This window comes from Microcaecilia unicolor, chromosome 1 (assembly GCF_901765095.1).
Source record: "Microcaecilia unicolor chromosome 1, aMicUni1.1, whole genome shotgun sequence".
NCBI lineage: Eukaryota > Metazoa > Chordata > Amphibia > Gymnophiona > Siphonopidae > Microcaecilia > Microcaecilia unicolor.
In genome coordinates, this window is record NC_044031.1 from 757,807,903 (window position 1) to 758,251,403 (window position 443,501).

At 46.6% G+C, this 443,501-nt stretch overlaps 1 protein-coding gene across 1 annotated transcript; it reads right to left on the bottom strand.

Moving 5' to 3' along the window:
• Positions 1–16,716: 16,716 nt before the first annotated feature.
• LOC115459907 (A disintegrin and metalloproteinase with thrombospondin motifs 17-like) lies at positions 16,717–410,526 on the bottom strand. Its single transcript, XM_030189734.1, has 25 exons — positions 410,435–410,526; positions 403,164–403,519; positions 393,711–393,877; positions 373,588–373,594; positions 350,132–350,299; positions 335,445–335,528; positions 317,314–317,471; positions 305,675–305,718; positions 227,870–227,975; positions 188,705–188,845; positions 187,418–187,568; positions 144,534–144,635; positions 141,626–141,771; positions 118,900–119,066; positions 113,780–113,907; positions 100,184–100,304; positions 96,762–96,837; positions 85,482–85,561; positions 79,672–79,829; positions 71,030–71,189; positions 57,015–57,150; positions 42,312–42,516; positions 30,565–30,717; positions 22,704–22,881; positions 16,717–17,923 (listed from the first exon to the last, which is right to left on the bottom strand). Exons 1-25 carry the CDS (start codon positions 410,490–410,492, stop codon positions 17,772–17,774), a joined length of 3,402 nt encoding a protein of 1,133 aa, XP_030045594.1. The 5' UTR covers positions 410,493–410,526; the 3' UTR covers positions 16,717–17,771.
• Between the last annotated feature and the right edge of the window lie 32,975 nt (positions 410,527–443,501).

The following is a 443,501-nucleotide window of genomic DNA, read 5'->3' on the forward strand; positions in this document are numbered from 1 at the left end:
CTCTGAGGAGCAGGAGCAGGACATCTATAAATAACCTAAAGAGCAGCTGGTCTATTCCAGGACTGCGTAACCAATCATTACTCAATAACTATGCATAACAGGGAATGTGAGACCCATCACCCTTCTCAATCTTGTAAATGAAGCCCATAGTCAGTGATGTGCTGGAACCGGCTCGCAAGAGCTGGTTGTTAAAATTTTTTACTGACTTGCGAGCCGGTTGTTCTTGAGGGCGAGCTGGCTCTCCTTCCTCACTTCCAGCTACAGGGTCTGGTCCCTCCCCTCCCTTGTTCAGCAAATTATTTGGTGCAGGCAATCTTGCCTGCCCGCTGCTGGCGCTGACCCTCCCCCATTGCTGGATTGCTCTTTAAAATGGCCGCCGAGACTTCCAGCGGCGGCCTCGCGAGACTTCTGCTGAAGTCTAGGAGGCCGCCCTTGTAAGTCTCGGTGGCCATTTTGAAGAGCGATGTGGCAGTGGGGGAGAGTCAGCGCCGGCAGCGGGCAGGAACGACTGGGGATCTTTCTTGCCTGCCCTGAAGCATCCGCTGGACATCCTCGGTGGCTGGAGGGGGGGCAGGGGAGAGAAGAGAGTCGCTGGACATGGGTGGCTGGAGGAGGGGGGCAGGGGAGAGAAGGGAGTCGCTGGGCATGGGTGGCTGGAGGGGAGGGCAGGGAGAGGAGGGTCGCTGGACATGGGTGGATGGAGGGGAGGGCAGGGAGAGAGAAGAAATGCTGGACATGGATGGAGGGGAGGAAAGTGTGAGAAAGGGATGAGATGAAGGAAAAAAGAAGGAGAGAAAAACTGCACATGGATGAAGAAAATGGATGGATCCACTGGACAGTCAAGTCTGCGGAGGACCAGAAATGAAGATGAAAGGAGGGAAGGAAAAAATAAATGGAAAGGAAGCCCTGGAAACGGAGTTAAGAGGACAGATAGCAGCAGAATCGGATACTGGGCCAGCATGATCAGAAAAACAAAGTCACCAGACAACAAAGGTAGAAAAAAAATCATTTTCATTATAGTGTTTGGAATATGTTCACTTTGAGAATCAGGTGCTCAACATTAAAAGTTTATATTTATTACTTATTTATGGCATTTTATCGCACATTAAACATGAATTAGATTGGAACCTGGGATCATTAATTTGTTTTCCTGGAGTAATGCATTGCCCCCCTACACAGTCTCTCCCCGGCTATAGCCAGCTCTGCAGTTTGGAGGGGGGGGGCACAGAGGAGGATGGGGGGGGGTGCACAGGGGGACCAGGAGAGAGCCTGTTAAACATTTACAGCACACCACTGCCCATAGCCCTTCTAAATCTTCATTAATGAACAAGCAACTTAATAACTTAAGATAACATGTTTATTGGAATAACAAAATGTAACCTGCGGTTAAATATTATTTTGTTTACCTGAAGGGGGAAGCTCATTTCAGGCAAGGGGGAGGGCCTCAGGGCAGCCCAGAAATAGTTCACAATGGCACCGAGACCAGTATATAAGATAAATTGTTTAAAATGTTTTGATGGTTGTGTGCAGTGGTGTGCTGGAGCCAGCTCGCACCAGTTCGCAAGAGGGTTGTTAAAATTGTTACCATCTTGCGAGCTGGGTTGTTCAGGGCGAGCCGGCTCTCCTCTCTCCTTCCCTTAAGCTACAGGGTCCCTCCCAGTGTATGGATTCTTCGGGGCAGGCAGGAAAGATCCCCACTCATGCCTGCCCACTGCTGGTGCTGAACCTTCCCCGCTGCCAGATTGCTCTTTAAAAATGGCCACCGAGACTTCCAGCGGTGGCCTTGCGAGACTTTTTATTTTTGTTACATTTGTACCCCGCGCTTCCCACTCATGGCAGGCTCAATGCGGCTTACATGGGACAATGGAGGGTTAAGTGACTTCTGCTGAAGTCTTGGAGGCCACCCTTGTAAGTCTCGGCGGCCATTTTGAAGAGCGATGCAGTAGCGCCGGGGAGAGTCAGCGCCTGCAGCGGGCAGGCAGAACTGGAGATCTTTCCTGCCTGCCCCGAAGAATCCACTCAACAACCGACAATTGCTGAGTATGGGTGGCTTGAGGGGGGGGCAGGGGAGAGAGGGCAATCGCTGGGCATGGGTGGCTGGAGGGGGGCAGGGGAGATAAGAGAATTGCTGGGTATGGGTGGCTGGAGGGGAGCGGAGGGTTGCTGGACATGGGTGGATGGAGGGAGGGCAGGGGGAGGAGTGTGTGCTGGACATGGGTGGATGGAGGAAAGGGAAGGGAGAGAGAAAATGCTAGACATGAATGGAGGGGAGGGAAGAGTGAGGAAGGAGATGAGATGAGGGAAAAGGAAGAGAGGAGAAAAACTGCACATGGATGAAGAAAATAGGCAGAAGCTGGATTCACTGGACAGTCAAGTCTGCGGAGGACCCAGCTTTTACTTACGGATGTAGGGCAAGAAATGAAGAAGAAAGGCGGAAAGTAAAGAAATAAATGGAAAGGAAGCCCTGGAAACGTTAAGAGGACAGATAGTAGCAGAATCGGATACTGGGCCAGCACGATCAGAAAAACAAAGTCACCAGACAACAAAGGTAGAAAAGATCATTTATTTTCATTATAGTGTTTGGAATATGTCCACTTTGAGAATCAGGTGCTCAACATTAAAAGTTTATATTTATTACTATTATATGGCATTTTATCGCACATTAAACATGAATTAGATTGGAACCTGGGATCATTTAATTTGTTTTTCCTGGAGTAATGCATTGCCCCCCTACACAGTCTCTCTCCCCGGCTATAGCCAGCTCTGCAGTTTGGAGGGGGGGGGGCACAGAGGAGGAGGGGGGGGGGGGGGTGCACAGGGGGACCAGGGAGAGAGCTGTTAAACATTTACCAGCACACCACTGCCCATAGCCCTTCTAAATCTTCATTAATGAACAAGCAACTTAATAACTTAAGATAACATGTTTATTGGAATAACAAAATGTAACCTGCGGTTAAATATTATTTTGTTTACCTGAAGGGGGAAGCTCATTTCAGGCAAGGAGGGAGGGCCTCAGGGCAGCCCAGAAATAGTTCACAATGGCACGAGACCAGTATATAAGATAAATTGTTTAAAAATGTTTGATGGTTGTGTGCAGTGGTGTGCTGGAGCCGGCTTGCACCAGTTCGCAAGAGCCGGTTGTTAAAATTTGTTACCATCTTGCGAGCTGGTTGTTCAGGGCGAGCCGGCTTCTCTCTCCTTCCCTTAAGCTACAGGGTCCCTCCCAGTGTATGGATTCTTCGGGGCAGGCAGGAAAGATCCCCACTCATGCCTGCCCACTGCCGGTGCTGAACCTTCCCCGCTGCCAGATTGCTCTTTAAAAATGGCCACCGAGACTTCCAGCGGTGGCCTTGCGAGACTTTTTATTTTTGTTACATTTGTACCCCGCGCTTTCCCACTCATGGCAGGCTCAATGCGGCTTACATGGGACAATGGAGGGTTAAGTGACTTCTGCTGAAGTCTTGGAGGCCACCCTTGTAAGTCTCGGCGGCCATTTTGAAGAGCGATGCAGTAGCGCCGTGGGAGAGTCAGCGCCTGCAGCGGGCAGGCAGAACTGGGGATCTTTCCTGCCTGCCCGAAGAATCCACTCAACAACCGACAATTGCTGAGTATGGGTGGCTTGAGGGGGGGGGGCAGGGGAGAGAGAGCAATCGCTGGGCATGGGTGGCTGGAGGGGGCAGGGGAGATAAGAGAATTGCTGGGTATGGGTGGCTGGAGGGGAGCGGAGGGTTGCTGGACATGGGTGGATGGAGGGGAGGGCAGGGGAGAGGAGTGTTGCTGGACATGGGTGGGGAGGAAAGGGAAGGGAGAGAAGAATGCTAGACATGAATGGAGGGGAGGGAAGAGTGAGGAAGGAGATGAGATGAGGGAAAAGGAGAGAGAGGAGAAACTGCACATGGATGAAGAAAATAGGCAGAAGCTGGATTCATGGACAGTCAAGTCTGCGGAGGACCCAGCTTTTACTTACGGATGTAGGGCAAGAAATGAAGAAGAAAGGCGGAAAGTAAAGAAATAAATGGAAAGGAAGCCCTGGAAACGTTAAGAGGACAGATAGTAGCAGAATCGGATACTGGGCCAGCACGATCAGAAAACAAAGTCACCAGACAACAAGGTAGAAAAGATCATTTTATTTTCATTATAGTGTTTGGAATATGTCCACTTTGAGAATCAGGTGCTAACCATGATGTATTGTAAGCCACATTGAGCCTGCAAAGAGGTGGGAAAATGTGGGATACAAATGCAAATACTGTCAAATACTTTAAATAAATAAACAAACATTAAAGTTTATCTTTATTTACTTATTTATGGCATTTTATCGCACATTAAACATGAATTAGAATTGGAACCTGGGCTCATTTAAATTTTTTTTCCCTGGAGTAATGCATTGCCCCCCCAGGCTCTCTCCCCGGCTATAGCCAGCTCTGCAATTGGGGGGGGGGGGGCACAGAGGTGGACCGGGGGAGAGAGCCTTTGTAAACATTTACCAGCACACCACTGGTGTGTATGATTATAAATGATAGAATTCGGGTTGCCCTCTAAGGTCCTAAAGTGGTGCTGTGACCTTTGAGGAAGTCTGATATATAAAATGATTCAAACTGTGTTTCTCTCTGGGGGTTTAAGAAGGTTTAAAAGTGCAGATTGTCGCATAATTCTCCTCAAGCATGGCTATAAGAGTTGTATGGTGTTAAGTGTGAAAATGAGAGGTTTTAACTGTGTTTGAGCTGTGTGGGGCTACTCTTTGCATAGCTGAATCTGATTGGCTGCACAGCTCAGTCACCACAGGAACCTGTTTCTGGGTATTTTCTTGAGCCTCAGCACCACCCATGCAGATAAGTTCTGAAATATGTACTTGAGCTATTTATGGACTATTTGATATTTACATTTACTCATTATTTGAGTTTTTCTTGGATTTGAATGGCACTGTGTTTAAGGGCCAGAGCACTAAACCTAACCGAGCCACAACTTGCGTTTAAACTGGTTCCAGCCAGTTTATAAAATGCAAGTAGTTTACCGGGGGCCTGCCACTAAGGGCATTTTCCCTGCCACGGTCAAGCAGGCACGAACAACGGAATGCAAATTATTCAAAAGCTATTATAATGAGATGCCACTACCGTTTTTCCAATTCCCTTACCGTAGGAACCCTAACGGGAGGTCTGCACCTCTCGTTAGGGCTCCTGTGAGGGAATCGGAAAGGAAAAGGGCCCCCCCAAAAAGGTAAAAAAGAAAAAAAAAGCAGGGAGCGCATGTGAGGGGCGTCCTTTATGGAAGTACTCTCCCTGCGCTTGTGAGAGACGTCTTTTTTTTTTCGCCTGTTTTTCGCTCTGCCGTTTTTTCCCCCTTCTATTTTGTCTTCGCCGTGCCACTTACCCCTCCACAGCAAAATTTTTCTATTTTCCTGGTTGCCGGAGAATCAGGACGTCCCTTTCGATTATACACCTCTTCCTGGTCTCTTCAGCCAATCAGAGCGTGTTTCGCTGACAACAGCCAGCTAAATCCGCTTTGATTGGCTGAAGAGACCAGGAAGAGGAGCATAACCGAATGGGACGTCCTGATTCTCCGACTGGCAAACCGAGGAAAATAGTGAATGCAACTGAGCTACAAACGAGTAGCTCATTGCCTTCCCGATCGTTGATGCATTCCCGTTCCCTACGATTCGCTATGGAATCGGTAGGGAACCGGGAATTACCGACGACTTTAGTGCATCTGGCTCTAAAAGTCATAACAAGTGTTTTATGCCTGGTGATTGAATGGGGAAGTACATTTGAGTACTCCATAATATTCTGAGACTTTTTCCTTTGTTTTTGATATATTGAGTTACCTACCTTAGGGAGTCTGTTACTAAAGCTACGGTAGCATTTTTAGCTCACGGTAGAAATTAGCTGGCAGTAGCACGAGGACACCCGTTACTGCCAGCTAATTTCTACCCGCGAGCAAAAACGCTACCGTGGCTTAGTAAAAGGCCCCCTTCAGTCTAGTGCGGTTGTTCCAATTTATTTTGATAAACAGAAGACATGAATGATCCTTCTTGCAGTCTCTGCACATTCAGTTTGCAACAGTGGCGTAGCCAAGGGTGGGCTGGGGTGGGCCCAGGCCCACCCACTTTAGGTTCAGGCCACCAAGTAGCAGCACACCTATAATGTGGCTGGCAGGGACCCCAAGCCCCACCAGCCAAAAACTCCCAACAACTGTTTGCTGCCGGTGAAAATCTGCTATTTAAAAGGTATACGGGGGAGAGGGGATGTTGAAAGACCATATGGCATGCAGGCGAAAGAGGGAGAACCAAATCATTTGTAGGACAAGGCGGGAGTTCTGCCCACCCACCTGGGTCCAGGCCCACCCAAACTTGGGTGTCTGGCTACGCCCCTGGTTGCAACCTGGTGAAAAGAAATGAAGAGTTGCAAAGTTTGTGTCATGCTGGTAACACGAACCAGTATTAATGACACGCAATCCATTTGACAGGACATATATGTAGCTGTCATCAGAAGAATCCAGTCACTTTCACCAAAGCCTCAGAGTCAATGTATTACGTTACAGCTACAATTCTGCTACAATAATTTTTTACAAGATCCAAAACCTTATTAAAAGGATCATCAGGGGAGTGGCAAGATGGCGACCTGAAGCTTGCACGCTGAGCGGCCCTGCTGTATTCTGAAGTTTTCTACTTACCTAAATTTCTTCTTTAATAGTGATGCCCCATACAAAGAGGAAGGGGACAACTAAAGGCCAACCTCCAATGGCCAGAACTTCGTCCCCTGTTCAGCAAACTTTGGAGCACTGTGCAACGAGTCGCCCACAAACCGCCGGGTTAGCGAGTTCCCGCATTCAGCACCGATGAAGGAGCATCGACGCTCTTGGGCCTGGAAACAACTTTATCGCCCCCGGAATCAACCTGCCTCCATGTCCTGCGAAGTATAGGAGTACGTGCTGAAACGGAGGTCGTTAGCAGCAGAACTCAAATCGGCGGTGCTACTCCTAAACCCGCAGGGAAGCCAGTGTGGAGTTTTGTCCTCCCATGGAGGTTACATGAGTTCTATCTGGAAGGCGCTTCAGGATCTAATGGTGGCTGTAACTAAGTCTGCTCAGGATACACTTTACTTGTGAGTAGAATGGATAGTTTAAGTGAACCCTTTGAGAATGTTAAAACTGAAACGTGACATAACGTTCTAGAGGTACAGGAAGAGGTTAAGATTATGAAATCGGAAATTGAACAAATGGAGAATTATAATAGATGTTTAACCTTAAGATTGTTGAACTTTCCTAGAGCTTCAGGCATGACTTACAGATTTCTTCAAAAAATATTTAACGGAAAATTTGAAAATGACTCTATTTATTTATTTATTAGTGGCATTTATACCCGCTCTTTCCCGCTCGATAGCAGGTTCAGTGCGGCTTACAAGGTATGATACAAGTATCACAGAGATAATACAGTATGGAACAAAGTATCAGAGATGACATAATTACATCGAGTAGTACAATAGTGGGAGATGTGGGAAGGGTTGGAGTTTGGGTAGTACTAGCTATTCCCCCATATAATAAAATATATCATTTAACAACTCCTGCTCAAAAGGCAGTGGAACCAGTGAATGGTGGGGATTTGCCTCAATTAATGGGAATTGGATCAGAGAATCAAGATCTGTCTGCGTTGCTGGAAGTTTCATTGTCAGAAGTATCTATTCGAGGGACGCTTATTGCTTCGTTTGTATTTGAGCAGGACTTGAACTCAGTGATGAGATTATACTTCAAGTTCGTTTCATTACCTTTTTGTGGTCAAGGAATATGGATTTTTCCAGACGTGACTAAGGCTACGCAAGATAGAAGGACACAATTTCTGGCATTAAGAGAGGAAACAAGGAAACTAGGTGAATCCTTTTTGTTAGCGTATCCTTGCAAGTGTTTGATTATTATTATTATTAATTACATTTGTACCCCGCGCTTTCCCACACATAGCAGGTTCAATGCGGCTTACATAGTAAATAGAATTACAAAGTCTTGAAGGAGAATGTTACAAGTTGTAGTAAACATAGTAGTAGTGGGGTTTTGAGGATATGTAAATTGAGCATGGAGAGGGAAACAAAGATAGGATGAGGAAAAGGAGAAGAGATTGGGAGGGGTAAGGAGTAGGAAGGATGGAGAGGAAGAGATTGAGGAATGAGCATAAGGAGATTGTGAGACCTGGTCAAAGGTATAATAATCGTCGGGGCAGGAATCATGGGAAGGCGGTAGAACTAGAGGCATGATACAAGATTGAAGGGGGGCAGACTCAAGAAAATGTCAGGAAGTATTTTTTCACGGAGAGAGTGGTGGATGCTTGGAATGCCCTCCCGCGGGAGGTGGTGGAAACGAAACGGTAACGGCATTCAAACATGCGTGGGATAAACATAAAGGAATCCTGTTCCGAGGGAATGGATCCTCAGAAGCTTAGCTGAGATTAGGTGGCAGAGCCGGTGGTAGGAGGTGGGGCTGGTGGTTGGGAGGCGAGGATATTGCTGGACAGACTTATACGGTCTGTGCCCTGAAAATGACAGATACAAATCAAGGTAAGGTATACACAAAAAGTAGCACATATAAGTTTATCTTGTTGGGCAGACTGGATGGACCTTGCAGGTCTTTTTCTGCCGTCATCTACTATGTTACTATGTGGGTGGGCTTAAAAAGTAAGTTGGGGTCATTAGGGTAAGCTTTCTTGAAGAGATGGGTCTTCAACATTTTTCTGAATGGTAGATGGTCGTTAATTGTTCGGATGGATCTCGGCAATAAATATGTTTTCTATGAACTGAATCAACTGTACACCTTCTTAGATATGAAGAAACTATCCAGTGGACCGATGGGGACTAATGATTTAAATGAATAATTAGTGGGGATATTCAGGTTTACGCCATTTTCTTTTGTAAACGTTTTTCAACAGATAATTGATCTCCTTGTCTATCCCACTCTCCCTCAATTTGTGGTCTAAGAAAGAGTGAACTGAATTACCTGATTGTAATAATTGTCTTTATATCACTTTCTCTGTATTTCATGACAAGTTTATTTTACTACTTGTACATTTAAATTGCTACAAATTAAACAAAAAAAAGGATCATCACCCTCCCCAAAGAAAATCTTCATTGTATTTAATTCATCTTTGCTTCCAACCATGACTCAGCATGAACATAGTCCAAGAAAACATTCTGCAGATACAATACATATGCAAATTAAGTACTGTAAAATTACACAAGTAATGCCGCAGTAGACAATGAAATGAGAGTACTGCCACGGATATATCCCTGTATTATAGTAACGTATCAAGCCTTAACCGACATGCTACAATATATTGTTTTTTCACCGGTAGAAGAAACAGCACCATGAGTACAGTGATAGTTCACACAACTCAAATGTACAGTACTGAGAAGGCACGGAGAGTGTTGAAAAGAGAGACATAACATCACTACAATCGGAAAAATAGCACCTGTGTCTTGCACACAACTTTTTCGCAAAAGTCTGTCTCCTCTGCACTGCTACATCAAAAGGCACTGGCAGCTGATGACATGAAGATTCATGGAATTATTCAAGACCATGGGCTTCCTTTACTTTCACCAGCCACCAATCCTCAAAGGGGATGATGAGCCAATGCAATGATCCACGTTTTTGGGGCTGTTTCCCTTATGGTGGCATCTATCTTCCGTCTTGTTTCTTTGGGCCCCTCTCTGAGCTTTGGGTACTGTGTGTTTCTCTGTCTCTTCTCTTATTGGCACAGTGGGCAGGTACCAAGTTCCCGGTTCCAGCACTTTCCCTTAGGGGTTACAGAGGACGGGCAGACTGGATGGGTCATGTGGCCTTTATCTGCCGTCATGTTTCTATCTATAAGTTAGGTGGCTGGTGAGCAGAATTTGGCTTTGGGTGAGCATCAACGCCTCCTGCTGGTTCTGGAAGGCTTAGGAAGGTGATAACGGAGCTAAGCTGTTTGGGCACCTCTGGAGGAACAGTTCTGACAAGAGGGCCACCTCTACTGACCGGTAAACCAAGCAAATTTCATAAGCAAGTAAGTAGCCACTTTAATTAAACCTGCCTTAACTTGTATAGCAACAAGATAAACTGAAATAAAATACAGAGGCCCTACTTTTAAAGTTTTCACTGAGTTGCAGATTTTAAACCAAGAGGTGTGTCTAAGGATGCAGTAACAGGATGTCACACGTGCACCAGCCCCTGCCTTTCAGAGAGAGAGAGGAAAATGAATGTAACACATGGTAAAGTGATGGGCTAATGGTTTCCTATTACCTTATAAACAGGGCTGGCGTTAAAGGAGTGGCAAACAGAGCAAATGCCGTAGGCCACTATGCCACAGGGCCCCCCCCCCCCCATTGCCTGTCTCATGATGAAGGAAGCAGGCTGTGGGATCCTCTCTCCAGTTTCCGCCCTGATCCCCTGAATGTCTCACACCAGCCCTGCTTATAACAAGAAATATAAAGCACTGCAAAAATGAAAAAAGTTGGATCTATGGAAATAGGATTTTTGGTTTGATACCTGGCAATTTTCCCACTTCTTTATGACAGGACCTAGCCTCTGCTGGGCGAAGGCAACCTTCACTCACAATACAAGTCCGTCCAACCCCCTCCCTTCAAATGAGCCATTATGGGTTTTTTTTGGCTGGAGGCCACCAATCACAGTTCGTTTAGGAATCTCACTGGCATACACTCTGAATCTGGCCACAGTGTGTCAGTGTAGAGCAATGGGGTTGATTGGAGGAGTAGCCTACTGGTTAGTGCAGCAGGCTTTGATCCTAGGGAACTGGGTTCAATTCCCACTGCAGCTCTTTGTGGACTCTGGGCAAGTGGACTTAACCTTCCATTGCCCCAGATACAAAATAAGCGTCAGTATATAATATGTGCTTGCAACCACCGAAAGGCGGTATATCAAGTCCCATGCCCCTACCCTTCTGTTCCCCAACAGCCGTAAATACTGTTCCCTGCAGTATCTCCAGCAGGCTGAGGGAATGAAACCCGGGTTCTCTTGCATGGCAGTACAGTGCACTAGAAACTCAGCCACCAGGGGAATCAAAGTTTAATTTGCAGGACCAATGCTCACAATTTATAGCATGTCATTGACCCAGAGAAGATGAACATCCCAAATCAAGAAGCAAAGAGATAGGGTACGCTCATCAAAACATTCAAAGAGGCATTATAATATTTAAAAAAAAGGTCAGCCATCATCTTACTGATGGGATCCTTTCCATCTACATTATCCTACCTAATTCTAGAAAAGTGGCCAAAATTGTGGGTGCCCAATTTACGTGCGCAATTTAATTAATAGCTAATGAGCACCTATAATTGGCTTTTTAACAAGCAATTATTGGCAGTAATTAGATTTAATTGGAATACGAGACTGGGAGACTGGGCGTCTAAATGGCAGATGACGTTTAATGTGAGCAATGTGCAAAGCTACACCATGCCAAGGTTCCACGTTAGGAGTCACGGACCAAGAAAGGGATCTAGGTGTCGTCGTTGATGATACGTTGAACCTTCTGCTCAGTGTGTTGCTGCGGCTAAGAAAGCAAATAGAATTGCTTAGGTATTATTAGGAAAGGAATGGAAAACAAAAATGAGGATGTTATAATGCCTTTGTATCGCTCCATGGTGCGACCGCACTCGAACATTGTGTTCAATTCTGGTTGCCACATCTCAAAAAGATATAGTGGAATTAGAAAAGGTGCAGAGAAGGGCGACGCAAATGATAAAGGGGATGGGCCGACTTCCCATGAGGAAAGGCTAAAGCGGCTAGGGCTCTTCACTTGGAGAAAGGCGGCTGAGGGAGATATGATAGAGGTCTATAAAATAATGAGTGGAGTTGAACAGGGTAGATGTGAAGCATCTTCACGCTTTCCAAAAATACTAGGACTAGGGGGCATGCGATGAAACTACAATGTAGTACATTTAAATGAATCGGAGAAAATTTGTCTTCACTCAACGTGTAATTAAACTCTGGAATCGTTGCCAAAGAATGTGGTAAAGGTGGTTAGCTTAGTGGGAGTTTTACAAAGGTTGGGACGACTTCCTAAAGGAAAAGTCCATAGACCGTTGTTAAATGGACTTGGGGAAAATCCACTATTTTCTGGGATAAGCAGTATATTTTGTACATTTTTGGGATCTTGCCGGGTATTTGTGACCTGGATTGGCCGCTGTTGGAAACAGGATGCTGGGCTCGATGGACCTTTGGTCTTTCCCAGTATGGCAATACTTATGTACTTATGTAATTTAGGCATGGAATCTGCGCCTACATTTTATGTGCAAGTTGAAAAAAGGGGCATGGAAATGGGAGGGTCCTGAGCGGAATGGGGTGCTCCTAATGTTTATGTGCGTTGCTATAGCGTTAACGGGGGTATGCGCCTAACACCATGTTTCAGTTGGTGCAAATGCTGTGGCTAAAGCGAGATTGGTCTACTACTGTTTGTTTTGTGCCTAAAGTTAGGCACGATTCCCAAGAGATAGTCTAGAAACCAGGCCTAACTTTATGTGTGCCTACAGAATAGCGCTTTTTCCGGCGTCACACACAGAATTCACCCATTTGCTTTAGATTTGCATGACAGAATTGAGGACATATTGGGGGCAATTCTCTAAATAATCTACGGTGAGGCCCCAGGATATATGATTGATTTATAGATCTTCCAACTAGAAATAGAATCAGTTCAGCACGTACTTATCTGAACCTTCACTATCCAAGCTGTATTGGACTCAGATACAAATGAACCCATGGATCCAATTTTTCATACTTAAGTACGCAAATGTGGAATGCATTACCAAAGAGTGTGAAAACAGTGCACAATCATCAAAACGTCAAGCGAACTTTAAAGACCTACCTGTTTTGCGAGGCCTACCCTATTGATTCTACTTAAAAGCCTGAACTCTACAATGCATCTAATACATACATTGCAATGGACATTTTTATTTCTTATTTCCCTGTCCCTTATTGTACCCATTTACCCCTACCTTACCTGACCCTTTTTCTAATTGTATTTGTTTAATACCTATCGTATTTGGCGTTCACCATTACGGTATTTTATAAGCCACATTGAGCCTGCTAATGTGGGAAAATGCGGGATACAAATATTACAAAATAAATAAATAATGGTGCTGCAAGCCAGGTGTGATAGAACTTGGCGCTAAGTTAGTATTCCTGTAATGCCAGAGCTGTGCACCATATCTGTTCTAGAATACTAGCGTAATCCACAGTTATGTGCCGTTGTCTACGGTTAGTGTAAATAGTGCTGCCTAAAAGTCGCAGGTTGGGCTCATAAACGTGCTCTCTCTCTGAAATACCAATTTAACTATAACCGGACTTCAGAGGCTTAGGCGGCATGCTAGCATATTCTCATGTCAGCATGCTCATATGCACAAATATTCTACTGTAGTCTAAACATTATCATGGTGACTCACATGTAATATTAATGCCTTAGATTATAGAGCTTCCCCCCCGTGAGCATGGGAAATGATCTGCCAGTAAGGTTATAGGTAGCATTTTATTTATTTGTTACATTGCATCCCACGTTTTCCCACCTATTTGCAGGCTCAATGTGGCTTACATAATACCGTAAAGGCGATCGCCAAGTCCGGTATGGAAACAAATACAATTTGATATTAAGGTCGAGTAAGGTTAATATATTCAGGTGCATAGGGATCCAAGATAGGAAGGATATATAGCGTCCAATACAATCTATGGTTTTGCTGTGTTGCAGAGTTGATTCATCTAAGTTAGGTTGGTGTGGAATGCTTTTCTGAATAAGTAGGTCTTTCATGATCTCCTGAAGTTTAGGTGGTCGTAGATTGTTTTCACAGTCTTTGGCAGTGCATTCCACAGTTGTGTGCCTATGTAGGAGAAGTTGGATGCATAGGTTAATTTTGACCATTGTTGATGCTCCTTTAAATATTTTGAGGCACGTACCCTGGTTTTTGACTTGTTTATTTTGGACTTTAGAGAAAGCATTGTCAAGCCAATAACAGTTTCTTTGGGATATGCATTTAACACAGTTCTTCACTCTCGCTTTATACAATGTGGACAAGAGACTTGATAGAGTGGTGAAGTGATGACATGGAGGCTCCGGCCTGGTACGATGATGGTTACCAAGGAGACAAATCAATACTCTATCATTAAATGCGGCCAGATCTTGCACTTCAGAAGGTGGAGAAGGTTAAAATCAGGCAAGGTTAGAGGAAAGGAGAGGGCTGGGTATGACGTAAGAAACATGAATGAAAAACATCTCTAATACTGCATTGCTTTGCGATGGGAAGACAGAAGGCTATAGGCCTGTGCAGAAAGAATACTAAAAGTCTTTGGATTTCCTAGCAAGAGTCCTACTGCTTCCAGGTTTCTCCTTGCTCTTTGTACAGCCTGTTACAGAAAAAGTTTCAGAAGCAGCAGGAAGAGGAAATTTGGGCCTCTCTTTAATACTCCAGTGAGGCGAGACATGCCGCAATACACCCATCACTGCTCTGTTGCCCTCAGGCACAGTGATGTCTCTGAACGGGAGCTATAGACAATGGAAGCAATGTTCAGTGGTCCAGAAACTGCTAACGTGATATCCACATACGTTATCCACATATCTTTATGTAACTATTCGGCAGAGATATCTGCCAGCTTAATTTTATACAGATTCATATAAAGTTAGGCCTGATATTTCATAGGTACAAATTAAATGGGTAAGTTTTACAGATAGTGGCTGAATTTTGCTGCTATGGGGCCTGATTTTATGACAGGATGACTCTGTGAGGAGTCTAAAAAGGCACCTGTTTTATAATGGTAACATGGGTACCCGTGTACTTTCATAAGACTGGCTCCCAGAGCCAACTTCTATGGGGTGCAAATACTGACTGTCCTCTCCTTCAGACAGATCAGGAAGGGAGGGGGGAAGCAAAATTCCCCAGGCCCAGATTCCAAGGGGGGGGGGGGGCAGCGCCAGGGTCTGTCTTTCTCCTGCTCCTGTTGGGACCTTGGTGATTGCATTAATGCGTCCTGGCACAAAGGAGCAGGAGAGACACAGGTCCCGCTTCCTTGGAGGCTAGGGAGGTGCAGACGCACTGATGTAGGAAGGTAAGGGGGTAGGGTGCAGTGGCGGCAGCTGCGTCCCAACTAGGTGTGGTGGTGGCTGCGTCTGAGGGGGGGCAGTGGCTGCGGCGGTGGCCCTGCCCTGGCTCTCTCTCTCGGCAGCCCTGTGATAGATAAGATACATTTTGGCCATGAAGGACTGGATTCAGTAAATGACACTGAAAAATAGGTGCCGGGAAAAAACAGCATTCGGTGGTGTTCTAGAACAAGTGTTCTGGGATGAGCGCCTAGCGGGGATTCCCACAGCCAACTTTGGGCGCAAAGACTTATGCCATCTGGAACCTGGTGCAGATCCCTGGAATCAGTAACACCGCGCATATCCGCTGAGAACGCCCCCTCCCACCCACACCCCTCCCATGGCTAAGCCCCCTTTTGGATTGTGCGCTATGGGATTTGGGAACAACCAGATGTGCACGCAAGCCCTAATTGGTGCTAATTAACATCAATAATTGACTGTGAATGCACAATTATTGATGTTAATTGGCTTGTTAATCAGTTAGGTAGCGCATGCATCCCAGGATCGTGCCCACATTTGAGTGAGCATTATGGAATCCAAGGAATATTGACTTGTAGGCAAAAATTTATCTGTTCAATGCATTGGGAAATTCAACAAACAGCTCTTATGTGGCCACCACTTAAGTGCTTTTAAATATCGACCCTAATGTATTCTGTGGCGTTGCTGACCACTAATTAATGGGACTCTCTGGGCTAGATAGAGAAAGGCCCATCGGAAGAGGCATGCGTGTGTCTATCTGTGGTTCAGCATAGCACACTATCAACATCACTACAGTGTGGCTATGTTATTGTAGGGGAAATCCACTCCTAGACCCCAGCTGCAAAATCAGAGAGGAAATCACCTATCCCTGATGGTCTGAGGCACTATTTACAAGGAGTAACCATCATGAATGACAGATAATATGGACTCGTCAGCTCGGATTTGGAAAAGCAAATAATTAAAATCTAAAAATACAAGTAATACCTTTGAGAGAAAGGGCCTTATTTTGAAAAGCAAGGGTAAAACACCATCAACACGAAATATGACGCTATAGTAAACTGACAGCCTGCGCTCACACTGGAGGGGGAAGCAGCAATACTCAAAAGAAACCTTACAAACATCAACACATCTCTTCCGAATATAGCACCAAAATAACCCCCCAAAAATAGCACCATACAGTGTTCAAATTCCAAAAGCTTGCCTGAATGAATATACATGAGGTACATTAGAATGCACCGTCTCCACTGTATGCAAATCTATCTCATACATACTCATCGTGGGTATCCTGAAAAGCTGACTGGCTGGGTGTCCCAAGGATTGGGTTGAGAACCCCTGCTCCAGGGATTACAAATTTTGAAGCAACCAAGGATTGGGTTGAGAACCCCTGCTCCAGGGATTGGGTTGAGAACCCCTGCTCCAGGGATTGCAAATTTTGAAGCAACCAAGGATTGGGTTGAGAACCCCTGCTCCAGGGATTACAAATTTTGAAGCAACTAAGGACTGGGTTGAGAACCCCTGCTCCAGGGATTACAAATTTTGAAGCAACCAAGGATTGGGTTGAGAACCCCTGCTCCAGGGATTACAAATTTTGAAGCAACCAAGGATTGGGTTGAGAACCCCTGCTCCAGGGATTGCAAATTTTGAAACAAGTTTTTGTAACTGCCTACATGGCTTTGAAATTTGTACTTGCATATTTTGACAGGTATGCTAGATTTCTTATAAGCATGCAGCACACTGCACTAAGCTTTACCTTTGGCCAGGGACTCCCAACTGGAACGCTAGTAACAAAGCAACCTTGTCAACGAATAACTCACTTAATCGGTAAATGTAAAAAAGAGACCCACCAAAATGTTCCCTTCTGGAATGTGAACACTGCAATTCTGTATCAGACACATAAATACCCCACTCTGAAGACCCTGCAGCCAGTGGCTGGCAGCCCTGCATTCTGCTACAAGTTCAGTCCCTTTAACAAAAATAGTCTAGCACCTTTCAAAGTGAATGGCAGGTTACGGCAATGATTGCGGCATTAACCCTTTAAAACCAGCAGCTTCTCCTCTCAATCATTAGAATGCATCCTTGTCCAAGCACATTCGGGCACCGAGGAGCCTCATCATTGCCAGTAACACAAAACCAACAAACCTTAGCAAGCAGATTCACTTAACATCTCTCTGCCTTGTCTTTATCGTAGCAAGCCAACCAGTGGCCATTAAGTAAACACAGTAATGAAAAATGTAGTAATGCTATTAGAACACAGTTGAATTCTCTGCGGGCTGTGACACTTTTATATCGATCCAATATAAGAACAATCCAAAAATGTCATAGCATAGGCACTTTCAAGCATACACAGGTCCCATCTTCAGATGCACAGAGACATGCCTAGATCCACATTATCTTCGAAGGCTCTGGAACCTCGTCATCTTTGGATAATTCTCGCACTGGTCCCGAAAAAGGTGTCCCAACCAACAGCGAATCCAGTTTTCTCCAGGACCAACAGTTTTCTCCAGGACCTGCAAGATTTGCGTCCTACAGTTGATGGTTGGCAAGGTGGGCTGCTGGATTCCTGTGATACATGCAGCCTGCAGAAATAGTTGCAAGTCTTGCAAGATAAAGCTTTGGAATGCACCATGTTGTCATTTCTTATTACAAGCTGGGAAGGAGGGAGATTTAATTTCCTGTAGAAATGTCTGTAGGCAGGCTGGATTCGTTAACTCTTTGGTTGCAGCTTGTTGGCATAAAAGTCCCTGCAAGTCTGGCAGCAGCGCTGGTACCATCTCATGTCCTGGCAGAGGTTCTGCTCTCGAATCACCAGACAGTACACTGTCCACTGGTCTCCTGTACACTTGTACGTTAGGGCAGCTGTCAATGAACCAGAGACAAGAAGAGCAAACATGTTATGCAAAGCATTGGCCACAAATAGACAGGAACAGCTTACAAAGATCTTGTGGATGAATCCCAACATGGCATCCATATCATAAATGCAATGCAAAACGACAAGGCCACAGAATGCAATAAAATACTTCACTCTACAGGCTAGACATATAGGTAGAAAGGGGGCAATATTGACATAGTCTGTCTAGGTGTATCCATGACACAAGGAAAATTATGCACTTCCTCCCAGACTCAAAATTCCACGTGCAATTTGAGTAATGGGCCAACTAGCACCAAAAATTGAGCACTATTGGATTTAAGCTAAGCATTATTCTATAAGGATGTATGTGTACCAGTGGCGTAGCTAATATGGGGCCACGGGGGCCTGGGCCCCCCTGCTGACAACCCTCTCAACCCCCCCTCCCGCTGCCAACCCGCTGTCGCCGGCTGCTACCTTTGCTGGCGGGGGACCCCAACCCCCGCCAGCCGAAGTCTTCTTCCTTCATTTGGTTTCCGAGTCAGACTGCGCATAGCTCTGGCCACAAGAACTTATACCAACTGAAACCTGGTGTAAATCCTGGCGCACAGCCCTCAAATTCCATAATGCTGTGCATCATTTTTTTGGAATGCCCCTCCCACAGCAACGCCCCCCTTTGGGCTACACACAAGAGGAGCTGGGCATGGGTCTTTACAGAATCACATGCAGCCAGATCCGTGTGCAAATCCAGACTAGAGCCAATTAATGTCAATGACTGATTGTTTAACAGTCAACTGTTGATTCTAATGGCTCGTTAACTCATTTATTTATGAACAGATCTCAGGACTGCGCCCAAATTTGGGCACAGTTTATAGAATCCGATGGATGAACAACACAATAAATAATAACCCCACCTCCTAGGAATTAGAGTATGGGTATGGGTCATGCATTTGATATCTGTGGTACCACCAAAGTGGTTTATATATTATAGACAGGTATCTTTTCAAGATGTAGGAGGAGTAGCCTAGTAGTTAGTGTAGCAGACTTTGATCCTGGGGAACTGGGTTTGATTCCCACTGCAGCTCCTTGTGACTCTGGGCAAGTCACTTAACCCTCCATTGCCCCAGGTACAAAATAAGTACCTGAATAGATGTAAACCGCTTTGAATGTAGTTGCAAAAACCTCAGAAAGGCAGTATATCAAGTCCCATTTCCCTTTCCCTTATGACATCACAATATCAGAAGTGAGCCAAGTATTGGGCAATCAAGCCATTGTGACATCACTGATGAGGTTGGCTCTTATTGGTGGAATGAGTGGCGGAGTAGCCTAGTGGTTAGTGCAGCAGACTTTGATCCTGGGGAACTGGGTTCAATTCCCACTGCAGCTCCTTGTGACTCTGGGCAAGTCACTTAACCCTCCAGTGCCCCAGGTACAAATAAGTATCTGTATATACTATGTAAACCACTTCGAATATAGGTTGCAAAACCCACAGAAAGGCAGCATGTCAAGTCTCAGATCAGCAATGCGGCCACACTGGAGAATGTTGCTACTATTGGAGATTCTAGATGGAATGTTGCTAGTGGAGGAGTAGCCTAGTGGTTAGTGCAGTGGAGTTTGATTTTGGGGAACTAAGTTCAATTCCCACTGCAGCTCCTTGTAACCCTGAGCAAGTCAGTTAATCCTCCATTCATAGGCGCCCCGTAAAAGAGGCTTGGGCCCAAACGTGACCTTCCCCTGGCTGCTGCCCCCCCCCCCCAAACGCAGGGCTGCCTGGCGCAGCAGCGCTGCAGCCAGGCAGCTCTCGGAAGGTTCCTCTGCTCCTTCTCACCCTCAGCTAAGCTCCCCGATCGACAGCCCTCCTCTCTTCATTCCACTCCCCCCCCCCCGGCGCGTGTTTAACTCCTACTTTCAGTGCTAGCGAGTGGCGATGGCAGTAAAGAAGAAAGCACTGCGGGCGCGCCTCTAGCTCCTTCCCTCACAGTGTCCCACCCTCGCGGAAACAGGAAATACGTCATCGCAGAAGGTGAGACACTGGGTGAGGGAAGGGAGAAGCTAGAGGTGCGCCTGCAGTGCTTTCTTCTTTACTGCCGTTGCTGCCACTGAAAATAAAAAGGTTAAACACGTGGTGGGGGGGGGGGGGGGGGAAGAAATGGATAGGGGTGGATGGAGGAAAGGGCAGGGGAGAATGGAGAGTTCCTAGACATGGATTGAGGGGAGGGAGGAGAATTGATGAACATGGATGGATGAATGGAGGGGGCAGGGGAGAGGACATTTGCTGGATATGGGTGGATGGAGGAGAGGGCAGGGGAGAATGGAGAGTTGCTGGGCGGATGGATGGAAGGGAGGGAAGTCAGGAAAAAGATGCACATGGATGGAGGGGAGGGAAGAGAGGAGAAATGCTGGACAAGGATGGAGGGAAGGAAAGACAAAGGAAGGAGATGCACACGGATGCACACGGATGGAGGGGAAGGGAGAGAGGAGAAATGCTGGATATGGATGGAGGGAAAACTGCTGACTGTAATGGCTAGTTTGGAACACTTTGAGGGCAGATACTGAAATGAGGAAGGATAGGGATAGGGACAGGGCTACAGATGGTTGACAGGACACAGGAGGATGGCGGACATAGTGAGTGAAAAAATATCAAATGGAAAGAAGACACTTCATAAAACAGAAGACAGTGGGACCAAAGCGAATAGAAAAACTAAATGATCAGACAACAAAGGTAGAAAAAAGTATTTTATTCAGAATTTATTAATTGGAATATGTCAGCTTTTGGAAATGTGCATCTGTGATATTTTGCATGCAAGTTTCAATTTTTCTAGTATTGCTGCATGCTGAGTCTAACTTCTTGAGGTAACTTTCCAGTTCAGTATTTTGCCTTCATATTTTTTTTTATTTGTAGTTCCTTGTGTCATATCTGTTGTGTCATGTGTTTTTTATGTGCAGTGGCGTTCCTAGGGGGGCTGACACCCGGGGCGGATCGCCGATGCGCCCCGCCCCCCGGGTGCAGCACCCCCACGATACCCCCCCCAGCGAAGGGACACCCCCCCATGAAAGAACCCCCCCCCCCGGGTGCACGCCGCTGGGGGGGGTGCCGTGCACGCCTGTCCTTCCTTCATTCCATGCTCCCTCTGCCCCAGAACAGGTTACTTCCTGTTCCGGGGCAGAGGGAGCATGGAATGAAGGAAGGACAGGCACGCGTGGCACCCCCCCAGCAGCGTGCACCCACCGCCCCCCCCCCCCCAGGAATGCCACTGTTCATGTGTGATCAAGGTGCAGTATTCTGCTAGTATGTAGTATTTGCAGCCCTTTTTGTTTTGTTTTTTGATCCTTGTTTCATATTGTTGTCGGTCTGCATTTTCCGTATGGGTGGTATATTTATTTATTTTTTGTTACATTTGTACCCCGCGCTTTCCCACTCATGGCAGGCTCAATGCGGCAGGCAATGGAGGGTTAAGTGACTTGCCCAGAGTCACAAGGAGCTGCCTGTGCCTGAAGTGGGAATCGAACTCAGTTCCTCAGGACCAAAGTCCACCACCCTAACCACTAGGCCACTCCTCCACTGTTGCTACTATTAGAGATTCATCAATGTGGCCGCGCAGGCTTCTGCTTCTGTGAGTCTGACGTCCTGCACGTACGTGCAGGACGTCAGACTCACAGAAACAGAAGCCTGCGCAGCCTTCTACATGGAATGTTGCTAGTGGAATAGCAACATTCCATTCCATGTAGAATCTCCAATAGTAGCAACATTCCATGTAGAATCTCCAATAGTATCTATTTTATTTTTGTTACATTTGTACCCTGCGCTTTCCCACTCATGGCAGGCTCAATGCGGCTTACATGGGGCAATGGAGGGTTAAGTGACTTGCCCAGAGTCACAAGGAGCTGCCTGTGCCTGAAGTGGGAATCGAACTCAGTTCCTCAGGACCAAAGTCCACCACCCTAACCACTAGGCCACTCCTCCACTGTTGCTACTATTAGAGATTCATCAATGTGGCCGCGCAGGCTTCTGCTTCTGTGAGTCTGACGTCCTGCACGTACGTGCAGGACGTCAGACTCACAGAAACAGAAGCCTGCGCAGCCTTCTACATGGAATGTTGCTAGTGGAATAGCAACATTCCATTCCATGTAGAATCTCCAATAGTAGCAACATTCCATGTAGAATCTCCAATAGTATCTATTTTATTTTTGTTACATTTGTACCCTGCGCTTTCCCACTCATGGCAGGCTCAATGCGGCTTATATGGGGCAATGGAGGGTTAAGTGACTTGCCCAGAGTCACAAGGAGCTGCCTGTGCCGGGAATCGAACTCAGTTCCTCAGTTCCCCAGGACCAAAGTCCACCATTCTAACCACTAGGCCACTCCTCCACATTGGTGTATTAGGTCTGCCCAGTGTAATATTTATGGTATAGTAAGGTTCTGTTTTTGCACAAATTTGTGATTAGTGTTTTGCAGTTGAGCGATTGTGGTTAGTATATGCTTTGAGCAACCACTTTATTGACATATGATACATATCTAATATCTAAATTTAATAAAAGGTATTAATTGTGACTATTTTATTTTTACTTATTTTTTTTTTCTGTGTGTTGTCAGACAATTATGGATGTAAGCTCCACCCCTGGCCACAACCCCTAACCCCACCCCATTTAGCCTCCCCAAACCGCCTATGCCTACATTGCCCCTGGTACAGAATTAATACCTGTATATAGTATGTAAACTGCTTTGATTGTAACCACAGAAAGACAGTATACCATTAATATATATATATATTTTTAATGATTCACACTCACCAAGTCTTGGGGAAGTAATTGCATTGACATTTATTTTCTCGTTGCAGGCTTCTCCGTGGCACTGCTTGTAGGCCGCAGGCTTGGACAGTGTGGGACATTCGTTGCCATGGCGCCCAGTCACTCGGTGCATACACTGTACCACTCGCGACTGAAGGCCCTTCCCGCAGGTTGCCGAACACTGAAAGAACACAAAGCCACCACCCATGAGTGACAAAGCAAGGGTAACTCATCTGCCATCCTCATCAGATGGAGGATGGCACGGAGGTTGTTTCGTGCATCAAAGTGGTGCAAAGAGCAGTAAAAACTAAAACCAGACAATATTGTCAGACCTGCCAAGTCTCCTGCATTCAGTGGGAGACTTCCGCTTTGGTGGGTCATCTCCCGCCAAAGCGGGACGGTCTCCAGCTGAGATCAAATCGCTCATCACTGCTGCTGCTGCTCCCGGCAAATAACAACAAAAATACAAAAGCGCAGGGGGCCGCAGCAGCCTTCAGGCATGCGCTGTCGGCTCTGCTGGTCCTGTGCCCCCGGAACTTGAAGTTGACGTCAGCGGGGGCAGAGGACCACCAGTGCCGACAGCGCATGCCTGAAGGCTGCTGCAGCCCCGCAAATTTTTATTTTTGTCGTGGCTGCTGCAGAGATTGCATGGAAACAGGAGCGAGATGGATGAAATGAAACAAGTTGAAGCCAATAGGTTAGTTTTTATCTGGTTCCCCTTCTAAACAAAGCAAGCAGACCTATGAGCTGCTGTATCCACGTTGTCATTCTTTATTGTTGGTAGCATTTATTTAATCTCACTTATATTTTCAAACATGCTGGCTTGTGCAGTATACAGATGTATATAAAGTATGATAAGGGAATAACTTTTCATAGGTAAGAGTAGTAATTTGTTAGAAACTGTAATCAGTGTGTCATTTGGAAGTGCTGGTTATGGGGACACTGTTATATTTGTTGAAAGATTTTTTTTTCTAAAGGTAAAGGGCCTCTAAAACAGACCAGGGGCGAAGCTATGTGGGGCCACAGGGGCCTGGGCCCCCGTAGATTTGGCCCTGGACCCCCTGCCGACGACCCTCTTGACCCCCCCCCCTCCCGCCGCCAACCCGCTGTCATCGTCTGCTACCTTTGCTGGCGGGGGACCCCAACCCCCACCAGCCGAGGTCCTCTTCTTCCTTTGTTCTGTTTCTGAGTCTGACGCCCTGCACGACGTCACACTCAGAAACAGAACGAAGGAAGAAGAGGACCTTGGATGGCGGGGGTTGGGGTCCCCCGGCAGCAAAGGTAGGCAACGGCGGGGGAGGGTTGGCGGTGGGAGGGGGTTGAGAGGGTCATGGGCGGGGGGGGGTCAAAGTTGGTGGCGGCGGTGGGGGGGTGTCGGTGGTGGTGGGGGGGCTAATATGTGCCCCTCACCTCGGGCTCTGGACCCCCCTCCCGCCGAAGTCTGGCTACGCCCCTGAAACAGACATCATGTTATGAGAATCAGGTGCTCAACATTCAGAGTTTCTATCTATTTCTTTACTTATTTATATCTCAAACCTGGGAACATTTAAAATCTTCCCCCCCCTCCCCCCCTTATGTCTACATCAAAAGAAAAAGATGACAGGAGGCAGAGTGGGCAGGCTGGAGCGTGTACTAAAATCTCCCTTTCAAAAATCGGGACCCCTTGGCAGCTCTGTATTGTTTCATCAGGGCTGATGCAAATGACATCGATTTCCCATAACCTATATAGTAATAAGAAATGCACTCTTCCTGTTTTCCACCTAGACAGAAAGAAGTAGTTGCAGAATGACCTTTTGTGCCAGTTCACCAGGCCAGGGTGCGATAGTAGATGACGGCAGAAAAAGACCTGCATGGTCCATCCAGTCTGCCCAAGACAAACTCATATGTGTATTCCTTACCTTGAATTTGTACCTGTCCTTTTCAGGGCACAGACCGTATAAGTCTGCCCAGCAGTATTTCCCGCCTCCCAACCACCAGTCCCGCCTCCCATCACCGGCTCTGGTACAGACCGTATAAGTCTGCCCAGCAGTATTTCCCGCCTCCCATCATCGGCTCTGGTACAGACCGTATAAGTCTGCCCTCCCCTATCCTCGCCTCCCAACCACCAACCCCTCTTCCCCCCACCTGCTCCGCCACCCAATTTCAGCTAAGCTTCTGAGGATCCATTCCTTATGCACAGGATTGCAATATGTGGTTGACGACTGGTTCCTGAGTTTCAGGATAGGCTGATCAGTCCCGGTTTGATCTCAGTGCTACAGGGTCGAGAACTCTTGCTTTTCTTAGTGACATCAGAACTATGTCTATACGAGCAGTGGGGTAAAACCAGGACTGTACTGAAATCTGGAGCCGGCTGCAACTTGCAACGGTGGCTATCCAGAAGAGCCTGGATTCTGAGGAGGACAAAAGAGCGGGAAGGATGACCAGTAAACATTTCTGACCCTGCTATTTGGATCACCAGGGCTGCCGAGAGCCAGGGCCGGGCCCGGGACAAGGCCACCCCCGGGCCCCCCTCCCACCCGAGGTCGCCGTCCACCTGAAGTCGCCAGGCCCCCCCTCCACCCGCTACCGGGCCCGGAACTAACCTTAAGGATTTTCCTGTGCTTAAAGGGAACAAAATACTCTTCCAGATAGTACTGACTTTTACCACCTGGCAGGGGATGAATTTGTCTGTATTCTTCCCCTCCATTTGGTTATCTGCATTTATAGAAACACGCTAAAGATATAGACAAAACAAGTTAATACTCTGCTTGGTTTTTAACCCATTAGTGCCCAATGTTCCCATATGTTTGCACCCTGGTCCACAGGGGAAGCCCCAACCTACATGTCAGACCTTATAGACTTGCCTACCAGGAACGCAAAAAGATCAGCACGCACATTCCTTAATCTCCACTACCATAACTGCAAAGGATTAAAATATAAATCCACATACGCGACCAGTTTCTCATACATCTGCAAACATATACGACTATATACGACCTAGACACAACCGAAATCCTATCACTTGACTGATTAACCTCTTTGCCATTAATGAACAAACATTATTACTACAATCCTTGTGTCAAACATGGTCTCTCCATAGTCGATGACCTAATGTATGATATAATCCAGTTATTACCCAGGAGCCCTCATGCAATACCATAATGTATTCTTCTTTACCATGTATGTAAGCACACGGTATATATATATATACCATGATCTTTTCCACATATGTGATGTTCCATCTAGGCTAACATGTATGTATGTACCTTAACGCAACACCATTTGTAATCCTGTTACCCGGAAATGGCAACCGCCATTACGGCAAATGTAAGCCACATTGAGCCTGCAAATAGGTGGGAAAATGTGGGATACAAATGCTACAAATAAATAAATAAAATAAAAATAACCAGCAGGAGGAGATAGACCACATCTGGAATTATTAAAAGGGATCCTCGTGAGCTTCCATTCTAGAACTAAAGAAGTCCTAGGCTGCCGTTATTCCCTGGAGAATTCCAACTCTGCTGCTGATTGCAGGAAACAGAAACATTTGCACCCAAGTACTGCAACACTAGAGGATTTCCCTCCCCCCCCTATGTTTCTGTTCCCCTATAGCCCCTATACTGCATCACTGGAAAAGTTGCCCCTGTCCCTGTTCCCCTCTGACCCCTATACTGCAACACTAGAGGATTCCCCCTGGGTCCCTGCACCCTACAGTTCCTTTCTTACTCTTACACTGTAACATTACAGGAGTTCCCTCACACTCCAATGCTTCCTGGGTGCTACTCCCTCGCTTAACAGCAGAGATGCACCCCCTTCCCTTCCCCTATTTCTTCAAGCCTTCTTATCCTTGGGTTGTTCATTTTCTCTTCTTTTATGTACCTACAGGTTTACATTAGTTAACCAGAACATGATCTGCAATCACTTGCTAATTAAAAGCCTGATACTTGGAAGTAAACATGCAGTGAATCATTTTTAGCCTTCCAAAGGATCAGAGTTCTCCGATACTCCTCTGCTTTCAATTACTTGAGGGGAGGCCTTGTTGGTAAATACAATCAACTTGTGACCTCCTCATCCCCCAGCTCAGAAACAGCAAGACCCGTTTTAAAAGCAGAGAGTCTCTATGGAGCTCATTTTCAAGAGAGAAAAATGCCTGAAAAGTGGCAAAAATCTGCATTTGGCCGTTTTTCTCACAAAAACGGCCAAATTGGTATTTTCAAAACTAGTTTTTAGACGGTTTTTCTAGGAAGTCCTTCAGAACTGCATTCAAATCACAAGGGGGCGTGTTAAGGGCGAGATCTGGGCATTCCTAACAGTGGCGGTCCTAGCCTCAATGACACCCGGGGCGGATCGCCGATGCGCCCCCCCCCCGGGTGCAGCACGTCCCCCCCCCGCGAAGTGACCCCTCCCCGCCCCCCCGGCGAAATGACCCCCCCCCCCCGGGTGCACGCCGCTGGGGGGGGGGGTGCCGCGGCGAGCGCTTGTGGGCTCCGAGTTCGCTACGTTAACTTCGCTGGTTCGCTGCAGCTCCCTCTGCCCCGGAACAGGAAGTAACCTGTTCCGGGGCAGAGGGAGGGAGCTGCAGCGAACCAGCAAAGTTAGCGTAGCGAACTCGGAGCCCACAGGTGCGTGCCGCGGCACCCCCCAGCGGCGTGCACCTGGGGCGGACCGCCCCCCTTGGTACGCCACTGGTTCCTAACACTTGGACTATTTCAGCCATAATGGAACTAAACTAAGACGTTTTAAGCTAGACCTGTTTTTATAACGAATAAGGCACAAAAGGGTGCCCTAAAGGACCAGATGACCACTGGAGGGAATCGGGGGTGATCCCCCAGTGGTCACTGACCCCCCTCCCACCCCCCCACAAATCTGAATACAAATATGATTTAGCAACCTCTATGACGGCCTCACATGTTAGAGGCAGGTCTATTACAGCAGCATGCAGGTCCCTGGAGTAGTGTCGTGCTCAGTGCAGTGCACCATGGTGCACAGCAGTGGCGATCCTAGGGGGGGGGGGGGCGGTGGGTGCGGTCCGGGGCAGAGAGGGAGCATGGAACGAACAAAGGACAGGCGCGCGCGGCACCCCCCCCCCCCCCCCCAGCAGCGTGCACCCGGGGGGCGGAGCGGATCGGTGTCAGCCCCCCTAGGAACACCACCGGTGCAGAGGTGATCTGCCCAAGGAACACCACTGGTTAGGCATGTAAAGGATAGTCTATAACCTGCACATGTAATTGACCGACATACATACCCACCCCCCCCTTGAAGTTGTGCACTCTGGAATTTATTCAAGAACCTCCTGTGGGGAATCGTGTTAAAAGATTTAGGAAGCTCTTTAATAAACTTGACAGGCTGAAGATAGGTCCCGAAGTGGTGAACTGGATTAGGAACTGGTTGACGGACAGACGTCAGAGGGTGGTGGTGAATGGAATTCGCTCGGAGGAGGGAAAGGTGAGTAGTGGAGTGCCTCAGGGATCGGTGCTGGGGCCGATTCTGTTCAATGTATTTGTGAGTGACATTGCCGAAGGGTCAGAAGGTAAAGTTTGCCTATTTGCGGATGATACTAAGATCTGTAACAGAGTGGACACCCGGGAGGGAGTGGAAAGCATGAAAAGGGATCTGCAGAAGCTAGAAGAATGGTCTAATGGTCTAAGGTAAGTGCCCGAACTGACCAGATGACCACCGGAGGGAATCGGGGATGACCTCCCCTTACTCCCCCAGTGGTCACCAACCCCCTCCCACCCTAAAAAAAACTTTAAAAATATTTTTTTCCAGCCTCTATGCCAGCATCAAATGTCATTCCCAGCTCCCTGACAGCAGTATGCAGGTCCCTGGAACAGTTTTAGTGGGTGCAGTGCACTTCAGGCAGGCGGACCCAGGCCCATCCCCCCCTACCTGTTACACTTGTAGTGGTAAATGTGAGCCCTCGGGCGGGGAAACCCGTATTTTCAAAACAAGATGGATGGATGGTTTTGAAAATACCGTCAGAGACGCCCAAATCCTTAAATTTGGACGTCCCTTGACATGGACTTTTCTGACTTTCGGCGATTTTCGAAACCAAAGACGTCCATGTCAAAAATGTCCAAATGCAAGCCATTTCGGTGTGGGAGGAGCCAGCATTTGTAGTGCACTGGTCCCCCTGACATGCCAGGACACCAACCAGGCACCCTAGGGGGCACTGCAGTGGACTTCATAAAATGCTCCCAAGAACATAGCTCCCTTACCTTGTGTGCTGAGCCCCCCCCCCAACCCCATAGCCCTTATGGGTGAAGGGAGGCACCTATATATGGGTACAGTGGGTTTGTGGTGGGTTTTGGAGCGCTCGCTGTTTCCTCAACAAATGTAACAGGTAGGGGGGGGGGGTATGGGCCTGGGTCCGCCTGTCTGAAGTGCACTGCAGTACCCAATAAAACTGCTCCTGGGACCTGCATGCGATGTTATGGACCTGAGTATGACATCTGAGGCTGACATAGAGGCTGGCACGACATATTTTTAAAGATTTTTTTTGAGGGTGGGAGGTGGCTAGTGACCACTAGGGGAGTAACGGGAGGCCATCTCGGATTCTCTCCGGTGATCATTTGGTCATTTCAGGCACCTTTTTGTGCCTTATTCGTAATAAAAACACGTCCAGGTGAAAACGTCCAAGTGTTCGTCAGGGACGTCCTTGTTTTTTTTCCAAGTCCCGCCTTCACTATGCCTCCGACACGCCCCCTTGAAATTTGGACGTCCTTGCGATGGACTGCAGTTGGAGATGTCCAAAATTGGGTTTCGATTATACCGATTTGGATTCTTCCGATTTATGTCGAAAGATGGACGTCCTTCTCTTTCGAAAATGAGCCCGATAGTAACATAGCAGATGATGGTCCATCCAATCTGCCCAACAACACAGTAACATAGCAAATGACGGTAGATAAAGACCTGTACGGTCCATCTGCCCAACAAGATAAACTCATTTACATAGTATGCGATACTTTACATGTATACCCGAGTTTGATTTGTCCTTGCCATTCTCAGGGCACAGACTGTAGAAGTCTGCCCAGCACTGTTCTTGCATTAAAAGTTCTGAAGCTAACGTTGAAGCCCCTTAAATTTACACTCTAGCCCATCCATATCTATTCAGTCACGATCAGGGCACAGACCGTAGAAGTCTGCCAAGATAAACAAGATAAACTCATTATATGAGCTACTTTATATGTATACCTGACCTTGATTTGTCCTTGCCATTTTCAGGGCGCCCAGCACTAGCTTTGCTTCCTAGTTACCATTGCTGCCACCCAATCTCTGCTAAGCTTCTGTGGATCCATTCCTTCTGAACAGGATTCCTTTGTGTTTATCCCACGCATTTTTGAATTCCGTTACTGTTTTCACCTCTACCACCTTCCTGACATTACTCCTGAGTCTGCCCCCCTTCAACCTCAATTCATGTCCTCTAGTTCTACCACCTTCCTGTCTCCGGAAAAGGTTTGTCTACAGATTAATGCCTTTCAAATATTTGAACGTCTGTATCATATCACCCCTGTCTCTCCTTTCCTCCAGGGTATTCACATTCAGGTCAGTAAGTCTCTCCTTGTACGTCTTGTAACGCAAATCCCTAACCATATGGCCTAGAACACCACCCATGACTGATTGCTGGACACTAGAAGCTCACCTTTTTTTCTATACTAATTAGATTTTGCTTTCTATTTCATTTGCACTTCTATGCTGCCTTTTTCCAAAATTATGGAACTCAAAGCAGTTTACAGACGCTAATAACGTACAGGACCACATCCTCAACTCAAATTGACCCATTCCCCTCTCTCACCAGGGAATGGGAAAAGCTGCATCGCAGACTACGAAACTCAGTGTGTATCTGAAGACCTGCTTTTAATGAATCCTTTGGGGACAGAGTTACCTTAGCCCAGTCGCCTGTTTTCCACTCATAGCACTCCGAGTGGTCCTCACATTCCTCTTCTTCCCGCGGCCTGGTGGCTACATCACATTTTCCTTGGAAATTTGAACAGGTGACCGTCCTCCTCTTTGTCCCTTGGCCACAGTTACTTGAACACTGCAATGTAACAGACGTATTAGCATTAGGACAGAATAAAGCTATTGATGGACCCATATAACATTGACCAGAGTCACCAAGGGCCATCCACCACCACATGGAGTGGAGGAGTGGCCTAGTGGTTAGGGTGGTGGACTTTGGTCCTGGGGAACTGAGGAACTGAGTTCGATTCCCACTTCAGGCACAGGCAGCTCCTTGTGACTCACCCTCCATTGCCCCATGTAAGCTGCATTGAGCCTGCCATGAGTGGGAAAGCACGGGGGTACAAATGTAACAAAAATAAAATAGATACTATTGGAGATTCTACATGGAATGTTGCTACTATTGGAGATTCTACATGGAATGTTGCTATTCCACTAGCAACATTCCATGTAGAAGCCTGCGCGGCCACATTGGTGATCTGTAAGGGCCGACTTCTACATGGAATGTTGCTAGTGGATAGCAACATTCCATGTAGAATCTCAAATAGTAGCAACAGTGGAGGAGTGGCCTAGTGATTAGGGTGGTGGACTTTGGTCCTGAGGAACTGAGTTCGATTCCCACTTCAGGCACAGGCAGCTCCTTGTGACTCTGGGCAAGTCACTTAACCCTCCATTGCCCCATGTAAGCCGCATTGAGCCTGCCATGAGTGGGAAAGCGCAGGGTACAAATGTAACAAAAATAAAATAGATACTATTGGAGATTCTAAATGGAATGTTGCTACTATTGGAGATTCTACATGGAATGTTGCTATTCCACTAGGAACATTTCATCTAGAAGGCTGCGCAGGCTTCTGTTTCTGTGAGTCTGACGTCCAGCTCCTTGTGACTCTGGGCAAGTCACTTAACCCTCCATTGCCCCAGGTACAAATAAGTACCTGTATATGTAAGCTGCATTGAGCCTGCCATGAGTGGGAAAGTGCGGGCTACAAAATGTAACAAAAATAAAATAAAATAAATAAATTTCCAAAGTCTGCAACACTGAACACAACTCATTCTTTGCTGCATAGCCCTCACATTAGTGGTATGCATTACTGTCAGTTCTTCTATCACACTTCCCTGTAGGAGGCGCATGCAACAGAACTGGCCTTATGTCATCATGCTGTGATTTTTGGACCTTTTCTTTTTTTAAACCCTTGGCCAATGTGCTGGTATACATAGGAGAATTGTCTCTTCTCCTCTCCTGTTTTATTTATTTGTGACATTTATATCCCACATTATCCCAAGCAAGTTTGAGTTCAATGTGGCTTACAATAAACAGTATAGGATACGTAACAAAGAATAATGCATAAGAAAGTAATTTGTTGTAAGAATCCAATTTTACAATACAATATCATAAACGTACTGGGACAGCTATGGATGTTTAACATTTAGAAAACCTATTATGAATGAGAAATTGTACATGAAGCAAAGAGAAAGTTAATGGTAAATAGAGTAATAACCAATTCAGGTAATAATTTGTTGTTTGTGAGGGTTTGTTTGAATAGGAACGATTTGAGGATTTTGCGGAATCTAGTATATTCCTGTATATTTCTTATTTTTGGGTGGTAAGTGTTCTCCTTACTCCTTCTGTAGGATCCAGCTTTGAGAAATTCTTCAGAACTTTTCTGTTGGGTCACTTGAGGACCCTGGATGTGAAATTCTCACTGCAACGAGCACAGGACATTTTACCTACTTCAGGGGTCTTCCCAGCCCTTGAGGGCCACCAACAGGTATTTCCCCAGGATTAGGACCATGTACTTTGTGTATACTTTTGCTAGAGGTCAGTGGTGTTTATAGGTCAAAAACTGTGGATATTTCTTATAACACACAGTAGGAAGAGACTTTTGTTAGTCTGAGAGGAGGTATTGTACTTTGGGTGACAGTTCCAGCTGTGCTGCCCTTGTAAATATACAGCGTTTATTTTTCACCACGAACAAGTGAGATTTTTTTCTGGCTGCACAGATGCTGGAACTCCCAGCCGTTCAAATATTTGAAAGTTATTAATCCGCAAACAAACCTTTTCCGGAGTTGGGAAGGCAGTAAAACTAGAGGACATGAATTGAGGTTGAAGGGGGGCAGACTCAAGACTAATGTCAGGAAGTATTTGTTCACGGAGAGGGTGGTGGATATGTGGAATGCCCTCCCACGAGAGGTGGTGGAGATGAAAACAGTAATGGAATTCAAACATGCATGGGATAAACACAAAGGAATAAGGAATGAATGAAATGAAATGAGATTGAAGGGGGGCAGACTCAAAAAAGATGTCAGGAAGTATTTTTTCACGGAGAGGGTGGTGGATGCTTGGAATGCCTTCCCGCGGGAGGTGGTGGAGATGAAAACGGTAACGGAATTCAAACATGCATGGGATATGCATAAAGGAATCCTGTGCAGTAGGAATGGATCCTCAGAAGTTTAGCCAAAATTGGGTGGCGGAGCAGGTGGGGGAAGAGAGGTTGGTGGTTGGGAGGCGAGGATAGTGGAGGGCAGACTTATACGGTCTGTGCCAGAGCCGGTGATGGGAGGCGGGACTGGTGGTTGGGAGGCGGGAAATACTGCTGGGCAGACTTGTACGGTCTGTGCCCTGAAAAAGGCAGGTACAAATCAAGGTAAGGTTTACACATTTGAGTTTATCTTGTTGGACAGACTGGATGGACCATGCAGGTCTTTTTCTGCCGTCATCTACTATGTTACTATGAATGGATCCACGGAATCTTAGCAGAGATTGGGTGGCAAGGCCAGTAATTGGGAAGCAAAACCAGTGCTGGGCAGGCTTCTATGGTCTACGCCCTGATCGTGACTGAATAGATATGGATGGGCTGGAGTGTAAATTTTAAGGGGCTTCGACATCAGCTTCAGAACTTTTAGTACAAGAACAGCGCTGGGCAGACTTCTACGGTCTGTGCCCTGAGAATGGCAAGGACAAATCAAACTCGGGTATACATATAAAGTATCACATACCATGTAAAATGAGTTTATCTTGTTGGGCAGACTGGATGGACCCAGTGGCGTAGCTACGTGGGGCCACGGGGGCCTGGGCCCCCGTAGATTTTATTTATTTTATTTTATTACATTTGTACCCCGTGCTTTCCCACTCATGGCAGGCTCAATGCGGCTTACATGGGGCAATGGAGGGTTAAGTGACTTGCCCAGAGTCACAAGGAGCTGCCTGTGCCTGAAGTGGGAATTGAACTCAGTTCCTCAGTTCCCCAGGACCAAAGTCCACCACCCTAACCACTAGGCCACGATTTGGCCCTGGACCCCTCTGACAACAACCCTCTCGACTCCCTCCTGCCGCCAACCCTCTCCCCCCCGACGCCGTCGGCTACCTTTGCTGGCGGGGGACCCCAACCCCCGCCAGCCGAGGTCCTCTTCTTCCGGCGCAAGGCTTCATTCTGTTTCTGTGAGTCTGACGTCCTGCATGTTGTACGTGCAAAGGTAGCCGACGGCGAGGGAGGGTTGGCGGTGGGAGGGGGGGGTCAAGAGGGTCGTCGTCGGGGGGGGGGGTCAAAAGCGGTGGTGGTGGTGGCTGCAGGAGGGGGGAGGTCAAAAATGGTGCAGGGGTCAGCAGCACCGGGGGGGGGGGGGGCTAAAATGTGTCCCCTCACCTCGGGCTCTGGACCCCCCCTCCCGCCGAAGTCTGGCTACACCCCTGGATGGATTACTGCTTCACTAATTAACTGGTGGCACTTGTAAGTACAGGTTTGTAAACTGGGTCCACACCTGGAAACTGCAAAATCACGGCTTTCCCAGCCGCCGTGCTGCGGCGGTTGGGAAAGCGGGTGGAATGTTGGGTATTGTTAGGAGGGGAATGGAAAACAAAGGAGAGGACATTGTGATGCCTTTGTGTCGCTCCGTGCTGCGACTGCACCTCGAGTATTGTGTTCAGTTCTGGTCACTGCATCTCAAAAAAAGATACAGTAGAATTAGAAAAGGTATAGAGCAGGGTGACGAAAATGATAATGGGGATGGGATGACTTCCCTATGAGGAAAGGCTAAAGCAGCTAGGTCTCTTCAGATTGGAGAAAAGACAGCTGAGGGGAGATATGATAGAGGTCTATAAAATAATGAGTGGAGTGGAAAGGGTAGACCTGAAGCGTCTGTTTACTCTGTCCAAAAATACTAGGACTAGGGGGCATGCGATGAAGCTACAAAATAGTAAATTTAAAACGAATCAGAGAAAACTTTTCTTCACTCAACGTGTAATTAAACTGGAATTCGTTGCCAGAGAATGTGGTAAAGGCGGTTAGCTTAGCGAGGTTTAAAAAAGGTTTGGCCGGCTTCCTAAGGGAAAAGTCCATAGATCATTATTAAAATGGACTTGGGGAGAACCCACTGCTTGTTTCTGTTTTGTACTTTTTGGGGATCTTGCCAGGTATTTGTGACCTGGATTGGCCACTGTTGGAAACAGGATGCTTGATGGACCTTTGGTCTGTCCCAGTATGGCAATACTTATGTACTTATAAGTGTCACCGCTTCTGTCTTGGAGCTGATAGATATTTGCAAACTGGCAGGTCCCACTGTACATGCCGGAAATATATGTGCTCTCCTGCACATTCTCCTATATTTTTTTGCAAAAGACCTGGATGACTGGCAGGATCCATCCCAGAATATTGAGGGAGCTCAGACAGGTTCTGACGGGCCCCTTAAAGATTTGTTTAATAAATCCTTGGAGACGGGGGAGGTTCCATGGGAGCTCAGCTTAGAGGAAACCGTGATAGGGATACAGTATTAACAGACCCAACGGACTGTGTACAGAACATTCGCCTGGGAGATGAGAACATTTGCTCTGCTCTTCTTAGTGGATTCTGTCTTTTGTTTCATCCTTTTGTCTTTGTTTTTGATTTTAGCAGTGTTAGGTACATTTTTATGCTAAAAGGCCCATTTAACACAAAATGCCGAGATCAGAATTAAAATGCATGGGTTGGGATGTGCTCAGTTCCAGCAGTATAATGCCGAATGCGTAAATGCCGCCAATTAAGTAGTGAGGCAGCAATTTGTTTTTCATTTGGGGGCAGAAATCAACAACAGGAGATTACAGAGAAACTCCTTTAACCCTTGTGATGAAATTAACGCTTTTTACAAATCTGCGTGTGCCTCCGAGCTGATGGGGGAAATTTTATCCCATCTGTCTCTATTCCCTCTAAAATGGGGAACACATGTATAGGTTTTTGGCTTCTTCAAACCATACTTCTGCCACCCTAACCCCCCACCCCCCAAAAAAACCCTTGAAATCTGAGTGTTATTTTTTTTTTGTTACATTTGTACCCTGCGCTTTCCCACTCATGGCAGGCTCAATGCGGCTTACATGGGGCAATGGAGGGTTAAGTGACTTGCCCAGAGTCACAAGGAGCTGCCTGTGCCTGAAGTGGGAATTGAACTCAGTTCCTCAGGACCAAAGTCCACCACCCTAACCACTAGGCCACTCCTCCACTGTTGCTACTATTTGAGATTCTACATGGAATGTTGCTATTCCACTAGCAACATTCCATGTAGAAGTCGGCCCTTGCAGATCACCAATGTGGCCGCGCAGGCTTCTGCTTCTGTGAGTCTGACGTCCTGACGTCAGACTCACAGAAACAGAAGCCTGCGCAGTCTTCTACATGGAATGTTGCTAGTGGAATAGCAACATTCCATGTAGAATCTCCAATAGTAGCAACAGAACCTCAAATAGTAGCAACATTCCATGTAGAATCTCCAATAGTATCTATTTTATTTTTGTTACATTTGTACCCTGCACTTTCCCACTCATGGCAGGCTCAATGCGGCTTACATGGGGCAATGGAGAGTTAAGTGACTTGCCCAGAGTCACAAGGAGCTGCCTGTGCCTGAAGTGGGAATTGAACTCAGTTCCTCAGGACCAAAGTCCACCACCCTAACCACTAGGCCACTCCTCCACTGTTGCTACTATTGAGATTCTACATGGAATTTTGCTATTCCACTAGCAACATTCCATGTAGAAGTCGGCCCTTGCAGATCACCAATGTGGCCGCGCAGGCTTCTGCTTCTGTGAGTCTGACGTCCTGACGTCAGACTCACAGAAACAGAAGCCTGCGCAGTCTTCTACATGGAATGTTGCTAGTGGAATAGCAACATTCCATGTAGAATCTCCAGTAGTAGCAACAGAACCTCAAATAGTAGCAACATTCCATGTAGAATCTCCAATAGTATCTATTTTATTTTTGTTACATTTGTACCCTGCACTTTCCCACTCATGGCAGGCTCAATGCGGCTTACATGGGGCAATGGAGAGTTAAGTGACTTGCCCAGAGTCACAAGGAGCTGCCTTTGCCTGAAGTGGGAATCGAACTCAGTTCCTCAGGACCAAAGTCCACCACCCTAACCACTAGGCCACTCCTCCACTGTTGCTACTATTTGAGATTCTACATGGAATGTTGCTATTCCACTAGCAACATTCCATGTAGAAGTCGGCCCTTGCAGATCACCAATGTGGCCGCGCAGGCTTCTGCTTCTGCTTCTGTGAGTCTGACGTCCTGCACGTACGTGCAGGACGTCAGACTCACAGAAACAGAAGCCTGCGCAGCCTTCTACATGGAATGTTGCTAGTGGAATAGCAACATTCCATGTAGAATCTCAAACAGTAGCAACAGAATCTCAATTAGTAGCAACATTCCATGTAGAATCTCCACAATAGTATCAGCATTCCATGTAGAATCTCCAATAGTATCTATTTTATTTTTGTTACATTTGTACCCTGCGCTTTCCCACTCATGGCAGGCTTAATGCGGCTTACATGGGGCAATGGAGGATTAAGTGACTTGCTCAGAGTCCCACTAGCAACATTCCATGTAGAATCTCCAATAGTAGCAACATTCCATGTAGAATCTCCAATATAGCAACAGAATCTCCAATAGTAGCAACATTCCATGTAGAATCTCAAAGAGTAGCAACATTCCATGTAGAATCTCCAATAGTATCTATTTTATTTTTGTTACATTTGTACCCTGCGCTTTCCCACTCACGGCAGGCTCAATGCGGCTTACATGGGGCAATGGAAGGTTAAGTGACTTGCCCAGAGTCACAAGGAGCTGCCTGTGCCTGCAGTGGGAATCGATGGATCTTCATGTGTACAATAATATCTTTACGAAATCACCGTTTCCAGATGTGCAATTTGTTTTGCTATGTTTGTCTGTCTGCATTGTTTTACAGATTTTAATTGTTTAAATTGAAAACTGCTAATAAACTATGCTAAACTTTGGTGGCATCAGTAGATGGCAGCACCAGCAAACCAATGAAAGGGAATCGAGACCTGTTAAGGGAGGCCTCCCTCTCAATCATCTCTTTTGGAGCCTGGAGGGGAAGGAAAGTGTGAGGTACCTACCCGTATTTCTAGGAGGGGTCTGAAAGGAGAGTTCCTTAACAAAGCCAGGAGACCTCTCCCATGGATCAGGAGGTGATGTGGAGATTTTCTCTTCAATAACACAGACAAGAAAAATGTGGCTAGTTTTCATTTTTTTTTTCACAAATTTTCCCTCATTTTCAGATGTTCCTTTGGTTAGTTTCATGCCTTACTTTAACAGGGAATTTTTAGGGCCTGCTAAATTGATTGAATGCATTCTAACAAAATAAGGAATTCAAAATGATTAGCGCACATAAGGCCCACTAACGAACTGAATGCACATTAACAGAGACACAATCAGTAGCGTAGCTACGTGGGGCCTGGGCCCCTGTAGATTTGGCCCTGGACCCCCCTGCCGACGACCCACCCGACCCCCCCCTCCCGCTGCCAACCCACCGTCGCCGGCCTTTGCTGGCAGAGGACCCCAACCCCCGCCAGCTGAGATCCTCTTCTTCTCGCAGAAGGCTTCCTTCTGTTTCTGACGTCCTGCACAACGTCAGACTCATAGAACGAAGCCTTGCAGATCAGCTGATCTGCAAGGCTTCATTCTGTGAGTCTGACGTCATGCACGTACAATGTGCAGTCAGAAACAGAAGGAAGCCTTTTGCGAGAAGAAGAGGACCTCAGCTGGTGGGGGTTGGGGTCCCCCGCCGGCAAAAATAGGCAACGGCGGGTTGGCGGCGGGAGAGGGGGGTCGAGAGGGTCGGCGGCCGGGGGGGGGGGTTAAAATGTGCCCCCTCACCTCTTGCTCTGGACCCCCTCCCGCTGAAATCTGGCTACGCCCCTGGACACAACCCTGGAGGTGCCCATGAGGTGCCTATGCTGTAAAGAAAAGGAAGCATCAACTGACATGTCTGGGTAGATGTAAGTGTCTTCTTGCGTCTAGTTGCCGGAGATATGTGCACATATCTATGCTATGCTACTACTACTACTACTACTATTTAGCATTTCTATAGCGCTACAAGGCGTACGCAGCGCTGCACAAACATAGAAGAAAGACAGTCCCTGCTCAAAGAGCTATGTAATAAAAGTGAGCCAAGTATAGGACAATCAAGCCATTGTGACATCACTGATGAGGTTGGCTCTTATTGGTGGACTGAGGCATTATGACATCACAATATTAGCTCTGGTTACAAGAGACTACTACTACTACTTATCACTTCTATAGCGCTACAAGGCGTACGCAGCGCTGCACAAACATAGAAGAAAGACAGTCCCTGCTCAAAGAGCTATGTAATAAAAGTGAGCCAAGTATAGGACAATCAAGCCATTGTGACATCACTGATGAGGTTGGCTCTTATTGGTGGACTGAGGCATTATGACATCACAATATTAGCTCTGGTTACAAGAGACTACTACTACTATTTAGCATTTCTATAGCGCTACAAGGCATACGCAGCGCTGCACAAACATAGAAGAAAGACAGTCCCTGCTCAAAGAGCTTACAATCTAATAGACAAAAAATAAATAAAGTAAGCAAATGAAATCAATTAATGTGAACGGGAAGGAAAAGAGGAGGGTAGGTGGAGGCGAGTGGTTACAAGTGGTTACGAGTCAAAAGCAATGTTAAAGAGGTGCACTTTGACCTGTAAAATAAGTGCTATGTAAGATCAAGTATACAGTGGTGGAAATAAGTATTTGATCCCTTGCTGATTTTGTAAGTTTGCCCACTGACAAAGACATGAGCAGCCCATAATTGAAGGGTAGGTTATTGGTAACAGTGAGAGATAGCACATCACAAATTAAATCCGGAAAATCACATTGTGGAAAGTATATGAATTTATTTGCATTCTGCAGAGGGAAATAAGTATTTAATCCCTCTGGCAAACAAGACCTAATACTTGGTGGCAAAACCCTTGTTGGCAAGCACAGCGGTCAGACGTCTTCTGTAGTTGATGATGAGGTTTGCACACATGTCAGGAGGAATTTTGGTCCACTCCTCTTTGCAGATCATCTCTAAATCATTAAGAGTTCTGGGCTGTCGCTTGGCAACTCGCAGCTTCAGCTCCCTCCATAAGTTTTCAATGGGATTAAGGTCTGGTGACTGGCTAGGCCACTCCATGACCCTAATGTGCTTCTTCCTGAGTCACTCCTTTGTTGCCTTGGCTGTATGTTTTGGGTCATTGTCGTGCTGGAAGACCCAGCCACGACCCATTTTTAAGGCCCTGGCGGAGGGAAGGAGGTTGTCACTCAGAATTGTACGGTACATGGCCCCATCCATTCTCCCATTGATGCGGTGAAGTAGTCCTGTGCCCTTAGCAGAGAAACACCCCCAAAACATAACATTTCCACCTCCATGCTTGACAGTGGGGACGGTGTTCTTTGGGTCATAGGCAGCATTTCTCTTCCTCCAAACACGGCGAGTTGAGTTCATGCCAAAGAGCTCAATTTTTGTCTCATCTGACCACAGCACCTTCTCCCAATCACTCTCGGCATCATCCAGGTGTTCACTGGCAAACTTCAGACGGGCCGTCACATGTGCCTTCCGGAGCAGGGGGACCTTGCGGGCACTGCAGGATTGCAATCCGTTATGTCGTAATGTGTTACCAATGGTTTTCGTGGTGACATTGGTCCCAGCTGCCTTGAGATCATTGACAAGTTCCCCCCTTGTAGTTGTAGGCTGATTTCTAACCTTCCTCATGATCAAGGATACCCCACGAGGTGAGATTTTGCGTGGAGCCCCAGATCTTTGTCGATTGACAGTCATTTTGTACTTCTTCCATTTTCTTACTATGGCACCAACAGTTGTCTCCTTCTCGCCCAGCGTCTTACTGATGGTTTTGTAGCCCATTCCAGCCTTGTGCAGGTGTATGATCTTGTCCCTGACATCCTTAGACAGCTCCTTGCTCTTGGCCATTTTGTAGAGGTTAGAGTCTGACTGATTCACTGAGTCTGTGGACAGGTGTCTTTCATACAGGTGACCATTGCCGACAGCTGTCTGTCATGCAGGTAACGAGTTGATTTGGAGCATCTACCTGGTCTGTAGGGGCCAGATCTCTTACTGGTTGGTGGGGGATCAAATACTTATTTCCCTCTGCAGAATGCAAATAAATTCATATACTTTCCACAATGTGATTTTCCGGATTTAATTTGTGATGTGCTATCTCTCACTGTTACCAATAACCTACCCTTCAATTATGGGCTGCTCATGTCTTTGTCAGTGGGCAAACTTACAAATTCAGCAAGGGATCAAATACTTATTTCCACCACTGTATATATGTACTAGACCGCCCAAAACACAGCAGCAAGACTGATCTTTGGAAATCAAAATTCGAATCTGCCAAGCCCCTTCGTGAAAAATTACACTGGCTTCCCATTAAAGAACGCATCGCCTTTAAGGTCTGGAGTTTCTTTGCATCCCGCATAAATTCTATTGCAGTAGTCTACCTGGCATAGTACCATTGATTGTATCAGGTTATGAAATGTTTCCCTCGGGAAGAATTGTTTCACGCGTTTGAGTTTCCACATTGATTGGAACATTTTCTTTGTTGTGGAGGTCACTTGGCTCTCTAGTGTTAGGTTGCGGTCCAATGTAACGCCGAGGATTTTCAGGCTGTCTGAGATAGGGAGGGTGTAATCTGGGGTGTTGATAATTGTTGGGATGGCCGCGCTGTGTTGGGATGAGAGGATAAGACAGTGAGTTCTTTTCTTTGTTGCGTTTTAGTTGAAATGCATTTGCCCAAGAATCCATGATGTTCAAGCTGATCTTGATTTCGTTGGTGATTTCTGTCAGTTTAGATTTGTACGGAATGTATATTGCATAGATGAAGGGATTAAGGCCTTGGTTGGATAAGGACTTGGCTAGTGGGGTCATCATTAGGTTGAAGAGGATCGGTGATAGCGGTGATCCTTGTGGTACTCCGCAGTCTGCTTTCCACGGTGATAATATGTTTGAGTTGACGTCAGACGCCAAACTTTGGCGCTTTAAAGATTCATCTCACATATGTCACTAATACACCTGAACAGACCTTCGAAACCCTAAATGACTCACCACTTCATACAAAAATAATGACCATTTACACAACCAAAATAATACAAACCATAGAATCGCATACTATCTTGGTAACAAAAATGTGATACAACGTGCTGTCTAACTTAGAAGGATAACACTCTCTAATTTACAAATAAAAGCAATACAATTATTTTTGTATTTGTCTTTATCGTTGGTTTCTCTACATCCTATAGCTTCTGGTAAAGTTACTTACAGAAACAGCACAGACAGTACTTTCAGGACAACCACGCTGACTGAAAGAAGCAGCGGCATGGGGTCTTCCTACCTTTGACCATTCAGATGCCTCCCAGATGGACAGACAGTTCCAGCCTTCACATCCTTGTATGGCTGCTGGCTTGTGACCCAGGCAGTAGAAGTCTCTAGTGCTGAAATAGGTGCCGTTCTGTAACTGGAAAATGCAAGTGACTTCACGGTGCTGGAAGCCTCTCCCACAGGTGCTGGAGCAGGAACCCCAATCCCCGGCCATCCATCTATTAAACAGAGTAACAAACAGTTATTTGAAAAGGTAATCAAGAAACAGAACTAGGTGCTAAGATCATTTTGCGATGCACTTGTGGACCATCAACACTGTAACAACAGATGCATCGAGTAACGAGTCTTGGAAGAGAAATGGGTTAATATTCAGCCACTGTGGTCCGTATTCTTTTCGAGCACCAGCAACTTCAGTCGATTGTAGATAATTTATTGGTAAAGACTGAACACAGTACTGTGTTTTACTACTACTACTCATTTCTATAGCGCTACTAGACATATACAGCGCTGTACACATTATATGCTGGTACTTTCTCAGTCCCTGCAGGGCTCACAATCTTAAGGGTTTTTTTGTACGTGGGGCCATGGAGGGTTAAGTGACTTGCCCAAGGTCACAAGGAGCTGTAGTGGGAATTGAACCCAGGTTGCCAGGATCAAAGCCCGCTGCACTAACCATTAGGCCACTCCTCCACCATGACAGCTCATTTTACAGCCCACACATTTTCTATTGAAAGGTATGGTTAAAGACCATATTCTTCATCTTTCATTCTTCTATCCATGTTTACATTCATTGACCATTAGACGTTGTTCACGTATTTTATCCTAAAGACTCCTGATGCTGGCCTACCAGCCGAAACACAGTACCGTGTCGAGTCTTTACCAATAAATTATCTACAATCGACTGAAGTCTCCACATTTGTCTCTGGTCAGCCTGGTCTATTTCCCACTCCTTTTTTGTTGCTGTTGTTTTGTCGTGGGATCTTGGCGTTCCTCTGCCCCGGCGGACTCTCACCGAACCTTTTCGAACACCAGCCACGATAAATTTCCCACAAATCCCCAGGAGGAGCTTGGTGAAGAATACCATATCCTCTTCCAAGGGAAAGGGCTCTGCTCAACTCTCACACTTCCAGTGACGGAAACCTCTCTGAAGCCTAGCTCAGTCTTGAGCTTAAGGTCTAAAAACTTGTTGCAAATTCTTCAGAAAGCTTTCCATGGGCACCATGGGCAGTATTTTTAGCATCGTATTGATGAAAACATTTGCAATCCAAGATTGACTTTTGGTGCCTCAGTCTTGAGAGCAGTACATTTTGACAAATGATTTTGCTAAGCTATAATTATACCCACTATACACTACAATATTTCTGATAGCCCTTTATCCTTATTAACTGATACATGCGTCCATTCACACATAGGGATATCTCGGCACATCCCCACTGGAAGCGCAGGAAGTGGCTTCTACCAGTAGAGGGAGCACATGAACTCTTGTAGGGAAAGTTCTAGTTCTGTTTTGCTTTGTCCCAAGACAGGAGTGTAGCACCACCCTCAACCCTCCCCGTCCACTCCCCACCCCCAGCAGGTTGTGGTGTTACGGTTCCAACTGTCTACAACAGGGAAAATTAGATTTTGCTTTGGATCCAGAGGGGTAGGGGAAGAAGAATCACCTTCCGAAGCTCTGTGAATGTCTTTTACCTTCTCCTCTGATGGTTATAAAGAAAAGTGCTGCCCATGCTGGTAAGTCTGATTAAAAATACAGCGGTCAATATTCAGCCGTCAGCGGTGAGCGTTTTGCTCACTGCCGACAGTATTATTCCTGGATATTCAAAGCCGGGACATTTGCGAGCTTCAGCTTTGAATATCTGGTTATTTTTAAGCTGGCTACCACATAGCCATCACTTAAGTGGCCATGAGTTACCACATAAAAACAGGACACACATTTATCCCATGTATGCACTAACCCTTGCCACTTATGTGCTGACTCCACCCCCAAGATAACCAGCTTTAAGTTTGGCGCTAACCACGATATTCAGCGGCATTCAGCCAGTTAAATGCCACTGAATATTAGCAGCTAGCCCCGTCCAAGGGATTTAACCAGTCTGCGGCCGGTAAAAATTCATTTTGAATATCAGGCAGAGAGGGTCCAATATGCAAATGGATGTTTAGTGGCCGGGGAAACTTGCTCTGATCACTTTGGCACTGTTTGGAGCTTGAAAACCAGAAATCCATTCTGTAGCCATGGGAATCTTACTGTGTTTTTCACCCAGACCCCAAGAATAATTGCCCTTGTCACTCAATCTTGAGTGGCTGAATTTGTGGCTCAAGCAAGACTTCACGCAACGTCATTCTGAAGCCAAAGGTTCTGGATTAGGAATTGGTTTTTGGACAGAAAACAGAGGGTTGGGTTAAGTGGTAAATTCTCTCAATGGAGAAGGGTGAACAGTGGAGTGCCGCAGGGGTCAGTACTGGGACCGGTGCTATTTTATATATTTATAAGTGATATGGAAATCGGAACGACGAGTGAGGTGATTACATTTGCAGATGATACAAAACTATTCAAGGTTGTTAAAACATGTGTGGACTGTGAAATATTGCAGGAAGACCGTAGGAAATTGGAAGATTGGGCATCCAAATGGCAGATGAAATTTAATGTGGACAAATGATCTAGGTGTCGTTGTAGATAATACGCTGAAATCTTCTGTTCAGTGTATAGCGGCAGCCCAAAAAGCAAACAGGATGCTAGGAATTATTAGGAAAGGGATGGTGAATAAGATCGAAAATACTATAATGCCTTTGTATTGCTCCATAGTGCGACCGCACCTTGGGTATTGCGTTCAGTTCTGGTCACTGTATCTCAAAAAAGACATAGCGGCATTAGAAAAGGTTCAAAGAAGAGCGACCAAAATGAAAAAGGGGATGGAACTCCTCTCGTATGAGGAAAGGCTAAAGAGGTTAGGGCTCTTCAGCTTCGAAAAGAGACGGATGAGGGGAGATACAACTCAGGTCTACAAAACCCTGAGTGGTGTAGAAGGAGTACAAGTAAATTAAGTTTTTACTCATTCCAAAAGTACTAGGGGACACTCGAGGAAGCTACATGGAAATATTTTTAAAACAAATAGAAGGAAATATTTTTTCACTCAGCAAATAATTAAGCTCTGAAAATATTTGACGGAGGACGTGGTAACAGTGGTTTGCTTATCTGGGTTTAAAAAATGATTTGGACAAGTTCCTGGAGGAAGAGTCCATAGTCTGCTATTGAGACAGACATGGGGAAGCTACTGCTTGCCCTGGGATTGGTAGCATAGAGTGTTGATATGAGTTTATCTTGGGCAGACTAGATGGACCATGCAGGTCTTTTTCTGCCGTCATCATCTACTATGTTACTATGTTGCCACGATTTGAGTTTCTGCCAGGTACTTGTGACCTGGCTTGGCCACTGTTGGAAACAGCATATTGGGCTAGATGGACCATTGGTCTGACCCAGTATGGCTACTCTTATGTTCTTAAGAAAAAGCTACCTTACTGGAGGTATCAAGGCTTCAAAATGCGAGCGACCTTCACCAAAACACAACTCCGTGTTAGGTCTACCTTGTGTAAGGTAACTTTTTCTTCAGTACCCCATATCTGTGTCAGTTATCTACACCAGGGTTTTCAAGGGAAATCTCTTCCCCCAAGACAGAACCCGCTCCCCTGGAGGAATGTGCATTTTAAGAGCGACGGAAGGGAGAGGATCGGGAAGACTAAGTGTTCTGTGGAGCCTTGGGGTGTGAATCAGGACACCCCCTTTACACGTGTGAAGCTTTGTAGTCTTTGTTGAACATAGATTGCTTTTGTGTCTCTGTAATTTTCAATACTGTTGCTACTCTTTTGGGAGTTGTAGTTTAATCATTATTTTCTGGTAATGATATGTCTAATTTTCTTTTTTTTTCTTTATTATTTTTAACTTTCCATTGTATTTTGTTATTTTATAACCTGCATTATCCTTGCATTGATTGAAATACACAAATGCTGTATCACTGGGATTATGTGATGACACAAAGTTATTCAAAGTCGTTAAATCGCGGGAGGATTGTGAAAAATTACAAGAGGACCTTACGAGTCTGTACTTATGTACTTATGCTTAGACACTCCATCCCATCATGGAACACTGTTGGAAACAGGATGCTGGGCTTGATGAACCTTTGGTCTTTCCCAGTATGGCAATACTTATGTACTTATGCTGTGATGGCAACTTGTGGGTTGTCAAGTTCTTTCAGAGAAAGGAGAAGTCTCTCTTCAGTCAACAACATGAACTAGCCAGTGTGTAGAAGCTTAGAAGACCCGGATATGTTATGAGATGTTCACAACTTCCATTTCTTCTCAAATGGTGGTCATTTTGTCTTATTTGGAAAAAAAAAAAAGATGATAGCCTGCTTTCTGCTGGAATGGGAACTCAAAAACCACTAGGATTCACAGAAGCAAGAGAAAAGTCATCCAAAATAATAGCCCATCAAATCAGTTTATGGCACTTCTCACACTGTGCTCTATTTACAGTGCTTAATGCTGTAAGATACTGAAAAAGTGATACTGAACTCAATGGAAAAGAAATGTTTTGTGTAGTACCAGCAGGATACGTTGACAGCAGGGGCGGGAGGGGGGTCCAGAGCCCGAGGTGGGGGGGGGGGGCACAGCCTCCCCCAGCCACCGCCGCCCCTCCCCCGCCACTTTCGATCCCCCCTCCCGCCGCCTCCGCCACCCCTCCCCAGCCGCCATCTGGTACCTTTGCTGGCGGGGGTCCCCACCCCCCAAAGTCTTCTTCAGTGCTTGTCTCCGGCGTCTTCGCTGATCTGTTTCTGTGAGTCCTGACTCCTGACATCCAGGACGTCAGGAGTCAGAACTCACAGAAACAGGCGCTGAAGAAGACTTCAACTGGCGGGGATTGAGGACCCCTGCCAGCAAAGGTACCAGGTAGCAGCGACAGCAGGAGGGGGGATCGAAAGTGGCGAGGGAGGGTCAGCGGCGGCGGGGGGTCGAAAGTAGAGGGGGCCAGTGCTAAATCTGTGGGGGCCTATGCCCCCGTGGCCCCATCCAGCTACTCCCCTGGTTCACAGTCATCCATGGGCCCTCCCACTTAAGAAAATAATTGACTGTCATTTTGCTTTGCCCTACAAAAAAAGTTTTTTAAAAAAGACCTGGATATGTACCAGGTGATTTACTTCCGTAAATGATTGTAAGCTCTTTGAGCAGGGACTGTCTCTTTTTGTGTATGGTGTACAGCGCTGCGTATGCCTTGTAGCGCTATAGAAATGATAAATAGTAGTAGTAGTAGTAAATGTATTTCGAGAAAGGAAACGTTTAAATTCCTAGAAATTCCATTTACAGAGCTGGAAGTCTGTTCAGTGTGGCAGCTTTTCAGGTTACTGAACTATTGTCGTCGCAATACGTGTTGACCCCCCTGCTGCCCCTCCTCAGGGAATATTAGCAGGTGGCACCTGATGGTAGTAACAGGTTTCTATACCACACCAAGGCCCTACAGCTCGGGATAAAAATATATCATGTCTGCAGTGGAATAATATAGCAGCTGACGTGGCCTAGCAGGATCCAACAGTAACATTCCTGTTTGACTGCCTTTATAAACACTGGGCAGTCATTTTCCAGTGCAGGCTCTTTTTTCTGCAGAATTTCAGAAATTCCACTGGCTATAACTTTCAGGGACTTCATTTTTAATAACATGGCTTTACAGCGACCTTGCCGCCACCTTAGTGATCCAGTGATCAAGCTGTGCGCTGCGGTACAACAGCATCGCATTCTCATCTTTATTTATTTAGATTTTGCTCACACCTTTTTCAGTAGTAGCTCAAGGTGAGTTACATTCAGGTACTCTGGATATTTCTCTGTCCCAGGAGGGCTCACAATCTAAGTTTGTACCTGTGACTTGCCCAAGATCACAAGGAGCAGCAGTGGGATTTGAACTGGCCACCTCTGGATGTCAAGACCGGTGCTCTAACCACTAGGCAACTCCTCCAACAAGGCATCCTGGTGTAGAGATGCCAAGTTACCCAGTCGCACACTGGACACTTTTTGGTCAGCCCTGGTTTTGAACTTACATCCCAAAGCAGTGAGGTGCTCTAACCACTAGGCCACTCCTCCACTCCAGAATCTTGCTATTCTTTGGGGTTCTACATGGAATGTCGCTACTCTTTGAGATTCTGCATGGAATCTTGTCACTCTTTAAGATTCCAAAATCTTATTTATTTATTTATTTAGATTTTGCTCACACATTTTTCAGTAGTAACTCAAGGTGAGTTACTTTCAGGTACACTGGATGTTTTTCTGTCCCAGGAGGCCTCATAATCTAAGTTTGTACCTGAGGCAAAGGAGGGTTAAGTGACTTGCCCAAGATCACAAGGAGCATTTGGGCTCACTGTGGGGGTAATTTACTGAACCCCTGCGTTTTCTCATCAAATGAAACATCTAAAATATTAATTACAGTTGCATATCTAATACATTGAACCTAACAAACATCTTTCTCATCAAACAAAATAAAGACTTAACGCTTTTCTGAAGGAGTAATACTTTGTTATTTTCGGAATTTCTAAAGGCAGCCTGTTCCAAAGCCTAACTCCCTGATGTAAAAAGGAACTCTAGTATGGATTTCTTCCGAACATCCTTAAAGGACGGATAATTTAATTTCAAACAGTGTTCCGTTCTACCTGAGGAAAAAGATGGGAAATCCAAATAATTAATTAGTCTACCAGATCCATCATGGAAAGGGTGGTAGATACGTGGAATGCCCTTCCTTGGGAGGTGGTGGAGATAAAAATGGTAACAGAATTCAAACATCTGTGGCATACACACAAAGGAATCCTGTTTAGAAAGAATGGATCCACAGAATCTTAGCAGGGATTAGGTGGTGACGCCGGTAATTGGGAAGCAAAACCGGTGCTGGGCAGACTTCTACAGTCTACGCCCTGATGGTAACTGAATAGATAGGGATGGGCTGGAGTATAAATTTTAAGGGGCTTCAACGTTAGCTTCAGAACTTAGTACAAGAAGAGTGCTGGGCAGAATTCTACAGTCTGTGGCCTGAGAAAGGCAAGGACAAATCAAACTTGGGTATAAAGTATCACATACCATGTAAAATGAGTTTATCTTGTTGGGCAGACTGGATGGACCATTCAGGTCTTTATCTGCTGTCATTTACTATGTTACTATGTTACTCTTTGGGGTTCTACATGGAATGTTGCTACTAATCAGGATTCTAGAATCTTCAGAACTTCTAGTACAAGAACAGTACTGGGCAGATTTCTACGGTTTGTGCCCTGAGAAAGGCAAGGACAAATCAAACTCAGGTATACATATAAAGTATCACGTACCATGTAAAATGAGTTTATCTTGTGGGGAAAACTGGATGGACTGTTCAGGTATTTATGTGTCGTCATTTACTATGTTACTATGACTGTGCAGTGTTTTGTACATCATACATGTTTGCTTAAACTTCAGTCTTGAAGATACAGGAAGCCAATGCAGCTCCTTCAACAGTGGAGATGCTCTTTCGTACTTTCCCAGGCTGTAAATCAATCTTGCTGCTATATTCTGCAAAAATTGAAGTTTTTGTAACAGTTTTTCCGTAAGCCCCCCAAATAGTGAGTTACAATAATCTAAGTATGGTATCAGGATTGCCTGTGCCTCAGTTTCAGAAGAGACCTCCTCCAGCCAGAAGAGTAGCCGGGTTTGGATATCCGGGGAGCAGACCTTTTGTAAAATAGGTGTCGGTATGAAGCTGAAGGGCTGATCCGCATAGGTGCCATTTTATTCAAAATCCATTTGGAGGAGAAGCCATTCCCCTTGCACCCCCACCTAGCTACACCTCTGTCTCCAGCCCTCGGCCTGTCAGATATCTGGAAGTTACCACAGCATGCTCACTGGGTAGGAGAGTGGCAGAGTAGCCTAGTGGTTACAGCACCAGGGCTTGCAATCCAGAGGTGGCCGGTTCAAATCCCACTTCTGCTCTTTGTGATCTTGGGCAAGACACGGGTACAAACTTAGATTGTGAGCCCTCCAGGGACAGAGAAACACCCAGTGTGCTTTGATCTACTACTGAAAAAGGTGTGAGCAAAATCCAAAACTCAGATGGTCTCTGTGTGCGGCTGTTCTGTGACACCCATAGAATTCTGTCCTTAGCTGCTGCTTAAAAAGACCCTGCTTCTCGTACAATGAGTTAAGAAGTTCAAGATGACCCTTACGAGGTCACTACCGCACAAAAGCACTGCTAGAGTTTGGTTTAAAGGCTAAGACCAGCACTCTGCTTGGCAAGAGCCTCTCAGCGTGAACAGAGATCACGATTCTTGAAGGTATTTGCTGCCAAAGAGCAGGCTAAACAGAGGTTTCCAGTGTCTGGGTGGGAAAAAGTCAAGAAGCAAAGAATGCGCTTCTGAATGGTTTCCAGCTGAAAGCATGTTAACTAAATACATAACCAGGGAAAGTTCAAGCGTGTGGTATGGGTGGAGACAGCAATACTTGATATCAGAATGGCTCTGTGGGCAATGAGGCACATTCACTGCTCCATTCCGGCTCTAATGGAGATGGGAAGAAGCCACGACCCTTTCCCTAGTTATTATGAGATCACGTTGAATGCTTTCAGATGATCGTAACAGTGTTCCTGACAGCTGGTGCTCCGAGTGCAGATGAAAAGCATGAAGCCATTTAAAACTGGAGGGCAGGGGGGGTCCTTCTACATGCAATGTTACTCTGCAGGTTGGGGGCTGGGGGCTCTGTCTTGGAACACATGTTTGCAAATCCAGCTGCCAGCCTTTAAAATCTTACAAATCATTTGATTGGCCCCTTGGGCTTGTAAAAACTGTTCCTCACTGTCCTATACAGGCATCTAAACCCCCCACATTTAAATGTGTTCTTCAATTCAAGGGCCTCAGAATTCAGGTCCAGTAGGTATTACCCCGCCCATGAAAGTTTACTAGCAAACGACACCATAGGCACTGGAAAGCAAAGTGAGTTAGCAAGGTCACAAAGAGCATAGTGGGTGATGCAGGATTTGAATTCTGGCTTGCCTGACTCTGTCTGCTGCTCTAGTCACTAGGCTGCTCCAGAGTGAGCTGCATCCTGCTCTTCCTGCCATGGTAAGTCACTGCTGTACTTCCTCTGTTCCTGAGAGGGACAATGGGCAGACCTGGTTTTAGGTACAGGTACCACATATCCAGGACAAAGAGGAGCTTGCCTCTGCTTACTTCAGGGCCTTATGCATGTGTTGCTTCAAGGGGGTGCCATTATAACTGTCTTCTGCTTCCCCCATCTATGCCACTAGGCATCTGCCTAAGTCTACATAATTCAACTGGCAGTGGTGCAGCACCAGCATGGCTGTCAAGACAGCAGCAGTGCTGCAATTCAAAGCCACTGTCAGCTCACCAGTGGACCTTTAAGAACCTGCACATGCTCAAAGCCTGCCTCTTTCCACCCTCCTCCAAAAGGAAATTTGCATTGGAGAAGGCAAGAAGACCTGCGAGGCCAACGTTGGAAGTCACGGCAGCCATTTTAAAGAAGATGCAACAGCTAGAGGATCAGCACTGACAGCGGGCAAGAAAGACTAGGGATCTTTCCAGCCCCGAAGACTCCACTAGACCACCAGGGTGGCTTCAGGTATGTGCCGGGAGGGCATCCTGTGGCTCGGGGGAGCGGGGAGGAGGTCTGGCATAGGTAGGTGGGTGGGAGGGAGGGGAGAGAAGGATACTGTAAAAAAAAAAAATCAAGGTAATATCTGTGCCATTTGGAGGGGCTGGTTAAAGGGATACCCTAGTACTATTATATTTGTGCAGAGATTTTCTTCTCCTGGTAAAGGGCCACTAAACAGACATCATGTTATGAGAATCAGGTGCTCAACATTCAGTTTCTATCTATCTATTTATTTACTTATTTATGGCATTTTATCCCACATTAAATATGAATTAAATTGAAACCTGGGAGCATTTAAAATCTTGGGTTTTTTTTCTTGTGCCTACATGAAAACAAAAAAAGATGGCATGTAGGAACTTGCTCCTTTTGCTTTGTGGAATGCAGTGATATATTATAAAAATGCACTTGCCTTTTTTTTTATTACTATTTCACAGAGAAGGTATTGATTAATGAGGGATGGGTTTCCTTTGCGCAGAACTGTCCAGAGTCAGTCTGACGCCTATGTTTACTAAGGTGCGCTATAGGCGCATCAGCGGTTTTAACGTGCGTTAATGGTTTACACACGTTAAATGATAACGCGCCCATAGAAATGTATGGGCACGTTAGCGTTTAACGTGCCTTAACTTTAAAGGTGCATTACAAACGCTAACACACCTTAGTAAACATAACCCTAAATGTGCCAACATTGTCCAGTCCAGCATACTATTATGTTCAGTGGAAAATAAATCTGTTGGCCCAGGCTGCTTGCTAAATGAATATTCAATCACTGTTTCATTATTGCTACCAAGTATGACATATTAAGGGGATTTGTTTTAATTCATTTATCCAGTCCTTACATGCACATGGGTTTGCTTTTTAAACCCAAAGGTTTCCTATGATAGCATTGTGCATATTTTAATTAGTTTTTCTGTACAAGTTTTGCTTTATTTGGCATTATTTGAAATAAAAAAATGATTAAAACACAAATCCGGGCTAAAGGACTACCTGTTTGATGCTGCTTTCGACTCCTGACTTGTTACTTTTATCTTATCCTTGTGTCCTTCTGTCTGTCCTTCCCTTATCCTTATTGATCCTGTCTGTCGTGATTTAGATTGTAAGCTCTTTTGAGCAGGGATTGTCTTTCTTCATGTTCAATTGTAAAGGGCTGCGTACAACTGGTAGCGCTATAGAAGTGATTTATAGTATCAGTTAAAACACATTTTGTCAACAAGGGGCGGGGCTAGGTGGAACGGGGGGGGGGGGGGGGGAGCACCAAACAGGTCTGCACAGGGCACTGCAATTGCTAAGACCAGCCCTGCAGCCTCACACTCTGAGAGGTATATATTCACTGTGCCTGGAAATTTTTGTCACACAAAAATTTAATCACAGCTTTATCTTTGTTGCTAAACGCCATTTTGCTAAAATGGATCTTAATGGTCACTTCCTGAATGACATGATTTTGAAAACAGGGATCATCCAATTTTTTCAGCATTTTGCAGTAACATCTATCAATAATAAAAATTTATTACATAATAGTACATTTGTTTTTGGGTCATTTGGAAAAAAATTTTTTTTTCCAAACACCATCATAGATAGAACGAGGTTCTTCCCTGATGGTTCTCTTCTGGCTTTTCCTTGTCATTTAGCTGTGCACTGGAAAATGGAAAATGTACCAATAAAACCAAGCCTGAGCAGTTGGCATTCATCAACTTATTTATCTTAAGGAAATAATCAGCATATGGAGATATATTGACTTTATTTTTGACTTTTCTGTTAGTTTTATTGTAATTATGTTATGTTGATGAATCTATTGTATTTGTTTTTATGTGATTTTATGTGTGTTTTTTTGTTTGTCGCCCTGGATAAGGGTGGGTTATAAGTAATAAATCCAATCCAATATTTACCAATATTCTGCAAACTATGTGATAATTAATGAGGGAAGAAGAGCAGGGGTAGTACCTGGCTGGAAGTATGAGAAGTCCGGCAGTGTTGGAGGAGGAGTTCTGATTGGGTGAAGCCACTAACAATGTTCGTTGGCCCCCTGACATCATTATGCAGGGCCAACATTGGGAGATATAGCATGTCTAAACTGCCTGTTCCCCTGGGAGAAGAGCAGAAGCATATCTGGCTGAAAGCGCATGAGGTCCAGCAGTGATGGAGGAGGAATTCTGACCTGGTGAAACTGCGCAGAACACATATCGGTCTGCTGGTGTCATCAAGCAGGGCTGATGTCAGGAGATAAGAGCGTGCTCAGACTGTGGCGTGTGGCCTCAGGGGCATACCCAAAGGGAAATGCCCATTTGAAAGCCAGGTGGAGCCAGAAAACTTACATCACATTTTAGTCTTGTGGACTTTGCTACTTTCAGGTACTGCATTTTGAGACGTGGAGATGGGAGGTTATTTATTTATTTATAACATTTGTATCCCACATTTTCCCACCTATTTGCAGGCTCAATGTGGCTTACATAGTTCCGTAAGTGGTGATTACCAGTTCCGGAGAGGAGGTTAAGTCTCTCTAGTTTGGTTGGTTCTCTGGGAGCAACAGACCCCGTGGATAAATATGTTGTTTTGTTGAAGGGTGAGACTCCATTACCAGGTCTTGACCCCAGGACTTCTGAGTTTTGGAGATAGGCCTCTCCCACTCCGCCGAACACTTCTTAACTTCTCTTAGGGCCATGTTTTCCTCTGTTGGTTCCTATCCCTTAGAAGTATGCGGACATTCTAGGCCTCTACAGCCTCCAACCCCCGAAAAGAGTTGTAAGTGTTCCTATGTCTAAAGCAGTTTCTTATTCAGCTTCGGCAGAGCTTGCGGTGGATGGAGAACCTCCTCAGAGGTGTCTCTTCTTGATGTTTGGAGGATGATCAGAAGAATGGAGGAGATGCTGAAGGACCCAGTATCTCAACTATGTGAATGTTTGCAGTAGATGATTGTTAAGATGGAGGATATGGGTGTTAAATCGTCTAGTTTAGAGTGTTATCTGGGTCCCATGAATCTCAACTTGTAACTTTGCAAGCAGCTGGGAACAAAGAGAGTCTGGCTCTTCATAAACAACTGGAGACTTTGGGGAACCAATTTAAAGTGAATTTTCCTACTTGTCACCAGACATATTGCTAAGGAAATATTTTAAGGAAGTGTTATCAATATCAGATTCTGGCAATCTAAGTATTTCTAATTGTAATTATTTGCCTTCTAATGGAGAATATGGAAGGGGATCTTAGGATCTATTGTCTGTAACTGATTCCTTTAATATAACAACATTCTTGAAGACAACCCAAGTGGCCATATTATCATGTGTCACACTCCTGACTGGTGTTAAAAGCTTATTTTAAGGAGAATAAGATTTTTGTTTTGTGTTAAAAATTTCAAGTATTTCCTGATGTGGGAACGTCCACACAATTATGAAGGAAATCATTTCTTCATTTAAAATTGAGAGTGCCTGCACTGGGCGATATTTTCTTTTTGAAATTCCCCAAGTGTTTGACGAAGGGGCACTTTTACTACGCTGCGTTAGATACTGTCTGCCTAACGCAGCAAAAACAGCCTAATGCAGGACACGCTAAAGTTTTCTTTGTTAGTCTTGCCACCTGCGTGCGCTAAGCACATGTGCCCTGATATTCAGACCGCGGGAGATAGCCAGGCTGTCTCCCATAGTCAGCGCTGAAAAATTCTAGACCTAGTCCTTAGGAGTGGAGGAGTAGCCTAGTGGTTAGTGCAGTGGACTTTGATCCTGGGGAACTGGGTTCGATTCCCACTGCAGCTCCTTGTGACTCTGGGCAAGTCACTTAACCCTCCATTTCCCCTGGTACAAAATAAGTACCTGAATATATGTAAACAGCTTTGACTGTAGGTTGCAAAAACCACAGAAAGGCGGTATATCAAGTCCCATTTCCCTTTCCACATTTGAGATTCTACATGGAATGTTGCTACTATTTGTAGATTCTACATGGAATGTTGCTACTATTGGAGATTCTAGATGGAATGTTGCTACTATTGAGATTCTGTTGCTACTATTTGAGATTCTACATGGAATGTTGCTATTGCACTAGCAACATTTCATGTAGAAGTCTGCCCTTGCAGATCAGCAACGCGGCCGTGCAGGCTTCTGTTTGAGTCTGACGTCCTAAGCCTGCGCGGCCGCATTACTGATTTGAAAGGGCAGTCTTCTACATGGAATGTTGCTAGTGGAGGAGTAGCCTAGTGGTTAGTGCAGTGGACTTTGATCCTGGGGAACTGAGTTCGATTCCCACTGCAGCTCCTTGTGACTCTGGGCAAGTCACTTAACCCTCCATTGCCCCTGGTACAAAATAAGTACCTGAATATATGTAAACCACTTTGAATGTAGTTGCAAAAAAAAAAACCTCAGAAAGGCGGTATATCAAGTCTCATTTCCCTCTCCCTTAGTGGAGCGCCTGATCTGGTGCCGGAGGTAATGGTGCTGGGGCCGCTGGATAACAATGATCATAATATGATCGGATTTGATATTAGCTTTGAAGTGAGTATACATAGGAAATAAAATACGTTAGCGTTTAACTTTAAAAAAGAAGACTATGATAAAATGAGAAGAACTGGTCGAAAGCAGTCTGTGTTCAAGTTTTTGCTGGTAACTTGCACAAGATTTCAGGAACACGAACGAGGGAGAGAGGAGAAGAAGTGATGCTGTATGCGTGTGGGGAGGGGGGGGGGAGCAGAGACATGCTGGACTCATGAAGGGGGGAAGCAATGCAGGGGGCCGGTTCAATGTGAACTAGCTGAGGGTGCCACAATCCCTTGAGCTGGCCCTGCAGATGGGACCGGTTTAATGGTCCTTATTGGCCTTCATGTTCTGGGTTTTTATGTCTCTATGGCTTATACTTCCACACATTTGGTCTTTGAACTGAATTAAATTCCACATTTTTGTAGAAGTCTGGATGAAATTCTGACCTGTTTATTGCATATAAACTGGGTCTCATTTTGCGGTAGGACACTTAATACTTTAAGGGCTTTCCACACTGCCTCTTCTGTACAACCCAGTTAGATACAAACCTCAGTGACGGTAAGTGATGGCGAGATCAGCTCTTCTCCTGAGCAAACTCTTACCGTGCCTGGCAGGGATGGAAGTTACACTGCCGGATCTGAGGTTCTGGACGCAGGACGTGTTGACAGTAGCTGTCATTCACAATTGTCATGGTCTTGTTAATGATCCTGGTGCAGGATACAATGGTTTTACGCCCACCTGAAAGAAAAATCAGAACAATGCTCAGCACTGCAGTTCAGCACTGTCTGCTGTCCTGTTAGCACAAGAATAATTTCTCTTTGTCCCTCCCTACCGCAAGAAACACATCGAAATCTACTCAAACACAGTGGTGTAGCTACGTGGGGCCTGGGCCCCCATAGATTTGGCCCTGGACCCCCATGCTGATAACCCTCTCGACCCCCCCTCCCGCCGTCGCCGTCCTTTGCTGGCAGGGGACCCCAAACTCCCCCCGCCAGCCGAGATCCTCTTCTTTCCGCAAAAGGCTTCCTTCTGTTTCTGACGTCCTGCACGTCAGAACGTACAACGTGCAGGACGTCAGAAACAGAAGGAAGCCTTTTGCGGAAAGAAGAGGATCTCAGCTGGCGGGGGTTGGGGTCCCCCGCCAGCAAAGGTAGGCGACGGCGGATTGGCGGCGGGAGGGGGGGTCCGAGAGGGTCGTCGTCAGGGGGGGGGGGCTAAAATGTGCCCCCTCACCTCGGGCTCTGGACCCCAAGTCTGCCTATGCCCCTGCTCGAACATATCTAAACCTGCACTACCCAAGCTGCAAAGGCTTCAAATACAAATCAACTTACGCATCCAGCTTTTCCTACATAAGCACACAACTCCATTGCCCCATGTAAGCCGCATTGAGCCTGCCATGAGTGGGAAAGCGCAGGGTACAAATGTAACAAAAATAAAATAGATACTATTGGAGATTCTACATGGAATGTTGCTACTATTGGAGATTCTACATGGAATGTTGATGTTGCTATTCCACTAGCAACATTCCATGTAGAAGGCTGTGCAGGCTTCTGTTTCTGTGAGTCTGACGTCCTGCACATACGTGCAGGATGTCAGACTCACAGAAGCAGAAGCCTGCGCGGCCACATTGGTGATTTGCAAGGGCCGACTTCTACATGGAATGTTGCTAGTGGAATAGCAACATTCCATGTAGAATCTCAAATAGTAGCAACAGTGGAGGAGTGGCCTAGTGGTTAGGGTGGTGGACTTTGGTCCTGGGGAACTGAGGAACTGAGTTTGATTCCCACTTCAGGCACAGGCAGCTCCTTGTGACTCTGGGCAAGTCACTTAACCCTCCATTGCCCCATGTAAGCCGCATTGAGCCTGCCATGAGTGGGAAAGCGCAGGGTACAAGTGTAACAAAACAAACAAAAAAAAACTCATTACCAAAAGCCTTGAAAACGACACAGGACCACCTAACCTTCCGGAAATCACTAAAAGCTGACCTATTCAAAAAGGTATACCTTGTCGATCCAACCTAAATGTCTGACCTCTGCGACACATCAAAATTAAAGTACGTAATGGACATAATCCAACTTCTCCGCTGCACATTTCCCCAAATGTGACTGCGCCACAAGAACTTTATCTTACCACAATATCACTTTGTATTTGTTCTCACCGGAGCCGGCAAACGCCTCCCGGTACTATGTAAGCCACATTGAGCTTACAGATATGTGGGAAAATGTGGGATACAAATGCAACAAATAAATAAATATAACCTGGGCTGCCTTCTGTCCCTCCCTTTTATGCCCTTGCTTGTTCCAAAGATTTGTATAAATCACTTAGATATTTTATTTTGATTGGCTATCATGGTGACATTATATATGCAGAGTGTCCGGAAAAAAAGGGACCCCTTACATAGCTTTAAAATACTCTTTACTTGTTTAAACATTTAGTATGAAGATACATGAATATAATGGGGGGGCTTTCTTAGGGGCCCTTTTATAACGATATGAAAAGGCCTACGCGCGACCAAAGTGCGCCAAATCAGCATTACTGCCCAGCCACTGTGTGTCCTGGCCAGTAATTACGAATGTAGCACACGCTGAAAAAATGCGGTACAGCATATTTTCTATTTTCTACCGCGTGCTGCTTACCCGGCGGTAAACTTGCAGTGAACGCACGCTGCAAGCCTACCACCCGGGTAGCGCATGAGACCTTACTGCTAAGTCAATGGGTGGCGGTGAGGTCTCAGGCCGAAAGTGGATGCGTGCTGGTTTTTACTTTTCTGCACGTCCATTTTCCGGCCCCTTAAAAACAGGGGCATAGCCAGACTTCAGCGGGAGGGGGGTCCACAGCCCAAGGTGAGGGGGCACATTTTAGCCCTCCCCACCATTGCCGACCCCCCTGCCGCTGTCGCCACCACCACCTACAACAACTTTGACCCCCCTGCCGGCGACCCTCTCGACACCCCTCCCACCGCCAACCCTCCCCCGCTGCCGCAGTCGCCTACCTTTGCTGGCGAGGGACCCAACCCCCGCCAGCCGAGGTCCTCTTCTTCTGGTGCAAGGCTTCGTTATGTTTTTGTGCAGGACGTCAGACTCAGAAACTGAACGATGCCTTGAGCCGGAAGAAGAGGACCTCAGCTGGTGGGGGTTGGGATCCCCCGCCAGCAAAGGTAGGCGACAGCGGCGGCGGGAGGGGGATCGAGAGGGTCATCGGCAGGGGGGTCCAGGGCCAAATCTACGGGGGCCCAGTCCCCCGTGGCCCCACGTAGCTACACCACTGCTTAAAAAAGGGCACTTTTCCAGGAAACGGCAAAAACTGGCTCAGCACACACCCAAAAGACGTGCTGGCACTGCCGCAGACCACTTTTTGCCGTGGCTTAGTAAAGGGCCCCTTAAGTTAATTCACAATTTCTGTTCAAAGTGTCCTCCTTCGACCTTGACATATTCAAGGAGTCTTGAACACCACTGAGCTGTTGGCTCAATGAATTCTAGAGTTTCGTTAATTAAGAGCTCAAGCTCGACAAACTGGAGGCTCCATCCTGTCGGAAAATAAAGAACTCAGAACTATTTCAAATTTCAGGCAGAAGTTTCCCGTTGCAGTAGGACATTTTGGGGTTATCTGGAAAATGTTGGGGGTCCCATTATTTCTGGATACTGTGTATACTGTGATTTCAGTGAATGTATTTGTGGCTTGAAGATGCAGGTTCTAATCCAATCTCCCACTATGTTCTGTGATTTTAAGCAAGTCACACAACTGTATTTTAGTGAAAAGTGCTAAGGAAACACAATTTAAATTTAAAAATCTACCATGTGTTCAGAATGTGGTGACACATTTGATTACTTTTATGGAAGATGCGGGATCATGTTACATCTTCGTTCTATGCTTTCCATTCGTTACCAGATGCGTTTCGGATGAATTTTAAGTTGTTTGCTGTTTAGGGTGCTTCATGGTAAAGGAGCTCAGCGTTCGAAGACCCTATTGCAGCCCTATCAACCTGCGTGTATGTTGAGATCCAGCAGTGGTACTAATTTGGCATTACCCCTCCACAAGGGGGTTTACAGTGGACTCAGGCTGCTTGTTTTTCTGCTGCGGTGCCAGGGTTCTGGAATAAATTTCCTGAGGACTTTAAGGTGGGTAGAGATTATACAACTTTTCAGAAACAACTGATTTTTCTTCATATTCTGAGGGTTAAGATGGTGGAAGTTGGAGGGGGAGGGGTATATTGTTTGGTTGATATGATTCACGTTGTATCTTGTACCTGTGCTAATACTGTTTGGACTTCACTCTATACAGTCTTTAGCTGAAAGCTGCGGATTATAAGACACTGTATTAAATTAAATTTCATACGTAGATTTGCCTTTCAGAATGTGCTATTTACATTGATGGAGCTCTGTCATAGTAACATAGTAACATAGTAGATGACGGCAGAAAAAGACCTGCACGGTCCATCCAGTCTGCCCAACAAGATAAATCATATTTGCTACTTTTTGTGTATACCCTACCTTGATTTGTACCTGTGCTCTTCAGGGCACAGACCGTATAAGTCTGCCCAGCACTATCCCCGCCTCCCAACCACCAGCCCCGCCTCCCAACCACCGGCTCTGGCACAGACCGTATAAGTCTGCCCAGCAGTATCCTCGCCTCCCAACCACCAGCCCTGCCTCCAAACACCGGCTCTGGCACAGACCGTACAAGTCTGCCCAGCACTATCCCCACCTCCCAACCATTGGAGCCGACTCTGTGGGTGCTGTAGGTGCTTGAGCACCCCCAATATTGAGAAAATTCCTTGTATGTGTCCAGGGAGAGGTCATTTCCATTGGGCTTAGCACCCCCAATAATTTTGAAAAGTTGGCTCCTATGCTCCCAACCACCAGTCCCGCTTCCCACCACCGGCTCTGGCACAGACCATATAAGTCTGCCCAGTACTATCCCCGCCTCCCAACCACCAGCCCCACCTCCCGATCCTGACTAAGCTCCTGAGGATCCATTCCTTCGGCACAGGATTCCTTTATGCTTATCCCACGCATGTTTGAATTCCGTTACCGTTTTCATTTCCACCACCTCCCGTGGGAGGGCATTCCAAGCATCCACTACTCTCTCCGTGAAAAAATACTTCCTGACATTTTTCTTGAGTCTGCCCCCCCTTCAATCTCATTTCATGTCCTCTCGTTCTACCATCTTCCCGTCTCCGGAAAAGGTTCGTTTGCGGATTAATACCTTTCAAATATTTGAACGTCTGTATCATAGCACCCCTGTTTCTCCTTTCCTCCAGAGTATACATGTTTAGTTCAGCAAGTCTCTCCTCATACGTCTTGTAACGCAAATCCCATACCATTCTCGTAGCTTTTCTTTGCACCGCTTCAATTCTTTTTACATCCTTAACAAGATACGGCCTCCAAAACTGAACACAATACTCCAGGTGGGGCCTCACCAATGACTTATACAGGGGCATCAACACCCCCTTTCTTCTGCTGGTCACACCTCTCTTTATACAGCCTAACAACCTTCTAGCTACTGCCACCGCCTTGTCACACTGTTTCGTCGCCTTCAAATCCTCAGATACTATCACCCCAAGATCCTTCTCTCCGCCCGTACCTATCAGACTCTCCCCGCCTAACACATACGTCTCCCGTGGATTTCTATTCCCTAAGTGCATCATTAACAGAAATTGTTTTTTATTTGTTACTACCGCTACCAAAAGACCATCTGGTCCACCCAGAGTCGAATTACTGGTCAGTCTTGCTTGGGCAGTGATTGGCTGTGTCCCTGGTTGAGGTTTATTTTCTCTGCTGTATTGGAAATTTAGGGATCAATATTCACCCTGTGGCTTGCAAGCTGCTTCCAGTCGTGGGCTGACCTAAACCAAGCATTGAATATCCGAGGAGGTCCGCTGACCTGGAAGTTAAAGGGGCACCAGCTAATATTTAGACTGCTGCCTCGTTAACCTGGTGCTTAAAGTTAAGACAGCTGGGCCAATATTTAGAGTATGAGAGGAAGGCCTGGCTAACTCCCGTGCTAGACTGCGAGACTGGATATTGGTGACCGGCAATGAATATCCGGTTTATTTTTCTCCAGTTTAAACAAGTGGCCAAGCCAATATTAATCGCTGGCCAGTTATGATTAAACCAGCCAATGATCGGCCTGCTATTTTGGCGGCCCAATTTGGCTGGCAAACTTTAGCTGGCGATGTGCTAGAAAATGAAGATACATACCTGTAGCAGGTATTCTCCGAGGACAGCAGGCTGATTGTTCTCAAGACTGGGTGACGTCCACGGCAGCCCCAATGATCGGAAATCTTCCTAGCAACAAAAGTTTGCTAGAGCCTTCGAGCGGGCGCGCGCACTGCGCATGCGCGGCCATCAGCTTCCCACCCGTCGCGCGAGAGTCTCGTAGGTCGATAACAAAGCAAAGAAGGAAAAGACAACTCCAAAGGGGAAGCGGGCGGGTATGTGAGAACAATCAGCCTGCTGTCCTCGGAGAATACCTGCTATAGGTATGTATCTTAATTTTCTCTGAGAACAAGCAGGCTGCTTGTTCTCATGACTGGGGTATCCCTAGCCCCCAGGCTCACTCAAAACATAGTAACATAGTAGATGACTCATAAAAAGACCTGCACAGTCCATCCAGTCTGCCCAACAAGACAACTCATGTGTGCTACTTTTGTGTATACCCTACTTTGATTTGTACCTGTGCTCTTCAGGGCACAGACCGTATAAGTCTGCCCAGCACTAGCCCCGCCTCCCAACCACCGGCTCTGGCATAGACCGTATAAGTCTGCCCAGCACTATCCCCACCTCCCACCACCGGCTCTGGTACAGACCGTATAAGTCTGCCCAGCGCTATCCCTGCCTCCCAACCTCCAGTCCCGCCTCCCACCACTGGCTCTGGCACAGACCGTATAAGTCTGCCCCGCACTATCCCCGCCTTCCAACCTCCAGCCCCGCCTCCCACTACCGGCTCTGCTATCCAATCTCGGTTAAGCTCCTGAGGATCCTTTCCTTCTGAACAGGATTCCTTTATGTTTATCCCACGCATGTTTGAATTCCGTTACCGTTTTCCTCTCCACCACCTCCCAAACCGACTGTCGCGTCGGGTATCCTGCTGAAGGCAGTAGTGAGATGTGAATGTATGGACTGAAGACCACGTCGCAGCCTTGCAAATCTCTTCTATAGTGGCTGACTTCAAGTGGACCACTGATGCTGCCATGGCTCGAACACTATGAGCCGTGACATGACCCTCAAGAGTCAGCCCAGCTTGGGCGTAAGTGAAGGAAATGCAATCTGCTAGCCAATTTGAAATGGTGCGTTTCCCGACAGCAACTCCCCTTCCATTGGGGTCGAAAGAAACAAACATTTGGGCGGACTGTCTAAAGGGGCTTGTCCGTTCCAAATAGAAGGCTAGTGCTCTCTTGCAGTCCAATGTATGCAACTGACGTTCAGCAGGGTGGGTATGAGGACGGGGAAAAAATGTTGGTAAGATAATTGACTGGTTCAGATGGAACTCCGACACCACCTTCAGCAGGAACTTAGGGTGAGTACGGAGGACTACTCTGTTATGATGAAATTTAGTATAGGGAGCATGGGCTACCAAGACTTGAAGCTCACTGACTCTACGAGCTGAAGTAACAGTCACCAAGAAAATGACCATCCAGGTCAAATACTTCAGATGGCAGGAATTCAGTGGCTCAAAGGAGGCTTCATCAGCTGGGTGAGAATGACGTTGAGATCCCATGACATTGGTGGAGGTTTGACAGGGGGCTTTGACAAAAGCAAACCTCTCATGAAGCGAACAACTAAAGGCTGTCCAGAGATAGGCTTACCCTCTACACGTTGATGATAAGCACTAACTGCACTAAGGTGATCTCTTACGGAGTTGGTCTTGAGACCAAACTCTGATAAGTGTAGAAGGTATTCAAGCAGGGTCTGTGTAGGACAAGAGCGAGGATCTAAGTCCCGAAGTGGTGAACTGGATTAGGAACTGGTTGACGGACAGATGAATGAGGGTGGTGGTAAATGGAGTTCGCTCGGAGGAGGGAAAGGTGAGTAGTGGAGTGCCTCAGGGATCGATGCTGGGGCCGATTCTGTTCAATATATTTGTGAGTGACATTGCCGAAGGTTTAGAAGGTAAACTTTGCCTATTTGCGGATGATACTAAGATTTGTAACAGAGTGGACACCCGGGAGGGAGTGGAAAACATGAAAAGGATCTGCGGAAGCTAGAAGAATGGTCTAACATTTGGCAATTAAAATTCAATGCGAAGAAATGCAAAGTGATGCACCTAGGGAGTAGAAACCCATGAGAGACGTATGTGTTAGGCGGGGAGAGTCTGATATGTACTGAGGGGGAGAGGGATCTTGGGGTGATAGTATCCGAGGATCTGAAGGCGACGAAACAGTGTGACAAGGCGGTGGCCGTAGCGAGAAGGTTGCTAGGCTGTATAGAGAGAGGTGTGACCAGCAGAAGAAAGGAAGTGTTGATGCCCCTGTACAAGTCGTTGGTGAGGCCCCACCTGGAGTATTGTGTTCGGTTTTGGAGGCCGTACCTTGCTGAGGATGTAAAAAAAATTGAAGCGGTGCAAAGAAAAGCTACGAGAATGGTATGGGATTTGCGTTCCAAGACATATGAGGAGAGACTTGCTGACCTGAACATGTATACCCTGGAGGAAAGGAGGAACAGGGGTGATATGATACAGATGTTCAAATATTTGAAAGGTATTAATCCGCAAACAAATCTTTTCCAGAGATGGGAAGGCGGTAGAACGAGAGGACATGAAATGAAATGAGATTGAAGGGGGGCAGACTCAAAAAAGATGTCAGAAAGTATTTTCACAGAGAGCGGTGGTGGATGCTTGGAATGCCCTCCCACGGGAGGTGGTGGAGAAGAAAACAGTAACGGAATTCAAACATGTGTGGGATATACATAAAATAATCCTGTGCAGAAGGAATGGATCCTCAGAAGCTTAGCCAAAATTGGGTGGTGGAGCCGGTGGGGGGAAGAGGGGTTGGTGGTTGGGAGGCGAAGATAGTGGTGGGCAGACTTATACGGTCTGTGCCAGATCCGGTGGTGGGAGGCGGGACTGGTGGTTGGGAGGCGGGGAATAGTGCTGGGCAGACTTATACGGTCTGTGCCAGAGCCAGTGGTGGGAGGCGGGGCTGGTGGTTGGGAGGAGGGGATAGTGCTGGGCAGACTTCTACGGTCTGTGCCCTGAAAAAGACAGGTACAAATCAAGGTAAGGTATACACATGAGTTTATCTTGTTGGGCAGACTGAATGGACCGTGCAGGTCTTTTTCTGCCGTCGTCTACTATGCTACTATGTTAGGGCCTTGCTGTCACACCAGACGGCAAACCTCCTCCATTTGAAAGAGTAACTCTTTTTAGTGGAATCTTTCCTGGAAGCAAGCAAGACTCAGGAGACCACCCTCTGAAAGACCCAAAGAGGCAATTTCTAAGCTCTCAACATCCAGGCCGTGAGAGCCAGAGACTGGAGGTTGGGATTCAGAAGCGCCCCCTCATTCTGAGAAATGAAGGTCAGAAAACACTCCAATCTCTACGGTTCTTCGGAGGACAACTCCAGAAGAAGAGGGAACCAGATCTGACGCAACCAAAAAGGAGCTATCAGAATCATGGTTCCGCAGTCTTGCTTGAGTTTCAACAAAGTCTTCCCCACCAAAGGTATGGGAGGATATGCATACAGGAGGCCCTTCCCCCAATGAAGGAGAAAAGCATCCGACGCTAGTCTGTCGTGGGCCTGAAGTCTGGAACAGAACTGAGGGACCTTGTGATTGGTCTGAGTGGCAAAAAGAACCACCGAGGGGGTGCCCCACGCTCGGAAGATCTTGCGCACCACGCCTGAGTTGAGCGACCACTCGTGAGGTTGCAACCTGTCGGCCAGACTGTTGTTTACGCCTGCCAGATACGTGGCTGGAGAAGCATGTCGTGAGTGCGAGCCCATAGCCACATCTGGACAGCTTCCCGACACAGGGGGCGAGATCCGGTGCCCCTCTGCTTGTTGATGTAGTACATGGCAACCTGATTGTCTGTCTGAATTTGAATAATTTGATTGGACAGCCGATCTCTGAAAGCCTTTAGAGCGTTCCAGATCGCTCGCAACTCTAGGAGATTGATCTGAAGACCTGATTCCTGGAGGGACCAAGCTCCTTGAGTGTGAAGCCGATCTACATTTGGCTGAGGAATTTGGAAGGGACGTCCCAAGGTCAAATTCGAGCGAACTGTCCACCACTGAAGGGAATTGTGAAAATCAATAGATTGCTGGATTGCATCTCTAGATCCCATGCAGCCTGAAACCACTGGGAAGCTAGGGTCCATTGAGCTGATCACATGTGAAGACGGGCCATGGGAGTCACATGGACTCTGGAGGCTATATGGCCTAGCAGTCTCAACATCTGCCGAGCTGTGATCTGCTGAGATGCTCTGGCCAAGAAAACAAGAGACAGAAGGTTGTCCGCCCTCGCCTCTGGAAGATAGGCATGAGCCATCTGTGAATCCAGCAGAGCTCTTATGAATTCTAGTTTCTGAACTGGAAGAAGATGGGACTTTGGGTAATTTATGACAAACCCCAGTAGCTCCAGGAGTTGAATAGTCATCTGCATGGACTGTAGAGCTCCTGCCTCTGAAGTGTTCTTCACCAGCCAATCGTCGAGATAAGGGAACACATGCACTCTCAGTCTGCATAGTGACACTGCAACTACCGCCAGGCATTTGGTAAACACCCTGGGCGCAGACGCGAGACCAAAAGCCAGCACACAATATTGAAAGTGCTGCGTTCCCAGACGAAATCAAAGAGACTGCCTGTGAGCTGGCAGTATCGGGATGTGTATATAAGCATCCTTTAAGTCCAGAGATCAAAGCCAGTCATTTTTCTGAATCATTGGAAGAAGGGTGCCCAAGGAAGCATCCTGAACTTCTCCTTGGACCAGGTACTTGCTCAGGCCCCTTAGGTCTAGGATGAGATGCATCCCCCCTGTTTTCTTTTGCAGAAAGAAGTACCTGGAATAGAATCCCAGCCCTTCTTGCCCCGGTGGAACGGGTTCGACCACATTGGCGCTGAGAAGGGCGGACTCCTTAGGTGGTGAAGGATAGTCAAGGACCTCGAACATCTCGGCCCTGGGCTCATCCTCAGATACCATAGGGAAGGGAATAGCCACAGATGTTTCCTGCACAAAGAAGGAGAAAGAAAGACTCTCTGGGGGAGAAAGCTTCCTTTCAGACGAAGGAGTGGGATCAGAAGGAAGACCACAAGACTCCTCAGAACAGAAATATCTGGGATCCTCCTCGGTGTCGGACAATAGTTCGCGAACTGCAGTTCGAAATCGGGCCCATCTCGACTCCAAGGAACCACGTCCTCAATGACAACGTCGAGAAGTCGACTCCCGTGCCAGCGGCGATGAAGCTTCCTCCAGCGATGTCGACTGGAGTTGACCTGGGTGGCAGCCGAAACTTCCTCCATAATGCCGACTCCTCAGGGGTCCGCTCCCGATCTCCAAACTCTGTCTTGGGTTCTTCACAAAATGGTCCATTGGTCCAGGTAATGGGGAAGGTGGCTGAGAAGCTCGAACTGCCGTCCTTCCTCGTCTTTTCAGCATTTTGAATATCGTAGATTGTGAGTTCCTCTAACTTCCTAAGTGCTGGCAGCCATCTTGGAACCTGACTCCTGAGCCTACTAGTTCTTATCCATCACTTGCATTAACTTTCATCTTTCAACTCTATATTATAATGTACTCCATGTAAATTTTAAAATAGGTACCAGAAGTCCTTACAACAAAAGAGCGATTACTTATCTGCCCAAGCAGACCTAACACTGTCTCAGTCTTCAGATACCCAATACCTACTGAGACCTATCGGCATTTCGGTCCCACGGACCTGCTTTCGGGGTCTCTGCAAGTCGCCAAAATTAACAAAAGAAAAGGAAAAAGGATGTTTGACATTAATGAAAACGTGGGAAAACCTTACGCTCATGCCACCCACCTACTATTGAAGACATGTAGAAATTCTTACTCCAGGTTTAAACGTGCGGCAAACACCATCTGAAACCAAAGGCTGTGAGCAGAGATCTAAGAAGCTGGAGGAATAATAAGACTTGCCCAGCATAATGACGAGTCGATCACATGATCTACCAAGACTAGTGTCTATAGAAACTTAAAAATGAATAAACAGAAGAAGCCCTCACCTAAATAATGAAACAAATTATAGAACATTCACTGGAATGGAGGAGTAGCCTAGTGGTTAGTGCAGCGGACTCTGATTCTGGGGAACTGAGTTTGATTCCCACTGCAGCTCCTTGTGACTCTGGGTAAGTCACTTAACCCTCCATTGCCCCTGGTACAAAATAAGTGCCTGAATGTATCTAAACCGCTTTGAATGTAGTTGCAAAAACCTCAGAAAGGCGGTATATCAAGTCCCATTTCCCTGTCCCTTCCCTTAAAAAACCTGCATGGGAATGATATCTGAAACGTTAAAAATCCCAATTGCAGTTAAGGCCCTTAGGCATTATAGTCTTAAAAAAAAAAAAACCATATCCAGCAGCGTTCCTTGTTGCATAGCAACACATTCATATCTCCTCCTCTGGGCAAGGGAACCACCTTCTCCACAGCCACAAACATCGATTGATCAAGTGTGTGCCCCATCGTCAGGTAGTGTTCTACCAATGCAGCCTCTGTGTCTTGACATTTCAGTTTATTTATTTATTTATTTGGATTTTGCTCACACCTTTTTCAGTAGTAGTTCAAGGTGACCTACATTCAGGTACACGTACGCTAAAGGACATTTGCACATACTGCATAGATTGCCATGGAAGAACTACAATTAGTAAGCAGGGGCGTAGATTCTGTGGGGCCATGGGGGCTTGGGCCCCGGTAGATTTGGCCCTGGACCCCCCTGCTGACGACCCTCTCAACCACCCCTCCCGCCGTCAACCCACCTTTGCTGTCTGCTACTTTTGCTGGCGGGGGATCCCAACCCCCGCCAGCCGAAGTCTTCTTCCTTTGTTTTGTTTCTGAGTCTGACGCAGACTCACAGAAACAGAACGAAGCCCTGCAGATCGCAGTCCGACGTCAGACTCAGAAACAAAATGAAGGAAGAAGACTTCGGCTAGCGGGGGTTGGGGTCCCCCGCCAGCAAAGGTAGGTGACGGCGGGCGGGGGGGGGGGGGGGGTCGAGAGGGTCGTCGGCAGGAGGGGGTCAAAGTTGTTGTTGGTGGTGCTGGCGGTGGCGGGGGGTGTCAGCAATGGCGGGGGGGGGGGGGATGTCGGCAATGGTGGCGGGGGCTATTGTAGCCTTAGTGCCTGATAAGCAATGGCTTTTTCGATAGTTTTTTAGGAACAGGGATAAGTTATTCCTGGGCCTAAAAATAAATTTGTTTCCTGACTTCGAAAGAGACACAGAGAAGGCGGAAGCAATTTTTACTGTTAAAACCTGCCGTTCTCCAACTTGGAGGAATATTTTATTTAAGATTTCCTTGTAAATGCATCATACGATACAATTCACTAAAATATGTCTTTATGGATCCTTCACATTTAACATCATTCATTGCTTCAAAAAGATCTGAAGGAGTTTAATGTCGTTTTAATTCTCTGTTCTGTTCTAGGTGCTGATTAAGTTTGCAAGTTGTTTTTTCTTTTTTTTTTTTAATTCCTCCTCAATTTGTTTCTTGGAACCCAATTTAAGTGGACTTGAGTGTTAGCAATTATGTATATTATATTATACTAGTAAAGAGGCCCGTTTCTGAGCAAATGAAACGGGCGCTAGCAAGGTTTTCGTCGGCAAACACCCCTCCGCCAACCCCTTCGTTGTTGTGGCATTGCTCCGCCCTCAACGTCATGATGTTTGACGCGAGGGCGGGGCCCGTAGCGATTCCCCCCCCCCCCCCCGCCTCCCTCCCTGCCAACCCCTTGGTTGTTCTGCCATTGCTCCGCCCTCGAGGGCGGGGCCCGTAGCGATTTCCCACCCCCCTGCCAACTCCTTGGTTGTTCTGCCATTGCTCCGCCCTCGAGGGCGGGGCCCGGAGCGATTTTGGTGGCTTCACCACCACGAACCTTCGAACCTTTTGAAGGAAGTCAGGGCTTGGCTTCACTGACGTCAGTGTCCTCAGAACGTTGAGGGTGAGTTTTATATATATAGATACTTGAGAATTGTGATCTATATAACACTTCACCGGATCAAGTGTATAACCTTGAATATGATTTGAAATAGCTTAGCGCTATAAGAGATCAATAGCCTCAGTTTTAAAGTTTATCCGATGCATTCATATTTATCGTTTTTGATCATGCCTCGTTAGCTTGAGGAAGAAGCTTAGACAAATTCCCTTGTATTGTATGTACTATCTGGGTTTCTGCCAGGAACTTGTGACCTGGATTGGCCACTGTTGGAAACAGGAAACTGGGCTAGATGGACCATTGGTCCTGAGCCAGTATGCTGTTCTTATGCTATGTTCTTACTTTTTTCTCATTCCTTTCTTTCTTTGTGATAATTCCTTCATTTACTATAATAATTGCTACTGAATCAACTTCTTTTCTCTAACTGATGGTATTGTAAACCGCTTACATTAAACGGCGTAGTTTTTTATCGGCATGAATCTGCCTCTCTTATGCATTAAAGCAGACAGACGCCTTACCTCCCCCACACTGCACGCTGCAGCCCTCCCATCCGCTGTGGGTCCAGATGTAGAAGAATTCTGGCTGCTTCTGCGGCTGGCTCTGCGGGTCAGCGGAATGGTTCACGGGAATGGTATATTCATAATGGATTTCATAGTTCTGGTCATGGAACAGGAGCACCTGTTCAACCAGAGCAGGAAAAGACATTCAGACGCATTCCAAGAGGCAATGAATGAGCTGACATTTCCAAAAAATATTAATCTGATCCAGAACCTGGTCTGACTGCCAACAAAGTAACACTATAAATCACATTCAGTAGAACACAATCCCTGGTTTATGGACGTCATGTGGAAAGGTAAACTCCTTTTCTAGTCCAGTTACATGTTCAGAGCTACTCCGCACCACTGAGAGAGAAGACGGGATAAAGAACTGTCCTGTTTGTTCACCTTCTCCCATCAAAAAAATCATGTCAGAATTACCTTTTAATTCAAGGCACTTCAACAGAAGATTACAATTGGTTCAGAATACTGCGGCTAGGATAGTTACTTGAAGTATTCACATCAATTGCAAGGGCTTCCCTGTGGCTGAACCAGCAGCGTAGCCACACCTACTATTTTGGGTGGACCCACAGTTAAATTGGGTGGGCCCTTCCAACCCCCCCCCCCTTTAGCTCAGCATTCCTCTGTCCTCCCCCGCCCCCAAAGACCAGCATCTGTCCCCTCCTTGAATCTCATCAGTGTGCTTCAGAGGCAACCAGGTGGCCTCAGCGATTCATCTTCTCTCTGCCGCATCCCACCAGTGAGGAAACAGGAAGTGACATCCGCGAAGGAGGGACACGGCAGAGGGAAGCCTGCGGGGGCTGGTGTAGGTAGTGAATCACTGAGGCCGCTAGGAATAGGATACCTCTGAGGTACACTGGGGAGATTCAGGGTGGGATCAGATACCGGGCTGCTGGTGGAGGCGAGGGGAGTGAGATGCTGCTGTTGGATGGGCCCGAGACAAGAATGGGTGGGCCTGTGCCCACCTAGGCCCACCCATAGCTATGCCACTCATTACCTTTAAAACACTGTGCTTGCTATTCAAAGCGTTACTTTGGGTCTCCTGGTTTATCTTTCTAATAAGCTCAAAGTATGTATCACAAAAAAACGTCTTCAGTTACCTGGGCTCAGTGCGCCTGCCTGCCAATGACGAGGAAGACAGTTTTCATATGTGGGTCCCTTCACTGTGAATTGCACAATGTCTCTATATGTAAACCACTTTGGCTGTACCCACGGAAAGTCAGTATATCAAATCCAGGACCCTTTATCTTTTACCCTTAAAACCGTGGCTGTTGCAGCAATGTCTTAATTAGAATTTGTACTGCTTTGATTCTGATAAGTTCGATATGTTAGACTGAATATGTTATTATCTGAAAGTCTTTTTTAACACCTTATACAAAGCTGTATATAAAATCAATCCAATCCACTCTCCCTATTTAATATAAATGTCAGCTTCTGAACTTTGATAGCAAACCCAAATCTACAGCTTTTTTTTGCATCAGCTCCCACAGGATTAGCCTGGGACCTGCAGCGGGTGGATTACACTGACTGCGGCTTCGTTGCAACACTCATCGTAAAGAACTCTGGGGTTATGAGGGGAAAAGCAGGGCTACAGGTCCCCAAACGCCGCCGCACATAAAAGTGAAAACAACTCAACAGCGCCTCCGAAATGTTCCGCTGCTGGATACTGATATGCAGAGAGGGCATCTGGCTAGTTCCCACCCACCAATTCCCTCCTAGGACTTTTCCATAAGGTGGACAGTTACCTCCTAGGACTAGTGGCTATTTCTCACTGGCATGTACGTTTTGTTGTTTTTTTTTCTTGTGTTGGTATTCTGTTGGTGTTTTTTTTCTTATGCATCGTATTCTTTTTATGAGAAGTGTTGTTACATGGTGTGGATGTGTTAGTAGTATTTTGTGTATGTTTATATAATTATATATTATATTTTATGCTCGTTATTACTTTGGATTTTGGTTTATTTTAATTTTTTTGGTGTGGTGTGGCGTGTTAAAGGTAACGTTTCCCCCCCCCCCCCAATGATCTAGAAGGGGAAAGGGAAGGAGATAAATTTCAGACAGTGAAGCTTCATGATTGTTACGGGTGGGAATTGTCCTCCCTGGAGCGGTGGGAATTGGGTTAGCTGCTAATTGTCCTCGGTGGCAGTTTTCCAGATGGGAATTGGTGAGTGGGAACTGACCTAGAACCACAGAGAGATAGGCACCGAATTCAGCGCTCAACAATACTCTAATAAAAATTGCGCATCTTGAAATGCCATTTACAAAACATCAGAGTGCTGAATTTTGGGCATCATTTATAGAATCTGGCCTATTTATGAACAAATATACATCGCACCTTTGCCACTGCTCTGCTAAAATGACAGCCTCGGGAATGGCTGCCCACTCTTGTATCTCAAACATGCGTGGGATAAACACAAAGGAATCCTGTTTTGAAGGAATGGATCGTCGGAATCTTAACGGAGATTAGGTGGTGACACTGGTAATTGGGAAACAAAACCGGTGCTGGGCATACTTCTACAGTCTACGCCCGGATTGTGACTGAATAGATATGGATGGGCTGGAGTGTACATTTTAAGGGGCTTCGACGTTAGCTTCAGAACTTACTACTACTACTTATCATTTTTATAGTGCTACTTAGTACAAGAACAGTACTGGGCAGACTTCTACGCTCTGCACCCTGAGAAAGGCAAGGACAAATCAAACTCGGGTATAAAGTATCACATACCATGTAAAATGAGTTTATCTTGTTGGGCAGACTGGATGGACCGTACAGGTCTTTATCTGCCGTCATTTACTATGTTACAATCTAGCTTATTTTTGAAAGAGAAGGGCGCCCATCTTCCGACACAAATCGGGAGATGGCCGTCCTACTCCCGCTGGTCGCCCAAATCGGCATAATCGAAAGCTGATTTTTTGCATCTCAACTGCTTTCTGTTGCGGGGGACGACAAAGTTCACGGGGGTGTGTCGGCAGTGTACCAAAGGCGGGACGGGGGCGTGGTTAAGAGATGGGCGTCCTCGGCCAATAATGGAAGGGCATCCCTCACGAGCATCCGGTCGTCTTTACTTGGTCCCTCTTTTTTCATGACCAAGCCTTGAACAGGTGCTCGAACTGACCAGATGACCACCGGAGGGAATGGGGGATGACCTCCCCTTACTCCCCCAGTGGTCACTAACCCCCTCCCACCCAAAAAAAAAAAAAAATTAAAAAACATTTTTCCAGCCTCTATGCCAGCCTCAAATGTCATACCCAGCTCCATCACAGCAGTATGCAGGTCCCTGAAGCAGTTTTTAGTGGGTGCAGTGCACTTCAGGCAGGCCGACCTAGGCCCATCCCCCACCCGTTACACTTGTGGTGGTAAATGTGAGCCCTCCAAAACCCACCCGAAACCCACTGTACCCACATGTAGGTTCCCTTCTTCATCCCTAAGGGCAATGGTAGTGGTGTAGTTGTGAGTAGTGGGTTTTAGTGGGGGGTTGGGGGGCTCAGCACCCAAGGTAAGGGAGCTATGCACCTGGGAGAAATTTGTGAAGTCCATTGCTGTGCCCCCTAGGTGTCCTGGCATGTGAGGAGGACCAGTACACTACAAATGCTGGCTCCTCCCACGACCAAAGGGCTTGGGTTTGGTCATTTTTGAGATGGTCGTCCTCGGTTTTCCATTATGGCCAAAAACCGGGGACGACCATTTCTAAGGACGACCATCTCTAAGGTCGACCTAAATGTCACCTCCCTGCTCTCTCCTACTCTCAGGCTGCCGGCGCCGCAGTCCCCGGTCTCCACCTGCCCACCCCCAGTCCCGTTGACAGCTCCCCTCCATCGGCCACCGGGCCCCTTGCATTCAAATCGGCAGCGCCTCACCTCCGTGTGAAAGCGGCAGGATTGCCTCCCTTCGGGCCCTCCTCACTGTGTCCCGCCCTCGCAGAAACAGGAAGTTACATCAGACGAGGGCGGGCCCGAAGGGAGGCAATCCTGCCGCTTTCACACGGAGGTGAGGCGCTCTCGATTTGAATGCAGGGGGCCTGTGGCGGACGGAGGGGGGCTGCTGACGGAGCCGAGGGCGGACAGGTGAGACCGGGGACTGTGGCGCCGGTGGCATGGGAGCAGGAGGAGAGAGAGACCCCGGCACCGAGCCCCCTTGGAGGCCCCGGGCCCAGGGAATTTTGTCCCCCCTGCTCCCCTCTCGGTGGCCCTGGTTCACCCCTCCTGAACTCATTCCTCTTGCCCTGTGTAGTCACTCCCATTTCCCTCTCTGCATTCACACCTCTTTCCCTTCCTCCCATATCCAACTTCCCTTCACTTTCAGTTATCCTCCTCTGCATTCATTCCCCTATACTCCCTCTGCCCATCTTGCAGTTAGTCTCCCTGTATTTGCACTTGTTCCTTCTCTCCTGCACTTCCTTTTTTTCTAGCAGTTATTCCCCTCCCATCACTCTGCTGTCCTATGTATTCTCCTGACCCTGTACTCATGCCTCTTCCCCCTTGCAGTTTTCCCCTGTACTTATTTGCCCTCCCCCGTGCAGCATTCCCCTTCCATCTGCAGTCAACCTCTCCTCTTTCCCCCGTTCCATTTTCCTTTCTTTCCTTTGCCTTGCACTCACTTGCCCTCCCTTCCCTAACTGTGTTTCCTCTCATGGCCATCCCAGCCAGCAACTCCATTTTCTTCAGCTGGTGGGGATTAATATTTATTTATTACATTTATAACCCGGCAAACATCTAGGTGAGGTTAAGCTGGCACTGGTACATCTAAAGTTAGGTGCCAACAGTTACAACAAGTCAACGGCAGTTACAATGCCCTGAAGTGTGCGTCACCTATAGTACTCTATAAGTTATGCGTATATCTCCAAGACACAGCCACGACCCACCCACACTCCACTCATGTTTATGCTTCGCTTACACTTACACACCAAGCAATGTTGGCATGCATGTTGTAGAACAGGATCTGGCACTTATATACATAATTCTAGTGGTGTCAATCACGCATTCTGTAATTTACACGCACAATTGGTACATCTATAGGCTCCAGTTTATAGAATTGCTGGAAAGATCGAGCATATACGGTATAAGCACATGACTGTGGGACTGTACTGAAATTCCACCACTCTGCTCATGAACAGCATTAGAGGTAAGGCCCCGCCTCCTTCGAGGTTGCTATGGTCCAGGCAGTCACCTCTGAGATTTCAGGTGAACCCCATCTCAACTTTGGTCTTCAACTTCAAGAGGCGGGCACGTCCCTCCTTGCGGATTAGAACTGCCCGTCTCTGCTTTCTCACTCAAATACACCAAAGAGGAACTTGTAGGTCAGGCTGAGCTACTCAAACATTCACTCATCCGAGAAGCAAATGTACAGGAAAGTAACACATTTCGAGGACTCCGTCCAACTTTATAAAAGAACTCCTTAAAAGAGACTGTCATTATCGGCAGTGGGGGAACACAACTGGTGAATCTGGACTCCATATGAAACATATTTTAAGTTATTTTGTAGCCACGTCTTACGTTTTTCCCCTTCGGGGCGTAATTCGTTTCAAACGAAGGCCAAAATTATTCCTCTGAAACTTTCAGATCTGTGTTAGTTACATGCAGTCTCCTATTGTTTGTACAAATGTCCTTTTTCTCGACGTTAACGGCTGTGCAGACGGAATTCAAGCACCTGTTCAGAACACAGAGCCCGTTCGCTGGTAAAAGAAAACATGAATTAGTCTTCCCGTTTCAGGTGCCACACATACATTTATTTATGGCACTGCAGCCTGTGGAGTTACTGGCTCAGGTCATCTAATGAGGGATGGAGAGATCACATCTGCTTTCATTGCCAGCCGGTTCTCTTCATATTGGTGTAAACTCCTGCATTAAATTCCGCATCCATTTTCAAAGAGGACACGTACTTCCTTTCTTGAAAACTGCTAAGGGAACAAGCTTGAGTGATCACTTTACTCCCAGTGGAATTCTGTGAACAATATTTAAAATTCTGCAGACTTGACTTGTCACAGTTCCCCCAGCTTCTTCCCTCCTCAGGCTCAACCCTCCCCAGACATACCACTCTCCAGGTTCCACCATTCTCCCTCTCTGTCTCTCTCTCTCTCGCCCCAACTTGGTTTAAACCATTTCCCCTCCCCTGGAAGATTCAGCTTCCAGCTTTCTTTGCTCCTTTTCCAGGGCAAACACCTCCCAGCTTTCTCTCTCTGTCCCCTGCTTCTTTCTTCCCCCACCCTCTCCCTCTTTATGCTCCCGTTTTTCCTTCTGCCCTTCAGCACTCCTCTGCTCCCCCTGAATATTCTTTTCTGGTTGTAAGGGACGTTTGTCTGAAGATGTCCGGCTGGGGCTTCAGGATGAGATTGATAAACCTTTGCAGCATGGCATCACTGAACCCAGTACTTCCTCTTACAACACTCCTTGATACCCCGTGCCCAAGAGCTTACATCCCTGTCAGTCAGAGGCATATCCCCCGGGATATATAGTTTATTTCCCCTTTTCTAAGACTAAGTACGGAGAACTAATTCCTTGCTGCTACTACTTCCATCTTCTTTATTACTGTTCTTATATTGCCTAGAGATTTTTGATAGTGATCTCTCTTTAGTTTGTATGATAATTTCTTATTCAGAGCGAAGAATGTTATTTCCTGTTTAGCTAATTAAAAGATATTTCTTTCACCTTTTGCCTGATTCTTCTCTTTTTCTCTCAGAATAGCTGTCACGCTTCTCGGGGAACCTCGAGGTTTGTGAGCCCTTGGGCCACTGCCAAAGGGCGGCAGCGGCAATCACCCAAACACAGACAAGGCAAAACAGAGGTACCAGCAACTTTAGGACTGGAACTACCAGGCGAGGACTGCAGCCGAGGCAACGCAAGCTGGAGCAAGCAGGACAGGAATTCAGCCCAAACTTCACCTGCACTTAGCCGCCGTTCCTCAGGAGTTGAGCCGACAGGACTTACCGGACAGGGCAAGAAGGCAGAACTGCAGGAACAGCAGCTGGCTGGCGAACAGCAGTACTTCCAGAAAACACACCAGGGTTCCAGGCAGGCAGCAAGCAGCAGACAAAACCAGAAAACAAGCCGGGCCTGGGCGGGCAGCAGACAGAAGAATAAACCAGGAGACAAGCAGGGTCAAAGCCACAATCAGGAAATAGCACAGCAGCACTGCAACAAACTCTCACCAAAGGAAATTCCTCTGAGGACCTCTGTTGCAAGGCAAACTAGAGACTTTCCCAGGTGGTTAATAAAGGCAGCCCACAAGGGAGTTCACCAGGTAGGGGTACTGCTTAGCGCCAAAAAACTCCCAAAACAATCTGGAAGGCTGGAAGATCCGGACCGGACCGGATCAGCATATCTTCTGGAACATGGGAAATGGTAAGCCATCCGTTCAAAGCAGCCAACAGGTCTAACCACAGGGGGGCGAGGTGACTGATAGGCAGATGCACTAAAGCTAAATGAGCCTTTAATGACTCTCCAACGAGGAAAATTTGATCCGTTGCATGCATCAAAGGGCTTTTACCGAGGAAGCCAGCAGCTAACGAAAACGGAATGGAGATGAGCAATTAGTGTGAAAACCCCATTGAAACGACATGCACTAACCTTTTCCGATTGCCTTTACGCAGGAAAAAGGCAGGAAATCTAACGAGAGGTCTGGACCTCTCGTTAGGACAGCTCTGTGCCAGGAAAATCATTAAGTGAAAAAATAAACAAACTTTGAGCCAATCCCAGCGCATTAGCAGAGCTAAAAGCGCTGTGATTGGTCCAAAGGACGTCAGAAAACACATAAAAAAAATAAAATAAAAAAGGATCGGGAGGGGGCAAGGGCGCTCATCAGGAGTGTCCTGTACGGGCGGCCTTGCCCCCCCCCCCCCCCCCGCTGCTCCCCACTTTCCGCCACTCCCCCCACCCCGAAAAAGCAAAATTCTAGCAGCCCCTGCCCCCCTCCCTTCCTCGCTACTCTGTCTCACCTCAGCTCCGCCTCCTGACATCCTCCGCCCTGTGCCCCGCCCCTCTTGGGGTCGTCGCCGCCATTCCCCTCCTCCATCGGGCCCCCCTCCCTCTTACCGGGCCCGTGCAGCGCCTCTCTCCTCTGTCCGAAGGCGCTGCACGGGCAAGAAGAAAGCTGATGCCTGCCTTCGCCCAGCTTCTGTCGCGCGTCTCTCTCCTCCTCCTGGGCCCACCCCTGTCTGTTTTCAGTTTATCCCTCTGCCTGTCTGATAAAAATCCTGGTGGTTTGTGTGTTGGGTCTGTCAGTGCTTTCTGGGAACTGTGGGACCACTGGGAGTGTGGCCTCCAGTAAACTAGAAATCACTGGGGATAATTTGAAAGCGGGAGACTCACCCAGAGGTGGTTGTGACCCAGTCGGTGGGAAGAGGGTGCTAGTGTAGAGCAGAAGCGGCAGCTGCAGGCGAACCTAAGCTGTGCTGGGGATAGACCCTCTAAGTGGATGCGGGGTAACCCTAGGCAGGTGGCTAGGTGTTTTGTGACACCCTCCATGTGAGAAGTTTTACTGTTATTTTAACTTTCTAAGGAATCTGGGATTTCTACGGTTTCTTCAAGGAAACGGGTGAAGCAAACATTCAAAATACAGAAGCAAACCTGGATACTGCACCACTTGGGAAATACAACAGATATAATGTTACCATCAAGTGCAGGGGCATTTTGGTCGGTCCCTTGGCAGAGATCTTTTCCCAAAGTCCTCTTCGCACGTAGCGGATGGTTGTGCCTGCGATTAGGAAGTCGCCAGGAAGTTCAATTTTCCAGTCGCTGTTGATGGATTTCTTGTTGGAGTCTTTCAAAGCTGGAGAGGAATAAAAAGTTGCAATAGTAAAATCAGGCACCTCCATCAGTCAGTTTAGCTTACCTCAGTGGGAAGTGGCTGAAGCCCTGGAAAAGATGTTTGTTCAAGTTACACAAACTAAACTCGACATCTTTAGAAGTTAAAACCTGTACAACTAAGGTGAGCTGTCGCTCTCAGACTAACCTATGAAAACAATGATATTATACAACAATAGCTCCACCAGGGGGCAGATGATCAAAAGCAAACGCCAGCGCTAGAGGCTGTTAGCGCCATACTAGCGCCAGCGTTTGCTACCGCCCCATGATCAGAGTCCTCGAGCGCGTGAAACAACGCGCTTCAGGGCTCTTTGCGCAAGTAGTATGCAAATGCATGCTAAACAGGGCTTAGCGAATTCATCACCAATGATCAGCGGTCAGTGCGCGAAAATTTGGGTTGCTGGCCGCGGCAAACCCTACGCCAGGGTTTGCAGATCATTGGGGAAGAATGGTGAGCCCTGTCCAGCATGCAGTTGCATGCTGGCAGGCCCCTGTTCCCTCCCAAAGCAAACCTGCCAACAGAGGGCTGGAGGTCTGGTGGACCTCCGGTCCCCCCAACGACTCCCTAAGGTTCAGGGAGGGCTGGAGATCCGGTGGGTCTCCAGCCCCCCCCAAACCCACGGAAAATGGTCCCTGGTGGTCCAGTGGCCACCGGCCAAACCCCCCTCCCTGCGAGCGACGGGGGGGGCTAGAGGTCCGGCGGACCTCCAGCCCACCCCAACTCCCCCCCTCCAGCATTGTCTGCCGAATCCCTGGTGGTCCAGTGGCCGCCGGCCAAACCCCCCTCCCAGCGAGCGACGGGGGGGGGGGGGGCTGCCCACCCCAACTCCCCCCCAGCGTTGTCTGCCGAATCCCTGGTGGTCCAGCGTGAAAAAGAATCCCCTCCCGGCCCCCCTACCTTAGTTGGAAGAGGGAGGTAGCCTGCCTCCCTCCTCTTCCTTGGGTTGACGCCGCCGCAAAATGGCGGCACCCAGCAGTGGTGTTCCTAGGGGGGCTGACACCCGGGGCGGATCGCCGATGCGCCCCGCCCCCGGGTACAGCGCGACCCCCCCAGGCAAAAGAACCCCCGCCAGGTGCACGCCGCTGGGGGGGGGGGGGTGCCGCGCGCCTGTCTGCTTCGGTTTCCATGCTCCCTCTGCCCCGGAACAGAAAGTAACCTGTTCTGGGGCAGAGGGAGCACAGAACAAACGTAGCGGACAGGCGCGCGGCACCCCCCCCCCCCCCCCAAGCGGCATGCACCCGGGCGCACCGCACCCACCGCCCCCCCTTGGTACACCACTGGCACCCAGCCCCACCCAGTGCATCCTGGGATGCGCTGGGTGGGGTACAGACCATATAAGGGAGCAATTGCGGCAGCGTCAACCCAAGGAAGAGGAGGGAGGCAGGCTACCTGCCTCCTCCAACTTAGGGGGGGGGAGGGGATTCTTTTTCACGCTGGACCACCAGGGATTCAGCAGACAACGCTGCGGGGGGGGGGGGGAGTTGGGGTGGGCTGGAGGTCCGCCGGACCTCCAGCCCCCCCTCCCTCGCTGGGAGGGGGGGTTTGGCCAGCACCCACTGGACCACCAGGGACCATTTTCTGGGGGTTTGGGGGGGCTGGAGACCCACCGGATCTCCAGCCATCCCAGAACCTGGGGGGGGGGATCATTGGGGGGGACCGGAAGTCCGCCAGACCTCCAGTCCCCGTTGCTCAGGGCAGGGGTAGTCAGGGCCTGCTGTTCCCATGGACCTCCAGCCCCTGTGTTTGACAGGTTTGGCCTTTTGACAGCCCAGACCTGTCAAACAAGTGTGGGAGGATTGTATGCTCGGGCACAATTCTCCCGCACTTCTACCCCATGATCAGAGATAATTGCGCTGTTTAAATTTGCATGCATTATCTCTGATCATAGGTCTAATAGCGCCCCGTGCTGTTCCAGTGCTATTTTAGAGCGCTGTTTGGAACAGCGCAGGGCTTTTGATCATCTGCCTGCAGGTCACCACTAACAACATGCTTGTTCAGGGTTATCTGCCAATATTCAGCACCACTTAACCAGTTTGTGCCGCTATCACCACAGACTGCTAAAATCAAAGCTGGCCATTTTGTGGGCGGTCCATGGGTGGAGTCAGCACTTGTATGGTTAAGTTGTCAATTTTCAGCACTTAACTGCCTTAGTTTAGCAGTCAAATTGAACCATATAAAAGTCAGTCATATCTTTATACGGTGTTGCTTATGTGCTGAACATTGCACTTAACCAAAAAAGAGACAGCCAGCCACATAAACCTGGATACTCACTGCCAGTGCCCAGGAATAACGCTGCCAGCAACTGATTATCAACCCCATGGTCTTTATCTGCCTTCGTTTTCTCTGTTTCTGTGAAACACAACAAAGCTGTGACGTGGAAGGATCCTTCTGGAAAGCGGAGATTCTCTCCATTGTCACGAGCACTCCTGACACACCTGTATTCTCTGGCTCACTCATGCTTTCTCCGCCTGCGTCCCAGCCTGACATGAGATGGAGGAAGTGACCCCCTGCCAGTCTGATGTTGAACCTGGCAGCAAGTTCTGGCGTTAGCTTTCCTCTTTCGGCACCCCCGACTCGATTCCTGCCTCTCCTCTTGCCCTCCTGTCCTGCAGACGCACCCAAAGCAAAAAAGCCATTTCCCATTCAAGGTGGACCTGTAACCCAGAGGCCAGCCAGCGTGGCCTGCAAGAGGGTGCGGTGAAATGCTTCAGGAACTGCTCCCAGAAAATTAAATGAGTTAAAAGTGTAGGTTGGAAAAGTTCCCAAAAGCATCACACTGTGAGTGGAAATAAAAGGACATTGTTACATCATAAACATTATAGGCAAGTTTTCAGAAATGGTGCCTTCCGCTGCAGTGCATTACTGCTCAGATTAGACGTGGCCAGTAACCCTTCAGTGCCTGTGTCCACGAATATCCTAAGTTCTGTGTTAATTTAAGAAAGAATGTCTTTCCTTTCTGAGCTAGCCCGATCCAGGGGCGTAGCCAGACTTCGGCGGGAGGGGGGTCCAGAGCCCAAGGTGAGGGGGCACATTTTAGCCCTCTCTCCCGCCATTGCCAACACCACCAACTTCCCACCGCCAACCCTCTCCTGCTGTTGCCTACCTTTGCTGGCAGGGGACCCCAACCCCCACCAGCCGAGGTCTTCTTCCTTCGTTCTGTTTCTGCACGTTGTATGTGCAGGACGTCAGACTCAGAAACAGAACAGAAACAGAACAAAGCCTTGCGATCTGCAAGGCTTTGTTCTGTTTCTGTGAGTCTGACATCCTGCACGTACAACGTGCAGAAACAGAACGAAGGAAGAAGAGGACCTCGGCTGGCGGGGGTAGGCGACGGCGGGTTGATGGCAGGAGAGGAGGGGGTCAAGAGGGTCATCGGCAGGGGGGGGGGGTCCAGTGCCAAATCTGAAAGGTATTAATCCGCAAACGAACATTTTCCGTAGATGGGAAGGCGGTAGAATTAGAGGACATGAAATGAGATTGAAGGGGGGCAGACTCAAGAAAAATGTCAGGAAGTATTTTTTCACGGAGAGGGTGGTGGATGCTTGGAATGCCCTCCCGCGGGAGGTGGTGGAGATGAAAACAGTAACGGAATTCAAAAATGCGTGGGATAAACATAAAAGAATCCTGTTCAGAAGGAATGGATCCTCTGGGTGGCAGCGCTGGTGGTGGGAGGCGGGGCTATTGCTGGGCACACTTCTACGGTCTGTGACCTGAAAATGGCAGATACAAATCAAGGTCAGGTATACACAAAAAGTAGCTATTATGGGGTAGGTTCCTCAGTGATCATCCCACTCCTGAAGGGTAGCCTAACATTTGTGTACCGGCACCTTTTTTGCGAGAAAAAACACACTGGAACTCTCCAACACCTGGCCAGCTGGGAGAGAGTAAACGGGCTACCTAACCCAGGGCAGTGGGGACCCCGATGTTCTGTCCTCTGACAGCCTTGGACTGGTTTATAATGTGATCCTAAAATGTGTTTAATGCCTTTACTGTTAACAAGCCTCAAGAGTCTTGACACCCGAAGTGCAAGCTGGACCAAAATCAAGCATTCCCTAAAGGCAGGTTGGAAGCAAGGAATGTGGCTAAGCCCCAGCTGATAGAAAAGGTGGGGAAAGACCCAGCCTGATACGGAGGGGCCTGAGTGGGACTCCAAGAAGGTATCATTTAATGGGGTTTTCCTTGAAATGTTTTGGAACCATGGAATCTGTTAACCTTTTGTTTATTGGATTAGGCCTTTGGTTGTGACTTCTTGCGTTGTTGCCTAAAAGCATGGAAATATTTGGATTCAAATAAAAGAGAAAACCTGCACTGGATCTGTTGGCAGCCTTGACTTGGAGTTATAGAAATGACTAAGCTGGGAGTACGGGCAGCTGCCCGGTTGCCTGAGGAGCACGGTGGTCTGAAGGGATCATCACAACATGTAACTTCCAGAACTCTGTAAGTTACGTGCTAAACTGCCACACTGAGGTACGTGTATTTATACAGTAACATCGTAGATGATGGCAGATAAAGATCTGCACGGTCCATCCAGGCTGTCCAATAAGATAAACATAGCATATGATGCAGGGGCCTAGCCAGACTTCGGCAGGAGGGGGGTCCAGAGCCCGAGGTGGGGGAACATTTTAGCCCCCTCACCCGGCGCCGCCACCTCCCGCCACTGCCACCAACTTTGACCCTCCCCCCCGCCGACGACCCTCTCGACCCTCACTCCCGCCGCCACCGTCCCCCGCCGTCTGCTACCTTTGCTGGCGGGGGACCCCAACCCTCGCCATCCGAGGTCCTTTTCTTCCTTTGTTCTGTTAGTCTGACGTCCTGCACGTAGCTACGCCCCTGATATGATGTAATATTATAGATTCTTCATCTTGATCTGTCCTTGCCATTTTCAGGGTACAGACCGTAGAAGTCTGACTGGCGCTGGACATACTCCCCCAACTACTACTGAAGCCCACTCCAGCGCATCCACATGCGTCTAGAGTCTGCCCGGTACTGGCCTTATTTGCCAATTACTGGAATGACTGCGTAAACACCACTAGGTTTTCTTTTGCTTCCATTCTCGTTCCATATAGGAATCTTTGATGTTTATCCCACGCATTTTTGAATGCCTGGTATTTACGTCTGCTATTGACGCAACGTTGGTGTGTAAATGCTGATTTTGTATTCTATATAATGAGCATAAGTCAGCGCACAGAAGCATTATAAAATTAGCACTATATCTTGGCACTCTTTCTAGAAATTCCCCCTAGGGTTGCATTAGCCAGTTTCTCCTTGTTGAGTGCTATGTGCAATGTACTGGTAATAGACCTACAATCCACCATTAACTCCTTCTACAAACATGCAAAAGCATGTTTATTTTATGTCAGAATGGATCTAAACCAGACCTATTTCATATTGCACATTTTGAATATGTAACAGTGATTCCACTGGAATAATAAAAGAGTAATCCATACTTAACAGCAGTTCAATCTGGCCTATGCCAAAACAAACTGGGACTACAATTCTGCAGTTTAACCAAAAGAAACAGCTTAAGCAAAAATATACTATTGTAGGGTTCATTGCAAGGGCAAACGAATTAATGGTGCTTTTTTTTTTCTCTTTAGGATTAATACATGTTTTTACCCAGGAAGCTGTGGGCAGGCTTATCTTCTACCACTCGGATTCGTCTGGCACCGACGGGGATCACGGCAGCTTCGAATAACCTGTAGGGAGATATGTCAAAGAGAGAAGACTTAAGCTATGGATGGTGGCAGGGCTCTCCTTCACTCAGTACCACCAAGGAAATCAACTCCACTGCAAAGGTCAAGGGGAAGGAGGAGTGGCCTAGTGGTTAGGGGTGGTGGACTTTGGTCCTGAGGAACTGAGTTTGATTCCCGGCACAGGCATCTCCTGGACTTTGGGCAAGTCACTTAACCCTCTGTTGCCCACGCATTGAGCCTGCCATGAGTGGGAAAGCGCAGGGTACAAATGTAACAAAAAAAAAAAGGATTTGCTATCTTACTCCCACTTGTCAGGATGAAATGGATTCACTGTCATGTGTTTTGCTAGAGCACGAGCCCATTTCATCCATTCCTCACCCGTTTTGCGATTTCTCACTTGCTAAAATATGGCGGATGATGAATTTATAATAACGGTACAGAGAGCCTGGACTCTCTCGCTTGATACTCAGCGCTATTTAGCCGGCCAGGAATGGGTCCTGGCCGCTTAAATAGTGCTTAACCAGCTATCCACGACTATTCAGCGGGATAGAGCAGATTATCTCCTGCTGAATATTTGCGGGCAGCGCTTAGCGGATAATCGGTTTATATCGCACCATATAGCCAGCTATCCACTAATATCCAGCGCATCGTTTGGTGGCTAAATTAAGCCACCCAAATAACAGACCTATCTATGGTGGTTTCAACTTAACCGGCCAGCGCCGAATATTGACTTGGCCGGTTAAGTTGAAACTGGCCAAATATTAAAACCAGATATTCAATGCCGGTCACTGGAAACAGCCCGGAATTGGATATCCAGGCTCAGCGCTAATCGCAACCGCAGGAGTCAGCCCAGCTAACTCTCACGGTCTGAATATCGAACCCTATATATGTAACAATATGAAACACTATGCTTGTGGGAAGACTTTCTACATAGCTTGGAGATTATGTGGCTGGAAACAACAGAAGGCTAGACATTGAGAGACTCAAATGTTTTCTAAATGCTGAAATGTTCAAGAAGCTCTGGAATTGCAATGCCACTGCTACAGTTTCTTTATAAAATTGATAGTCGCACTGCAGCTTTCATTTGTCTGCACATAATGACAGCAGTCCCTCTAGAAATGCGCCTATCTGCCGCTCCTTGCGATTTCATGGTGAGTGAAGAGGCTTCACAGGAGAAGCAGGAACTATGGGCAGGCACTCTGTCTTTGTCTTAAGCATGCAGCAGGGGAGTTGCTTTCATTGATTTCCAGGTACTGAGATACAGGAAAGTGCATATCCTTTCTTAGCCCAGCAAATTTTCTTCATGCTGTTTGTGCAATATTATTTCCAACCATCACCATCAGACACTGAATAGAAGAGGACATATGGAAATACCACACAGAGACAGTATATATGTCTATACATTCCTTAAGATGACCTGTAAAACTAAGAGAGACAAACAGGCAGGTATCGACAACGAGCATCCCCAAAGTTCCTGCTGTACTCCATGGGCTGACATTAGGTGTGTTATAAATGCCTCATTTATACAACTTATCAGAACCCTTGCTTTGATATTGGTGTTTCTAAGACCTATTTATGAACATAAGAACATAAGCCCTTGCCATACTGGGACAGAACAAGTATCCCGTTTCTGGTAGCGGTTAATTCAGGTCAGAATTACCTGGCAATATTCCAAATGAGTAAAACAGATTTTATGCTGCTTCTCCTAGAAAAAAGGAGTGGATTTCCCCAAATCCATCTTAATAATGGCTTATGGACTTTTGTTTTAGGAAACTAGCTAAACCTTTTTTAAACCCTGCTAAACTAACTGCTTTTATCACATTCTCTGGCCACGAATTCCAGGTTTAATTACACTTTGAGTGAAAAATATTTTCTACATTTACTACTTAGTAACACAAAGTTAACCTCCATCTCGCTAGTGAAACCAAAATATGAGAAAGGTTTTACTGGATTTGCGTGTGCCCCTAGACCTGAATTTTTGGAAAGAATAAAAAAAGCAATTCACATCTACCATTTACACTCCACTCAGTATTTCAATTTATTCTTCTACAAACTTTTACATTCAAAGCTCTGATACAGTGCCCCCACCCTGCCTCCTTTTGTTATTTGAGAAGAATTTGACCATTGCTGATATGTTATCTAAAAATGACATTGTTCAGCAGCAGACAGCAAAACGTAAATCTGTTAACAGGATATCACTTCTGGCAACTTGCTAACAGTTTAGCTTGGTCAGGTGCCAGATTCTTCCCTTTACATAAATCATGATCAATGGTGTCAGAAACTGCGGCTAACATTTCAACAAGTTGAAACATGTAGCACAATGTGTGTGCTGGGTACACTCCTGACAGGTGTGTCTTTGCTGCTCTCTAGCTCAATACTAATCAATCTTTTTGTGGCTGTGACCTCAAAATCACAGCCAAATACCAGGGGCATAGCCAGACCAGCGGGAGAGGGGTCCAGAGACCGAGGTGAGGGGCACATTTTAGCTCCCCCCCCCACCGGCGCCGCGGCCATCACCACCAACAACTTTGACCCCCCCCCCCCCCGCTGCCAACCCTCTCGACCCCCCCCCCTCCCGCCGCCATCCCTCCCCGGCCGTCGCCTACCTTTGTTGGCGGGGGACCCCAACCCCTGCCAGCCGAGGTCCTCTTCTTCCTTCGTTCTGTTTCTGAGTCTGACGTCAGACTCAGAAACAGAACAGAAACAGAACGAAGCCTTGTGATCTGCAAGGCTTCGTTCTGTTTCTGTGAGTCTGACGTCCTGCACGTACAACATGCAAGACGTCAGACTCAGAAACAGAACGAAGGAAGAAGAGGACCTCGGCTGGCGGGGGTTTGGGTCCCCCGCCAGCAAAGGTAGGCGACGGCCCGGGGAGGGTTGGCGGCGGGAGGGGGGGGTTGAGAGGGTTGTCGGCAGGGGGACCCAGGCCCCCGTGGCCCCACATACCTACACCCCTACCAAATACAATGTGTGACTCCCCCCGTCTCCCGAGGTACAGAATAATGATGCACTAAGGACAGCCCACCAAGTTGCAACCCCAATTGGTTTTGTGACCCCGTTTGGCTCTAGTCTTTAACCTTGGGGCAGATGTTTAGAGCGACCTGGATTGGCCATTGATGGAGCGTTAGTCTGATCCAGTATGACAATTCTACGTTCTTAAATTCAGGAACGGACGGAATTTCTCAAGAAAGCAATCCAACTCATCTGAAGATGGGAAAGGAGGCAGATCAATTGCATGAAGGTAAAAACCTAGTTTACTAAGCTGCGTAACCGTCCACGCACGCCCAACATGTGCCAAAGTGGAGTTACCGCACAACTACTGCGTGGCTCTTGCTGTAATTTCATTTTTGGCGCACGTCCGATACGCGCATCCGAAAAATTTCAGACGTGCATATTGGACGCGCGTCAAGTAGGTCATTACCGCCCGGTTACTGCCTGAGTCTTTACCGCTAGGTCAATGGCAGGCGGTAAGGTCTCGGCAGTGACGATCCTAGGTTGGCTGCCACTGGGGGCGGATCGCCGATGCGCATCCCCCCCCCGGGGCAATGACACCCCCACCCCCCCCAGCGCATCAACCCCCCCCTCCCCGGTGCATTCTTGGCTGCTGGGAGCAGCCGCACAGCTCTCGGCTCCGCTGGCTCCCTCTGCTCCGGAACAGGAAGTAATCTGTTCCGGGGCAGAGGGAGCAGGGAAACAGCAGAGCCAACAGCCATGCGGCTGCTCTCTGCACCCCTCCAGCGGCGTGCACCCGGGGCAGACCGCCCCCACCGCCCCGCCCTTGCTACGCCGCTGGGTCTCGGACCCAAAATGGACACAAGGCAATTTTGATTTTGCCACACGTCCATTTTCGGCAAAAGTTTTTTTAAAAATGCCTTTTTTTACAGGCGCGCTCAAAAATGGATCGGCATGCGCCCAAACCCGCGCCTACACTACCGCAAGCCATTTTCAGTGCACCTTAGTAAAAGGAACCCCCCCCCCCTGCTGTTGCTAACCCTCTCTTTTCTGCATTATTGTACTTTGTTCCTTTCTCTTGTTATCATTTTTTGTAAACTGCTATGATCGTTCTCTCTTAATCAAGTTTGAAATAAACTTGAAATTTGATTTAGACTTCACCGAATTTGGGGTTACCAGAAGCGTGATACTGCAGCTTCAGATAAAGGGCTTCTCTATACTGTTGCCTAAAGAAAGATTATAACTTGAAAAAACAATGCAAGCGTTGTGGACTTAAGTGCTGTGACTGATCACGCTGGACACCTTGGCCATCCTCCTGAAGGAGGCAAGCACCAGATTAACCTCTCAGTCCCTCTCTCTGCTGTGCATTCAAAGCCTTGGGAATAATATCCATGCAAACTCACACAATCGCAAAATCAGACCTCTATAGTTCCAGCCACCTGGGCTGTGAAGCTAAGGGCCTGCAACTACAGGGAGTCGTGACAGAGAAGAAAATCAGGTTAAGAGGTTTGTAACTGGACACATCCTATTTATCTGCTGGCCTGTCTCCTGCAACGTTGCAAAATACAGACCACCCCAGAGGAGATTATGAATTTTAAGGCCAACTGTTAAGCCCATGACAAATCTTACTGTTGGCACTGGGCCAAGAGCTTCCCAACTGGGTTACCACATTTCAAGTTAATTATGTGCAATGCAATGGTCATTGCTGAATGTGCTTTTCCTGACATTAATAGGAGACAAACTGATTACATTTGGGCCACAGAGGATACATGGTATTGCTCAGTTCAGTGAGATCAATGTTCAACAGTAAAATTTCCAAACTTATCTTAGGAACACAAAATGAACCTCTGTCTCGCTAGTGAAACCAAAATATAATGAGAGAGGTTTTACTGGATTTGCCACTATTAAAATCTGTAGTACCCTCACCCGCCTCCCCTCATGCACTCTTACACCAAGTCCATGCAAGTGTAGTTTGCTTCCAGAAAGGAGGAATGGATTCACAAACACAAGGAACCAGTATCCTCAGACAATTATTCAGTAAAGAATTTTCCCCACAGCACAGACAGGGGAAAAGTCTTTTAATTAGGTTTTGAATCCCACATGCAAGACACATTATTCCATGGCTACAAGCATGTTTCACTTCTGGATATATCACCTGTGAACTGATCTTCTGAACCAAGTAGATGGAAAATCATTTAATTGGATGATACTAATGGTCAAAGTGAAGTATTGAGCCTATAAAAATCAGTTTGCTTGAAATTTTCAATATAGCTAATCTTTCATCCAATGATAAAGGTATCTGACCCTCTATCTAAGTTTTTCATCTTGCACCTTTTCCACCCACCTGCCACCTCTCTAGACACAATTACTGTCTCCATATGGCATAATCATCTTCTCATGCTTCCCTCCCCTCTTGGGCACAGCCACTTCCTCCCACCCACCTGCCAAACAAAATCACCTTTTTTCACCCCACCTCCTCAGATGTCACCTGTCTGCAGGAAGAATCTCACAGAAGTCCTCCATCCCTGCTGGCTGCCCCTTCTTCGTAAAGTCAAATCACAATAGTGCAACCATAGTCTGAGACCCTCCCCCCCCCCCCCCCCCCCCCCCCCCCCCAGCACAATGCATTCTTCTGACTTTGGAGGGAAAAGGCAGGTGGAAGAGAAGGAGAAGGCAATAGCAGAAGCAGGTAAGAAACCCTGCTTGCTGATTCCTGATGTCAGGCACGGGATACAACACAGAGAGACAGGGCGGACGATATCTAATACAGGTAGTGACAGCTGTGGCCCCTGCCCAAACCAGCCCCAAAACAGCACAAAGTCATTTGCATACAAATGCCATCATTAATAAATATTAATGAGGTCATTTGCATACAAATGACATCATTAATCCACTACCTGTATTAGATATCGTCTGCAATTCTTGCTGACCTCCCTCCTAATCCCCCCCCCCCCAAAAAAAAATAAAACATATATATATACATATATATATATTTTTTTTGCATTCTAGAGAGTCCTAGCGCTTAGGCTGACTCAGTCTGCAAGTTCTGGAAGGGAAAAAATTTTCAAAGAAAAGAAATACTAACATCTCTGGAAAACCCACTGAAGATTTGCTCCACTCTGGGCAGAAAAGTTTTATTACGACTTCTTCTGTGAACTTTTTCCCTCTCCAGGAATTTAACAAACTCGTTGGGGGGGGAGGGGGGAGGGAGAGCAGTGACATTTTTAAATAATCTGCTCCATTTGCAAATGTACACACTCAGCTAAACATTTGTTATTTCCTTTTGAAAACTGGAAGGCACAGAACAGGGGCGTAGCCAGACTTCAGTGGGAGGGGGGTCCAGGGCCCGAGGTGTGGGGGGCACATTTTAGCCCCCCCCCCCAGTGCCGCCGCCCCCCCCCCCGCCACCGCCACCACCAACAACTTTGACCCCCCCCTGCCGATGACCCTCTCGACCCTCCCTCCCGCCGCCAACCCGCTGTCATGGGTACGTGCAGGACGTCAGACTCAGAAACAGAACGAAGGAAGAAGAGGACCTTGGCTGGCGGGGGTTGGGGACCCCGCCAGCAAAGGTAGGTGATGGTGATGGCGGGTTGACGGCGGGAGGGGGGGGGGGGTCGAGAGGGGTCGTCAGCAGGGGGGGGGTCCAGGGCCAAATCTACGGGGGCCCAGGCCCCTGTGGCCCCACGTAGCTACGCCCCTGGTGCAGAAGATGCCCACTGAGAACACCCACGCAGTCTGCAACTGCTATTTGTAGAAGCAGTGGTCCGGTGTGGGGGGGGGGGGGGACGACTATAGAACAGATCAATGCACATCTCTTTCAATACCATGCTTTACTCTCCCAATCTAAACATACCCGGAGTTATCCGTGCTGAACGTCTCTGAGCTGTAGAACCCACGTGCCCTTGATGTCAGCCCGAGGAAGGTTCATTTTCACATTGCTAAATTAAATGAGCTTGATTTGATTTCACTATTGTCAGCATTACAAACTGAGGTGTGTGTGGGGGGGGGGGGGGGGAATTCTATGACCTGGTGCCTGACACTAATTCTATATAGCATCAGTGTGTCAAGATACCATTACAGAATACTAACGTACACCTGAATTTGGGCGCCTAGAGCTAGTACAACTCATTTATGCCAGGTCAACGGCAGGTAGAAATGGCCGTGCCTAAGTGCGCAATGCAACACGTGTAACTTATAGCAGTCTTCCATGTACGGTCCTGCCAGTGGAGGGCGCTGTCTCACTCACATTTTCAATAGTGAGGGACATGCAAGCTCTGCAGGACTCGAGAGAACCTGCCTATCCCTAGTGATTGAAAACACAATATTGAAGCACTGCCACCTACTGGTAGCAATGCAGTTGGAGGAATCCCGCTCAGCTTTTTGGTGCCTCTGCCACATGTAAATGGTGAGTACAGATAGACAGCAAGTTATAGAATAATCTTTTAAATGATTTGGAAAAGACACCAAGTAAAGTGCACTTTGTTTTGCCAGAAATACAAATCTAGTCCTAAATGCTTAAGAAGTATTCAGACACCCTAAAGGACAGTCAGTGGTGGGACGGGAACCTCTTCAATCACCACGTCCTACAAGAAGCTCCTTTGATAGATATTGTGAGTTTCTACATTGACTCAATCAGCAATTTTCACTTCTAGCCATGGAATATGCTATCATTTTTCACACAAATAAAACCACTCATATTAATTCTGAATGAGAAGCCATGGATAACATTCATATGCTCCTTACCAGGACCACAAAACGTTCTTTAACCTAGAAATTTAGGACTGTAACCATGCCTGCCCAATTTACACCCCATTGCCTTAAATTCCAGTAAATCTCAGGTTTTCCTCTCTTTTTCTGACTGCTAAGGAACTACAGTTCCTGCCCCAGATTGTCTGCAATTTCATACTGGCTTCGCTCTTTCCTCCTAATAATATTGGCACTCACCATCCACTTGTTGTTTTATTGTCATATCTGTTCCCTTCCAGTATCATCCCAGGATCTCATGTTCTAGAAGAGAGTTGGGCAACCACCATCCTCGAGAGCCACCACCCAGTCAGGTTTTCAAGAATTCCACAATGAATATGCATGAGATCGATTTGCATACAATGGAAGCAGTACATGCAAATCAACCTCATGCATATTCATTGTGGAAATCATGAAACCCAACTGGGCTGTAGACTGTGGTAGATATCTGCGTACCATGTATGAAACTTTACTGTCAATCCATGCACTAGGGTACCTTTTAACACTGGATATTAAATTCTGCATGTGGATAGTGCACTGAGCAAGGGAAAGTTGTGAGGTCCCTGTAGGAATGCCATGCCTGCACTAACTGTACACGTCATGTCCCCTTGCTATGTTAAAAATAAGGAGTGATTTTTAAAAGACACGGTGGCTGATATTCAGAGAGGGGCATAATGGAACAGAAACGCCTATCTCCATGGGCGTTAATCTCCGAGAACGGGTCCGTGAAGGGGCGGACCAAACTGTATTAACGAAAAAAAATAGACGCCCATGTTTTATTCGCCAATGTGTGAGCTGGGCGTTTTTGCTTTTCAGCGATAACGGAAAATGAAAGCGCCCAGCTCAAAAACGAATAACTCCAAGGCATTTGTTCGTGGGAGGGGCCAGGATTCGTAGTGCACTGGTCCCCCTCACATGCCAGGACACCAACCGGGCACCCTAGGGGGCACTTTACAAAAACAAAAAAACAGGTAAAAGAGCTCCCAGGTGCATAGCACCCCTTCCATTGTGTGTTGAGCCCCCCCAAATCCCCCTCAAAACCCACTGCCCACAAGTCTACACCATTACTATAGCCCTAAGGGGTGAAGGGGGGCACCTACATGTGGGTACAGTGGGTTTGGGGGGGTTGGACGACTAATAAGCATTAAGCAGCACAAATTGTAACAGGTAGGGGGGATGGGCCTGGGTCCACCTGCCTGACGTCCACTGCACCCCCTAACAACTGCTCCAGGGACCTGCATACTGCTGCCTGGGAGGAGGGTATGACATTGAGGGTGAAAATAAAAAGTTGTGAAACATCATTTTTTGTGGTGGGAGGGGGTTAGTGACCACTGGGGGGAGTCAGGGGAGGTCATCCCCGATTCCCTCCAGTGGTCATCTGGTCATTTAGGGCACTTTTTGGGGCCTTATTCGTGAAAAAACAGGGTCCAGGAAAAGTGCCCTAAATTCTAGCTACAAACGCATCCATTATCGGCGAAGGGCGCCCATCTCTGTTCGGGTGATAACCACGCCCCAGTTCCGCCTTCGACACGCCTTCGACACGCCCCCGTCCACTTTGTCCGCATCCGCGACGGAGTGCAGTTGAAAGCGTCCCAACTTCGGCTTTTGATTATACCGCGTTCTTCGTTTTTTGTGAGATAAACGCCCATCTCCCGATTTAGGTCGGAACTTGGGCGTTTTTCTCGTTCGATTATAAGTGGAGAGTGAGTTAACCAGCTGGGAAAGGCCTCCAACCACTTAACCTCACTTGTAGGCAGCTAACTGGTCATTTTCAGCGGCATTTTTAACTGGTTATTTTAGCTGAAAACGGTGGGGTTTAGCGCCAAACGGCAAGCCGGCCGTTTTGTGGGCATTCCGGGGTTGCAGACCCAGTTAGGTCCCAAAATTCAGACCTAACTGGCCAGGGTTAGCGGATAAAGAAGATCGCATGAATAGCTGTCCCTATCTCTATCCGCCAGCGTTTTTCAACCAGTGTGCCGTGGCACATTGGTATGCCGCAGGAGTTGGGCCAGCTTAAATAGTGTGCTTGCGCCATCCCTGGAGACTTCTCTCTGACGTAACTTCCAGCTTCCTCATAGGCGGGAAGCGCCAGAGAGAAGGCGCTGGGGTTGGTGCGAGAAGGCTGTATGAACTGCTGCCACTGACCGCTACAGACAAGATAACTTTTTAAAGTACACGGGGGGGGGGGGGGGGGGGAGGTGTCAAGAGAGATAAGGGGAGATGCCTAGTCGCCAGCTGGAGAAGAGACAGGAGGGGAGAGATGGTGGAATATTTTTTTGGGCATGGGGGAAAGAGAAGGTAAAATGCTGGACTATGTGTGGGGGGTGCGGGTGTGGGTGAAAGGGGGAAGGGTCAAATGCTGAACCATGTATTGGTGTTGGGGTAAGGGGGGTAAGAAGAATAGACTTCCTGAGCCGGTACGTCAAGCTCCATCTTCAAATCTAAGCTAAAGCCCACCTTTTTGATGCTGCTTTTAACTCCTAACTCTTATTCACTTGTATTTTATCATCCTCACTTTAATATTCCCTTATCTCTTATTTGTCCTGTTTGTCTGTCCTAATTAGATTGTAAGCTCTGTCGAGCAGGGACTGTCTCTTCATGTTCAAGTGTACAGCGCTGCGTACGTCTAGTAGCGCTTTAGAAATGATAAGTAGTAGTAGTAGTGTTAGGGTGTGGGGGGGGGGGGAAGAAGGTAAAATGCTGGACCATGTGTGGGGGTGGGGGGGGGGGGGGGGAGGAAGGTAAAATGCTGGACCATGTCTTAGGGTGGCGGGGGTAGAAGGTAAAATGCTGGACCATGTGTGAAGGTGGAGGGGAGGAAGAAGGTAAAATGCTGGGCCATATGTGAGGGTGGGGGGGGGGGGGAAGATGGTAAAATACTGGACCATGCATGAGGCTGGAAGAGGGGGGAAAAAGGTAAAATGCCGGACCATTTGTTAGGGTGGGGGGGGGGGGGGGAAAGAAGGTAAAATGCTGGACCATGTGTAAGGGTGGGGGGGGAGGGAAGAAGGTAAAATGCCGGACCATGTGTGTGGGGGGGGGGGGTGCCTTGACAAGTTTAGCACCGTGTAACTGTGCCATGAGAGAAAAAAAGATTGAAAATCTCTATGCTAACCCATGGCTGGTTAAGTCTGAATACTGACTTAACCAGTCATGCACTAACTGCTTCGATGTCTAAGCCCGCATGGGGACAATATTGAATATCCAGTTTTAGCAGGCGGTGGCAGACAAAAACCACTGACCACTGCTAGCTGAAAACCAGCTGGATGGTTTCCAAAATCACAGCCTTCCATGGTGATTATCTACAGTAAAAATTATATGTCCCAACTCCCTCCCTGAATCAAGCAGAGCTACTTAACGTACAGGGGGTACTAAAGCCCTATAAATGTTATCCATGGCTTTGAGTAAGATGCAAACAGGAACCAAATTTCCCTTGTAAGATAAGTACAGACAGCCATCACCAAAAGAGGCCCCTCCCAAGAAGAACAAGAGTTGAACTTCTTACAGGAAAAACATGGTCGGCACTGTCCTCTCCTTAGCCAGAACACAGGTGGCCACCTTCTTACAGTGACTAGTGGCTACTGACCAAACGAAACAAATGGGCAGGTGGGTTATTCCTCCACTTATTACAAAAGCAGATCTGCAAACCACTTGATCAGTGGTGAAAAACAAATGGAAGTTTCAAAGGAACCGGTGTCATCGGGCCTAGTTTCTTGTCTCATCCTTCACATAAAACAGATTCCTAAATTTGCTTTAACTGTCAGTGGCCCTGTCTCATTCTTTGTTGTGGGGGCTATAAGACAAGGCCCTTAGATCCTGGCAGCATCAGCTCAATGGTCGATTCTCCAGCAGCCTGTGGAATTTCATACAGCAAATGTAAACAAAGGTCCCAGGAGAAATGGTTTCATGTTCCAGAAAAGCCACAGAGATCTTCAGTTACCTGAAAAGGGTAATTGTGGGAGGACAAACCATACACGGACCATCTTTGAGAAAACCAGGCGCTCCCATACAGTGAATAATTAAGGAAATGTATCTGCTGGACCTAAAAGAAACTGACATTTCAGTTACTGAGATAACCCTCATCAGGGCTGCTGGCAGACTGGATGGACCGTGCAGGTCTTTTTCTGCCGTCATCTACTATGTTACTACGGTATGTTAAACACAAACATTGCGCCACTGAAACCCCTGGGAAAATCTGTTAGCGACTGGGGGTCATTTATAACATGGACTCTATCCCTATTTTACAAAGGTAACACTATGTGCCTGTATAAAATAAGCTCCCAGATCCAGTGTACAAGTTTTACACCCGTATGTAACATACTAACATAGTAGATGACGACAGGTAACGACCTGCATGGTTCACCTGCGTATTCTGTAAAATACACGTGCATCACACAGGGGCATAGCCAGACTTCGGCGGGAGGGGGTCCAGAGCCTGAGGTGAGGGGGCACATTTTACTACCCCCCCGTGCCACCGACCCCCCTGCCATTGCCGAACCCCCCCCTGCCGCCGCCGCCCACCAACTTTGACCCCCCCTCCCCGCCGACAACCCTCTCGACCCTCCCCCACGACATCAGACTCACAGAAACAGAACAAAGCCTTCGCCGGAAGGTAGGCAAAGGCAGGGGGAGGTTGGCGGCGATGAGGGGGGGGGTCGAGAGGGTCGTCGGCAAGGGGTCCAGGGCCAATCTACAGGGGCCCAGGCCTCCCTGTGGCCCTCACGTAGCTACGCCACTGGCATCACATCTCTACCTCTGCTTGGCCCACAGTACACCCACAATCCTTCCATGCACCAAGGGGTTTGATATGCAAAGAGATCTAACGGGGCAGGAGAGGCTCCTGGCTGTTTAAATCACTTGTCCAGGGCTACCTTCTGTTATCCAGCACTAACTGCTAAACTGAAAACCGGCTATTTTGTGGGAGGTCTGGGAGCAGAGTCAACACTTATGTGGTTAAGGAGCCAATATTCAGTGCTTAATCGCCTAAGTGAGCGGACAAATCGGACCCACGTAAACACAGTCCTGTCTTAATCCGGTTTCGCTTCAGCAGTTAAATGATGAATATTACACTTAACTGGATAAGGGATAGCCGGATGCATAAACTCGGATATTCAACGCCAGTGACTGGACACAGCCCGGCCTTGAATATCCAGCCATAATGCCCCCGGTGGCCAAACAAATATTTACACCCCCCCCCCCCTATATTCTTTAAGCACATATGCAACTGTGCAATGCTACAGAAGCCCCTTTCTGTGTGTCATGAGCATTACTGCATGCACGGATAGTCACCACCAGATTTTCACAACTAAAGTATGCGTGTACTTCTGAAATTATCCCACAAGACTGTGCACCCTCTATCTGCACTGTCATTTGGTGTGCATGATTTTCCTGCGGTACATTCACACGCTTAAAGTTTTGGAAGTATGCATGAAGGTGAAAACCCTGCCTTTGAGCCTGCCCCCAGGAGAGTCTCTGCTTGCTGTGGGTGAAAGTATGTGGATACAGGTTGTACTGCCCACACACACACACTTTTCCAGCATGATCAGACAGGCAATTTTCTAAAAGCCATTTCAACAGATAAAGCACTGTTTTACTGTGGACATGTGTAGTGTGTTACCTTTCAACACACTTAAAAAGTACCCTGATAACATGTCAAGAGTATTAAAGAAATCTTCATATTGCCCACTCTCTTGCAAGGTCTGTGGAAACTTTTCACAGTGTAAATATGCACAAACTTACCCTGCATGGGGAAAACGTTCCCAACCTGCACCTCCTTCCCCTGTCTACACTTTTTCCAGCTAAAACACCTGGAAATAGAAAATTCCACCTACTGTTGAGCTCCCTACCTAACCCACCCCTGGGAATACCTCCATTAAAAAAGTACCCAAGTACTATCCACAAAAAGGTCAGACAATCTGTAAATAGCCTGTCTATCTGATAACAAATTATCCTGTTTAGTGGACACACTAACCCCTGAAGCTGTAACTTCTATGTGCTAACAGTGTCTGGGAGTGTAACATTGTACAGCCATGACAGAAATGACACGCATGAGCTAAACTGACCTTACACATTTTCTTTCTCATGGCATAGCCCCCCCCCCCCCCCGACTGCAAAGTTGTATAAAAGTAAACCTGTCACATGATGCCTTGGGGTTACCCTAGATAATCATCTCATTTTATCATATCTCATCGTTAATACAAAAATCTTTCTATCCAATCAGAAAAATGCACGCTGCTCGCTTTTTACTTGATTTGGCCTCCATCCGATTACTGGCTCATTTTCTAATTATGTCTCATCTTGACTACTGTAATTTCTCTTTGCAGTGTCCCCAATATCAGCGCTGCAGGTTACCCCGGGGCCCAAAACACCGCAGTTCAACTGATCTATGGTGCTTGCTGTTCTGTGCAGTGGTGTAGCTACAGGTGGCCCTTGTGGGCACAGGTCCACCCAGTCTAGTGGCCCCCAAAATACATCACTGGTGGTGCTTCATCCTCTCTCTTTCTCTTCTCCGCTGGCGGTACGGCATCTGCCCATCTCTCTTGAACCCCCCCCCCAGGTTAACCTTCGAGTCATCTCCTGCAGCGATTCCTGTAGGCAACCTGTGTCCCCCTCAATGATGTCACTTCCTATTTCTTCACTGGTGAGGACGCAGAAGAGGGAAGCCTGCAGGGCCAGTGCAGGTTGCCTACAGGAATCTCTGCTAGCGAAGGCTTGGAGGTAGATTGTTGGGGGGGGGGGGTCAGGAGAGAGACAGGTAGATGCCAGGCATGGGCGAAATAGGCTGCAGGGGCAGAGGGAAAGGTTTAAAAATGTATCTATGTATGGGGGTGGGAAGGGCCTACCTAGTATGGCAGGTCTGGCCATGCCCCTGGTCTTGTGACCTGTGATTTGAAATCCCACTGACGTTTCTGGTAGCTTCATACATACCCATGCCCTTGGTGTGGCGGAAACCTCCTTTCACCACTTTGCAGGCTTTGCCGTCTCCGTTACATATTCCGCAGCGATCCTCTTTCGCCATCGAGCCAACGATCCCATCGCAGCCAATCTTCTAATGATTACAACCAGTAATCTTAGTTATTTCACCTAACGAAGACTCAGTTCAGCTATACAACATAAGCGATAACACAGAAAAGAGACAGAGCGGGAAGCAACGGTGTCAGATGCCCACAGGACAGTATCAGATGTTATACTGGCTGTAAAGTCAAACACACGTGTAGCTATCAAGCACTGATCTGTAGCACAGCACAACGGAAACACTTTTTACTGTAATTGTAGGATGATACCACACTGTATCCTTCAAAAGCGGCAACATTTTCAGGCTTAAATGTGTAATACATGGGTTTGCTCTAAAAAAAACTATCTGGATCCTAGGAAACCTTTTAAATATCATTGACAGACATTCGAGTGTTGTCAAGGTCATTGGAACGTCAGGCCAGACTGGAAAAAAGTTACTCAAAGTGGGTTGACTGGAGATGCCCCCCCTCCCTCCCCATGACACTGCAATCAACTGAGGAGGGTGGGAGGGGGGGGGGGCTTGCTAGCCTTTCTATCACCCATGTCTTGCTTTATAGGTGGGAGGTGACTGTTGCTTGAAGTTGCCACTAATACACTTTTAAAATAAATCACTGCTGTGAATCCGTAAAAAACATTTTTCTTCCATCTCCCATGCAAAAAAAGGGAAACCAAATACAGAAAGGAGGGTAATAGAGCAAGAATCAAAGAAAAAACAGACGAATCAGGAGAGGAGAGGAGATTTGGTACCTAGAGAATTCCCCCATTCCCACGAAAATACAGTGAATAAAAGATGAGAATACGACCACACAACCAGCCATCCCATAACACACATACACAAAATAAAGTAAGACACAATCCTATACACCATACCTCAGGGAGGCTGGTATTCATGAGGCCGTATCTTGCTCAAGACGTAAGAAGAATAGAAGCGGTCCAGAGGAAGGTGACAAGAATGATATGGGGTTTGCGCCCAAAAAGACATATGAGAAGAGACTGGAAGACCTGATATGTACACCCTAGAGGAGAGGAGGGACAGGGGAGATACAGATGCTTAAATACTTGAAAGGTATTACTATAGAAACAATATATTCCAGAGAAGGGAAGTGGTAAACTAGGGACATGAATTGAGGTTGTGGGGTGGCAGATTTAGGAGTAATGTCAGAAAATTCTTTTTCACGTAGAGGGTGGTGGGATGCCTGGAATGACCTCCCGAGGGAGGTGGTGGAAGAAAAACTGTGGTGGAATTCAAAAAGGCGTGGGATGAACACAGCGATCTCTAATTACAAAAGAAATGATATAAAAAAAACAAAACTTAAAGGGTTTGCATATGTGTTTTCCACGTCAAGTGGTGCTTAAATGACAACTCTGGCTGTTTCAACTAAGGCCGGTGCTCGGCCGGGTTGTACGTCTGAGTCCCGCATATGGCAATCCGGTTTAGGGTGGGCTGGAGAGAGCTTCAAAGGAAACTCCAGTGGTCTGGAACGTGAGGACAGTGCCGGGCAGACTTTTACAGCCTTTGTCCCGCAAACAACAAGACGGATTGGATAGGCTGGAGTGGGCTTTTGACGGCAACTCCAGTAGCTGGAACATAAGGACAGAGCTGGGCGGACTTCTATGGTCTTTGTCCCAGAAATAACAAAGAAACACAATGATCAAGTATATAATATCACGTTCATTGTTGATTTAAATCTTGAATTGATAATGTATGTGACTGTTGGGCAGACTGGATGGACCATTCAGGTCTTTATCTGCTGTCTACTATGTTACTATGATTGCTTGGTCACTTAGATAAGACTGTAGATACTGCTGGAAGGAGCCGGCTGTTTTGATGTGTGTGGGTAGCAAATACATAGGAAAATGTGGGATAGAGGGTCTGGAAGCCAAATGTAGGCTCTTGGGTATAAAGTTGAAATCCAGAGGGTAGCGTTTTCAGAAATGCTCCCGCGTGCAGGAACCAAAGAGGCAATGCAGAGCTCCAACGACTCCTCAACGCATGGTTACAATGATAGTGCAGGGATGAGGGATTTAGATTTTTTAAGAAATGGGCAACATTCTTCGTCACCACCACTCCTCAAAAAAACCATCACTAGACCCTACCTGTCCCTCCAACTACCGCCCCCTCTCCCTCCTACCCTTCCTCTCCAAGATACTTGAACGCGCCCGTTCACAGCCGCTGCCTTGATTTTCTCCTCTCATGCCATCCTCGATCCGCTTCAATCCGGTTTTCGCCCTCTTCACTCGACAGAAATGTCACTCACTAAAGTCTGTAATGACCTGTTCCTTGCCAAATCCAAAGGTCACTAATCCATTCCTCATCCTCCTTGACCTATCACCGCTTTTGACACTGTCATCATAATTTACTTCTTGCCGCACTGTCCTCATTTGGGTTCTAGGGCTCTGTCCTCTCCTGGTTCTCCTCTTATCTCTCCCACTGTTACCTTCAGAGTACATTCTCATGGATCTTCCTCCACCCCCATCCCGCTCTCTGTTGTGAGTGTCCTCAAGGATTCTGTCCTTGGACCCCTTCCTTTTTTCAATCTACACCTCTTCCCTGGGCTGCTGATCTTATCTCCTGGTTTCCAATATCATCTCTATGTTGACGACACCAGCTTTATCTCTCCACACCAGACATCATGGTGGAAACCCAGGCCAAAAGTATCGCCTGCTTATCCGACATTGCTGCCTGGATGTCCAACCGCCACCTGAAACTTAACAGGCCAAGACAGAGCTTATTGTCTTTCTCACCCAAACCCACTTCTCCTCTCCCTCCACTCTCTATCTCAGTCGCTGGCACCCTCATCCTCCCCGTCTTATCGCCCGCAACCTCAGAGTCATCTTTGACTCCTCCCTCTCCTCTGCGCATATCCAGCAGATAGCCAAGACCTGTCGCTTCTTTCTCTATAACATCAGCAAAATCGCCCTTTCCTCTCTGAGCACACCACCCCGAACTCTCGTCCACTCTCTCATTACCTCTCGCCTTGACTACTGCAACCTACTCCTCACTGGCCTCCCACTTAGCCATCTATCCCCCCCTTCAATCCGTTCAGAACTCTGCTGCACGACTTATTTTCCTCCTGGACCGATATGCTCATATGAACCCCTCTACTCAAGTCACTTCACTGGCTTCCGATCAGGTACCGCATACAGTTCAAGCTTCTCCTACTACCTACAAATGCACTCAATCTGCAGCCCTCATTACCTCTCTACCCTTATCTCCCCTTACGCTCCTACCCGAAACCTCCCGTCACAGGACAAATCCCTCCTCTCTGTACCCTTCTCCACCACCCGCCAACTCCAGGCTCCGCCCTTTCTGCCTCGCTCTCTCCCTATGCGTGGAATAAACTTCCTGAGCCCATACGCCAAGCCCCCTCCCTGCCCATCTTCAAATCCTTGCTCAAAGTCCACCTCTTCAATGTCGCCTTCGGCACCTAACCATTATACCTCTATTCAGGAAATCTAGACTGCCCCAATTTGACTGTGTGCACATTTTGTCCATTAGATTGTAAGCTCCTTTGAGCAGTGACTGTCTTCTTTTGTTAAACTGTACAGCGCTGCGTAACCCTAAGTAGCGCTTTAGAAATGTTAAGTAGTAGGTAGTAGAAAAGGAAGCCTATCTGAATAGATGGGCTTCACCTTAACCTGAATGGAACCAAATTAGTGTTCATAACCTATAGATGCTGTATTCTGGCTTAAAGTTTGTGATTATTTTCTATAATTATCTGGAGTAAGCTCTTTTCTGATGTCTTCCACTTAGAACTTGTTGGCTGTAGCGGGCTAAACAGCCTTAATATACGTTTTTAAAAAGGGATAGAACAGCTTTAAAGTAGAATGGGGAGGAAAGCAGACAGTCACTCCAAAGCACACGGTTCAGCGTGAGGTATCTGTGAAAGATACTATCAAAACACGGAAGTTAGGGCATCTTGGTAGAGAGGCTGCAACAGAAGTGAAAGAAAAGCCGAGAGTCTTTAAGAGGAGCATAGAGTAAGACTGTTAATTATCCTCTAAGTAGCTTGCAAATATATATACAAGACACACACCGTTTGAAATATCGGTATACAATGCTAGAAGCCCAAAAAATAAGAAGGGAGAGTTAAGAGTACGTAGTAGCACTAAATGATGAGGGTAGATAAATAGGCATCTCAGAGACTTGGAGGCATATTTTCAAAGCACTTTGGGAGGCTAAGTTCCATGGTTTCTATGGCAACTTTGGGAGGCTAAGTGCTTTGAAAATGAGCCTCTTGGTGAAGGAGGACAGAATCGATGGGACACTGAGTTACCAGGGTACAAATTACATTGCAATGACAGGGTGGATCAAATTGAAAAGGGGCGGCACTACATGTTAAACAGAGTCTAACAAAATATAAATTCAGCAGGCAGGGCCGTGCCAAGGGTCTGTGGTGCCCCCCTGCAGAAGATCAGTTGGCGCCCCCGGCGTCCCCCCCCCCGCAGACGAACAGTTGGTGCGCCGGCGCCCCCTCCCCCCCGTGAAAGTGATCCGCCTTCTCTGACGTTAAGGAAATGACGTCAGAAGAAGGCGGGACATGAGCGAAGGGAAGACTAGTAGAGACGTCGGGAGGCGACGGCCTCCTTCACTGACGCTGCGCCTTCGCTGCCGACGGAGGTAAATTTAAAAGGAATCTTATTGGGGGGTGGGGAGAGAAGAGGGCGGGCAGTTGGGACATGGGAGCGGGAGGGCGAGATAAGCATGGTGCGGCGGGGCGCCCCCCAACGCTTACCGTGTTGGCACGGCCCTGTCAGCAGGAAACAGATAGCACGTGGAATCCCTATGGATAGAAACTCCATGTGTGAAGAGAAAGAGTATACTGGTAGGGCTGTACTACCATCCGCCAGGCCAGAACAAACAGATGAAATGTTGACAGAAATTAGGAAACAGCAAAATCTGGCAACAGTATAATAATGGGTGATTTCAATTATCCAAACAAAAAAGGGAGAAGAGCTGTATGTAACCATGAAAGTAAAACAAACAGCAGCTCAACTGGCCACCAGTCCCAGCTTGTCTGCACCAAACAATTATACCAGCAATTCCCAAACTGTACGCTGCGGCACCCTGGCATGCCGCAGCAAACTCTCAGGGGTGAAGTGCAAATCCTGACCTCCCTACCACACCCACAATCCAGCATCGCTCCCTACTTTCCCCTCCCACAGATCCGGAATCTGCCACTTCCTCCTTCTTCCTCCGCCACCGCCGCGCCTTGCAGCTTACGTTTTCAGGCTGTCTGCAATTCACACAGAACCTCCCTCTGCAGCATCCAGCCCTCACAACAGGAAGCTGCATTAGAGAGGTAAGGCCCTGGAGTGCCTGTGTGAATCGCAGACAGCCCGAATATGTAAGCTGCAAGCACTGCAACAGCGGTGGGGAAGAAGGAGGAAGTTGCAGCGATCCTGGACCTGCCGGAAGGAAGGTAGCGAGCAATGCTGTATTTGGGGAAGGCAGAGGTATGCGGGACTTATGAGAGGAGAGGGGCGGCAGGGAAGGGAGAGATGTGCTGGACTATTTGGGAGGAGAGGGGCTGCAGAGAATGCTGTACTGAACTTTCTGGGAAGAGGGGGCTACGGGGAAGGGAAGAGGTGTGCTGGAGTGAGAGGAGGGGGCTTCAGGGAAAGGGAGAACCTATGTGGCGGCGGGGGGGGGGGGGTGGTGGTGGTGCAGAGACCTATGTGGCCGGGGCTGTGTGAAAAATCGCTCGGACACTAAGTGTACCGTGAACCGAAAACGTTTGAGAACCACTGATTATACAATACCAATTCCTTACTAAACATAACCTTTGCTCACCCTATCCACACAGTACATTAGCACAAGTAGTGGAAGTGAATTCATCACTGGTCAGAAAAAACCTCCACTAAATCAATTTTCACAACTTAGAAAAAACAAAGTGCAACAAACAAGCCAAAAGAAATAATACAGAGTATCACTTTAGACATATCATTATTGTCACAATATGGAAGATAACATCTCTTCAGAAGATCCATTTGAGTTGCTCTTCTTTCAAGGCACATTAAAATTCAATGAGACCTCTTCTATGACAAGTCACTCCCAGCTCAATGGCAGCCATGTTTCACTTTCCAGCTGCTTCAGGGGACACTATCAGCCTTATTTTCGAAAGTGATGGGCGCCCAGATTTCAACCCAAATCGGGAGATAGATGCCCATCTCGCAAAGGCGCCCAAATCGGTATAATCGAAGCCGATTTTGGGCGTATTCAACTGCAATCTGTCGCAGAAACGAGCAAGTTGACGGGGGCGTGTCGGAGGCATGGTGAAGGCGGGACTGGGGCGTGTTTATCAGCTGAGGAGAGATAGGTGCCTTCGGACTGATAATCGAAAAAAGGAAGGCATTTTTAGCGCAAATTTGGAGTCATTTTTTTACCCTTTTTTTTCCACGAACAAGTCAAAAAGTGCCCTAAATGACCAGATGACCACCGAGTGAATCGGGGATGACCACCCCTGACTCCCCCAGTGGTCACTAACCCCCTCCCACCCATAAAAAAACTACTTTAACAAATTTTTCCAGCCTGTATGCCAGCCTCAAATGCCATACCCAGCTCCATCACAGCAGTATGCAGGTCCCTGGAGCAGTTGTTAGTGGGTGCAGTGGACTTCACCCAGGTGGACCCAGGTCCATCCCCCCCTACCTGTTACACTTGTGGTGGTAAATGGGAGCCCCTCCAAACTGCCCCCAAAAAACCCACTGTACCCACATGTAAGTGCCCCCCTTCAGCCATAAGGGCTATGGTAATGGTGTAGAGTTGTGGGCAGTGGGTTTGTGGGGGGGATTTTGAGGGGCTCAGCACCCAAGGGATGGGAGCTATGGACTTGGGAGGTATTTAATTTTTTTTTTATTATTGTTACAAGTGCCCCCTAGGGTGTCCGGTTGGTGTCCTGGCATGTGAGGTGGACCAGTGCACTACGAATCCTGGCCCTCCCCACGACCCAATGCCTTGGATTTGTTCATTTTTGAGCTGGGCGCCTTCGGTTTCCATTATCGCTGAAAAATGAAACCGCCCAGCTCAAACCCCGCACAAATTCGATGCACTTGCCGGGCACAAACCGTATTATCGAAAAAAAAGATGGGCGCCCATTTTTTTCGAAAATACGGTCTGTCCCGCCCCTTCATGTACCCGTTCTCGGACATAGACGCCCCATGGAGCTAGGCGTTCGCATTCGATTATGCCCCCTCTATGACTTGTCAACATATCCTTAGCATTCAGCTGTTCCAAATCTAACACTGCTCAGAGATAGCCCGTCTGAATAAGGAGTGGAAATGGGAATGACAAGTGAGGTGATTAAATTTGCAGATGACACAAAACTATTTAAAGTGCAAAAACACATGTGGACTGTGCAAAATTGCAGGGGGGCCATAGGAAATGGGAAGACTGAACATCCAAATAAATGGTAGATGACATTTGATGAGGACAAATGCAAAGTGATTCACATTGGGAAGAATAATCCAAATCATAGTTATTTGATGCTAGGTCCTAGGTTCCACCTTAGGAGTCAGCACCCAAGAAAAAGATCTAGGTGCCATCGTGGACAATATGTTGAAATCTTCTGCCTAGTGTGTTGTGGACAAAAAAAAGCAAACAGAAAGTTAGGAATTATTAGGAAAGAAATAGAAAACAAGACAAGGAATTTATTTAAGTATTTATTTATTACATTTGTATCCCACATTTTCCCACCTATTTGCAGGCTCAATGTGGCTTACATAGTACCATAGAGGGCATTCGCCAGTCCGGTAAAGAAACAATACAGATGGTATTATGGTTGAGTAAGGAACATATGTTTCAGTTACAAAGGGAATCAAAGAGATGAAAGATTAATTAGTGTCCAGTGCAAGCTTTGGTTATGTTGTGTTGCAGAGTGCAGGCATTTAAGTTGGGTCGGCGAGGTATGCCTTTTTGAACAGGTAGGTCTTTAATGATTTCCTGAAGTTTAGGTGGTCGTAGGTTGTCTTCACAACTTTTGGCAGTGGTTTCCATAATTTTGTGCTTGTATAGGAGAAGCTGGACGCATAGGTTGTTTTGTATTGAATTTTTTTGCAGTTTGGATAGTGGAGGTTTAGGCAAGAGCCGGGGCCGGGACAAGACCGCCCCCGGCCCCCCTCCACCCGCTGCCGGGCCCTCCGAACTAACCTGAAGCGCCTTCATGTTCGCATCGCAGCAAGCAGCAGCAGCAGGGCAGAACCTCTCCTTCCTTCTGTGCCCCGCCCTCACGGACGTTACATCAGGCGAGGGCGGACACGGAATGAAGGAGTGGCCTGCCCTGCGCTGCTGCTGCGATGCGAACGTGAAGGCACTTCAGGTTAGTTCCGGGAGCTACAGAGGGCGGGCCGGACTGCAGCGGCGCCGGGTCCCCCCCGGAGGCCTGGGACTTTTGTCCCCCTGTCTTCCCCTCTCGCGGCCCCTGGTTTAGGTATGTTCGAGATGATCTGGTTATGTTTCTGAGTGGTAGGTCTATAAGTTCTGTCATGTATCCTGGGACCTTGGCCATAGGTAATTTTGTGGACCAGGGTGCAGATTTTGAAAGTAATACGTTCTTTGATTGGCAGCCAATGCAGTTTTTCACAGAGGGGCCTTGGCACTGTCGAATCACGATTTGCCAAATATTAGTCTGGCTGCTGTATTCTGAGCGGTCTGGAGTTTCTTTGTGAGTTGTTCTTTGCATCCAGCGTAAATTCCATTGCAATAGTCTGCGTGACTTAGCACCATTGGTTGTATTAGGTTACGAAATATTTCCCTTGGGAGAAAGGTTTTAAGCGTTTAAGTTTCCACATTGAGTGGAACATTTTCTTTGTTGTAGAGTTCACTTGGCTCTCGAGAGTGAGATTGCGGTCGATTGTCACGCTGAGTATTTTCAGGCTGTTTGAAATAGGGAGGGTGTGTTCTGGGGTGATTAAGGTTGTTGGTTTGTATGTATTGTGTTGAGATGAGGTATTATAATGCCTCTGTAATTGCTCCATGGCACAATCTCACTTTGAGTACTATGTGTAATTCTGGTTGCTGTATCCTCAAAAAAAAAAGAGAGGTCTACAAATACTCGGTGGAGTGGAATAGGTAACATACATAGTAACATAGTAGATGACGGCAGAAAAAGACCTGTACGGTCCATCCAGTCTGCCCAACAAGATAAACTCACATGTGCTACTTTTTGAGTATACCCTACCTTGATTTGTACCTGTCCTTTTTCAGGGCACAGACCGTATAAGTCTGCCCAGCACTATCCCTGCCTCCCAACCACCAGTCCCGCCTCCCACCACCGGCTCTGGCACAGACCGTATAAGTCTGCCCAGCACTATCCTCACCTCCCAACCACCCGCCCCGCCACCCACCACCGGCTCTGGCACAGACCGTATAAGTCTGCCCAGCACTATCCCCGCCTCCAAACCACCAGTCCCGCCTCCACCACCGGCTCTGGCACAGACCGTATAAGTCTGCCCAGCACTATCCTCACCTCCCAACCACCCGCCCCGCCACCCACCACCGGCTCTGGCACAGACCGTATAGTCTGCCCAGCACTATCCCCGCCTCCAAACCACCAGTCCCGCCTCCCCACACCGGCTCTGGCACAGACCGTATAAGTCTGCCCAGTCACTATCCCCACCTCCCAACCACCCGCCCCGCCACCCACCACCGCTCTGGCACAGACCGTAATAAGTCTGCCCAGCACTATCCCCGCCTCCAAACCACCAGTCTCGCCTCCCACCAACGGCTCTGGCACAGACCGTATAGTCTGCCAGCACTATCCCCACCTCCCAACCACCCGCCCCGCCACCCACCACCGGCTCTGGCACAGACCGTATAAGTCTGGCCAGCATTATCCCGCCTCCCAACCACCAGCCCCGCCTCCCACCACGTTCTTGATTGTTTACGCTTTCAAAAGTACAAAGACTACGGACATTTCATGAATTTATATGGTAAAGAGAAAATATTTTTTATTCAACGAGTAGTTAAGCTCTGGAACTCAATGCCAGAGGATGTGGTAACAGCACTTAGTGTATCTGGGTTTTAAAAAGGTTTGGACAAATTCCTAAAGGAAACGTCCATAAACTGCTATTAAGACAGATCAGGGAAAAGCTACTGCTTATCCCTGGAGTCAGTAGAATGAAACCTTGCTATTATTTGGGTTTCTGCCAGGTACTTGTGACCTGGACTGGCCACTGTTGGAAGCAGGATACTGGCCTAGATGGACCATCGGTCTGACCCAGTATGGCAAATTCCTATGTTGAACTAGTAAATGGACAAAGAGCTTCCTGTCTGAAGCCCTCCACGTAGGGGCAGAAATAAAAATCTATCTTGACATACTGGAAAGAGGAGACTCCACCATCTTTCATTGAATGCTTTGCCTAATTTGATGGAAATGGAGAAAATCTGAACCAGAACTAGGAAGCTGAATAGCTGGGACTTGTTCTGGAAAATTTGGGGACACATGTGGACTCTTTGCCTCACAGAGCAAGGAGAACTGCAATTCATTCCTAGAACTGATTATATAGGTTGTTTCCTCTGGGGTGTGTCTGGGGCACGATTAAGGGGAGCAGAGGTTAGTCAGTTCTGTGGATTAGATGTAATTTCTCTGTTTTATTTCATTGGGTTTGGTGCATATACAAAACTTTATGCACCATCCTGTCTGTACTTCATGTTTTGAAAAGTTTAATAAAATAGAAGTTATATCTCTAAAGACAAATTCAAGCCAGGAAGATCTTTGGGGACTCTATACAATATTTTCATAAAGCAATTTCCTGCTTTTTATCACGATTATGGTAAATGAGTTAACCCCCCCCCCCCCCCCCAGAAAAAGTCAGCTGATAAAGACCATCAGGCGCAGGTGATCTGCCCAGTTTCAGTCCTGATGCATAGTCACAGACTGTTAGAAGGACTCTGGAATTTTCCTCACTTCTTTGTATGCAGGGATCCTCTGTGCTTGTTCTAAGCTTCCCTACTGCCTCCTTTGGGCCATTACATACACCCACCACACTTCCTTTAAAGAAATATTTTGTGAGGTTGTCCCTACTCCTTCTGTGCTTCATACCTCCTCATCTTCTAGAACAGGGGTTGTCAATTCAACCCTTGGGACACATTCAGCCAAACTTTTTGTCAGGATGTGTACAATGAATACATATGAGACAGGTTTGCATATAATGGAGGGCAGTACAAGCAAACATATCTCACGCATATTCATTGTAAATAGCCCGAAAACCAGCTAGCTGGCTTTGTTCTGAGAACTGGGTTGAAAACCACTGTTCTAGAATATTCTTTTTGATGAAAAATGTTTGTTTCTTGTGCACTATATATACTTTTCAGATATTTAACTTATAGCTGTTGCGCAATCAAAATTTTGATATCATGATTTAATTGGTCAGTTAAAAATGTTTAATCACAATTCATTGCATTTTTAATTATGGTCCTAAACACCTCCTCCAGGAGCATCTATCCTCTTCCTGATGCCCCCCCCCCAAGAGCATTCACCCTCCTTCTGAAGCCCTCCAGAGCATCTGCCCCCCTCCAAAGATCCCCTTCAGCATCTATTGTCCTCCCAAAGACCCCCCAGAGCATTCACCCTATCCTGAAGCCCCCAGAATATTCACTCCCTTCAGAATACCACTCCAAGATTATCTACCCTGAAGCACCCCAGAGCCTCCATCCTCCTCTCAAATCCCCCAAGAGCATCCTTTCTCCTAACGTTCCTCACCAAGGGCATCCATCCCTCCCAAAGAACCCCCAAGAGCATGTACCCTCCTCTCAAAGTCCCCCTCCAGAGTATGCACCCTCCTTCTGAATCCCCCCAGAGCATTCATTCTCCTCCTAAAGCTTTCCAGAAGAATATCTCCCAAGACACCCTCCAGTACATCCATTTCCCTAAGGATCCCCCCATGAAAAAGTTTGAGAACCTACCTGAAAGATGTCTGGTGGTCTAAAGTACAGCGGGCAACAGCAATCCTCAGTTGCTGCTGCCTGTGGTGCTCTGGGTTAAAAATGGCGGCCATGAATTCTAGTGGTAATGTCATGGAACAATTAGCCTGGGGGGGGGGGCTATGGGAGGGACGGGTCAGAAGGGGGTGGATGCTCTTTGGAGTCAGGGGGAGGGTCTTTGGGAGTTTTTGGGGAGACCTTTCAGGAGGGAGATGAATGCATTTGTGGTTTGTTCAGGGAGGGAGTGAATGCTTAATACAGCCTGTGGCAGTCAGTATTTTAAAAAATGACGAGTACTACACGGCTGTATGCATTAATGCGTTTATCTTTTTAATTGCTGTTGACATTTGTGCATTAATCACGCATTAATTGCAATCACCATTAAAATTTTCAAGTTAATTGTGCGATTAATCGACAGCAATAATTGAAATGTCTCTCATATCCTCCTATCTCTCCTGTCCTCTTAGGTACATATTCAGGGCCTTTAGTCTCATTTCCTAAGGCTTCTGATTAAAAATATTCATTAATCTTTATGAGTTTATCTTGCATCATTTATGTGAATTATCAATCGTACATGCAGATTTTACAACTCTCCTCATCATGAGGAAAATCTTACTGTAAAACAGTCACAAACCTCAGACCTATCGTCACTTCTCCATGACCAACCTGTGCTACAGAATCTGGCTTGTCAGTCAATCATCACAGTGAGACACACATACATTCGACCCAGGGCCGTAGCCAGAAAACAGATTTGGGTGGGCCTAGGCAAGAAGTGGGTGGGCACCAAGTGTTTTCCCCCCTCCCCGACCAAAAAAAAATCTCAGCTGGTGGGAAAACGCTTCTTTCCACCTTGGCAGTCTGCAGCAGGCATGCGATGAAAACTGAGCACATGCAGGCAGGGTCGCCGAGAGGGGGGCGGGGAGGGGGGCAAAATTCCTTGGGTCCAGGCGTCCAAGGGTGGCCCAGCGCCAGGGTCTCTCTCTCTTGCTCCTGCTGGGATCCAAGTGATCACATCCCGACAAGAGCAAGAGAGAGAAAACTCTGGTGCTGCAGGCAAGCCCTCCCTTGGAGGCTGGGGGAGAACCCGGAGGAGCAACTCCAGCACTGCTCTTCTGGCCAGCTGAGTGGCGCCTTTTCCTCTCAGGGCGCATACTCGGTTTTGACACCGAGCATGCTCTGAGAGAAAAAGCAGCCGCAGGGGCAGGCAATTGGCAGAAGAGCAGCACTGGAAGATGTGTTCTGCTGGCGGGGCCTCAGGATCCCCGCCAGCCAATAAGGTATTTCGCAGCAGTGATCTGGAGGGGGGGCTGCAGCGAACTGGGGGGGGGGGGGGGGGGGGCAGCCCTGCTTCAGGCCCGGTGGCAGCAGCCCTGCCCCAGGCCCGGTTCAGTCTCTCGGCGGTCCTATGCACAGGTACCAGTATCGTGGAGAGTAGCGTTTTCGTTACCATCGGGGGGAAGTCTTCAGCTAGTGGAGCTTGGAATCCCCACCAGCTACCGCAAAATGTGTGCTACTGTTGGGTGGGCCTGAGCCCTAAGTGGAGCAAAAGTAGGAATGTGCTTAAAGAACACTGAATTTTACTGCACCTGGCACATGCCGTGTACACAGAGGTCCATCTCATAAGGGCCACACGATGTGCCGTCCAGCACCCTGTCCGACACCAGAACAGGGGCTTCCTTCCCTATGGGAGTGCAGAACAGCTCACAAGGTTTATCTGAAAAAAGCAATAAAATGCCATGGAGAGCAAGCAGAAGTGCGAGACTTTATAGAAGGGAGAGAGACCGCAAGACCTCTGCTAGGAAATGCAAAGGGTACAGAAAAGAAAACACACTGGAGGCAAATCGATCACTGTGGTGAGGCTCACTTGCCTTTGCACAACAGGCTCCCACAGGCCACTGTTTACAGAATTACCATCTTGGGGGAGGGGTAGAATTCTATAACCGGGTGAGTCAACTCTATAATGGAAATTAGGCACCTGCTTTCTTTTATGAAATTATAGAGTGCCAGGTATTACGGTGTCTCTGGCAAAAGGTGACTAAAATAGCAGAACCAGACAGTTGAGAATGGCCAATCATGGGGCCATAAGCAGCCTGCAAAAGTTACATGTTTGAACTTCTGTAACTTTTTTATTTTTTCACATAAAAAGATAGGCAGGGTTGCCAGGTGGAAAATTTTTTTCCAGCCCGATGGAGCCCAAAAAACAGCCCAAAACCCGCCCAAACACAAACCCCGCCCCTGACACCCCCACCCCCGCATCATCAACCCCGCCCCCGCTGTCATCAACCCCGCCCCCGCCGTCACCGGCCCCGCCTCCCACGTCATCGGCCCCGCCTCCCACGTCATCGGCCCCGCCTCCACATCATCCGCCCCGCCTCCCCGTCATCGGCCCCGCCTCCCACGTCATCGGCCCCGCCTCCCACGTCATCGGCCCCGCCTCCCACGTCACTAACCCCGCCCAAAACGTCATTAACCCCACCCAAAAACGTCACTAACCCCGCCCCCCCGCGGCCGAAAAAACCGCCCTGAAGGCCAAAAACAGCCCAAAAAACCGCAACCCGCCGCGGGCAAAAATTTCCCGCGGCGGGTCGCGGAAAACCGCCCAATTGGGCGGTAAAACCGCCCACCTGGCAACACTGAAGATAGGGTTTGGCCCGTTGTATTACAAATTCTTTACTCTTAACAGAATTCATTAAAACCTCTTTTTTTTTTGGTTTCTGGAAAGTTCAGTCACCTTTTTCCAGAGATGGTCGCATTCTGAGAAGTTCCGAGAGAAGAGGACATTTCTCTGGTAAGTGAATGCTATTTTGCTTTGTGCTTTGGGAATTTAAAGATTGGGATTTAAAGGAGGACTTGTAGGTTAGTGTTAGGCAAAATAAAAATATAAAAAGCAAATTTTATTAACTAACCTCCATAGTGTTTTCCACTCAGTTTTAAAAACTTTGCACCACAGCATTAACAGCAGGACCTAGTTTAGTCTTCCCGTCCCCCCCCCCCCACCAGGCAACTCTTCATTTATAGTCAGTTATTGTAATTAGGGTAACAAGCAAGGAGTGCTCTTACAGAGTTTTAAATACATTTCATTACCATCTAAGAAGGAAACACTAAATAAATCATACAATATATACTATATAAACTAAAAGACACTTTTATATTAGGCTAATATCCTTAATACTGCAGCAAGAGAAAAGATTACAAATTAATACTGTCAAGTACTAAGCATCATGTAAATAGGACAACAAACATACTTTGAAATGTCTATATGCAAATGCCAGGGGCCTAAGAAATAAGATGGGAGAGTTAGAATAGTAAAACATAGTAAACATAGTAGATGACGACAGAAAAAGACCTGCACGGTCCATCCAGTCTGCCCAAGAAGATAAATTCATATGTGCTACTTTTTTATTTGTACTGTCCTCTTCAGCGCACAGACCCTATAAGTCTGCCCAGCACTATCCCCACCTCCCAACCACCAGCTCTGGCACAGACTGTATAAGTCTGCCCAGCACTATCCTCGCCTCCCAACTACCAGTCCCGCCTCCCACCACCAGCTCTGGCACAGACCGTATAAGTCTGCCCAGCACTATCCCTGCCTCCCACCACCGGCTCTGGCACAGACCGTATAAGTCTGCCCAGCACTATCCCCGCCGCCCAACCACCAGCCCCGGCACAGACCATATAAGTCTGCCCAGCACTAGCCCTGCCTCCCAACCACCAGCCCCAGCACAGACCATATAAGTCTGCCCAGCACTAGCCCCGCCTCCCAACCACCAGCCCCAGCACAGACCGTATAAGTCTGCCCAGCACTATCCCCACTTCCCAACCACCAGCCCCGCCTCCCACCACCAGCTCTGGCACAGACCGTATAAGTCTGCCCAGCACTAGCCCCGCCTCCCAACCAGAATATATTGCACTAAATGAAAAATTAGATATAATAGGCATCTCTGAGACCTGGTGGAAGGAGGCTAACCAGTGGGACACTGTCATACCGGGGTACAAATGATCTCGTAGTAATAGGGTGGATCGAATTGGTGGAGGGGTAGCACTGTATGTTAAGGAGGGCCTTGAATCAAATAGATTGAAAATTCTGCAGGAAACAAAACACTTCTTGGAATCACTGTGGATTGAAATTCCATGTGTAAAGGGGAAAAGGATAGTGATAGGAGTGTACTACAGTCCGCCTGGCCAGGATGAACAGAAGGATGCGGAAATGTTAAAGGAAATTAGGGACGCAAACAAACTGGGCAATGCAATGATAATTTCAATTACCCCGATATTGACTGGGTAAATATTAATGTAAACTAAGGCTGCGTTTCTGAAGTAGGGTGTGAAAACTGTAAGGCTGTTTATAGTTAATCTGTTTTACATTCTTTAATCTGTAATTTGTCAATTTGTATTTCTTATCTTTTCGTTACCTTTTTATTCTTTAATTTATTTAAGGCTGCATTTTGATTAAAATGTGTAATCATGAGTAATCATGCAATTAATCGCACAATTCAAGATACGTTATTTATTTATTTTTGTTCCAACTGCAGCTCCTTGTGACTCTGAAGAGTTAAGAGGCCCTTTTACAAAGGCGTGGGAGGGCCTACACGAGTACAGCATGCATCAAATCGGCACTACCACCTGGCTAGTGCGTGAGCCGGGCGGTAATTCTGAATTCCTCCCCGTGACCTCCGCTCACTGGACAAATCTCTCTTGTTGTCCCCCTTCTCCTCCACTGCTAACTCCAGGCTTCGTTCCTTTTCTCTCGTGGCACCTTATGCCTGGAATAAACTTCCTGAGCCTATACGTCTAGCTCCATCTCTACCTGTTTTCAAATCTATGCTGAAAACCCACCTTTTCACTGCTGCTTTTGGCTCCTAGCCACAATTGCCCTCCCCTTGTTCCTTCCTTCCTTCTCACCCATTACTTCCCTCACCCGTAACTGTCTTGTCTGTCTGTATTATTTAGATTGTAAGCTCTTTTGAGCAGGGACTGTCTTTCTTTGTGTCAGGTGTTCAGCGCTGCGTGCGTCTGGTAGCGCTATACAAATGCTAATAATAATAATAGTGTGCCGAATCCCGCGGGTAGAAAATAATTTTCTATTTTCTTCTGTGGACCGCTTACCCGGCGGTAAACAGCAGTTGGTGTGCGCTGCATGCTTACCATACAGGTAGCGTGTGAGACCTTACTGCTAGGTGAATGGGTGGCAGAAAGTTCACTGGCCAAAAATGGGCATGCGCTGGTTTCAATTTTAGCGCACGTCTATTTCCAGCCCCTTAAAAAAGGCCCTTTTTCCTAGACGCAGTCATAAATGGCCCAGCATGCGCATAAAAGATTTGCTCGCACTACTGCAGACCACTTAGTAAAAGGACCCTTAAGTGACCTGGCCAGAGACACAAGGAGCTGCAGTGGGAACAAAAGTAAATAACATACCTTTAATCGCGATTAAAATTCGCCCCGCAGTAAACACATCGCAGAAAAAATACACTACTTTAACAATAAAAGGTGTTCACCTTTTATTAAACCATGGTCTCTGCATTTAAATTCTCTTCCCAAAGATGTGCTTTACAGCTGTCAATGCTGTATTCATGCTTTACACATGTCAGTCTGGTGCCTGCATGGGGCTCCGAGGAAGATCTGCTCTTCAGCTGTCAGTGCTGTATTCATGCTTTACACATGCCAGTCTGGTGCCTGCATGGGGCTCCGAGGAAGATCTGCTCTTCAGCTGTCAGTGCTGTATTCATGCTTTACACATGCCAGTCTGGTGCCTGCATGGGGCTCCGAGGAAGATCTGCTCTTCAGCTGTCAGTGCTATATTCATGCCTTACACATGTCAGTCTGGTGCCTGCATGGGGCTCCGAGGAAGATCTGCTCTTCAGCTGTCAGTGCTGTATTCATGCTTTACACATATCAGTCTGGTGCCTGCATGGGGCTCCGAGGAAGATCTGCTCTTCAGCTGTCAGTGCTGTATTCATGCTTTACACATGTCTGGTGCCTGCATGGGGCTCTGAGGAAGATCTGCTCTTCACCTGTCAGTGCTGTATTCATGCTTTATACATATATCAGTGTGGTGCCTGAATGAGTGTCTGAGGAAGATCTGCTCTTCAGCTGTCAGTGCTGTATTCATGCTTTATACATGTCAGTCTGGTGCCTGCATGGGGCTCCAAGGAAGATCTGCTCTTCAGCTGTCAGTGCTGTATTCATGCTTTACACATATCAGTCTGTTGCCTGAATGAGTGTCTGAGGATGATCTGATCTTCAGTTACCTGTGATGTATTCATGCTTTAAATATACCAGAGTGATCAGGGGAACAGCAATACAAAGTAAGATCAGTTATCTGAGCAGTTGATTTTAAGGCCAGCAGGAAGGAGGTGCAGAAGGATAGCAGCTGCTTTTCCCTTTTCATGCCCCCCCCCCCCAACAGCCTAGCTGAGCAGAATGGTCACAGCAGCAGCACTGCCAGCAGGCTCCCTGATGTCTTGCCTGGACTCCAATCCTGTAGTCTCCCTCGGGCCAGGCCTGTACCAGGGGACCTGTCTGTGAGCTCCACACTCCTGCTTTGCTCCCTCTTCAGCCACTGAAACAGTGCCACGGTGGCACGCACCCACAGGAGTCATACCAGGGAGGTTTTGCTTTGTGGGGTCTATTCAGGTTTCTTTCTTGTTTACAATTTTTCCCTATTTTGCATTCATTTTATTTTTCTTTATTTATCGCTTTGGCTTACCATCGATGGCGACAGCTGTCATTAGGCTTCTCTTCTTGCTGGCGTTCCTTTCATGCGTCTGGCACTGGTGGTCCCGGAAGCTTGCCACTCCCTTTGGGCAGGGGGGATTCTCACAAACTGAATGTTCCACACTCATGCCCAGGCAATTTCTTCCTCCTGGCCCAGGGCTACCAAAAAGAAAGGCAGAGTGATCATTATCTGGAGACATTTATGAACCTATTCAATGACAGAGCGAAGTTTGCCTTAGAGAAAAAGCATGACTTAATCCACGTACACCCCCTCTAGTTACATTCTTTTGCTTAAGGAATGCAGGTGGAAGGTGCTGGAATTATCTCGAGCAGGTGTGCCATATAAAGAGGGGGGGGGGGGGGGAAGGGATTCGGGCTCTGCAGGTCCAGAAATATAGCGTAACATTCACAATTTAAGACTATGAGCCTGGCTTCAAAACCTTTACCTGAACTGTGACGTGAATTTGTGCATTAAGCCAATGAGTGCAATTTAAGTTTCAATACAGTCAATCGTTTTAGAACAGATGTGCAAGGACAAGGAAAGAGAGGTTCCTGCTGTCCTGAGTCCGGAAATCATTCCGTCCTGAAAGGTGGGAGGGGGCCAGAGCCCGAGGTTGTGGGCACATTTTGAGTGCCGCCCCGCCCCCCCCCACGCTTCACCACGCCTCCTTGCCCCCCCCCCCACCGCCTCGCCCCCTCACAAACAAATACCTTTGCTGGCGGGAGTCCCCAACCCCCGCCAGCCGAAGCCTTCTTCAGCGCGGTCTCCAGCACAGCCACGTTCGCTGCCTGCCCCCTGCTCTTCTTTCTTCTTGCGCCTCCGGTGCATGCTGACGCTCAGCATCAGCGTACATAAGGAGGAGCAAGAAGAAAGAAGAGCAGGGGGCAGGCAGCAAACGCTGAGCATCAGTGTGCACAGGAGGAGCACGAAGACAGGGGGCAGGCAGCGAACGCGGCTGCGCCGGAGACCGCGCTGAAGAAGGCTCGGTTGGCAGGGGTTGGGGACCCCTGCCAGCCAAACCAGGGGCCCGGATGAAATTTGCAGCATGGCCCCCCGTAGCTACGCCCATGGTCCTGAAGCTGTTAGAGGTCTATAAATAGGTGTCCAGAGGGTGCCTGCTAGAAGCCCATTCCACAAAGCAGGGGTTCTCAACCCAGCCCTCAGGGAACACACCTAGCTAGTCAGGTTTTCAGGAAACCCACATGCATGAGATAAATTTGCATACCATGGAGATAGATCTTTAATGCCTTATCTCATGTACATTCATTATGGATTTCCTGAAAACCTGGAAGTTGGCCACAGAAGTGGAGGAACACCAACACCTATGAAAGTAGCAGGAACAATCGTGGGAGAATAGGGTGAAGAAATGGCACTCCAGGAACATGCGGGAGTCAAGAGTTCTTTATACACAGAGTTTTATTTTACAGACTCGACACGGAACCGTGTTTCAGTGACAAGCGCCTGCCTCAGGAGTCTGTGTAGAGGGATTTGATGCAGAAAGCACTGTATATCAAAGAGAAAGACTTGTGAATCACCATTACTTGCTTTCAATGCATTGGATAGTCTTTATTTACTGAGCGGATTTTAATGATTGACCCCTGACACAGACAATTATGTCAAAACATGGACTGTGTTCGGACTTTCAATAAAGAATCCAAGTTTCCTTAGTATTTACAGAGCATGTACATAAGCATGGATTTAATGAGACAAAGCCAACATGGATTTAGTCAAGGGAAACCTTGCCTCACCAACCTACTACATTTCTTTGAATGGATGAATAAATTATAAGTACAGACGTATTGCCATACTGGGACAAACCAAAGGTCCATCAAGCCCAGCATCCTGTTTACAACAGTGGCCAATCCAGGTCACAAGTACCCAATAGTAGCAACATTCCACGTAAAACTCCAAAGAAGAGCAAGATTCTAGAATTCTAAAGACTAACAAGATTCCATGCAGAATTTCAAAGTGTAGCAACATTCCACGTGGAACCCCAAAGAGTAGCATGATTCCATTCAGAATCCCTAGCACATAAGTACATAAATATTGCCATACTGGGACAGACCAAAGGTCCATCAAGCCCAGCATCCTGTTTCCAACAGTGGCCAATCCAGGTCACAAGTACCTGGCAAGATCCCAAAACAGTACAAAACATTTTATGCTGCTTATCCCAGAAATAAGCAGTGGATTTTCATCCTAATAATGGCTTATGGACTTTTCTTTTAGGAAGTTATCCAAATCTTAATAAATAAACTTAGAGGTCCCTTTACTAAGCTGTGGTAAAAGGGGCAGCCGTTTTTGCCAACTGCTGAGGCCCTTTTTACTGCAGTGGGTAAAAGAGGCAAAAAAACGAAATGGCCAAGCGGAAAGATTGCATTTACAAATGGCCAAACCGGGTGTGTGTGTGTGTGTGGGGGGGGTGGGGGTGGGGAGGACTTACCACCTCCCATTGAGGTGCCGGTAAGGGCTCCCGTACTAACTTGGTGGTAACCCCCTACAGAAATACTTTTCTAAGTATTTCCACTAGTGCCGGAAATGCCACCAGCGCCTGCATTGGACCAGCGGTAATTCCAGTTTGCCGCACGGTAAGCTCACAATGGGCTTACTGCTGCTTTGTAAAAGGGCCCCTTAACGAGGTCATGGGCACCAATTGGCCACTTAATTGGTGCCTAATTGAAATTGCGCACAGACCTCCCCTGTACGCTATTCTATGACTTGGTAACTAACGTTTCTTATGGGCATGGGAGGGGCATGGATGTTCCCAAAACTTAGGTGCCAAGTTACAGAATTTGGCTGATCCACATCTAGCTTTGGGAGCTGGACTTACATCTGTTTCTATCAGGCATAAGTCTGGCGTAGGAAGTTAGGTGCGATCTGTGCACTAAGCTGGTTTTCTATATAGCTTGGGCCCCTTTACAAAATACCAGCTGTGCACCAATCTTTTTAGCACCTAGATTTTGGCGTTGACATTTACAGACCTAAGTGTTAGGAATTCTAATATAATAAAACGCACCGTGAACGTTCTAATGAGGACAACGTTCTGAAGCTATCTGACGTCACTCCCTGGCTCTGGCTGTAGGGTTCGTGGCGTTCGTGGTGTGAAGCCACCCAGCCGTCTCTGCCCCGCCCTCGCGTCAAACGTCATGACGTCGAGGGCGGAAACAAAAACAAACAAATTCGGCAGCGCAGTGTCAGGGAAGGAGGCGGCGCTCCCGACGTCTCCAGCCTTCCCTTCGCTGTGTTCCGCCTTCTTCTGACGTCATCCTTGACGTCAGAAGAAGGCGGAACACAGCGAAGGAAAGGCTGGAGACGTTGGGAGCGCCGCCTCCTTCCCTGACGCTGCGCTGCCGGAACCGCCACGGAGGTAAATTTAAAAAGAAGAAGAAAAAAAAAATAGAAATAGGGGAGAGAGAAGAGAATGGGCAGTAAAGTTGAACAATGGGAGCGGGAGGGCAGGGGAGAAACGACAGCATGGATGCGAAGGGGGGGAGCATGGATGCGAAGGGGGGGAGAAGAGGGCGGGCCAGGCTGGGATATGGGAGAGAGAGAAGCATGGATGCGAGGGGGGGGTCATGGAAGGGAGAGAGGGGACTTGCTGGAAAAGGATGAATGGAGGCGGCAGGGGACAGAGGAGAATGGATGGCCATGGATTGGGAGGGCAGGGCTCAGGGAGAGAGGGGAATTGCTGGAAAGGGATGAATGGAGGGGGCAGGGGACAGAGGAGCATGGATGGGCATGGATTGGGAGGGCAGGGCTCAGGGAGAGAGAGGAATTGCTGGATAGGGATGAATGGAGGGGACAGATGGGCATGGATGGATATGGATTGCAGGGCAGGGCTCAGGGAGAGAGGGGAATTGCTGGATAGGGATGAATGGAGGGAGCAGGTGACAGAGGAGCATGGATGGGCATGGATTGGGAGGGCAGGGCTCAGGGAGAGAGGGGAATTGCTGGAAAGGGATGAATGGAGGGGGCAGGGGACAGAGGAGCATGGATGGGCATGGATTGGGAGGGCAGGGCTCAGGGAGAGAGAGGAATTGCTGGATAGGGATGAATGGAGGGGACAGATGGGCATGGATGGATATGGATTGCAGGGCAGGGCTCAGGGAGAGAGGGAAATTGCTGGATAGGGATGAATGGAGGGGATGGATGGATATGGATTGCAGGGCAGGGCTCAGGGAGAGAGGGGAATTGCTGGATAGGGATGAATGGAGGGAGCAGGTGACAGAGGAGCATGGATGGGCATGGATTGGGAGGGCAGGGCTCAGGGAGAGAGGGGAATTGCTGGAAAGGGATGAATGGAGGGGGCAGGGGACAGAGGAGCATGGATGGGCATGGATTGGGAGGGCAGAGCTCAGGGAGAGAGAGGAATTGCTGGATAGGGATGAATGGAGGGGACAGATGGGCATGGATGGATATGGATTGCAGGGCAGGGCTCAGGGAGAGAGGGAAATTGCTGGATAGGGATGAATGGAGGGGATGGATGGATATGGATTGCAGGGCAGGGCTCAGGGAGAGAGGGGAATTGCTGGATAGGGATGAATGGAGGGGACAGGTGACAGATGGGCATGGATTGGGAGGGCAGGGCTCACACTCTCTCATATACAATGTCTTTCTGACTCTCACTCTCACACACTCTGTCTCACACTGTATCACATTCACACTCTATGTGCCACACAGTCACTCACACACTCGCTTGGTCTCATACACTCACTCTCACAGAGAATCTGTGTCTCACACACACTCTCTCTCTCGCCCACACACACACACTCTCTCTCACACTGTGTCTAACATACACACTTGCACACACTCACATTCTCACACACACACTCTCTCACAAACACACTCACACCCAGACTCACTCTCTCTCTCACACACACACACTCACACTTTCACTCTGACTCTCAAACAGTCACTCTCACATACACTCTCCCAAACATACACACTCCGAGGAAAACCTTGCTAGCGCCCGTTTCATTTGTGTCAGAAACGGGCCTTTTTTACTAGTTGTTCTATAACACACGCCAAATTGCTTAGCGCTTTAGTGCGAGGGCGGCAGGTCATAGGCGTGCCTCCGACATAAGCACATAACTTACAGAAAACTATATGATATGCACACTTCAGGGCGCCAATAGTTATGACTACCATTGACTTGGCATAACCACTGGCGCCTAAGTTCAGGTTCGCCAACACTGAGTTATGCTCATACTCTATAATGCAATCTTGGCGCCCAGATGACATTATAGTAGATTCTGGTTCATGAGGACACATCAGGACTCCTCTACGTTGTCCCAAGTAAATGAAGCTGTCAGTGTATTGTGAAAAATGAGTACAATAGAAACACAAAATCAAAGAATTTTTCATTTATTCTGGAACACAACCCATAGTAACGTAGTAGATGACGGCAGAAAAAGACCTGCACGGTCCATCCACTCTGCCCAACAAGTTATCTCTCTATATAAAACGCACCTCCAACGTTCGAATGAAGCCTCTGTTAGCCAAAAGTGAAGGGGGTGAGATCGCATTGTGTCTGCCCCGCCCACGCGTCAAACGTGATGACGTCGAGGGCGGAGCAATGACACTCATCCAATCGCAACGCTCGGCAGCGAAGCGTCAGGGAAGGAGGCGGCGCTCTCAACGTCTAGCCTTCCCTTCGCTGTGTTCCGCCTTCTTCTGACGTCAAGGATGACGTCAAAAGAAGGCGGAACACAGCGAAGGGAAACCTAGACGTCGGGAGCACCGCCTCCTTCCCTGACGCTTCGCTGCCGGAACCGCCACGGAGGTACATTTAAAAACAAGAAAAAAAAATAAAAACCATGTTGGGGGGAGCGAAGAGGGTGGCCACAAAAGAAAAACAATGGGAGCGGGAGGGCAGGGGAGAAACGACACCATGGATGCGAAGGGGGGGGGGGGGAAGAAGAGGGCGGCCCAGGCTGGGACATGGGAGAGAGAGGAGCATGGATGCAAGGGGGGGTCATGGAAGGGAGACAGGGGACTTGCTGGAAAAGGATGAATGGAGGCGGCAGGGGACAGAGGAGCATGGATGGCCATGGATTGGGAGGGCAGGACTCAGGGAGAGAGGGAAATTGCTGGATAGGGATGAATAGAGGGGACAGATGGGCATGGATGAATATGGATTGCAGGGCAGGCCTCAGGGAGACAGGGCAATTGCTGGATAGGGAAAAATGGAGGGGCCAGGTGACAGATGAGCATGGATGGGCATGGATTGGAAGGGCAGGACTCAGGGAGACGGGAATTGCTGAATAGGGATGAATGGAGGGGACAGATGGCCATGGATGGATATGGATTGCAGGGCAGGCCTCAGGCAGAGAGGGGAAATGCTGGATAGGGAAAAATGGAGGGGCCAGGTGACAGATGAGCATGGATGGGCATGGATTGGAAGGGCAGGACAGGGAGAGGGGAATTGCTGGATAGGGATGAATGGAGGGCACAGATGGGCATGGATGCATATGGATTGCAGGGCAGGCCTCAGGCAGAGAGGGGAATTGCTGGATAGGGATGAATGGAGGGGCCAGGTGAAAGAGGAGCATGGATTGGAAGGGCAGGACTCAGGGAGAGGGGAATTGCTGGATAGGGATGAATGGAGGGGACAGATGGCCATGGATGGATATGGATTGCAGGGCAGGCCTCAGGCAGAGAGGGGAAATGCTGGATAGGGAAAAATGCAGGGGTCAGGTGACAAAGGAGCATGGATGGGCATGGATTGGAAGGGCAGGACTCATGGAGAGGGGAATTGCTGGATAGGGATGAATGGAGGGGACAGATGGCCATGGATGCATATGGATTGCAGGGCAGGCCTCAGGGAGACAGCGGAATTGCTGGATAGGGATGAATGGAGGGGCCAGGTGACAGAGGAGCATGGATTGGACTCACACTTTCACTCTGACTCTCAAACACTCACTCTCACATACACTCTCCCAAACACACACACTCCGAGAAAAACCTTGCTAGCGCCCGTTTCATTTGTGTCAGAAACGGGCCTTTTTTACTAGTAATCAATAAAAGATAACTTGAAACATCTATCCTCTCTAATGACTTAAACAAGATGTTTTTAATTTTGCTTAATAGATTATATGATTTACTTTTCATTGAGGATAGAAGTCCATATTTTGGTTTTTCAACGATCTGCTTTGTATATATGGACCTGAGTATGACATTTGAGGCTGGCAAAAAAAGATTTAAAGTTGTTTTTTTGAGGGTGATAGAGGGTTAGTGACCACTGGGGGAGTCAGGGGAGGTGATCCCTGATTCCCTCCAGTGGTCATCTGGTCAGTTCGGGCACTTTTTTGTGACTTGGACCTGAAATAAAAGGGACCAAATAAAGTGGACCAAATTCTCGCCAGGGACGCCCTTCTTTTTTCCATTATTGGCTGAGGGCGCCCATCTCTTAAGCACGCCCTGGCACGCCCTTGTCCCACCTTCGCTACCCTTCCGACACGCCCCAGGGAACTTTGGCTGTCCCGGCAATGGAAAGCAGTTGGGGACGCCCAAAATCGGCTTTCGATTATGCCGATTTGGGCGCCCCCTACTACTACTACTACTTAGCATTTCTATAGCGCTGCCAGGGTTACGCAGGGTTACGCAGCGCTGTCCCTGAGAGAAGGATGCCCATCTCCCAATTTGTGTTGAAAGATGGGCGCCCTTCTCTTTCGAAAATGAGCTGAATAGGAACCTAAGCGTTGCCATACTGGGACAGACCGAAGGCCCATCAAGCCCAGTATCCTGTTTCCAACAATGCCCAATCCAGGTCACAAGCACCTGCCAAGATCCCAGAACAGTAAAACAGATTTTATGCTGCATATCCTAGACATAAGTTGTTGATTTTCCCAAGTCCATCTTAATAACAGCTTATAGACCTTTCTTTTAGGAAATTATCCAAAACTTTTTTAAACCCTGATAAACTAACTGATTTTATCACATTCTCTGGCCATAAATTCCAGAGTTTAATTACACGTTGAGTGAAGAAATATTTTCTCCGGTTTGTTTTAAATTTACTACTTAGTAGATTACTACTTAGAGGATGAAGGGGGGAGACTCAGGAATAATGTCAGGAAGTATTTTTCCACGGAGAAGGTGGTAGGTACTTGGAATGTCCTCCCGCGGGAGGTGGGAGAGATGATAACAGTAATGGAATTCAAAAATGCGTGGGATAAACACAAATGAATCCTGTTCAGAAGGAATGGATCCATAGAAGCTTAGCAGAGAGTGGGTGGCAACACCGGTCTGTGTCCTGAAAATGGCAAGGACAAATCAAGGTCAGGTATATATTTTAAGTATCACATACAATGAGTTTATCTGCTGTCATTTACTATGTTACTATGAAGCTTCATTATGTGCCCCTAGTCCTAATATTTTTGGAAAAAGTAAACAAGCAATTCACCTCTACCTGTTCCACTACACTCAATGGCCCATGGGATCAGCACAAGTGGCATGGGCTAGTGAAGGAGAGAACTGGAGGTGGTGTTAAGATTTGCACTTCCTAATGCCCACCCGTGCTACGTTCAGGCCCCACCAAACAATGAATCCTGGCTATGCCACTAGTCCTCTTCCCCTCCCTGCCCATCTTCAAATCTTTGCTTAAAGCCCACCTCTTCAATGTCGCCTTCGGCACCTAACCTCTACACCTCTACCCAGGAAATCTAGACTGCCCAACTTGACATTTCGTTCTTTAGATTGTAAGCTCCTTTGAGCAGGGACCGTCCTTCTTTGTTTATTTTGTACAGCGCTGCGTAACCCTAGTAGCGCTCTAGAAATGTTAAGTAGTAGTAGTAGTGGTGAGTATCCCCGCCTGTCACGCGGGAGACCGGGGTTCAATTCCCCGACAGGGAGAGCGATTATTAATGCACTTAAAGCAACTTCTAGGACTGCACAAAATCATACTGCACATAATCATACCAAATTCTCACCACTGCCTCAAAGGATAATACCACCTAAGAATAGATGGTTCACAGTAGGCTCAGGCAGGCTTTGTTATGTGACACAGAAGCATCCGCCCTCACAAGTCTTGCCCCTACAGAATTCCTTTGCTCCACTACAGCACTGTGATGCTCCTGAAAATAAAGCTGAGGCGGAAGAGAAAGAAAAAGCAAAGAAGGTGGAACAAAAAGATATGAAGGTACCCAAAGAGAAAAGACACCCCCAAATCACTAAAACCAAAACACATACTTGGAAATGTAGATGGAAAGTGATGACCACAAATGCTCACAGTCTAAGCAATAAAGTTCAGGACCTTCATGCCCTAATCTTGGAGGCAGACTTGGACATAGTTGCAATCACAGAGACATGGCTCAATGATTCCCATGAATGGGATGTAAACATACCAGGATTTAATCTTTTTAGGAAGGATAGAGAGGGGCGTAAAGGTGGAGGAGTAGCTCTGTATGTGAGAAATGATATCACAGCGACTGAAATGACAGGGAACTGGGGAAAGGAAGAAGCGATATGGATCACCTTAAAAAGAAAGGATAAAACCTCTGTCCATGTGGGTGTTGTCTACAGACCTCCGACACATTTAAAGGACCTAGATAAAGATCTGATCGCTGATATTCAAAAGTTGGGGAAGAAAAGAGAGGTGCTGTTGTTGGGAGATTTCAATCTGCCGGATGTAGATTGGAAGGTTCCGTCTGCGGAATCGGAAAGAAGTAGAGAGATCGTGGATGCTTTTCAAAGTGCTTTGCTCAGACAAATGGTGTCAGAACCCACGAGGGAGGGAGCGACGCTAGATCTGGTACTCACAAATGGGGATAATGTGTCAAATGTCCGAATGGGTGCCCACCTGGGCAGCAGTGACCATCAAACGGTTTGGTTTGATATGACGGCTGAAAAGGAGGGTGGCCACTCAAAACTCAAAGTCCTGGATTTCAAACATGCTGACTTTAGTAAAATGGGGGAATACCTGAGGAAGGAGCTGATGGGATGGGAGGAAATACAAGAAGTGGAAGGACAGTGGTCCAGACTGTAAGAAGCTATAAATAGGGCCACGAACCTTTATGTAAGGAAAGTAAATAAAAGCAAGAGAAAAAGGAAACCGATATGGTTCTCCAAGCAAGTGGCTGAGAAAATAAAGGCTAAAGAGTTGGCGTTCCAGAAATACAAAAAAACTCATGAAAAGGGACACGAGGAGGAATACCGGATGAAACTGAAAGAAGCCAAAAGAGAGATACGACTGGCGAAAGCGCAAACGGAAGAACAAATGGCTAGAAATGTAAGGAGGGGTGGCAAAATTTTCTTCAGGTATATTAGTGAAAGGAGAATGACTAGAAAGGGAATTGTGAGACTAAAAGGTACTGCGAACCGCTATGTGGATAATGATGAAGAAAAAGCAAATTTGCTAAATAGATACTTCTGTTCTGTTTTCACAGAAGAAAATCCTGGAGAAGGACCGCGATGGACTGCAAAAAGTACAAATGAGATTGAAGTGGATAGAGCACCGTTCACGGAAGAGAGTGTGTATGAACAACTTGAAAAGCTAAAGGTGGACAAAGCTATGGGGCCGGATGGGATCCACCCTAGGATATTGAGGAAGCTCAGAGAGGTTCTGGCGGGTCCTCTTAAAGATTTGTTTAATAAATCCTTGGAGACGGGAGAGGTTCCGAGGGATTGGAGATCGGCGGATGTGGTCCCACTTCACAAAAGTGGTGATAGGGAAGAAGCTGCAAACTACAGGCCGGTAAGCCTCACTTCAGTTATTGGAAAAGTAATGGAAGCCATGCTGAAGGAAAGGATAGTGAATTTCCTGGAAGCCAATAAGTTGCAAGATCCGAGACAACATGGTTTTACCAAAGGGAAATCGTGCCAAACGAACCTCATTGAGTTCTTTGATTGGGTGACAGGAGAACTGAATCAGGGACGAGCTATGGACGTAATCTACTTAGATTTCAGCAAAGCTTTTGACACGGTTCCTCACAGGAGGCTCTTAAATAAACTGGAGGGGCTGAAGATAGGACCCGAAGTGGTGAACTGGATTAGGAACTGGTTGACGGACAGACGCCAGAGGGTGGTGGTGAATGGAATTCGCTCGGAGGAGCGAAAGGTAAGTAGTGGAGTGCCTCAAGGATCGGTGCTGGGGCCGATTCTGTTCAATATATTTGTGAGTGACATTGCTGAAGGGTTAGAAGGTAAAGTTTGCCTATTTGTGGATGATACTAAGATCTGTAACAGAGTGGACACCCCGGAGGGAGTGGAAAACATGAAAAAGGACATACGGAAGCTAGAAGAATGGTCTAAGGTTTGGCAATTAAAATCAATGCGAAGAAATGCAAAGTGATGCACTTAGGAAGTAGAAATCCACGGGAGATGTATGTGTTAGGTGGAAGAGTCTGATAGGTACGGGCGGAGAGAGGGATCTTGGGGTGATAGTATCTGAGGATTTGAAGGCGATGAAACAGTGTGACAAGGCGGTGGCAGTAGCTAGAAGGTTGTTAGGCTGTATAAAGAGAGGTGTGACCAGCAGAAGAAAGGGGGTGTTGATGCCCCTGTATAAGTCGTTGGTGAGGCCCCACCTGGAGTATTGTGTTCAGTTTTGGAGGCCGTATCTTGTTAAGGATGTAAAAAGAATTGAAGCGGTGCAAAGAAAAGCTATGAGAATGGTATGGGATTTGCATTACAAGACGTATGAGGAGAGACTTGCTGAACTAAACATGTATACTCTGGAGGAAAGGAGAAACAGGGGTGATATGATACAGACGTTCAAATATTTGAAAGGTATTAATCCACAAACAAATTTTTTCCGGAGATGGGAAGGTGGTAGAACGAGAGGACATGAAATGAGATTGAAGGGGGGCAGACTCAAGAAAAATGTCAGGAAGTATTTTTTCACGGAGAGAGTAGTGGATGTTGGAATGCCCTCCCGCGGGAGGTGGTGGAAATGAAAACGGTAACGGAATTCAAACATGCGTGGGATAAGCATAAAGGAATCCTGTGCCGAAGGAATGGATCCTCAGGAGCTTAGTCAAGATCGGGAGGCGGGGCTGGAGGTTGGGAGGCGGGGATAGGGCTGGGCAGACTTATACGGTCTGTGCCAGAGCCGGTGGTGGGAAGCGGGACTGGTGGTTGGGAGGCGGGGATAGTGCTGGACAGACTTGTACGGTCTGTGCCAGAGCCGGGGTTGGGAGGCAGGGCTGGGGAGGTGAGGATAGTGCTGGGCAGACTTATACGGTCTGTGCCTGTGCCAGAGCTGGTGGTGGGAGGCGGGGCTGGTGGTTGGGAGGCAGGGATAGTGCGGGGCAGACTTATACGGTCTGTGCCCTGAAGAGCATAGGTACAAATCAAGGTAAGGTATACACAAAAAGCAGCAAATATGAGTTATCTTGTTGGGCAGACTGGATGGACCGTGCAGGTCTTTTTCTGCCGTCATCTACTATGTTACTATGTTACTATGTAGTAATGTTGCTATTAGTTGAGATTCTACATGGAATGCTGCTATTCCACTAGCAACATTCCATTTTTAGATTGTGAGCTCTGGTGTACAGCGCTGCGTATGCCTTGTAGCGCTATAGAAGTGATAAGTAGTAGTAGTAGCATTTGGTTCCTAAGTTTTACTGCAACCCACAACAGCCAGAGAAGTGTTGAAGAGCAAAAGAAATAATAATAATAAAAGGAAAAGCCATCGGGCTCACTATGGGAAATACCTCCGGCCTTTCCTGAGAGTCCCAGAGAAAGACTCCTGATGCAGGCCTAACGGCTGAAACACAACGTTTGTGTCGAGTCTTTTTCTCAATAAACTTTTTTACTACAGTATTCGTCTCTCCAGTCTTTGGTATTCGTGGTCAACCTCCCACCCTTTTTCTTTACACTTTTGTGTTTTCTCATGGGGTGTTTGAGTTTTCCCGCCTAGGCGGATTCTCCTGAACTATGCCACTAGTCCACCATCATCCTTGGAGGAGTCTTATCTTGGTCTAATCAGAGGATCTGCAGCCTTACGGTGGAACTCGGTGAGTCACCCAAGCCTCTTCTTTCCCGCTTGCTGCACTATCCCAGGCTGCATTTTTATATGCCAGATGTCGGTTTGTTGGACAGGTTAGAACATTAAAAGCCAACAGCATCACAATTACTTTCCCAAGATCACACAGCAGATCGTCCAAGTTAGTACAAGACCGACGGCTCTTCCACTTTAAATGACAGAGAGCCAAGCCAAGCAAGTGAGGCAAAACTAGCGAATGTCAACTGGCAAAGAAAATACATTCTGGTAATAACAGAAAAACAAATCCTCTTGCCAACGTGGCCCGACAGTCAACAAAACATCTGCAGAAGGACACAGAAACTAGTCAGGAAGAGCACGTTTTAGAGGGGGAGGGGAGGGGGAGGAAGGATGCCTCTATGATTAGTGCTCAGAATACATGTAGCCATAAATCATTAGCAGGGATCCGAACAAATATATGAGCACACGCTTTCACAGCCTGCACAAACTGACCTGAACATCCACATACCTGCAGACTCTGTGCTAAGTACTTGGTGGCTGTGCAGATGTAACATAGTAGATGATGGCAGAAAAAGACCTGCACGGTCCATCCAGTCTGCCCAACAAGATGAACTCATATGTGCTACTTTTTGTGTATACCTTACCTTGATTTGTACCTCTCTTTTTCAGGGCCCAGACTGTATAAGTCTGCCCAGCACTATCCCCGCCTCCCAACCACCAGCCCTGACACAGACCGTATGTAAAGTAAACACACACTTTAAAATGAAGGGGTAAAGTATGTGCTTAGTTAAAATCCATAAGCTCTGCTTGTTCTTCTACTGCCCTGCATCCTGGCAGGTGGTATTACAGTCCCCGGTAGCATTTTATCGCGAAAAGACTGCTGAAAAGTAGCATCTGTGTAGATGCAACTCCCATTCAATTAACAGCGAATCAGAAAGCGGCCAACGAAGCACCTGCTTTCTAATAGGCTGCTTTCTTGCTACCTGAAAAGCAAGGCGAGCGCCACAATTGGTCGATATAGACAGTGTTACCCAATCAGTAAGACATTCTGAGGAAAGGGGGAGTAGGAGGAGTAGGCTCTTGAACAACACTAGTAGGCGACATAGGTTAGGAACAAGAGCCTATTCCTCCTACTCCCCCTGTCCTCAGATTCTACTTTTCGTAGGAATTTGTGTACCTCCACCCTCGTGGTGGTTTGGCTTGCCCGTAAGACATTCACCAGATAATTCTATAAAGTTGGAGCTAACAATTATGTGTCAGTTACACATGTAAATGTTTAGAATATTTATTTATTTAGATTTTGCTCACACCTTTTTCAGTGTAGCTCAAGGTGAGTTACATTCAGGTACTCTGGATATCTCTCTGTCCCAGGAGGTCTCACAATCTAAGTTTGTACCTGAGGCAATGGAGGGTTAAGTGACTTGCCCAAGGTCACAAGGAGCAGCAGTGGGATTTGAACCGGCCACCTCTGGATGCTAAGACCAGTGCTCTAACCACTAGGCCACTCCTCCATTGGCAACATTCCATGTAGAATCTCAAATAGTAGCAACAGAACCTCAAATAATTTATTTGGATTTTGCTCACACCTTTTTCAGTGTAGCTCAAGGTGAGTTACATTCAGGTACTCTGGATATTTCTCTGTCTCAGGAGGGCTCACAATCTAAGTTTGTACCTGAGGCAATGGAGGGTTAAGTGACTTGCCCAAGATCACAAGAAGCAGCAGTGGGATTTGAACCAGGTACTCCTGGATGTCAAGGCTGGTGCTCTAACCACTAGGCCAGTGGTTTCCAAACCTGGTTCTGAAGGCACCCCAGCCAGTCAGGTTTTCAGGATACCCACAATGAATATTCATGAGATAGATTTGCATGCAGTGGAGGCAGTGCATGCAAATCTCTTTCATGAATGTTCATTGTGGGTATCCTGAAAACTTGACTGGCTAGGATGCCTTCAGGACCAGGTTTGGAAACCACTGCACTAGGCTATTCCTCCACTCAGCAAATGCATGTCTGTGTGCACACAATTATGTATTTATTTGTTACATTTATACCCCACATTTCCCACCTATTTGCAGGCTCAATATGGCTTACAATGTGGCCTACACGTGGGTGTACAAGCCAGATATGCACTTATGCACTCTTCTGTAAATAACATCAGCAAAATTGTGGCTATCAAATACAACAAAAAAAAATGTGAGTTAAACAAAAAAGAATCACTTTAGATCTGTCAATCACTGTTTATAAGACTGTAAATGAAGAGAAAAGAACTTCAGTGGCAGTTACCGGCTTGTAGCAAATGCCGTGCAACCTTAAAGAAGACATCATCAGTTCAAAAAACTCCTCTTAAGATGATACAAAAGCATTAAATGTCCATACAGTCAGTCTTTTAAATTCTGCAAATGCACACTTGTCTTTAATGGGGGAAGTGTAAAGCCATTCTCTACTTAACCGTCCGTTTCACCAAATCGCTTCACCAGGAGAAGCTTCTGAAGTCATCCACATGACATACAAATCACGGTAGCTGTCAGCGTACATCCAGCAGCACTCAGATGGATAACTTCTGAAGGATCTCCAGATGAAGCGATTTGGTGAAATGGACAGTTTTTTTTTTATTTTTATTTGTTACATTTCTATTTGTCACCTCTCGTTTAGACTACTGCAATCTGCTTCTTGCTGGCCTCCCACTTAGTCACCTCTCCCCCCTCCAGTCGGTTCAAAACTCTGCTGCCCGTCTCGTCTTCCGCCAGGGTCGCTTTACTCATACTACCCCTCTCCTCAAGACCCTTCACTGGCTCCCTATCCGTTTTCGCATCCTGTTCAAACTTCTTCTTCTAACCTATAAATGTACTCACTCTGCTGCTCCCCAGTATCTCTCCACACTCGTCCTTCCCTACACCCCTTCCCATGCACTCCGCTCCATGGATAAATCCTTCTTATCTGTTCCCTTCTCCACTACTGCCAACTCCAGACTTTGCGCCTTCTGTCTCGCTGCACCCTAAGCCTGGAATAAACTTCCTGAGCCCCTACATCTTGCCCCATCCTTGGCCACCTTTAAATCTAGACTGAAAGCCCACCTCTTTGACATTGCTTTTGACTCGTAACCACTTGTAACCTCTCGCCTCCACCTACCCTCCTCTCCTCCTTCCTGTACACATTAATTGATTTGATTTGCTTACTTTTTTTTTTGTCTATTAGATTGTAAGCTCTTTGAGCAGGGACTGTCTTTCTTCTATGTTTGTGCAGCGCTGCGTACGCCTTGGAGCGCTATAGAAATGCTAAATAGTAGTAGTAGTAGTCTCTTGTAATCAGAGGTGATATTGTGATGTCATAATGCCTCAGGCCACCAATAAGAGCCAACCTCATCAGTGATGTCACAATGGCTTGATTGTCCTATACTTGGCTCACTTTTATTACATAGCTCTTTGAGCAGGGACTGTCTTTCTTCTATGTTTGTGCAGCGCTGCGTACGCCTTGGAGCGCTATAGAAATGCTAAATAGTAGTAGTAGTAGTCTCTTGTAATCAGAGGTGATATTGTGATGTCATAATGCCTCAGGCCACCAATAAGAGCCAACCTCATCAGTGATGTCACAATGGCTTGATTGTCCTATACTTGGCTCACTTTTATTACATAGCTCTTTGAGCAGGGACTGTCTTTCTTCTATGTTTGTGCAGCGCTGCGTACGCCTTGTAGCGCTATAGAAATGCTAAATAGTAGTAATAGTCTCTTGTAACCAGAGCTAATATTGTGATGTCATAATGCCTCAGTCCACCAATAAGAGCCAACCTCATCAGTGATGTCACAATGGCTTGATTGTCCTATACTTGGCTCACTTTTATTACATAGCTCTTTGAGCAGGGACTGTCTTTCTTCTATGTTTGTGCAGCGCTGCGTACGCCTTGGAGCGCTATAGAAATGCTAAATAGTAGTAGTAGTCTCTTGTAACCAGAGCTAATATTGTGATGTCATAATGCCTCAGTCCACCAATAAGAGCCAACCTCATCAGTGATGTCACAATGGCTTGATTGTCCTATACTTGGCTCACTTTTATTACATAGCTCTTTGAGCAGGGACTGTCTTTCTTCTATGTTTGTGCAGCGCTGCGTACGCCTTGGAGCGCTATAGAAATGCTAAATAGTAGTAGTAGTAGTCTCTTGTAATCAGAGGTGATATTGTGATGTCATAATGCCTCAGGCCACCAATAAGAGCCAACCTCATCAGTGATGTCACAATGGCTTGATTGTCCTATACTTGGCTCACTTTTATTACATAGCTCTTTGAGCAGGGACTGTCTTTCTTCTATGTTTGTGCAGCGCTGCGTACGCCTTGTAGCGCTATAGAAATGCTAAATAGTAGTAGTAGTAGTAGTAATAAGTAGTAGTAGTAGTCTTTGAGATTGCTGCTCTTTGGGATTCTGCACAGAATGTTGCTACTCTTTGTCCTTTTCCCTTATTTGTCCTGTCTGTCCTGGTTAGATTGTAAGCTCTTTGAGCAGGGACTGTCTTTCTTCTATGTTTGTGCAGCGCTGCGTACGTCTTGTAGCGCTATAGAAATGCTAAATAGTAGTAGTAGTAGTAGTACATTTGTATCCCACATTTTCCCACCTATTTGTAGGCTCAATGTGGCTTACATGGTACCGGGGAGGGCGTTTGCAGACTCCGGTGTGAACAAATACATTTGATGTAGTGGTAGGATAAAGATCATGTGGCAGAGCCACAATAGGAATATTAGAGCAGAACAGTTGTGTTACGTTCATTAGTTTTCTTGTGTAGAAGGGATCAGGCATTTAAGTTGGGTCGGTAGGGTATGCCTTTTTAAACAAGGTGGTTTTCAGTATTTTCCGGAAGTTTAGGTGGGCGTACGTCGTTTCACGGCTTTTGGTAATGTGTTCCACAACTGTGTGCTTATGTAGGAAAAGCTGGATGCGTAGATACATTTGTATTTAAGTCCTTTGCAGCTTGGGTAGTGTAGGTTTAGATATGTTCGTGTTAGATTGTAAGCTCTGTGGAGCAGGGACTGTCTCTTCATGTTCAAGTGTACAGCGCTGCGTACGTCTAGTAGCACTATAGAAATGATAAGTAGTAGTAGCCTTTGGGATTCTGGAATCTTGTTACTCTTTGGGATTCTGCATGGAATGTTGCTACTCTTTGGGATTCCGGAATCTTGCTACTCTTTATCCTTATCCCTTATTCGTCCTGTTTGTCTGTCTTGATTAGATTGTAAGCTCTTTCGAGCAGGGGCTGTCTCTTTATGTCTAGTGGACAGCGCTGTGTACGTCTAGTAGCACTATAGAAATGATTAGTAGTAGTAGTAGTCTTTGGGATTCCGGAATCTTGCTACTCTTTGGGATTCTGCACAGAATGTTGCTACTGTTTGGGATTCCGGAATCTTGTTACTCTTTGTCCTTATCCCTTATTTGTCCTGTTTGTCTGTCCTAATTAGATTGTAAGCTCTGTGGAGCAGGGACTGTCTCTTCATGTTCAAGTGTACAGCGTTGCATACGTCTAGTAGCGCTATAGAAATGACAAGTAGTAGTAGTAATTTGGATGTGTTTCTGGTAGGTAAGTCGATTAAGTCTGACATGTATCCAGGGGCTTCGCCGTAGATGATTTTGTGAACCAGGGTGCAGATTTTGAAGGCAATGCGTTCTTTGATTGGGAGCCAGTGCAATTTTTCGTGGAGGGGTTTTGCGCTTTCAAATCTCGTTTTTCCAAATATAAGCCTAGCTGCCGTGTTTTGAGCGGTCTGAAGTTTAAGGTTTGTTCTTTGCACCCTGCGTAGATTCCGTTGCAGTAATCTAAGTGGCTTATTACCATTGACTGTACCAAGTTACGAAAAGTTTCCCTCGGGAAGAATTGTTTCACGCGTTTTAAGTTTCCACATTGAGTGGAACATTTTCTTTGTGGTGGATTTCACTTGGCTCTCCAATGTTAGGTTGCGGTCCATTATAACGCCGAGGATTTTCAGGCTGTCTGAGATAGGGAGGGTGTAATCTGGGGTGTCAATGCTTGTGGGGTTGTCCGTGCTGTATTGGGATGAGAGAGTGTGTTTTTTTCTTTACTGAGTTTTAGTTGAAATGCATTTGCCCATCAATCCATGATGTTTAGGCTTAGCTTGATTTCGTTGGTGATTTCTGACAGTTTAGCTTTGTACGGAATATATATTATGACATCGTCTGCGTAGATGAAGGGGTTAAGGCCTTGGTTGGATAAGGACTTGGCTAGCGGGGTCATCATTAAGTTGAAGAGGGTCGGTGATAACAGAGATTCTTGTGGGCCTCCACAATCTGCTTTCCACGTTGATGATATGTTTGAGTTTGTTTTGACTTGACACGTTCTTGTGGTTTGGAAACCCTTAATCCAGCTAAGTATGTTTTCACCGATCCCGAACTTGTCTAGTAGTCTTATTAATATATTGTGGTTTACCATGTCGAATGCGCTTGACATGTCGAATTGGAGGAGGAGAATGTTTTTGCCTGTTGCAATTTCTTGCTTGAATTTGGCTAGGAGAGTGAGTAGTACTGTTTCAGTGCTGTGTAGAGGGCGAAATCCTGACTGTGATTCGTGTAAAATTGAGAATTTGCTTATATAATCTGTTAGTTGTCTGGTTACTAGTTCCGTAGAGAATAACGTTAAATTTCCACATTAAAGGTAAGTGTACATTTGCAGAGTTTAAAACACTTGAAAAATACCTATATGGACATTTAATGAGTTTAATGTTTTTGTATAATCTTAAGAGGAGTTTTTTGGACTAATGATGTGACTTCTTTAAGGCTGCCCGGCATTTGCTACAAGTTGTTAACTGCCATTGAAGTCTTTTTGTCCTCATTTACAGTCTTATAAACAGTGATTGATAAAAGTGATTCTTTTTTGTTTAACTCACATTTTTTGCTCTTCTGTAAATATGCACATATCTGCAATCTGGCATATTTTACAGGTGGGTGTGTACAACTTCAAGGGGGCATAGATCTGGGGGGGGGGCCATGGGCAAGTTACAGGCGTGTCAGGCACTTATACACGCAAGTTATAGAATACTAACATTTATGCGTCTGCGGCCATTGAGCTAGCATAAGGGCTCGTGCCTATAGCTAGACGCAGAACTGCAGACTTACGCTACTGTTACATAAGTACATAAGTATTGCCACACTGGGACAGACCGAAGGTCCATCAAGCCCAGCATCCTGTCTCTAACAGTGGCCAATACAGGTCACAAGTACCTGGCAAGTTCCCAAAAAAGTACATTTTATGCTGCTTATCCTAGAAATAAGCAGTGGATTTTCCTCAAGCCCATTTTAATAATGGTCTATGAACTTTTCCTTTAGGAAGCCAACCAAATCTTTTTTAAACCCCGCTAAGCTAACCGCTTTTACTACATTCTCTGGAAACGAATTCCAGAGTTTAATTACACGTTGAGTGAAGAAACGTTTTCTCCAATTGGTTTTACATTTACTACTTTGTAGCTTGATTGCGTGCCCCCTAGTCTTAGTATTTTTGGAAAGAGTAAACAAGCGATTCACGTCTACCCATTCCACTCCACTCATTATTTTATAGACCTCTATCATATCTCCCCTCAGCCGCCTTTTCTCCAAGCTGAAGAGCCCTAGTCGCTTTAGCCTTTCCTCATAGGGAAGTCGTCTCATCCCCTTTATAATTTTCGTTGCCCTTCTCTGTATCTTTTCTAATTCCACTATATCTTAACAAGCAATAATGAGTACAAATTGGCAATAATTAGAATTTATGCGCACAACTTGCTAAGCGTATTCTGTAATGCACTGCACCTAAATTCTAACGCGCGCAGGCAAAAAGGCACTTGGTTATGGCTGGGGAAATGGGCATTTTGTGGGCATTCCAAAATTTATGCATGTAGTTTTAGAATATGACCCAATGCACCTAAATCTACATGCTGGGATTTATGCCATGTTTTCGTTGGTGTAAAAGGAGGTGTGTAGTTTTAGGCGCCGGGATATCAATTAAGCGTATTCTATATACCGTGCCTAAATACAGATGCCCCTTATAGAACACGGAAATCTTTTCTGCGTGGATTTTCTAGGTGCCATATATAGCATCTTGCCATCAGGATGCTGCTGAAACTCTGCTCCTGAGGACGCAACAGCTTGCACTGCGCGTCCTTTTAGGTGTGACCTAATTTTACAAGATGCAAACCAAGGGGTAGGGTGGAGAGATGGCACTTCCCAAAAACACACAGGAGACGTGACAGGCCTCGTCGATGTTGTTTATTAAAAGTACATCAACAAAAGAAAAGGGTTCTTAAGGCTTGATGTAACATTATGTCTAATAATTGTGCTTGATATTTGTCTAGTGGTGATTGTATCATTTTGTTGGAAAGACCTTACCAAAGTAACGTATTTAACTTGGTGGAATTCTGTGTGTATATTAGCTAAATATGAATATGCTGCAGCTGAAAAACATAACTCACTTGTTAAATACAATAAAATATGGACTTCTTTACTAGATCAACTACATAATAACCTCTCTTAGAGTTGAATTTATGTATGATCATGACTTGTTATAGCAATCATTCTTGTATAATCTTAGTCTGAACATGTATGCTGATGCTTTGTTATTGTTAATCTGTTATGCTGGTTATTTGCTTTTATTTTAGCCATTTGTTATTGACTACAAAATACAATAAAAATATTGGAACAGAAAAAGTACATCAAAAGACTCAAGTCAGCAGCTGTGTTTCAGCACTCAGGGCGCCTGCCTCATGTTTCAGAATATAGGTTCTACACAAAACAGGTATTTAAGCTATCCAACGTACGCAAGTGGAGACACTCGTGTTTCATCTCAAAGGATAAAATCATCCGGCAGAGCTGAGACACAGCTGCTGTGTCGACTCTTTTGACGTACTTTTAATACACTTCATTGACAAAGACTGCCACGTCTCCCTCATGTCTTCATCCCTACTCTTTGGTTTTTGTATCGCTACGGTTGTAGGGATTGGTGGTGTTCCTCCACTTTTTTTGTGGTTGTTCTACCTAATTTCATAAGAGCCCATTTATATGCATAAAGGAATCTTGTGCATAAGGAATGGATCCTCAGAAGCTTAGCTGAAATTGGGTGGCGGAGCAGTTGGGGGGAAGAGGGGGTGGTGGTTGGGAGGCGAGGATAGGGGAGGGCAGACTTATACGGTCTGTACCAGAGCCGGTGATGGGAGGCGGGACTGGTGGTTGGGAGGCAGGAAATACTGCTGGGCAGACTTATACGGTCTGTGCCCTGAAAAAGACAGGTACAAATTCAAGATATGAGTTTATCTTGGGCAGACTAGATGGACCATGCAGGTCTTTTTCTGCCGTCATCTACTATGTTACTATGTATGCATTAATTAGGTTTTATAAAATTACTTTCTACATGGGCTAACTGCTAAGGCCTGAGCCGTTACCCACTGATCTAGCGGTAAGGGCTCACGCGCTAGACACGCTGTAACTGTTTGGCTCATGCTAACTGCCAGTTCCCACCAGAAACACCGTGCGCGGTAGGAAAAAAAAAATTTCTACCAGCAGGGGGGTGCGCAAGCTTGGCGGTAATCTTACTTCGCTGCGTGCTGCATGCGCATAGGCCCTACCGCAGCTTAATAAAAGGGCCCCTTAATATTTTATGTCTCTAGTCACTACATATCGCTAATGAGTGATGATGACGGAGACTTCCCGCCACGCCAAGGATTGCGACTACTGCCTCCAGATCTTCTCCAGCTCTCGGCACCCTGAAAGTCAGACCCACAACATCCCTTCAAAAGCAAAGAGGAGAAAAAGAAGAAGAACTCACGGGGGGTGGTCACATTTCCTTTGCCTGAACCGGACACCGGTGCCACAGGTCCTGCTGCACATACTCCATGCGCTCCACGCGTTCCAGTCGCCATCCACGTGCTCTGGGATTGGCGATTTACTGATGCATTCCCCAGCCCTGCACCACTGAAATGCAACACCAAACATCTGTTATCTGAAACAACGTGCAATTATAATAATAATTTATCACACTTCCAATTTTAGTTGAGAGTGGGTTTTTTTTCCCTGATACCATACAGTAAAAGTGCATGCCACACTCGCAACCGGCCAGAGTATCTATGGTCAGGCATTTACCAAGGTAGACATTTTTTGGGACTCAAGAATGTCCAAATTTGGAATTATCGTGTTTCTAAACGTCTAAAGGCCCGATATTTAAATTAAACGGCCGGGAGAGGCTCCCAGCTGTTTAAATTGTCTGTCCAAGCTAACTGGGTCTATTCTGCAGCATGTAACCGGATAGCGACGCTGAAAACGTCCAGTTAGCCCACAAGCTGAAACTGACTATTTTGGTGGCATTCCGGGGACAGAATCAGTACTTGACCAGCCAAGATAACCACATAAATAGGACTGGATAAAAGTCAGTCTTATCTTTATGCAACTCACCATTGCCGGTTACGTGCCGAATAACATACTTAACAGGCTATGTTTTCGCTACCCCCAAATACCCAGAAATTCAATGGCAGATCCCAGACAAGGCCAGGCACTGAATTTCTGGAGATAAAGCCAGTGGCGGTCAGCAAAGGTATCAGGCCTTTACAAGAGGTCCCAAGGGTGGCCCGACCATTAGGCCACCTGAGGCGGGAGCCTCGGGAAGCACTCTTCAGGGAGCGGCATCTCTCCACTCTTCGGGGAGCAGCTTCTCCCCTTTCTTTCCTCCACCCCGTTCATAGCGTTTACTTTTTGTTTCGGCACGTTCCAAAAGCCGGCCACAGCAGCGATTCCCATACGCTGTCCTGCCGCTGGCACCCGCCTCTTCCCTTAACTGCAGCCGCCTCTCTGATGTAACTTCCTGTTTCCTCAGAGGCTTAGGCAGCCACAGTAAAGGGAAGAGGCGGGTGCTGGCGGCTGGGCAGCATATGGGAATCGCTGCTGCTGCCAGCTTTTGGAGCGTGACAAAATCACAAGATAAACGCTGCAAACGGGGTGGAGGAAGGAAGGGGGGCAGCAACTCGGCCCGGGTGGTGGGGAAGCAGTATCTTGCCTTGGGCTGCTCGAGAGGTCCCTTTCACTGGTCTTTGAATTTGCATTTAAGACATCCTACTACAGCCTTTACCTCACATGGCAGCCATCAAGGTGCTATGATCAAAGTCTAGTAGGCAAAGGGTAGGACCTGGGGGTAGTACTGAAGACAGAACACAGCATCTGTTCTCCTACCCAATCGCAACAGTGCTCACACTGTACACGCGATGCTCCGTGTTCAATGAGAAATGGATGAGAAAAGGAATGGTGCTTTGTATGGGAACAATCAGCAGAATATAATGGGGTAAATTCAAGTTTGTACTAACACAATGTAATGCAATCTAGAACAGGGGCCCAGAGACAAGATTACCTAGTTCAAACGACTGCAGTTTAACACCTAACAAATGATCTCCTGCAGTGCATCCACAACGTGCACTTACAGGCAGATGATCAAAAGCCCTGCGCTGTTCCAAACAGCGCTCTAAAATAGCGCGGGGCTTTACCGCACCGATGATCAGAGATAATGCATGCAATTTTAAGCAGCGCAATTATCTCTGATCATGGGGTTGAAGTGCAGGCGAATTGTGCCCAAGCATGCGCTCAGCACAATCCTCCCGCACTTGTTTGACAGGTCTGGGCTGTCAAAAGCCCAAACCTGTCAAACACAGGGCTGGGGGTCCATGGGAGCACCAGGCCCTGACTACCCTTGCCCTGAGCAACGGGGGCTGGAGATCCGGCGGACCTCCGGTCCCCCCCCGATGATCCCACCCCTCCAGGTTCAGGGAGGGCTGGAGATCCGGTGGGTCTCCAGCCCCCCAAACCCCCAGAAAATGGTCCCTGGTAATCTAGTGGCCGCCGGCCAAACCCCCCTCCCACCCAGCGAGCGACGGGGGGTGGGTGGGAGGGGGTTTGGCTGGTGGCCACTAGACCACCAGGGACCATTTTCTGGGGGTTTGGGGGGGCTGGAGACATACCGGATCTCCAGCCCTCCCTGAACCTGGGGGGAGGGGGATCGTCGGGGGGGACCGGACCTCCAGCCCCCTGTTGGCAGGTTTACTTTGGGGGGGGGGGGGAACGGGGGCCTGCCAGCATGCCACTGCATGCTGGACACGGCTCACCATTCCTCCCCAATGATCTGCAAACCCTACCGCCAGCTCGGAGCTGGCGTAGGGTTTGCCGCAGCCAGCGACCCAAATTTTGACACGCTGGCCGCTGATCATTGGCGATGAATGCGCTGAGCCCTGTTTAGCATGCATTAGCATGCTACTTGCGCAAAGCGTCCTCGAGCGCATTGTTTCACGTGCTCGAGGGCTCTAATCATGGGGCGGTAGCAAACACCGGTGCTAGTATGGCGCTAAAAGCCTCTAGCGCTGGCGTTTGCTTTTGATCATGAGGGTATTAATGCCAAAAAAGTTAATACTTTATTGTTGAACTTAATCATTTTGCTTGAGATTAAAGAAATTCACATTGAAGTTATCTGCTTCTCATTTTGCAAGCTTTTTATCCATTCTCAACCCTGACAAGCTGCAGTAAATGCAAACATGAGTGGCAGTGCGACCTGCTGGCAGCGCCAAACTCTGCAGGGCCTGCAATTAGCCAATTCCTGGCTTCCTTTCAGCTCATCGGCATCCGACAGCTCTTTTTACCCAAAGTTGGCAACAAGCTCTAGTGTCTCCGAAAGTTCTTTTGGCAGTGTGGGTTCTGATTACCTTGTCAGCGCCACATTCCGTGCCGTCCAGCGGAGGGTCCAGCTTGGTTTTACAGGATGTATCTCCTTCGACCAGGCACCAAAGTCCAGCGCACATCAGATGCTGCAATTACAAAACCAGGCCGTCTGTTATATTGCTGTTATTACCCCTGGAGACGCCAGCTGTCATCATGGGATCACCAGTGCTGCAAAGGTCTTCCAGATGTTCTCATGTGATTCCACAGACACACTGGTTGGCCGTAAACAATTTATTCTACAGGGGATAGAGCCATAATACCACCAGGCTGAGGATTAAAACATGGCTAAGTCTGCTCCCCACCACTACTCCCAAAAATAAAGTGAAGGTGGGAAGGACAATTCTATAACTGGGGGTGTTATAAGTGCATTAGTGCATAACTGCAAGGGGGTGGGGGAGCAGCATGGCCACGTCTGCACCTTAGGCACATAGAGGTCGATACTCAAAGCGATTTCACCAGCCAGAAACGGCTCTTGGCCAGTTAAGTTGCTTCTTCGACATTATCCACTTAAAGGTACAGTGCAGCTGAAAATAACTAGTTAGTGTGAACTGAAAACTGGTTATTATGGGGGTGTTCTGGGGGTGGAGTCAGCACGTGGCCTGTTAAGTGCCAATATTTAGCCAGGGTAACCGCATAAATAGGACCCTATAAAAGCCAGTCCTACCTTTTAAGCAGAAACCCATAGCCAGTTAAGTGCTGAATATCACACTTAACCAGCTATGCATTAGCAGGCTCTGGAGACCCGGACAAGGCCTAACGTTGAATTTCTGGGTGCCGTTACAAGAACTGGCGCTCAGCGCTGGGCATTAGCTGATGGTCGAAGTGGGCCGTTGCCCCTCCTCCATGAAGAAATCCCTGGGGCCCCAACACCCTCCATTTTCCCAGACCCCCTCATCTACTTTGGTCAGGAGGTAGGAATTATATTCACTTGTGCCTTTTCCAAACTGGTGGCCCCAGACCCCAGCTTTATGTCAGAATGTTTTAGTAGAGGTCAGGTTTATTTATTTATTTAGATTTTGCTCACACCTTTTTCAGTAGTAGCTCAAGGTGAGTTACATTCAGGTACCCTGGATGTTTCTCTGTCCCAGGAGGGCTCACAATCTAAGTTTGTACCTGAGGCAATGGAGGGTTAAGTGACTTGCCCAAGATCACAAGGAGCAGCAGTGGGATTTGAACTGGCCACCTTTGGATTGCAAGACTGGTTTGTTAGGCTTTAGGGTTCTACATGGAATGTTGCTACTGTTTGAGATTCTGCATGGAATCTTGTCACTCTTTAGGATTCCAGAATCTTGATATTCTTTGGGGTTCTACATGGAATGTTGCTATTCTTTGATATTCTGAATGGAATCTTTATTTATTTATTTAGATTTTGTTCACACCTTTTCCAGTAGTAGCTCAAGGTGAGTTACATTCAGGTACTCTGGATATTTCTCTGTCCCAGGAGGCCTCACAATCTAAGTTTGTACGTGAGGCAATGGAGGGTTAAGTGACTTGCCCAAGATCACAAGGAGCAGCAGTGGGATTTGAACTGGCCACCTCTGGATTGCAAGACCGGTGCTCCAACCTCTAGGCTACTCCTCCACTAGCAACATTCCATGTAGAATCTCAGATAATATCAACAGAATCTCAAATAATTTATTTGGATTTTGCTCATACCTTTTCCAGTAGTAGCTCAAGGTGAGTTACATTCAGGTACACTGGATATTTCTCTATCCCAGGAGGGCTGACAATCTAAGTTTGTACCTGAGGCAACGGAGGATTAAGTGACTTGCCCAAGATCACAAGGAGCAGCAGCGGGATTTGAACCAGCCACCTCTGGATTGCATGACCAGTGCTGTAACCACTAGGTCACTCTTCCTCTGCCAAATAAGGGGAATGTTCTCTTCTCTGGCAGCCTGACCCCTAGAGGTCAGCCTGCCAAATAACAGCATGCTGCTATGAGTCGGGTCAGGTGTTACCATTTTGCAGGATGACAGTACCAGAGGCATTCAGTCTTCAACAAAAGGTGGGCTGAAGGGGTTGAGGAGAAAGGAAGGATGTTTGAAGTCCAGATTTCTTTTTTTTTTTTTGGGGGGGGGGGGGGGGGTTCTGGACACACAGAGAGGCATATTTTCAAAGCACTTTGGGAGGCTAAGTTCCATAGGTTTCTATGGAACTTTGGGAGGCTAAGTGCTTTGAAAATGAGCCTCAGAGGCTGCTAGGGTTCTTTACAGATCAAGTCATCTCAGGTGACACGTTGTACTTCACCTCAGATAAACATTTTGTTTCCATGCGAGAATCTTTATTGCAGCCCTAGGCTTCAGTAAAGATTCAGCACTAAAAGGAAAGTAAAAAAAAATAAAGACAAAATTTCACACATTTTTAACATCAGGAACTATTTCAGACTCAACTGTTCTGCAGGCCAACCGTGTTACTCTATTGCAGTGGTTTTACTGTGGATTTTTCCGTGCTAAATCCCTTACTAAGCTTAGAACAGGTAAATCTGAAATAACCACCGGGCTAAATGATAGCGCTAGTAATTATGCTGGCCTACAAATAGGAGCAGAAATGCTGCAAATAAACCCTAATGTTGATTGATTCATCTTTTGACCTTCCCATAAAGATTACAGAGACAATATTCAAAATGTAACTGTCTATTTATCAGCACAAAACAGTCTGTGAAAACTATTCCCCCCCTTAGTGTAAATAAAGTTATGTTTCACATATCTGCAGAAAAGTGTGGGCTGGGTTAGCTATTCAAAGCAGAAACTGTGGGGGAAAGGAAAGGAATTTGGAGTATACCTGTCCTTAACTATTTAAGTGTATTATTCATGTTTTAATTTAAATTTAATGCATGTAAGCTATAGACAGCCCTGCTAAACAGAACCAGTATAAGGATAGAAAAGAACCACATCCCTTCGCGGGCCTGTATTTTCAAAGCAGGCAGTGGGAAAACTACGCTCCGGCTGGGTAAATTCACACTGAATGGATTTCCGTGTTTTTTTTAGAAGTCTGAAACTGAGTGAGAGCTTTTTCCAGCAGGGTATCATCTGGTTATGTGTTACAGTTAAACATTTATACAGTGCTACCAGATTTACAGAGGCCTGGTGGGAGCCCCCTACTACATGGAGCTCAGAACACAAACAATCATCAGAAGAGCCAAGGAAAATGATAAGGACCTTAAATGTGTCAAATGCCTCCCTTGGTTTGGAGGAAATGGGGGTTGAGGAAAGGATGATTTTAAGACTGGAATTAACTTCAAACACAAAAGGGCAGAATTCATAACCATTAGGCTCCTGCTGCAAATCCAGAGAAGGAATAGGTAGATGTTCACATTAGAGGGATCTGCACAGAGGCAGGACATGCAAATTTATGATTTTTATTGATATGTTAAAAGGACATTTTACTGTTACTATACATACATTTATGCAGATGACGTAACGATCTACATCCCATTCAAACAAGACCTAAAAGAAATTTCCAATGACATCAACCAAAGTCTCAATATCATGCATTCCTGGGCGGACGCATTTCGGCTAAAACTCAATGCAGAAAAAACCCAGTGCCTAATACTCACCTCCCAACACAACAAGAAAGAATTTACCGCCATTAACACATCAACTCTAAACCTTCCTATTTCAGAAACCCTAAAAAGACACCTAACACTAGAGAACCACGTGAAAAACACAACCAAGATGTTCCACTCAATGTGGAAATTAAAAAGAATAAGACCTTTCTTCCCAAGGAGTGTTTTCCGCAACCTGGTACAATCAATGGTACTCAGTCATCTAGACTATTGCAACGCACTATATGCCGGCTGCAAAGAACAAATAATCAAGAAACTCCAGACAGCCCAGAACACTGCAGCTAGACTCATATTTAGCAAACCAAAATTTGAAAGTGCCAAACCCTTACGAGAAAAATTACACTGGCTCCCACTTAAGGAACGCATCACGTTCAAAGTATGCTCACTAGTTCACAAAATTATCCATGGAGACGCACCAGCTTACATGTCAGACCTGATAGACCTACCACCTAGGAATGCCAAAAGATCATCCCACACATTCCTTGATCTGCACTTCCCCAGCTGCAAAGGAATGAAATACAAACTAATGCATGCGTCAAACTTTACCTACCTGAGCACGCAGTTATGGAACGCAATGCCGCGCAGCTTGAAATCGATCCACGAAAGAACGAACTTCCGCATATTACTGAAGACCCATCTCTTTAATAAAGCGTACTACAAAGATCAACCAATGTGAATATGCACAACTCGCCCATCTATATTCAGAACTGTATCATAATATCTGCTTGTATATTATAACTTTGTTTTATTATCATCATGCTGACCAAGATCCTGCAATACTAAATGTTTATTTACTAACATTCTTCCACTAATCATGATGTATTGTAAGCCACTTTGCCTGCAAAGAGGTGGGATAAGGTGGGATACAAATGCAACAAATAAATACATAAATAAATATACATACATAGTAAAACAATTCTAAGGCTAAGATATAGGGAGAGAAATATGGAGAGACAGTGAGATAAGGCTTCAGGAACTCTTTTCCTAGGTATGCTAGATTTCCACCCCACACTAAATGTATAGAATGAAACCTTAGGATAGCTGTGTTCTAAACCAAAAGGTGAAAAGCTCACCCAAAATTCGTCCATGGGTTAAGCTAAATAAAATGACTTAAAATATTCTAATCTACAGTGGGGGAAATAAGTATTTGATCCCTTGCTGATTTTGTAAGTTTGCCCACTGACAAAGACATGAGCAGCCCATAATTGAAGGGTAGGTTATTGGTAACAGTGAGAGATAGCACATCACAAATTAAATCCGGAAAATCACATTGTGGAAAGTATATGAATTTATTTGCATTCTGCAGAGGGAAATAAGTATTTAATCCCTCTGGCAAACAAGACCTAATACTTGGTGGCAAAACCCTTGTTGGCAAGCACAGCGGTCAGACGTCTTCTGTAGTTGATGATGAGGTTTGCACACATGTCAGGAGGAATTTTGGTCCACTCCTCTTTGCAGATCATCTCTAAATCATTAAGAGTTCTGGGCTGTCGCTTGGCAACTCGCAGCTTCAGCTCCTTCCATAAGTTTTCAATGGGATTAAGGTCTGGTGACTGGCTAGGCCACTCCATGACCCTAATGTGCTTCTTCCTGAGCCACTCCTTTGTTGCCTTGGCTGTATGTTTTGGGTCATTGTCGTGCTGGAAGACCCAGCCACGACCCATTTTTAAGGCCCTGGCGGAGGGAAGGAGGTTGTCACTCAGAATTGTACGGTACATGGCCCCATCCATTCTCCCATTGATGCGGTGAAGTAGTCCTGTGCCCTTAGCAGAGAAACACCCCCAAAACATAACATTTCCACCTCCATGCTTGACAGTGGGGATGGTGTTCTTTGGGTCATAGGCAGCATTTCTCTTCCTCCAAACACGGCGAGTTGAGTTCATGCCAAAGAGCTCAATTTTTGTCTCATCTGACCACAGCACCTTCTCCCAATCACTCTCGGCATCATCCAGGTGTTCACTGGCAAACTTCAGACGGGCCGTCACATGTGCCTTCCGGAGCAGGGGGACCTTGCGGGCACTGCAGGATTGCAATCCGTTATGTCGTAATGTGTTACCAATGGTTTTCGTGGTGACAGTGGTCCCAGCTGCCTTGAGATCATTGACAAGTTCCCCCCTTGTAGTTGTAGGCTGATTTCTAACCTTCCTCATGATCAAGGATACCCCACGAGGTGAGATTTTGCGTGGAGCCCCAGATCTTTGTCGATTGACAGTCATTTTGTACTTCTTCCATTTTCTTACTATGGCACCAACAGTTGTCTCCTTCTCGCCCAGCGTCTTACTGATGGTTTTGTAGCCCATTCCAGCCTTGTGCAGGTGTATGATCTTGTCCCTGACATCCTTAGACAGCTCCTTGCTCTTGGCCATTTTGTAGAGGTTAGAGTCTGACTGATTCACTGAGTCTGTGGACAGGTGTCTTTCATACAGGTGACCATTGCCGACAGCTGTCTGTCATGCAGGTAACGAGTTGATTTGGAGCATCTACCTGGTCTGTAGGGGCCAGATCTCTTACTGGTTGGTGGGGGATCAAATACTTATTTCCCTCTGCAGAATGCAAATAAATTCATATACTTTCCACAATGTGATTTTCCGGATTTAATTTGTGATGTGCTATCTCTCACTGTTACCAATAACCTACCCTTCAATTATGGGCTGCTCATGTCTTTGTCAGTGGGCAAACTTACAAAATCAGCAAGGGATCAAATACTTATTTCCCCCACTGTAATTATCTAATAGTGGTCTATGAGGATAATGATACAGTAAATGTCATCAACATCAAATAATCCTCCCCAATAAAGTATATCGCGTTATGTCCAAAAAACAATGTTATATATATATTTTGTTAATTTTTTATGCATCAAATATCTTGCAAAAAGGAAGGGAAAAGCCTCATTTGACTCCTTTATCAGGCAGAACGCCTTAAATATCCTGGAGTACAAATTGTCATCACTTGCTAAAAAACCTTCCAACCTTCCTTAATAGTGTGTTTATTTCAAAACTCAAACAGAACAACGAGCAACTACTTAGCTTTTGGTTCGTATCACTTTGCTGGATCTCATTCCCGTAATGCTATTCCACATAAGACAATTGTTCGGACTGAATTTTTTCAACAAAGAAATATATATATATTTTTTGTTTTCACAATTTTGATTTACTAAATAATTTAGGGGTTGTTTACTAAAGCTTAACTCGAGTTATCTGCAGCAGGGCCCATTTTATTCCTATGGGCCTTGCTATAGATAACTCGAGCTAAACTTTAGCAAACAACCCCTTTATTCTGAAGTATTCCCAAATACTTTTAATCTGTTGGTCCAGTGTGCGGCGGCGGCCAAAAATGCAAAGGGATGGTAAATAAGACCAAGAATACTATAATGTCTCTGTATCGCTCCATGGTGCTACCTCACCTTGAGTGCTACGTTCAATTCAGGTTGCCGTAGAAGAATTAGAAAAGGTTAAAAGACGAGTGACCAAAATGATAAAGGGGATGGAACTCCTCTCGTATGAGGAAAGGCTAAAGAGGTTAGGGCTCTTCAGCTTGAAAAAGAGACAGCTGAGGGTGGATATGATTGAGGTCTACAAAATCCTGAGTGGTGTAGAACGAGTAGAAGTGAATCCATTTTGTACTCTTTCAAAAAGTACAAAGACTAGGGGACGCTTGAGGAAGTTACATGGAAATACTTTTAAAACAAATAAGAGGAAACATTTTTTCACTCCACGAATAGTTAAGCTCTGGAACTCATTGCCAGAGAATGTGGTAACAGCAGTTAGCGTATCTGGGTTTAAAAAAGGTTTGGATAAGTTCCTGGAGGAAAAGTCCATAGTCTGCTATTGAGACAGACATAGGGAAGCCACTGCTTGCCCTGGGATTGGTAGCGTGGAATATTGCTACTATCTGGGTTTCTGTCAGGTACTTGTGACCTGGATTGGCCACTGTTGGAAATAGGTCACTGGGCTAGATGGACCCTTGGTCTGATTCAGTATGGCTATTCTTATGTTCTTGCACCAGCCCTGTACAGTAAAGCTGGTACACTGAGCACTGTGCCCCCCAGAAGTTCTGCCACCACACACACTGCTGTGCAAAGGACTCACACTGCAGATACCCAAAACAAGGCGACCAGAGAACATCATGTCATAAGGGAGAGATTGATCCATGTCCTAAATAACTGGACTGTGATGTGTCGTAAGCTTTGCAGAACATGGATACAGAGTCCTACCTCCCTGCCCCCACCCATGGCCAGCAGAACAGTAAGTGCCATAAGATTCAAGATAGCCTGACCTCTTCCCGTGCACCTCCACCACACTGTCCATGTCTCTTACAAAAGTTTGTCTACATGTATAATTTAGAGTTACACACACTGCCAGTGGTGAGAAGTCCACAATGCAACAATAACAGAAGACCACAATAAACAGTAAACTAGCACACGGAGCTGTCATGTTGTGATAGCTTACAAGATAAAACATATTTTGCCATCTCAAACCTGCTCTTCTGTAAAATGGCTAAAAGTATATGTAACAGCATTGAGGTGTTCTCGGGGGTGTCTGTAGGTTGGGGGGAGGAAACAATACATGAACACCGTGGGAGTCAATATTCAGTCCACAGCGCTTCCAGCCGCGGGATGGACTAACCTCGGATATATGCTGGGACAAGCACAGCTTCTGGCACTAAATACCGGGTATGACCGCCAACCCAGAAGATAACCAGGCAGCAGCTGATATTCAGATGTTTCTGCCAGGCACTTGTGACCTGGATTGGCCACTGCTGGAAGCAGGGCTAGAAGAAGCATTATATTTATTTATTAGGATTTATTTATCGCCTTTTTGAAGGAATTCACTCAAGGTAATGTACAGTAAGAATAGATCAAACATGAGCAATAGGTAATTACAGCAGTAAAAATATTCAAATAACAATACAATGTATGGCATGGAGGGGCATTTTTGAATGGGGACGCCTATCTCCGAGGACGGCGCCGCAAAGGGGCGGGGCCAACTGTATTTTCGAAAAATGGCCGGCCATTTTTTTTTCGATAATACGGTTGGGGCCGCCCAAATGTCAGAGATGGCCGGGTTTCAGATGGCCGGCCTCGGTTTTGCCCATAATGGAAACCGAGGCCGGCCATCTCAAACCCGGCCAAATCCAAGGCATTTGGTCGTGGGAGGGGCCAGCATTTGTAGTGCACTGGTCCCCCTCACATGCCAGGACACCAATTGGGCACCCTAGGGGGCACTTCTAAAAATTAAAAAAAAAATAAAAATAGCTCCCAGGTGCATAGCTCCCTTACCTTGGGTGCTGAGCCCCCCAAACCCCCCTCCAAAACCCACTTCCCACAACTCTACACCATTTCCATAGCCCTTATGGGTGAAGGGGGGCACCTACATGTGGGTACAGTGGGCTTTGGGGAGGGAGGTTTGGAGGGCTCCATTTACCACCACAAGTGTAACAGGTGGGGGGGGGGGCGGGCCTGGGTCCGCCTGCCTGAAGTCCACTGCACCCACTAAAACTGCTCCAGGGACCTGCATACTGCTGCAATGGACCTGAGTATGACATTTGAGGCTGGCAAAAAAAGTTTTTAAAGTTGTTTTTTTGAGGGTGGGAGGGGATTAGTGACCACTGAGGGAGTCAGGGGAGGTGATCCCCGATTCCGTCCGGTGGTCATCTGGGCAGTTTGGGCACTTTTTTGGGACTTGGACCTAAAAAAAGGGCCCAAATAAAGCGGACCAAATTCTCGCCAAGGACGCCCTTCTTTTTTCGATTATCGGGCAAAGCCGGCCATCTCAAACCATGCCACCGTCTCGCCTTCGCTACCCTACCGAAACGCCCCCTTGAAGTTTGGCTGGCTCCGCGACAGACTGCAGTTGAGGCCAGCCAAAATCGGCTTTCGATTATGATGATTTCGCCGGCCTTGAGAGATGGCCAGCCATCTCCCGATTTGTGTCGGAAGATGGCCGGCCTTCTCTTTCGAAAATAAGCTGGACGGTATACTACTTACAACATCAACACAATACGTAATAGAACATTTGAATTGATAGTGTAGGGTATAAGCAAAGATGGAACATATAGATAGCTAAGAGAGTAAGAAGAATTAGAAAGTAAGGTAATTGATTTGAAGAAAGTTGCACGTGAGGTCAGAGAGATGGTTTAAATATTATCTCAGCTAGGGTAGGAGTGGATAAACATGTCCCGCTGCAGTATGTGCAGCCCGAGTCAATCCTTGTGTGTGTGAGTGAGACTAACAAGTTAGTTACTACTTCCATTAAAGTCTTGGTTGAAGAGTCAGCTTTCACCTGCTTCCTGAAGTAGAGATAGTCTTATGCTAAGCGGAGCCTTTCAGGCAATGCATTCCAGAGTGTGGGGGCTACTCCGGAGAAGGCTCGCTTGCGGGTATCACATCGTGTAATGTCTTTTGGAGAGGGTGTGGTTAGTGAAAGTCCTTGGGAGGACCTTAGTGTCCTTAGTGGTGTGTGGAGGATCATCCTATTTTTCAAATACTCAGGGCCATTTCCTTTCAGGGCCTTGACGATTAGACATAGAGTTTTAAATGTAGCCCTGTATTGTACTGGTAGCCAATGAAGTTTTTGCAAAAACAGTACAAGCAAAGAGGTTTTACATATACAGTATGCAGGACTTTCTATGTCCCCAGTGGGTTCACAATCTGGGAGGCTGATGCAGAAAGCGTCCCATGGGTTTAACTCAGTTTTACAGTGGGATAGCAATGCAGAAAGGGTTTCAGCTCAGGTGTTAATTTTCGTGGAAACCCTTACCACAACTGCATTTAAATGAATGCAAATGCAGTGCATTTGCTATCACTCAGCATGCAAATTTAAAAAAAAAAAAAGCTTTGCCCATGTGATTAATGCAAAATATTTACGCCAAGGGCCGAGGCAGCATAGAAAGGTTGGTTCAGACGAGTGGGTGTTGATACTCTCTGCCCCAAACCGACCACCCTGCATTGGATGCCTGCATTGGCCCCTTGTTGGTGCAGCGGCCCCCTCCTCCCCAATGACCTGAACATCCACCCCCCCTCCCGCAGTTCAAAAGATTTCCCTGGTAGTCTACTGACCCACCCACTTCACCTCAAAAATTAAATCCCTGGTGTCTAGTGGCATCCTCTCACCCATCTTTCAGCCCACCCCACTGTACCTTACACTAGAAGCAGAAGCAATGTCCAAACGCTCCTGCCTCAAGCACCACCATCTTGAAAAATGGCAGTGCCTTGGCTTAGTGCATCTCCCCCCTACGTTTTTGTACCCAGCAACACAGTATAACCAATGATCTTACTGGACAATATATAACCTACATTCCATTCGACCCTCCTGTTGCCTGATACACACCTACCTCATCAGACCACATTACAACCTGTATTTGTTATCAACCGAACTGGCGAATGCCATTATGGTACTATGTAAGCCACATTGAGCCTACAAATAGGTGGGAAAATGTGGGGTACAAATGTAACAAATAAATAAATACCTGTGGCAATGGAGGGTCAAGTGACTTATCCAGAGTCAGAAGGTGCTGCAGTGGGAATTGAACCCACTTTGCTTGGCTCTTAGGCCAGTGCACTAACCACTAGGCTACTCCCTCCACTTTTGGTGTGGTTCTACTTTACCTGGGACCATCAGAGCTAGTCTGCTTTTATTGCCTTCTACTCCACAAAGAACATAGTGGAGGAGTGGCCTAGTGATTGGGGTGGTGGACTTTGGTCCTGGGGAACTGAGGAACTGAGTTTGATTCCCACTTCAGGCACAGGCAGCTCCTTGTGACTCTGGGCAAGTCACTTAACCCTCCATTGCCCCATGTAAGCCGCATTGAGCCTGCCATGAGTGGGAAAGCGCGGGGTACAAATGTAACAAAAATAAAATAGATACTACATGGAATGTTGCTATTCCACTAGCAACATTCCATGTAGAAGGCTGCAAAGGCTTCTGTTTCTGTGAGTCTACATACGTGCAGGACGTCAGACTCACAGAAGCAGAAGCCTGCACGGCCACATTTTATTTATTTTTGTTACATTTGTACCCCGCGCTTTCCCACTCATGGCAGGCTCAATGCGGCGGGCAATGGAGGGTTAAGTGACTTGCCCAGAGTCACAAGGAGCTGCCTGTGCCGGGAATCGAACTCAGTTCCTCAGGACCAAAGTCCACCACCCTAACCACTAGGCCATTCCTCGGTGATCTGCAAGGGCCGACTTCTACATGGAATGTTGCTAGTGGAATAGCAACATTCCATGTAGAATCTCAAATAGTAGTGGTGGACTTTGGTCCTGAGGAACTGAGTTCGATTCCCACTTCAGGCACAGGCAGCTCCTTGTGACTCTGGGCAAGTCACTTAACCCTCCATTGCCCAATGTAAGCCGCATTGAGCCTGCCATGAGTGGGAAAGCGCAGGGTACAAATGTAACAAAAATAAAATAGATACTATTGGAGATTCTACATGGAATGTTGCTATTCCACTAGCAACATTCCATGTAGAAGGCTGCGCAGGCTTCTGTTTCTGTGAGTCTGACGTCCTGCACGTATGTGCAGGACGTCAGACTCACAGAAGCAGAAGCAGAAGCCTGCGTGGCCACATTGGTGATCTGCAAGGGCCGACTTCTACATGGAATAGCAACATTCCATGTAGAATCTCAAATAGTAGCAACAGTGGAGGAGTGGCCTAGTGGTTAGGGTGGTGGACTTTGGTCCTGGGGAACTGAGTTTGATTCCCACTTCAGGCACAGGCAGCTCCTTGTGACTCTGGGCAAGTCACTTAACCCTCCATTGCCCCATGTAAGCCGCATTGAGCCTGCCATGAGTGGGAAAGCGCAGTGTACAAATGTAACAAAAATAAAATAGATACTATTGGAGATTCTACATGGAATGTTGCTACTATTGGACATTCTACATGGAATGTTACTACTATTGGGGATTCTACATGGAATGTTGCTATTCCACTAGCAACATTCCATGTAGAAGCCTGCGCAGCCACATTGGTGATCTGCAAGGGCCGACTGAGGAACTGAGTTTGATTCCCACTTCAGGCACAGGCAGCTCCTTGTGACTCTGGCCAAGTCACTTAACCCTCCATTGCCCCATGTAAGCCGCATTGAGCTTGCCATGAGTGGGAAAGCGCAGGGTACAAATGTAATTAAAAAAAAAAAAGCCATGATCAACTTTCAAACAAATAGTTAAACTTTCTTCTTCGAGTATTAAGGGTTCCAGGGAATTTTTAAACCGACATACAAGTTTACAAAGTATCCAGAGGCTTGGCTTGTTTGATGCTGTTATGTTTTATTGTATTTTATAATTTGATTTTGATCGTGATACTCCTTGAACTAATTAAATAAACAGCTCTCTGGGAATCAGTTTTGCATGCATACAGGAAACCTTTTTTCCAAACATTGCCAATTCTTAGTTACGTAACCTCCAGCAAAATAATATAAACCAGTCAACCCATGATGCTTTTTTTTTTTTTGGTTTTGAAGGATTATATTTTATCTCCTCCCTTCTTTCTGGCTATTTGGGCCTCGGTTTAACTTGTGCTTTCTCTCTCCCAGTTGCAGGTGATGGCAGAGACCACTGAGCTATCAAAGGCTTTTTCATGGTTCATCTTTCAGTCATGGATGAACAGTGCTTTATAGAAACTGAGGGGTCCTTTTACCAAGCTGTGGGAAAAAAGGACCCTGCGCTAGCGGTGGGGGCCATTTCTCCCATGCGTCAGGGCCATTTTTTCCAAAGCCGGTAAAAGCCCCCCTTCCAAAATGGCCACGCAGTGAGATAACTCTTACCGCGTAGCCATGCGGCAGGGAATCAGGTGGCGATAAGGGCTCCCGCACTGAGTTGGCGGTAACCGGGTAGCACGTGGCAATGCCCAATTATCTCAAAGTTATCGCCATGCAAGTCATTTCCGGGGGTTTTCTTTCCCCCCCCCCCCAGAAATGGTGTATGCTCGGGGCGGGACTACCGCCGCCGGCTGTGTTGGGCCAGTGGTAGTCCCGGAAGAGCAAGCGGTAAGCGCCACTCTCTAAAAGGGCCCTTAAGTAAATGTAACTTAAGTCAAAGTTTCATCACTTTCACTTGTAAAGAAATACAGGAAACATTTGTTACTTTTACTGAAGTAATGATTTCGCCAATTTTTACTACTTTTCCTCAGTTACTTACATCTGATGCTTGGAGTTAAAAGTAAAAGTGGAAGTGAGGCGTAAATGATGATGTCACAGTAAACCAAATGAAACAGCAAAACCTGGAACAGGATTTTACTATTGCAAACCTCGTCATGCAAACCGTGGATTATTTCATCTTAAGTTCTGCTGTTCAATGAATGCAGCCTATGAGGACAGTGGAGTTGCCTGTGTTTGTTGAACTCATTACTGGTCTCCATCCAAACAGAGCAGTAATGAGTTGAGTGACTTTGACGCGAAGATCAAGTTGAAGCTGGTTGCAATTCTTGATGTCTCTACCACAACAGACTGCTGGTCATCCTGTGGAAAATTTGATATTCGGTGACTGTCCGCTGGATTGATAGAGTCTTTAGAGAGGAAGTCTGTTCGTCTAGCCTTAAGGGCTCCCACACATTTGATGTTCTTGAAGATATTCAGAGTTTGCCATCAGATGAAAAATTGTCAGACCAAAAGACAATGATTCCAACTTTGTGAAAGCTTTCTCTGTAACTGGACAGATTGATGATAATGAAGATGAAGACGAAGATGCAAGTGATGAACCAGACAGCACAACTTCTAATGCAGATGATGAAATGATAATAATAAAACCAGACATCTACCTTTTATAAGCCTTAACCTTAGACCTCAGCGGTGCAGCTCGCCAACAGCCCTTATTCCTCTTTATGGCAAGTCTTCTGCCCCACCTCATCATCGGTCATAGGTTATAAGTGAATTTCTTATAGTCTAGTCCTTATAAATACACATATTTCTTAGTTGTTCAATAATATATTAAATAATACTCATCTTTGATTAACAATAAAGGGTTTTAACCCAGGGGAATTAACATCCGACGTAAACTACGTTTCGTTCCCATGACCTTTGACAAAGTGCTCCCCTAAGCCGTCGGACATCCTAAAGCCTCCATACTCTGGTTTAAAGATGATGAGGTGGAGGCATGAGACTTGACATAAGAACTTAAGAGTAGTCATACTGGGTCAGACCAGTGGTCCATCTAGCCCAGTATCCTGTTTTCCAAACAGTGGCCACGTCAGGTCACAAGTACCTGGCAGAAACCTAAATTGTGGCAACATTCCATGTAGAACCCCAAAGAATAGCAAGATTCTGGAATCCTAAAGAGTGACAAGATTCCATGCAGAAACTCAAACAGTAGCAACATCCCATTAGAACCCCAAAGAACCTCAAGATTCTGGAATCCTAAAGAGCGACAAGATTCCATGCAGAATCTAAAAGAGTAGAAACATTCCATGTAGAACCCCCCAAAATTGCAAGATTCTGGAATCCTAAAGAGCGACAAGATTCCATTAAGAATCTCAGAGTAGCAACATTCCATACTACAAATCCGAGGGCAAGCAGTTGCTTCCCATGTCTGTCTCAATAGCAGACTATGGACTTTTCCTCCAGGAATTTATCCAAACCTTTTTTAAACCCAGATACGCTAACCGCTGTTACCACATCCTCCAGCAAAGAGTTCCAGAGCTTAACTATTCGTAGAGTGAAAAATATTTCCTCCTATTTGTTTTTAAATTATTTTCATGTAACTTCCTTGAGTATCCCCTAGTCTTTGTACTTTTGGAACGATTAAAAAATCAATTTAATTCTACTCGTTCTACACCACTCAGGATTTTGCCATAAAGAGGAATAAATGCTGTTGGTGAGATGCACCGCTGAGGTCTAAGGTTAAGGTTTATAAAATGTAAACGTCTGGTTTTGTGATAGAGCTAAATAATAGCCATTTTCCAAAATTATATAAGCAGATTATATTGAATAATAATAATAAAGCATTCTTTGCTATACGGAAGATAAGTGCTTCAGGCAGAGATTCGTTTTAACAACACCTGCAGATTCTGTCAGAAGACATCAGTAGTTTTTCAGCCTGGTCTGATTTGAAAGAACGTTTTGTCAATCTGAAGTTACACTCCACTTCCTGCCAGTGCAGTTGTTGAACCTTTTTAGCTGTGATGGATTAATGACTCACAAGCGCACTCGCATGAGTGACAGACATTTTCAAAATGTAGTTTTACTAAAAGCAAAGTGGATTGAATTTTAGAGCAGTACCATTATTGGGGATAAAAATGTTGACAAAAGTTGCATCTATTGTAATGGTGGTACTTTTACTTTTTATTCATAAAGTATTATATCAGACAAAACCTTTTTTTTACTTTCACTTAAGTAAATTTTTTAATGTGTCCATCACTGTACTTTTACTTAAGTATCAAACTATACATTTTTACTTAAATACTTTTACCTAGTGCTTTGAAATCATAACAAAATACTGCACTATTTAAGCAGATGCTGAAATGTAATCTGTTGGATCATCCTGCTGATTAAAAATGCTTGTTCGTTTCCTTTGCTGCGGTATTAGGGCGAAACTGGTGTTACTGTATTAATTAGTAGTCTGTACTATTGTATTTTCGTTATTATGTATGTTGTGTTGTTATCCGCCTTTGATAAAGGGCAGGATAGAAATAAACAAACAAACTACACTGTGGATGAATCGTTCACTTCTGCTCTCCTAGACAGGCTAGAGAACCTCAATGATGTACTTGCTCGCATTGTCCTAGAAGGACAAAACCCCTATATCCAGAATCCAATAATTTCTGTAATATCTTTATCAGCCTACAGTATTTTCCACTGCAAACAACATCCAGTTATTACAGAAAAGATTCTCAATGGATGGAGGAGTTGCCTAATGTTACAGCAGCAGCCTGAGAACATGGGAAAGTAGGGTTCAAATCCTGCTTCTCCCACTGATGTGTCTTGTGATCTCGGGTTGTCACATCACCCTCTGTTGCCCTGAGTATAAACTTAGAGCCTCATTTACTAACCCAGTGGTTCCCAAACCTGGTCCTGGAGGCATCCCATCCACAATGAATATTCATAATACTTATTTGAGTTCACTCTCATTAAATGGTTGCATACATCTAACTACTAATCATTAACAACCGTTACCAACTTATTAACAATCTTTATTTTAACATATTATCTCATTATTGTATATTCACTATTGTTTGAAAACTCCTCTCATGGATATTCATTGTAGATATCCTGAAAACCTGACTGCCTGGGGTGTTTCCAGGACCAGGTTTGGGAATCACTGTACTAACCTGTTCACATTGCTTAACAATAATGGGGCTTACGTTACATAATAACATAGTAGATGACGACAGAGAAAGACCTGCACGGTCCATCCAGTCTGCCCAACAAGACAACTCATGTGTGCTACTTTTTGTGTATACCCTACTTTGATTTGTACCTGTGCTCATCAGGGCACAGACCGTATAAGTCTGCCCAGCACTATCCCCGCCTCCCACCACCGGCTCTGGCACAGACCGTATAAGTCTGCCCAGCACTATCCCCGCCTCCCAACCACCAGCCCCGCCTCCCACCACCGGCTCTGGCACAGACCGTATAAGTCTGCCCAGCACTATTCCCACCTCCCAACCTCCAGCCCCGCCTCCCACTACCGGCTCTGCTATCCAATCTCGGTTAAGCTCCTGAGGATCCATTCCTTCTGAACAGGATTCCTTTATGTTTATCCCACGCATGTTTGAATTCCATTACCGTTTTCATCTCCACCACCTCCCGCGGGAAGGCATTCCAAGCATCCACCACTTTCCGTGAAGAAATACTTCCTGACATTTTTCTTGAGTCTGCCCCCCTTCAATCTCATTTCATGTCCTCTCGTTCTACCCCCTTCGTATCTCCGGAAAAGGTTCGTTTGCAGATTAATACCTTTCAAATATTTGAATGCCTGTATCATATCACCCCTGTTTCTCCTTTCCTCCAGGGTATACATGTTCAGGTCAGCAAGTCTCTTCTCATACGTCTTGTAACGCAAATCCCATACCATTCTCGTAGGTTTTCTTTGCACTGCTTCGATTCTTTGTACATCCTTAGCAAGATACGGCCTCCAAAACTGAACACAATACTCCAGATGGAGCCTCACCAACGACTTATACAGGGGCATCAACACTCCCTTTCTTCTGCTGGTCACACATCTCTCTATACAGCCCAACAGCCTTCTAGATACAGCCACCGCCTTGTCACACTGTTTCGTCGCCTTCAAATCCACAGATACTATCACCCCAAGATCCCTCTCCCCGTCCATACCTATCAGACTCTCGCTGCCTAACACATACGTCTCCCGTGGATTTCTATTCCCTAAGTGCATCACTTTGCATTTCTTGGCATTGAATTTTAATTGCCAAACCTTAGACCATTCTTCTAGCTTCTTCAAATCCTTTTTCATGTTTTCCACTCCCTCCGGGGTGTCCACTCTGTTACAGATACATTGGGGAAATAAAGCCCTTAGAGTGGAAAGGGAAGATGTGAATTGCTTGTTTACTCTTTCCAAAAATACAAGGAGTAGGGGCCACACAATACAGCTACTAAGTAGTACATTTAAATCAAATCAGAGAAAATATTTCTTCACTTATGTTTAATTAAACTTTGGAATTTGTTGTCAGACAATGTGGTAAATGTGGTTAACTTAGCAGGGTTTAAAAAAAGGTTTACATAAGTTCCTAAAAGAAAAGTCCATAAGCCATTATTAAGATGGACTTGGGATAAGCTACATAAAATCTGTTGTTACTCTTTTGAGATCTTGTCAGGTACTTTTGACCTGGATAGACCACTGTTGGAAACAGGATACTGGGCAATGCTTATGTAATTTCTCTTGTGTACAGAAATACCTATTGTACCTGGCCATGGATTAGGTGAGTAATTCTGAAATACAAACTCCAAATATATACTCATACGATTTTTACTATAGAAGGTAGACTGTTAAAAGTCTTAAATCCTATCATTGTGGTAAGGAAGTCAGTTATGGATGTGCCTCTTTTAGCTTTCTGAGCCCTGCATTCCTTCTCCAGCCTACACTCTGGTAACCTGTTTCTTGTCCCCACAAGACCTGGGATGAGCCACTCAGCTGTGGAACCAGTTCCTGTCTGCAACTCAAGCACATACCACAAATATTTCATTGAGAAACCAGGATACTTGGCCTTAACTCCTGGCAATTCTCCTCCTCATGGTTCAGATAACAGACAATCACACTCAGAGGAACTTTCCACTGAGACAGCAGTGGAAATGCACGGTTAATTTCAAGGACAGATCCCAACTACAAGGATTTACACTTAGTTCAGACCTTTTCTCAGTAGATCAAGGCAAGGCACATTCATGTACAGCTGATGTTTTCCTGTAGTAAATTTAAAACAAATCGGAGAAATTTTTTCTTCACTCAACGTGTAATTAAACTCTGGAATTCATTGCCAGAGAATGTGGTAAAGGCAGTTAGCTTAGCGGAGTTTAAAAATGGTTTGGACGGCTTCCTAAAGGAAAAGTCTATAGACCATTATTAAACTGGACTTGGGGAAAACCCACTATTTCTGGGATAAGCAGTATAAAATGTTTTGTACTTTGTTGGGATCTTGCCAGGTATCTGTGACCTGGATTGGCCACTGTTGGAAACAGGATGCTGGGCTTGATGGACCTTTGGTCTTTCCCAGATGGCAATACTTATGTACTTATGTTCCTGGGGGGCTTACAATCTAAAAATGCAATCCTGCAGAGCAGGGGCACAGCCAGACTTCGGCGGGAGGGGGGGTCCATAGCCCGAGGTGAAGGGGCACATTTTAGCCCCTCCCGGCACCGCTGACCCTCCCGCCACTTTTGACCCCCCCCCTGGCGCCGCCGCCCCTCCCCCATCCCTTTCGACCCCCCCTCCTGCCACCGCCAACCCTCCCCCGCCACCGCCAGGTACCTTTGCTGGCGGGGGTTCCCAACCCCCGCTAGCTGAAGTCCCCTTCAGTGCCGGACTCCGAGTTCGGCCGTTCACTGATCTGGATTCTGTTTCTGTGAGTCCTGACATCCTGCATGTTCCTACGTGCAGGACGTCAGGACACACAAAAACAGAATCCAGATCAGCAACACGCCACAGGGGGGGCAGGGCTAAATCTGCAGGGGCCCATGCCCCCGTGGCCCCACCTAGCTACGCCCCTGCTACAGAGGAGCCATTAATTGCATATGTGCACTAGGTTCTATTCTGTGAAGTAGTATCTAAGTGTTATAATGTGTACACATGGGTGGAACATCTGCAGGCCACAGGCATGACACCTGTAGTAGAATTCTATCAGTTATGCAGCTTTCTGTTAGCATTATGTAACGGCTTAGGAGTGCCAAATGTGTGTACCTGAGGCAATGGAGAGTTAAGTGACTTTGCTCAATATCACAAGCAGCAGTAGGATTTGAACCAGGATTCCCTATGTCTCAGCCCATTGCTGAGGAGTAGCCTAGTGGTTAGTGCAGCAGACTTTGATCCTGGGGAACTGGGTTCGATTCCCACTACAGCTCCTTGTGACTCTGGGCAAGTCACTTAACCCTCCATTGCCCCGGGTACAAAATAAGTACCTGAATATATGTAAACCGCTTTGAATGTAGGTTGCAAAAACCACAGAAAGGCGGCATGTCAAGTCCCAGTTCCCTTTCCCTATTTGAGATTCTACATGTACTATTGAGATTCTGGTGCTACTATTTGAGATTCTAGATGGCATGTTGCTACTATTGAGATTCTGTTGCTACTATTGAGGATTCTACATGGAATGTTGCTATTCCACTAGCAACATTCCATGTAGAAGCCTGCCCTTGCAGATCAGTAATGCGGCCGTGCAGGCTTCTGTTTCTGTGAGTCTGACGTCCTGCACATACGTCAGACTCACAGAAACAGAAGCCTGCGTGGCCGCACTGCTGATCTGCAAGGGCAGGCTGCTACATGAAATGTTGCTAGTGGAGGAGTAGCCTAGTGGTTAGTGCAATGGACTTTAAGCCATTGTGACATTACTGATGAGGTTGGCTCTTATTGGTGGAATGAGTGGAGGAGTAGCCTAGTGGTTAGTGCAGTGGACTTTGATCCTGGGGAACTGAGTTCAATTCCCACTGCAGCTCCTTGTGACTCTGGGCAAGTCACTTAACCCTCCATTGCCCCTGGTACAAAATAGGTACCTGAATATATGTAAACCACTTTGAATGTAGTTGCAAAAACCTCAGAAAGGGAGTATATCAAGTCCCATTTCCCATTCCATTGCTGTGACTCCTAGCCTGGCACTCTCTTCTGGGTCCTACAGCCCTTTATTTGCAACTGTGATAGGAGAACACCCAACTTCTGATCTTGTGATTTCACAAATCACATTTTCCCTGAGGTCTCCTTTTTTAGCTGAAGACTTATGTCACACATAGTAAACGACGGCAGATAAGACATTATGGTCCATCCAGTCTGCCCAACAAGAACTCATTTTACATGGTATGTGATACTTTATACCCGAGTTTGATTTGTCCTTGTCATTCTCAGGGCACAGACCATAGAAGTCTGCCCAACAATGTTCTTGTACTAAGTTCTGAAGCTAACGTTGAAACCCCTTAAAATTTGCACTCCAGCTCATCCCTATCTATTCAGTCACGATCAGAGCGTAGACCGTAGAAGTCTGGCCAGCTCCTGTTTTCTTTCCCAATTTCCAGCGTCGCCACCCAATCTCCGCTAAGATTCCGCGGAACCATTCCTTCTAAACAGGATTCCTTTGTGTTTATCCCATGCATGTTTGAATTCCATTACCGTTTTCATCTCCACCACCTCCCGCGGGACGGAAGAGGCGTAGCCAGGTTTTGACATCAGGTGGAGCAGACTTTTATAAAATAGGCGCCGGTTGGTGTCAGCTAGACAGCAGTGCCTGTGTTGTTTTCAGGTGTAGTGGCTGTGGCGGGTAATGATTAATACAGGCTGTCTCTGTTGCGTCCTGCTTACAAGGAAACAGGAAGTTACATCAGGAGATAGGACGCAGAACAGATCCTTGGACTGGCCAGAGCAGGCAACCTGTATTCTTAACTACAAGTAAAAATATTAAAATTGTGACCATCACCTCAGGAACAGCACATACACATATGGAGGAGTGGCCTAGTGGTTAGGGTGGTGGACTTTGGTCCTGAGGAACTGAGTTCGATTCCCGGCACAGGCAGCTCCTTGTGACTCTGGGCAAGTCACTTAACCCTCCATTGCCTGCCGCATTGAGCCTGCCATGAGTGGGAAAGTGCGGGGTACAAATGTAACATAAATAAAATAAATAAATACACTCCTTCCAATGCTGGACACTTTGTTTAAATCAGATGGGCTCTACAGGATGTGGAGACCACTAGTCTTGAGCATTTTTGTTTTGTGTGACAAGGGCCACCAAAGGCGCCCCTTGCCCCACAGCCTACTTTCAAATAGGGCCAGACACTTTGTGAAATAACACAAAATTCTGCAAAATGACACCCAAAACCTATACTGAAAACTTACACCATAATAGCCCTAAACCACCTATGAAAACTCGGTGCTACAAATATTACACTGGGCCCTAGAGCAGTGTTTCCCTAGGTGGTCCTGGATTACCCCCTTGCCATTCAGGTTTTCAGGCTATCCACAATGAATCTGCATGTAATGGAGGAAGTTTATGCAAATCAATTTCATGCATATTTATTGTGGATAGCCTGAAAACCTGACTGGCAAGGGGGTCCTCTAGGTCCAACTTACGAAATACTTCCCTAGAATAATAGCTCTAACCCACCAATGTAAAGACAGTGCTATATATATTACACTGGACTCTAGAGCACCAATATACCTACTGTTGGGAAACTGGAACAAGCTGCACTGTTACACATTCCTACATAGACACTATATGCTAGCAGAATCCTTCATCTCAGTCACACATGCAGAACATGGACAGACCCTCATCTCATAGGTGCCCGGTATAAGAGGCTTGGGGAGGCTAAGCCTCCCCAGCTGCCCATAGCAGTCTCATTCTCCGACGTGACGCCGATCCGACACGCTGTCTTTCTTGATCTGTTCACCGTCCGTCCGTCCTCTCTGCAGTGCTCTGAGTGCTGCCGGCCGGCTCACCATCAGCTGAGCGCCATGCCCAGTTCCGGCGCACCGCGTCTCTCCTCCTCCTCTTCTTGCATTGACGCGGGCCGGCGATCGTGGGGACAGTCAGAGCTCGCACGGGGAAGGGGTGAGATGGATCGGCGGAATGGGTGGGATATTCATGATGTGCAAGCTCTCAGCCAGTCAGCCTTCCCTACGCGAGAGCGATGCAACTTCCTGTTCCCCACGGGAGGGGCCGTCAAAGTATGGAAGGGAAGGCTCAACGCTCAAGGCTGGTTACAATGGTTGTCTGAGGTGTTCCCACTTCCTTCAAGAGGAGGAAATTGTGGCACGCAGCGCACAATGGATTTCAGGAGAGGTAGGTGCTGACTCTGAAGATTTAAGTCAAAATAAAAAAAATAATATTTTGTTTCATGCAGATCTCTTTTTGTTTAAACATAACTAAATGGGCTATAAGCCCCTAATGCTTTGGGTTCCTATATTTTTGTTTGTGATGACTTATACTGTGCCAAAATTGAAAACTGTTTTCTCTATCTGGTCATTAATAAAAGGAGCTCATTGTGAATTTCCACCCTAAAAGGATGTTTTTTGGCTGTATATGACATGAGAATTGTGATATGATCCCTTGTTTCATATTGTTGACGGTCTGTGATGTTGTCCGTTTGGGTGGTATATTGGTGTATTAGGTTCTGCCCAGTGTAATATTTATGGTACAGTAAGGTTCTGAGTGTGTTTTTGCACAAAGTTGTGCATAGTGTTTTGCAGTTGGGCGATTGTGGTTAGTATATGCTTTGAGCAACCACTTTATCCTTTGACATATGATACATAGCTAATATCTAAATTTAATAAAAGGTATTGTGACTTTTATTTTTATTTTTTTTCTGCGTGTTATCAGACAATTATGGATTTAAGCTCCACCCCTGGCCCCCCCTAACCCCGCCCCTTTAGCCTCTCCAAACAGTTGGGCCACCGACCGCCTATGCCTCATCTCATCTAATACAGAATAGGGAACCATAAAAAAAAAACAAACATACAAAAGTTGAACTAGAGACCTCCTCCACTCTGCCCAAGAAAGCCAGACTCAGTGCAATACTGGTAAAAGAGAAACAGAATGCATTTTCTCCTGTACTTTGCAAAATAAAAATAGAAAAAAAGAAAAAAAATGTACATTTTACAAAGCAGGTACAGCTCAGTCCTTACAAAGTATTACATAAAAATATATGTTTTTCTCTTCTACCTTTGTTGTCTGAGAATTTAATTTTCTAATTGGGCTGGTCCAAGTCTCTTTTTCTTCCCATGTTCCATGAGTCAGTCTTTACGCTAACTGCTGTTACCACATCCTCCGGCAAAGAGTTCCAGAGCTGGTGTTATAAAGATGGAATATACTACATTTAAATGGAAGTAAAATTAAATTAAACGCTCCTTTCATTGGGGCATATGGAATCACATCTTAACTTCATCTGTTTTGTAGAAGTTTACGTTGTAGATACACAAATGGATTATTCCGTTTTGTGGCATGTTTCAGGGACAACTGGTTTTATAAGTCAAAATAAAAATAAATATTTTGTTTCATGCAGATTTCTTCTGTTTAAACATATCTAAACAGGCTATAAGCCACTAATGCAGTCCGTTGGTTTTCTTATATTTTGATCCTGTGATGACATATACTGTGCCAAAAATGAAAACTCTTCTCTCTGTCTGGTCAGTAATAAAAGGAGCTCATTGCAAACACTATCAACCTTAAAAAACATAGTAACATAGTAGATGACGGCAGAAAAAAAACCTGCATGGTCCACCCAGTCTGCCCAACAAGATAAACTCACATGTGCTACTTTTTGTGTATACCTTACCTTGATTTGTACCTGTCTTTTTCAGGGCACAGGCCGTATAAGTCTGCCCAGCACTATCCCCACCTCCCAACCACCAGCCCCGCCACCCACCACCGGCTCTGGCACAGACCGTATAAGTCTGCCCAGCACTATCCCCACCTCCCAACCATGTTGCTGTACATGAGGAATTGTGATATTGAATAAATAAGTATACATCTGTATCCCTAGTCATGTATCCAAAATTTATATAGTCCTTCCAAGAAAGTCAGTTAATCGTTTAACTTATTAGTGGAACATGACCACAGAGGCATGGTATGGTCGCATTTTCACTATGGTAATACTAGAGCCCAACTAAGGAACAGGTTAGTCTTCACTGAACCAAACTAGCTTCCCTTGTGCCATCACCATAGAATTCAGTTATATAATTGGAGCAAGTACATAGACAGGTCTGAAACATTTGACAAAGTTGAGATTAGCATACAGTATATACCAACTGGGATTTAAAAGTCTGTCTTGTTCAGAAATCATAGCCATAAATGTAGACAGTTATTCAAATATCACATGCACACACCAGAACAGGCATCCATACACACACTGCAAAACAACTTCTACAGAGTACATCCCAAACTTTTTATTTTCTTATTTCCATCTTCCAAAATTCTAGACAGCAGATCTACAGATCAGCAGGACCCAAAGCAGTCCAAAACAAGTAAAGTCAGAAACAACAGTTTATACCTAATTGTTCAACCACCCTTACAATTCATTCACCTTTGGATTTAAAAAGCAAAACCATGTGCAAGTAAGGACTAAATAAACGAGTTTAAACAAAGGTTTAAAGCAAATGCCCTTAATATGTAATACTTGGTAGCAATAATGAAACAATGATCAAATAAAAATGCTGTCAATGATTAAACAAAGTTTCAGCGTGCTTGTCTGACATTGCTGTCTGGATGTCTCAACGCCACCTGAAATTAAACATGACCAAAACCGAGCTTCTCATTTTTCCCCCCAAACTCACCTCCCCGCTCCCCCCGTTTTCTGTTTCTGTTGATGGCTCTCTCATTCTCCCTGTCTCCTCAGCTCGAAACCTTAGGGTCATCTTTGACTCTTCTCTCTCCTTCTCTGCTCATATCCAGCAGATCGCCAAGACCTGTCGTTTCTTTCTTTACAACATCCGTAAAATCCGCCCCTTTCTTTCCGAGCACTCTACCAAAACCCTCATCCACACCCTTGTCACCTCTAGTTTAGACTACTGCAATTTGCTTCTTGTTGGCCTCCCACTTAGTCACCTCTCCCCTCTCCAGTCGGTTCAAAACTCTGCTGCCCGTCTCGTCTTCCGCCAGGGTCACTTTACTCATACTACCCCTCTCCTCAAGTCGCTTCACTGGCTCCCTATCCGTTTTCGCATCCTGTTCAAACTTCTTCTACTAACCTATAAATGTACTCACTCTGCTGCTCCCCAGTATCTCTCCACACTCGTCCTTCCCTACACCCCTTCCCGTGCACTCCGCTCCATGGATAAATCCTTCTTATCTGCTCACTTCTCCACTACTGCCAACTCCAGACTTCGCGCCTTCTGTCTCGCTGCACCCTACGCCTGGAATAAACTTCCTGAGCCCCTACGTCTTGCCCCATCCTTGGCCACCTTTAAATCTAGACTGAAAGCCCACCTCTTTAACATTGCTTTTGACTCGTAACCACTTGTAACCACTCGCCTCCACCTACCCTCCTCTCCTCCTTCCTGTACACATTAATTGATTTGATTACTTTATTTTTTGTCTATTAGATTGTAAGCTCTTTGAGCAGGGACTGTCTTTCTTCTATGTTTGTGCAGCGCTGCATACACCTTGTAGCGCTATAGAAATGCTAAATAGTAGTAGTAGTAGATTAAAATAAACAACGTGAATAGAGCAGCTCCTCCTAGATTTGCTTGCTTCGAGTGTAACAGCTGCGTGAAGCGGAGGAAAGGGAGAGAGACTATAGAAGCAAAAGGTAAAAGACGGATACAGCAGTGGCTTGCCTTTCAATGTTTTCAGTTCGACCTCCTTATTCGCGTCGTTGCCTTGCCTCCCCAACTTGGCTGCAACAAAACTGAAGCCGCGTGCGGGGCCATAGTCCTATGTGCGCCATTGGTGCCTTGCCTCTGCCGGTTTCCTTCCTCCGCTCCCTCCTCCCATACAGGAAGTTATATCTCTTCATGTTCAAGTGTATAGCCCTGTGTACGTCTTGTAGCTCTATAGAAATGATAAGTAGTAGTATAATTTACATTTTGGTGGAGTTGCAGTAGTGTTGTGCAATGTTGCGAGGGGCATCTACAGTTTGTGTGGTTATTCATAGAGTTTTTGAAGAGAAGAAGGTAGTGGTAGCTTTTGTGTTCAGTTGTAGAATTTTAGTGATGTTATTCATAAAGTTTTTGAAGAGGTAGATTTGAAAGGAAGGGGACGATATCTTTGTGATTAGCTGTAGAATTGTTTTGAAGTCTGTAAGTGCAAGCCCATAACAAAAATTGATGCATCTCTCTCCCACCCCTCCCCACCAAGACATGTACTCAAGAAATCTAGACTGCACCAACTTGACATTTCGTCCTTTAGATGGTAAGCTCCTTTGAGCAGGGACCGTCCTTCTTTGTTAATTTGTACAGCGCTGCGTAACCCTAGTAGCGCTCTAGAAATGTTAAGTAGTACTAGTAGTAGTAGTAAAAAGCATTAAAAATGTATAGGACATAAATGTGGGTCTTACAAAACGATGCCAGGGTAAACATTGGAATGTATAATGCTATGAAAGGATGCCTATGACAAAGGTCCACAGATGCTTCCCATGAATGGAGGAGTGGCCTATTTGTTAGAGCAAGCACCAGTCTTGCCATCCAGAGGTGGCCAGTTCAAATCCCACTGCTGCCCCTTGTGATCTTGGGCAAGTCACTTAACCCTCCATTGCCTCAGGTACAAACTTAGATTGTGAGCCCTCCTGGGACAGGGAAATACCCAGTGTACCTGAATGTACGTAAGTACATAAGTATTGCCATGCTGGGACAGACCAAGGGTCCATTGAGCCCAGCACCCTGTCACCAACAGTGGCCAAAAGAACAAGCAATTTGTCCCGCTCATCCTAGAAATACTGTATTATTCTCTCGTCCATTCAACAGCATTCTATGGCTTTTTGCTCCAGGAAGCCGTCCATCTCTTTTTTGAAGTCCGCTAAGTTAACCGCCTTAACCACCTTTTCTGGCAGCGAATTCCACAGTTTAACTACGCATTGAGTGAAGAAAAATTTCCTCCGATTCATTTTAAATTTACCACACTGCAGCTTCATCGCATGCCCCCTTGTCCTAGTATTTTTGGAAAGCGTAAACAGACGCTCCACATCAACTAAAGTATATTGCTCATTATTCTACTACCTTGCCTTACTATTATCATGTTACCCAAGATCCTTAAGCAACACTAAATGTATATTTTCTTTTCGATTTCCCTATTCACAATGTAATGTAAGCCACATTGAGCCTGCAAAGAGGTGGGAAAATGTGAGGTACAAATGCAATAACTAAATAAATTCCACTCATTATCTTATAGACGTCTATCATATCTTCCCCTCAGCCGCCTTTTCTCCAAGCTGAAGAGCCCTAGTCGCTTTACCCTTTCCTCATAGGTAAGTCATCCCATCCCCTGTATCATCTTTGTCGCCCTTCTCTGCACCTTTTCCAATTCCACTATGTCTTTTTTGAGGTGCGGCGACCAGAATTGAACACAATACTCGAGGTGCGATACAATGGCAGAATAATATCCTTATTTTTGTTTTCAATCCCTTTCCTAATGATACCCAACATTCTATTTGCTTTCCTAGCCGCAGCAGCACATTGAGCAGAAGTTTTCAACGTATCATCAACAACGACACCTAGATCCCTTTCTCGATCCATGACTCCCAACGTTGAACCTTGCATGACGTAGTTATAGTTTGGGTTCCTCTTTCCCACATGCATCACTTTGTACTTGTTCACATTAAACGTTATCTGCCATTTAGACGCCCAGTCTCCCAGTCTCGTAAGGTCCTCTTGTAGTTTTTCACAACCTTCCCTCAATTTGACTACTTTGAATAACTTTGTGTCATCGGCAAATTTGATTACCTCACTAGTTACCCCCATCTCTAGGTCATTTATGAATATGTTAAAAAGCAGAGGTCCCAGCACCGATCCATGAGGGACCCCGCTAACTACCCTTCTCCATTGCGAATATTGACCTTTTAGTCCTACTCTCTGTTTCCTATCTTTCAAGCAGTTTTTAATCCACAGTAAGACACTACCTCCGATCCCATGTCCCTCTAATTTCCTCTGTAGTCACCTTAAGCTACTACTGAAAAAGGTGTGAGCAAATATCCAAATAAATACATTTTCTGTCCCTAAAATTGTTATACTAAGTGTCTGTCAAGTAACCTCGTGTGGAAGCTGAACATTTTGTCAAAGCATGGACTGATAGCTTCCACGCAGAGGTGGCCATGCTTTCACATGGAAGTAGTGAATACACCACTTCCATGTGTAGCCACCCCATTTTACAAACCCTCATGTGTAAGTATGCCAATTAAGTAGTGAGGTCATAAGAACATAAGACTAGCCAGACTGGGTCAGACCAATGGTCCATCTAGCCCAGTATCCTGCTTCCAACACTGGCCAATCCAGGTCACTAGTACCTGGCAGCAACCCAAATAGTAGCAAGATTCCAGGCTACCAATTTCAGGGCAAGCAGTGGTTTCCCCATGTCTATCTTAATAGCAGACTATGGACTTTTCCTCCAGGAACTTGTCCAAACCTTTTTTAAACCCAGATACGCTAGCCTCTGTTATCACATCCTCTGGCAGCGAGTTCCAGAGCATAACTATTCTTTGAGTGAAAAGATATTCCCTTTGTAAAATGCAATGCCACGCCCAAGCCATGCTCAAACCAATCCTTCCTGAAATCACCACATGTCGTACATATCCACGTGTAAATAGCGGCTTTCTGAAATTGCTAATTTACACGGGCATGCAGTAAACACGTGTAAATGCCACTGTTTCCATTTGGATATATTTCTTAAAAAATGGCCAAACTGTGTTTTCAAATGTAGGAGTGGAGGCGTGGCCTAGTGGTTAGCGTGGTGGACTTTGGTCCTGGGGAACTGGGTTCAATTCTCACTGTAGGCACAGGCAGCTCCCTGTGACTCTGGGCAAGTCACTTAACCCTCCATTGCCCCAGGTACAAATAAGTACCTGTATATACTATGTGAACCGCTTTGAATGTAGTTGCAAAAACCTCAGAAAGGTGGTATATCAAATCCCATTAACAAGATTCCATCTGTGTCAGGTGTTCAGCGCTGCGTGCGTCTGGTAGTGCTATACAAATGTTAATAATAATAATAATAATAATTCACAATCTCAAAAGAGTAGCAACATTCCATGTAGAACCCCAAAGAATAGTAAGATTCTAGAATCCCAGCCTATTTGAGATTCTAGATGGAATGTTGCTATTCCACTAGCAACATTCCATGTAGAAGCCTGCTCTTGCAGATCAGCAATGCAGCCGCGCAGGCTTCTGTTTCTGTGAGTCTGACGTCAGACTCACAGAAACAGAAGCTTGCGCGGCCGTGTTGCTGATCTGCAAGGGCAGGCTTCTACATGGAATGTTGCTAGTGGAGGAATAGCCTAGTGGTTAGTGCAGTGGACTTTGATCCTGGGGAACTGGGTTCAATTCCCACTGCAGCTCCTTGTGACTCTGGACAAGTCACTTAACCCTCCATTACCCCTGGTACAAAATAAGTACCTGTATATACTATGTAAACCACTTTGAATGTAGTTGCAAAAACCTCAGAAAGGCAGTATATCAAGTCCCATCAACAAGATTCCATTCACAATCTCAAAAGAGTAGCAACATTCCATGTAGAACCCCAAAGAATAGGAAGATTCCGGAATCCCAGCCTATTTGAGATTCTACATGGAATGTTGCTATTCCACTAACAACATTCCATGTAGAAGACTGTCCTTGCAGATCAGCAACGCGGCCACGCTGGAGAATGTTGCTATTATTGGAGATTCTACATGGAGTGTTGCTAGTGTCCACTAGCAACATTCCATGTAGAAGGCTGCGCAAGCTTCTGTTTCTGTGAGTCTGACGTCCTGCACGTACGTGCAGGACGTCAGACTCACAGAAGCAGAAGCCTGCGCGGCCACATTGGTGATCTGCAAGGGCCGACTTCTACATGGAATGTTGCTAGTGGAATAGCAACATTCCATGTAGAATCTCAAATAGTAGCAACAGTGGAGGAGTGGCCTAGTGGTTAGGGTGGTGGACTTTGGTCCTGGAAAACTGAGTTCGATTCCCACTTCAGGCACAGGCAGCTCCTTGTGACTCTGGGCAAGTCACTTAACCCTCCATTGCCCCATGTAAGCCGCATTGAGCCTGCCATGAGTGGGAAAGCGCAGGGTACAAATGTAACAAAAATAAAATAGATACTATTGGAGATTCTACATGGAATGTTGCTACTATTGGAGATTCTACATGGAATGTTGCTATTCCACTAGCAACATTCCATGTAGAAGGCTGCGCAGGCTTCTGTTTCTGAGTCTGACGTCCTGCATGTACGTGCAGGATGTCAGACTCACAGAAGCAGAAGCCTGCGCGGCCACATTGGTGATCTGCAAGGGCAGTGAATGATACATACCTGTAGCAGGTGTTCTCCGAGGACAGCAGGCTGATTGTTCTCACGACTGGGTGACGTCCGCGGCAGCCCCCACCAACCGGAAAGAAGCTTCGCGGGACGGTCGGCACGCAGGGCACGCCCACCGCGCATGCGCGGCCGTCTTCCCGCCTGTGCGCGACCGCTCCCGCCAGTTGAATGACTAGCAAAAGATGAAACACACAACTCCAAAGGGGAGGAGGGAGGGTAGGTGAGAACAATCAGCCTGCTGTCCTCGGAGAACACCTGCTACAGGTATGTATCATTCACTTTCTCCGAGGACAAGCAGGCTGCTTGTTCTCACGACTGGGGTATCCCTAGCTCTCAGGCTCACTCAAAACAATAACCCAGGTCAATTGAACCTCGCAACGGCGAGGGTACAACAGAAATTGACCTACGAAGAACAACTAACTGAGAGTGCAGCCTGACCAGAATAAATTCGGGTCCTGGAGGGTGGAGTTGGATTTACACCCCAAACAGATTCTGCAGCACCGACTGCCCGAACCGACTGTCGCGTCGGGTATCCTGCTGGAGGCAGTAATGTGATGTGAATGTGTGGACAGATGACCACGTCGCAGCCTTGCAAATCTCTTCAATAGTGGCTGACTTCAAGTGGGCCACTGACGCTGCCATGGCTCTGACACTATGAGCCGTGACATGACCCTCAAGAGCCAGCCCAGCCTGGGCGTAAGTGAAGGAAATGCAATCTGCTAGCCAATTGGAGATGGTGCGTTTCCCGACAGCGACCCCTAGCCTGTTAGGGTCGAAAGAAATAAACAATTGGGCGGACTGTCTGTTGGGCTGTGTCCGCTCCAAGTAGAAGGCCAATGCTCTCTTGCAGTCCAATGTGTGCAACTGACGTTCAGCAGGGCGGGTATGCGGCCTGGGGAAGAATGTTGGCAAGACAATTGACTGGTTAAGATGGAACTCCGACACCACCTTCGGCAGGAACTTTGGGTGGGTGCGGAGCACTACTCTGTTGTGATGAAATTTGGTATATGGAGCATGAGCTACTAGGGCTTGAAGCTCACTGACCCTACGAGCGGAAGTAACTGCCACCAAGAAAATGACCTTCCAGGTCAAGTACTTCAGATGGCAGGTATTCAGTGGCTCAAAAGGAGGTTTCATCAGCTGGGTGAGGACGACGTTGAGATCCCATGACACAGTAGGAGGCTTGATAGGGGGCTTTGACAAAAGCAAGCCTCTCATGAATCGAACGACTAAAGGCTGTCCAGAGATGGCTTTACCTTCCACACGATAATGGTAAGCACTAATCGCACTAAGGTGATTCCTTACTGAGTTGGTCTTGAGGCCAGACTCTGATAAGTGCAGAAGGTATTCAAGCAGGTTCTGTGCAGGGCAAGAACGAGGTTCTAGGGCCTTGCTCTCACACCACACGACAAACCTCCTCCACTTGAAAAAGTAACTCTTTTTAGTGGAATCCTTCCTAGAGGCAAGCAAGACCCGGGAGACACCCTCAGGCAGGCCCAACGCAGCGAAGTCTACGCCCTCAACATCCAGGCCGTGAGAGCCAGGGATGGAAGGTTGGGGTGCAGCAACGCTCCGTCGTTCTGCGAGATGAGAGTCGGAAAACACTCCAATCTCCACGGTTCTTCGGAGGACAACTCCAGAAGAAGAGGGAACCAGATCTGACGGGGCCAAAAGGGCGCTATCAGAATCATGGTGCCGCGGTCTTGCTTGAGCTTCAGTAAGGTCTTCCCCACCAAAGGTATGGGAGGATAAGCATACAGGAGGCCGGTCCCCCAATGGAGGAGAAAGGCATCCGACGCTAGTCTGCCGTGTGCCTTAAGTCTGGAACAGAACAGAGGCAGCTTGTGATTGGTCTGAGAGGCGAAAAGGTCCACCGAGGGAGTGCCCCACTCTCGGAAGATCTTGCGTACCACTCTGGCATGGAGCGACCACTCGTGCGGTTGCATGACTCTGCTCAGTCTGTCGGCCAGACTGTTGTTTACGCCTGCCAGGTACGTGGCTTGGAGGAGCATGCCAAACCGGCACGCCCAACGCCACAGCCCGACGGCTTCCTGACACAGGGGGCGAGATCCGGTGCCCCCCTGCTTGTTGACGTAATACATTGCAACCTGATTGTCTGTCCGAATTTGGATAATTTGGCAGGACAGCCGATCTCTGAAAGCCTTCAGTGCGTTCCAGATCGCTCGGAGCTCCAGGAGGTTGATCTGCAGATCCTTTTCCTGGAGGGACCACAGACCCTGGGTGTGAAGCCCATCGACATGGGCTCCCCACCCCAGGCGAGATGCATCCGTCGTCAGCACTTTCGTGGGCTGTGGAATTTGGAATGGACGTCCCAGGGTCAAATTGGTCCGGATGGTCCACCAGAGCAGTGAAGTGCGGCAACTGGTGGAGAGGCGGATGACATCTTCTAGATTCCCGGTGGCTTGGAACCACTGGGAAGCTAGGGTCCATTGAGCAGATCTCATGTGAAGACGAGCCATGGGAGTCACATGAACTGTGGAGGCCATATGACCCAGAAGTCTCAACATCTGCCGAGCTGTGATCCGCTGAGACGCTCTGGTCTGCGAAGCCAGGGCCAGGAGATTGGTGGCCCTCGCTTCGGGAAGGTAGGCCTGAGCCGTCTGGGTATTCAGCAGAGCTCCTATGAATTCCAGAGACTGGGTTGGCTGGAGATGGGACTTTGGGTAATTTATCACAAACCCCAGCAGCTCCAGAAGTTGAATAGTGCACTGCATGGACCGGAGGGCTCCTGCCTCCGAGGTGTTCTTGACCAGCCAATCGTCGAGATATGGGAACACGTGCACTCCCAGCTTGCGTAGGTAGGCCGCTACCACCACGAGGCACTTGGTAAACACTCGTGGGGCAGAGGCGAGCCCAAAGGGCAGCACACAATACTGAAAGTGCCGTGCGCCCAGGCGGAATCTGAGATACTGTCTGTGAGCTGGCAGTATCGGTATGTGAGTATAGGCGTCCTTTAAATCCAGGGAACATAGCCAATCGTTTTCCTGAATCATTGGCAGAAGGGTGCCCAAGGAAAGCATCCTGAACTTTTCTTTGACCAGGAATTTGTTCAGGCCTCTCAGGTCTAGGATGGGACGCATCCCCCCTGTTTTCTTTTCCACAAGGAAGTACCTGGAATAGAATCCCCGCCCTTCCTGCCCGGGTGGTACGGGCTCGACCGCATTGGCGCTGAGAAGGGCGGAGAGTTCCTCTGCAAGTACCTGCTTGTGGCGGGAGCTGAAAGACTGAGCTCCCGGAGGGCAATTTGGAGGCAGGGAGGCCAAATTCAGGGCGTATCTGCACCGCACTATTTGGAGAACCCACTGGTCGGAGGTTATGAGAGGCCACCTTTGGTGAAAAAATTTTAACCTCCCTCCGACCGGCAGATCGTCCGGTACGGACACTTGTAGGGCGGCTATGTTCCCATGGATCCAGTCAAAAGCCCGTCCCCGGCTTTTGCTGTGGAGGCGCAGGGGGCTGCTTAGGCGCACGCTGTTGACGAGAACGAGCGCGCTGGGGCTGTCCCTGTGCCTGACGAGGCCTTCGGGCCGGCTGGTTGTACCTACGCTTCGCAAAAGAATAGGGTGCAGCCTGCCGGGCCCGGGAAAAACGTCCACCTGTGGAGGTGGATGCTGAAGGCGCCCGGTGGGAGAGCTTGTCGAGAGCGGTTTCCCGCTGATGCAGTTGGTCCACCATCTGCTCGACCTTCTCACCAAAAATGTTATCCCCCCGGCAAGGGACGTTGGCCAGTCTCTGCTGGGTGCGGTTGTCCAGGTCAGAGGCGCGCAGCCATGAGAGCCTGCGCATCACTATACCTTGGGCCGCAGCACGAGATGCCACGTCACAGGTGTCATAAATACCCCTGGACAGGAACTTTCTGCACGCCTTCAGCTGCCTGACCACCTCCTGATAAGGCCTGGACTGCTCCGGCGGGAGCTTCTCGACCAGGTCCGCCAGTTGTTGCACATAGGTCCGCATGTGAATGCTCATATAGAGCAGGTATGATTGGATGCGGGTCACGAGCATGGAGGATTGGTAGGCCTTCCTCCCAAACGAGTCCAGAGTGCGAGACTCCCGCCCCGGGGGCGCCGAGGCGGTATCCCTCGAACTCCGTGCCCTCTTGAGAGCAGAATCCACGACCGCCGAGTCATGGGGCAATTGTGGCCGCATTAGCTCTGGGTCAGAGTGGATCCTGTACTGGGACTCTGCTTTCTTGGGAATGGTGGGGTTAGTTAATGGTCGCACCCAGTTCCGAAGCAGCGTCTCCTTTAGGACATTGTGCAGCGGCACCGTGGAGGACTCTCTAGGTGGTGATGGATAGTCGAGGACCTCGAGCATCTCGGCCCTCGGCTCTTCCACAGAGACCACGGGGAAGGGAATGCTGATAGACATATCCCGCACAAAGGAGGCAAAAGAGAGACTCTCGGGAGGTGAGAGTTTCCTCTCCGGTGAAGGCGTGGGGTCCGAGGGAAGGCCCGTAGACTCCTCTGAGGAGAAATATCTAGGGTCCTCCTCTTCCCCCCACGAGTCCTCATCCTCGGTGTCGGACATAAGCTCATGTAGCTGAGTCCTGAACCGGGCCCGGCTCGATGTCGAGGCACCAGGGTCTCGGTGTCGTCGAGCGGTGGACTCCCGCGCCGGCGGGGACGGAGCTCCCTCCATCGACGTCGACGGGGACTCCACCTGCGTGGCGGTCGAGACCGGCACCGCAAGCGGCGGCGGTGTCGACGGCCCCGGCGCCGGGCTAGAGCTCGCCGGCGCCACAGTCATCGGCGCCGAGGGCGCAAGCACCCCCGGCGCCGGCACAGCCTGGCGCATCAGCCCTTCCAGGATCCCCGGAAGGATGGCTCTGAGGCACTCGTCCAGGCCCGCTGCCGGGAAAGGCGGTGGGGCCGGTAGGGGTGTCGGTGCCAGAAGCTGCTGGGAGCCAGGAGACGGCACCGAGGTGCCGGAACCCCGACGCGTCGGTACCTCCACAACCGACGGAGACCGCTCCTCTCGACGGTGACGCTTCGGCGTCGCCTCCTCTCCGACATCGGGCTGCAACCGAGGGCGACCGGTGACGACGCTTCTTGTCTTTTTTTCCGATGCCCGTCACCGGCGCCGGAGGGCATGGAGGAGGAGGAGGTCGATCCCCCTCGGTCTCGAGGTACCGGGTCAGACAGGGTTCGGTCCTGTGGCCCACGAGCTGAGGGAGTGACCGGGGCCGACTGCCCACGCGGCCTCTCACCCCCACTCTCACCGGAGGACCGGCGGGCCGACGGGACCTGTTCTCCTGGGGTCGCTGCCATCGGTGCCGATGTCTCGGGCATCGATACCGGTACCGAAGGACCGGGCGTCGATACCGATGCCTTCGAGGTCGACGTCGAGGGGCCGGCGCAAGTTCCAAAAAGACAGTCCCGTAGAACTTGCCTCGCAACCTGAGTCCGTTTCCGGAGACCGAGACACAAAGCACACGACTTGAGATTGTGCTCCGGCCCGAGGCACTGGAGGCACCAAGCGTGGGTGTCGGTCTGCGAGATCGGCCGGCCGCAGCGACCACACTTTTTAAATCCACTCGGGACCTTCGAGGACATCGACGGAAAAATCGCGTCGGCGAAGTCAAAGTCGTCAATGGTGGCTGAAATCACACCACGAAAAAGCAAAACGACCGTGCGGCCACTAGGCCGCAACGCGGCGGCCCCGCTGGAAGCGAGGGAAAAAAGGGAGCGCGTGCCCCACACGCGCAGGGTTTCTTTTTTTTTTTTTAGTAAAAAGAAACCGGGCGGTAACGAAAACCGTTAGTAAAAAGTAGAAAAAAGCACGATCAGCGTACACGCGATCGAACAATCCGGCGGCTGAACAGAGAGAGCGGCAAGGCACGACTCTCTCCAGGCGCGGAAAAAAAGGAACTGGCGGGAGCGGTCGCGCACGGGCGGGAAGACGGCCGCGCATGCGCGGTGGGCGTGCCCTGCGTGCCGACCGTCCCGCGAAGCTTCTTTCCGGTTGGTGGGGGCTGCCGCGGACGTCACCCAGTCGTGAGAACAAGCAGCCTGCTTGTCCTCGGAGAATGACTTCTACATGGAATGTTGCTAGTGGAATAGAATCTCAAATAGTAGCAACAGTGGAGGAGTGGCCTAGTGGTTAGGGTGGTGGACTTTGGTCCTGAGGAACTGAGTTCAATTCCCACTGTAGGCACAGGCAGCTCCCTGTGACTCTGGGCAAGTCACTTAACCCTCCATTGCCCCTGGTACAAAATAAGTACCTGAATATAATATCTAAGCCGCATTGAACCTCCTATGAGTGGGAAAGCGCAGGGTACAACCTCTATGTCTCAATCTGCACTGGCTCCCAGTTAGAGAGTGAATCGCTTTCAAGCTTTGCACCTTAACGCATAAAATTATCTACAGTCTAGTTCCGGAATACATGATTCCTCTAATAGACCTCGCACCTAGAAATGCCATCAACACAGCCAGCACCTATCTTCAACTTCATTATCCGTCTTGCCGGGGTGTCAAATACAAGCTTCTTTTTGCCTCTACTTTTCACTACTCCAGCCCGAAGACTTGGAATGCTTTACCTCTGAACCTAAAATCTCAATCTGATCATCATCTTTTCAAGAAGATGTTAAAAACGTTCCTTTTTGAAAAAACTTACTCCATTAGTAATTCTGCTTATTAGTCACCCTAATTGTTGTTAGTGTTCTCTCCTTATTCTGCTGTAAAATTCATGTGTTGTACTGCTCTACTTTTGTAATTCATGTAAGCCACATTGTGCCTGCAATTGTGGGAAACTGTGGGGTATAAATGAACCATAAATAAATAAATTAAAAAAAAAAAATAGGTGCATTATTTTTTTTTTACAGAAAGCAGTATAAAAAACGGAGGTGAACAGATTGCGGAAAAAGCGCTTCTTTTTGCTTGACTGCGTTGTCGGTCACAGGCACTGAACTCAGCTCAAATACCTGAGCCCCGAATGCAGTGCAATGCTGAGGAACACGAGGCACCTCATCACAAAGACGACCGAGTGGAATAGCGGACTTTGTTTCTCTTCCTAACAAATGCTTACTGGCAAACGGTTATTACTTTTGCATTTGGTTTTCTCCATTTGATACAGCACTTCACTGAAAATAAATCAAACACTGCTATTGGCTGAGAGAGGAGACAGCTGCCTATGCCAACAATTCCAAAAATGGGAGCCAACCAACAGAGCCCAGCTGTTGAGCTGGCATTAGTATGAAAGACTATGTTTCCAGTGGTGTCTCCGAGATGCACTGAGCTCCTCTCTCGCCTTCACTGCTGGGATCAGTTAAGTCAGAATCATACAATTCCCTGAACCCTCACCCACAAACACGCACAGTGAGTTTTAAAATGAAGCACAAGGGCAGAGGCTTTGAGATTCCAGGACACAACCCAAGGATTATTGTCTTAAAATACGTAAAAATTACACACAAAACAAGAGAGTTAAAAGTGGCCCACTGCCTCGGCCACAATCATACCGCAATCTTTTTCAAGGCTAAAAATATACACCACGAGGTTGATATTCCAAAGCATTTACAAAGTTAACTTTACAGTTAATCACATAGATCTTTTTTTTTTTTTTTTATTTGCAAGCCAGCAAATGGAATCTTCTGACCAGACTTCTTTATGTCCAGTCAAGAGTTATCTGCATATAAAGATTCAGCAAAGGAGGCATTGACAGGGATCGGTTTAAACTCAACTAAATTCAACCATTATCCAGTTACATTTATAATCAGTGGCGTACCAAGGGGGGGAGGGGGGGGGGTCCGCCCCGGGTGCACGCCGCTGGGGGGGGGTGCCACGCATCTGTCGGCAATGCTCATTCCCTGCTCCCTCTGCCCCAAAATGGGTTACTTCCTGTTCCGGGGCAGAGGGAGCAGGGAACAAGCGAAGCCGACAGGCGCGCGGCACCCCCCCCCCCCCCCCAGCAGGTAAAGATCCACCGTGGGGGGGGGGGGGGGTGTTGTTTCTACGGGGGGAGGTCGTGTCCATCATTTTACCACTGGGGGGGTGCCGCACGTCTGTTGGCATTGCTCGTTCCCTGCTCCCTCTGCCCCGGAACAGGAAGTAACCTGTTCCGGGGCAGAGGGAGCAGGGAACGAGCGTTGCCGACAGACTTGCGGCACCCCCCCAGCAGGTAAAGATGCACCCGGGGAGGGGGGTGTCCGTCTCTTCGCCGGGGGGGGGGGGGGCGCATCGGCGATCCGCCCCGGGTGTCAGCCACCCTAGGAACGCCACTGCTTGTAATCTGTACAAATAGCTGCCATAATTTAAGTAAAAGCTGAGCTGATACAATTAAAATGCCCCCAGGTACATAGCTCCCTTACCTTGTGTGCTGAGCCCCCCAAAACCCACTACCCCGAACTGTACACCACTACCATAGCCCTTACGGGTGAAGGGGGTACCTAGATGTGGGTACAGTGGGTTTCTGGTGGGTTTTGGAAGACTCACTGTTTCCTCCACAAACGTAACAGGTAGTGGGGGGGATAAGCCTGGGTCCGCCTGCCTGAAGTGCACTGCACCCACTAAAACTGCTCCCGGGACCTGCATACTGTTGTCATGGACTTGAGTATGATATCTGAAGCTGGCACAGAGGCTGGCAATCAATATTTTTAAAGATATTTTTTGAGGTTGGGAGGGGGTTAGTGACCACTGGGGGAGTAAGGGGAGGTCAACCCCGATTCTCTCCAGTGGTCATCTGGTCATTTCGGGCACCTTTTTGTGCCTTGGCAGTAAGAAAACCACGACCAGGTAAAGTCGTCCAAGTGTTCGTCAGGGACGTCCTTATTTCTTTCAATTATGGGTCGAGGACGTCCTGGTGTTAGGCACGCCCAAGTCCCGCTACGGCTCCTTGAACTTTGGCCGTCCCTGCGACGGAAAGCAGTTGGGGACATCCAAAATCGGCTTTCGATTATGCCGATTTGGACGACCCTGGGAGAAGGACGTCCATCTTCCATTTATGTCGAAACATGGGCGTCCTTCTCTTTCGAAAATGAGCCCGAAAGTCATCCATCTGTCTTTATAGGGAGAACATACTCAGCTTCCTTGAGGCTACAACTAATTTCTACAGCAAGGCCAAACCTTCCCGCCTTCTGATTGCAGTCAAGGGGAAACTGCTGTTTACTCCAGGGCATCAATTCCTAGACTAGTAATGAACTAATTCTGGGATTGTTAATCAAGTATTCGGAGAGAAAATGTGTCTGACCAACTGAAAAGTGCAGAATGTGAGACTAGGCCAGTGGTTCCCAAACCTGGTCCTGGAGGCACCCCAGCCAGTCAGGTTTTCAGGATATCCGCAATGAATATTCATGAGAGAGATTTTTATTTATTTATTTTTTATTTTTTGTTACATTTGTACCTCGCGCTTTCCCACTCATGGCAGGCTCAATGCGGCTTACATAGGGCAATGGAGGGTTAAGTGACTTGCCCAGAGTCCCACTAGCAACATTCCATGTAGAAGTCGGCCCTTGCAGATCACCAATGTGGCCGCGCAGGCTTCTGCTTCTGTGAGTCTGACGTCCTGCACGTACCTGCAGGATGTCAGACTCACAGAAACAGAAGCCTGTGCAGCCTTCTACATGGAATGTTGCTAGTGGAATAGCAACATTCCATGTAGAATCTCCAATAGTAGCAACATTCCATGTAGAATCTCCAATAGTATCTATTTTATTTTTGTTACATTTGTACCCTGCGCTTTCCCACTCGTGGCAGGCTCAATGCGGCGGGCAATGGAGGGTTAAGTGACTTGCCCAGAGTCACAAGGAGCTGCCTGTGCCGGGAATCGAACTCAATTCCTCAGTTCCCCAGGACCAAAGTCCACCACCCTAACCACTAGGCCGCTCCTCCACTGCATGCAAATCTATCTCATGAATATTCATTGTGGGATCCTGAAAACCTGACAGGTTGGGGAACCACTGGTCTAGGCACAAGCTAATGCATCACCACAGGCTGGGCGTCCTATGAGATGACAGAAAGTGCTTAAGGCCAGGCCATGACAGTTCTGCCTGAGAGATGTCCAGGAAACGTGTCAACAGAAGTGGTTCGTTCTTGGGTTGAAGCAGCAATAAAGCTATGCATTTTCTCTTCGACGCCCCTTAGTTTGGCATACACAGATCTGCCAAGTCTCCCACATTCAGTGGGAGACTCCTGCTTTTAGCGGGTCATGTCCCACGCTGTCACTGGGATGGAGAGATCTCCTGCTCAGCAGCCAGACAGCATTTTGGATGTGCCCAGAGGCAAATTGGATGGGCCTTTCAAGCTCCCCCTCCCCACATCACATCACACCACAAATATCTTCCCAGAGATATTTTTTTAAGAACATAATTTTTTTTTCACCTACCCCACATCTCCTCCGTGGAGTTGTGGCATCTGAGCTCCTGTCTCCGAAACCCCGTCCCTCCCCAGTGTACCTTACAGGCATTCTTGGCGCCTGCAGCGGTTCATTCTCGCTGCTTGCGCACAGATCTGCAGGCTTCCATTTGCCACGCCCTGCCCTCGCTGACATCATTGCCTATTTCCTGTCTGGTGAAACGCGGCAGATGGAAGCCTGTGGGGCAGGCGCAAGCAAAGAGAATGCCGAGGACGCCTGACTCCGGGGAGGGACAGCGTTCAGAGACACAAGCATAGATGCCGGGATGCTGCGGAGGAGAGGGGGGAAAAGAGAAGTGTGGCGTTGCCGCTGGGTGGGCCTGAGACAAGAATGGGTGGGCAGCAGGACGTGTGTTAATAAGATGTCATATCCTGAAACTGCAGGACCAGTCTCACAATAAGAACTGCAAAATCTCACAGATCTTATCGCAAGCCTGGTCCTGTGACAGCAGGATATGACGTTTTATTAAGCCACCTTCTGTTGCCTAAGGAGGAAGTGGCTTCTTGGTGCCATTCAAGATCTGTCGGGCAGAGGGGGACTGGGGATATGGCTGGGCAGAACTAAACATGGGTAAAACCTTCCTCTCAGTAATCCAGTGTCCTCTGAAGCTCTGCACAGAGGACGGCAAGACACCAAGGGTATCACAAATTTTAGCTTAGACATTAATCACAAGTCCTGTTTAGCCTGATGACTATGCAAAGGGCAGGGTGTGGATTCTAGTGAATTAATTGCACGTCGGATCAGGAAAGAATTCAAACAGGAAAGAATTCAAACAGGTTACACTGCTACTACTACTACTACTTATCATTTCTAAAGCGCTACTAGACATACGCAGCGCTGTACACTTGAACAAGAAGAGACAGTTCCTGCTTGACAGAGCTTACAATCTAATTAGGACAGACAAACAGGACAAAAGGACAGACAAACAGGACAAACGATGACGTACCCACTGTCATGGACAGTGCAAAAGTATTGGCACCCTAACTGAACTTCCAGCCTTATTCTCTCTCCCCCCCCCCCCCCCACAATTAATTTTTAGACCTCTAGCCCATTGCCAAAAATTGCCTACCTTGTTTCTGTGGTAATGGTTCTTGAATGTGTTTGGCGGTTAGGATGCATTGTTTTGCTTTCACGGCATCTGCTCTTTTGCTTCCCTCAGAAACAGCTGCCCTAGGCAACTGCCTAGTCTTGTCTAATGAAGACAAGCCCTTCCTACTCTGTTGTATGCGTTCCTTTTCCTGCAGCTTTAAATCTCTATACAAAGAATGAGAAAAGTTTTTGATGGGGCAAAACACCTGCAAGAAACTCCTTGGCTGCGAAGACGCTGGCCTAAGTGTTTGCGGAGAGACTCACCTCCATGCTTTTACAGAAAGTGGCATTGGACCCAAACAGGATCTGGCACTGCTCATCGGCGCTGTAATGCATGCCCGGCAGCTTGTGGGGAAGCTGCACTGCGTACTGAGTCCTGGGATAGGTCACCAGCAGGCAGGAGCTGACCTTTGACCTACAAAAGTACAAGAGGAGAGGAATGCTGAAAATGAGGACAGAGAAAGGCGGGGTGCCGTGAAGGAGGACCTGAGCGACTCTTCACATTTGCTGACCAACTGAAATGAAACCACTTCCTTTTAACTGAGAGATTTTGCTACGTTCCCTAGTGAACACAGGAGATACTGCTTTAAATGCAAATAAATTCCTTGAGCTGACCTTGGGGTACCCGCACTGCCATGTGTCTTAATCACCATGGGAGGGGGTTACTAAACTGTGGTAGAAAATGGCATTTTACTGCAATTTAGTTCGCTGCAGGAGTCAGTAATAATTCAGCACCACAGGTTAGTGACAGGGCCACCGAGGGGGAGGGGGGAGCAGGGGGGGACAAAATTCCCCAGGCCCGGGGTCTCTCTCCTTCTCCTGCTCCTAGGTCACCGGCGCTGCAGTCCCCGGTCTCACCTGCCTGCCCTCGGCTCCGTCGACAGACCCCCTCCGTCCGCCACCGGGTCCCCTGCATTCAAATCGGTAGTGCCTCACCTCCGTGTGAAAGCGGCAGATCGCCTCCCTTCGGGCCTTCCCTCAACTGTGTCCCGCCTCGTCTGATGTAACTTCCTGTTTCTGTGAGGGCGGGGCACAGTGAGGGAGGGCCCGAAGGGAGGCGATCTGCCGCTTTCACACAGAGGTGAGGCACTGCCGATTTGAATGCAGGGGGCCCGGTGGTGGACGGAGGGGGGCTGTTGACACGGATGGGGGTGGGCGGGTGGAGACTGGCGCCTGCGGCCTGAGAGCAGGAGAGGAAGGCGACAGTGATAGTGATTGGGGCGAGGCGGCGGCAGGGGCCCCGGGGGGCAGCGGGGCCCTAGCTCCAGTCTCTCGGCGGCCCTGGTTAGTGACTCTCGTGGTAAAAGGAATAATGTAACTTGGGATCGACCTTCCAAACTGTTTTATACGACTCCCAGGGAGCTTCTCTTAAAGGGGCCAGCAATGTACAATAAGATTCATGATTTGGGGGTTCTTACCCCCCTCCCCCGATACCTACAGCCTCCCAAGCCCCCGCAAACCCACATAATTCCCTTTCATACATCTCAGTTCTTACAGCTCGCTCTTTCTCACTGAAGGCACTCTCCCAAACAACACACTCTGGGTCCTTACTTCAGGAAGTCTTCAAGGTCATCGCGGCTGCACGTGGACCAGGAGAGATCACTGGGGTTCCGGCCTTTTACCCACTCTCCAGACATTATGTGGGAGCGTCCAGCACAGGACTGGTGGTCATCGTCATGGCTCATCCCCAAACTGTTCCATTCAAAAAGAGAGAGAGCAACAGAGAGAAAGATTAAAAAACCGCAGTTCTGTTTCATTCCTGTAGCTTATCTGAGCACCCTCATTGGTCTCTACGTTCAAAAGAAGCAAATCAATCACACAGTGAGCCGAAATGTGAACTAGTGCATGTAAATCTCTCTCATACATATTCATTGTGGGCAGTGTGTTTTTTCTAGCAAAAAAGTTGCTGGTACTCAAATGCCAGGCAACCCTTCAGGGGTGGAGTGATCACTGAGGAACCCACCCCATAATAGCCAGGCCCCCTGCAACCAATCACAGAATCTATGACAAGGCAGAATTGGTGTGTAAATCCTGAGCTCTATCATTAAAACTTGGGGTCCATGGGTCGATTTTACAAGACAATGGAAAAGGTGCCTGTACTCATAGGCAGATGCATCAAGCAAACGTTAACAAAATCTAAAACGTTAAAGTCCCTAACGAATTAAAAAAAACGAAGGATGCACCAAAAAAACAAGCCGCACATGTTCGGTGCGGTATTTGAAAGTACAATGCATCAAACTGATGGAATCCCCGTTGGTAATCGGCCCCTAAAGCATACGCAGAGCAGCCAAGCCTTATGCTGGCTGCTCTGCGAATGCCACAAACGTTTAAAAAAAAAAAAAAAAAAACCACAAACAAGTGGATCGGGAGGGGGCAAAGGCGCTGGTCAGGTGCGTCCTGTATGTACGGCCTTGCCCCTCCCGCCCGTGTTCGCCACTGCTCCCCGCTTCCTCCCCCAGCATTAAATTAAAAAACAAAACAAAAATCAAAGCTTTAGGAGCCCCGGCCCAACTCCCTTCCTGTCTCTCAACTCTTTCTCCACACAGTCCCGCCTTCCGCCATCCTCTGTCCCCGTGCCCCGCCCCCACCGCCCCCCCTGAGGTCGTCACCGCCGATCCCCCCCTCCACCACATTACTACGTCAGACGGGGGTGGGCCCAGGTCAGGGAAGACGAAGGAGAGAGACGTCCTGCAGCGATCTGATGGTCTTCTTGCCCGTGCAGCGCCTTCATACAGAGGTGAGAGGCGCTGCATGGGCCCGGTAATGTGGAGGGGGGGCCCGGTGGAGGGGGAGATCGGCAGCGACGACCTCAGGGGCGGCGGCGGGAGCGGGGCACGGGGGCGGAGGATGGCGGAAGGCAGGGCTGTGTGGAGAAAGAGTTGAGAGACAGGAAGGGAGGGGGGCCGGGGATCCTAAAGCTTTGATTTTTGTTTTGTTTTATAATTTAATGCTGGGGGAGGAAGCGGGGAGCATCGGCAACCACGGGCGGGTGGGCGGGCGGCAAGGCCGTCCATAAAGGACGCTCCTGACGAGCGCCTTTGCCCCCTCCCGAACCTTTCTTTTTTCACTTTTATATTGATGCAGGGGGAACGGGGAGCAGCAGCGACCTCAGGCGTCAATAAAAGACGCCCCTGACGCGCGTTTTCGCCCCCTCACTTTTGGTGGGGGGGGGGGGGGGTTACATTAAAGTCTGTAGCCGGACAGCCCTAAGGAGAGGTCCAGACCTCTCGTTAGATTTCACGGCGTTTCGTTCGATTTTCCTGCTTTAAACCAATCGGAAAAGGTTAGTGCATCTCGTTACAATAGGGTTTGTAGACAAATTGCTCATCTGCATTCCGTTTTCGTTAGCTGCTACCGTCGTCGGAAAATGGGCTTTAGTGCATGCAACGGTTAGAAAATTCTTCGTTAAAGGCTCATTTAAGGCTCAAAAAAGTTTAGTGCATCTGGCCCTCAGTACCCCCAAGTACCCCCTCAAAAAAAGCCCTGATTGTGGGTAACCTGAAAACCTGACTGACTAGGTGTGTCCCGAGGACTGGTTTACAGTAAGGTGCTCATCTCCTTTTTGGGATCGCCCATATCAAAAATTAAGATCACAACTTGGCCAATCCATCAAGCACCAGCTTGATTATTATCACATTTCTTTTTAATTAAAGCTTATAATACTTTTCCTTCCTGTTGGGGTCTCTTTCTCCTTCTCTTTTCCTAATTTTCTAGCGATGTTTTCAGTGGTTAAAGGATGTATTGTGCATTCTCCTACCATTCCTGAAACAGAACAAACCCTTAATTTCCAAACATAAAACAAAAATGTGAGAGAAGACTACTACTACTACTTATCATTTCTAAAGCGTTACTAGACGTACGCAGCGCTGTACATTTGAACATAAAGAGACAGTCCCTGCTCCACAGAGCTTCCAATCTAATTAGGACAGACAAACAGCACACATAAGGGATAAGGACACAGAGTAGCAAGATTCCGGAATCCCAAGAGTGTCAATATTCCGTGTAGAATCCAAGAGTAGCAAGATTCCGGAACCCCAAAGAGTACTACTACTTATCATTTCTGTAGCGCTACTAGACGTACGCAGCGCTGTACACTTGAACATGAAGAGACAGTCCCTGCTCGACAGAGCTTACAATCTAATTAGGACAGAAAAACAGGACAAATAAGAGATAAGGGAATATTAAAGTCAGGATGATAAAATAAGGGTTCTGAACAAGTGAATAAGGGTTAGGAGTTAAAAGCAGCATCAAAAAGGTGGGCTTTTAGCTTAGATTTGAAGACGGCCAGAGATGGAGCTTGACGGGCATCATGATATTGTGCTAGCAAACCTGACCATGAAGCACACCTCAGCGCTGCTATTCTGCACCTTTAAATATAAGCCTTTCAATTTTTATTGATTTATGTATTTATTTTGCTTGGAAGGCTTATATTTAAGCACAGAAAACAGGCACCAATGCGTGCTTTCACTTTCGGGTTTCCTCGGACTCGCACACATTTCTTTCTCAGTACTGGCGCTTCCAGGCTTGCATGAGCTTTCTTCCACCTCCAAAAGCAGTGGCGTAGCCACAGGTGGGCCTGGATGGGCCAGGGCCCACCTAGTTAGGGCTCAGGCCCACCCAACAGTAGCACACAATTAGTGGTAGCTGGTGGGGATCCCAAGCTCCACCAGCTGAAGACTTCCCCCTGATGGTAATGAAAACGCTATTCTCCATGATCCTGGCACCTGCGCATGCTCAGTTTTCAGCTCATGCCTGCTGCAGACTGCCAAGGTGGAAAGAAGCATTTTCCTGCCAGCTGAGATTTTTTTGGGTGGGGGGGGGGGGGGGGGGGGAGAGAACACTTGGTGCCCACCCACTTCTTGCCTAGCCCCACCCAAAATCTGTTTTCTGGCTAAGCCCCTGTCCAAAAGAAATCAAAACTGGCAGATTTTAAACTGGAAATCAAAAGAAGATCTCTCTTCAAACCTTCTACAGCCAGCTCTGAGTTGGCGTTATTTTTCCAGCGGGAAGAGCAGGGTTTGTTTGTGTGCTGTTCTCTGAGCATTGGGAAGGCATAACAAATGACATCATTAATATACATCTGACCACATTTAAATACAATTTACGGCCATCTCTGCTGCGCGTGTTGTTTCGATGTTAAAGCCTTCTGAGCATTCTACGCAGATTTATATGTGCGTTATTCCTGCGCTATTTGGTCTTACCACCAGTGGTAGGCTTTGAGAATCGGCTTGCAGGACATTGAGGCCCCAATGATCAAATTTCCCGCGCTGTTCCGAACAGCGCTGGAACCGCACGAGGAATTAAGGCCCTAATGATCAAAACTAATAGCATGCAAATTTATGCGCTCTGTTTCGATCATCCTGCAGGAGGATTCTGCTTGGGCATTCGCCCAAGGCACAATCCTCCGAGGAGTTGTTTGACAGGTTCGGGCTGTCAATAAAAAGCCCAGACTCATCCCACCCCAGACATGAGGAGCTGGAGGTCCAGTGGATCTCCAGCCCTCCAACCCACACCGACAGAGGCACCCCAACCCAACCCCCCCCCCCCCCCACCCGGACAGAGAGGGCTTGAGGGCTGGAGGTCCGGTGAATCTCCAGTCCCCCCAGTGGTCTAGCAACCTCCAACCCCCTCCCCCCACACACACTCCATGTACCTCAAAATGATGAATAAGGGAATAGCACTCCTTCCTCCTTCCAGCGCCACCTCCAAAATGGCGGTACCCTGCCCTGTGCATCCTGGGATGCGCTGGGCGGGGCTTACCTACCATATAAGAGTGGGGGGGGGAGTGCTACCATATAAGAGGGGGGGAGTGGGGGGGTCCGGATAAGGGGGGCACTAGACCACTAGTGGAGGGCTGAAAATTCAGCTCTCTCTTGTCAGGGTGGGGGCAGGTTGGGTCTGGCAGGGGTGGGCCAAGCTGTGGCGGGGGGTCTTCTGTTTGGGGAATGTTTGACAGAGCCGGGCTTTTTTTTTTTTTGACAAACAACTTCTGCGGGAGGATTGTGCCTTCGGCGCATACCCAGGCACAATCCTCCCGCAGAAGTACCCCTATGATCAGAGAAGTACCCCTACGATCAGAGCTAATAGCATGCTTCAATTTGCATGCTATTAGCTTTGATCATAGGGACGTTATTGTCCCGCACTGTTCTGGCGCTAATTTTAGCACGCTGTTCAGAACAGCACGCAGGGGGGGGGGGGATGAATCACATGCACATAAGGGAGCCTCTAACACCTGCTCTTACCTAACATCCTGTTCACAACTCTGAAATCTCCAGCAGCCCTTTAACCAATACTAATCTCTGATTGACACCTTCTGCCCACCTCTATTGCTGCAATTTCTAGCACACGACATTTTCTGGGTGTATAAGCTTTCCTTTCACGGTCTTGACAGAAAAGAAGGGACCTGGGTGGTCCTGAAAACTCAAGCACTACATCATGCTTTCTTCTCGCCCACGAAAAGGTACCTTGACCATCTGGGATTCTCCGCAACCAAGATGGCTACTTGAACTCTTGCTTATGAGCGCTGATGCTGTGCTAACGCATAGGGATGTACTTTGGTGACTTCAAATGCCAAATAAAGTACGGGTTACCATGGAGACTCGTGTTTGCTCGCACTAGCATGAATCTCCTTATTGTTCGTTCCGCTCCCTCCAGGACCTTCAAAAGAACAGAGGGAAGAGACCAGAGGTTAAATAAGGTCTGTGAAAGTATTAGAGGGAAGACCGGGTGGAACAAATGGTCCTTACCAGACACAAGATCCTCTGTTTCCATGCTTGTATTTGTAGCTACTCACTTTGTACTTTCCTGTGCATCTATGTATTTACTTGTTCAGCACTTTGGATGTACATGTAGTGGGGAGGGGTGTTCTGGCTAACAGACTGTATTCTCTTATCAAACTTCCAAGTTTGCTTTCCTCTTTGATTTAACATTGTCTTGAAAGAAAATCTGACCGTTGAACTATCCTGAAAACTGTATTTGTGGAAGGAAGTAGATTATTTGGCCTGAAACACTGGGGTCACGCCACCTGGAACGTGTCTGTCATAAGGGAATACCGAAAGGATTCCAACCACTAACAGAAATGTAAATATATCAGCTAGATTGCTACCCTTTTGCAAAAACAAACTCTTATTTACTAAATCTACACTTGCAAACCTAGTATTTCCTGTCTGTCCTAGGTTCAGCTGGGGTTAGCACAATGAGCTTGGTACAGTGCCCGGGCTGGGTCCTTTGGGACATCCTGGGCTTGTGTTAGCAGGAAAGCCAGTGGTGACTGAATCGGAACACGGAACAACCACTGCAGGCTGGCATTTGAACACGGCCTATCCTCAGTGGAAGAGAGCCCAAAGAAAGGCAGAAAAAGAGAAAATGAAAGAGAACAGCAAAGCCTCAACCCCAGCCACTAAAAGTGAACACTGACTGGCTACTTCACCTGACACGGCTGGTATTTAATTTGCTCTTTCACCAAAATTCCAGCCCCGATGTGGCCACTGGTTTGGATGATACGCAAAATGGAAAAGTCTGTACTGTAGAAGCCTGTAACAGGCTGAGACTTGTTTGATTTTAGTGATTTAGGTTTATGGAAAATATATTAAATCCAAAACAGAAAAATGATATTGAAGTGCCAATAAAAACTCTGCTTGAAGGTGGTTTTGTTTTCTTGCACTGAAAATATTTCTGATTCGTCACACATGCAGTATCTTAAGGTAAAAATATGTTGAATTCTGAAAGTCCTGCCCTGCTTTAAAAACACTTTTAGGGATGCTCTGGCTTCATTCACGCTGTGGCTATCTCTGTGTTCGTACTCTTCCTCAGAAGTACCTACACTGCAATCTTTAGAGACACCGTGTTCTTTTAAAGATTCCCTTTGTCGGGCCAAGCACCTTCCTCTGGACCTTCAATTTCATGGAAAGTATCCCTCCCCTCTCCCACTCAATGCCCCCACCCAGAGCTATGGCGCCACATCCCTTTATTCACAATGACTTGTCATCTTTCTCCCCCTCTTTCTCCATTTAAAATGTCAATCTGTCTAGTTCCCAGCCACAGACTTATGTTCGAGGGACACTGATCATGGTTCCCATTGGTCGCTTCTAATGGTTACGTTGCGTTTGTTGGCGTCTTATACTGAAGCTTTAAGATTTCAGCTTAACAGTTGTGTAGCATATAGTGGCTGGTCTTGTCTTCACATTCAGCATAGTGTTATGATTTTTATGTTGACAGTTAAGACCCCTGACGAAGGCCTGCATGCCGAAATACGGCCTGTGTTGGGTTTCCGTTGTCAGCTACCTACATGATGAATTTTGAAGAATAAACACTTTATATTGATCATCTTGGCGCTTGTGGTTGGCATCTTCCACTTTTTTTTTCTCCCACTGGTCTCGGCCTGCCAATAAGTGTCCCGTTTTCTAAGGACTGGATGTCTTATCACTGTAAAGGCTGGGAATGTTCAGACTCTAGAAATCACACAGCCATTTGATAAGTTACCCCTTCCCCACCCACACACATACCTTAAGGCTTTAGCCATCACTTCCCTATGCTCTAGGCCTGAGGTTCTCAATCCAGTCCTCAGGACACGCCTAGCCAGTCTGGTTTTCCTGATATCCCCGATGAAGAGAAAACGACATTGACCCAGAATCTATCTCCCACCTTACCCTCCTCTATCACCTGTCTCTACCTACCTACCCATCCATTTACTACCCATCCATCCTTCTATAATGTTATACTTAATGTCCTACTTTACATAACAAAATTCTGTGTTACCTATTACTATGTAAGCCGCATTGAGCCTGCTTTTAGTGGGAAAGTGCGGGATACAAATATAATCAATCAATCAATAAATAAATAAATATGTATGAGCTAGATTTCCATGCACTGTCTTCATTATATGCAAATCTAGTTCATATATACTTATTTGGGATGTCATGAAAACCAGACTGGTTAGATGTGTCCTGAGGACTGGGATGAGAACCCCTCTAGGTCACTGCTTCTCAACCCAGTCCTCGGGTTACACCCAGCCAGTCAGATTTTCAGGATACCCACATTGAACGTGCATAACCTCCATCATCCTACCTGTAATGGTCTCAAATATAAATCCACTTACGCTTCCACCTTTTCCTTTATCAACACTCAACTATGGAATGCGTTACCTAAATCTGTGAAAACTATTCATGATCATCTGAACTTCAGAAAATCTCTCAAGACCAGCTTATTTGGAAAGGCTTACCCTAATGGACCGGTCTTAAATCCATAATTCCTGGAATACAACATATTTATGAACCTCATGGACTCTATTACCCTTCCCCTCTTATCCCTTGCCCCTTGTAATTACTATCCTTTCTATTCACCTTATTATACTTTGTTTACCGGACTGGCGATTGCCTTTACGGTCTGATGTTAGCCACATTGAGCCTGCAAGTGGGTGGGAAAATGTGGGGTATAAATGTTATAAATAAAATAAATAAGATAGATTTGCACGCTCTGCCCCCTTGGTATGCAAAACTATTTCATTCATATTCATTATGAGTTTTATGAAAAACTGACTGGCTGGGTGTGCCCCGAGGATTGGGTTGAGAAGCACTGCTCTAGACCAGGGTGGGCAACCTCGGTCCTCGAGGGTCAAAACTCAATTAGGTTCAAACTCCTCTTATTGACTTATAAGTGCATTCACTCTGCAGCTCCTCAGTACCTCTCCACTCTCATCTCTCCCTACATTCCTCCCCGTGAACTCCGTTCACTGGGTAAATCTCTCTTATCTGCACCCTTCTCCTCCACTGCTAACTCCAGACTCCGTTCCTTTTATCTTGCTGCACCGTATGCCTGGAATAGACTTCCTGAGCCGGTACGTCAAGCTCCATCTCTGGCCGTCTTCAAATCTAAGCTAAAAACCCACCTTTTTGATGCTGCTTTTAACTCCTAACCCTTGTTCACTTGTTCAGAACCCTTATTTCATCATCCTCGTTTTAATATTCCCTTATCTCTTGTTTGTCCTGTTTGTCTGTCCTAATTAGATTGTAAGCTCTGTCGAGCAGGGACTGTCTCTTCATAGTAACATAGTAGATGACGGCAGAAAAAGACCTGCATGGTCCATCCAGTCTGCTCAACAAGATAAACTCATATGTGTATACCTTACCTTGATTTGTACCTGCCTTTTTCAGGGCACAGACTGTACAAGTCTGCCCAGCGGTATTTCCTGCCTCCCATCTCCGGCTCTGGCACAGACCGTATAAGTCTGCCCTCCACTATCCTCGCCTCCCAACTACCAACCTCTCTTCCCCCACCTGCTCCGCCACCCAATTTCAGCTAAGCTTCTGAGGATCCATTCCTTCTGCACAGGATTCCTTTATGCATATCCCACACATGTTTGAATTCCATTACCGTTTTCATCTCCACCACCTCCCGCGGGAGGGCATTCCAAGCACCCACCACCCTCTCCGTGAAAAAATACTTCCTGACATCTTTTTTGAGTCTGCCCCCCTTCAATCTCATTTCATGTCCTCTCGTTCTACCGCCTTCCCATCCCTTCCCTTCATGGTCAGGTGTACAGCGCTGCGTACGTCTAGTAGCGCTATACAAATGGTGAGTAGTATTAGTAGTAGTTTTCAGGATTTCCATAATGAATATGCATGAAATCTATTTGCATATACTGCTTCCATTGTATGCAAATAGATCTCATGTATATTCATTGGGAAAATCCTGATAACATGACTGAGTAGTGGCCCTTGAGGACCAAGGTTGCCCATTCCCTGCTCTAAACATGTCCAGCATGTGTATGTTGCCTTCTTTCTGAAGGAAGCCAACTGGTGCTTGACGGAAAACATTCAGTTCAGATTACCCAGAGGGCTATGAGATGACTGTGCTGCAAAGAGGTTTAATTGACAGGAGACTGTCATGTGACAAGGCTGAAGCTGTAGCCACTACCTTGATACAATCAAAACAAAGCAAACTATTGATCAACGCCAAGCCACACATAGGCGGTCCTTATTTCTAATAAGCGTTTGCTATAGCTTTGGGTGACTCAATATGGCAACAAGCTCCGCCTACTGGCTTCAGGCCAAATATAGTAGGCCAAGCACGCTCCCACCATCTTCTGTCAATTAAGCCTCCTTGATGTGCTGATTTTCTTGCAATAAAGAGTTGATTTTCACCATTACGACTCCTCCGGTCTTTGAGAAGAGCCTACCCTTCCTACTACCTGCTTCTGCATTCTGTCACGTAGGAAACTAGCGTACCTCCACCCCTCCGGTTGGCTATCTTTGGACTGAAAGTCAGTAAGACATCAAACCCTTCCATGACAGCTGAAGAAGACATGGAAAAGTATCTTTTTTTAAACATCAAAAAAGCTTGATAAAATTTAGTCTTGACTTTATCCATTTTCTGCTTGGCCTGCATTTCACAGAAAAAAAAAAGAAAATGATAAGAAGAGTTACAAATAAACTTTGCAAGAAATTGATTTCAGTTTGGAATTCCTACATCTATAAGCATGTGCTGGTTCCCCAGCCATGTGAGGGAACTGGGCTGTCACAATATGTTGGTGCTGGAGCCGGAGCTCATGTTTGCAGCCAAGACTACAGCTGGAACTAGAACGTGGAGCTGGAGCTGAGTCAAGAACACAACGAAGAGCAGAGCATCACTGCTAGATCAGAGTCCCCAGCCTTCTGGTTGCTGGGATCAATTTGCAGGACATACTCACACACTTTCGCTTTGAAAACTGGCACAAAGTCCACTGGGTTGGGGGGGGGGGGGGGGGGAGAACCTGCAAACTTTGTTCCAACACAGACAATTTCAAAACTTCTCCTTTAGAACTGATGAAAGCCCGAAAACTAAAGATAAATGTTAGTTCCAGGAAAAAAAAAAAAAGATTCCCTACATCACAGACTAGCCTGCCTGCAGGCAATCCGTCCTGGTGATTCTCCACGCAGATTCCTAAGGACACACAGCCAGAGAAGCTGCCACGCGCCAGTCTAACTGACTTGAAGGAAAGCGAGGCCGCTCCCTCCTTCTGCTCCTCTGGGCGTTGGCCTGGCTGAAGCAGTGTTTCTTGTTATCACAGCTGCACCAGTTCCTCCCTCTTCTAAACTTAACTTGAAGATTTACAGGCTATTTTGGTGTCCTTTAAACTAATGAAAAACTGTGCGCTGCTAAAAGTCCGATAGGTACACCATGTCAGTGAGACAGACGTCGAACACAGAATGCAGACCGCCTGCTCAAGGATTAAATATATCGCCAGGTAATTAAGAGCATAGAGGTAAATTCAATAAATGGCGTCCAGATACGGGCACCAGGATGATGCAGAGTTCCACGTGGAACTGCCGCTATGGAATACTAGTGTAAATTTGCAGTTTCGTACTGCCAAAGGCTGGTGCAAGTGCTCACACCTGTTGGCAGTTAGGTGCATAGGCCCAAACTCTATACATGCGCCTTAAAACCTTCACCGAAACCTTGAACATGAAGAGACAGTCCCTGCTCGACAGAGCTTACAATCTATTTAGGACAGACAAACAGGACAAACAAGAGATAAGGGAATATTAAAGTGAGGATGATAAAATAAGGGTTCTGAATAAGTGAATAAGGGTTAGGAGTTAAAAGCAGCATCAAAAAGGTGGGCTTTCAGCTTAGTTTTGAAGGCGGCCAGAGATGGAGCTTGACGTATCGACTCAGGAAGTCTATTCCAGGCATATGGTGCAGCAAGATAAAAGGAACGGAGTATGGAGTTAGCGGTGGAGGAGAAGGGTGCAGATAAGAGAGATTTACCCAATGAACGGAGTTCCCGGGGAGGAATGTAGGGAGAGATGACAGTGGAGAGGTACTGAGGAGCTGCAGAGTGAATGCACTTATTGGTCAATAAGAGGAGTTTGAACTGTATGCGGAAACGGATAGGAAGCCAGTGAAGTGACTTGAGGAGAGGGCTAATATGAGCATAACGACACTGGCGGAATATTAGTCATGCAGTAGGATTCTATAAACTATGCCTAAAGTTAGGCACAGTTTACAGAATATGCGCAGTTCTTGCACCTAAAATGTAGGTGCACCCATTTAGGACACCTAAAACCAAGCCTAAATACTTGCGCCTAAGCTAGGACCAGATCGGTATAGTTTTTTAAAACGCCCACAACCTGTCCCATTTTCGGCTGCGCGAATTAGAATTTACACGCACCGTGCTGTAGAATACGCCTAGCAAGTTGTGCACGTGAATTCTAATTAAAGCCAATTAGAGCTGATAATTCTGTGTTAAATTTATTTATTTTTATTTATGACATTTATATCCCGCATTAGCCAGAGTAGAACTCAGGTTCAATGTGGCTTACATAACAATTAGAAAAGCATGAATACGTTCAAAAATATATTAACAGAAAGTAAAACATATCATATAATGTTAGAGCAGTAAAACGTGAGTTAGGAACAGATGTAATTAAATAAACACTAAGGTGGTCTTTTACTAAGCCAATTATCGGTGCCAACTGCCTCGTCAAATGAGCGCGCGTACAGCTTAAGGCACCATTTATAGAATTTGGGGGATAACCAATAGCATTCTACAAACTGTGCGCCTAACTCCTAGGCACGCCACTGACTTGCCCATGCCCCTCCTATAGGCACACCCCTTAGAAATTGTGTGCAACAGAAATTGTGTGCACAGCTTCTAGAATAGTGACTAAAGTCAGTCACATGCGCACTTGTCAAGTGGTGCCAATTAACACCAATTCAAGCCAACTGACCTTATTCTATACATTGGCGGCCGATATTCAGTGCTATTTAACCAGCTAGCAATGAATATTCAGCGGATCTCCATTTCTTCTTCTGCATGTGATCTCACCCAGGTCAGCGCTCCGATCCCACCTACCACTGACGCCATCACAGTGCCAAGAGAGCCTTGGAAAGAAGTACCACTCCGTGGTGTCGACACTGGATCGCCCTTTCTTCTCCTGCATGTGATCTCACCCAGCTGAGCACTCCAATCCTACCTACAGCTGGCATCATCATAGCGCCAAGAGAGCCATGAAAAGAAGCACCACTCTGAGGCGTGCCGCCTCAGGTGCGCTGTCGAAGGGGCACACCGAAGGGGCCTGCACCTTAGTGTGCACCTTTCTGGGTATCCTCAAACCACCAGCATACCCACAATCCCCACTATTCAACCCCAACCTCCCTCAGTTCTTCAATTGTACACCACAATGTGTTGGCTCCTTCCCATCTGTCTTTTCTCCTAAGCACAACTGGAGGCGACATGCCATACTTGAGAAACCTCCACCACATTCTGGTAGAATAAAACACACTGAGGAAAGCGAAGACAAAAAAAAAAAAATCGACCTCCATCCCCAATCACTGGCCAGAACGTACAGTCTCTGATGGGCAAAACTAACACCCACGGCACCAAAAATCACACAGGCAAACCAATGAACAACCAACCTAAGGTGGTGGAGATGAAAATGGTAACAGAATTCAAACATGCATGGGATAAACATAAAGGAATCCTGTTCAGAAGGAATGGATCCTAAGGAACTTAGCCGAGATTGGGTGGCAGAGCCGGTGGTGGAGATGAAAATGGTAAAGGAATTCAAACATGCGTGGGATAAACATAAAGGAATCCTGTTCAGAAGGAATGGATCCTAAGGAGCTTAGCCGAGATTGGGTGGCAGAGCCGGTGGCGGGAGGTGGAGATGGTGCTGGGCAGACTTATACGGTCTGTGCCAGAACCGGTGGTGGGAGGTGGGGCTGGTGGTTGGGAGGCGGGGATAGTGCTGGGCAGACTTATACGGTCTGTGCCAGAACCGGTGGTGGGAGGCGGGGCTGGTGGTTGGGAGGTGAGGATAGTGCTGGGCAGACTTATACGGTCTGTACCCTGAAAACGGCAGATACAAATCAAGGTAAGGTATACACAAAAAGTAGCACATATGAGTTTGTCTTGTTGGGCAGACTGGATGGACCGTGCAGGTCTTTTTCTGCCGTCATCTACTATGTCACTATGTATTACCCTCAGCATTCCAAAACCCGCTCTCTTATAACCTTACCCAAACACATCCCAAACCGAGACTGTAAAAACCACATTACCCCGGTTCCATCCATTTATAACAATTCCAGATCAGTAGCGATCAAAACTCTACTAATATCTTTGATCTTCTTGAATCCTCAGACCTGGGGTTATTGTTTCTCTCTGAGACCTGACTTCATCGAAGTCGAAAGCCCTGTCCTGACCCACCTATATCTCCTTGGCTACAATATACTACATGCCCCAAGACTAGGAAAGAAGGGAGGAGGGCTCGCTCTCATCTACAAGAGCTTCCTACACATCTCCTTAGTCAGCTCAAGCTCCTCCCAATACACAGAATACATTCTATGCTGCCCAGATGATGATTCCAGCAACTTAGGCCACATTGCACTCCTGCTCCTATACTGCCCTCCGGGCTCCTAGCCCAGGGTAGAACAATCAATTTTAGAAATCATCTTGTCTACCCCTATCCCAATTCTCCAGACTAATAATCCTAGGCGACCTCAATCTACACCTTGAGAACACAGCTAACAGCAATGCCGATAACTTCAGATTATTCCTCGCAACAAGTAACCTAACCCTGCGTTCACAGGATGCAGGTCACGAGCACGGCTACACTTTAGATCATTAGGTCATTTTTATTTATTTGGATTTTGAAGAAATTCACCCAAGGCGGTGTACAGCAGGTCCAGTTTAACATAAAACACACAATTATGTTAACAGCATAACAACAGTAAATTAACCAAAAATAAACATAAACAGAATAAATGAGGTAAACTTGAAAACAGTACATTGAAACCTAATAATAGAACTACTGCGAAACAGTATTAAAAATACACACATTTAACAGCACTGGAATTCAAATACCAGAGATATAATACAGTGTTAGCATAATACTAACGCAAACAAGAGGCCAGGACCAAGATGCCTAATAAAGAGCTTGGCGGACAGATACAAACATGCCGCTCTTTGTGTTGCCAGATTCCTAATGTACTTCATCTTCTTTGCTTTTTTTTCTCTTTTCATCTAATGTGTTTTGTTGAATAATTTCCAAGTAATGACCTTGTCTACGATGGCATTGAATAAATATGGAAATTACACAGTGACCCTACCTAGAGAAACCTGTGTACGCAACAGCCATTTTACAACCACCGTGAGACCAACGTCAGCAAACAGTAACAGAAACTGGCAAGCAAAATGGATGAAAGGCACATTGTCCTCACATTTATTACAGGAAAGTGACCAAAATGCTTGGACCAGAGTACATTCCCCTTACGTTCTGTGTAGGAAAGCAACCAAAATGGATGAAGCGTAGAGTCGTGCTGGGAGGGAGGTATATTCCCCTCGCATTCTGTGTAGCAAAGCAACCAAAATGGCACTGGTTTTGCTTCCCAATTACTGGTGTTGCCATTTAATCACCGCTAAGCTTGTTTGGTTCCACGCCTTCTACACGGGATTCCTTTGTGTTTATCCCAAAGCATTTCTGAATTCCGCTTTCATCTCCACCACCTCCTGTGGGAGGGCATTCCAGGTATCTACCACCCTCTCCTGGAAAAAGTACTTCCTGACATAATTCCTGAGTCGGCCCACCTGCAACGTCAATTCATGTCCTCTAGTTCTACCACCTTTCCGTATCTGGAAAAGGTTTGTTTGCGGATTAATACCTTTCAAATATTTGAATGTCTGTGTCATATCACCCCTGTCTCCCTTTCCTCCAGGGTAATACACGTTCAGGACCTCAACTCTCCTCATACGTCTTATGACGCAAACACTATACTATTGTCATTGCTTTTTTCTTAACTGCTTCAAGTCTTTTTACATCTTTAGCAAGATACGGCCTCCAAAACTGAACACAATACTCCAGGTGGGGCCTCACCAATGACTTGTACAGGGGCATCAACACCTCCTTTCTTCTGCTGGTTATACCCCTCTCTACGCAGCCTACCATCCTTCTGGTCACAGCCACCGCTTTGTCACATGGGTCATCTACTATATATCTTCTCTCTACTTTCTTCCCCTAATTAATCTCTGCACAATAATAACTGTACCTGACATCCAGGATTAACTGTGTTAACAAAACTATGTAAGCCACATTGAGCCTGCAAATAGGTGGGAAAATGTGGGATACAAATGCAATAAATAAATAAATGTTATGTTTCATCACCTTGAGATCCTCAGATACCATTACCCTAAGGTCCCTCTCTTGAGCTGTACTTACCAGTCTCTCTCCTCTTGGTACATCTCCTTTGGATTTCTGCAACCCAAGTTCATCACACTCAGTGAGCCGGTTGTTAAATTTTTTAACATCTTGCGAGCCGGTTGTTCTAGCAGGCGAGCCAGCTCTCCAGGGGCGGCGCAACCCGGTGGCAAGCGAGGTAAGCATGGCAGGAGGGTGCCACAAGCCATGCTTACCACCGCTTACCTCACCTCCCACAGCACTCGTATGCTCTTGCCCTTAAGAAAAGCAGGAACTGCCTTTGGACTACAGTACTCTGCAGTACTCTGTAGTACTCTGTGATAGGCTCTTCCTAAGCACATGTCCCTTTTCCCTATGCCTTATGGGACGGTACCTATTGGCTGACCCTTCTCCCTGTGTATGCTGGGTTGTAGCTGGCATGCTCCTCTTACCAGTGGGGAAGAGCTTATCTGTCTGCATGCATGCTTTTTCTAAGAACTGTAAGCTGACTTGCTGTACCTTGTTGTACGCCCCCCTTCAAGCTACTGTAATATCACCAAGTTTTTACCAGTTTAAAAGTATTTACAGCATCCACTCTCTCAGTTTGGTGTGCTAAGGGCTAGATTCTATATGTATATCAAGCCTAAAAAACTGGCACCAAATAAAATACGCCTAGGCGTATTCTATAAAGTACAACAAAATTTAAGTGTACTTTACAGAATACACCTAAATTTCATATAGTCACGTGCAGTTAGACCAAGTAGAACTTGGTATAGATGCCGATGACTAAATTAGGCGTGGACCGGCTGTATTCTATAACAACGTGCTTAGATTTTAGAAACACCCACGACCTGCCCATTCCATGTCCGTGTTCACGCTCTCTTTTCAACTATGCAACTCAGAATTTATGCACGTCACGCCACGTCACGTTACAGAACAGCTGAGACAGCTGTGCCGTAAGTTCTAATTGACAGTTAGTGTCAATAATTGCAAGTTAATTGCTGATTGGCTTATTAACCAATTAAGTTGCACTCACAAATTCAGAATATGCCCAGATTTGTGTGTGCAACTTACGTCACGCTGTATAGAATCTGGGGGTAAATGTAAAGTTGGATACCCAACTTTAAAGAATTAGGGGAATGGAGTATAACTGACTTGCTAATGAGACATTTTTTTATTTGAAACAATAAAAAGTCTGCCCGCTTCTCGGAATCATCTACTGTCTACACTGTGTAGGTATCAACCAATTAGATATGGAATATCAGGGAATTCACGCAGCTCACATTTGTTTTCTCTTATCTTTCATGATATGCAAGTCCAGGTCGGTAAATCCTAAAGACGCAAGAACTCGCCTTTTGATCCATTTTCTGGATTCACTTGGCATTGTTCTTGGGTAGGACAGTACCATGTACTGGTCAAAACCTGGATACCACTGCAGGAGTAAATCACGCTCTCTGGGTAATCTGGAGGGGCATAATCGAACGGGGACGCCCATCTCAAATGACGGCCCCGTAAAATGGCGTACCCGACCGTATTATCGAAACAAGATGGGCGGCCATCTTTCATTTCGATAATACGGTTGGGGCTGGCCAAATCTCAACATTTGGGTCGGCCTTAGAGATGGCCGACATTGGTTTTCGCCAATAATGTATTAAGTTATGTCCAATAAAAAAGGTATCATCTTATTTTCTTTTCCATGTTTTATTTTGTTTGATTTCTATTGATCACCAATAATGGAAACTAATAGCGGTTATCTCAAAACCGGCCAAATGCAAGCCATTTGGTTGTGGGAGGAGCCAGCATTTGTAGTTCACTGGTCCTCCTCACATGCCAGGACACCAACCGGCACCCTAGAGGGCACTGCAATGGATTTCATAAATTGCTCCCAGGTGCATAGTTCCCTTACCTTGTGTGCTGAGCCCCCCCCCCCCCCAAACCCCACTCCCCACAACTGTACACCACTACCATAGCCCTTAAAGGGTAACGGGGGGCACCTAGATGTGGGTACAGTGGGTTTCGGGTGGGTTTTGGAGGGCTCCCATTTACCACCACAAGGGTAACAGGTGGGGGGGGGGATGGGCCTGGGTCCGCCTGCCTGAAGTGCACTACAGTACCCACTAAAAATTCCTCCAGGGACCTGCATAGTGCTGAGATGGAGCTAGGTATGACATTTGAGGCTGGCATAGAGGCTGGCAAAAAAATATTTTTTATTTTTATTTTTTTGGGTGGGAGGGGGTTGGTGACCACTGGGGGAGTAAGGGGAGGTGATCCCCGATTCCCTCCAGTGGTCATCTGGTCAGTTCTGGCACCTTTTCAAGGCTTGGTCGTGAACAAAAAGAGACCAAGTAAAGTCGGCTAAATGCTCGTCAGGGCCGGCCTTCTTTTTTCCATTATCGGCCGAGGATGGCCATCTGTTAACCACGCCCCCGTCCCGCCTTTGGTACACTGCCAACACGCCCCCCTTGAACTTTGGCTGGCCCTGCGACAGAAAGCAGTTGAAGCCGGCCAAAATCGGCTTTCGATTATATCGATTTGGCCAGCCTTAGGAGAAGGCCGGCCATCTCCCGACTTGTGTCGGAAGATGGCCACCCTTCTCCTTTGAAAATAAGCATGTTGATAACATAGTAACATAGTAAATTACGACAGATAAAGACCTGAATGGTCCATCCAGTCTGCCCAACAAGAAACTCATTTTACATGATATGTGATACTTTATATTTAAACCAGAGTTTGATTTGTCCTTGCCATTCTCAGGGCACAGACCGTAGAAGTCTGCCCAGCACTGTTCCTGTACTAAATGTTCTGAAGCTAACGTTGAAGCCCCTTAAAATTTACACTGCAGCCCATCCATATCTATTCAGCCACAATCAGGGCACAAACCATAGAAGTCCGCCCAGCATTGGTTTTACTCTCCAATTATTTATTTATTTTATTGCATTTGTATCCCACAATTTTCTCACTTATTTGCAGGCTCAATGTGGATTACATAATTTAGTTATGACATTGTCATTCCAGGATATCAGATACAAATTAGTGATGTGCAGAGATTAAGTAAGGGAAGAGAGAAAGGGGTGAGTGGGTTGAGTACAGAAGGTGAACTTTCAGTTGGGTGTGTTGGTAAAGTGGTTAGTGAGGTTATGGATTCTCTTTGTAGGCCTTGTTGAAGAGATATGTCTTCAGAGATTTGCGAAAGTTAGTTACCGGCGTTGCCACCCAATCTCCGCTAAGATTCCGTAGATCCATTCCTTCTAAACAGGATTCCTTTGTGTTTATCCCACGCATGTTTGAGTTCCATTACCGTTTTCATCTCCACCACCTCCACGATATCTGTTTTGAAAACCCAAGATGGCATGTAAGCTCCTTTGAGCAGGGACTGTCCTTCTTTGTTAAACTGTACAGCGCTGCGTAACCCTAGTAGCGCTTTAGAAATGTTAAGTAGTAGTAGTAGAACCGGCCCCAACAGAACAGGTACAGTTTGACTATAGGTAAATTTACACCTCCTCCCAAAATGGTGTAATGTGCCTGCGTATTTCTTAAAATGCACAAGCACATCGCAAGTACATCTCCACTCCACCTAAACTATGCCCCCAGCTCATGTAAAAACGAGTGCACTTTTTATGCATGTACTAGCCGTTAAGCCCGTAACAGAGTAGATGACGGCAGAAAAAGACCTGCACGGTCCATCCAGTCTGCCCAACAAGATAAACTCATATGTGCTACTTTTTGTGTATACCTAACCTTGATTTGTACTTGTCCTTTTCAGGGCACAGACCGTATAAGTCTGCCCAGCACTATCCCTGCCTCCCAACCACCAGTCCCGCCTCCCACCACCGGCTCTGGCACAGACCGTATAAGTCTGCCCAGCACCATCCCCGCCTCTGGCTCTGCCACCCAATCTTGGCTAAGCTCCTTAGGATCCATTCCTTCTGAACATGATACCTTTATGTATATCCCACGCATGTTTGAATTCCGTTACCGTTTTCATTTCCAACACCTCCCGCGGGAGGGCATTCCAAGCATCCACTACTCTCTCTGTGAAAAAATAATTCCTGACATTTTTCTTGAGTCTGCCCCCCTTCAATCTCATTTCATGTCCTCTCGTTCTACCGCCTTCGCATCTCCGGAAAAGGTTCATTTGCGGATTAATACCTTTCAAATATTTGAACGTCTGTATCATATCACCCCTGTTTCTCCTTTCCTCCAGAGTATACGTGTTTAGTTCAGCAAGTCTCTCCTCATACGTCTTGTAACGCAAATCCCATACCATTCTCGTAGCTTTTCTTTGCACCGCTTCAATTCTTTTTACATCCTCAACAAGATACGGCCTCCAAAACTGAACACAATACTCCAGGTGGGGCCTCACCAACTACTTATACAGGGGCATCAACACCCCCTTTCTTCTGCTGGTCACACCTCTCTCTATACAGCCTAACAACCTTCTAGTTACGGCCACCGCCTTGTCACACTGTTTCGTTGCCTTTAAATCCTCAGATACTATCACCCCAAGATCCCTCTCTCCGCCCGTACCTATCAGACTCTCCCCGCCTAACACATACATCTCCCGTGGATTTCTATTCCCTAAGTGCATCACTTTGCATTTCTTCGCATTGAATTTTAATTGCCAAACCTTAGACCATTCTTCTAGCTTCCTCAGATCCTTTTTCATGTTTTCCACTCCCTCCCGGGTGTCCACTCTGTTACAGATCTTAGTATCATCCGCAAATAGGCAAACTTTACCTTCTAACCCTTCGGCAATGTCACTCACAAATATATTGAACAGAATCGGCCCCAGCACCGATCCTTGAGGCACTCCACTACTCACCTTTCCTTCCTCCGGGCAAGTTTTTTGTCTTCCTATGGCCTCCCCCCGTCCACCAACCCTGCTCTCTCCCCTGCCCTCCCCCCATGTCTAGCAACCCTCCTCTCCCCCCTCCCATCCGCTCCATCCACCCGTGTCCATCAACTGTTCTCTCCCTTCCCTCCATCCTCAGGCTCCCATCCATGTCCACCCATCTCCTAAGTGTACCGCGATTGTGACCGCCTCTGCCCTGCCGTCCCCCCTCTGCCACCATTTCACCCCCCCCCCCCCCGCCGCCACCTTTGACACCCCCTGGCATCGCCCCTCCCTCTTTCCGCCGTTGGCGTGTCCTCCTTCAGCTGCTTTCGTTACCTCCCGTGATTCCTCCTGTCGTGTCGTCAGTTCTCTTCCATCGCTGCGTCCGTTTCCCTCAGTTCCGCCCCCTCCTTCCCTCCCTGCTCCCTCCTCCTCCGATTTCCACGCCCATGTCCAAGTCCTCCTCCCTATTGTGCTGTACTGCTGGTGGAGGCGGGGCTTGGACTTCTGCACTCTCAACGTTCAGTCTCTACTGCGCATTTGCGGGTGAGTCGGTCACTTGTCGTTTATATGTTTGATGTACTCTCACAATGTTAGAGAAGCCCTTTTTTTTGTATGTACAACAGGTTATGCTGTAGATTTTTTATGTCGATGACTGAAAATAACACCACTGCAATAAAGTTTAGTGCTGCTGGGAATTCTGAGGCTTTTTCTTCAACTAAATCTTTGGCTGGTCCTATGATTTAAAAAATTGCATTATCTTTGGAGCTGTGGTTGTTTTTGAGATGGTTGATGTACCTATGTAATGCAAGGTTCCACGTTAGGAGTCACCGACCAAGAAAGGGATCTAGGCGTCGTTGTTGATGATACGTTGAAACCTTCTGCTCAGTGTGCTGCTGCGGCTAAGAAAACAAATAGAATGTTAGGTATTATTAGGAAAAGAATGGAAAACAAAACCGAGGATGTTATAATGCCTTTGTATCGGTCCGTGGTGCGACCACACCTCGAATATTGTGTAAAATTCTGGTCACCGCATCTCAAAAAAGATATAGTGGAATTAGAAAAGGTGCAGAGAAGGGCAATGAAAAGGATAAAGGGGATGGGATGACTTCCCTATGAGGAAAGGCTAAAGCGGCTAGGGCTCTTCAGCTTGGAGAAAAGATGGCTGAGGAAAGATATGATACAGGTCTATAAAATAATGAGTGGAATGGAACGGGTAGATGTGAATCGTTTGTTTACTCTATCCAAAAATACTAGCACTAGGGGGCATGCGATGAAGCTACAAAGTAGTAAATTTAAAACGAATCGGAGAAAATATTTCTTCACTCAACGTGTAATTAAACTCTGGAATTCATTGCCAGAGAATGTGATAAAGGCGGTTAAGCTCAACAGGGTTTAAAAAAGGTTTGGCTGGCTTCCTAAAGGAAAAGTCCATAGACCATTATTAAAATGACTTGGGGAAAATCCACTGCTTATTTCTGGAATAAGCAGCATAAAATGTATTGAACTTTTTTTGGGGGCCCTGTCAGGTATTTGTGACCTGGATTGGCCATTGTTGGAAACAGGATGCTGGACTTGAGGGACCTTTGGTCTGTCCCAGTGTAGCAATACTTATGTACTTAACCAGCAGAGGCCAGTGAGCAGCAGCGTTGAGGAAACTCCTCTTTTTATACTAACTCTGAAAGGCACTGACATAATATTGGATTGTTTTGGGGTGGCAGCGCTTAGGGCTGGCCATTGTACTATTTTTTTTTCTCCAGTGGTAGCTGTGGGTGAGCAGTATCCGTGGAACACTGCAAGGGAACACGGCCGTGCCGATGCGGTAAGCGGGGTAAGCAAGGCAGGGGGGCGCCTGCCTTCGAGGGGCGTCACTGCCCTGCCGTCCCTGCCTTCCACTCATTTGCAAAATCTTTCACCTGAAGTTGCGATCTGCAATGCAGCAGAATTCACTGAGGTAGGCAGGCTCTTCAAGTTATTTGAGAGAATGCATCCAGATTGCTATATATGCTTTGGTTTGGGGATAACTCCTCACTCAGGGTGAGCTTCAGAGCTTGAACAGCATTCAAATTAAAGAGAACCTGAAATTTTAAAAGTGCTAAAAATAAGTTTTAAAAGTATTTGCATTAAATCTAATTACAGAATTCAGGTGCTGGGAGTCTGTACTTGGTTGTCATATGCTCAGATTTGTTTAAATCATATGCAAATTAGTCCATTTTTGGGAAGTTCTCATTTGCATATTTAAGGATAAAAAAATGATGGAAATGTTTACAGCCTTAATGTTAGGTCATGGCTCTGATCAAAAGTGTGAAGTTTTATCCAAAAACGAAGGGTTTATCTAGTGTTTTTGACTAAAACTTCCCATTACAGTGTCTGTATGTTAATCTGCATTCAAATAGAGCTCACTGATTGGATGATCAGCTTCTGTTAGCAATCTGCCGGGAAGGGAACAGAGTGAGACAGTAACTGACCGTCGGTTTGGCCAAGAGAGACATGCAGCTGTGAGTTCCTGTGTGTGTTGACTGAAATTATAAAAGAGTGCCTGATTATGTGGTAAATGAGAAAATATGAATGAAAAGAGGTTGGTGGAGATTGAAGTTTGAGGTATCTCTAGTGAGAAAAGGATCTGAATATTTCAGGATTACTTGAAGTTTATGAAGAATAGAAAAGGGTGAATTTCAGTTTAAGAGTGTTTAAATCCTATAAGCTATATAAAGGCTAGGTAGATTTAAGTGACTGTAAGCAAGGAAACCTTAATATTTGATCTGGAATAAATATTTGATCTGAGATAGTTGATCAGAGATAAATGTTTGATCTGAATTATATCCTTTGGTGCAAAGGAGATTAGAAATAGAATCTTTGGAAACTAAGAGGACTTTGCTCACATTTTGAATTAGCATTCCTATTTTGAGTTGGAAATCTTTGAAGTGTTATGAAAATACATTTTGCTTTAATGAAATTGCTAAACTTTAGAGTCAGAGACTTATCAATGAGGGATACATACAGTGCTATTTTTTCCTGAGGTCTGGCTTACTTGCCTGCGCCCTTCTGTTCCTGCTCTGCTAGACGGAGGGGGGGGGGGCGCCAACTGATAGTCTGCAGGGGGGCACCAGAGACCCTAGGCACGGCCCTGAAGGGAACTGGCTGCCCCAGCTCTGGTGGCAGAGATAGAAAAGCCCCAGAGCTGGATATGTTTCTGTTACTAATTTTCGTTTGCAAAGAGTGGAAAGATAGTGTGGGGACTTAGTGCTTAAACATGTTTGTGCTAGATGCTGTTGGACCTTATAAACCCTGAAGAAGCTGTGTGGGAGACCTTTTAAGACCTGAATACTGCCAGGTGAATCTGCTCCAGAAAGCTGTGCCTGTGTTTTGTTGGAACATTAATGCACTGCTGGGGCAGTGAGAAACTACAGTACTGTGTTGGTGGAAGGTAGAGCTGGGAAACGAGTCCATGTGGGTGAATTGTTGGAAGCCTTGAGTAGGATACTGAAGAGCTAACTTAGCGGTTCATGAGAAGAATGTGTTTTGTTATGAGACACTGCAATAAACTTTATGCTGAGCAGTGAGAAAAGTGACTTCTTCATACTTGTGCCGGGGGAGATTAGGGTGAACGGGCCCATCACAATGCACAGGACTTGTCAACAATGAAAGGGAAAAGACTCCAATGAGTTTGGGAACCCTTTTGGTCTCTGTTATTACCCACGGCTTGAAGTAGAATTTTGAACGTGTAACCACGTTTACTCTCCAAGGCAGTGTGAAAGGTGAGGGTTATGGGGGTGGGGAGTTTGGGACATATTATATTGTTGATTTTCTACTGGCTCTGGAGACGTTTTGCTACTCTTTTATACAGATTTTGCTTAATTTTGAATAAACATATTGGCACACATGAAACACAAATGTACATAACGACTTTGCTCATGTTTAACCCAAACTCCGGCCCTGTACAAGCATGTACCGGCTGGTACCACACATGCTTTTAAACATGACCTAAGTTTCTAAGCGCCTAAAACAGTGTTACATGCAAAAGTAGGTTTATAAAATCCCCCCCATTATACTGTCTGGCCTTCATTTTCATTCAAATGGATTGTTCTCCATGAAACTGGATAGCCCTGTTGCTCATTTCTGTACTCTTTAAATTAAATTTAGACAGCAGAAAAAGATGCATCAATTATGCATTCTTCCTCTTCAGTGCCGGCCGGGGTCAAGGAAGGAGAACTGGGATGACTCAACACAGCATGGCTAACCCTGGCAAAGCAAGGAGTTTACAAAATAATGGGAAACAGATTGTGTTTTCACCATCTGTTTCTTTATCAGTTTACATGTGGTTTAAACTGAATAGTATTAGACTGGAAAACAGTCAGTGCTGGCAGGGAAAAAGTTGACCATCAACAAGCTTTTCGGAAGGTGGATGGGAGCTAATATATGAAAACAGGAAAAACTGTTGTGCCTCACACAGTTATACAATGACATTCTTTTGTTTCTGATAGGAGATAAAGTCCCAGATACTGCTCTGGTCTTGAGAATATAGGAGCCCATTACTAAAGCGAGTTAAGATCTGCCGTTAAGGCGGGATTTTCCTATGCATTAACTGCAAATTTAACATGGCACTGTTTAACATTTTTATCTCCTTTTTATTTTGCAGGTTGTGTGCTAATGTTGCCATTATTGTGTGATACCTGTCTAGAGTTAACAGGCGTTCAGTGCTCCTGGATTAACTGCTTTAGGAGAGAAATCATGGAAGCGATCAAAACAAGAGAAATATTTTATTAATAGTAAAGTTAAAAATGTGCTCGACATGGCCATGTTTCGACTTGAATGGTGCTGCTTCAGGGGCAAAATGATACCTTATGGTGTCTAGTATTCACTTCACCAAAGGGGGGGAGGGGGGGAATGGGACTTGATATACTGCCTTTCTATGGTTTTTGCAACTACATTCAAAGCGGTTGACATATATTCAGGTACTTATTTTGTACCAGGGGCAATGGAGGGTTAAGTGACTTGCCCAGAGTCACAAGGAGCTGCAGTGGGAATCGTCCACTACACTAACCACTAGGCTACTCCTCCACTAGCAACATTCCAAATAGGGAAAGGGAACTGGTACTTGACATGTCACCTTTCTGTGGTTTTTGCAACCTACATTCGAAGGGGTTTACATGGAGGGGCATAATCGAAAGGGGCGCCCAAGTTTTCCTGAGGACGTCCCGGCGAAGGGGCGGGGAAAGCCGTATTATCAAAACAAGATGGGCGTCCATCTTTCGGTTTGATAATACAGTCGGGGACGTCCAAATCGCGACATTTAGGTTGACTTTAGAGATGGCCGTCCTCAATTTTCGGCCATAATGGAAACCGAGGACGCCTATCTCAGAAACTACCAAATCCAAGCCATTTGGTCATGGAGGGAGCCAGCATTCATAGTGCACTGGTCCCCCTGACATGCCAGGACACCAACCGGGCACCCTAGGGGGCACTGCAATGGACTTCACAAATTGCTCCCAGGTGCATAGCTCCCTTACCATGTGCACTGAGCCCCCTAAAACCCACTCCCCACAACTGTACACCACTACCATAGCCCTAAGGGATGAAGGGGGGCACTTAAATGTGGTTACAGTGGGTTTCTGTTGGGTTTTGAAGGGCTCACATTTACCACCAGAAGTGTAACAGGTAGGGGGGGATGGGCCTGGGTCCACCTGCCTGAAATGCACTGCACCCATTAAAACTGCTCCAGGGACCTGCATACTGCTGTTAGGGAGCAGGGGTATGACATTTGAGGCTGGCAAAAAATATTTTTAAAGTTTTTTTTAAGGGTGGGAGGGGGGTTAGTGACCACTGAGGGAGTAAGGAGAGGTCATCCCCGATTTCCTCCGGTGGTCATCTGGTCAGTTCGGGCACCTTTTCGAGGATTGTTCATAAGAAAAAAAGAACCAAGTAAAGTCGGTCAAGTGTTTGTCAGGGTCACCCTTCTTTTTTCCATTATCAGTCGAGGACGCCTATGTGATAAGCACGCCCCAGTCCCGCCTTCCCTATGCTTCTGACACGTCCCCAGGAACTTTGGTCGTCCCCGCGACAGAAAGCAGTTGAGGGTGCCCAAAATCGGCTTTCCATTATGCCGATTTGGGCGACCCTGGGAGAAGGACGCCCATCTCCCGATTTGTGTCGAAAGATGGGCGCCCTTCTCTTTCGAAAATGAGCCCAAAAGTCCACGTCAGTTGCAAATGAACGATCCCTTCTCAGACTTAGCAGATTAATTGCAGCAAACTAAAGAGAGTTTGCACTAGTTCCTGCAGTTACGAAGACGCGTCATCGGAAGGTGATGTCTGAAATTGAATGTACACATGCTAATCACACTAGCAACAGATGCATCACTCAAAGCAAATATTTTAACTAGAGTCTTCATTTTAACAACACAGCTGTCCACAGTGGGGGGGGGGGGGGGGGGGTTAGCAATAAATTATATTAAACCACATTAGGAGACAATCGGCACACTGACACATCAATTAGCATTTTGTTCGCTTTTTCCACAGTCTAAATCAAATGTTTAGAAATGCCAACCCGGCCCTTGAGCCACACAGGCATCATTTGTCCTTTCTCATAGCACAAATTTTTGGGATCTTGCCAGGTATTTGTGACCTGGATTGGCCACTGTTGGAAACAGGATGCTGGGCTTGATGGATCTTTGGTCTGTCCCAGTGTGGCAACAGTTATGTACTTATGTAAATTTGTAAACCGTACAGACTCATCACCTTAAAAGTCTGCTGTTAACACACACATAGTGAATCCATTTATGGATAGCTCCACTCACTTTTTCCGGAGACGAGAAGGCGGTAGAACTAGAGGATATGAATTGAGGTTGAAGGGGGGCAGACTCAGGACTAATGTCAGGAAGTATTTTTTCACGGAGAGGGTGGTGGATATGTGGAATGCCCTCCCGCGGGAGGTGGTGGAGATGAAAATGGTAATGGAATTCAAACATGCGTGGGATAAACACAAAGGAATCCTGTTTAGAAGGAATGGATCCACGGAATCTTAGCGGATATTGGGTGGTGATGCCGGTAATTGGGAAGCAAAACCAGTGCTGGGCAGACTTCTATGGTCTATGCGTTGATCGTGACTGAATAGATAGGGATGGGCTCAGTGTAAATTTTAAGGGGCTTCAGAACTTAGTACAAGAACAGTACTGCTTACCCTTATGACCCAACTTAACTTTTTAAACTGCCCCGACGATTATTATACCTTTGCCCATGTCTCACAACCTCCTTATGTTCATTCCTCAATCTCTTCCTCTCCATCTTTCCTACTCCTTACCCCTCCCAATCTCTTCTCCTTTTGCTCATCCTATCTTTGTTTACCTCTCCATGCTCAATTTACATATCCTCAAAACCCCACTACTACTATGTTTACTACAACTGTAACATTCTCCTTCAAAACTTTGTAATTCTATTTACTATGTAAGCCGCATTGAGCCTGCTATGTGTGGGAAAGCGTGGGGTACAAATGTAATTAATAATAATAATAATACTGGGCAGACTTCTACGGTCTGTGCCCTAAGAATGGCAAGGACAAATCAAACTCAGGTATAAAGTATCACATACCATGTAAAATGAGTTTATCTTGTTGGGCAGACTGGATGGACCATTCAGGTCTTTATCTGCTGTCATTTACTATGTTACTATGTTACTTTTTGGGGTTCTACATGGAATGTTGCTACTAATCAGGATTCCAGAATCTTCAGAACTTCTAGTACAAGAACAGTGCTGGGCAGACTTCTACGGTCTGTGCCCTGAGAAAGGCAAGGACAAATCAAACTTGGGTATACATATAAAGTATCACATACCATGTAAAATGAGTTTACCTGGTTGGGCAGACTGGATGGACCGTACAGGTCTTTATCTGCCGTCATTTACTATGTTACTATGTTCTTGTGGACATCCGTGGATTGCCCACAGAAACCGAGGTCTTTCTCATGGTTCACGTCTCAGTCTTAGCTTGTATTCATTTTTTCTTTTTAGCCTAATCAACCCCTCCCCCATTTAAACCATCCAACTTGAATCGTTTTCCTTCATTTGAAGGAGTTTTTTGCTTTACAGTCGTATTGTATTTTTAGGGGAACAACTCTGAAAATCTGTGCCCTCTTTTTAACAAAAAAAAACCCTACACCCCCCCACCCACACACACACCCTATTTCCCTTTGAAAATGAAAGAGCTGGTCGTGGACTTTGCATCTGTTTGTAGCAGGGATGAACTCCATAACACATGGAAAGTTCAAAATGAAATCCATGCACGTTGTCTGTTGGCTCCATCCTCTCCTTGCTATGGACCTTGCTGGAGCCAGGCTTACCGCGTCATGCTTCACTAAAGCATTTGTCGACAGAGATGGAGTTACAGGTGCTAAGAGTCACTGAAGCTGCAGTCACGAGGGCAAAAGTTACTGAGGCCAAACCTGGCTTTTCTTGGCAGGGATGAGGAGTTGGGAGTCTGAATTGTGGAGTCAGAAGCAATTTTTGTTGGGAGTCGGAATCGGTAAAAATGTACTGACTCAACTCCAGCTTCAACAGAAAAACTTACAACATTACAATATATGCTAAATGTATCATTTTATACTATCTATCTATCCAGTGTTTTTTTTTGTAGAAAAAAGGTGCCAGTACTCATTATGAGTGGGGTCACCACATATGGCTCTACCCCTATGATAGTAACATCCCTTATACCAGCCATGGCGCATATAAACAGACATCAATAAAATAAAACAGACATCATTGAAAATATTATACTAGTATAGGAGAAAAAATAACGTGATTTTTTTTCATTATAAATAATTTCTGTAAGCTGTTACAGCTCCAGTATACCCAGTGCAAAATAAGACAGCAGATGTAAATTCTCAAATTGGACATATTACGAACACTAAAATGAAAATAAAATGATTTTTTTCTACCTTTGTTGTCTGGTGACTGTTTTTCTTTCCATATTAGTCCCAGTCTGTGATTCTGCTGCTCTCTATCTGTTCTCTTAACACCGTTTCCAGGGTTTCCTTTCCATTTATTTCTTTACTTTCCTCCTTTCTTCTTCATTTCTTGCCCTACATCCATAAGTAAAAGCTGGGTCCTCCTCCATAGAATTGACTGGAGGAGGTATAACGTGGATCCAGCTTTTGCCTATTTTCTCCTCTCTTCCCTTTCCCTCATCTCCATCCATGTGCATCTTCTTCTTTTTTCTTTCCTCCCCTCCATCCATGTCCAGCACTTTTCCTCTCTCCATCCATGTCCAGCATTTCTCCTCTCTTCCCTCCCCTCTAATCATATAAAGCAATAATTCTCTCTCCTCTCTCCTCCATCCAAGTCCAGCATTTCTCCTCTCTCCCTGCCAACCCCTCCATCCATCCATGTCCAGCAATTCTCCTCTATCTCCTGCTCTCCTCTCCATCCATTTCCAGCATTTCTCCTCTCTTCCCTGCCCTTCCATCCATGTGCATCTCCTCTCTTCCCTCCCCTCCATCCATGTCCAGCATGTCTCCTCTCTTCCCTGCCCTCCCCTCCCATGTCCAGCGATTCTCCTTTGTCTCGTCCTTCCCTGCCATCCATGTCCAGAGATTCTCCTCTCTCCCCTTCCCTCCCCTCTCATCCATGTCCAATGAATCTCTCTTCCCTGACCTCCCCTCCCATCCATGTCCATGGATTCTCTCATCCCTGCCTTCCCCTCCCATCGATGTCCAGCAATTCTCTCTTCCCTGCCCTCCCATCCCATCGATGTCCAGCAATTCTCTCTTCCCTGCCCTCCCATCCCATCGATGTCCAGCAATTCTATCTTCCCTGCTCTCCCCTCCTATGATGTCCAGCAATTCTCCTCTCTCCCCTGCCTTCCCCTCCCCTCCCCTCGATGTCCAGCATTTCTCTCTTCCCTGCCCTCCCCTCCCATGATGTCCAGTGATTCTCCTCTCTCCCCTGTCCTCCCCTCCCATCAATGTCCAGCGATTCTCCTCTCTCCCCTGCCCTCCCCTCTCCTATGTCCAGCGATTCTTCTTCCCCCACCACATCCTCCTCCCAGCCCGTCCTCCTTCTCCACTGCCTGCCAGCGAAGCGATAGAAAGGCTGCCAGCGTCGGACTCAGCAGCGTGAACGGTGCAGTGACTGAGAGAGCCTGCCAGCGTTGGACCTTCCCTCTGCGAGTCCCGCCTAAGCGGAAAGAGGAAGTTGAAACGTAGGCGGGACTCACAGAGGGAAGCTCCGACGCTGCCAGCCTCTCTCAATTGCTGCCAACACCATTCGTACTGCCGAGTCCGACGTAGTAGTAAGTAGGGGAGTGAGAGGAAGGGTGCAGGTCTCGCCTGGGGGAAAAAAGGTACCGGTATGCCATACCGGGGCGTACCAGTACCAAAAAAGCACTGTATCTATCTATCTATCTTTATCCTGGACCTGATAAGTTATATAGTACCAGTATTTTAGATCCAGAACAAAAACTTTTAAGCCTAATACCAGTAGAAGTTAGAGTCAGAGCCGGAAAGCAGAAAAAATAGAGGCGTCAGCGTCAAATCGTTGGTGTACTGACTCCACAGCCCTGCTTCCTGGGGTAGGCCTCCTCCCAGTGGAAGTCTGGTCATGATTCCTCCATCCTTCTCCCCGAACACAGAGGTAATAGCAGCCATAAAACCTTCTACGCTGTCCAGAAGCCGACTGCCACATTCCAAAGGAAGGGTACCCACTGTAAGGCCAATCCTTTAAGAAACATGTAGATAAGGCCACCTTGACCTCCTGTAATAGTTAAGGGATTACTTAAAAATTACTTATCCTGTCTGGGGCAGGGACTGTCTTTTATATATCTGTACAGTGCTGTCTACACCTAGTTACAGCTATTAAAATACCATATAGTAGTAACAGTAAAAACACACGCTCCAAAAGCAGATACCACAGTACAAGTTCAGGTGCACATTTGCTTTGAAAAATGAACCTCACCTACAGATGACAATATAGGCGAGTTATACATTTAATAACATGAATAGGAGGTGAAAATTTGTGCAGAGCATCCAGGTAAAGCATATGCAGAGTCTCTGACAGTTTAAAAACTGTTCTCTTACTCCTAATCCAGGTCCCCCTCACCTGTTCCCGTCCTATCCTTGTGAACGATCCCGGGATGTCTCCAATCTCGTCTCTATTCCCCTCCTTCCCCCCTCCTCCCTCCCCTTCTCATGCGCCTTGTGGAATGCCCACTCAGTCTGCAACAAACTGTCTCTCACCCATGATCTCTTTATCTCTCGCTCCCTTCAACTGCTCGCCCTAACCGAATCCTGGATCTCCCCGGAAGACTCTGCCTCAGTTGCAGCCCTCTGCCATGGAGGCTATCTCTTCTCCCACACGCCCCGCCCAATTGGCCGCGGCGGAGGCGTTGGGCTACTACTCTCACCCTCCTGTAGTTTCCAACCCCTCCACCTACCGCATTCTCACTGCTTCTCATCCTTTGAAGCCCATTCCATCCGGCTTTTCTACCCGCTACCACTCAGAGTGGCAGTCATTTACCGCCCCCCTGATAAATCCTTCCCTTCCTTCCTTACCGACTTTGATGCTTGGCTCTCTGTCTTTCTTGACCCCTCATCTCCGTCCCTCATTCTCAGAGACTTTAACATACATGCTGATGACCTATCCGACCCCCATGCTTCTAAGTTCCTCACCCTAACATCCTCCTTCAACCTCCAGCTGTGCTCCACCACCCCTACTCACCGTGACGGCCATTGTCTTGACCTTGTCCTCTCCTCCTCCGGCTCACCCTCCAATTTCCACGTCTCAGCTCTTCCTCTCTCCGGCCATCACCTGATCACATTCATACTTCTTCACCCCCCCCCCCCCTCCACCCCGTCCAACTTTAACCACCACCTCCAGGAACCTCCAGGCTATTGACCCCTCCACCTTATCATCTACTATCTCTAATCTCCTCCCATCCATCATGTCCTCCGAAACAGTCGACAAAGCGGTCTCCGCTTACAATACCGCTCTCTCCTCTGCTTTGGACACCCTCGCGCCATCCATCTCCCGTCCCACAAAGCGCACCAATCCCCAGCCCTGGCTGACTCCTTGCATCCGTTACCTTCGCTCCTGCACCCGATCCGCCGAGCGCCTCTGGAGGAAATCTCGTACCCTTTCAGACTTCCTCCACTACAAATTCATGCTATCCTCCCTCCACTCCTCCCTATTCCGTGCAAAACAGGACTATTACACCCAATTGACCAATTCTCTCAGCTCCAGCCCTCGTCGTCTCTTCACCACCCTTAACGCCCTCCTAAAAGTGCCCCCCGCTCCTAATCCCCCTTCTCTCTCTCCTCAATCACTGGCTGACTATTTCCGCGACAAAGTGCAAAAGATCAACCTTGAGTTCACGGCCAAGCCACCACCTCCTCTTCACCCTTTAACCCTCTCCCTCAACCAACCTACCCAGGTCTCTTTCTCCTCTTTTCCTGAGATCACCGAGGATGAAACTTCCCGCCTTCTTTCCTCCTCGAAATGCACCACCTGTTCCTCTGATCCCATCCCCACCAACCTACTCAACACCATCTCCCATACTGTCACCCCCGCCATCTGTCGCATCCTCAACCTCTCTCTCTCCACTGCAACTGTCCCCGACACCTTCAAGCACGCCGTTGTCACACCTCTCCTCAAAAAACCTTCACTTGACCCTACCTGCCCCTCCAACTACCGCCCCATCTCTCTTTTACCCTTCCTTTCCAAAATACTTGAGCGCGCCGTTCACAGCCGCTGCCTTGATTTTCTCTCCTTTCATGCCATCCTCGATCCACTTCAATCCGGTTTTCGCCCTCTGCACTCGACAGAAACAGCACTCTCTAAAGTTTGCAATGACCTGCTCCTGGCCAAATCCAGAGGTCACTACTCCATCCTCATCCTCCTCGATCTTTCCGCCGCGTTTGACACTGTCAACCATGATTTACTTCTTGCCACGCTGTCCTCTTTTGGGTTCCAAGGCCCTGTCCTCTCCTGGTTCTCCGCTTATCTCTCCCACCGCACCTTCAGGGTACACTCCCATGGATGTTCCTCCACTCCCAACCCACTATCTGTTGGAGTTCCCCAGGGCTCTGTCCTTGGACCCCTTCTCTTCTCAATCTACACCTCTTCCCTGGGCTCGCTGATCTCGTCTCATGGTTTTCAGTATCATCTCTATGCTGATGACACCCAGCTATACCTCTCCACACATGACATCACCGCGGAGACCCAGGCCAAGGTATCGGCCTGTTTATCCGACATTGCGGCATGGATGTCCAACCGCCACCTGAAGCTGAACATGTCCAAGACCGAGCTCCTCGTCTTTCCTCCTAAACCCACTTCTCCTCTTCCTCCACTCTCTATCTCTGTTGATAACACCCTCATCCTCCCCGTCCCATCTGCCCGCAACCTCGGAGTCATCTTCGACTCCTCCCTCTCCATCTCTGCGCATATCCAACAGACTGCCAAGTCCTGTCGCTTCTTCCTCCTCAACATCAGCAAAATTCGCCCTTTCCTCTCTGAGCACACCACCAGAACTCTCGTCCACGCTCTCATTACCTCTCGCCTTGATTACTGCAACTTACTCCTCACCGGCCTCCCACTCAGCCACCTATCCCCCCCCTTCAATCAGTTCAGAACGCTGCAGCACGTCTTATATTCCGCCAAAACCGATATACTCATATCACCCCCTCTCCTCAAATCACTTCATTGGCTTCCGATCAGATACCGCATATAATTCAAGCTCCTCCTCCTTACCTACAAATGCACTCAGTCTGCGGTTCCTCACTACCTCTCCACCCTCATCTCCCCCTATGTTCCCGCCCGTAACCTCCGCTCACAGGACAAAGCCCTTCTCTCAGTACCCTTCTCCACCACTGCCAACTCCAGGCTCCGCTCATTCTGCCTTGCCTCACCCTATGCCTGGAACAATCTTCCTTTACCCATACGCCATGCCCCCTCCCTACCCATCTTCAAATCGCTGCTTATCTCTTCAATGCTGCCTTCGGCGCCTAACCGCTCGAGATATATAGAATGCCCCAACCTATCCACCCTATCAGATTAACTGTTCACTCGTCATCTAGATTGTTCACTTGTCTTTAGATTGTTCTCTTGACTTTTAGATTGTAAGCTCCTTGAGCAGGGACTGTCCTATGTTTAAATTGTACAGCGCTGCGTAACCCTAGTAGCGCTTTAGAAATGGTATTTAGTAGTAGTAGTAGTAGTCATTAGCCAAACAGTTTTTGGAAAGGTTAGCCCCAGTGACCACCTTCCCCGAAGCTCTAAAGAAAGTGATGTGAGAGCTGAGGAGGGTTGAGATTTGGCAAACGACTGGGATGAAAAGAAGCAAAGAAAGGAAAGATGAGGCTGGTCCTGACGGATCACTTCTCACTGCCGGCCTTAGCATAGATGGAAACCTAAGACAGAATTAGGTATCCAACTGCAGGGCACCCGGACAATTTCCTTCTCCTTCGTGTCTCTCTGGAAATCCTTGTACCTTAAAGTTCACAATTTTTCATGACATCATAAGCACCATTTTGCATCAACCCCATCATTCTATAAGAGGGTGTTTAAAAGTTAGGAGCCATTTGCGTGTTTAAATTTATCAAACACTAGAATTACACATTAGAGTCTTACACGGGGACAGAAATTTCACCCGTCCCTACCCACCCCCGCTGGAATCTATCCTATCCCCGCCTGTCCCCTGTGCTAAAATAACCCAACTTGTGATAGAATGACTGAACTTAAACAGCAGCCCACGTTGATAACTTCCCCTCTCAGTGCTTATGGGGATTTCAATGCTTCAGTGCTATTATAATTGACATGGCACAAAGAAAGGATAGTAGATGATGGCAGAAAAAGACCTGCACGGTCCATCCAGTCTGCCCAACAAGACAAACTCATATGTGCTAGCTTTTGTGTATATCTTACCTTGATTTGTAACTGTCCTCTTCAGGGCACAGACCGTATAAGTCTGCCCAGCACTATCCCCACCTCCCACCACCAGCCCCGCCTCCCACCACCAGCTCTGGTACAGACCGTATACGTCTGCCCAGCACTATCCCCGCCTCCCAACCACCAGCCCCACCTCCCACCACCGGCACAGACCGTATAAGTCTGCCCAGCACTATCCCCACCTCCCACCACCGGCTCTGGCACAGACCGTATGTCTGCCCAGCACTATCCCCCCCTCCCAACCTCCAGTCCCGCCTCCCACCACTGGCTCTGGCACAGACCGTATAAATCTGCCCAGCACTATCCCCGCCTCCCAACCACCAGCCCGGCCTACCACCACCAGCTCTGCCACCCAATCTCGGCTAAGCTCCTGAGGATCCATTTCTTCTGAACAGGATTCCTTTATGTTTATCCCACGCATGATAGGTAGGCTGGCCCGGCACTACACTTCCATGGGAAACCCGCAGGACCTGTCTCCATCCCCATGAGATCTCCACAGGACCTGCCTCCATCCCCGCAGGAGTCCCATGCACCTGGAGGGGATTTCTGCCGGACTCCCACGGGAACCGCAGGATTCCCACTAACCCCGTTCCCATGCAGCCTCTCTATTACGCATATGAATGTTCACTTATGCGCCTATGTGCCAGCAGAGTGCTCAATGCTATTCCTTAATTTAAGTCTCATTCGAGCCAACGTAAAGATTCAATAATAGGGAGGAGGCCTCTGTATCAAGTCATGCAAACAATGTCCAACACCCTTCATTCATAATGATAGTGAAAATACACAGCTCCTATGGGCCTCACTGGTGACTTGTTTCACACAGGCAAAGCTAATGACGTGATAGGCCTGCCTCCTCACCGGTCCTTATATTTAAACATTAAATTCAGTGTTATTAGGAACCACTACCAATATGGACCATTGTTTCGCCATGTGCTGCTTGGACCGCTCCCTGAAGCAGCATACGGCGAAACATGGTCCATGTAAGCAGTGGTTCCTTATTTAAGATACGTTATTTGTATTGAAACATTCATCCAATCATTGTTATCTTCTGACAAGGTCTTCTATTATGCATCCCTCTTTTGTATATACTTTTATTCACTAATTGTCAATTTTATCTGTAATAAAACCTAATCAAACCCGCTAACTCTACAAACTTAGAACTAACTATAACTACTTATGCATAGAATTGTCATACTCTGATTTTGCTGCATACTTTGCCAACACAATTAAAAGTCTCCACCAGGATTTACAGGCAATCCCAACCAGTGCCTAACCAGTCAACCAGGGGTGCACAAACTCGCCCCCTCCAAACAGAGACAGATGGAACACTTTTAACCCAATGACAGAGGAGACCCTTGACAAAATCCTAAGAGACCTTCGACCAACTACCTGCTCCCTCGATCCCTGCCCATCAAAGATAGTGCAGCAGGCAAGTATGGGCCTTATAGAAGGCGCCACAAAAATTGTGAACACCTCTCTTTCTAATGGGCAACTACCAACAACATTAAAAAGAGCAGTGGTTCCCCCTCTGCTGAAGAAAAACAACCTTGACCAGGAGAAACTTGAAAGTTTACAGGCCAGTATCCAACATCCCGTTTCTTGGGAAACTCATAGAACAAACAGTCTGTGTTCAACTTAATGAATGGCTAGAAAAGAGTAACTGGCTAGATCCATGTCAATCTGGATTCAGACCTGGTTATGGTACAGAAACGGTCCTCGTATCCCTGCTAGATGATCTTCACAGAAACCAAGACAAGGGATTCGCCTCGATGTTAGTACTGCTAGATTTCTCAGCAGCTTTTGACACCGAGGATCATGATATCTTGCTAGCACGACAACAGGTATCAATGGAACAGTACTTGCCTGGTTCAGATCCTATCTATCAGACAGGCAACAATCCATAATGTTTGGTAACAACTTATCACCACCATGGACACTGTCCTGCGGGGTACCACAAGGATCGATACTTTCACCTATTCTGTTCAATATCTACCTCAAGCCACTAGCTGAGCTGATTTGGTCAATGGACACTCAGTTCTACATCTATGCAGATGATGTGCAGATACTCATACCCACTGAGCCTGACTTACCTACAGCCTTGAACAAACTGATCACTCGTCTAATATCAATTCAAGAATGGGCTAAACACAACAAACTTTGCCTGAACCCAAGTAAAACCGAGGTCCATAACACAAGTGGATACACACCTGACATCAAAATCCCTTTTGGGAAGTATGAACTCCCCCTCAAATCACAAGTCAGGAACCTTGGAATACAGCTAGATTCAACACTTACTCTGATTCCCCAAATCAAAGCAACCTTCAAGAGCTGCTTCTACTATTTGCAACAGCTATGCTGTTTCTCTCCTTACATCGAGAAAGTAAATCTTATCCCAGTTGTGCATGCCATGATAATATCAAGACTGGATTACTGCAATGCACTATACAATGGTCTGACTACAAAGGGCCTGCACCAGCTTCAATTGATTCTGAATGCTGCAGCAAGACTCGTAGGTTGCAAGCGACATGACTACATCACACAATTCTTACAAAAACTTAATTGGCTATCACTACAATTCAGGGCTAAATTTAAAACTCTAGGTCTGATCTTCAAGGCCCTGAAAGGAAATGGCCCCGAGCACCTGAAGAATAGGATGATCCTCCACACACCGCCAAGGACTTTCACTAACTACACCCTCTCCAAAAGACATTACACGATGTGATACCCACAAAGGAGCCTTCTCTGGAGTAGCCCCCACACTTCAGGAAGCAGGTGAAAGCTTGGCTGTTCAACCAGGCCTCTAATGGAAGAAGTAACTTTGTTAGTCTCACTCACACACACAAGGAGTGACTCGGGCTGCACATACTGCAGCGGGACATGTTTATCCACTCCTCCATATGCAACTTTCTCCAAATCAGTCACTTTACTTTCTAATTCTTCCTACTTTCTTACCCATCTATATGTTACAACTTTGCCTTACCCCTCACTACCAATTATAATGTTTCTATTATGTATTGTGTTGACATTGTAAGTAGTACACTATGCCATACTTTGTATTGTTTTCAAATATTTTTACTGTTGTAATTGCCTATTGCTCATGTTTGATCTATTCTTACTGTACACCACCTTGAGTGAACTCCTTCAAAAAGGCGGTACATAAATCCTAATAAATAAATAGATAAATAAACCTCCAAACCCTCCATCTTTGTGAGCCACATAGAACCGGACTTCTCTGGATAATGCTGAGATATAAATGCAGTTATAAATAAAAAAAAATAAACATTTTGAGAAATTTAATTTTGACATGAACACAACTGTACACTAATAAGGACCGGTGAGGAGGCAGGCGAATCACGGCATTAACTTAGGTGTGAAACGAGTCGCTCTGTGTTTTCACTATCATTACAAATGAGCACATAAATCACTTTACCCCCTAATTCTATAAACTTTCACTTACAAATTTACACTTAGCACACAGAGCTGGTGCAAATGCTTGCACTTGGATTGCTAAAAACATACCCCGCCCACCTTCAAACTACAAGCCATTGCTTTTAAGCGCCATGCAGTAGAACAGCACATAGCTGGAATACTGCTGTTCAGACAAGCGTGAGCACACATCCATCAACATATACCGCTATTCTGCTCATTTATGTGCATTTTTGATGCTACGTGTCGGCATCTCTTTAGAGAATTAACTCCTATGTGCATAATCCTGAACCACATTTCCACAGATCATGGCCTAAAGAAATCATTTTGAAACCTGCCCTCCTTACGCTCAAACGGAGGTGGCATTACATCTTACTTGTGGCCAAGCTCGTGTGCAATGGTGAAGGCGAGATTGAGGCCGTTGTCCTCCGCGAGAACGCACTTCCTCTTGGTACTGCATACTCCACTGAGGTAACCTATTCCTGGGGAAAGCAGGCACAGAAAAGTCTGGTCAGCTGAACTGTTCAATCTCAGTTAAAGGGCTTGGTTAAAGTGATGAACAACAGAACAGTTTGCAGAGTGACACTGGCTGAAGTCATGTAAGTACAGTTAATCACGTCTATAGGACAAGTCACTGCAGAGAACATAAGGACATAAGAGCAGTCATACTGGGTCAGACCAATGGTCTATCTAACCCAGTATCCTGTTTCCCACAGTGGCCAAGCTAGGTCACAAGTACTTGGCAGAAACCCAAATTGTGGCAACGTTTCATGTTACGAATCCCAGGGCAAGCAGTTGCTCCTCCATGTCTGTCTCAATAGCAGACTATGGACTTTTCCTCTAGGAACTTGTCCAAAACTTTTTTAACTCCAGATATGCTAACTGCTGCGAAAAAATAATTCCTCCTATTTGTTTTAAAATTATTTCCACGTAACTTCCTTGAGTGCCCCCTAGTCTTTGTACTTTTGGAACGAGTAAAAAATCGGTTTACTTCTACTCATTCTACACCACTCAGGATTTTGTAAACCTCTCCTGTTTCTTAGGGACATGGAACAATGATTGTAACGTAACATAGTAGATGACGGTCCATCCAGTCTGCCCAACAAGATAAACTCATACGTGCTACTTTATGTGTATATCTGATCTTGATTTGTATCTGCCATTTTCAGGGCACAGACCGTAGAAGTCTGCCCAGCACTAGACTGGCCTCCCAACCACTAGCCCCATCTCCCAACCAACTAGCCCTGCCTCCCACCACTGGCTCTGCCACCCAATCTCCGCTAAGCTTCTAAGGATCCACTTCTTCTGAACATTTTTTAAATTAAATATATGAACTTTCCAACCATATGTACATACCAGTTTTCTTTTTATCCGCAAATAAAATATTGTGTGTGTAGGAGTAATTACTGTACTAGACCTCACAAGGGTTGTGTTCAGTGGTGTGCTGGAGCCGGCTCGCACCGGCTCGCAAGAACCGGTTGAAAAATGTTCTTCCAACTTGCGAGCCGGTTGTTAAAAATCGCGAGCCGGCACTGGCTCTCCTCCCTCCCCTCCTCCCTCCCTCCAGATCTGGTCCCTCACCGACTCCTTGTCCTTTGTATTCTTTGGGGCAGGCAGTCTTGCCTGCCCGCTGCCAGTGCTGACTCTCCCCCGCTGCCGGATCGCGCTTCAAAATGGCCGCCGAGACTTCAGCAGAAGTCTCGCAAGGCCGCCTCTGGAAGTCTCAGCGGCCATTTTTAAAGCGCGAACCGGCAGCGGGGGAGAGTCAGCGCTGGCAGCGGGCAGGCAAGACTGCCTGCCCCGAAGAATTCGAAGGACAAGGAGTCGGTAAGAGACCGGATCCGGAGGGAGGGAGGGAGGAGAATTCGCTGAACAACTCGGGAGGGGGTGGCAGGGGAAAGAAGGGAGTCGCTGGGCATGGGTGGATGGAGGGGAGAGAAGGGTCGCTGGGTATGGGTGCATGCAGGGCAGGGGAGAGGAGGGTCACTGCTGGACATGGGTGGATGGAGGGCAGGGGAAAGGAGGGTCACTGGGTATGGGTGCATGCAGGGCAGGGGAGAGGAGGGTCGCTGGGTATGGGTGAATGGAGGGCAGGGCAGGGGAGAGGAGGCTCACTGGGTATGGGTGCATGCAGGGCAGGGGAGAGGAGGGTCGCTGGGTATGGGTGCATGCAGGGCAGGGGGAGAGAAGGGTCGCTGGACATGGGTGCATGGAGGGCAGGGGGCGAGAAGGGTCGCTGGACATGGGTGGATGGAGGGCAGGGGAGAGGAGGGGAGAGAGAAGAAATGCTGGACATGGATGGAGGGGAGGGAAGTGTGAGGAAGGAGATGAGATGAGGGAAAATGAAGAGAGGAGAAAAACTGCACATGGATGAAGAAAATAGGAAGAAGCTGAGGACCAGAAATGAAGAAGAAAGGAGGAAAGGAAAGAAATAAATGGAAAGGAAGCCCTGGAAATGGATTTAAGAGGACAGATAGCAGCAGAATCGGATACTGGGCCAGCATGATCAGAAAAACAGTCACCAGACAACAAAGGTAGAAAAAAATCATTTCATTTTCATTATAGTGTTTGGAATATGTTCACTTTGAGAATCAGGTGCTCAACATTAAAAGTTTATATTTATTTACTTATTTATGGCATTTTATCGCACATTAAACATGAATTAGATTGGAACCTGGGATCATTTAATTTTTTTTCCTGGAGTAATGCATTGACCCCCCCCCCAGGCTCTCTCCCCGGCTATAGCCAGCTCTGCAATTTGGGGGGGGGGGGGACGCAGAGGGGGACCGGGGAGAGAGCCTGTTGTTAAACATTTATCAGCACACCACTGGTTGTGTTACGGGGATTTTACCAAGTTTCTAACCCATAAGTGCCTCAGGTACAGCCTGAGATTGTAGTACTTTGAGTTTCTACTGAAAAAGCAGGCGGTCAATTTTAGAAACACTTGGAGAACCCTTTCACAAATTTATCCCTCCATGTGTCTATCTGTTTTCAAAAGCTATCAAGATTTTCACTAAATACAGAGTTGCTGGGTAAGGACAAAGAAACCCCACAGGAGACTAAAGTTCTTTAATTACATAGAATAGTTAGGGAGTAATTAATTCTGGGAAGCTACACTCAGTACCAGTAATGCTGACTTGAAAATGCCTTTCATTTTTTTTTTGTTTAAACAGCTCACTGCTGAGCCAGCAGAATTTAAACACTAGTAAACAAGCCAAATTTTGACACAAAACATCAGTTCCCAGAAGGCAGGAGCTAATCCAAACCTGCAGTTCCCCCTCCAGTCGAGGTTCCAGCGCTCTCATTACAGACATTTAAGATCGTTAATGGTACCAAAGCTGCAGTCTGCTGAGATGCAAAGGATCCTCCATGTAGGTACAGTAAGTGCCTGACAGAAAGATGTGATTTGGGATTTAAGTGCCTGAAAGGAGGCTGATAAATGCATGCCAGACTGATAACAAGTTTCACCAAAGCTGGCTTTACATGTATGATGGCAGACGTGACAAACAAACTGTAGTGTTTAATTGCTGAAGGAATTGTTAAAGACTACAACAAATAAAAATCTATTTTTCTGTGTGTGGAGGACTAGACTAGAGGTTAGAGCACCAGGTAATGAACAAAATGGAGCAGGGTTGAAGGTGCGGGGGGAGCAGAGAGCGGACCTGCCAATGGTGCCGGCACATATTTTAAACACAACAGATCGCATGAAAAACAGGCACCGGTGCCGTCAGAAGTCCATTTTGGCGGAGCGGCCGCTCCCCTGGCGACTCACATAGCTACGCCTCTGCGCACATCATTTCAGCACCTATCTTTGGGGGTCATTTACAAAATCTAGCCCCAACCACTTAACACACTTTAGACAAAGCACCTCTAAGTTCCAGGGTGGACAAAACATGTGAAATATGGACCACTGGCATAGCTGCCGAGAGGGGCGGCAGGGGGGACAAACTTCTCTGGGCCCGGGCCTCCAAGGGGGGCCCGGCGCCGCAGTCCCACCCGCCCTCCGTCGTCGACCGTCTGCCACCGGGCCGGGCCCCCTGCATTGAAATCACAGCGCCTCTCACCTCCGTGTGAAAGCGCTGCAGGCAGCAGGGCAGCAGATCGCCTCCCTTCGGCCCTCCTTCTGAAATTCCGATAGTGTGTCCTTCTGATTATGGAGCTCGAGGTCAGAGTAATTAATGGGAACACGCTAATTATTAACACTTCCCTCTCTGTGTCCCGCCCTCGTCTGACGTAACTTCCGCGAGGGCGGGACACAAGGAGTGGAGGGCCGAAGGGAGGCGATATGCTGCCCTGCTGCCTGCAGCGCTTTCACATGGAGATGAGAGGCGCTGTGATTTCAATGCAGGGGGCCCAGCCCGGTGGCGGACAGATGGGGTGAGCGGCAGCGACCTCAGGGGGGGGGCAGCGGGGGCGGCCCAGTCTCTCGGCGGCCCTGACCACTGGCATTCTTTCTATTAAACCTAGGCGATTCAGAGCGAGGAGCCCTTATAACATATAAAGTATCACACACCATGTAAAATGAGTTTATCTTGTTGGGCAGACTGGATGGACCGTACAGGTCTTTATCTGCCGTCATTTACTATGTTACTATGAAAAGATGCTTTTAACCCTTGATTCTGCTGACTTCGCATCCACCAATTAGCCGCAACAGGTCATGACTGCTTTGGACCTCTGTTAACTCTTTCTTTCCTATAAAACCATGTATTTCCTTTGCTGTTATAATTGATTTTATTTTATGTTAACTGCTCTAAAGAACCCTATAAGGGCGATATAGCAACTAATATTAAACTTGAAACTTTATCCCTCCTGGAAAAAGACAGTGGGAATATCCTGCATCAAAATGAAAAGTTCTACTGATGTTCCTCAAGGTTGGTCATTTGCCATTTTTGTTATTCAGAGATGCCAGAGGGGCAAACTTTTAAGTAGAAGATTCTGAGCCCGCCTCGGAACCCAGCTCTTTCCCCACCCCATTCTGTCCATCCCTTCCACAGCACTTCTATTCCAGCATCGTGGCCCGAAGACCTCCAGATCTCCTGCCTGTGGCATCTTGTGGGTGATCAAATCTGCTTGTACTTGAGTGCAGGGAGAGAAAAAAAGTGAATCACTATCTCAGAGTTGGGGATTTGGTATTAGCTGGGGAGAAGGGTGATTTTTGTCATGTACTGGCCACATTTTTATGTACACTGCTTTTACATCTGTTTATTACTGTATGTAGGGTTCTTATTTTAAGTGATGACTTTGTTGAATTTATGTGGTTAAAAAAAAAAAAAAAAAGTGAATGACCAGTCCTGAGTCTCCTGTGTTCTCCGGGACTTTCCTCATTTTGCACAGGAATTGCCCTCTGAAGCGGGGGTCTCCAGCTCAATGTGGGAGACTTGGCAGCTCTGGCTATTAAGAAAATACCAGTTTTCCACCCGCAGCAATCATACAGGGTCCACCAGAAACGGCTGATAGTTAATGTATGATCTGTTTTTCTGAAGGGAAGGAAATATTGAAAAACAATTAAAATGAACAGTGAAGAACTTATAGTCATTCGGTTGCTACATTTTAGTGCAGCCACTGGTCATAACGCAGTTCCTCAGTACCAATATAGCTGATAAAAAGTCTCCAAAGAAAGGCAAAGCAGACACCGATGGACCTGTTTGTACACTACCTTGCTGATTTACCCTTCCTCAGGAGATCAACCCAGTCTCAGACTGCAAAACGACTGGGTCCTTGTGAAACATACTTAAAACAGTTTGAAAGCCTGTGAGAAAAGAAATAAGCCGGTAGTGAATGTTACTCTCCCTCTCTTCTCCCCCCCCCCCCCCCCCCCCCCCCCCCCACCGTAGCTGCTTCTACTGCTTGGACTTTAGTTATGTATCCAAACGATTTAGCTAGGCAGGATAGGTTCTTGCCCATATAAATTGCATTGAGCGGGTCAGGAGGGGACATTCAGTTGCACTTAACCAGAAGGTGGAGTGGAACAGGTAGACGTGAATCGCTTGTTTACTCTTTCCAAAAATACAAGGAACAGGGAGTATGCAATGAAGCTACAAAGTAGTAAATTTAAAATGAATTGGAGAAATGTTTTCTACAATCAACGTGTAATTATACTCTGGAATTTGTTGTCAGAGAATGTAGTAAAAGCAGTTAGCTTAACGGGGTTTAAAAAAGGTTTGGATGGCTTCCTAAAGGAAAAGTCCATAGACCATTATTAAAATGGACTTGGGGAAAATCCACTGCTTATTTCTAGGATAAGCAGTATAACATGTATTGAACTTTTTGGGGATCTTGCCAGGTATTTGTAACCTGTGTTGGCCACTGTTAGAAACAGGATGCTGGGCTTGATGGATCTTCGGTCTGTCTCAGTGTGGCAACACTTATGTACCACTGAATATCTGCTCGCACCACTGTGGTGATCCAGAGGCAGAGCCAGGAGTTATGGGGGCACTGGTGATATTCAGTTCTGGTACTCACATAACTAATCGGGCATGGACCGCTTAAATAACAGTCCTAACTTTACCCAGTCAGCTATGTGCGTATGGTACAGAATCTTGGCTGTATCTGAACAGCTTATGCAAATTAGTATACAAAATTCAGAAATGACTTTAAATACCGATATACTCGTGCTCTGCAAATCAATTGTGTCCTCTTCACAGACAATGGTGGACTTTCTGGTACAAAATAAGTACCTGAATATATGTAAACCACTTTGAATGTAGTTGAAAAAAAACTCAGAAAGGCGGTATATCAAGTTCCATTTCCCTTTCCCTTTGGGCAACATAAGTCCACTATTTAAAGCGAAGAAGATGCTTAGCATCTCATTGGACTCCAGATAAGTACTTTTGTGATATTTAATAATGTATAGAATAGTCAGTGAAAAGGACAATTGATCTGCAGAGGACAAGTATTTCAGTATTTAAAGTCATTTCTGAATTTGGTCGACTAATTTGCATAAGGATTGAGCACATTGGTTTATGGGAGTTTGCCCAACGAAAGAGAAAAAATGTCCACCTGCGCAATGACTGCTGGACTCAGAGGGTCTTTTACTAAGGCGCACTCACGTTTTTAGCGCGCGCTAAAATTGTGGGCGTGCTAAATGTTAGAGACGCCAATGCATTCCTATGGGCGTCTCTAACATTTAACGTGCCCACAATTTTAGTGCGCGCTAAAAACGTGAGCGCGCCTTAGTAAAAGACGCTCTCAGTTAGCTGCGTAGTGTGAGACAATTCTGAGGGCTCTCCTATTTTTCAATAACATTTTTAATATTTATTCATTGTATTTGTACCCCACATTTCCCACCTATTTGCAGGCTCAATGTGGCTTACATAGTACCGTCAAAGGCGTTTGCCCAGTCGGTGGATAACAAATACAAAGTTGTATAGTGATCGTATGAGGTATAAGTGGAGGGTCGGAATGGATGAAGATTGCGTGTTGTCCTGTTTGATCATAGTCATGCTGTGTTGGTAGTTACGTGAAGAGGGTTACGTGGTGTCGTTGGGGTAGGCCTTTTTGAAGAGGTTGGTTTTTAGTGATTTTCTGAACTTCAAAAGTGGTCGTGGATTGTTTTCACAGCCCATTCTATAGTTGTGCGCTTATGTAGGAGAAGCCGGATGCGTAAATTGTTTTGTATTTCAGTCCTTTGCAATTTGGGTAGTGTAGGTTTAGATAAGATCTTGACGATCTGACTTTGTTTCTTATTGGTAAGTCTATGAGGTCTGTCATTTATTCTGGGACTATGCCGTATATGATTTTGTGGACTTAAGGTGCAGATTTTGAAGATGATCCGTTCTTTGATTGGGAGCCAATGCAACGTTTCTCGGAGGGGTTTGGCACTTTCGAAGCGTATTTTGCTGAATATCAGCCTGGCTGCTGTATTTTGGGCGGTCTGGAGTTTTTTTATGAGTTGTTCTTTGCAGCCCGCGTAGATTCCGTTGCAATAATCTGCATGGCTTAGGGCCACTGATTGTATTAGGTATCGAAAAGTAATATATAAAATGTGTCCTTTATACACATTGTTTTGGGATGGTGTTATACACTGGCCCTTTGTTTTGATTTTGATATATTGCCAATTACTTTGGATTGTTTTGGGTCTGTTTTGTGTACCATAGTAACCTAGCGACAAGACTGATTTTATCAAATTCTAAACATGAGACAGCGACTCCACCATAGATGAGTTTGCATTGGCTTCCTGTTCAAGCGAGAGGGATTTTTAAAATCTGCGTAATGATTTATTTGTTTATAAATGGAAACATGCCTGGTTACATAAATCAGTGGATTTTATTGCCAAAAATGAGAAGTAGAAGAATAAAAGGGAACTTATTGGGATTTGGATTTTCCCTCATCTAAAGGCATCAGATTTAAAACTGCATAATTTTACTACCGGCATATTTGTCAACAAAATATTGGAACGATCTGCTAACTTGCATTAGGTCTATGTCTTCTTATGTTTTATTTTGGAAATCTTTAAAATGTTACTTGTTTAGAAAATTTGCATTAGGTGAGGTTTAAACAGCAGCTGTATATTATTGCTTCTTTTTATTCTATTTTACTCCTCACCGGCCTCCCACTTAGCCATCTATCCCCCCTTCAATCTGTTCAGAACTCTGCTGCACGTCTCATATTCCGCCAGAACCGATATACTCATATCACCCCTCTCCTCAGGTCACTTCACTGGCTTCCGATCAGATACCGCATTCAATTCAAGCTTCTCCTTCTTACCTACAAATGCACTCAGTCTGCTGCCCCTCACTACCTTTCTACCCTCATCTCCCCTTATGTTCTTCCATTCACAGGACAAATCCCTCCTCTCAGTACCCTTCTCCACCACCGCCAACTCCAGGCTCCGCTCATTCTGCCTCGCCTCACCCTATGCTTGGAACAACCTTCCTGAGCCCTTACGCCAAGCCCCCTCCCTGCCCATCTTCAAGTCTTTACTTAAAACCCACCTCTTCAATGCTGCGTTCGGCACCTAACCCTTACCGTTCAGTGAATCCAGACTGCCCCAATTTGACTGCCCCTATCGGACTGACCGTTCACTTGTCTATTAGATTGTAAGCTCTTTGAGCAGGGACTGTCCCTCTATGTTACATTGTACAGCGCTGCGTAACCCTAGTAGCGCTTTAGAAATGTTAAGTAGTAGTAGTATTTTGATGGGGTTTTTTTTGTTATCTGTCAAAAGTACATAAGTATTGCCATACTGGGACAGACCAAAAGTCCATCAAGCCCAGCATCCTGTTTCCAACAGTGGCCAATCCAGGTCACAAATACCTAGCAAGATCCCCAAAAAAGTACAAAACATTTTATGCTGCTTATCCCTGAAATATTTCCCCCAAGTCCAATTTAGTAATGGTCTATGGACTTTTCCTTTAGGAAGCTGTCCAAACCTTTTTAAAGCTCTACTAAGCTAACTGCCTTTACCACATTTTCTGGCAACGAATTCCGGAGTTTAATTACACGTTGAGTGAAGAAACATTTTCTCTGATTTGTTTTAAATTTACTACTTTGTAGCTACTACTACTTAACATTTCTAAAGCGCTACTAGGGTTACGCAGCGCTGTACAATTTTAAACGAGGAAGGACAGTCCCTGCTCAAAAGAGCTTACAATTTAAAGGACAAGTATGTAGTCAATCAAATGGGGCCGTGTAGGTTTCCTGGATAGAGGTAAGTGGTTATGTGCCGAAAGCTACAGAGAAGAGGTGGGCTTTGAGTAAGGATTTGAAGATGGGCAGGGAGGGCGCATGGCGTATGGGCTCGGGAAGTTTATTCCAAGCATAGGGTGAGGCGAGGCAGAAGGGGCAGAGTCTGGAGTTGGCGGTGGTGGAGAAGGGTACTGATAGGAGGGATTTGTCCTGTGAGTGGAGGTTATGGGTAGGAACGTACGGGGAAATGAGGGTAGAGAGGTAATGAGGGGCTGCAGATTGAGTGCATTTGTAGGTTAGTAGGAGAAGCTTGAACTGTATACGGTATCTGATCGGGAGCCAGTCAAGTGACTTGAGGAGAGGGGTGATGTGAGTATATCGGTCCATGCAGAAGATAAGACACGCGACAGAATTCTGGACGGATTGAAGGGGGAATAGATGGTTAAGTGGGAGGCCAGTGAGTAGTAGGTTGCAATAGTCAAGGCGCGAGGTAACAAGCGAGTGGATGAGGGTTCGGGTGGTCTGTTCAGAGAGAAAAGGGCGAATTTTGCTAATATTATAGAGAAAGAAGCGACAGGTCTTGGCTGTCTGCTGGATATGGGCAGAGGAGAGGGAGGAGTCGAAGATGACTCCGAGGTTGCAGGCTGATGAAACGGGGAGGATGAGGATGTTGTCAACAGAAATGGAGAGTGGAGGAGAGTGGAGGAAGAGGATAAGAGGGTTTGGGTGGAAAGACAATGAGCTCAGTCTTTGCCATGTTCAGCTTCAGATGATGGTTGGACATCAGGCAGCGATGTCTGATAGGCAGGCCGATACTTTGGCCTGGGTTTCCACCGTGATGTCTGGTGTGGAGAGGTAAAGCTGGGTATCATCAGCATAAAGATGGTATTGGAAGCCATGAGATGAGATCAGCAAGCCCAGGGAAGAGGTGTAGATTGAGAAAAGAAGGGGTCCAAGGACAGATCCTTGAGGAACACCAACGGAGAGCGGGATGGGGGTGGAGGAAGATCCATGAGAATATACTCTGAAGGTACGTTTGGAGAGATAGGAGGAGAACCAGGAGAGGACGGAGCCCTGGAACCCAAATGAGGACAGTGTGTCAAGAAGTAAATTATGATTGACAGTGTCGAAAGCGGCGGATAGGTTGAGGAGGATGAGGATGGAGTAGTGACCTTTGGATTTGGCAAGGAGCAGGTCATTACAGACTTTAGAGAGTGCCGTTTCTGTCGAGTGAAGTGGGTGAAAGCCGGATTGAAGCGGATCGAGGATGGCATGAGAGGAGAGAAAATCAAGGCAACGGCTGTGAACGGCGCGTTCAAGTATCTTGGAGAGGAAGGGCAGGAGAGTAATGGGGCGGTAGGTAGTACTTTGTAGCTTCATCTCATGTCTCACGTCTACCCGTTCCACGCCACTCATTATTTTATAGACCTCTATCATATCTCCTCTCAGCCGTCTTTTCTCCAAACTGAAGAGCCCCAGCCACTTTAGTCTTTCCTCATACTTGCTTGACATTGTATTGTAAGTCGAATTGAACTTATATGGGAATAAGTAAAGTAAAAAGGATATGACAGCACATAGGGGCCTTTTAATGCGTGGGATAAACATAAAGGAATCCTATTCAGAAGCAATGGGTCCACAGAAGCTTAGCGGAGATTGGGTGGCAGAGCCGATGGTGGGAGGCGGGGCTAGTGCTGGGCAGACTTCTACGGTCTGTATCCTGAAAATGGCTGATACAAATCAAAGTCAGGTATACACATAAAGCAGAACATATTGTTGGGCAGATTGGATGGACCGTACAGGTCTTTCTCTGCCTTCATCTACTATGTTACTATGTTTTACCTAATGCACGTAGGCGCATACGTGCGCCAGTTCGGAGTTACTGCCTGGCTACTGTGTGGCCTATGCAGGAATTTCACTTTTTACGCGTGTCTGCTATACGCATCAGAAAATATATTTTATTTTATGGCGTGTGGCGAAGATCAGGCACTAACTCCGACTTGACTCTCTTAGGCAATTACTGCACGGTTAAACCAAGAGACTGTCCATTAGCTGGTGGAAAGTTCTCAGACCCAATTTAAAAAGGCATTTTTTGCAGGTGCGCTGAAAAATGGATATGTGTGCACCCAAAACATGCACTTACACTACCATAGGCCATTTTTCAGTGCAACTTAGTAAAAAAGACCCCATAAAGACCACAATGGTCAATCCAGTCTTGCACCTGCCATTCCGTGCAGGTTACCCCTCCCCCCCCTTAGGGAGCCATTTGTTTTAGCACTAATTCTATAATGGCTGAAGGGCACGCCTAAGGCATTATAGAGTATTAGTGCAAAGCTACACTGGCACCCTACGTATACCATGTTGATGGCTGAGCCTCAGTGTGCCATGCAATGAGTGCCACTGATAGAATTCTACAGGTTACGTGCATTGCTTGGTGACACGCCCATGCTCCGCCCACACGTATAACTCCCCTGACTGTTACAAAGACTAGGGGACACTCGAGGAAGTTACATGGAAATACATTTAAAACAAATAGGAGGAAATATTTTTTCACTCAACGAACAGTTAAGCTCTGGAACTCTTTGCCTGAGGTGGTAACAGCGGTTAGCATATCTGGGTTTAAAAAAGGTTTGGACAAATTCCTGGAGGGAAAGTGCATATTGAGACAGATATGGGGAAGCAATTGCTTGCCCCGGGATTGGTAGCATGGAATGTTGATACTCTGAGATTCTGAATGGAATCTTGTTACTTTATGGGTTCTACATGGAATTTTGTTACTCTTAAGAATTCCAGAATCTTGCTACTCTTTGGGGTTCTACATGGAATGTTGCTACTATTTGAGTTTCTGCATGGAATCTTGTCACTCTTTAGGATTCCAGAATTCTTTGGGGTTCTACATGGAATGTTGCCACGATTTGGGTTTCTGCCAGGTACTTGTGACCTGGCTCTGATGCGTTCATAATGATGGCTATAAGTCTAAAGGATAATCTTTTACAATTTAGTAAATTTACAAAGGAGGTTGTAGAAACCATATCTGAACATGATTCTAGGTTGGTTGAGGTGGAAAAGTGTTTGGAGAAAGTCAATTCTAATATTAACTCATGCCAACCAGCTTTTGCTGCAGTGTCGAAGCACAGTTTGAGGACATCTCCAAATTGAGAACTTAGAAAATGCAAATACAGCAAATAGAGTTACTCCTGAAAAAAAAGGTGTGAGCAAAATCCAAATAAATAATAATTTGCCTTTGCTTGTATTCCCTGATACTCATTATCTATCCCCTATTGAATTGTTTAAAATGTATAGTAAAGAAGTTTTACAAATGACTATTTATTTTAATGATGTTAAGAATGTCTTTTATTTGCCAAGGGGAATAAAACAGACCAATCAGGGAGGGGAGTTTGATCATTTTTAGAATCTTCACAGGAAAATATTGTAAAAAGGGCTAAATGATACTCTATTGATTATGTTGTGTTGTGCTGAAAAGAAACTGATGATTTTGAAGACTTACTTGAAGAAAAAAAGTGTTCCTTTCTGTGGCCAAGGCTACTCAGATCATAGGAGCTAACTTTTCAAAATGATTGGGGGCTGCTGAAAAATTTTTTTTTTTTACAGGTGGTGCATTCCCCCTCCCCCTCCCCTGTCCCCCCTCCCTCGTCCCCTCCCCCTTCCCTATCCCCCCTCTCTCATTCCCCTTCCCCTTCCCTCCGAGTTTCAGGCCCCTCCTCCCTCTGAGTTCCAGTCCCTCACTCCCTCCCTCCCTCCCAGTTCCAGTCCCCCCTCCCTTCGAGTTCCATGGTCCCCCTTCCTCCGAGTTCCAGGGTCCCCCTCCAAGTTCCAGGGTCATCCCCCCTGCCCCCTCCGAGTTCCAGGGTCGCCCCCCCTCCCTCCGAATTCCAGGATCCCTCCGAGTTCCAAGGCCCCCCTCCTCCCTCCCTCCCTTTGAGTTCCAGACCCACGCTCTCTGAATTTTAAAAGTCATCATCTTACCTTGTCGGGGTTACGGCGGTGAAAAGCGTGCAGGCTCGGTGCTCAGTCTTCCCTTCTCTCTCAGCTCTGGTCCCGCCCTGAGCTGAGAGAGAGAGAGAGAGAGAGAAGGGAAGACTGAACTAAGCGCCAAGCCTGCACGCTTTTCACCGCGAGGGCAGGACCAGAGCTGAGAGAGAGAGAAGAGAAGACTGAACTAAGCGCCGAGCCTGCACGCTTTTCACCGCTGCTGCCGCCGTAACCCCGACGAGGTAAGATGATGACTTTTAAAATTCGGTTGGAGGGGGCCTGGAACTCGAAGGGAGGGAGGGAGGAGGGACGAAGGGAACTTCCAGTGGGTGAAATATTGGGGGTGCTCAAGCACCCACAGCACCCATGGAGTCGGTGCCTATGACTTAGATGCATCATAAATCCTTCTAAAGACTCAAGTCTTGGCTATGGGGGCTCATTCTTCTTCAAATTTCCATGTAACTGCCTGGTTACATATAAGAATCATTCTTACCTTTTTTATGGATCCTGCACATTCAGAAAATTTTCTTTCTAGTATCTTGTGTTTCTCAGGATGTTTATTAGGAAGGTTTAACTTAGGGATAAGTTTTGTTACCAGGCCTATAGAAAATTTTCTGTTTAGTTTTTTCTTCTTTCTGTAACGGAGTTTTCTAATTTGTATCTCCCCTTGATGTGGGCTAGATTTGTTATATTTTTAGAAGTTTTCCTCTATTTTTTTCTGTATTCTTGCTGTGATTCTTTGTATTAGGTGATAAAATTCAAATAAAAAAAGAAAAAAAAATAACACTGTTGGTATCTCCCCATGAAGAAATAGTTTATGTCAATTAAACTTGTAAATACTGCCAGCCAGCTCCGTTCACAGTCCCACCTGTTGGGCAAAGAAGTGAAATCCTACCCGCTAACACTCTTCTTCCCTTGGTGAAAGCGCCTGGCACCAAGAAGTTAGGGACCAACGATGCCTGCCTGGAGGGGTTCCTGTCAGGTTGGTCTTGGACCCAAAGTAATCCTCCAAAACTATAACACATGAATCCTTGAGAAATATGGATCTTCAGAAACCACGCTACCTCCCTTTTAACAACATGAATTTCAGAGGCAGACCTTGGGAATGGTGCATGATCCTAAATCTGAGGTTCCCTTCCTCCTCTCACTGAGGACATTGTCCTCCCTTCACCATATGAAGACACTGCCACTTACACAGGTCACATTCAGGCCCATCAACCAAGAGATACAACTGTAATTTGCAAGCTTCTGATTTTCAAGACATGAGCCCTCAATGACAAGCTTTCTCTGACAATCCTCCTAAAATATAGCTTTGTAAGTCCAAGCAGATGCTTAGAAAAATTTACCAAACAGTCATTCCATTCAGAACAATGCATCCGAACCACAAGAGTCAGTATTTAAATAGCCATCTGGAGTCAAAGATTCTACAGATAACTATGTCAGATGAAACCTCCACGGCCAGGAACAGAAACTGGCCCCCTTGGTGTGTACTTGCAATGGGTTGTTCATGGACAGTAATTTACTTTATGTAATGCAAGGAGCAATTTTGAAAACGACACAGGGGGTTGCCAGCTCTGTGGGTACTTTAACCGGCAGGACTCCGTCACAGGTCTCGAAGGGGGAAAATGCACAGACTTTTCCCTTGAAAATATAAAAAAAAAAAAAAAACCCTGCAGAGACCTGCACCTGCTTTTCCCCTGCGAGCTCACCTTCATATCCCACTACGACTACTACTTATCATTTCAATAGCGCTACCAGACGTACGCAGCGCTGTACACTTGAACATGAAGAGACAGTCCCTGCTTGACAGAGCTTACAATCTAATTAGGACAGACAAACAGGACAAATAAGGGATAAGGACAAAGATTAGCAAGATTCCGGAATCCCAAACAGTAGCAACATTCTGTGCAGAATCCCAAAGAGTAGCAAGATTCCGGAATCCCAAAGACTACTACTACTACTACTTATCATTTCCATAGCGCTACTAGATGTACACAGCACTGTACACTTGAACATGAAGAGACAGTCCCTGCTCGACAGAGCTTACAATCTAATTAGGACAGACAAACAGGACAAACAAGAGATAAGGGAATATTAAAGTGAGGATGATAAAATAAGGGATCTGAACAAAGTGAATAAGGGTTAGGAGTTAAAAGCAGCATCAAAAAGGTGGGCTTTTAGCTTAGATTTGAAGACGGCCAGAGATGGAGCTTGACGTACCGGCTCAGGAAGTCTATTCCAGGCATATGGTGCAGCAAGATAAAAGGAACAGAGTCTGGAGTTAGCGGTGGAGGAGAAGGGTGCAGATAAGAGAGATTTACCCAGTGAACAGAGTTCCCGGGGAGGAATGTAGGGAGAGATGAGAGTGGAGAGGTACTGAGGAGCTGCAGAGTGAATGCACTTATAGGCCAATAAGAGGAGTTTGAACAAGGCACAACAAGGCATGTTTAAGCTCTAAACAAAACTCTCTCTCTCTCAAACGTAGTGCAATTTTCAGATACTAATGCTGTATTATACTATCTCCTCTCTCCTGTGTCTCATCCTTGTCTTCGTTATTTTATTGATGTTATTTACTTGCTCTGGATTAATATATTCTAAGTAGTAAACTGCTTTGATGGACCTATGAAAGGTGGTTTATCAAATATCTTGAATAAAGGGGGGGGGGGGTGGTGGCTTGAAATCTGTGCATGTCTTCCCATTGCTGTGTAGTACCAACTGCACTTATATTAATAGGCCAACTTCGGCTGGAAGTTTATATATACTTAAGAGAGCATATGCAGGATGCAAAGATAACACAACAAAATCATTGCAAACTGTCCAAAATACGGCAGCAAGGCTGATATTTAAAAAACTGAAATATGAGAAAGCAGGCCCCACTACTCGCAATATTACACTGGCTGGCAAATCAAGGCAAGACTACGCTTCAAAATAAGCACCCTCATCTAAAAAATACTATTTGGAATGTCCCCCGAATATATGCTAGACCTAATCGAATTAGCCCCAAGAAAAACAAGCCCAGAAACCAGAGGCTACCTACTTCTCCACTTATCCAACAGAAGAAACAGTGGCCTAGTGGTTAGGGTGGTGGACTTTGGTCCTGGGGAACTGAGGAACTGAGTTTGATTCCCGGCACAGGCAGCTCCTTGTGACTCTGGGCAAGTCACTTAACCCTCCACTGCCTGCCGCATTGAGCCTGCCATGAGTGGGAAAGCGCGGGGTACAAATGTAACAAAAAAATAAAATCTACACAGCCGGATTTAGCTACCTGGGCTCCAAATGCCATACCAGGAGCGTAGCCAGACACCCAATTTTGGGTGGGCCTGGGCCCAAGATGGGTGGGCAGAACTCTGTTTTGTCCCACAAGTGAATTGGTCTCTCCCTCTCTCGCCTGCATACCATATGGTCTCTCAAACATCCCCCCCCCCCATGGCATACCTTTTAAATAGCAGATTTTTACCAGCAGTGAGCAGCAACTAATACACACTGCTTATGTTGACCCCACAGCATTTATCAGTCGCTGCTCGCTGCAGGGGAACATCAGCTATTTACAAGGTATGCAGGAGGGACAGTTGTTGGGAGGTTTCGGCTGGTGGGGCTTGAGAATCTCCGCCAGCCACATCATAAGTGTGCTGCTACTGGGTGGGCCTCAGCCAAAGTGGGTGGCCTGGGCCCATTCAGGCCCACCCTTGGCTACGTCACTGCCATACCCAAAGCCATAAGAGGCATCACTAACTACCTCCAGGTCAGAAAAGACCTGAAAACCTACCTTTTCAACAAAATTCTATAACTAAACACATAAACTACAGATGCTCTACAATACTTTCTGATAAACACTACTGTAACTTCATCTAAATATAAAATTGTGAGCCACTTTGAACCGAAAACAGTTTTTGGAAAATAGGGGGATATAAGAATGCATAAATAAATAAATAAAATTGAAACAGCCTTTGATATTCAAAGTAGTGGAAAAAAGCCGAAAACAGGATCTCCCTCCCTTACCCCCTCAAGATGGCGTCTCCTCGGGAGTTTCAGGAGCTGCTGGAACCAGTGATGACGGAGCTGGCGACTATTAAAGGAATGATACAGGATAGCGCAAGTATTATACAGCATTGTAACAGGAAATGACTAAACTTTCATCCCAGGTCACTATTTGCAACGAGCGCACTTCAGAAATGGAACAACGTGTTTCAGGCCTAGAGGACTCAGCCCACGGCTGGAATGCACAACAGCGTCAGACTGAGGAGCCACAGTGTGCCCTGGACAATGCTGATAACAGGAGCCAAAGGACTAACCTGAAGGTGCCCCCCTTCACCCCTTAGGGCTATGGTAATGGTGTAGACTTGTGGGCAGTGGGTTTTGGGGGGGCTCAGCACACAAGGGAAGGGTGCTATGCACCTGGAAGCTAATTTTGTTTTTTTTTAAAGATTTTTTAAGTTCCCCCTAGGGTGCCCGGTTGGTGTCCTGGCATGTCAAGGGGGCCAATGCACTACAAATGCTGGCTCCTCCCACGGCCAAATGCCTTGCATTTTGCCGGGTTTGAGATGGCCGGGTCCGGTTTCCATTATGGCTGAAAATCGGAGCCAGCCATCTCATCTAAACCCAGCGATCCTATTCTAAACTCGGTGAGCTATTTGGCCGGCGCCAAACGTATTTCGAAAATACGCTTGGCTCCGCCCACTTACAGTGCCGGCCCGAAGATAGCCGACCATCGATTTCGCCGGCGCCGTTCAATTATTCCCCTCTATGCTATTCACACTTCTGCCACACTTAACGTACATTTCTGGTGATAATTTTATTTATTTATTATTTTTACATTTGTATCCCACATTTTCCCACCTATTTGTAGGCTCAATGTGGCTTTCATAGTACCGGAGAGGTGTTTGTAGACTCCTGTGAGAACAAATACAAAGTGATGTTATGGTAAGATAAAGTTCATGTGGCATGGCCACATTGGGGAAACGTACATCGGAGGAGTTGAGTTTTGTCTATTACGCACTTTAGTTTGGTTGTGTTGCAGGGATCAGGCATTTACATTGGATCGGTGGGGTTAACATATTAACAAGGTTTAGTAAGAGCACTGATATTGATAGATCTGTGTTGCAGTGTGTGTGTTGGGGAGGGGGGAATGATTATTGAACTGTCTCTCTGATATTGTGGAGCTGGCCAGGGAAGGTACGTGGGAGGGGGGAACTGGGATTGAAAGTTACAGTGAGGGAAGGGGGAATGTGTTTTGCAAGGGAAGTATTGGTTATATCTGTAAAGGGGTATCAGTGTCCGAGTGGATGTGCAATGTTATGGTGTTTGATCTGAAGGGTTGCATGGGGAATGGATATTGGCAATTTCTGGTCTACAGTAATAATCCTGTTGTTTTGTTCCCGGGGGATACTGATCTATAAATGTACATGTTAGTTGAATGCTATGACTGACATAATTTACTCACTGAATGTAAACAGTCTGACTCATCCAGAGGTGCTAAGTTACCCTTCATAAGACCACGGATGATATAATGAATTAGACAAATCATGAGGGGGTTGGGTGAACAAGTGCTAATATGCACCGGCAATTAAAAAAAAGGGGGGAGTAGATATACTGGTCAAGCATGGAGTCAATGTTGTAGAGAATGCTCAGAAATCAGATGGGGATGGTAGGTGGGTTCAACTAGAGGTCATGACTGTAGGGTTGAATTTAATACTATTAAATATATACGCACCCACGGTAGATGGTAAACGATTTTTTTTCATAAACTGGAATCCCATATTTTAGCTACTGGGTCAACATCTATGATTATAGCAGGTAACTAACCAGGAAATAGATCCTATCTTAGATAGGGACCCGAGAGTGTGCACTTTTGGGGCAAACAAGTCTGTTCGGGATTTTAGGTCTGCGGGAGGGCTTGAGGATGTTTGGAGGTTACAGAACTTGCAAGGACAAGAATTCACTTACTTCTCTCAGGTATATAAATCTTTCTCAAGGACAGATTACTTTTTAACTTCTAAGAGGTTTACTACCTGCTGTAGTGCAGGTATAAATATTAACACTTGGATCTGGGACCAGTTCTGCCAGGCTCGCACCCCACCCCTCCCCCCCACTCCCAAATTAATTTCTTCCGCTCTAACCCCATCAATCAGTAAAATTCACATACAAACAATTATGGGATAACCATTGGCTGGAGCTTAATTTATTAACAACTTTCAAACATTTCACATCAGTAAATGAGCTACTCCCCCCTCCCGAGCTACAGCTGTCAAAGGCATAACATTAACAACCCCCCCCCCCCCCCCCCACAACTGCTACTTGCCATGACAGCAAAGAAGCAAATTCCACATCTTGTGGTCGCCACAACTCTTCCTCTTCTGGCTCAGCCTTGACAGCATAAGCCCTAGCCTGTGTGGACCTCCACATATTTAGTCAGGGTCACCCGACCCCCGTTTAATGATCTGGCTCATCCCCTATGAACCATTACTCTTGTAGCTCTGGTCTTTTGCCACTGCGACAACCCCAACACACTCCACCTAAAAAACAAAGCTCCAGCACAAAAGTCATTCCCCGCCCCACCAAACACAAATGACTGGGAAGGAGGGCTGGAAAGCCGCCTCCGAGGATCAGGAAATGCCCTGAGCCTCAGAGGGGGGGCCATCATTTATAACTTAAAACATCTCCCGCCTCCAGCCACCCTCCCACCAATCCCTGAATTGGACAGGCTCGTGGGCAGGCATGCATTCTTTAACTAATCCAGGGGTCCTCTTACTAAGGTGCGCCAAAAAAATGGCCTGTGCTGGCGTGGATGCATGCAGGTCTATTTTTCAGCGCATCTGCAAAAAAGGCCTATTTTTGGACAAAAATGGACCTGCGTAAAAATGAAAATTGTCGCATGTCCATTTTGGGCTTCAGACCTTACTGCCCCCCACTGACTTAGCGGTAAGGTCGCATGCGTTAACTGGGTGATAATCGTCAGCGCGCTTACAATGCTGATTACCGCCTAGTTAGTGCTGCGTGCCGGAAACTTTTCCAGTGCATGTAGTGGATGCACGAAAAAATTAAATTACTGCCCGAGCAATGTGGTAGCCGGGCGGAAGTTCAAAATTGATGCACATAGGACGCGCATAAGCGCCTACGTGGCTTAGTAAAAGGGCCCCCCAATAGCCTCTGCCCTGAGCCTGCCGGACACAAAGATTTACCCCCCCCCTTAACCCACACTTCTGACCGAGCCGTCCCGAACAGGCCCTGTCTGCATTTAACTGGGCCCGTCGAGACAGGCTCTCAGGCATGTCCTTTCTGATAATGCTGGGATATCTTCAACCATTTCAGTTGATTACCAGGAACAAACGAAACCCACATGGAGGTTCAACAATGCTCTGCTAAATACTATGCCTTTAATGAGAATGCCCGTTTCTCAAGTCGCCCGCTGGGATGCCTTGAACACGACACACTGTGGTGAGATATTGCACTGCACGGTATTTCTTAATAAGAAATGTAGGGAGAAAGAGGTGTTGAAGACATAAAATCATTCACGGAGATGCCCCAGCCTACATGTCAGACCTGGTAGACTTACCACCCAAGAACGCTAAAAGATCATCCCGCACATTCCTTAATCTTCACTTCCCCAGTTGTAAAGGTCTAAAATACAAACTAACGCATTCGTCAAACTTTTCTTACCTGAGCACACAATTATGGAACGTATTACCGCTCAACTTAAAAACTATTTATTTATGTATTGCATTTGTATACCACATTTTCCCACCTCTTTGCAGGCTCAATGTGGCTTACAATACATCATGAATGGTGGAAATATATTAGAAAATAGACATTTAGTATTACAGAAGAATCTTGGGTAACATTATAATGATAAAACATGATAGTAGTATAACAAGCAGATATTATAAGACAATTCTGGATGTGTGTGGAGAGTTCACATTTGCTGATCATTATGGTATACCTTGTTAAAGAGATGTGTCTTCAGCAGTTTGCGGAAGTTAGCTAGTTCATAAATCATTTTTAAGTTGCGTGGCAGCGCATTCCAGAATTGTGTGCTCAGGTATGAAAAGATTGACGCATGCGTTAGTTTGTATTTTACACCTTTACAGTTGGGGAAGTGAAGATTAAGGAATGTGCGGGATGATTTTTTAGCATTCCTGGGTGGTAAGTCTATCAGGCCTGACATGTAGGCTGGGGCATCTCCGTGAATGAGTTTGTGAACTAGGGAGCATATTTTGAACGTGATGCGTTCTTTAAGTGGGAGCCAGTGTAGCTTTTCTCGTAGGGGTTTAGCACTTTCGAATTTTGTTTTGCTGAATATGAGTCTAGCTGCAGTGTTCTGGGCTGTTTGAAGTTTCTAGATTATTTGCTCTTTGCAACCAGCGTAGAGTGCGTTGCAGTAGTCTAGATGACTGAGGACCATTGATTGTACCAGGTTGTGGAAGACGGTCCTTGGGAAGAAAGGTCTTACTCTTTTTAATTTCCACATTGAGTGGAACATCTTCTTGGTTATATTTTTCACATGGTTCTCAAGTGTTAGGCGTCGATCAATGGTAACTCCAAGAATTTTTAGGGTGCCCGAGATTGGGAGATTCAGTTTTGGTGTGTTAATGGTGGTGAATTTGTTTGTGTTATGTTGAGAGGTGAGTATTAGGCATTGGGTTTTTTCTGCATTGAGTTTCAGCTGAAATGCATCCGCCCATGTATGCATGATATGTAGACTTTGGTTGATGTCATTGGAAATTCCGTTAGATCTTGTTTAAATGGGAAGTAGATCGTTACGTCGTCTGTGTATATGTATGGGTTGAGATTTTGGTTTGATAGTAGTTTGGCCAAGGGTATCATTATTAAGTTGAATAGAGTCGGTGAGAGGGGGGATCCTTGTGGAACTTCGCATTCAGGTATCCAGGTGGCTGATGTAGTCGAATTAGATGTCACTTGGTATGATCATGTGGTTAGGAACCCCTTGAACCAATTGAGAACGTTGCCTCCAATTCCGAAGTACTCGAGGATATGTAGTAGTATTCCATGATCAACCATGTCAAAGGCGCTAGACATGTCAAATTGTAGAAGTAGTATGTTCTTGCCAGTTGCAATCATTTGTTTGAATTTAGTCATGAGAGTAACTAGTATTGTTTCAGTACTGTGGTTAGATCGAAATCCTGACTGGGAGTCGTGTAGTATTGAGAATTTGTTTAAGCAGTTTGTGAGTTGTTTGGTCACCATCCCTTCCGCTAGTTTGGTTATTAAGGGGATGGATGCTACTGGCCTGTAGTTGATTAGTTCACTAGCACTTTTCTTTGCATCTTTGGGTATGGGGGTAAGTAGAATGTTTCCTTTCTCCTTTGGGAAGAGTCCATTTTGTAACATATAGTTCAAGTGGTTCGTTAGGTCTGTCATAAATTGTAAGGCTGTTTGGGCATATATCTAATTTGCAATGAGATCTGGCAAATCTTTTGAGCGTTTGGGAGATGATTTCCTCCGATAATGTCTCGAAGTTGGTCCAGGCTCTGTCTGCTGGGAATACTCCAGGGTCTGGATCTAGACAATCAAGGAGTTCAGCATAGTCGGTGGTACTGACAGGTATTTAAAGTCGCAATTGTACGATTTTCTCTTTGAAGTATCTCGCGAGATTATCTGCTCCTGGTGTATCTTTACTGTCGGTTGTGAGGTGTAATATCTAGTAGTTTATTCACGAGTTGGAAGAGTTTATGTGTGTCCTTGTAGTTTGGTCCACTTTCAGTTTTGTAATATATTCATGAAGAAGCTAACTAACTTATTCATGAACTAACTAACTTTCGTAAATCTCTGAAGACCCACCTCTTCAACCAGGCATACCACAAAGATCAGAAAGTGTAAATGTAACACATCTCCACCTTACCTATAATTAGAACTTTTTTTTCTTATATCTGCTTATTTAATTTCTACTATGTTATTCAGGTTCTCTATGTAACACTAATTGTTATCTTCCAATCTATTATCTATCCAATCGATACATTGTAAGCCACATTAAGCCTGCAAATAGGTGGGAAAATGTGGGATACAAATGCAACAAATAAATAAATAAATCCGCACTCTTGAGAATAATTTGGTAAAGCGTTGGGATAGTGATGCTTTAAATACCCTGTTAAAGCTTTGATACACATATAATAGTGCGCTGAGTACTAGAGCGCGAGGAAAACGTTTTATTCAGAACTCAACATATTATGAGAGTTCCAGGTGGGTGGGTAAGCTCTTAGCAACCTACTTTAAGGGGAAGAAGAACAGAGAATGCATATTGGCTATAAGGCACAGGAATGGGAACATATATACCAAGCAGGAGGAGGTACCTACACAGTTTATCTGAAAGCCCTTCCTCCCTTGATGCTTGTGAACGATTCTCAAGCACCTTATGAGGCCCCACTTTGCAGGACTTTAACCGTCAATTCCTAAATGGCCTGATCACGGGGTCTGAAAGAGCTATGGATCTTAATCATTTATTTATAATTTTTCATTTTAAAAGGGTCACTTGCAAACAGTAATACAGAGATGACTGTACATTAATACAATATTAGAGGAAAACAATCTGAACTACATAAATGGATTATATACAATCTTTCTCTTTCTTAGACCACAAAATAAATAGGGAGAGTGAAACAAGACAAAGAGAGCAATTAAACAACAGTAAACAAAGAAAACGTGGTATTAACCTGATTATCCCCAGTTATTATTTATCTGAATCATTATTCCACATTGATCGTCTGGTTGGCTTCTTCAAACCCAAGACGGTGTATAGTCAATTAATTTCGTTGGAAACATACTTATTGTCCAATATTAGTGGAAATAATACATCTGATTTCATTTTCCCCCTTTTAAAACCAGAAATTATTTAACAATACAAACACTTGAATCTCTAATCCAATTCCAACAGATTAAGGTAATCCTAGTTTCACATTCTGTAACCCTTTAAGAGCTATGGATCTTAAAGGGTTACAGAATGGGAAAACCCCTGGAATGGATGGATCACAGTCGAATTCTATAAAGCATTCCAACACCTTCTAATACCGCATTTGACTCAAACGTCATCATGCTATGCTTGAGTAGGGCTCCACTCAAGGGCGCATGAGTGAGGCCGTTATTACTGAAACCTGGTAGGGACCCCCTTGATGTTGCTAATTATAGGCCATTACCTTTACTAAACATAGATGCATATTTTCACTTTGAAAAGCCCTCAGTTTGCTGAGTGAAAAGCGTGCAGACATTTCTGTTACAAGGAGGGGCATAATAAAAGGAGCCAGCCATCTATAAGGGCGGCCATCTTTAAGGCCGGCCCCGTAAAGAGGCGTCCCCAACTGTATTATCGAGCAAGATGGCCGGCCATCGTTCGTTTTCAATAATACGGTCGGGGACGGCCATATCTCAACATTTGGGTCGGCCTTAGAGATGGCCGACATTGGTTTTCGCCGATAATGAAAACTAATGGCGGCCATCTCAAACCCAGCCAAATCCAAGCCATTTGGCTTTGGGAGGAGCCAGCATTTGTAGTGCACTGTTCCCCCTCACATGCCAGGACACCAACCGGGCACCCTAGGGGGCGCTGCAGTTGACTTCAGAAATTGCTCCCAGGTGCATAGCTCCCTTACTTTGTGTGCTGAGCTCCCCAAACCCCCCCAAATCCCACTCTCCACAACTGTACACCACTACCATAGCCCTTAAAGGGTAACGGGGGGCACCTAGATGTGGGTACTATGGGTTTTGGGTGGGTTTTGGACGGCTCCCATTTACTACCACAAGTGTAACAGGTAGGGGGGGGATGGGCCTGGGTCCGCCTGCCTGAAGTGCACTGCAGAACCCAATAAAAACTGTTCCAGGGACCTGCATAGTGCTGTGATGGAGCTGGGTATGACATTCGAGGCTGGCAAAAAATGTTTTTTATTTTTATTTTTTTGGGTGGGAGGGGATTGGTGACCACTGGGGGAGTAAGGGGAGGTCATCCCCGATTCCCTCCAGTGGTCATCTGGTCATTTAGGGCACAGTTTTGTGGCTTGGTCATGAACAAAAAGGGACTAAGTAAAGTTGGCCAAATGCTCGTCAGGGCCGGCTTTCTTTTTTCCATTATGGGCCGAGGCCGGCTATCTCTTAACTATGCCCCCGTCCCGCCTTCAGTACAATGCCGACACGCCCCCTTGAACTTTGGCCGGCACTGCGACAGAAAGCAGTTGAAGCCGGCCAAAATCGGCTTTCGATTATACCGATTTAGCCAGCTTTAGGAGAAGGCCAGCCATCTCCCGATTTGTGTTGGAAGATGGGCGCCCTACTCCTTCGAAAATAAGCAGGAAGGTGTCCAAAACAGGACCCACTTTAAGCTTAGTTTATAAAGACACCGATCAAAGAATTATACAAATTGAAAAATGAATCTCAAAACACTTAACCAATAATTTCCCCAAAATGGGCTAGATTCTATACACGTCGCCTAAAAAAAAAAAATCAGCACCAATTGAAAACAAACTTAGGCCTATTCTATAAGCCTCGCCTAAAGGTAGGCGCAGTTTATAGAATATGCACAAAGCCATGCACGTGACTAAAATCTAGGCGCAGCAAATTACGCCAATGAAAACCTAGTATAAATACCCAAACCTAAATTTAGGCTTGGAATGGGTTATTCCCGCCCATGTTCCTCCCATGCAGTGGTGTGCTGGAGCCGGCTCGCACCGGCTCCATTGCACGAGGTAAGCATGGCAGGAGGGCACCATGCTTACCTCCCCTCCCGCTCCCATCCATGTCTAGCGATGTCCTTCGCCCCCACCCTCCCCTGCCGCTCCCATCTGTCACTTTCAATTACCTTCCTCGAAGCGCCGCCTTATTTAAAGCCCTGCTGCCCGTCTCCAACTGCCTTCCCTGCCTGTTTCTGAGGCGTTCGCGCCCTTAGTCCTGCCTTCTGACGTCATTCTGATGTCATTTCCTTTTTCCGCGGCGGGACTAAGGGCGTGAACGCCTCAGAAGCAGGCAGGGAAGGCAGCTGGAGATGGGCAGCAGGGCCTTAAATAATGCAGGGCTTCAAGGGAGGTAATTGAAACTGACGATGGGAGTGGCAGGGGAGGGTGGGGGTGAAGGACATCGCTAGACATGGATGGGAGCGGGAAGGCAGGGGAGGGAGAAGACTTGCTGGGCATGGATGGGCAGAGGGGGGCAGGGGAGAGAATTGCTGGGCATGGATGGGCAGAGGGAGGCAGGGAAAAGAATTGCTGGGCAGAGGGGGGCAGGGGAGAGAATTGCTGGGCATGGATGGGTAAAGGAGGGCAGGGGAGAGAAGAGAGTTTCAGGACATGGATGGAGGGGAGGGCAAGAGAAATTCTGGACATGGATGGAGGGGAGGGAAGGGAGAGAGAAGAAATGCTAGACATGGAGGGAAGATAGAGGAAGGAGATTAGATGAGGGAAAAGGAAGTGAGGAGAGAAACTGCACATGGATGGAGAAAATAGGTAGAAGCTGGATCCACTGTACAGTCAAGTCTGCGGAGGACCAGATATGAAGAAGAAAGAAGGAAAGAAAAGAAATAACTGGAAAGGAAGCCCTGGAAACAGAGTCAAGGGAACAGATAGAGAGCAGCAGAATCAGATACTGGGCCAGCATGATCAGAGAAACAAAGTCACCAGACAACAAAGGTAGAAAAAAATAATTTTATTTTCATTATAGTGTTTGGAATATGTCCACTTTGAGAATCAGGTGCTGAACATTAAAAGTTTATATTTATTTACTTATTTATGGCATTTTATCCCATATTAAACATGAATTAGATTGGAACCTGGGATCATTTAATTTTTTTTTTCCTGGTGAGAGTAATGCATTGCCCCCCCCCCCCCCCCAGCTATAGCCAGCTCTGCAATTTTGGGGGGGCGCAGTGGTGGATGCGGGGCGCCGAGGTGGACCGGGGAGAGAGCCTGTTGTTAAAACTTTACCCGCACACCACTGCTCCCATGGCTACACTCACTTTTGAGATCTGCAAGGTACGATGTACATACATTCCCTTATAGAATACGCTAAGCATGTGAATCCCAACCAGTGTCGATAATTTCGTGTTAACATCCAATTTTCATTAACCACTGGAATTGCAACTTGCAAGTCAGAATATGTCTAGATGTGCAAGTGCAATTCTAGTCACCCTATATAGAATTTGCAGCACTATGCAGGCTCATATTAGCCCTCTCCTCAAATCACTTCACTGGCTTCCTATTCGTTTCCGCATACAGGTCAAACTCCTCTTATTGACCTATAAGTGCATTCACTCTGCAGCTCCTCAGTACCTCTCCACTCTCATCTCTCCCTACATTCCTCCCCGGGAACTCCGTTCAAAGGGTAAATCTCTCTTATCTGCATCCTTCTCCTCCACTGCTAACTCCAGACTCTGTTCCTTTTATCTTGCTGCACCATATGCCTGGAATAGACTTCCTGAGCCTGTACGTCAAGCTCCATCTCTGGCCATCTTCAAATCTAAGCTAAAAAGCCCACCTTTTTGATGCTGCTTTTAACTCCTAACCCTTATTCACTTGTTCAGAACCCTTATTTTATCATTCCCACCTTAGTAATTCCCTTATTTGTCCTGTTTTTCTGTCCTAATTAGATTGTAAGCTCTGTGGAGCAGGGACTGTCTCTTCATGTTCAAGTGTACAGCGCTGCGTACGTCTAGTAGCGCTTTAGAAATGATAAGTAGTAGTAGTCTTTGGGATTCCGGAATCTTGCTACTCTTGAGGATTCTACACAGAATGTTGCTACTCTTTGGGATTCCGGAATCTTGCTACTCTTTGTCCTTCTCTCTTATTTGTCCTGTTTGTCTGTCCTAATTAGATTGTAAGCTCTGTGGAGCAGGGACTGTCTCTTCATGTTCAGGTGTACAGCGCTGCGTACGTCTAGTAGCGCTTTAGAAATGATAAGTAGTAGTAGTAGTACTTTTCATGAACTAAGTAGCATTCCCCAATGGTCGGGCCAGACTTCCTCTGCTTTAACTTTGATGCTTCAAAATACAAAGCCATGATAAACAGAAACAGTTGATAGGCTCGTTAAAAGAAAATATTTCTTTTAAAGCAATTAAAAGACACTGCATTCCTTGCTCGCAATGTTTGGCTTCGGAAAATAATGCTCCTGGGGATAAGAGCTGAGCAGCAAATAAATAACCCGCTCCTACTCATTCTATTTCTGCTGTGTGTTCAGCACTGCCTGACATCTCGCAGGCCCACTTCCTTGGCTGTGAACTGTTAAAAATCAGTCAGCTGCTTTGCCAATTTGGCTACGTCCAATCCCTTCCCCTCGTCCCACTAACAACATTGTTAAATACACTCGACCTTTCTAATGCAACACTGCGGCCCCCTCAATTACAATATGAGCCAAAATACAGGAAGCGGGGTATCGTCTGGATGTTATTCAATTTCCATGTGCTAATATCTACATTCCAAAATCACGTTTCTCCTCGCTGAGGGAATAAGAGAGGCTGCAGAACAAGAATGACACTAGAGAAAGAGAGACAGACAGACAATACAAGAGACTACAGAACAAGATAGATATGGCGAAAGAGACTGTTGATAGTGTAGGGAAGGGGTGAGCAACTCGAAAATTTTCATAATGTGTCATTTTCCACATTGTTTCCAGGAATGCTCATTTTGTTCGGGGGGGGGGGGGGGGGGGGGGGGGGGGGGGGGGGGGCGGGAGAGGGGGTTGGCATTTTTTCATTACACAAGAAACATTGTTAAGAGTGCATGCCCTCTCTTTCGGAAAGAGTGCACACACAAAACCCCCCCACAAAATTTCAGGTTTTTACTGACATTTTCGTTTGCCAAAAAAGCAAACAGGATGCTAGGAATTATTAGGAAAGGGACGGTGAATAAGACTGAAAATACTATAATGCCTCTGTATCGCTCCATGGTGCAACTTCACCTTGAGTTTTGCGTTCAGTTCTGGTCGCTGTATCTCAAAAAAGATATAGCGGAATTAGAAAAGGTTCAAAGAAGAGCGACCAAAATGATAAAAGGGATGGAACTCATCCCACAGGAGGAAAGGCTAAGGAGGTTAGGGCTCTTCAGCTTGGAAAAGGGAGGGATGAGGGGAGATATGACTTAGATCTACAAAATCGTGAGTAGTGCTGTCCTATTAATATTGCAGTTCTGCCCCCCTTTTTCAGTTTCCTCTGTCTCTTTTTAGAATGAAACCCACCTAGATATATTTGTGACGGACGGAGTAGTAAACCCCTTAATAAACTTGAAACCAGGAAAAACAAGTGACAAGTGTACAAGTACAGTGGGAAATATAAAGCACTAGTAAAAGAGGCTTGTTTCTGGAGCAAATGAAACGGGCGCTAGCAAGGTTTTCCTCCCCAACACCCCCCATTCTCCCTCCCTCCCTCCCTACCTACCACCTACTACTAACTAACATTTCTAAAGCGCTACTAGGGTTACGCAGCGCTGTACAATTTAAACATAGAAGGACAGTCCCTGCTCAAAGACCTTACAATCAAAAGACAAGAGAACAATCTAAAGACAAGTGAACAATCTAGAGGACAAGTGAACAGTTAATCTAATAGGGTGGATAGATTGGGGCATTCTATATTTCTCAAGCGGTTAGGCGCCGAAGGCAGCATTGAAGAGGTGAGTTTTAAGCAGAGATTTGAAGATGGGTAGGGAAGGGCATGGCGTATGGGTAAAGGAAGATTGTTCCAGGCATAGGGTGAGGCAAGGCAGAATGAGCGGAGCCTGGAGTTGGCAGTGGTGGAGAAGGGTACAGAGAGAAGGGCTTTGTCCTGTGAGCGGAGGTTATGGGCGGGAACATAGGGGGAGATGAGGGTGGAGAGGTAGTGAGGAGCCACAGACTGAGTGCATTTGTAGGTAAGGAGGAGGAGCTTGAATTGTATGCGATATCTGATCGAAAGCCAATGAAGTGATTTGAGGAGAGGGGTGATATGAGTATATCGGTTCTGGCGGAATATAAGACGTGCGGCAGCGTTCTGACGCCATTGCTCCGCCCTCGGTGTGTGACGCCATTGCTCCGCCCTCGACGTCATCACGTTTGACGTAAGGGCGATTTCGGTGGCTTCATCACCACGAAGCCTTCGAACCCGTCTTGAAGGAAGTGACGGAAATGACGTCAGTGTCTTCAGAACGTTGAGGGTGAGTTTTATTATATAAGATTATTCCAGGAACCACACATGGATCAAACCTGGACACGTGAATGATAAAGAGGAGGAGAACTGAAAGCCCACCTCTTTAACGTTGCTTTTGACTTGTAACCACTCGCCTCCACCTACCCTCCTCTCCTCTTTCCTCTACACATTAATTGATTTGCTTGCTTTATTTTTGTCTATTAGATTGTAAGCTCTTTGAGCAGGGACTGTCTTTCTTCTATGTTTGTGCAGCGCCTTGCTTACACCTTGTAGTGCTATAGAAATTCTAAATAGTAGTAGTAGTAGTAGTAGAACAAGCAGAAGTGAATCGATTTTTTTATTCTTCAAAAAAGTATGAAGACTAGGGACACTCAATGAAATTACATAGAGATACTTTTAAAACAAATAGGAGGAAATATTTTTCACTCAGCGAATAGTTAAGTTCTGGAACTCGCTGCCAGAGGATGTGGTAACAGCCGTTATCATATCTAGGTTTAAAAAAGGTATGGATAAGATCCTGGAGGAAAAGTCCATAGTCTGTTATTGAGACAGGTGTGGGGGAAGCCACTGCTTGCCTTGGGATTGGTAGTATGAAATGTTGCTTCTATGGAGTGGAGGAGTGGCCTAGTGGCTAGAGCATTGGTCTTAGCATCCAGAGGTGGCCAGTTCAAATCGCGCTGCTGCTGCTCCTTGTGATTTTGGGCAAGTCACTTAACCCTCCATTGCCTCAGGTACAAACTTAGATTGTGAGACCTCCTGGGACAGAGAGATATCCAGAGTACCAGATACTACTGAAAAAGGTGTGAGCAAAATCTAAATAAAATATTTGGGTTTCTGTCAGATACTTTTGTGACCTGGATTGGCCATTGTTGGAAGTAGTATACTGGTATGACCCCAATATTAAACCAAGGATAAATCTTGTACTGCAAAGCTGAATCATTAACAATAAAATAAGACATAAAGGAAAGCAAAGATGCACCATAAGAACAATAAGTAAATCAGCTAAGTCCACTGTAATTGGGTGATCCAATACTCACATGGGAAAACTGATAAGATCACCTGCCTGGTGCACAAAATGGAAGCTAGAGAAATCAGACACAGAGATAATACCAAAGGAAAAAGTGAAAGGTAACTATCCTGCTTATAATCGAACGAGAAAAACGCCCAAGTTCCGACCTAAATCGGGAGATGGACGTTTATCTCACAAAAACGAATAACGCGGTATAATCGAAAGCCGAACTTGGACGTTTTCAACTGCACTCCATCGCGGAAGCGTACAAAGTTGACGGGGGCATGTCGGAGGCGTGGTGAAGGCGGGACTGGGGCATGGTTATCACCCGAAAAGAGATGGGCGCCTTTCGCCGATAATGGAAAAAAAGTATGCGTTTGTAGCTAGAATTTAGGGCACTTTTCCTGGACCCTGTTTTTTCACAAATAAGGCCCCAAAAAGTGCCCTAAATGACCAGATTATCACCAGAGGGAATCGGGGATGACCTCCCCTGACTCCCCCAGTGGTCACTAACCCCCTCCCACCACAAAAAATGATGTTTCACAACTTTTTATTTTCACCCTCAAATGTCATACCCACCTCCCTGGCAGCAGTATGCAGGTCCCTGGAGCAGTTGTTAGGGGGTGCAGTGGACTTCAGGCAGGTGGACCCAGGCCCATCCCCCCCCACCTGTTACAATTGTGCTGCTTAATGCTTATTAGTCGTCCAACCCCCCAAACCCACTGTACCCACATGTAGGTGCCCCCCTTCACCCCTTAGGGCTATAGTAATGGTGTAGACTTGTGGGCAGTGGTTTTGAGGGGGATTTGGGGGACTCAACACACAAGGGAAGGGTGCTATGCACCTGGGAGCTCTTTTACCTTTTTTTTTTTGTTTTTGTAAAAGTGCCCCCTAGGGTGCCCGGTTGGTGTCCTGGCATGTGAGGGGGACCAGTGCACTACGAATCCTGGCCCCTCCCACGAACAAATGCCTTGGATTTATTCGTTTTTGAGCTGGGCGCTTTCATTTTCCATTATCGCTAAATAACAAAAACGCCCAGCTCACAAATTGTTGAATAAAACATGGACGTCTATTTTTTTCAAAAATACGGTTTGGTCCACCCCTTCACGGACCCGTTCTTGGAGATAAACGCCCATGGAGATAGACGTTTTCGTTCGATTATGCCCCTCCACGTATCCTCTATCCTTAAAGTATCAGCTTGCCTGCTTTGATCCTTCCTAGGGGTCTTTCTTTGCTAGCCTCACTCTGTTTTGCCTCTGGTATTTCAAACCACATGTTCTGTTTCTGGACGCTGCTCTTGGACTGATTACACTCTATTCACCTAATTCTATAAAATTTATGCTTATCCCTAAATTCTATAGAAGTCGTTAAAATCTGCATGCACAATTTAATTCAATAATGAGCTAATTAGCACCAATACGACCATTATTGGCATTAATTAGATTTAATTGAAATATATCTGCATACGTTTAGGTACGCGATCCATGCCTAAATTTTTACAAATGAATTCAAAAAGGGTGTGTGGAAATGGAAGGGTCATGAGTGGAATGGAAGCATTCCTAACATTTACGCGTGTTGTTATAGACTGAGGGGGATATGTACCTAATTTAGGCGCGTACGCTTGCGCCCATTTCAGTTGGTGCAAATGGCTCTGACTAAAGTTAGGCACAATTCCCAGCCTAACTTTAAGCATGGTTTTATAGAACAGCGCTTTTTTAAGTGCAGATTTTTTGGGCACCATATATAGAGATCACACCTTGGCGTAGTTGTATGAGCAACTTAATTGAATAAGTGGCTGTTAACTGGAACTCACACACACACTAAAATGTGGAAAGAGCAAATGGAAAATCCCCAAAACTAAATAATGCTTTGCACCTAAAACTGAGAAAACAGCATTACAACTGAGTAATTTAAAGTTAAAATATGTGAAACTCAACTGCCCCAGGACAAGTCATAGACTTTTACAACATACAACCTACAGGTCTTTATTTGCCGTCATTTACTATGTTACTAATTAGATTGTAAGCTCTGTGGAGCAGGGACTGTCTCTTCATGTTCAAGTGTACAGCGTTGCGTACATCTAGTAGTGCTATAGAAATGCTAAGTAGTAGTAGTAGTCTTTGGGATTCCGGAATCTTGCTACTCTTTGGGATTCTGTGCAGAATGTTGCTACTCTTTGGGGTTCCAGAATCTTGTTACTCTTTGTCCTTATCTCTTATTTGTCCTGTTTGTCTGTCCTAATTAGATTGTAAGCTCTTTTGAGCAGGGACTGTCTCTTCATGTCCAAGTGTACAGCGCTGCATACGTCTAGTAGCGCTATAGAAATGATAAGTAGTAGTCTTTGGGATTCTGGAATCTTGCTGCTCTTTGGGATTCCGCACAGAATGTTGCTACAGTGGGATTCCGGAATCTTGCTACACTTTGTCCTTATCTCTTATTTGTCCTGTTTGTCTGTCCTAATTAGATTGTAAGCTCTTTTGAGCAGAGACGGTCTCTTCATGTTCAAGTGTACAGCGCTGCGTACGTCTAATAGCGCTATAGAAATGATAAGTAGTAGTAGTAGTACTATGTTATGGGACTACTTATCATTGGTTCAATGGTAGACTGAAAAACTGGAGCGGGAAACAACTTCCAATTATAGGAGAAAAAAAATACTACATTTTTAAATTGTCACAAACATTACAAAATTCCCCAAACCACATTGGATTCGTGATTTGTCTAACTGCGGAAAGAGGAGCACTTATCTTTCATATGGACTATCCCAACGGGGACATGTTTCGCCCATGCTTCTTCAAGGGATGTCCAATAATCACTCACTCTAGGTCACACAATTACTGCTTGCTCGTCCTGATAAGAGTCTAGCTGGATGGAGTCAGGTGTTTGACATGGCTCCTATAAAGATATGTAACCTATTCAACCGAGGCTTTTTCCTCTGTTGGTACAAATTCCCCAAATGACATTTTGAATTGATCACTATTTTGGCTATTACGTGGAAACTATGTTTTCGTGGATCAATATTCTCCAACTTTTTATACATATTGACATATATTGACCTATTCAAGAATAATAATCTGAACTATAGCTGCTACGTAAAGACAAATACAAGCACTAGACTTTGTCAGTATCACTACTGATGTGCGACAAGACTGTGTACTCTCACCACTTTTGCTTCTTATGGCTCTAGACTTTGTCATGCCAAATATACTGAACAGGCCAAATGTTGGCATTTATTTTTATTACACTCATGGCAGGCTCTATGCAGCTTACATATACAGGTACTTATTTGTACCTGGGGCAATGGAGGGTTAAGTGACTTGCCCAGAGTCACAAGGAGCTGCCTGTGCCTGAAGTGGGAATCGAACTCAGTTCCTCAGTTCCCCAGGACCAAAGTCCACCACCCCAATCACTAGGCCACTCCTCCACTGTTGCTACTATTTGAGATTCTACATGGAATGTTGCTATTCCACTAGCAACATTCCATATAGAAGTCGGCCCTTGCAGATCACCAATGTGGCCACACAGGCTTCTGCTTCTGTGAGTCTGAGTCTCACAGAAACAGAAGCCTGCGCAGCCTTCTACATGGAATGTTGCTAGTGGAACAGCAACATTCCATGTAGAATCTCCAATAGTAGCAACATTCAATGTAGAATCACCAACAATAGTATCTATTTTATTTTTGTTACATTTGTACCCTGCGCTTTCCCACTCATGGCAGGCTCAATGCGGCTTACATGGGGCAATGGAGGGTTAAGTGACTTGCCCAGAGTCACAAGGAGCTGCCTGTGCCTGAAGTGGGAATCAAACTCAGTTCCCCAGGACCAGAGTCCACCACCCTAACCACTAGGCCACTCCTAGCTCACAAATTTGGACTTTACTGATGATATAGCACTGCTGAAAGAAAGAAGGCAGAATGTACCATAACTGACCACCATCTTGGAAAAGTCTGTTGGGAAGAGTGGAATGAGATTCAGTGATGAAAAGACAAAGACCAAGTTGATGGTTAAGCCAGTACACAAATAATCATTAATTAGTAACCTGTTGAAGATGTGAACAACCTCACCCGTCTTGGCACCCTTATGTCCAGTGACAGTAGTGTTGGAAGGGATGTCGCCCCGATTTTTTTTTGTTGTTTCTTCTTTTAAAGCCAAGAATCTCTTTCTTCTATCTTGTGTTGATTTTGTGACGTCATGGAAGAGCCAAATCCTTTGTCCACAAAATTTTTGAAGTATAATTTCATAATCAAATTAACATTTTGCTCAAATACAAAAGACACAATTAAAGTTCTTCGCTGGGTGATGTCAGAAAGCTGATATATTCAGTGGTACATTCTCCTTTTTTTGAAAATTCTGTTCCAGGTACAAAATATGTCTTTTTTGAACCAGATCAGCTTCAAGTTTTTCTAGATAATAAGAAGATTTCAGATAACCTAGAAGTTATAGAATAAGATTTCTGATTAAGATTAGAAGAATGTGACTCGCAAGACTTCTGCTGTAGTCTTGGAGGCCGCCCTTGTGTCGGCGGCCATTTTGAACAGCGATCCGGCAGCGGGGGAGGGTCAGCACCAGCAGCAGGCAGGCAGGACTGGGGATCTTTCCTGCCTGCCCTGAAGAATTTGCTACACAACCTGGGTGGCTGGAGGAGAGGCATGTGAGAGAGCAGGGTCGTTGGACATGGGTGGCTGCAGGGGGTGTGGGGGGGGGGAGAGGAGGATCGCTGGACATGGGTGGCTGCAAGTGGGGCAGGGGAGAGAGGAGAGTCGCTGGACATGGATCAGCTGTGAGGCATGGAATGTTTTGTTTTCCTTTTTCGCGGGTTCTGAAGTTCACAGCGTAATTGCAATGGTGACGTCAGCCTGACTACGGAGCCTAGCTCAGCAACTCCGAAGGAGCCACGGACACAGGCAGCAAGATTAGAACGTTGGAGGTGAGAATTATTATATAGGATTACTACAAAGGTAGTACAAAAACTGAATGTATTCCATCAGCAGTGCCTCTGAAAAGTCCTTGGTGTCATCTATTATGACCACAATACCAATGAAGAGATCTTTAGAAGAAGTGACTCTTGGAGGCTCCAAGATACTGTAATTCAGTAAAGGGTCCCTGATAACTGGACATATTCTAAGGTTGCATAATTATCAACATCCAAAAATCACAATGCAAAGGATACCAACAGGTGGGAAGAGAAAGAGGGAAAGATCAAAGATGACCTGGCATAGCACCTTCAAAAAAGATGTTCAGTACTTTGGTACCAACTGGGACGAGATGTTGTGGCCAATCAAATATACTGGAAAGTATTAACTACCCAATATGCTCAGGTGCACAGGCAAACCAAGTCCAAGTATGTTCAATATGATGCACATCTTATATTCCGCCTGAACCGATATACTCATATCACCCCTCTCCCCAGGTCACTTCACTGGCTTCCGATCAGATACCGCATACAGTTCAAGCGTCTCCTTCTCACCTACAAATGCACTCAGTCTGCAGCCCCTCATTACCTCTCTACCCTCATCTCCCCTTACGTTCCCGCCCGAAACCTACGCTCACAGGACAAATCCCTCCTCTCAGTACCCTTCTCCACCACCGCCAACTCCAGGCTCCGCCCATTCTGCCTCACCTCACCCTATGCTTGGAATAAACTTCCTGAGCCCTTACGCCAAGCCCCCTCCCTACCCATCTTCAAATCCTTGCTCAAAGCCCACCTCTTCAATGTTGCTTTCGGCACCTACCCTTTATACCTTTCAGGAAATCTAGACTGCCCCAATTTGACTGCCCCCATTTGATTGACTGTACATTTGTCCTTTAGATTGTAAGCTCTTTGAGCAGGGACTGTCCTTCTATGTTAAACTGTACAGCGCTGCGTAACCCTAGTAGCGCTTTAGAAATGTTAAATAGTAGTAGTAGTATGTTGTCAAGTTACGAGTTTTCACAGGGGACAGGTTTGTTCAAGTGATCATGGTTACGATTTAATTATCAAAATCTCAAGAAAGGTCAAGGGAACCAAAAGTGTGGGGGGGGGGGGGGGGGGGGGGGGACGACACAAGGTTGAATATTTGGCTAGGTATCTAATACCTTTGCACTGGTTTGCATAGAAATCAAATGAAAGGAGGAAACTCTTGGTAACTACAATTGGCTTAATGCTGAGTTTGGTAGCACTAATACACCTGAAGAGATAAGAGACCTACAGTTCAATGCAAATGAACTAAGGGGGAGGGGGTGATCAGCAGCAGATAATGAATTGGGCAATAACTGTTTGATCATGGCTGGATATTTTCAGGGGTGGGGGAAATCAGCCTGCTCAAGTTGCCCCATTCTGGAGCCTGGCAAAGCACAGATATCAGTTACTCACAAGCATAAGAACAGTCCATTCCCCAAGCTAATAGCAAGAGGGGGAAATTAATCTTTCCAACTTGGGGAATCGATTTTGGGAAAGTTGAATAGTGGAGTATGGGTGGAGAATGAGGAATGAGGGATAGGACGCATTGTTATACTATATCATGTCACTGAAAACACCCCTAATGCTCTTCCCTAGGAAAGGCTGACAAGCATAGCGCTTTTAGTTCGACAGAATATTATAACCATACAACCATCTTGAAAACAGGCACACAGTATTTATGACAGGAAATCAAGCAGGAAACCATGATCTGTTTAAGTGATGAAAAGACCCCATTAAATTGACATTTTTGATCTTTAAAGAATTCCAGATCTAGAACAGTCATAATCATTTACAATGCCGTCTGAACCAAGAGCAGAGGTCATGAGGGCACCGAGCCAAATCTTTACAAAAGTAATGACTAAAATATGAGAGTTCTTTTAGGGATATAAAATAATTGTAAATTAAAGAGTGAAAAGGTCAACTCTGGCTTCTGATAAAGCTCAGCATCGCCTGACTTCTGTACCACAATCCACTCCATTCTTCTGCTTGGGCCCTGCTTCACAGCGACGACTAATAAATACTACTATTACTATTTAGCATTTCTATAGCGCTACAAGGCGTACGCAGCGCTGCACAAACATAGAAGAAAGACAGTCCCTGCTCAAAGAACTTACAATCTAATAGACAAAAAATAAAGTAATCAAATCACATCAATTAATGTGTACAGGAAGGAGGAGAGGAGAGTAGGTGGAGGCGAGTGGTTACGAGTCAAAAGCAATGTTAAAGAGGTGGGCTTTCAGTCTAGATTTAAAGGTGGCCAAGGATGGGGCAAGACGTAGGGGCTCAGGAAGTTTATTCCAGGCGTAGGGTGCAGCGAGACAGAAGGCACGAAGTCTATCTGAACACATCAAAAAAACCCAAATACAAAATCCTATCCCCCAATCACAAATTCTTGATACAAATGTCCCATCCCCGCAACCACAAAACCTGGACAGAAAAACCCATCACCAATTTCCCAGGGACATTTTATAAGGTTACGGATTGAGAATATTTTAGTCATGGACTTCCTGATTGTTTTATCAAGCTCAGCATCACCTGACTTCTGGTATCATTTCAGCTGGTCTTGCTAATAGACCTTCTAAGCAGTTGCAAATGGCGCCAGTTAAGATGAGGTTGTTTAAGAAATATTTTGATTATTTGAGCACTAGTAAAACATGCTCGTTTCTGATAAAAAATGAAAGGGGCACTAGCAAGGTTATCCTCCGAGTTCCAGCTTGGCCCCCTCCCTCCCCCCTCTCATCCGAGTTCCAGGCCCCCCTCCCTCCCTCTCCTCCGAGTTCCAGGCTCCCCTCTCCTCCGAGTTCCATGCCCCCTCCCTTTCTCCCTCTCATCCCCTCCGAGTTCCAGGCCTCCCTCCCCTCCGAATTCTATGCCCCCTCTCCTACGAGTTCCAGACCCCCACACCTCCCTCCCTCTCTCTCCCCCCTCCTAGTGCAAGCCCGACCTGCGTTGCCTGCACTCTTCTCCCAGTCCTCCGCCTGCTCCTCGCCTTCCTGCGTGCCGGCCTGAACTGAAAAGTTCTTACCTGGGGGTCCGGCGGCAGCAGTAAAAGGCGAGCAGGCACGGTACTTCAGCCTGCCTTCCCTTCTGTCTCAGCTCTGCCTCTGGTCCCACCCTCATTTCCTGTTTCCGGAAGGGCGGACCAGAGGCAGAGCTGAGACAGAAGGGAAGGCAGGCTGAAGCGCCGTGCCTGCTCGCCTTTTACTGCTGCCGCTGGACCCCGAGGTAAGAACTTTTAAATTCAGGCCGGCACGCAGGAAGGCGAGGGGCAGGTGGAGGACTGGGAGAAGAGGGCGGGCAATGCAAGTCAGGCTGCTACTCGGAGAGGAGAGAGGGAGGGAGGCGTGGGGGTCTGGAACTCGTAGGAGAGGGGGGCATGGAACTCGAAGGGAAGGGAGGGAGGGGGACGGGCCTGGAACTCAGAGGAGAGGGGGGCCTGGAACTCGGAGGACAGGGAGGGAGGGAAGGGGCGAGTCTCACGCGATTGTATCCTCACCTCCAACGTTCTGTGGCTGGCTGGTGCTGGTTTTCCTTCCCTCTCATTGATCTGCCCTCTGACGTCATCACGTTCAGATGCGAGGATGGACCAATGGGAATTTTGTTACGAACCCAGGCATCCAGACGTAGAACGTTGGAGGTGCAAATTATTATATAGGATGTGTTTTGACAACTTTGAATAGTTTCGTCTCACCTGAAAATTTAATAACCTCACTCGTCATACCGATTTCCAGACCATTTATAAATGTTAAATAGCACTAGTCCCAGTACAGATCCCTGAGCACTCCACTATTCACCCTCCTCTATTGAGAAAAATGGCCATTTAATCATACCCTTTTCTGTCCAATAACCAATTCCGAATCCACAGAAGGACATAGCTTGCTATCCCATCCCTCCACTGGAGAACAAAAAAGACACAACAAAAACAAAAACAACAAACCTATACCACGAGAGGTAAAATAGACCCACTAATATTCTGGCAACAATTCTACACCGAAGAATGGACAACACCTACAGACTCACCCCAAGAATGGGATAACAGATGCAGAACAATACTAGACGATAGAGCGCCACTACAAACCAGAACCTCACATAGGAAAAACTCAATACCATGGTTCAATGAAGAATTGAAAGAACTAAAAACACAGGTCAGAAGATTAGATGGAGCAAGAAAAAAGACGAACACACACTCAAAGACTGGAAACAACTACAAAGAAAATACAAATACACTATCAGACAAACTAAAAGAATGTATTACAAAACCAAAATAGGACCAAACTACAAGGATACACACAAACTCTTTTCACTCGTAAACAATCTCCTAAATACTACTACGGTCACCTCCAACAACACAGATACCCCATCAGCAACCAACCTTGCAAATAACTTCAATGAAAAAATCATAAAGCTCCAACTCATGATACCCACCAATATAACGGATTACACAAATATCCTTGAATGTTTAGACCCAAAACCCAGGGAATGCCCAGCAGATCGATCATGGACCAACTTTGACACGCTCTCATAAATCTCACATTGGCTCAGCAAATATGCCAAATCGCAATGCAAATTAGACATTTGCCCTACTAGTCTAATAAGATCCGCACCCAGACAATTCAAAACAGACCTCACAAACCACATAAATCACAGGCTTCAAAATGGGCTCTTTCCCATGGATAAAGGAAACAGCCTACTTACTCCGCTGCCGAAAGATGCCAAGAAAAGCACAATGGACCTAACCAACTACTGCCCAGTAGCATCTATTCCACTTATAACCAAACTCATGGAGGGCATAGTGACGAAACAACTAACTGAATACTTAAATAAACACTCAATTCTGCACGAGTCTCAATCAGGATTTCGGTCAAATCACAGCACCGAAACTGTTCTAGTGTCCGCAATGAACTCATTCAAACAAGCAATTGCAACTGGTAACAACATACTCCTCCTACAATTCGACATGTCCAGTGCCTTTGACATGGTTGATCATAGAATACTATTACATATACTAGAATACTTCGGAGTAGGAGGCACCTTTCTCAAATGGTTCAAAAGATTCCTGACCACAAGATCATACCAAGTCACAACGAACGCGGACAGATCACCCCCATGGATACCGGAATGTGGAATCCCCAAAGGATCCCCCCTTTCACCAACCTTATTCAACCTAATGATGATACTGTTAGCCAAACTTCTAGCCAATCAAAATCTCAACCCCTACATATACGCAGATGACGTCACAATTTACATCCCGTTCAAATATGACTTAAATGAAATCACCAACGAGATCAACCAAAGCCTCCAAACAATGCACGCCTGGGCAGATGCATTCCAACTAAAACTTAACGCAGAAAAGACACAATGTATTGTACTCACCTCACAACATAACACAAAAACCTTCTCCACCATAATTACACCATACTGTTCTCTTCCTGTCTCACAAAATTTGAAAATTCTTGGAGTTACCATCGACCGAAACCTCACTCTTGATACCCACGTGAAGAACACTACGAAAAAGATTTTTTACTCCATGTGGAAACTCAAAAGAGTAAAACCTTTCTTCCCGAGATACATCTTCCGTACCCTGGTACAGTCAATGGTAATAAGTCATCTGGACTACTGCAACGCACTGTACGCTGGCTGCAAAGAACAGACTATCAAAAAACTCCAAACAGCCCAGAATACTGCCGCCAGACTCATATTTGAAAAAACGAAATATGAAAGTACAAAACCCCTAAGAGAGAAACTACACTGGCTCCCACTTAAAGAACGCATCGCGTTCAAGATCTGCATGATTGTACACAAAATCATTCACGCAGAGGCCCCAAGCTACATGCTAAACCTTGTGGACCTACCCCCAGAAACTCCACAAGATCATCCCGCAAATTTCTCAACCTGCACTTCCCCAGCTGTAAAGGACTAAAATACAACACATGTGAGTTTATCTTGTTGGGCAGATTGGGTGGACCGTGCAGGTCTTTTTCTTCCGTCATCTACTATGTTACTATGTTACAAGTTGATGCATGCCACAACCTTCTCTTACATGAGCACGCAGCTATGGAATGCATTACCTACAGATCTGAAAACAATCAACGAAACAACTATCTTTCGCAAATCTCTGAAGACAAACTTCTTCAATAATGTCTACAATGAGAACCTACAACCTCACTTATCCACCTCACTAATCCACCTCATCCAACCCATTCAGTTATGAAAGCCCACCTTCTATACCTACCCTAATTACTCTCTTCCTTCCTTCTTTCTTTCGTCCTTTACTTAATCTCTGCACATTACTAAATGTATCTGATATCCTGGAACGACAATGTTAATAAAACTATGTAAGCCACATTGAGCCTGCAAATAGGTGGGAAAATGTGGGATACAAATGCAATAAATAATAATAATGACTTTTTAATTTTCCCTTTTTAAAGATCATCATTACACTGGCCACCCTCCAATCTTCAGGTACTACGGACGACTTTAACAACAGGTTACAGATCACTAACAAACGGGTTACAGATCACTAACAAACACCAATTTCATGTTTGAGTTCTCTCAGTACCCTGGGGTGTATACCATCCAGTCCAGGTGATTTATCACTCTTTAACTTGTCGATTTAAACTCAATATGTCTTCCAAGTTCATTGAGATTTCTTTCAGTTCCTCTGCACCACCCTTGAAAACCATTTCCGGGACAGGTAGATCTCTTGCATTTTCTTTCGTAAAGACCAAAGCAAAGAATTCATTCAAGCAAAGAATTCAAGAAAAGCTGGAAAACCTGTCAGGAAAGTGAAGCGGCAAATGGAGGAAAAGATAGCCAATACGGTAAAACTAGGGGACAAGATGTTTTTCAGATATGTAAGTGACAGAAGGAAGTGCCATAATAGCACTGCGAGGGTCAAAGCTGAGGGGGAGGAATATGTAGAAGCTGATCAGGATAAAGCTGAACTGCTTAACAATTATTTCTGTTCTGCGTTCACAAAAGAAAGGCCGGGGTAGGACCTCAGAAAACATATGCTAAGGAGGATGGATGTATGGTAGACCAGGACCGATTCTCAGAAGACTGTGTTGCTGAGGAGCTAACTAAACAAAAAGTGGACAAAGCGAAGGCGCCTGATGGGATACATCCGAGGGTACTCAAGGAACTCGGAGATGTTCTGGTGGCTCTGCTATCTGTCCTCTTCAATGCTTCCCTAGAGTCTGGAGTGGTCCCGGAGGACTGGAGAAAGGCGGGTGTGGTCCCTCTGCACAAAAGCGGAAGCAAAGAGGAGATTGGGAATTACAGACCTGTCAGTCTGACCTCGTGGTGAGTAAACTAATGGAAATGCTTCTAAAGAGGAGGATCATGAGGTTTCTCCAATCGAACAGATTGAAGGACCTGAGGAAGCATGGCTTCACTAGAGGCAGGTTGTGTCAGACGAATCTGATTGATTTCTTTGACTGGGTGACCAAACAGTTGGATGTGGGAGGGACGCTACATGTGGTGTACTTGGATGTTAGCAAACCCTTTAACAAGGTACAGAACAGGCGACTGATAACTAAACTGAGTGCCCTCGGTATGGGACCTAAAATGACTGACTGGGTAAAAACTGGTAAAATGGGAGGAGACTGAGGGTACTAGTAAATGGAGCTTGTTCTGAGGAAAAGGATGCTATCAGTGGTGTGCTTCTGTGTACAAAAGAAGAGCGGGTCTTGGGGGTGATTGTGTCTGATGACCTTAAGGTGGCCAAACAAGTAGAAAGGGTGACGGTCAAAGCCAGAGGATGCTTGGGTGCATAAGGAGAGGGATGACCAGCAGGAAAAAGGAGGTAATAATGCCCTTGTACAAGTCTCTGGTAGAGGCCCCATTTAGAATACTGCGTGCAATTCTGAAGACCGCACCTACGGAAAGATATAAACAGGATGGAGTCATTCCAGAGGGCGGCTACAACATTTTTAAGAGGTCTCTGCCACAAAATGTATAGGGACAGGCTTATAAATCTCTACATGTATACACTGGAAGAGAGGTGAGAGGAGAGAGAGGGGATATGATAGAGATGTTTAAATACCTTAGTGGCGTTAATGTACAGGGGGTAAGCCTAAATGAAGAAAAACTCTACAATGAGAAGGCAAAGGATGAAGATAAGAGGAAATGGGTTAGGAGGAATCTAAGGAAATACTCTTTCAGAGAAAGGGTGGTGGAGGCGTGGAATGGCCTCCCGGTGGAGGTCATGGAGACTAGGACTGTGTGGGAATTTAAGAAAGTGTGGTACAGGCATGTCACGGGATCCATTAGGAAAAGGAGGAGTTAGTGGTTGCTGAGGAAGGGCAGACTGGATAGGCCTTTTGGCCCTTATCTGCCATCATGTTTATATATTTCTTAAGCTCTGAATTTATGGCTTTATCCTCCATGAGTGCCCCTTTTGATCCCTCATGATCTAATGGTCTCATGGATTCCCTCACAGGCTTTCTGCTTCTGATGTACCTTGAACAATATGGTATTAGTGGAATATACATATAAAGTGAGAAAAGCAACGTTTGCATCTTACAGAATGAATGTCAACATTGCTCTATATATATATGTTGTATTTTTTCTTTCTCGTCTGCAAAGGCTGATGAACTCTTATAAACTGCCCACTTTTAAATTTCTTTGTAGATGATCCTAGGATGTCAGAATTGAGTTTACTGACTATGGCTCCTTTTAAGTGGTGCAAAGAAAAGTATAACTGGTCAAATTTATGAATCTGTCAAGATCTTTACAGCTCTCATGAATGCATCAGAAACAGAGCTTGGAAGGTCCCATAAATTGCAGACAAGATGCTGTCCTGGTTAATCAAGATTTCGGCTGGAGGCAGAACATCACTATGGAAGAATCCCGGAACAAAGAGAGAGATGGTTTGGAACCTTATTGCTGAGTTGGCCATTGGCCAAGGATAAGATACTAAATGTTGTACAGTGAAGAGGTTTCCGATTCACTTGTCAAATTATTTTGTCTTTAAAGCCCTGATATGAAAACTTTGTATCAGAGTATTTTCCCATCTGTTTCCTATTGCAACCATGTAAACTATTCTTAATTACTATTGCTTCATAATATGAGAACATAATCACATATTCTTTCACTCAATAAATGTATGTACAGCATAAATAAAAAGATAGCCACAAAGACGAGCAAGAGATTCGGGGTAAAAAAGAGACCATGAAAGAAAAGCTAATTAACTCTTGACAAGAAACATATGAAGGGTGGTTAAGCTCAACATAAATCTCAAGTAGTTAACTCTATAGCAAGAGCATAATCACCTTCAACCAAAGAGACACCTACTTTTGTGGAGGGTAATTTTGTAACAGATCGCCTAGGTTGAAAGTCCGAGCAGGTGCGCCAGGAGCAGGTGAAGTGTATATTTCATAAACTGCCACTCTAAGGGAAAGGGAAATGGGACTTGATATACTGCCTTTCTGAGGTTTTTGCAACTACATTCAAAGTGGTTTACATATATTCAGGTACATATTTTGTACCTGGGGCAATGGAGGGTTAAGTGACTTGCCCAGAGTCACAAGCAGCTGTAGTAGGAATTGAACTCAGTTCCCCAGGATCAAGGTCCACTGCACTAACCACTAGGCTACTCCTCCACTAGCAACATTCCATGTAGAATCCTGCCCTTGCAGATCAGCAACGCAGCCATGCAGGCTTCTGTTTCTGTGAGTCTAACGTCCTACACCGTGCTGTCTTTATATTTTGCACAGGAAAAAATGCCTTTCTTTCATGTTTCTCTGGTGTTGTACTACATGCAAGGTCTGGTTTCTTGAGGTTTCTGTTTAATTTCTATTTCTAGAGTTTGTGGTCACTTATTCTGTATTTGGCATTTGTGTCTTGTGTGTGTGACTGAAGTATTCTGTTAGCATGAAGTTTCCATGTAGCATTCTGTAGTAATTTGGCTTGTTCAGCTTTCCTGTTAAACGTATTTGTATTTTAGGGCTCTACTATAATATTTAAGGCACTTCCTTTTCATAGGTAGGATCCTTGTTTTTGGAAGTTACTGTTGGCATGGTAGATTTGAAGTGGGTTCTGAGTGACTTTTGTTTTATAGATTTTTTTAAAAATTAATTTATAATATATGTCTGTTATTGAGATTACACTAGAAACCTAAATTTCTTTGTATGATGAGTTTTATGGGGACATGTCCTTGCTGTGCTCTGTATCCATTGTTGGTGGAGGGCCAGGAGGTTCTCTGGATGCAGAATGTGTTTGGCTTCAATACCATGTGTGTGTTGGAGGACCATGGCTCGATGGGGCTGAAGAGTGCAGTCTATTGTACTACCCTTAGCTCTCAATTGGCCTGAAGCCTGCGCTGCTACTCTCATTGAAGTTATGGGGAGCATGGTAGGGACGGAGCATGGGTGCATCAGGTTGCTGTTTTTTCTCTTTCAAAAAAAGTTGTAGTGCCCACCCATCCAACCTGTTGGCCCACTCAAAAATTGCCTTCTGGCTACGCCACTGGTTCATTGAATGGAGAAGGTGAACTGGTGAATACGGGATAGTGAAGGAAGAGAGGTAACGAGGTAGGTCAACTCTATGCGATTTAAATATAAGGACCAATAATTTGAACAGAATACATGGAGGCATATTTTCAAAGCACTTAGCCTTCCAAAGGTCCATAGTATATCAGTGCCCAACTATGTAAAAAAGGTTTTACATATGGAAAACCATTTATTACATGAACCCTCATGTTAGCTGCAGAGATCTGAGGAGTCAGCACCGATGTTTCGGGTAGAGAAAGGTCCCCGTCCCTGTGGATTCTGTCTCTATCTCTGCCCTGTCCTCGTTCCCACTTCATCCTCATGGGCTCTGTCCTCATCTGCAGAAGCCTCAAACCATTATGATTTTATTTTTAAATCTTTTTATTAAAGTATAAATAGGAACAATATGCTGTGCAACTATCAAACATATAAAAGACAAGTGACCAACATCCACAAATGCGCAGTGGAGACTTCCCTCTCTGTCCCGCCCTCGCGTCAAGACGTGATGACGTCAGAGGGTGGAACAGAGAGGGAAACGGACGCTACCAGCCTGCCGAGCCTGGAGACGAAGGAAAGGAACATCGCCGCCGCACTCTCCCCCCTCCAAATCGGGCCCCCTGCCCTGACATGACAGCACCTCTCACCTCCGTGTGGAAGCGCTGCAGGCAGCAGCAGAGCGATCTGCCGCTGCCTGCAGCGATTTCACACAGAGGTGAGAGGCACTCTCATGTCAGTGCAGGGGGCCCGGCATGGAGGGGGGAGGGAGTGGCGGCGAGGAGGGTAGCTGGACATGGGGGGAGGGCAGGGGGGAGAGAGGAGGGTTGCTGGACATGGGGAGAGAGCAGGGCAGAGAGGAGGGTTGCTGGATATGGGGGGAGGGCAGGAGAGAGAACAGGGTGGGGGGGGAGGCCAAGGGAAAGAGGAGGGTTGCTGGATATGGGGGGAGCGCAGGGGAGAAAGGAGGGTCAGTGGACGGGGTGAGGCCAGGGGAGACAGGAGGGCTGCAGGACATGGGGGAGAGAGCAGGGTTGCTGGACATGGATCGATGGAGGGGAGGGGAGAGGGGAGGGGAGAGAGGAGGGTTGCTGGACATGGGGGGAGGGCAGGGGAGAGAGCAGGGTTGCTGGACATGGGGGGAGGGCAGGGGAGAGAGCAGGGTTGCTGGACATGGATCGATGGCGGGGAGGGCAGGGGAGAGAGGAGGGTTGCTGGACATGGGGGGAGGGCATGAGAGAGAGCAGGGTTGGTGGACAGGGCGGGGAGGCCAAGGGAAAGAGGAGGGTTGCTGGATATGGGGGGAGGGCAGGGGAGAGAGGATGGTTGGTGGACGGGGGGGAGGCCAGGGGATACAGGAGGGCTGCTGGACATGGGAGGGAGGGCACGGGAGAGAGCAGGGTTGTTGGACATGGATCAGGGGAGGGGAGGGCAGGGGAGAGAGGAGGTTTGCTAGACATGGAGGAGAATTACAAATCTCGCCCGTTTTAACGGGCTTAACGACTAGTTGTGTATAAATTACAAATAGAAAACAATAATAACAGTGAGCAGCTATAATAACCCTCCTCAGCACCACCCTCTACCCTTCCAACCCCAACAATAGTTGATTTCTACTACACCAAGAATCCTAATCCACCCTGTTAAAATCTCCATGGGTACAAAATACAACCCATTCTGTATGCCCTAGAGGGGAGAATTATGTCCTATGAAGCACTCTTATGATGTTTTAAATCTGTGGATGAATAAGAAGTCATCAACAACCTCAGGATTCAGTCTAGCTCTCCCGTCTTCCACAGACCTTCCTGGAATAGAAGTGGTCTTTTTAGAAGATGTGCTGTTAGCAGGGTGTACAGAATCCCCCCCATGCAAATTTTGCTAGTTGTGGCCAGCATGTTTGCTTGTTTTTCCAAAAAAATCAAAATGTCATTGTCTGCATCACTCAAACGTAAATAACAGTCCAGTTCATGAACAAGCTTCAAAGTAGAAAATGACACAGGGACAAAGTTTGTCCTCATCCTCGTGGGCTCTGTCCTCATCCCCACCCCGTCCCTGCAAGCTCTGTCCCCGTCTCCATCCCTGCAGTTACTGCAGAACCCCGTCCCTGCACCGGGATACATGACAGACCTCATAGACTTGCCAACCAGAAATACCACAAAATCTGCACGATCATACCTAAATCTCCACTACCCAATCAATAAAACGCTCAACTACAAATCCACCTATGCATCCAGTTTTTCACACTTAAGCGCACAACTGTGGAACGCACTGCCAAAAGCAGTAAAAACTACGCTCGACCACCTAAATTTCCGGAAATCACTAAAGACAGAACTATTCAGAAGAGCATACCCCAACGACCCAAGATAAAATACCTGGACACCTGCGACACAATGTAACCAAAGACCGTAATGGACATTACCTGACTCTTCCTCCCCTCTCCCTTTCTAAGTTCCCCCCAACTGTATTTGTTCAGACCGGAATCGGCTAACGCTGTTAACGGTAATATGTAAGCCACATTGAGCCTGCAAAAAGGTGGGAAAATGTGGGATACAAATACAATAAATTAATTAATTAATTGTGCAGTTCTAATTTTCCTTTTTTTTTGCTGCAGTCATCAGAGCTCAGAGAATCTGGTTCTAAAGCTGCTGAGATAATTGCTCCTTTTAATGCTGATGCTTGCATACGGAGTGTATGTGGTGAATACTGGACCCCACACAGCCTCCTTGGAAGCAGATGATTCAGCCTGACTACACAACACAAGACACCATGAAAGCCGATAAACGTTTAGCAAAATGAATTCCTGGATACTGCTGATCCCAGGGATCAGGAAACACAGCCCTGTTCGGTGCCTGAATATAGTTTATTAGAGCTTACTAAACTGCCTGGGCTAACTTGCAGAACTAGGCTGTTTACAAGCTGCAGACAAATTTCAGAGTAGGAAATCAATAGAAATCGAATAAAATAAAGCATGGAAAAGAAAATAAGGATACCTTTTTTATTGGACTAAATACATTTTTGATTAGCTTTCGAAGGTAGCCCTTCTTCGTCAGATCGGGAACAAGCAAATGTTGATAGATGACTGTATATATAAGTGAAACATCAAAGCATTTTGGTGACAGTCTAACAGGATGAGGGTGGGTTAGGTGAGGGACAGGGAGGGCCAGGTAGGTAAGGGACAGGGAGATATGCATGGTGATAAGAGGGTAACAAAGCAGAAGAATTTTATGGCTTATAATGGGCTAGAAAACCCAGATCTTTGTTAAGTCCTGTCTGGTGGGTGTCAGAGTAGGAAACAAGCTTCAATTAACCCCCCCCCCCCCCCCCCCAGGAAATAGCAGCACACACATCCTAAGAAGCAGAGAACATCACATAGGAAGGGGGGAATGTGGGGGGGGGGGGGGGGAAGGAAAGGGAGGACAGACAGGTAGGGAAGATGGGGGAAAGGTGTTGGAAAAGCAAAGGATTCAGCCGAAGTGAGCTGATGTGGAATCTTAAGTAGAATTAAAAGCTTAATGAAAAAAAAAGCAGGTTTTTATAGCAGATTTGAAGTTTTTAAACGATAATTCAGCACGGGTGATTAGGGGGAGGGTGTTCTAAAAGAAAGGGGTTGTGAAGTAAAAAGTGTGATGTCTGGTAGCTTCTAGCTGAGCAAATTTGGAGCCAGGAAGAACCAGACAATGATCATTTATGGAAGGTAACCTGTGGGGTCATTTTATTAAAGCCCTTTTACGGGTGTTAAATAGAATTTACACCTGAATAATACTTTTTCAAATTACCCCTTAAGAGGGAGGATGAAATGGAACATACTAAGGAGGCAATAACTAGTCTCCTATTTAAAAAGTATATTTTAATTTGTGCAGTGAACCTCGACAGTACTTTCAGATAAGTGATACTGAGTTTGTGAGCTTTGTGCCAAATGCCAGTCATTCCGTTATGATTTTTGAGTTTTGAAAGAAAAAAAGATTTAACGGTGAAGACAGATATAACAGAAAAAGAAAATCACATAAAAAGATATATTGCATATACAGTGGTGGAAATAAGTATTTGATCCCTTGCTGATTTTGTAAGTTTGCCCACTGACAAAGACATGAGCAGCCCATAATTGAAGGGTAGGTTATTGGTAACAGTGAGAGATAGCACATCACAAATTAAATCCGGAAAATCACATTGTGGAAAGTATATGAATTTATTTGCATTCTGCAGAGGGAAATAAGTATTTAATCCCTCTGGCAAACAAGACCTAATACTTGGTGGCAAAACCCTTGTTGGCAAGCACAGCGGTCAGACGTCTTCTGTAGTTGATGATGAGGTTTGCACACATGTCAGGAGGAATTTTGGTCCACTCCTCTTTGCAGATCATCTCTAAATCATTAAGAGTTCTGGGCTGTCGCTTGGCAACTCGCAGCTTCAGCTCCCTCCATAAGTTTTCAATGGGATTAAGGTCTGGTGACTGGCTAGGCCACTCCATGACCCTAATGTGCTTCTTCCTGAGCCACTCCTTTGTTGCCTTGGCTGTATGTTTTGGGTCATTGTCGTGCTGGAAGACCCAGCCACGACCCATTTTTAAGGCCCTGGCGGAGGGAAGGAGGTTGTCACTCAGAATTGTACGGTACATGGCCCCATCCATTCTCCCATTGATGCGGTGAAGTAGTCCTGTGCCCTTAGCAGAGAAACACCCCCAAAACATAACATTTCCACCTCCATGCTTGACAGTGGGGACGGTGTTCTTTGGGTCATAGGCAGCATTTCTCTTCCTCCAAACACGGCGAGTTGAGTTCATGCCAAAGAGCTCAATTTTTGTCTCATCTGACCACAGCACCTTCTCCCAATCACTCTCGGCATCATCCAGGTGTTCACTGGCAAACTTCAGACGGGCCGTCACATGTGCCTTCCGGAGCAGGGGGACCTTGCGGGCACTGCAGGATTGCAATCCGTTATGTCGTAATGTGTTACCAATGGTTTTCGTGGTGACAGTGGTCCCAGCTGCCTTGAGATCATTGACAAGTTCCCCCCTTGTAGTTGTAGGCTGATTTCTAACCTTCCTCATGATCAAGGATACCCCACGAGGTGAGATTTTGCGTGGAGCCCCAGATCTTTGTCGATTGACAGTCATTTTGTACTTCTTCCATTTTCTTACTATGGCACCAACAGTTGTCTCCTTCTCGCCCAGCGTCTTACTGATGGTTTTGTAGCCCATTCCAGCCTTGTGCAGGTGTATGATCTTGTCCCTGACATCCTTAGACAGCTCCTTGCTCTTGGCCATTTTGTAGAGGTTAGAGTCTGACTGATTCACTGAGTCTGTGGACAGGTGTCTTTCATACAGGTGACCATTGCCGACAGCTGTCTGTCATGCAGGTAACGAGTTGATTTGGAGCATCTACCTGGTCTGTAGGGGCCAGATCTCTTACTGGTTGGTGGGGGATCAAATACTTATTTCCCTCTGCAGAATGCAAATAAATTCATATACTTTCCACAATGTGATTTTCCGGATTTAATTTGTGATGTGCTATCTCTCACTGTTACCAATAACCTACCCTTCAATTATGGGCTGCTCATGTCTTTGTCAGTGGGCACACTTACAAAATCAGCAAGGGATCAAATACTTATTTCCACCACTGTACTTAGGTAGGCGGGGAGTTTTTGGTCAATGATTACAGCAGTGACGAGTGGAATTCACCTATCTATTGGGTGTTGATAAATCAATATTTATTTATTTGTAACATTTGTATCTCGCATTTTCCCACATATTAGCAGTTCCAATGACAAATGAGACCTTTTCCCTCATTAGAACAATTACGAAAGTGAACATTGTGCCTACTATCTGTTGAATTGATTATTCTGACAGCAGTAGATTTTTGGGACGCCATTTTATTTCTTTGGGTGAATAAAAAGGCTTTCAGTTGCTTTCTGAACTGTATAATAAATCCTATGTTCCTTAATTCAAAGGTAAAGCATTCCACAGTGGTACATTCTATATATACAATAGAGGAACAAAATACATCCAAATCTAATGTCTTTAAACAAAGGAGTATCTAAAAGCATCTTGTCAGCTGATCGTAAACTCCATGTAGGCCTATAAATTCGGACAGAAGCAGTAACGGCCAGCAGGGAGTCATTGTTCAGAGCCTTATGAATAAGACACAAGGAAAGACTATTACAGAGTCCCAACCAGAGCCGCCGAGAAGGGGGGACAGGGGGGACAAAAGTCCCAGGGCCCGGGCCTCCAGGGGGGCCCAGCGCCACTGCCACCTGGCCCGCCCTCTGTCGCCGCCTGGCCCGCCCTCCGTCACTCCCAGAACTAACCTTAAGCCTCCTTTCACTTCGCAGCAAGCAGCAGCAGGGCAGGCCACTCCTTCCTTCCATGTCCCGCCCTCGCCTGATGTAACGTGTGCGAGGGCGGGGCACAGAAGGAAGGAGGAGAGGTCTGCCCTGCCGCTGCTTGCTGCGAAGTGAAAGGAGGCTTAAGGTTAGTTCGGAGGGCCCAGCCCGATAGCAGGTGGAGGGGGGCCCGGCGACCTCAGGTGGGTGGGCGGCGGGGGGGGGGGGCCTGGTGATCTCAAGTGGGTGGCAACCTTGGGTGGGCGGGGCCCGGCAATCTCAGGTGGGCGGCGACCTCGGGTGGGGGGGGCGGGGGCGGCCTTGTCCCAGGCCCGGCTCCGGCTCTCGGCGGCCCTGGTCCCAACACTTCTAAAGAAGAGAAATAACCACTGTACAAAGACCTTTGGTGTTCAGGAGAGACCCGATAAGACTTAACTTGACGGAGAGCCAGGATCTTAAAGTAGCATCTATCTGAGGTTTCAGGGTAAATTTTGAATCCAGAATAAAATCCAATACTCAAATGCTTTCCAGAAAGGGAAGAGATAGATTTTGATCATGAGTGAGGCAGGAGTTGGGGTACGAGGACAAGGGATGTGAACTGCTTTCCGTTTGGAAGACTTAAAAATAGACGATTAGTTTCCAACCATGTGCCTACATTTAGCGGAAGATTATGAGATTTCTCAAATCAAACGGACTGCAGGACCTAAGGCAGCATGGCTTCACTAGAGGCAGGTTGTGTCAGACGAATCTGATTGATTTCTTTGACTGGGTGGCCAAACAGTTGGATGTGGGAGGGGCGCTAGATGTGGTGTACTTGGATTTTAGCAAAGCCTTTGACACGGTCCCGCACACAGGCGACTGATAAATCAACTGAGTGCCTTCGGTATGGGACCTAAAGTGACTGACTGGGTTACAAACTGGTTAAGTGGAAGGAGACAGAGGGTAGTGGTAAATGGAGCTTGCTCTGAGGAAAGCGCTGTTATCAGTGGTGTACCAAAGGGTTCGGTCCTCGGGTTGGCTCTTTTTAACATCTTTGTGAGTGATATTGCGGAAGGACTATCTGGTAAGGTTTGTCTCTTTGACAATAATACCAAACTCTGTAATAGAGTGGACACTCCGGAGGGTGTGGATGGTATGAAGAAGGATCTAGTGAAGCTTGAAAAACAGTCCAATAATTGGCAGCTAAGATTTAATGCTAAAAAATGCAGGGCCATGCATTTGGGGCCCCGTTTAGAGTACTGCATGCAATTCTGGAGACCACATCTACAGAAAGATATAAACAGGATGGAGTCGGTCCAGAGGGTGGCTACAAAATTAGTAAGCAGTCGCTGTCATAAAAGATGTGGAGTGGAGGAGTGGCCTAGTAGTTTGGGTGGTGGACTCTGGTCCTGGGGAACTGAGGAACTGAGTTCAATTCCCACTTCAGGCACAGGCAGCTCCTTGTGACTCTGGGCAAGTCACTTAACCCTCCATTGCCCCAGGTACAAATAAGTACCTGTATATAATATGTAAGCTGCATTGAGCCTGCCATGAGTGGGAAAGCGCTGGGTACAAATGTAACAAAAATTTTAAAAAAACATGTAGGGACAGGCTTAGGAATTTCAACATGCATACGCTGAAAGAGAGGCGGGAGAGAGGGGATATGATAAAGGTGAGCCTTTATAAAATGAAGGAAAACTCTGGAATGAGGGGGCATAGGACGACGTTAAGAGGAAATAGACTTAGAAGGAATCTAAGAAAGTACTCTTTCAGCAAAAGGGTGGTGGATGCGTGGAGGTCATGGAGACAAGGTCTGTGTCAGAATTTAAGAAAGAATGGGATAAGCACATGGAATCCCTTCGGAAAAGAAGAGTTGGTGGTTATTGAGGATGGACAGACTGGATGGGCCATTTGGCCTTTATCTGCTGTCATGTTCTATGTTTCTACCTGGAGTGCATATTCTATTTAAAAAGTTGGCACCTACTTTCCATTATAGAATACTACCATAACAGGTGAAATATATGCCTATAATTTAGGCAAAAGTACTTAACCCAGCAACAGAGCTTGTGCATGTGTTCGCATCCAAATGCTGAGGATACATGCCTAACTTATAATATTCAATAAGTTATGTATATAAATGTGAGTCCCACTCATGCGCCACCCAGCTCTATGTTGAAAAATGTAGCCAGATAAAGTCCATATGGCCTACCCAGTCTGCTGTAGAGCACCGGTCTTTCAATCCAGAGATGGCCGGTACAAATCCCACTGCTGCTCCTTGTGATCTTGGGCAAGTCACTTCACCCTCCATTGCCTCAGGTACAAACTTAGATTGTGAGACCTCCTGGGACAGAGAAATATCCAGAGTACCTGAATGTAACTCACCTTGAGCTACTACTGAAAAAGGTGTGAGCAAAATCTAAATAAATAAAATACCATCTACTATCCCGTCTTCTCCCTTAAGAGATCCTATGTCCTTGTCCCAAGATTTCTTGAATTCAGATTTTGTCTCTACCATCTCCACCACAAATTCGCTACCCTTTCTGTGAAGAAGTATTTCCTCAGGTTACATCTCAATCTGTCCCCTTTCACCTTCATCTTATGCCCCCTCATTCCAGAGCCTGCTTTCAATTGAGACTCATGACACAAACAAAACCACTTGGTTCCCAGATTATTTGTGGCAAGGCCTACGTCAGTAGTGAGCATTTCACAGTGACTGCCCGTGTCTTGGCCAGAAGATCCATGAATCAGCAGAGCCCAAGGCAGGGGAGAATCTGAGCTGACTCTGCTTCTTACACAGAGAACAGTCTCTGTGTTATCAGCACTTCCTAGGAGTGCTGGAAATCCAAGCCTGGAAATCCTATGCCACTACTTCAAGACCAACCCAAGCAAGACTTTTCAAAGGAAAACTGAATAAAGTAGTGTGGTCGCCATGTCAGTCCTCGTGCATCATTGTCTGGCTCGACCTAATTGTTTTGTGTCAACCTCATGACAGCAGCATTAGCTCTGAAACGCTGGGCAAGAAATATCTGGGCCAGATATTCAAGGGATTTATATATTTAGGTAAACAATTGTAATATATGTATACACACACAAAAACAGCCCGACACAGGCCGTGTTTCGCCCAACAGGGCTGCTTCAGGGGCTACACAGTAATCCTTTGCTGTCAAGTATAATAGATATGTGCTCAATATACTGTAATGAATATAGAGAAGATCATCTTGATTCAAAAAACAGCTGGATCAGAGATGCCACAAAGTAGAATGCTGACTTAGAGTCAATCCGACAGCCACGTATCTCTGAAAATGCAAAGGATTACTGTTTATATTAATAAATCACGTTTTGTTTGCCTACGATCTGCTCCGTTTGTTTTCCATCTTGGATTTCGCAGACCGTCTGCCTCTGTGCTTTCTTGGACCTTCCCTTTATATATTTAGGGGCAGCTGCTGGATGTATAAAACTTCCTGTCCATCAACTTTCAGCAGCACTATAATTGCTGAAAACTGTGACCGACGGCCTTGATACTGCCCATTGAGGGCCAAAGTTGAGCAAAGGCATTCCAGCCAACTACACGGACTGCAACAATATTCAGGTATTAAGTGATTTAACTTTAAGTTAGGTCAGGAAAAAGGTTGCTCAAGAGGTGCTTTGGAGAGGAGGTGTAAAAATTGTTGACAAAAGAGGATAGGGTTAGGCCTACACTGTGCAAAATACTTTTTTGATCAGGTCAAGGGGAGGGGGGGGGAAGGTCCCTCACCGGTACCCCACCAGGGATTTTGGCCATGGATGAAGAAAGCCTTGATTTTTTAAAACTGGACCCCAGCAAACCTTAGTTGGGGCCCACTCTCCAGGGATGCTGAAGATGAGAATGAATGAAGCTCTGGGCTGCAGTAAGACAGAGAAAAGTAATGTGGGATTTCCTAGTCTGCAGTGCTGAAGAAGCATTAATTAGTGAACCCTTTAGTAATTTTTGAGTGGTAAAGTAGCACACCAATGCAGAACTTTTATTTTATATTAAATAAGCCCCCAAGTTTTACCTGAGGCAGTGGAAGCTAAAAGGACTCACCCAAGGTCAATAGGAACATCATTGGGAGGGGGAAGAGCTGATCCCCGTTTTCTCTGGTTTGCAGCCCAGTGCTCTAGTCATAGGTCACTGTGTAAGAAGTATCAGTCTGAACATCTTAAGATTATTTGCCACGCTATATTATTCAAGTAATACAAAGCTAAAAATAAAACAATCAATTTGTCAACCTTCACAAAAATTATTTGGAACATAACAAGCACCAGGAAACACTCATGCGATCAGCCGGGTCATGCCTGCCAGCGGAGTGGAATGGGTAGACGTGAGTTTGTTTACTCTTTCCAAAAATACTAGGACTAGGGGGCATGCAATGAAGCTACAAAGCAGTAAATTTAATACGAATCAGAGGAAAGCTTTCTTCACTCAACGTGTAATTAAACTCTGGAATTCGTTGCCAGAGAATGTGGTAAAGGCAGTTAACTTAGCAGGGTTTAAAAAGGTCTGGACAGCTTCTTAAATAGACCATTATTAAATTCACTTTGGAAAATCCACTGCTATTTCTGGGATAAGCAGCATAAAATGTATTGAACTTTTTTGGGATCTTGCCAGGTATTTGTGACCTGGATTGGCCACTGTTGGAAACAGGATGCTGGGCTTGATGGACCTTTGGTCTCTCCCAGTGTGGCAATACTTATGTACTTATGACCCTTCTTTTGGTATAACCTCCTGTTCTCCGAATGGAAGTCGGAGTAGTCTATCGGACACTGAAACTTTGCCAGAAGCTCACACCCGCTTATGAACAGAAGGCTTCCAGAGCACTTCCCTGACATCAGTTCTACAGGGATAGGACTTCCCTGGAGGAGACCAGGCTTATTTCTCTGAATGGTCTGTCTGCATCCACTGCTGGATGTTATATTGCACATCGTATGTACACACTACTGACGGTTCAGGATAATAAACGGCAGCCTTTGAACACAGGTGCAGTGAGAGCGCTGAAATCTTGCTCCTCTGACAGGACACGTTTTCCCTTCCACTCAACAAAGCATAAATCTTTTCAAACCAAAGCATACAGTATTAACACCAGCTTCTCTAAACCACAGCATTGAAACTGCAAGAGAACACGATCAGTTCAGCTACAGGACAACCCCTGATTCTGTAAGAGTTGCCGAAAACTGTATGTGCAAATTTAATTGAATAATGAGTTAATTAGTGCCAATAACTGGCTTTTTAACGAGCAATTAGTGGCACTAGTTAGACTTAATTGGCATTTACGTACGATCTGAAAAAGGGGGTAAGGAAATGGAAGGGTCATGTGCGTAACACGCTTTGTTATAGAATAATGTTGCACCATGTTTCAATTACTGCAAATGATGACTCCTAAGGTTAGGTGCGATTCCTGAGCATAAGCAGTTTTCTATAAACCAGGGGCGTAGCCAGACTTCGGTGAGAGGGAGGTCCAGAGCCTAAGGTGAGGGGGCACATTTTAGCCCCCTCCTGGCGCTGCTGACCTTCCCTCACAGCCACTTTTGACCCATCCCCAGCACCGCCACCACCCTGTCCCCTTTGACTCCCCTCCCACCGCCGCCAAATCTTCCCCGCCACCACCAGGTACCTTTTGTGGCGGGGTGCAGGACGTCAGGACTCACAGAAACAGAATGCAGATCAGCAACACGCCGGAGACCAGCGCTGAAGAGGACTTTGGTTGGCAGGGGTTGGGGACCCCCGTCAGCAAAGGTACCTAACGGTGGCGGGGGGAGGAGGGGGTTGAATGTGGCGGGGGAGGGTCGGCGGCGGGGGGGGGGGGGTGAAAGCAGGGGGGCCAGGAATAAATCTGCGTGGGCTCATGCCCCCGTGGCCCCACCTAGCTACGCCCCTGCTATAACTTTAAGCGTGGTTACAGAATAGCACTTTTTCGGTGCTGATTTTTTTTTTGCGCCATATATAAAATCCAGACCCAAATGTTCTCATCTTGGTGAGGGGCAGTTAAATGATCCCCAGTTACCAGTGGGTTCAATGATGGACTCTTCAGATGTAGATGCTGCCGTTGCCACTGACCTAATTATTCAGACATGGAACCACAGGCGTGCGACAATAACGCAACACACATGTAAATGCCAAAATTCTGCCTGATTGATATTCTATAAAAACACACATATCTTACATAGAGGCCCCTTTTCCTATAGGGCGTTAAACCCTAAAACGCGATTAGTGCGTTAAAGCATTTTGCGGTATTTTGCCTGTTAGCATCCACTAACCTGTGTATTAGCTGTTTTTTAAAAATATTTTTGCAGGGGGCATGTTGTGGGCATGGAAGCGTAATCCAGCTAGTGTGTTTGCACGGAGACATAAGTACATAAGTATTCCCATACTGGGACAGACCAAAGGTCCATCAAGCCCAGTATCCTGTTTCCAACAGTGGCCAATCCAGGTCACAAATACCTGGCAAGATCCCCGAAAAGAACAAAACATTTTATGCTGCTTATTTATTTATTATTACATTTATATCCCACATTTTCCCGCTGATTGCAGGCTCAAAGTGGCTTACATAAATCTGTAGTAAGGCTACAGTGCAATAAAAGCAATTATACAAATTGAAAATAAGATAGGAAATAACAATTAAACAGCAATAGGCAAGAAATAATAACAGGTAATTAGGTACTTATCACAGAAATGTTGTATTTTCCCCGAAGTCTAACGGTCTATGGGCTTTTCCTTTAGGAAGCGTCCAAACCTTTTTAAAACTCTGCTAAGCTAACCACCTTTACCACATTCTCTGGCAACAAATTGCAGAGTTTAATTACACACTGAGTGAAGAAACATTTTCTCAGATTCATTTTAAATTTACTACTTTGTAGCTTCATCGAATGCCCCCTAGTCCTAGTATTTTTGGAAAGACTAAACAAGTGATTCATGTCTACCCATCCACTCCACTCATTATTTTATAGACCTCTATCTTATCTCCCCTCATCCGTCTTTTCTCCAAGCTGAAGAGCCCTAGCCACTTCACTCTTTCCTCACAGGGAAGTCGTCCCATCACCTTTATCGTTTTCATTGCCCTTCTCTGCACCTTTTCTAATTCCACTATATCTTTTTTGAGATGCAGCAACCAGAATTGAACGCAATATTCGAGGTGCAGTCGCACCATGGAGACAACACAGGAGTACATAGGAGGCAGTAACTGTTCTTGTATTGGGGGTGGGGGGGTTGCAAGTACCCCGTGCTAATCTGAACATTAGCACACGACCTGCAAAAAAAAAAAAAGAAGCCCAACTTTTATGACGTGGTAAATCTGGGCTTAACGCACAAGAAAATTCCACGTTAGCAGTCGCTAAGGTCAGAGTAAAAGGGATACATAGTGCGTATTTCACAGGTAGGTGTACAGAGCGGAGGGTGGGTCGGATGCCCACAAGGGCATAACTTATAAAGGCGGTTAATAAATCCCAATAGGATGCTCTAATACTTACAGGGGTCGTTTTACTAAGGTGCACTGAAAAATGGCCTGCAGTAGTGCAGACGCATGTTTTGGGTGCGCGCAGAATTATTTTTTAGCACACCAACAAAAAAAATGTCATTTTTAAATTTTTGTCGAAAATGGACGTGCGGCAAAATGAAAATTGTCGCACATCCATTTTGGGTCTGAGACCTTACCGCAAGCCACTGACCTAGCGGTAAGGTCTCACGCGGTAACCGGGCGGTAATGGTCTACGCGCGTAGCTGCCGTGCATCAGAAAATAAAAAATATTTCCCGGTAGCGCGACAAAATTCAAATTACCACAAGGGCCACGCGGTAACCGGACAGTAACTCCAATTTGGCACGCATTGGGCGCGCATAGGCGCCTACGCGGCTCAGTAAAAGGACCCGTGAGTATTTTGTGCATATTCTATAAATTACTGGTGTCGGATTGAAAAACCCTCTGTAGCCAACAATATTGATTAGAAGCTAAGTATTGCTTTACATAACCGTCTCTTTTTGAAATATTGATTAAGGAATGTAGAGTCATAAAAATAAGAAAGGCAAAAATTATGCACTATTTAAAATGGTAAAGACCAGTGATGGTATGGGATATTTTTAAGCGGCATTTGAACTTACGAGTCGCAGGTTACCCATGCTGAGATCTTTGAGTAACACTTTATAACCTTAAGTACATAAAGCAATATAACAGAGTTCAGCAGGTAAACCTTTGGTTCGATGTGATATTCTATAAATTATGCATGCATCTCTGGCATTCAGGCTTGTATTTCAACTATTACATTAGCAGGGGTGTAGTCAGACTTCGGCGGGAGGGGGGGCCAGAGCCCGAGGTGCGGGGGCACATTTTAGCCCCCCCCCCGGCACCACCGACCCCCCACCACCACCACCACCACCAACTTTGACCCCCCTCCCGCTACCAACCCTCCTCCGCCGTCGCCTACCTTTGATGGCGGGGGACCCCAGCCTCCGCCAGCCGAGGTCCTCTTCTTCTGGCGTAAGGCTTCGTTCTGTTTCTGTGAGTCTGATGTCGTGCAGGACGTCAGACTCACAGAAACAGAACGAAGCCTTGCAGATCAGCTGGCAACGCGGCCGCTGGCTGATCTGCAAGGCTTCTTTCTGTTGACGGCGACGGCAGCGGGGGAGGGTTGGCAGTGGGAGGGGGGTTGAGAGGGTCGTCGGCAGGGAGGTCCAGGGCCACTGTACATTAGTATCCTATATACAAAGTAAGCACTCACTTTCCTAAACACATCCTTGAGAACATCTCTTCTAAATCTGGGTAAAATATATGCACTGTGCAAGCCCATGCCTGTGGTTAGTCATTCTGAAGGGAACACTGTAAGGGGGAATCTAGCCAGAGACTGGGTCATTACCTGCTAAATTGCCTTTGAAAATTGTGCTCAAGACTGAAAGCCCTGTGTAAATCCACCACCTGCCAGGAGGAAAAACTAGGGAAACAGAGCAGCCACAGTGCCGTATCTTCCTTCTGGCAGCAATTCAATCCCAAAACCATCTGCCCCAGGCAGTCGATTCAACTTATCCTGATTCAGCTGCCAAAGAAGTGTCAAAGATTTCATAATTACTGTCATTGCTGGAGTGCTATGAACAGTGGTGGGAAAACAGAAGTAAATTCAGCCTTATACAAATTAAGAAAAAAGTGAAACACAGGGCGTTTTGTCTACCCTGATAGAAGACACTGTGCAGAACGAGACCACAGGGAGGCTATATGCAGCCTATCCGTGACATCAGCCTGCATCTGCTCGGCTTCCCAATGTAGATCATGCAAACACATATGTTCTTACCCAGGCTGGCTGTGCTGTTACTGTAATGTCAGGGAGCGTCCAGTCTGGAAATAATTGGGTTGTGCCATTTAAATATACTGGGGGTAATATTCAGACCGTAGCAGCAAGCGGCTTGAAAGCCACTCACATCTATAGGCTAAACTAACCCTAGATATTCAATGCCAAGGAATGTGTGGCTCCCGGCACCGAGTATGGCCACTGACCCAGAAGTAGGGTTACCATATGTCCGGATTTACCCGGACATGTCCTCTTTTTAAGGACATGTCTGGGCAACCGGGTGGGTTTTGTCAATCTGCCCGTTTGTCCGGATTTCTATAGGACGGCCCGCCCGCCAGCCTGCCCATTTGTCCAGAAATCCGGACAAACGGGCAGATTGCTAGCCTCTCCTCCCCTTACTTACTACTGCCCTGGTGGTCTAGTGACCTCTTCCGCCTTCGGGGCAGGAAAGAGCCCCATCTTTCCTGCCTGGAGCGCTGCACTACATGCATCCTTCCTGTTCGTTATCTCGGTGCCGATTCAAAATGGCCGCCGACAGGGCCATGCCTAGGGTCTCCGGCGCCCCCCTGCAGTTGGCCCCGCGCCGCCCCCCCCCGAAAACGATCGCTACACTACCCCCCCCCCGAAAACAATCGCTACACTACCCGCCCTCTTCTCCCCAGATCCTTTTCTTTTTGTTTAAATTTACCTCTGTCCGGCAGCAGCGTACCGTTAGTGAGGAGGCGGCGCTCCCCCGCCCCGACGTGTCAGTCTTCCCTTCGCTCAGTTCCCGCTTTCTTCTGACGTCATTTCTGATGTCAGAAGAAGGCGGAACTGAGCGAAGGGAAGACTGACACGTCGGGGCGGGGGAGCGCCACCTCCTTCTCACTAACGCTACGCTGCCGCCGGACAGAGGTAAATTTAAACAAAAAAAAAAAGGAAAAGGATCTGGGGAGAAGACGGCGAGGTAAGCATGGTGCGGCGGGGCGCCCCCCAGAGGATGGCGCTCTCCTGCCATGCTTACCTCGCTTACTGTGTTGGCATGGCCCTGGCCGCCGAGAGTTGAAGTGACCTTGCAAGACTTCAACTCTCGGCGGCCATTTTGAATCGGTGCCAAGATCACAAACAGGAAGGATGCATGCAGGGAAATACTCCGGGCAGGAAAGAGGGGGCTCTTTTCTGCCCCGAAGAGGTCACTAGACAACCAGGGCAGTAGTAAGGTAAGGGGAGGGGGGTGATGGGGAGGGGGAGTGACGGGGTGTGTGACAGGGGGGAGAGGAAAATGTGACAGGGGGACGGAGCGAGGGCGTGAAAGGGGGCGGGGCGTTAAAGGGGTAGGGTGTGACAGGGGGCGGGGCATGTGTCCTCCTTTTGGGGGGACAAAATATGAAGTTAACCGATCTCCAGACGATATTCAGACGGGTGCCTGGTTAACTCAGCACAAGCATTTTTCCTTTCCTAAATTTATGTGTGTGTTTACTTAGCCGGTTAGCGGATCAAATATTGCCACTAACTGGGTTTCTACCAGGTACTTGGAAGCAGGATACTGGGCTAGATGGATCACTGGTCTGAGCCAAAATGGCTATTCTTTTATTCTTAAGTTCTAGCCCCGCCCACAGACCGTCCCTAACCCTAGCCAGTTAGAGAATGATCGGATAGCAGAGATATTCAGGAGCGGTAGAGCTGCTGAATATTGGCAACCGGCTGGCTCAGCAGGGTTTAATCCTTTCAATATCAGGTCCATCCTGTAGGTGAAGTCTTTTTTATTGTAAAATAACCAATGACAGTAATCAAACAATAAAACCAAATAGGATTCAGAAATATAAAGTAGCTATAGAAGCACAACCCTATGCTAGCCCCCCCCCCCCCCCCATCCCTACTCCCAAAGTACAATAAACCAGACAAATCAGGTGAGAGAAACTTAAACAAATCGAATGACATGAAGATAAGTAAAACCACAAAGTTCACCTCAACTCTAACATTCCACCCCTCTCCTCCCTTCCCCAAATCTAAAAATGAAGGTGAGAATTGGATGACTAAACTGAAAATAAGGTGAGCAGAATGCAGGAGAACGTAGAAAGGAGAGCGGCCTTTATTTTTATGGCCCCACTCCACACCGAAGCTCACTCTAACGAACCCGGAAATGTATTTATTTATTATTACATTTATACCCCGCACTTTCCCACAGAAGCAGGTACAATGCGGCTTACACAATAAACAGAATTGCAATTGTTAGATTCAGTAAGGAGAAAGGTGGCCAAACAGGTAGAAAGGGTGACAGCAAAAGCCAGAAGAAGCTAAGTGTACATAGAAGGAATGGCCAGTAGGAAAAAGGAGGGGATGATGCCCCAAGACTTGGTGGGACCTCATTTAGAATATTGTGTACAATCTGGAAATCTAACCCTACCCCCCCCCCCCCCCCACAAAAAAACAATAAAGACCCAGGAGCCTCCTGTCACAACCCCAGATAGCCAAAAAGCATAGTTAAAGTGAGTTGAAAATAAAGTTACCAGCCCTAGGGGAGAGAGATGAGATATAAGCAGGGGTTTTTTTTTTTGAGGGGGTACTTGAGGGAACTGAGTACCGGCACCTTTTCCATGGTCTGCAAAAATTGACCCATGGACCCCAAGTTTTAATGAAAGAGCTCAGGCTCTACACACCAATTCTGCCTTGTCATAGATTCTGTGACTGGTTGCAGGGGGTCTGGCTATTGTGGGGTGGATCCCTCAGTGGTCACCCCACCCCTGAAGGGTAGCCTGGCATTTGAGTACCGGCCCCTTTTTTTGTAGAAAACACGCACTGGATATAAGAGTCCTGAAGACTCAGTCTGTATATTCAGCTCTGCTATGCAGAGAGCAAGCAGTGCTGAAGACATGTGGCGGTGGACAGAAGTGATCGCCCGTCTCCACAAATGGCAAAATTCAGCCACTATCCGTACAGCTACGAGGGAAGCCTTTTTTACTTGACTAAATTTATCCACAAAGCTATACGGACAGCAGCTGGAACACTGCTGACGAACCGTAGAGTTAAGGAACAAGAGGTCGGCCTTTCCTCTACCCCAGAGCTATTTTGGTCATGCCAGGGTGGCAATACGAGCTAAAAATCCAAATTATCGCTGTAATTTAAAGGGATTGCGGCTGGTAGATGAGACACAGCAGTTGCAAGGAAACAGGTGGTCTTTTTTCATACAGCAAGTTTACTGAGTGGTGGAGCACTTTCAGGGGGGCTGTTAATGAGAGATGTCTGGTTGGTTGCATTTATCTGCCCTATTAAGAACATAAGAATTGCCATACTGGGTGACGGGTCCATCCAGCCCGGTGTCCTGTTTCCAACGGTGGCCAATCCAGGTCACAAGTACCTGCTAGAATCCCAAAAAGCAGGGCTTAATTTGTGCTGGAAATGAGCAGAACAGCATTCCGGAACTTCTTTGGGTTCAGAAAGTGACCTCACCACCCATGACTGCCCCTCCCCGTCTCACGACCGGTCTTCTTGCCTTTTTGCTCTCTCTCTAATGCTCGATGGTATTCCTCCCTCCCTCTCCCCACCCCATCCCCTTACCTTTTCAAAGCTGTCTTCCTGTTTTAGAGGTTGCCGGCAGCGGGCAGTAATTCACAGCACACTGCTCGTGCTGACATCGGAGCCTTCTGTCTCACACAACTTCCTGTTTCCACATAGGCGGGAAGGTCAGACGGAAGGGTCCGATGTCAGCACAAGCAGCACGTTGTGAATCGCCGCTCGCTGCCGGCAACCTCTAAAACAGGAAGACAGCTTTCAAAAGGTAAGGGGAGTGGGATGCCATTGCACTTTACAGAAGAAGCAAAAGGGAGAGAAGCCTGATTGCAGGGGGTGGGGGTGTGGGTAAGAAATACAGGACTGATGATGGGTGGGGGGAGAATGAATAAGGCTGGACCAATTGTGGGTAAATGGGTAGGTAGGCAGGGGAGGGAGAAGGAGAAAAGCTGGACCAATGGTGGATGGGGTGGGGGCAGAAGAAGAAAAGCTGGACCAATGGAAGGCAGGGGAAGAAGGAGCAAAGCTGGACTGTTGGATGGCTTGGTTGGTGGGTAAAAAAGGAGTAATAGCTGGACCAATGGTGAGTGGGGGGAAAGAAGGAGAAAAGCTGGACTAGTACTGGGTGGGGGGGGGGAGAGAAAGAGAACAGCTGGACCAATGAGTGGGGTGGGGGAGGAGGACAAGGAGAAATACTGGACTACTGGTTGGGGGGAGGAGAATTGCAGGACAGGGAGGAGGGCATAATGGGGACAAGGGGAGGGAAGAGATAGTGGGATTCTAGATATGAAGTGGGAAAGAGTGGGGAGATGCTCACTATTGGGGGAGAGGAGAAGAATGGGAGAGAGGAAGATGGACTGGAGAGAGAAGGAGATGCCGATTATGAGGGGAAGTAGAAGAAAGGGATAGAGAAGGGGATGCTGATTATGGGGGGGGGGGGGGGGGGGGGGGAGAGAGAAAAAAAAAAGGAGAAGCTACATTGTTGGCCAGAAAGGAGAGAAGCTGCACTGTTGCAATAGGGTATGAAAAGGGAGATGATAGTCTACAAATATTGGGGAGGGGGGAAGAAAGAAGATGTTTGGCTACAAGAGTATGGGGGTGAAAGAAGGAGAGAGAGACGAGATACTGAGATACAAAGTGGAGGGAGGGGAAATGCTCAACAACATGTGGGAGAGGCCATAAGAGGCTGTCAAGGAGATGAGTGAGAGGAGGGTGGTGAGTACAGAGGGTAAAAATGTGGTAACGGGGGATGACAGAAGGGAAAAGAAGAACGGGGAAGGATTGAGATTGAAAATGGGAGAGCTAGAGACTGAGAGAAGGAGATGGCAAGTTGATAGGTATGTGAAAAGTAAAAAGAAGGAATTTGAGAACTGGAGGGAGAGAAAGAGGGTGAAATTTGAATGGACAGAAAGGTTGAAAAGAAAGGGAGGAAAGAGCTAAAAGGGAAAGATAAATGGGTCAGATATATATGTGAGGGAATGGAAGAAGACAGGAGGAGTGAGGAGAAAGGACAAATAGAGAAAACTGACAGAAGACAGACAGGAAAGCAGAAGAGAGAAACTCTCTGGGACCAACATGATTGGAAAAATAAAATGCCCAGACAACAAAGGTAGGAAAAACGTATTTTTATTCTGAATTTATGAACGGGAATATGCTAGTTTTGGGAAATGTGCATCGTGGATATCTTCGTATTGTGTTCAATAAAAAAGTAAATGAATTTGTTTTTATTTTTCCAGTGTTGAGTGCCGAGTTTTGACTTCTTGGGGTTACCAGTTCAATTTTTGTTTTCATATTTCTATTTTTAATTTGTGATCTCTCTTTGATGAGGGTTTGTCTGTCACTGTGATTTGCCTGTGACCGAGGTGCGGTATTTATTTATTAGGATTTATTTACTGCCTTTTTGAAGGAATTCACTCAAGGCGGTTACAGTAACAATAAATCAAACATGAGCAATAGACAATTACAGCAGTAAAAATATTCAAATAACAATACAAAATATGGCATAGTAGACTACTTACAATGTCAACACAATACTTAACAGAACATTTTAATTGACAGTGTAGGGTATAAGCAATGATGGAACATATAGATAGGTAAGAAAGTAAGAGGAGTTAGAAGATGAAAGTTGCACATGAGGTCTGAGAGCTGGTATGTAGTTTATGTAGATATCTATAGAAATTCCACTTGTTCTGTTTGACCTGTAGTAGGTGTATTGGTGTTCTATGGTCCAGTGTAATGTTTGTAGTGTTCCCTCTGCATAGGTAGGGCTGTTGCTATTTGAATCTTAGGAATTTGTGCTACTGTTGTATGTCAGGTTTGCTACATGTATGGTGAGTTGGAATTTTTTTCAGGTTTTGTTTTTCATAGTGTACCCGGTAGTCGAGAGATTTATGTTGCTGTTGCTCAGATGACAAGAGAATCAGAATATTTTTTTGTTTGGTTACTTCCAAGGAGAAATGCCCTACTCGTTGTTGGGAAGAGGTTGGAAGGGGAAGTAAATTTAAAACAAATCGGAGAAAATTTTTCTTCACCCAACGCATAATTAAACTCTGGAATTTGTTGCCGGAGAACATGGTGAAGGCGGTTAGCTTAGCAGAGTTTAACAAGGGGTTAGACGGTTTCCTAAAGGACAAGTCCATAAACTACTACTAAATGGACTTGGGAAAAATCCACAATTCCAGGAATAACATGTATAGAATGTTTGTACGTTTGGGAAGCTTGCCAGGTGCCCTTGGCCTGGATTGGCCGCTGTCGTGGACAGGATGCTGGGCTCAATGGACCCTTGGTCTTTTCCCAGTGTGGCATTACTTATGTACTTACTTATGTACTTATGGAATTTTGTGGATTCAGAGTCTGTTTACATTTAACTCATAAGAACTACCATACTGTGTCAGACCAAAGATCTTTGGAAATTTAAGCACTCCTCTGCCCCAACCCAGCTACTCTGCCCTGCAATGGCAAAAGGAAGCAAGTGCTTCAGTAAAAATAGACACCTGCTTCCTTTTGCAATTGCATGGCAGTAGTCCTTGATGCCACCTGGCTGCCAAAACTTTCTGAGAACACTATGGAGTCAAATGTGTAAATGTTGAGAAAACCACTGATTAGTCTGAGATTTTGTTGATAAGGTTACAAATTTGTACTACTGTGGGTGATATTCCTTAATAACATTTTAAAAATCAAATATATGAATTTTCCAAGTATATGTACATACCAGCTTCCTTTTAATCCACAAATGAATTATTGTGTATGTACTAACTAACTACTAACTAACTAGCATTTCTAAAGCGCTACTAGGGTTACGCAGCGCTGTACAATTTAGACATAGAAGGACGGTCCCTGCTCAAAGAGCTTACAATCTAAAAGACAAGAGAACAATCTAAAGACAAGTGAACAATCTAGAGGACGAGTGAACAGTTAATCTGATAGAGTGGATAGATAGGGGCATTCTGTCTATCTAGAGCGGTTAGGTGCTGAAGGCAGCATAGAAGAGGTGAGTTTTAAGCAGAGATTTGAAGATGGGTAGGGAGGGGGCATGGCGTATGGGTAAAGGAAGATTGTTCCAGGCATAGGGTGAAGCAAGGCAGAATGAGCGGAGCCTGGAGTTGGCAGTGGTGGAGAAGGGTACTGAGAGAAGGGCTTTGTCCTGTGAGCGGAGGTTACGGGCGGGAACATAGGGGGAGATGAGGGTGGAGAGGTAGTGAGGAGCCGCAGACTGAGTGCACTTGTAGGTAAGGAGGAGGAGCTTGAATTGTATGCGATATCTGATTGGAAGCCAATGAAGTGACTTGAGGAGAGGGGTGATATGAGTATATCGGTTTTGGCGGAATATAAGACGTGCAGCAGCGTACTGAACTGATTGAAGGGGGAATAGATGGCTGAGTGGGAGGCCGGTGAGGAGTAAGTTGCAGTAATCAAGGCGAGAGGTAATGAGAGCGTGGACGAGAGTTCTGGTGGTGTGCTCAGAGAGGAAAGGGCGAATTTTGCTGATGTTGAAGAGGAAGAAGCGACAGGTCTTGGCAGTCTGTTGGATATGCGCAGAGAAGGAGAGGGAGGAGTCAAAGATGACTCCGAGGTTGCGGGCAGATGGGACGGGGAGGATGAGGGTGTTATCAACAGAGATAGAGAGTGGAGGAAGAGGAGAAGTGGGTTTGGGAGGAAAGACGAGGAGCTCGGTCTTGGACATGTTCAGCTTCAGGTGGCGGTTGGACATCCATGCCGCGATGTCGGATAAACAGGCCGATACCTTGGCCTGGGTCACCGCGGTGATGTCAGGTGTGGAGAGGTATAGCTGAGTGTCATCGGCATAAAGATGATACTGGAAACCATGAGACGAGATCAGCGAGCCCAGGGAAGAGGTGTAGATTGAGAAGAGAAGGGGTCCAAGGACAGATCCCTGGGGAACTCCAACACATAATGGGATGGGAGTGGAGGAAGATCCATGGGAGTGTACCCTGAAGGTGCGGTGGGAGAGATAAGAGGAGAACCAGGAGAGGACAGGGCCTTGGAATCCAAAAGAGGATAACGTGGCAAGAAGTAAATCATGGTTGACAGTGTAGGGGTAAGATCACCTCCAGCCCTGGACCCACCCACGTCCGGTCATGGCCCCACCCACCCCCAGTTCCACTTCCTTTTTATCCCAAAGAGTGGCAAGATTCCATGCTACTTAACCTCAGAAATTGTGTATTAAGGTACGGGTAAGTTCTTAAAATGGTGCCTTAAAATAAAAAAATTTGGCGCTGAAAAAACAATGCACTTAGCGCGATTCTATAAACTACACCTAAAGTTAGGCATAAGTACATAAGTAATGCCATACTGGGAAAAGACCAAGGGTCCATCGAGCCCAGCATTCTGTCCACGGCAGCGGCCAATCCAGGCCAAGGGCACCTGGCAAGCTTCCCAAATGTACAAACATTCTATACATGTTATTCCTGGAATTGTAGATTTTTCCCAAGTCCATTTAGTAGCGGTTTATGGACTTGTCCTTTAGGAAACCGGCCAACCCCTTTTTAAACTCTGCTAAGCTAACCGCCTTCACCACTTTCTCTGGCAACGAATTCCAGAGTTTAATTATACGTTGAATTGAAGTGGTGCAAAGAAAAGCTACGAGAATGGTATGGGATTTGCGTTACAAGACGTATGAGGAGAGACTTGCTGAACTAAACATGTATACTCTGGAGGAAAGGAGTAACAGGGGTGATATGATACAGACGTTCAAATATTTGAAAGGTATTAATCCGCAAACGAATCTTTTCCGGAGATGGGAAGGTGGTAGAACGAGAGGACATGAAATGAGATTGAAGGGGGGCAGACTCAAGAAAAATGTCAGGAAGTATTTTTTCACGGAGAGAGTAGTGGATGCTTGGAATGCCCTCCCGCGGGAGGTGGTGGAAATGAAAACGGTAACGGAATTCAAACATGCGTGGGATAAGCATAAAGGAATCCTGTGCCGAAGGAATGGATCCTCAGGAGCTTAGTCAAGATCGGGAGGCGGGGCTGGTGGTTGGGAGGCGGGGATAGGGCTGGGCAGACTTATACGGTCTGTGCCAGAGCTGGTGGTGGGAAGCGGGACGGTGGTTAGGAGGCGGGGATAGTGCTGGACAGACTTGTACGGTCTGTGCCAGAGCCGGGGTTGGGAGGCAGGGCTGGGGAGGTGAGGATAGTGCTGGGCAGACTTATACGGTCTGTGCCTGTGCCAGAGCCGGTGGTTGGGAGGTGGGGCTGGTGGTTGGGAGGCGGGGATAGTGCGGGGCAGACTTATACGGTCTGTGCCCTGAAGAGCACAGGTACAAATCAAAGTAGGGTATACACAAAAAGCAGCAAATATGAGTTATCTTGTTGGGCAGACTGGATGGACCGTGCAGGTCTTTTTCTGCCGTCATCTACTATGTTACTATGTTGGGTGAAGAAACATTTTCTCCGATCTGTTTTAAATTTACTACACAGTAGTTTCATCGCATGCCCACTAGTCGTAGTATTTTTGGAAAGCGTGAACAGACGCTTCACATCCACCTGTTCCACTCCACTCATTATTTTATATACCTCTATCATGTCTCCCCTCAGCCGTCTCTTCTCCAAGCTGAATAGCCCTAGCCTCCTTAATCTTTCTTCTTTCTTATAGAATATGCTCATATGCCATTTTTGTGAACAAAACTTAGGTGTACCCATTTAAGCCACCTAAAACCAAGCCTAAATACCCAAGACTAAGGCACAGATCGGGTGTATTCCATAATAGTGTGCTTAGTTTTTTGAAACGCCCACGACCTACCCATTCCACGCCCAAGGCCATGCCCCCTCTTGGAATTTATGCACACTGCCTTATAGAATACACCTAGAAAGTTGTGTGCATAAATTCTAATTAAAGCCAATTAGTGCTGCTAATTGGTTAAGTATCAATTAGCATGCACAACTTAAGGCACCACATATAGAATTTGAGGGGTAGACAATAACAGTTTATGGACTTTACCTCCAGGAACTTATCCAAACCTTCTTCAAACCCAGCTACAATAATTGCTTTTACTATGTCCTCTGGTAATGAATTCCAGAGCTGAGCTATGCTCTGAATGAAAAAATATTTCTTTACTTCTTAGTAGTAACTTCATAGCGTGTCCCCCAGTCTTCAGGGCCGGTGCTAGGGTCTCTGGAGCTCCCTTGCAAACTATCAGGTGCCCCCTTCCCGCCCCGGTCCAGCCAAGCCTAGCATCTCCTTTCTCTTTTCTCCCTCCTCCCAGAAGTAGTTAATGTTGTGACTCAGGGGAGTACACAGTGCTAGCACACCAGACCATTGGACCAGAGACAGAGCAGCAGCAGCAGTGAAAAAGAGCAGGGCAGCTGGGGAGAGCTAAAGCCAGGTGCCCCTGAATGCTGGCACCCCCCTGCTCCGCATACCCTGCTTACTGTGTTCCAGTGCGTTTTTTCTAGTGAAAAAGGTGCCGGTACTCAAATGCCATGCCACCCTTAAGGGGTAGGGTGATCACTGAGGGGCCCCACCACATAACAGCCAGGACCACTGCAACCAGTCACAGAATCAAGGCAGAATTGGTGTGTAGTGCCTGAGCTCTTTCATTAAAACTTGGGGTCCATGGGTCAATTTTAGCAGACAGTGGAAAAGGTGCCAGTATCCCCAAGTACCCCCTCATAAACTGACCTGCCGTGTTCCACCAGCCCTGTTAGTCCAACCAATTCATGTTTATCCGCTCCACTTACTATTTCATATACCTCTATCATATCCCTAACTCAGTTGTTTTTTCTCCAAACTGAAAAGCCTTAACCTTTTTAGCCTTTTCCTCATATGAGAGGAATTCCATTCCCTCTATTAATTTGCTCGCCCTCTGTCGGTGACATCACCCAGATGTTAAAATTTTATAGCCCTGCTTGTCCTCGGTGAAAGAGATGATTCAGCTAAATAATTAGGCTGATGGATGATGACAAGGACCTTAAATCTCTCCTTCGAAAACCAAGCTCATGCTGTTCTTGCAAAGACATCAAAACAATGTGGAAATTAAAAGAGTCAAAACTTACGTTAATAAGAACTCATTCGGATTACTTTGTTCAAACACTGACTCTTTCACAATTGGATTATTGTAATTCAATTTATGCAGGAATTAAAGAATCTATCATTAAGATGCTTCAAACCACACAAAAAAATACAGCAGCATGCTTAATCCACGGAGTACCAGAGTTTAATAAGGCATCTCCTTTACTTATTACCCTACATTGGTTACTGATCAGAGCACGAATTATGTTTAAAACAGTGGAGGCCTGGGCACCCCCATATTGGCTCTGGTGCCCCCCCACCAGCTAAGGTGTTTGTCCCGCACTGGTCTTACATTGTCTGACGCCCTGTGCTATTTTCAGCGCTGTGCACGCTCGTTTTAATGAAACGTATGCTCAGTTTTATTAAAACGAGCATGCACAGCGCTGAAAACAGCACAGGGCGTCAGGCAATGTAAGACCAGCGCGGGACAAATGCTTTAGCTGGCGGGGGTTGGGGACCCCGGCAGCCAAGGTACCTTCCAGTGGCGGAGGGGAGAGAGCGGTGGTGGCAGAGGGGGCAGAAGTGGCGGCAGGAGGGCGGCAGCAGGGAGGCGGGCCAGAATGTGCCCCCCCACCTTGGGCTCTGCCCCCCCCCCCTCCCTTCGAGGTCTGGCTACATCCCTGGTTTAAAACCTGTACATTGATTTTCAAAATTCTGTTTGGAATGGCACCAGACTATATGATGGACTTGTACTGTTGGCCAGAAATGAAAAACCAACATCAAGAGAATATTTACTTCTGCATCTTTCTAGTTGTAAAAATGAAACTTACAAGTCTGTTTATTCTGCTGGATTTGATTACCAAGGTTCTAAATGGAGGAATCTCATTCCAAAAGAAATCAGACGAATAAGCTCCTACCTTATATTCTGAAAAGCTTTGAAAACCTCTCTGTTAAAAAAAAATGTTTATCTAATTGTTAAATAGAAAACCTCAATTTATTACATGTAAGCTGTTACAACACTGTTTTGCTGTAAGCCACATTGAACCGATATTGTGGGATATAAGAATGAATAAATAAATAATAATAAATAAGTAATAAATACATTTAATTCAGTAACATACTGCATAAGAACCTAAGAGTAGCCATACTGGGTCAGACCAATGGTCCAACTAGCCCAGTATCCTGATTTCCAAACAGTGGCCAAGCCAGGTCACAAGTACCTGGCAGAAACCCAAATCGTGGCAACATTCCATGTAGAACCCCAAAGAATTCTGGAATCCTAAAGAGTGACAAGATTCCATGCAGAAACTCAAATAGTAGCAACATTCCATGTAGAACCCCAAAGAACAGCAAGATTCTGGAATCCTAAAGAGTGACAAGATTCCATGCAGAATCTCAAAGAGTAGCAACATTCCATACTACAAATCCCAGGGCAAGCAGTTGCTTCCCATGTCTGTCTCAATAGCAGACTATGGACTTTTCCTCTAGCAATTTGTCCAAACCTTTTGTAAACCCAGATACGCTAACTGCTGTTACCACATCCTCCGGCAAAGAGTTCCAGAGTTTAACTATTCATTGAGTGAAAAAATATTTCCTCCTATTTGTTTCAAAAGTATTTCCATGCAACTTCCTCAAGTGTCCCTTAGTCTTTGTATTTTTGGAATGAGTAAAAAATCTATTTACTCCTACTCGTTCTACACCACTCAGGATTTTGTAGACCTCCATCACATCTTCCCTCATCTGTCTCTTTTCCAAGCTGAAGAGCCCTAACCTCTTTAGCCTTTCCTCATATGAGAGGAGTTCCATCCCTTTTATCATTTTGGTCGCTTTTCTTTGAACCTTTTCTAATTCCACCATAGAGATATGGCGACCAGAACTGAACGCAATACTCAAGGTGCAGACGCACCAATCGGTCTTATTCACCATCCCTTTCCTGATAATTCCTAGCATCCTGTTTGCTTTTTTGACCGTCGCCGCACACTGAGCAGAAGATTTCAGCCTATTATCTACAACACCTAGATCTTTTTCTTGAGTGCTGACCCCCAATGTTGGTGAGGCAAGAGAAAACTAGCATGACAGACTCCCGAGAGAAGTTTGACATTAGTTGAAATCACTTCAAAGAAATGGCACAGACCACTGTAAAATGTGTTTCAATAGTCAACTAGACTAGTTACAGAAACGTGGGATCACCATGTTATCATCACTTGTATCTAAAAGCAATCTGACAAAACAAAAGTTCTGAAGTGCTAGGAAAGAAAAAAACCATTTAACCAGCCATGAACGGCACCTGCCCAGTTAAACGGTACTTAGCCGGCTATCTGCCAATATTCAGTGGGAAATAGCTGGCTCTCCCGTTGAATATCTCCAGTTAGTGCTTAGCGGATAGCCGGTTATAATGCGCAATATAACCGGCTATCCGCCGATTTCCAGCACATCGCTGGCTAAGTTGGTCGGCTCAATAGCAGGTCTAACTTTGGCCGCTATGAACTTAGCCAGCCAGCACTGAACATTGGCTTAGCCGGTTATGTTCCTACTGGCCAAAAGAAACCCTGATATTCAATGTCGTTCTCTGGAAACATCCCAGCATTGAATATCTAGGCTCAGAGCTGACCACGGGAGGCAGACCAGCTACCTCCCGTGGTCTGAATATCGGGCCCTTAGATACTGCAAAGATTTGAGAGCCAAAGATCAGGCATGCACGTCCTGCATGGGGCTACATACAGGACGTGCATGCAGGACGTCAGGACTGACAGAAACAGATCAGTGAAGGCGCCGGAGACCGGCGCTGAAGAAGACTTCAGCTGGCAGGGGTTGGGGACCGCTGCCAGCAAAGGTACCTGGCGGCGGTGGGGGAGGGTCGGCGGCAGCAGGAGGGGGTCGAAAGTAAAGGGGGCCAGGGCTAAATCTGTGGGGGTCCATGCCCCCACCTAGCTACGCCCCTGCAACAGCCACTGGTACTGGATGAAACAGATTCTCAGTGGAAGTTGGACTAGAGAATGAATTCCTGTTAAAAAGGGAGGGCCAGCACGGATTCTGCGAACGCGCACACCTTCCCATACATTCTAGCATTATAGGATACATTATCAATGGATCTAGTCACCTAACTCCAGAATTAGATGGTTAGATCTACCCCCAAAATAAGCATCAAGATAACCAATGACATTTTGAACTGAGCTGGTCTATCAGTGTGTATCAGCAAAGGGTAAGGATTGTTTCTTGAGAGGGTGGATGGTCATGAAAGGCCTTGCTGAAGTCTTGGGGTGGGAACCCTAAGTCACTAGGAAAGCTCATGATTGGGGTGGGGAGGGGGACCTCCCCTCCCTCTAACCTTGATAGGAGTGGAGCTGGTTTCTCCTGATGGGGTTTCAGGCTGGAAGGGAGGGGGTGAACTGGACAACTGGGACACAGGTTATATTTTGAAAGAGATGCTGAAGGTAAGTAGTAGGATGTGACTGCTGCCCCTCACTATCTTTCTACCCTCATCTCCCCTTACGTTCCCGCCCGTAACCTCCGTTCACAGGATAAATCCCTCCTCTCAGTACCCTTCTCCACCACCGCCAACTCCAGGCTCCGCTCATTCTGCCTCGCCTCACCCTATGCTTGGAACAACCTTCCTGAACCCTTACGCCAAGCCCCCTCCCTGCCCGTCTTCAAGTCTTTGCTTAAAGCCCACCTCTTCAATGCTGCGTTCGGCACCTAACCCTTACCGTTCAGTGAATCCAGACTGCCCCAATTTGACTGCCCCTATCGGACCAACCGTTCACTTGTCTATTAGATTGTAAGCTCTTTGAGCAGGGACTGTCTCTCTTTGTTAAATTGTACAGCGCTGCGTAACCCTAGTAGCGCTCTAGAAATGTTAAGTAGTAGTAGTAGTAGTAGTAGTATAACCATCCATTCTAGCAATGTTCAAATGTATAAATCATAATTCAGACTGGCCTATCTGAAAATTACCCTTCTAAATCTGGCTAAAATGTATCCAACATGCTTCTGTGGTACATGTTGATTTTATTTTGTTAAAACAGCCTATCCTAGGGGATTTTCAGCTGTGGTAAAAGACGGTCCTGTGGAACGTTTAGTCCTGTTAAAAGAGGCGTTAATATTTAGGTTGGGAAGTTAAAGTTTTGAAAAGTACACATGCTAATTTAGCCTCCCCTTCCTGCCTCCACCACCTATGCAGTTAGACGCAAAGCATGCAGAGGCTTTCAGTGAGCGGACCATATGTTAATTTCCAAAGAAGAGTACAGTGGCAGGGTTACAAATACGTTCTCCTGTAAAATCAGCCAATATAAAGCACACATATTAAACACTAGATAATGTGCACCTGCTTTTTCTGCGGCCACCTGAAAGGAAGAAAGACCTTATCCTTCCAAGATGGCCTCAAGCGCGGAGGACCTGACTCTGGAATCAAATCCAGGTGCTCTCCCTGCCTCTTAATTAAATGAGGGCTCTGAAAGTTGTATGCCCTTCAATGGGCAAATACAGAATAACTTACCTACAGTGTCACAGGGTTCATCTTTGTGTACACAGAAATCCGTCCTGAAAAAATAGAGAAAACCAGAGAATTACACAACAGTTCAAAGACAGAGCTAAACTGCTGCCTCCTTCAGTTATCTTACCCAGCAAAATAACCTGCAAAGAGCTGCCCATTGCAGAGCAGAGACTGGGGCAGAGGCCAGTGGTAGCAGGAGGCTGGGAACTGGAGATGCCAGGGTTCAAATCAGTGGCGTAGCTATGTGGGGCCACGGGGGCATGGGCCCCCACAGATTAAGCCCTGACCCCCCTCTATATTTGACACTCCCAGCCGTCGACCCCCCCCCCGCCAGCAGCCGCCGTCCGCCCCACTGCCACATCAGGTACCTTGTTTGCTGGTGGGGGTCTGCAACCCCCGGCAGCCAAAGAGTCTTTTTCAGCGCCGGTCGACTTCGGCGCCTTCGCTGTGCGATGGATCTGTTTATGATGCCTTACATCCTGCACGGTGCTACATATAGGACATGCAGGACGTCAGGCGATTGAAACAGATCCATCACACAGCGAAGGCACCAGAGTCGACCGGCACTGAAGAAGACTCTTCGGCTGGCAGGGGTTGGGGACCCCCGCCAGCAAACAATGTACCTGGCGACAGGGGAGGGTTTTTGCGGTGGCGGCGGCGGGGTCCAAAGTGGTGGTGGGGGGGGGGGGTTGGCGGTGGAGGGAGACGGCTACACAGTGCCCCCGCACCTCACCGAGGTCTGGCTACGCCCCTGGTTCAAATCACTGTTTTCCCACTGATACTCCTTGTGATCTTCAGTAACTTACTTCATCCCTCTCTTCCTAAGCTTAGATCGAGAGTCCACCTGGGCAGAGAAATTTCTTGTGTACCTTGAGCTTGGATTTGGAAAACATAATTACATCTCAGATCTAAGTCAATCCCTGCTTGATTTGTAAACTCAGTTCCCCCGATATTCAAAAGCATTTAACTGGCCAGGAATGGCAACTGGCCAGTTAAATGGTACTTAACTGGCTATCCAGCGATATTCAGCAGGAGATAGTGGCCTCCCCGCTGAGGGATAGCAGATAACCGGTTACATCGTGCGATATAACTGGTTATCTGCCTATTTCCAGCGTGGGTTTGGCAGCCATGTTTGGCCGCCTGCATACCTGGAATATCTTTGGCCTGCTTGAAGTTAAACCAGCCAGCGCTGAGTGTCGGCTTGGCCGGTTAAGTTCAAACCGGCAAAAAAATAAACCGGACATTCGACGCCGGTTACCGGAAACAGCCCAGCATTAAATATCCAGCATTACAGCCGACTGCAGGAGTTAGCTGGGCTTAACTCCTGCAGTCTGAATATTGGCCCCAGAGTTTTCTGGATAACCCCAGGAACCTTCTTTTTTTTCAACTGAATACTTAGCCTACTCCTGGGCCTCTCATGAGGGCCTAAGGTCTTTCTTGCTCAATCTGCCCTTTGCAGAGGGGTTAGAAACGGCCTAAAACCCACAGTGTCCAGCTAGAAAGCCCACAACTTTATTTTTTTTAATGTTCTGTAATGCCACTTGCTCATTCGCATTGTACAGAACATTATATTCTGTACCTAATGGGCTACACTTCAGTCTCCAGGCTTCCGGCCAGCTAAACTGCAATGGCCATTTATGGAACTAAACTCCATCCAAACTAATGTGACAGTATCTTACTCAGATGAAACAAAAAAACAAACTATGTTTGCGTACAGAGTGATCCCGGATCCACATCTATAACTAGAAATTGTTCTAATTCCTCTTGTCTACTGAGCACTGGTGCAGCTCTGGGCTCAGCACATTCATGTCAGTGTGTTAAAGAAGGAAAAAGACCCCAGACTCAGCAAGACTGAGGTATACAGGCAGGAAGAAGCAGGGAGGGATGGAAGACTAGCCCAATGGTTACCACAGTAGGCTGAGAACCTGGGCAACTGGGTTTGATTCCTTGTGACTACTACTACTACTAAACATTTCTAGAGCGCTACTAGGGTTACGCAGCGCTGTACAAATTAACAAATAAGGACGGTCCCTGCTCAAAAGAGCTTACAATCTAAAGGATGAAATGTCAAGTTGGGGTAGTCTAGATTTCCTGAGAAGAGGTGTAGTGATTAGGTGCCGAAGGTGACATTGAAGAGGTGGGCTTTGAGCAATGATTTGTAGATGGGTAGGGAGGGGGCCCGGCGTATGGGCTCAGGGAGTTTGTTCCAAGCATGGGGTGAGGCGAGGCAGAAAGGGCAAAGCCTAGAGTTGGCGGTGGTGGAAAAGGGTACTGAAAGGAGGGATTTGTCTTGAGAGCGGAGGTTACGGGTAGGGACGTAAGGGGAGATGAGGGTAGAGAGGTAAGGAGGGGCTGCAGATCGAGTGCATTTGTAAGTGAGTAAGAAAAGCTTGAATTGTATGCGGTACCTGATCGGAAGCCAGTGAAGTGACTTGAGGAGAGGGGTGATATGAGTATATCGGTTAAGGCGGAAGATAAGATGTGCGGCAGAGTTCTGGATGGACTGAAGGGGGAATAGATGGCTAAGTGGGAGGCCGGTGAGGAGTAGGTTGCAGTAGTCAAGGCGAGAGGTAATGAGAGAGTGGATGAGAGTTCGGGTGGTGTGCTCGGAAAGGAAGGGGCGAATTTTGCTAATGTTATAGAGGAAGAAGCGACAGGTCTTGGCTATCTGCTGGATATGCGCAGAGAAGGAGAGGGAGGAGTCGAAGATGACACCGAGGTTGCGGGCAGATGAGACGGGGAGGATGAGGGTGTTATCGACTGCAATAGAGAGTGGAGGGAGAGGAGAAGTGGGTTTGGGTGGGAAAACAATAAGTTCAGTCTTGGCCATGTTCAGTTTCAGGTGGCGGTTGGACATCCAGGCAGCAATGTCGGATAAGCAGGCTGATACTTTGGCCTGGGTTTCCGCAGTGATTTCTGGTGTGGAGAGATAAAGCTGGGTGTCGTCAGCATAAAGATGATAGTGGAAACCATGAGAAGAGATCAGGGAGCCTAAGGAAGAGGTGTAGATTGAAAAAAGAAGGGGCCCAAGGACAGATCCCTGAGGAACTCCAACTCTCCATTACCCCAGGTCCAAGAACTTCGATTGCAAGTCCATTAGGGACACAGAAAGTACAGTAATACCTCGGTTTTCATTCACTTTGGTTATCATCGGTTTCGGTTTTCGTTTATTTTTTTCAGCAAAAAATTTGTCTCGGATTTCATCGGTTGCCTTGGATTTCGTCAGCGTGCCCACGTGACCTCGCTGCTAATTTGGCGAAAACATAGGGCGACCCACGCGTTCTCCTGCTCATTGTGGCGCTGTTTCTCGTTGTGTGAGCATCACCCCGCGCGTGTAACGCAATGCACGTAAGATAAAATCACATGTGCTCAAATCTCATTGTCCCTGTTAAGTGTTTCCCTTGCTAATAAGTTAACCCTTTCCCTTTAGCTCCATCATGGGACTATATTTATTCTCTATAAAATGTGTTTTTGGTATGTATTTTGGAGTGTCTAGAACGAATTAATTGGATTTACATTGATTCATATGGAAATAATTGCCTCGGTTTTCGTTGTTTTCGGACGAATTATCAACAATAACCGGGGTATCACTGTACCTGCATACAATATATGTAAACTGCTTTGGTAGTAAAAGAGAAAGGTGGTATAAGAACATAAGAGTAGCCATACAGGGTCAGACCAAAGGTCCATCTAGCCCAGCATCCTGTTTCCAACAGTGGCCAATCCAGGTCACAAGTACCCAATAGTAGCAACATTCCACGTAGAACCCCAAAGAATAGCAAGATTCTAGAATTCTAAAGAATAACAAGATTCCATGCAGAATTTCAAAGTGTAGGAACATTCCATGTGGAACCCCAAAGAGTAGCAAGATTCCATTCAGAATCCCAAGCACATAAGTACATAACTGTTGCCACACTGGGACAGACCAATGGTCCATCTAGCCCACTATCCTGTTTCCAACAGTGGCCAATCCAGGTCACAAGTACCTGGCAGAAGCCCAAACAGTAGCAACATTCCATGCTACCATATCCTAGGGAACAGTGGCTTCCCCACATCTGTGTCAATAGCAGACTATGGACTTTTTCTCCAAGAACTTGTCCAAACCTTTTTTAAACCCAGATACGCTAACCACTGTTACTACATCCACTCTCTCATTACCTCTCGCCTTGACTACTGCAACCTACTCCTCACTGGCCTCTCACTTAACCATCTATCCCCCCTTCAATCCGTTCAGAACTCTTCTGCGGGTCTTATCTTCCGCCTAGACCGATATGCTCATATCACCCCTCTCCTCAAGTCACTTCACTGGCTTCCGATCAGGTACCGCATACAGTCCAAGCTTCTCCTACTAACCTACAAATGCACTCAATCTGCAGCCCCTCACTACCTCTCTACCCTCATCTCCCCTTACGCTCCTACCCGTAACCTCCGCTCACAGGACAAATCCCTCCTCTCAGTACCCTTCTCCACCACCACCAACTCCAGACTCCGCCCTTTCTGCCTCGCCTCACCCTATGCTTGGAATAAACTCCCTGAGCCGATATGCCAAGCTCCCTCCCTACCCATCTTCAAATCCTTGCTCAAAGCCCACCTCTTCAATGTCGCTTTCGGCACCTAACCATTGTACCTCTATCCAGGAAATCTAGACTGCCTCAATCTTGATTGACTGCACTTTTTGTCCTTTAGATTGTAAGCTCTTTTGAGCAGGGACTGTCCTTCTTTGTTAATTGTACAGCGCTGCGCAACCCTGGTAGCGCTTTAGAAATGTTAAATAGTAGTAGTAGTAGTACATCTTCCGGCAAATGGTTCCGGACCTTAACTGTTCATTGAGTCAAAAAATATTTCCTCCTATTTGTTTTTAAAGTATTTCCACGTAACTTTATTGAGTGTTCCCTAGTTTTTGTACTTTTTAAAAGAGTAAAAAATTGATTCAATTCTCATTCTACACCACTTAGGATTTTGTAGACCTCAATCATATCTTCCCTCATCCATCTCTTTTCCAAGCTGAAGAGCCCTAACCTCTTCAACCTTTCCTTATATGAGAAGAGTTCCATCCCCTTTCTCATTTTGGTCCTTCTTCTTTAAACCTTTTCTAATTCCGCTATATCTTTTTTGAGATACAGCGACCAGAACTGGATGCGATACTCGAGTTGAGGTCACACCAAAGAGCATATGATACAGAGGCGTTATAATATTCTTGGTCTTATTTTGCATCCCTTTCCTAATAATTCCTAGCATCCTGTTTGCTTTCTTGGCTGCCGCCACACACTGGGCAAAAGATTTCAGCAAATTGTCTACAACACCACCTATATCTTTTTCTTGGGTGCTTACCCAAGGTGGACCCTAGCATCAGGTAACACCGGCACATCTGGACCAAGGGCTGCTGAAGTGCTTCACAAAGAGAGTTGGCAACAAACCGTCCAGTCTGAGGAAAATGTTTTTAATGTGGCCAGCAGACAGAAAGGGAACTGTTAGCCAGTGGTTGAATGCTCTTTTACATAGAAACATGACGGCAGATAAAGGCCATATGACCCATCCAGTCTGCCCATCCTCTGTAACCCCTAATTCTTCCTGTTCCTAAGCGATCCCACATGCTTATCCCATGCCTTTTTAAATTCTGGAACAGTCCTCGACTCCACAACCTCCACCGAGAGGCCATTCCATGCTGTGAAATAATACTTCCTTAGGTTATTCCTAAGCCTATTCCCATTATGACATCACAATATGAGCTCTGGTTACCAGAGACTGAAACTCTTCACACTAAGGGGGGAAAGTAAGCCAAGAATAGGACAATTGAGTCATTGTGACATCACTGATGAGGTTGGCTCTTAGGCATTGGTGGAATAGAAACATAGAAACATGATGGCAGATAAAGGCCATATGACCCATCCAGTCTGCCCATCCTCTGTAACCCCTAATTCTTCCTGTTCCTAAGCGATTCCACATGCTTATCCCATGCCTTTTTAAATTCTGGAACAGTCCTCGACTCCACCACCTCCACCGGGAGGCCATTCCACGCCTCCACCACCCTTTCTGTGAAATAGTACTTCCTTAGGTTACTCCTAAGCCTTTTCCCTCTTAACTTTGTCATATGCTCCCTCATTCCAGAGCTCTCCTTCATTTGAAAAAGGCTCTCGTCCTGTACATAAATGCCCTTGAGATAACGTTTCTATCATGTCTCCTCTCGCCCTCCTCTCTTCCAGCGTATACATGTTGAGGTTCATAAGCCTGTCCCTATAATTTTTGCGTTCAAGACCGTTTACTAATTTCGTAGCCGCCCTCTGGATCGACTCCATCCTGTTTATATCTTTCCGTAGGTGCGGTCTCCAGAACTGCACGCAGTACTCCAAATGGGGCCTCACTAGAGACTTATACAACGGCACTATCACCTCCTTTTTCCTGCTGGCCATGCCTCTCTTTATGCACTCAAGCATCCTTCTGGCTTTGGCCGTCGCTTTTTCTACCTGTTTGAAAGCTTTTAGAAAGGTGAAGGGGCTGAATGCCAGTGGATACAGCACTGATACCCTGGATAGTCCTGTGGAGAGTGGCTGCTGTGTACCCTTTCAGATGATGCAGCCACATGACAGCTTCCACTGCTACAGCAGCAGGAGGAAGTGCTGGGGTCTCCCTGAAAGTGCTAAGGTCTCTCCCCCCCACCAACCCATCAGACAATTCCACTTCCAGTCTAAAATTACCAGCTGACTCCAGTTTTCAACCCAGCCCTGGTCCTGGGTGATTGCGCACCCTGAACTAACTCCTTGGCTGTGTCCAGGGAGAGAATTTCCATTGGGTTTAGCACCCCCAGTAGTTTTGGAAAAGTTGGCTCCCATGGTTCTGAGTATTGAGTGGACAGATTTGATGCTGTAAATTCCTTTAAGGACAAAAGCAATGTAAATTCATGTAATCAGCGCAGTAAAACCAGGGCTGGATTAACCTGGCTTTGTAGAATGAGGCCAGCTGTCACTGTATGCCAGTCTCACAGCAGGAAGTGAAAGACACACATCCTCAACTCACAGCTACTATGGTATCCAATAAATATTTATTTATTTATTGCATTTGTATTCCACATTTTCCCACCTATTTGCAGGCTCAATGTGGCTTACAGAGTCCTGTTATGGCTTTGTCATTCCAGGATGTCAGATACAATTAGTGATGTGAAAATATTAAATAAGGGAAAGAAGAAAAGATTTAGGCGGATAGGTATAGAAAGTAGACTTTCATAACCAGGTGGGTTGGCGAGATGATTTAGTAAGGTTGTGAACTCTGAACTACGAAAGTGATCCCGTTCAGATCTGCTCGAGATTGTCGGATGAAGGAGCAGCCTTGCTGCCTCCATTGCACCGTGTCTGCTAATAAGTAGACCAATTCACTTTCAAGTGTTAAGCACTAGCTTTCTTTCAAATGAACGTTCAGTCTGACTTATGAGCAAGTCCATGGGAAAATATTGCATTTCACATCATACTGTACATCCAACAAGTTTCACACTTGGAAAAAAAAACATGGAGATGAAGCAGAAAAGAAAACATGGACCTTTGGAACTTTTTACTCAAATCAACCTGATTTATCCCGTTCTACAAAGTTACAAGAGAAAAGATTAGATGCTGCATTCTGAGTCCAAGAAACTACTGTCCAATTTTTGCCCACCCCTCATAAGTACATAAGTATTGCCATACTGGGAAAGACCAAAGGTCCATCAAGCCCAGCATCCTGTTTCCAACAGTGGCCAATCCAGGCCACAAGTACCTGGGGGAAACCCAAATATTAGCAACATTCTATGTAGAATCCCAAAGAGTAGCAAGATTCTAGAATTCTAAAGAATAACAAGATTCCATGCAGAATTTCAAAGTGTAGCAACATTCCATGTAGAACCCCAAAGAGCAGCAAGATTCCATTCAGAATCCCAAGTAAATAAGTGTTGCTATACAGGGACAGACCGAAGGTCCATCAAGCCCAGCATCCTGCTTCCAAGAGTGGCCAATCCAGGTCACAAGTACCCAACAGTAGCAACACTCCACGTAGAACCCCAAAGAATAGCAAGATTCTAGAATTCTAAAGACTAACAAGATTCCATGCAGAATTTCAAAGTGTAGCAACATTCCATGTGGAACCCCAAAGAGTAGCAAGATCCCATTCAGAATCCCAAGCACATAAGTACATAAGTGTTGCCACACTGGGACAAAGCAAAGGTCCATCAAGCCCAGCATCCTGTTTCCAACAGTGGCCAATCCAGGTCACAAATACCTGGCAAGATCCCCAAAAAAGTACAAAACATTTTATACTGCTTATCCCAGAAATAGTGGATTTTCCCCATTTAATAATGATCTATGGACTTTTCCTTCAGGCTATAAAAAATTCTAAAGCCTTGTAGGGACTTACAGAATATCTGAAGATCCTGTATGTTCTCATCTTTGGATAATTATTGAGTTGATCCAGTGGCTAAGCTAGGAGTGGCCACAGGGGCCTGGCCCCCCAAAATAATTTCCTCTGGGCCCCTGGTTGGCTGGGGTCCCCAACCCCCGCCAACTAAAGACTTCATCCAGTGCTGATCTGCGGTGGCGCTATCACATTGACTGCCCTGCTCTCTCTTCCCCTCATGTCGAGCATGCTCAGTTTCACTAAAAGGAGCCGTCCTTAGAGATGGGCGCCCCCGTTCGATTATCCCCCTCCAAGTTACTATGTAGATATCAAATACATATGACCCCAGTGTTATCGAACCTATGCCGACCTAATTCTTTATTGAAGCATTACTCTCCAACTGTTGATCCCTCAGATCATCTTTTAGCTCTCTTTTGGTTATTCTAGAACATATTATTAATCACCTTTCACAAACACAAAAAGGAGCATTACTATGTCAATTCTATTTGCCATTCTGTGCTATTAGAAGCCTGAAAATCTTCCAACATGATGTTTTTCAAAAAGTATGAAAGCAAGGTTATTTATTCAGCGTTTTGATAATGAACTCTGATCGGGAAAGATTTATTTTTATGAATTAAATGATCGGAATTATCATGGGTTTTAAATTATATTGCAGTTATCTGGTTGAATTCATTTGAATTTTGATTATTTGTATTTTCAAGTGGTTGAAGTAGTTAGGGTGGTGGACTTTGGTCCTGAGGAACTGAGTTCGATTCCCATTTCAGGCACAGGCAGCTCCTTGTGACTCTGGGCAAGTCACTTAACCCTCCATTGCCCCATGTAAGCCGCATTGAGCCTGCCATGAGTGGGAAAGCGCAGGGTACAAATGTAACACAAATAAAATAGATACTATTGGAGATTCTACATGGAATGTTGCTAACAACATTCCATGTAGAAGGCTGCGCAGGTACGTGCAGGACATCAGACTCACAGAAGCAGAAGCCTGCGCGGCCACATTGGTGATCTGCAAGGGCCGACTTCTACATGAAATGTTGCTAGTGGAATAGCAACATTCCATGTAGAATCTCAAATAGTAGCAACGGTGGAGGAGTGGCCTAGTGGTTAGGGTGGTGGACTTTGGTCCTGAGGAACTGAGTTCCATTCCCACTTCAGGCACAGGCAGCTCCTTGTGACTCTGGGCAAGTCACTTAACCCTCCATTGCCCCATGTAAGCCGCATTGAGCCTGCCATGAGTGGGAAAGTGCGGGGTACAAATGTAACAAAAAATCACTATTACCTTTTGATTTCTATTGTATTATCATAGTTATGTACTTATTTAATTTTTACATTTATACCACACCTTTTTATACTGACAGCAGATTACCCACAAAACCGAATCTTATCAACTAGCACTAAAACCCTGTCACAAGTAACTTCTAAAATTTATTTTATTTATTTATTCATACTTGTATCCCACAATTATCCAAAATCGAGTTTCAGTTCAGCATGGCTTACAATAGTTGTTCGAGATTACATTAATTCAATTACATTTACAAGGTTATACGATGCTGTGTTTTACAATGATTGGCAGTGGTATAGAAATAGTCATTGGGTTTCTTGAAAAGATATGTCTTAGTTCATTTCTTAAATGAAAAGATGTGTTACAGTTAGAGGTTGTGTTGTGTATTGCTGTTCCAGAATGATTAGTGCATATTTAACTCACAGAATTTCCTGAAGAGGTAGGTATTTAGGTCTTTTCTGAACTGGAGGTAATTCATGAAGCTTCTTATGACTATGGAAATTGAGTTCCACCATTTTGAGCCCAGGTAGCTAAATCCCGCCATGTAGGTGGACTTGTATAGTACGTTTTTGAAGTTGGGCAGGTGAAGTAGTAGGTAACCTCTAGTTCCTGGGTTTGCATTTTCTGGTGATAGTTTGATTATGTCTAGCATGTAGTCTGGTGACAAGCCAAACAGTATTTTGAAGACGATTGTGCTGATTTAGTCTGGTCTTGATGGGCAGCCAATGTAGCATTATGAGTATTTTGACTTTTTGAATATCAATCTCGCTGCTGTGTTTTGGACGGTCTGCAACGATCGTAATAGGGTTTCTCTGCAGCCTGTATAAGCTGCATTACAGTAGTCTAGTTGGAAAAATATCAGCGTCTGCGCTATAAGATGGAAGGACTGTTCTGGGAAATATTCTCTGATTCCTCTCAGTTTCAATAGTGTTTTGAAGCTTTTTAAAAGGCATGGTAGGCCTAAAGCGGGCCTACCTCGCAGTAAAAGAGCACAACTGTAGGCATTCCACAGTAGTTTTGTGCCTAGTTCGTGCTAATCCCACACTGAAATGTTTTTTTTTTTCAGCGCAGGAAGCATGCCCATGGGAGGAGAGTAGGCGTGCCTGCGTTAATTTGGAATCTGATATTTTGAAAACTAAGGGTAGTTCAAAGATGGGAGTCAGCGTTTTTAGATAAGTCGGTGTCTTTTTCTAGAATCCACCACCACCTCCAACCACACTCGTAGAAAATCCTGGAATGAAAACCAGACCCCACAACAAGTGGCAGGTTATACCTGGACATTTCTGCCTTTATTCACTCAGAGTGTGAAACCCCATTTTGGCACCAACCCCCTTCTCAGAGGCAAAAAAGAATCGCAATGTCCCTCCGGCAGGAAGTGAATGACTCTTGTATAACAGAACCAGTGACTCCCCCTTAAGTCAAAATTATTTCATTAACTGTGGTTATATCTTCTCCTACCCATAATCCCTCTGTTTTTTTAAACTAAATTCTTAAGCAGTTAAAATACTAATAAAAATAAATGCATTAAAATGATAAAGTGTTTCTAAAATTAAAATCTGTAAATAGACATCTTAGGGGGAAAGCTATCAACCTGGGCTACTGTTGGAGTGGAGGACTAGCCTAGTGGTTGTGCAGTGGACATTGAGCCTGTGAAACTGGGGTCGATTCCCACTGCAGGATCTCACTGCATAAAAAGGGACCTTGACCTAAAATAACCCAACTTAACTGTAGCCCACATTGACAACTTCCCCCCTTAATAGCATTATGGCACATTGAATTGAGTTATCCACACAATACAGCAGAAATCTCTGTTGCAGGCCTACTATTTACCATAGGGGTCTTTGTATGCAGTGAAACCTATTTACAAATGTTTATGTTTATTAAAACTTGGCTTTTCAGCAGGTCACAGCGATGTACAGAAATGCGCATTAACAAGCTAACAAGTTAGCGCCCTTCAGTGAATTTAGCCCTTTATCAAGTATCGCACCTCGTTATGAAGACAGCTGTGTCCACCGGGGGAACGTCATCCTTCCCACCAGGAACCTGGTTATTACCAAGGTACTTTGTCCCGCTGTATTCTTCACTTTGCCAAAGACAGAAACTCTCCAGGGATCTCTCTCCGTGATGCCCAATAGACAGTTTGCTCTTGAATAGAAAAACAAAAACAACGCTTGCTTGTCAGAAAAGCTTGTCTGGTAGTAAAGAAATGCATTTTGCTTCAATGGATACAGGCAGATCCTCCCACACTGTAGCTGTGGAGAAACCGAATGCATAATTTGTTCTGTATGGAAAGACTGTCGGTCCAGACAGAAGAGGAAAAGACATACAGGGAGAGAACATACATTCCCCTGATGCAACCCAAGGAGGTGAAACAGGGAACTCCTGTCGGGATTGAAGAAAACTTCTCAAGATAAGTAACAATCATTTAAGAAGATATTGTGTTCAAGATATCACAGCTAGTACAAGTTTTCCAACTAAAAGTTGTTTGGTCATTAATAGTAACTGTGTGCAGTTTGTTTTACGACTAATGATTAGGGGAGAGCCACCCGTGAATATGAAGGTTTACCTCACAAGTGGATGTGAATCTCGCAGTGTCTGAAGTCTTTTTTCTCCACCGATAAGTGATTGATATATATTACATGACCAGTGCTTTTTTTGTAGAAAAAAAGGTGCCGGTACTCATTATGGGCGGGGTCACCACATATGGCCCCACCCCTATTATAGCCACACCCACATTAGCCATATCCCTTATACCAGCCATGGCGCATATAAACATACATCATTGAAAATATTATACTAGTATAGGAGAAAAAAATAAAGTGATTTTTTTTCATTATAAATATTTTCTGTAAGCTGTTACAGCTCCAGTATATCCAGTGCAAAATATGACAGCAGATGTAAATTCTCAAATTGGACATATTCCAAACACTAAAATAAAAATAAAATGATTTTTTTCTACCTTTGTTGTCTGGTGACTTTGTTTTTATATCCATATTGGTCCCAGTCTGATTCTGCTACTCTCTATCTGTTCTCTTAACACCATTTCCAGGGCTTCCTTTCCATTTATTTCTTTACTTTCCTCCTTTCTTCTTCATTTCTTGCCCTACATCCATAAGTAAAAGCTAGGTCCTCCTCCGTGGAATTGACTGGAGGAGGTATAACGTGGATCCAGCTTTTGCCTATTTTCTCCATCCATGTGCAGCTTTTCTCCTCTCTTCCCTTTCCCTCATCTCCATCCATGTGCATCTTCTTCTTTTTTCTTTCCTCCCCTCCATCCATGTCCAGCATTTCTCCTCTCTCCCTGCCAACTCCTCCATCCGTCCATGTCCAGCAATTCTCCTCTTTCTCCTGCTCTCCTCTCCATCCATTTCCAGCATTTCTCCTCTCTCCCCTGCCCTCCCCTCCCATCCATGTGTATCTCCTTCCTGTCTTCCCTCCATCCTTGTCCAGCGATTCTCCTCTCTCCCCTGCCATCCATGTCCAGCGAATCTCTCTTTGCTGACCTCCCCTCTCATCCATGTCCAATGTTTCCTCTCTCCCCTTGCCTCCCTTCTCATCCCCTGCCCTCCCCTCTCATCCATGTCCAATGATTCTCCTCTGCCATCCATGTCCAGTGATTCTCCTATCCCCTGCCCTCCCCTCCATGTCCAGCAATTTCCTGCCCTATCCTCCCTGTCCAGCATGTCTCCTCTGCCCTTCCATCCATATCCAGCAATTCTGTCTTCCCTGCCTTCCCCTCAAATCTATGTCCAGCGATTCATTCAAACCCCAGCCCCCCCCCCGACTTTCCGTTCGTGCACCCATGCTCCCTGCTTTGAAATCGTTTGTTTAGCCGAAGTCGCGGTGAACCGGCAGTAAAAACAGCAGGCAGGCAGGCACTGGCGGGCAAGCTTGCCTCCTCGTCACTTCCCTTCCTTCTCAGCGCGTCCCACCCTTGCGGAAAGGAAATTACATCAGAAGAAGGCGGGACACGCTGAGAGGGATGGGAAGCGATGAGGAGGCAAGCTTGCCTGCCAGTGCCTGCCTGCCTGCTGCTTTTACTTCCAGTTTGCTGCGACTTTCGGCTAAACAAACAATTTCAAAGCAGGGAGCATGGTTGTACGAACGGAAGGGAGCGGGCAGGTGAGCCGGACCTCAAAAAAAGGTGCCGGTACGCCGTACCGGCGCGTACCTGCACAAAAAAAAGCACTGTACATGACCATTCTAGAGACACAGAATAGAAAAGTGGAGAATAATTGGTTAATTGTGATTATTGTCTCCACTGATTCTCTGAAAGTGGTGAAAAGACAATTAACGACTCCATTTCCTGACAAGGCCGCCAAGAGATCCAGCTGGGCCCGAGGCAGGATTGGAGTGGAGGAGTAGCCTAGTGGTTAGTGCAGTGGACTTTGATCCTGGAGAACTGAGTTTGATTCCCACTGCAGCTCCTTGTGACTCTGGGCAAGTCACTTAACCCTCCATAGCCCCCTGGTACAAAATAAGTACCTGAATATATGTAAACCTAAAAAACAACAAGGCAAACGATCTGCAAAATCCAATATGGGAAAGAAAGCCAGCAGATCAATGTCACAACAAAAAGATTTTATTGAAGATACCGTGTATGAACAAATCGCCCGACACAGGCCGTGTTTCGCCCACCTAGGGCTGCGTCAGGGGCTACAATGAACAAATATATTTTATTATGATCTATGATAATTATTATATAACACACATACGAACATAATATATCAAATATATAAATTGACAAAAAACAATTAATAAAATATGGAATATTACTAGGTATACATAGAGAATATACTAGAATAATTACATGAATAAACGTATCGATACGCACTGTCCAATATAAATAATATATATATATACACATGTACATAAAAGAGCATATATAAGAAAATATATATATAAAAGAAGTATATATAATGCAACAATTGTATGACAGTGCATAAAAACATATATATAAAAGCATAATGAAATCTGACATCACGTAACAGCAAAGCAAGGGCACTGGTATAGGTTACGAACTTCAATACAAATATGTATAAAAAAATTTATAAATGAGATAATAAAAGGCACATACCTAATTTGAAACCTTCGTAAAGGGGCAAATATGGTGCATAAAAGTCAAGAAAAAAACAGCTAAAACGGGAATACCTATAATCATGAATCAAAAAGAATTAATAAAAAGCAAAAAATAAAATTAGAGCGGCAACGTGGTGGTTTAACTCTCCTCTGATGCTGTATTAATATTTCATTGCGCTTCTGTCAGCCTTTAAGGGCACTGATAATTGTTTGTCATACATAACAATAAGTGCATCATTTTATAACACGGCACTTGTAACATTTTAGATATTTTATTATTACATTGCACTTAGTGTTTATATATGTGACATTGCTGTGCCATGATGTTGTTTTGATTGCAAGACGTTTTGTATATAGTATTTTTCATAAACACATTGCACTAGTCATGTCAATACACAATGTAGTGTCAATACCCCCTATGATACCTAAACTAATGTCATATTATTAGTCTTGATCCGCTCTAATTTTATTTTTTGTTTTTTATTAATTCTTTTTGATTTATGATTATAGGGATTCCCGTTTTAGCTGTTTTTTTTTCTTGACTTTTATGCACCATATGTGAGTAATATTTTTATTGTTCCCATACATACTACCCCATTTCTCATTTTTGGTAACATAGAATATTATTTGATTGTGTCCATGTTCACTTCTTTATAGTTGTCCCTTTACGAAGGTTTCAAATTAGGTATGTGCCTTTCATTATCTCATTTATAAATTTTTTTATACATATTTGTATTGAAGTTCGTAACCTATACCAGTGCCCTTGCTTTGCTGTTACGTGATGTCAGATTTCATTATGCTTTTATATATATGTTTTTATGCACTGTCATACAATTGTTGCATTATATATACTTCTTTATATATATATTTCTTATATATGCTCTTTTATGTACATGTGTATATATATATATTATTTATATTGGACAGTGCGTATCGATACGTTTATTCATGTAATTATTCTAGTATATTCTCTATGTATACCTAGTAATATTCCATATTTTATTAATTGTTTTTTGTCAATTTATATATTTGATATATTATGTTCGTATGTGTGTTATATTTTATTTATTATGATCTATGATAATTATTATATATTTGTTCATTGTAGCCCCTGACGCAGCCCTAGGTGGGCGAAACACGGCCTGTGTCGGGCGATTTGTTCATACACGGTATCTTCAATAAAATCTTTTTGTTGTGACATTGATCTGCTGGCTTTCTTTCCTATATGTAAACCTAGACTGCCCCAATTTGATTGACTGCATACTTTGTCCTTTAGATTGTAAGCTCCTTTGAGCAGGGACTGTCCTTCCTTGTTAAATTGTACAGCGCTGCGTGACCCTGGTAGCGCTTTAGAAATGTTAAGTAGTAGTAGTAGTAGTAGTAGTAATGTAGTTGCAAAAACCTCAGAAAGGCGGTATATCAAGCTCCATTTCCCTTTCCCTATTTGAGATTCTACATGGAATGATGCTACTATTGAGATTCTGTTGCTACTATTTCCGATTCTACATGGAATGTTGCTAGTGGAGGAGTAGCCTAGTGGTTAGTGCAGCGGACTCTGATTCTGGGGAACTGAGTTTGATTCCCACTGCAGCTCCTTGTGACTCTGGGCAAGTCACTTAACCCTCCACTGCCCCTGGTACAAAATAAGTACCTGAATATATGTAAAGCGCTTTGAATGTACTTGCAAAAACCTCAGAAAGGCAGTATATCAAGTCCCATTTCCCTTCCCTTCCCTCCCCCCCCCATCTGGGCCACCAGATCATCATGCCGCCCCCCTCCCCCACACACTCAGACCACTGCTGACGCCCCCTCCTGCCTGCTCCCTTACCTTCCTATCTGACTCCTGCTCCTGTATGGTGGGAGTTGACTCAGCACCCAGATGATTGTATTAACGCGACATCACGTTAATGCAATCATCCAGGTCCTGGGCGGCATGCAGCACTGCAGGAGAGAGAGACCCAGAAGAAGCTTGCTGGCACCGGCGCTGAGCCTGGAACTCCCATTAGAGACTGGGCCCAAGGAATTCCCCCCCCCCCACCCCCCTCCCTCTGCGCCCCTTTTTCCAGTTTTTATTAGCCACATTCAGTGAATGGCATTCAGAAATCAGCGCTGGAAAAAACTGGCACAGTGCTATTCCTGGCTGAATCCCATGCCAAACTTTGTTTTGTTTTGTCTTTTTTATTTGTAGAAGAATTTTATTGAGAAATCAAACACATTTGTCCAACAAGAACAGCAAACATAGTTAGCAAAAGCAGAACTGAGTGATTGACCAGTTCAACAGACTAAACTGAAAAGTCCATTCTTCCTACCAGCCAGGAATGCTAAAAGATCGGCACGCACATTCCTAAATCTTCACTTCCCCAGCTGTAAAGGTCTAAAATATAGATTAATACATGCATCCAGCTTTTCATACTTAAGTTCACAAATGTGGAATGCTCTACCATTGGACCTGAAAATAATTCGTAACCTAATTAACTTCTGTAAAGCACTGAAGACACATCTCTTTAATAAGATATACCATAATGACTTATAATTGGAACTGTAATTCACCATCATTTACTTAACAATCGGATTATGATCTCCCTATATCGTACTGTTTAATTTTAATAAGCAATCCATGTTCAATATGTGATACCATTTGAATATTTTCCCTTTTTTTGCCCGACTGTTCATTTAGCATTCATGTTTTATATATATTACCAATTCTATATGTATTCTGAAATGACATAAGTCATGGCGGAAAATTGTAAGCCACATTGAGCCTGCAAATAGGTGGGAAAATGTGGGATACAAATGCAACAAATCCTATATAATAATTCTCACCTCCAACGTTCTAATGTGCCTGGGACCGTGGCTCCCTCAGAGGTGGTCTGCTAGGCAGTTTAGAATGCACTGATGTCAGTGATGTCACTGACAGCTGATTCCAAGGCAAGGGGAGGAGTAGGGAAACACGCGGAGCGTGTTTCCCTACTCCTCCCCCTGCCTGGGAAACAGCTGTCAGTGCCCCTCCCCTCGGCACAACACCCAAGCCCCTGCCCTGCAAAACCGCGAGCCAGGCAGGGGGAGGTGTAGGGAAACCCACGGAGCGTGTTTCCCTACTCCTCCCCCTGCCTACCAATCAGCTCTCAGTGCCCCCCCCCCTCGGCGCAACACCCAAGCCCCTCCGCCCCAGTGCAGCATCCAAGCCCCTACCCGCCCCTCGACGCATCACCCAAGACCCTCCCCCCGGCGCAGCACCCAAGCCCCTACCCCCCCCCTTCTCGGACACATCAACTCCCTCGCCACCCGCAGCCGCCAATACTAACGCTGTCCGGCCGCTGCTGCTTCTCCTGTGGAGCAGCAGCGGCTGGTACAAAAAGAAAAAAGCCAAAAAAAGATTTTTTAACCTGAAACGCGGCTCCGTAGACAGCCATCTGGCATTGGCTGTCGTCACTGCAGCCGCTCTTCCTCTCCCCTCCACGTCACTGCCCCTGCAGGAAGACACCAGAGGAGCGCAGCGACGTCAGAGGGGAGAGGAGGAGCGGCTGCAGAGATGACAGCCAATGCCAGATGGCTGTCTACGGAGCCGTGTTTCAGGTTTAAAATCTTTTTTTGGCTTTTTTTCTTTTTGTACCGGCTGCTGCTGCTCAACAGGAGACGCAGCGGCCGGACAGCGTTAGTATTGGCGGCTGCGGGTGGCGAGAGGGTTGATGTGCCCGAGGGGAGGGTCGCTGGACATGGGTGGCTGCAGGGGGAGAGGAGGGTTGCTGGACATGGGTGGCTGCAGGGGGAGCAGGGGAGAGAGGAGGGCCGCTACACATGTGTGGCTGCAGGGGCAGATGAGGGTTGGTGGGGAGGGGGTCCTGAGACCAGATGGGTGGCTGCAGGGGGGGCAGGGGAGACAGGAAGGACGCTGCGGGGGGAGGGGGAATTACCTTGCTAGCGCCCGTTTCATTGCCTTCCGAAACGGGCCTTTTATACTAGTAAATACATAAATAAATAACTGTACAATAAGACAATCCTCTTAACTTTTACAGCAGACCCAAAGTAATAGCCCCCTCCCTCCCCAGTGGATGAGGATACCATGCAACCAACAGTTTTATGTTGTCCAAATTCAAATTCCCTTTGTTTTGTCCCCCCCCCCCCCCACTTCTCTCTCCCTCCTCCCTCATCTTTACACAGAACATACTCATATAAAAGGGACCCATGCCCAACTTTGAACACAAGGGACTTAGACCTGCTGAAACCAGGTGCACAAATTGGGCACGTAAACCCAAGTATTCTTTAACACAGTGCCCAAATGTTCAGAACACCCCGACCCACCCTTGCTCCTCCCATGGCCATGTCTCCTTCTGGGATTTTGACACCCTGCGTTATAGAATACCGCGCAGATGCGCAGGCAAATCCTAATTGCTGCCAACTGACGTCAATAATTGATTGCTCGCATCTAATCAGTGTTGGTAACAACTCATTAACCAATTAAGTTGCACAGCCACCACAGTACTGCGTCCATATTTGGGCGACCTTTACGGAATCAGGGGGTACATCTTCCCGAGGGATACATTCCGCAACCTGGTGCAAACTATGGTACTAAGTCATGTAGATTACTGCAACGGAACCTATGCGGGATGTAAAGAACAAATCATAAAGAAACTTCAGACCGCCCAAAACATGGCAGCAAGGCTTATATTTGGAAAAACACGATTCGAAAGCGCCAAACCCCTCTGAGAAAAACTGCACTGGCTCCCTATCAAAGAACGTATTGCATTCAAAATCTGCACACTGGTTCACAAAATTATCTATGGCGAAGCCCTGGGGTATATGACAGACCTCACAGACCTACCAACTAGAAACACAACAAAATCAGCACAAACATACCTGAATCTCCATTACCCAAACTGCAAAGGACTCAAATACAAATCAACTAATGCATCCAGCTTCTCCTATATAAGCACACAACTATGGAACGCATTAACTAAAGCCGTAAATACAACGTATGACCACCTAAAAACTAATCTGTTCAAAATGGCATACCCTACTGACCCTACCAACCCAACCTAAATACCTAAACCCTGCAACACATGCGAAACCAAACAGCGTATGGACAAAACATAACTCCCCCTCCCTATGATCCACTATTGTGTCCTGTACATACAAACCTTATTATACCATTACTCACTTTGTAACCGTTAGACCGGAACTGGCGATCGCCAATACGGTACAATGTAAGCCACATTGAGCCTGCAAATAGGTGGGAAAATGTGGGATACAAATGCAACAAATACATAAAATAAAGATTAAATCTATTATTAAACAATTTATGTGCCTCTGATATTACATAGATGATTCTCAACTGATAAGAGTCTTAAAAAATAACATTGTTCGTTATGCCAAGAATTTATTTGATATTGTTTTTTTTTAATTTATAGAAGTCTTTATTCAACATTGTTAATCAAACATAAGTTTTAACCTTCTTTACATAATATCCATAAGGTATAGTGATTCACTTTCAATCCAGGTCAAACTAATCAAGATAACTAATAACAGTGTTAGCAGATTAACAGTTTCAGATATGGAGCTCGCAGTACTTCAAAGATTTTATGATTTTACATTTACATCTACCCCACCTTTATATCCCTTCCCCCCTCTATCAACTCTAAACCTCCCTCCCCCCTCCCACCCGTCTTCCCTCTTATTTCTTATAACATCCAAAACATATATTATTCTACGCACTTAGCCAAAAAGGGTTCCCAAATTCTCTGCCATTTAGGCAACATTCTTCGTTTTACGGCAGTCAACCGTTCCATTTCACAGGTATAGCGAACCTTGGTTATCCATCTTACCATTGAGGGGACCATAGGGGATTTCCAGCTTTGAGCCAAATTCACCCTTGCCACATTGAGAGTGGCCCGCACCAGGAGCCACTGGTGGGCTTCAAGACCTTCAGGTCGTGCCCCCAGCAAAAAGATCGAGGGATGCCACTGCACAGACCTGCCAATCCATCCCTGAAGGCGTGCTTGAATCCCTCTCCAATAAGCTTGTGCTTTCAGACATTTCCACCAAATGTGCCCTGCAGTTCCCACCTCTCCACAGTTTCGCCAGCACCTAAGTGATATTTGAGCATTCATGTGGTGTAGTCTAGCAGGAGTCAAGTACCATCTGTAAAGCACCTTAACCGCATTTTCTTGTAAGGCCACTGCTAATGATACCTTCCTAATATTCTTTTCCAGAGTCAACCAATTGGCCTTAGGAAGTGTAAATTGTAGTTCTTGCTCCCATCTCTGTCTATGTAATACATGCGGTTTCGAAAGCCGCATTAAGTAATCATATAAAAAGGATATCAGACCCTTCGTACGCTTCGTGTCTACACAAATCTCCTCCATCGGGTGTGTGTCACGTTTTAAGCATATACCATAAACAGGTCCCTTGAGAAAGTGATGAAGCTGCAAGTAGGCATAGTGATCACCGGAGCTAAGTCCATAATCTCTCATCAAGTTCTCAAAAGGGGTCACCCTATCACCCACATGTAACTGCCCTAACAAATCCAGGCCTGCTACAGCCCAGTCACTGAAAGGTCTACTGCCCACACCCGGTTCAAAGGAGGGGTTATCTGCAATTGGGGCTAAGCCTGATAATATCGGTTGACGGTCTGTGAACATAGAGTCCCAATAATGAAACGTAGCCTGGACTGTGGGAGGAAATCTGTCTGTCCTTCCTCTATGTTTACTAGGTAGCCACATTAAATGGTTCAGGGGTCGCGAGCCCACCAAAGCTTGCTCTATAGCCACCCATCTTTTATGGTCCTCCCCTCTAAACCAGTCTATAGCACCTCTCGCCTGGGCCGCCCAATAATACCACGTCAGGTTGGGGACTCCGAGGCCTCCCTCCCTCCTACTCTTGTATAGCAATGTTCGGGGCAATCGTGGTCTTTTATGATTCCAAATGAATCGGATCAAAATATCCTGAAGGCCAGACAGGAAGGATCTACACACCTTCAAAGGCAAGACCTGGAACAGGTATAGCAGCCTGGGCAAGACGTTCATTTTAATTGCTGCAATGCGCCCGAACCAAGACAGTCCCACACCCAACCATCTGTCCAGATCCCTCTGTATCTCCCTCTTAAGGGCTTGGTAGTTATTATCAAACAGAGCGGCTATATTACTAGTGATCTTCACACCCAAGTAACTCAATGCACTCTCCTCCCACTTAAAAGGGAAGGATGTCTTCAAAGTCTCCATTACACTCGAAGGCACCCCAACTGCCATTCCTATAGACTTACTAGCATTAAGTTTATATCCTGAAATTTCAGCGTATTCCCGTATCACTTTCATGAGGTTAGGTAAGGAGATCAGCGGGTTTGTTAATGACAGGAGGACATCGTCAGCAAACAACGCTACTTTATATTCTTGTCCTCCCACCTTCACCCCGGCTATGTCTGGATGTTTTCTAATCGCCTCCGCCAGGGGCTCCATTGCCAGAGCAAAGAGTAGGGGAGACAGCGGGCACCCCTGTCTCGTACCCCTTCCTAGCTGAAACATCGCCGAGTGTCCCCCATTCACCCTCACACAAGCCCGTGGCCCCGTATATAATGCCCTAATCCAAGTTCTATATTGGGTACCTATCCCAGCCCTAGCTAGGACCTTGTCAAGAAACCCCCAGTGGACCCGGTCAAAGGCTTTCTCAGCGTCCAGCCCCAGTAAAACCACCGGGTTAGCCCTCGTCCGAGTTGCATATAAAAGGTCCACTGTTCTCCGGATATTATCCATAGCTTGTCTGTTAGCTACAAAGCCTACCTGATCTGGGTGAATTAAACAAGGCAAGAGCCTCCCCAGCCTAGTGGCCAGGACCTTCGCCAAAATTTTTACGTCCGTATTGAGTATCGATATTGGGCGGTACGAAGAGCATTCAGTTCTATCCTTACCAGGCTTTGGTATTACTGCCACCCATGCCTCCAACATCGTCAATGGCAGTGGAGCTCCCTCTCGCACCGAATTAACGATCAAAGTCAAATAGGGCGCTAGTTGGGTTACAAATGTCTTATAAAATTCGTTTGTAAAACCATCTAGCCCCGGCACTTTCCCCGTTGGCAGATTCTTGATGGCCTGAATAACTTCATCTACTCCCACCGGTCGGTCCAGGTCCAATCTCTGTGTCTCAGAAAGCACATTCAAGCCCCTCGCCTCCAAATATTCATCTATTTTATCAATCTGTACAGCAGCATCCTCTCGATACAATTGTTCATAATATTGTGCAAAACAATCTCTGATTTGTGTGGATTTGTGCACCACCTCACCTCTAGTACCCCTCATCCTTAGTATATTTCGGTCAGATCTCATCTTTCGTAACTTAGTGGCCAATAATCTTCCAGGTTTATTAGCACCTGCATAGTACACCTGGTTAAGCCTTGCATGCACAAATTTCAAACTATCCTCATGCAGATCAGTCACCTCCAGTCTCATAGCCTGCAGCCTCCGATAATCGGCCACCGACCCAGTATCTCTATATTTAAGCTCTAGCTCCCCCAATTTATCCATACATTTAGACAGGCGTTCCTTATGAACTCGAGCTTTTTGACCAGCCTGCTTGAGAAAAAACCCTCTCGCTACTGCTTTAAATGCATCCCAAACTGTACCCAGAGATGGTCCAGAATCTATATTAATGTCAAAATACTCTTTTAGTACTGGGTAAAATCTCCCCACCAGCTCCGGGTCTTGTAATAGAGAATTATTAATCGTCCATCTTCTGTCACGCTGCTCCTCCCTCAATGATGGAATATTGACCCAGACTGGAGCGTGATCTGAAATCGTTATGTGACCTATATTAGCCCCTCCCCCTCCAATCGACAATGCCTTGTCCAAGAAAACATAGTCAATTCTGGAGTAAGAGAGGTGTACTGTTGAGTAAAAGGTGTACTCCCTCCCCCTGGTATTCCCAATTCTCCAGGGATCATATAAACCCATCTCATCGACCAAATAGTTTAAAGCACTAGAATTTTTACGGTCAATCAGAGCAGGAGGAGCTGACCTATCTAAACCTGGCTGCATGGTGGCATTAAAATCACCAGCCACAATCAGTTTACCTTTAGCAAAGGCCTGTAGTTCCTTCCTCAGGCGCATGAAAAACTTATCCTGCCTCTCATTCGGGGCATATACATTAGCCAATGTGCATTCCTCCTGCTCCAACATCACGTGCAATAGCAAAAATCTGCCCTCCTTATCCTTTCTAGAGTGTAAGACTTGTACCTGAGTGTCTTTATGAAACATTATTGCTACACCACGTTTTTTAGAACCAGCCACATCGGAGGCACAGAACACTTGCTGGTATTGTTTAAAATTCAAAAGCCCTTCGTGTCTTCGCTGAAAATGAGTTTCCTGCAGGAAAACAACCCGCGGTCTCATCAAATTCAACTCCCGCATCAGTGCGTGCCTCTTATATGGAGAGTTCAGCCCCTTTATGTTGTATGTGCAAACCCTAAAATCAACCATTTATATTTCGGTACAGTGAACAATAAATTATAACCCCGGGAAGGCTTAATCCTAACTCTAGCTCCCTCTCTCCCCTACTATTCCCTACCCTTACTATCCCCTCCCCCCCATCCATACCCACCCTAACTCCTTCTCCCCTCCTGCCTCCCTCCCTTCCCTTCCCTCTTAACAACCCACCAAGCAGCTCCTTAAGATACTGCTTGGGATTTTGAAGAAGAAACTCCACTAACTGATTTCCAACCTTTTTTTTTTTTTTTTTTTTATACTACAATTTTTTAACCCAAAATAAACGGAACCCCTCAATCCCCTCCTTCTCACGTCCCCCCCTCCACTTATCTTCTCAGATACATATGAAAATCCACTGTCTTATTTCGTATGATAATGTTTAAGTCACTCTCACTCTCCCTTAATCATAAAGTCATCACTTCCCCTGCTGGGGCTTTGAACTCCAGAGCTATCTTTGCACCACACTGTCCAGTTGGTGCTTCTCAGGTCTGGTTTCGTGGTTTCTTTGCTCCTTTTTCAACTCTTTTCCATCTCTGCAGCCGTGCTTTTGTTGCGGGAGCCAACTCCGTCGGCGGACTCTCTGTAGATGTTAATCCCACCTCGTAAAGGCTCTTCCATGCTGCCTCCACAGTGCGACAGCGGAGTTTCTCCCCTTTAATCTCAAAGCAAATTGCAAACGGAAATGCCCATCTGTACAATATTTTTTCCTTAGTTAGGACCTCTATGACCGGCTTCATGTTCCTTCTCAAGGTCAAGGTGTACAGAGAAAGATCCTGGTAGACCGCAACGCGGGCCCCCTTGAATTCAAGGTTGGTGGATTGTCGAGCTTTTTGCCAAATCCTTTCTTTGCAAGCATAGGTGGTAAAACGCACCACAATATCTCGCGGTCTGTTGTCCCTCGCAGGCCCAAGCGCTCTATGAGCTCTGTCCATTTCTATCTCACTGGTATCAAAATCTGGGCCCATCAACTGTGCACATATAGATCGCACCACTGTCTGGACATCTTCCTGGTCTCCATTTTCCTGAACTCCTCGAAAGCGAAGATTTTGCCTGCGCCCCCTGTTTTCAAGGTCATCTAATTTCAAACGCAGATCCTCCGCCTGGTCTGTCAATTTTTGCAAGCGTTTGTCTGTCTCGTCGTGTCTCTCCCCCAGCTCGTCTGCGCGCTCTTCCAAAGCTTCAACCCTCCCCCCCAGCTCCCTCATTTCGGCGCTCAGAGCATCCACATGCTCCAGGATTTCGTCTTTTGACGCAACAATTTCAGCCCTGAGTGCCTCCAAGCATTGAGTCAGTTCCTGTGAGGGAGCCTGAGCGGGGATGGGCTCGCAGCGCACTTCGCGAGGCGAAATCTGGCTAACTTCTGGGAGTCTGCATACCTTGGGGGAGGCGGGGTGCGCTAGGCCTCGATCCGGTTGCTTCGACGACAGACGCTCGCTCTCCCGATGCAGCGCGCCGCTTCTTTTACTCATTTTTCTGGATTCAATTAATTCAGCACCAGTTCGCCTTTCATGCGAATGTTGTGAGAGATTAATTTATAGCGAATAGTGCCTTTTTCGCAGAGGTAGGAACGGAGCTCCGGGACTAAGCAGCCATTCAGTTTCGTGACGTCACTTCCTCTCCTTATTTGATATTGTTAAAATGATAGGTGGAAAACTAGGGACAGGAAGATGGAAAAGGGTGGGGGGGATAGGGGTAAAAATTGGGGATCAGATTTCTTAAAAGATCAGACACAATAAAAAATATTATACAATGATAATGTCTTTGCTTAAAGCCCACCTCTTCAATGCTGCGTTCGGCACCTAACCCTTACCGTTCAGTGAATCCAGACTGCCCCAATTTGACTGCCCCTATTGGACCGACCGTTCACTTGTCTATTAGATTGTAAGCTCTTTGAGCAGGGACTGGCTCTCTTTGTTAAATTGTACAGCGCTGCGTAACCCTAGTAGCGCTCTAGAAATGTTAAGTAGTAGTAATATTGAAATACTGAAATTAAATATGACCAAAACCGAGCTTCTCATTTTCCCCCCCAAACCCACCTCCCCGCTCCCCCCGTTTTCTATTTCTGTTGATGGCTCTCTCATTCTCCCTGTCTCCTCAGCTCGAAACCTTGGGGTCATCTTTGACTCTTCTCTCTCCTTCTCTGCTCATATCCAGCAGACCGCCAAGACCTGTTGTTTCTTTCTTTACAACATCCGTAAAATCCGCCCCTTTCTTTCCGAGCACTCTACCAAAACCCTCATCCACACCCTTGTCACCTCTCGTTTAGACTACTGCAATCTGCTTCTTGCTGGCCTCCCACTTAGTCACCTCTCCCCTCTCCAGTCGGTTCAAAACTCTGCTGCCCGTCTCATCTTCCGCCAGGGTCACTTTACTCATACTACCCCTCTCCTCAAGACCCTTCACTGGCTCCCTATCCGTTTTCGCATCCTGTTCAAACTTCTTCTACTAACCTATAAATGTATTCACTCTGCTGCTCCCCAGTATCTCTCCACACTCGTCCTTCCCTACACCCCTTCCCGTGCACTCCGCTCCATGGATAAATCCTTCTTATCTGTTCCCTTCTCCACTACTGCCAACTCCAGACTTCGCGCCTTCTGTCTCGCTGCACCCTACGCCTGGAATAAACTTCCTGAGCCCCTACGTCTTGCCCCATCCTTGGCCACCTTTAAATCTAGACTGAAAGCCCACCTCTTTAACATTGCTTTTGACTAGTAACCACTTGTAACCACTCGCCTCCACCTACCCTCCTCTCTTCCTTCCCGTTCACATTAATTGATTTGATTTGCTTACTTTATTTATTTTTTGTCTATTAGATTGTAAGCTCTTTGAGCAGGGACTGTCTTTCTTCTATGTTTGTGCAGCGCTGCGTATGCCTTGTAGCGCTATAGAAATGCTAAATAGTAGTAGTAGTAGTATTTTGCCAATTGAAGTCAAATCTAGGAATTCCATAATACATAAGTACAAAACATCAAATTATTTGCAATACAAACCTCCTATATAAAAATGTCTTAAACAAGTTTCAAAATAAAAGACAATTAGACTCCAGTCTTAAAGGAAGAGAGTTCCCATCAATGCTGCCTAATAAAGTCATGTACTAGTATGTACCCCATGAAATCTAACAGTATGAATGGAAAGAATGCCTAATAAAAATGTTTGTCTCCTCGTTCGTAAAGATGCACCCTGCAGTTGCTGGAACTGAGCTTGCATATAAGAAGACAAATCACCACACAAAAATTTAAAGACAAAGATACAAAGTTTAAAATATATCTATCAATCAACTGGCAACCAGTGCAGCTGCACCAAAAGGGGTGTAATAGCTTCAAACATAGAAACTGTGAAAATCAAACTAGAGGCTGCATTCTGCACAAGTTGAATCTTGGCACTCTGAGACTTTGTGCAACCCAGATAAATGATGTTACTATAATCTATCTGAGAACGAACTAATGATTGCAAGAAGAGTAGAAAGACTCAAGATTCAAAGAAACTTTTAACAGCTCTTAATTTCTTTAAAAGACAAAATGACTCAAATACAAATCAACTTACGCATCCAGTTTTTCCTACATCAGCACACAACTATGGAACACACTACCAAAAGACTTGAAAACCATGTACGACCATCTACACTTCAGAAAGACACTTAAGACCCACTTGTTTAAAAAAACATACCTCCCAGATCCAACGTAACTGCCTGATCTCAGCGACACAACAACGCTAAAGTTTGTAATGGCCACCACCAAACCTAATTAGATTGTAAGCTCTGTCGAGCAAGGACTGTCTCTTCATGTTCAAGTGTACAGCGCTGCGTACGTCTAGTAGCACTTTAGAAATGATAAGTAGTAGTGGTAGTCTTTGGAATTCCGGAATCTTGCTGCTCTTTGGGATTCCGCACAGAATCTTGCTACAGTGGAATTCCGGAATCTTGCTACTCTTTGTCCTTATCCCTTATTTGTCCTGTTTGTCTGTCCTAATTAGACTGTAAGCTCTGTCGAGCAAGGACTGTCTCTTCATGTTCAAGTGTACAGCGCTGCGTACGTCTAGTAGCACTTTAGAAATGATAAGTAGTAGTGGTAGTCTTTGGAATTCCGGAATCTTGCTGCTCTTTGGGATTCCGCACAGAATCTTGCTACAGTGGAATTTCGGAATCTTGCTACTCTTTGTCCTTATCCCTTATTTGTCCTGTTTGTCTGTCCTAATTAGACTGTAAGCTCTGTCGAGCAGGGACTGTCTCTTTATGTTCAAGTGTACAGTGCTGCGTACGTCTAGTAGCGCTTTAGAAATTATAAGTAGTAGTAGTAGTAGGCTGATTTTTCATATTAAATAGAATATTAATTATATACCGCCTTTACCCAAGGTGGAAATACAAACAAACATACACAATAAAATACAAAAAAATCAAAACAGTAAAAATCAAAAGCAGCGGCAGTAGGCCAATATTCAAAGCAATTTAAGTAGGAGAGGCTTCTGCCCGTTTAAATCACTTGAGCATTCAAATAGCACAGATATGATGCTAATGCTGTTCCTACCATACAATGAGACATCTTACTATGTAGCCAGAGGCCAAGTACAAATGGGTAGTATAAAGTCAGTGGAAAAAATACAACACTAGCTTCTGCATTTTCATGCTCATATTTAGGCACTGCCCACTTACACCCAGGGGCGTAGCTAGGTGGGGCAATGGGGGCCTGGGCACCCCCAGATTTAGTCCGAGCCCCTGGTTTTGCTGGCGGGGGTACCCAACCTTTGCCAGCCGAAGACTTCCACAGCACCGGTCTCTTCACCTCCCCCCGCTGCACCAAATACCTTTGCTGGCAGGAGTCCCCAACCCCCGCCAGCTGAAGCCTTCTTCAGCGCCACACTCCGGCTTGCAGTCTTCGCTGCCCTGTGCTTCCTTTCTCCTGATGTTGTGCATGTTCTTTTAAGTGAAACTGAGCATGAGGAAGAAAGCACAGTTCAGCGAATGCAGCGTGCTGGAGACCAACGCTGAAGCAGGCTTCGGCTGTGGGGTGCGGCGGAGGGAGCGGTAAGGCGGTGGGGGGAGGTGAGGAGACCCGGTATTTGCAGTTGTGGGGTACGGTGAGGCGGTGGAGGGGGGAGGCGACGCGGCAGGGGGAAGACTAAAATGTGCCCCCCCACCTCAGGCTCTGTCTCCCCTTCCACAGCAAGATCTGGCTTACATCACTGCTTACAGCACATACAGTTACGCCTACGCGCTGCCCCCTTGCACTGACCTAATAAGGGCCAGATTCTGTAACTGGCATTGAAAATCTTGATGCGTCTGATTAACGCACCTAAAGCTAGGTGCGGTATATAGAATAGCGCAGTGGACTGGGGAACACGCTTACATTTAGGCGCAGCTCTTTTAAACTATCTCTAAGCTCAATGTCTCGTTTCCAGATCTATTATGGACTGGCTAAGGCTGTGCTCAAAATTTTTACTAAAAAGCCTCAGTAAAAAGGCCGTAACCCAGCCTTTACCTAACTGTAGCTGCAGAATTTTATGTCAAAAATCCACACCTCATGTATAAATCCACTGAAGCTACTTTACTTCCTCAGGGCAGACTCCAACTTACCGGGCGGCTGTGAAGTAGGATTAACTTTGTGACCTGAATGTAGAGTTTGATGCCAAGACTCTGGTGCTGAAACATGTTGTACACCTGCCAAAACACAAACGGATCCATTACAACATCCATCCTGCATTCCAGAACATGCAAAACCACACGAGCCGAGGCCATCCGTGATGCCTGCCCTTTCTCAACCAAAACTCAATTCACCTAGGGTTACCATATTTGGTCCCCCCAAAAAGAGGACTCATGCCTCGCCCCCCACCACATCCCATCCCCTTTCACAACCCACCCCGCCCCCTTTCACACCCCGCACCACCCCCTTTCACACCCTCGCACTGAGTTAACCAGGCACCTGTCTGAATATCGTCTGGAGATCGGTTAACGTCTGGGTAGGGTTACCATATTTTGTCCCCCAAAAAGGAGGACACATGCCCCGCCCCTTTCACGCTCCGCCCTGTCACATTTTCCCCTCCCCCCTGTCACACACCCCATCACCCCCCCTCCCCCCCTTCCCTTGCTCTACTGCCATGGTGGTCTAGTGACCTCTTCGGGGCAGGAAAGAGCCCCCTCTTTGCTGGCCGGAGCGCTGCCCTGCATCCTGTTGCTGATCTCGGCGCCGATTCAAAATGGCCGCCAAGAGTTGAAGTCTCGTGAGGTCGCTTCAACTCTCGGCGGCCATTTTGAATCAGCGCCGAGATCAGCAACAGGATGCAGTGCAGTGCTCCGGGCAGGAAAGAGGGTGCTCTTTCCTGCCCCGAAGGCGGAAGAAGTCACTAGACCACCAGGGCAGTAGAGTAGTAAGTAAGGAGAGGGGAGGGCCGGAAGGCTAGCATAGGACGGCCCACCTGCCTGTTTGTCCAGAAATCCGGACAAACGGGCAGATTGGCAAAACCCGCCCGGTTGCCCAGACACGTCCTCAAAAAGAGGACATGTCCGGGTAAATCCGGACATACGGTAACCCTAAATTCACCTAACCTCAGGAGTTCGCAGCCAGGGCCTGTAACAGCGTTTCCCAAGTCAGGTTTTCAGGATACCCACAATGAATAGGCATGAAAGAGATTTGCATACAATGGCGGTAAGTCTAGGCAAATCAACCTTATGCATATTCATTGTGGACATCATGAACACCTGACTGGCAAGGGGGTAATCCAGGACCTACTTGGGGAAAATGCCCAAGGCAACCCGAGCTCTCTTTCAGTGATTAGGGAATGACCCTCTTACTGTTGCCAAATCCATGAGTTCTATTATCATTCCCTTGGTTCTGTGGCAGCAGAGAACATCTCTCATTTCCACCTAATTCAGTAAAATCAAGAGAGAATTTTGAGGACTGTGCAGTGTTGCCCCCAGGTACAGCCCCCTGTGTGCCTGCACCTGCAGCCCCATCCTCTTTCAGGGAACAAATAAGTACTATAGAAATTTGTGAGTGCCTCCCACTTAGCCATCTATCCCCCCTTCAATCTGTTCAGAACTCTTCTGCACATCTTATATTTCACCTGAACCGATATACTCATATCACCCCTCTCCTCAAGTCACTTCACTGGCTTCCGATCAGGTACCGCATTCAATTCAAGCTTCTGCTACTAACCTACAAATGTACTCGATCTGCAGCCCCTCCTTACCTCTCTACCCTCATCTCCCCTTACGTTCCTACCTGTAACCTCCGCTCTCAAGACAACTCCCTCCTTTCAGTACCCTTCTCCACCACCGCCAACTCCAGCTCCGCCCTTTCTGCCTCGCCTCACCCCACGCGTGGAACAAACTCCCCGAGCCCATACGCCAGGCCCCCTCCCTGCCCATCTTCAAATCTCTGCTTAAAACCCACCTCTTCAATGTCGCCTTCGACACCTAACCTCTACCCAGGAAATCTAGACTGCCCCAACTTGACATTTCATTCTTTAGATTGTAAGCTCATTTGAGCAGGGACCGTCCTTCTTTATTTTGTACAGCGCTGCGTAACCCTAGTAGCGCTCTAGAAATGTTAAGTAGTTAAGTAGTAGTAGTTCTGCTTGTGAGGGAGAACGGCTAATCTCAAGGTGGTTTCTTTAAATGTTGATGGGATTCACTCCCCTATCAAATGCACTAAAGTATTGCAAGTGTTAAACAGACAGCACGCTGATGTAGCGTTACTACAAGAAACTCATCTGGGAAAAGCTGAGCATCTTAAATTGAAATGAGACTGGGTATGCGATCTGTTCTATGCTGCATATAATGGCAGGCAGAGAGGGGTCTCTATATTAATCCGGAAAACTTTGGCCTTCACCATGTATAAATTGTGCCAAGACCCTGAGGGGTGTTTTGTGGTTGTGGCGGGTCTGCTTCTGGGTGTTAAAGTGGCTTTGTGCAGCGTCTACGCCCCTAATGTTTACATGCATAAATTCTTCACACTCCTGGCGGCTCACTTGGCAACCTTTGATGATTATCCATTAATTATGGAAGGAGATTTTAATATCACTAGTGATCCATTGATAGATTGCAAACCCCCAGAGAAACTCTCGAAAGGCTATGAAAAGAAGAGAGTAAATTTTCTTATCCAGGAATTGGGAGTTGTCTTGTCCACAAGGAAGGTGAGCCCTTAGGTCCCGCAAGGCCCCGAAGGACCTCAAAGGACAGCCGTGCAACCCCAAGTCTTCACCCGCGGCGACCGCCGTTCACCAAGGGTTGAGCCCCCAGCTGCAGGCGGTCAACGGGACTTCTGGAACCACGGGGTTGACGAACTGACCCAGACTGGAACCAGGAGTGAAGAGGGCAGATGAAAATGAAGACGTTCAAGAACAGGCAACAGTTCAGGGCAGGCAGCTAATAGCGTAGTCAGAATCAGGCAAAAAGGGTCAAGGCAGGCGGCTAGCAGAGAAAACCAGGAACAGTCCAAAAGTCAAAACCAGAATTACAAGGAAACCAACTGAGCACAGGAACAAGCGGAGACTGGCCCCGGGAAACAGAACCTGAAGCAATGTCCTATCTCAGGCCCGCTCCTTAAATACTGTCAGCATTCAACCGCCCAGCCCCCGTAGACATAGCCGGCCAATCAGAACCTGGTTATCGATAGAACCCTTCTGATTGGCTCTGTCCGACCTCCCCGGCGGGACCACAGTACTGGCCTCCCAATCTAACTTCTCTGAGGCGGAGCTTCGGGTTCCCGCGCCCGAGAGTGAAGGAGACGCCGGCCATCGCGCCTCGGCACCATTTCCCCTACTGGCGCAAGCACAGCCCCCATAGCCGGCGATCGAGAGTCCGGCAGCCGCGATCGCCGGCCCCCGGCCTCGGCCCCGGACTGGGCGGCCATCACCGGGGCAAGCCCCGGCTCCCCGCCGCGGCCTCAAGAGAGCCGGTCTTCGCCGTGGCGGACGCCGGCTCTTGCTTCCCACGGAGGAGCAGCCGGAGGGAGCGACGGATGTAACAGGAGTGATAGATATTTGGCGTCTGCTCCATATGGATGAACGGGACTATACCTTTTACTCTCATCCCCATGGGGTCCACGCGCGCTTAGATTACATCCTAATACCTCAAACCCTAATCCGGGGGGGTTGACCGTGCAGAAGTGGGGGTGGCGGATGTATCGGATCATGCGTCGGTGTGGATAACTTTGCGGTGGGGGAGGATGCCAGGCGCCCCTCGTTGGCGTATGAACCCTGCTCTTTATCAGGATCGCGACTTTCGTCCAAGGGTGGTTGGACTACTTGGCAGAAAATGATGTCCAGTCTGTTGGACCTCGGGTTTACTGGGAGGCTGCTAAAGCTGTGCTCCAAGGGAAAATAATTGCGGCGAGAATGGGAATTGTGCGATGTAGCAGCTCACCTGAGGGACTCGAGAAGATTATTTATTCAGTCCCCCTCGGAGGCTATGTGCAAGGTTTATTTGAACTCCAAGAGGCAAATGCAGAAGCTCCTTGATGCAAGAGGGCTTTATAGTGTCAAATTATATAAATACTGTTTGCATCAGTGGGCAATAAGACGGGAAAGCTACTTGCCTCCTTGGTGAGGCAGAGGTCGGCAAAGAGTTACATCAGTAAAATTAAGGGGGCGAATGGGGCTTCCCATACAGGCTCACTTGCCATACAGCGAGAATTTCTACTCTACTCTCTACAGCAAAGGCTCTTTTTCTGCTGTACGTTGTGAGGAGTTTTTTTGCCAAATTAGATCTTCCTTCCCTGTCGGCAGCGCAGCTAGATCATCTTAACGCACCCCCGCAGGGTCAAGAGGTGCAGAGGGTCATCAAACAACTAAGATGGCAAAGGCGCCGGGTCCGGATGGCTTGGGCACTGAGCTTTATAAAATCCTGCAGGACCTAATTATTCCTTCCTTCGTTTCTGTGTGCGATGACCTTAGAGAGTCTCAGGTTATGGGTTCCTCCTTAAATCATGTTTATATTACTGTTCTCCCCGAAGCCTGGGAAAGATGTTGAGCTGGTGAGCTCTTACCAGCCAATATCGTTGCTTAACCAGGATGTAACGATCAGTCGTGTTCCTAGGGGGGCTGACACCCGGGGCGGATTGCCGATGCGCCCCGCCCCCCCCGGGTGCAGCGCCCCCCCGGAACAGCGCAACGCCCCCCCCCCCCCACCGGCGAAAGAACCCCCCCCCGGGTGCACGCCGCTGGGGGGGGGGGGTGCCGCGCACCTGCCGGCTCTTCGTTTTCATGCTCCCTCTGCCCCGGAACAGGAAGTAACCTGTTCCGGGGCAAAGGGAGCATCGAAGAGCCGACAGGCACGCGGCACCCCCCCAGCGGCGTGCACCCGGGGCGGACTGCCCCCACCGGCCCCCCCCTTTGGTACGCCACTGGTAACTATATTGGCGGCAATTTTGGCATCTAGGTTAAACAGCTAGTTCATCCAGATCAAGTGGGATTTGTTCTGGGTAGGTTTGCTTCGGCTAACATTTTGAAGGTGAGTCGCATTCTATTTGAAGGAAGTCGGCATGCGGGTGATGCAATCTTAGCTAGTTTGGATGCAGAAAAGGCATTCTGACAAGGTAGCGTGGGAGTACCTATTTTGGGTGTTGCAGTAGTTTGGAATTAGAAGTGCCTTCCTGGATTGCATGAGGGCCTTTTATAGCAACCCCACGGCACAAATCATTGTCAATGATGATCTTACTGAGGTGATATCTCTGGGGGGAGGAACTAGGCAAGGGTGTCCTTGGATCCCCTTGCTGCGTGGATTCGGCAAGACCCTGACTTGAAGGGTGTTACAGTAGGCGGGCATGAATACCGTATAGATTTGTTCGCAGATGATATGCTGTTACTAATTGAAAATGCGTCTCTCGGTTTGCCGCAGATAATGACCATTATCCGAGCATTTGGCTCGTTTTCAGGCCTCTGTATAAACTTTGTAAAGTCTGAGGCCTTACCAATCACTCGCTCATGTACCTGCAGAACATCGCCAGACTTTCCTTTGTCGTGGGCTGGAGAAGGCATTAAGTATCTTGGAGTTTATCTTAGTGCAAACGGTGCATGGGTTTACAGGAAAAATATCATTGAGAAACTGGAAGCTGTAAAACAACTTTGCAGTAGGTAGAAGGATCTCCTGGTGAATTTTTTGGTTCGCGTTTGCACTAGTCAAAACGGTTATTTTGCCTAAACTTATATATCCGTTGCAGATGATCCCGCTTTGGATACATAGGCAGGAAGACAATATGTTTCGTAGTCTAATTGCTTCTTTTATTTGGCATGCCAAGCGCCCTAGAATCTCTTATATCAAGCTGGCTCATAATAGAAGCCGTGATCTGCTGGGTGATTTCCTGAATGGCCCCCGCTGACAACACCACCAGAGCGGGGCCTGCTTGCTGCGTCGCCATCTTGGGGCTCAGAGTCTGCACTTGATTCTTCCCGGATCGCGGAGTCTTCACAGGCATAACCCCTCACCAAAATGATGCAGAACCTTCTAAATAGCACAAAATGCACTACCGATTGTACAGTGTCCGATCAGGTAAGTTTAGAGCCAGTTCGGGGATCTTAAGTCAAGAAAAAAGGAGAGATTTAGAACAGCGGGAGCGAAGCAAGGCTATGAGACGTCTGCTCAGCTAGCGAGCATCACATGACCTACTTAGCTTTTTAAGCTTTTGAGATGTGTTGATTCTTCAACTCTCAAAATGTCTCCATTCCACGGCCTTGGAACGTTTGAAGCTGTATAATTATTAAGTTATCCCTGACAGTCCCTTATATGCATTTATCCAGTAAATCATTTACTTCTGATGTCTCGGGCGAGATAGGAGTTCTTTTTGGGTTTCTGGTTACTTAGCTGTGGCTTTTCATTTTGCTAGAGCAGTGACCTCTAGCAGGGCCGAAGAAAGCAAATTTACTGCCAGTCTCCTCAGCCCCCCCCCCCCCCCCCCCACTCTCTTTACAACCCTGTAGACAGCAGTATAAAAATAAGAGATCTCTTATCACCTTCTTTAGATCTACCTAGGTAAGAAAACAGGGAATTTATCAAGAAAGTTTATGGTCTGCTTTGTACTGCAAACACGTTTAAAGCTGGTGGGAGGGGGGGGGGGGAACCTCTCTTCTATGCCAACACATTTAAAGATCGTGAACTTCAAGACTTCAAGTTGCTGCTTGTTCTTTCGAGAGGTTTTTACATCAATCACGCCTCTGTAACAGCTGCTGGAGCGAATGCAAACTGCAATTACAAAGCCTGCCAGGCTGATTTATATACTGTCAGGATCAAGTGGCGATTTACAGCCAAAGTCCTTCCAGAAGCAAGAAAAGCACTGTGCTAGACTCATAGTAACATAGTAGATGACGGCAGAAAAAGACCTGCACAGTCCATCCAGTCTGCCCAAGAAGATAAATTCATATGTGCTACTTTTTCATTTGTACTGTCCTCTTCAGTGCACAGACCGTATAAGTCTGGCCAGCCCTATCCCGCCTCCCAACCACCAACCCCGCCTCCCAACCACCAGCTCTGGCACAGACCCTATAAGTCTGCCCAGCACTATCCCCGCCTCCGAACCACCAACCCCGCCTCCGAACCACCTCTATCTCCGCCGCCCAACCACTGTGCTAGACTCAACCCCGATTTTCAGTAACAGGTAGAGGCTCTGCAGAGATCATGCTAGGATCCCATTGATAAGATACAGCTGCTCACAGGATTAATCTGAAGAGTACTCTGAAGGGACACATAGGAGCCAACTTTTCACAATGATTGGGGGTGCTGAACCCATCACAAAGCTACTGGTACTTGGACAAAGTGGAGACATTTGCTCAATATTGGGCTTGCTCAAGCAGCCACAGAGCTGGCTCCCATGAAGGGAGTGAAGTGGTTAGAGAAGTGGTCTTGACATCCAGAGGAGGCCGGGTCAAATCCCACTGCTGTTCCTTATGATCTTGGGCAAATTACTTAACCCTCCATTGCGGAGGGGGCCAGAGTCCGAGGTTGGGGGCACATTTTGAGTGCCGCCTCGCCCCCTCATAAACAAATGCCTTTGCTGTCGGGGGTCCCAAACCCTTCTTCAGCGCAGTCTCCGGCACAGCCACATTCACTGCCTGAGCATTAGCGTGCACAGGAGGAGCAAGAAGAAAGAAGAGCAGGGGGCAGGCAGCGAACGTGGCTGCGCTGGAGACCGCTGAGCGTCAGCGTGCACAGGAGGAAGAAGAAAGAAGAGCAGGGGGCAGGCAGCGAACGTGGCTGCGCCGGAGACGGCTGAGCGGCAGCGTGCACATGAGGAGCAAGAAGAAAGAACAGCAGGGGGTAGGCAGCGAACGCAGCTGCCCCGGAGACCGCGCAGAAGAAGGCTTCGGCTGGCGGGGGTTGGGGACCTCCACCAGCCAAATCAGGGGCCCAGATGAAATTTGCAGGGGCCCAGGCCCCCCTAGCCACACCCCTGCTCCAGGTACGGGCGGAGAGAGGGATCTTGGGGTGATAGTATCTGAGGATTTGAAGGCGACGAAACAGTGTGACAAGGCGGTGGCCGTAGCTAGAAGGTTGTTAGGCTGTATAGAGAGAGGTGTGACCAGCAGAAGAAAGGGGTTGTTGATACCCCTGTATAAGTCGTTGGTGAGGCCCCACCTGGAGTATTGTGTTCAGTTTTGGAGGCCGTATCTTGTTAAGGATGTAAAAAGAATTGAAGCGGTGCAAAGAAAAGCTACGGGAATGGTATGGGATTTGCGTTACAAGACGTATGAGGAGAGACTTGCTGAACTAAACATGTATACTCTGGAGGAAAGGAAAAACAGGGGTGATATGATACAGACGTTCAAATATTTGAAAGGTATTAATCCGCAAACGAACCTTTTCCGGAGATGGGAAGATGGTAGAACGAGAGGACATGAAATGAGATTGAAGGGGGGCAGACTCAAGAAAAATGTCAGGAAGTATTTTTTCACGGAGAGAGTAGTGGATGCTTGGAATGCCCTCCCGCGGGAGGTGGTGGAAATGAAAACGGTAACGGAATTCAAACATGTGTGGGATAAGCATAAAGGAATCCTGTGCCGAAGGAATGGATCCTCAGGAGCTTAGTCAAGATCGGGAGGCGGGGCTGGTGTTTGGGAGGCGGGGATAGTGCTGGACAGACTTTTACGGTCTGTGCCCTGAAGAGCATACAGTGGTGGAAATAAGTATTTGATCCCTTGCTGATTTTGTAAGTTTTCCCACTGACAAAGACATGAGCAGCCCATAATTGAAGGGTAGGTTATTGGTAACAGTGAGAGATAGCACATCACAAATTAAATCCGGAAAATCACATTGTGGAAAGTATATGAATTTATTTGCATTCTGCAGAGGGAAATAAGTATTTGATCCCCCACCAACCAGTAAGAGATCTGGCCCCTACAGACCAGGTAGATGCTCCAAATCAACTCGTTACCTGCATGACAGACAGCTGTCGGCAATGGTCACCTGTATGAAAGACACCTGTCCACAGACTCAGTGAATCAGTCAGACTCTAACCTCTACAAAATGGCCAAGAGCAAGGAGCTGTCTAAGGATGTCAGGGACAAGATCATACACCTGCACAAGGCTGGAATGGGCTACAAAACCATCAGTAAGACGCTGGGCGAGAAGGAGACAACTGTTGGTGCCATAGTAAGAAAATGGAAGAAGTACAAAATGACTGTCAATCGACAAAGATCTGGGGCTCCACGCAAAATCTCACCTCGTGGGGTATCCTTGATCATGAGGAAGGTTAGAAATCAGCCTACAACTACAAGGGGGGAACTTGTCAATGATCTCAAGGCAGCTGGGACCACTGTCACCACGAAAACCATTGGTAACACATTACGACATAACGGATTGCAATCCTGCAGTGCCCGCAAGGTCCCCCTGCTCCGGATGGCACATGTGACGGCCCGTCTGAAGTTTGCCAGTGAACACCTGGATGATGCCGAGAGTGATTGGGAGAAGGTGCTGTGGTCAGATGAGACAAAAATTGAGCTCTTTGGCATGAACTCAACTCGCCGTGTTTGGAGGAAGAGAAATGCTGCCTATGACCCAAAGAACACCGTCCCCACTGTCAAGCATGGAGGTGGAAATGTTATGTTTTGGGGGTGTTTCTCTGCTAAGGGCACAGGACTACTTCACCGCATCAATGGGAGAATGGATGGGGCCATGTACCGTACAATTCTGAGTGACAACCTCCTTCCCTCCGCCAGGGCCTTAAAAATGGGTCGTGGCTGGGTCTTCCAGCACGACAATGACCCAAAACATACAGCCAAGGCAACAAAGGAGTGGCTCAGGAAGAAGCACATTAGGGTCATGGAGTGGCCTAGCCAGTCACCAGACCTTAATCCCATTGAAAACTTATGGAGGGAGCTGAAGCTGCGAGTTGCCAAGCGACAGCCCAGAACTCTTAATGATTTAGAGATGATCTGCAAAGAGGAGTGGACCAAAATTCCTCCTGACATGTGTGCAAACCTCATCATCAACTACAGAAGACGTCTGACCGCTGTGCTTGCCAACAAGGGTTTTGCCACCAAGTATTAGGTCTTGTTTGCCAGAGGGATTAAATACTTATTTCCCTCTGCAGAATGCAAATAAATTCATATACTTTCCACAATGTGATTTTCCGGATTTAATTTGTGATGTGCTATCTCTCACTGTTACCAATAACCTACCCTTCAATTATGGGCTGCTCATGTCTTTGCCAGTGGGCAAACTTACAAAATCAGCAAGGGATCAAATACTTATTTCCACCACTGTAGGTACAAATCAAAGTAGGGTATACACAAAAAGCAGCTAAAATGAGTTATCTTGTTGGGCAGACTGGATGGACCGTGCAGGTCTTTTTCTGCCGTCATCTACTATGTTACTATATTGCCTCAGGTACAAAATAAGTGCCTGTATGTAATACATAAATGTTTTAATTGTAACCACAGAAAAGTACTATATCAAGTCCCATCACCTTTCTTTACTATACAACTTACTGCAGGATCTGTTCCATGTCTATAGGGGAAAAAAAGCTTAGTGGAGGAGTGGCCTAGTGGTTAGGGTGGTGGACTTTGGTCCTGAGGAACTGAGTTCGATTCCCACTTCAGGCACAGGCAGCTCCTTGTGACTCTGGGCAAGTCACTTAACCCTCCATTGCCCCATGTAAGCTGCATTGAGCCTGCCATGAGTGGGAAAGAGCAGGGTACAAATGTAACAAAAATAAAAAAAATTAGTAAAAGCAGGGATACTATACAGGATAGGGCAATTTTAGAAGGGGGCATTTAGTTTGAGAGGGCAAAACAGGCACTAATTTATAAAGAAACAGACGCCTAAGTGTCTTTATAAAATACTTGTTTTGCTGGTGACCGGCAGGGGAACACCACCTTTCAGCAGGCTAGATATTAATGCCACCGCCAGTGGGTTTCCTGACGAAGCTAAGCGAAACGGGTCCGTCGGGGCCCGCACTATTTTGAGAAATACAGCTGGGGTGGAGTCACGCAGTACACGGACGTTGCACTACTCAGATAAGTTTACTTTAATGAGTAGTGCCTGATTACGTGAACAGTGTTGCTAAAAAATATAAAACATAAACATCATTTTTCAAGGAGGTTTTTGAACCATGATTACCTTTTCACTGTAGGCAAAAAAAAAAAAAAAAAGACCTGCAGAAAGAGCTGTGTAATGTTTATTGCCACAGTAATACGAGTTCTTTTTTCCTCCCATGTTAAATTGTACAGCGCTGCGTAACCCTAGTAGCGCTTTAGAAATGTTAAGTAGTAGTAGTAGTAGTAGTTTTGGGAGTTGTGTTTTCCTTCACGTCTTTTGTTATTGAGCAGTCTCGTAGCATTACTAGTGAAGAAGATCAGAGTGTGTTTCTACTTTATAAAATAGAAGCCTAAGAGACAGATATGGGGAAAGTCACTGCTTGTCCTGGGATTGGTAGCATTGAGTATTGCTACTATTTGGGTTTGTGGCCAGGTACTTGTGACCTGGATTGGACACTGTTGCAAGAAGGATACTGGGCTGGATGGACCACTAGTCTGACCCAGTATGGCTATGTTCTTATGCCTACCGTGCAGATGTGGCCTTTATACCTGCTCTCACAGGCAGATGATCAAAAGCAAACGCCGGCGCTAGAGGCTGTTAGCGCCATACTAGCGCCTGCGTTTGCTACCGCCCCATGATCAGAGCCCTCGAGTGCGTGAAACAACGCTCTTGAGGGCTCTTAGCGCAAGTAGCATGCAAATGCCTGCTAAACAGGGCTTTAGCGCAAGTACATAAGCACTGCCACGCTGGGAAAAGACCAATGGTCCATCAAGCCCAGCACTCTGTCTCCGACAGCGGCCAATCCAGGCCCCAAGAACCTGGCAAAAAACCCCAAATTTAATAACGATCAATGGACTTTTCCTTCAGAAATCTGTCCAGACCCCCTTTAAACTCAGCAAGGCCAGCTGCCGTCACTACCTTCTCCGGCAATGAATTCCAGAGTCTAACTATGCGCTGAGTAAAGAAAAACTTTCTCCGATTTGTTTTAAACCTACCACATTCATCCCCAATGATCAGCATCCAGCGCGCCAAAGATTGGGTCACTGGCCGCGACAAACCCTACGCCAGCTCCGAGACATCTTTCTCAAAGAAACATCCAATTTTGGATGTTGCCCATTGCAGAAAAGTCCAAATTTTGGACGTCCTCAACTGCCCCATCACAGAAACGTCCAAATTTTGAACGTCCTCAACTGCCCCGTTGCTATACCTCCGACACCCCTTGAAATTTGGCCATCCCTGCAACACGGCAGATGAGGACACCCATCTTCCGATTTAAAGATGGACGTCCTTCTCTTTTCATTGGTCTCCAGCCCAGATCTGTCAAACAAGTGCGGGAGGATTGTGCTGAGCGCATGCTCAGGCACAATTCTCCCGCACTTCTACCCCATGATCTGAGATAATTGCGCTGCTTAAATTTGCATGCATTATCTCTGATCACAGGTCTAATAGCGCCCCGCGCTGTTCCAGCGCTATTTTAGAGCGCTGTTTGGAACAGCGCAGGGCTTTTGATCATCTGCCTTTTAGGGAGGTGTAAATTTCTGTGCCTAGATTACAAAGGGGCTCATTTTCCAAGCACTTAGACATACAAAGTACAAACAAAACCCTGGAGATGATTTGCAGATGATTGTCTAAAAAACATATGAGGATGGCATAGATACCGCACCATTCATAGAAGACAGTATTTATGAACAGCTTGAAAACTGAAAATGGAAAAAGCCAAGGGATCTGATGAGATAATGATGGCAGGTCCTTTTAACAATGTGTTTAATAGATCCTTGGAAACAGAAGATGTTCTGCTGGACTGGAGAAAAGCTGATATGGTCCTTCTTCACAAAATTGGGAACAGAGAAGAGGTGATAAACTTGGTCTAACCCCAGTGGTGGAGAAGATAATGGAGATGCTGCTGAAGGGAAAAAGACTGTGAACGTGCTACAATCCAATGGGATGCAAGATTGACGGCAACGTGGCTTCACCAAAGGTAGGTCATGTCAAAGGAATCTGACCAATTTCTTTGACAGGGTGTCAAAAGAACAGGATCAACGGCATGTGATGGTCTACTTAGATTTCAGCAAAGCCTTTTATACTGTTCCTCGTAGGAGGTTCATGAATCCATTGAGGATGGAATCCAAAGTGATGAACTGGCTCAGAAATTGGCTGATAACAGGCGACAGAGGGTGGTGGTAAATGGAATTCACTCAAGCAAGGTGAGAAGCAGACTACCTTAAGAATTTGTACTGGGACCACTGTTCTGAGCGATAATGCCAAAGGTTTAGAAGGAAAAGCGTGCCTCTTAATGAGGACTGACCACAGAGTGGACACCTCAGAAGAAATGGAAAACATGAGAAATGATCTACAAAAATTAGAAACCTGGGCAAATGCTTGGAAGTTAAGCTTTAATGTGAATAAATGTAAAGTGATCATCAAATAGAGAGTGGGAAGTGGACCAATGACTCCAGGGAAACAGGACTACGGTAGTAAAGAAAATAACTTTATTCACAGACTCGACACAGTTCTGTGTTTCGGCCACAGGCCTGCCTCAGGAGTCTTAAATCGATCCTTGAGGTTTAATAATAAATGTGATACCAGGAAGTCTTTTGTGAGCAGACAGTACTGTAGCAAGTTGTGCTCTCCAGTCTCTTCTCCACTGCTTGACTCCCAGCTTTCCCCAACTCCACAGCCGGGGCAATGCTGAGGCCACAAAAGCTTTCACCTTGTCTGCCCGGGTTAGAGCAAAACCAGCCACTTCCATACACTCCTCCTCACTTCCCACTCTCTATTTGATGGTTTTGTCTTACGTGGGGGTTTGCGTTCATCCACTCCAGTGGATTGCCTGCTCTAATAAATGTAAAGTGAAGCATTTGTACTGCAGAAATAAAAAGGAGCTGTAACTGATAGGGAGAGAGAGCAGCTGAAGCTGATGTGCACAGACCAGGGGGGAGACCTCAGGGTGACAGTGTTTGAGGATCTCAAGGTGTTAGACTAACGTGATAAGGTGGTGATCAAGGCCAGATGGATGAGAGGCTGCATAGAGAGGAACATAACCAGCAGAAGGAATAACATGTATAGAATGTTTGTACGTTTGGGAAGCTCGCCAGGTGCCGTTGGCCTGGATTGGCTGCTGTCGTGGACAGGATGCTGGGCTCGATGGACCCTTGGTCTTTTCCCGGTGTGGCATTACTTATGTACTTATGTGATAATGTCCCAGTACAAGTCACTGGTGAGGCCACACTTGAAGTACTGTGTTTGGTTTTGGAGGCTGTTATCTTGCCAAGAACATAAAAAGACCCAAAGTGGTTCACAGGAAAGCATCCAAAATGGTACGGAGTCTGCACTGGAAGACACATGAGAAGAGACTTGACTTAAATATATATACCCTGGAGGAGAATAGGGAAGGGGAGAAATGATACAAACATTTAAATACTTAAAATCTGTTCCCAACACACTAGGGGACATGAAATGAAGCTGCAAGGTGGGAAACTGAAAATAAACATTAGGAATACTTTTTCATGGAGTGGGTGGTGGATGCCTGGAATGCTGTTCGACAGGAGGTAATGGGGATAAAAACAATGAAGGAAGTCAAAAAAGGAGTGGAATAAACACAGAGGATTCCCTACAGAGTATTTACACTCAAATAAAACATAACTGATTCACACACACACAAAAAAAGAGATCACAGTGGAGGGTAATCTGCATGCAGAGAGTAGCCTATGCGGAACGGAGGTACAACCTTGACCGCTATGCTGGTCTTTATCTGCCGTCATTTACTGTGCTAGTGATTGAGGCTGGGCACTTACCATGCTCATCACCGTGAGGATGAATCTCTGGGCAGCCTCTGCACCATGGTACTGAACCATGTCGGCATCAGCAACCACCAGTGTTTCCACAGTATACTCATTCGTGAGCCGGATGGCGTTCCTTCGCCCTCGCCAGTCACCATCAGGTTTCTGCTTCTTTGCTTTCTTCTTTGCTATAAAACAGGTGATGCAGGTTATTAGTGGCGGTGGACATGACAGAGCAACGGATGTGTTTAAGAGCCAAAGCCAAAGTGGTCAAAAAATGCAACTGCCTGACTTTTATACCGTTTGCCAACTTTTCACTTTTGTGTTTAACACTGAGAGGAAAGAAGGGGTTAATCGTATGCCGTTGGCAAAGCTTTATGTATTTTCCAACATGCATTGGTCAGACAGGTTCTGGTGAATTTCCATAGGGTTCATTTCCGGGTCGTGGTGTGTCTGATGTGGTCATTTTAGCCAAGGACTACACCAGCAGTCATCTGACAAGTTGAAAATGGCCAATACTGAAAAAAAACCCATTTATATTTCATTGCTGTTGACGGTGCATGGGAACATCTGTGACAAGGGCGTAGCTACGGGTGGGCCTGGACGGGCCCAGGCCCACCCACTTTTGCTCTAGGCCCGCCCCAACCCAACAACATCGCTGCCGGGAGTGTTGCCTGCCTGAAATTCTTCTCCCCGCAGCTGCCTCGGTCCCTGCAGTATTCTTTTTTTTCGCCCGTGACCAGCAGCGCTACGATTCACAGAGGCCGCTCCGCTCCCCACTGCAGCATCCATTCGGCCCTACGAAAACAGGAAGTGCATCAGAGAGGGCCGGATGGACGCTGCAGTGGGGAGCGGAGCGGCCTCTGTGAATCGTAGCGCTGCTGGCGACGGGCGAAAAAAAAAGAATGCTGCCGGGACCGATGCAGCAGCGGGGAGAAGAATTTCAGGCAGAAGTTCTTCGAGAGTTGCTGCACAGGGGGGTAAGGAGTGAGGGAGAAAGTTGGACATGGGATGGGAGGGAGAGATGCAGAAGAAGAGAGAGGGAGAGAGAGAGAGAGAAAAAATGTTGGACATAGAAGTAGGAGAGAGGGTGACATGTGGGAGTAGGACAGGGGCAGAAAAAAATGTTGTGCCCATCCAATTTGGGCTCAGGCCCACCCAAAATTGGCTGTCTGGCTACGCCACTGATCTGTGAGACGCCAAATGAAATGCAATGAAAGCACAAAGGAGGCCATCAAGAGTCACATGGCAAGCACCCAGGAAATAACAATTTTGAGGAGGAAGGAGACTGGGGCTCAGTGTTCATTTTCTTGATTCCTAGCTAATTAAATCTGAAACAGTGCAACCCCCTCCCTCCTGTACCCCACTGCTCTCCTCCTCCACTGGTCACATGGCAAATTACATCTTAGTGGGAAGAAAGGGAAGGGACTTGATATACTGCCTAGAAACACCTGATCTGCTACTTCAGCGATTAAAACTTGTATAGGGAACTCAGGAGCAGATGCACAAAGCTTACCATGCTAGGATTATCTGATTTTGACTGGTTCTATCCAGTTTAGTGTGCTTGTTATTAGGGATTCTGCGTCCATCTTACCAAAAGTTCCAGACAACGATAATCCTATGTAAATGTATTACGAGGCTGATTAGCATTAAAATGGAGCATTCTGAGCTATGCACAGCCTTTCCAAGTGATGCACATAAAGGAGCGCCTGCCTTTAATGTGCAAAATTTTCAGTGAGGTCTGAAGCTGTCATTCTGTGAGGGTGACTTCTGGGAGAAGCACTCTGCTTGCATTTTTCAAAAGCAAAATTTGGCAGAGAGCAGAGAACTGCTTAGAGGGATGGAGAAACAAGTTGGAGGGGGGGCTTCCAGCAAAGAGGATTTTAGTTCAGTAGCAAATTGCTCTGATGCTAGCTCCACCTTCTTCCTGCAGCTTATTTGCTTTCCTTCAGGCTGTCCCCAATGATTTCACTTAGGAATCTCCTCCATGCTAAAATACCTCCCAACTGACATCGTAAGGGCTTTCCCCCAGTCGATTGGCTGTCTGTTTGTTTCTCCACCCCCTCTCAACTGATATTATAGGGACACACAACCAATTGGCTGTGGGAAAACTGCTATGTGTCAGCTGAGGGTGGGGTGGAGAAACAAGAAGACAGCCAATCGGCTGGGAAAAGTCCCTATGATGTCATCTAGGTGGGAGAAGAAACAAGAACAGGCAATCAGCTGGGGAAAGCACTTATGATGTCAGCTGGGGGGGGTGGGGGCAGAGAAACAAGCAGACAGCCAATCGGCTGGGGAATTCCCCTATGATGTCACCTAGGGACGCTTTCAGCAAGGAAGAGATTCCTAAGCAAAAATCATGGGGGGCAGCCTGAGGGAAGGCAAGTAAGCTGCAGGAGGAAGGTGACGCCAGAATCAGAGCACTGCTGGGGAAAGAAGAAAATGGTGGGGGGGGGGGGGGGGGGGGGGGACAGTGGAGCCAGCAAATACTGCAGGGGAAAGGAGAGAATACAGCAGCGGGATTCCTGGCCATGCGCAGAACATGGACACTTACCGAGAGACTGTTCTGTGCATTTTCCCTTCAAAGCTACTTGCTAAATTTACGTGAATCTCATCTGCATGCGATTTCCTTTGAGCATCACTCGCTATTTCAAAATTGGTAACTACTACCAAAGATCTAAATGGACATGATTTTTAATGGGGACTTTTGAGCATCGACCAGTCAGTATTTACAGGTGTATACAGATATTAAAGGCAGGTCACAGAGGGCAGAAGATGGTCTGTAATGTTTCTTGCATCTCCCTGGGAGAGAAGGAACAACATTCATAGTAACATAGTAAATGACGGCAGATAAAGACCTGTACGGTCCATCCAGTCTGCCCAACAAGAGTTTACATGGTATGTGATACTTTATATGTATACCCGAGTTTGACTTGTCCTTCCCATTCTCAGGGCACAGACCGTACAAGTCTGCCCAGCACTGGTTTTGCTTCCCGATTATCGGTGTTGCCACCCAATCTCCGCTAAGATTCTGTGGATCCATTCCTTCTAAAGAGGGTTTCAAGTGAAGTTTTCCCAGTGGAGTTGTTCCCTTCCTGGAGCTGCACTGAAGGAAATCCTTGGAGAAGTATGAATTCAAAGTGACCTGTGAGCTTTTGCACTTGTTCTGCTTTTCCTTGAAATCTAAATAGTTCCATGTCTCCAGCTGCTACCCAGTGTCCTCTCCATTCACTGATTGAGGACCCCATCCCCCCAAACCACAAGTTGATTCCACAGCCTTGTTGCTCTTTAAGCACCATCTGTTCATAGGCTGCACCAATTTTTACAACTCTGAAAGCGTCTCTGTCTTTTTAACTTTCTCTGTAAATCAGCAGCATGGTTGGGAAACGTGAGACATGGCAGCCAACATGGCACACGCCAAAAGAAGATGAATTCACAGCTCAAGCTGAATCAAAGAGTTTTAATAAAGGAATTGTAATACTTGGGTCTCAGATGCCAGGAGCTGCCCGTCAGAGCAGAACAGAGGCAGAAAGCTTAAGACATTCACTTAGAGCAGTGATTCCCAAGCTTTTTGTGCTTGTGACCCATGATTGCAGTCAAATAAAATTGGGCGACCACCTGAAGGTGCAGAATAATGGAGAGTCCACCTAGGTTATGACCCCAAATGTAGGTTTTATGACCCCCTGACCCACAGTTTTGGAAGCTCTTAGACCAACTGCTTGCACCTGTGGTTTTCTGTATTTCTTGGGACTGATAACCTGATGAGAGAAAGGGGACTTGATATACCACCTTTCTGAGGTTTTTTTTGCAACTACATTCAAAGCGGTTTACATATATTCAGGTACTTATTTTGTACCAGGGGCAATGGAGGGTTAAGTGACTTGCCCAGAGTCACAAAGAGCTGCAGTGGGAATCAAACTCAGTTCCCCAGGATCAAAGTCCACTGCACTAACCACTAGGCTACTCCTCCACTCATTCCACCAATAAGAGCCAACCTCATCAGTGATGTCACAATGGCTTAATTGCCCGATACTTGGCTCACTTCTGATATTGTGATGTCATAAGGGAAAGGGAAATGGGACTTGATATACCGCCTTTCTGAGGTTTTTGCAACTACATTCAAAGCGGTTTACATATATTCAGGTACTTATTTTGTACCAGGGGCAATGGAGGGTTAAGTGACTTGCCCAGAGTCACAAGGAGCTGCAGTGGGAATCGAACTCAGTTCCCCAGGATCAAAGTCCACTGCACTAACCACTAGGCTACTCCTCCACTAGCAACATTCCATGTAGAAGTCTGCCCTTGCAGATCAGCAATGTGGCCGCACAGGCTTCTGTTTCTGTGAGTCTGACATCCTGCAAGTACGTGCAGGACGTCAGACTCACAGAAACAGAAGCCTGTCCTTGCAAATCAGCAACGTGGCTGCGCAGGCTTCAGTTGCTGTGAAAAACAGAAGCCTGCCCTTGCAGATCAGCAATGCGGCCACGCAGGCTTCTGTTGCTGTGAGCCTGAGATCCTGCGTCACATTCACAGAAACAGAAGCCTGAGCGGCCGCGTTGCTGAGCTGCAAGGGCAGGCTTCTACATGGAATGTTGCTAGTGGAATAGCAACATTCCATGTAGAATCTCCAATAGTAGCAACATTCCATGTAGAATCTCAAATAGGGAAAGGGAAATAGGACTTGATATACTGCCTTTCTGTGGTTTTTGCAACCTACATTCAAAGCGGTTTACATATATTCAGGTACTTATTTTGTACCAGGGGCAATGGAGGGTTAAGTGACTTGCCCAGAGTCACAAGGAGCTGTAGTGGGATTTGAACTCAGTTCCCCAGGATCAAAGTCCACTGCACTAACCACTAGGCTACTTCTCCACTGAGACGTAAGAAAACGCATCTGTCTTATCACACTGGGGACCCTGCTTACCTCTCTGACTTAATCACTCCTTACACTCCTTCCCGAAACCTTGGATCTCTTGATGCAAACAGATTACTCATACCCAATCCCAGACACATTATTCCCGAATCCAAGTGTTACTCAGCCTTTTTTTTGTCTAGCCCCCACACTTTCGAATAGCCAGGAGTGGACTGACCATACAGGCAACTGGGCACTGCCCGAGGGCCCAGAGGCTCTGTCCAGTTGTCTGTCGCCGCAGAAAGGCCCTGGTGGTCTAGTGGCCTTTGGTTGGCAGGAAAGAATCCCACTCTTGACTGCCGGGCCACTGTGTTTTAAAAATGGCTGCTGAGACTCGCTAGATTACCACGGTAAGTCTCAGCAGCCATTCTGAAAACACAGTGGCACCGGGCACAATAGTGATAGTGGGTAGGAAAGAATGTGGCTCTTTCCTGCCCCCCCCCCCCCACCAAGAAGCCACTAGACCACCAGGGCCCTTCAAGGTAGGTCCAGGGATGGCCTGCTTTGGCTCAGGGTGTGTGGGAGGGGGTCGGTAACTGTGGCGGAGGGGGGCTGTAGGTTGTGGGAGAGGGGCGGCAGTGCAGTGGTGGGGCAGCAGGCAGTGGTCGGGGTACCCCAAAGACCTTTACTGCCCAGGGGCCCCGACCAGTCAGTCCGCCCCTGAGAACAGACTACCTGATCCACTGCGTAATGAAGAATCTTTCACTAAATTCAAAGAACAAAGTTCTTCTTAAAACCCACTTTTTCCAAAAGGAATGAACTCAGGATTTTCGACCAACAGCTGGCTCCTGGTGTACAGCACTATTTCTTTTGATTGAGTATATGTCTTCTGTCCTATCGACTTTGGTGTTCCTTTCATTTTATATTTTAATCTTTTATTGTAAACTGCTAGAATTTCTCATGTTGGAATTTGCAGTACAGCAAGTTTCTATTAAATATAAACATAGTTTATTTATTTATTTACAAAAAAGTTAAATCTATCTTGGATGAGCAGTATATTTGTCAGAAATTTACAGTAAAAACATGCACAATAAGACAAAAACAAATTGATAACCATTTCTCTGACCTCATGTACAACTTTCTTTAAATCAATCACCTTACTTTCTAACTCTTCCTACTCTCTTACCCTTCTATATGTTACATCTTTGCTTTACCCTTCACTATCACCTATAATGTTCTATTACGTATTGTGTTGACATTGTAAATAGTATACCATGCCATACTTTGTATTGTTTTTGAATATTTTTACTGCTGTAATTGTCTATTGCTCATGTTTGATCTATTCTTACTGTACATCGCCTTGAGTGAATTCCTTCAAAAAGGCAGTAAATAAATATCTTCTGACCCACAGACAAAAGCAGGCACAGACCTCTGCAAGTATTTATTCCCAGCAATAATGAAAGCTAGACAATCTCCACAGTGCTGCTTTGATCTCTGGTGCAAACCCTGCAGGTAAAAGCTATTTCTGGCATTTCAGCCAATGCAATCAGTTTGACAAATGATCCCTAGATGTCCAGGCCCATTGTGTGAAATAACAGGCGCTCTGAAATGCACCCCAACAGAGTGAATACCTGTCCTATTTACCAAACTCCATCATGACAAAGCTCAAGAAAATTCAGGAACAGGTTAGGGCTCTTCAGCTTGGAAAAGAGATGGATGAGAGCAGATATGACTAAGTCTACAAAATCCTGAGTGGTGTAGAATGAGTACAAGTGAATCGATTTTTCACTCTTTCAAAAAGTACAAAGACTAGGGAACATTTGAGGAAGTTACATGGAAATACTTTTAAAACAAACAGAAGGAAATATTTTTTCACTCAACAAATAGTTAAGCTCTGGAACTCGCTGCCGGAGGATGTGGTAACAGCAGTTAGCATATCTGGGTTTTTAACAGGTTTGGACAAATTCCTGGAGGAAAAGTCCATAGTCTGCTATTGAGATAGACATGGGAAGCAACTGCTTGACATGGGATTTGTAGTATGGAGTGTTGCTACTCAGATTCTGCATGGAATCGTCACTCTTTAGGATTCCAGAATCTTGCTGTTCTTTGGAATTCTACATGGAATGTTGCCACGATTTGAGATTCTGCATGGAATCTTGTCACTCTTTAGGATTCCAGAATCTTGCTATTTTTTGGGGTTCTATATGGAATGTTGCTACTCTTTGAGGTTCTGCATGGAATCTTGTCACTCTTTAGGATTCCAGAATCTTGCCATTCTTTGGGGCTCTACATGGAATGTTGCCACAATTTAGGTTTCTGCCAGGTACTTGTGACCTGCCGTGGTCACTGTTTGGAAAACAGGATACTGGGCTAGACGGACCACCGGTCTGACCCAGTATGAATATCCAAAGGGTGATTCTAGAACTTGCATCTACATTGACCTAGGTCAGAGGTGCCAAACTTGGCAGCTATGCGTATAAACATTAAGTGCTACAGTGCTTAACTGCAAAATGGACAGAAACTATTGCTACGCTGTTAACAAAATTGTAAGTCTGATGTTAAACTGGACCTGATGTACACCGCCTTGGGCGAATCTCTTCATAAAAGTGGTTAAGAAATCCCAATAAATAAATAAATACATATGTGAAGGAAACATTGGGCGCTGCCTCCAACTTACGCACATAGAGCCTGATATGATGTTACGCACTTTGTAAGCTGCTCGCAGTCATGGGCACTGCTCCCTTTAAGCTGAGTGGGAGTTCCTCCAACTAATTTGCTGCCCGTGGGACGCGATGCTTCAATACTTGTTTTTCAATCGCTAGGGAGAGGCAAGTCCTGAAGAGCTTGCCTGTCCCTCACTATTGAAAATGTGATAGTGAAACAGCACCCCCCACTGGCAGGACTGTAGGTGGAGGACTCCCACTCTGCTTAGAGGGAACAGTGGCCATGGGCTGAGTTAACCGTGGATATTCAATGCCGAGACATGGCCAGTCTCCGCCACTGAATATCCCGGTTAATGCAGCAACACGGAAGTTAACCACGTACCAGCCGATATGCAGGGCAGAAGCCTTTCAGGTGTCCTAACTTTATCCACTCACTTAGCCGCTTAGCGGACTAAATATTGCTGCTAATCGGGTAAGTGATGGCTCTTCCCCTCCCAGGACCAGCCCTAACCTCACCAGCTAGTGCCCCCGCCGCCACCACCGTACACTACAGCCCCCCTGGTCCTATCTTGAAGGGCCCTGGTGGTGTAGTGGCCACTGCGGGGGCAGGAAAGAACAACACTCTTTCCTGCCCGCTGCCACTATTCAAACCAGTGCCATGCCACCATGTTTTAAAAATGGCTGCCAAGAATCCCTGCGGCAGCCTCGCAAGACTGTCGAGACCTGTGAGACTACTGTGGGAAGTCTCAGCACCCTTTTGAAAACATGGAGGCACCGGACAGAATAGCAGTAGTGGGCAGGAAAGAGAGGGGATCTTTCCTGCCCCTGAAGAATCTACTAGACCACCAAGGACCTTCAAGGTAGGACCGAGAAGAGCACACTGAGGCTCGGGGGACTGTCAGCAGCTGTGGTGGTAGGGAGGGCTGTAGTGTGTAGAAATGGGGCAGCAGCAGTGCAGTGGTAACAGGGGGTGGCGGGTAGCGGCCAGGGGGGCCCAAATCACGTCAGTCCATCCCTGAGGAGTTCCATTTGTTTTTGACCTTCCCTCCTCCTAATACTACTTATTTCCATAGCGCTAGCCCTCCTCCCCACAAAAAAAAAATAAAAATATTTGGTGTACTATATATTGCTTTAAGAACCTCAGATGACGTTTAATGTGAGCAAGTGCAAGGTGATGCATGTGGGAAAAAAGAACCCGAATTATAGCTACGTCATGCAAGGTTCCACGTTAGGAGTTACGGACCAAGAAAGGGATCTGGGTGTCGTCGTCGATAACACACTGAAACCTTCTGCTCAGTGTGCTGCTGCGGCTAGGAAAGCGAATAGAATGTTGGGTATTATTAGGAAAGGTATGGAAAACAGGTGTGAGGATGTTATAATGCCGTTATAACGCTCCATGGTGCGACCGCACCTTGAGTATTGTGTTCAATTCTGGTCGCTGCATCTCAAGAAAGATATAGTAGAATTGGAAAAGGTGCAGTGAAGGGCGACTAAAATGATAGCGGGATTGGGACGACTTCCCTGTGAAGAAAGACTAAGGAGGCTAGGGCTTTTCAGCTTGGAGAAGAGACGGCTGAGGGGAGACATGATAGAGGTATATAAAATAACGAGTGGAGTGGAACAGGTGGATGTGAAGCGTCTGTTCACGCTTTCCAAAAATACTACGACTAGTGGGCATGCGATGAAACTACTGTGTAGTAAATTTAAAACAGATCGGAGAAAATGTTTCTTCACCCAACGCATAATTAAACTCTGGAATTCGTTGCCGGAGAACGTGGTGAAGCCGGTTAGCTTAGCAGAGTTTAAAAAGGGGTTAGACGGTTTCCTAAAGGACAAGTCCATAAACCACTACTAAATGGACTTGGGAAAAATCCACAATTCCAGGAATAATATGTATAGAATGTTTGTACATTTGGGAAGCTCGCCAGGTGCCCTTGGCCTGGATTGGCCACTGTCGTGGACAGGATGCTGGGCTCAATGGACCCTTGGTCTTTTCCCAGTGTGGCATTACTTATGTACTTATGTACATTGTGCTCTTGAACTGAACTTCAAAGACAGTCAGAGCAGGACTGTGGCCACCCAAACTAGTTAATAAGTCAAATCCCCAAAACACTGCTGTCTGCACCCACTTGCAGGTGGACCAGGCTTCCATCAATCACATGACTACTGAAGCTATCCAGTGGCTTAAAGATCTGAGCCCGACTATCTGATCTGCACCTACTGGCCATAAGCCAGAAGAAACTTTAACTTTGCAAAAAGAGAAAGTTTTCTTTTTCTTTTTGGATCTTTTCTTTCCATAAAAAGAAAAATTGCAGATGAAGTCTGACAGAAATTGGGCTACAGAGCCCATGCTGCGATTTCACTTCTATAGGATTCATTTACAGTGTTTTTCTGCCAAAAGAAGTTACAAAAACACCTGTGCAGAGAATACAATCTTCTCTTTTTCTGCTCAAGGGTATATTTCATCTCAGATCTCCTCTAAGAGGAAAGGGATTAAATGTGTCACCTGAGGCCTCTGGAACATTATTAAAGGATGTCAAACTTCCTCGAGAAAAAGGAGAATCCAAAGACAGGCTTCTGAACAGCCGCTTAAACAGAGTTTGTGCCGACTTCTTCTAACAAAGGCCTTTTCTCCTGTCAGAGATTAAAGAAAGCCAGGGAGGTTTGTAATTGTACAAATGTCATCTCTCCCATAGGGGCTGTAGGATTTGTGTCTGGATACCTGGCATTCAGGTCTTAAGAGGAGTCCTGAACGAGTCTAGCATTAGCGGTTAAAATCTAAAGCTATGCAGTGTTTTATATCATTCCTAAATGAAAAGAAATCAAAAGAGAGTATCTGCCCCACCACCCATAAAAAGTTAGCTACAACGCATGAGGCAAATTTATAATATTGAAAAGCTATGGGTTAAACAATGCCACACCGACAGGAACTTTGAGAGTTGTGGCAATCTTTTACAAACGTGTTTAGCTCTCAGAAACTGCATCTGGAATTTCCAATGTGGTTAGAATATGGCTGGTTCTAAAGGACTAAGAAGGCCTAGGGCAGGGCGGTGCAGGGCCCGCCGCTGTCCTCCCACCCAAACTCAGGCCAATGCCCTCTGCTTCACCGCTCTCTGCGAGGGGAGTTATCAACATGGGCTACTGTCAAGACATGCTATGTTACTATTAACCCCATCTATTAGTAACTAGGACCCATTGCATAAAATGGGGCCTGTGCAAAAACAGCAAGACTGCCACCAGAGTTCACGGCAGCCATTTTAAAGACAGAGATTGCACGGGCATGAGTGAGTGGGGATCGCCCATGCCCTGAACTCAACGCTGGACCACCAAAGGCTTGTAAAGAGAGACCCCAGGGGGGAGGCCTACTTTGGTCAGGTGGCTGGGGAGGCACTTCAGGAGAGGCCAATACCAGGAAGGCACTTTTGGAGGGAGAGCCCGATACCCGGGAGGCAGTGGCTAGGGGGAAGGGATAGGCTGTGCTGTGTGGCTAGCGGGTAGATGGGCAAACGCAGTAAGTGTCTGCTTTTATCTGACTTTTTGGTTAGCCAACAATGTCAGTCCCAATGAAGTCAAATAATCAAAATCTACTACTACTACTTAACATTTCTAGAGTGCTACTACTAAAATCTACTGTATTTAACAAATGCAGGATTAAAGTCCTCTGACCAAGGCTTCCTAAAGGCATTCAAAAATGTACAGCACATCAACAGCGGTCTCAAAATGTAATATAAAATATCTGGGGAAAAAAAGGGTACCTAAGGGTGGCCAGAAGCTGAAAACAGCCCACACAAGCTCACACCATTTTTTTTTTGTTACATTTGTACCCCACGCTTTCCCACTCATGGCAGGCTCAATGCGGCTGACATGGGGCAATGGAGGGTTAAGTGACTTGCCCAGAGTCACAAGGAGCTGCCTGTGCCTGAAGTGGGAATCGAACTCAGTTCCTCAGGACCAAAGTCCACCACCACCCTAACCACTAGGCCACTCCTCCACTGTTGCTACTATTTGAGATTCTACATAGAATGTTGCTATTCCACTAGCAACATTCCATGTAGAAGTCGGCCCTTGCAGATCACCAATGTGGCCGCGCAGGCTTCTGCTTCCGTGAGCCTGACGTCCTGCACGTACGTGCAGGACGTCAGACTCACAGAAACAGAAGCCTGCGCAGCCTTCTACATGGAATGTTGCTAGTGGAATAGCAACATTCCATGTAGAATCTCCAATAGTAGCAACATTCCATGTAGAATCTCCAATAGTAGCAACATTCCATCTAGAATCTCCAATAGTATCTATTTTTTTTTTTTGTTACATTTGTACCCCGCGCTTTCCCACTCATGGCAGGCTCAATGCAGCTTACATGGGGCAATGGAGGGTTAAGTGACTTGCCCAGAGTCACAAGGAGCTGCCTGTGCCTGAAGTGGGAATCGAACTCAGTTCCTCATTTCCCCAGGACCAAAATTCACCACCCTAACCACTAGGCCACTCCTCCACTGTTGCTACTATTTGAGATTCTACATGGAATGTTGCTATTCCACTAGCAACATTCCATGTAGAAGTCGGCCCTTGCAGATCACCAATGTGGCCATGCAGGCTTCTGCTTCTGTGAGTCTGACGTCCTGCACATACATCTGACTCACAGAAACATACGTTTGCACGATCGTGCATACGTGCAGGACGTCAGACTCACAGAAACAGAAGCCTGCGCAGCCTTCTACATGGAATGTTGCTAGTGGAATAGCAACATTCCATGTAGAATCTCCAATAGTATCTATTTTATTTTTGTTACATTTGTACCCTGCGCTTTCCCACTCATGGCAGGCTCAATGCGGCTTACATGGGGCAATGGAGGGTTAAGTGACTTGTCCAGAGTCACAAGGAGCTGCCTGTGCCTGAAGTGGGAATCAAACTCAGTTCCTCAGGACCAAAGTCCACCACCTAACCACTAGGCCACTCCTCCACTGTTGCTACTATTGGAGATTCTACATGGAATGTTGCTATTCCACTAGCAACATTCCATGTAGAAGTCGGCCCTTGCAGATCACCAATGTGGCCACGCAGGCTTCTGCTTCTGTGAGTCTGACGTCCTGCACATACGTCTGACTCACAGAAACATACGTTTGCACGATCGTGCATACGTGCAGGACGTCAGACTCACAGAAACAGAAGCCTGCGCAGCCTTCTACATGGAATGTTGCTAGTGCTAGTGGAATAGCAACATTCCATGTAGAATCTCCAATAGTAGCAACATTCCATGTAGAATCTCCAATAGTATCTATTTTATTTTTGTTACATTTGTACCCTGCGCTTTCCCACTCATGGCAGGCTCAATGCGGCTTACATGGGGCAATGGAGGGTTAAGTGACTTGCCCAGAGTCACAAGGAGCTGCCTGTGCCTGAAGTGGGAATCAAACTCAGTTCCTCAGTTCCCCAGGACCAAAGTCCACCACCCTAACCACTAGGCCACTCCTCCACCATCATACTCGCCCCCCACAGGACAAGTACATAGTGTCCACAAAGTCCCCAACACATCCCTGGTGTGTTCATTTAGTGCCTGGAGAGGAAAACATTTAATGCCGCCTGTAGGGTGGCACAAAACAAACAGTGGGTGCAAAACATTTACCATTGCCTTTGGGTTCAAAATGTTTATTTCTTTATACTGTGTTCACACCTTTTTCAGCCGTAGCTTAATGTGAGTTTTACATTCAGGTACACTAAAATCTAGCTGGCTGATACAAAGTGATTTAAGTGGGAAGAGGCTTCAGCCTGCTTAAATCCCCTGGGACCACCTAACCCCCGAAATCCAGCAGCACTAAACTGGGCAGTGCCACTAAATATCACCTCTGACCATCCATTTAAAAATGGGCAGGTCAGGGATGGTATAGGGCACGGCATTAGGGAGGAGCATTATGTGAGCGCCGGCTGACTATTGTCCAGCAGCCACATAACTATAAAGCCCCCTCCCCCCAGCCTGTCAACATGAAATGGCCCCCTCCACCTAGGAAGGCCCCTCAGACCTACCTGCTATCCCTGGTAGTCCATGGGAATTGTTGGGGGCAGGGTGACCTCTTGTGGCAGCCATTTTCTTAGTGAAGCCACAAGGGGCAAGAGTGAGGGGGCTTCACTCCTGCCCTCAATGACCTCCACAGACCACAAGGGACAACAGGTAGGCCCAGGGGGCCTACATAGATAGAAGGGGGTTTGGGGGGGGGCTCCATCATGGTGACAGGCTGGGGGAGGGAAGGAGGGGTCTTTGTAGGGGGTTGGAAGGGGGATCGAGGGGCTTTTATCACACAAAAATGTTATGCGGCTGTCAGTCAATATTCAGCCAGCATCTGCATAACTGTCTCATGCGCAGGGGTGTAGCTACAGGGGGACCTTGGGTGCCAAGGCCCCCCAATCTTAGTCACAGCCTTCAGGCATGCGCTGTTGGCTCTGCCGGTTCTCTGCCCCAGAACGGGAAGTTGATATCAGAGTGCAGAGGACCAGCAGAGCCGACAGCGCATGCCTGAAGGCTGCGGCTCCATGCTTGTTTTTCTTGTTTTGCTATGGCTGCTACAGCTGACCGGGAGAAACAGCAGTGGTCGCAGGAAACAGAAGATATTGGGGGGAGGGGAGGGGCATGGAGTGAGAGGCAGATGCTGAATGGAGGTAGAAGAGGACAAATATAGAAGAGTGGGGACACTGGATGGAAGAGGGTGGGGGAGAGAGAGAGAAACGATGAGTACAAAGATAGGAAGAGAAAGAGGGAACACACTGGATGGAAAAGGGCTGGAAAGAGAGAAGTTGGGGAGAAATGGGGAGACCCTGGCTGGAAGGATGGAGAGAGAAAGATGCTGGACGGAAGAAGGGAGACAAAGAGGGAAGACACTGGAAGAATGGGAAGAATAAGAGGGACGACGCTGGATGGAAGGGTAGGGAGAGAAATAGGAGATGTTGAATGGAAGGATGCAGAAAGAAAGAGGGGAAGACACTGGAAGGATGGGGAGATGGAGATGAGCAGCTGTAGGTAGATGCGGTTTAAAAAAAAAGGAGGATTGAAAACAGAATAGTAAGAATGAATGAAGTCTGAGCAAATAGAGAGGCAGAAAAATAAATGAAGGAAAGATGAAAGGAAAAGATCAAAGTCAAAGATGGATATAGGAGAGGAAGAGAAGACAGGAAGGGCAAGAAGATGTGGGAGATTTAAGCCAGAGGAAAGCAGAAACTGGAGACAGGGACAAACATGATTGGAAAAAACAAAACCACCACACAAAGGAAGCGGAATCTTACCTCGATGAACAGGCTGAGGCTCTTAATAGTACTGAGAAGTGTTTGTTGCTAAATAAACAATCCGAGACATATATAATTGCAAGCTGGAGGACTTAGAAAATTGCAGTAGTCATCATAATTTGCAGATACGTGGCATACCCGCTTCAGAAAATCACAAGTGTCTTATTATCTGAGGTCTTCACCCTTGTGCAGCCCTTCACTAACAGGATTGAACAAGTCCAAAGTTATAAGTACATAACTATTGCCATACTGGGAAAGACCAAAGGTCCATCAAGCCCAGCATCCTGTTTCCAACAGTGGCCAATCCAGGTCACAAATACCTGGCAAGATCCCCAAAAAAGTACAAAACATTTTATACTGCTTATCCCAGAAACAGTGGATTTTCCCCAAGTCCATTTAATAATGGTCTATGGACATTTCCTTTAGGAAACCGTCCAAACCTTTTTTTAAACTCTGTTAAGCTAAACGCCTTTACCACATTCTCTGGCAACAAATTCCACAGTTTAATTACACGTTGAGTGAAGAAACATTTTCTCCGATTCATTTTAAATGTACTGCATTGTAGCTTCATCGCATGCCCCCTAGTCCTAGTATTTTTGGAAACCGTAAACAGACGCTTCACATCTACCCGTTCAACTCCACTCATTATTTTATAGACCTTTATCATATCTCCCATCAGCCGCCTTTTCTCCAAGCTGAAGAACCCTAGCCCTAACTGCTCTAGCTCCTTAAAAAATGTTGATGCCAGCAGCCTGGTCCCACCCTGGTTAAGGTGGAGCCCATCCTTTCGGAATAGGCTCCCTCTTCCCCAGAATGTTGCCCAGTTCCTAACAAATCTAAAACCCTCCTCCCTGCACCATCATCTCATCCACGCATTGAGACTCCGGAGCTCTGCCTGTCTCTTGGGCCCTGCACGTGGAATGGGTAGCATTTCAGAAAATGCTACCCTAGAGGTTCTGGATTTGAGCTTTCTACCTAAGAGCCTAAATTTGGCTTCCAGAACCTCTCTCCCACATTTTCCTATGTCATTGGTACCCACATGTACCAAGACAGCCGACTCCTCCCCAGCACTATCTAAAATCCTATCTAGGTGACATGTGAGGCCCGCCACCTTTGCACCAGGCAGGCAAGTCACCAGGCGATCCTCACGTCCACCAGCCACCCAGCTATCTATATGCCTAATGATCAAATACAACTACAACAGCTGTCCTAACCTTTCCCTCCTGGGCAGCACTTGGAGACATATCCTCGGTGCAAGAGAATAGTACATCCCCTGGTGGGCAGGTCCTGGCTATAGGAGTACTTCCTACTTAACCAGGGTGATGCTCTCCTTCTAGGAGACCTCCATCCTCCAAGGTAGCACAGGAGCTACAAGACTGGAGGTGGGACTTCTTTACAACATCCCTGTAGGTCTCCTCTATGTACCTCTCTGTCTCCCTCAGCTCCACCAAGTCTGCTACTCTAGCCTCAAGAGAACGGACACGTTCTCTGAGAGCTAGGAGCTCTTTGCATCGGGCGCACACATATGACATCTCACCAACTGGGAGGTAATCATACATGTGACACTCAACGCAAAAGACTGGATAGCACCCCTCTTGCTGCTGGACTGCTGACTCCATCTTAGTGTTTTTGAGTTTTTCAATAATTTAAAACTTGCTACAGTATTAAGGATATTAGCCTAATATAAATGTGTATTTTAGATTATATAGCATATTGTATGATTTATTTAGTGTATTTATTTATTGCATTTGTATCCCACATTTTCCCACCTCTTTGCAGGCTCAATGTGGCTTACAATACATCATGAGTAGTGGAAATATATTAGAAAATAGACATTTAGTGTTACAGAAGAATCTTTGGCAATATGATAATGAACAGTCATGATAGTAGTATAACAAGTAGATATTATAAGGCAGTTCTAACTATGTGTGGAGGAGATAAGTATATTCACATTGGTTGATCTTTGTGGTATGCCTTGTTAAACAGATGGGTCTTCAGTAGTTTGCGGAAGTTTGTTAGTTCGTAAATCGTTTTTAAGTTGCGTGGCAGTGCATTCCATAACTGTGTACTTAAGTAGGTAAAGTTTGACGCGTGCATTAGTTTGTATTTTAGATCTTTGCAGTTAGGGAAGTGCAGATTAAGGAATGTGCGGGATGATCTTTTGGCATTCCTGGGTGGTAAGTCTATCAGGTCTGACACGTAGGCTGGTGCATCTCCTTGAATGATTTTGTGGACTAGGGAACAAATTTTGAACGTGATGCGTTCTTTAAGTGGGAGCCAGTGTAGTTTTTCTCGTAGTGGCTTAGCACTTTCATATTTTGTTTTGCCGAATATGAGTCTAGCTGCAGTGTTCTGGGCTGTCTGAAGTTTCTTGATTATTTGCTCTTTACAGCCGGCGTAGAGCACTCCTTGCTTGTTACCCTAATTACAATAACTGACTATAAATGAAGAGTTGTCCTAGGGGTGGGCGAGAAGACTAAACTAGATCCTGCAGTGCCTGCTAGATTCTGTTAATGCTGTGGTACAAAGTTTTTAAAACTGAGTAGAAAAGACTATGAAGATTAGTTAATAAAATTTGCTTTTTATATTTTTATTTTGCCAAACTCTAACTTACAATTCCTCCTTTAAACCCCAATCTTTAAGTTTCCAAAGCACAAAGCAAAATAGCATTCACTTACCAGAGAAATGTCCTCTTCTCTCGGAACTTCTCAGAAAGAGAGTTCAGTGGGACCCCTGTTTGCCCTCAGCATAGAGCCCTTAGCTCAACAACTTAAGAGGACATCAAATGTGAAGATGACATGCAGAAAATCATACTTTTTGCTGATGATATCCTCTTAATGCTGTCAAACCCCAATAAATATATACTGTATACATATATATAAAATGTATATGTTTAATGTAATCGTTTAAAAAATATTTCTCTATGTAATCATTAATGTAAAAACCTCATTGCAATATATACATAGTTATGTACTGTGACTCATTGTTTAATTGTAGGCCACAATGAACCAAAATTTTCTTTTTGGATAATGTGAATAAATATTTATTTTATTTATTAGAATTAATTAATTTATTAGGATTTATTTACCGCCTTTTTTAAGGAATTCACTCAAGGGGGTGTACAGTAAGAATAAAGCGAATGCTACATACCTGTAGAAGGTATTCTCCGAGGACAGCAGGCTGATTGTTCTCACAAATGGCCGACGTCCACGGCAGCCCCTCCGATCGGAGATCTTCCTAGCAACAGAGCTTGCCAGTCCTCACGCGCGCCTGCGATGCACGCATGCGCGGCCGTCTTCCCGCCCAAAAATCGCTCGTGTTCGCCAGTCCCGTACCAAGCAAAAACAAGACAAGGGAAGACACAACTCCAAAGGGGAGGTGGGCGGGTAGGTGAGAACAATCAGCCTGCTGTCCTCGGAGAATACCTTCTACAGGTATGTAGCATTCGCTTTCTCCGAGAACAAGCAGGCTGCTTGTTCTCACAAATGGGGTATCCCTAGCCCCCAGGCTCACTCAAAACAACAAACATGGTCAATAGGGCCTCGCAACGGCGAGGACATAACTGAGATTGACCTAAACTTTTCCAACTAACTGAGAGTGCAGCCTGGAACAGAATAAAAATGGGCCTAGGGGGGTGGAGTTGGATTCTAAACCCCAAACAGATTCTGCAGCACCGACTGCCCGAACCGACTGTCGCGTTGGGAATCCTGCTGAAGGCAGTAGTGAGATGTGAATGTGTGGACAGATGACCACGTCGCAGCCTTGCAAATCTCTTCAATAGTGGCTGATTTCAAGTGGGCCACTGACGCCGCCATGGCTCGAACACTATTTGCCGTGACATGACCCTCAAGAGTCAGCCGAGCCTGGGCGTAAGTGGAGGAAATGCAGTCTGCTAGCCAATTTGAAATGGTGCGTTTCCCCACAGCCACTCCCCTCCTATTGGGGTCGAAAGAAATAAACAATTGGGCAGACTGTCTGTGTGGGCTTGTCCGCTCCAGATAGAAGGCCAATGCTCGCTTGCAGTCCAATGTGTGCAGTTGACGTTCAGCAGGGCGGGTATGAGGACGGGGGAAGAATGTTGGCAAGACAATTGACTGGTTCAGATGCAACTCCGACACCACCTTCGGCAAGTACTTAGGGTGAGTGCGGAGGACTACTCTGTTATGATGAAATTTGGTATAAGGAGCATGAGCTACCAAGGCTTGCAGCTCACTGACTCTGCGAGCTGAAGTAACTGCCACCAAGAAAATGACCTTCCAGGTCAAGTACTTCAGATGACAGGAATCCAGTGGCTCAAAAGGAGGTTTCATCAGCTGGGTAAGAACAACATTGAGATCCCATGACACTGTAGGAGGTTTGACTGGGGGCTTCGACAAAAGCAAACCTCTCATGAAGCGAACAACTAAAGGCTGTCCTGAGATCGGCTTACCTTCCACATGGTAATGGTATGCACTAATCGCACTAAGATGAACCCTTACAGAGTTGGTTTTAAGACCAGACTCCGATAAATGTAGAAGGTATTCAAGCAGGGTCTGTGTAGGACAAGAACGAGGATCTAAGGCCTTGCCATCACACCACACAGCAAACCGTTGCCAGAGGAAAAAATAACCCCTCTTGGTAGAATCTTTCCTGGAAGCAAGCAAGACTCGGGAGACACCCTCTGACAGACCCAAGGAGGCGAAGTCTATGCTCTCAACATCCAGGCTGTGAGGGCCAGAGACCGAAGGTTGGGATGGAGGAGCGCCCCCTCGTTCTGTGTGATGAGGGTTGGAAAGCAGTCCAATCTCCACGGTTCTTCGGAAGACAATTCCAGAAGAAGAGGAAACCAGATCTGACGAGGCCAAAAAGGAGCAATCAGAATCATGGTTCCCATGTCTTGCTTGAGTTTCAGCAAAGTCCTCCCTTTCAAAGGAATGGGAGGATACACGTACAGGAGACCTTCCCCCCCAAAACAGAAGGAAAGCATCCGACGCTAGTCTGCCGTGGGCCTGCAGCTTGGAACAGAACTGAGGGACCTTGTGACTGGTCTGAGTGGCAAAGAGGTCCACCAAGGGGGTGCCCCACACTTGGAAGATCTCGCGAACCACTCTGGAACTGAGCGACCACTCGTGCGGTTGCATGATCCTGCTCAATCTGTTGGCCAGACTGTTGTTTACGGCTGCCAGATACGTGGCCTGGAGCCACGTGCCGAACCGGCGTGCCCAGTGCCACAAGCTGACGGCTTCCTGACACAAGGGGCGAGATCCGGTGCCCCCCTGCTTGTTGATGTAATACATAGCAACCTGGTTGTCTGTCTGAATTTGGATAATTTGATGGGACAGCCAATCTCTGAAAACCTTCAGAGCGTTCCATACTGCTCGCAACTCCAGGAGGTTGATCTGTAGACCTTGTTCCTGGATGGACCAAGTCCCCTGGGTGTGGAGCCCATCAACATGCGCTCCCCACCCCAGGAGTGACGCGTCCGTAAGCACCTTTTGCGGCTGAGGAATCTGGAAGGGACGTCCCAGGGTCAAATTGGATCGAATTGTCCACCAATGAAGGGAGAGGAGAAACATCGTGGACAGACGGACCACGTCCTCTAGGCTCCCAGCAGCTTGGCACCACTGGGAGGCTAGGGTCCATTGAGCAGATCTCATAAAAAGGCGGGCCATGGGAGTCACGTGAACCGTGGAGGCCATGTGACCGAGCAAGCTCAACATCTGCCGAGCTGTGATCTGCTGCAACGCCCGCACCAAGGAGACAAGGGTCAGCAGATTGTCGGCCCTGGTCTCTGGGAGGTAGGCACGGGCCGTCTGGGAATCCAGCAGAGCTCCTATGAATTCGAGTTTCTGAACTGGAAGAAGATGGGACTTTGGATAATTTATCACAAACCCTAGCAGCTCCAGGAGTCGAATAGTCACCTGCATGGACTGCTGAGCTCCTGCCTCGGAGGTGTTCTTTACCAGCCAATCGTTGAGGTAAGGGAACACATGCACCCCCAGCCTGCGAAGTGCCGCTGCTACTACAGCCAAGCACTTTGTGAACACTCTGGGCGCAGAGGCGAGCCCAAAGGGTAGCACACAGTACTGAAAATGCCGTGTTCCCAGATGAAATCGAAGATACTGTCTGTGAGCTGGCAGAATCGGGATGTGCATATAGGCATCCTTTAAGTCCAGAGAGCATAGCCAATCGTCCTGTTGAATCATGGGAAGAAGGGTGCCCAGGGAAAGCATCCTGAACTTTTCCTTGACCAGATATTTGTTCAGGGCCCTTAGGTCTAGGATGGGACGCATCCCCCCTGTTTTCTTTTCCACAAGGAAGTACCTGGAATAGAATCCCAGCCCTTCTTGCCCCGGTGGCACGGGCTCGACCGCATTGGCGCTGAGAAGGGCAGAGAGTTCCTCTGCAAGTACCTGCCTGTGCTGGAAGCTGAAGGATTGAGCTCCCGGTGGGCAATTTGGAGGCACTGAGGTCAAATTCAGAGAGTACCCTAGCCGGACTATTTTGAGAACCCACTGATCGGAGGTTACAAGAGGCCACCTTTGGTGAAAAAATGTTAACCTCCCCCCGACCGATAGGCCGTCCGGCACAGGCACTGGAACGTCGGCTATGCTCTGCAGGAGCCAGTCAAAAGCCCGCCCTTGACTTTTGCTGGGGAGCCGCAGGGGCCTGAGGCGCGTGCTGCTGACGAGAGCGAGCGCGCTGGGGTTTAGCCTGAGCAGCAGGCTGGCGGGAAGGAGGATTGTACCTACGCTTGCCGGAAGAATAGGGAACCGTCCTCCTTCCCCCATAAAAACGTCTACCCGAAGAGGTAGAGGCTGAAGGCGACCGGCAGGAGAACTTGTCGAAAGCGGTATCCCGCTGGTGGAGCTGTTCAACCACCTGTTCGACCTTGTCCCCAAAAACATTGTCCCCCTCGGCAAGGGGCATCCGCAATCCGCTGCTGGATTCGATTTTCCAGGTCGGAGGCACGCAGCCATGAGAGCCTGAGCATCACCACACCCTGCACAGCGGAGGAGTGGCCTAGTGGTTAGGGTGGTGGACTTTGGTCCTGGGGAACTGAGGAACTGAGTTCGATTCCCGGCACAGGCAGCTCCTTGTGACTCTGGGCAAGTCACTTAACCCTCCATTGCCCCATGTAAGCCGCATTGAGCCTGCCATGAGTGGGAAAGCGCGGGGTACAAATGTAACAAAAAAAAAAAAAAAACATCAAAAACCCCCCCTGGCCAGGAATTTCCTACACGCCTTCAGCTGCCTGACCACCTGCTGAAAAGGCTTGGCCTGCTCAGAAGGGAGCTTGTCAACCAAGTCCGCCAACTGTCGCACATTGTTCTGCATATGTATGCTCGTGTAGAGCTGGTAGGACTGAATCTTGGCGATGAGCATTGCAGAATGGTAGGCCTTCCGCCCAAAAGAGTCCAAGGTTCTAGAGTCTTTGCACGGGGGCGCTGAAGCATATTCTCTAGAGCTCTTGGCCTTCTTGAGGGCCAGATCCACCACACCAGAGCCGTGTGGCAACTGAGTCCGCATCAACTCCGGGTCCCCATGGATCCGATATTGAGATTCGATCTTCTTGGGGATGTGGGGCGTAGTTAAAGATTTCGCCCAGTTCGTCAGCAACGTCTTTTGAAGACATGATGCATGGGTACTGTGGACGATTCTTTAGGTGGCGAAGGATAGTCCAAGAGCTCCAGCATCTCAGCTCTTGGCTCATCCTCCGTGACCACGGGAAAGGGAATTGCCGTAGACATTTCCCGGACAAAGGCTGCGAAAAAGAGACTCTCCTGAGGAGAAAGCTGTCTTTCAGGCGTGGGAGTAGGATCAGAAGGAAGACCGTCAGACTCCTCGTCAGAGAAATATCTGACGTTTTCCTCTGCTTCCCACGAGGCCTCCTCATCAGTGTCGGACACCAGCTGGTGGACTTCGGTCCGAAGCTGTGCCCGCCTCGACTCCGTGGAAACACGGCCACGGTGGGAGCGTCAAGAAGAGGACTCCCGTGGCGGGGGCGACAGAGCTCCCTCCATCGACGTCACCGGGGAGCCCTCCTGCGAGGCAGCCGGCACTGCAAGCGGTACCGGGGCGGGCGCCCTCACCGCAGACGAGAGCCCAGCCGTCACCTCACTCGACGGCACCGGCGGCGCAAGCATCCCCGGTACTGGAGAAGGGCGAAACAGCTCCTCCAGGATCCCCGGAAAGACGGCCCTGAGGCTCTCGTTCAGAGAGGCTGTGGAGAAAGGCGGTGGGGCCGGTACCGGCATCGAACTGCGAACCTGTTCCGGGGATGGAGGCGGTACCGGGCTGTCCACAGGGGAACGCATCGACACATCCTGAATGGAGGGTGAGCGGTCCTCCCGATGTCGACACTTGGGTGCCGGTGGTACCGGCGACCCAGAGCTCTCGGTACCACGCTTGGAGGGTGACCGATGCCGGTGCTTCTTTGCCTTCGCACGACGCACGGCATAGGTACTGAAGAGGAAGACGTCGAATCCAAACGCTTCCTCGGGTCCGGGTCCGAAGAGGGTCGATCCCGGGGGGGGCTGTACTGTGGGAGCCCTCGAGACAGGCGGAGACCTGCTCATGGGCTCACCGCCACCAGCAGGGGAATGGACAGCCCTCACCTGCACTCCAGACATCGAAGCACCCTCCGACGACATCCTCAGGAGGAACGATCCCGGTCTCGCAGCTGCACCCGACGATGACCTCGATACCGAAGGCCTCGATGACATGGGCGGAAAAATCTCGCCGGCAAAATCGAAGTCCGCCTGAGTTTTCCTCTTCAAAAGAAGACAGAGATTACAGGCCTGAGGACGGTGCCCAGCCCCCAGACACTGAAGGCAAGAAGCGTGCCTATCAGTGAGAGAGATTATCCGGCCGCACTGGGTGCACGGTTTGAAGCCGCTGGAAGGCTTCGATGACATGGGCGGAAAAATCTCGCCGGCAAAATCGAAGTCCGCGATGGTGAAAAAAGGGGCACCAAAAGCTCACAAAAAAAAATGAACGGGCGGCAAAAAAAGCTGCACTCGACCACGAAAGATAAGTTACGGGCCAACACTAGAAATAAAGGTAAAAAAGTTAGCAAAAGACCGCAAATCACGAGGGATCTCCAAGGGGCGCGGAGCAACAGAAAAAAACAGCCGTCCCGAGCCGCGGAAAAAAGGAGACTGGCGAACACGAGCGATTTCGGGCGGGAAGACGGCCGCGCATGCGCGCATCATGGGTACGCGCGAGGACTGGCAAGCTCTGTTGCTAGGAAGATCTCCGATCGGAAGGGCTGCCGTGGACGTCGCCCATTTGTGAGAACAAGCAGCCTGCTTGTCCTCGGAGAAATCAAAGATAAGCAACAGACAATTACAGAAAAAAATATTCAAATAACAACACAAAATATGGCATAGTATACTACTTACAATGTCAACACAATATGTAATAGAACATTTTAATAGATAGCATAGGGTATAAGCAAAGATGGAACATATAGATAGGTAAGAGAGTAAGAGGAGTTAGAAAGTAAGGAGACTGATTTAAAGAAAGTTGCACATGAGGTCAAAGAGATGGTTAACTATTATCTCAGCTAGGGTAGGAGTGGATAAACATGTCCAGCTGCAGTAAGTGCAGCACGAGTCACTCCTTGTGTGTGTGAGTGAGACTAATAAGTTAGATACTCATATCACCCCTCTTCTCAGGTCACTTCACTGGCTTCCAATCAGATACCGCATACAGATCAAACTTCTCCTTCTTACCTACAAATGCACTCAGTCTGCAGCTCCTCATTACCTTTCTACCCTCATCTCCCCTTACGTTCCCGCCCGTAACCTCCGCTCACAGGACAAATCCCTCCTCTCAGTACCCTTCACCACCGCCAACTCCAGGCTCCGCTCATTCTGCCTCGCCTCACCCTATGCTTGGAATCAACTTCCTGAGCCCTTACGCCAAGCCCCCTCCCTACCCATCTTCAAATCCTTGCTCAAAGCCCATCTCTTCAATGTTGCTTTCGGCACCTAACCTTTATACCTTTCAGGAAATCTAGACTGCCCCTATTTGACTGACTGTACATTTGTCCTTTAGATTGTAAGCTCCTTTGAGCAGGGACTGTCCTTCTATGTTAAATTGTACAGCGCTGCGTAACCCTAGTAGCGCTTTAGAAATGTCAAGTAGTAGTAGTAGTAGTTACTTCTTCCATTAAAGGACTGGTTGGAGAGCCAAGCTTTCCCTTTCAGGGAGCAAATTCCAGAGTGTGGGGGCTACTCTGGAAAAGGCTCACTTGCAGGTATCACATCGTGTAATGTCTTTTAGAGAGGGTGTGGTTAGCGATAGTTCTTGAGAGGACCTTAGAGTCCTTGGAGGTGTGTACAGGATCATCCTATTCTTCAGATACTCAGGGCCATTTCCTTTAAGGGTCTTGAAGATCAGACAGAGTTTTAAATTTAGCCCTGTATTGTACTGGTAGCCAGTGAAGTTTTTGCGAAAATGGTGTTATGTTATGTTGTCACGTTGCTTGCAACCTTCTATTAGTCTTGCTGCAGCATTCTGAATCAACAGGAGCTGGTGCAGGACCTTTGTAGTCAGAGCGTTGTAGAGTGCATTACAGTAGTCCAGGCTTGATGTTATCATGGCATGCACAACTGGGATAAGATTTACCTTCTTGATGTAAGGAGAGAGGCAGCGTAGCACTCGCAAATAGTAGAAGCAGCTCTTGAAGGCTGCTTGGATTTGGGGAGTCAGAGTAAGTGTTGAATCTAACTGTATTCCAAGATTCCTGACGTGATTTAAGGGGGAGTTCGTACTTCCCAAAAGAGACTTTGATATCAGGTATGTAGCCACTTGTGTTAGGGATCCAGAGAAGCTCAGTTTTACTTGGGTTCAGGCAAAGTTTGCTGTGTTTAGCCCATTCTTGGATTGATGTTAGACAGGTAATCAGTTTATTCAGGGCTGTAGGTAAATCATGTTCAATGGGTATGAGTAGCTGCACGTCATCCGCATAGATGTAGAACTGAGTGTCCATTGACCGAATCAGCTCAGCTAGTGGCTTGAGGTAGATATTGAACAGAATAGGTGACAGTATCGATAGAGGTCAATGCCCATGGTAGAGATGAGTTGCTGCCAAACTTTATGGATTGTTGTCTGTCTGATAGATAGGATCTGAACCAAGCAAGTACTGTTCCATTGATACCTGTTTCTGACAAGTCATGCTAGCACAATATCATGATCCATGTCAAGCTCCATCTCTGTCCGTCTTTAAATCTAAGCCAAAAGCCCACCTTTTTGATGCTGCTTTTAACTCCTAACCCTTATTCACTTGTTCAGTACCTTATTTTATCATCCCCGCCTTAGTAATTCCCTTCTCTCTTATTTGTCCTGTTTGTCTGTCCTAATTAGATTGTAAGCTCTGTGGAGCAGGGACTGTCTCTTCCTATTCAAGTGTACAGCGCTGCGTACGTCTAGTAGCGCTTTAGAAATGATAAGTAGTAGTAGTAGTAGCAGCAAAAGCTACTGAGATGTCAAGCAGTACTAACATCGAGGCAAATCCCTTGTCTCGGTTTCTGTGAAGATCGTCTAGCAGGGATACGAGGACCGTTTCTGTTCCATAACCGGGTCTGAATCCAGATTGACACGGATCTAGCCAGTTACTCTCTGCTAGCCAATCACTGTCTTGAACACAGACTGTTTTGTTCTATGAGTTTCCCTAGAAACGGGATGTTGGATACTGGCCTGTAACTTTCAAGTTTGTCCTGGTCAAGGCTGGTTTTCTTCAGCAGAGGGCGGACCACTGCCCTTTTTAATGCTGTTGGTAACTGCCCATTAAAAAGAGAGGTGTTCACAATTTTTGTGGTGCCTCCTATGAGGGCCATACTTGCCTGCTGAAGTACCTTTGATGGGCAAGGGTTGAGGGAGCACGTAGTTGGTCTAAGGTCTTTTAGGATTTTGTCAAGGCTCTCCTCTGTCATTGGGTTAAAAGTGTCCCATCTGCCTCTGTCAGGAGGGGGCGAGTTTGTGCACCCCTGGTTGACTGGTTGGGGACTGGGTGGGATTGCCTGTAAATCCCAGTGGAGACTTTTAATTTTGTTGACAGAGTATGAAGCAAAATCACTGCCGTTCAGTTTAGACTGGACAGGCTGGTTCTATTGTGGGGGTTGCAGTAGTAGGCTGTTTACTATACTGAACAACTGGCAGCCTGTGCAATGCATTGAGAGAAATATTGTTTTTTGGTTGCTGTTAAGGCTTGGTGGTACTTTGTCGCGTACTTCCTACAGTTTCGCCTGTCTTCATCCAGGCGACATTTACGCCATCTCCTTTCCAGTTTCCGTTCCATGTGATAGACTCTTTACAACAATATGGGCAGGAATCGGGCTTCAACATGACAAAATCAGAAATTTTAAACATACACTTAAATGATGAGCTGGTGGAGGGGGTAAAGAGCCTTTATCCCTTCTGATGGACCTACAAATATATTAGGCATTTGGGAATTAACATCAGTATTTCCCTAGACCTGTTCTATGGGATCAATTTTCCACCCTCCCTTTAGGGAAGTAGTGAAAGAATTATCGTTGGGAAGGACTCCTCCCTCTCCTTCTCTGCGCATATCCAGCAGATAGCCAAGACCTGTCGCTTCTTCCTCTATAACATTAGCAAATTTCGCCCTTTGTCTCTGAGCACACCACCCGAACTCTCGTCCACTCTCTCATTACCTCTCGCCTTGACTACTGCAACCTACTCCTCACTGGCCTCCCACTTAGCCATCTATCCCCCTTCAGTCCGTTCAGAACTCGGCTGCACGTCTTATCTTCCGCCTGGACCGATATACTCACATCACCCCTCTCCTCAAGTCACTTCACTGGCTTCCCATTAGGTACCGCATACAGTTCAAGCTTCTCCTACTAACCTACAAATGCACTCGATCTGCAGCCCTTCCTTACCTCTCTACCCTCATCTCCCCTTACGTTCCTACCCGTAACCTCCGCTCTCAAGACAAACCCCTCCTCTCAGTACCCTTCTCCACCACCGCCAACTCCAGGCTCCGCCCTTTCTGCCTCGTCTCACCCTATGCTTGGAATAAACACCCTGAGCCCATACACCAGGCCCCCTCCCTGCCCATCTTCAAATCCTTGCTCAAAGCCCACCTCTTCAATGTCGCCTTCGGCACCTAACCACTACACCTCTATTCAGCAAATCTTGACTGCCCCAACTTGACATTTCGTCCTTTAGATTGTAAGCTCCTTCGAGCAGGGACTGTCCTTCTTTGTTAAACTGTACAGCGCTGCGTAACCCTAGTAGCGCTCTAGAAATGTTAAGTAGTAGTAGTAGTAAGGTCTGAACGTGTCTTGGCTGGGGAGGGTTCAAGTAGTCAAAATGATGGTGCCACCTAATGCAACCCAGGTCTCACTCTCACACCAGCGTCCTCGGCCACCGACTAGCTTTCAGGGTCGGGCACCATTGACCTGGGCCACAATTAAGCAGTTTTATTATTATTTTTTCTCAGGCTGGGCACAGGCCAGGGCCAGATAAAATTAAGCAGACGTTTTCTCTTGACTGTTTCTTTCTTAGTCCTACAGTAAATAAATTTCACTCTTGTGCAAAGAAACCACTCCAGTCCAGGTTTTGTGAACCAAACACAAACTTTACTTAAACTCTGCAACAAGCAGTTCATCCAGCATTCAGGTATCCTGGAGTCAAAAAATCCTTTTTAGGGTTAACCAATAAGGTAAAATTATGTATAATCATACCTGATAATTTTCTTTCCATTAATCATAGCTGATCAATCCATAGACTGGTGGGTTGTGTCCATCTACCAGCAGGTGGAGATAGAGAGCAAACTTTTGCCTCCCTATATGTGGTCATGTGCTGCCGGAAACTCCTCAGTATGTCGATATCAAAGCTCCATCCGCAGGACTCAGCACTTAGAGAATTACACCCACGAAGGGACACTCTGCCCAGCTCACCACCGCCGAAACGGGGGAGGGGAATTAACCCAGCTCATCCCCACACAAGTGGGGGAGGGGAATCCGTCCAGCTCATCCCCGCGGAGCGGGGGAGGGACACCACACCCGCCGATGCGGGGGGATCTGGCTTATCCTGCAACCGCAACCGCGGGAGGAGCTGACTGACCCTAACACCGCCGAAGCGGGAGGGGTACAAAGCTGCCCTACAGCCGCACGAAGCGGGAGGGAGTGCCGGCAGAATTTTAAGTCTCAATCCAGCCCCGTAAAACGGAGGGGAGAGGAATGCAGCAGCTCACTGTAACACAAACTCGTCTTAACTCTTGAAGAATCCAAGTGAAAAAACTTGAACACGAAGTCTTTCTGAAGTAACTGAAGACTAAACTTGAACCTGAAATGCAACCAGAATAAAAACAGTACAGATATCTGGGAAGGGCTATGGATTGATCAGCTATGATTAATGGAAAGAAAATTATCAGGTATGATTATACATAATTTTACCTTCCATATCATCAAGCTGATCAATCCATAGACTGGTGGGATGTACCGAAGCAGTACTCACCCAGGGCGGGACATTGAAATCCCTGACCTCAACACTGAAGCTCCAAACCGGGCCTCCGCCCGTGCAGCCACAGTCAAATGGTAATGCTTGGAGAATGTATGAGCCGAAGCCCAAGTTGCCGCCTTGCATATCTCTTCCAAGGAGACGGATCCGGCCTCTGCCATCGAGGCCGCCTGAGCTCTCGTGGAGTGAGCCTTCAGCTGGATAGGCGGCACCTTCCCCGCGGCCACATAAGCCGCTGCAATGGCTTCCTTGACCCATCTTGCCACTGTAGGCTTAGCAGCCTGCAGACCCTTACGAGGACCTGCAAACAGGACAAACAGATGATCCAATTTCCGGAAATCATTGGTCACTTCCAAGTATCTGATGATGCCTCGTCTCACATCCAGATATTTAAGAGCAGAGTACTCCTCTGGGTAGTCCTCCCTACGAAAGGAAGGGAGACAGAGCTGCTGATTCACATGGAAGCGAGAAACAATCTTGGGCAGGAAGGAAGGCACTGTGCGAATAGTCACTCCTGCCTCAGTGAACTGCAGAAAAGGCTCTCGACATGAGAGCGCTTGGAGCTCGGAAACTCTTCTGGCTGAAGTGATAGCCACCAAAAAGACTGCTTTCAACGTCAGGTCTTTCAGAGATGTCCTCGACAAGGGTTCAAAAGGCGGCTTCTGCAATGCTCTTAGTACCAGGTTGAGATTCCACGCAGGCACCACTGAGTGCAGAGGAGGGCGCAGGTGATTAACTCCCTTGAGAAAGCGCACCACATCTGGCTGCGAAGCCAGGGAAGCACCCTTCAGGCGGCCCCTGAAGCAAGCCAGAGCCGCTACCTGGACTTTAAGGGAACTGAGCGACAGGCCTTTCTCCAGACCTTCTTGCAGGAACGCCAACACTGAAGAAATTGGAGCAGTGAAGGGAGAAAGTGAGCCTGCTTCACACCACACTGCAAAGATACGCCAAACCCTGGCGTAAGCAGAAAAAGTAGAGCGCTTCCTCGCTCTCAGCATAGTGGCGATGACCTTGTCTGAGAAGCCCTTGTTCCTCAGACGCTGCCGCTCAATAGCCAGGCCGTAAGACCAAAGGGGGAGGGATCCTCCATCACCACGGGACCCTGATGTAACAGGCCCTGCTCCACTGGCAGCCGCAGAGGATCGTCGACTGAGAGCCTGATCAAGTCCGCATACCAGGGACGCCTGGGCCAATCCGGACCCACCAGGATTACCCTGCCGGGATGCTTTGCCACCCGGTCTAGCACCCTGCCCAACATGGGCCAGGGCGGGAACACATAGAGAAGCTCTTGTGTCGGCCACTGTTGGAGAAGAGCATCTACTCCCAGGGATCGAGGGTCCCGTCCTCTGCTGAAAAAGCGCGGCACTTGGCAATTGGCCGATGACGCCATCAGATCTAGGCTCGGCTGGCCCCAGCGCTTCGTGATGTCCAAGAACGCCTGAGCAGATAGCTGCCACTCTCCGGGCTCCAAGGTATGGCGACTGAGAAAGTCCGCCTTGACATTCATGACTCCGGTAATGTGGGCTGCTGAAAGCTGCTCCAGGTTCGCTTCCGCCCACTGGCAAAGATTCATAGCCTCCTTGGCTAGAGGGGCGCTCTTGGTACCTCCCTGGCGGTTGACATAGGCCACAGCCGTGGCATTGTCCGACAGGACCCGTACAGGCTTCAACACCAGTACCGGGATGAACTCCAAAAGCGCCAACCGAATGGCTCTGAGTTCCAGGAGGTTGATAGACCACTTTGCCTCTGCAGGAGACCAGAGCCCCTGCGCTGTCCTTCCCAAGCAGTGGGCTCCCCAGCCCGACAACGAGGCGTCCATCGTGACGACAATCCACTCTGGGGTCACCAGAGGCATTCCCGCAGACAACTTGTCTGTCTGCATCCACCAGCTCAGCGCCTTGCGCACTGCTGGGTCCAAGGGAAGGCGCACAGCATAATCCTCCGACATCAGAGTCCAGCGCTGCAGCAAAGAGTGTTGAAGTGGTCTCATATGAGCCCTGGCCCAGGGCACAACTTCCATCGTGGCCGTCATAGAGCCCAACAGCTGTACATAGTCCCAAGCCCGAAGGGGAGAGGCTACTAGGAACTGGTCCACCTGAGCCTGAAGTTTGACAAACCGATTGTCTGGCAGGAACACTCTGCCCACTTGGGTGTCGAATCGAACTCCCAGGTACTCCAGGGACTGAGTCGGGCGCAGCTGGCTTTTCTCCCAGTTGATGATCCATCCCAGGGAGCTCAAAAGAGCAACTACCCGGTCCACAGCTTTGCCGCACTCTGCATAAGAGGGGGCTCAGATCAACCAGTCGTCCAGATAAGGATGGACTTGTACCCTTCCTTTCGTAGGAAGGCCGCGATGACCACCATTACTTTGGAAAAGGTCCGCGGAGCAGTAGCCAACCCGAAAGGGAGGGCTCTGAACTGGAAGTATCGTCCCAGGACTGCAAAACGCAGAAAGCGTTGATGAGGAGGCCAGATGGGAATATGCAGGTACGCTTCCTTGATGTCCAAGGATGCCAGGAACTCTCCTGCCTTCACTGCCGCTATAACAGAGCGGAGAGTCTCCATGCGAAAGTGCCGCACTTTCAAGGCCCGATTGACCCCTTTGAGGTCGAGGATAGGCCGGACAGAACCTCCTTTCTTTGGTACCACAAAGTAAATGGAGTAACGTCCCTTGCCAAGCTGACTTTCTGGCACCGGAACGACCGCGCCCAGGCGGATCAGATTGTCCAAGGTCTGCTGCACTGCCACAGCTTTGACCGGAGACTTGCAGGGAGAGAGTACAAACCCGTCTTTTAAGGGTCGGCAGAACTCTAGTTTGTAGCCGTCTCTGATGACTTCCAGCACCCACGCGTCTGAAGTTATTGTGGTCCACTCGCCCAGAAACGAGGACAGCCGTCCTCCAATCTGCACTGGGGCGTGGACCAAGACCCCGTCATTGGGTACGAGACCCTGGGGGAGGACCGGAGGGAGCACCTCCGGGACGGTGGTCTCTGCGAAAGGAATGCTGCTTGGGGGAGAAATTCCTCTTGAAGGAAGAGGGGGCAGAGGAACCCGACTTGCCCGGGCGGTACCGACGGGCTTCCTGCAACCGTCCTCTGGAGGTACCGGGACGAGTACTAGCCCGAGCCCTGACCTCTGGTAATTTCTTGCCCTTAGACGTGCCGAGATCGGTCACGATTTTGTCCAGCTCGACCCCAAAGAGCAGCTTGCCTTTAAAAGGCAACCTAGCCAGGCGGGATTTAGAGGCGTGGTCAGCAGACCAATGTTTCAGCCAAAGCCACCGCCGCGCAGAGATTGTCTGAGCCATGCCTTTCGCTGAGGCCCTCAAGACATCATACAGCAAGTCTGCCAAATAGGCTAAGCCCGATTCCAGGGCCGGCCAATCAGCCCTCAAGGAATGATCCGAGGGGGAAGCCCGCTGCACCATAGTCAGGCACGCCCTGGCCACATAGGAGCCGCAAACTGAGGCCTGCAAACTTAAAGCAGCCGCCTCAAAGGACGACCTTAAGGCCGCCTCCAATCTTCTGTCTTGGGCGTCCTTTAGGGCCGTGCCACCTTCCACCGGCAACGCCGTTTTCTTAGTCACCGCAGTGATTAAAGAATCCATGGTAGGCCACAGATAGGCCTCACGTTCACTCACAGCCAAAGGATAGAGGCGGGACATAGCCCTAGCCACTTTAAGGCTCGCTTCTGGGACATCCCATTGAGCCGAAATTAAGGTGTGCATGGCATCATGCACGTGGAAGGTTCTAGGCGGGCGCTTCGTCCCCAGCATAATGGCAGAGCCAACAGGGGCTGAGGGAGAGACGTCCTCCGGAGAGGAAATCTTCAAAGTGTCCATGGCCTGTAACAACAGGTTGGGCAAATCCTCTGGGCTAAAAAGCCGTGCTGCAGAGGGGTCATCCGCTCCATCCGAGCGGGGATCCGTCTCCTCCAAGGAATCCGCAAAGGACCGTTGGGAGACCTCAGACACGCTGCCCTCATCTACATCGGAGGAGACAAATTCCTCCAAGGCCTGGGAATCAACCCGAGGACGTTTACCTCTGGGAACCTCAACCTCTTTACCAGACGAGGGAGCAGGGGCAGCGTTGCGCATGAGGAAGGCCTGATGCAGCAGCAAAACAAACTCGGGGGAGAAACCCCCCAAACTGTGCACTTCCGCAGCCTGGGCAACAGCCCTAGACGCACCCTCAACCGGCGCTCGCAATAGCGGGGGAGAGACATGCTGCGCATCCAAAATGGCGTCCGGCGCGAAACTCCGCGAAGGAGCCACGCGGGAAGAACGGCTCTTAACTTTAGCCGCTTCTGTGCCGTCGCCCAAATTAAGGGCGTTCATGGCATTAATGTCTCCAACCTCAAGGGCGGCCCAAGAAGAAGCCGTCCGAGCCGCGTGGCCGGCCAAGATGGCGGAGGCGAGGAGCGGGGGATGGGCGTTTATGGCGGGAAAAACCGCCACGCCGGAGGAAGGACCGGGACATTCATCGGTCACGAAACTGTCACCCAACAAGGGCGAATCAGGCTTTAAGACCCCCGCATCCCCTCTAGAAGCGCTCAAGCGACCCGGGGAGCGACCCTTTGCGCCCTCGCCCTCCGACGCCATATGCTACGAGGAGAAGAATCGGGGAACCCCCTGCCCGCTATAAAAAGGTAAAAATTACCTGCTGTCCGCTCCGAGTTGTAACGACCTGGTGTCCCAGTGAGTAGCTGCAATAGACGCTTAAACAAACGTCGAAATAAACGCCTTTAAGAACGTTCAAAATTTTTTTTTTTTTTTTTTTTTTTTTAACGGAGCCAGCGGGAGGGGGGAGAAAAGGAGGGACCTGGCACCACCAGGTTTGCACTTGCTCAAAAGAGCCCTCAACCCCAGGCACTCAACAAAACCTAAAAATTAGGCTTGGAGGCCTAGCCAGAGCTGCTGCTGTGTGTGACCACCACCTGCTGAGATAGAGAACATACTGAGGAGTTTCCAGCAGCACATGACCACATATAGGGAGGCAAAAGTTTGCTCTCTATCTCCACCTGCTGGTAGATGGACACAACCCACCAGTCTATGGATTGATCAGCTTGATGATATGGAAATGTGTATTCCAAACAGGTAATTCACCCAAATAGAAGTTAAGTGGTAGCAGGAGCGGCCCAAGACAATCTTCCGCCTGAGGCAGAAAATGAGCTTGCCACTGTCCACCCCCCCCCCCCCCCCCGCCCTTCCTTCCCCAACCCCCTTCCATGAAATTACACTTTCTATTCTTTTTTTTTTTTTTTTTTAAAGAAGGTGGCGGCAGCAACTCCAATAGGCTGCCCTGCTACTGGTCCAGCTCCTCCTCTCTACTGCAGGTGGCCCGCCTCTCTGATGTAATTTCCTGCTTCCTCTGAGGCCTTCTTTTTAAAAAAAAAAAGAAAAGAAGAGAAAAAGGTAATTTTGGGGAAGGGCTGGGCGGATGCCACCTCACAAGAGTGCCGCTTGAGGCCCCCACCTCAGGGGGCCTAATGGTAGGGCTGCCACTGAATGCTAGGTCAAGACTTTTGGTGCAATGTAGCAGTCTATTTGTAGATTTTTGTTTTTTTTGTTACATTTGTACCCCGCGCTTTCCCACTCATGGCAGGCTCAATGCGGCTTACATGGGGCAATGGAGGGTTTTATTTTTATTTTTGTTACATTTGTACCCCGCGCTTTCCCACTCATGGCAGGCTCAATTCGGCTTACATGGGGCAATGGAGGGTTAAGTGACTTGCCCAGAGTCACAAGGAGCTGCCTGTGCCTGAAGTGGGAATTGAACTCAGTTCCTCAGGACCACAGTCCACCACCCTAACCACTAGGCCACTCCTCCACTGTTGCTACTATTTGAGATTCTACATGGAATGTTGCTATTCCACTAGCAACATTCCATATAGAAGTCGAAGTCGGCCCTTGCAGATCACCAATGTGGCCGCGCAGGCTTCTGCTTCTGTGAGTCTGACGTCCTGCACGTACGTGCAGGACGTCAGACTCACAGAAACAGAAGCTTGCGCAGCCTTCTACATGGAATGTTGCTAGTGGAATAGCAACACTCCATGTAGAATCTCCAATAGTAGCAACATTCCATGTAGAATCTCCAATAGTATCTATTTTATTTTTGTTACATTTGTACCCCGCGCTTTCCCACTCATGGTAGGCTCAATGCAGCTTACATGGGGCAATGGAGGGTTAAGTGACTTGCCCAAAGTCACAAGGAGCTGCCTGTGCCGGGAATCGAACTCAGTTCCCCAGGACCAAAGTCCACCACCCTAACCACTAGGCCACTCCTCCACTCCAGATAATAGGTATATACATATTTACACCTCTTCCGGTCCATTTCTGGGTGAACAATCTAAGGCTGTGCCTGCAGCACTAGTGCAAGTGATCTCCACTATGGATCAGACCTCCCTGTCTGTCCACACTCTCCCAAAGGTGCGCTTTTCAGGGCTACTATCTTGGGCTCCAAACAGGCTCCATCCCTGATCCTGCTCCCAGGCTGGGCTCCCCTGTTTCCCTCTTGGAGCACTCCTCCACCTCACGATTAAGGCTGTTATTGGCAGAAACCTCCACTTAGTTCAGCCTTAGTTTATTGATCCCATCTAGACCCCCCCCCCCTCTCCACATGGGTCCCGGCAGGGGTAAAGGCAACCAAATATTTGGTGCCTGAACCCAGAACACAAAGTGAGTAGTAGGATCCAGGGAAAACCTACAAAGGCAACTGGAAACACAAGCACAGGGAATTCACCAGAAAGGTACAAGGTAGAAGCAAGACTGAGACCCAGCAAGAACTGGTACATGATTAAAGAGCTTTCCAGCAAGAAGAATTAGGATCCAGAGCACAGCAAACTACAAAAGCACAAGGCAATGTCAAGAAGTGCTGACCAAGCTCTGGCAAAGAAGCCTAGCCAGGCCCGAGTTTATAAATGGATCCAAGTAGGAAGAAGATGGCCTCTGAGAGCAAGTGGCAGGCGCCAGTGTTGCCAGGTGGAAAATTTTTTTCCCACCCAATCCAGCACAAAAACCGCCCAAAACCCGCCCAAACTCAAACCCCGCCCCTGACACCCCCACCTCCGCGTCATCACCCCTGCCCCCGCCGTCACCGGCCCCGCCTCCCCCGTCACCGGCCCCGCCTCCTACGTCATCGGCCCCGCCTCCTACGTCACTAACCCCGCCCAAAAACGTCACTAACCCCGCCCCCGCGGCCGAAAAAGCCGCACAAAAAACCGCCCTGAAGCCCAAAAAAACGCCCAAAAAACCGCAACCCGCCGCGGGCAAAAATTTCCCGCGGCGGGTCGTGGAAAACCGCCCAATTGGGCGGTAAAACCGCCCACCTGGCAACACTGGCAGGCGCGGAGCAGACTAATGGAGCCAGTCAGCTGAATGGAGCATACTGACACCTGCTGGCTGGAGGTCAGAGGTCCATCCAGACAAGGCTCTTTGAGAACTTGAGACACCCACAGGCCAGCTGTGAAACCTCACATGTAATTCCAAAATGTTATATTTAAAACTGCCCTCTTCATCTCCCAGTCCCTCAGTTCTATTCCCAACTCTGTCACTTCATTTTTATATGACTCAGTTCAGCCAGTGGCCCTTTCTCTCCATTCTTCCCAGGAAGCTTTCATATATTCCACAGCTCACAACTACTACTACTACTAACGTATAGAATTGTTTGTACATTTGGGAAGCTTGCCAGGTGCCCTTGGCCTGGATTGGCCGCTGTTGTGGACAGGGTGCTGGGCTCGATGGACCCTTGGTCTTTTCCCAGTGTGGCATTACTTATGTACTACTATTTATCATTTCTATAGCTACCCCCATCCTACCCAGAGGTGGCTGCACATACACTTCCCAGAGCACCAGCGCTGTCCCACAGCAGAACTGTGGAGTGGATTAAATGTAATACATGCATTTCAGTTCTTTTCACTGCTACTGCTTGATTCCACAATTTAAAGCAAAATGAGCCTTCCTCTCCTCCTGTCAAGAACATGTCAGTAATCACCTCAGTGAGGAGATTTGTATGCTGGAAGTGTCAGCATTCACAGGCAGACCCATACCCCATGCTGCCCATTCACCAGGTGTACTAGGCTGCGCATTTGGTCATGCTATTCTTATATTAAAAAAAAACTCAGGCTAAGAAGAAGAAAAGGAATCTATTTCTCACTAGCAATTACAAGAAATATTATTGGCTCTTGGCATTAGTAGTTTTACAGTACAGAGTCTAACAATAGGAAGGAAAGTTTTATTCCTCACTGTCATACAAACTTACAAAGGTCATAGAAAAGAGAGAGAGAAAGAAAGGAAGGAAGAAAGAATCTTAGCTATAGAGAATTAGTTTATATGAGGGGGGAGGAGAGAACCCCCCAGCAAATAGGCTGAGGTAAGGATAGGAAACTCTCCTGCCATCCGGACTATTTAGAGTCTCACTCTCTTTCAGGGTTGCCAGGTGGAAAAATTTTTTCCCACCCAATCCAGCCTAAAAACAGCCCAAAACCTGCCCAAACTCAAACCCCGCCCCTGACACCCCCACCCCCGCGTCATCACCCCCGCCATCATCAACCCCGCCCCCGCCGTCATCGGCCCCGCCTCCCCGTCATCGGCCCCGCCCAGAACGTCACTAACCCCGCCCAAAACGTCACTAACCCCGCCCCCGCGGCCGAAAAAACTGCCTGAAAACCGCGGAAAAGAAAAAAAGAAGCCCAAAAAACCGCGACCCGCCGCGGGCAAAAATTTCCCGCGGCGGGTCGCGGAAAACCGCCCAATTGGGCAGTAAAACCGCCCACCTGGCAACACTGCTCTCTTTAGATGAGCAGTTACTTATATACCCTTCCCATCACAAAGGACCACCTCATATATCACCCAATCAGCAATCCTGCAAGTACATAGGAGACCTGTGATAGGGCCTTAGTGTCCTTGCCACACCTCTGCTTAGTAACAAACAGTTGGGATGTCATGACAACAGGGGGGTCTCGTCTGGTCAGTTTGTTTGTAACAAGACAGTTGGTTGGGATGTCATGGCAATGGTCTTTGCCAGTTTGTGGTCAGCCAGAAACACACAGAAATAAGCAGACTCAAAAGAAAAGGCCAGAAAATTCCAGAACACAGGTGATTAAAATTCAACAAAGAAAAGCTGCGTATCTGGAGGGAATCAGGACGCTACAGCCCATGTGATTTAACAGCACATAAAAGTATAACCCGATCAGGGCTTTAATCTCATTTTAATTTCAGATTTTCAGGAGGAGACCCAGCACTATTCCAGCCAGAGTCTATCTTTGCTTCCACCGTGCACCCATTTCTCTTTTTCACTCTTCTTCAAGTCCTTGGCCTAAAAATCAATCTAAGTCAGACAGGGGTTATTTAGGTCCTCGGTGCTCCTGAGTTCACTCAACGCCTCCAGCTACTAAGACAACATTCAGTGCTTCAGCCCAGCAGCGCTGACACTACAGTGAGGTTACTAACAGGTGGCTGTCCAAATATGTGCCTGCATTTCCCCAAACCTGAGCAGCAGCGACATTTTAACCCCTTCAGAGATTCCTCCAATGTCAGAAAGCCAGAGTACGCTTCTTCCATGCCTCCCAGCACGCCCTGCGCTGTTCTAGCTAATTCAGCAGATTCTCAGCAGCCTACAGGATCCAGTGTCGGAGCAGAGGGGCTGGGAATCAGGGCTCACAAGCCATTCCCTTCATACACACAGAGTGTCAAGAGCAGCGGCACAGGTCTCTGTGCCCGACGAGCCAGAATGTGCAATCAGAGGTTCACTGGGGCTGCCATCAGATGCGTGGGCACTCTATGGGGCAGATATCCAGCCAGCACCGGTCAGCGTTTTCTGGCCGCTGCTGGCTTTATAGGCCAGATATTCAATGCCGGGACATGTCCGGGCACAAACACTGAATATCCAATCATGTGTGGCTGGCTAACACATATGAGGTTAAGTGCAATTTTCAGCGCTTAATGGCGTAAGGTGAACTGCATAAAGTTAGGACTGTGTGTTATATGGTCCTATTAATGCAGTGAAGCTCTGCATATAGGCACACTTCACCGCATAAGTGCCAACTCCGCCCCCGGACCGCCCAAAATATAGCCGGTTTCAGCTTAGGTGCTAACCGGGCATATTCAGTGGCACTATCTGATTAAGCGCCATTAATATGCCTGGTTAGCTCTGGACAAACGATTGAAATGGCCAGAAGCCTCTACTGGCCATTAAAATCATAGTAACATAGTAAATGACGGCAGATAAAGATCTGTACAGTCCATCCAGTCTGCCCAACAAGATAAACTCATTTTACATGGTATGTGATACTTTATACCTAAGTTTGATTTGTCCTTGCCTTTCTCAGGGCACAGACCGTAGAAGTCTGCCCAGTACTGTTCTTGCACTAAGTTCTGAAGATTCTGGAATCCTAAAGAGTTACAAGATTCCAGAATCCCAGTTGGTAGCAACATTCCATGTAGAACCCCAAAGAGTAACAAAGTAACATAGTAAATGACGGCAGATAAAGATCTGTACAGTCCATCCAGTCTGCCCAACAAGATAAACTCATTTTTACACGGTATTTATTTATTTTTACTTATTTCTGCATTTGTATCCCACATTTTCCCACCTCTTTGCAGGCTCAATGTGGCTTACATTATACCGTAGTGGCGATCGCCATTTCCGGAATGAGAAGTACAGATTATTATTACAATTAAAGTACAGAAAATATGAAGTAGATTAGAAGAAAATAGATATACAATTCATTTCAAGTATTTGAGCTCAAGGGTAATGTATAACATTCAATAATGACAATGTGATTAAAGTAACCAAATAAAAATAGTTCAATGTAACTTATTCTGGTACAGTTTTGACGTCAGGTCTTTTATGAAGGATCCTTTTGATAAGTCTCTTTGAACAGGTTAATCTTTAGTAATTTACTAATTTCTTGCTGTTCCATGGTGCAGAAAGGATAAAGGATGTGATACTTTATATGTATACCTGAGTTTGATTTGTCCTTGCCATTCTCAAGGCACAGACCGTACAAGTCTGCCCAGCACTGTTCTTGTACTAAAAGTTTTGAAGCTAACATCAAAACCCCTTAAAATGTACACTCAAGCCCATCTCTATCTATTCAGTCACGATCAGGGCGTAGACTGTAGAAGTCTGCCCAGCACCGGTTTTGCTTCCCAATTACTGGCGTCGCCACCCAATCTCCGCTAAGATTCCGTGGATCCATTCTTTCTAAACAGGATTCCTTTGTGTGTATCCCACGTGTGTTTGAATTCCATTACCGTTTTCATCGCCACCACCTCCTGCAGGAGGGCATTCCATATATCCACCACCCTCTCTGTGAAAAAATACTTCCTGACATTACTCCTGAGACTGCCCCCCTTCAACCTCAATTCATGTCCTCTAGTGCTACCACCTTCCCGTCTCCGGAAAAGGTTTGTTTGTGGATTAATACCTTTCAAATATTTGAACATCTGTATCATGTCACCCCTGTTTCTCCTTTCCGCCAAGGCATACATGTTCAAGTCGGCAAGTCTCTCCTCGTATGGTTTGCAACGCAAATCCCATACCATTTTTGTAGCTTTTCTTTGCACCGCTTCCAGTCTATTTACATCTTTAGCAAGATATGGCCTCCAAAACTTCAAATTCGCTTTGAATATCAACCCACTACAGCCACAAAGTCTATCCAGTTATCTCTAATTCTACTCAGTCTATTGATTCAAATTGATTTTATACACAAATAAGTTACCACAGAGAGAAACTGGAATACGTTGATCAGGATGTGTTTTTCTGTAGCTGTCAACAAATTCCAAAGGCAGAAGGGGAGAATAAGGATTTGCAGAGAAAGATCTCCTCCACGTTAGTAGGGCAAATTGCAGACTGTCCATTTTGGTGCAAAGTTAACAGGTAGGTTTTACCCAGCGACTTTATACCATGTTTCAAAAAGACAGCATGCACAAATTCTCGCTTTGAGATGTTACTTGTGGACCGTCACACCCACTTTTTGTGTGGGTACCTTCCCATGGGACATGCAGTCTACCTGTATAACTTTCCAGTCCCAGCCCCAGAAACAGGAGTGGAGGAGTAGCCTAATGGTTAGTGCAGCGGGTTTTGATCTTAGCAACGTGGGTTCAATTCCCACTACAGCACGTTGTGACCTTGGGCAAGTCACTTAACCCTCCACTGCCCCAGGTACAAAAAAAAAAAAAAAAAAACTTAGATTGTGAGCCCTCTAGGGACAGAGAAAGTACCTGCATATAATGTGTATAGCACTGTGTACATCTAGTAGCGCTATAGAAATGATTAGTAGTAGTAGTAAACAGTTTCCTGAAATGTGTCTCAATGGGTGAACGTTGTGCAAACCTATATAAGCACTTGATTGGAAGGTAATTTTCAGATGATCAACTGACATGGTTTAGCTGCTTTGAAAACTGCCATCTAGAGACAGTGGCATATATGGCAGAGAAGAAAAAGAATGTAAGATACAGTTTTTTGTTGTTTTTTTTTGTTACATTTGTACCCCGCGCTTTCCCACTCATGGCAGGCTCAATGCGGTTTACATTCTCATCTGGGGATTTGTACAACTTCCAGTTCCTGACTGCTCCATTTACTGGTGAAATCTTACTTTTTATATCCAAGACCAGTTGCATGGCCCCAAATCCGTGGAATGCCCTGCCCCGTAGCTTTGCAGACCGAGGGGTATTTGAGATGGTTTGAAAGACTATTGAAGGCACATTATTTCACAGCTGCTTTTGGTGTACCCTACCAGGAGAATTAGGTGAGATTCAGTTCCTGTCTTTTCTTCCTTTTTTATGTTATTGTGTAGAAAGAATGATCTTGCATCAATGTGCTGTACTATCCAGATTTGGAGTTATTTTCTTACATTTTACATTTTTATTGTACACCACTGGGTTCTTATACTAACAGCCAGGCATTATAGCAAATATAATAAACTGTAACTATACTGTGCGGTGAAATTAGATTACAAAGCTCAGGATGGGCACTTTCTGTGGGATGTCAGCTTGCCACTTCCATCTTCCTTTCAAATGTGGCAATCACCCCCCCCCCCCCCCCGCGAAACACAAAAAGAAAGGATAAGCAGCTTAAATTTCAATCAAGCCCTGAGGGGAAGACAATTCAGATTCTGAAGCAGCAGGGTAGCACTAGATCTTCTTGAGCACCCTTGCACTATATCAGTGCCAACCTTCTGAATAATTTGAAGTCTGCAGATGACCGTAACAGGCAGAGTCGCATACGAGGCATTTGCAATAATCCAGTTGCGTTATAACAACTAGGGCTCTTCAGCTTGGAGAAAAGACGGCTGAGGGGAGATACGATAGAGGTCTATAAAATAATGAGTGGAGTGGAACGGGTAGACTTGAATCGTTTGTTTACTCTTTCCAAAAATACTAGGACTAGGGGGCACGCAATGAAGCTAAAAAGCAGTAAATTTAAAACAGATCGGAGAAAGTATTTCTTCACTCAACATGTAATTAAATTCTGGAATTCACTGCCAGAGAATGTAGTAAAAGCATTTAGCTTAGCGGGGTTTAAAAAAGGTTTGGATGGCTTCCTAAAGGAAAAGTCCGTAGACCATTATTAAAATGGACTTGGGGAAAACCCACTACTTATTTTTAGGAAAAGCAGCATAAAATGTATTGTACTGTTTTGGGATCTTGCCAGGTACTTGTGACTTGGATTACCCACTGTTGGAAACAGGATAATGGGCTTCATGAACCTTCGGTCTGTCCCAGTATGCCAATCCAGGCAAGGGCACCTGGCAAGCTTCCCAAACGTACATTCTATACATGTTATTCTTGGAATTGTGGATTTTTCCCAAGTCCATTTAGTAGTGGTTTATGGACTTGTCCTTTAGGAAACCGTCTAACCCCTTTTTAAACTCTGCCAAGCTAACCGCCTTCACCACGTTCTCCGGCAACGAATTCCAGAGTTTAATTATGCCTTGGGTGAAGAAAAAGTTTCTCTGATTTGTTTTAAATTTACTACACTGTAGTTTCATCGCATCCCCCCTAGTCCTAGTATTTTTGGAAAGCGCGAACAGACGCTTCACAACCTAAGTCTGGCCAGTAGGTGGCATTCTTGAGGAAGGGCTGAGATACCCTCTCCCTTCCCTTCCCCACTGGACTGTAAACACTACTTCCAAGGCATCATCAGTACAAACTGGCCCAGTGACCACAACTGGAAACTCAACCCCCATCTCCACATGTACTATACGAAAAGCCAAAGGAAGCTACAGGTGACAGAAATGCATTCTTACATCATGCTTAGTTTTTGCATGACGTGGTGACACCAATGTTATTTTCGCTGTGTGCTGGTTATGGCAGTTCTCAGACATACCTGACAAAACGTGACAGTATCGGCTGGAGTTCGGAGTCTGAAGTTCGTCAGGCAGCCGGGATTTCAAGGAACGCTTCAGCCTGATGCGGTGCTGCCTTCCGCTGAACAAGTCCTCGGAAATGTTCACCGGCTGTATCAGGAGCTGCTCTTCACCAACCTGGACATAGCCAACCTATGCAAGGGGAACAAGAGACCCCAGTAATTAGCAGAACTGCCCTCGCACATTCAGACTTCTCCGTTACTCACTCCCAGGGTTGCAACTTTCTCACTGTGGGTGTCAACAGGTGGCAATGTAGGATTTTCAGTGGGAAAGTAGCATTAGAAACATATAAACTCATGGAGCATCATCAGACTATTCGCACCAGCTTATATAGTTTTTATATCAATTATTTGTTTCTCAGTTAATGAAAAACGTTCAACATGAAGTTCCTCCAGCTAAAGGACAGTAAAGTGTCCTCACAGACTGGATATTTCGTTCTTTCATCATAGCCATACACGTGAGGTTGTTTTCATTCTGTAACCATAACTATTGATTGATTTGATTGATTGACTGATGTTTACATCAATTTATTTATGGTCTCTTTTGATCTCCTGGAAGCGACTTAGAAAAATCTACTACTACTACTACTATTTAGCATTTCTATAGCACAATCCATAAATTATCCAAGAAACGATCAATTCTAAAATTGTACGTTCTATGTCAAGGTGTACCTGCTGTGTACCTGCCTTGAGTAAATCTCTTCAAAAAGATAAATCCCACTAAATAAATATATAAAAAGCACACATAGGGCTTGATTCTATATATGGAGCCTAACAAATCCGCACGGAATTAAGTGTATTCTATAAAATTTAGGCACGGTCTATAGAATACACTTAGTCGACACTGTACCACCTAAATCTATGCGCGTCCATTTATGCCAATAAAAACCTGGTGTAAATCTGTGCGCACAGATTTAGGCGCACTGACCTGTAGTCTGTAATTACGCGCAGAAATTTTGGAACGCCCACAAATACGCCCATAAACACGCCCCTTTTAAGCTACACGCATTTATTTTGAACTTCACACTTTGTAATTTAGGCGCAGTTTTTATAGAATACGCTTAGCGATTTCCACGCATAAATTGTAATTATTGCCAATCAGTGCTCATTATTGCTTGTCAAGTGCTGTTAAAAACACTAATTACCTTGTTAGGTTACACGAGTATCTCCACGTGGAATCTAGGCGCCATATATAGAATTCAGGGAATAAGTGTGTAAACAGAAGGGGGAGCATGGGCGAGGCTCCCATTTACATATATAATTTATAGCAGAGGCATAGCTAGACAGCAGATTTTGGGTGGGCCCAGCCAAGAAGTGGGTGGGCACCAAGTGTTCTTTCCCCACCCAAACACACACAGCAAAAAAATATCTCAACTGGCGGGAAAATGCTTCTCTCCACCTTGGCAGTCTGCAGCAGGCATGCGCTGAAAACTGAGCATGTGCGGGTGCCAGTATCGTGGAGAGCAGTGTTTTTGTTAACATCAGGTAGGGGGGTGGGAAAGGGCCGCTAGACCACCAGGTGTGGGGGATTTACAAACAGCCTACTGGGCCACCAGGGACATTGGTGGGGTGCTGGGGGAGGTATGGGGGGCTGGAGACCCACCGGACTACCAGCCCCGTTGCTGGGGGAGGGGGGTCAGGTCAGGTTGGGGCTCCTGCCAGGGCTGCTGCATTTGGGGGAATGGGGGCCAGATAGCATGCACATGCATGCTGGGCAGAGTTCACCATTCCTCCCCAATGGTCAGCAAACTCTAACGCCAGCTCCGAGCTGGAATAGGGTTTGGAGCGCTGGTCGCTGATCATTGGGGATGAATAGGTTTAGCATGCATTTGCATGCTACTTGTGCTAAGAACCCTGTTTTGCATGCATCTGCATGCTAGTTGCGTTCAAAGCCAGCAAGCGCTTTGTTTCACACACTCATGGGCTCTGATCATGGGGCGGTAGCAAACACAGGCGCTATTATGGTGCTAACAGCCTCTAGAGACTGCGTTTGCTTCTGATCATCGGCCCATGAGTACGCAACTCAATTGTTTAACAAACAAATCCGTGAACAAAATTGGCCACTACCAAGAAACTACTGGCACCAATTAGAATGTAAGCGTGCAGCTTTCTAAGTGTATTCTGTACAGCGGTGCATGTAAATTCTAATGTGCTGATCTGACAAGGGGTGTGGCCACGGGAGGGGCATGGGCAGGTCATGGGCGTTCCTAAAAATTACACACACCATTATAGAATATGCCTGATCCGTGCCTAAGGTGCAGACATTTACACCAGGTTTTAGTTGGCATAAACAGTTGCGCCTAAATTTTAGCAATGGGAAAGGGTGCTATGCGTATTCCATAAACCTCACTTAACTTACAGAATAGCACTAAACACGTTTTTTTTCAGCGCCGATTTTTTAAAATGAATCGGAGAAAATATTTCTTCAATCAACATGTAATTAAACTCCGGAATTCGTTGATAGAGAATGTAGTAAAAGCAGTTAGCTTAGCAGGGTTTATAAAAGGTTTGGATAGCTTCCTAAAAGAAAAGACCCTAAGCCATTATTAACATGGACTTGGGAAAATCCACTGCTTATTTCTAGGATAAGCAGAATAAAAAGTGTTGTACTGTTTTGGGATCTTGCCGGGTACTTGTGACCTGGATTGGCCACTGTTGGAAACAGGATGCTGGGCTTGATGGACCTTTGGTCTGTCCCAGTGTGGCAACACTTATGTACTTATGTGCTTGGGATTCTGAATGGAATCTTGCTACTCTTTGGGGTTCTACATAGAATGTTGCTACTATTGGGTACTTGTGACCTGGATTGGCCACTGTTGGAAACAGGATGCTGGGCTTGATGGACCTTCAGTCTGTCCAAGTATGGCAATACTTATATACTTATAGGCACCGTATATAGAATCTGGTCCTTGGTGGCTAAGTTCAGGCAGCAGTCCTCAAAGGCTTAAAGCAGAGTTAAAAAGACGGTGCTGAGGAGGAAGTAATTTCCCCTGTTGTAAAGTTACATACTGTATAAATATATGACCTGTGTGCAATCAAGAAGCACAAGACCAATAAAGCAAGTTCCTGCCAAAATGTGGAGTACCTACCAATGCAGTTATTTAGAAAGCCTGCTTTTGAGGACTATTCCACCAATGCCCTGAAGCTCATACAGAAAAGTCAGAAGGATATCCGCAGGAAACAAAATCTTCCACAAAACCATGCAGAACCTCTGGCCTGCTGCGAGAGGTCACCCCTCCCATGAAGACAGAAAGGTGGTGAAGATTTACAGTGGAACGTGACAGTCAGAAAAATTTATTAAGTGCCCTGGGCAGAGCTAACAATATTCTTGCCAATGATCGGTCAAGCATGCCATGGAAGCAGTAATCTGTTCTTCTGAATCAGGAGTCAGGCTTTCATGTATCTCTCTACAAGCTTTAGGTGAGACCTTTATATCAGACTAACTTCATACATTTGGATATGTTTTTCCAGATCTCGGCTCCCTTCATCAGATCCATGCCGAGAAGAGAGCAGAGTTCTGGAAAGCTCACCCAAATGTATGATGCTAGTTCGATTTTAAAAATGTCTCTTCTACAGCTCATTATGAACTAGCATGACAACCGCTTAAAGGTTATAGGGATTTTGGATATAGCTCTCAACTTTCTCTGTAGTTCAAGGCGAGTTACATCCAGGTACAGTAGATACCTTTCGTACTGAAATTCAGTGGTACTTGAGGAATACCAATTGGATCCATTTTTACAGCCCGGGCTGATTCAGCCCTGGCTCCAGCCCATAACACAGATGGAGTGTAATCCTGTTTCTAGCCCATTATAAACCATAAAGTTGTATTTCTCTGTTTATCACTCTCCTCTCAACTACCCACACCCATCCTGTTAGACTATCAATGAAATGAAATGCTTTGATGCACCCATGCATACCTCCTACCCACCCCCACCTTGTTAGACTGTCATTGAAATGCTTTCAAGCTTCACTTACATATACTATCAACTAACACATTTGCTTATTTCCGATCTGACGAAGAAGGGCAACCTTCGAAAGCTAATCAAGAAATGTATTAAGTTATGTCCAATAAAAAGGTATCATCTTATTTTCTTTTCCATGTTTTATTTTGTTTGATTTCTATTGATAACCTTTAAGAGTGGACTAACACGGCTACCACACCTCTCTCCAAGAAATCAAAATCTGTTAAGTCTCTGCATGTAGCGGGATAAAAACAGGACTGAATCAACGGAAAACAAAGTAGATGACGAGAACAACGAAATGACCCATCTAGCCTCCCCAGTAAAGTGGTTAGGGCTGAAACTGCCACTCCATCCAGGTAACCTCCCCTTATCCCCCCCCCCCCCCACTCCCCAAACATTACCCGGATCTGAAAACAGAAAGCCACTTTGAAATCATAGCCCCTGAAGTGTAGAGGAACACACCTTGCAGGCAGGTGGATGCACATCACACAAATTCCACCTCTTTTCACTCCTGAGACAGGAAGCATTCCTGCGATTGTTTAATCACTTCTTTTAACCTTTGTGGTCACATTTCCAGTGTTTCTTCATGACATCTCTAGATCTAATGCTGCAGGTGGTCCCTCACACCTCCGGCTACTCTCAGTGAAACATTCAAAAGCTGTTTTGGACTATTAAAATCCCTGGTGCTAAATTATTTACAATGAAATCAACACCTACACTCAACACAGTGACCCTGTTGACTTCACACCCGAAGCCAATGGCAGACAGGAGGGTACATAGGCGTCGCAAGGGTTTTTTTTTTTTAATTTTTGTACCCCGCACTTTCCCACTCATGGCAGACTCAATGCGGCTTACATGGGGCAATGAAGGGTTAAATGACTTGCCCAGAGTCACAAGGAGCTGCCTGTGCCTGAAGTGGGAATCAAACTCAGGCCCAGATGCATTAAAGACATTGGTAATGCATCAACGATAGGGAATGCAAATGAGCTACTCGTTGTAGCTCACTTGCATTCTCTACTCCTTCGGTACCTGAGTCGGAGAATCGGGACGTCCCTTTAGATTAGGCTCCTCTTCCTGGTCTCTTCAGCCAATCAAAGCGGGCTTAGCTGGTTGTTGTCAGCGAAATGTGCTCTGTTTGCCTGAAGAGACGTGTAATTAAACTCTGGAATTCGTTGCCAGTAAAGGTGGTTAGCTTAACGGGGTTTTAAAAAGGTGTGGATGGCTTCCTAAAGGAAAAGTCCATAGACCATTATTAAAATGGACTTGGGAAAACTCCACTGCTTATTTCTGGGATAAGCAGCATAAAATGTTTTGTCATTTTTGGGATCTTGCCAGGTATTTGTGACCTGGATTGGCCACTGTTGGAAACAGGATGCTGGGCTTGATGGACCTTTGGTCTGTCCCAGTATGACAATACTTATGTACTTATCAAATCTGTGTCCAAGTCTGTTCTTTGGGTGGTGGTTGAGATGAGATTGAGGGTGGAGAAGCAATGTGTGTTTGGGAGTGGGGTTAGTCCCAGATCCCAAAATTAATGGATACAAACTCCTGTTATCAGTGCAACTGTATTGACAAGTGATGGAACAGGCCTGAGTTCTGGATATAATACTAAATACACAATGAATATTTTCTTGGAATATTAGCCTACTGAATTAACACGAGCAGATTTCCTTACAAAAATACTGGCCAAGCACAAATTTAAGAAGCATTTAGATCTAATGTAAGCATTTAACTCCAGATATCTCAGCCTTACAGACACCACTTTCCAAGATTTCACAATGGCTATCTGATAATCTTCAGAACCGATCGGCTGTTGGGTAACTGGCCACCTCCCTCCCCACTCCCAATTCGAAACATTACTCTGCAGCAATCCTCATACGCTAGTTCCGTACTTTAGGTACCCAGGGATCATCATTGACAGTGACCTAACCTTTGAACCCCAGGTCAGTGGGTTGGTAAAGTCTTGTTTTCACGCTCTTAAGCAATTCTGTACCATTGGCTCATACCTGGACCCCTCATTACAAATTACATGACTGCTCATTTTAGTCACTGCAGGCTTGATTACTGTAATGTTGCCTATACTGGTCTGTCTCAATTTCGGAAGCTGCAATTTGTGCACAACCTGGATTAGGATTCTTTATAAAGCCAGCCACACTGACCATATGCAACATCATTGGCTGCCAGTTGCCCAAAGAATAAAATTCAAAGTCCCCACTCTTGCCCATCAGAACCTGAATACCTTTCCTCTCATATCGTCCCTTAAAGCCCGTCCCTCATGCTCAGCTTTCTCGATGACCGTCGACTTCGTGTTCCACCTCTCTCCTCTGCGACTAAGAATCTACACACTCGTCTGCTTTTTTCTATTTAGCATCTTCCCTTTGGAATTCTCTATCCAAGCATTTGCAACTAGAAAGGTCTTAAAACGTAAAACAGGCCTCAAGACCTATTTGTTTTCATGGGATTACCTAACCACCTATTCCTCAGCTATTGCCTGCTTACTCGCAGCGTCTTCTGCTCTTTCACCCTCTCCCTGTACCTAATTAAAAATATCCCCGACAAAAAAGCTCCCGACATAAATTGCCCCTAACAGCCACTGTCAAAATGGCCTGCCCACAATATATCCCTTGACAAAAGGAACCGATCAGACTGCCCAGAATATGGCACTGCATTTTTTCCTAGGGGCTATTTTGTCAGGGCTATTATGACGGGGTGCCCTAATTATCTACTTGCTTAATTTTTCTCTTCCCTATTTTTTAAATCTTTTTATTTATGAATTTTACACATACTACACCCACTTTGAACAAATTAAGGAAATAAGACATAATATCAAACAATTCTACAACTAATTACTTTAGCCCACCATAAGAGGGAACCAAGACTAAAATAAAATGAAAGGAAATGAAATCAAAATATCTTCAGGAGGTCTACCAGTAAATTGGCGACAACTGGTTAAGGCAAAACTAAAGAAGCCCTTTAATTAGTGTTGGACTCTCTTGCTATAAGGAAATCCCTGAGCTACTTTGGGTCAGAAAATAAAAAAAAAACGTGTGATTCATGCGACAGATAGCAGAGCAGGGCAGGCAATGCGAGACCAGCGCAGGGCAAACGCTTTAGCTGGCGGGGGTTGGTGACCCTGCCATCCAAGGTACCACCATGCGGCAACGGCGAAGGGGGCGGCGGCAGGGAGGCTCTGGCCCTCCCTCCCCATCGAGGTCTGGCTACGCCCCTGAGGAAGACAGCGAGGGAAAATTATTGGAAAAAGTAGAAGGAGTTAGATTTCCAGCTTCACAAAGCAACCAGCTTTTTAAATTTGGTTTCAGCAATTTCCTTATTCTACACTGAGCTTCCAAAGCTATCTGAACCAGGGCTGGGATCTGGAACCACGCGCCTTCACTGATTCATAAGCACCTGAAGATTCCACACTCCCCCCCCCCCTCCTTTTTGTAAATATTCCTTCCAGGCATTGAATATCCAGGTATGTCTGATGACCCAGAAGTTAACATGTCACTGGTCTATTGGCCGGTGCCCTGTACTTCCTGCATTTACTTAACCTGTTAGCAGAATGAATATCCCTGCCCTAGCTCCGCCCCGTCCCACCCCTAACATTGCCTGTTACAAGATGACCGGTTAAGTCCCACTAAATATCAGCAGCTGTATAGCTTAGCAGGGTTTAACACTTTTGAATATCGACCCCATAATGTTTGCCAGAAAAGGCGACTTGTATTCTGCTTAGGGAGCAGAAATCCACGGGAGGTGTATGTGTTAGGCGGGGAGAGTCTGCTAGGTACGGGAGAGGGATCTTGGGGTGATAGTATCTGAGGATCTGAAGGCGACGAAACAGTGTGACAAGGCGGTGGCTGTAGCTAGAAGGTTGCTAGGCTGTATAGGGAGAGGCGTGACCAGCAGAAGAAAAGAGGTGTTGATGCCCCTGTACAAGTCGTTGGTGAGGCCCCACCTGGAGTATTGTGTTCAGTTTTGGAGGCCGTATCTTGCTAAGGATGTAAAAAGAATTGAAGCGGTGCAAAGAAAAGCTACGAGGATGGTATGGGATTTACGTTACAAGATGTATGAGGAGAGACTTGCCAGGTCAGCGACATGTATACCCTGGAGGAAAGGAGAAACAGGGGTGATATGATACAGACGTTCAAATACTTGAAATTAATCCGCAAAAAAATCTTTTCCGGAGATAGGAAGGCGGTAGAACGAGAGGACATGAAATGAGATTGAAGGGGGGCAGACTTAAGAAAAATGTCAGGAAGTATTTTTTCACGGAGAGGGTGGTGGATGCTTGGAATGCCCTCCCGCGGGAGGTGGTGGAGAGGAAAACGGTAACGGAATTCAAACATGCGTGGGATAAACATAAAGGAATCCTGTTCAGAAGGAAGGGATCCTCAGGAGCTTAGACTTGAATGGGTGGCAGAGACGGTTGGGAGGCGGGGCTAGTGCTGGGTTGACTTATACGGTCTGTGCCAGGGCTGGTGGTTGGGAGGCGGGGATAGTGCTGGGTTGACTTATACGGTCTGTGCCAGAGCCGGTGGTGGGAGGTGGGGCTGGTGGTTGGGAGGCGGGGATAGTACTGGGCGGACTTATACGGTCTGTGCCCTGAAAAAGACAGGTACAAATTAAGGTAAGGTATACACAAAAAACTAGCACATATGAGTTTATCTTGTTGGGCAGACTGGATGGACCGTGCAGGTCTTTTTCTGCCGTCATCTACTATGTTACTCTGTATTTCACATCCTCTCTATTCATGAAGGACACGTACCAGGGTGTTTGAGCACAGGCGCCTTTTTATTCTTATGTGGTAATAAACAGAACTAAAACAAAGCAAAAACTGAAAAAATAAAATGATGCCTTTTTATTGGATTATCTTAATACACCATCTTATTTTCTGGCTTGTTTTAGTTCTATATATTACCTTTAAAGTGGAGTAACACAGTACCCACACTACTTTCTTCTCATGTGGGAACCACAAAGCTAAATGTTTCACCAAACGCAAAACATTCTGTTAACAATACCTCTGTATATTACAGACACTTTTTTGTCAATGGATGCTAAGAAACAGCTTCACAGCAGATCCTTCTGCCTTTGTTGTGGCTACCAGGGCCTTTGTGATGTCATCAGCATTGTGAATGGAGATGTCATTGTGACATCAGTCAAAGCTGAATGGACAGAGATGGGCTTTTGCATCACTGCATTCCATCACAGTGTGAACAATGAGCAAAGGAAGGTATGAAATGCCTTCTGGACATGAATTTATTGGGCACTTAGAATAAAAAATCCATTTTAAATGAAGACCAATGTGGCCAAAGACACGATATCTACACACATAGCAACAGGCACATTAACACAGATGCATCACTCTACATTTTAACTTTATTCTAAAACATTTTTCCAGTGATTGTTAGCGGAAATAAATTTAAAATAAATAATAAGAAATTAATTATATTAAATTACCAGTCCACCGCAGGTGCTGACAGATGCAAAACTGTTGCTATGGTTCAGAACTTGTCCCCTGTAAAAACACAGCTGGGCTTCTGGGAATGGAATCAGAGTGGAAACATTCTCCGTTCTCCTCTCCACCTGAAATCCTGAGGCCAGAAATCGGAGGTCCCTCTTCAGGTGAAGGTAGAAATCCCTTCCAAAGGCAGGCAAATGAATGACAAGCTCCTTTTGGTTTGCCAGGGGCGGGTGTTCGGCAGCAGCTCCAGGAGGGAGCCAGCGTCTCTCCCTGCGGTGCCCCGACTTCCACAGTACACCCACCTCCTCCATCCCCACTTCCTGAGGGATCACCAAGTCCTCCAGTTCTTCAGCTAACATACAAATAGAAGACACAAGGTACAAAAAGTTAGGATTAAAGAAAATAACTGCCTGCAATTATTCAGTCTTCTATATAACACAGATAACACATTTCCCCCTACAGAAAAAAAAAGGGTCTGTTTTCACAAACTGCTATACTGACTTACATCAAATGTTTTCAGCATTTCTTAGTATTAAGTGTCAAATATCAGAAAAAAAAACTGCAATCATGCAGAATACAGCTGCAAGACTACCGTATTTCCCCGAAAATAAGACACTGTCTTATATTAATTTTTGCCCCCAAAAATGCGCTAGGTCTTATTTTCAGGGGCTGTCTTATTTTTCGGGGAAACATCGGGGTTGGCCCACCCGCCCTCCGTCGCTCCCGGAACTAACCTTAAACGCCTCCTTCCACCTTCGCAGCAAGCAGCAGCAGGGCAGGCCACTCCTTCCTTCCATGTCCTGCCCTCGCCTGACGTAACGTCCGCGAGCGCGGGGCACGGAAGGAAGGAGAGGTCTGCCCTGCTGCTGCTTGCTGCGAAGGTGAAAGGAGGTGTTTAAGGTTAGTTCCAGGAGCGACGGAGGGTGGGTGGAGGGGGGGCCCGGCAACCTCGGGTGGGGGGGGGGGGGGCCTTGTCCGGCTCTCAGCGGCCCTGCTTTCAAACAAAAATTTGCTAGGTCTTACTTTCGGAGGAGGCCTTATATCTACCAATTCAGGAAAACCTCTACTAGGTCTTATTTTCGGGGGATGTCTTACTTTCGGGGAAACAGGGTAATATACTGATTGAATAGATATACTAGTGTTTCAACTCATCTAAACAAACTGCACTGGCTTCCCATAGCAGAAAGACTCAGGTTCAAAGCTGCTTGTTTAGTTTTTCAAATATTACAGGGCTTCACTTTTGAACTGCTAAGACCACTTCGCTATGTCTGGTCCAGTATAACAGACTGAAACAACAACTAAGCAGGGCTGCAGAGAGGGGGGCGGGGGCAAAATTCTCCAAGGGGGGGGGGGGGTCCGACGCTGGGGTTTCTCTCTTTGTTTTTGTGCAATAAATACTTAACGTCATGTGAAGTGCGTAAAACAACCGGTAAATGAGGGATATAACTATACAATTTCAACACTGCAGCGGCAGCCGCCACAAGCCGCCCAATTCAACAGGAGTAAAAGTACCAGACAAATATCCACAAGTTATGTCCTTATCATGTTGTGTTATCAGAGCAGCCCATGTACTGTCATTATGAGCTATCCACAAATGAACATCTTGAGACACATTAATCATAGCGAGCGGAGAACTAAGAATTACATCTTTAACCAAAGTAATTAGCGCTAACGTTTCAACATCAGTAAATTCAAGAGATTCACGTTTTGAATTATGTTTTCCAGCCAACTTCTGGTAAAACGGCCTAGTGCGCGCCGAGTAATTCGGTATCCACAATCGACAAAAATTCAGCATGCCCAAAACATCCCCGAGTTCAGAAACAGTAGAAGGCATCTTCAATTGAGAAACATGTTTCCAAGTGTCCGGGCCGAGGCCGCGTTTCTGGGCACCAATCTCGTGTCCCAGAAAGGTGACCTGTGTCTGTGCTATTCTCAGTTTCTTTCCATTAACCTTGTAGCCTTTATCTGCTAGAAAAGCTAAGAAATCACAAGTAACTTGCACACAAGTATCAAAATCTGGTGAAGTGATTTAACATATCCACAGCTTGTAGTAGGTGGGCATTTCCTGGCCAAGCATATCTTTGTGTTTTAAATTCATTAATGTGTTGTGCAAGGGTTTGTGAATAAATCGTGGACTTACTCACCATGCCTAAGCAGGGCTCTGCAGACTTGACCTCCATGCCCTCGCCTGAAATAGACCGCACACCTCTTGTAGATCCCGCAATTTGCTGCCCCGCCGAAGATGACAATGCTTCTGTCAATTCGGCCCATCTCCAATCACCCGGTGAAGACCCTAATGATGTGTCTCGGGCTGCCCAGTTGCAGGACACTCTCATCGATCTTGAACAAGTCATTGATGAACTAAAACACGATGTGATCACCTACCGGGTTCTTAATACCCCTCAGTCAACCACTGCAGATCATACCAGATCTAAGGTTGCCACTAGCTATCAAACCATTGCAACGGGTACCCCAGACGAGAGGGCAAAGGCCCGGGCAAAGTCAGGCTCCTGGCATAGACTGGTACGATCCCCAACACCCCTAACGAAGATGGCGCCCAATGTGGCGGTTACCCTAATATCTTGACAGGACCCAGGTGATCACATCCCGACAGGAGCAGGAGAGAGAAAAATCTGGCACCGGGCCCCCCCTTGAAGGCTTCGGAGGACCCATAGAGAATTAATGCTAGCATCACCATTTCAAAACGCTCTCTATTCCCTGTTCTTGGAGTCAAAATATGAAACTCTCTACTTATTCCCATCAGAACAGAAAACAGCTACCTCAACTTCAGGAAGAGGCTAAAAACCTTTCTCTTCCCAAAGACTGCTTCATAATAATCCATCATGACTTCTACTTCCTAGTATCATCCATTATCCTTTCCTTTAATGTTTTAACAATGCTTAACAATTATTTTAGCTCTGTGTTCACGAATGAAAGACCGGGGGTAGGGCTGCAGAAAACAAAGGCTAAAGGGGATGGATGTATGGTAGACCAAGACCCATTTACGGAGCATTGTGTTTTTTAGGAGCTTTGCAAACTAAAAATAGACAGAGCAAAGGGGCCTGATGGGATACATCCGAGGGTGCTTAAGGAACTCGGAGAAGTTCTGTTGGCTCCGCTGATGGACCTCTTCAATGCTTCCTTAGAAACTGGAGTGGTCCCGGTGGACTGCAGAAGGGCGGATGTGGTTCCTTTGCACAAGAGTGGAAGTAAGGAGGAGGATGGGAATTACAGATCTGTCAATCTGACCTCGGTGGTGAATAAGCTAATGGAAACACTTCTAAAGAGGAGGATTGTGAGATTTCTTGAACTAAATGGAATGCGGGACCCGAGGCAGCATGGCTTCACTAGTGGCAGGTCGTGTCAGACGAATCTGACTGTCTTCTTCGACTGGGTGACCAAACAGTTGGATGTGGGAGGGGCGCTTGATGTGGTATACTTGGATTTCAGCAAAGCCTTTGACACGGTTCCACACAGGCGACTGATAAATAAATTAAGTGCCCTCGATATGGGACCTAGAGTAACGGATTGGGTTAAAAATTGGTTGAATGGTAGGAGACAGAGGGTGGTGGTAAATGGTGCTTGCCCTGAAGAAAAGGATGTCGTCAGTGGAGTACCACAAGGATCGGTCCTAGGGCCGGCTCTTTTTAACATCTTTGTGAGCGATATTGCGGAAGGGCTGTCTGGTAAGGTTTGTCTCGTTGCGGATGATACTAAACTCTGCAACAGGGTGGACACCCTGGAGGGTGTGAATGACATGAGGAAGGACCTAGCAAAGCTGGAGGAATGGACCGATATTTGGCAACTAAGGTTTAATCCCAAAAAATGAGGAGTCATGCAGTTGGGTCGCAAGGGAACGGTACAGTATAGGGGGTGAAGTGCTTCAGCGTGCGAAGGAAGAGCAGGACTTGGGGGTGATTTTGTCTGACGACATTAAAGCTTTCAAACAGGTAGAAAAAGCGACAGTCAAAGCCAGAAGGATGCTTGGGTGCATAAAGAGAGGCATGACCAGCAGGAAAAAGGAGGTGATAGTGCCGTTGTATAAGTCTCTAGTGAGGCCCCATTTGGAGTACTGCGTGCAGTTCTGGAGACCGCACCTACGGAAAGATATAAACAGGATGGAGTCAGTCCAGAGGGTGGCTACGAAATTAGTAAGCGGTCTTGAACACAAAAATTATAGGGACAGGCTTATGAACCTCAACATGTATACGCTGGAAGAGAGTAGAGAGAGAGAGGAGACATGATAGAGCGTTTAAATATCTCAAGGGCATTTATGTACAGGAAGAGAGCCTTTTTCAAATGAAGGAGAGCTTTGGAATGAGGGGGCATATGACAAAGTTAAGAGGGCATAGGCTTAGGAGTAACCTAAGGAAGTACTATTTCACAGAAAGGGTGATGGAGGTGTGGAATGGCCTCCCGGTGGAAGTGGTGGAGTCGAGGACTGTTCCAGAATTTAAAAAGGCATGGGATAAGCATGTGGGATCGCTTAGGAACAGGTAGAATTGGGGGTTGCACAGGATGGGCAGACTGGATGGGTCATATGGCCTTTATCTGCCGTCATATTTCTATGTTTCTAGTCTCATGCATTACACCAATGGTCTCTAATGTTTCTTGTATCTCACACTAACACTATCTGATTTTGTCCAACCTAGAATGTAAGCCGCACCGAACCCTGGAAAGGGGATATTAAGTGGTATACACAAATTGAACTGAACTGAATTCCCAGTGAGCAGTAGAGGGATCACTAGAGGTCTCATTCATTTTTGACCACATCAGCACAGCACAAGCACGGCTAGGGCTGAAGATAGACATTCAGGGGTCCAGGGCAGAAACTGGGGAGAAGGCCTCTAAGCTGGCATTCAGCCTTTGCCTCCTTCAGCACGAGGCAGGCTTGGGAGTCCCTTGTAGTATGGGGGCCAGGGCAATTACCCCATTTGTCACCCCCTAATGCCGGCTTTGTGCATGGCACTGTTGTGTTATTAAAGTGAAAGCCACAATGTCACTCTATAACAATGTCCTCTATAAGTACATAAGTACATAAGTACATAAGTAGTGCCATACTGGGAAAGACCAAAGGTCCATCTAGCCCAGCATCCTGTCACCGACAGTGGCCAATCCAGGTCAAGGGCACCTGGCACGCTCCCCAAACGTAAAACATTCCAGACAAGTTATACCTAAAAATGCGGAATTTTTCCAAGTCCATTTAATAGCGGTCTATGGACTTGTCCTTTAGGAATCTATCTAACCCCTTTTTAAACTCCGTCAAGCTAACCGCCCGTACCACGTTCTCCGGCAACGAATTCCAGAGTCTAATTACACGTTGGGTGAAGAAAAATTTTCTCCGATTCGTTTTAAATTTACCACACTGTAGCTTCAACTCATGCCCTCTAGTCCTAGTATTTTTGGATAGCGTGAACAGTCGCTTCACATCCACCCGATCCATTCCACTCATTATTTTATACACTTCTATCATATCTCCCCTCAGCCGTCTCTTCTCCAAGCTGAAAAATTCGCCCTTTCCTCTCGGAGCACACCACCTGAACTCTCATCCACTCTCTCATTATCTCTCGCCTTGACTACTGCAACCTACTCCTCACTGGTCTCCCACTTAGCCATCTATCCCCCCTTCAGTCCGTTCAGAACTCTGCTGCACGCCTTATCTTCCGCCTGGACCGAAATACTCATATCACCCCTCTCCTCAAGTCACTTCACTGGCTTCTGGTCAGGTATCGCATACAGTTCAAGCTTCTGCTTCTAACCTACAAATGCACTCGATCTGCAGCCCCCTCCTTAACTCTCAACCCTCATCTCCCCGTACGTTCCTACCCGTAACCTCCGCTCTCAGGACAAATCCCTCCTTTCAGTACCCTTCTCCACCACCGCCAACTCCAAGCTCCGCCCTTTCTGCCTCGCCTCACCCCATGCTTGGAATAAACTCCCTGAGCCCATACGCCAGGCCCCCTCCCTGCCCATCTTCAAATCCTTGCTCAAAGCCCACCTCTTCAATGTCGCCTTCGGCACCTAACCACTACACCTCTATTCAGGAAATCTTGACTGCCCCAACTTGACATTTCGTCCTTTAGATTGTAAGCTCCTTTGAGCAGGGACTGTCCTTCTTTGTTAAACTGTACAGCGCTGCGTAACCCTAGTAGTGCTCTAGAAATGTTAAGTAGTAGTAGTCACTGCACTTCAGGACTCTCACTGGGACCAGAAACAGTTACAGGCAATAGAGGACAGACCAAGTCCGACTGTAGATCTCAGCCTCTGGCTCTCTAATGAATGGATCCTCTGCACTTTTAACTAGAACAAAGGACAGTAGGAGGAAGGAAGGAAGCACATAGTTCTACCTCAGGCCATGTCTTCAGTTTGTGGCTTCTGCATGTGTGCAGGTGTTAAAGATGCCCAGGATTTAGTAACTGTTATCAGTATGACCATCTGACTGACATTTGTCACTTGTCTGGCTGATTGTGTGCTTTTGCTGCAACCTGCTGGCACACTATGTTTTAATAGAAAGTCCTGCTCTCTCAACTTCTCTACATGGCACCTTGAATAACCGGCAACGGGTCACTTAAGTCAACATTCACCCCAATGCACTCACGGCCAGTCCTACAGAGCGCTGGCTTGTAAGCTCTTTGGGGGAGGCCAGGGACCTGCCAGAGGGATCATTTAATAACAGGAAACTTTCCTACACATGCAGGTGTGTGACTGTGAGGATGGCTCCGAGGCACTGAAACTTTCTCTGCAGTCTGCACATCCTCCGGGTCAAAGAGACACAACAAGAACGAAAACAATTCCAAAAATGAAATCATAAGAATCTGAGTCGCGGCAGAAAATTCATCCAACACCTAAGTCTCAAGACTCCAAAGCCAACTTTCTAATGAATGGAAAGTATGAAGAGTCTATCCAAACAATCTCCAGAACGGGTTTTCCAGACACACACATAGGCAGACAGACACATAATAGATGAAAAAAAGAGTGGGGGGGGGGGGGGGTGAGAGAATGACCCAAACGGCACCAAAAGCTTTTGCGGGGACATCCGCTCCCCACCACCAGCCCTTCCAGAAAGCACCCTTTGGGTCACGCTGCCAGGGGTGTAGTATTAAAAACACAACCCAAAGGGGGGGGGGGGGGGGGGGGGAGAGGAAGCGATCTGTCAGATGAAGCCCACACCGGCACATCTCGGGCTGCAGAAGGTTAAATCAGCAGGACCAGAAGCATCGGATAATATAACAGCAATAAAAGCGCTGAGTGAAGGTGCAGCTCTTACCTGCGGCCGAGGCCGGCTCCTGTCCTTGCAGCAGCAAAAGGAGCAGCAGCAGATGCATGGTCCCGGGCGGAGAGAGCTGCACTGTGGCCGGGTCTCTGGAGCACCGCTCTCTCAGCTCAACCTGTGGCTCCGGGATCCCGCCCCCGCCCGTGGGGAGCCAACCAATCAAGAGCGCCCGTGTTCCCGAGAGATAGCCGCCTACCCCCGCCGCTGTAAATAGCTGCTTCGTGAGCTGTACACGTGGTTTGCTGGCAGTGAAGGCGGTCGACCGCTGGGGGCGATAGAGAGCGCAGACTCCTTCCTCACACATTGCCCCTGCCCAGTGCCTGTGATCGATCACTCACGCTCTTAGGAGAATCTGTGGGATGACTGTGGCCCCTATGCGACCAGGAACGTAAAAAAAAGGGGGCATCAAAGATCCTGCAAAGAAAAGTCATTTCTGCAGCATTACTAGTCCCCTTGAAAACGTTCCGTCCTGTATTTGTTTCGCACTTACTTAAGTAGCTGAAAACCGAGTCAGCCTTCGGGTGATGCCCAGCGCTGCTATGTGCCATGTGGAAAGTCCCTGAGTCCATCTACCTCTCCCAGTTGGGGCTGAGATGCTGCAGCCTCTGACAGAGAGGGAACTGTTATAATCGCCCAAGGGTGACACCTTGGGTTCAGACGAACGCCCCCAGCTACTTGCTTATCAATCGCAGGCCAGAGTAGAAATGAGCAGCAGGACACAGGCTGCCCCCCTCCCCAAAAACAACACACATAAAGCCTCAACACATTTACAAACAAGTAAGTGTCTTTTTAAAAATTTATTTATAGCATTTATACCCCGCTCTTTCCCGTTGGATAGCAGGTTCAGTGCGGCTTACAAGGTATGGTACAAAGTATCACAGAGATAATACAAAGTATGGTACAAGGTATCACAAGGATAACCCAGTTATAAAGAGTGGGCCAATAGGAAGAGACGTGGGGGAGAGGATTGGAGTACGGGTAGTGCTTGTGGTGTGGATTAGGTTCGAGAATTAAGTTGGGTTGTTTGGGTAGGCTTGTTTGAAGAGGTAAGTTTTCAGCAGCTTTCGGAAGGGTAGATGTTCATTGGTTCAGATGTGTCGAGGTATTGCATTCCAGAGTTTGCTGCCTATAATGGAGAAGTTGGATGCATAGTAGGTTTTGTATTTAAGGCCATTGCAATTGGGAAGATGAAGATTGAGATATGTTCGAGAAGATTTGGACCCATTCCTGGCTGGTAGGTCTATCAAGTCGGCCATGTAGCTTGGAGATTCGCCATGGAGGATCTTGTGGATCATTGTGTGGGCTTTGATGCGTTCCTTGATAGGGAGCCAGTGAAGTTTCTCACGTAGTGGTGTTGCACTTTCAAATTGTGATTTGCCAAAAATGAGTCTGGCTGCTGTGTTTTGGGCGGTTTGGAGTTTTTTTCATGATTTGGGCTTTGCAACCGATGAAGATGCTGTTGCAGTAGGTGGCGTGGGTGAGTACTGTGGATTGTACTAGATTGCGGACAGTTTTCTGTGGGAGGAATGGTTTTACTCTTTTCAGTACCCACATCATGTTGAACATCTTCTTCATCGTGGCTTTTGCATGAGTTTCCAAAGTTAGGTAGTTGTCTAATGTTACTCCTAGGATTTTTCGATTGTCAGATATTGGAATTGTAACTTCGGGGGTGGTTGGGAGCTGAGTAGCGTGTTGTGATGAAAGGATTAGGCATTGAGTTTTTTCTTTGTTCATTTTCATCTTGAAAGCAACTTTCCTGTAAATTATAGTGAGGCCAGCACCTTTTTTCCTACTCTAGGAAAAGTGTAGAAGTCAATATCCCAAGGAACATAAATCTTTTAAAAGAGACCTTCCTTTTCTTTCATAAGAACATAAGGCTTGCCATACTGGAATATGATTTAAAAAAAAAACATTGTTGACATTTTTATATTTCTGTTAATTTTGTGTGGTTGGAAATAGAGGTCCCAGAGTATTATCAGCATGCAGGGGGATGGAGGTACCCGGGACACTTGCATGGGAACAACGAATTCACACACTATTTAAATGCTAAATGGGAGGAGTATGAGAGATTTAACAAGCAGCATGCGGGAGATCCAAAGCTTTATTGGATGGCTTCTAAAGCGGTCTTGAGGGGAGACATAATAGCATTTGTCCAAGCACGCAAGAAAAAGCAGGCCAGGGCAATTTTGCAGCTGGAGGCTCAACTCCAGAAGGCTAAAAGAAAGTACATAAGGGCCCCGACCACTGCAAATAAAGAGCAGTACCTAGTTGCCCAGGTGACTCTCAATACCCTCATCCACAGCCAAACTATGAGATCTTTAATATATTATAAGTGCAGATTGCAGTGATTTGGCAATAAAGCAGGCACTCTACTAACGAGATTGATCAAAACGGGTGGGTCAGGACGGGTGATCACTGCAATACGGGACCACAGAGGGGTGACAAAGCATAAAAATGAGGACACAGGGCAGATATTCCACGTGTATTTTAGTGCGCTTTATGAGGGCGCATGGGGAAGGAGCACAGAAACACTAGAAGGCTATTTAGAGCGGGTAGGCCTCCCTAGGCTCCAGGCACAGCATATAGATATGCTAAATAGGCCCATCACTGGAAAGGAAGTGAAGGACACCATTAAAACACTGGCTTTGAGCTCAGCCCCAGGGCCGGATGGCTTTATGGGAGAATATTATAAGATCTTACCAAGGCCAGGGCTGGAGGCGATGGGGAAATACTTGGAACAAGTGATTGAGGATGGGGAGTTCCCACCATATGCAAACGAAGCCCAAACCAGGGAAAGATGGCACACTCCCAGGGTCATACAGGCCCATTTCCTTGATCAATGTCGATGTAAAAATCCTGGCCAGAATACTGGCTACTCGCTTAGGGCAATTGCTCCCTGATCTTATAGGAAAAGAACAAGTGGGTTTTGTAAGGAACAGACAAGCAGGAAGCAATGTCAGACGCCTCTTACTGGCGATGGCAAAGTGCCAGCAGGAACAGGAGTCAGCACTGATCCTTAGCCTGGACGCCGAACAGGCATTTGACAAGGTGGACTAGGGATACCTGTTTGAGCTGTTAACCTACATGGGAGTACAGGGGTGTTTGGAGATGTGTTAGGGGCACTGTATAATAACCCCCGAGCAACAGTGTTGGTGAACGGTGTGAAAGGGAAGCCCTTTGAGATCCGTCAGGGAACCAGGCAGGGATGTCCCCTCTCACCCCTCCTCTTTGTCTTGGCAACGGAACCCTTACTCTGTGCATTGCGAATGGATGGGGAAGTGAGGGGGGTACCACTGGAGGGAGGGATAGTTAAAGCCCTGGAGTTTGCCGATGACCTCCATGTAATTACCCAGCGGCCGGAACACTCAGTAACTAGGATTTTAAGGGTGGTGGAGGACTTTGGGGCCCTATCGGGATACACACTGAATATTCGAAAATCTAGGGCATTGGAGGTGTTACAAGGAGATACCATCAGGCAAAGGTTGACACTGCCCATGGAGTGGGAGATGGAGGCAATTAAATACCTAGGAGTCACAATCCCTCGAGAGCTCCCGCAAATGTACGAGTGGAATGTGAGAAAGTTGTTGAGTGACACAAAGCTGAGCCTGCAAATGTGGCAAGGATTCCCCATCTCACTCCTGGGTAGGATAGCCCTCTACAACATGGTGATGGTACCCAGGTGGCTGTATGTATTCCAGACTCTGCCATTATACCTGACTAAGCCAGATGAGAAGAGACTTAATAAAATTTTGCAGGTCTATCTGTGGGCGCAGAAAAAAAACAAGAACAGCACTGTCAACATTGTACTTGCCGGCGGAATTTGGAGGCTTGGGATTGTTGAACTTATGCAAAATGACAATTGCTAGTGGACTGAGACACTTGAATGACTGGCTCAGGCGTACACAATACTTTACCCCAACATGTTTGGAATTGAAGGAGGTGAAACGGAGACATATTGGCTACTTGCTGCACAGGAAGAGCAAAGAAGAGACCAGCTTACTGGCTGCAGCGCAGCTTTTGCCGACAGCGCAGGCGGTGTGGCATTGGCTCTGCCGATATCACAGGTTCTCGGCTCGCACGACCCCCTACCTTCCAATATGGGGTAATTTGGAATTCCCGCCAGGACAGAACCAAGCGGCTTTTAAACGCTGGAGGAATAATGGACTGGAGTAGCTCCTGCAGGCGATAGATGAGGATGGAAAGATCAAATCATGGGAGGATCTCAGGGAACGGTTTTCTTTGAGCCCGTCTGATTGGTTCCATTATTACCAACTATGTTTAAATCTTTTTTATTGAGAACAACAACAATTGTACATGTTATACAATGAAAGGTATCCAACCAAATATCAATGTGCTAATTCAAATCAGCTTGTTAACATTTTACTTTTTCCCCCCTCCTCTTCCCATCCCCTCTCCCCCCCCCCCCACACTCCCCTCAAGCTATGAACAAAACCAGCTTCAAACAGTGCTACCATCCGTAGGGTAAATCGTTCAAGGTATTGAGAATAAGAAAACTCTTCCTCATGAGGCAGTAGATTAAAAGCACGACCTGCTGCCTAGGGCCTTGTTTCTTATAGCCCTTCTCTAGCATCTCCACCTTTTACATGAGTCGTACAGCTTTATTGTTCACATCAACACCCTTAAAGGCTAAAACAGTTCCCATATGATCAGTTGTCGGCGGTGTATGTCTCAGCATCATCCTCCCTCCTCTTCCCTCCCTCCCCTCCCTCTCCCCCCCCCCCCAATACTTCTCCCTACCGCACCATTCACTCTTATCTCCACAATCATCCCCATTCACTCCAACTCATTCAATACCTGACTTCTAACTCTAGGCGCTACTACATTCAGATATGCTGTCCAAATTTTTATGAAATGTTTCCTTCTTTTGGGAGTAAATCGCGCACCTCTGGCCTCCCACATCATAAGCGCATGCAGTTTATTCCTCCAATACCAGTAGGAGGGCGGTATGTCCATTAACCAATGATTCAATATGCATTTCTTCCCCAAAATGCAAGACTTACTCAGAAATAGCTTCTCTTCTTTTGTTCCCCGTGCCCACACTCTTGGCGAGCTAAACATGATTCGTTCAAAAGTGAACTGTATTCTACACCCCAGAATCCTCGATACAAACCGGGCAAGAGCTGTCCAGAAACCCCGAATTCGCTGACACTGCCATAACCCATGTGCCAAAGAAGGCATGGCCACTCCACACTTCCTGCATCTATCGGCCTCCACTATCCCTGCATGCCATGCTTGCTTACCCGAGAAGTATGCTCTATGTATTGTTCTAAAATGACATTCCTGCAGTTCTGCACTATGCACTACTCCTGTCATCCCTTTTAGTGCTATTATCACCTTCTCCATAGCAAGTGAACTTCCCAGCTCTTGTTCCCATCTCCCCACTACCTCCTTGACCTCTTTGGGGGGTTTTAAGTCCCTCAGCGCTTGTGAAACCAGGAGATTGATGTTTGCCCTATTGCATCCCCTTTCAGAAAATCCCTAACCTTCTTCCCAAACTCCAATGTGAGTGCAGGTCTGGGCAAGCTTCTGAAATAGTGTTCCAGTTGTAAATAGGCCAATCTCGCCAATGAGCCTCCTGCGCACCTCCTTTCAAACTCCCCATAGGGCAGCAGCGACCCATCCACCTGAAGAAAACTCTCCAGTAATGTCACTCCCTGTCGCTCCATGTCTTTAAAGATTCGGTTTTCCCTGCCCGCCGGGAAATCTACATTCCCCACTATCGTTAACAGCACACTGGCCTCTGGGTCCTGCCCCCAGAGACCCAACAGCATCCTCCAGGCGTATCGTAGAGGTTGTAAAAGCACACTATCTTGGAAAGGAGTTGGTATCTTCACTTTTCTAGTGTGTAATAAGCAATTTAAAGACCATGGTCGAAACAAAGCTTGTTCCCAACCTATGTCAGTGTATGTTGTCGAGTGCAAGACCCAATCTCGCAAGTGTCTAGCCATGCAAGCCCAGTTATAATCTTTTAAATCAGGCATGCCTAATCCACCTTCACGTTGAGTCCCATACACATACTTCCACTTCATTTTCGATTTTTTCCCTGCCCAGCAAAACCATGCTATGTGCCTCTGCAGAATTTTCAGATCTCTGACCAGCAGCTTGATAGGCAAGATCTGCAACATGTACAGCCATTTCGGGAATATGACCATGCGATATAAATGAATTCTACCTAGAAGAGACAGCGGCAAGGAAACCCAAGCTGTTAATTGTGCTTTAGTTTCCCCAATTAATCGGGGGACATTAATTTTATATAAATGTGCCGGATCCATCGACAGTTGCACTCCCAAATACTTAAATTCCATGTGCGCCTGGCGAATCTTTGACCTACTCCAAATCTCTGGATCTACCCCAGCACTGATTAGGGCTTCTGATTTCTCTAGATTCAGTTTAAGGCCCGCAAAATCCCCGTATTCCCCTATACTTTCCAACAACCGGGGCAATGATTTCTTCGGTTCCGTTATCAACGCCAGTAAATCATCTGCAAATGCTGCGGTTTTAAATTCCTGATCCAGGATCCGAACGCCTTTAATTTCTACATTGCTGTTAATTTCCCGCAATAGCGGGTGCAGGGTCAATACAAACAGCAGCGGCGAAAGCGGGCATCCCTGCCGGGTGCCCCGCCTTATATCAAACCAGTCGGAGAATAACCCATTGACACTAATTCGCGCCTTAGGATCCGTATATAACGTCTTTACAGCTTTTTCGAAAAAGCCTTTTATGCCATAGGCCGTTAAGATCTCAAACAGAAAGCCCCAGTCCACTCTGTCAAAGGCCTTTTCGGCATCAAAGCTTACAGTGGGGGAAATAAGTATTTGATCCCTTGCTGATTTTGTAAGTTTGCCCACTGACAAAGACATGAGCAGCCCATAATTGAAGGGTAGGTTATTGGTAACAGTGAGAGATAGCACATCACAAATTAAATCCGGAAAATCACATTGTGGAAAGTATATGAATTTATTTGCATTCTGCAGAGGGAAATAAGTATTTAATCCCTCTGGCAAACAAGACCTAATACTTGGTGGCAAAACCCTTGTTGGCAAGCACAGCGGTCAGACGTCTACTGTAGTTGATGATGAGGTTTGCACACATGTCAGGAGGAATTTTGGTCCACTCCTCTTTGCAGATCATCTCTAAATCATTAAGAGTTCTGGGCTGTCGCTTGGCAACTCGCAGCTTCAGCTCCCTCCATAAGTTTTCAATGGGATTAAGGTCTGGTGACTGGCTAGGCCACTCCATGACCCTAATGTGCTTCTTCCTGAGCCACTCCTTTGTTGCCTTGGCTGTATGTTTTGGGTCATTGTCGTGCTGGAAGACCCAGCCACGACCCATTTTTAAGGCCCTGGCGGAGGGAAGGAGGTTGTCACTCAGAATTGTACGGTACATGGCCCCATCCATTCTCCCATTGATGCGGTGAAGTAGTCCTGTGCCCTTAGCAGAGAAACACCCCCAAAACATAACATTTCCACCTCCATGCTTGACAGTGGGGACGGTGTTCTTTGGGTCATAGGCAGCATTTCTCTTCCTCCAAACACGGCGAGTTGAGTTCATGCCAAAGAGCTCAATTTTTGTCTCATCTGACCACAGCACCTTCTCCCAATCACTCTCGGCATCATCCAGGTGTTCACTGGCAAACTTCAGACGGGCCGTCACATGTGCCTTCCGGAGCAGGGGGACCTTGCGGGCACTGCAGGATTGCAATCCGTTATGTCGTAATGTGTTACCAATGGTTTTCGTGGTGACAGTGGTCCCAGCTGCCTTGAGATCATTGACAAGTTCCCCCCTTGTAGTTGTAGGCTGATTTCTAACCTTCCTCATGATCAAGGATACCCCACGAGGTGAGATTTTGCGTGGAGCCCCAGATCTTTGTCGATTGACAGTCATTTTGTACTTCTTCCATTTTCTTACTATGGCACCAACAGTTGTCTCCTTCTCGCCCAGCGTCTTACTGATGGTTTTGTAGCCCATTCCAGCCTTGTGCAGGTGTATGATCTTGTCCCTGACATCCTTAGACAGCTCCTTGCTCTTGGCCATTTTGTAGAGGTTAGAGTCTGACTGATTCACTGAGTCTGTGGACAGGTGTCTTTCATACAGGTGACCATTGCCGACAGCTGTCTGTCATGCAGGTAACGAGTTGATTTGGAGCATCTACCTGGTCTGTAGGGGCCAGATCTCTTACTGGTTGGTGGGGGATCAAATACTTATTTCCCTCTGCAGAATGCAAATAAATTAATATACTTTCCACAATGTGATTTTCCGGATTTAATTTGTGATGTGCTATCTCTCACTGTTACCAATAACCTACCCTTCAATTATGGGCTGCTCATGTCTTTGTCAGTGGGCAAACTTACAAAATCAGCAAGGGATCAAATACTTATTTCCCCCACTGTATTAACATGGCTTGCAAACCTTCGTCCCTCACTCTCTCCAGTGCCCCAAGTATTCGTCTCAGATTCTTAACCACTTTTCGACCTTTCACGAAACCCACCTGTGATTCTTCCAGCAATGTCGGCAAAAACCGGGCCAGTCTATTCGCCAGAATCTTAGCTAGAAATTTCGTCTCCGAGTTCAGCAAAGAAATAGGTCGGTACGATTCCGGTAAGTGTGCCTGCTTATGTGGCTTCAGTATTACCGTAATATTAGCCTTATTCATATGTTCAGGCATCTGCCCCCTTCTAACCACTTCATTGAATACTTCTGCTAGTTGTCGTCCAATTCCTGGTCTAAGTAATTTATAAAATTCATTACTAAGGCCATCCGGCCCAGGCGTCTTCCCCAGGGAACTCTGCTGCACTACCCAGTCTACTTCATCCTCTGATATTTCTGCATTTAAAATCTTTAAGTCTGCAGTTTCCAACTTTGGTATCTCCACACTGCCAAGATATGCTGCACTCGGGGTCACCACCTCTGCTTGCCGTTTATACAGCTGCTCATAAAAGTGCCTAAAGATCTCCGCTATCGCACTATCCGTGTGTTTCAACTCTTTTTGGCTATTAGCTAGTGATAGCACTTTTCTGGACTCCACCTGTCTTTTCAATAGTCTAGCCAGAAATCTCCCACCTTTGTTGGCAAATTTATACAATTGATATTTGTAGTACATTGCAGACTTTTGCGCTGTCTGCTGCAGCAGTTCATTTAAGGTTTGCTGCGCCTCTAATAACCGGGCTCGCGCTTCTGGTGTCTGAGTGTGGCCATATTCTCTCCTTAAGGTTGTTACCCTCTTCTCCCATCTCAATACTTCTCGCTTTCGTACCTTCTTTTGGAAACTATTATAGGCTATTGTCTCACCTCGGAGAACCGCTTTTGCGGTTTCCCAAAAAAGCACCGGATCATTCCTATGGGCCTCATTTTCCCCTTGATACTGTTCCCATCTAGCCTTTAATTGTAACTGAAACTGCCTATCTCGATAGAGGTATGTCGGGAAACGCCAAGAGAAATTCCTCTGCGCGCTGTTATCCAGTCGCATCTCCATCGATACCCAGGCATGGTCAGAGACAACTATTGGTCCTATCTCAGCCCTATGCACTTGTGTTAACAGTTCCCTTGCAATCAATATATAATCAATACGGGACAGTGTGGAGTGGGCTCTGGACAGGTGCGTGTAATCTTTTTCCAATGGGTGCAAGGTTCTCCAGACATCTATCACATCCAGCGCCTCCTCTAGTAACCCCAACCCCCTCTGGCCCCTGGACAGCTCCCTCCCCGTCGGCCTCGATCTGTCTAGTAGCGGGTCTCTGACTTCATTGAAATCACCACCCATCACTACAAGGCTTTCTCCCATGTCCTGCATTCTGCACAAGAGCGTCTTATAAAACACCTTCTCAAAAGTATTGGGTGCATATATATTGCATATCAACATTGGTTGCCTCTCTATCTCCAGGGCCACCAGAACATACCGCCCTCTAGTGTCCCTTACAGTTTTCCGTATTTTCACATGCAGCCCCTTACGAATCAAAATTATCACTCCTCCTTTCCCTCCTACTGCCGGGGAATCTATGACCTCACCCACCCACCATCTCTTTAGCTTCTCATGTTCTATATGTGTCAAGTGCGTTTCTTGTAGGAGGGCTATTGTCGTTTTCTGGTCATTAAGGACCTTCAAGATTTTTTGTCTCTTTATTGGTGAGTGAATGCCCCCCACATTCCAAGTCACAATCTTTAAAGTTGTCATCCCTGTATATTAATGTGTGACTCCAATTCTGCTTTCCATTTTTTATACACCCCGGAGGTGTCCCAGCCTCCACCTCCCGGGTTCAGTTCTTTGTCTACATTTCGCCCACCATTATTAACAAACAGCCACATCTTTCTTACATACATCACATTCACCCACATTCGCCCATTCTTCTTAACCCTTCTTTGGCCTACCCCTCGCTTCCTATTCCTCCCTCCCTTCTTCCCCTTGAACCCTTCCCTCCCCTCTCCCCCCCCAGTATACTTTACCCCCAACATGCCCAAAGGCAAGTGAGCTTCCGTGTCCCCAGGATTAGGACACTCTCTTATTGTTCTGAGGGCTACAACCCTCTGGTGTCCTTGACCAGTGAACAGTCTGCGCACAACTGCAACCAGAAGTCCTTTTGGCTCGCAACGACGAGTCACCATCAACATGTGTGTTAATCAACGCAAAGTCTCCTCCATGTTTCTGCTGTCTTTAATCCCCATCTCTCTGTCGGCCTTTCATCGTGATCTACTATTCGGTGTTCACTTCAACCAATGTTCTCTCCAGGTGCTCCTCCGTCTGCTCCTTTCAGTTTATTCACAAAATCTTTAGCCTCCCTCACTGATTCAAAGAAGACTGCTTGGCCATTATGAATCACCTTCAATCTTGCTGGGTACAGGAGACTAAACTTATACTTAAGATCAAACAAAGCTGAGCAGATGGGGGCAAAGTCCCTTCTGGCTGCAGATACTTTTTGCGAATAGTCTTGGAAACATAAAATTTTTTTTCCCTGGTATTCCAATTTCTGCCCTGCTCTCAGGCACTGCAGAATCTCCATCTTGTGAGCATAGTTCAGGATCTTTAATATGGTCACCCGTGGTCTCTCTGCGTTGTCACGTCTGGGTCCCAGCCGGTGTGCCCGCTCTATTCTCAACTTGCCTTCCAGACCTGGCTGTTCCAACGCTCCCGGCAGCCATTTTTCAAGAAAAGCACTCAGATTTTTTTCCCCCAAACTCTCTGGGAGTCCCACTAGTCTCAAATTGTTCCTCCTTGAGCGGTTCTCAAGGTCCTCCAGCTTCGCTTCTAGCTCTCCCAATCTACGGGCCATTTTCGGGTGCTCCTCTGCTACTTTCCGGATCTCCTCCTCCGCCTGCCCCACTCGCTGCTGTACCTCGTGCAACTCCGTCATCAGCGTGGTTTGCCTCTCTTCCATGCCGTCCAGCTTATCTATGATCAGTTGCATTTTATGATCGATCGTCTGCTCCACTGCCGCCTTCACTTCCTCAGTGATCTCCGCGGCCCAAAGCGAACTAGGCGAGGGCGAGTCAGGCGCTCCTTTATCCGCCATTTTGTTTTCTCCGGGGCGTGCTCGGTCTTTAGGCTCTTTCCGCCCTATTTTCGCCGCCATGGCTCGCGGTTTTCAACTGTTTGGCTCTCGCCTGTGCAGGGCACCTTCCCGCTTTCAGATAAGCGCTTTATTTTCATTTAGAACGCTGTTTACGAGTGCGGATCACTTCGTGTCCCGGAGTAGCTTCACCTTCCGCCTCTCTACTCCATTCCCCAACCGGAAGTCTTCCATTATTACCAACTAAAGCATTACATTGCCAGCCTCCCACAAGAAGCATTGACAGAAGATGTGCAGGAGGAACTGGGATCAGCACTTTTGTTGGGAGCGCAGCAGAAAGTCCCGCTAACATATTACCACAGACATCTAAAGGATATGGCAAAAGAGCCAGACTTTGAGACATTGTCGAACAGGTGGAGTATGGAACTGGGAACCGAAATTACAGCAACTATGGTGCGGGAACACCTATATGACTACTGCAAGGACACAGATCAAACATACTACTGGGAGCTTCAGTTTAAATTCACAATGAGAGCATATATCCCCCCAAGACGAGCGTTCCATATGGGACTGTTGCCGGATGGAGCGTGCCCCAAATGTAAAGCGGAGGGTGCAACATTGGGCCATATGTTTTGGAGCTGCCCATGAGTGGGAACAGTAATGGAATTCAAACATGCGTGGGATAAGCATAAAGGAATCCTGTGCCGAAGGAATGGATCCTCAGGAGCTTAGTCAAGATCGGGAGGCGGGGCTGGTGGTAGGGAGGCGGGGATAGTGCTGGGAAGACTTATACGGTCTGTGCCAAAGCCGGTGGTGGGAAGCGGGACTGGTGGTTGGGAGGCGGGGATAGTGCTGGGCAGACTTGTACGGTCTGTGCCAGAGCCGGTGGTTGGGAGGCAGGACTGGTGGTTGGGAGGCAGGGATAGTGCTAGGCAGACTTATACGGTCTGTGCCAGAGCCGGTGGTTGGGAGGTGAGGATAGTGCTGGGCAGACTTATACGGTCTGTGCCAGAGCCGGTGGTTGGGAGGAGGGGCTGGTGGTTGGGAGGCGGGGATAGTGCTGGGCAGACTTATACGGTCTGTGCCCTGAAGAGCACAGGTACAAATCAAAGTAGGGTATACACAAAAAGCAGCAAATATGAGTTATCTTGTTGGGCAGACTGGATGGACCGTGCAGGTCTTTTTCTGCCGTCATCTACTATGTTACTATGTACACAGAGAAGGATACCAACCAAAAAAGAGTTACAGTAATCCAACTGATTTGAACCAAGTACATGGAGAGGGTCACCAACCAGAAGAGTTACAGAAATCCAACTGATCTGAAACAAGTATATGGAGAGGGAAACCAACCAGAAGAGTTACAGAAATCCAACTGGTTCAAAACAAGTAAACAGAGAAGGATACCGACCAGAAGAGAGTTACAGTAATCCAACTGATTCAAAACAAGTACATGGAGAGGAACACTGACCAGAAGAGAGTTACAGTAATTCAAACAATTTAAAACAAGTACATAGAGAATTACAATAATCCAACCAATTCAAAAAAAGTACAGAGAGGGACACTGACCAGAAGAGAATTGCAGTAATCCAACCTATTTAAACCAGTACATGCCAACACAAAAATTTTGTATATCACAAAATAGCAACATAAATGGGTATATGGCAGGGCATAAACATTATGTGAGCCATTTTAGAAACATAAATGTTTATTTTTCCTAAGCTGTCACAAATCTGATATCCCTTACCAGTTTCACTTTCGGGAGAGAGGAAGGGACATCAAGCACTGTGGGATTGAGGAGGTGACCTTCCCTAATCCCCCAGTGGAATACGAGCATTTTCCTGAAACCCAGACGTCCTAGCATGAGTAAATTCCAATGTTTATCTTTTCATACACAGATGTGCATTCCACTTCTGAAATGGGAATTTTTAGGCCCCACCCTAGCCCCACCCAAACTTGCCTAGACCACACCCCCTTACCAGATACATATTATGTTATGCTATGTTAGGGTTTTATAATCCGCTTTATCCCCAAAAGAAGGTTCAGAGTGAGGTAACAAATTAAGAAGTTGATTAATCAAATCAGGATAATACAGAAACTATAAACTACTACTATAAATCATTTCTATAGCGCTACCAGTCGTACACAGCGCTTCACAATTGAACATGAAGAGACAGATTGTCAAAAGAGCTTACAATCTAAATCAGGACAGACAGGACCAATAAGGATAAGGGTAGGACAGACAGAAGGACACATAGGGAAAGGGACTATTGAAGAGAGGAAGACAAGATAAAGGTTAAGAGCAAGTAACAAGTTAGGAGTCAAAAGCAGCATCAAACAGGTAGGCCTTTAGCCTGGATTTGAAGGCGGCCAGGGATGGAGCAAGACGTAGCGGCTCAGGAAGCCCATTCCAGGCATAAGGTGCGGCGAGACAAAAGGAAAGGAGTTAGCGATGGAGGAAAAGGGTGCAATTAGGAGAGATTTGCCTAGTGAATGGAGTTCCTGGGAAGGAGTGTAGGGAGAGATGAAGGTGGAGAGGTACTGAGGGGCTGCAGAGTGAATGCACTTATGTCAATAAGAGGAGCTTGAATTTTATACGGAAATGGATAGGGAGCCAGTGAAGTGACTTCAGGAGAGGGCTGAAATGGGCATAACGACTTTGGCGAAATATTAGTCGTGCAGCAGAATTTTGAACAGATTGAAGAGGAGAGAGGTGGCTGAGTGGAAGACCTGTGAGAAGCAAGTTGCAGTAATCTAAGCGAGAGGTGATGAGAGTGTGGATGAGGGTTCTGATACCGTGTTCAGAAAGGAAAGGGCAAATTTTGGCGATATTATAAAGGAAGAAATGACAGGTTTTAGCAATCTGTTGAATATGTGCAGAGAAGGAGAGGGAGGAGTTGAAGATGACCCCAAGGTTACGAGCAGATGAGACAGGAAGAATGAGCGTGTTGTCGACAGAAATAGGGAATGGGGGAAGGGGAGAGGTTGGTTTAGGTGGGAAGATAAGGAGCTCAGTTTTGGACATATTGAGCTTCAGGTGGCGGTGAGACATCCAGGTAGCAATGTCAGAGAGGCAGGCAGATACCTTGGACTGGATTTCTGCCGAGATTTCTGGTGTGGAGAGGTAGATCTGGGAGTCATCAGCGTAAAGTTGATACTGAAAACCGTGGGAAGAGATCAGAGCACCAAGGGAGAAAGTATAGATGGAGAAAAGGAGAGGTCCTAGGACGGATCCTTGAGGTACACCCACTGACAGCGGGATAGAGGAAGAGGAAGATCCACAAGAGTATACACTAAAGAACGCTGTGAGAGATAAGAAGAAAACCATGAGAGAGCAGAGTTCTGAAATCCAAGTGAGGACAGCGTGTCAAGGAGTAGGCTGTGATCAACAGTGTCAAAAGCAGCAGAAAGATCGAGAAGGAGGAGGATAGAATAGAGCCCTTTGGATTTAGCGTTGGTTAGAATAGGATGGGACTGGGGGGGGGGAGGGTGTTGAAGTGTGAAAGTTATAAGATGATGGTCAGATAGGAGGAGAGTTGAGGCAAGGAAATTGGAGGGTGAGCAGTTTGAGAAGAGTACAAGATCAAGACAGTGGCCATTCTGGTGAGTAGGAGCGGTGGAGCACAGTTGAAGATTGAAGGAAGATGTTAAGGCAAGGAATTTAGAAGCATAAGAGTCAGAGGGGTCATTAGCGTGAAAGTTAAAATCCCCAAGAATGAGGGAAGAAGATGAAGGTTCAAGAAAGAAGGAGAGCCAGGCATCAAAGTCAGTGAGAAAGGAAGAGGGTGATTTAGCAGGGGGTCGATAAACGACTGCTACCCGGAGAGGTAGAGGAGCGAATAGACGGATTGAGTGGACTTCAAAGGAAGAAAAGCAGTGAGATTGGGATGGAAGAATGGGTTGAAATTTACAGGAGGGTGAGAGTAGTAGTCTGACACCGCCTCCACGGCCAACTGAGCAAGGAGTATGGGAGAAGAGATAACCTCCATGACACAGGGCCAGTGGAGTACCAAGGGGGGGGGGGCAGTCCACCCCAGGTGCACGCCGTTGGGGGGGTGCCGCGGCGCACGCCTGTGGGCTCCGACTTCGCGAATTTCGCTCGTTCGCTGCAGCTCCCTCTGCCCCGGAACAGGTTACTTCCTGTCCCAGGGCAGAGGGAGTTGCAGCGAACGAGCGAAGTTCGTGAAGTCGGAGCCCACAGGCGCACGCCGCGGCACCCCCCCCAGCGGCGTGCACCTGGGGGGGTGTCATTTCGCCGGGGAGGGGGGAAGATGTCATTTCGCAGGCGGGGGGGGGGCGCATCGGCGATCCGCCCCGGGTGCCATCCACGCTAGGAACGCCACTGCACAGGGCCGCAATTGAAGCAGAGTCTTCAGGGTGAAGCCAGGTTTCAGTTAGGGCAAGCAGATGAAGGTTATGAGAGATAAAGAGGTCATGGATGTAGGAGAGTTTGTTGCAGATAGAGCGGGCGTTCCATAGAGCACAAGGGAAGGGTAGAGAAGAAGGGGGGTGGAGAGGAATAGAAATAAGATTGGAGGTATCACGGTAAGGCCTACATGAATAGGATGAGGGATGATGAGGGGGACCAGGATTGGGATTAATGTCACCAGCGGAGAGCAGGAGAAGGAGAGTACGGAGGAGAGTAGGAGAGGTATGATGACAGCGACGAAGGCGAGATGTATTCAGGTAAAAAGGCGAGGGGTGAATGGAAGGAAGGAAGTGTTGAAGGTTGAGAGCTGTGAAGAAGGGGGTGGAAAAAAGAGATGGTGAAGAGAGGGATAGAGAGATGGTGAATGCAGAGGGAAGACAATGTGCTCCAACGGTGGGAAGTGGTTTTGTAAGGAGAAACAGATTGGGAAGGGATAGTGCCAAGAAGAGCAGGTGTAATGGAGCCATAATAATAACAACAGATTTTTGGTACAGAAATGCTCAGAATAAGCTGAAGGGGGGTGGAGGTTCAGGTAGGTTCAGAGCAAACTAGGAGGGGGATAGTATAGGCATTAAGAGGTAGTAGCCAATAATATAAGATAAATACAATTTAATAATACAAGATAAATATAAGATAAATACAAAATAGGGTAATGCAATATGCAGTAGTAGAGAATAACTAGCAAAAGAGCCAGTAAGATCTTGAAGAACAGTGAGATGACGATAATGGATAGAAGGCAGCAGCCGTCCAGAACGTTAGCTGTGAGCAATTATGAAGGTATATCCATTAAAATCCCAACCCTCTAGGTTAAGCTGCAGTCTGGGGCAGAGGATGCAGGCAGGAACAGGTGATGTAGGCAGGGGCAGAGGATGCAGGGCAGGAACAGACGATGCAGGCTGGGGCAGAGGATGCAGGCAGGATCAGACGATTCAGGCTGGGGCAGAGGATGCAGGCAGGAACAGGTGATGTAGGCAGAGGATGCAGGCAGGAACAGACGATGCAGGCAGGGGCAGAGGATGCAGGGCAGGAACAGACGATGCAGGCTGGGGCAGAGGATGCAGGCTGGGGCACACGATGCAGGCTGGGGCAGAGGATGCAGGTAGGAGCAGATGATGCAGGCAGGGGTAGAGGATGCAGGCAGAAACAGATGATGCAGGCTGGGGCAGATGATGCAGGCAGGGGCAGGGGATGCAGGCAGGAACAGACAATTCAGGCTGGGGCAGAGGATGCAGGCAGGAACAGATCATGCAGGCTGGGGCAGAGGATGCAGGCTGGGACAGGGGATGCGGGCAGGAACAGGTGATGCAGGCTGGGACAGGGGATGCGGGCAGGAACAGGGGATGCGGGCAGGAACAGGTGATGCAGGCTGGGGCAGAGGATGCGGGCAGGAACAGACGATGCAGACTGGAGAAGGCAGATAGGAAGGAACAGATGATGCAGGCAGGAACAGGTGATGCAGGCTGGGGCAGAGGATGCGGGCAGGAACAGACGATGCAGACTGGAGAAGGCAGATAGGAAGGAACAGATGATGCAGGCTGGAGCAGACGATGCAAGTTGGAGCAGGTAGAGCAGGCTTTATTATAAGCTGTTCAAGTTCCACAGTCACAAGTCCCTGATGGCTTGGTTTTCACAGTCCTGTCGCTATCCGCGGGTCACCTTACTTGTTATGGGCAAGCAGATCCGATTGTGCACGATCACCTTGCTCTCTAATGGCTTGGTTCCCACGATTTGCTGTGATCAGCGGGAGGACTCGTTTGTTGATGATGTGGAACCCGTGATCATGCCCGATCCTACCCACTCTCCTGCTCCCGCCGTCTCCACTGCTGCTAACACAGCCCTCGCGGCGACCCACGATTTTGATGTGATCAGCGGGTCGACTCGCTCGTTGATGATGTGATACCCGCGATCATGCACGATCCGTCTCACTCTCCAGCTCCCTCCATTTCCACTGCCGCTAACACGGCATCTCACAGCATCATCACGCCTCGTGCCCCGGGCGCGTGATGCGAGGGTTGAGGCTGCTTCAACTGTCAATGAAGGCCACAGGAGGGGAAGGGCGGCCCGCTGTACTCTCCTCGGTGTGCCGCGCCGGCAAAGGATGAACTGTCTGCTCGTCTAGGCAAGTGGAGAGGGGTGAAGTGATTGGCTGGGGCAGTGCTGCCAAACTGAGGTAGCGTGGTGGCAAAGGGTGACTCACAGGGAAGGCTGATCAGAGCTGGATTTCACGAGGCTTTAACAATTACGTCGATCTGAGGGATTCTCGATCTCTGGTACTGCCAGATCGTATCCGATAGTAAGATAGCTGTTCTCCATGAATTTAAAACTGTCTAATGGTCGCATTTTTCCCTATTACAGTTTAGGTCCGCGGAGCAGTTTGTTCCCATGTCCTACTGGTCGGCCATCTTGAACTTTAATGTAACAAAGTATTATTGTAGCAAATATTTCTTAAGCAAGACAGCGGTTTTCAAAAGTGAAAATAATTCAGTTTTAGACACGTAGTGTTTGCTGATCACCACTGACATAATGCCTGGAAATTCTGTGCTGGGTTAAGTCTGAGCTCCGGCATTGAATTTCTCGGTTTACGGAACTGACTAAATCATAGACAGTTAAGTGTGATGTTCAGCACTTACCTGACTATGGGGTAGTGCATAAAGACAGGACTGACTTTTATTCGGATCTATTTATGTGGTTACCTTGGTCAGTTAAATGCCGAATACTAGCACTTAACTGTCCCAAGTGCCAACTCCACCCCCATATTAGCCAGTTTTGCATTAGGCACTACTACTGCTTATCATTTCTATAGCGCTACTAGATGTACGCAGCGCTGTACACTGGACATGATGAGAGATAGTCCCTGCTCGACAGAGCTTACAATCTAATCAAGAGAGACAAACAGGACAAATATGGGATAAGGACAAAGTGTGGCAAGATTCCGGAATCCTAAAGAGCAGCAAGATTCTGTGCAGAATCTCAGAATAGCAAGATTCCGGAATCCCAAAGACGAAGACTACTACTACTAATCATTTCTATAGTGCTACTAGACGTATGCAGCGCTGTACACTTGAACATGGAGAGACAGTCCCTGCTCCACAGAGCTTACAATCTAATTAGGACAGACAAACAGGACAAATAAGAGATAAGGGAATATTAAAGTGAGGATGATAAAATAAGGGTACTGAACAAGTGAGTAAGGGTTAGGAATTAAAAGCAGCATCAAAAAGGTGGGCTTTTAGCTTAGATTTGAAGACGGCCAGAGATGGGGCTTGACAGATCGGCTCAGGAAGTTTATTCCAGGCATATGGTGCAGCAAGGTAAAAGGAACAGAGTTAGAGGTGGAGGAGAAGGGTGCAGATAAAAGAGATTTACCCAGTGAACGGAGATCCCGGGGAGGAGTGTAGGGAGAGATGAGAGTGGAGAGGTACTGAGAAGCTGCAGAGTGAATGCACTTATAGGTCAATAAGAGGAGTTTGAACTGTATGCAGAAATGGATAGGAAGCCAGTGAAGTGACTTGAGGAGAAGCCTAATATGAGCATAGCGACACTGGCGGAATATTAGTCGTGCAGCAGAACTTTGAACAGATTGAAGAGGAGAGAGATGGCTAAGTGGGAGACCTGTGAGAAGCAAGTTGCAATAGTCTAAGCGAGAGGTGATAAGAGTGTGGATAAGGGTTCTGGTAGTGTGCTCAGAAAGGAAAGGGTGAATTTTGCAGATGTTGTAGAGAAAGAAATGACAGGTTTTAGTAGTCTGCTGAATATGTTCAGAGAAGGAGAAAGAGGAGTCGAAGATGACCCCAAGGCACTAACCAGTTAAATGCCACTGAAAATGACTGGTCAGCCCTGAACAACAATTTAACCATCCAGGAGCCGTATCTGGCCAGTTAAATCACTTTGAAAATCAGCCCCCCCCCCCCTGTATATTCCAACCTGGATTTGAATGTACAGTGGGGGAAATAAGTATTTGATCCCTTGCTGATTTTGTAAGTTTGCCCACTGACAAAGACATGAGCAGCCCATAATTGAAGGGTAGGTTATTGGTAACAGTGAGAGATAGCACATCACAAATTAAATCCGGAAAATCACATTGTGGAAAGTATATGAATTTATTTGCATTCTGCAGAGGGAAATAAGTATTTAATCCCTCTGGCAAACAAGACCTAATACTTGGTGGCAAAACCCTTGTTGGCAAGCACAGCGGTCAGACGTCTTCTGTAGTTGATGATGAGGTTTGCACACATGTCAGGAGGAATTTTGGTCCACTCCTCTTTGCAGATCATCTCTAAATCATTAAGAGTTCTGGGCTGTCGCTTGGCAACTCGCAGCTTCAGCTCCCTCCATAAGTTTTCAATGGGATTAAGGTCTGGTGACTGGCTAGGCCACTCCATGACCCTAATGTGCTTCTTCCTGAGCCACTCCTTTGTTGCCTTGGCTGTATGTTTTGGGTCATTGTCATGCTGGAAGACCCAGCCACGACCCATTTTTAAGGCCCTGGCAGAGGGAAGGAGGTTGTCACTCAGAATTGTACGGTACATGGCCCCATCCATTCTCCCATTGATGCGGTGAAGTAGTCCTGTGCCCTTAGCAGAGAAACACCCCCAAAACATAACATTTCCACCTCCATGCTTGACAGTGGGGACGGTGTTCTTTGGGTCATAGGCAGCATTTCTCTTCCTCCAAACACGGCGAGTTGAGTTCATGCCAAAGAGCTCAATTTTTGTCTCATCTGACCACAGCACCTTCTCCCAATCACTCTCGGCATCATCCAGGTGTTCACTGGCAAACTTCAGACGGGCCGTCACATGTGCCTTCCGGAGCAGGGGGACCTTGCGGGCACTGCAGGATTGCAATCCGTTATGTCGTAATGTGTTACCAATGGTTTTCGTGGTGACAGTGGTCCCAGCTGCCTTGAGATCATTGACAAGTTCCCCCCTTGTAGTTGTAGGCTGATTTCTAACCTTCCTCATGATCAAGGATACCCCACGAGGTGAGATTTTGCGTGGAGCCCCAGATCTTTGTCGATTGACAGTCATTTTGTACTTCTTCCATTTTCTTACTATGGCACCAACAGTTGTCTCCTTCTCGCCCAGCGTCTTACTGATGGTTTTGTAGCCCATTCCAGCCTTGTGCAGGTGTATGATCTTGTCCCTGACATCCTTAGACAGCTCCTTGCTCTTGGCCATTTTGTAGAGGTTAGAGTCTGACTGATTCACTGAGTCTGTGGACAGGTGTCTTTCATACAGGTGACCATTGCCGACAGCTGTCTGTCATGCAGGTAACGAGTTGATTTGGAGCATCTACCTGGTCTGTAGGGGCCAGATCTCTTACTGGTTGGTGGGGGATCAAATACTTATTTCCCTCTGCAGAATGCAAATAAATTCATATACTTTCCACAATGTGATTTTCCGGATTTAATTTGTGATGTGCTATCTCTCACTGTTACCAATAACCTACCCTTCAATTATGGGCTGCTCATGTCTTTGTCAGTGGGCAAACTTACAAAATCAGCAAGGGATCAAATACTTATTTCCCCCACTGTAGGTACAATAGTGGAGGAGTGGCCTAGTGGTTAGAGCACCTGTCTTGCCATCCAGAGGTGGCTGGTTCAAATCCCACTGCTGCTCCTTGTGATCTTGGGCAAGTCACTTAACCCTCCATTGCCTCAGGTACAAAATGAGATTGTGAGCCCTCCTGGGACAGAGAAATACCCAATGTACCTGCATGTAACTTACCTTGAGCTATTACAGAAAAAGGTGTGAGCAAAATCCAAATAAATATATATATAGGCCTGTTTGAACCCTTAAGTTAAGTTGAAAGGGTTTATTATTTTTATGGCAAAAAAAAATTAGGAGTAAGCTGAGCACAGACAAAGCCAGACTGAGAAGACAGAAGGATGATACCAAAGTTACCAACATGAAAGATGTTAAGCTTTGCAACCATCTGAAGACAGGACACACGCAATCCTGGAAGCTCATGTACAACTTCATCCTTCATGTTATAAAAGCAACCACAATCTGGTCACCTAACAATCTCTGTTCTTTGCCTGGGACCTTTAAATCGTCTTGTCCTCGGGTGACTTTTTTTTACATGAGCACAAAATGAGCAGATGGGATAGGTCTATACTGCCATCTGGTGGAACATTTCAGCACTGCCTCTAGTGTAAAGCAATGAGATTGTCCTGCTAACCCAAATAGAGCTTGTCCTCCCAACTTCCTGCATCCGCTGAGGTTGGCAGACTCAGCGGTGTGCATTTGAGATTCTTCGGGAGATCTGCATAAATTTGCAGAGCAACACACACCACAAAAGTATTAAAATAGCACCAGAGAGGATGGAGTTAAATGAGGTCTGCAAGGATGCACTAAGTTAGGACTTGATTGACTGCCAAACTGGCTACATTTGAATACCACTGCTTTCTGATAGTATTTCTGACTCCCCTTTAGCATTTTTTGCACTTTCCAACTAAGGCTGGAAGCATTAGAAGTGATTCTGTGCATCCATCTGCCTGGATGTGAGCACAATCCTTTTCATTAAAATTCACCAATCGAGTTCAGACTTAGAGGGAAAGTGGTGCATAGGCTGGTACCACCCCTATTGGAAATGATCTCAATATACTAATTCTTTCTATAGCACTGCTAGACATACACAGTGCTGTACAAATTATATGCAGGTACTTTCTCATAAGTGCATAAGTAATGCCATCCTGGGACAGACCAAAAGCCCAGCATCCTACTACTACTACTTATCATTTCTATAGCGCCTCAAGGCATACGCAGCGCTGTACACCATACACAAAAAGACAGTCCCTGCTCAAAGAGCTTACAATCTAGATAAGACAGGTAAACAGACAGAACAATTAAGGGTAAGGGAATAAAGAGGTGAGGATAAAAGGACAGGGCAAGTGAGTAGTGGTTAGGAGTCAAAAGCAGTGGTAAAGAGGTGGGCTTTCCAACAGTGGTCAATCCAGGTCACAAGTACCTGGCAAGATCCCAAAACAGTACAATATGCTTTATGCTGCTTATTCTAGAAATAAGCAGTGGATTTTCCTCAAGTCCATTTTAACAATGGACTTTTCCTTTAGGAAGCCGTCCAAACCTTTTTAAAACCCCACTAAGCTCATTGCCTTTACCACATTCTCTGGCAATGAATTCCAGAGTTTAATTACACATTGAGTGAAGAAAATTTTTCTCTGATTCATTTTAAATTTACTACTTTGTAGCTTCATCGCATGCCCCCTAGTCCTAGTATTTTTGGAAAGAGTAAACAAACGATTCATGTCTACCCATTTCACTCCACTCATTATCATATTTCCCCTCAGCTGGCTTTTCTCCAAGCTGAAGAGCCTAGCTCCTTTAGCCTTTCCTCATAGGGAAGTCGTCCCATCCCCTTTATCATTTTCGTTGCCCTTCTCTGCACCTTTTCTAATTCCAGTATATCTTCTTCGCGGCGACCAGAATTGAATACAATATTCGAGGTGCGGTCGCACCATGGAACGATACAAAGGCATTCCATTCCTAATAATACTTAACATTCTATTTGCTTTCTTAGCCACCACAGCACACTGTCTCTGTCCCTAGTGGGCTCACAATCTAAGGTGGTTTTTGTTTCTGGGGCAATAGAGGGTTAATTCTCTTGCCCAGAGTCATAAGGAGCTGTAGTGGGAATTGAATCCAGTTCCCCATCTGCTGCACTAACCATTAGGCTAGTGGTTCTCAATCCTGGTCCTGAAGGCAGCTCAGCAGGTCTGGTTTTCAGGATATCCACAATGAATATTCATGAGAGAGGTGTGGAGGCAGTGCATACAAATCTCTATCATGAATATTCATTGTGGATATCCTGAAAACCTGATTGGCTGGGGTGCCTCCAGGACTAGGTTTGGGAACCACTGCGTTAGGCTGCTCCGCCACTCCATGCATAAGCCTGGTTTTCACTTCCTTCCATGTTATTAGTTTTAGCCCAGTAACTTTCTCCTGCTCCTTTGGTCTTCCACTTCAATCAGAATAAGCCTGTGTTGGGTTATGGTACTATGATCCTTCATTCACAACTTCATATTCCATATTCCCTTCAACTCAGGCCCCCTCAACCAAGGCACTCTCTGGAACCCTACAATTGTGGGTTTAACCACTAGGGGCCTCTGTTGACGAGATTATGGGAATCTCTCCTCTCCCCTAAGAGCTCCAGGTGAGGCCTCACCAATCTCTAGCTCGTCTGGTGCTGGCAGGAGCAGTAGGATGTCTGTGCATAAGTGGACAACTCGAAGGTGACTTTCTGATACACTTTTGAACTTTCTTCCTGCATCAGCCGGGAGTTCTGCGTGGCAGGTATTCAGACCCCTAGCCCATCGCAGCCTAAGGGGAAGGGTGGCATGTCTTGATATATTGAAACCACCCCTGATGAAAGCTTTGTAGCCAAAACACGGACGTGTAGGGTCCCAATAAACTTTATTTTGGTGCTCTTACTACTGTCTTCTGGACTGGTCTTCTTGGATCTGGCGCTCTTCCACCCTTGTGTGTTTTGATATTCTTGGTTTGTTTGTGGAAGTACTGGACCTCCTTCTTCTTTTCGAGGCCTCACCAATGCCTTGTACAGAGACATGATCACTTCTCCTTCTGCTGGTCAGGTCCCTCCCTATGGACTCAGCATCTCTCTGACTCTAGACTCTACTGTGTCACACTGTTTTGCTACACTGGTATCTGTCTCCTGGTCAGTGCACATCAGTTCCTTCATCATGTATTATTCCTTTGGATTTCTGGACCCCCAAATCTAGGACTATGCACTTTGTTTGCATTGAATTTTAGTTGCCAAACGTTTGACCTCTCCTAGAGCCTTCTTAGATCAATTTCCTTCTTAGATCAATTTCCTTTGTCTACTCCCTCAAGTGTCCTCTCTGCTGCAGATCTTAGTGTCATCTGCAAAAATTGCATAGTTTTCCTTCTAACTCCTCTGTAATACCACTCAGAAAGATACTGAACAGAAATTGCCCCAGGACCATCTAGAATGAACTGTACTTATCACTGCTCTCTCCTCCAAGTAAATTCCATTTTTCACCGCTTTCTGTCCTCCACCATTGACCAACGCCTAGTCTGCTCAGTTTATCATGAAGAGGGGATCTCATAAGTACATAAGTATTGCCACACTGGGAGAGACCAAAGGTCCATCAAGCCCAGCATCCTGTTTCCAACAGTGGCCAATCCAGGTCACAAATACCTGGCAAGATCCAAAAAAAAGCTCAATACATTTTATGCTGCTTATCCCAGAAATAATTTCTAATAACGGATGGCAATATTCTACTGAATTATGGTGATAAACCTCCAAGCTTTAGAAGTAGAATTTATACAGCGTATGCAATCAGCATAATGTTGTTTAAGCAGGGGAGTCTCATAAGCCGCTAAGGTTAAATTTTGTTTTTCACAACCTTATTTGCGACAGTTGTAATCATCGGCTCACCCTACCAACCTCCTTCGCTATTTTTAAAAATAATTTTTATAATTTTTATCTTATTATCTTTTATCAATGCTGTCCCGCTGATTGGTGCGATAACAACCCCTTGAGAAAGCCAAGTGTGCGAAACAGGCACCTGTCGGGGAGAGTTCCGCACGTCAAATCAAAAGCTATGTTAAATCATACCTTTGAATATGTTTACAGCCTTGTCACAGCGTTAGATTGTCTTACTGTGTAGCTCCTAATGTGTACGCAACATTAAGCATTATTACACATCAGGCATTGATAAAAGATAAAAATTATTTTTAAAAAATAGCGAAGGAGGTTGGTAGGGTGAGCCGATGATTACAACTGTCGCAAATAAGGTTGTGAAAAACAAAATTTAACCTTAGCGGCTTATGAGACTCCCCTGCTTAAACAACATTATGCTGATTGCATACGCTGTATAAATTCTACTTCCATAGCTTGGAGGTTTATCCCAGAAATAAGCAGTGGATTTTCCCCAAGTCAGTTTAATAATGGTCTATGGACTTTTCCTTTAGGAAGCTGTCCAGACCCTTTTTAAACCCTGCTAAGCTAACCGCCTTTACCACATTCTCCTATGTACTTGTCTCAAGCATGCTTGAATTCAGATACAGTCTTCATCTCCGCCATCTCCACCGGGAGGCTGTTCCACAAACTGTGAAGAACTAATTCTTCAGGTTATTCCTGAGCCTGCCTCCTTTCGCTTTCAACCTATGCCTCCTCATTCCAGAGCTTCCTTTCATTTGTAAAAGATTCGCCTCCTTTGCATTTATGCCATGGAAGTATTTAAACATCTCTGTCGTATCTCCCCTCTTCCGCTTTCTTCATAAATATACATATTGAGATCTTTGTCTGTTCCCATATACTCTATGACAAAGGCTATTGACCATTTTCTATTTTTTTTATTACAATATGCCAGTTTTTGGAATATATATTTGCCAGAGCTGGTTTAAGATATGGCCGGGGGCCCACAAGAAAAAACCTCCAGAATAGCAGTGGTAAATCTCCAGCTTCGGGATGGCCACTCTGAATCCTCTGGTCCTAGAGAGGTAAGAGGCATAAACTCCAGGAGAAGCTGCTGCATCAGAGAGGGAGAGGCTCAGGGTGTCCATCCTAAAGAAAACTTTGGGGCCCTTTTACTAAGCTGCGTAGGCACCTATGCGTACCCAACACACACCAATTCGGAACTACCGCCCAGGCCACACGCATGCAGCGCTAACCGGCGGTAATCGGCATTGTACGCGTGCTGACGATTACTGCCCGGTTAACGCGTGAGACCTTACTGCTAAGTCAATGGGTGGCGGTAAGGTCTCAGGCCCACAATGGACGCGCGCCAATTTTCAGTCCATTTTCATCCAAAAAAGCCAAAGGCCTTCTTTGCAGATGCGCTGAGAAATAAACCTGTGTGCATCCAATACATGCGTCTACACCAGTGCAGGCCACTTTTTGGCACACCTTAGTAAAAGGACTCCTTTATGTGATGTCTTAACCTTACATTTTCTCTGTCATAGTCTGGGCATACAGTGGGGGAAATAAGTATTTGATCCCTTGCTGATTTTGTAAGTTTGCCCACTGACAAAGACATGAGCAGCCCATAATTGAAGGGTAGGTTATTGGTAACAGTGAGAGATAGCACATCACAAATTAAATCCGGAAAATCACATTGTGGAAAGTATATGAATTTATTTGCATTCTGCAGAGGGAAATAAGTATTTGATCCCCCACCAACCAGTAAGAGATCTGGCCCCTACAGACCAGGTAGATGCTCCAAATCAACTCGTTACCTGCATGACAGACAGCTGTCGGCAATGGTCACCTGTATGAAAGACACCTGTCCACAGACTCAGTGAATCAGTCAGACTCTAACCTCTACAAAATGGCCAAGAGCAAGGAGCTGTCTAAGGATGTCAGGGACAAGATCATACACCTGCACAAGGCTGGAATGGGCTACAAAACCATCAGTAAGACGCTGGGCGAGAAGGAGACAACTGTTGGTGCCATAGTAAGAAAATGGAAGAAGTACAAAATGACTGTCAATCGACAAAGATCTGGGGCTCCACGCAAAATCTCACCTCGTGGGGTATCCTTGATCATGAGGAAGGTTAGAAATCAGCCTACAACTACAAGGGGGGAACTTGTCAATGATCTCAAGGCAGCTGGGACCACTGTCACCACGAAAACCATTGGTAACACATTACGACATAACGGATTGCAATCCTGCAGTGCCCGCAAGGTCCCCCTGCTCCGGAAGGCACATGTGACAGCCCGTCTGAAGTTTGCCAGTGAACACCTGGATGATGCCGAGAGTGATTGGGAGAAGGTGCTGTGGTCAGATGAGACAAAAATTGAGCTCTTTGGCATGAACTCAACTCGCCGTGTTTGGAGGAAGAGAAATGCTGCCTATGACCCAAAGAACACCGTCCCCACTGTCAAGCATGGAGGTGGAAATGTTATGTTTTGGGGGTGTTTCTCTGCTAAGGGCACAGGACTACTTCACCGCATCAATGGGAGAATGGATGGGGCCATGTACCGTACAATTCTGAGTGACAACCTCCTTCCCTCCGCCAGGGCCTTAAAAATGGGTCGTGGCTGGGTCTTCCAGCACGACAATGACCCAAAACATACAGCCAAGGCAACAAAGGAGTGGCTCAGGAAGAAGCACATTAGGGTCATGGAGTGGCCTAGCCAGTCACCAGACCTTAATCCCATTGAAAACTTATGGAGGGAGCTGAAGCTGCGAGTTGCCAAGCGACAGCCCAGAACTCTTAATGATTTAGAGATGATCTGCAAAGAGGAGTGGACCAAAATTCCTCCTGACATGTGTGCAAACCTCATCATCAACTACAGAAGACGTCTGACCGCTGTGCTTGCCAACAAGGGTTTTGCCACCAAGTATTAGGTCTTGTTTGCCAGAGGGATCAAATACTTATTTCCCTCTGCAGAATGCAAATAAATTCATATACTTTCCACAATGTGATTTTCCGGATTTAATTTGTGATGTGCTATCTCTCACTGTTACCAATAACCTACCCTTCAATTATGGGCTGCTCATGTCTTTGTCAGTGGGCAAACTTACAAAATCAGCAAGGGATCAAATACTTATTTCCCCCACTGTAGTTGGACAATGCTATGACTGGGGTCGGGGATGTGAGCCCTTGTGCCCCGACTGAGCACGGCGAAGATGGAGGGACACTGCACTCGGTCAGGCAGCCAGACAACCCCTAGCTTCACCTGGGAAGCGATCGCCGTTCCATGAGAGTTGAGCCCCCAGGTGCAGGCGGCCACCAGGACTTCCGGAACCGGCGGGGTTGCATGGCCACTGACCCAACAGGCGGGCGAGCAGACACAGTCCCGGAGCAAGGAGTCAGCGGTGCAGCGAAAACAGGAAACAGTCCGAGGTCTGGGCAGGCAGCAACACAGCGTGTAGTCAAGAAGCAGTCCGAAGGTCTGGGCAGGCAGCAACACAGCACGTAGTCGAGGAGCAATTCCGAGGTCAGGAACACAGGAAAATGCTGGTAGCCGGCTGTGGAACACAGAGCTAGACCACAACCTCTACGCAAATAGAAGCCGAAGCATGGAAGGACTGGAGGCAGGGCTTTAAATAGTTTAGGAATTAGGCTCAAACATGTGCAGCTGATCCAAGATGGCTGCCCCCATCAGAGGAGATACTCTACGCCCAAATATGGGCTTCCTTCCTGAAACTGCCCAACTCCAAGATGGCTACCACCACCTGAGATGCCCTAACCTGGAGATACCCACATCCAAGATGGCTGCCGCATCCTCAAATGCCCATACCCTGCGCAAGCAGGCTGCACCTCTGGAGGAGTGTAGCAGAACGTAACAGACAATCGCGTTCCAGGACAGTCTGAAGAGCACTAAAAAAAGAGCAAACTTATTGGAAAAGTTTGCAGAGAAGTGTTTTAACAACTGGTAAGTGGGAAGGCTTAGGTATCCTACACTGTAATTCTCCAGTGAGAACCCAAAACAGGTTCACTCCAGGGTAGGGTTACCATATTTGGCCCCCCCAAAAAGAGGACACATGCCCTCCGCCCTGTCACATATCGCCCCACCCCTTTCACCCCCATGCACCCCCACACCCCCCTAAAGGTGTCCTATCCCATCCCCTTACCTTACTCTACTGCCCTGGTGGTCTAGTGACCTCTTCGGGGCAGGAAAGTGCCCCTTCTTTCCTGCCAGGAGCGCTGCCCTGCATTCTCTCTCCCTTGCAATGCTGCATCACTGACGGTCCCGGCGCCGATTCAAAATGGCCACCGAGAGTTGAAGCAGCCTTGCGAGACTAGGCCGCTTCAACTCTCGTTGGCCATTTTGAATCGGCGCTGGGACCGTCAGCATTGCAAGGGGAAGAGAGAGAATGCAGGGCAGGAAAGAGGGGCTGTTTCCTGCCCCGAAGAGGTCACTAGACCACCAGGGCAGTAGAGTAAGGGGAGGGGACTAGGGGATAGGACACCATTAGGCCCGCTCTTTTGTCCGGAAATCCGAACAAACGGGCAGGCTGGCAAAACCTGCCCGGTTGCCCGGCCAAGTCCTCAAAAAGAGGACATGTCCAGGTAAAACCGGACATATGGTAACCCTACTCCAGGCAGCTATGATTATCCATTTTCCAACCTCTTTAAGGGACAAGGAAGGAGGCATGTTTAAGGCACACATCAGCCTAGTTTCCTGTTTATATACTAAAGTGTTGTAAATGTCCTTAGTTTGGATTGCACATATAATACATTTTAGAATTAAACTCCACAGAAGTGATAGTAATGCCAGTGCAGTCTCAGGATGGGTACACCTCAGGTAGCTCATCAACCAGAGACCAGGGGGGCTCCTTTTGGGAATGTGCACCCATGGGTTTGGTGGGAGATATTTAAGGAAAGCTGTGGGCAAAATCTTTTTAAAAATGAGTTTAAATATTTGATTCAACGTGAACGTCTAAATTTGGTTTAAAAACATTAGTGGTAGCTCTGACTTCAGACAAATACCTCTTTGGTCCTGGAGCGTCTCCAAATTAGTAAATAATTTTCGCATCCTGTTCAAACTTCTTCTACTAACCTATAAATGTTCTCACTCTGCTGCTCCCCAGTATCTCTCCACACTCGTCCTTCCCTACACCCCTTCCCGTGCACTCTGCTCCATGGATAAATCCTTCTTATCTGTTCCCTTCTCCACTACTGCCAACTCCAGACTTCGCGCCTTCTGTCTCGCTGCACCCTACGCCTGGAATAAACTTCCTGAGCCCCTACGTCTTGCCCCATCCTTGGCCACCTTTAAATCTAGACTGAAAGCCCACCTCTTTAACATTGCTTTTGACTCGTAACCACTCGCCTCCACCTACCCTCCTCTCTTCCTTCCCGTTCACATTAATTGATTTGCTTACTTTATTTATTTTTGTCTATTAGATTGTAAGCTCTTTGAGCAGGGACTGTCTTTCTTCTATGTTTGTGCAGCGCTGCGTATACTTTGTAGCGCTATAGAAATGCTAAATAGTAGTAGTAGTAGTAGTAGTTAATGAATTTGGTTGTAAAAGACAGAGAGAGAGAGAGAGACAGACAGACAGAGAAAGAGAGGCCTGGACAAAAAGCTGCCTGTCTGAATGAACAATATGGCTTAAACATATTTTAGGGACTAATTTTCAAGAGTGCATGAATATCTCAGTCTTCCATGCTTGCAAATGTCTGGTGTAACTCCCTATAGAGGCCTGCAGCAAAATTAACCCAGTGACTACAGTTCCTGGGAGCCAAAGCCCAGCCCTACCATTCAGTGGCTGTTAGTCGCACATGGCCCTGCTTTTCAGCCTCTACTGCCCATAAATATGAGAGGCCTCACATCCCGCCTCTGCTGGAGCCATGCTCTTCAGATTGGGCCTGGAAGTCCAGGGATCCCAGTCTTCTGAATGCTAGTCTGCACTCTAAAGAGTCCCAAACTAACCGTAGTTTGGTGAAAGAAAGCGTAGATCATCAACCAGACAGTAGATGTGCTTTCTTGGGAACTTGTGGATGGTCAGACCTTTCTGCTGTTGCTTTTGATATCTCAGTCACATTTGACTGCTGTAACCAGAATATTCTGCTGCAGAGGTGGTATTCGCCAGTAATTGGGAAACAAAACGGGAGCTGGGCAGACTTCTACGGTCTACACCTTGATCGTAACTGAATAGATAGGGATGGGCTGGAGTGTAAATTTTAAGGGGCTTCGATGTTAGCTTCAGAACTTAGTACAAGAAGAGTGCTGGGCAGACTTCTATGATCTGTGCCCTGAGAAAGGCAAGGACAAATCAAACTTGGGTATACATAAGACCATTCTTCCCAAGATCCGTCTTTCGCAGCCTAGTGCAATTCCTCGTACTCAGCCATCCATGATTCATAATGTATTGTAAGCCACACTGAGCCCGCAAAAAGGTGGGAAAATGTGGGATACAAATGCAATAAAATAAATAAAAAAATAAATATAAAGTATCACATACCATGTAAAATGAGTTTATCTTGTTGGGCAGACTGGATGGACCGTACAGGTCTTTATCTGCCGTCATTTACTATGTTACAATGTTACTCTTTGGGGTTCTACATGGAATGTTGCTACTAATTGGGATTCCGGAATCTTGTAACTCTTTAGGATTCCAGAATCTTCAGAACATTTAGTACAGGAACAGTGCTGAGCAGACTTCTACGGTCTGTGCCCTGAGAAAGGCAAGGACAAATCAAACTCGGGTATACATATAAAGTATCGCATACCATGTAAATGAGTTTATCTTGTTGGGCAGACTGGATGGACCGTACAGGTCTTTATCTGCCGTCATTTACTATGTTACTATGTAATTGCTTCTACTAACCTGGATTGGCTCGAGTTCTTTCATGCTGGGCCCATAGTCATCCCACCCCCTCCATACACCGACTACTTTATTTTATTTTAAAATTATCTATTAACTGTTTTCCCAAAACATTTGATCAAAGTGGTACAAATGTACTCATAAAACATAGCAGCGACATCAGCAATTGGATACCTTTTCCTGTTTAAAAAGCAAACCCAGCAGTTCCACCACAAAGAACAAAAGAGGTCTTCAGTTTTGTTTTGTTTTTTACTGAATTACTCTCCAGCTGAAGTTAAGATGCTAACTTAGTCCACAATCGAGAAACCAGTACCAAATAGTCGAATCTGATCTGTAAGGTACCAAGGGTTTTTTTTTTACTAAAGCTTAGCTCAAGTTATCTGCAGCAGGGCCTTTAGGAATAAAATGGGTACTGCTGCAGATAACTTGAGCTAAGATTTAGTAAAAGACTCCCTAAGGGAAAGGGAAATGGGACTTGATATACCGTCTTTCTGAGGTTTTTGCAACTACATTCAAAGTGGTTTACATATATTCAGGTACTTATTTTGTACCAGGGGCAATGGAGGGTTAAGTCACATCGTCACAAGGAGCTGCAGTGGGAACTGAACTCAGTTCCCCAGGATCAGAGTCCGCTGCACTAACCACTAGGCTACTCCTCCACTAGCAACATTCCATGTAGAAGCCTGCCCTTGCAGATCAGCAATGCGGCTGCGCAGACTTCTGTTTCTGTGAGTCTGGAATGTTGCTAGTGGAATAGCAACATTCCATCTAGAATCTCCAATAGGGAAGGGGAACTGGGACTTGACATACCGCCTTTCTGAGGTATTA

Bases quoted from the DNA above. Each gene is read 5' to 3' on its own strand.
- LOC115459907 (XM_030189734.1), bottom strand. From the start codon at position 410,492: ATGCATCTGCTGCTGCTCCTTTTGCTGCTGCAAGGACAGGAGCCGGCC. The intron at 403,520-410,434 runs GTAAGAGCTGCA...TTTGTATGTTAG, and splicing joins GGAGCCGGCCTCGGCCGCAG to CTGAAGAACTGGAGGACTTG. The intron at 57,151-71,029 runs GTAAGGCGTCTG...TTTTTCTTTCAG, and splicing joins CAGCGTGCAGTGTGGGGGAG to GTGGGCGTAAAACCATTGTA.